The sequence below is a fragment of the Cryptomeria japonica genome, chromosome 9 (assembly GCF_030272615.1).
Source record: "Cryptomeria japonica chromosome 9, Sugi_1.0, whole genome shotgun sequence".
In the NCBI taxonomy this organism is placed as follows: domain Eukaryota; kingdom Viridiplantae; phylum Streptophyta; class Pinopsida; order Cupressales; family Cupressaceae; genus Cryptomeria; species Cryptomeria japonica.
Window position 1 is genome coordinate 118,141,712 of NC_081413.1, and position 576,716 is coordinate 118,718,427.

Genomic DNA, 576,716 nt, shown 5'->3' on the forward strand with positions numbered 1-576,716 from the left:
AAAATGTTTCTAATAAGGGCATCCGTTCAGGTGGCTATAATTAGCAGCGTGTTATGCTCTATTAAATGGAAGCCTCTCAGTCTATAGAGGTTACGCTCTATAGGGTTTATGGGGAGTCATAACGCCATTATAGCAGCATGTAACACTCATTAACTTACACTTTTATTTATAGTGGCTTGGAAGAGCTTGACTTTAACCCGTTACCACTTGGGTTGTTCCCTCTCACTTGACCTTATGGGCTACTCGAGAGGCACACCCTCTAAAAGGTAAAACAAAAAGAGACTATTGCTCAAGACACAATAGACACTTGTTAATTTTAGAGCACCAATTGAAGTGTTTTGCTAGACTAAAGAAGACAAAGCAAGCAATTTCAAAATCAAATCTTTTCTAAAGGTCCTGCACCAAACTTGTTAGTAATTGTGACATAATACCCCTCCTTCAAGCACATAAGTTAGGTAAATTTTTAGAAATCCCAAATGACTTTGTGAAATAGGGGCCTTCGACAATACGTTTTTTTGGACAAATCTAATGATCTGATTTTCCATGAGTTATTTTGCATCAAAATTAAATTCATAAATAATAGACCGCCTGTGGAATTTCAAGACATTTCCAAAAATGTAAGAAAAAAAATTGAAACTTGATCCAAAAAATATGAATTTTTTTTATAGACACTCCTGATACCATTCCCAACTTGCAAAAATTCCAAGAAGTTGGTGAGATGATCAAAACATTGCAAAACGCTAATTTTTAAAGATCTGATTTTTCATGAATTATTTTGCATCAAAATTAAATTCATAAAGAACATATCCTTTGTACAATTCTGAGAAATTTCCAGAAATGTAAGAAAATCCAAAAAATTCGCTAATTTGCTCCAAAAAATTATTTTTTATGAAAAGCATAAAAAAATCATAAAAAATACAAATATGCTCCAAAAAATCTAAATTTTGGACTTAACACTCTGGATGCTGTCTCCAACCTGAAAAAATCATTTTGTGCAAAAATTCCAATCCATTTGTGAGATATGATCAAATCTCTCCAAAATCGTAATCTTGTGTCCAAAACCCTAGCTGCACAAGGTTATTCTCCAAATTGTTTTACAAACAACAATATAGAGTTAGAAAAACCTACAAAAAAACATAGATCTAACAAAAATCCATGTCCCATCGGACGTGCCAAAATGTATATGGTGAAAAGTGATGATAAACTATTATAAAACCATAAAGATTCAACCACAAACAATCAAAGTCCTACAATGAAATATTCACCAATACCAATAGAAATACCCGAGATCATGTAAATCAACAAAATAAAACAATATTACCATTCACATGTCAAGTAGAGTTTCAATCTCCATTGTCTCCTATCTCCATTGATCTTGTTTGATATATTTGTTCTCAGAATTTATGTGTGCACAAGAGTTCAATAAAGAATGGATTGTGGTTGATAGCTTGATTGACACAGTTGCTAGGTGATTAGACAATTAGGGTTGAAAACGAAGAAGACATCATCTTATATAGAGAACACTATAAGAAATGGAGGGATAAGATTGAGAGGTGTAAAGAGAAATGGTTGGCTAGGATTAAAGGGTAGGTAGAGGAAATAATTAAATGATAAAGGGGGTAGGTAAGAGAAGAATTAAGAGATGAATGACATATGGCATGGGTAGAAAAGGCTAATGAATTAATTAATTAATAGAGGAAGGGAGATCAATTAAATAAATAAAATATTTATTTAATTTATGAAAAGGACAATTTAAATAAATCGAAGTATTTATTTAAATGAGGAAAGGCTTAGAAGAGCATTAATGAATTAATTGGATAAATAAGAATTTATTTAATTAATAGAAGACTTGGAGTAAAATAATCAAATAAATAAAAATATTTATTTAATTAGTCAGGACAATTTTAGGTGTCTAAACCGTTATGTGCAATGAAAATGTTGTCTTCAAAATATTTTAGTTATTTATTTTGAATTCATTTTAGTTATTTAATTCAATTCATTTAATTTATTTTATTTAATTTAGTTTAAGTTAAAATACTTAAGAAATTTTTTTCTTAAATAATTCTTCAATTTTAATTAGCTTATTTTTTCTCTTAATTCTATATTAAAAATAAAATTATGGTGTTCCTTTTAAAATATCAAATTATGATATCAAAAAACCTAAAGTCTTAATATTTCAACTCGAGTTTAAATGACCAATATTTTAGTTTTTAATTTAATTTCCTTTTAGTTATTTAATTTAATTCATTTAATTTAATTTAAGTTATTTACTTTAATTGAATTTAAGTTAAGTTATTTTGTTTAAATTTTTAATGTTTAAATAATTCTTAAATTTTAATTAACTTATTTTTTCTCTTAATTTTAAATTAAAAATAAAATTATGATATCCCTTATCATGCCATGAAATCAACAAACTTAGAGTCTTGGTATTTCAACTCCACTTTAAATGACCAATATTTTAGTTATTTAATTTAATTCATTTAAGATATAATTTAATTTAAGTTAAGCTAATTTATTTTATTTTTTAATTCTTAAATTTTTTTAATTTTTATTTTTTTTCGGTAAAAGGTCAAGGCCCATAATTTTATTGAAGAAAAAGAGTAAATTTTACATACTCCATTCAGTGCAGGCACCAGTAGGAAAAAATGGAGTCAAGAAAACCTTTGATCTTTCCCGGGACTGATAAGTCCAGCATGAACTGAAATCTAAGGAATCTAGAAGATAGAGAAACACCGCCCCAGACTTAGCGGGAAAATGAGTCAAGCATTTAGCTCTCCTCTTACAAATCCAGTAAGTAATCAATATACATTTATATATCTTTATAATAACACCATATAATACAATGAGAATAGCCTTTCTTGGAAAATAAGGTGAGTTATGCAATTCTGGCTTCTTGGTGAGAAATCTTTTCTTTTGCTAGTTGATGTTCTTATGAGTGGTTAATCAACCATTCTCCTTGCTAGAGAGCTTCAAAGTAAACACTCAAAGGTTTACTACAAACATAACAATGAGTGGTTAGCCAACAATATATGTTATACAAACTCAATGAGGGATGTAAATCCAAGAGCCTGGTTATAAGAACGGATTAAATTTTAATTAGCCTATTTTTTCTTTTAATTCTCTATTAAAAATAAAATTATGATATTCCATTAAATCAACAAACTTAGAGTTTTGATATTTCAACTTGAGTTCAAATGTTCAATATTTTGATTATTTAATTTAATTTAATTTAATTCATTTAAGTTATTTAATTTAATTTAAGTTATTTATTTTAATTTTTTAATTCTTAAATAATTTTTAAATTTTAATTAACTTTTTTTTTCTCTTAATTCAATATTAAAAATAAAATTATGATATTCCTTGTATCAAGCCATGAAATCAACAAACTTAGACTCTTACTATTTCAATTTGAGTTTAAATACTAGTAATTTAGGTTTTTTTAATTTAATTTTAGTTATTTAATTTAATTTAATTTAATTTTAATTATTTAATTTGCATTCATTGACACTTACAAGTGCATCAATTTAAATGTCTTTAGTTTTTATTAACACGTGTTTTAACATTGCTATGTAAGTGTAATAGCTTATTTTTTCTCTTAATTCTATATTAAAAATAGAATTATGATATTCCTTTTAATATATCAAACCATGAAATCAACAAACTTAGAGTCTTGATATTTCAACTCGAGTTTAAGTGACAATAATTTAAGTTATTTAATTTAATTTCATTGGCACTCACAAGCATGTCAAATTAAATTCCTTTAGTTTTATTAACACATCTTTTAACATTCATATGCGAGTGTAATACGCCTCTTTGAAAATATATATTTCTTAAGAATACAATGCTAGTTTAATTTTAAAATCTATATAATTATAATAATAAAATTAATATTTTTTTTAATCGATAATAAGAGTTATTTTATTATATCATAAAATTAAGAAGTACATTATCAAAACAAATTATCTTCAAACATCGAACCACCTTCAAAACCTGCCCAAACCACCCTGTTAAAACTAGATTCAAAAAATACCTAGCATACCCCCCAAACCGCCACCCCACACCCAAGTTACATTTATCCGAGCTCAAGAAAAAACACTCGTTACATTGCCATTCAAAATTGACTGACAAAAACTAAGCACAAACGACATCACTAGAACTAACAGACGAAAAAATTAAAGTTTCCAATACAATTAACAGAGCAGACTTAATCAGAGGTACCCGAGATCAAAGACAGGTCATTAACATCCCTCGTCTTCCTCTTTCTCAGCCACAAAACTCGACGTTCCACTAGTCTTACTTCCTCCTGTGCCTGTATCAGAGCCGCTTCCACCTCCATGAGTTGCACAAATACCTTCAGAGCTTCCCACCCCCTTTGTGCCTCCTCCCTGCATCATGCCTTCACTCCATCTTCTTACCATTTGATAAAAGGTACGTAATTAACCTGGATTTACCGGTGAAAGTTTGGAAATCCTTCACACACACTAAATCCCTCTCCCAGAACTGCCCACTCAAAAATTGAATCCATGCCTACCAGGTACTCCTTGGGGACAATAGCCTCCATTACCTTTTTAACTAGTTCCACTGAGCTCTCTAAATCCAAACCCTAAGACATAGTGGGGGAATACACCTCCATGTTCGTCATGTATCGGTGGCTTACCACACTGAGTTCCTCCCCTAAAATAAATTTCACACTCTTCTGCAATCTCTCATCATGAAAAAGAAACATCCCTCTCAATCGCTTTTTTGTGACCCATCCAAGAAATGGACATAATTGTTTCTTCATTTTTAGAGTAAAATTTGCTTCCATTCTCTGTATCTACAGTGCCACCACCCTACCCCAAAAACTCTGCACAAAAACTGTTCCATTTCTCTTAAGAAGACGATGAAAGAGGCAATGTGGATGACACCTCAAACATACACCGCAATCGAAGAAAAGACCACACCAACATAAATGCCCTGTACAAACATCCCTCTGTCGCCCTTCTCAGCCTATTTATTCACATGCATAAATACCAAGTTCATTAATGTATACATTAATGCACCGTATCTGTCAAAAGAAATTTTAAAATTTCACCCACTTTGTCAATCGTGGCACCACCCCACCCCCGATTTGAAGCCTGTCTTTCACAACTAACTCCAGTGATCAAAAAAGAAATCAATCTCAAGCAGTAATCCAATAATGTCATCTACCACCTAGATCGGCCAACTCACAATCTCATCAGCCCTGTCCCACCATCATGTTGTAAATGGATCCAAATCTCAGGCCACATTTGACAAAAAATCCGCCACCCCATTCCCTACCCTCCTAATATGAGACATTCGAAAGTCTTGAAAAAAGTTTTAACTTTGAGTGAATCATTGCAATAAATTTACTAATATGCCAACTGGAGGTGGAGCCTTTCGAAATTGCATCAACGATAATTTTATAATCACCTTCAAGACCTTTAGGTTGCAACCCAACTCTCACGCAAGTAACGCTGCTTGTGCCTTTGCCTCATTGTTAGTCCCCTCTTGTAGACGTTGAGCTCCTTTCATTAAAATTTTATCCTCTGCATCACAAGCCACACAACCAACTCTTGAAATGCTCGGGTTGCCTCTTAAGGCCCCATCAAAATTAACTTTAACCCAACCTTGCTCCAGTTTAATCCACACACAGTTTGAAGCCCCTTCAACAATAGAATCAACTCTAGACAACCCATGAACATGCCAATAATAAAATTAATCTTAATCCAAATTATTAATTATTAATTTACGATTATATATATTATTTTAATTATATTAATGTAATATTAATAATAATAATTGATCTTAATACAATAACTATTAATAATCATAAAATTATATATCATAAACAATAAAATAAAATAGGTATTTTTCAATGACAATCAAAAAAACTAAATTTATGATTAAATGCGATAAAATAAAAATAGGTTTTTTTGCTAGATAATGGACCACGGCCGAAATATTATTTATTAAAATCATGAATATAATTACAATCCTAGTTCAAGCAGGCATACCGACAAACCAGGAAAAAAACCTCTGGTTGTAGCTCGTGACCTACTAAGACTAGATAAATTACATCAATTTGGCTTGAAGCCAATCAATACAAAGGTTGATGCCCCTCAGATGATATAAACCCCTTTCTTATTTACAATGACAATTAAACTATTATCACTGTTGATGTAGAGAACATTTATCTGCAATCCCTTGTAATAGTAACATATCCTCTGATTCTTTAGTTGTTGTTCTCTTGAAGGTAGTAACCTGGCCTTTTCCTGACTTTCTCAACTGATTAAGGTACTTCGCCGGCTTAGGAGTTAATTTACCTGCACTTTTGTTAGCAGCTAGATAACTCAAACAATTGTTAGCTAAAAATGTATAGCAGTAATATATACATTTGAGTAGAAAGTTAACCATTATTTAGGTATACCTACCATCCATTGTTACCAGTATCTCAATAATATTTACTAATTCAGAAAATTAATCAAAACATTCACTGTTAGATCTTCTCAGATAAGTATAATATTACATTCTAGTGTCCTCAATTCCAATTTTAACCTATAAAGCCATAATTTTGTTACCTACTAACTGAGAAGGTATTGAAGACTAACAAGACCTCAACTCAGCAAATTTAATGAATCAAGTTACCACGGTGGTGAGAGTACTAGATTTCATCTAATCAATTAATGATACCTTAACCCCGTAACCATCTAAGATAATATCGATGCCACTTAAGTGTGTGATTCCATAAAATTAACTCAGAGGCGAACTTGATCTTGGTACAAAACTAGTTGTGTATATATATCTATATATACCAATATGTGTATAAACATATTGGTGTATATGTACATATATACTTATAAACCTATATCTATATACACTTTTATATATATACCCAACATGAGAAAGAAACAAGAGCACATAGTCATAACATTCACGTGAATATCATAGAATTGGCATCTCTAATTTACCATTAAACCGAAGACAAGTAACAAAGGTAACAATTAAAATAACCTATCCACTAATTAATGGAACCAACTCCCTAACTTACTGTTGTTTAACTTTTTAGCCTGAAAATCTAAGGCCAGAGGTCTCCATACAGTTGCTATCCACGACCAACCTGCAAGATAAAAAAAATTGCATACTACCTTGAAAACCCCACATATCATACACTAAAGTCTGATAAAATCCAACCACAGGAACTGTGGCCATCAAAGAGAAATTAGCCTTAATAATAAAAATTATACTTTAAGTATTTGAGTATTGTAGCTTAGTGTCAAATATTAACAAGCATCTGAACTATATGTAAACTATTGTGCTAATCACACCACTGAAACTAAACCCATCCATATCAAAAAGGAACCTTGGCTACCAAAGTTTATGTAAAGTTATCCCATCTTTCTGTTCCATTGCTATTCAAATATTATCTATACTATTACTTTGCTCCTACACTAGCTATCTATAATAGCCAAATTTCTATAAAACACCTAGATCACTAAAACAACAAAAAACCATCCATATTTATCTTCTTACGAACTTAATCCTTCAAGGTATTGCGGTTGACATAGTCACAATCCATCTCTTTTGCTCCAGTGGATGACAGTCCTACCTCCTCCATGTCCACATTATGAGCCATGTTTGAGGACTTGCACTTATGCTTTGTTTTCTCTTTAAACCAAGAAGCTTTTATAATCACCAATGGTATGACTTGAATCCTTTCCAGTGGCACTTCTAGCATAACATCTAGTATTGAAAACCCTTCTTCCTTGAGGTATTTGACCCACCAGTTGTTGTTTGGGGCTTCTCTCAAGTGGAGCCATTTAAGGAGAAAATTTTCATTTTTGACTATACTTTCCCGCATTTGATTAAAGACTGCTCTATCTCTAAATTCCAGTAGTGAACGCATGACAAACTGTCTGCCAATTCTCGACTCCCCACCTAACCCAACAATTTATTTGTAATCCTCCGGGAAAGGGATTTTCAAGTTCTCATCTATACTACCAATTGTCGATTCTAAATTCCCCAAAAATTCCTCTCTAAAAATGACTTTGCTCAAGCTGATCACCTCACCTTTTGGAATGACTATCATAATTAGGATGGCTATGAATGTAGCAGGGATATCGCAATTGACCCGTTATCTAAACTCATTGTTAAAGTAGTCTTCACCCATAATTTCTTGGATTTCCCACAGGAGAAATCATCTAGCTCATTCAGGACTCTCCCCCATCTTTCCATTTTAACCTGACCTCTAAATACCATTAGTCTATTGTTATTTACAGAGACCAATTTTAGGTTCGACTCCATTCTCACTTTGACTTCTATCTTCACCGATTTCGAAATAAAACTATGGATATTGCTACTTCTAGAGAATTCTGTTTAGCACTTATTACAACTACCGATTAGTTCGTCATCATGCTTCGCTTGAGTAAACACATGTGATAGGTCCTCATTTTTTAGCAAAAAAATATTCGATAATCCTATACTTATATTGATATCTCCAAATCTATCGATATTTTAATTAGACCCTTTATTTTCCTTTTGAGGTTAACATGGGGAGTATAATCACTATATTAATTTAGAAAGCAAGGTCCACCTTTCTTTGAAATAATGGTGAGCCTATAGAATTTGAACCCGACATACAATGTTTAGGTCACACTGCTCCTCCTTGTCTTAACAACCTAAAGCTATCCACCTATTTTTTCAAGATAGGTTCCATTCGCACCTAGGTTGGCCAATTTGTTAGCCTTAATGTTTCGTTCCCTATATATGTGATTGATTATGATTTTTTCAAAAAAATTAATAAATGTAATTCTTTGCCCAATCTAGAGTTCAATCTCCAGTTAGGAGTGCTTTTAGTCCTAATGGCATTAACGATGATATGAGAATCCCCCTCAATGGCCAATTTACTAATTTCCAAGTCTTTACACATAAGTAACCCTTCTACAAGAGCATCTATTTCTGCAATGTTATTGGTCACTTTCCCAATAGGTTTGGATACTTTTGCACACATAGAACCATCCCAAAATATGAATAATGCATCCAATACTTGATATTCTTGGGTTTCCTTTGGATGCCCCATCGAAATTAAGTTTGTACCATCCAAAATCTGGTTTTGACCACTAGCATTGATCTCTGAGCTTTCTACTCTCTAATCCCCCTACTCTGTAATGTGGTGGAATGATTAATCCATACCAAGCTTTCCTAATTTTGTTGTCCCATCTAGAGAAGGTACAATCTTTTATATTTCCATTTCTGATTCTATTATTAGTGACTTCTACAATTACTGCTTCTATCTTGTTACAAAGTAGGTTTGAATCCATTCTCTTGTCATGGAAAATCCTCTTGTTTCTTTCCTTCCAGACTTCCCAAGTCATAATGGATGGAGCTAAGGTCCACATATCCTTATACGGGTTATTTTTGTATAACCTAGGCCAACTTTTCATGTTGACCATCAGATCATTTGAGAGAGTTATTTTCCAGTTTAATTTCCTATAAAGTCATTCCCAACATTCTACTGTGTAGGAGCAACTCATTGAAGGTGGTTCATTGTTTCTTCATCTGCTTTACGGACTTGATGCATCTGGAGGGGCCAAGCTTTCCTAATTTTGTTCTCCCATCTAGAGAAGGTACAATCTTTTATATTTCCATTTCCGATTCTATTATTAGTGACTTCTACAATTACTGCTTCTATCTTGTTACAAAGTAGGTTTGAATCCATTCTCTTGTCATGGAAAATCCTCTTGTTTCTTTCCTTCTAGACTTCCCAAGTTAGAATGGATGGAGCTAAGGTTCACATATCCTTCTACAAGTTATTTTTGTATAACATAGGCCAACTTTTCATGTTGACCATCAGATCATTTGAGAGAGTTGTTTTCCAGTTTAATTTCCTACAAAGTCATTCCCAACATTCTACTATGTAGGAGCAACTCATTAGAAGGTGGTTCGTTGTTTCTTCATCCGCTTTACATACCTGATGCATCTGGAGGGCCCTTCAAACCCAATTTTCTTAAACTTGTTTGCAGTCAAGATCCTATTTTGTAATGCTGCCCACAAGAACATACCTTCCTTAGGTGAACATAGTCTATCCCAACATAGATGAATAGGTATATTTGTCTTCTCCCACTGTTGGGATTTAATCACATCCACATATCCTTCTTTGGCTTTGTAATCCATTGAATTTGACCCAAGCCAAACTATCTTATCCTCCCCATTTTTAATGGTGGTGTGTCTTTCTAATAATATGTCTCTGAGTTCTTTTTTTTCTACATCAGCTAAGGGTACATTATCCAAAGCCTTCCAATTCCAATCAAGGATCAGGTCACCGCTAGGAATGACAATTTAGTCTTTTAAGTACTCACCCCAGAGATTACTTAAGACTTCCTTAATTCTAGGATTGATGGGAACATTGTCTAATTGTTGTATACCCACTCCATGAATCACTCAAAAAACGTACTTTCTTGCCATCAACTATACCCCAAGATAATGTATCTAGAATTAACTTTCTACAATCTAAGATAAAATTCCATACCCTGGAGCCCTTCAGAGAATTGGGCATTCTAAATATATTGCCAGGGTTTGAACCAATTAAATATTTCTTATGCATGATCATGTCCCATTTCCTATCTGGTTCTTTGTACATTTTCCGTACAAGTCTTTCCCCTAGAGCCAAGCTCTGCCATCGCAGATTCTTCAAGCCGATGCTGCCTGCATCCAAAGGTTTGCAAATTTTGTCCCCGTTGATTAATGCCAATTTCCCATCCTATGATGTACCTTTCCAGTAAAATGTTCTCATTTTTTTATCCAATTTTGATTTTACACATTGTGCTAGAGGGACACAAGACATTTGATAAATGGGAATGGCGGACATGACTGATTTTAACATAGTAGCTTTGCCCGCATTAGATAGCCACTTACCTTTCCAGGAGTCAGTCTTATGCTCAATCTAGTGGGAGCCCCAGATATTTACCCTTGTTTCCTTTATCTAGTGGGAGCCCCAGATATTTACAGGGGAATTTACCTTTCTTATATCCCAGAATGTGCAAATTGCTTCCTTAGTTCTAACATTGGTATTCAGGAAGAAAATTTCTTATTTGTTTGCATTAACTACTTGTTTTGAGGATTTAGAGTAATTGTTTAATAGTGCCCTAAATTCCTTTGCCTCTAATTTATTTCCAACTCCAAAGAGCATAGTATCATCTGTAAACTGCTTATGAGTGATGCTTCCAATCCCCTCTATTACTTTGATCCCTTTAACTTTGCCTTGTGTGTGTGCATTGTTGATCGACCTCCCTAGAGCTTCTGCCATAATGATAAACAAAAAGGGAGATAGAGGATCCCCTTGTCTTAATCCTCTTGAGGTGTCAAAGAAACCTTCTGGAGTTCCATTAATTAATAAATAAAATCTAGGGCTAGATAAACAATTGAAGATTAGGCTTATATATTGTTTAACAAATCCAAAGGATTCCATAAATTTGCAGAGAAACTGCCAGTCTAAATTTATCAACATACTGGGTTTTAGGTTTTTCTGGATGGAATGGATCACTTCTTGAGCAATAATTACGTCATCTATAATAGATTTGGCAGGGACAAACCCTGTTTGTTCTTCCAAGATAATAGTGGGTAAAACTTTCTTGAGTCGGTTAGCTAGAGCTTTGGATAGAATTTTGTAAATTGTATTACAAAGAGAAATAGGCCTAAAATCATCCATTTACTCTAACATTTTCTTTTTTAGGGATGAGTGTAATAAATTTATTATTAATTTCTCTAAGAATTCTACCCGAGTTTTTCATATTTTCTACATCCTCCCATAATTCTATTCCTAGAAAGGATTAGCACTATTGGAAAATTCTTGCTGGAAAACCATCAAGACCAGGTGCTTTCTCTGGGTGAAGTTGGCGCACTGCTACTCTAATTTCCTCAAGAGTGAATTTACCAGTGAGCATCTTATTGTCTTCCTCTGAAATGACTTTGGGAATATTTGCTAACATAAGCTATTGTGAATGCAGATTTGCGATACTGCAGTTATTCAATAAGTTTTTGAAGGAGACTAATTTCACTACTATCTCTTTGGGATTTTCTATTAAATTCTCCCTCTCACCCTTAATTCTAAAAATTATGTTCACATTTCTTCGTTGCCTAGTGCCATTGTGGAAAAACTTTGTATTTTTGTCTTCGTCCCTTAACCAAGTCTCTCTGGATTTCTGTTTCCAGAAGATCTCTTCCTTAGCTAGAATATCTTCATATTTGTGAAATAATTCTTTTTCTTTAATGAAGCTTTCATTTTCCATACCATATTTGATAACTTTTTCATTCAACTTATTTATTTTTGCCTCTATCAGTTCCTTTTCTAGGAAATGCTCCTTATTCCATTGTAAATTTTTTTGTTTCAATTTTTTCAATTTGGTTATGAAGCAGAACATTTTAGAGCCTATTATTTGTTCTTCCTTCCACCAATTTTCAACCAGACCTAGGAAATTTTGATCTTGAAACCACATTTTTTTAAATTTAAAGGGACATTTTCTAGGTCTAATCTCTTCTTCAATCAATAAGGAGATAGGAAAATGGTATGGCCCTACTAAGGGTAGAATAGAAGAGCTCAAGGAGTTGCTAAACTCTATTAGATCTCCTTTAAAGAAATATCTATCTAACTTTTCTGCAATAAAGTTATTCCCTAACCTCCCATTATTCAATGTGAAAGTTCCATTAATCAATCTGACATCTAGCAAGTAATTGTTTCTGACCCATAATTTAAATTCTCTTTGCATTGCAGTTTCTACTTGGATGCCACCTTGCTTTTCTGCAGGGTCCAGAATGACATTAAAGTCACCTCCTAAAATGTAATTCCTATTTGCATTTTGGGTCACAAAATTACCTAATTTTGTCCATACTTCCCTTTTCTCTGAGGTGCTAATTGGACCATATATGTTAATAAGGAAGAAACAAATGGAATTCTTAATGCTTCTCACCCAACCTCCATGCCAATGAGACTTCTTTATCACCTCTTCGAAGCCTACCTTCCTAGGATCCCATAGAATTGCTAGTCCTCCTATAGGACCCCCCACTTTAGTAAATACTACTTTCCACAATCCTATTTTTTTGCCATATGTACTCCAGTCTTCTTCTCTCATTTTGGTTTCCTACAATAAAACTATTTCGGAATCGAAGGTAGTGAGGTAGCGATTTAACAAGTGCTGCTTGTTTGGGGCATTCAAACCCCTAACATTCCATGAAGTAATCTTCATTGCCCCTTGTGAAGGCTCTTCCCCTTCCCAGCTTGTAACAATGATGTAATTTTGGGTTGGTCCTTTATAACCCCAGCCATTTCCCTGAGCTCAGTTAGAGATTTCCTCCCTCTTCTCCTAGTAGACTTTCCACAATTAGGAGTTTCTTTATTATGGTAGTTTAAATCTAAGCCCAACTTGGCACTTCTTCTCAAATTCTCCAACTAATCCAAGGAATCAATGACATTTTTAGACTCCAACTCCGTATCCTCCTCAGTATCTAATTCCAAGATTTTTTTTATCAGTCTTTGTTTTTCCAAGGCCACTTCGATACTATCTTCATCTTCAGATTCATCCTCACCTTCTACAGTATTATTAAATCCCATCAAATTGTATACTACTTCTAACTTAGTAGGAACTTGTTCTTCCTCCATTGTTCCTAATTCTCCCTCCTCCATAACAATCTCCTGCACTACCTTATTTAGGGAGTTTTATGATCCTGCTGCCTTTTCTCTGACCAAACTTAACTGAGGGTTATCTATATCATTGGCCTCAGCCTCTACAACTTGCCACATGTGATTCCTTAACAATATCAACCCCTAACTCTATTACCTCATTTCTATTATTGACATCTATGGGACAAAGATTTTCAATTGTAAATCCCCCTACCTCCTTATTGAGGATTATATTCAATTCGGGTGTTGAATTAGGGGTTACATTGTTATCTAGCTGGCTTATAGCCCCAATTTCTACTTGGGAAACTATTTTATCCATGATCGAACCTTCATGGAACTCTGCCCAAATGAAATAAACTTCTTGTGAGATCATCAATTCTAGGGGCTCTAGGGTTTTTGAATTTATATCGATATCCACCAAGAGCTTAACCTATGTAGAAAACAAGTAGTTTTCTTCTATCCCAATAAAGGATCCTAGTACATTTCTGATTTTTGCTAAAGTGTCTAAATGAAGTAATTCCATAGGTAAATACAAAATTTTAATCCATTTCGGGTTGCTTTTAAACTTGTATGACATCAGATTGAAATTCTTATGCCAATCAATAAAGTGCAAGTTATATCTCTCAAATATAATCAGTTTACTAGATACTAATTCTAATTTTAGCGATTCATTTATGCAAGATATAAAAATGAAATCATTAGGCAAGACTGAGATACTTACCTATCTGGGGAATGCTCGATTCCACCAATCCACAATGTTCCTAATTGGTTGTCTCGAGCCCCTCCATTTTGCAAACAAGCCAAACTTTTTCCCGTGGGACCATCTATTATCCATGATTTTATTGTGGATGATAAATGCCTTGTAGTCTCCTCTCTGATTTTGAGGTTTTCCGCCACCCTTCTGTCCGTTCTGCCCATTAGGGTTTGGCCTTGGATCTCTCATATACCCTGTATATAGCTTAGGGTTTCTATGATGCTGAATTTTTTTACTTTGAGCTGGAGGAATATGATTATTAATCTTATAGTGATTCTTCCCATGTTGCCTGAGAGGGTTTAATTTGTTAGCACCGCCGCTGGGAATCTTAGGATCTTATTTTCCCTTTGGTTGACCAAAATTTGGGCCCGATAGAGGAAAGCTTATGCAATTCTTGATTCTGCGATCCGGATAGGGCTAATTTCTGAATTGCCTCTCTATCTTTTTAGTTTTCTTCGATTTAACCACCTGCCTATCAAAACTTGATGCTTGGTTATTGCCATTCTCCTTTCTCCCAGCTTGAAAGCTAGGGTTTGAATTTTGTTGGGTCGCCTGATATGACATTTTTCTACCCACATTCCTTTTTCAAAGACCCATTGAGGTCTGTACTCAAGATTTCTAGGGTTTGCCAACAAATGATTTTTCTAATTTTGGTTAATGCTATCCTCGAAATTCCCTCGAGATCTAATAGTGATCTTGTTCGGACCTGTAGCACGTCGATGGGGGGGGGGATAATAGTTTTCTCGTGGATAATTCCTTCTCATATTCCAAAGCAGAGTAGATATTTTTTTATTAAAATTAACGACCTTGACCGTTAAAATAGGTGTTTTTTAACGATTAAATGAAAAATATTTAAATTTATGAATAAATGTTATAAAACTATATTGTATATATTAAAATAATTGAAAATAAAATTATGATTTTTAAAATATTAATAAAAAATAGAATGATTTAATTTTTTTTAAATATAAAATTATAATTATAAAAGATGGTTTATGTTTTTTTAATAGAAATATTTGTTGAGTAATGCTCTTAATAACATAGTTTAATTATTTATTTTATTTTATTTAAATGGTGTAAATCAAATCTATTATATATATTTTTTAAAATAAAAAGTTATATATATATACACATATAAATTCTCCACCACTAACCCAATTCAAATTATACAAAATTTATATATATATTATTTTATTTACAAATTTATCAATAAAAATATTTTTTTTATTTAAAATAAATATTTATTTTTTAAATATAAAGAAATCTAAAAAAATCTATAAAATCTATCATTCTTTTATAAAATCTATCTATATTTATTTTTTAATATAAATTTCAATTTTTGAAAACAAAAATTAAAAGATTAATTAGACTTAAGTGAATGTCTTACCTACTAAAAGTACTAATGAATATTAAAAACTCTTAAGAATTTTTCTTTTTAAAAAACATTTAGATATACCAATATTTTTTGTTTTTAAAGTTTATTTCGATTCCCATTCCTAAAGATCCTAATGGTGGAAAACCAAAATGAAGCATGCTTAACAATAAAGCAGCTATAGATCAAGGAAAACAAATCCATAGAATTGAGGAAATCTAAAGGAGAAAAGGCACGTGTGGCACAAGGAAGCTAATGCAACAAAATTTTCACTTCAAACTCGAGTAGCACACTTCGTTTCAAACCCTGAAATTATAATACATTATAATAACTTAAATCTGAAACATCTTCTAAATTGTTCTGCTTGGCTTTCCCTTGTCCCTGAATAGGAAATAAATCCATCCATTTATCTGGAAATGCATGCCGGCAACTAACCTGCGAAAAAATGGAGGACGCTTATGCCAGATCTGTACACCAGGTGTTTATTTATTTATTTTCTTCAATCGTGAAATATCTACCATAAAACCAATGTTTGATTGATTGCTAAATGCTTTTCTCAGTAATCTTATCAAATTAATTTGAGCTCTGTTATTGTGGATATGTTAGCGCCTCGGCTTTAACTAATGCCGAATTTATGTGTAATTAGGTTTTGGAGGCGTTTGGGGTGGACGCTGCTAGAGGCCTTACGGATTTGCAGGTAAGATCTATTTTAATTTTATAATCTGATTTTTTAATGTGTAATAATAATTTTGATGGAGAAATTTTTAGCGCTTTTTAATAGTGATTTTGTGCTATGTAGCTGCTTAGAGCATTGGTAGTGTTAAATAGGACTTACATTAGAAGTACTTGGAGATTTTAGCCTTTACTACTCCATGATGTTTTCAAAAATAGTGCAAGCAACGTGTGAATAGATTTTTAGTTTCAATGTTTTGGACTATATTTCGGGATCATCAGCATGATGAGTAATGTCTTATGAATGCACATTAATATTCTTTATTTAAAGAACTCAATAGATATTCATTAGAGCTTCTCAACTGAGAAGCTGTAAAGGAAAAATCTTTTAAAGATTTATTTTCAGAATGTTCTTACTGAACGGCAGCTTACTTTCTAAAAAAATGGCTATACTTGTCTACTTTGTATTTATGGAAATGAGCCAGTGGCTTTTGATCCTATTTTATTATCCATCGTTACAATGAGTGATGTATTAGGAAGACATATTAGAACTCCTTATATACACAACTCTATTACAAGCTCATCCGAGTTTTTTAATAGCGAAGCTGTTAAGCATAGGTGAAATTTAGTAAAAAATTATGCATATTAGTTTTTACTCAAAGTTATGTCAACTTAGCTTACAAAAAATAGCTACAATTGCCAAATTTGCACTTAAGAAGCGATCCATTGGCTTTCAGATCACGCTTTATAATTAATTAGGATGAGATATTTATTATAAATGAACATTAGAGCTTCGCAAAAGATAAGTTATCAAGGGAAGATAAAATCCAATTAAGAATGCTCAAAGTTTTTACACAAATTCATAGCATCATTTTTTTAATGATCAAGTATGCACTTATGGAAAAGAGCCATGATCTAAGATCTTAAGTTAATCTGGAGAGTTACTGTATAAGAAACAAAACTAAAACACATTTGGGAGATTTTGTGTAGCAATAATTTCATCAATGAAATTATGAGTTGCTCTTGTGTCAATGAGAGCAATGACACGATGCTCTCCTATCATACCCCGAACTCTAAAGGACTCATTCTTGTGAATGCTCGAGAGTTGAGCAACCACTCCTCTGTCTTTTGACTCAGTTTCAAGCCCTTCAGGAGCCTCTTCATACTCACTGTCCTCAATTTCAGTCCGCTGTTCTGACATTTCAGAATCTGATCCATCAGCAGAGTAGCACTCCATTTGATGCAAATTGCCCTTCCCATGACACTTATGTCCTGGGGCCCAAGGTTCTTTGCAAGAATAGCAAAGATTCTTCCTCCGGAGCTCTGGACGGAGCTCATCATCCATTCGTGAAGGAAACTTCTTGGTTTGATTTGTAAATTTCTTCTTATCCTTTCAGAAAGCGAAAGGCTTGGACTGAAATTTGTTCTTTGGGGCAGCCAACTCCATGCTTCGAGCCTTCTTGATTGCATCAGCCAAGGTGAGTGGGTCAAAGACTTTTACCTAACCTTTCAATGGTTCTTCAAGTCCCTCAGTAAATGGGACCACTAACCTCTTCTTTGAGATGCTACTAACCATAACTGAAAGGCTTTGAAACTCAGTTATGAAAGTGTCCAAAGAACCTTGCTGTTTGAGTTGAGCAAGTTCTCTAAATTTCACCTCCGGGTCCTTGGTATCAAACCTTTCAATGAGTTTGTTGGTGAAATCAGCATATGTGGTGATCAAGTTATGACCAAGGGTGACCAACCCATGGTACCACCATTCGTGGGCAACACCATCCAAGTGCAAAGTGGTGAACTTGATGGCATCTTCTTCAGGCATAGGCCTCAAGGACAAATAATTGTCCAACTTCTGCACCCACGCTCTAGCTGTGCTCTTAGTGCTTCCATCAAAATCTGCTAGAGTCACCCTTCCAAGAGCTTGTTGATAATCTCTTGGGGCAGAAAATCTGTTGTCATTCCTCCTTCCTCGCTTCATTTTCTACCCTACACTCACCCAATACTCACTGTATAGTCAGGGAGGGTATATCGTACGAACATCAAGGGAGCAAACCTTACGGTTATCACCGTACGTGGAGGAGTACAAACTTCACAAGGAGCACATGTACGGTCATCACCGTATGAGGAGTAGTGTCTGAAGGCACCGTAAGGTGTAGGGAACATTACACATCGCGGCTTCCAAGACTTCCTTATCCTTTTTCTCCACCATCTCCAAGGCACTAGCGAGACGGTTCTCCAACATAGCCTTGTCCTCCCGGGCTTCCTCCAGCAGTGCCCCTAAGGCATCCTTTGCCGACCTCTCCTCGGCCAACTTTGCTTCCAAGGTAGTTCTCTCTGTGACCCACGAGGCCTTCTCTCGAGCCAACTGCTCCCTGTGCGACTCCTCCATTTGCTTGAGGCGAGCAGCCAACTCCTCCCTTGCCGACACGACCTCCTGCCGCTGGGTCTCTGTACACTGAGCAATATACTGTTTCCTCCTCAGCTCATAGTAGGTCTCCCGGAAGACTCGCTCCATCCTCCGCAACAGTGACTGTGTGCTGGTCTCGCCAATCTGCTCCCAGAGACCTCAATCTTACAACATCTACAACGTCTTCGTAGTAGGCCACCCCCTCGACTCAAAACACTCGGCAAAGTGTGCCGTGCACCTGTACCTCATAAACCCAAGCAACTGCTCCAACTGTTTGTTTGTCCGGTCATCTCCTTGGGACTGTGTCGAGGCTACAATCCTCTGGGCTTTGACAACCATGTCCGCAATAAATTGCTCCAAATCCCTGTCACCCTCCACTCTCGGAGATGCGGGGACACCGTGCTCCTGGGTATCCTGGTGAGGACTCTGCAGTGGCTCATCATGAGGGGGGCTTTGTATCAACTCTTGCTCCTGCCTAGGACTTGACACGACCTCCCAATCCTCGGCAACAGTGCCAGATGTTTGCCCTCTGGCCGAATAGTTTAATGCATGTAGACATAATACATAACAAAGAACACTAATGCCATATATTTTAGATACACACAGTCATGATATATTACGTCACACAATGTATATCAATTGCTAGCCAACAGAAAAGATACCATTCCATTCATAATCGTAATAATGACAAGTTACATCACATGGTATATAAAGGTACCAAGGGGGTGCGGGGGACAACCGTTGCCCCCGTAACTACCTACCCTCAGTTACATCACTAAACAAAGTACTTCCTAATTGCTTAATTACTTATTATTCCCGTACGTACAATATGCCGCCAACAACCAATGCCTCTCGCCCTTGTTAGAGTTAAGAGTGGAAGCCAAAATCCATAGTTCCTAGAAGTTGCACGACCTCCAACCCTTAGGAAAAAAAGAAGAAGAAAAAACTATTGAAGACTTGTTGGAGCTTCTTGCCCCATCGGGAACAATGCAAACATTTGGGCAAAAATACTTCATTTGGACTTTTAGAAGAAAACCAAGAAATTGGAGCTTGCACACCATTTGGGAACTTGTCAGACCTTTAATAAGGAATTGGAACCCATTAAGGCTTTCCATGGTTCTCAGAACTCTCCACTTTGCCGACAAAACTTAAGACATAACGCAAAATAATGCCATAGATATCAGACAAAGAGTATCAGATGTTCTATTCATAATAAGTGTATTTTACAAGTTACATTCCGGAGTATAAAAGGGTACCGAGGGGGTGCGAGCGCCAACCGTCGCACCGCAACTTCCACCCCTCGGTTGCCAACTAACCAAAACAATTTACACATAATTAACTAATGTTATTCCCGTGTCCAATAATGCCGCCAACATCATCCCCCCCAAAAAAGAAAAGTCGTCTCCAGGCGACTTACAAAAATGGAGATAATGCAACCTACACAAGATATCTGAAAGACTAGGGAGGGGGCTGAGAAAGCATCCCTGAAGTAGAAGTGTGAGATGGCGGTGTCTGGGTCGCCAAGCGGGAACGAAGCTCATACACCTGCTGAGTGCGTGCAGCCACATCCCGTTCCGCTACGAGGACCTTCTCTAGAGCTGTCTTCACCATGTGTGCCGCCTCCAGTAACTCCTTCTCTTTGGTATCCACTGCCTCCGTCGCGCAGGCCAACCGTGTCTGCTCGACTGCCAGGCGGTTCTCTACCTCGGCCTTCGCTGTCCGGATCTCAGCCGTCTCTGTGCGGGCCACCTCTAGCCGTGTCAACAACTGCGCCCTCTCGGCTGCCCATGAGGCCTGCTGACTAGCCACCTCTCTCTCCAACGCTACTCGGGAAGCCTCCCTGACTGTAGACTCCTGCTGTATGCCCGTACTGTCTCCTTAGTACCTTGCTTGGTACTATATATCTCTGTCACAATTTCGTTGTCATCACGAAGCAACCGGAACTCCTCCGTGAATTCCTTCTGTAGGGTAGCCCATGTGGCCACTTTTTGCTTATCTATATCGGAGTACCAATCTATGGCGACTCCACGTAACGTGGCTGGGAACTGTTGTACCTAGTCATCGTGGTCTGTTACTCCGTTGGCGGACCAAATGGTCTCACATGTACGGCAGTGCCGTAAGGGGTCTTCCTTGCCGTCCCCTGTGAACTTTGGTAACTTTTGTTTGCTCGCCATCCCTGGTTGTCTTCCTGGAGGCGGTTGTGTCTGTGTCTGTGGCCCTGCGCTGCTACCTCCGGTAGTGTTGGTGGTGTGTCCTGGAGGTACGGTGTTTTGCCTGTCACGTGTGGCACCTACACCCGTATTGTTGCCCTCCCCTTCGTTCTGACACGCTCCTACTCCTGCTTCCCGTTGGTGATCTTCACTCCGTGGCATGAGGGATAAGTTCCTAAACTGATCCCGAGTCTCCTCGACTAGATTTCGCCGTAACCTTGTTTCTTCTAAAAATTCTTCGTGGCTCTGCGTCCTACGATGATCTGGCGATGCGTAGAAATTTCCGTCGGCCTCTACACCTTCCGTGACACCTCCTTGGTTCCCCTCGGGCCCCCCTTCGGCAGGTTGTCCTTCGGCAAGTTGCCTCAGCCTCCGTCTACGTTCTACTTGCTGAAGCCCTCTGCGCGGCCTCCCACTCGTTCGTTTCCGGTTTTCTATTTCTATCTTTATTCAATAGGTTTGACATTAATTGTCGCACATTTCCATAACTCTCAATTCTTTAATCAAAACATGTCTTTATTAATTCATCTGCTCAAGTACAGCTCGTGTCAATGACACTTTTATTTGAAAATAAGAAGTTCACAGTTCAATTCCCTCTTGGCCTGTCGCCATCTCTTTCCATGTCCTGTCGGTTGGTCTCTTCGTAGCGTTGCAGGATTTGTTGTCGTCGCTCTTCCTGGGCAATCTCCTCCAGGCGGGCCTGATGTGCCAGCGATGCCTGTGCAAGCAACCGGGGGAGGTGGTTCATCAACCGGTTTACTGCCGGGCTAACCTCCAGCGCTGTCCACACGGCACTTGGTGGGATTTTTGCCTCCGCTGCTTCTCGTCGAACGTATGTCTGAATGGCCACCTAGAGCAAAATCGAGAATTCTCGCGTTGCCGTGTCTTCTCCTGTTTACAGTTCTGTCCGCGCGTCGTCGGCCTCCGGGTTTACCTCACCAACGGGTAGGCCCATTGTGTCTGTGCGCCATCCGTGTCTTCCGTTCCCGAGTTCGTCTAGGCAGCGGTGCCAAATGTTTGCCCTCTCGGGTGAATAACTTAAGACATAAAGGACATAACGCAGAATAATGCCATAGATATCAGACAAAGAGTATCAGATGTTCTATTCATAATAAGTGTATTTTACAAGTTACATTCTGGAGTATAAAAGGTTACCGAGGGGGTGTGAGCGCCAACCGTCGCACCGCAACTTCCACCCCTCGGTTGCCAACTAACCAAAACAATTTACACATAATTAACTAATGTTATTCCTGTGTCCAATAATGCCGCCAACAAAACTTATCAGGGGGTTACTAGGGTTTTGGGAACTCCCATAACCTCTGATTTAGTTCTCGAGGAGGTCAAAACCTCCTACATAACATAACTTTCTCAATTTTTGGCCAATTTTCACCAAATTTTATCCATAGATATCCATTAAGCCATTTAATAAGATGCCTTCTTTCTTTCTCCAACATTTTGACCTTTAAATTGCCTCCTGAAGCAAACATCAAAACCAGCAAAAACACACCAAAGCTGAACCTAAACTTAACTGAAACTGAAAGAAGTTGAAATTGTTCTGGGCAATGCATGATCACTTGTGGACCTAGATGCTCATACATCACAACCAATTACTTCACACACACACACACAGACACACACATGAATGTGAATGGTGTATATATATGTATATATTTATGTATGTATTGTAGAACATAGGTTTACTACTGAGAGGGGGGTGAATTAGTAGTAAATAAAACTTAAACTTTTTATCCAATTAATAATCTTCAAACTGAAATCAGAAAATAACAACTGAAGCAGAAAGTAATGTAGCCACACAAGGAACAAACAGAAGATTACGTGGAAACCCAAGATGGGAAAACCATGGTGAGAAATGCTGCTAGGATCTACTGTCCTAATCCAGCCTCACAGTTAAAACTTCAATTGAAATGTTTAAGGAAACCAACCCTAAGGAGTCATTAAATCCCTTTCCTAAGAGCACCACCTCTTATATTGATTCAACCACTACTTTAGAGCACCAACTCTAGTAGCAATAAAAATACAGTGTGTACAATCACCCTCACAAATTAGCAAACTTAGAGCATCAACTCTGAATTACAGTTTCAAATCAATAATAATCTGATAAAACAATGTTCTTATTCTGAATTCAAATAGACTGAAAGTTAAGTTTGAATTGAGATAGACTGCAATTTAAAAACACCAATCTGAATATCACGTGTTCTTGTATTTCTGCAACATAACACACTGAAACATATGTATTAGATCTTTTCAACACTTAGGAAGATGTACTGAATCGGATGAACCAAATGGAACAGCCAAGATGCCTTTGTAAGTTTGAAGAATGAGATAAATCTGCAATCAACTTGTCTCGGAATACTGATATTCTAGTCAATCAAGAAATTAGTCATCAAAAGAACCCTTGAAATTCCAAAGAGACTGAAGTTTGGCAATATCGCAGCAGTATTGTACAAAAGCACCAATCTCAAAAGAGATATATACCTGATGAAAACATCAACCTCAAAAGATATATATATATATATACCTGAGGATTCAAACTTCACAAGTGTGTACTTTTCTTCAAAAATGTTTCACTGTTGTTTTCAGACTTTCACCATAGATGACTTTTACACCATCACAACTTCTTCCTTTTAGAGCATATTATAAATTTTCAGACTATCCTCTTTTCGAACATGACAAAGTGTATGCTCATGTTTTTATTCTTTCTCAAGACAAAAAGCATTCTGAATAATTCCCAATTCGACTTCCTTGGATTGCTTAAATAGAGCATTTTCAGTTATAAATGCAGTTCGATAGGTTACTAGCTAAGATAACTAATAACCAACCACTTTTATTTTAGAAGCTTGCAAACTATGATTACTTTTGTATGTTAAGAATATATGACTTCTTTCAGATTGTCGAACAAGTAATTATAGTTATTCTAAAGTATAAATAAAAATAGTTTGGGTTCGACTATAACTGCCTTCAAGTATTTGCTTCCAATATTTTATTTCATGGTGTTGTGAGATATACCATGCTGTGCGGGCCTGAGGAAAATACTGTGGAAACCCGTGAATATATAACATGGAGTTGATAATAGAAATCAATTTATAAACATCATGAGATCAATAATAGAAATGCTACTCCATTTTGTATCAACAGGTCTGCATGTTCAATGCTATTTCATTCTGTATCAACAGGTCTATGTGCTCAATGTTATATATTTTATGTTTATGTTTATATTTTATAATGTACATAATATACATATCTACATTTATACATACATACATACATATATATATATATATACACACACACACGCACGCACACGCACGCACCCACACCCCCACACACACACAATTTTGTTCCTGAGGAAGCCGAAACCTACGACTTAACATAACTTGCTCAATTTTCACGAAATTTTATCCATTGACATCCATTAAGCCATTTAACAAGATGCCTTCTTTCATTCTCCAAAATTTTAACCCAAAAATTGCCTCCTGAAGCAAACATCATAACCAACAAAAACACACCAAAGCTGAACCTAAAGTTAATTGAAATTGAAAGAACTTGAAATTGTTCAGGGCAATGCATGATCGCTTGAGGACCTGGATGCTCTTACATCACAACCATTCACACACACACACACATATGTATTATTTTGTGTAAATATGGCTATATATATATGTACACACACACTATGTCACAAGGTTCAAGTTTGTGTTTATGTTCAGCCACAATAAAATTTGGAGGAAGTTAAGTAACATAAACATTTTTGAGATAAAATCGTGATTAAATTTGCCTTATATAAATTTGATTTAAAAAAATTATTAGTATATCCACAAAATTATCAAAATAGTTTAACATTTCTAAATAGATTTGAAATCTTTATAAAAAGATGACGCATTTATAAACCAGGACGATAGTTAAACCAAAACAAACATATGAAATCATGATTGCAAAGATGTTTTTTTGTCAAAAGGTGGCATCAAGAGTCAAAACCCTAAAACTTAAAAGGTTCCAATTCATCAAGGGCACTTGGCTGAGATGATGTATCATCATCATCACTAGATGCACTACTCAAATTTATCACAAAAAAGTCAAACTTATCTACAACCGACATTGTTATGCTCTTCGTAATTGTTGTTGTTGTTGTGAAGATGTGGATTCTTTTGCTATTTACAAACAATAAAAAAATGGTGCGAATGTAGATGATCTCCTGACTTTTCAGACAGCTTTTTCTTTTTAGAATGAATGTGGTCCACTTAGCTCCAATCCCTCTCACAAGTTGATGAACTTGTTCTTTGACTCAATATTCAAATAGCTAAGCATTATAGTTCAAAAGTTTGTGTTCCATAGGACATCCATCATCTATACCCAAGTATGTCAACTCGTGCCATGCCATAGTTGGCTGTTGACATTCCAAACATCCTTTTTGTTGCCCTGTATTTTCAACATTAGTCTTTGATTAGAGTTACCATTGTTGGATCTAGTTTAAACCTCTCAATGGCTTCTAAAAGCTCTACCATAACTTCACAATTATTTTCTTTATCAACTTGAAATGACTTAGCTCCAAATAAAAGCTGCTGCATGTAAAGGTGTTTGCTTCATTTTCCATATGGAATCAAGTATATCTCTTATCTCCATGTAGTTTACTTCTACATTACTTAAGTGTTTTTTTGAATGGCTTTCTTACAATGGTGCATGCTTTCATACGCATGTTAAGACAAGGGGTGTAATCATCAATCATATGAAGCATATGAACAGTTGGTCCACATACATTTAAAACATTTGCTGCACTTTCCCAAAAAAAGTTGTTTAAAATTTTTTGCTCTATGATCTCCCCCTTAGGACCTTTAGAAAGAGCTGAATTTTCTCACATTGGAACAAATAACAAGCCTTAGAGCCCACTTTCTCTTCAACAACTATTTTCAATGTGATATAAAATGTAACATATCTTGTGTCACTAGATCTCAACGACTCCCTAGATGCTTGTTTCCTATAAAGATTCAATACGAGATGATCATTTCTTATAAAATTTGCAATTTCTCTCTTTGCAAATCATTTCATGTGCCGATGGGAATATCGTGAAGTCATGAAACAATGAATTTAGACAATGATCTGCAAATGGGTTCTGTTGATATGTTTTTTAGGCACATGCAAACACAAAATAAAATACCCAAAAGTATCTTATCCTCTCTTGAACAAAATCTATCAAATTCTGAAGATTAGCTTAAGGATCACTTGAGAAGACTCCAAGGTTCATGAATGTAGGGTCACTATGTGTGGATAAGCTCATTGGTTTGATGTGATTATGCTGGAATCACAAGGGGACTTACATTCGAATGCCTGAATGCTTGATTTGCTGGAACTCGATCATCTAATGTTGCTATATGGTGATGCTCTTTGTCCTAAACTAGCTTGATTTTGAAAAAATGGCAAAAGGTAAAGGGTTGAGAAAGCCTATTCTAAGACCTAGAATGTAAGAACATAGATGAATGACTATATGGAACCCTACCGAGCGAGGTCTCACCATCAACTTGAACAATTTGATACAAGCTCAGTGCAATCTTCTAAGGACATTTCAAAGATGTTCGAATCGATACCATCAAACATTGATCACCATTCAAGTTAATGCATAAGCAATGGATGGATAACGATTTGAAGTTAAGCTCATATCATTCCAGTTGACCACACAAGGCACATTTACAATCAATAAGAGGCTAGTGGTATGGATTGGGCGGATTCCACACAAATGCATTCAACAAATTCTTCCATTCAATCTAATTATTTATCATCTAACATGAAGATCCAACAAGAAACCATGCACGTTATAAAGAAACAACACACTTCACCATAACTTCAATGAAAATGGAGTTCATTTACAACTTAGGCAACCATTTCTGCCTTCTCCTACTCTACTCTAATTACTATTCTATTCTCTTAAGACTATCTATTGACTATTATCTATTCTACTATCTATTAGCTATTAACCTTTACAAATAAAGAGCTTGAGCTTTATATAGAGAGCTCATTTACAATGAATGGCCAGGATTGATTCTCCATCAATGGCCAAGATTTTACAATGGAAACCCTAATTAGGGTTTGTTACAACAAACTCTCCTTAGCCAATGAGAAAATTACATTCAGTAAGTGTGGACCAATAGATATCAGGGGTAGGTGCCTCGGAGTTTGTGCCATTACTGGTGAGTCAGTTACATTGAATCAAGACATGTTGAGGTGGACCTTTTTGATTGGAGGAATAGTGACTGGGACGATGACTAGGATTCCACATTTATCTTGCACTTTGTAGACTTGATCTGATTCATCATCATAAAGGGATGTTGAAAGACATCTCTTGATACTCAACATTATCCAATTGCTCAATGATGACGATGATCTTTTAACTTTGATTAACTCTTCTGAAACTATTTTCTCGAATGCCTTGATCATGGAAGTGCAAGGTATTAGTTTTGAAGTATTGATGATGCCTTGGAACGACCTCTTGATGTCACTACTGCCTTTCTCCTTTGGAGTTTCAAACTCCTTCTCTTGTGACTCCCTTCGTGTTGTTGATGTTGTAGATCATGTCTTTGTGTAAGTGAATGCCTCTTGTGTGATCTCCTTATTTCTTTCTTCATTTCTTGCAAAACAAACAGGCGAGTATCAAATATACTTGATATATAGATTTAATTAAAACATATAAAGAGAATTCGCCCTCATAAAGGGACACTTGAAGTTGCTTTTTTGTTCGCGAAGAGGAGCTCTTGAAGTGTATCCCATCCTTGATGTTCATTAAGTTTCCCTCGCCTTAATCTTCTTCATTTTCTTGAACTTCGCTCATATCTTTCAAATTGTGAAGTTTGCTCATGTAGGTCAAATCATGAAGTTTACTCTTGCATGTTGAGCTTGTGAAGTTCATGAAGTTGAGATTTGCTTATTTGGGCTTGAAGATGAAGATTGCTCTAGATGCCGTGCACTTGAAGCTTGTTTCAATCACCTTCCTTGCTTGTCTTTCTCAATTCATGAAGTTCACTTGTATGAAATTCGTTTCATTTCCTTGTGCATGAAGCTGGTCCAAGTCTCATTTTTCATTATCACTTTGATTCCCAAATCACTTTTCTTAAGCATTGAATCAGCTCGATGAAAAAATCACTCTTGATCTCTTGCACATGAAATTCGCTCTTATATGCTTGAAGGTGAAGTTTAAAGCTCGCTGTTATATCATGAATCTTGAAGTCCGCTGTCCTAGGTGAATTAATGAAATTCGCTCACCTATATGGATTCATGAAATTCGCTCTTTTACCTCACTTCATGAAGGTGTTTTTCACTCTTGTAGGCTTGATCATGAAGTTCATTTTGATCACCTTGCATCTTCATGTAATCATGGAATTCGCTTCAAATATTTCACACATGAAATTCGCCTTAAATCTTAAGGTCATGAAGTTCACCTCAAAAGGTGAAATCATGAAGTTCGCTCCAAAGGGTGAACTCATGAAGTTATAAAATCGCTCCAAACAGCAACTCATGAAGCTGCTTCAAATGTGAAATTCGCTTTAAACCCTTCAAACCTGAAGTTCGCTTGTGATTATCAACTCATGAAGTTCAGTCTTGCATGAAATTCTCTTATCCTTGTTGATTCATGAAGTTCACTCCCACCCTTGAGGTCATGAAGTAGCTTCATGTGTGAATTTCGCTCCAACTCTCTTGAACCTGAAGTTTGCTCCTAATCACTCAAGCCTGAAGTTCACTCCAAAACAACAACTCATGAAGTTGTGAACTTCGCTCCTAACCATCAACTCATGAAGTTCAAGCTCGCTCCAAGGTAGCAATTCATGAAGTTTGCTTCACTTTGCCAAGTCATGAAGTATACTTGCAATTTGCAACTCATGAAGTTCATGTTGTCTATTTTGCTTCATCCCTTTATCCCTAACTTTACTCATGAAGACTTGAAGATGTAAATCGGCCCAATCATGAATTTCGCTCCTAAAGTCCAACTTATGAAGTTCCACTTCGCTCCAATACGTGAAATCATGAAGTTCAAGTTCGCTCCTCTACATGAAGTCATGTAGTTCGCTCCTAAAGGCAAAGTCATGAAGTTGTGAACTTCACTCCTAACCATCAACTCCCGAAGTAGGAATTTCGCTCCAATATGTCTTAGCATGAAGTAGGAATTTCGTTTGAAGCTTGCAACTCATGAAGTAGGGAATTTCGCTCCTAAAGGCGAACTCATGAAGTCCACTCCAAGACTCCAACTCATGAAGTTTGCTTCAAAAGCCTCAAACCTGAAGTTCACATTCCACTCCAAAAGCTCGAGTCATGAAGTATACATTTCGCTCCAAAACACTAACTCATGAAGTTCGCTTCAAAAGCCTCAAACCTGAAGTTCACATTTCGCTCCAAAAGCTCAAGTCATGAAGTATACATTTCGCTCCAAAATACTAACTCATGAAGTTCAAGTTCGCTCCAAGGGGTGAAATCATGAAGTTCGTTTCAAATGAGGAATTCCTGAAGTTCGCTTGGAATCTTAAAGTCATGAAATTTGTGATGTCCCCGATATAATTAAATAATAAATCTAATTACTTTATTGTAAGGCCCCAAATTTAATAACAAATCTGTCGGGCCCTTTCTATTTAGTTTTGGCAAGTTTAGGTTGGTCGTGTCGCCCCGCTTGTAACCCTTCGGGAAGTTTCCCCGGAGCCCATATATATGGCCGAGTTAGTCATTGTTGTAGGTATGCGAATTTTGATATATATTTTCTCTTGTGCGAATTCCTGTTGGAGTTCTGGTTACTGCCATTTCGGAGGTGAAAGACCCTCCCTATTTGGTACTTGTAGTTTCGGTGGGATTCACCTCTCACACTATCCCGCCTTTGTATTCGTTCCGGATCTGGTAAATCTTGAAATATATCATTGCTTACTTTCTCCAGTTGCGTATCTGTTAATTTGGATTTACATGCATAAGGGGAACTCATAATATTCCGAACCCATTACTTCGGAAACCCGCCACACAACCGCTGCAGTTCACCAAACCTCGGCATCTTTATCCAATCCTCACCATCGTACGACCTTCACCATACACCTTCAGCACCACCTCACGGCCTGCTCTGCACCACAGTACGGCCAGCCCTACACCACCGTGTGTCGGCTCTGCACCACCGTACAACTAGCCCTACACCACCGTACGACCTGTCCTGCACCATCGTACGGCCAACCTACACCACCGTAAGACCTTCTTGGTGCTACCGTACAGCCTGCCCCTGCACTACTGTGCGGCCTGTTGCGCCACCGTACAACCTCCTTGACCCTATCGTACGACCACTCCACCGTACCCCACAGTACGTTTGCCTCCCTCGCTGGTGCGGTAAGGGAACATTACAGTGGTATCAGAGCTTGTGATCTTGCCAGCCTGTCGGGTAGTGGATGCAAGTGTACACCAGAAGGAGGTAATGTTCAGTCGATTGAATGGGGGAACCACAGGACCCTACAAGAGAAGTCATGGCACTATTAAGGGAGCTAACCAAAAGCCAAGCTCAGCTCAACGACACCCTAACTAGAGGAGAGCAACAACAACAAATCATGGAGGAAACCTTACGACAATTGGCCTTGGGAAAAACGAATGGAGAACAGAATGGATAGGGCGATGATTCAGTCATGGGAAGGTTAAACGTCCAATGCTCACGTTCACGGCTGCTGATGCTGACTTTTCCTCAAAAATCAGAAGCACCGAGGGGGGAGCAAGAGCCCACCTTTCAGGAGATGCAAGCACGGTTGAGCCAAGATTGGAGGGATGCCAATCTCGAGGGGGACATCTCCTTCAAGGATTATGTGGACCTCTGGATGAAATACTTGGGCGGTAGAAGTCGGGGCCATTATGGACACTATAACAATGACATCAAGCGGAAGGTTGGCAAGATCAACCTGTCATCCTTTGATGGGGCCGGCACGACCTTGACACGAGCTTGGGTTCAAAAAGCAGACACTTACTTCCAACTCAACCCGATGCCTGAAGATGAAGTTATCAAGTTTGCAACACTCCACCTGGAAGGGGTCGCGCATGAATGGTGGCATCATGGAATGGTCACTCTTGGCCATGACCAGATGACTTCCTACGTTGAATTCACAGAGAAGCTCATAGATCGATTTGACGGGAAGGATCCGAAACTCAATTTTAAGGAGTTGGCGCAACTAAAGCAGTCGGGATCTGTGGACAGCTACATCACATAATTCCAGAGAGTATCCGTGTTGGTAACTGACATCTTAGAGCAGAGATTGGTGGTCTTGTTCATGGACGGATTGATGGAACCACTGAAAGGCTTGGTGAAAGGGTTCAACCCCAGCACGCTCACAAAAGCAATAAAAAAGGCCTGTAACATGGCAACATCTTCCTTTGCCAGAAGTTTTGCACATACCAAACCACCTTTTGTTCCAAGGGAAAGGGATAATAAACCCTATCTGAAGGGGTCATCACTCGATGAAGCCACAAGACAGGAACTCAGAAGGAAGAACCTTTGTTTCACCTGCAAGGAACCATGGGAACCAAGACACCGATGTTTGGGCAAAGGAAAGATTCACTATATTGAAGTGATGTCCGATGGAGAAGAGGAGCATGAAGAAAGTGAACCCTCAAGGGAAGAATCTGCCGAGGAAACCGGCCTGGAGGAGAGAATCTCCACATTGGTACAAAGGGGGGGCATCATTGCCACACTGGCGGGTACCCCAAGGTGCAGTGTATTTAGAGTACGTGGTACACTCCAAGGGCAACGAGTTCTGGTTATGCTCGACAGTGGGGCCTTGCTCAACTTCATAAACTCGTCACTCGTCAACCGGAAGGGTTTGTGCACAAAGGAGCATGAAGGGTTCAATGTCAAGGTGGCAGGAGGCAATCTCCTATCATGCACCCACCTAGTTCTGCAGCTGACCATCACCATGGGAAATTACACGGTGACCGATGATTTCTTTGTTGTGGATGTGGATGACATGGATGTCATATTGGGCATTCAATGGATGGAGACCCTGGACCAGTACACACAGAGCTTCAAAAGGATGGAGTTCTCATTCGAGGTGGACGACAAGAAGGTGGTTCTCAGGGGAATGTCGAATGGCGGCCTGAGGGAGATGTCTACCAAAAGAATGGAAGCCATCTTCAGACATGATGAAGTAGTCTCGGCAACACATTGCTTGATCTCAACAAAACATGTGAAAGGGCAACCGACTTACTACCAGGATAAGGAACTTCAGTCAGTTCTGGATGGGCATAGTTTGGTCTTCTTTGACATTCCACTTGGTATAATCCCAAACCGAGGGTTCGAGCACACCATCGAATTAGAGGAAGAGGCAAAACCTGTTATCACCACACCCTATCGCCACCCAAAGAAGTTCAAAGATGAGATAGAGAAAACGATCCAGGAGCTCCTAGATAAAGGATGGATCCGGCCCAGTTCTAGCCCCTTTGCGTCCTGGGTGGTTCTAGTGAAGAAGGAGGACGGAACTCTCAGAATGTGTGTCGACTATCGTGCTCTAAACAAGAAGACTATCAAGAATAGGTACCCCATTCCCAGGATCGATGAGCTTTTGGACGAACTACATGGCAATCTATTTCTCCAAGATTGATCTCCGCTTCGGCCACCATCAGATCCGTATGAGGGATCAAGATGTGGAAAAGATGGCCTTTCATTGCCATTATGGACACTATGAGTTCTTGGTCATGCCGTTTGGATTAACCAATACTCCGACCACTTTTCAGTCCTGCATGAACCACATCTTCAACAAGCAACTGCGTAAGTACCTATTGGTATTTTTCGATGAAATACTCATCTACAACAAGACCTGGGAGGAACATGTGGGGCATTTGGATGAAGTATTGGGGATTATGGAATCACAATCATTGTATGCCAAGAGGTCCAAATGTGAATTTGGAATGACCGACGTCCTGTACTTGGGGGGTACAAGTTCACCAGGAGAAGATTCAGGCCATTTTGGATTGGCCTCCACCCAAGACTCTCTCAGAGCTGTGTGGATTTTTTGGTTTGTGCAGTTATTACATAAGGTTTGTGAAAGGATTTTCACAACTTGGGGCACCACTGACCGATCTGACAAAGAACGGATCCTTCCATTGGCACGCACAAGCGCAATAGACCTTCGACAAATTAAAAGAAGTTATGAGTATGTGTCCCATTTTGGCACTACCAAACTTCACTCGCCCCTTCATCCTGGAGTGCGATGCATCGAGGGAAGGAATTGGAGTAGTGTTGATGCAAGACCGTCACCCCATTGCATTTGAGAGTCGGAAGCTCTCGAGAGTTGAGCGGTTATATTCCATCTACGACAAGGAGATGCTAGCAATCATACACGTACTGACGAAGTTCCGGCAATACCTCGTCGGAGCAAAGTTTGTTGTGAAACCAAACCACAACAACTTGCGATACTTCTTGGAGCAGAGGGATCTAAATGAACGATAACAGAAATGGGTGAGCAAAGTCCAGGCATTTGATTTCGACATTGAATATGTAAAGGGAAAGAATAACGTGGTCGCTGATGCCTTGTCAAGAAGGCCTGCCATATGCTCTTTATCTCAGATTTCGGTAGACTGGAAGGAATATCTCTTGGTTGAATACTCCAAGAACACTTTTGCTTGCGAACTAATGGATGGTCAAGTACAGGATGACCGATACAAGATGGTTGACGACATCATTTATTACAAGGACATAATTTATCTGGTACCCGAATCCAAGATAAAGGAAAAAATTCTGAAGGAATTGCACGACTCTCCCTTGGCGGGACACTCGGGATACCTAAAAACCTACAGATAGATTCGTGAAAAGTTTTCCTGGAAGGGGCTTAAGAATGATGTCCTGCAGTATGTGCGGGAATGCTCCACCTGTCAACAGAACAAATTTGAGCATAATCTATTGGTCGGACTGTTGCAACCTCTGCCAATTCCCGACCAGAAATGGGATAGCACCTCGATGGATTTCATTACTAGACTCCCCAGAGTACAAGAAAAGGATTGCATTTTTGTCATAGTTGACCGATTGACCAAATATGCACATTTCTTTGCCATCCCCACAGGATATCAAGCAGTTCAAGCGGCCGAGTTGTTCTTCCGTGAAGTGTTTCGCCTACATGGTTTACCACGAAACATAGTCAAGGACAGGGATAGCCGTTTTCTGAGTACCTTCTGGATGGAGTTATTTCGGTTGGCAGGAACCGAGTTGTCGCCCAGCACGAGCTACCATCCTCAGACAGATGGACAGACCGAGATTGTGAACAAATGGCTGGAGGGTTATCTTAGGAACTACGTCTCAGCTCAATAGAAGGCCGGGGTTCGCTGGTTACATTTGAGTGAACACTGTTACAACACCACGTATCACATGTCGATAGGCATGCCACCCTTCAAAGCATTGTATGGTTATGAACCGTCTTCATTTGTTAATCTAGCATTGGGAGACAGTCGTGCGCCGATGGCCAAAGATTGGCTTTAGGAGAATTTAGACATCCTGACATCTCTCAAAGGCAACTTGCAGAGGGCCCAGAACCAGCAAAAGTTGTATGCTGATCGACACCGAATTGAGCGAAATTTTGAGGTTGGTGATCTAGTTTACCTCCGACTTTAACCGCACAGACAATCCTCCTTAAAGACAAGTGGTAAGGAGAAGCTGAAGCCGCATTTCTATGGGCCCTACAAGGTGGTTCGGAGAGTGGGTGAAGTTGCCTACGAGTTGGAACTTCCTGAGGGGATTCGAATTCACAATGTTTTCCATGTGTCATGTCTGAAAAGGGCCGTCGGGCAACGCGTCACAGTGTCCAAGGATCTAGCCTCCATCGACGAAGAAGGGAAACTAATTCTGGAGCCAGTGGAGATCATCGATGTCAGAGAAAAGAGGCTGAGAACACGCACAGTCAAAGAGTTCCTTGTTCGCTGGAAGAATCTACCCATCGAGGATGCTACCTGGGAAGGCGAGCAAATTCTGGAGCATCCCAACCTGCAATTGCTTGAGGGCAAGCAATTTTTGGCCCGGGAGGACTGTGATGTCCCTGATATAATTAAATAATAAATCTAATTACTTTATTGTAAGGCCCCAAATTTAATAACAAATCTGTCGGGCCCTTTCTATTTAGTTTTGGCAAGTTTAGGTTGGTCGTGTCAGCCCGCTTGTAACCCTTTAGGAAGTTTCCCCGGAGCCCATATATATGGCCGAGTTAGTCATTGTTGTAGGTATGCGAATTTTGATATTTATTTTCTCTTGTGCAAATTCCTGTTGGAGTTCTGGTTACTGCCATTTCGGAGGTGAAAGACCCTCCCTATTTGGTACTTGCAGTTTCGGTGGGATTTACCTCTCACACTATCCCGCCTTTGTATTCGTTCCGGATCTGGTAAATCTTGAAATATATCATTGCTTACTTTCTCCAGTTGCGTATCTATTAATTTGGATTTACATGCATAAGGGGAACTCATAATATTCCGAACCCATTACTTCGGAAATCCACCACACAACCGCTGCAGTTCACCAAACCTTGGCATCTTTATCCAATCCTCACCATCGTACGACCTTCACCATACACCTTCAGCACCACCTCACGGCCTGCTCTGCACCACCGTACGGCCAACCCTACACCACCGTGTGTCGGCTTTGCACCACCGTACAACTAGCCCTACACCACCGTATGACCTGTCCTGCACCATCGTACGACCAGCCTACACCACCGTAAGACCTTCTTGGTGCTACCGTACAGCCTGCCCCTGCACTACTGTGCGGCCTGTTGCGCCACCGTACAACCTCCTTGACCCTACCGTATGACCACTCCACCGTACGACCCTGCTCCAACCTGTTGTGACCTTTTTCCACACATCGCCCCATTGCTATTGGGGACCCTCTGATTTTCCTGCTTTCTAGGGTTTTGTTAGCGCCCTGTGACCTTTTGCTACAGTTTCACTAAGCCTTGTCCAGTTCAGAGCATTTCAGGCCCTGACAATTGAAAGTTAGTTTTTGCAAGTTATGTGATTCCGAAGTGTGAACACCACCAGAGTGCTTAGAAAGGCCGAAGGACGAAGATCGCAATTGATTTGGACGAATTTGGACAACTTTCTATTTTTACAAAGTTTGCTTTTTTTTGCTTTTTCCTATTTTTTAGGAAGTTTCGTTTTTGGCATTTTCAACCCGATCCCTGGTATGGCTATTTTTAGAAAGTTTTTCCTATTTTTTAGGGATGTCTGCTTTTTGCTTTTTCGAGATGCAAACCTAGGGTTTACACTTGTACCACTGACCAACTTCGACCGGAACTCGAAAATTCCAAGTTTTGACCTAAAAAAGCTAAATCCCTAGATTTTAGGCTTTTTGCTTTTTCGGGATGCAAACCTAGGGTTTACACTTGTACCACTGACCAGCTTCGATCGGAACTCGAAAATTCCAAGTTTTGACCTAAAAAAGCTAAATCCCTAGATTTTAGGCTTTTTGCTTTTTCGGGATGCAAACCTAGGGTTTACACTTGTACCACTGACCAGCTTCGATCGGAACTCGAAAATTCCAAGTTTTGACCTAAAAAAGCTAAATCCCTAGATTTTAGGCTTTTTGCTTTTTCGGGATGCAAACCTAGGGTTTACACTTGTACAACTGACCAGCTTCGACCGGAACTTGAAAATTCCAAGTTTCGATCTAAAAAGCTAAATCCCTAGATTTTAGGCTTTTGCTGCTTCAGATGATCCACCTAAGCATGGATTTCAAATTTCAAGTTAATCCGATTAAATTAGATTAAACTGTGAAATTTTTGAAGTTTCTCTGAAAATTATGCTATGTCTGGCTAACAAAGGTTTTTGAAGTATTTTTGCAGGTTCAAACCCCACCACGATGCAAGAGAGGTCATGTGGGAGCTAAGGCCAAAGTGCGCCATGCCTTAGGAGAGTCATGAAGAGGGACCTTCAAAGTCCGCCCCAAGGCCTTAGCCAAATTTTCACCTTGATGGAGGCCATGAAGGAGCACACCTCAAAGTTCGCCCAAGGGCTAAGGGGGTCATGTGGGTGCCAAGTCTCAAGTCCACCAAGGCTAAAGGGGTCATGTGGGTGCCAATTCTAAAGTCCGCCAAGGCTAAAGGGGTCATGTGGGTGCCAAGTCTAAAGTTCGCCCAAGGGCTACAGAGGTCATGTGGGTGCCAAGTCTAAAGTCCGCCAAGGTTAAAGGGGACATGTGGGAGCTAACTTCAAAGTCTGCCCCAATGCCTTAGCCAAATAACATCAACAATGGAGGTCATGATGGAGCCCTCTCCCAAGTCCGCCAAAGTAAGAGAGCAAGGTAGGAGGTGCCAAGTTTAAAGTCCGCCAAGGTTGGAGGCTAAGGAGGAGGAATGATCAAAGTCCGCCCAAGCTTGCCAAGTGTTGGGAGCAACCTCCAAAGTCCGCCATAGGCTAGGAGAGATGCCTAAAGTCCGCCATAGGCTAGGAGGGTCCGGAGGAGAGGTCACCAAAGTCTGCCCAAGGTGGGAGAGAGGACACCAAAGTCCGCCATACCTTGGAGAGGTATCCAAAGTCCGCCAAAATTTGAAGAAGATGGAGATAAAATTTGAAAAAATCAAACTACACATAGAAGGTCAAACAAAGTCAACATGATGTCACAAAATCCAATGGAGGAGAAGTTCCATTTCAAAAGGGTGAATGATACCTTCCTAATGCACATTACTCGGACCCTTCAAGGTGGCCTGCACCAGAGGCTCTCTCAAGAGTCTATGGACTTCATCGGTCGGTTCGGGTGTTGGTACATCCAATATCCAAAGTTCACTTACCTCTGAATTCAAGGATTCTCTGGGCCTCCATACAAGCTTCCAGCTTACCCTACCAACCGAGTGGTGTTGCTTGAGGTTGTGAGACAATTGGAGGAGTATATAGTGATTCAAAGGGATAAGCAGAAGAAGGCAGGGATGTCCTCACTTACAATTGGTAATGGGCTGGAAACATGTCCATCATCACAGGCTGCAGCCACCGCTGAGAAAGAATTGGCCTGGTATCCCTTCTATCAATACAAGGCAAGAAAGGATTTCGATCCATTCCATAGGATAAAGAAGATCGAAGGGACGGCGTTTGAGCACAGACTGGATCTAGAAGACTATTGGGCTAATGCAGCCGATAGTTTCGAGATCCGGAAGAGGTTTTGGTCAAGAATTCCTCTGAGTATGGTGAGAGCAACGAAAGTATTCAAAGTTGCCAATCAGGTAGAAGAAGGCCTAGAACTTCAGCAGCCAGGTTTTGAGAAGATGAAGGATGAACCCTTAGTCTTGATAGATGAGACAGAGGCAAGTGTTAGAGAGATCCTGGGCAAGGTATTCCGTGTGGCGTCAGAGATCTGGAAAAAGGAAAGCCTAAGGGAGAAGCATTTACAAGCAGAGAACCTGAGAGCCAGGATTCAAGCAAGCTTCTTCCGAAATTCAGGGATGATTAACAAAGGCGATCTTTCGAAGATTGCAAACTTCCTCTCCATCGATGACAACTTCCTCACCCAAGCAGTGGAGTGGGAAGGCATCCTTGCCACATGCGTCGACGATGTGGACCTCATCGACTTCTAGATTGGTGGTTTGCCAAGTGTCACCATGGAGGAGGTCAAGCTCGTTGTGTCCAGATACGTTGAATCTCTGAAAGAGGAAAGTGACCACTCACCTCAGTAAAATTAGCAGCTGCGCCACTTGTCACTTTTTCATTTGCTTGAACTGATAGTATTTCGGGAAACCCTAATTAGGGTTTAGGACTTTCAATCTTGGCCCTTGATCACTGTTTGATCTCGGCCATTCATTTATTTTTGAGAAACTATATAAGGTTGCCTCCTCTCATTTGAAAAGGGTGAGGTTTTTGATGTATTGTTGCTTAAGGTCATTTCCAGATAATATATTGCATGTGCACTGCTTTGTAATCTCTATTATTTGAATGATTTGTATGGTTTCAATTGCCTCAACACTTAGTTAGAAATAATTTAGATTTGCTTTCATTGTTGTTAATTTGAATGAAGGATTTGATAAGTGCCAATTGATGGTGTATTTCCGCTCATACTTTTGGTAAATGGATGATTTCCATTCTACCGTGCAAAGTTAGTCTGAGCCCATCCCCTGTGCATCCCAACATCTCGATCATAAACACAACCCATTGAAGATTGCACCGGCCTTGTGTAGTTGTCCCTAGTGTGGCGAAGCAAGGTTTGGTTTCTCGAAAGCACCCAGTTGATACCGTCTCCGAAATTTGTAGGATTAGATTAGCCTTCCTGAACCCTATCTCTTTTTCCCTTTCTTTTGAAAGTCTAAATCATGGAAAATCCCCCCCCCAAAAAAAGAAGAAGAGCTTAAAATTGCTAAATCCATCTAAGTCCAGCAGTTCAAGATACTTGTCAAACGTAAGTCCGCCTTGAAATTTCAGCATACACTACCCAAGAAACTATTCCACTAAAGTCGCTTGTTCGCACATATAGATCTTGGAATCAGTAGTGATTTTTCAGGAGAGGATAGAATACCTTCGGGTATCCTATCCTAATGTTTGGTAGATGATAAAACAGACACCAACACAACCCCACCGTACGTTTGCCTCCCTCGCTGGTGTGGTCAGGGAACATTACAAAATTGATATTCACCTATGTAGTCTCAAGCATGAAGTTTGTTTCAATCACCTTGCAACTCCATGGAGTCATGAAATTCGCTTTAAATTTGTCAAACCTGAAGTTCGATCCAAAATAGCAACTCATGAAGTAGGAGATTCGCTCCAAAACACAAAGTCATGAAGTTCGCTCTGATTTGTTAGTTCATGAAGCTCGCTTCAAAACATGAAGTTGACTTGCTTCATTGAGCTTGTGAAGTCCACTTCGGATTGTTCCCTTGAAGGTAAATGTTATCACTTCACCTCTTCAAATCCACTTATGAAGGCTTGAGTAGGAAGTTCGCCCCAAATCTCTCCAACATGAAGCTCGCTCCAAAGTTCCAACTGCTGAAGTTTGACATGAATTTTAGTTACTTACATAAGGAGTGTTCGTGAAGTGAAACTTGCTCCCCAAGAGTAGCATTTGAAGAGACCCTTAAATAACAAATCTTCCTCACTCATTATTGAACTCATCATATCTAGACTTTGCAAACCTACTTACTTCACACTTATGCAAAACTATCCACCTGACTCCTAGCCATTTAAGCGTTTATACCTCTCTAATGCAAAGGCTAATAGCTAAGACTTGACACTACCTAGAAAGCAGGAGAAAAAAGTGGGGTCCCCATTGAAAAAAGTGGGGTCCCCATTGAAAAAAGTGGGGTCCCCATTTGCAATGGGGTGATGTGTGAATACCTCACAATAGGCTCCAATAAATTTGTGGGTACTTCTCTACTATTAGCTTCCCAATTCCCACACAATTTTCTGCACTATTAATTACCACTTGAACCACATTCTCCACCCCTACTTTAAGAATGACTCTAATATTGGAAAAACATACATTGAAGTTTTTTTATGGCTCATGACGTCAATCACTTGCAAGGACACAATGCTTTGAGGACAGGCCACCAAAACATTAATCAATATTGGGGTTTTGACATATATTTGACTATCCATCACTAATATAGTGCAACTTGTTGAGGCTTTAACTTTAGCTAGTCATTCTATATTTGGACCTCTGCAAAAAGAGTTGTTCTGTAAGCCTTTGAAGAGGAAGGTGTGTACCCTTTGCCAAACCTTGCAAATTTTTGAATTGCATTTTGAAAATGTGGTTTCTTAGCTACATTGAATGGAATGGTACTTGAATAAACGAATTCAACTAAAATATCATCCACATTCTTTTTGTTGGTTTCCACAAGCTATTCAATGGTTCACGCTCTTTTGATATATAGTTGACCTCGGACATTGTGGAAGAGGAAGACATAATAGATGTTGTGAATCTATAGTGTTTTTCTTTTTTCCTACAATTGAAGAGGATTGATCTTTCTCTAGAGCAGCTTTAATCTATGGAGTCACACCCAAACTGTAATAACGCTTAAGTGGTTCATTACCCTTTTAAAACTTTTGGTAAAAGGTTTTTGACACAGGCTACATTTGAGATAGACACCCTTGCGGGTCACATGTTTACAGCCCTCAGTAGTTGATTTTTTGTGAGCCATTAAATAACAATTAGCGTGTTTCAAAAGATGAATACTATTTAATGTTTAAAACATTAACCATATTTCATTTCAAAAATTATTTAAACAAAATATTTTAAGTTTTTTATTTTAAACTTAAAAGAAATTATTGTAAAAACCATGAAAATAAAAATATATTAATTTTGTTTTTTCAACTGTAAAAAACATAAAAGTAAAAGGATATTGTTTTTTTTTAACTTAAAAAAATTATGGATCTTATTTAAAAACGTAAAAACAAATATATATTAATTTTTATTTTAGATTAATATATATACAAATATTAAAATAAGTTTAAAATTTAAATTCAAATATTTAAATTTGTTAAATTTTATATATCAATAATCTGAATTCTAAATTAAATATTTACAAATAGCAAGTTTTTTGATCAAGATCTATAGTAGGACTGATATTGAAAAGAGATTTAACATGTCTTAGGGCTGCAGCTCTTGGTCCCTTAGACAGCTGGGTCTTGTGGACGTCATTAAAATCTTTCATTTCATTTCATGAGGTTAAACTTTATTTTTAGAGAGTCTCTAAATTTGCATTCAAATCTACTAAATAGTTGTGTTCAATGAGGATAATTTTGGGCATATTAAGCTTGAGTTTTATCCAATATTAAAGTGACTTACAGCCTAAGTTTAGAAATCACCTTAATTTAATTAAATTTAATTTTTGGAACAATTTTGCAGGGGAACATTTTAAAAGTAGATAATATGATTTTCTTGAATTGATTTTATTGTTAAGATTTTTGAGCCTCGACTAATACGAAGAGGCCATTTATCTGCTATAAAAGTCTGCACATGGGAGTACTCTCAAATTTTAAAGCACATTAAGAGGCACTTCAATGATGTGCCAGTAGCATCATTTGACTTGATAAAGTTCCTTTTGCAAAATAAGATTATTGTTCCTTGGATTTATTCTAATTTCTGTTTCATGTCAACTAGCCTTAAGTTGCATAAATAATCTTGTCATTTTAAATGAGTAGTTAAGGGTCAAGTCATGTATTTTTTCATAATTATTCTGATTTGCCCTTTTAGAACTGAGATTAAAGTAATGAAGCTACACATAAATAGTCAAAATGTGCAGAGCTTCAATTTATATGTATACTTGTAGAAACTAGTTCATAATGGATAAATATTAATGACAATTTAGCTAATGTATACTGGTTGCTCTGGACAGGTTGCTGAGCATGCAAGGATTTATGGCAGAAATGGTATGCATTTTGTACATATATACATTTTTTTGTTACTAAAGTTGCCCAAGATTAAGAGACCCTAGACCTTGAACATTTGTTGAGATGATACCAATTCTTGGTTGGTGTTCACTAATCAAACAGGGAAAATATGAACATGACATGAATTTCAAAAATCAAATTAAAGCATTTGTTTTTCCATTTGTAAACTCAACTCCCTGGTTCAGCTCCAAGCATGTTCTAAATTTTAGAGTGTAGCAAAATTGAAAGCTAGTGACTTTCATCATTCATCATTTATGCACCACACTCTTTATTCTTATAGAAAATGGTGAACAAACTAATTTCTATAAAATTTAAACCATGACTGCAACAACTCCTCATTGACATGGGATTTCATATTTTCAACTTAACTTTGACATTGCATTACAATGGTTTATAAAGCCTTTATTTTCTCATAAATTCCCCAAACTACTTTAGGAAAGTAACTTGCAAAACAACTAACTATTAACTAACGTTTTTTTATTATTATTTACTATACTCTAAACTATATAAAAAACGTAATAGTCCAACATTCCCCCATTATTACATCAATCCGAACAATGGATGAAACATTGCAAGGATTGAGCACAACAGCCCTTTTGGAAATTTTGATGCAAAACCTCCACCATTCTCCTCACTCACCCAAGAATCACCAAACTGAAGCCATCAGTGGATCTCCTGACTGTCAAACCTGCAAATCCTCTTTACCATATGAGAGAAGTAATCCAATCCTCCATGCCCAATGAGAGAACAACTCTCCTCTCAGTCCACAACTTTTATGAGCTTGTCAAAATCCCTCTTCTAGTGGTGCATATGAGAGAACAACTCTTCTCTGAAAGTCCACTTTCATCTGAAAGTGTTAATATCCCTCCTCCAATGTACAAAAGAAAATACTCCAAGGTGAATGCACTAACGGCACCCACAAGTTCTCCCAAGAAATGCCAAGCTCCCCTGGTCCATGAAGGGACAGAGAATGAAACTGTTGCTTTTCATTAAAAGTATCATCACTGAGCGTGAAGCTATTTGAGATGATAAAAATCCTGCAACCTTTGATACCTCCAAACTGCAATATGATCTTGCTGTACACCCTATCCATTTGATGTTGCATTAGACCCTCCAATAGCACAAGCATGTGAATTTCTGAAATCTTTGTTAGGCATGGTATGAATGACTTCAAGAATACAAATATTTGCTGACATAATGAAATAAGCATTATCACAAGGGTATCAGATTTTAATAATATACCTCGAAAAATATGCTAACCTTATCTCTTCAATTAAGTCAAATTCATAACCAAAAAATGATGCGAACATTGCTGTGAGTTTTGAATCAACAATCTCCAACGTTCAAATTATTAACAATGAGTCTTATCACCAACACCTGTATACTTCATCAGTGACAAATATTCAATAGCTTTTTATTTTGAAATATATCTCTTAAAATCAAATAATTTATAAAAATAATTGAAATACTTAAATCCTTCAAAAACAAACAAACTTTACTTATAGATGAAATGATAATTCGTTATTTGGTATTTTAGAAACGAGACGAAGCCTCCTTAAATAGAGATTACAAGAGGATCTTTCCATAATGGAAACGACCAAGAATATGAACACGAAAGAAAACATTTAAACCACGATTTTGTGAAAAAATTGTCAAACCCTTGATGTGATGCTGAAATCACACATGATTTTGTGAAAAAGTTGGCAAAAACCTTCATTTTGTGAAAAAATGGAAAAACCTCATCATCATGATTTTTAGGAAAAAAAATGCAAAACCCTCCCTGATTTTTTGTGGAAAAAATTAGAAAATCCATGAAAAACTTTGCACAGCAAAACACCAAACATTATGTGGCAATAGGAACAACCACGATTTTTGTATGAAAAAATAGTGCAAAAAACGACCATGATTTAAAAAAAATAAAACAAGAAAACCCCCCCAAAAAATAGCAACACCCTTCATGATTTTTGTGGAAAAAATCATGCAAAACCCTCCAAAAGCATGAAGTCTTTGTATGCTGAAACCTGTTGATGTGTTTTTTACGCACATGCGAACACAAAATAAAATGCCATAAGTATCTTATCCTCTCTTGAACAAAATCTCTCGGATGCTGAAGATTAGCTTAAGGTTCATTCGAGACAACTCCAAGGTTCATGAATGTAGGGTCACTACGTGTGGATAAGCTCTGTTGGTTTGATGTGATTATGTTGGAATCACAAGGGGACTTACCTTTGAATGCCTGAATGCTTGATTTACTGGAACTCGATCATCTGATATTGCTATATGGTGATGCTCTTTGTCCCAACCTAGCTTGATTTTGAAAAAATTGCAAAAAGGAAAGGGTTGAGAAAATCTATTCTAATCTTAAGAATGTAGGAATATGAGTGAATGATTAGATGGAATCCTACTGAGCGAGGTCTCACCATCAAAATGAACAATTTGACACAAGCTCAGTGCAATCTTCTAAGGATGATTCAAAGATGTTCGAACCATTATCATCAAACATTGATCACCATTCAAGTTAATGCATAAGCAATGAGTGTAGCACGATTCAAAGTTAAGCTCATAGCATTCTAGTTGACCACACAAGGCACTCTTACAAGCAGCAAGAGGCTAGTGGTATGGATTAGGCGGATTCCACATAAATACATTCAACAACTTCTTCCATTCAATCTAATCAACATGAAAATAAATTGAGAAGTAGAACCATGAGGCTTGTTGAAATAACAAATTTCACCATAACTTCAATGAAAAGAGTATCTCATTTACAAGTCATACCAACAATTCTTCCCTCTCCTAATCTACTTCTATTCTATCCTCTATTCTATTCTTATTCACTAATTATTTGCCACCCACTATTCTAGCACTATTAACTATTAACCTTTACAAATGAAGAGCTTGAGCGTTTTATAGTGCTCTCAATACAATTCAACGACTTAGATCAAATCTCTATTAACGACTAAGATTTTACAATGAAAACCCTAATTAGGGTTTGTTACAACAAACTCTCCTTAGCCAATGAGAAAATTACATTTCATGAGTGTGGAGCAATAGATATCAGGGGTAGTGCCTCGAAGTTTGTGCCATCACTGGTGAGTCAGGTACATTGCATCTAGACATGCTGATGTGGAACCCTCGGATCGGTGAAGTAGTGACTAGGTTGATGATTAGGACGCTGCTTCAACTTGCACTTGTAGAATTGACTTGTCACCATGAAGGGATGTTGAGAGATATCTCTTGATACTCATCATTATTTAGCTTGCTCAAAGTAGTGGTGATGGGAAGTATTGATGTAGCTAAGTCTTTCTTCCATCCTCACCTGCTTGCCTTCGGGTGATTCTATGACTTCTCCACCACGTTCCTTTGATCTCTTCATGTTTCCATGGTGCGGTGAGAATCTTGACTATCTTGAGATCTTTTCCCTTTGATGTTCTTGTATTCGCATGATGAGGCTTTTTGAAGGCAACTTCCTTGTATCTTGTCCTTGGTGTTGAAACTTTCTCCTCGAGGTCTTGACTCCAATCTTCCTCCAATGTTTTTGTTATCACAAAAGCTTGCACCCTTGTTGAGCTATCAACTCAGCAACCTTGTGAAACATGGAAACAACCCTGAAGTGTGGAACCTTTGGCAAGGGGGTTGAATCTAAGGAGAAGGCCGACTTCCTTCTCAATCCAGGTGTAGGTGTTGAACCAACTCAACACTTCAAAACTAACTCCTAGGCCTATCCTAACAAATTGCAGAGGTAAAGGGAAGAGAGAAATGCTTGAAATAAAAGGAGGTGATGCATGAAGAAGAGATTGTTCCTCTCCCTACCCGAAATGACACAAAAAATCAACTAAAACACCCAGGAGATGCACAAACTTCAGTTGTATGAGTGACCCCAATGCATGTATGAAGGTTAGAGTTCACTGAATGCCAAGAGAGGAGAAGGTTTCCCACAAGTCAGACTCAGAAATAAATTTAACATAGCATATATGAGAGAAGAACCACAAAACATACACCTATGATGAAGGTAAGGAAACATACACAGGATACATAAGTTGAAAGTAGGCAAGAATGGTGATTTTAATTAATTATAAGGCTAATGGCCAAACTTACAGTTGCACAAATGCAAGATAAATACAAGAGAAGTGGGAGAGCATGGAATAGCTCAAGCCACTAGGGAGAGAACCCTTTACAATGGGGCTTAACAACCTTTATATAGAAAAATGGTTACAAGAGTGATCATGACCCTTGTATGTCAGTCTGGGAGTGCAGGGAAGTGCATGCACTTGACTTGTACATGCAAGCAACCTAGCCATACCCACAAAAGGCAACCCTGAGAAGGGTGGATTGGCTGACCTTCCAAAGTCAGAGTATGCAAACATGACATAAGTCACTGCAACAAACATGGCCCTGTACCTCCCTTGATGGAAATCTTGCCAAAAACATTAAATGCACTACTGTGGCTCCACAAAAGGAGGTGCACAAGTCACAAAAGTCGTCACAGCATTTAAAGCTTTGAGAGTCGTTCACGCCATTTGGAAGTGTTGCAAGCCGGAAGTAGTTTGGAAGACTTCGGAGACCTGGGTCACCGAAGTTGGGAAGACTTAGCAACTTGGGAACTTAGGGGTTCCGGAGTTTTGGGGTAGAAGAACTAGGAACTTGGGAACCTGGGGGTTCCGGAGTTCCGGGGTTGAAGACTAGGAACTTGGGAACCTGGAGGTTCTGGGGTTGAATACTAGGAACTTGGGAACCTGGGGGTTTTGGAGTTCCGGGGTAGAAGAAATAGGAACTTGGGAACTTGGGGGTTCAGGGGTTCTAGAGTTCCGGGGTAGAAGAACTAGGAACTTGGGAACCTAGGGGTTCTGGAGTTTCGGGGTAGAAGACTAGGAACTTGGGAACTTAGGGGTTCCGGAGTTCCAGGGTAGAAGAACTAGGAACTTGGGAACTTGAGGGTTTTGGAGTTCCGGAGTAGAAGAACTAGGAACTTCCTTCTGACAAGACAACACTTAACACTTCATAATTCCATTGCTTTTCTCCTTGGTCAACTGGGGCAGCGTTGGTCCATGGAATATATCTCTGATCGGTTCTTACTGATAGACCAAGGGTCTCATAAAATGACAACAGTTTCTTCATTTCCTGCAAAACTTATAAGCAAACATCAAATACATATGATACCTCCTAGTCTGATGTAATTATGTAATTTCATGTGATTTGCAGGTTTAACAAGAGCATCTATAGAAGGGGTCACTCCTTGGTTGAAGCAAATTTGTTGTGTTCTTGATGAATCTGCTTCTTCTTTTCTGACTTTGCTGTCACCAATGATAAATTTTGCCTTCCAATCAATTCTAGACTTCGACTTTGTTGCTGTCCCTTTATTCAATTCGCCTTGCTAATGACTGAATTTTCCTTTGAATATACTTCGCTGTCTTTAAAACTGAATCTTGCTGACTGTTGGATAAATTCGCTTAACCTGCTTACAAAATTCGCTGATGATAGAAGACAATGTTTTGTTTTGATTCTAAAATGATCTTGTGAATGCCTTTATATATGCGATATGCCTTATGAAACAATTAGGCCGACTTAGTGAAAAATGAATATCAATTAACCAATTATGATGGTCGACTCTTCATTTTAAGTTTCCTTCATTGAAAATCGAAATTTTGAGTATAATTTAGTGCCTATCCTTTTGTATCATGCGACTGTGCTTAGGAACTTGATCCAGGTTCGTACATTTTGATTAAGCATTGATTTCGCTCAATGTCCTCTTCAAGGACACGCCCTATATGGTGTTTCGCTCTTGGTCCTCTCAAAGGACAGGACCTATAATTAGTTCGCTGTCTATCCTTGATGAAGGCGGAACTCTTGATGTATATTTCGGTCTATGACCGCCTTAGGGACAGGCCTATAATCAAAATTCCCTCACTGTCCTTTTGAAGGACAAGACCAATATTCAAAATTCGCTCCATGTCTGTCCTAAGGACAGGACCTATAAACTTGCTTTGGTCAGCCCCTTAAAAATGTATGCTTTATCAAATCACTTCATGTGTTTGATGATCAAACTCAAGGCTAGGACTTCGCCCAATGTCTTCTTCAAGGATAGGTTCTATAATAAGTGAATTAGCTCCATGACCACCTCAAAGATAAAACATATCAATCACTTCGCCCCGTGTCCTCTTGAAGGACAGGCCCTATAAACAAATTTGCCCTTCGTCCTTGCTAAGGACAAGACCTATATGGGAAAGCTCGCTCACTGTCCTTGGTAAGGACAAGGTTAAGATATAAACTTCGCTCTCTGTCTTGGCTAGGGACAAGCCCTAAAGTGCAAATTTCGCTTTGTGACCTTCTCAAGGACATGACCTATACCAATTCGCTGGCTGACCTTACTCTCATCAATTTTCTTCATGTCATTTGGGCGGTCAAGACCAAGACAAGCAGTTCGCTCCTCCTCCTTTCCAAGGACGGGACCTATATGATAAAATTCGCTCAAGGACGGGCCTAAGAATAGGACTCATGTCAAACTTTCGCTCATCGTCCTTTCTAAGGACAAGACCTAAATGGAAATTTCGCTGTGTGTCCAGCCCAAGGACAAGACTCACAAGAGAGTTCGCTCTGTGTCCTTCCTAAGGACAGGCTCTAAAATGGAATTTTCGCTCTGTGACCAGCCTATGGACAGGCTTAAAAAGAAAATTCGCTCTATGTCCTTCCTAAGGACAGGCCCTAAAACAGATCGCTCCATGACCATCCTAAGGACAAGATTGATAAGGCAGTTCGCTCTGGAAGGCCATCAAGGTACATGGTTTGATGGAGAAGTTCGCTTCAAGTGGTGAGTGAGGTACATATTCTCAAGAAAATTCGCTCTAAGCTTTCTCTAAGATACATAGAAAGAATTCGCTCTAAGACCCTTGCAAGGACAAGGCAAAGACATGTTCAAATTCACTCAATGACCATCAGCAGATCGCTTTGGACCCTCACCAAGGACAAGGTTAAGGTAGGTAAATTCGCCCAATGTCCTTTCCAAGGACAGGACCTATATGATAAAATTCGCTTGTAACCGGCCTAAGGACAAGATTTGAGGTGAATTCGCTCTATGACCATGGTGAGGACATGCCTTATAATTAAAAACTCGCTCCAAGCCTAAAGGAGGACAAGCCCTATCAAATCTCGCTTCATGGTCTCTCAAGGTCTAAGCTGATGGAAGATATATGATCAAGTGAAGAAACTTGCTTCATGACCTAGATAGGGATTTCGCTCTATGTCCTTAATAAGGACAAGGCTCAAAGACAAAGCTCGCTCTAGGACCTTGATGAGGACAGGACCTAAAGTGCAGCTCTCGGACCTTTGGGAGGACATTCGCCCTTGGCTATACTTTATTGATCGAAACCTCCAATTCTTGAGTCACTTCAATGTCCATATCAAATTAATCTTCAAAAATGACCCTAGGGAAGACTCCTCATTCAATTCCTTTCCACTTGAGTTGATGAATTCTTCGACCACTCAAGAAATTCTATCCCTTTAATGCAAAGATTAATAGCTAAGACCCTAAGACAACCTAGGACTGAGCAAAAAGGACTAACCCTGGAAAGCGAAAAGTGGGGGTCCCCATTTGCAATGGGGCGATGTGTGAATACCTCACAACATCTAGCGCCACCTCAAATAAATGTTCTTGAACATTTCAAAGATAAAGACTCAATCCATATCCAAAACCTCCAGGAAATTCAACCCAACTTATCAAGAAATTAGGAAAGATACTCAACAAGGAAGGAGAATCTCAAACCGGATCAAGGCACCTCGTCTTTGATTACCTATGTGTGTGCAAATGTATTCATTCCCCTCAACAAGAACATTATGACTTCCAAGTTCCATCATGATTAGCTACGTAGTTTGTCTAAATTTCATAAGCATCCTGGATAGAGCCTCACTGCCAGTCGGACGTCTATAGACTCGGCGAGGTTATCACTGTAATCTCACAAATATTGCTCCATTGCTAGCCGGGCATCCATAGCTCCGATGGAGTTACTCATATGTTCCCATAGCCAATTTTGATATTTCATTTTCATTCATTTTTCTTTTCTCTTGAGTTTTTTTTCTCTTTCATTTTCTCATTTTCTCTCTTTTGATATTGCTTTCTTTTCTTTTCATCTGCCAATTCCTTTGGCTTGTAAGCAATGAAGCTCACTTGGGTTTGACGATTACAGTGGCGTTGAAGCTAGACTTTGGATTTTTCACTAATCACGGCTTTGCCGAAAAACCATAATGACTTGGAGTTTATTAGTGTGTAAAGATATAGCAATCAAAAGATGTCGGTATCAAGACATAGAAAGTGATTCTCTTCCAAGTTAAGTACAAGTCCTAACCAAATGATAAAGTCGGAGAGGAATAACCTCGGATTCAAAGCACTTCATGAAAAGATACCTAAGAAATGGACCAAACATAAGATCCAAAATGTTGCAAGTGTGTGAGAAAACAACACAATCGCCTTTCTCACAAATGAAGGTTTCCACTTAGGACACCTAAACTAAGAAAACCGACCGACTCGGAAGCAAACAAACCCAAAGCAAACTAAGCTAAAGCACACAAAAGCAAACCAAACAAAGGCAAACCAAAAGCAAACGATCTAAAGAAAGCAAACAACTAAACTACCTGAGCCACCTAAGAATCATGAGTCAAAAAACTAAGGCAAATTAACAACAAGGCTCAATAAGACCTCTAAGCTAAAACACACGAAAGGAAAACCTACTCTAAAACTATATACAAGACTCCTAGACTTGACATGACTCAAAGAAGCGAAAAATGTACACGACTTTACATGATTTCTCAGGGTATGCAACATAAGCATGGTAAAGGTGATGGTTCGCAGTCGAGCAAATTCATCCTTAAATATAGAAAAGCAAGCTCTCACCATGCATCTCTCATATTCGGGCAAGGTTTCACGTAAGATAATCAATTGAGGCAATTCGTCAGGACTATGATCAATCCAAATGCAAGTTGTTTTCCCAAAACCTGCATAATCAAAATCCTAATAACTTTCAAAACTAAGACTAAGGAAAGAGGCAACCTAGCATATTCTGGGCTCGGATGGAAGTGCTTGTTCGAATGGAAGTGTTTGTTCACCATTCAGTGCATTGTCGAAAGCGAGATCATCAACTGCTTCAGGAGGTCGCCATTGGTGATGTACTATTCCATGGGCATTGACAACATGTTGATCCTCACTTGCAATCTCCTCTTGAAATAAACTTAGCGTTCCTTCAAATAACTCAACTTTCTTTACTTTCATCATAAACCACACATCTTCATGAAATTTTGTGAGCATATCTTTGAAAATAAGAATCTCCTTGAGTGATTGATCTTCAAAGATTTCCTCTAGTTCATCAAATACAATGTTTGGTGGTATCTCATCCTCAATCATTGTCTCGGGAGGCCAAAGTTGATGATGGATTAAATCTCCCACAATAACTTGTTTGTCTTGAAATTTTTTTGGCGGTGATTCTATTTGTACCTCTTCCATGAGATCTTTCAGCGCCCCCTCAAATAGTATGATGGTGATGACGTCTCTAAACGCTCCCTTGAATTGTTCTTCATACTTGGGCTCACTTATGATGATTTGCAGTTCTTCTTTCAATATGTCAACTTGATTGTCCTCTTCAAGAGTGCTATTTGAAACTTCCTGTAATTCATTCTCAAGGATCTCCTTTTGTAGCATAAATGAAAATTCTTCAAGGAATGAGTCGTCTTCTTCCTTGATTGCTTGTTCGACACTTTGATCTTCGTTTGTCACTACTTGAGCATTTTCAATTGTTTCTTCAACTTTCGTTTCATGGCATTCTTCTTCAGGTGCAAGGCATGGTGAGCTATTCACTGCACCACATTGATCATTAGGTGAACTTATATCAACAGCTTGCAATTGGCTTTCTTCATTGTCTGGTGATGTAGCAATGCTTTGTTCATATGTTCTTCTGAATTCAGCTGCAAGGTCCGCACTCCAAGATCTGTTTGCGATAAATTCTTCTTCGGATAAGGCACAAAAAACAGAAAACACACGATTTTAATCAAAAAATCACTCAAAAACTTTGCTGGTAAAATACCCTCAATCTCCAGCAGAAAAAACCACAAATTTTATTCTATAAAAAATCTGCCAAAAAATGCGATTTTTCGTTTTAAAAAAACCAATCAAAAAACTTCCAGAGGTTTCCTTGAAATTTCTACATAAAAAACGCAATTTTTTTTACTCAAAAATTTGCCAAAAAAGGACCTATGCTTCGATACCATGGAATGATAATTCGTTATTCGGTATTTTACAAAGGAGACGGAGGTTCCTTAAATAGAGATTACAAGAGGATCTTTCCATAATGGAAACGATCAAGAATAGAAACATGAAAGAAAACATTCTTGAACTAACTATGAAAATGAAAGAGCCTAAACTAACTAATTGAATGACCATTATAGAAACAATACAAAATTACTTTAATAGTAGATTGTATTGGAAATTTCTGTCACCACCAAGCATTCTTTATATGGTCCAATCTTTGCATTGCCAATAGAATTATTTTCCATGTGTAATATGCACATAGTAAGTTTATTTTTGTTTGCTTCCATGGCTTACTTCAGACGACTTTCAAACAAATAAAATCTTCAAATTTGAATGTCCAGTAACATATAATCACGACTAAAAATGAAATTGGTGTTTTATTTACATTTTGAAGGCAAACAGTAACTCCCAGCAATATTTTACTTCTAGCAATAATTTTTCATGTCTAGCAATGATTTTTAAATATTTAGCAATAATAAAATTACCAACAATGAATTTTAATGGCCGATGAAATTTCAACACCTAGCAATAAGTATCATGCCACTATTTTGTTGCTCTCTTTTCTGCATCAAACTGCTCATTATATACTAAAAAATTAATAATATCTTCAAAACATTTCTCTGTTTTATTCTCCTCTTCATCTTCTTTCGGTATAGGAAAGATAAATGCTCTGATACCATACATAAAATTGTGAACAAACAATTATTTATAAAATTTAAATTGTGATTGCAACAATAAATAATTGATACATGATTTCATATATTCAATTTAATATAACAATGGCTTGCAAGTCTTTATTTTCCCATAACTTCCCCAAACTTCTTACAGGAAAGTAACTCCTAAAACAAGTAACTATTATCTAATTTATTTTATTTACTAACTATTAAGTAACACTATTTTATTATTTATTTATTTATTATTATATACTATACTCTAAACTATGTAAAAGAAATATTATTGATTCTTTGATTATTCTCCTTTGTTTGATTCAATCATGAAAAGGTAATTTTGAGTGCATATAAAGACAATTTTTTATCTACAAAAGCTTATCAAAGTAGGCTAGAGAATATTTGCAGTATCCAAGTATTATGGAGGTTATAAACTGACAATGTTATTGTTATCACAAAAACTTGCACCCTTGCTAAGCTATCAACTCAACAACCTTGGGAAACATGGAAACAACCCCGAAGTGTGGGACCTTGCGCAAGGGGTTGAATCTCCGGAGAAGGCCGACTTCCTTCTTCAAATAGGTGCAGGTGTTGAACCAATTGAACACTTTAAAACCAACTCCTAAGCCTACCTAAACAACTTGCAGAGTTTAAGGGAAGAGAGAATGCTGGAAATAGAAGGAGGTGATGCACCAAGAAGAGATTGTTCCTCTCCCCACCAAGATGACACAAAGAATTAACTGAAACACCTAGGAGATGCACAAAATTTAGTTGCATGAGTAACTCCAATGCATGTATGGAGGTTAGAATTCACCAAGTGTCAAGAGGGGAGAAGGATTCCCACAAGTCACACTCAGAAAACAAGTTAACACAACATATATGGAGAGAAAAGCCACAAGACATACACCTATAATGAAGGTAAGAAAACATACACAACATACATAGGTTGAAAGAAGGCAAGAATGGTGAGTTTCAATTAATTATAAGACCAATGGCCAAACTTACAGTTGCATAAATGGAAGATAAATACAAGAGAAGTGGGAGAGCATGGATTAGCTAAATCCAACAGGAAGAGAACCCTTTACAATGAGGCTTAACAACCTTTATATAGAAAAAATGGTTACAAGGGTGATCATGACCCCTTGTCAGTCTGGAAGTGCATGCACTTGACTTGTACATGCAAGCAACCTAGCCATACCCACAAAGGGCAATTTTGAGAAGGTGGATTAACTAACCTTCCAAAGTTAGACATGACACAAGTCACCAAGCATGGCCCTGTACCCTTGATGGAAATCCTGCCAAAACATTTAATGCACCCTTGTGGCTCCACAAAAGAAAGTGCACAAGTCACCAAAATTGTTGGAGCATTTAAAGCCTTGAGTGTCGATCACGCCATCCGGAAGTGTCGCCATTCGGAAGGAAGTTCAGAGACTTCGGAAGCTTGGACTCTTGAAGTGAGGAAGACAAGGGAAGGAAGAAGGAACTTTGGAACCTCGGGGTTCCGGAGAACTTCAAAAGGCTAAGGAAAGAACTTCTGAACCTCGGGGTTTCGAAGTTCCGGGATAGAGAGAGGAAGAGAAGAAAAGGAACCTTGAAACCTCGGGGTTCCGGAGGAACTAGAGGGAAAAGGCAAAGGGGGAAGGAACTTCGGAATCTCGAGGTTCCGAAGTTCCGGAGAGGTGAAGGGGAAGCGAGGAAGAGAACTTCGGAACCTCGGGGTTCTGGAGTTCCTGGGAACACAAGGGAAGGGAACTTTGGAACCTCAAGGTTCCGCAGTTCCGGGGAACTGCGCAAAGGAACCTCGGAACCTCGGGGTTCCGGAGTTCCAGGAAAGGGGTTCCGGAGTTCTGGGGAACTGTGCAAAGGAACCTCGGGGTTCCAGGAAAGGGGAGAAGAACTTTAGAACCTCGGGGTTCCGGAGCTCCAGAGTGAAGAGAAAAAGGAAAGAAAGAGAGGAACTTCGGAACCTCGGGGTTCCGGAGAGAGGAATAGAGGGCCTAGGAACTTCCGACAAGGCAACACTTCAAACCATGATTCTACTGCTTTTAACCTTTATCAACTGGGGTAGCGCTGGTCCATGGAACATATCTCTAATCAGTTCTTACTGATGGACCAAGGGTGTCATAAAATGACAACAATTATCATGCCAAAACATAATGAGTTGGGACCTGTTGTCAAAGCGTTTTGAGAGTACAAGGCCAAGATTGTTACCCAAACGCCTCAATCTCCATTAAAGAACAAAGATAGAGCTGATACTGATGCTGTGCCATCTCAATAGAATGTTTACTCTATTTTATTTGTCATTCAAATACTTTGATTTTTGATGAAGCATTAAAGTTTCCTGAATTTTTAGGGATTCTTTAACATTTTTGAGTGGTTATTTTTTAAAAGATTTAGTTACATTTATTATGCTTTAAATATGTAAAGGATGGACAAAGAAAGGATCTTTTTGAACATAGTTAGTTATAGAGGGCAGAAAGTAGTTTAGGAGGGATTAATTTTGGTGATAATCTTCTGATATGGCAATGATTGTAAGTCTGGTTATAATATTCTGATATGGCAATGATTGTAAGTCTGTGAATTCTACAATTTTTGAACATTCAGATAAAAGATTCTTGGAGTCTGTGTGTTGTTTATGATTCTGTATCATCATTTCCTATGTGAATGATAGCTTTTTGGATGTTTGATATTCTCGTATTGGTTAGCATCTTTTTTTTTTTGGTTGGTAAATCGTGGGATTGTGGCCCACTCCCAATATAATAACAAACAAAAGAATAAAGACCGCTTCAAACCCATGAATGGGGAGCACAAAGAGTAATGATCTAGCTGAAGAAACCTAAAGAGAGCTAAAAATTCTAAAAGAGCGCTCAAAGCAGAGAAGACAATATAGAAACAATGCTATTGCAACACAAAAACTGTAGAATCAACTACCATTCAGGATCTCCTCAACTAGCCTTTTTGCCCATCCCCTTCCTTATGCTCCTAGTGAGGAGGGCATCCATGGACCAATGGGTACCATCATCAACCGCAAAATGACCTTCAGTGTGAAGTTTCTCAGGTTCAGATTTGTGTCCCTTCCTTTTTTTGATTGAGATGTTTGGTTTAGAGATGGCACTAGTTGTTTGAGAGATGGTGCAATTTTTTATAGAACCACCACATCATCTAGGCCACAATAATCAGCAATTTTATCATCCAAATCATCCATAAAGGGATAAGAGGCCTTAGAGTCAAAGTCATTACCAACAACCTCATCCAGTTGATTAGGACCAAGAGGGTCTTCAATAGGAATGGAGGGGGGACACAATGGGGGCATGAATTGGCTGAGAGGAGTAGGCTCCACAGGAGAGGTAGGCATATCAAAAACCATAGTTGCAGTGTTGAAAACCACATTAGCGGCCAAAAATTTCTCATGATTCTGCTAGATAAAGTCAGGATTGGGGGTTCCTATCTTTTTGACCCACTTATTGAGACTGAGACTCTGTTGGATATTGTTGAGAAGTTTGCTAGAACAATGTTTTGTCATTGATGTCAACATATTCCTTTGTGTGTTCCAGTGTTGCAGTCAGATTAAATGAGTTGGTTTGGTTTGTGTGTTGCAGCTGAGCTGTTGCGGTTTAATGGATTTTGAGGTAAGTATCTCTAGTTGATTCAAAAGAAGTTTTAGTGGTCCGCATGATGATTTGATTGAGTTATGAGGTTGGTTCTCAGCTATTTGTGGTGTTCTGTTTTCTGGATTTTGTTCCACATTGCTCCAGAATTGCAATATCTTGATTTGCGGTTTTGGCAAAGTGTTTGGGATGTTCTAATGTGTCCTCAATTCAGATGGTTTGTGATTTGGAGATCCGTAAGTGAATCTTTCAGTTTGACAATTAGTTCAGTGTGTGCTCTTTAGGTTCGGTATAATGATGATGGAGATTCTAGGAAGTGGTGATGTTGTGGTTGCTTTGTGATAATTCACGTTGCTTGTGGATGTTTCTAGATCGTGTTCTATCTGTGTTGATGGTCCACATTGATCGTTGTGCGTGTTATTGATCATTTTCTTGATCCGGTGGTGTTCTTCATGTTATGTGACATTCATGGTGATTGTAGTGTGTTGTGGATTTTCGAGGCATAATTCTTGGAGGTGTTTCGTGTTTGAGGAGTTGATTTGGGTCCAGACTATGTCTTAGCCGACATTGTTTCGGTCTGCATGTATTGATGTAGCGCGTGGATATATTTTTGTAATTTGTGTTGAGGGTTGAGCCGATCTTGCAATATAGGTTGATTATTATATAAATATATGTAATATTCATTTGCGAGATGTATCTACATGGTATGTGCGAGGGTGTAATCGAATAAGTGTGTGAGCATATGTTTTGATCTTTCGGAAGTGTGGCAGAGCAAATCAGACTGTGCTTAAGCGGAACTGTAACCAGGCATGAGTAGATGCTATTTCATCAGTTCATAATTCTTCGGATGTAATCCGAATCTTTTTGTGAGACAGTGAGTCTTCCTCAGGGTTGTAGCCCTTCTTGTTTTGTGATTTGAGCAGTGAGCTCTAGGCAGTGTGCTTGAATGCATGTGCATTTCCCATTGTAATATTTCATTTACTCCTAACAGGTTATTATCTCATTGTGGGTAGGTTCCCACCGTGGTTTTTCCCTTAACCGGTTTTTCCATGTCAAAAATCTTGGTGTTATGTGTGTTATTGATGTGGTGTTGATTTGTGCTTTAACTGTTAATTATCAAATCTTAATTTAAGTTTAAGTTGTATAAAGTTTTTTTGCAAATTGATTCAACCCCACCCTCTCTTAGTTTGCTGCATTGTTGCCAACAGACTCCTTGGAGCATCAAATTTGGAGGAAGGGAACCCTACCACCTAATGACCAAGCTTGTTGTAGCGAAAGCATCTGAAAGGAAGGCCTTCATAGTTTCGAAATTGGGTTCAAGTATCGTGAGAAGAGTGAATTAGGATAGAATGGTGCACTGGCTTAGAGTTGTCAATGATGGCACAAACCCTAGTATATCTGCAAAGTGGAGCCACCGATTTTGAATCTAGCTTCACAAAGGAGCCAATCTACCCAATCATGTCCTCACGAGTCCCATATTTGGTATGATCAAGGGAAGATTATATAATCTAATCCATATGGGAACAAAAGTGATAATAGCAACAATGAGATCAAAAAAAGTATGCCAAGAGCCATTCTGCATTCACAAAAATGCAATCTTCCATAGAGGCAAAACGAAGCAAAAAAAGCCAAAATCTATGATGTTGATGTCAGGAGTAGTCAAGTTGTACCACGTAACCTTCATCCACTCGACAAATTGGTCGATTGGAGGCCACCTACTCATGCATCAAATGAGAAGGGAATGACATCTGATTTCGGCATAAATTGAATTGATTTGAATCCGAAATGTGTAAAGTCGCAGGTTCGTTAGCCATCCACACCTCATAATCTCCCATTGTGCAAGTTTGCAATTCCACCAGGGTCGTAGTAGAACTAGGGTCACCAAGCCCATAAAAAGAGGATCGAGCAGTATTTTAGGGTTCTCCTTGAACACCTACGAATGACAAAAATCACTGCAAGCATGGAATGAATTGCTTCAATTCCTGCAACCATCAACAAAATATGAGCTGTTGCATGTGTGTCAATAGGAGCAGACGAAGAAAGTGTCAGAATGGTGCGCATAGTAGAAACCCTAAGGGTATTTGCATACTGATCACGTTTTCTGTGCTTGCCTGAGTGGTGGACAGCACCCTTCTTATCCACGGACTTCAGTTTCCCTTGGTTGACGACATGAGAATCTACTTCATTTGATTAGTCTTGCAACAAACCCTTACTTTGTGAGCCTTCGCACAATCTTTTGTGCCTTGTAATATCCCCAACATTAACCTTACATCAATTTTGTGAAGTCTCATCGATAGCGGTGGAATAGAAGCTTTGGAAGGGGCCAACGATTTATCAACCAACGAAGATGGAAGATCGGTCAACCGTGTTAATAGCGTAAATGGAGAAAATAGAATAATCAATGTTAAGGCAGCGATCATGATAATTGTTATCATTGGTGTGCAGTACCAACAAAGTGTACTATGGAAGGCACGAGTTGAGTGAATAATAACAACGGTTATAATATCAAGTGATGTGATTCATACTACTGAGTCACCATATGGTGATATGCATAAGGGAACGATAACATGAAAGGAGGAAGAGGCTTAAACCAAGGTCGATAAATAGATTGGAATGGTGATTAATAACGGTTGGTATATGTTATTGACCATAATAAGAATTAGCAAATAACAAGTCAAAAGAGTCATTAAGACAACTAGCTAGGAATGTCGGGTAAGACAAGGATACCAAGCTACCGATTATACATTAATTGATATCTGTCTACTAGTGAATAAGACTAAACACTACGGTGTGATTAGCATAAAAAAGAATTGAATTACCTTAAGTGCAACTAATCATAAGGAGATGTGATTAAGGAAAGACACGTCCTTTTGGAGGCAACCATTCCCATGTATAAGAAGAAGTTCAAATACATTCGAGCAGCATCGAAGGAGTTTATCGCTTATTTCCTACGTAGTTTGGGATCCCTCAGATTGAGCATTGTTTTCGGCACACAAAGGGTTGCACAAGGAACAAGATTCAAAATCAGGGAGTGAAGATTTTCTTCTAATATTAAGGCCAAAATTTGATGCAAACAGCATCACAAGAACATCACATAAGCAAGAATAATACAGATCAGATCGGATACTTCTTATAAGTCAAACAATAAGTTTCGACGCTTGAAAGACCCATATATTCAAGATCAACATACATTCTCATATTCAGATTGCTTTAATATTAAACGATCCCCCCTACAATTGCAAAATGATATCTATCTGTAATTATCTTGCACATATTGTCTTAAGCCTTGTGGATATAAGGTTTATATAGTCAATATTTCTTTGATCAAATATAATCCCCACCATATAGAAATTATACCATCATCAAACTTGAGAATCATATCTGAATATAATCCTTATAGATTAACCTTCATCAATATCAAGATCACAAATCTCTCCATTGTATGTCATTAAACTAAGAATATTGATAGTATACATATTTGCAGATCATATTCCTTACATACATTCGTGAATAGTGAACATGTTATAGATAGAAAGAAGTCTCTTACAACTTGGATCATAAAAAATTAGACAAAAACCTAAGAAATCTTGTGAGGGGGCATTATAGTGGTATCAAAGCATCTTTCTTGCCATTTGGTGAAATATAGTAAAGGTGAGGCCCGTCGTATTGGGGTATTTGTCTTCTATTTCTTATTCATAACCATTAATTAATGGTTATGAATCCAGGACATATGTGTGAAAGAAAAGGGGAGGCCCGTCGTATTGAAGTTATACCCCATAAAGGAACAAGTAGGGAGGAAGGGGAAAACCACTGCAAGAAAACAAGATACACTGAAGGAAATCTTAAATTCCTTCAACCAAAAGAGGATGAGACAACAAACAAATGGAGTTTTGTGGAAGAACAGATTTAGTGATCATAAATACATACACCTAACTAACTCCAACATCAATGAGTAAGAAAGGAAGAGAGAAAATTTGTCTTGAAATTACACAACTATGAAATGTATAAGTAATCCATGATGAATTTATTGAGCAAATTGCCTTGATGGTAATATAAGGAAGTACAAGGAGGGAGAATAGTGATGAGGTCCTCCTCTAGGTAGACCACCTCATGGTAGTTGATCGATGGTGCCATGAGGCCAAGGGGGTGTAAGACGGAGTCCACTGCTCTTGGACTTAGAGGGGAAGGGAATTCAGGACACCCTATTGTATCTTTCCAAACTCTATCATAATTGATTATTAACAAGGGGATAAGGATGGAAGTGATGAAGGAGAATGGTGATAGGATACCTCACTAGGCAGATAGGGTAGAGGGTCTCTTGGACACCTCATCATTCCTCTTACTCCCACTTTCTTATGATTGAGCTCCTATAGGGAGTTGGACCCAACCTTGGTTAAGTTAATTTATGCTTAATTATCTTTCTTTAGAGATTTATATTATTAGTTCCAATGGTTTCCTAACCTAATGCAGGATTTCAAACAAGGTTTGACAACATGTGTATGTGTTTTGTATACTCCGTGCTTGCATATATTCATACATATATTTTAAGTAATTATGTATACTCTGTGTCTGCATATATTCATGTGTATGCTCCGCGTTTGATCCATACTCATTATATGAATAACTAGAAAGATATAAATTGCATCTGAGATCATTGATGTGTGTCATGTTTCTAATCCTCATCTTAAAATATGTTAAGATCACCCTCGCTTTGATTTAGAGAGATACCCAAGATATTGAGCAAACATTGAGGACAACCAAATTAAATAACGAATACAAGCCTCCAAGGATTGGTTCGGGGGCAATCTAAGAATGCTTGTGGGCAAGCATTTTCCAAGAGGGGGAGACTGTAATATCCCCAACATTAACCTATAGCAGTGGAATAGAAGCTTCGGAAGGGGCCAACAATTTATCATCCAACGAAGATGGAAGATCAGTCAACCGTGTTAATAGCGTAAATGGAGAAAATAGAATGAATCAATGTTAAGGCAGCGATCATGATAATCGTTATCATTGGTGTGCAGTACCGACATAGTGTACCATGCGTTATCTTTGTTTTCGTTTCAGGTGAAAACAAGATAACCCCCCTACGAATTTCAAAAATTCGTTCTCATTTTTTGAGTCTTGTAAGATATATATATATTGGATATCAGATCCATTATGAATATAGGGATTTGGTATTTGTCTTCTATTTCTTATTCATAACCATTAATTGATTGGCTTGATTGAGCATTGGCCTTTTGGCATCGAAAAGTAATTAAAAGAAAGGGACTGTGGGTTATTCTGGTCCGATCACTATAACTGTTACGTTTGCTGCCACAGTACTGATAATTCTTTATCATTATATATATATATATATATATATATATATATATATATATATATGCAATCTGATTTAAATTACAGAATAATAATCAATAATATAAATCAAACATGTTTTAAACTAGTATGTAATCTGGGAAATACCAAATAGCAATATAATCAATAATATAATTCAGAATAACAAACTACTTATATTGTCCATAATACAAAGTGATATGGCTATAACTTTGTCCTAAGTCCTAAAACAGTAAGTCTTAAATAATTCCAATTCTTCTATTCCCCAAGGGAGATGGGTGCTGTTAGAGAGAGGCATAGGGTAAATCCACTCCAAGATGAAAGAACCCCAAGGATGAAAGGACTGATGTTCCTGACATCTGGGCTGAATTAGGGAGGTGGTGTCATAGCGCCCTAGAGAAGCCAATACCCTCTTCTGGGATTAAGAATGAGAAGGGATTAGGAATTAAGATTGGAGTAATGACAATATTAAGTTGAATTATGGACAACTTTAATTATCTACTTTGAGTTAATGTAATATACTAGGTAGTAATATATGTTGCTCTTTGGGAATTGACAACCTCCTAATAGGGGACATTACAAATGGTATTAGAGCTTTGATCCTACCATCCTGTAGGTTAAAGTTGAATCAATGAATCATTCTAGTCAATAAAAAAGAATCTAATAATGCATATCTTCATGCCTATGCTTCATGTATGCTCTATGTTTTCATACATTCATGTGTATACTCTGTGTTTTCAAGTGTATGCTTTGTGCTTGGCTCTATATTTTAGTTAATCTAGAATATGTGAATAACAAGAACCAATCAAGAGGATATGAGTTTATCTAGAGAATGTTGCATTTGGGGTCATAGATGTGTGTCTTACTTCTAATCTTCATCTAGATATATAAGTTCCTTTTCCTTAATGCAAGAGATATCTATGATATTGTACAAGTGTTTACATTTTCAAATGTTGAGAAAAGAAAGACTAGAGAAAACCTGTCTTAAGCCTACGTTGTTTCAAGGGTCATGCATTAAGGGTGACATAATGGAGATTGAATCTAGGAATCATCATAACAATATAAGAATGCTTGTGGGCAAGCATCTTTCCAAGAGGGGGAGACTGTAATGTCCCCAACTTTGACCTTACACCACTATTATTTCCTCAATTTTGTAAAGTCTCTAGGAGAGACAAAATAGTAGAAGAATAGACACATTGATTATGGTATTTAATATTGGCCATCATGATAATGAAGATCATTCACTTACGGATATGGACTAATGACATGTGCAATAGAAGGAAGTAACATCAATTGGGAGATATCGAGTTAAGGCGGACTTATTTATTATTATTTGAAGGAGCAAGAGGACGGTTAAATCTATTGTTGAATATATAATCATTGTGTCCGCTTAGTACACAATAAGAAGATTCGTCAAATATCGATGAATGTCATGGAGCGATTGTGAATAGGATGCGATTATGGTTCAATAAGGAGGATTAAGAGTCACATTGAGAATGGTATGGTAACTGTTGTCATTTTTATGACATCCTTGGTCCATCAGTGAGAACCGATCAGAGATATGTTCCATGGACCAGCACTACCCCAATTGATCAAGGAAAAAATAATGGAACCATGAAATGTGAAGTGTTGTGGGAAACCCAGAAACCCAAGTTTCCCAAGTCTTCCAAACCTCGGAAACTGAAATTTCCCAAGTCTTCCAAACTTCGGAAACCTAAGTTTACCAAGTCTTCTAACTCGGCAAACCCAAGTTTCCCAAGTCTTCCAAACTTCAGAAACCCAAGTTTCCCAAGTCTTCCAAACCTCGAAATCCCAAGTTTCCGACTTGTGACACTTCCAAATGGCGTGATCAACACTCAAAGCTCTCAATGCTGCACCAACTCTTGCGACTTGTGACACTTTCATTCATGGAGCTACATGGGCACATTCAATGTTTTTGCAGGATTGCCATCAAGTGGAGTTCAAGGTCATGCTTCTTTATGGTTACTTGATGGCCTTCATGTCAGACCTACATGCTCTGACTTTGGAATGTTAGGCAATCCACCTTCTAGAAGTAATTTTCTTCTTGGGATTGCCTTGTCAAGGTATGGCCGGGTTGCTTGCATGTACACCATGTCAGGTCCATGCACTACCCTGCATTCCTTGACTGACATTCCTCTGCACACACAAGGGTCAAGGCTTATCTTCCTTGACCGATGGTCTCTCCTCTGCGACTTTTTTTCTATATAAAGGCTGTTAAGCCTCATTGTAAAGGGTCCTCTCCCTGCTGGATTGAGTTATTCTTTGCTCTTTCACTTCTCTTGAAGAGTTGTATATTTTCTTGTATTTTTGCAACTATAAGTTTGGCCACTGGCCTTTGAATCAATTGAAATTATCATTCTTGCCTTCCTTAAACTTATGCATGCTGTGTATGTTTCCTTATCTTCATCATAGGTGTATGTTTTGTGGCTCTTCTCTCACATATATGCTGTGTTAACTTGTTTCCGATTGTGACTTGTGGGAAACCTTCTCCCCTTTGACATTCAGCAAATTTTAACCTCCATACATGCGTTTTGGTTCATTCATGCAACTGAAGATTGTGCATCTCCTGGGTGTTTCGATTGATTTTTTGTGTCATTACTAGGTGGGGAGAGAAACACCTCGTACCTTGGTGCATCACCTCCTTTCGTTTTAGCTTTTCCTTCTTCTCTTTTCCTTTGCAAGCTGTTAGGATAGGTTTAGAAGTAGAATTTGGAGTGTTGAGCTGGTTCAACACCTGCACTTGGATTGAGAAGGAAGTCGGCCTTCTTCGAAGATTCAACCCCCTTGCGCAAGGTCCCACACTTCGGGGATGTTTCCATGTTTCACAAGGTTGCTAAGTTGATAGCTCAGCAAGGGTGCAAACTTTTGTGACAACAGTTACAAACAAGTATTTAGAATGGCATCGATTAAGATTAGTAATAAACATTAATACCAACACACAATTCTGCTTAAATTTATGACTAGTTAACTTCTAGATGACAGCGAATTAAGACCAATAATCAAACATCACTATTACTAACCAAAACATATTGATATCATGAGGTAAAGCAATAAATCAATTTGTTTAAGAGGTGCAATTGGCATATATCTTAACTTTAAGAGATACGATTTACTCATTAAATCGAACTGCCTATGCTAGGGAGTTACATGTCTCGTGGACATTCAAGGGATGCAACCTTTGAGTCTTGTAATATATATTAAAAAAATGAATAAATAATTATTAAATGAATAAAAAGTATTTAATAAACTAGAGGAGACTTGAACATAAGATGTGTTAAATGGGACACGTTGAATGTGATATGAATAATAGAGAGGATATTATCAATATGTTTGACTTGAATATAAGCACGTAATTAAGACTTGTAACAACTATAGAAAAAATGAACATAATATCCATGTAATCTGATTTAATAAATCAAACATGTTTTAAACTAGTATGTAATCTAGGAAATGCTAAATAGCAAGGTAATCAATACAATAATTCAGAATAACAAACTACTTATAATGTCCAGAATACAAAGTGATATGGGCATAACTTTGTCCCAAGTCTTAAACAATTCCAATTCTTCTACTCCCCAAGGGAGATGGGCTGAATTAGGGAGGTGGTGTCATAGCGCCCTAGACAAGCCAATGCCCTATTTTAGCCAAGTCAAAGATGTCTAATTGTAGCTAAAATATAAAATAATTATAAGCAATTGAACATTGTGATATGGCTTATAGAACTGTAATCGATGAAATTCATCTTGTTATTATCTTTTTGTAATTGTACAAATATTTTTTGTAGAATGCTCTTGTTTGCAAAGTATTTTTTATGAAAGTTTGTATTGACAATTTTGAACTGACTTTATTGATGATCGGTGCTTTGATTGTTTACATGATGGCGTCATATTCAACAGTGCTGCCTCAAGAAGAAAGTATGTACTTTATTCCCTTTATGTGTTTGTTTTTGTATACCGTAAGCCCCCAAATTGCGTGTGTTTGTTTTGGTATACCGTAAGCCCCCAAATTGCTCATTTGTTTCAATTGTATTCAATTCTGTGATGGTTTACAAAATGATAGAAAATGTGCTGGATTTCAAGAGTTGATGCAGCTGCATGCTAGCTGGTTTAAGAAAAAATCTATTTATTCTGTTAATGAATTTGATTATTCACAATAGGTTGTTTGTAATTACAGGCTTTTCTTTTGGAAGTGTGTTAATTATTGAGAAAATTTAATGATTACTTATTTAGGAATCGGGATAATGTTACAAGATAGTGTTGAGATTCATGTGTTTCTTTGAAATGAATTCATTTCAAAGCTTTTTATAAAGTAATTACTATTTGTTGTGAAACTCTTTTTATTGTTTGTAGGCACACCTTTCTGGAAATTAGTCTTGAAGCAGTTTGATGATTTGCTAGTGAAGATTCTGATTGCAGCTGCTGTAATATCATTTGTCTTAGCCGTAATTGATGGAGAGACAGGATTTAGTGCCTTCTTGGAACCTTCTGTAAGCTATTTATCTCTGCTAAAGTCATCCTGCTATTCTCTCTGAAATAAATCATTGGACAAGGAAATTTTGTCTATTATACCATAGTTTATCCCTTTACTTAAGTATTCAATGTAATTTATTCTCTCTATGGGATGTTTGGGAACTTTGGACATCTGTTTGTTACTTGCACAAGTAAAGTACAATCTGCTCTTTTTCAATTGCGTTGAATACATGCTACATGTATGGTTGGTATTTGGTAAGATTCTTTTATGCTCATAACCTCTTTAGTGTCAGATGAATGAGCTGGTTAAGGTTTTTGCTACATGTTTCAACATGTTAATACCTGTGTTAATTTTGTTTGACTTAAATCCAAAGCTAGATGTTGCTTCTGCTAACTCTTTAAAAAGATGCAAAACCCCTCCAATTGCATGCAGAATAGAAATCTGAATGAGTTTATAATCTGATACAGGCTTTAGATTATCTATACAAACTAATAATAGTAATTGGAGCTCATGGCATGTTAGTTATGTTCCCAGCTCGTCTGTGAACAAAGTTCTGCAGATAACCCAATATGAACGATCCCCTATATAACATGGTTGATGGAGGTAATGTATGAAGGTGGTCTAGGTTTTGATCAACAAAGGTTATAAAGGTATTGGTGGTTGGGTATCAGATAGGAATTTTTTGAGGAACAACGAATGCAGGGGACCATTAGGCCTCATTTAACATTGGGAATCTGAAGTTTCCTATACCTTTCATTGGCTTAATTCTGAAGAGGGTGAGAAGAAATATTTGGTTTGCATAGCTTGGGCCATAGACCAAAAGGAGGAAGCACGGAATATATAATTTAGTATACTATTACATCATTGTAATACATATATGTAATTATTATTTTAATAATAATCAATTATTATTATTAGTAACATAAATTGGTTGGACAGGTAGTCTATCAGTTTACTCTTGAATTATTTATTCTCATATTGTTGGTTCCTTTCAATAATATACAGTTGATTGCCTTGCTCCAAATTCAATTTGGTAGCAGAGGAATTGAAATCAATGTGCCTGTGCGTGTGAAGTTGGAGGTCAAAATTTGTGTAAACTTGAGCAGATAGGAGTTGCTGAGAAGAATATGGAGGTCATCTAAAGTGTTATGCCATTCTTATGCAAGGAGCTGCTTGCATAGATCATAGACGGCTACTCACCCTATCAAAAACTCTTTACTAGTGTGAAGAAATTGTGGAAGAATCTCCGCCATACTATCTCTGTCCAACGCAAGACAGTGAATCACTTACTGTAGTGAACTACTCACTTGCGTAGTGTCAGGTATGAAATGTTTGGCATGCAAGAAGTTATTCAGAAAAAAGGGGGGCATAGACAAGTTGCAAACAATTGCAGAGGATGTAGCAGAGATGTCCTCAACCAAATCCTAGTCATTCCTTGCCATCCCTTCCTCCATTGAAATAGAAATGCCTGAAATAAATAGCATTGCCATTGCCTGAGGCATATCTTTCTGAAAATAATTAGACTGGCATACCCATCGCCAAGCTCTCAACACCTCACGCCATGATGCAAGGGCTTGTATGGCCTGAGGAAATAGTACAGGCTCCTTGGAAAATAAACACGTCAAGATATCACTTGGAAAAATGCAAAATGAGTCACCTACTGCTTAAGAGCCCTTGGGTTTAATACCCAAAATCAGATAAAGACCAACATCTAATATAGCAGCTCATAGAAGGGGTACGGCCTGTGATTAAAGAGGTATGGCCAGCTATAAATTCTTGCCAAAGTCTCTGTCCATGGATTTCAAACCCTACACAATTACCAAGGAATGAATTCTGGAAAGAACAACGATCAATATACAACAAAAACTTTCATTTCTCGGAAACCCCAAATCCCCAAACTCCATGCAAGTCATTGCATTTCCTGTGTGAAAACACCAAACCAGCTAGGATAGGTCTTTCACCATTGAAACTAGTGAATATTGATGAGGGTTTTCATCCTCAATCAATTCCGAGAAGAACTCAATGATCACCCCAACAACATCTTGGTATGTTTGCAACTCTGAATTAATGAAAATGAAAAACCAAAACCTTTTCATACAGAGTTGGAGGGAAAAAGGGCAATTTAAAAAATTCAAATTAATCTAGTTCCCTTGGAAATGCCCCTTAAACAATTTAAAAACAATTTGTAAAGAGTAGGTTTGTAAAACCATTATACAGAAATAGAGAAAAAAAAGGAGTGCAAACTTTATATATTTGAAAATGTGAAACTGTACATAACCCAACCAATATTTTTAATTGGTCCCAAAATTTGAAGTTAACCGCCCACCAACCCCCATGCTGCAGAAGGCAGCATGATGTACAGTACGAAAGAGCAATATAAAGCTGTTATTACAATGGTATAGCTTGTATGACAATATTTTTTGCTATACAGAATTAATAAAGTAGACTAGTTTAGATTGTATAAAACCCAACCAATTGAATGTGTTGGTCCCAGAAAATCAAAATTATCCACCCTCCAACCCCCATGCTGGTATCACCAACATGTTATACAGCCATTTAAGGTATCTATTTGTGAAGTACATAATTGAAGTTATCTAATATGTTGGTCGCAAAGCTGAATGAAAGCATTGAGGAGTTGCTGATGTTGTATTGTACTGTATTGAGGCTGTGTCGATCATGCATTTTGCTGTTTGAAGGTGTTGTAGACTGCATTGAAGTCATCATTGCGTACCTGTGAGCATTAAAATTGTATTAGAACATTGTAGGTTCATTAAATAATTGAAAGTAGAAAAAGTTGGTGATGGAAAAGAATAGGAAAGGAAGGCACTCAGAATTGTTGAAAGCGAGGTGGACGATATGTTTGATTAAACTTTATTGTGGTTGTTAAATCTGCAAAGAAGATGAGAAGTACAAACAAAAGTTAGCATCACTAAAGTGGAATGCGAAAGAGATTGAGATACCCTTGTATCATGTGTGGTTTAAAACGATCTCTTTTTGATGGCCTGTAAGGACGAGAACAAGAGAGAAGTATTAGGAAGACACGAGACACTGTAATTGTAGGGAGTAAACATTAGAAAGAGGGTAACAACAAGCAGTGAGAACAGTGTGAAGTGTGAGTGGAGGTGCTGTGCGAACTTGTATTTTTTGAATGTGAATGGCAATGAGAAAGGCAAGGTAAAACTGTAGAACCAAATGGAGAGCAAAAGATACGTGTAGCTGGAAAAGTTTCTTGCTGCGATGGAACCTTTTACATTTGTTGATGACCCTGCAAGATGCAAGCGTTATGATGTGCGGAAATGCATGAAAGAAGATATACGCTATGCTAAAGGGTATAGATGTAGTGGTTGCAGTACCAGTGTTGGACGTTTTTGCAAGTGTTTTGCCTTTGTGATCTCAGAAAGTATAAGCAAACGAGCTTCTTTGTTTTTTCTGGAAATGGTTGATGGACCACCTTGCAATTTGGAGTACCTCTCATAAGTGAAAGGTGGGTGAATTCGGAGATGTTCAATTGATTTCACTCGAGATAGTGCTGTGAACGTGAGACCCTGTTTTTCTGTTTTTCCAATGTCAATTGCTGCAAAGTCTAGTGTGAGTCCCTGCGATTTGTGGATAGTAATACCCCAAGCCATTGCTAGTGGGATTTGTGTGTGGTTTCCTCTAGTAATTGGTGGAATGGGAACATATTTTGGATTGGCAGCATCCCATGGTGGTCCAGTGTAGTGTTGGAAGAGGACAACAACATATTTTGGTAAATCCGGTTGTTTAGAACCTGCATCGTAGACAATCATTTTGATTTTTCCCAAAGAACCATTGACAAGACCAACTTCAATCCATAAATTTGCAATGAGCATGACTTGCTGCTCTATAGAAAGAAGAATTTCAAATGGGAGCTTCTCATCTTGGTGAGTTTGTTTTTCTCGGTGTGTTGCTATGATTGCTATTGCACGTGCAATTGCTTTAACATTTTAATATTGTGTGAGTTTGAAGCTGCATTGGTTGCAAACAAATGTTTTTTTTGGTTGAAATGCCTGTTTTGGTCAAGACTCAAGCCATGTGTTGAGCGCATCTGTAAAGTTTCCCATTCTGATTGCAGTGGTGTTGTGTTGCATACATTTAGCAAAATGTTGCAGAATTGCATCTATGATGGGGAGACCCCTTGTTGGCGGAAAGAAACATCTAAGGTGACGACATCAGTGAAGGAGTGCCATAAAGCGAGCGTTGTTGAGTGGGATGCATACAATGGTTTGTCCATAACTAGGGGCAACTGGCTGAGGTCGCCGACTAGGACAATTGAGAGGCCTGCGAATGGTTCATGCTGCCTGGTGGGAAACGTCTGTCGCAATCTGTTATCAAATTTGATGAGTAATTGTGGGCCAAGGAAACTCATTTCATCAATCAAAATGTACCGTAAATGCTTGCATTGCTCTTGAAATATTAATAAGGAATGCCTTGTTAAAGGACGGTATTCTTGAATAGGTATGCGGAGGGCAGCATGTATTGTGGTTGCTTGAATATTATATGCGGATACACCTATTGGTGCAAGCACGAGCAATGGGTATAGTTTTGGATTTAAGCTAATATTTAGGTTATTTCGTATGTGGTCAATAAGAAACGATTTCCCAGTACTTGTTGTGCCTTGGATGATCAACCGTAATAGTGAGGCATTCAAATTTTGTGCAGCGTGAGAGGTTATAATATCAAGTGCAAGTTATTGATTTGCTGCAAGTTCAAAAGTATTGGGGTGAGTTGAGTGAATGTTGGCAAGGGTGGCGATTGGTTGACTTTTTTCGGTTGAAATGAATTGAGGAGCTATGCTATGAAGGAATTCATGAGGCAAGGATGCACTCCCATTAAAGTGGAGGTCATAATCACGCCTGCCAAGCATTTGAAGGGTAGCCACATCAAAACTATTTGAAGCTCCCATTTGTGAGAGGAACTCCCACTCGTAAAGTTCTTGATCAGTACATTGTGGAATATCTTGTAAGTGTGGGTCTTCATCATTTTCAGGAGTGAAATGTTCTTGGATACCATTAACATTCCATCGGACGTAATGAGTGCTATGAAGTTGTTTCCAATTCAGTATAACTTCGTCACCAAATGTTCCTATGTGCAGAGGAATGTTGCGGAAAGGCTTGTACAAAAGCAATTCTGTAATGTCCCCATTTTAGCAGACATGGTTTTTTGGTGATTAGCCTATCATTCTGACCCTCTTAGGCTAATGAGTATGGATAGAGGGTCTCCCGAGGCTTGTATCAGCTCCAGAGTTCAGTGTGTTTCGATCTGGCTTTCATTTGGTATCATTTGGACTTCATTTGCTATACTTACTATTTATAGTAAGTTTGAGATGTTAGAGATGGACCCCTTCTATATTTAGTAAAGGGGTATGGTCATATGCAGCTTCATCATGTCAGCTCCCAGCTCAGACGGCGTTTAAAAATGTTGAGTATTAATGGACATATTAATGTTTATTTAGTTTAAATAAACATTAATGTTTTGAGCTTATATTATTAAGTTATAATATAATTTTATATTATAACTTAAGTAAGGGTCCAAGTATCATTAAGGGGGACCATTTAATTAATTAATTGTGGCTCTTTTACCAAGGTGAAATATTAAATGACAAAGTGAAAATATTATATCATTAAATGTCATTTAATATCATTAATTGATTTAATGCCTTATTGGAGAAAATCGAACCTTCATGGGAAATATATATAAGGCTTTTGAAAAGAAGAGAAGAGGGATTGATTATGTGATTGGAGTTTTTGATTGAAGTTTTTCTGGAGCATTGAAGTGTAGAATACCAAGGGTTTCTGCAGGATTCAAGGCTTGTCGGCATTGGAGAGCGTGGCTTCTTCATTGTAACAGCATATAGAGGGTGTGCAATATCATCTGATTATGCTTGTGAGAATTGGCTTCATTCAGAAGTCAATATTGAGCTGATTGGAGGGTTTATTTCAGAGTTTGTTTGCAGATTGAAAGAGACTACAGTGCGCTACAGTGCCATGAACAGTGTGCATGAACAGTGTGCTACAGTGCTGTGAACAGTGCGCATGAACAGTGTCGTGAACAGTGCGCTACAGTGCCATGAACAGTGCGCATGAACAGTGCCATGAACAGTGCGCTACAGTAGTTTGAGTTCTATAGAAGGGGATTTAGAAAGGTTGAACAGCTATATATATTTGACAAGGGATTTGCATATGAGGAGAATCAAACCAATATATCAAGGCAGCCATTGAAATACCAGGTTTTCTATCTATGGTCATTGTATTAGAAAATCATTACTTCATTGCATCATTTTCTATTATGATTATATCATGAAATACTTGGAGGTTGCATATGTTTAATGGAGATATAATTTGCATATTCCACATTCATGGTAACATTCAACATTGATCAGCCACTTAGCTTTCATGCCAATTGTTTGCTTAAATGCCTAATGGCTGTAGGTATACATTGGGATGCATGACAAGTGTTTGTCTTAATGTCAACTAGCTGTACTAGCTAATTTCAGTCATTACATATGTGTGGAAAGGTCTAAAACAGCTAGTATATCATTTCTATAACAACTTTGCATTGTTAGAAGCTTTCCATAACTTCATTTGCAGCCTACAAACCTAAAGAAGACAAATAAAGAATTCACTACAGTGGCTTCAAACATTGTATGCCAAGTGTTTGACAATATTCCTTGGGGTTCAAACAAGTGAAACAGGGTCAGATTAGCCAAGGGATATTACAAATTCACTCCAACAAAAAGATTCAAATGTACTGTCATCTTTTGCAGGCAAGGATTTTAACTGGGGGAAGGCATTTACAATGACTTTTAGTTCTCTTTTCTACCATTTACTTGTTTTGCGATGTTGGTTGTATGCATGTTGCTGGGCTGAATGAAGCAAAGTAACGTTTGATAACTCAGACAGTCTTTTCATGTAGCTGGAAATGAACGAAATGCAAGGCTGAGAAGGTTCATCATAGTTTGTTATACGTTGGAAGATTTTTTTGCCAACATTGAGGGTGACAAATTGACGTGTGCAGGAGATCAAGGGGAGTTTGAGCAGCATATGGCAAGTTTCCTGAGCGCTAATGTCCCTATCAGCAATAATGCCCATCATAAATCTCTGATATGCTAAGAGAATTGTATCTTCTGTATTTGTTGATGCAACAATTCATTTGAGCATGTCAGTATAGCTCTCTGATTTGTGTTCAGTTTTTGATGCGTATTTAGAAATATATTGGAGCACTGCCTTTTTTGAGCAGACAGGCTGGCAATCAACATTTGCCCTCCATATGGCTAGCATGGCTGGGTTGTGAACATTGAGACGACTATCATTCCTTGCTGGTTTGTAGCATGGGCTATTATTATGGTCTATTGTCAATGTTGAATTTAGTTGTTGAGTCCAAGGTGCTTTGTAATGACATTCGAGAGTTGTGTTCTTCTTTTTCAAGCAAGTAAACTCCGAACACTTTGTATGACGTTGAACAACATTCACCAATTCAGTGTAGTCTGTGGAAGGATTAGATCTTAAAATGACATTTGTGTTTGACAGGCATGGATCTAAAACAGCAGGAGTATATTGCCTATTTGATCGGTCGGCTTCACTGCGTGGATTCCATGCTGTGATGTATTGGTCAAAGAAGGTTTTAGTTGATTGAACGCTTTCATGATCTGTCCAATCAAGGTTGTGGATATTAGGTGCATTTGGCAACTATAGAAAGCCATGTATGTGTGTGGACCCTCGGTGTTGCCATTCATACTTGTACCAATGGTCGGTTGCATGCAAGAGATTGACAATTACTTCATCATGAAATATCTGAAATCGTAGATGCAAGTATAAAGCGGTTATATGCGGGTTATTGACAAGATTTTCAATACATTGTTTTCTAGTGGGTTGTAAAATATTTGGAGTGTTTGGGAACATTTTGTGTAGGTTAGGCCATTTTTGTATCAACTGAGCTTAACGTGAAGAAAAATGTTGGTGGTCCCAACTGTTCTATCATTGTGATGAGGTCCCTACGAGGTTTGCTCCAAAATGCGCGTGTGCCGCGTAAGGAGGCAACATAGCGCATGATGTGATTAGGCAATTCATTTGAAGGTGTGTTCTGCAAGTGCTCCCTTAGTGCCTGAACATTGGCTGGAAGAGAATCTTCCAAATTAGTCTTTATGATAACAACAGCTGATTGTTGGGAGCGGTGCATCATCATAAGATTGTAGATATAATATCTGAATCGTACATGTTGACCAAATTTTTGATCATGATATTTAATCAAGTGCAAAGCATATTCATGCAAATGTACATGTTTTGCTCTATCTTGAAGTGGCAAAGCCAATCCATTAGGAAATAATGTTGGAAATGCCATTGGAAGTAAACCTTCCGTATTGTATTCATTAATAGGTGATGAACTGATTTGTGGCCAAGGGATGACATTGTTCTCTGTAGTATCCAGATGTAGAATTGTCCTAATTGCATCTAGTTCTGGCATTGAGGATGGAAGCCGTGGAATAAATGAGGAAGTGTTTTCCATTGCATTTTCGACATGGTTGGTGGAGGCTGCATTGTCATTTCTCTGTATAGGTTGTTCTTGAGGTGTGTGAACTCTATGTAACAAGTCTGAAACATCAGTACTTGTTTCAGGCAATAGCTGTAGTGCAACAATATCAATGAGTACATCTTTGTAATATTGGTCATGCTGAATTTTGTAATTCAATGCATCCATGACGTGATACTTATTGACGTAATAGTCATAACTTAGCCCTCCCAAATTAGATCTACAGACAATAAGGATTTTTAAATCCTGTGTTTTTTTTGGCAAGGAAATAGCAATTTCTAAAATGTCTTGTGGGAAGTTAATTATGTGGCTTGTATATTTATATTGGCCTCCCCTTGCATGAGTAACTTGCAAAACAGGAGCAACCCTTGCTATGAGCATTTCTTCTACTTGGGAAAGACGCTTTAAAATAAAAGGTTGCTCACCTGGGTCTATATTGTTTGATGAAGAGAAATGGTGAATGCCTCTCTCAGTAGAACACTTCATGCAAACAACAACATGCTCTGCACGTTTAATAATCATGCCCACATAGCATTCTTTACAAACAGAACACGTTTCTGGGAGTCCCAACTTGTCAATCTTTTTTCGGATGTTAGACAATGTGTGTTGGAACGCAGGAGTGTGGAGGATGAGCTTAGGAGCAGTGCAAGGTGTTTGGGGAACATTGTTCGGCTGAGGGTGATCGGTTTGCATTCCCAACAATGTTTGGAAGCCAGTATTGGGCGGTTGCTGCACGCGTCGTTTCATTTGCCATTTATTGGAGATATTCACCCTATTCTTTGCATAGTAAATTCTATTTGTTTGCTTCCTCTTGGCTTTGATCACATCACCTTGTTGTGTCAAAGGCTGAAAGGGTATCTACTAGTTGTAAGAGAACAAAAGTGTATTAGAATTATAACAATTGAAGAGGGCAGGGATTGAAGTATGTATGACAACAAGGATACAGTTACAGTATTTTATATTAATGGAATTGCAAGAAAATCAAGGCACATAGATATATAATATATATATCTATACTTACATATTTCTATATAGATAAATGCGTTTGTATATATACGCACATGTAAATACATATGCATACATACATATACGTATGCATATAAATACATATATAATTTTATTGAGACATATGCATATATATAAATACGTGTGTATCTATATAAAAGTATATAAGCACAAATATATGTATTTCTGTGGACATATTTAGGTGTATACAAACGTATTTGGTTGCACCAAATTTAATTTGAGTAAGTTGATTTAGTGGGGGCTTTTGCTTGCCGAAGTGTAAGACAATCCGCCGAGTGTTGCTTTCCGATGACCGGTTACTTTTCTCGACGAGCGGCAGGTATTCGCGGCGAGTGGCAGGTGGGTTCTTCGTTGTTTGGCTTAGATTGTGACGTGTGTCCCTTGCACGAATCTTGGAGAAGTGGCGAACAGTAAGTGATGGGAAATGAAAACTGGTTAACCCTAATTTGTAATTTTCTTTTGTTTTGTTTTCCGTTCCTCATTTTCTTGTGAATTTTTTTTGCTCTGCAAGTTTTTGGTTGATTAGGGTTTAGTTTGCTAGGTGCACACTTTGGCTACGAGAGCATTTGCTGGAGTCATTATGGATATATAGATATGCATAGATATATATTTATATATACATACATATGTTTGTATATATATGCACATCTATATATATATATGAATGAAAATATGTTTTTAACTGTATAGATAGATATGCACATATATAAATACATGTATATGTATATATAACTATATAACTATGTATATATATTTATTTGCACATAAATGTATATAGATACATATCTATATATGTTAATTTCTATATAAAACTGTACATGTCTATGTTTATATACAAATCTATATATACATATATACATACGTATATAAATAAATAAATATTTATGTGTATATTAGTTTTCATGCATAGATTATTTTTTGATGTTTTTTATGTGTATGAATAGTCAATACTTATATATGGAGGAAATATCAAGGAAATCAAATTTATTTTGCAAGGCAACTAACCAGCATAGATGAGTATGTATTCAAAAACAGTGTGCAATGCAGCGAGGAGTGCTGCATTAGATGTTAAGGACCTTGTATATTTGCAAGTACATTTACATATGTATTTATCTATATGCAGGGATGCACATTCTTAGTGTTCAATATGTGAGCGCAAACATATATATGTACATGGGTGCATCTATATAAAAACATGTAACCATAGACGCACATTTTTCTAATTCTTGTTGGAGACATTGAAAGAAAGAAGTTACTTATATAATAAAGAAGTGGAAGCCTTTTTATGTTAGAATATGTAACTCTACATAAATGAATTAATTTAAATTGTAATATGAAGTGCAAAACTAATAAGAATCAAAGAAGGAAAGCATTTCTAAAGAAATAAGATTCAATTATTTAATGCACGTACAAGAGGCTGGCAATATCAGCATGGGGGTTTCACATTTGTTACATAGAGTAAAAATACGGACATAGGAGGAAGTATTTATAAATGTAAGAAATATATATATATATATATATATATATAGGTACATCATCATTTAGAGAAAGAAACCAGACATATATGTACATACAGAAATGGAGACATATAAACAAAGGTGCAGGCAACGTAGGATTGAAAGGAATAGCGACAAGCTTATACGAACATACAAAGGTACAACTAACTATAGAATTCTGTGTAGATATAAGCTTGTTTGGTTAAACACCTATTTTGTCTACAGTACTATACTTGCATATGTGTACGTGCACATATGAAACCCTTCTTGTGCAAAGGGAAGTCTTTAGGAAGGCATCAGAACCATAAATATATGCACATATACACATGGAGGCATATAATGAAACTTGTAGATATTTTAAGAATGAAAGGAATACCAACAAGCGTATAGAAACACAGAACTTTATAGGTAAGTATACATGTGTGTGTACATATAAGCTTGTGCGCTTGAAGACCTATTTTGTCTACACCCCTATGCCTACATATGTGTATGTGCACATATGAGACATTTGTTGCAGTAAGGCAAGCCTATAGCAAGATATGGAATTTATAAAAGCACACAAACAGTTATAAAGAAGAGTCAAATATATATAAAATTGTCTATAATATAGCAGGATTGTACGCATATAAAACATGTAAAAATGCAAAAGAGGAAATGTAATAAGTCTTATATGAAAGCAAAGTATTCTAGATAGTCAAGAGGTGCAGTATAGAACTAAGGTTGTGCGTAGAGGCGAGCAATCTTTGCAAGTAAAGTAGTGCACCCGGCTTTATAATCTACCTCGCAGACCTTGTTAATTGTAACCTTCATCTTAGACTCATAATTATATGTGGCGGTAGAAACCAACAGAGTGAATGTGTAGCGATGCAAAACAACTATATTAATGACAGCACAAGGTGTTTGTGTTGTGGTGACATCATTTTGGAGCATGTAAAACTCTTTTGTAGTTTTTTTATCAAATATGTTCCTTCCTCATCAAAAGCAGTTGCCCAAACAATTCTTGTTGCATCTTGCAGTTTCATTGGTAAAAGGTAACTGTAATTGCATTATGCCATGCTCATTTGAAATCTAAGATAGAACCATGAATCATCAACTTGCTGAGTGCATTTTTTTTTGCAAGGTTTACCATTAACTTTCAATGGACAAGCTGCGTAATAGAAGTCATTATCTATTACGTTCACAAATCTAAGAACAATTAGAATATTTAATTATATTTTAGTCACCTATATTTAGTTCTTTGTTTAATGGTCATTTAGCTTTTTAGTTAATTAGCTTTTAAGCTTTATTTAGCATTTAGCTTTTTCTTTTTAGTTAATTAGCTTTTAAGCTTTATTTGGCGTTTAGCTTTTTAGTAGTTGACTTTAAACAATTTGTTCTTAATTTAGAATGTCGTCCTTGTAATCTTTTTATATACGTTTGTATATTGTTGAATAGATTATCCGATTATTGAATCATTCATTCAATTTAGTTTCCATGGTATCAGAGTGGGTCGATGGGATTCTTTAAAGTTTGGCGAATTTTTTAATAAAAATTTATGGCCTTCTTTCTGGAATATTTTCCAGATTTTTTTTAATTGTTTTTTTTATAAAAAAATGATTTTGCTTTTTTGAATGCTTTTTGAGGGTTTCGAGGGTTTCTGGTTCGTGGGTTAATTTCTTTGTGTTGGGCACTAGTTCATGTTTTTTTTAGGGTTCTGGAGATTTTTGGCCCTGCAACCTGGAGGTTTTTTTTTGCAGATTGAAAATTTTCCTAGGGTTTCTGCAATTTTAGACTAGGGTTTTGACCCTTCAGTTCAAGTCGAAATTTTATTCTGGTTGCAGATTCTTGGTGGGTTTTTCGAGACCTCAATTGGGTCGTCGTCAGATTTTTCTGGGTGCATCGTTTTTCGTGCCTCGATTTTTGAGTAGTCAGATCTACATTTTGATTTCAAATTCTTGGTGGGTTTTTTGAGATCTTTTCTAGGTTGGTCTCAGATTTTTTGGGTGCCCCGTTTTCCATGCCTCGAATTTTGTGCTAGCGAATTTGCCTTGGAATTTAAAAACAGTCAGCGATTTTTGCTAATTCTGTGGATGTCGGGAATTTTGGTGTCTTTTGGGCGCCATTTATGTTGTACATCCGACCTAGGGTTTCTACGCATATTTTTTTGCGTTTTTTTTTTGAAAAAAAATCGTCAATATTTTTCAAATTTTTTTACAAAAGAATTAGAGGTATTTTTTTATTTTTTGCAAATTATTATTTAGGAAAAATTTCAGGTTTTAAGTTTGCAAAAAATTTTAATTTATGGGTTTCTTCCAAACCTCGAAATTTGCACCTCAGAATTTGTGCCAGAATTCTCCTCCAAAGGTTTCAGTTTTTTCAGCAGCTGCTTCTATTCTGTTTCCGTGATGGCATCTTTGACCAGCATCATGTTGGAACACAGACAAAAGATCAACAATTGCCACAACACCTGGAAACAGTGCATGTTCACGATATCTGAATATCGTTGCCTTGATCAGATTGATTTAGGCTAGACCTCGTCCTATAGGTCCTAGGGTTTTCACATTTTTTTCCTCAAAAATTGTTCGCAGGGTTTAGAATTTTTTCCTTCAAAATTATTATCTGTCATTTGCAAAGCTTGCGTGGGTTTTCTGATTTTTCGCCAAAATAAAAATTCATGGCCTTCTTTTTGGAATATTTTCCAGATTTTTTTTAATTGACGATTTTGCTTTTTTGAAGTTCACTTTAAACGACTTGTTCTTAATTTAGAACGTCATCCTTGTAATCTCTTTATATACGTTTGTAGATTGTTGAATAGATTATCCGATTATTGAATCATTCATTCAATTTATTTTTCAAAAAACAACTATAGTGGTTTGAATTGTTTCTGGTTTAGCACTCATGCGTTCGCGGATTGATGCAATAGTCATCCTACTGTATCTTCCATCAATATGAGTAAAGCCCGAAGAGAAATCATGAGGATGCAATGGAAGAGGTCCTCTTAGCATGAGGGTTTTGCCTCTGGGAAAGGAGGATTAATATGTAGTGTTGTCGCAGATGCCATATTGACAACCTTCCCATTAAAGTACCCTACACGAGCATTGCGTAAAGCAAGGATAAGAATTTGAAATCAAAATGCAGATCTGACTGCTAAAAAATCGAGGCACGAAAAACGATGCACCCAGAAAAATCTGACGACGACCCAATTGAGGTCTCGAAAAACCCACCAAGAATCTGCAACCAGAATAAAATTTCGACTTGAACTGAAGGGTCAAAACCCTAGTCGAAAATTGCAGAAACCCTAGGAAAATTTTCAGTCTGCAAAAAAAAACCTCCAGGTTGTAGGCCCAAAAATCTCCAGAACCCTAAAAAAACCATGTTTTGTGCATTAGTAGCCTATGGAGTGTAAAATAGGGAGCTATAGCTAGGCATTGTAGTTGTAGTAGCATTTTAATAATTGTAGCAACAACATCCATTTTTTCTTTGGTTGTGAGTGTGACTGCAATGTTTGAATGGTGATTCCTAGTAAGTGGTTTCTTATCAAATATTAAATGATGGCATTTGATGCCACCATTTTCAAATGTTGGGGGAGTATACCCATTTTTCCAAATTTTCATTGTATGTAGATGACACCAATGCTTCATGATGTAGGAAACAATTTAAAAAGAATCTTTTTAAAATCCTAAAGTTTTATGCTAAGTTACCAGGTTCTTCCTTAGGAACCCTTGGGTGCTGGCCTGGTTCCCCTTGGGTCCTGGTTTAGGTACGGTTTTCCTTGGGTTCGGATAGGGTCCTTCCCAAACACTGTGGGTTCGTCCCTTCCAAACCCAAAAGAACCTGAGAGGAATTTTGGAGTATTTTGCAGAACCCACAAGAATTTGGTGGAAAAGTTGATTTTGTTGACTTTTTTTAATTGTTTTTTAATGCCAAGAAGGCAAATCTGACCCCCCCCCAACCTTAATTTGACCTCTTAAAACACTAAAAAGGAAATACCTACTTTATTTTTGTACAATACAATGAAAAATATATCTTCTTTGCTCCATTGCTGAACGTTGTTTTTTGTCTGCCATTGCTCAAGGAGAGTTGAAGATTGATTGTTGTTTATGGAGGAGGATGATGATATTTTTGATGACCCATATGATATTTGATCAATGATGGCTGATTGTTGTAGCTTGACATTATTATTTTTGAACTAAAACATTAATATGGTGGTGTATTTACTATTTTGGTATGTTATTTGAACTAAAACTTTAATATATGATGGTGTATTTTTCTATGCTATTTGACTATTAGCATATTGGAGTATTTTGAACTTAACTACTGCTGCATATATGTATAAATCTTTGTACTAACAAACCCAAAACCCCAAATTTTTTTTTGGCCAAACTCGAACCTTGAACCCGAACCTGAACCTGAGCCCGAATTGGGACCGGCAACTTAGGTTTTATGTCCTAAAAAATTCAGTTCTAGGTATTTTATAAAATTGAATGCCTATACACACACATGTACATACATGCATATATATACACACACACATATGTACATACATATATGTATACACACACACACATTTGTACATACATATATGTATACGTATTTATATTTATGTATATATACATATACATATGTATACATACAGACACATATATGTATGTATGTATACATATATATACATACACAAACACATGTATATATATGTGTATACATAATACACACACATATGTAACTATGTTTTCTACCTTTTCTCTCACACCAAGCCTCAATATTTCTAACCCAATTTTCAATCTTCAAAGAACTAATGGTGAAGTTAGAGAATTTGACTGGTCTGAATGGTGAGGGATATGTAGTTGAATACAAGAATATTGTCATTCTTGAATCTTTACAAATACTCGAATAACTTCCTAAAGTTAAGATAAGAGAGTATACATCCTAGTAAACAAAGACAATAACAACTATTTCAATAGTCTATTTTGCATCCAATACCATGTAAGTATTCCTTCTCTCTTCCATTATCAACCATTTTTTACATGCCATCATGTTTAATATCTGTTCTTAGCTTTGCATGACATCCAACGTCCTCATTCAGGAGGATGTCCTGAAAACATTCTTTCTTTGACGGGTAAATCTTGTGGAGATCACCCCCTCGTTGGTAGCATTGGAGGGTGGTGGAGGGATCTCTACCTGATGCCCTCATATGCTAGAGATGTCCCTGTCCCGAAAGCAAATGATTTTAGCGAAGTGCTTCCCTGTGGAATACTGAATTTTATTTAGTTTAAACTTAAAGTAAGACTTTATACTTTTTTAATATTTATAACTAATCGAGTGGATAAAGTTTAATTGTATCTACTTTATTTGGATGATAGATTAAAATCATCTTTATCATTATCACTTGTGTTTTTAATTCTATATATATATATATATATGACCATGCCTGGCCATACCAAACTGAAGGGATAAAATTGCCATATATATATATATATGACCATGCCTGGCCATACCAAACTGAAGGGATAAAATTGCCATCTTGGCAAACTCCGAACCCATACTTGACTGTACCTGAACCAGTATCTTAGCTTAGTTTTCTTGTAGGTGTCATATAACTTTGCGAGGTGCACTTTGTCTCTATGCTAAAGTTATCATTGTTGGGTGTACTTTTAAGTTCTGTTTACCTATATCTATCATGCACAGATTTTCTTAAATATTATTTGTTTCTGTGGAAGAGTTTAATATTTTTGGTGCTTTGCAACGTAATAGTTCTTAGAAGATATTAATTTAAGTGTATCCATTGTAACATCTTTCTTTTCTAGTTGCCATCTATTTTTCTACAGAATCTGTTTATATAGCTGTCTATACCATCACAAAATGTCATCTAATTGATCTATCTATTGCATGTTCAGGTTATACTATTGATTCTAGCAGCTAATGCAGCGGTTGGAGTCATAACGGAAACAAATGCTGAAAAAGCTTTGGAAGTAGGCTTTACCACAAATATCTTTTTTTTTTCTTATAATGTTACTTCAAGTATTGGATATTTTTGTTTCTAGTTTTACTTTCAAGTGTAAGTAATGTCTTAATTTTAGATGCTGGCTTTTATAAATGATAAGAAATTGTTACAAGGAACTAAATATTTTATATGTAATTTGATGAAATTACATATCATGTTTGAATTGGGAAAACGAGTGCTATACATAGTTCATACTCCTTTGAGAAATGAATGAAGAATTCAAACTACTTAGTTTTATGTTCATTAGAGTACAGTGGTTAATTAAAGAATGCTTACACCAGACTAGGCTATGATCCTAGAGTGGATCACACCTGCATTCAAAAGGCAACAAGGATTAATTGGTAACATAACTTGTCTAGTATTAATAGAAATATCAAATAGATATTATGTTGTTATAGGATTCAAAGGTAAGAGCCGGATAAATAAAGTCTAGGTATCAATGTACCTTTTATTTGATAATGATCTTCCTTCAATCATGATTGAGAGATTTCACACTAGGATAATTTGGGACATAGATGCCCTCCTAAATACATATTTTTATTAGCAATCCTTGACCACTACTTAGAAAGCGACCAAGGGAAAACTGACCTAATATTCATTTCCTGAAGACGCCTCATTTCAATTGCTTTATGGCAACAGGTTGGTGTGCTCACATGGTAATAATGTTTACTGTAAATAGCCAAATATTTGAACAATGCAAGACTACTTAAACTTGGAAATAATTATTTGCCAATAAACAAACTCAATGTACTCAAAATTTCTGAATTTTTTTGAATAATTTACATTGTGTTTTTGTAATATGCCGAGTTTATGTTGATTTAGCTGAGTTTTATGGATCCTTCATGTGTTTTACCATGTTAAGCCTAGGGATGTGGTCGACGATTTTTAGATTATTGCAACTATCTGCTTGAATGCAAAATGATTATTTTAGAATTCTTCACTGCAAACTTCCTGTTCAATCCAAATTCCAATAATATTACAATTATTTTGCATTACTTTAGTTAAGATTAAACCTTTTCTTTGGTCATATTTTTGTTTATATTGAGAATTTTATGTTTAGTCTTAATTACAACTAATATAATGATTATGATTATAGGAACTAAAGGCTTATCAAGCTGATGTTGCAACTGTCTTGAGAAATGGTAAGCCTCAATCATGTTAACAAAATAAAATTCCATTTTGGTTGCTAATGATTGTCAGTCATTTTTGAAGACGCATTTTTCCATTCGATACCAAATTATTGTCTTTTCTTTGGTATAAAAAGGTTAGCATCTGAAGTATTTTATATCCAATTGGAAAGTTAAACTTAAACATAAGAATTATAGTGTGGAGTTTAATGTTTACTTAATTGCATCATTCATTAATTGCATCACTACTGTATTTGTTAACCCCAATGGGCACATCCAAAATAAATGTTCTTGATATCTCAAGAATTCTTCTTAGTTGTTTGCCTTTTTCTTTGCCTATTCATTGTAATTTTTTATTTTTGTAATCATTTTTTCTTGTTGACAAGTCTTCGAAGATAACATCTCCCATTATAAAATAACCATGTTTCCTCATTTTTTCATCATTTTAATGTTTTGTAAGTGCATATTTCTGCAAATGTTGAATATTCATTAATAGGTAGGAAACACTCAGTTATGTTAATATATTTTGAATTTTAGCTCCTAGAGTATTTTTTATATCAAATGTCTTATATGATATAGGATTGTGTGGTACTGTTGATGTGTTTTTTAGGCACATACAAACATAGAATAAAATAGCAAGGTATCTTATCCTCTCTTGAACAAAGTCTCTCAAATGCTGAAGATTCGCACAAGGATCACTTGAGATAACTCCAAGGTTCCTCAATGTCGGGTCATGACGTGTGGATAAGCACAGTTGGTCGTTGTGATTGGTGTTCCTCCAAGCGGCCTTACGTTGATTGAATGCTTGAATTGCTGGAACTTGATCACATCTGATGTTGCAATCTTGTGATGCTTTTTATCCTAAACTAGCTTGAGTTTGAAAAAAGGGCAAAAGAGAAAGGGTTAAGGAATTCTATCCTAAGACTTAGAATGTAATAGAAGATTGAATGATTCGATGGAATCCTACTGGGCAAGGTTTCATCATCAAACTGAACAATTTGACACAAGCTCAATGCAATCTTCTAAGGTGCAATTCAAAGATGTTCAAATCATTACCATCAAACATTGATTACCATTCAAGTTAATGCATAAACAATGGATGTATAATGATTGAAGTTAAGTTCATATAATTCCAGTTGACCACGCAAGGCACTCTTACAATCAACAAGAGGCTAGTGGTATGGACTAAATGGATTTCACACAAACGTATTCAACAAATTCCTCCATTCAATGTAATCAACACGAAAGCAAATGAGAAGTAGAAACCATGTGACTTGTTGAAATAACACATTTCACCATATCTTCAATGATAAGAGTACTTTCATTTACAAGCCTTAGCAACAATTCCTTCTTCTCCTAGTCTATTCTAATTGCTATTTGCTATCAAACTACTAACTATTCTCTATTCTCTATTAACCTTTACGAATGAAGAGCTTGAGCTTTATATAGAGAGCTCATTACAATGAGTGCCCTGGATTGATTCACAATCAATGGACGAGATTACAAGATGAAAACCCTAATTAGGGTTTGTTAAAACAACTCCCTCTGGCCAATGAGCAAATTACATTTAGGTTCAATGCTGAATGTGAACCAATAGAAAACGGGTGTAGGTGCATGTTGTGACCTTTTTCACACATCGCCCCATTGCAAATGGGGACCCTCCCTTTTTTCTGTTTTCTAGGGTTTTTGTTAGTCCCTTGTGACCTCTTGCATCAAGTTTTATAGTTTTGAGCGACCTGAGTTTTGAACATTATGAATCAGTGTGTGCAAGCCATAGTTAGAACAGAGTCTAGAGACCGTCAAAGTGCCTAGAAAGGCCAAAGGACGAAGAGCACAATTGATTTGAACGAATTCAGACAACTTTTTATTTTTGGAAAGTTTTTTTTTTTTTTGCTTTTTCCTATATTTTAGGAAGTTTCGTTTTTGGCATTTTTAGCTCGATCCCTGGAATGGCTATTTTAAGAAAGTTTTCCCTATTTTTTAGGGATGTTTTCTTTTTGCTTTTTCGGAGTGGGGACCTAGGGTTTGCACTAGTACCACTGGCTTGCATCGATCACAATCGAAAACTTTCAAGTTTTGACCCAAAAAGCTAAGTTCCTACCTTTTAGGGGTCATGGCGCTTCAGATGGGTTACCTGAGTATGGATTTCAAATATCATGTTAATCTGGCTAAAATTGAAGAAGTTATCAAATTTGAAGTTTTCCAAGTATTTCTCTAAGTCTGGCTAATCATGTTTAGTGTCGAATGTTATGTCAGGAATTCCCAAAAGTCTGCCCCATGATGGAGAGGGAGATTCACAAAGTCTGCCATGTAGGAGAGATGGAAAAAGTCCGCCCAAGGTGCAAGTGCAATGGTACCTCAAGCTTCACAAAGTCTGCCCTACTTTTGATAGCATTGGAGCATGAGTGATAAAGTCCGCCCTACTCTTGATAGCATTGGAGCATGAGTGACAAAGTCCGCCCTACTTTTGATAGCATTGGAGCATGAGTGATAAAGTCTTCCCTCCAAAGTACACATGTTTGATAAAGTCCGCCCAAGGTGATGAGTAAAGGGTTCATGAAACGAGTAAAGTCTTCTCAAAAGGATATCATTTGGTGTTTTAAGTATCTCAAACTCCGCCCAAGAAGTGAGGGAAATAACAAAGGATTCTCAAGTCAAACAAAGTCCACCCTCCTTCAAATCAAGGTGCATGACATCAAGAAAGTCCACCTTACCTGCAGGAAGATGGTGCCTAACTTCAGCAAAGTCCGCCTTCCTTGGTGCAGAAGATTCATGAAGTCCGCCCTGCTGCAAATGAAAGGTTGTCAAAGATGAAGTCTGCCCTACCTTGCAACCTGCAATTCCTAAAATTAATGAAGTCCGCTCCATGATGGAGAAAGAAACTCACAAAGTCTGCCATGTGCAAGGAGAAGAGGGAGAGAAGCAATTCAAGTTTGCCTTGAAGTGTGTGGTGCACACATCCCTCACCAAGTCCGCCTAGAACACATTGAATGGTTCATGAAATCTGTCAAGTCTGCCCTAGGGAATGGTTGCAAAGTGCACAAGTCAAACAAAGTCCGCCTTAGGAAGAAAGTTGAAGTGCAAGCAAGGGTTGAAGTCCACCTTGCCTTGAATGAAGTGAAGTCCGCCTTGATGTTGGTGCCATAAAGATGAAAAAGTCCGCCCTTACCTTGGTCACATGAAGAGCAAAGTCCCCCCTAGAAAGAGAGGGTATGATATGCATAAGTTTGGTGAACCCCTCTCATGAAGAAGGTGCAAGGAAGTGATAAAGTCCGCCCAAGGTGATAAGTCAAGGGGCATGAACTCAGCAAAGTCCGCCCAAGGGTATGAAGATGGTGCCTAAGTCAATTGAAGTCCGCCCTTGATCAACATGAATGGTGCCCAAGTCAGACAAAGTCTACCCTGCTGCAAGTAAAGCTCATAATGATCAATGAAGTCTGCCTTCCTCTACTTGGGAAGAGAATCAATAAAGTCCGTGCTATCTATGATGGAGGATGAAGCAAGTCAAAGATAAAGGTTGAAGCAAATCTAACCAAGTCTGCCCTTATATGGGAAAGATTGACAAAATCCACCTTGCTGTCAAGAAAATCTGCTAAAGGAAAGAAGAAAGTTTTTAGAAAGTTTCGAATTTGGAAGGAGAAAGAAAGAGAGTTCGATTCATGAACTCAAACTGAAAGTCGAAACTTTCTCAAGGAACTAAACTACTTGATTCAAAATCAGAACTTTCCCATGTGACTGAGTTCAACTGAGAATGAAATTAGAAACCTTCTTAAGAGACTGAACTCAACAAAGAAACAAGACATGTCCAAGTTCGATGAAAGAAGAGTGAATTAGAAACAAATCCTTTGTGTTTCTAATTATGAAATTTGAACTTCATACAAATGCCTTTCATTCTCTCATTTCAAGAACAAGTTGGGAGGCATTTTGAGAGAAGTTTTGTGCAGGTTGAGAGTATTTTGAAGAATTTTCTGCAGATTGAAGTAATTTTGAAGGAGATTTTAAGTTTAAGTCTGAGATCTCCAACATTTTTCACAAGTTCACACGCAGATTGACGGAGATTCTTGACTGTTTTGAAGAGAAAATCCACATATTTTCTGAAAATTTGAAAGTGATAGGAGTAATCAAAGACAAATTTCACTTCCGAACCTTTAAATCAGATTTTGTTTTCAAGGGTTTCTAAAATTTCTAAGTGTTAGCAGCTTGTTAAAGGCTAAAAATGTTGGGAAATTGGAGTAAAAGAGACCAAAATCAGAGCACTTTGCCATCAAACCTTCAAAGTTTACGCTCAAAATGAGGATTCTAATTTATTTTCTTTTGGTTTTGCAGGTTTTGGATGATGGCTGAACGCGATGAATGTCTGAAAAGCTGAACTTTAATACTCACGAGGAGTTATCCAGAGCTTTTTACCCTCCTCCCGTGCAACATAAATTGGTAGCTGAAGGTGGGATCATCACAGAAAACACGAATGGAGTTTCAAGCCAAATTCAGAATTGAAGACAAATCCACGAGCAAGGTTCAAGCATAAAGATGGCCAAAATTTGGCTAAGTATGGGAAGAGCTATTATGATGAAGGCCTAGAGGAATTCTTCTCCGAATTCAAGGCACTTAAAAGAATCTCAAGGCATCAAGAAAGAAAAGTCCTCAGACTTGATGAGAAGGATTTCAGACTTCTTGAGGAATTTCATCCATACAACTTCTTGAAGGATTTCATCTCCTGAAGGAATTAAAAGACAAGCTCCCAATCAGAATCAAATGGTGACAAGAAGAAATCAAATTTCCATACTAAGATAATTTCTTCACACAAATTGGAGAATTCAGAAGACATCCAACATGTTGAGGTGGCGCCTCGTCATCTTCCAACCAATCAGATTGTTCCAAGTGAGCATGTCCAGGTTCAATGAACTTGACTTATCTAGAAGCTTCTAGAAGGGCACACTTCACAATGCAACAACCTTCTATTTTCATTGTTAGTTCATATTTAGCAAGAAGGACAAGTGTCCCCAAATGTAATTTTCTCATTGGTGGAGGGGTAGTTAGTTTTGGAAAACCCTAATTAGGGTTTTATCTTTCAATTTGGGCCCTTGATCACTGTTTGATCTCGACCGTTCATTGTTTTTTGGAAACTATATAAGGCTACCTCCTCTCATTTGGAGTGTGTGAGGTTTTTGATATATTGTTGCGTGAAGGTCATTTTTCAAATAATACATTGCATGTGCGCTTTCTCTTAAGGCTTTGTAATCTCTATTATTTGAGTGATTAGCATGGTTTCAATTTCCTCAACACATTAATTAGAAGTTAATTTAGATTTGCTTTCAAAGCTGTTAGAGTTGAATGAAGGATATAATAAGTATTAATTAACAGTGTATCTCAGCTCATACTTTTGGTGAATGGATGGTTTCCATTTCACTATGCAAAGTTAGTTTGAGCCTATCCCCTGTGTATGCCAAAACTTTGATCATAAGCACAACCCATTGAAGATTGCACCCACTTTGTGTAGTTGTCCTTAGTGTGGCGAAGCAAAGTGCAGTTTCCCGAGAACACCCAGTTAATACCGTCTCTAGAATTCGTAGGTTTAGATCAGCTTTCTAAACCCTATCCCCTTTTCCCCTTTTTGAATGTCTAAATCCCAGAATATCCAAAAAAAGAGAGAGCTGGAAATTGATAAATTCATCTAAGTCCAGAAGCTTGAAAGACATTCGTAAACGTAAGTCCCCCTTGAGATTTTTAGCATACACTACCCAAGTAGCTATCCCACTAAAGTCGCTTGTTCGCACATATAGACCTTGGAATCAACAATGGTTTTTTAGGAGAGGATAGAATACCTTTGGGTATCTTATTCTAATGTTTGGTAGATGATAAAACGTACACCAACAGTGCATTGGAGTTTGTGCCATCATGGATGAGTCAAGTACATTGCATCTAGACATGCTGATGTAGGACTTCTCTGATTGGTGGAGTAGTGACTGGGATGACACCTCAACTTGCACTTTGTGGAGTGGATTCATCATCATGAATGAGTATTGAATAACATTTCTTGATACTCAACATTATCTAGCTTTAGCAATGATGATGATGATCTTCTAACTTTGATTAACTCTTCTGAAACTATCTTCTTAAATGTCTCAATCATGGAGGTGCAAGGTGTAGATGTTGACTTCCGCTTAGTTTTTGGAATGAATCCTTGATGTCATAGCTACTTCTTCACTCTTTTGAAACTCTTTCTTTGTGATTCCCTTCATGCTGTTGATTCTCTCATACACATCCTTGGATGTGTGGATCATGTTCTTGTATAAGTGAATGCTTCTTGTGTAGTCATCTTCCTTGATGCCCTTGTATTTGCCGATGAAGTTTTCCTCTTGAATGGCACATTTGCCTTATGCTATGTTCCATCTTGGTGTAATCTTGAATGTGCTTCCTCACTCCTCGCATTGATTCTCCAATCGGACTTGGAAAGAAGACATTTTGAATCATATAGATGAAATAACAAAAATAACTGAATCAATACACTCTTTATCAAACTTAAAAGAAGAATTTCTGACTTTTGAGTGCAATTGGAGGAGGTTCGTTCTTGCAAAGGAGCAATGGAAGTGAAATTCACTCTTAGAAGGGAGCAATGGAAATTATTTCATACAACCAAATTTTCATCCTCTCTCTCCACTCCATCAATTCACATGCATGTGATTGTGTCAAAATGACTTCACAGAAGGCTCTAAAATCAACTTCGCTCTCATGAGAGAGAAAAGGAAGGGAAATTCGCTCCTAGAGAGGAGCAAAGGAAGTGTTTTTCGCTCCTGATCATGAGCAAAGGAAATCACATTAAATCACTTTAATTTCGCCATCTAGCATGGTTTCACCAACTCATGCCTTAGGTTTTAGTCTCTATGCACAAAAGGTCATCAAATAGCCCTCAATGAATGCCTTAGAAGTGAATTCGCTCTCATGAAGGAGCAAAATCGGGGAAATATGCTCCAATTGAGGAGCAATGGAAGTGAACTTAAATTCACCCTTCATTAACCTAAGTTTGGGTATTTTACCATCTATGCATATGAAGGTGTCAAATCAACCTTAAAGAAGTCTCTAGAATCCATTTCGCTCCTAAGTAAGAGCAAAGGAAGGGAAATTCACTCCTAAGCAGGAGCAATGGAAGTGAAAATCGCTCCGAAGAGGGAGCAAAGGAAGTCATTGCAATTTGGACACTTAACTCAATTTCATTGACTTACCTTCATTCCATTGACTCATACCTTAAGTTTTTAGCCATCCATGTGTGAAAATGTGTCAAATTGACCTCAAGGAAGGCCTTAGAAAGAATTTTGCTCCTAAACTAGGGCAATGGAAGTAAAATTCGCTCTAGAAGAGGAGCAATTGAAGCATAATTCGCTCCTAGAGAGGAGCAAAGGAAAACCTTTGATATTTAATCAAATTTTCGTTCTCCTTCATTCCAAGAATTTATTTCCTTAAGATTTTTATCCTCATGTGCAAAATCATTAAATCACCTTCATCAAATGCTTTAAGGATGATTTCGCTCTAAGATTGGGGCAATAGAAGTGAAATTCACTCCTCGAGGGGAGCAATGGAAGAACATTTCGCTCCAAGGAGAAGGCAGTGGAAATGACTTCAAATTTGCTCTTCATCGCTTCATGTTTGAGTAATTTGCCATCTATGCTCGTGAAGGAGTCAATTCAACCTTGGAGAAGGCTTCGAGATCAATTTTGCTCCCAAGCTCAAGCAAAGGAAGTACTTTTCGCTCCCAATGAGGAGCAATGGAAGTAAAAATTGCTCCAATTGAGGAGCAATGGAAATAGCCTCCAATTTGTCACTTGACTCTTTTGGCTCATTTACCTTCATTCCATCAACTTAAATGCATTGAATTTTGCTCATGTGAGGTTCTAGAAGCAACGTCGCTCTCATGGGAGAGCAAAGGAAGAGTATTTCGCTCCAGATGAGGAACAATGGAAATGTTTTTCACTTTGAACCTTGGGCAATGGAAATGACCCCAAGTTCGCTCCTTTTATGAACTCATACCTTAGGGTTTTGGTTTCATGCACAAAAAGGTTATGAAAAGCCCTCAATGAATGCTTTGGAGATGATTTCGCTCGTAACCAAGGGCAATGGAATGGAAATTCGCTTCTAAAGAGGAGCGAAGGAAGTTCTTTTCGCTCCCGGAGAGGAGCAATGGATGTCACTCTAAACTTGCTATCTCAATCCTTCCCTTTGTCCAAATTATGATGTATTAATCTCTTCCCTTGATCAAAATGATATTAAAGGAGCTTAAACTTGTTTCTTACCCTCAAATATGCAAAGGAAGGTGATTTTGCTCCAAGATGAGGGCAATGGAAGAGGATTTCACTCTTGGAGGGGAGCAAAGGAAGTAGATTTCACTCCTAAGGAGGAGCAAAGGAAGTGACCTCCACACATAGCTCGATTCAAGGTTGTTGATCAAAGATTGCATCCACTGCTCAAACTTAGACATCACATGGTGATCAAACGGGGTTTTAGATGTCATAGGAGGCTTGGAAAGGAAATTCGCTCCTGAGAAGGAGCAAAGGAAGCAAAATTTGCTCCAAGAATGGAGCAATGGAATTGAAATTCGCTCCTAGGAAGGAGGAATGGGAATTTTTGTACACTTAGCCAAATTTGCTCGTACAACTTGATAAAGTGCAATCAGCCCACTTTGATAGAAAAGGAAGAAATTTGCTTCAAAACCCAAGCAAAGGAAGTCAAATTCACTCCTAAGAAGGAGCAAAGGAAGTGGAGAGGGAGCAAAGGAAATTTTCTCATACTTAGTCAAATTTTGCATTAGACCAGGCTAAAGATCAAACTCGTTGCTCGACCAAGACTTCACATTGCAATTCATGATGATCAAGGGTATCTTGGACCTCCTAGATGGCAAGGGAAGGAAATTCGCTCGTAGGAGGGAGCAATGGAAGTGGATTTTGCTCCTAGGAGGGAGCAAAGTAAATTTTCATGTACTTAGTCAAATTTTGCCCTTTCAACCTGCCTCTCAATGAAGTATGATCATATCACTAGGATGACGAAGGAAACTTTGCATAATTGATGACACTTAATCCCAGTATGCCTCCATCAAACCTCCTTGCTTGTCATGCTCAAATCAACACTTGACTTGACATCCCATTCCATGGAAGAGCAAAGGAAATGTTCCCATACTTAGACAAATTTTGCCCTATGTGACCCTCTTGACTTGACTTTTCATCTCACCTCACTTCATTCACCCCTCACATGAAGGGCTATCCTCCTGACTATTGGCCTCTTGACCAACTATTCCTCTCCAATGCAAAGGTTAATAGCAAAAGACTCTAACCGCTATCCTAGAAAGCGAAAAAAATGGGGGTCCCCATTTGCGATGGGGCGATGTGTGAAAACGTCACAATAGGTACTACCATGGATACCATGTACTTAATCATGTTACAAAGTCCTCAATATTTTTCATGTTAATATATTTTGATTTTCTCATCCCAAACTATTTTTGATTATCAAAAGTCTTGTATGATATAGGATTGTGTGATACTATTACAAACACTGTCTACTTAACCATGTTAAGAAATCTTCCTCATATTTTGCAATTACCTTTAACATTATCTAAAATCATTTGTAGGACTAATGTAAAAAAAGAAGAAGTCAACAACCTAGTTATGATTACAATAAATATCCTTTCTTGATAAATGGTGAAATGCACGCCACCATACAAAATGAGCAATTCCTAAAAATAATTGTCACATCCAAAATATGCTTGGATTCAACTTTCACAAGCTATCAAGTAAATGTTCCTCTCATTTGAAAGTGTCTTGCCTTTATTGAAAATAGGTGTAATTGCACAAACAAGATTGGCTTTTTTTTTTTCTCGCCCTTGTCTGTGGTTCAGCATTGTTTGTCCCTACAGGCACATCAACATTCATAAGAAAAGGGCAGGGAGGGAGAGGGTGTCAAATATTCGTATTTACTAAATTAGTATGTAATAAAAAAGGATATTTGCAATACCTCAACCAATCACGCATACAATATGTTACAAAAAATACTTGATAGATCCAACAAAGAACCCTCTCCATAGGGTGCAAATATGGAAGCATAACCTATCAGCTCATATTGCTCAGGGGTTTTTGTATCTGTGCTAGTTAAACTACTCTGCATATGTTAACGTACCTCCTTTCACATTAGCTTGACATATCCAATCATTTTTATTTCTTTTCTGAAAATTAAGGTGCATGAAGTTTATACCCGCTACCCTTGAATTTGCAAGCATTCTTGTAATGATTTGGTGAACATTTTTTTTTAATTTTATGTGTCTAGACATAAATTTATAAGTGAACCTGCAATGAAACTGCTCTATTTGCTATATTAAAGAGAATGATTTTTGTGAGTTTTTATTCAGTAGTTTCATCTTTTTTTTCAGGCCTCTTGTCAATTATACCTGCATCTGATCTTGTTCCCGGGGATATAGTGGAAGTTGGAGGTATCCTCTAAAATATGCATGAAAGTTCTTAAGTAGTTTATTTACTATGCTTCTGTTTTGCATCATTTATGAATATCTAAAAGTCAGACCTTTGAATGTTTAGTATTTTGTCTCTTTTTCAATTTAGTTGGGTGCAAGGTTCCAGCTGACATGCGGGTAATTGAGATGCTGGGGAGTCAGTTGCGTGTTGATCAAGCTATACTAACTGGTATTTACATGCTTTCGTTGTGAAGTATTTCTGTTGTAGCTTCAGTAAGATAATATTTATCAAACTATTAATCTTTTTAATGTACTTGGAAACCTCAAAAATTGCGATAACTTGTAATTAGGGTTGGTGAAACTGGGCCTTTGAATTTGGGTCCGTACTTGTTCTTATATTGAAATCTTATTTAATGATCACTTTTATTCTAAATCATGAGTATTAAAATGAAGTAAAAAGTAAGCACAAAGATACCTCTATGTTTTTCTAAACAAGCCAAAGAGACAACGATTTTGGAAGAGAAGATTATTCTGAGGAATATAAGCTACTTGTGCATTAGAAAAAAATGCAACCATGGCTCCACCAACAACAGCAACAAAGAAATTGCACAAATTTAAGTATTTTACGTGAGTATCATCAATATTTCTTTGGAGAAGGCACTTGATGTTGCCCTGAAATGTTCACCCATGATTTTTTTTGTGTTTGTTGATAGAATAAGATGGTGGTGCAGAAGTTTTGTGTTTCAAGTTCCATTCACCATGTTGCATACATTGAAATAAACATTGCATTGAAAGAGAATACACATTTCTTTGCATCAAATCATGTTAAACACCATTACAAAATCAGATAGCTTCAAACATTAACTGAGATCAGACTTGCATTACAATTTTCGGACCTGAAATAATCTTCAAATCATTGAATAGAACACTCAGAAATGAACAGCACCAAACTAGGCACCAAATTGGTACTTGGGAGATTCAGTGAGCAATTTTTAAAGCCTTCTAACTCCTCCAAATCTGCTCCAGCAAAGTAAATCAACAATGATAGGCACCTCCAATAAATAATTTCTGACCTTCAAAGTGCAGGAGGATTTATTTACTCCAAAGAAAACCACACGCCAAGGACAAGTGTACAGCCCTATTGGAAGGGGCAACTAGGCTAGAAAATCAATCTTCTCCAAAATATTCAAATGACCTATCAATTTGTGGTGCCCAGCTATGAGAAAGACAATAAATCAATACCCAGAATGATATCATTCAATCCCACTGAGTTATGAGCAAAACATGATATCCAGTAATCTCTCAAAAAGCACACCAGCACACTGCAAAAACACTAAAACACTACGAAAATACAAACATGTAATGTCCCCAATCTGGGATTAACAGTAATAATTCTATTTAATATGTTTATAGTATCTATCAATTCTATTTTAAGGAGGCATTTCTGATTAAATCTGAGAATATAATTCCATATTGATCATTGACTAGCATTAATTGATTATTATGCATGATTTACAATAAAGGGAAGACTCATAACATGAGTCAGATCACACCTTAAGCCTACAACCGATAGCTTGATTATGGATAACCCTGCAATCACAAGGATGTACACACAATACTTACAAGCATTTACATATTATAGGTTGGCCTAAACTATCAGTGCTAACATGCAGATAGAGAAAAAAGTATCATAGGCAAAAAGGGATAGCAAGGGACTGTTGGTCTACCAAATCCAAGGGCTGTTTGCTTTTAACCCCCTTGCTAGATGGGTAGTCTCCCTATGCTTCCCCTCTAAACCTTAATACTTTCAAACACTCAAATATCTTCTCTGTTTTGGGAAGACCGGCAGGGAGATTGTAACTGGCTCCTTGACTTCATGGGTCTCTGACCACATGACAGCCCCTCGTTGCCACTGGTTACCTTCTCCAGTGCTCTCCACAAGATAGAGTTGAAACACTATCCTCGCATTTCTTAATGGTACTCAGAAATATACATCTAATGTATTATCCATTTATTCCATAGTTGTAAGCAAACAGCAATATATACATATATTCAATTCTGTTACAGACTAGAGTTATTATTATAATACTGTGAACATACAGTGATACTGTAAATGTGATTAAAGATATCATCATAATGCTGTAAACATACAATCATACAGTAATACTGTGAATTTAATTAAAATTATTATCTTAATACTGTGAATTTTATTACTTTATTATCTTAATGTTAATGCTGTGAATATCAGTGTCATGGCTCATACCCGTGACCCTTCCTTATGGCCTAAATGCAACTTACCACTTCTGCGGAGGTCTGGGAATTTCCACGATGGGTGTTTCTGTGATTAATTACTTCCAATAATTACAGTTATCTTTTTGCATATATGCCCAATATCTTTACGTATTTCGATGGTCCCCATATATATATATATATATATAAACGACAGTTTCTGTTCATACGTCAATTACTATCCATTTACTCGGATCCATAACGATGAATAGTAATTCCCCCCCCAACGTTAGCCTGAATGACTTATTATATGTATTTTATGAAGTGAAGAGTCATATGGTCCTAGATACGTCTCCTCCTTATCCTTAACGATTATCTTAATGACTCCATCGCATAACAATTATTCCTTGGCATTATTTAATGCACCTTCTATATATATGGTAATTGTTGATCTTTGTAAATGGATTACTATTATTTCAAGTGACATTGCAGCCTTTGATATGATTCTTAATAAACAATTTGTATTAATCATTCTCTTAATTGATTAATGATGCGTATCTATCATCTTCTTTGTTATTACTTAACCCATCGATGCTTGATAATAGTTAATCAATTCCTTTCCATTATATCGCTAATCTATAGTGATTATTCTTGTGTCATTTTCTGATCGGTAATGGAGATATCATTGAATATTATCTTTATTATTAGATGCTAAGGTCTTACTTATGATACTTTGTACCTGGCCACTATATTGTATTAAATATTAGCATTTAATAATCTTACTCGATGCTGTTTACCTTGTGTAACAAGCAAAGGTTTCAATACAATCGTTGCTTTGAGCCAAGTGAGAATTAATTTAGTATTGCTTCTTTAGTCATCGCTGGCATATAGTTTCATGTGTAATCGTTAGCATTCCTTTAAAGTAGCTAATATAAAGATATATTGTTGCAAAGGGAGACCATTCTGACATTCGTCAGATCTGGTCTGCCCAAAGTTTACCCGAAAGTTTATCATTTGATATGCTAGGAGCAGCAATCAATCTCAAGGAACCGGTGAGTTGGGAACTTTTTATTTGTGTTTTGTCAATAATATAATATTGTAAGATTTTATATTATTATTTGATAAATATGAAATTAATATTAATATTTAATAAATATAAATTATATATTAAATCTTGTTTATTATTATTAAGATTTTATTTAGTTTATTCTTTTCATTTATTTGGTTATATATTTATATTTTATATTTTAATTGTATTATTATTTATTATTAAATTCTATTTTAGAGCAGCATTATCATGTTTTGAATGTTTTAGATGGGGACATCACAAAACAGCACTCCAAGGAAGCTCACAGCATACCAAAACTAAATACCCATAATAGAAAACTGCATAAACCTTCATCATCTTCAAACCCAAATCACCAAAGCAAGCCAAAATCACTGTCAATCTCAAACCAAACACACCAACCAGATAGAGTGGATGTTTCAACGGAAACCAGCAACCAAGAAGAGGTTTTTCGTCCTCAACCAGCTAAAGAAGAACTCTCAGAGCTCATTCCAACAACATCTCCTTAAGTTGTCAAATCCAGTATATGCAAAATGAGAGCTCAAACTCATATTTATAAGAAGAGAGAAAAATTAGGGCAACTCACATTTGAATTTGAATCTATTTCCCTTTCATTTCACCTTTTGAAATAACATGAAATTATCCTTTCAAGTTTGTGTTGGAAATATTGTCATTGATGTCAGAGGAGTGAAGATGATGTTTCCATTGATGTAAAAGGTAAGAAGACAAAGTTATATACAAGATCATCATTGATAGACAAGGTGCATGGAAAAGATTATTGCAAGTTAACAAGAAGGAATTCATATTGTGTTGACATCGATGTCAAAACAAAATAAGAATAGTTCGTTATGCTTTCCCGTTGAAGAGAAATGGTGAAATTAGGAGCGACTTAGAGATATTTTATATTTATATGTTAAAATTAAAGATATAAACATAATGAGAAAGATGTACTTGGCCAACCTCCTTGAGAATAAATTCCATTGTTGAAACAATGAAAAGTAGTAAAGAGCAAACACACACATCTAATAAGAGCAGTGATGACATTCTATGAAAGAGCAGCAAATATACTTCATGGGAGATCATGATTACATCGTTAAGAGTAACGATTATGCTATATGAGGAACAACGATTCATAGTGTTAAAGACAACAAAAGAATTAAGAAGATAGTGATCAATGAAAGACAGCAAACTAATGATTTGTTATAGGGTCGAAGATACCTCATTGACAATGCAAAGGTTCCTCATCGTGATCGAGTACAATTGAAAACATAGAGATTGCAGATCCTCATACAAAGCAAGTCAGTGAATAAAACTATCTTGAATGCTAGTTGACTCCTATGTTTGGTGCCAAGACAATGATACATAAAAGAAAGTCTAAATCGCTCAAAGAAAATGATAATGATTAATCCACATATAGTGATTAATCTGCAGCACTTCATTGACAAGTCTGTAGCAGTTCATCTAATAAGAAACTATATCTATTGTCCAAGTCAAAGCAATATAAACAAACAAACTATATCCAGCGATCTAAAAGTCTGACTTTGGTCTATGTGCATTACAGACAAAGGAAGAAATGAAGAGAAAATTGATACAGAAGACGATGTGTGGAACTCTTTTCTATGTTGCTCCAGAGATGTTTTATAACGAAGGTTATGATAGTGCAAAGACAGATATATGAGCTTGTGGTATTCTTTTGTACACTATTTTGACGGGAGTTCTTCCATTTGATAATGCTAATAAACTACAGCCTTTGAGACAAATCATGGCAACTGATTTTAGCTGTCCTGGTTGGCTTAGTGAAGAAGTGCGGGTTATCTTACATAAGCTTATTGAGTCTGAACCTCGAAAGAAAATTACTATTGAGGGGCTTATGGAGTTCAAATGGTTCAAGGAAAGTTTAAATTTAAGATAAAATGTTGATAATGATAGAAGCGAGTTCAGAAGAAAATAAATAGAGACTTAATCATCCATATTCAAAGCAACGAGATCTGTGTTAAGTCCAATTCATTAAAGGATATTTTCAATTCATATTGTGCTGGTTGTTTGTATTCTTACTTGGAGCGATTTTATTATAATCACCAAATGATATGATTTTAGTGTATTTATCAAAAGCTGCAATTTAACTATAACTAGTATTGCTTCTTCTTAAGGTGCAGTTTACGTTAATTGAAGGGATGCAATAAGAAGTTATGTCTCCTCAATGTTCAAAGGGTATGACTCTTTGATGTAAAGATATATATAAATGTATAGTGAAGGTGTCGATTTGAAATAGTAAGCAAGTATTCAATGAAATATTTTTGAGTATAAGGAAGAGGAAGAGGCAGAAAAATGAAGAGTAATTCTGATTTATTCTAGAAGAAACCGTGTGTAAATGCATGAAAAAGATATGAGTAGATGTATGAAGACAAATTAATATACATAGTGAACAGATTTGTAAAAAGGAAGAGTACATTATAGTGATCGGATTTGTGAAACAAAGTGCATGATAGTGATCAGATTTGTGAAAAGAAAGAGTGCATGAAAGTGATCAGATTTATAATTGGATCAAACTTGTAATTTATGATCATAGTTGTGAGAGAAGTTTATTGTATGAACTATGATTAGATTTGAGAGGGAAGATAAGTGTGTGTGATATATTGAGTGAAGATAAAGCGATACACACCGAATTTGGAGCAGGCTCAAGATATTGTAACAGCATATTAATAGCAGTTTGTGAAGTAAATTTGGAGCAGATTCAAGATATTATAAAAGCATATTGATAGCAGTTTGTGAAGTAAATCTGGGGCAGTTCAAGGTAATTAATTACATCTTTATATCTGTTTGAGAAGAGAAGTTAAGGCCAGATTCAAAGGCAATACAAGAGCAAGTTAATTGGATATTTGGTGAAGATCAAAATCATCCATCATTCGTTGTAGAAGCAAATACTATGAAGGTGGAAACTTAGCATAAGGGGTTGGTGCCTACAAATTCAGAAGTGGGAGTTGGTGCTCATAAACTAAGTTAGGGGTTGGTTCCTCTAGTAGTTTGGTGCCTACAAACATTGTAAAATAATTATATAAAAGAATCGATTTGCCGTGGTTTTCTCCCATTAGGGTTTCCGCATAAAACACTGTGTTATTGCGTTCTAATGTGCATGATTGTTGGAATTTAGTAAATAATACTATTGTGTTTGATAAAGTTTAAATTGGTAAAGATAGTTGTTATATTGATCCAGCTCTGCCCCCCCCCCCAACCCTCCGCTCTCAATATAATTGTGTTCTCTTCAGTTTGACCCCCTTTGAGCTCACAAATATTAGCTTATAAAAACACTTTATTCATTCCAAGTCCTGGTGTCTCCTTTTTAAGGGGATAAATAAACCTTCAAACTATTAAAACCTTACCCTTGCCTAGGCATCACTTTAGGAGTCTAACTTTTTTAAAAACAATTTAAAGTGGCCCACTTCCCTAGGTGTAGGAATAAGTGGAACACTTTTTGGACACATCACCCTTCACTTAAGTTAAAAAGTGACTTTATAAAAGATTACTTAAGTGAAATAAATGAAATAAATCAAATATCATCCCATTAACCTTAGAACTCACCAAGGCACCAAACTGGAAAGCATTGCGCTTTGAATTGCTAGGAAATAGAAGTAAAGACCAATTGCTAAATAGAAATCTTATTAAAAATAGCCATATGCTAAAAATAGAAACTTTGCCAGAATACGCTAAAGCATTTGCTAGAGCTCTCCTTAGGACACTAAGTCCCCTAACCATATCCAGTTAGCCTATGGGAACCCAGGAATAGGATAATGTAAACCTCAAAATGACTAGGTGCAAGAAGGGGACCTAACATGCCCTCACTCGGCATGAACACTTGGTGGTCTATCATATTGTGACCTTCACTAACACAGTTTGCAGGTTCCAAACATACTACAAATAGCTCAATGCCATTCTTCGAGTCTGTCAACAGTGAAAGTGCTACATATAGGCAAAGAGAGAGTCATCCACATCCATCACAATCCTCAGTAATTCATGCAATTTAGAGTAGATTGCAGAATGAATGCAACCAGAAGTGATTCACCCAAATTGATCTTTAGTCACAACATTTAGTACATTCCTTTATTCATATTGGCATGGGACTTTGAATTGGCCCATAGTATTGTGACTGCCTTCGCTGACACATATCATGCATTAGTTGACTTTCATTTGTAGACAAACTTTCTGCATCTAGGATATATTTTCTTTCCATCAGATGATTGCAGAAGATGATCTAGTAGACACTTTACTATTGAGTGGGTGGACTTTTGGGGCAAAAAATGTAGCAGTATGTAAGAAGTATATCTATTGGTTGAAGCTTTGCGGTAATGTCAGTATATATATGTCTGATCATGCACCTTGTGTTCCATTGCAAAGACATTATCATGATTGTGCCCATGGTATGGGGGCTTTTTTGGTAGAACCCAGCAACATAGGTTATTGTACTTATCCCAATTAAAGAATAAGTAGTATATAAGTTTTGTGTTAACTTTGTGTAACATCTGCCTTCAATCTTCTTAAACAGCTTTGCATGTTTCATAAATATTTACTTATCTTTTATTGTGTTATGTCTGAATTGAGCTTTTGAAGATGTGATATTGATGATCTTTGCTTTTATCATCAAGTAAAGTGTTCTTGTGATTTTTTTTTTATAGTTTGATAATGCAAAAACAAGAAAATTCTTTGGTAAAATAAAAAGTTCTTCCAGTCTTGTGCTTTAATGTCTGTTTATTGTTCAATCAATAGTCTCTATGCTAATGATTGATTTACCAATCTATGAGTTCATTGCAACGCTCGAGCTTTTTCACCCTCATAGATAGCCTCAGGAAATATCTATTTGTTTCAAAAAGAAAGATGTTAGTTTTGACTTCTTAATTGTTTAGATGGTCAGAGGATTACAGGTGCAAATTAAGCAGACAAAGACAGACAATGTTCAGTGTTAGGAATATTTTTAAAAGGCTTCTGAGATGAAGCAGATAAAGATGGAAAGAGAGCTCATAAAAGCTAATAAACTAGTCTTATTCCAAAGTTGCAAGTTTCTAATTATCCTTTTTGTTAAAGTCACTTGCCACTTATTGTAATTAGAGGTTATAAAATAAGCTTCTATAAAGGAAGAGTAAATTCTAATCTAAATAAAGCTTATTTCTAAATTATTGTATCACAAAAAGGTAGTTACAAGGTATTTACCAATGTGGCTATCAAAAGGAAGCCTATAGATACAAGATTTTGCTACTGTAAAGAGACTTTTTACACGGGGGGGAAATTGTGGAGAAATTTTCAAGCGACTTTTTGATGACTTTTGTATTTACACTTTGTACAGAAGGGGTTTCTGAGATTGTATAATCTCATAAAAATAATAAAGAATGCATTTGGTTTGTGTGATTTAGATGTGTTTCTGAATTATTATTGCTAGTTTTTTGTATATCAAATTGGTAATCCCTTTTTGTTTTGGTGGAAATCATTTGTTATTTGTTGAAATACTTATTATTCATACAATTAATGGATGAAACACACTTATACCTTGGTATCTTGGTTTGAATGTGCTGAGGCATTCTGTTTCTTCATATATTGAAATTTGTTTCCTTTCTTTCATCATCATTGCATATGTTTTGTGATAAAATGTAATGTCCCGGTTCAAGACCTGAAGACAATAAGAGTCGATATATGATTGAATAAGTTTTAATTAAAGATTTAAACTTATCTACAGCTGGCCATACTCTTATATATAATAATCATACTGACAGTGACCAATACTCAAGTCTTACTCTATATGGATGATAATGAGAAGGCCACCTCGGCAAAGATACTCCACATGGAGGCTATGTATTCCCAAATACAATGGAGGAAATGGAGCATGTTTATTATGAATAATGATACATATCCAACCTGTTGAGACATGGACCAGCTAGGACTCGAACCTAGGACCTTCCATACGCTGCTGGAGTGCTCTACCACTGAGCTACTGGCCCCTCTTGGACCAGTCCATCGTCGGTCCGGGTGTGGCTTATTTCCAACACCAACACCCCCCCTTAAGCCACACCTCTCATGTGCTTGGGGCTCCTAGCCTGGACCTGGCTCTGATACCATGTTGAGACATGGACCAGCTAGGACTCGAACCTAGGACCTTCCATACGCTGCTGGAGTGCTCTACCACTGAGCTACTAGCCCCTCTTGGACCAGTCCATTGTCGGTCCGGGTGTGGCTTATTTCCAACACCAACACAACCTATGGAAACACCTTATTTATAATCGAGTCTATCGAATCATTAAGTATGGAACGATAATGAACAAGAATGAATGGTTCAATGGGGACCGTCAATAAGTCGTTATCGATGTATGAATCAACGATTGGCTTGAAGGAGCAGTGACTGTCAACAACAATGTACAAGAGCAAAGATCGACTATGCCCTCATATGAACAAGACTTCAGTCAAGTCAACTAAGTTATACATACCAATTAAGTCACAGGATAACAAGTAGTCAATATTGATATAAAACAAATATTATTACTGCAGATCAAAGCCCATATATCGTCGTGCCTAGAAGAGAAAATTATTTTATCAAACCATATAATGGCGCATTAACATCAAGCGACCCAAGGTCGTCAACAATCTTCCATAGTTGCTAGTCATGAAGGATCGAATATTGCATAGGTAGAAGCTTCCAAGATTATCGAAGTAGCAAGTAATTAATCAACATTAATCACCGCCAAAGAAGGATCCAATCACATTAACAATATTCTTTGCCACCGATTCTACTTAACAATACAATCTCTTATGTTCAAAGGAGAATCAAGCCGATAACAAGGAGATCATCTTTACAATAACCAATGGTTATTGAAGAGATACGATTAAGGTAAACAAACAAACATGTCCCAAGGTTCCAACAGACACATCCCACCGATTGTACAAGTATATACTTGCAATCATTTCTTCCACAAAGGAATCATTTGTGTTTTATATTGTTTCTTATTCCAGTTTGGAAGAGTTTGTGTGAGCAAGGCGAAGGCCCAATCTCGTGTGCATGAAGCCAAGGATTATTCACATCAGACACAGCACTATATACCTTGCATGATATCATTTCCAGATTCGAAACAACAGTAACCAAATTGTGCATACTATATATTCCAAATCAGAAACAGCCATTCATATTGCCATTGGCAATATCGATTTCTAGTCCATTGCATATTTATATTGTCTTATTTGAAACAGCGAGCAATTGTGCACTTAGTGCAAATTGGTATCAATTCAATCAAGCATAATCTTAATTGTATAAATTAGAGACAGCCAGTGGCTTGATCATTATCATTTGACATTTATTATATAATTGCATTCTTATTTCCAATTACATAAGTTTATTGTAAGAATTGGACATTAAATGTCCTATAAATCATATATTGTTCAATAAGGGACATTACAAGTGGAATCAGACCATTACATTTTGTGGTTATATTGCATTGTTCCTAAAACAGGACATTACATAAAACCCCCTTGTAATTTGTTATCAGTTGCAAAATCTCAGTTGGTATTCATATGTCTACTGTTGGGGTTTCTGTTATTCATTTTCCTTTAGTTTTCTCTTTTCTAATTTTTGTACATTCAAGTTAAAAGTACACAAAAACTACAAAAACCCCCATTGTACAAGGGAGTTGCCCCTCTCAAATATAGAGTAAAACTGTATTTTCGTAGCAATCTCTCGAACTAGTAAGGCATTTGTCACTGCCCGTTGGGCAAGTCATTTTGAAACCTGCAGTGGCAAATGTGTTTATGAACACATACATAGACATGCATATGTGTATATGTATACACACTTGTGTTACACACATGTATCGTGAGTTCATGACAATGCCGTCTTTTTCTCTCAAGGAAGGTCTCATGTGGTGAAGAGGCAACTTGGCCAGGTTGAGACCTAAAAATTTCTGTTTACCTTTTATAATATAATATGATGGTGGTGTTTAGAAAACAATGATTCTACATGGAATTATGGAGGGGAGGTTGAGCAATAGCTTGGCTAATGTCTATCATGGAGTTTTAGTCAATGCATATGATACTAAATTACTAATTGTAGGGCTTGAATCATATTGAACATTTAATTTGATCATATATCTTTTCTAAATTAGTTTTTGAATGCCAATTCACAACTTGTGGGTTTCATTGCATGTTAATGCGCTCATTAATGAGGGCTTTATTTCATTTCCAATATGGAAAAATAGTCTAGTAAAATCGAGAATGCAAATGCATGTAGAATAGTCCAAGTTCGAAACATAGAAGAATTAATATAACTTTTTTTTTGGTATATTTGTAGTCATGTAGTTTAATATGATGTGTGTGATAGTAAACACCTCTTCAAAGCTTGAATTGTATACCCTTTAAAAAATAGAAGCTGATGCTTTCTTTTGAAAGTTCTTAACATGAAAGGAAATGCTGATTTGTATTTTTACATGAAATATACAGGTGAGAGTTGCTCGGTAGCAAAGGAAGTGGGTGTAGTATGTACAACCAAAGCTGTGTATCAAGACAAAACCAACATTCTCTTTTCTGTAAGATTATGGAACTTAATTTGTGTCAAATTATTATTATATTGTTTCTGTGTGGGATGTTGCACCTTTATCATATTTGAAGCATAGCCAGAAGAGATCATATAGAAAATTGAAAGGCATGTTGGGTGCTTTGGCTTTGGAATATAGGGGTAAATCAATCAGTCTGACTTAAAAGTAGAAATGTTGTTTTCCTTTTGTCTTGTTTGAAGGGGCTTTGTATTGAATTTGATGGACTATATAACAATTTTGGTCAATTGTAGGGAACTATTGTGGCAGCTGGACGGGCAAAAGCCATTGTTGTTGGTGTTGGCTCAAATACTGCAATGGGAAGTATACGTGATGCAATGTTAAAGACAGAAGATGTGAGCTATATACTCTACATCAGTTATATTGCATATAGAAATAATAGAAGGATATTTTGTTCAAATATTGTTTGAAAAATTAGTCATATACTATGTAAGGATTATGAGGTGAATACTGTGTTGTTGGCATTTGTTGTTCATTTCTTAAATTGATATGAGATGATCATCCAAGTAATTCTGATACATCTTGCCTTTATCTTTTGATTCACTAGATAGTGATTGATTATTTTGTTCCTCTTGCAGGAAATGACACCGTTAAAGAAAAAACTTGATGAGTTTGGCACCTTTCTTGCAAAGGTTATTCTTTACTTTGTTTATTTAGAGTATCTTGCGCTTTGCTATAGAATTTTGTTTATTTCACACTATAGTTTTGTTCTACGCTTCTTGTTTTGATGCTGTACTCGTCAATTCTTATTGAAATGGTTGATGAGAATGTATTTGCCATTTTAGTTTTTTCTACTCTTACTATCTTGCGGTTTTGATTTTCATACATGCTTAGGCAGCCAAAATCACATTACATTTCTCCATTAGATTTTACACATGCATATGATGGAAACCATCAATGGGAGAGAGTTCAGCTTAAATTAAATAGATTCAAGTTACACATGCTTGTTCTATATAAATAGTGTGAACAGTGATAGTAAAGTTCAGTGTCTTACATTTGTGCTTTCCTTTCAATGATGAGTTGATGACCAATTTTTCGTTTGCAAGTTTTCTTCATATCTTTATGAGAATTTTTTTGGATACAACTGACTAAATTTTTTCAGGTTATTGCAGTGATTTGTGTTTTGGTGTGGGCCGTGAATATTGGCCATTTCCATGACCCTGCTCATGGTGGTATTTTGCGTGGAGCTATTCATTATTTCAAGGTGAGTTTTCATTGCTTTTTTCCACCATGCATATTGTTGATGTGTTTTTTATGCACATGCAAACATAGAATAAATTACCTGTTAATGCATTAGTAGCTTCTGCAAGATAAGATTTTCCTAACTCGTTAATCTCCTCCATTCTGTTTTGGTTTACTCAGCTATGCTATTAGATTATCTGATTTATGCTTTCCGAACTGAATATGTTTATCAGACTGTAACTTTGATCTTGATTATGATATTGATATTGGATAAAGATGGATTAGACCCACGACCTGCTTAACATAGTTAAGCGTCGATCTAAATGCTATTGGGCTAGTAACCCGATAGCATATTAATGTCGATTCATTTATGAATCGGCATTAATATACTATCGGGGTATTAACCCGATAGCATATATAATGGTATTAGTTATCGGGCTTGTTTGCTTTGACACTGATTCATTATCGGGTGTGTTTATATCGATCTATTATCATTTGCTTTGACACCGATTCATTATCGTGTGTGTTTATATCGATCTGTTATCATTTACAAATGGCACCGATTAAGTTATCATAAACACCGAGTGAATCGGTAGACAGTCACGACCAAGTGACATCTTGGTTGGACATGTCTAAAAGACATGTCCGATCAAGGTGCCACTTGATCGTGATTGCTTTACTATATATACATCATTCAAAAGAAAAGGAATGACATTGAAATCGATACATGTTCATCCTCCATACCTGCAGAAAAGAAAGACGATCATATTATTGTCATAATAATAATACCAAAATCTTAAATATACCATCTAGCATATAACTTGTTCATTAAATTGGAAATTGCAATAACTTTTACAGTACCAAGGTATCTTATCCTCTCTTGAACAAAGTCTCTCATATGCTATGCTTCGCGATCAAATGAGACAACTCCAAGGTTACGAAATGTCAGGTCTTGACTTGTGGATAAGCTCAATTTGGTCTGATGTGATTATGCTGGAATCACAAGGGGACTTATGTTTGATGGCCTGAGTGTTTAATCTGTTGGAACTTGAATCCTATCTACTAGCTGGAAGACAAAGAAATATCAAAAGATATAGGGTTCAGAAAGTCTACTCTAAGACCTAGAATGCGAGAAGATGGATGAACGACTAGGTGGAGTCCTACTGGGCTAGGTCTTACCATCAAACTGAACAATTTGACACCAGCTCATTGCGATCTTCTAGGGTAGTTCTGAAGATGTTCAAATCATCACTGTCAAACACTGATCACCATTCAAGTTAATGCATGAACAATAGACGCGTAACGATTCAAGATTAAGCTCATTCGATGCCAGTTGACCACGCAGGGTGCACTTACAATCAGCAAGAGGCTAGTAGTTTGGACTAGGCAGATTCCACGCGAGTACCTTCAGTAACTTCTTTCATTCAATCTAATTATTTACCATCTAAGAATGAAGATTCAACAAGAGACCATGCATATTGCAAAGAAACAACACACTTCACCATAACTTCAATGAAAAATGGAGTTCATTTACAATCAAGGCAACAATTCCTTGTCTTCTCTTCCTAATCTACTCTAATTGCTATTTTATTCACTATTCTATTTTACTGACTATTCACTATGGACTATTCTCTGACTATTCACTATTGACTATTTGTAATAACCCACCTTGATTAACCCAAAAAAATTGACCATTCTTTTTTTTTTTGTTTAATTTAATCATTGTGTTTGATTCAATCGCATACTCTGGGCATCCATCCATTTGGATTAGGCATTCATCCATCCGGGATGAGCATCTAACCATACGGGTTAGGCATCTGTCCATACGGGACATAAGATTTCATCTATCCAATATGGGATAGGCATCTACCCATACGGGGTAGGCATCTATCCAATCGGGATAGGAGGTGCTCTGGCCAGAGACTTAGACTCATTGGGACCATTCAGGTCCTAAGCCACTCACTAAGTACTACACTCTTCTAATAGGAGTGCACTGAGGTCGCCGTTCTTAGGAGTAATTAAATAACATAATACAAGCTTGAATTCCGCCTCGGAATTTTGGCTTAAAGCCTCGGGAAGTCAAGCGAATCCATACGGGATTCCTTACGAGTATGCATTGAATTACTTTTTCCTTTTTATTATAATTATCTTTCAATTTAGGATTCTACTCAATCCTTCTTCTTACCAACCTAGACCCCACCCACGAACGCTTGAGTACTAGGGACAACTCCGTCCCAAGACTGCCTACATACCCGTTTCGGCACGGGATCAAGGCATAAAGTATGTAGTTCTATTTTATACTCTATGGTTTGATGTAAACTGATTTGTGGGTACGCAACCCTTTCTAGGGTCAATGTGCCAGACAGTTCCTCTGCGGTTGCTACCCACGGTGGTAGCACTTAAGCAAAGGCTCGAGATGGCCTATTGCTTGTGGCCTAAAATAACTAGCTCCTAATACCTATCATAAGCGTCACCCTTGACCAATTGTCAATTGACAACAATTCTTTGAGATTAAATCAATTTCATAAAAGCATTTCACTCAAACAACCTTAAGGGGGTTTACTATGGTTTGACTCAGCAGATGAAAAATTGTAGTATCCCTTGGCTAATCTGACCCTGTTTTGCTTATATGAACACCAAGGAATATTGTCAAACATTTGGCATACAATGTTTGAAGCCGCTGTAGTGAATTCTTTATTTGTCTTCTTTGGGTTTGTAGGCTGCAAATGAAGTTATGGAAAGCTTCTAACAATGCAAAGTTGTTATAGAAATGATATACTAGCTGTTTTAGACCTTTCCACACATATGTAATGACTGAAATTAACTAGTACAGCTAGTTGACATTAAGACAAACACTTGTCATGCATCCGAAAGTACACCTACAGCCATTAGGCATTTAAGCAAACAATTGGCATGAAAGCTAAATGGCTGATCAATGTTGAATGTGGAATATGCAAATTATATCTCCATTAAACATATGCAACCTCCAAATATTTCATGATATAATCATAATAGAAAATGATGCAATGAAGTAATGATTTTCTAATACAATGACCATAGATAGAAAACCTGGTATTTCAATGGCTGCCTTGATATATTGGTTTGATTCTCCTCATATGCAAATCCCTTGTCACATATATATAGCTGTTCAACCTCTCTAAATCCCCTTCTATAGAACTCCAACTACTGTAGCGCACTGTTCACGGCACTGTAGCGCACTGTTCACGACACTGTTCATGCGCACTGTTCATGGCACTGTAGCGCATTGTTCACGTGCACTGTTCATGCGCACTGTAGCAGCAAGAACAAACTTGCAATCTGCTCTTAAAACCTTGAATAATTTGTTGCCAAATAAGGATGATTCACAACCAACTATAAATGTTCTTCAACAATAAACTTCAAACCCTTGTAGAAAACTTCACCAATTTGCACAAATGAAAGAACTGAAGTATTCTTTCCCACAACTGCAATAATTCAGGTTTTATTTCACTCCTTCAAAATTGCTATCAATAGGAAGTTTTCGTTTCCTATGATCAAAGAAGAAAATTGCGAAAGCCCTAGGCTCCACAATAAAAATCAATCAAAATACTATTCATCAACTGGATGCTGAGAATGAACTCTTGCCTTTCCTTTTATTCTTTCCTTAAGAGAGCTCAAACACCTTCCTGGCCAATGTGGGATAAAAGATTTATTCCCACATTAAATTATTCACTTAACGCACTTTATTATATTAAAGTGACTTTATTATTATAAAGTTACTTTAGAACTTTATAATAATATTAAAATATTAAATAAATCACTTAAGTCAATTAAACTTTAATATCTCTTGATGTACTTGTCTGATTGCTAAACCGTCTGAGCTAGGAGTCGACTCTCCCTATTCTCCATGTGATTGGATGCCTGTCTAAAAATAGAAACCCTGAATAGTGACTTACTATAAATAGTAAGTATGTGGAACTGAGTCTAGAAATAGCTGTAAAGGCCCAATCAAGGTTGACACTGCCAATAAGCTCTGCTCAGGTGTCTTTCTATTAATAGGAACCCTGACTCTCCCAAAATAGTAACTTACTATAAATAGTAAGTGTGCCAATTTGAGTCAAAAAACCTGTGCAAAGGCCAAAACCTGAATCCAGCTAAAGAGTAATGTCTCTAATCACCAAGTAACTGCCACACAAGGCCCTCTATCAGTAATTGTTAGCCTATGAGGGTCAAATGATAGGCTAATTCTTACAAACTCTGATGCTCGCAAAAATGGGGACATTACAAAAATCATTTAAGGATTATCTTATTAGATTATCGATCCAAGGGGGATTACCCGCCCCTTGGATTTTAACTTCCAAGTGTCCCTTATTACTCCCCGACGATTTATAGGGACGATGCCACAGACGTCGTTGATGCAACTTTATTAGGTGTTAAGTGTAGTAGTTCAACACGATGGCATTACCCGTAAGCGTGACCCAGAGGCAGTGTATATACCGAACGCTGCTAGGTTTTGGTTTTCCAACTTCCTTTATTTAGTTTTCTTAACTAAAAAACTTATGAAAACATCATGCTTGAAAACAATTATGACTTGAACATGCAAAATTAGACATTGCAAAGCTCAATTAATTGAAACAACTACTTGATGAACTACGTGGAATTAAAACCATAACTAAATTATTTAATATTCAAAACTTGAAATGTAACTTGCATAATAATGACAATTATGAAACTTACATATTAATAATTAAACGTATAACTTGCATAGAGATGGAAACGTCAATAAATGTAATCAATGTACAAAAATTTGCATGAAGCGAGGGTAGTGTAAGTTACATGCAAGGTTAAGCAATGTGTTGACTTCTACCATGAGAATAATCACTTATAAAGTCACTAGTCCCAAAAATAGAATTTAGCTTAGACATTTGGTTCAAATCATATTAATATGGATTAATTGCTAAGTGAATCTTAAAAAAGATCTAATTATAAATTTTGGTATAATTTAATTTACAAATTATAAATTTGCTAAATTTAATTATAAATCTACTAAGGGGGATTAAATTTTAAATTTACCTAAGTTAAATTTTATTAAACTAAAATTTGGATAAAAAAAAATTAACAAAATAACAAGTTGCCATTAGTTTGATTTTTTTTGAAATGGCTTTTAAAAAAAAGCAAGTGGGAGTGGGGCCCCACGGGTCCCATCACCACTGCGAACCTGCGGGTACAGGCCTGTAGTTGTGAGGGAACCGCCGTGGTCCCCTCCACTACCCTGCGGCCACTGCCGTAGCAGTGACCGCAGGTTAGTGGAGGGTACCACTCCGGTACCACTCCCCCTGTGGAGGTGATAACTCCGCTCCCATCTCCTGCGATGGTCCGATATTCCGTGCAACGTACGAAGTACCGTTTCGTGCATTATATCGAATATAATTCACTTGCATATATATATATATATATATATATATATATAGTTTTTCATTCCAGTTTATTAAATAGCATAAAAGAAGAATGTATAAACAGATATATGTATACGAGGAAAACTATTAATGTAAGAGTGAGAATAATAACCAGGTTAGTGGAGGGTACCACTCCGGTACCACTCCCCCTATGGAGGTGATAACTCCGCTCCCATCTCCTGCGACGGTCCGATATTCCGTGCAACGAAGTACCGTTTCGTGCACTATATCGAATATAATTCACTTGCATAGATTTTAATTTTATATATATATATAGTTTTTCATTCCAGTTTATTAAATAGCATAAAAGAAGAATGTATAAACAGATATATGTATACGAGGAAAACTGTTAATGTAAGAGTGAGAATAATAATTTAATCACAGGGATGAGAATAAAATAGAGAAATAATTTGTTCCAACGATGTATAGATAACCAATTTATCACAGAGATAGTTAGATGATTATGCTGGGAAATACAAAGCTTTCAAAGAAGATTTCCAGGAGTTAATATTCACAGAGAGGGGTTTATATTTTATTTCCACAGAGTACAGCGAAGTTTATATTTTATTTCCAGACGTTTTTCTGTTCACAGGGCTCTTAAGGAATTAAGATTTATGAACAAATCTACATTCAGAGAGAGAAATGGATTTATTTCTACATTCACAGAGAGAAGTATATAACCAAATATATGTGAAATAAAAATATTAATGTAAACAATGAGAATAAGGATTTATTCACAAGAATGAAAAACACAGAGGATATTCACAGAGAGATTTATATCTTATTATCAGGCATTTTCTGTTCATAGGGGAGTAAGATTTTAATGCAAGAAAAGAATTACATTTAAATTTCCAATCCAGTAATGGATTTGAGAGAAGAAAAGCAAAATTTAATATTTTCTAAAGGAAATTAATCAAATAATAAAGCTATCTTTCACATGCAAGTAAGATCTGATATTTCTTCTCTAAAAAAAAATTAAACAAGTAAATAAGCTATCTTTCACATGCAAGCAAGATCTGATATTTCTTCTCTAAAGAAAAATTACACAAATAATAAGCTATTTTTTTCAATATTATCCCTAAAGAAGGATTTACCACAAAAGAAAATTCTATAAAGGAAGATCTAGAAGCTATATTTTGGATGATACCATTTTCTCATATGGGAATGTGAAATAACAAGAAGAGAACCTGGCTTATCGAAGTTCGATGTTGAATCCTCTCCAACCTTCTAGCTATCCTCCTTAGATCCTTCCTTGCCACTTGAGAGAAATCTTTCAAACAATTTAAGAATCCTACAACCAAAATGTAACTACCAAAGGAAGATCCTACTACCAACAACAAGGAAATTTGAGAAATTTTCTTCAAAACACAATCAACTCCCTTCTTTGAAAACTTGCTTACAATTTATAAGAAAAATCCCTCAATTCCACTATCTAGAGAATTTAATTAAAAATGAGATTCTTTTCCAATATTGGACTCATGCAAATTGATTAAAAACCTAGTGGGGGGAGTTACATGCAAGGCATTGAAGATTCCTCTAGAACCCTCTAATTCCTCCTACAACATGTGCCATAATTGGGAGGAAAAATAAATAAAATAAAAATAATGCTTTTTGAATTATATTCTCCAAGTGTGTGTGTGTGTCTATTTTTATTCTTTTATAACATTTATTCAACCATTTTTAATAGCTTAACCAAAAATTTAATAGAATTGCATCAAATCAAAAAGTGATAAAGGAGGGTTGTGACACTATTAATAGCTAACTCTTAACTATTAACCCTTACAAATGAAAAGCCAGAGCCTTATATAGAGAGCTCTTTACATCTCAATGGCTCAGATTGATTTACAATCAATGGCTAGGATTACAAGATAGAAACCCTAATTAGGGTTTGTTACAACAAAACCTCCTTAGCCAATGAGAAAGTTACATTTAAAATTTGAGAACCAATAGGAAACAGGGGTAGGTGCCTCGAAATTGGTGCCATTACTGGTGAGTCAGGTACATTGAATTTGGACATGCTGATGTGGACCTATTTGACTGGAGGAATAGTGATTGGGATGCCACCTTGCCTGGTACTTCCTCTGTGATGACCTTTGGTCGATCCTCCTTCGTCCTTGATGTATTTGAGAAACGATGTACGTTTTCTTGGCTCTCTTGTGCTTGATGAGGCCTCTGCACGGTCAAGTCACTCCTCCTCTGGTAGCTTATATCGCTTTGAAATGTTTACAAGATCCTTCTTCTCTATCATCCTGTCATTTCTTTGAGGATAGTTCTAACACATTGCTTGCAATTGTTGATCATTCGAAGTCCTTCAATTTAGTAGCACCTTGAGTACCTTCTCATGCATCCAAGGCGTCCTTAGTGATGATGAAACTTGAATAGGTCCTCCTTGTCTGCTCTTCCTTCTAGCCCGGTCTTGTTGATTTGCAAAACAAACAAAGGATGATTAAGTATACATGATATATTCATTCTAACATGATATTTATCACCTTAAATCATCAACAAGAGGGCATGAGAATGAAATTCGCTCAAGATCCTTTCCAAGGACAGGCCCTATAGTGAAATTCGCTCTGGACCCTTTGGAAGGGTCAGGAGCGAAATTGGACAAAGTTGCTCAATTAGACCAAGATCAAATCATTTGCCTCCAAAATTGTTTAAGAACGGGTTTTGCTCAAAGACCTAGTCAAAACATTAGACCTCCTAGGAATTTCGCTCTGGACCCTTTGGAAGGGTCAGGAGCGAAATTAGCATTTTAGCTCAATTTTCATCATTTCTTCGCCTCAAATCTCTTCTTAAGGCAAGAATACATCAATCTTATGCCATAGGGACAAAATCTAGGCTTCAAACAAGGAGCAAAATAGTGTTTTAAGAAACTTCGCTTTGGGCCTTGGCCAAGGACAGGACCTATAAGGAATTTCGCTTTGGACCCTTTGGAAGGGTCAGGAGCGAAATTCATGTTTTAGCCTTAAATATCACTCAAACACTCAAACTTTACCCTTACTCACATTGTCCTGACCTCAAGACATGCTAACAAACCACCTTAAAGGAGTTCCTGGCTCAAAAGTTGGATGAAAAGTGCATTTTAACCATTTCGCCTAAGAACCCTTGGAAGGACAGGACCTATTCAGGAATTTCGCTCTGGACCCTTTGGAAGGGTCAGGAGCGAAATTTACAAAAATGCTCAAATTCTTGACCTTTCTCCAAATTTTTAAGTGTAGACTTGGTTGTTAGGCATTTTTCAAGGATAATTAGGTCAGCTTCACATCAATTAATGCCTAGAACTTCATCATTCATCAATTGGACCAATCTCAAACCCTCAAAGATGATATTCACTCATAAAGCTTCATTGACTTCCTCAAACTCAAACAAGACATAACCTATCAGCAAGAGCAAAGCTTGACTTAGGGAAGGCTTTCAAAGAGACCCTGACCTGGACCACCTACTGGTCAACCTCAACTCAAGCAAAGCCTGCTATCCCAATGAGCCCCTTGGCGTCCCTTCAATGCAAAGGCTGATAGCCAAGACCAGACAACCAAGCAAAGAAAACTAACCCTAGAAAGCAAAAAGTAGGGGTCCCCATTTGCAATGGGGCGATGTGTGAATACGTCACAACACATATGTGCAACCAAAAGATTGTGTCCTGATGGTCAAGGATTTTAATTTCTTGATGGTTCAACTGAAATGTTGGTTTTTTAATGGCTTCCCAGGACCCAGACTATACTCAATTTTTCTGTTGTTTACTGTAACTCATCTACGATACAGAGTATTTAATCCATTCTTTATGAATTTAACAGTGAATCTTGGAGCTAATATGTTATCAGAAGTTCAGTCTCTTGGAGAATCTCAGGGCTTCCTTTATTTCATTTTTTAATTTTTATGTTCTGGCTGCCATGTTAATTCATTTTTTAGTTTTTATGATGCTTTTCCCTGAAACGAGTTAGGTGATGTTGGTAGGTTGGTTAGGATACTGTTTGAACTTACTCAATTTGAGCACCTCTACATTCGTGTTCACATATTCAATTCAGTAAGGCTTCCTTGCAGTAATGCCATTTTATTCTGAAGGATGGTTTTAGGGCCCTTTAATTTTATGTGGGAGGAGTGCATATGCTTCATCATTGCTTCATTTTGTAATATTAATTTTTCCCATTCTTTTTTTTGATTTGTTATTGTGGTGGAGATAAGGTTGTAACAGTCACGAGCTGTTAATATACGCACTTGGAAAGAGCACCTCCAAACTTACAATCTCTGTTTGGAGTAGAAGCTGCTTCCATGATATCCATGTGACCAAAATTCTACTTGAAGTTGCATCTGGTATCATCTGTTTTTGACCTATATTATCATGAACAGGGAGCTCACCGAGCAGGGTTTGACACCTGGTCATCATCATGTCAATTTCTCCACCTTACCACTTGAGCATGACACTCAGGATTTCTCTATGCAGTAACAGTTATTTTTTATGATGATTTCTAAGCGCGACATTTTATTATCTTAAGCATGATATTTTAAAGTGTTCAGATGAATGTAGCTAGCAACATTACAAGTTCTCTTGCATGTAAGAGTAAGCTGGAAGAGTTGAAATGTTCTAAGATAAACATAACTCAATGATAAGCTCTGAAATTTGAATCCTTTATTTAACAGATTGCTGTGGCATTAGCAGTTGCGGCAATTCCAGAAGGTCTTCCAGCTGTTGTTACCACGTAAGTTTATATTTTTGAAGATTGAAAGGTTTATGCTCCTTATTTAAATAAAGGTTTCCATTTTCCTTGAGAACTGGAAGTGTAGTTGTCATTTGTATATTTCTATGCTGGATCTTTTCAGGCCATGATATGTTTGTTTTGCCCTGCATGAATTATGATGTTTTATGACATTTGTTTTGAAGCATATCTATGTTTTTGTCTGCCCTTTTTTCATTATAGTTAATATTATATTTTGCCTTTGATCTAGGCATTCAATGTAAAGAGGAGCTTGAAATTGAAAGAACTGGATCAAGATAAATGAAACTAGTTTTAAAAGAACTAAATCAAGAAATAAATTATTAATATTTTAATGTCCTTCGATGACCAAAAGTAGGCTAATTAGACTAGAACAATACATTCAATTACAATAGAGAAGTGATCAGAAAGCTTCTGGAAAGATTTGTAAAACCGATTTTATGAAACCATCAATGTTTTAATTCGCCTTACATTATCCATCATTACAATGAAATTTCATAGCTGATTACAGAAGTAGAGCTCGTTAAACTGCTAACTTTTTAATGTACGCAAGATACTATGCCATACCAAGTTAAAAAGTCTATCAATTAATCAAAGTATTAATTAGTTAGCTGTAGCAAGCCTTTAAAAACCAGTTGGGTATTAGCGGTTAAGTTGAAGGTCAAACCAAGAAACTATATGAAAATTAAAGTTAAGAAAGTGAAAGAAAAGAAAGAAGTTATGTTAATGCCTGTGAGTGACCAGAAAAAGCTTGAAGGGATTAGAATATACATCTATTACAATAGCAAAGTACTAGGGGAAAAAGGGTCCTAAACACAAAGCAAACATAATTAACTAAAGAAAAGCAAGAAAAATAAAGAAATAGACAAGTGAGATTAAACCTTAAATGATAACGCCAAAACAAGGACAAAAATAATTTAATGTGTGAGGGAAGGACACTGCAAAGCTGTGAGAGTAGAAAAAAACCAAAATCATCAACCTAGGCCAGAAGCAAAAGTCATCAAGTGCCTGCACTCTGGAACATGTTAAGGAAGCCAGTGATATTATAATCAATCACTATTGGACTACCGAATATAGAGTCTGGGAATGCTCATTGGAGTCTAGGGCTAGTAGGGTTGGGCTGGACAATCCTAGGAGGAAGTTGGCAACTTGACAAATGTCTATTATTATATGATTAAATGAAATACTTGAAATAGTAAATAGACTTTAACAATGCATGCCAAATAGACAAGTAAAAGTATATTGTTATCCACATATGTAGTTATTGTTGATGTGTTTTTCATGCACTTCGAACACAGAATAAAATACCAAGGTATTCTATCCCCTCTTGAACAAAGAAACCTCACATACTAAATAATATGATCAAGTGAGACAATTCCAAGGTTTACAATGCGAACAATGCGACTTAATGCTCAGGATAGACTCAATGATGTATGATGTGATATTGCTGGAATCACAAGGGGACTTACGTTTATGAACACAACTGGAACATGGGATCTATACTATCTCACTTGAAAAATAAAGATAAAAGAGATGAAGGGTTAAGAGATCTAATTTAATCTTAAGAATGTCGGAAACTATTGATGACTTGGTGCAACCAAACCATAATAACCTTTCCTCTGGTTTTTGATGAAGTTTATTGTTTTGTTTTAATGTTTCCAGAACATAAAGGTACTTCTGCATGTAATGGATAATCTTTTATTTTGAGAGAACTTAAGATATTATTCTTCAGATGAGCAAGAAATTTGACTAACTTATAATGAAAGGCTGAATATTGTATTGCTGTAAATAGTCAGAATTACATAAGTTTTCCAAGTAACATACCACGACTTGCTTGATCAGAGGTCTTCTAATTATAATGATAAATGGTGCCTTCCGAGTAGACTACGCTGGTTGGAATTACTAATGCCTTACCATGAATCACCCCCACAAATGATGCAAGCCGAGCTCCTACTATATTCGCTTTCCCTGTGACAAATTGGCCGCCTGTAGATGATGCACGGCTTTGGGGAGGCTTCTGAACCTCTGAAATTTGTGCCCACTCTGGACTGGAAAATTACCAATGGAAATTGCCTGTGAATAGGTGCACCTCTGCCGTTGGTGAATTGCTTTGTATTCTGATTTCTTGAAACCAAAATCTGTAGCATGAGATTGAAAGCCATGAATTGGTGAGTTGATTTGTTGAGCACTGGATGATTGGGGTTCTGTCCAAATCATCAACCCACTCCAGGGATTTCGTCCCAGACTAGAAGGAAGTTTTGCTGCACTGCGAGAACTTCAAACAAAGAAATAATGATCCGATTATGCCCAGCCAAAACCATCGATGCCTCTTTTATAAGCCTTTTACTTTGATTTTTCTTTTCTTCGACTTGAGCATACAAATGATAATATTTCAACTTTGCCGCCCATAAAAATAAGCTGCCCACCATTATTATTTATCTTGTCTTATAATATTTAATTCCCCCATGTGCTTAGCTGCCCCATTCAATTAATGATTTAACTTAGGCTTGGATTTATTTAATTCGCCTAAGTATAAGAGTCGACCTCAAATTAATAATAAAGGGGACCACCATATTAATTAAATATGAACAATTAATAGGATTGCAACTTATACTCCCTTCATATTTAATTAATCAAATTAATTCCCTTATTAATAATTTTTCTCTAGCCTTCGAGAATTAAAAATAAAGGCTAGAAAATTATTATTAATTGAGTACTAGGAGAGGGGACATTACACAAACCATGCTTTGCTTCACCATGCGGGAACAACTACACAAAGAAATCTCCTAAGGGCAAGAGAATGATTTTCATATCACCTATGCACACCAACATCACGAACAATGAGCATATAGCAATTGAAGTTAAGCTTTTAATCAGGTTCACTTTAACCGCATATTGCAATTTGCAATCAACAAACTCCAAGTGGTATGAACATTAGGTTTCACCACTCATCAACAACAAAATCTTCCATTCATCTAACACATCTAAACTATGAGAAGTAGAGACCATGCAACATGTTGAAATAGCACACCAAATCCACCATAATTTCAATGAAGAAAGTATGTTCATTACAACGAGCCTTGACAACAATCTCCTTTCGTCTTACTCTACCGCTACTAATTGTCTTTTATTCTCTTAATACTAATTATTGTTTACTGCTGCAACTGGTAAATTAAATCATCCTTTACAAATGAGAGATTTGAGCCTTATATAGAGGTCTCGTTACATTTTGAAGGCTCATATTGATTCTCAAATCAATGGCGAAGATTTAACAATAAAACCCTAATCAGGGTTAGTTACAACTAAGTCTTTCTTGACCAATGAAATAATTACAATATTTAGGACACATGTCCTTTCTTGATTTCTAACCAATGAGAAAATAGGCTAGGTATGCTTGAAAAATTTTCGATGCACTGCCATGTGTCACTTGCTCCTTTATGATTGAGTCAGATTTAATGTATTTGGAGATGCTGATGTGGCACAATCGGATGGGTTAGATGATGACTAGGTGCCATCTCAACTTCCACCATGTAGGTCCTCACAAAGTGTTTGTGGTTGAGCAATATTTCTTGATACTCAACATTTCCAATTGCTCGGTGTGATGAAGGTAGTGGGACATATTCCCAAATTGCATCATCTAAGCATGATCAAGCAAACTTTCTAACTTCGCTTAACTCTCTGAAACTATCTGGTTCCTTGATGACATTTCACTTTTCAACTTCCATCCCCTGACTTGGGAATCCTAACCTTAAGTTGCAGTATACTTCATCTTAAATTTCTTGTGCCGGATTACTTCCTTGTTGTAATAGCAGTGATTCTTAGATTTCTAAAGCAAATTCAAGATTGTCATAAAAATAGTAATGTCCTGAACTTGAATACCTTGAACTTGATCATCCTCTTTATTGCCCTTAAAGTGTGAATCTTACCTATGCACTTTCATTGTTAACTTAAAGTCTTCATGTTGTCTCTTCACCTCCTGAATGCGATCCTTGATTCCTTGATGTAGTATTATCTCAATGAAATCCTTGAATGTCCGTGACCTTGACCTTAGGATCTTGGATTTCCAAAGGAAATTCAAGATAACTGGGAAATTCCCTCCTTATGTTGATCTTCACACTTGCTACGTTGAGATATCCTACTTTGCATCTTTCCATTCCTTTGTATTGCTTGGGGTTTGATATCCTTTTGACGCGATGAAATCTCTCACCTTATGGAGTAAGCTGGCATCTTCATTCCTCTCCATCCTTGTGGAGTAATCCTTGCATAGCCTTCTTAGGATGTGGTGAAGTCCTTCGTCCTAGGCATCTCCCCTTGAATGGTGGAATAATCTTTGATGTTTGTCTTTGGAATGTAGACCTGGACTTTATTGTGCTGATCTTAAATTCTGCATTGATGAGTCCCTTGTTGTATGGTGTCTTCCTTTCATCCCTTTACCCTTGCAAAAAAGTAAATCATTTAACAACACTTGTCCAATGTGACTGACAGATTTTCAAACTATTGGAACATGAATCAAATAAGTAAATCATTCCATTTTTTAAAGCTCAACACTAATAGTTTGTCATTACACCACTTTCCCATCTCGACTATTTTCAAAACAGAGGTAACATTAATCAAGCACCAAATATTTTCTGTTGATGAAGGACTGAAATACAGAGAATATGGAACCTGTGATATAACTTTGGTCAATGTCCAACAGTTCTCTATCCTGAAGCAGCATCCATCTCCAGGTTTGGATAGCCATCTGTACTATTAACATGGAAATGTCTAATCCACTACTGCCGCTGCAACCAATATCTTCTATCACATAGGATGGGCGGCAGACTTCATAAGTTACGCAGCTCTGATTGGAGGAAAACACCAGCACTTCACATTCATCTTGTGATGGGTCACAAACCCGACTTCACTGTGCTACGCCATGGCTTATATCATTGCCCTTTGCTGCTACCCAAACTGGCAATATGCTGCTTGTTGCCAGCAGTACCGTCTTAAGTGCTAATGTGCCCAGTTGATGCTTCAATGGCTCTCCCAAAACCCTACCGATGTTCTTCTAAGAAGCTGGAAATAACGCTGAACGATAATGAGAAAACAGTCCTTCACCACTATTCAGGCAACCTATGATAGGAAACTCCAGCGATGGATTGGTGGAAATCACCAGTCAAGGATACCCTGCATTCTTTCCCAGCTGAACATTTGTTTGCAACCTTGAAATACATCTGCCCATCGATTCATCATTCAATGCCTATTTGTTTTAAAATTCTCCATCCCTGGTTGTTCCTTGGCGTAGAGAATGTTGCAAGTGAGGGTGATCGTCCTCAAATGCCTCAAACTATTCTAGAAAAAAATTCCAGAAGTCACAAACTCTGAGATACCCAATTCCCAAGATAACACAATCAGCATTAAAAGCTCTTATTTATAACTCCACTCGGGCACATTTCATCAATGTGGGATAAAGAATGTTATAATAAAATATTAATATCCCCTTATGTTTCTGCAATGAAAGGGAACTTTTAATTTTTCCCTTTAAACATTAGTCCCAACATTAAATAATCACTAAAGTTAAATATTTAAATTTAACTTTAGGAACTTAAAATTTAATTGTCCAATTAATTAATGGCTCACTAAATTGGCAAACTTGATGAAGAATTAAATGCACCAAAATACTGACATCCAAAAATGTTTCTAATATTTCAAGTTACTGAGCTGCAGCTAACTTACTATAAAAAGTAAGTATCTGGAAACCTTGCCAAAACACCTCCGATTGGCCTGTAATTGAAAATGCCTAGGCCAAATCTCTCACTGATCCTTGTAAAGTCCAGGTTAGCCCTCAGGACCAAGGCAAAATGGCTAACGACACATCATTTGATAACATGCTAAAATGGGGACATTACACACATCCAACACTTGCACATCAATTCAAAATCCCTCTGCTCTGCCATGCGATTTTAGCATCTGCCTTTAGGATTTTTGGAAGTCTGATCTGGTGATCAGAGTTTGTTGAGGTTTTGAATTAATGCTGATTGGACTTTGATCAGATTTTGCAATCTGTGCAAGGGTGGAGTTTAAAATGATTTTGCATTTTGGTGAAGTTGGACTTTGGACAGGCTTTGCAATTTGTGAAGTTGGTGTTTTGAAAAGTTATGCATTATTCCTTGGCTGGCCAGAGCCTCAAGAAGATTTGGATTATTCCTTGATCAGAGTTTGTATGAGTTTTGCAATGCTTGATGTCGGAGTTTTTATAAGTTTTGCATTGATCAAACACTCTATGTCAGACTTTAGATAAATTTTTTATTCTCCCTAGGGTGGACTTTACCTAGGTTTTGCAATGTTTGTATCGGGCTTTATGAGAGTTATGCAAAACATTGTGCCTGATCGGAGTTTTGATCAGTTTAACACTATACTAAGGCGGAGTTTCATCAATTTGTGCACAAACCATGAAGGCGGATTTTGAATCATTTGACATTTTTTACCAAGGGCAGACTTTGATTGCATTTTGCATTCTTCCACTTGATGTCGGGCTTTACAAAAGTTTCACAATTTCAAGTCGGAGTTCTAATCAATTTTGCATTAATCACAATCAGAGTTGCAATAAGTTTTTGCACTATCCCTTGGGTGGAGTTTGTTTCAATTTTACACCCCTTGTGCAAGATCGGCATTCTTGAAGGATTTACATTTTTCGTGTTGGGGCAGATTGTTATCAAGATTTGCAATTATCAAGGTCTGACTTTGTGAAAGATCTACAATTTACCCTCTTCCTTGGTGGGGTTTATAGAAGCTCAACAATCTTTTCACGGCGGCAGAGTTATGAGACATGTTTGCAATTTTGGTCCAAGTGATGGTGAACTTGAAGGGATGCCCTACAATTTGTTTAGTGGATCTTGATCAGGTTTTGCACTACCAAGGGCTAACTTACACCCAATGTTTGCAATAGAACGAGATCTTGTAATGTCCCCATTTTAGCAGACGTAGATTTTGTGAGATTAGCCTATTATCCTGACCCTCGTAGGCTAATGTGTTGGATAGAGGGTCTTCTGAGGGTTGCATCTTCTCCAGTGTTCAGTGCACTCCGATCTGGTTTTCGTTTGGCTTCATTTGGACTTCATTTGCCACACTTACTATTTATAGTAAGTATGAAGTCATCGAGATGGACCCCTTACTATTTATAGCCGAGCAGTTGGTCATATGGGGAATTGCAGTGATGACTCCCATTTCAGACGGCTATGCGAGATGTTGAGTATTAATGGAGATATTAATATTTTAATGACCCATATCATAATTAAATAACTAAAAGTGTTATAATAAAGTTATAACTTAACTTTATTATTGAGGGTCATGGCATCATTAAAAAGGGGGCCATTAATTAATTAATTAATTAATTATTGCACACTTACCAAGGCACACATTTAATAATTAATTAAGATGTTATATCATTTAATATCATTAAATGTAATTAAAAGCATTTATGGAGAAAATCGAACCCTTTTGTGGAGAAATATATATATTGCTTTAAAAGAATTCGAATCATTCATTATTATGAATTGAAGATTGATGAATTTGTTTGGAGAGGAAGAAGCCAAGGGTTTCAGATTTTCAGCCATTGGAGAATGTGCAAATCTCCAGTGTGCAGCTGCTTTGAAGTAGTGAAATATCTACTGAACTGTGGCATTGAAGAGAGCTTCATTCAGAAGTTCTAATTGTGTAGATTGGGAATAAAATTCAGTGAGTTCCTTATAAGATTTTGGGTCAATTAACAGCAGTATTGTGAACAGCATATTTGATGTTATTGGGAACAATTAAAGGCAGCCATACAGCCCAGAAATCAGACCTTGTTGCTAGAAGGCGCAACCCTAGTGGTGCGATTTTATGTATAAAGGCACAGGAAAATTATGAAATTCATTGCTAGTGGGCGTGAGGGTTAGAACGGATCAAACGCATCATTGAAGAGCATTTTGTCTGGAAACAAGGGCATTGGCACACACCCCCCTATGCTGGCCGTACACCCCAGCAACAACAATCTGTCAATCATCATCATAATTTATCATGGCCAACCAATATACGGGTATGATGTATTATGAACAGCTATTGAATAATTGAAGGAATACATAGTGCATTTGCAGCTGTTAGTTTATTTGTTAGTTGCAGGCCAATTATTTGATAATATGTCCATATACAAGGTGATAGTGGTTTGCATGACGTGTTGTGAAAATGACAGTTGTTTGTAGTTGCACATTTACATGTATAATTTCTTATATATGCATTTGAAATGACCCAAAGAAGTTGCATTTGCCTCTAGTTCTTTGCTTAGACATTGTAGTGTTAATTTGCAAGCATTTGAACATCATTTGAAACCATTTCAAGCAAACGAAATCAGCCTGAAACAAATGACAACAAATTAGAGGTTTCATGACAAGTGTTTGACGATATTCCTTGAGCATTTAAATCAGAAAATTTCAATCAGATTTAGCAAGGGCTATCTCAGGTCTCATGCATTCAAGTATTGCAAGGTCGGACTTTCTACTTGTGTATGCATTGACAGCCCCAAAGTCATGATTTTGTGATGTACGTTAAATAAAACCTCTAAGGGTGAAAATCCATTGCAAGGGCTAAATGTAGGACTGGGGGAAATTGCAATTCCACCCTAAAATAATTAAAACACCCCTTACTCCTTCAAGTCATATTCTCAACCATTATCATGACCTCTTGCACTTTGACAACTTTGATGACAACTTTTGACAACTTTGCAATATTGCAATACTAACATGATTCTGCAATTTCATCATCAAACAACACTATTTGACTCAAACATACCCCAAGGATGAACTTTGCACCCTTAAGACTCACTCCTTATACTGACCAAATCAAACCCTCTCATACGCAAAGGCTAAAAACTAAGAAACTGCTGCCAGGCCAAGCAAACTAAACAAAATGACTATCTAAAAAGAAAAAAGTGGGGTTCCCCATTTGCAATGGGGTGATGTGTGAAAACGTCACAACAGCTATTACATAAGTATACCTGAGATGGTCAGCCAAGGATAGAAAATGCATTCAATGGATTCGATAATTACCAAGAGTAAAACAACCATTGACTAACTCTTTCTTATAACTTCTTGAAGATGACAAACAATTAATACATAGTCATATAAACCATATTATCAAAACATAATAATAGACATTGTACACTAACTAAAATACTATGATTCCTTTGTAACACGCCATTTACTTATGGGCAAGAGGAAATTTACAAGACTTAAATAAACATCAAAATTAACTTCTAGATGGACCAGCCCAAATAGGGTGAATAGGAATTTAAATAAGACCATTAACCAACACAATTGGAATATACACATGTCTTACTTCTTTGGCGAGTACACTTATGGGTCTAAGGAATCAACTTGTATAAGGCATTGACTTGAAGGTATCTTGTGAGCCATGACATCCGCTTGCATTCTTAAATAGTATCTCCAGAGCTTGATCAGTGACCACACTAGTCAATTCAATCACAATGTCTTAGCTGGTTTCCCTCTTAAGCTATGGGGCTTATCATTTCAAGTCTAATGCTTTTACCATTTGAATGCCTTTATTGATGTATCTTGAACATATCTGTTTTGGTATTTTAAAACACGTGTGATGGCAAGTTGAAAGCTCTGATAAGAGGATTGAAAGCCTGGATACTCTGGATCGTTATAAAAAAATGATACAGATTATCCTGTGTAATATTAAAAATAATGTAGTTGATGGTAACTTTAAGACTGAAAACCATTGAAGACTGAAAATGCCTCACGATCCAAAATTAAGGTTATCTATAAAATGTGGCCATGGTGCCTCTGAATTGTGTAATCAGCCTGGACTTATTGTATTCACATTCCTGATGGCTTTAATGAGGTGTTTCGTTCACAAAATTTTGCATCTGTTGTCATTGTTGGTGCTCTATATGCTTAAATATAGCAAATCTCCACTTGTCTTGGATGCAATATTAATTTGACATTCTTTTATGAAGACTATAATCCATGGCTTGTTTCTGTGAAGTTTCCCATATACTCATAGATCGTTTTTCTGAGTATGTGCATATAGAATATAGCTACAATCTTTATTTTTGTGTGTGCAGTTGTCTTGCGCTTGGTACAAAGAGAATGGCAAGATTGAATGCTATTGTGCGGTCTTTACCTTCAGTTGAGACACTAGGGTGCACTACAGTGATTTGCAGTGATAAGACAGGCACCCTCACGACCAATATGATGTCTGTTTCAAAGGTGTTCCTTTTTGAACCTTATTTTGTTATTAAGCTGTTATTATTTGTTGTTTGCTTATTGCATTCCTTGAATGTAATTGTTTGTAGTTCTGTTTTCAAGATATGGTATATGATATATTAGAGCAAGCTTTTCCATGCATTTTGATTGTTTCAGGGAGGGTTTACATGTTTTCATTATTTTCTTATTTCCAGTTTGGAGATTATTCTTTTTACTTTGGACATGTAATTTTGGTCACGATCTATTGTTTTTCTTAAACATGTTGCTTGCTTCCTTTAGAGCTTATACCAAAGTCGCATAAGCTTTTCAGCAATTAGCTTGATATGTGAGAAACGAACCAAAATGTGAGAAACGAACCAAAATGTGAGAAACTGTATGGCTGGAGTGTACAGCCAGACTTGGATTTTCAACCAAAACTCACTAATTTCAGCACATCAAAAACCTTGAAGGCAACTCAAAAAACTTCATAAATCTTCATCTTTGCAAAACCCACATCACTGAAAACTCATTAAGTGTATTCTCTGATTGAAATAAATAACACAGATAGGATGGATCTTTCACCACCAAAACTAGACAAATTGCAAATGGTTTTCATCATCAACAATCCCAAGGAAAACTCCAAAGTTCATTCCGACAGCATCTCAATATGTGTGCAAACTTCAAATGCCAAAATGAGAGCCAAACTCTATTATATAGAGCTTGGAGGGAAAAATTAGGGCATTTCAAATATTTGAATACTTTATTCCCTTGAAAAAAGCCCCCAAATATCCTTTTTAAAAACAACTTATGTCTTCCTTAGCCTAGGCATTCCACTTGGAGACACTTATCAAAATATTAATCATTTAAGTTAAATATTAAAGCTACATTTCAAAACACTGAAGTGATAAATATAAAATATAATTTCCATCACCTTAGAGAATTTTGCCAAGGCATCAAAAAAGAGAACACTTCACACTGAGTGGAATCAGAATTGAAGCAGAAAGTTAAATATTAAAGTTACATTTAAAACACTTAAGTGAATTATGTAAAATATAATTGCCATCACCTTAGAGAACTTTGCCAAGGCATCAAAAAAGAGAACACTTCACACTAAAGTGGAATCGGATTTGAAGTAGATGCCAAGTGTCCAAAATAGCACTTACTAAAAATAGCATATATGTAATGTCCCCTTTTTGGGATGAGATGGTTTATGATTGGATTAGCCTATTATTGGCTCTTGTAGGCTAAGACAGACGGTTAGAGGGTCGTAGTTGGCAGTGCAGGAGGCTTATTCCCATTTTGGAGGTCAAAAGTGTTCAGGACTGCTCTTCGTTTGGTTCAGTTTGGCTTTCGTTTGACTCTGTTTCACACACTTACTATTTATAGTAAGTTAGTATTTGATAGAGAGGGACCCTTACTATTTTTAGTAAGGCAGTTGGATGCACAGTGGATGCAGTGGGTTACCTCCTAGAGCAGACGGAATTGAATTATATTCATTATTGTGGAAGTTGTGGCATTTTTATTATTATTAATTAATTAATTTACAAGTGCACATCATTTAAATATTTAATTGACTTAATTATGAGAGGGTTATTTAATGAATTATGAAGTCAATTATCTAAAGTGCATTTAAGTTATATTGGGGGCCCACTTTAAGAGATGATATATTAAATGCTTTTAAAGTATACTTTATTATAAGTGATAAAGTGTTATTTAAAGGGAGATATAAGCCTTTAATAAGTATACTCTATATTGTGCACCAAATGGAGGGAAAAGTAAATGAAATTAAAAAGAAATTAAATGAGATGAAGCCAAATGCAAATTAAATATTATATAAAGCTTTTGAAAAGGGATTTCATTCATTATTGAAGAGATCATTTACTTGTGCTTTTGATGTGGGAGTTTGTGTGGAGAAATTCACAAGGGTTTCAGTCATCTTCAGCCATTAAGAATGAAAACTCTCAAGGGTTGTGCAATACCAGCTGATATTATTGCTTGAGAGGGCTTCATTCAGGAGTCCATTTGGAGCTTACAGGTGAAGAATCAACATAGGGTTTGAAGCAATTTGAAGGTATATCTATTGCAGACCTAAGTTTTTATCATTGGCAGCCATTATCGATCAGATTCCAAGCTTTTTATTGCTGCTACAATACCCGTGAATAGTGACGCTACAGTACCCGTGAACAGTAGTTGCTACTGTACCTTCCTCTTTGTATGTGGGGTTTAGATCAAGTAATGGTTAAAATTTGTCAAGTGCAGATTGCATACTTGTTGGAGAATGTTTATTGAGGACTTTAATTACTGGTTTACACTTCTAGAATTTGCTGTCATAACATTTTCAGACCTGCAGTCATTGACATTGAAATCCGGGTATGAAAGTATTGCATTCCAACTATTTGTAATAATGCCCATGCATTTTCAATCATTGTAATCAGTCTAAAATGCTGCAAATAAATAGTTTGGAGCTACATGTGATTTGTTTGTTAAAATACTTCCTTGTTTTAGGTGTTTATTTGCATAGGTAGGTTGCTTGCCAAGTATTTGCATTAATGTCCCTTGGCTGTAGGTGCACATTAGCTATCTTATTGCATTATATATACCTTATTACATCCTAAATTCATTTCAGTCATTTGCATACGTTCATTTGAGTCCATTGTGATTGAATGCATATTATCATTATCTTCATTGAAAATACCAAAAAGAATCATCAATCAGCAAGTTCAGATTTTGCAAGGCAAGTGTTTGACAAAATTCCCAAGGGTAGAAATCAGTGATTTAAGGGAAAAATTAGCAAGGGACACTACAATATACTAAAAGTAGCACCACTATCAAAACCCACTGAAACTAAAACAAATGAACTAACTAGAAAAAAAGTGAATAGCAAAAAAATATATAGAAGATTACTTGGCTACATGGAATGAATTATTAAATATACAAAATATTTATAAAACTAAAATTTCCCAACTGCATGCCTTGCTGCTTCCCTTTTGTCACTGTTCTAACCTATATTAAATATGATGATTGAGAACTTAAAGAACTGGAGTGAACAATATATAAGTCCTTATGGCAAACACTAGTGCTTGAAATTGAAGGGTATTGCTAGGTTACTCCAACTCTTTTTATTGCCTCTTTCTAACCTTTCTCAAATCACTTTTATTGAGTTTGCACCTGTTTCACAACTTGAGCCAAGGATTTTGTACACAATGAAGCATCCCAGATAGATATACGGGCAAGATGAAATTTCAGGGAATTAATGCTCCTCCATGAAATTTGGTTTGGCATAATTGCAAACCACCTCCTCTTTTCTACCACCAAGAGTACATGCTTCCAACTCATGTCCTTTCTTTGTGATTCGAACATTAAAACAAGCTGCAAGTATGCTACAATTAGAAGTGAGAAAATACTATGGCTAGGAAGTATTTTAGATAAATTGGAACGAATAAAATAATCCTAAAAATAAAGAGATGAGAGGAAAAAACTGAAAGTTTATCTTTTATAGAAGTTAAAAAATGAGGAAAATGAATGAAACAAGAAGGAAAAAGAGCAAATGACGTGGAGAATCAAATCTCTATACTTTATTTTTTTTTCTCATGCTACTCTTTTTTAATAAGAGGAGAACATGGAAGAGAGAGCAAAGTAAAAGTATAAAGATGAAGAGAGAAGAAATTAGAACAGAGAGAGAGAGACAAAAAGAAAAGAAAATAAATATAAATGTAGAAGAAAATAATTATACACCTATTTAAAAAATGAATTTGGCTGCTGCAAATCACCACTCCATATCCTTTCAAAAAAGTTAAAATCCATTCAGAGCTTGATGCTTCTGCTGCAGTTTTTTTAGCTCAAAACTACAGTATGATATAAGAGTGGAAGTGTGTTGTAGAGTGAGTGAAAGTGGTTTTTTAACATTTTTTTGGTTTGTTTGGGAATGGCGAGTCCTGATTTCAGGATTCACAAGTCCCTATGGGATTGTTAATTGTTGCGGAATCAGCAATTTTCACACTCAGATTCTAGCAAAACAGTCAGAAGGCCTTATTTGGCCCTACTAAAACTCAGACTTGGAGTACTTCTAAACTGCCTTGGAGTGTACTGTAATGCTGTGATCATCTTGTCTTGAATGATATAATAATCCACTTCTGTTTATATCTTCCAATGAACGAGAATTGATATAATTTTCTTTAAGAATATCTGAATTGCATGGGGAAAAGAAGCTTTGTTCTTTTAGTAGTTTCCCATGAAAGAAATTCCCATCTTTGTACGTTTATTTACCATTTATAGTTGCTGATGGGCTTGGTTGATTTTCAAACCTAGCTATTTAAAGATTAAAGTTTGATGTACTAAAGCCTACTTTTTGCCAGATTTGTGTAATTCATTCTGTTCACCATGGTCCTGTGTCATCACAATATACAGTTACAGGAGCAACATATGCCCCAGATGGTGTAGTCCATGATTTAGCTGGCCTACAGGTAATAATACATTTCTGTGCTTTAATTTTGAAAATATTGGAAGTCAAAATGCCCGGCAAGTACTCTTACTTTTTAAAATTATAGTAATGTTTTACAGTTTTAGCATTGGAACATCTGTAACATATTTATTATTTCATATCAATTGACGTTCAAATTCATTCTCCCCATATTAAAACTCTTTATTGTGTGAAGAATGTAATGGCATTGCCTAGCTGAAAGGAAGCATAAATGGATTTTCTATTTATTTTGAAAGTATTGAAATTATTTTAAAATTTTGAATGAATTTATGTATGATCTTTTCAATTTTTGTGTTTAATAGATAGCCAAAATGGATTGGCTATCAGTTATCACTGAAACCTAGGACCTCGTAGGATTTAAAGTATTCTTCTATCTTTACCTTCTCTGTTTTAAGTAATTCAGACATTGTGCATTTTGGTGTTATATTGTTCTTTGTAGCAACTGATTCGAGCATATCAAAGATATAACAATAGAAAATCCTCCATTGGATTATCTTCATTTAATTGAAAGGTTCATGAGCAAAGTCAGTGGAGAAGTATCTTCAAGAATTGGAGTTGCGAAGTTTTGTTGCTGGGTTTGGGTCTTTGGGTCTGTGCTACCTATAGCTAATTGGGATTTGGAGTGAGGCTACTTGACTTACTCAAGGCGGGGCACATGCTTGTTTGGATCCCTATATTGGGGCTAATTATTTGTATTTGGTTTCCCTAGTCTGTTTGTGTTTGCAACTTTGGGTGTCCATTGGCTGTGTATGATGGGAGCACTAGGAATCATTCTTAGGCTAGAAAAAAAAAGGGGTCTTAGAATTAATTATTCATTGCCTTGGTACAATCTTTTTGTTATCTAACATTAGTCAATTTTTTTTTTTAATTATATATTGTAGATCTTGTTTAACAATATATATTCTTTATATTCATATGTTTTCTATGCTTACGATATAGCAAGGTTTGGTTGCAGAGAAGAAACCAATAATTTGTCTTTGACTTCTTGACATTGATTGCAAATGATGTGGGTCAGAAGCCCCTAATATGGAATCAAAGTAGATCCATGATGCCTAGAATGTGATTAAGAAGGATGGGATGCCCTATTGATGAAATGCAAATTTCTTTGTCACTTTTAACCTTACTACAGTATTAGTTAGAAGGGGCTACATCCTAGAGACATAATCTCCTAAATTGTCTCCGTATAATGGGCCACATTCTGTATTTGTGTAATAATCTCCACAAGGCGTTAGATCAAATTCACATAAAATTTTTACAATCACTCAAATTCTAACCTTTTTTTTATCACCAAGCTCTTGATGTGTGCAAGGTGAGAGTGTATGGAGATTAGAATGAGGATAATAGAATTGCATGAAAGATATTGGCGGCTAGGTGTCCAATTTACAATATAAGCAAATCATAGAATTGATTGAGCCAAATTGGCTGATAGTGAATGCAAATTCTGATTAAGCCAAATTTGCTAAATGCAAACAAAATTGTATCAATGCCAAATTGTTAGATTAATTCATCTGATTCCGATACATGCTTTGCAAGATGGAAACTGTATTGAATATAAAGAAAGGATCTAGTGGATAAACCAATGAGGATCTATTACAATGAAAAGTAGGATTTGGCAGTAAATAGTTCAGGATCTTCAAAAAAAATGAAAACTGGTTGCAAACCGTCCAATTTTTACAATATTGGAATTTCACAAACAACTGAAAATCTATGTTACCGGAATCGTCTCTTAGCCTTTGGGTGAGGGGTCGGGTTTGAGCTGGGTCTCGATCTGATCCCGATTCGGCAATAGATTTGTACCAAAACTGAATACATTGCATTATAACATTTAACTTATAGCCAAGTACTAAAATTACAACACAAGAGTGGGGAAAAGAGATAGGAAGGGTTTGCTTGGAACCATTTCTACACCAAGCCCAAGAGATGTTGTCTTCTAAAACCTTCTTGCTTCACTTGGCAGTTCTTACTTGCTTACCCTTCATATCTATTTCTCCAAAATAACCATGTCTTGTGGCTAGGTAGAGAATGTAATTGGCTTCCTTGACTCCTCCGTGTAAGGGCCCTCAAGGGTCTAGAGTCTAGACGCCACTTTGGTCATTCTAGAATGGTCTACTTATGAGCCCCTTGTCAACCCTCCATTACATTTCATACCTCGCCCTACAAGATGAATTAATACTAAACATGACTTCTATCATATCCTTAAAATATTGATAATATTACGATGCTACCAAGTATGCTGTAATGATAATGATAAAGTTCTAATGGTTATAATATTTCTAAGATGCTTTATTCTTTATGATACTAAGCAATACTCCTGAGAACTACTGTTAAACTAATTTATTTGCTGAGTTTAATGTATATGGGTTTGTCATACCTTAAATGTGATGCAGCTTAAATCAGGTACGTGATACTACTCCCAACAAAATCTCCCATAAATTGTAAATGTAAATAGTATTGAAATGATACAGCATGCCAGTGATAATAATGTCCTGTTGATTCATTTGTTTTTGTTGCAATGCCTGAGATCAGACCTGCGACTCTTGTTTGATCTTTGATTTAGAGGGGTTGAACAGTTAATCCAAGTTGTATGGCATTTACGTAGTTTATCCCGCAGGATGGCAAGATTACGGTCTGATGCCACTGTAATGTCCCCGTTTGGGACTTACCTTAATTTAGTCCTGAGTCAACAATTCTAACTTAAAGTGACAGTTGTAATATATGTATAAATATCAAAGAAACGAAACTCGGACTCGGCTCGGACTCGGCTCGGACTCGGCAAGGCCGACTCGGACTCGGCGTCAGACTCGGCTCCAGACTTGGCTGGACTTGGGAAAGTGAAAAACTCAAGAAATTTAGAGATTTTTAAAGATTTAAAACTTGTTTTAGACACCCTTTATTGAATACACCTTAAAGACACAAAAACATCATTAAACTCGGCTCATTTGATTACATACACAAGTATACATCAATCACATAAGCATAAACGCAAATTGTAGCTGAAGAAAATAAGAAACATAGATATATAAATATTGTCAAATGTATACAATATTACAAAACTCATGGAATAAAAAATCCATGTCATCATATGATCATCATCAAATGTTTCATACAAATACCAAAGGTAAATAGTAAATACTAAATACAACTACAAGTGTACAAGCCTATGGCTGAGAGGGCCGTGCACCCTCTCGCCCTGGTCCCCTGCGAAGGCATTTAAAGTAGGTCCTGGATGATTCAGCAGCCATAGTTGCTCCCCGTGACACCATGCCATGCTCACCAACATCAGGAACGGCTGTGTCATGCTCACCAACATTAGGAACAGCTGTGTCACTCTGAGTCTCAGTATTTCTTGTCTCTGCTCGTACTCTCTGCTCCTCCTCTGCCATGGCTACAGACTCAGCCTCTATATCTACCTGGTCGATCCAATCAATGTCATCATCACTAAATACAGTTGTAGGAGTCCCAAGAGCTGTCTGATTCTCATTGGCCCACTCTGCTTCAAGATCAACCTCATCTAGAATGATAGGAGACATGTCAACTGTTGCATTCTTTCTCATTCTCAGGCGGAGGTTGTAGTGAACAAAGACGAGATCATTCATCTTCTCCACAGATAATCTATTGCGCCTCTTGGAGTGTATGTGCTCAAACATACTCCAATTGCGCTCACAACCTGATGCGCTGCATGGTTGGCTCAAGATACGAATGGCCAACTTCTGAACATTTGGTGTCTCTGGGCCAAAAAAGTTCCACCAATGATCTGAGTTTGAAATGAGAAAAATAAATAAAATCAGTCTCACTCATGAACTCATTTAACAAGTTACAATATAGTATTGAATAAAACTAAAATTAAGCCTAACAATTTATTTTTACCTGGCATCATAGTTGTCCTACTGTCTTTGGCGACAGGACGAGAGAAGGTCTCCCCTTGTGCATCTGAGAACATCTGTAGCTCTCGAAAAAGGTCTATCTGAGAAGTACCAGCAGGTCCCATCTTCTCCATGATTGCATATAGCCCATTAAGGACCTCCGCATCAGCCTTGAAAGAAGGGATAAAACGGAATGCCAGATTCAGATAATAGGCTGCCGCATGGATGGGCCTATGTAGCTGATGATGCCATCTCCTATCAATGATCTCCCAAATGGGACCATACTTGCTCTCATCTGCTCCATAGACGAATCTGATGGCCTCCTTCGCCCTATCCATGCCCTCATATATATAGCCCATTGCGGGCTTATCTCCATCCGCAACTCGCAACAAAACCACCAAGGGCTTAACAAACTGCAAAATTGAAAATATTGTGTAATTTAGAAAAATGAGTAAATAAGAGAATACATATAATAAGTTATAAAACATGAAGCTAAATTGTAGAATTTATAAAAAAATTACCTTCACTATTGTTGTGACCATTTCACACATCGCCCCATTTGAAATGGGGACCCCCTCTTTTTGCTCACCTTTCGCTTTGCTTTTTAGGATTTTGGTAGTTTGTCAGTTGTCTGGATTTAGGGTCAAGCCTTAGGGTTTCCATTACTATCTTTTCAGGCCAGGATCCAGTCAGTTTTGAGAGCTTTTTGAGCTTCTTCTCATAGGATGCAATTTTGAATAAAATGAATTTGCCAGAATGGTCTATTTTCAATTGGAATTTTTAGTGCAGAGTCTTAATTTGCCTAAGTGTTGATGATGAAAATATGAATTTTATCCAATTGAGTAATTTTGACCAAATTTTGAGTTTTTTGATTTTTGATCCTGGGCATGGGGAATGATTTGTTTTTGCCTTGTGAAGTGATTAAACTTGTAAAATCATGATATTTTGGCCTGTAGGAGCAAAATCGCTCCTGTCCCTCAGTGAAGGACCGGAGCTCGTTTTCAAAAATCTTATTGTCTCTGCAGGGTCAAGATGAATTTCGAATTGGAAGTGATGAAGAAAGGCGTGATCTTTCCGTTGAATATAAATTGAAGAACTTCACGAACACGGAAATGCCTCAGGAAGCAAAATCGCTCCTGTCCCTCAGTGAAGGACCGGAGCTCAAAATCAAATATTTCTTTGTCCTTGCAGGATTTTAACAACTTGACGATTTGAAGAGGTCCAAGGAAGTACATTTTACCCGTTGAATATAATTTGAAGGCACAAACTTGAAGAAAAATGGACCTAATTGCAAAATCGCTCCTGTCCCTTAGTCAGGGACCAGGGCGAAATCCATTGTAGCTCCCGTCCCTCTCCCAGGGACCAGAGCGAAATTCTTCATGATGCATGTTTTGGGCAAAGATCAAGCAAGTCTTAGGTTTGAAGGCAAGAAAGGAAGTGAATTGAACCCGTTGAAGACAAATTGAAGATTACAAAACATCAACAAGGGATCCAAATGCCCAAGTTCGCTCCTGTCCCTCTCCAAGGGACCAGATCGATTTTTGCCTTAGATGAATTTCTTGCCAAGTTACAATGAAGTCCAAGGCGTGGATGAGTGAAACAAAGTATAACAAGACCATTGAAGATAAATTTTGAAGTTCGCAAAGTGAGATGAAGCCTACAAGAGCAAAATCGCTCCTGTCCCTCAGTCAGGGACCAGGGCGATATGGTGATTATGTTGCCTTTTCGCTAAGTTTAAACCTCTCCAAGACGAAGTGCAAGGGTGGTGAGGACGTTTTAAGGCATCGCAATGAAGAACAAAGCATCAAAGGTCGCCAACATTTAAAGATTTGCACCAAATACCCTAGTTCGCTCCTGTCCCTCAGGCAGGGACCAGAGCGAAATTCCTATAAAGGCCTAGATTTTGAAAGTTTACCAAGTATTAAGCGGTCAAGAAGGATCAAGGGACTACGTTTTACCCGATGAAGGTAATGGCAAGTTGAAGAAGGCAAGGACGAGCTCAAAACCTTGAAATTCGCTCCTGTCCCTCTCCAAGGGACCAGAGCGATATTTACTATATTTGCCAATTCATGCAAAATTCATGCCAAGTCAAGGTTTTGCGAGGTCGCACAAGGTCTAAGACGTCTTAACAAGATGATATACAAGGGTTTTAAACGTCAAATGAATACCAATTTGTACAAAGAAGCTATATCGCTCCTGTCCTTTGGACAAGGACCAAAGCAATTTTTATTAAAACCTTCATTTTTCTTCAAATACATGTCAAGGCAGGGTCGCACAAGGTCAAGGACGCCATTTGGAAGACTATGAACAGGAGGCAAAGATCAAAAGTTTGCAAATTTGAGCTAGGACACAAAGATCGCTCCTGTCCCTCACCAAGGGACCAGGGCGATAATCCTCCAAACATCAAATACGCCTTGTAGAAGTCAAATGAGACAAGCATGGAATGAAGAAATAACATTATTGTTCGCCTTATTATGGAGATTTGAGATTTAAAAGGCAAGATCAAGGAGAAACTATGAAGTTCGCTCCTGTCCCTCTCCAAGGGACCAGGGCCATAATGGTCATAAGAGGCATTCGTTCACACAAGCAAGTCAATCAAGCTCGAAGAACCCAACGAAAATGGCAAATTCAACGTGGAGATGAAGATTTTGAACGTCAAAAGTACAAGGATCGAGACTAAAATGGTAGATCGCTCCTGTCCCTCAGTCAGGGACCAGGGCGATGAGGTTTGAATCTTCCCACTTTCCCAATTTTGGCGCTAAGCAAACATTTTGAATTTATTTTAAATGCTAGAAAATTCGATAATTTGAAAATTTAATTAAAAATGGCATTTAAAAATTTGCACTTGATCATTAATTAATTATTATTTTGCCTTGTCAAAAAATCGAATTTATTAATTTATAAACGTAGGCATTTAATAATTAATTATTAATTAATTTAAAAATTAAATGGAGCGCTTGGTATTAATTGGTTTATGGAAGTCGGCCTTGTTATTTATTTAAAAAATCATTTTTAATTGCCTAATTTTACCAAGGTCGGCCTAGTGGTAATTGAGGTGTGAGCGCTTATAAAGGTTGGTGAAGATTTTCATTTTCACATTATCATTTTATCATCCACATTCAAGAGCGATTTGAGGAAGATAAAGGAAAGTGCGAATTGTGTTTAGAGAGAGTGAATTTCATTTCAAGCAAGGTGGTGTGAAGTATCATCAAAGGAGGTGCGAATCTAAAGTTTCATATTGTGCGAACTTGCCAAGGATATTGGAAGATCACGTCAAAGACTTGAAAGGTGGCGAAGTTGCTAATTTGAAGAGGAGATCACGTTGAAGCCATCTAATATCAATTTTGCCTAGGCGATTTTATTCATTTTGCATTCTAGAGTTAGTTCTCTAGTGAGGTATGGCGATATTGGTTTTATTGTTTTAATTTTAATTTTAGATCGTCATAGCTTAAATTTTGAATTTTGAATTCCAGCTAGCTCGATCGTTTTTTAGGAAATGATAACTCTAAGACTTATCATGATGTTTCCTAATATCTATTTTCTAATCTATGTTATTCATTGCAATATCCAGTTACTTATCGTGAAATGTTGTGTACGTATGGCAACCCGTAAGGTGGGAGCATCCACCAGTCGTCCAGCTCTCATGAAGGAAGATCAAAAGACCGAAGAAGTGGAGACCAAGATCGTGTCGAAGTGGAGCAACATTGGAGATACTAACTTGGGCAACTTCAGCATGAAGAAGTTTCGAGATGTCCCTTACATTGGCAAGCCATCACCTGTCGCCTGGAGGATAATTGAAAGTGGCATCATTAAGGCGGCCGGCTTCCCTCCAGCAGTACAATGTCATGAGTTGATGATCGAGTGTGCTCGTCATTATGATCCTCAATCCAGAACGATCGTGTCCAAGGAAGGAAACACTTTGGCTTATCTTTCAGAAGAAGCTATAAGTGAGGCTTTCCATCTTCCAGAGCACAAAGATATGGTCTACAAGAGCATAGAAGGAGCCAGGTCAATGTACGAAGATGATCCAGATGCGTGTCTAAGCATCATTAACAAAAACTGGTTACTCAAGAGTCGTCCTCGCCTGAGTAAGGTACCGAACACACCACACAGGATTGATTTCCAGGAGGAGTACAGAGATTTGATTACAATGCTCAACCGAGTCACAGGTGCACCTCAAGCTTTTTTTTTGAAAAATGGATGTTCTACTTCATCCAGGTGATAGTTCAAGGTAAAGGAACAATTCATTGGGCTAGAATGATTAGCCATTGCTTGGACGTACAGTTGAGGAGACTCAAGGCTACCAAGTCCTTCCACATGAGTTCATACGTCATCTATGCATTGATCAGGAGTTTTGAGTACGCAGGACTACCTCACAGAGGAGTGATTGGAAGAGGACCCGGCGAGGTCAGAGCTTGTGATTCCTATGCCTACTTGCATCATCCGCCAGGAAGCAACTACAAGTTAGTTAATGATACCTTCACGATGAACATCACAAGGACGTTGCAAGGTGGGATTCACAACAGATTATCTCAGGATGCACAAGAATTGGTGAAGAGGTACGGTGCTTGGTTTATTCAATTTCCGAAATTCACTTATATTAGAGTGCATGGATGTCCTTTACCTCCATACATGTTGCCGAGATATCCGACAGACAGAATTGTGTTACTTGAAGTAACAAGACAGTTGGCAGCATATGCGAAGGCATTCAGACACAGACATGGGAATGGAGTTCCAGTACCTATCATTTTGGGCAATTCAGTTGAGGTATGTCCTAATGCTTTAGCTATGGATGACGCAGAGAAGGAGTTAGCCTTGTATTCTTTTTCAACCTTTGCTTTGAGGGAAAGCTTTGATCCACATGGATATATAGAGGAAACAGTCGGTAGGAAGTTTAAGCATGAGTTTCAGATTGAAGATTTTATGATGAATCTCTTAGACGATCTTGAAGTGAAAAGAAGGATGCATTCTAGATTGCCTTTGGATTTCATCAGGCAATGCAAGATTTACAGAGTGGCCGACCAAGCACAGGACAGTGGCAGACATCTCCAGTCATCCTATGATCGAGAAAGCAAATCAGTAAGGTTAGATTGGAATGAGCCCGAGGTCGTGGATTTAGACGCTTTGATGGCTCCAATCTTGTCTTGTACTCGCAGATGGGTTGATGTGCAGCATCAGAAGTTGAGAGAGCAAGGCATAGCTATGACTTTCACTTTGGAAGAAAAGCCAGCCGAAGGTGGAGCTAGTGTAAGTGAAGGCAATCCTAATCCTAGAAATTCAGGTGAAGGTAACCTTCGATGTGCCAGTGAGGGCAATCTCCATCCAAGAGGTTCGAAGAGGAAAGAAAGATCAGAAAAGAAGGAATCTTCCAAGAGGAAACAAGGAGTCAATCGTGATTGTTCATCCGGTACATCTTCTAAACCAGAGAAGAGGACACTTCAAGTAGAAGAATCCATGGAGTCGATGGTACAGAATGATAGGCAGGAGGAAGGACAGGCATTGCAAGGGTCACCAGATGGATCTCTCCAGGATTATGAGTTAGATGAAGATAGAGAAGGCAATGAAATAGCATCTCCTCCCAGACAAGAAGAAGTAGTGCATAAGGAAATTGAAGTTCAAGAGACAAGATCGGCCATCCCAGATTGGTTGAAGGAAAGATTAACCAAGGTGATCGTGATAGAGGACGAAGATAATGCAATTGATTTAGAGAGCCTTGTTGGACGTTCTCACGAAGTAACAGAGAAGAGGAAGGCTACCAAGATGTCCAAGATGATTCGAGATGAGACTGGATCCAGAAAATTACAGATAGCTACACCGGCAGTAGACAAGTACGAAGGTGAGATCTTAGCAGAGGAATATGATATAGAGACATTTGAGCTAGGTCCATCCACAGCTGAGCAGACACTAGATGATGCCACCGATTCATTTGAGGCATTGAAAGACAAGCTTAGAGAAGAAATGGAGAAGAATAGAAAGCTTGAGAGAGAGGTCGGTGCATGGAGGACATATTTCAGTCATCTCAATGAACCCTTGGGACGTCAGGATCCAGCAAGATCACCTATACAGGCACTTCCCCTTCAATCAATTAATGAGGCAGAAAGATTCAGGAATATGGTCCAGCGTACGAGTACTTGGATGGATAAATCTCATACAGTTGCCGTAGAGTTTATAACAAGGATGATGAAGACTATTCATCAAGCTATCCAGGTTCTTGAGATAATCCACAATTTGATGATGACAGTAGCCGCATTCGCTTATACCAAAGATGTTATCATTCCTGTCTTGAAAGTAATTAGACACACATCAAGGAAGGTCTTAGCGCAGAAAAAGATCATGGATGGAGGACCTCACAGTTTGCTTCAGTGGTCAACCTTACTCCATATGAAGAGTGTTTTATTTGAGGACATCAGTACTAGATGTAGCCAAGTGGAGGAGGTGATCAATCCGATCCAGGACAGAGTATTTGAGGTACTACGTACCATTCTTGGCAGGAGGATCGAAGTCGAGACAGATGTGGATATGCAGGAATTAGAGGATAGAATCAAGGTCATCTTTTGTAAGGACACTAATGTCACAGACGAGCAATATGATCAGATGTTTGCCACCATGCTCCTGATTGAAAGAACAAAGGAACTTGAATCTTCATGGGACGCAACTCTTCTAGATGCATTTGATCAGGTCATCCATTTGGAGGAAAGTATGAAGAATCTTCCCGAGATTCCAATTGCAGAGATCGAAGGAATCGTATCAAGATTCATTGCATATGCTGAAAAGGAGCATTGGAAAGGGAATAAGATTCTAGATGAGAGGTTGTTATAGATGACATGGCATCTTATTTGTCATTGGTTTATGTCTCCTAGGTTTTTGTGCCAAATTTAATATTTGGCTATGCATTTAATATTGCTCAGTAAAAAGGAGGCCATTTGTAACAAACCCTAATTAGGGTTTAGGTGTCATGATCTTGACCGTTGATCTACTTTCAATCTGGACCTTTCATTGTAATTGAGGATGCTATTTATACCCTCATTTTCATTTCATTTTGGAATAGAAGAGTAATGTAATAGAGAATAGAGATAGTCAAGAGATTAGAGAGATTAGAGTTTAGAAGCAATTTGTTTTTGTAGCAAGATTGAGTTTGAGGAAAGGAATTCAAGCAATTGTTGTACATGATGACTTTGAAATCAATGAAATATTGAAATTATGGTGTTTTGTTGCAATTTTCTTGGTTATCTTCATGGTTGTTCAATTTACTTGAATCATGCTCAATCAAAGTAGTGTGTTAATTTGAAGGGCAAAGTGTGAGACTTGATCTTTGGTAGGATTCGCTTTCCATACCACTAGCTTCTTGCTGATTGTAGGAATGCCTTGTGTGGTCGACTGGAGAATACCTGAATCATTTAAACTTCAATCATTATTGTATCTTGGATATGTACCTTCGTGGTAGTGTCTTTGATCTTTGATGCGTTGAAAATCATTTTGTTACTTTAGAAGATCGCATCAATTTCAATTGAGTTGTTATTTTATGGCGAAATTGAAGTTGGTAGAATCTTGCGAAGTCTTGTCCACATGAAGTCATTCTTAGGGTTAGACTAGATTAGACTTCTTGCAAAACCCTATCCTTTTGTTATTTTTTGAAAAGCTTCTTAGTTTAGTAAAATTTCAGGCTTTCGGAGCGTAAGACCCCTTGAGGATACAGCAAATCACATCATACCACTGGTGCTTGTCCACACGTAGAGACCCTACTAACCAGAACATTGGAGTCATCCTAACTGATCCTTCATGCGAATCTTCAGCAGTTAGAGACTTTATTCAAGAGAGGATAAGATGCCTTTAGGTATTTTATTCTGTGTATGATTGTGTACAAAATACACGTCAACAACTATCTCATCACAAGGGACCCAAAAGCCTTGCTCATCAAAAATGTAGTCTGCCATCTCTATCCCTGCAGGGGTGGTAGCATAGGATGAGGAAGACCACTCCTCACCAACAATCATACGTCTCAAGGCAGGCTTAGACTTAAGCATGGACTGCAATGTGAGGAAGTTTGTGGCAAATCTTGTGATTCCTGGATGATGCAACTCCTTCTGCTCTGTGTATTGTCTCATAAGAGCCAACACCCATGAATGATTATATACAAATTTGCAGACATTTCTTGCCCTTTCTACACATCTCTTGACCCATGGGATTTTTCCAATATCCTCCAACATGAGGTCAATGCAATGAGCAGCACATGGAGTTCAAACTATAGATGGGTGCCTCTCCATCAATAGTCTACCTGCAGCAACATAATTTGTTGCATTGTAAATTGTAATTAATGGAGGTACAAACTACAAGATAGTAATTAATTTGCAAACAAAATTAGTTTGTAATCAAAAGTTTACCCGCAGCAACATAATTTGCTGCATTGTCGGTCACCACTTGTACCACGTTCTCCTCACCCACATCTTCAATCACCTCCTCTATCTGCTCACATAGGTAGGTGGCATTCTTGCAATGGGCGGAGACATCAATGGACTTGATGAAAACGGTGCCCCCTGAAATAAAAAAATAAAGCTAGGTCAATGATCATTCAATAAACCATTAGATAAAAAATAAAAAATTAAAGACTATATGAAACTAAAATTAATCAATCACCTGCGGAAGAAACAAGAAAATTAAGGAGAGTTCTATTTCTCCTATCCATCCAACCATCAGTCATGATGGTGCAACCTTTAGTGCTCCATATGTGGCGTTGTTCATCTAAATCCTTTTTCACATCATCCACCATTTGAGACAAAATGGGTCCCCTCAAATCACCCTCACTAGGGGCTTTGAACCCTGCCCCGCATATGGTAATGGCATCAACCATTTGTTGCCAATAAGGAGACCTGTCGCAAAGAAACTCAATGAGATAAGTTAAGTATAAAAATTCAATGAGATAAGTTAAGTATAAAAATTAAAACAATCAAAGTTATTAAACATAAAAGTTAGTAAAACATTCACCTGGCTACAAAGAATGGAATACAACTGTAGCTCCAAAACCTGCCAATTGCCATTTTAGCAGCATCATGGACCTCCTTGTTCCAACCCATGCCCTCAAGCGACGGTTGGGACCCAGGAATAGTGCGAGGCATAAAGAAGGAATCCAACCTAGATTTACGAATCCTAGGTCCAATGGTAACATTCCCACTACAACTACTAGTGGTAGGAGCATGAGAAGTGGCGGTGGCATTGCCACTTATAGAAGCAGAAGCAGAAACGGAAGCACCAATAGTAGCAAACTGAGTGGGACGATATGGAGGTAAATAAGAAGGGCCTCCAACACAACCTAACTGTGTCCCTCTTCCTAAAACTGTCTCTCTCCCAATGGCCGCTCGATCCTCCTGTTGTTTCTTTTTTCTTTCAATCTCCTCAACCATTACATAACAATCACGTATGGCCTCAGAGACTGCTTTTAGGCATGGTTCGACATCATGTCCACGCACACCAGCAATATGGTATTTCAGCCTATATATACCTCCATGGAATATTGTTTTGCAAAACGTACATTTTGTATGCCGCTTTCCTTGCCCTGGAAAATCCTCATGATATTTCCAAGCAGGGTCCTTTCTCAAGGGGGGTTTAGAAGCTGAAGTAGACATTTTAGGATAGTTTTGTGAAAGTTGAAGTTGAGGCAAATAATAAAGTGAAGTTTGCTGCAATAAAACATTACAAATACAAAATAAAATTAATACATACATTCAAAAAAACTAAAGTAGGGTGTGTAAATTTTTTAAAAAAAAAATTGTAGGGTTTGTCAAACCCTACAATTTAAAAAAAAAAAAATTTACAAACCCTACATACAACCCTACATAGTACAACTACATACTACATGCTACATACAAATTACAAACATACAAAAGATCTTGCATACAAGAAAATGCAAAACTTTAAAAATAAATGAATAGAAAATGGAATTTTTGCATATAAGAAACAAAATAATGTTAAAAAAACAATCTTACCTCTTACAACAAGCTTGAAATGAGCTGCAAACTCTTCCTATCCAACTCTTGATGCACCAAATCGAAACACAATGCAGCTCCAATGTGACAAATTGAAGAAAACTTGAGCTTCCTCCTTGCTGGTTTTTCTTCTATGCACCCTTGTTTTTCTTCCCAACCCACTTTACTCTTCCTTATTTTGCAAGTGAATGAAATGAAAGTCACTTTTAGGGCTAGAAGACAATTAACATTAAAAAACGGATTTAAAAAAACTTTACAAACTATTTTTTTTTTGACTTTTTATTTGCTGCCAACGCCGGCCGAGTCCAGGGCTCGGGACTCGCCAAGTTTGGCGATTTTGGGCCAAAATCGCCAACTCGGCGAGTCTGGCGAGTTTACTCTCCAGACTCGGCCGAGTCCGAGTCCGAGCCCCTGGGACTCGTTTGGCCTGACTCGGACTCGGACTCGCCGAGTTTGGGTGATTTCAGGCGAGTCTCGTTTCTCTGATAAATATAAGTTTATCAAAACTGAATACATTTTATTATAATATTTAACTTAAAATTCTAAGAATAGTTCAGAGGATAGAACTTATCTTGATGACTTTCTCTGATTTGACAATGGGAGATATACTATGTCTGATAGAATCAATGATGTCTGTAGATCTGAAAGTGTCGCTCCTGATTTGGATATGATTCCTCACACAATATGATAGACTATTGTTCCATATAGGACACTAAAATTACACTAAGTCTGGTTGCCTTCTCTGGTTTATACCTTTGTCTTCTATGCAATTGGAAATACCTTAATGGCAGTCTGCTATGCTCCTTAGAGCAATCCCCACTGCATTCTCCCCATTCAAGAAATAATACGAATTCCCCCAATAAATACCTTATAAGCATGAAGGGTTGTATTGCTAATTTGCTTGAATGCCAAAGAGATATGTCTCATAAGTAGACCGCATCCTTTTATTATGCTAATGATTATTTGTCATTTCTTAATTGCTTTCTTAGTGAATAATTTAATTCTCTTAATTGCCGCTGATTTGTTATGGTTTGTATTTACCAAGCTAACACATAGGCTAATTGTTATTAACTCGTCTCTTTACTCTAATCGAACCTCCGTATACCATGATCATGAATCTTGCGTTAATCGATATTCTTGAGTCTGCATATGTGATCGATCTTCATAGATCTTCCTCAGCGATAATATTATCTGGATCGATTCCATGAATGGCTAAGTCTTCATTCTTGCTCGTATTGTTTCCTATCCATGAGATGTGTGTGGGGTGGACGAACCAAGTCCCATAATGCAAGATTTAATTCAAATCTTGATATTAATATTTTATAGCAGCCATCGTTAATGTATCGTGGCATATATATCACCGATATTCTTGATATTTTGGCTATAAATGATACTCAGTGGTCTCAATTGAACCGTAGATGATAAGTATTACTCCGATCAGTCGCTATTATCAACTGATGTTAGCATAAACGATTGCTGGTTCTCATAACTGCAGTGGCAATCCTCAATTGTGATTCCTCCGATCATATTAGTTGTATTAAAGTTTACTTATTATCAAGTATGCGACCTTTCAAAGATTCAAAATGCCACCTTATCATACACATTGCACCATCTTTGTCTTTGTAAACAAAGTGCTATCCTTACTTTGACTTATAATTAAGTCTCTTCTTAATAGAGTTGCTTGTTGTTCATAAGGAATAAGTGACTTAGCCAAGCATCGCTGAATGACACCTTGCTCGATTATAGTGATTGACTTATATAATTTTAATTCAGGTATTGCTGCATAAGTCATATTTAGATCTTGCTGTTCTTTACAATCTGTTTTTCCTTAATATCACTCTATAACATGGATCACTGCTGATGCATAGATGAAGTTGACAGTTGTAATTGAGATTGAGGTCGCTGCCTTATGTGTTTGTCTCTGACTTATTGCCTTATGCCTTCATCTCTGCCTTTGTTTGATCGATGTCTTACTATTCCGTAATCATCCCAATCCTTTCTCCATGCACAATTGCTGAACGTAAATATCTTTATTTCCATTAAAGGCAATTTGTAACTTAATCACCACAAAAACAATGATAATAGCTGTATAATTCTTATTGATGACCATGTGACAGTCTCCATTGTATCGCTGCATTATATCCATCAATGATAATGTCTATGTTCAGTCTTCATATGTAATTGATATGCTTGTTTATTGTTGACAATATAATTAAGGAATGCCAGCATATGTGGAATGGTCTTCTAATTTTATATCGGCGGATATCTTTCATGTCTAGAATGCATCATTGTTGCCTAAATTGTAAGCTATCCTTGAGGATAATATAAGGAGCTTTCTCTATATTAACAATACTTAATGGAGTCTTGTTTGGGGACATCACAGTCTCCTCTCCTTGGAAATGTTTGCCCGCAAGCATTCTTTAAAATCACTGATTCCTGGATCCCAAACTTGGTAGTGCCCTCTATGCATAACATAGTTCTGTTGAGTAGTCTCCAAGGCTAGATCCTGCTATATACATCCTATAGAAGATTGTCCTTTGAAAACCTTACGCCTTACAAGTGCACTTTTACTACCCTCTTCATAGGCCACTTGATTCCCAGCTTCCAAATTAATCTTGTGAACAAATTGCCATGATGATGCTGTACCATTCTGATTTTAGTAATCTGATTCTCATGCCTAACTTGGAGTTGCCTCTTTGAACCTTTTTGGGAGTGTTCATTGTCTACCTTCCACCTGGGATGGATGCCATGTTTGGCCTCACTCTCAACAAATGAAAAGAGTTAGTTCAACCAAGTCAAACTTGGATTGAGATTCAATCAACAATTTGCTAAACAAAATGAATTCTTGCATGTAGATCTTGCATATAAAACATAGGAACAAGTACGAATATATATTCATCTTAATGTTAGGGATAGATAAAATACATAAAAGTTGGAGAGAGGGAGAGATGAAGGTTTTCTTAGAGCCATTTCTACACCAAGCCCAAGAAAGGTTGCCTTCTACAACCTTCTTGCTTCACATTGCGGCTCATATCGGCTCACCTATCAAATCTACTTCTCTTATCTATCATGTCTTGTGGGGGAATGGGTAGGGAATGCAACTGGGTTCCTTGACTCCATGTAAGGGCCACCCAAGCTTCAATGCCACTTTGGTCATCCAAGGATGGCTTACTTGCATGCCCCTCGTTACCCCTTCATCGCATTCATACCCTTCCTCCACAAGGGTGCACTTATGATGCAAACCTACATAATCATCATCTAGAGAAACATATTTCTTATTGTAATGAATGTGGCATAACTTGGATTAATTAATCATGACTTATTATAATATGACAAATATAATCTGTTCTAAGTACATCATAACAATTAAGCATAAATTTTATACATAGGGTTAGGAACATTAATTTAACCATAGTTTTGTCCAACTCCTTATAGGAACTCAAACATAAGAAAGTGGGAGTAAGAGGAATGATAAGGTGTCCAAGAGACCCTATATCCTAGGCCCAAGAGCGGAGTGAAAGCCAAAGCCCCCTTGGCCTCATGTGACCATTGGTCAAACTCCAATGAGGTGGTCTACCTGGTGAGGCATCCTATCACTGTTCTCCTCCATCACTTCCATCCTTATCGTTCTCTTGTAGTTGGAATTCCTTCAAAAATCAACCATGATAGAGTTTAGAAAGATACAATAGGGTGTCCTGAGCGTCCTTCCTCTCTAAGCCCAAGAGTGGTGGACTCTATCTACACCCCCTTGGCCTTAGGGGACCATCAATCAACTACTATGAGGCGGCGTACCTAGAGGAGGCCTCATCACCGTTCTCCCTCCTTGTACTTCCTTACATTACTATTATGGCCTTAAATAAATTTATATCTTTTTTGGTTTACTCTTATTGTTCTCATATTCTAGATCAAACACAAAGAATACATAAAGTTTTCACATGAATGCATGAAGACACAAAGTAGACATAGTTCACTTGGCCCACAAGAGGTAGGACCGTCCATCCAGGACCCAATCCTTCTCTTGAAGCAACTAATCCACAAGAAGTACCTTTATATAATGTAACACATGCCCATTCCACCGTAGGCTTTTTTCATTGCCTTTGTATGATGTAAAATATGCCTATTGCACTACAGGCCTTATTCAACTTATAGCCTAGTACTAAAATTACAACACAAAGTGGGGGAAAGAGATAGGAAGGGGTTGCTTGGAACCATTTCTACACCAAGCCCAAAAGAAGTTGTCTTCTACAACCTTCTTGCTTCACTTGGCAGTTCTTACTTGCTTACCCCTCATATCTATTTCTCCCAAAATAACCATGTCTTGTGGAGCTAGGTGGAGAATGTAACCAGGTTCCTTGACTCCTCCGTGTAAGGGCCCTCAAGGTTCTAGACGCCACTTAGTCATTCTAGAACAGCCTACTTACAAGCCCCTTGTCACCCCTCCATTAGATTTCATACTTCACCTGACAAGATGAATTACTACTAAACATGACTTCTATGTGATGTCCCCATCTAGATACTAGAACTCTAGAACCAAACAACTAAAGGAAAGCTCCTTGTATTATCTTTATAGATAATAGAAGGTAAAAATGAACTCTTACAAAGACATATGAAGAAGGAAACAATTATGATAGTCTCAAAATAACTCTATGATTAATAAAGATTATAGATATGAAGACACATATAATGTGGACAACAATATATGTTTATAGCTGACTCACGAGAAAGCATTTGAGTCTATGGTTAAAGTCAGCAATGGAGATATTTGTTGTCGAGAAATATGTATATCTTATGTTTTGGTAGTAATGTTGTTTGTTAGTAGTTAGTTAGCCGACGGATAGGTAGTTGGAGTCGCGATGGTTGGGTTGCACCCCTTCGGCTGTTATATATTGTACTACCTGTGGGTATTGAGAGATATATAGTTGACGACAGATAATGCTATGAACATTGTATACACTTTGAGTTATTAATGGAACGCTTATTCTTGTATTCATGCTGTTATTGCATTGTTTATTTCTGCATTACTTCTGTATTCCTTCTGTTTACCCAGTGAGGCAAACATTTGGCGCCGTTGCCTAGACATACTCGGCAACGGAAGACGCGGATGGCGCACGGACACGATGGGCCTACTGTAATCAAATCTGGCCTTTCATAATTAGATCTGCACTTATTATTTAAATCAAATCTGCACTTCTCATCACCAAATTATCCCCCCTCTCAAATGAGGTTTTCTTCTCCCTTTTATATATCATTGTTGAGGGAGTCACAACTTTTCCTTTCATGTCTTTTGACTTTTCATTAACTTAATTAATTTTTTATTAATCATATTTAATTATATCATTTTATATTTTAGTTTTATTATTATCATTTATTATTAAATTCTATTTCAAAGTGGGGATATTATTATCATTTATTATTAAATTCTATTTCAAAGTGGGGATATTACACCTACCCGTTGGTGAGATAAACCTAGAGGCCGACGACGTGCAAACAGAGCTCTACAACGGAGAAGACATTGCGACGAGGGAATTTTCAATTCTGCTCCAGGTAGCCATCGAGACCTACATCTGACGAGAGGCCATGGAGGCGGAAATCCCACCAAGTGCCGTGTGGACAGCGCTGGAGGTTAGCCCGGCAGTAAATCGGTTGATGAACCACCTTCCCTGGTTGCTTGCACAGGCATCGCTGGCACAACAAGCTCGCCTGGAGGAGATTGCTCAGGAAGAGCGACGCCAACAAATCCTTCAAGAGTACGAAGAAAGCAGCTGTCAGGAAGCGGAGCGAGATGGCATGAGGCGAGGAAGGAATTGAACCCTGAATCCCATAGGGATAAAGGGACATTCTATATTCAAATAAAGGTGTCATAATATTGACACGAGTTGTATTGACGAAATGAATTAATAAAGGTGTGTTCTGGTTTATGTGTTGTGAATTATGGAAATGTATGGGAATTAATGCCCAACCTATTAAATAAAGATAGAAATAAGAAAGCAGAAACGGACGAGTGGGAGGCCGCGCAGAGGGCCTTGATTCTGGAACAGCAAGTAGAACGTAGACGGAGGCTGAGGTAACTTGCTGAAGGACAACTTGGCGAAGGGTGGCCCGAAGGGAACCAAGGAGGTGTCACGGAGGGTGTAGAAGCCGAGGGAAATTTCTACTCGTCGCCAGAACACCGTAGGGTGAGAAGCCATGAAGAGTTTCTGGAGGAAACAAGGTTACAGAGGAATCTAGTCAAAGAGACCCGAGATCAGTTTAGAAACTTATCCCTTACGCCACGAAGTGAGGATCACCAGAGGGAGCTAGGAGTGGGTGTCGGTGAGAACGGAGGGGAGGACAACCGTACGGTTGTAGGTGCCACACATAGCAGGCAAAGCACCGCACCTCCAGTCACCCATGTAGGACACACCATCGGCGCTGGAGGGAGCAGCACACAAACGCAGCCACAACCACCTCCAAGAAGACGACCCCCATCGATGGCGAGCAAACAAAAGTTGCCTAAATTCAACGGAGATGGCAATGATGACCCCGTATGGCATTGCCGTACATGTGAGACAATATGGTTAGTGAACGGGGTAGTTGACAAAGCGGATTGGGTGGTGCAGTTCCCTGCCACCCTGAGAGGAGTAGCCATTGATTGGTACTCTGATGTGGATAAAACAAAGGTGGGAACATGGGACGACCTACATAAAGATTTCGAGACGGAGTTTCGACTCCTTCGAGATGATAATGAGATCGTGGCGGAGATATTAAGCACAAAGCAGGGAAAGAATGAGACAGTGTGAACATACAGCCGATGGTTAAAGGAGTTATTGGGGAAGATGGAGAACCAACCGGCTGATGGACTAAAGAAGAGATGGTTCGTGGAAGGGTTGCGGTCATCCCTGCAGAGAAAGATGAAAATTGTACCGCCCACTTCATACGATGACGCATACAACCGCGCGATGGACTTGGAAAGTGAAGACAAAACATCGCGGAAGAAAAAGGACAAGTCCTCTACAGAAGAGGAGTTCTCGGGAGAAAGCTGTAGTGACGAATCATCAAGTAAGAAGGTACAAGCTCTTCAGAAGGATATGCACCGTATGTTGAAGGAATTTAAGAACATGAAAGGAAGCATGAGCAAAAACGAAGATGTGTGGTGCATTGATTGTAAGGAAGGTGGTCACACAAAAGGCACCTGCCTGAAGAAGGCATTCTGCGAAATTTGCCAGATGTTGGGACACGCCGTCGAAGAATGCCCCTACAACATGAAAACAAAAGGGAACCAGGTATTCTTCGCGCAAGAGCAACCCTCACTTTCAGCGAGCTCCGCCCAGCCACAAGCCGATGTTGCTGCATCATCCGGTGGTTACAGAGGTAACCGAAGAGGAGGGAGAGGCAACAATAACAACAACAACAATCGGAGCAGAATGTAGTATGACGTTAAGGGGCAGCCAATAATTCAATGTCGGGCCTGCAACCAATGGGGGCACTTCGCTCGGGAGTGCCAGAATACTGAAACCTCCTAGAGCCTGTGTAGATGGTGCGACCTTGGTGATCACGATGACACAAAATGCCCTAAACAGGGGGCGAATCTCCTCAATATTGAGAAGACAGGCGAAGTATTGGCGATCACTCGCGCGCAGGCCAAGAAGGCAACGTATCCCGACCCTCGCACAGAGAAGGAGAGACTGCGGGAGGCGAAGGCCGACGTTTAACGGGAAATGGCGGTAGAAGGACGGAAGAACACGGAGACGATGAGTCCCTCAACCCGCTTGAAAGCGGAAAAGAATATTATTGGGCAAGTCTTGCAGATGGAGGTACCGATAAAGGTAAAAGACCTTCTAGACTCCATGCCACGTTTGAGGACTGCCATCCTCAGCAATGTGCTAGGCACCGCACACGTACCTTCGAGTGCACCACAGGTGGAGGTTTCCGTCAGCCCTTTGACTGACCTGATGTTACTAACCTTGAATAGTGGTAGACACCTAGCTGTGGTAGAAATGGGCATCCTTGGAACCGTTCTAAAGGACACCATTGTGGACAGAGGTGCTGGGGTGAATGTACTACCAGAAGAGACATGGAAGAGGCTGGGGAAACCCACCTCGTGGCCATCCACATTTAATCTGGTAGTAGTTGACCAAAACGACATCAAGCCACTCGGCATATTGATGGCCCAGCAGGTGACAATTGGTATGCACCCCTTCTTGTTAGATTTTGTAGTTATTCCCTTGAAAAAGAAAGGCTATGATGCCATCCTGGGGAGAGTGTGGTTGATCATCGCGAGGGTGAACCACAACTGGAAGAAAAATACACTTTCCATGGAGAAGGGAGGGCGGAAATATACCATTGACCTACGGACCCAAGATGTCGACGAAGAGCTCGCTTCTTACGACTCGGACTCAGAGGACTCTTATAAAGGGGAAGGGGGTCCAGACGAAAGCAAGGGCAAGAACGCGATGGAGCCGAATAGTGAAGGGGTGTTCGAATTGGAGGGATGTTCTGAAGATGAGGTGTGCTCACTCAACGGGCTCTTCCATTGGCAAATGGAGGACTATGAAGTTTTTCACTGCAACATGTTGCAGATAGAGGAGCTCGCCGATCTGGAGGTCTTCCCTCCAGAATACAGAGAATATAAGGAGGGGGAAGCCTGAGTGGACGAGGCACCCACACATCAGTTCGAGAAAGACAAGCCAATTCAATTTGAAGAGTCCAAGCTAAAGGCAACAAACCTGGGAAAGGAGGACCCACGAAATATATTAGTCGGGGATGACTGGGATCCCGTGCTGAAGACAGCGGCCTTCAAAATATTCTTGGAGTTTAAAGACGTCTTCGCATGGACGTACAAAGACTTGAAGGGGGTACCTCCTGAACTGTGCGTGCACCGCATCGCGTTGGTACCCAGAGCCCGACCTGTACGAAAGAGACCGTACCGGATGAACCGCAACTATGCAGCGCGGGTGAACGATAAGATAGAAAAAATGCTGGAGGCCGGTATCATTTTTAAAGTACAGACAAGCGAATGGGTGTCGCCCATAGTCATTTCACTAAAGGAGGCTAACCAAATAAGGATTTGTGTGGACTTCCGGTGTCTCAATGCAGTTACGATTAAAGACCCCTTCCCAATCCCGTTTACGGACAGTATACTGGAGGAGGTGGCCGGCCATGAGATGTACTCGTTTTTGGATGGATTCTCCGGATATAACCAGATCTCACTCGTCGAGGAAGATAAACTGAAGACCACCTTCGTGGTCGAAAATGGTGTCTATGCATACAACCGGATGCCATTTAGCCTATGCAATGCACCTGCAACATTCCAGCGAATTATACTACACATATTCGACAAGATGTCGGTAGAGAATTTTAAAGCCTTCCTCGACGACTGGTCCATCTATAGCGGGCAAGATACACATTTGGTAGCCCTCAGAGAGTGCGTGGAGAGATGCCGAAGGGCAAGGTTGGCCCTTAATCCAAAAAAATGTCGATTTATGGTACCTCAAGGCAAATTGCTTGGGCACATCGTATTCAAAGCAGGTCTGAAGAAGGAACCAGACAAAATACGGGTGATCGTGGAGATGGAGCCTCCTACGGATGTCACTGGGGTAAAGTCCTTCCTGGGCCATATCGGCTACTATAGAAGGTTCATAAAAAACTTTGCACAAATATCCCACCCCTTGGACAAGCTTACTTGTAAGGGTGAGCCGTACACTTGGGGGACCCCGGAGAGTGAAGCATTCGAGGAATTGAAGACGAGGCTGGTAGCTGCTCCCATCCTCGCTTACCCCAATTGGGATAGGGAGTTCCATGTCTATGTGGACGCTTCAAACTTTGCGATCGGTGCCACACTGGCCCAAGTGGGAGATCACGGGTTGGATCATCCCGTTTATTTTGCCAGTAGACTGTTATCCAAAGCGGAGAAAAATTACAGCACAATAGAATGGGAGGCATTGGGGATGATCTATGCGGTACAAAAATTCAAACACTATCTGTTGGCAACACCGTTCACATTCTACGTGGACCATCAAGCCCTCATGTACTTGGTCAACAAGCCGATAATTCAGGGAAGGATTAGTCGATGGCTACTCTTGCTGCAAGAGTTTACGTTCACAATAATTGTACGGCCAGGCAAAAGTCATGTCATTGCTGACCAATTGTCCCGGATCAGGTCTGGAGAGCCACCAGAAGGGGTAAATGACGACGTTCCAGACGCCCACCTATTCAAGATCACAGTACTACCACCATGGTATACTGCCATCGGGGAATATCTCTCCACCTCTGTGTTCCCCGAAGGCATGCCGCCGGGAGAGGGAAGAAAGCTTGTGTTGAGAAGCCGCACATTCTAGCTGATTAATGGTTTATTGTATAAAATGGGGCCCGACGAGGTGTTACGCCGTTGTGTGATGGAGGAAGAGTGTAATGTCCCCTACTAGGATTTGGTCTAACTAAACCATAATTAATCTACTTTCAAGTGCTTACAACTTAAACTAACTTGATCAAGAGTCAAGGCTATCTAAACATGAAAACAAATCTGAGACATTCTTTCTTTAGTCGATCAAGTACTAGATAATTTAATCTTATTCCGATTCATTTATAAACCATTTACATTTATTAAATTACCAGTTTATGAATTATTATATATTATTATAGAGTCGTTACTAAAAGACACTACATTAATTATATTTATTGTATTAATATTTGTTATTATATCAGTATCCATATTTATAACCCTTATATTATTCCTTATTGTGATTTGAGTATATATATATATATATATATATATAAAATAATGTTACCAATAATTTATATATTTGCTAATAACCTATTAAATTGTATTCATTTTACTAATTGTATTAACAGTCTTTTATTATATTAACAACCTCATGTTGTGTTAACAGTATTTTATTTATTAACAGAATCATGTGTGTTAATAGTATTTTATTTAACAGCATCATGTGTGTTAACATTATTTTATTATATTAATACTTGTATTAGACTGTGAACAGCCCCTATTATCATATTAATGAAATGCTATATTCTAACCAGTAAATAAATATTAAACAGTTCCCTACGTATTATCACAGATTTATACTTACCGTGGCAACTGTGATGGTTGCTGGTGAAAGTCTTACCTTTCTTTTCTCTCTTTTTCCCTATTCTCTTTTATTATCTCCCGTGTGTCTCTTATCTTATTTTCCTGTGTGTGTGTTATATGCCTGTAACTAGATAACAGTTCTGATCTGAATTGATCGATAATAATTTCATTTTTATAAGCCCCGATTATATATCCCCCTTTCTATGATTTTTAAATATCATTTATATCTTTATGCCTTCATGTTGAAAGGCATCCCTTTCGAATGGTCATAACCTTTAACAATTATTTTTACCTTTTCCTTAATCGCTCCCTTTCATATCTGCAGTTGCTGCTCATTAATATTGTTAATTAACATAATTTACTGCTTTCAAATTGCTGTTGTTAGCCTATTAATGATTACTTAATTGTTGCTTTAGATTACCAAACAGATCGCCGCCTTCTACTAATTGGTTCATAGATTCCTATTGTATTGTAATGAATCGCATTATTACAAATATATGATGAAGTCACTATCTTAGGGAAATGATGAATTGTTGTATAGTGTTTGCTGCTTGATTTAGTTGTTTATAAAAATAAACTAATGGTAATCGCTGCCATACATTGATTCCTTTATTAATATATATTCGGTAAACACCTTCCCATGGTAATTAGTTTAAATGCTGACTTGGTATTCGTGAGTCTATTCTTGACGGCCTTTTGATGGGTAATCAAATGCAATATTTAGACACCAAATTAATTTAGTGGATTAATATGTAGAAGTAGCGATTAATGATTGTTTTATTAATAATATCATTAATATATTAATATGTAATATTCTTTTATAATATTCCGAACTAATTATAATATAATATAATTTTATTTGATCTGAATATTTCACAAATATTATTATTATTTAAATAAATATTAATAATAATATTAATAAATAAATAAATAATTAGTAATTCCAAATAATTATTCATTTTTAAATATATTAATTAATAATATTAATTGTTTCATTTAGGTTACGTTTAGGTTATATATCAAGGTGGGGACATGACAAATTGTGTTTGCAATAAATTAATAGTGCTAATTCTAGCTGGTAGACCTTCCATCAAACACTTGGCATACACTTATCATTAAGTTATTTTAGATGCAATGATTTAGAACAGCTACTCGTATAATTTAAATCATGAAATTTCCTCATAAATCATCTAAACAATCATTGACAACATAAGGGCAATTTATCAAACAATTGGCAAATGCTCTAAAGAACTAGAAATAATGGGAAAGATATTGTATTTTAATATTGGTTCTATTTATGGTATCGTATTAATATGATATTATTTATAATGTATTTTGACAATTTATGTTATATTTTATATTTATTAAATAGCACGTTATATGATAAGTGTAATATATTCGATATATCCATTTTATGTTTTAATAGTATTTTATGGTAAAATTTCTTTAATAGTTAATATAATATTAATAATTGAAATATGAACGTTACATTAAAATAAAACAATAATAATAAATAATAGTCATAACAAATAATAAATATTAATAATCATATATTAGAGGAAAATCGTGAAGTCTCATAAATGAGACGATTTTTTAATATTATTAAATGTTAATTAATAAATGTTTTAATTATCGTATTTATTTAATCCAATGTCCAAAGAGGGGTTATGACAAAGAGGTGCCAAGCGTCTTGAGGGAAGCACATGAGGGGCCCGCAGGAGGCCATATGGGACCGGACACTACGGCAAGGAAAGTATTGCTAGTAGGCCTCTGGTGGCCCATATTGTATAATGATGCGAGAGAATGGGTAGTAGGTTGTGATACCTGCCAGAGAGCGGGGAGGCCGCTGAAAAGGGATTTCATGCCCCTCAACCCTTTGCATGCTCAAGAACTATTCGAGCGCTGGGGGCTGGATTTCATCGGGCCGCTTAAAGTGAGCCGCTCTAGGAGGTGTCGCTACATTGTGGTAGCCACTGAGTATTTAACCAAGTGAGTTGAAGCGCGAGCCCTACCGGACAACTCGGCCGTAAGTACAACAAGATTCATCTACGAGTAAGTTATTACGCGGTATGGGATCCCTATGCAATTGACAAGCGACAGAGGCAGACATTTTGTGAACCATGTGATTAAACTCACTACAAAATTCAAGATTTTCCATTCTCTATCTAGCCCCTATTACCCGTGAGCCAATAGGCAGGTCGAGGCTACCAACAAGATTATTGTGAGTGTGATATACAAGTCGTGCAGTGTCGAGGGAGAAGACTGGGAATAAAAGTTACCTTAGGTCTTGTGGGCGTACCGTACAACCTACAAGGTGACCACAGGCCAGGCTCCATTCCAACTCATGTACGGGCAAGAAGCTGTGGTGCCAGCAGAATTCATGGTGCCAAGCCTTCGCATTGCAATAGATAACAGACTCGGGGATATGGAGAGCCTAAGGGAGAGACTCTATGCCTTAAGCAAGTTGGACGAAAAAAGAATGATGGCACAATGGGCCACAGAGGCAGCCCAACAAAGATGGAAGGTCTGGCATGACCAGCATCTTCGACGAATGATTTTTACTCTTGGGCAGTTAGTGTTGAAATTCAATGGGAAGAATGAAATCAAACAAGGAAAATTTAAAGTGCGATGGCTAGGGCCCTTCAAGGTACGCGAGGTCAATGCCAACGGGGCGATCAAGTTGTGGACACTCGATGGGAAGGAGATACCAGACGCCGTCAATGGGTCGAAATTAAAGGTTTACCACGAACCGAGGGAACCTGGACCCTCCAACCAGGATGTTTGACAGTATTAAAAAAAAAACAAAAAAAAAAACACGTGGGCCACCGTACGGTGGCAACACCGGCGGTGGGACCATCGACGGTGGAACCACCGTGCAGTGATAACACCGACGGTGGACCCATCGTGCGGTGGAAACCACTGACGGTGGACATCACCGCCCACAGAAAAACAAAAACAATAAAACCCCCGCCCACGCAAGAAGTAAAACACGTAGCCCACGCAAGAAGTAAAACACGCAGCCCATGCAAGAAGTAAAACACGTAGCCCACGCAAGAAGTAAAACATGCAGCCTCGTCAAACGCAAAGACACACAACCAAGCACTCCGCCCAACAACGCAGCACACAAGCACAGGGAAGGCATACACAACCATACACAACCGAAGAAGGTGGTTACGAAGGTGTCCCCAACCGTACGGCTGCAACTAGAAATCAGTTATACAAGAAATTAGTGGAGTCAGAAGGGAAACGAAGTTGGAAAAAGGAGTTGCAGGCTTCCTCCAGTAATAGCGAGATGAATAGAAATCGCAGGGTTTTGTCATCGGGCGTACGTGTTGCAGGTAGCACCATGGATGCCAGCACCAGTTAGAAGCAAAAGCAGAAAGCACCACAACCTGCCATAAGTGGGAAAACTACATTAACACCTCAGAATATCACCTTTGAAGGCCTGAATGGGTCGGAATGTCGGAAATGGTGGCAGGACACTCCGGACAATGATTTGGTGAAGCAGAACCTTCGTAAGGCAGAAGTGGAGTGGGCTATTCGAATGCCCGTGTTTCCTATCCGTGAGTATGAGGGTGGCCTACGGATCATGGTGGACACCTTTGATAGACACACACGCACGAGTACTTTTGAGTACCTCAGGAGGGATGTCACCATATCCTTCAAAGCGGTGGACTTTACTAGAGTATTCGGCATCCCAGGCAGATAGGGTAGGAAAATAGAGTTGAAGGCTAAGAAGATGAAGCGGGAGGAGTATTAGATTAAATTAATATCCAAGAACTTGACGACAGCAGAGCGGGACAGCGTGGCTAATGCCACGAAAGGACGAGGAATCCGTAAGACCTTTGTTGCAGAGGGCCACTGGCGGTGCATTATGGATGTCATTAAGAGCAGGTTGACGGGATCCGGTAGAGCATCGGACATCGTCCTCTCTCAAATTATGCTCATGAACAGGTTGATGAACGACATTGTGTACGATTGGGCCGTGTTGCTAGCAGAGCGCATGTATGAGTTCTTGACGATGCAGCATCGCACGTTCTATATGCCCCACTATGCTATAGGGCTGTTCTTGGAGGCCACGCGGGAAGCAGTGCCGGAGGCAGAGTTGGAGGTACGGCCGCAGCGACCGTTGGCAGCGGGTGAGCCTCCTATCATGTATTGGAGGCACCTGGACATTGGGCACTCTTCCGCGAAGCGGAAACGGACGGTGGATACGGCCTCAGGGGAACCTGATAGTGGGAGGGAGACTTCCAGTAGTACAGAGGATTCAGAAGCGAAGGATGAGGAGGATGATCTTTCATCAAACAGAGGCACTTACCGAAGACATGGCAGAGTCGCGTACGAAGGAGTCGCCACATCGGGTAGTAGTCGATGAGGAGCAGGGGTTGAGGGAGGTGGTTGATACGGAGTCTCAGGTGCGATTGGATGTTGTTGGAACTAAGGCAGTGGTGATTGTTTCTGCCTCTTTGTTGGAGGAGCCCATGGTTATGGCGACCCATTCCCTGGTCGTAGAGATGCGTACAGACCCGTTGGTCGTGGCTATGGAGAGTTGGCTGACGCAACGATTCCATATGACATTGGTACAACCTGTGGGAGTTGCTGTATTCTCACCTTGCCGCGAGACTCGAATGGAGGTAGTAGACTTGGACGATTCCTCTGGCAAGACACATGTACCAGCAGTCGGAAACAAGGCAGGAGAGGTCGTCTCTGCGGTACAAGAACAGGGGGATGCCACACCTCTAGTGGCGGAGGAGGTACCTTCATACCAGCAGGAGGCCGCAGTATTGGTTCTACGAGAGACCTTTGCGTTACCCCTTGGTGCTCTTTCACAGATGCCACTTCCCTCACGGTCACAACCTTCAGAGCAGGAGGGGGAGGACATTGAGGCCTATTTAGTTGACATGGTGACGAGGGGTAGACGAGTGGTGGCCACGGCCCAGATGCAAGCATTACAGCAGGTTGTGGTGGAGTTAGAGCGGGTCCTCCAGTTTATGTGGGTGGGCTGCCCGACAACCTTTGCTACATGCTTTGAGTCTCAGGGATGGCTGACTACTCAAACGGATGAGATGCTACAGGCTTGGAGTGTACGGGAGTCCATTGTGGAGAGTCGGGTGATGGCTGTCGTCCGAGAGATTGAGCAGGTCTATCGAGACACCTACTATGCATTGAGGCGTACGCAACAGGAGTGTGCGGTCCGCAAGGTTGCTCGGGTCGAGTTGGAGAGGATGTGGCTAGTCAGCAGGCCTTGTGGGAAGCAGAGAGGGCCCAGTTGTTGGCGCAACTTGAGATGGCCCGAATAGAGAAGGTTGAGGTGGAGACTCGCCTTTCTACGAAGCAGAGTGTGAGGAGCCTTTTACAGCAGGAGTTGGATGCAGTCACTGCCGAGAGGAAGCTTGTTGCAGGATCGATTGGTCCGTATGACAGAGACAGCGGATACGAAAGAGGAGTTGCTGGAAGCCGTGCATATGGTAAAGACAGCTTTGGAGAAAGTGTTGGTGGCAGAGCGAGATGTGACTGCACGTACTCAACAGGTTTATGAGCTCCGAGCCCGCTTGGCGGCCCAGGCATCGACATCTCAGCCTTCTACTTCAGGGACGCTTCCCCAGCCCCCTCTTTAGTTTGTCTTGGATTTATATTTTGCATGGGTTGCATTGTCTCCATTTTTGTTGTTAGTCATCGGAGACGACTTCTTTTTGGGGGGGGATGATGTTGTCGGGAAATATGTATATCTTATGTTTTGGTAGTAATGTTGTTTGTTAGTAGTTAGTTAGCCGACGGATAGGTAGTTGGAGTCGCAACGGTTGGGTCGCACCCCTTCGGCTGTTATATATTGTACTACCTGCGGGTATTGAGAGATATATAGTTGACGACAGATAATGCTATGAACATTGTATACACTTTGAGTTATTAATGGAACACTTATTCTTGTATTCATGCTGTTATTGCATTGTTTATTTCTGCATTACTTCTGTATTCCTTCTGTTTACCCAGTGAGGCAAACAATATTGACTAGCTAGTTGGAGGAGGATTTATTTTTTATATACCTATTCACATTCGCAGCGCTTAGAAGAGCCATTAGATAGTTGTGTAAAAGGAGGGTGATTACCCGTCCAGTTACAAGGTGAAGGAATAACAAAGAAGGGTGGAAAATAAAAAGAGATTTTTTATATCCACCAGCAGACTTAGTGTGGTAGATCAGATTCATGAAGTGGTATAGTGTGGGAAGACTACCAGGAGGATATTAACTGTCTTAGTATCACACATACAGAAGATTGAACAAATTGGAGGAGGTCGATAGTCAAACATTGGGCAACGGGTGCATCTATATGGTGGGTGTACCCTTCTATAGTCAGCAATGTGATATATGTATATATTCAGCAACGTGTTATACGTAGTATTAAGAGTGTAGTACTGGAAGGGAGCAAAAAGTGATATATGTATTTGGATGAGGAAGTAAACGAAGAGACAGTAATTGGAGAATAAAATACTTTCATGCCTTCATAATAATTTCTAAAAGAGCACCATAGTCCCTTGACATTGAAATTTATAATATTATAGCACTGGTCGTAGTTGCTGTCGCTAATCAAATATAATGATATTAGCGGTAAAAATAACCAATATATTAGAGACTATCGTGGGTCACCAAATTATCATCTTACGGTTATATAGATTAAAAGCATCAATAAAGTCATAAATATGAAACCACCGATCTCATACATCACAAACATGATTGCCTTAAAGGTGACAAGTTAATGAAGTAAACAGTCCATATGCAACATCAACAAATTCCTTTATAATGTTGTTGAAAACAAGCAATGTAATGTCCCCTTTTTCGGATGATATGGTTTATGATTGGATTAGCCTATTATTGGCCCTCGTAGGCTAAGACTGACGGTTAGAGGGTTCCAGTTGGCAGTGTAGGAGGCTTATTCCCATTCCGGAGGTCAGAAGTGTTCAAGATTGCTCTTCGTTTGGTTCAAATTGGACTTCGTTTGGGCGCAGTTTCATATACTTACTATTTATAGTAAGTCAGGAGGCGATCAAGAGGGACCCTTTCTATTTTTAGTAAGTCAGTGGGTTGGACAAAGGACAAAATGGTCAACTCCCCGGTGTAGACAAAATGAAGAAATATTGGTTAATCATGGAGATATGCTTATTTGATTATTAATAAATTTTATTATGAGGCCATTTATTGTTATATTATAAGCTATTATTATTTCATAAAGAAAGGGTCATACTCATCATTAAAATGGGGCTATGTTTTAATTAATTATTGAGCACCTAGCTAAGGAGGAATTAAAAGTAAAGGAGGATTTATACCACATTGAGCACGGAGATTGATTTGGAGTTTGAGGAGTCTTTATAAACAAATCCTGTCTTCCTTCAAGAGCATGTTATGACATTATTTCATTGAAGCTATTTCTCCATTGTTGCTGGAAATTAGTGACTGGATTGTTCTAAGGACGAAAACCCTTGGCATTCTTGGTGTTGGACGGAAACCCAAGCACCATTGTGATGTTGAGACATGGACCAACTAGGACTCGAACCTAGGACCTTCCATACGCTGCTGGAGTGCTCTACCACTGAGCTACTGGCCCCTCTTGGACTAGTCCATCGTCGGTCCGGGTGTGGCTTATTTCCAACACCAACACCCCCCCTTAAGCCACACCTCTCGTGTGCTTGGGGCTTCTAGCCTAGACCTGGCTCTGATACCATGTTGAGACATGGACCAGCTAGGACTCGAACCTAGGACCTTCCATACGCTGCTGGAGTGCTCTACCACTGAGCTACTGGCCCCTCTTGGACCAGTCCATCGTCGGTCTGGGTGTGGCTTATTTCCAACACCAACAATGGTGTGGCTCCCTTGTTAATAATATAGTCATGAAATGACATCCACCATGGCTACTCCTAGAGAGTGGAACACGATTCATCACGGTACTCAACATGATGACATCCATCATGGCTACTCCCATGTATGGGAATGCATATGAACACAAGTGCCCATCACAGAGTTGCTCAACGTGATGTTTTCATCTCATCATGATGTTCACCATGACTACTCCCAAAGGGTGGAACAAGGGCCTTCACCTCAAACTTCTCCCTCATAGAGAAGAGTGTATTAACAAGGGCTTGCTCCTCAAACTTATCTCTCACAGAGAAGAATGCATTAAGCATATTTGCATGATGGTGCGGCTCCCTCTGAACCTGATATCAACCTTTTGACCTCCTTGTCTAAGGTTGCTTCTGATGAAATGTTAGACTCCCTCTGAATCTGATATCAACCATCTGACCTCCTTGTCTAAGGTTGCTTCTGATGAAATATTAGACTCCCTCTGAATCTGATATCAATCATCTGACCTCCTTGTCTAAGGTTGCTTCTAATGAAATATTAGACTCCCTCTGAATCTGATATCAACCATCTGACCTCCTTGTCTAAGGTTGCTTCTGATGAAATATTAGACTCCCTCTGAATTTGATATCAACCATCTGACCTCCTTGTCTAAGGTTGCTTCTGATGAAATGTTAGACTCCGTCTGAATCTGATATTAGCCATCTGACCTCCTCTTCGAAGAATTAGACCGCAAGGACAAACTGTATGGGTTCTTTCTTCTTCGATAAATACTTATCGCCATCAACTCAGTCCTGTGACTGCAAGCATTGCGTTCATTCTCCCTTGAATGAAATCTCTTATGCTTCTTGGTCTGTCCTTTCTTTATCTCGAAAGATCACCTGCAAAACATGACTTATAGAACTCTGGCATGTACTTAGCAAATTCATAACTAGTAGCATAAACAAGAGCCCCTATGGTCAACATTGCTTCCTCATGGACTGTTGCACTTTTGTAGGCAAATACTTGTTTATAGATGGGAATTCGAAATCTCAGAATCTCCACTAAAGTCCCCTCCATATTCTTCCATCGCATTCCTCTACCAAAAAGTCCTACAACTTTTATAACAGATACACCTTACAACATCTTGGGTTGTCAATGCATTATTTATTAATTAGACTGATCCAACTTGAGCTCCGCAATCTAATAAACACATTACTGCCAATATAACATGTCTTGCCTTCTTTTGCAACCGACTAGGAGCATGGCTACCGGCTACAATGATTAGAAGTTTGTTTAGAAGATCATAATTTCCGATCTGGTTGTTGCTCTTCCATATTGCATTGCTTTGTAGTGTCTGCTTGGAACATGGAAGATCATCTCTCCCGCATTTTGATGCTACATACTGTATCATCTTTGTAGCACAACTGTATCCGTAACTGTGTTCATGGGGTGTGTGTACTATGTCATCGCCTCTGCAAAAACAGTAGTCGTTGTTGTCTGATAATAACAAGGTACTGTGAACAGGTGTTCATCCAGAGTGCACTGGTTACTCCTGTGATCTTATGGACATTTAGAGACACATATCTGCCATCAAACTTTGACTTGCAACCTTCCTTATTGCTTTGTTTAATTCACATAGAATTGCTCCCTCGTGATCCCACAAAGATCTTGGCTCTTAATGTGCAAACTGTAGTTGATTCCCTGAGAGTAGTGTCGATCTCCTTTAATATCCAAATTGCATTAGAATGGGCAATCGGGATATCCAAATCACCACGCTCAAAGAAGTTCCGACCTAGATGAGGAGTTGTCTGATAGGATCTTCAAATCTGATGACGCTACCCATTAGAAGAATTTTGATGTTGAATATATGTTTGTTTGAATTTTCCACAAAATTGAACAGCCTCAGGTTCGATTTAACCTGGCTCTGATACCATGTTGAGACATAGACCAGCTAGGACTCGAACCTAGGACCTTCCATACGCTGCTGGAGTGCTCTACCACTGAGCTACTGGCCCCTCTTGGACCAGTCCATCGTTGGTCCGGGTGTGGCATATTTCCAACACCAACACCCCCCCTTAAGCCACACCTCTCGTGTGCTTGGGGCTCCTAGCCTGGACTTGGCTCTGATACCATGTAAAATTTGTTCAATTCTCAATTCAATATGCAAGATATATTTCTATTATCTGATATGTATTATTACGTTCTTATTGTATATGTCTAACTATCTTCTTGCTTGTGGCAAATGAGAGGAGCATTTAATATTTTCTATGTCCTATCTCAAGAATGCCACTTACTATAAGTATATGACAAAGGAGGCACGATCAAGCAATGCCTTGATCGGTCATGACCGATCAAGACATTACTTGATCTTACCCTTTTGTATATACTAACATAGGCATGTTACGTTAAATGCAAATCGGTAATCACAACCGAAGTTTATTGGTGTATTTAACTCAACGCTAATGACCGATAGTATATCGGTGGCTGTCAATGCTAACAGCTGATAGTTATCGGTGTGTTAGTCTTGACAACCGATAACTATCGGTGTAGACTAACACACCGATAACTATCGGTGATTAGTTCATTGCTACCCGATATATATTCGGTATGCTTTATATGCAAGCCGATAATATAACATGCAACCCGATAATATAACATACAACCCGATATAACATACAACCCGATATAATATATATATCCAATTTGGTATATATTAATCGGTAATCATTATTTATGTTTAGTTGTTGTTCATCTAAATACAGAATTCATTAGATAGATGAATATGTGATTATCCATAGATTGCTCATATGCAAATATAGAATCGCTATCAAGGATGAATTAATTGCTTGATGATTTTATCATAGTTAACGATATGATAAATGATTGAATGAGAGACTTCATTTATCTCTCATTCAATCATTTATCTTACTGAAGCTATTATGTATTAACATGTGAGGTGGTTCCACTCAGGAATCACTATGGAGTTTATTGCAGGTTCTTAATTCATGTTTTTAGCATAATAGCAGTTAGGGTATGCACACAAATTCATGATATCAGCTGCATATTTTTCCCAGAATTTTACAACAGGGTTTGAGAGCAAATTAAAAGGGGCAAACATTGCAGATTGAAGAACTCTTTACCAGCATGCGCACCATCAAGTATTTTCAACAGCAAACTGCCATTACGTTCCAAGTTTCTCATTATATAATAACATCATTTAGTTTGGCACATTATACTTGGCTTTGGCATTCGAAAATAAGGAGTTACAAGGTTGCACAATAACTGTTTGATGAAATGTCTTTGCTGTAGTTATTCATTTCAGCTTATATTGAATCACTAGTATGCATGTCAAGTGTTTGTAGAAATTCTCATTGGCTGTAGGAATCAGTTACAATCATTTTCAATTTTCATAAGCCATTGGAAATCCAAAAGAGAAGTCTTGCATTGCATCTCTGTTATTTGTTAAGCTTATTTACATTCTTTTTAAGCTTTTGGTCATCATTAGCAATCATCAAAACAAACACAAACAAACTGAAACAAGAACAGCAAGTACAGACTTTGCAAGACAAGTGTTTGACAATATTCCTTGGAGCTCAAATCATCACAACAGGGTCAGAATTTACAAGCAAGCGCCTTCCTTATGGTGACAACTATACAGTGACAGCGATTCCCTTCATACAGCAATCTAAAGATGCTGTGGCTTGAATGATTAAATCATTAATAAGTTTAAGTCAATTGTAAAGAAGTATTCATTAGTTAGAAAGGTGTGACCACTAGAGGGTGGGTTGATCCTTAACAAGAGCTGCGATTAAGAAAAGGATGTGTCCATTCCTAAGCATGGGGTGCAACCATTCAATTCACATCCCCTTGAAAACATATTAAGAGGCATCAACCTCATTCTAAGAGGGGGATGGAACATTGTTTTTGTTTATTATTGGTATCCTATTTAGATCTGCCCATTCGAGCATTATTGCTTTGGCACCCTCGGCTGCATGCACACAGATTTACAACAGACACAGCACCATTGATTGCAAGGAAAGATTGTATATATCAGACAACCTCATATTATTGTTGCAAGGTTATACAGCCATATTTGACACGGTAACTATATCGCCGTAAGCAATATTGCATATCAGACATTACATGATATAAAGGATCTCATTCAGAAACAGCAATTGTACATTTTATTGCATAAGACACACTGATATATCAGGAAGAGCACATTGCAGATTGGAGTACCATAAATTGGTATATTTCACTAGATCATATCAGATACAGCTCTATCTTGTCATACAATCTTTATGCCTTATCAATATAAGTGAAAGGGAAAGTTTAAATACATAATTCACTTAGCATTCATTTATGTTGATTATAATAGAAAAAGAAAGTAACATTAATGGACTCGTATTATTGATTATACCATTCATGCTATAATTTGATATTATAATCTTTGAATTTGGAGTGATTGTCTCTAAAGGACTAATAACCTAAGAAGGGACATTACATTCTAACATATCCTTAAAATATTGATAATATTAGGATGCTATCAAGTATGCTGTAATGATAATGATAAAGTTCTAATAGCTATAATATTTCTAAGATGCTTTATTCTTTATGATACTAAGCAATACTTCTGAGAATTACTGTTAAACTAATTTATTTGATGAGTTTAATGTATATGGGTTCATCATACCTTAAATGTGATGCATCTTAAATCAGGTACGTAATACTGTTCCCAACAGAATCTCCCATATACTGTAAATGTAAATAGTACATACATATATATATATATATATATAAAGAATTGTGATGTCTATTTTGTATCAACTTGAACACATATTTGTAATATTTTAAAGTTCAGATAAGTGAAGTCAATAATTATCTCATTTGTAACGTCATTAAGGTAGGTGTCTAAGGAGTAAGGACACTGGGTTGGTGCTCAGATTGAAGAGTTTATGATAGCAAGAGTTGGTGCTCTTTAGCAAGGGATTGGGTGATTCCTTAGGGTTGGTGCCCTTAAAACATTGTAAATCATTCTATTTGTGATGCTGGATTAGTACAGTTGCTCCTAGCAGTATTTCTCACCTTGGTTTTTATCATTCTGGGTCTCCACGTACTTTGTTGTGCATTGGCTTCATTGTATGGTTGCATCTCTTTCTGATTTCAGTTTTAATTCCTTTCAGCTTTCAGATTGAAGTTTGATAAGGTTCGTCAAAAGTTTAAATTGATTAAGGAACAAAAGTTTATATCTTCTACTGATTCACCCACCCCCACCCAGTCTCCCCCACCCCCCTACCTCTCAATAGAAGAATTGTGTTCTACACCCCTTGCCTAGGTGTTCCCATTTGAGGAATACTTTATAAAACAATTGACATTTAAGTTACAAATTAAAGGTCACTTTTTAAATTAATATTAATAATGATCATTTATATATTAATAATATTTAATAAATTTTTTTAAACATATTTATATTATAATATTTTAAAATTTGGCTTCAGCCCATAGCTCAAACGATTGGTAAGGTTGTGCCAAGGCTTTGGGTTCTTCCCATGCAGGTCCAAGGTTCAACTCTTGGCGGCTGGGTTGTTCGAGCTTGCTCAGACCTCCATCGAGGTATTCTCACCTTAGCTTGTCCCCTCCATACCCCAAAACTCAGAAAAAGAAGTAAGACCGAGGCAAGATGTGGTTGGGTTGTTGGACTGGGTCGTCGGGTTATCTCATGATATCAATAAAAAAAAATTAAATTTATTATAATGTTTTAAATTTAATATAATATTATTTAATTTTTAAACATATTTATATTATAATGTTTAAATTTAATATAATGTAATATTTACATGAAGACTTTCCTCATCATCCTATATTTTTAACAGTTTTCCCCTGCCGTCCCTTAAAAAAATGGCTCAAAAGTACCCCCATAATGGAAACATGTCACAGTGTCCCCTTCCATCCCCATCCCTGAAACTCCATGGAACATAGGTCTATTCAAATCAGAAATAAATTCTGAAATTTTCAGCCTTATGTATTTATGAGTTTTGTCAAATTTCTGAGTTATTAGTTTGGTGCATTTACTTCTAGTATCTGCACTTTGTTTGTCGATTCATAACTATTGCAAAAACTTTTCAAAAAATAAATAGGGCATTATACTACAACAAGGTGATGATGTTGAGCATGCAAAGGCTGTGATAGTGATGGAATTTTTATCAATGTCTACCAAATTGAATTATGTAGATTGATGCAGACAATTGTTAAGTTCACGTTGTTTTTTTTTTAATGCAGCTAGATCATCCTGCACATTTACCCTGTTTACTTCACATAGCAATGTGCTCAGCTCTGTGCAATGACTCAACACTGCAGTATAATCCAGACAAAGGGTCCTATGAAAAAATTGGAGAGTCTACAGAAGTTGCTCTTCGTGTTCTGGCAGAAAAGGTTTTCATGCTTCAACATTGATTTAAATTTTCCATACTGATTTTCATTTTCAATTTCAAACAAACATTTGCATTTTGGGAAGCGTGAGGTTCTTGAATGAAATACAGAGGAGTGTATTTTAAGATTTATGGGCTTAAATGTACAAAAGTTGAAATCATATGTTTAAGTGCCAGGTCAATCTTACAGAGAAGAAATGATATTTTGCAGGTTGGCTTGCCAGGTTTTGATTCAATGCCATCAGCATTAAATATGTTAAGCAAGCATGAGCGGGCATCTTATTGCAATCATTACTGGGAGAATCAATTTAGAAAGGTATATTTATAGAAAATTTTAATTCTTCGAGTCTCTCTTTCTTCTGTATATCAGTGGAATATATAAAACCTAGATGAGAATATGAACAACATGCACAAAACATATCTTGTTCTGCTATATTTGGATCATACCCAAAATAGCTTATTGACAACTACATAAGCTTCCAATGAGGAATCATTTAACTGTTTATTTTATGGAAAAAGGAAAATTTATGTTATTTTGTTCTCTTAAATATATCAATTTACTTATCTTCATCTTGTCTTCAAACTTCTTTAGCAGAAAGCTAGTGTTAACTTTGCAGTCATTATTTTGAGAACAAGGATTCTTAAAATTCAAAGTTAGTATTGGTTGGGTGCACCTTGTGTTCTCCTTTTCAAATTTTTAACTTCTTGTAACTTATATTTCATTGTTAAGAAGACCCATGCCATGGTTTTGGATGCTTTTGTGGCTATTATTCCTAAATATGTACTTAAGTCTTATGAACCTATTTTTTTCCATTTAGAAATATGTTACATTAATATAGATATAGCTACAATTTCAAAATTCGCATTGAAATTGATTTCTAGGCCCTATTTTAAAAAAAATTCTTGTTGAGAGCTTATGTTTGTTACCAAAAAGGTTTGGTTTATGAGTTTGATAGTTTTGAAAACTTTTTACTCTCCCAAGAATTCCTGGCGATATGTTTCAGTCATATAGAACTTCAGTACATCATAAACTTTGAAAAAGGAAAGTGATGTTGCAGCAGTACGGATCTCTTCACACACTAGAATTCCCAAAACTTTTCTTCAAAAACTATATCTATTCAAAAATTCCTTACACGTAATTTCTTCAAGTAGAACTTGAAGCTAGATAAACCGGTTTCTTATTTGCCCAGTCTTTTGGAGAGACCACAGAACTTGGTTATATGTAAGGACAAAATTGTTTCATATTTGGAAACCCAAATTTTGGCATAGGCTTTGTTACGTACCCAGGCATTTTATATTATGATGTATATGTGATTAACTTGTGGTACATGTCAGCCATGTTTAGATACTTCTTGGTGTGGGCAGTGAAAATAAAAATTTACTTCCATTGTGTTAAATCAGAACAGAGCAGCAACCAGCTAAGCTAATTATTCATGTAATATCTGCTGCAAGGAAACATTTACAGTTTTTCTGAACTTTGGTATACACTTGGCTTTTTGGTTGCAGTACCATCAATTTGTGCATACAGTAGCTTGATCCTGGCCACATACTGGGTGTTTGAAGAATTTGATAGCAATCATAGCCAGCATTGAATCGTGATAATACTGCATGATGAACGGGAAGCCATGCAATAAATATTTGTGGGATATATCAAAGCTGCATTTTCTCGAGTTTTACTGGGATTCAAGCTCTACTTTAATCTTGTGGGTGTGATAAAATAACAAGACTACGACAGAAATCATGAATATTCGTGATATGGATTTTTCAACACTTTCTGAACAAAGTGAAGACTTTCTGAATACAAAAAGATGAAGTACATAATGGCAGACATGTCATGTTGGATCCTTTTAGCATCAGTTCATTTGCAACATGATTTGACAAGGTTTCTACATCTGGATGTACATTTCAGCCATTAGCAGTGCTAAGTACCCTTTGGCTTCTGCAGTCACTGTTGCTGATGGTGATAGATCCTTGAGACATTAGATCCCTTGTGAGTGGCCAGTAGAGTACCTAAGATTCCTTATTTTCACACCTTATGTATAGTGCCAGCTTTGCTCCATATTTTTGTAGTAGAGGCATATTGTCAATTTTCTTTCTACATTTTATGGATCATATCGTCGATGTTAGGAGTTGCATCAGGAGTATCTTGTGTCTTTCAAAATTGTTGGCTTGGGCCATATCACTTTAGTCCCTTAACTTGAATACATCACCAGACATTATACTGGCTACATTTATGGTGACTGACAAATATTCTGTTTCGTCTTCTGTGTCTTACTTTGTTACAGACTAGAGCCTTTTTCTCCGATGACTTCTTTTTCTTAGTGGTTCTTTTGAACTCGGTGGAGTTACTTTCACAGGTTCATCTTGTAATCTATGGACTTCTTATACTCCTAAGTGTCTAAAATTTACAATTTTGGCTCTCTTTTTCTGGGTAGTTCATCTTCCTATATTTAATTTGAGTTAATTTATCTGTTTCAGTTGATGGAGTTCCCTTTGGCATTCCTGGTTATCTATTGCAACTTCTTATACTTTCAGTTCCATTGACAAACTTTGGTTGCTTATGGACATTAATATGTTTTCTTTAAAAAATATCTTGGTGGGAGATCAGCCCATTGCACCCAAAAAGATTTAATCCCTGTTGTGCTCTTTATGGTCAAGTTAAAAATACTCTTGCATTTTTCTTGAAAGAGCACTCTCTTTAAATTTGGATTTCAGAAACTTGAAGTCTTATTTTTTCCTTTATTCCAAATTAAATGATGTCATTTTAGGATATGCTTCAATGTCTATTTCTGGGTGTGCATCTGATCAGAAGATCATAACTTCTTAAAAAGATAGTTTAACTGTTAACATTTTCAGGTTGCTGTGTTGGAGTTTTCTCGTGATCGAAAGATGATGAGTGTTCTTTGTAGCCGTAAGCAACAAGAAATCATGTTTTCTAAAGGTGCCCCGGAGAGTATTATAGCTCGTTGCACAAATGTTCTTTGCAATGATGATGGCTCTGCTGTACCTCTGACTACTGATATTCGATCAGAGTTGGAAGAAAGGTTACACAGGTTTGTTATTTGGTCTTCTTGTTTCTAGTTTATGCAACTAGAGGGAGAGTTGTTTATGTGGTGGATTACTTTACTGTGAACATCTTAATGGTAACTTTTACTGCAAAAGAATCAATTTTGGTCATCTTCACAATATGTTGATTTAGGATTTTTGTCAGGTATTTATTTGAATTTGCCATTTAAACATGCTGAGTGCAAGTTGCAATAATTTGGGTGCTTATTATGGAAAGGCCCTTACGTTCCTAATGTAATTTTATGGAGTGTACCAGAAAGTTTTTTACAGACAGTGACAATCTCAATAATCACACTGCTTAAGTTGTTTACTTGTGCTTGGTGCTTTAACTGTAATTTGCATGGTCCTTTTGGAAAAAAATTGGACTTACATTCTCTGTTACAAATGAATGAAAACATCACCATCGAAAGTACACTCACAGTACTGAATGCCTATGTTCATTACAAACAGATTGCTGAATTAATCAAGACTACTTAAAACTGTCTTCCAAGTCTGTGAAACTATGAAAACATGAAATTTTGGTCTTTGTTTTTTACTAGAGCAATTTGGTCTCCATTTCCCTCAAGCATACCTACCTTGCCACTTTCCATTTAGCATCTTATTTGTATCCTATTGGACTATGATTTGAACATTTCTCATAAAAATGGTTTTTTTATACATTAATTCTCAAGAGTTCTGACCCAATTGTGAATCCAACTAGTTGTGTTGGCCTTTTTATAGTTTTCAATGATTTATAATTTATAACCAGAGTTGTAGGTGGATACGGGTATGGTACAGATACAGCTAGACATGATGTTTTTTAAAATATACTTAAAAATTTAGAAGGATATAGAACATAATTTGAATAATATTATTTATATATAGTTTGATTTTGATATTTTAGCTTACAATATTTATTTTGTTACATTGTGTTTGTACATATTTATGTGTGTATATGAACAATTTTTTAATGTTTTATGTTTTTGCAAATATTGAATCTTGATTCTTAAAGAGTAAATTGGATCTGTATTTACACATTGTATTTGGCTAATATATGGGCTCATATATGGATATGTCTGGATACGGTGTCCATACCGTATCTTGGAGTGTTGTATTTGTATCCAGTATCTGATATGCTGATACTTGTATCTTGACATGGACGGGAAGTATCTGACATCTCTGTTTAAACAAATAAGGGGTATTCTCCAGAGCCTTTGCATCACTAAAGATCTTGTTAGGCACTGCTTTGCAACTTGATTTGCTATACTCTGATTTGTTTTTTTGGTTTAGATCTCTCTATCTTTCTCTCGGATTGGTCTTTAATGTTAAATATTGCAGCTTGCATGTTCATGAAAGCTATCCTGGAGAGTTTTCATTTTTCTGTTGGCATCTGCATTCAGAGGTGAAGGCTTGGGACGATTGTGCTTGTTGATTTTTTCATTGTAAAATCTTGCAAGTCCTCATTAAATATTTTTTAATCTAATATAATTCATATTGCAAATGATTGGATAGCATTGTGTTTAAAAATACATATGAAATAGATCGGGAGGGAAAACTTGAATATGAATCTCAGTTTCCCTGAAATTGAAATGGCAGAGAGTATATGTCTGTGAATATGAAAGGTAAGGGGGTTATATGGAAGTGAGTTTACACAAAATGTTTGTTTGCCCTCTCAGGTGAATAACTTAAAACAGAAAGCACGTAATGCAGAATAATAACGCCATAGATATCAGACAAGTATAAGAGATATTATTCCATTCATAATCGTTCCCTCGTCCCAAGTTACATTCAGAAGTATATAAAGATACCGAGGGGGTGCAAGCGCCTACCGTCGCACCGCAACTGCCACCCCTCGGTTGCCAACTAACCAACACAATTACAACTTAGTTAACTAGTTTTATTTCTGTGTACAATATTGCCGCCAACAATGTTGGGCTTATTCAAATGTTGAAAGAAGGGAAAACCATGTCTGGAGTGTTCAGTGACAGGAAAAGACATAATCCTATGCTTGTATTGTGCGGGTTGTCTGTTGCCTGAGTGAGTGAAATGAACCAGGGTAAAGAAGTGAGAGTGATGTTACTTAATATATTTTTTTCTTGTTGTTAATATATGTCTTAGCTTAGGGACATGGGATGATGGGAAACTGTCGAAGACTGACAAAAATGGTATTCGTTCTGTGTAAAGAAGTGTCATGTTATGGTGCCAGTTTGTAATGGAAGGTGATAGCATGCTATAATTTTTGTCCTGCGTAAAGAAGTGTCATGTTATGGTGCTAGTTTGTAATGGAAGGTGATAGCATACTATAATTTTTGTCGGTCTTCGACAGTTTCCCATCATCTCATGTCCTGCGTAAACAAGTGTTCTGTTTTGAACTTTGTAATTAAATTACTTGTTTCCTATCCTTGGTCTGTGGCATGTGCTGTCAATATCTTCAAATCTTGTCTTTATCTGTGCAGTTTTGGGCAAAAGGAGACGTTACGGTGTTTGGCTCTTGCTCTGAAACGGATGCCACCGGGACAACAATCATTAAGTTTTGAAGATGAGTCAAATCTTACATTCATTGGACTGGTATTTGTGAAAATTCTTTCAATGCTCAGTCTTTCTTTTGTCAGGATGTGTTGCTTGTGATCATTCTTTCTTGTTCATTTTTCATATTGTTATTTGATGCAATTATCCACATTCATAGGAATATAAGTCTGCTGGAATATCCTATGGCCTAACTGATGAGCCTGTCAGGCTAAATAGTTTGACCAAACTGACATTTCAGATCTATGCTGTTTTTTCCTTCAGATATATGTAGTTTTCTATCTTGTCATTTACTCATTTCTATTTTAATTCATTTATGAGTTACATTTGTTTCTACAGGATACTCAGCTTTACATTGTTGCCTGTTTTACTACTGTGTATGTCTGCCTAAAATTCTGTTAATTGAGTGTTTTAGGATTCTGTTATAGAAGCACAGCATCAAGATTTATGCTTGCTCCAACTTTGTCAGAATAGTCTACTTGTTTATTGGTATCTATCCTGACTCCCAATGATATGATGGGCAAGTTCTTCGATTGGAGACCAAAGAACTGGTACTGGCAGGTTTTCATTTCCATTCAGTCCTTGCAGTATGGCCTATCCACATTAATACAGTTGTATAGAAAGGGATTGTACATGAAAAATGGTATTATTTTAGGTACCCAAAGGAAAAGTTAATAACTGTGTAACATGGGTGTTCATACCAGTCTGAAAATGGGCTCCACCTTAGATCTACCAATACTCTGTATATGGTCATAGATTCAGGATGTGTTCTAAGACCCCATTTCTTCCCGCAGACCTAATGCAGTTACTCTGAAAATTAATAATTGTTATTTTTAAAACCAAAAAGGGAAAACTTAAAAAGTCAAATGCAAATATTAAAAACTTATCCTTTATAATTGGTTTCTCATTTCCCAATGCTTAGTTACTGAAATTTCCCAAAATATTATATTTTATAGCTAAGAGATTTCCTAAATGAATTAATGCATGTATATATATTATCATTATGAATACATATGATGTAATATATTCATTTTGTAATGATTATGCAGCAGATTATTTTCTATAGTTAGGAGATTTTCTAAAGAAATAATGTATTTATGCAATGAATATCTATCATGTGATTGCTTGTTTATTTCCCAATTCATATATTGAAATTCATGTCAAAATTGTCAATGCCTTTCCACGCCCATGATTTAGCAGAGCAACCTTGCATTAGGGCCAACAACTTTTTGTTCCAATGCAGGTTCCACCATATAGATTTATATGCAATGAATACATTATTAGTCTTGGAAAAAGCATCTTTATTTTTAATCAAGCACTTAATGCTTTTGTAGGCTCTCCAAATACTGCCAAACACATTAGAGCCAAAAGGAGTAAGAATTATTTTTCGAAACAGCAAGTCATTAGGATAAAGAGCAAGCCAATCTTTTCCTTATTTATGTCTAGATCATAGTTACAAGACTCGGACTTGGCAAGCTGATTTTTGACTCGAACTCGGACTCAGGGCCTAGACTCGGCAAACTGAAAAACCCAAGAAATTCAATTTTTTTGGAGGATTCAAAGCCTATTTCATGCATCCTTTAATAAATAAACATTAAAAACACAATAATCTCATCAAATAGAAGCACATACACAAGTTTACATTAATCACACAAGTATAAAATGCAAATCAACAACATGGACTGTGGAAATCTGATGAATCTAATTCATAAAATCTTCCCGATATTTGTGGAACACCTGCAAACACTTTATAAACTCTGTATTGAATTCCTCAATGTGATTCTGATTGGACTTCATCTTTGTTTGACAATTGCAATTCTTAACCCGATAGGCTGGTGGGGTCAAATCTCTGATACCACTATGAGATACCCTTACTGATTTCACCCCAAGTCCCTGTAATATATTCCAAACAATTATAGCAAACATTTGCAAAATGTCTAATCATCAGAAAATAATATTTGCAGAGAAGATTTGGTTTGTAACCAGCTTGACATTTTATAAAACTCAGAGTATTACAACATGGTGCACCTTATCAGCCGTGTCTTCCAACATATTTGCATTCAATCTTATTCAACTAAACAAAGATATTTGCACACTGAATAGCAACTAAATCATATTAAATGAACAGCTATTACTAGACAGATTTGTAGAAATAACTTTAATAGAATTTCATAAATCTGAGTTTGATATAAATATTGACCAATCTTGTTATATGGAGCCTAATTAGACTCGAAGGTTAAATTTCCCCCCTTTTATCGGCGCGCAGTTTCCCGCCAAATTATTCAATGGGGGTTTGGGGGCAGCACTTGGGGGATGGGGTCACCCTGGCGCACTCCCTGTCGCAGTACAGGGTGGGGTCGAGGGGCAACGCCCCCGAAAGCTCAAACGACTTTTATTATTTTATAAAGGCATTGGGAGTTATTTTTTCTATTGGCTGATATATACTAACCCTATTTTTGTAATCGATGGAGACTACATTGACTTTTTAATTGTTTTTTGCCTTTTTTTACTTGCTGGGCGACAAAGTCGGGGGCTCAAAACTTGACGAGTCTGCCGAGTCTGCGCAAACCCGGCCAAACTCGCCCAAGTCTGAGTCCTGGTGCTGCCTCCCTAAATGCTTGGGGTGCCTTGGTCTTTTTGCCATTCTAGATAAAGCATTGCTATTTCTATGCTAGCACCTTATAGGTTTGTCAAAAAGTCCTTTCATCCTGTAGCATCTACTTTGCTTCTGGTGGGTTGTTTAGCAGTTATTACATGGATAAAATTCAAAAATTGGTTAAGAGGCCTCTTTTGGTTTGATGGCAGAGGGGGAAAAAAGGCATGCAATCTGTTGGTCTTGGTGCTGCCTCCCTAAATGCTTGGGGTGCCTTTGTCTTTTTGACATTCTAGATAAAGCAATGCTATTTCTATGCTACCACCTTATAGGTTTGTCAAAAAGTCCTTTCATCCTATAGCATCTACTTTGCTTCTGGTGGGTTGTTTAGCAGTTATTACATGGATAAAATTCAAAAATTGGGTAAGAGGCTTCTTTTGGTCTGATGGCAGATGGGGAAAAAAGGCATGCAATCTGTTGGTCTTGGTGTTGCCTCCCTAAATGCTTGGGGTGCCTTGGTCTTTTTGACATTCTGGATAAAGCAATGCTATTTCTAACCAACACTTTCTATGGTTCATCTCCACCAAAATATTTTAAAATGCACTCAACAACCAATGAGATGCCCTGTATTTTAAGATCTTTAAGACCAAGGCACCCCAAGCATTTAGGGAGGCAGCACCAAGACCAGATTGCATGCCTTTTTTCCCCCTCTGCCATCAGACCAAAAGAAGCCTCTTAACCAATTATTGAATTTTATCCATGTAATAACTTCAGTCTTTATAGCTTATCAAATTGCTTTTTGAAATTAATTTAGCACAATGGATTCTTAAAGATGTTACCAACTCATTTTGTTTGCAACATAATTTTTCTTGAGCAATAATAACATAAATTATCAGCGTGTTTTTACTAGTTCTTGTTTGTAGTGTTTGTCATACAAACTTTGTGTTTGTATAGTCTGTTACATTTAGGTGAGAAATAAACTATTTTAAATTATTAACTATTATCAATCTGTTGTGATGTACCGATTTTTCTGTTTTAGTTAGATGTGATCTTGATATTATGATTCTTTTTATATCTATTATAGGTTGGAATGCTTGATCCACCAAGAGAGGAGGTGAGGAATGCTATACAAACATGCAGGTCTGCTGGAATACGTGTTATTGTTGTTACTGGTGACAACAAGGTAATGGTCCTTGGTGTTCTTCTGGCTTCTGTTTTATTGTTGCTAGACTTGTAATTGTCTTTTATATCCATTGATTCTTAGTGCTTTAACTAGATATACCGTGGTGCAGTCAACAGCAGAGTCTCTTTGTCGTCGAATTGGAGCACTTGATCCATTGGATGACTTAGCTGGATGTTCATATACTGCATCAGAGTTTGAGGAGTTATCACCTATACAACGGGCAATAGCTCTCCAACACTTGGTGCTTTTTTCAAGGTATGAGAGAAATGCAATACTTTGTGGCAAAGCATGTTAACATTTGTGTAATTTCAGTACTGAATGATTACTTGGACTTTAAGGCAAAAGTTGTGGAGCATTTGAAATAATTAATTTTTAAATGTTTCAGGCTTTGCTGTTCCACAAGCTTTATCTGTTCTTTATGTATGCTTGCCAATGCTATAGTTGCTTTTAGAGCACTTCTGACTATGCTAGGAAGAAATGATTATTTGATGATTATATTTTAATTAGATAGATTAGTGAGATGGAAATCTTGAGTTTGTGTGAAACGTCTTCATGGGAAAAAATAAAGTTGTCCTATATTGGACAAGTGGAATTCATGTATTAGTTTTAGTAATCTCATTGCAATATAGTTAGATACAAATTAACAAGCTATATAAATTATTAGTCCCAAATTGTTGGCCAATAGGAAGTTGGCAATTGAATGCTAAAGGATTTCAAAGGATCTAGGGCCATAACTATTTTAAAAGATTGGATATAAACATCTCCTGTTTAGAATATTGATGCAGTAGAGCTGCTTTTAGATCATGTCAAGTGCCATAATTCCAGCATTGTCATTGGATCCAATGGTCATAAATACTCATGGAAGACCTGAGTAGACTAGTGGGCAAGGAAATAAAATAACAATAAAGTTATGAAGCATATCACATAATTGTGGAGGAATGTGTGATAAATAGGTTTACAGGTCCAGTGGAATTATAACGATTTATGACATGCACTGTACAAATGACTATTTGAATCCAGATATAGGGTTTGAACTCTGGAGAATATTCAGTTGATGTATACACGCTAAACTTGCTTCCATAAATGGGGAACTCTTCATACATTTAATTTTGATAAGAAGCCTTATAATTTGTCCATGTCATGTGGAGAGAGAGGAAGATGTATTTATAATGCCAGAATTTGAAGCATTAATTTTGGACTCATGGAAGACATTTGCACAAGATATTATTCTGTACAGAAAATAAAAAGTATCCTGTAATATAATTATTTGGCAATGAGCTGTGTGCCAATTTGAGTCTATCTTCATGACGTCTTTTATTGAGAAAAATATCCTGAAAAATTAATGCTAAAGTTGTACTAATTTGTTAGATTAGAGTTATCACCTTAGGCAATCATATTAGGAGCATACATCGGAAGCATTTGTTTTTTCTTGTGTGGAAGGATGGGGTTGAAGGGAGGTAAAGTTTCTTTTAATTTATGTATCCTAATAATAATTACTGTTCGTTCTATGTATATGTTAAGCATATTACCCACAGTCTATTTATTGACTTTAATTTTTCAATCACTTGACCTATTTTTTTATAGATTTTGTTTATTTATATATTCTAAAAATAAGGAAATATTTTTTTTCACATTCTTAGTTGTTTCTTTTTTCCTATCTATATATTGTGTTGTCCTAGTGGTAGTGTCTTATTGTTAAGGTTTCTATGAACTAAAGATAATTCCTCATGTGCACGGAGATCTGTAGCATAATTATGGAGATGTTGATTGGTCATTAATGTATTGGTCTCATGTCTCATTAGAGATCTCTTGTATATTTGTGAGGAAAATGTTACTCATGCCTAGGATAACATCAAAGAGTGCTGAGTAAAAAAGAGTAGACTGCCAAGATTATGTCTGCAGTGAGAAGATGAAATTGAATTAGAGTTCTGGTATGTAGGTATCATGCTGAAAGAATGAATCACTACATGGAGGATACAAGAGGCTAGTTATTTCTACATATGCATGGCAATTTGGAGGTACTGCTTGTTAATTTTAGTCCCCTAGATGCCGTACCTGCACCACAGATGAAACCCTCTTTTTGGGTGCTGTTAGATGAAAAAAGACAGGTGCAATTTATGGAGGGTTTCAGGGTTTTCTCCATAGCTGCCATGAGACTCATACTTGTGCTAGCATGGGAGACTGGTATTGGTACTAGCACATCATATTTTTGAAATAGGAGACAGGTACCTGGAGATGCCTTATTTTTTTAACATGCATACATGTGTGTGCATGTATGTATGTATGTATAATATAGAAACTTTGAACACACATCAAGTTTATGTTGTCACAAAAGTTTGCACCCTTGTTGAACACTTGTGCTCAACAACCTTGTGAAACATGGAATCAACCTCCAAGTGTGGGACCTTCCACAATGTGAGGTTGAATCTATAGAGAAGGCCGGCTTCCTTTCCAATTAGAGTGCAGTGTTGTACTAACTCAACACTTATAAAACCTATTCTAATGATTTAGAAGAGAAAAGGGGAGAAGGAATGTTGAAAGGAAAAAATGAGGTGATGCACCTGGATTGAAAGTTGATCCTCCCTGCCCATAACTACACAAGACATCAATGAAAACTACCCAAGGATATGCACAATTTTCTATCCTAATCAGCTTCTTAAGAATATACAAAGGCTAGAATCCTGAAAGATGAAGGGAGGAATTAGAGCAATTCACAAACAACATCTACATGGGTGTTAATACAATCATATAAGCTAAGAATAAGAAAAGAATGCATTCAAATAAGAGGTAATATGCATTGCACAAAATATTTGAACTGAAAGAGAGGTAGAACAGATAATTTAATTGATATAAAGGTAAGGCAGTTTAGAGTCGCATAAAAGTATAATTCTGTAAGAGAAAAAAGGGAGAAGACCCTTCAAAGAAGGTTACAAAATTGCCTTCATAGATTAGGCATAACTCAGATAGAACACCGGTTTAGAAACCCTAACCAACTAGGGTTGGGTTACAAAAAGAGAGGAGAATCAGATCAGATAGATGATTTGATGTTTGTGTGCCTAAAGATATCACCCAAAACAGGGAAAGGGCAACAATCCCTAAAAATAAAGAAAAATCGTACAATGGATAGCGTTTGAATGGCTTCTGTCAAACCCAAAAAGTCTTCTGTCTACAATAAATGAGCATGGCGGCCTAAAAGAAGTGTCTGCAGGAGCACGATAGAGTAATGGCATCCGTCCCTTGGGCCTCTTAAGAGTGGTTGGAGCAGAATCTGATCGGATTTGGGCAATCGACAGGTCAGAAATTGATTTTCGACCCATTAAGTCGGCAACCACCCTACATAGCTGTTTGAATTTCAACGCTCACTCCAAGTTTGAATTTGAGCTACTGGATCCTCCTTATCGTGTGCGAATGGACGATTGAGTCATGCCATGAGGTCTTTAAAATGGCCTATAAAAGAGTTTAAAACACGGTTTTTTATCTCCCCCTTAAGTGAAATCAGATGGCCAAGATTGAGAGTTAAACCAACTGGCCCCTCGAACCTTATCGTTGTTTCATAGCCAGAGATAACTCTTTGCTTCTGATCGCCATGAAACAACGAAAACCTTCTTCTAACATTCATTGCTATATTGCAGGGGTCAAGCAGCGGTTAGCCATAACCGTTGCGACCCTGCGATATCCATATTTGCTCCACATACCATTGGCATTCGCCGTTTCACAACTTGGACCCCACCAACCGCTTCCTTCGTCGCGAAATGACGAAAACATTTTTAACTTAGCAGCCACATCGCCATTTAGCAAGAGGAACTCACCATGAGCCCAGATCGTCGCGAGACTGCGAAAACATAAGCGGTTATCGCCATATCGCAGTGGGGACCAAAAGGCAAGGCCCAACTGTTGTGAAACCAGTGATGAAGAAGATAAACCCTCGCCAGACAATAGTGGGTAAAAGGGGTCGGTCTCGGGATGAAAAGGGGACCCTCCAACTGATAAAATTAAGTGGAATGACCACCCTGACGGGTCAACGACTGAAAAGAATAAGGCTGAGAATGGTTTTAAGGCAAAAACCTTAGGGTTTAGGGTTTTAGGCCTTAGGGAGAAATACAATGTTTGCCCTCTCAGGTAAACGGTCAAATGCAGAAAGTAAATGCACCGAACATAATGGAAATACATTAAATAACCAGTCTCTGTATTAATTCAACAGTCCATGTACATCAAGTGCTTATAACATTACATTTTACACGACTATCATGATGATTCTCTAAGAAGGAAAGGTAGTGCAATATATAATAGCCGAAGGGGTGCGACACAACCGTCGCGACTCCAACTACCTACCCGTCGGCTAACTAATTGACCGTCGTAACTCATTATTACCGACGACAACATAAACATAATATGACAACATAACATAATGATTATTCCCGGCAACATCATCCCCCCCAAGAAAAGAAGTCGTCTCCGGACGACTTAATACAAAATAGAAATGACATTAAACAAAACCAAGGTAGAGAACTGCAGGAACTGCGGACGCCAATCGAGCTCGGAACTCATACACTTGCTGCGTCCTCACCTGAAAATCCTTTTCTGCTACCATTCGATGCTCAAGTGTGGATTTCACCATTATTGCTTCCTTTGACATCCTAGTCCTCTTGTGCCTAAACCAAACTTGTCTGCAAAACATGTTTTTCAATCTCAGCCTCCACCAACCGCTACTCAAATGATACTGTCTCCCTAGCCAATTTGTCCTCGATAGCCACCCGCGTTGCCCTCTCGACATCCAACTCCTGGGTACGCTAAACTAAGTCTCACGCTAGTATTGCCTCCAACCTGGTGGTCAGCTCCTCTCGAGCCCTCTTTGCATCCACCAAGGCAACCTCATGTCCAGCCGAGACATACTCCAAGTTCCTCAAAGCGTACCATTCCTGCCTGGAGGTGGCCACAAACCGTTGGCACAAAGGCTAGTAGACACCTCAAATCCTCCATCACACTCCCTAAAGGCTAATAACTGAACTGAATAACTCCCTGGTGTCATACAATTGCGCAGATTCTACAATGCCTTCCCGCAACTCTGTTTGTTCGCACCCTCCAAATCCATCTCCCTCTACGGCTTATGGCTTCCCGCCAATGCTTAGCGTAAAGCTTCTTTCTCATCGTACGGAACAACCCACACTTACCATGACTTCTCAGATGCCCTTTGCCCAACTCGAAAAAGTGTATTGTAGCTCAAAAAATAAACTGGGGGTGTGGGGGCAGCGCTTCCAACGGGGTCTGGGGCAGTGCCCCCGCGGGGTCAAGGAGTAGCGCCCCTCGCGGGGTCCTGGGGCAGCGCCCCAGGTGCGCCAACACCAATTTACAACCCTCAGAACCATACGAAAGTCCATGGCGCACAACATTTCTATGATATTTTAAGATGCCAAAAACCCTTCTTCTCCACTCTGAATTTCCAGTGTCCTGGCTTCAAACTCCAGTGAATCATTTTAAATCTGGTCGTCGTCGTTTTTTTTTGGCATTGTAATGTCCCCGATGCCACCCTGGCCATACAACCTCCTTGTACGGTCAACAACAACACTGGCACCTCCGATCGTGCGGCCACCTTCCCATGTCGTCAACACACCTCCACCGTACGGCGGACCACTTACGACGGAGCGGTTGTGTGTGTTTGTGCGGCTGCGCGTCTTAGTCTTTGCGTGCGTTTTTGTGTTTTGGCCTTTCCACATGACAATGGTTACCACCGCCGGTGGTGTCCACTGTACGGTGGTCCCACCGTCGGTGTTACCACCGCACGGTGGTCACCATTAGTGTCACCACCGCACGGTGGTCACCACCGCCGGTGGCCCACCGCACGGTGGTCACCACCGCCGGTGGCCCACCGCATGGTGATCACCGTCGGTGCCGCCACCGCCGGTGGTCCCATCGTACGGTGTTTCCACCGTGGCGCTTTTGTTTTCTTGTCTTTTTCTCTTTTTTTTTTAATTTTTTAATTTTTAATTTTTTTTTTAATTTTATATAACTTTTTTCAGCCGTACGGTCAAGTGTCGTACGGATCCGTATGACCATACGGTACTCTTTTTTTTTTTTTTTCGATTTCCTAATTTAGTTGTCTAGAGAGTCTTCGGCTCGGGTCCCCTGTCTCTGGGATCGCCCTTCATCCTTCTTGGTTTGCCTCGCCCGAGAGTCTCTCGTTTTGGTCCTGTGCCTGGCGAGTTGCCTCCCCGGCCTCTCGGGTCCCCTTCCATCCTCTCGGGTCACCCTTCGGACTCTCGGTTGTCCTTCCGGCTTCTCGGGTCCCTTGCACGCTTCTCGTGGTAGGGTTTCAATTTGAACCTATTGGTGGCAAGTTTATTTTCCATGGCCATCCGAAGACCTGGAACCACAAATTCTACAGGGACCATGGTCTCCTTCCCGTACATAAGAAGAAGAAGAATAATAAAGATTTTGAAGGTTGCGGCCTTCCACACAGGGTTCCAATCGTTGTCGACACTCTTCGGATTATCTACGTCGCCAGGATTTGGGGCGTCTCCCTTCCAATATTCTTTGTATTCCGGCAGGTACACCTCTGTTGGTTGCTCTGGTTCCTCTACTTCGAGCCTGTAGCTCTGGAACATTTCGTAATCCTCCATCTGCCAGTGGAAGAGCCCGTTCGATGACCCTGTCTCATCCTCGGAGTATTCTCCTAGTTTGAGAATCCCTTCATCGTTGGGCTCCCTGTAGCCCCGTCCTTCGTCCCTCGGGTAACCTTTTCCTTCACCCTCTGATTCCGAAGATGATGCCAGTTCCTCGTCAACAAGATGGCGTCGTACCCCTTCTTCTTGAGTGGGATTACCACAAAATCTAGTATGAAAGGTTGCATGCCGATGGTGACCGGCTGGGCCATCAGGGTGTCGAGTGGCTTGATGCCATGTTGGTCTGCACCTACCAAGTTGAATGTGGGTGGCCATAGTTTTGGCTTCCCCAGCTTCTTCCACGTATCCTCTGGCAGTACATTCACCCCCGAACCTCCGTCCACGATGGTGTCTTTGAGGATAGCCCCGAGAATTCCCATCTCTACTACAACAGGATGTCGACCACTATTTAAGGCCAACAACATTGGGTCAGCTGAGGGGCTGACCAGAACTTCCGCTCGTGTGGCATGCAAAGGTGCCTGCGCAGTGGTTTGTATGGAATTAAAAATGGCGGTTCTTAACTGTGGCATTGTTTCTAGAAGGTCCTTTACCCTTATAGGTACTTCCATTTGTAGTACTTACCCAATGATGTTATTTTCCGCTTCCGTACGGGATGATGTACTCGCCACCTCGTTGTCCCGTCGTTCGGCTGTTATCTCATGTTCAATATTGGCCTTTGCCTCCCTTAATCTCTCCTTCTCCGTACGGGGGTCGGGATAAGTGGTTTTTTTCGTCTGGGCACGGGTGATCGCCAGTACTTCTTTCTCACTAGTCTTCTTAGCCTTCTCAATGTTGAGGAGATTAACCCCTGCCTGTGGGCAATTTGCGTCCTCATGGTCGCCTGGCCCACACCATCGGCAGAGGTGCTGAGGGGTGGCTTCCTTCGTGCAATCACGGGCGAAGTGCCCCCACTGATTACAGGCCCTACATTGGATAACTGGCCGGCCCTTGGCGTCATACTGGATACGGCTTCCGTTATTGTTATTGTTGCTATTCCTTCCGCTACCGCGTCTGTTGTCCCGATAACCTCCAGATGATGCCGTTGTGTTGGTTTGCGAAGTTCCGACGGCCGGTTGCTCTTGCGTGAAGAGAACTTGTTGGCTCCTGGTTTTCATATTGTAGGGACATTCCTTTGTCAAATGTCCCGCAACTTGACAAATGTCGCAAAAAGCCTTCTTGGGATAGGACCCCTTGGTGTGTCCGTCACTCCTACAGTCGGTACACCACATGTCGTTTTCTTCAGTCTTACTTGTACTCCCCTTCATGGCTTTGAATTCTTTCAACATTCATTCCATGTCCTTTTGGAGAGCGTGCACCTTTTTACTCGATTCGCCACTGCTGTTGCTTTCCCCATCAGAGTCTTCATCATCGTCAGATGAATATTTATTACTTTTCTTCTTCTTTGACGTTTTGTATTTGCTCTCTAGGTCCATCGCCCTATTATAGGCGTCATCATATGACGTCGGGGGTACAATTTTCATCTTTTTTCATAGGGAGGATTTCAATCCTTCAACGAACCATCGTTTCTTCAATCCCTCTGCTAGTTGGCTTTCCATTTTACCCAGCAATTCCTTCAGCCTCCTGCTGTATGCTCGTACCGTCTCCTTGTTACCTTGTTTGGTACTGTATATCTCCGTTACAATTTCATTGTCATCATGGAGCAACCGAAACTCCTCCGTGAATTCCTTCTGTAGATTGGCCCACGTGGCCACTTTTTGCTTGTCTACATTGGAGTACCAATCTATGGCAACTCCTTGTAACGTGGCTGGGAACTGCTGTACCCAGTCATCCTGGTCTGTCACTCCGATGGCAGACCAAATGGTTTCACATGTACGACAGTGCCGTAAGGGATCTTCCTTGCCCTCCCCTGTGAACTTTGGCAATTTCTGTTTACTCGCCATCCCACTGCTGGGTCTTGCTCCTCTAATTCCTTGTGTGCTTGTACCTGGTGATCCTCTGCCTCCTGCAACTGAACCTCCACTCGTGGGTCCTCCAAAGGAAGTTGCTGACACCGAACCGAACAAATTGCCTCCCGTATGGTACCCTTGTGCTCCCTCGGCACCTTCGGTCGTACCGTCACCTTCCTCTGTCTCCCTCCGGTTGGTTGTCTCCCTCCGGTTGTCCTCCGAAATGGACAAATTCTTTAGTAGGTCTCTGGTAGCATCGATCAGGTTTAGACTTCGCCTTGTTTGTTCCACCAACTCTTCGCGACTTCTTACCCTACGGTGGTATTCTGGCGAATTGTAGAGTTCTCCTTCGGCACCCTTCGTGACTCATTCTCGGTTCCCTTCGGGCAACCCTACGACAGTGTAATTCTCTCCGTCTATCTCTGCCTCTGCAACCTCCGTGACACCTCCTGGGTTCCCTTCGGGCAACCCCTCGGCCGGTCGTCCCTCGGTAAGCTGCCTTAGCCTACGCCTTCGTTCTATCTGCTGTCTGAGATTCAACGCGGTTTGTGCCACTTCCCATTTGTCACTTTGTATCCTTTTATTTTTGTCCTTATTTAGTCAATTGGGCATAAGTCACTTCCGTACACAGCAAACACACGCCATGTACAAAAAAAACTTTTTATTATTTTTATTTTTATTTTGCCTTTTGGCCACGATTTATATCAACAGTGTGTCGGGATTATTCCAGGGTTCAATTTCCCCTTCGCCTCTTGCCATCACGCTCTGCGTCCCATGACAATTGTTCCCTTTGCGCGTCGTCGGCCTCTAGGTTAATCTCACCGACGGGTAGGCCCATCGTGTTCGTGCGCCATCCGTGTCTTCCGTTCCCGAGTTCATCTAGGCAACGACGCCAAATGTTTGCGCTCTCGGGTAAACGGTTAAATACAGAAAGTAAATGCACAGAACATAATGGAAATACATTAAATAACCAGTCTTTGTATTAATTCAACAGTCCATGTACATCAAGTGCTTATAACATTACATTTTACACGACTATCATGATGATTCTCTAAGAAGGAAAGGTAGTGCAATATATAACAGCCGAAGGGGTGCGACACAACCGTCGCGACTCCAACTACCTACCCGTTGGCTAACTAACTGACCGTCGTAACTCATTATTACTGACGACAACATAAACATAATATGACAACATAACATAATGATTATTCCCGGCAACACCCAACTGTTGTGAAACCAACGATGAAGAAGATAAACCCTCGCCAGACAATAGTGGGTAAAAGGGGTCGGTCCTGGGATGAAAAGGGGACCCTCCAACTGATAAAATTAAGTGGAATGACCACCCTGACCGGTCAACGACTGAAAAGAATAAGGCTGAGAATGGTTTTAAGGCAAAAACCTTAGGGTTTAGGGTTTTAGGCCTTAGGGAGAAATACAGGGTTTTTAGCCAGTAAATGATTTCTCAAATTAGTTATCTGCATTGCTAAGGTTGACACAAAAATAGTCAACAGTTTAATGAGAGGAAAACTAGAAAAATTAATAGTTTGCTATGTTAATTTCTTTGACAATCAATACCTTGACATTTAGCTTTCAAGTTTAAATGCACAAAGACTTATATAATAGATGAAATATAGTGTCAAGCATTTAAGAATCTAAACTGAAGAGTTCATACTATATATCAAAATGCTGGTCCGCATACAAAAAACAAAAATCAGAAATCTAAATTATCATATGATGTCATTCAATTTTGCAAGTTCCACTCCTGCATGAACTGTGTCATCAATTTCGAAGTCATCAACTATGATTCTTTGTAGATACTCATGAATCTCAAGCTTGTGTTCCTCTATATGCAATATAATATGGGGTAAATTAGTGAGGTCATCTGCATAAACAAGTGCAATATAGGCATTTCACTTCCATGATTCAACCACTACTCTATAAGATCCTTCTTTGCATGCATGTCATATAAGGCTTCCACATAAGAAAAATCACCTTGTGCATGTGAAGAACTATTCCATATAGTCCTGATAATTGAAACATCCTCACCTTGGCCATAAATCTTTTTTAACTGCAGCCCAAAACCCTTTCATTACCCCTCTGTTCTCATACTGATGTAATAACCACCCTAGACTTTTTTACATTACTGAAAGTGAGATTACAATGCAATACTTGTTCCACTTTTTGATCACCTAGTTCCTAAGATGACAAGGTGAGAGCATATGGTGAAAGGATCTACATATCAAATTGCAGCAACTAAAATTATGTAATGTCCCCGTTTTAGCTCGTTCCTATTCTTGAGTGATTAGCCTATCATTCTGACTCTCGTAGGCTAATAATTGTGGATAGAGGGTCTTCTGAGGCAAAGGCTTAGTTAATGGAGGTTCTTGTCTTCTCCAGAATTCAGTTTGTTCCAGTTTGGTCTTCGTTTGGCTCAGATTGGACTTCGTTTGGGCTCAATTTCATATACTTACGATTTATAGTAAGTCAGTGGATGTTAGAGAGGGACCCTTACTATTTTTAGTAAGGCGGTTGGACGCACAGTAGATGCAGTGGGTTACCTCCTAGAGCAGACAAAATTGAATTATATGCATTATTGTGGAAGTTATGGCATTTTAATTATTATTGAAGTTGTACTTTAATAATAATAATTAATTAATTAATTTAAAAATGCACATCATATAAATATCTATTTGACTTTATTATGAGGGGGTTATTTAATGAATTATGAAGTCAATTATTTAAAGTGCATTTAAGTTGTATTGGGGGCCCACTTTAAGAGATGATATATTAAATGCTTTAAAAGTATACTTTATTATAAGTGATAAAGTGTTATTTAAAGGGAGATACAAGTGTTAATAAAGTATACTTTATATTGTGCACCAAATGGAGGAAAAAGTAAATGAAATTAAAGTGAAATTAAATGAGATGAAGCCAAATGCAAATTAAATATTATATAACGGCATTTGAAAAGGGATTTCATTCATTCTATGAGCATTTGATAACTTGACATTTATGATTTCTTAGCATTTGGAGAAGGCAAACCCAAGGGTTTCTGCATTTCTGCAAATCAGGGCATTGGAGAACGTAGTATATTCATTGTGACAGCTACCTGAGGTGGTGAAATATCTTCGAGGGTTGCTTTTGAGTTGGCTGTAACCAGCAGTCAAATTTTTGCGAATTAGAGAAGGAATCAATCAAGGGCATCAAATAGATTGTTGATGGTAACGAGCAGGTTACTTTGGGCAGCGATCATTAATTGTTGGGCACATTATTTGTAGGCCATACAGCTCCCTAATCTCCAGCCGTACCATTCTTCCAACCAAGCAGTTCAAACTTGTAATCAGTCCCAGCAGTGACTTATATGCAGCAGATTGAATTTGTAATCAGTTTCAGCAGTGGCTGCCTATAATCAAGTTTTGATAAAAATACTTACGCATCTCTTTGGGAATGTATTTGGTTTGTAAGCCGATGAATAAATTGAATGAGATAGAACAGCAATGAATGGAAGGAGAGGTTGCATGATAAATGTTTGATGTAATGTCTATGGTTATAATCTTCATAGATAGCATAATTGTTTGCATACCAACTGTTTGAATTAATGCCTAGTTGCTGTAGGTGCATATTGGTTTTCTTAGGATGCATGGAAAGTGTTTGACAATATGTGAACTTGCTATACAAGTTGATTTCAGTCACTTATATGTATGAGAAAGGTCAAAAACAGTTAGCATATCATTTCTATTATATTGTCAACCACTCGTGCATCATTAGAGCATTCAAAAACATCATTTGCAAGCATTTTAATCACATTTGACATCATTCCAAGCAAGCATAAACAATCTGAAAACAAAAGACAGCAAGATAGAGGTTTCATGACAACTGTTTGACAATATTCCTTGAGGTCCAAATCAGCATTTAGAGATCAGATTTAGCAAGGGATATTACAAATTAAAGCATGAGGCACCAAGGCAGCCAATATCACTTTGGGGTGCAATTATAAACATTCAAACATCCACTTATTCAGCGGGATATTGAAGAAGGCACTTCCACTTGTTTAGTGCGAAAATTCAATACAAATAACCACTTATCCAGTGGGGTGAGTAACAACCAAATCATCCACTTGTTCAATGGGAACACACTTGTTCCATGGAGAAGTGTATTAACAATAAGCAAAGATCAAACCACTGGCGGTGCTACCATCCAGTGTTTACAATATAAAATGCATAGAAATGGCAAATCTTCTGAGGTATAACCATCCGATGTATTACAAGGTTAGTTCATATATATTATAAACACCATACACGAAGAATAACTCTTGATATGGAGTGCTGATTATAATAGAACTGCTGTAACAGTTCCAATTAGAGCTAAAATCATGAAAAAATCATCTCAACCATTTATTGACAATGGTATACCTTGAGAGGATGAAGTGCAATGCTAGGGTAGATTTGAAAACACCCTTTTGCTGTTATCTTATTGTCATAATCAGAACTGAAAACACCACTGGGACAAATAGCACCGTAAAGAACTGAAGATCATGGAAATCAATGTTATAATCACACCCAATTAAGTTCTGATGTTGTAGTAGATGAAGAAAGCCAAAACTCAATACTAAACATTCCCAATGTCACTAAAAAATGCTGATGTTAAGGTGTGATATAAATTTTGCAGTAATGTAATCTGGAAATGCACGAAAAATCCCTTAAATACCAAGCTAAACCCTTCAAAAATTGAGTTGTTCAATTCAAAACATAATCAAACTGATTTCACCGATCAAGGCGCCACCAAATAGCAAATATTGCTAAGGAAAAGAGAGGCAAATTTAATGTAAACCTTAATTCATTTTCTTGAACTAGTACGGATTATACCAAAAGGTATGGCCAACTTAGTATGCAGATTTTTCCATAAACTTCACTTCAATTTGCAAATTAAACTTGTGAACCCCACTACCTTGATTTGGGAAAAAGATTTTAAACAGCAATAAAGATTTTAGAGTCTGTAAAACAATTAAAAGTTGGTACAATGTCATGTCCCCTCCTTGATCCTAAATGAAATAATTATTATTTTTAATTAATTACCAAAGAATGATTATTTGAAACCTATTTATTTATTAAATTAATATTTATTACTAATAAATATTCAAATAAAAATAAATTAATATTATATTATAAACATATTTTATATATTATAAATTATAAACATAATTTACATTTTCTTAATTGTAAACATAATATGTATGTATATATATATATATATATATATATATATATATATATGTATTCAATAATAAATAATAATAATACATTTAAAAATACAAAGGAGTAAACAATGACTAAAAGAATCATGTGATGAATAATTGTCATTGATGTCAAAGTAATTTGTGATGAACTTATTTAATGCTCAGAAGTATACTGCTTACATATATATCGTATTTTACAGTATAAGTATAATGTATAATTGTATAATGCTCAGAAGTATATATATATATATATATATATTGTATTTTACATATAAGTATATTATATACAGTATATATATACAGAAGTGAACCTACAGTTAAGTGAACCTAAAATTGATGATCTATGTGTCCTATATACAGTGTAATACTCAGAAAGTATACATCATAGTACACAAAGTATGATATACAAGAATCTTATATATAGCATGATACGCAAAGGCAGTCCAAAGCCAGTCTACGCATAGTTTTCACTTCCGCCCAGAAATGTGTATTCGAAATAAAGCATGGGTTTAAATGGCGTAAAACATTCTAATACGACCATGAATCGACATTAATAATAGAATACTTTAGTAATTAATTCCATCCTATGAATCTTAGTCATAGAAACACAATTCTTCAATAAAGCAGATACGACGTTTTGAGGAGTCGTGATTCTTCACAAAAGGATACATATACAAGTATATATGGGGGATGGAAAAGGATTAGGAGGGGGGGAAAACAAAAACACCTTTGTTCTCAGTGGTATGCACGAGGATGGCTTAATACGTATGCTTAACATATGAAGTCTAATAATCTTTTGAATGCAGAATTTAATAGTAATGCTAATATAGACTACTTAATTTCTTATATAGTGGCAGACCAGATCTGACGCATGTCAGATCTGTCTGCCCTTACACCCCACTAAATACAACATCATATATATATATATAATGTGACTAGATCTGCTTTACGTCAGATCTGTCTGCCCTTTACTACCCATTAAATATATTATTATTAACTAATATCAATAAGGTATATTACAGATCATTAAGCAAACATATCAATAATTGATTATATTATTTAAATAATTAATTTATTTTTGTGTATATAATCAAGTCAGTATATATGGCTCCTTTCTGAAACCACCAAGACTGCTAGGGGGATTCTTCGTCCCTGAAACTAGCAATTTCAAGAGGGTTTTTGTCAAGAAATTCAAAGAAGACAAGTTCTCTCCAGATGCAGAAGCAAATAACAATAGATGGCTTAAGTCTCAAATGAGCCCGAAACTCCTATAACATTTTTGGAGGAAAATAACCAATTTTAAAATATAATAATTTCATTTTCCATCACAAAGACCTTTTAGGAGAGTTAATATTATTTTTCATGTGCAAAGTCTCCCAAACCTAGGCATCCAACTTAAAACAGATCTTTTAACCCCTTGTTAACAAGCTAGTACATTAAGTTGTCCCTTTATTATTTTTCAACATTAGACCAACTTAATTGAATAATTAATTAATAACTCAATAATCAACCCAAGTTGTGAAAAGAACTGAAATGACATAGAAATCAAATTTTGATCATACCAGCATGATATTGAAGACTTAAGACGATGATTAGAAGCAATTAGGTGACTTACTAAAACAAGCTTGCTCCTCCAAGAAGTTTGGAGAGCTACCGAAAGGTCGGAAACTGATTCTAAAATCATCACTAGGCTCACCAAGGCCAATTGGACTTATTGCCAACAACTACTCTGCAAGATTGAACCTATGCTCTCCAAGAACTTTGGAGATCCCTCTTGTTCACCAAGTACCCTTTGGAAGAACTTGGACACTAAGCTAATTGTGCACATATCATTTTTGCTAAAAATCAGGACATTACAATGGATACCTCTTTTTGGTCAATTTTATATCATAGCACTTACAATTCAAGGCATAAGCAACAAAATTAAAGGGGGGTGTTAAGTTTGTTCCATCTTCCATGTATCTTTTCTTCTAACAAAGGATATAGAGAAAGTCTAAAGATTTTTGACATTTGTCATTTCTTAATTCTTTCACACATACAATCCATTTCATCATAAATTTCTCTCAAACATGGCTTGTTTGAATTTGCAAATTTGTAATGTCTCCTCCTTAGCTAGTTCTGTTTACAGAGTTAGTCTATTATTTGGTCCTCGTAGACTAACGGGTTGGATAGAGGACTCAAGCAGGTTGGTCTTCACAAAAATGTGTTAGGAGGTTTCCTTCTTGATTTGCTAGAGCATTAAGCTTAATTACTCTAGTTAATTTACATTGAATTTCATAACTTCTCTTTGGTTCACTTAAAACACATTTATAATTTAAACTTTTCACTCTTCCTAAGTACCTATTCCTAGTGAGAGTGAAAGGGGAGTGCGATATAAAAGGTTGGATTAAGTGGAAATGCATATAACATAAAGTGAGTGCCCCTAAGTGGAAGAGTTGTTATGTGGGGAAAGTAATCATTAATTAATGTATTTATAAAATCTTATTGAGGTGTTAGGGTTTCAGCCCTAATTAGGACATAGATTTGGTGTTGAATGAAAGGGCAAACTTGGAAGCTAAGGGGCATGTTATTGGATTTTATTTTCATTCTCTCCTCCCTAAAGAAGCTTGTCTAACTTTAGGGTTTTGAGGACTTTGAAGACGGAAACCTCCATTGTTTTGCACATCTGCAGCTGTGAGAGACCAGCCAAGGGTGTGAGGAGAAACTCCATTCACAGGGGTTTCCATCCAGCATCAAAGTTGAAGAGTTTTTTATAGCAAACCTGAAGTCTACTACTTGCTTGTGTGTGTGGCCGTACCATTCTTGGGTTGGAAAAGCTTGGTAAATGCGTTTTTTGGATCATCTTTGCATAAGGATTGTATTGGCACATGAGGACACGTTGTGTGAAGATCTTGCAGCAGTTTTGAAGGGTTTCTTTGGACCAGTTGAAGATTTTTTTACAGTGGTTGTAGTGAGGTGGCTGCTTGGCAGGCCGACCCCCTTTACAGCTCTTTTGGAGGTCATCTCTGTCACAAACTTCGCTCTAGGTAGCTGTCCACCGTTGTACTCTCATCTCCAACACAACAGTACAGTCTACAAGGGTTGCAGCAGTCAAAAAGGGTTCAATACTCACAAAATCAGACCCATATCAGGCTGTACCAGCTGTAGGATGTGGAGTCTCTCAGCATCCAAACGTTGAAGGTTGACTCTAGCATGTTTTCCCAATATGAGCACCTACATCAGACCCCCGTGTGACAGTAGTTTGGAGAGGAAAGAAGCAGATTTCTAACCACTGAATCATTTTCTGAGTGTGCACCTTGGTTGTTTGCTACCTTCAAAGTTCAAACTCATTAACTACTCAAGCTACTGGGTATTTTTGGTAGTGATTTAAAAGACATTGTTTGCTTTGTAATAGCACCCTTATCATAAGGTTCATGTACTTGTCTACAATATGAATCTGATAGAAATAATAAGCTTGACTGTGATTTCTAAATTAGTTTTCAGTTTACTTCATTGTTACTAGAAGAAAGCATTTGTCTTCTCTCTTTCAAAACTTCAAAACAAATCAAAAAACACATCTTCTGCAACTTCTGTCTAACTTTGAAAGACCACCAAAAATAGGAAAATATAGTTTATTAAATTAAAATTTACAAGCAGGTTACTCAGTGGCAGATTCTAGTGTTCCACTCGAGGTGGGACATTACAAAATTTGATCACCTCACTTATGGACTGAATAAAATAATAAACAAATTTAACATCAGCCCAAAAATGGTCATCAAGGACCATGCTTGTCATCGCACTTGCAACATTTGATGTAGATTGTCTCCATGATGCACATTCATCACTAACTAATGTAAAATACAAAGCTTCTTTGATTGCATAAAGATGATTGAGGAGTATAAAATAAGAAGCAAACCATGTATCAGCAAGTTTGAGGAGTTCCACCTTGGCAAGTTTTCAATAAATGGCTTGTGTGGTGATGATGAGGTATGAACAATTGCATTTTTCTACCCTTTTCAATAAGATGTGAAATCCTTTGAAACTTGCCAATATCTTTTGGGTGCATTATACGATGAATACGCAAAACATGGTGCTCAAAATATATGTTTGTACGTTAGTTTTTACATGTCTGCCACTTTACAAACAAGAGCAGCATGTATAACAACTTGGATTACATGCGATGCCTTAACCATCTCAGTGACATCACATGGCTGGTTCTGAAGTAACTTTGCATTTTTTCTTGCCCTAAACAATCTATTGCCTTTAAAAAATAAGAGACTTTGTTGCAGGCTACGACAATATTAGGATGTGGATAATTTTTAGCATCTGTACACCCATCCATCACAATGCTGCATCCCTCTATAGACCACAGTTTTTTCATTGGTGCAATCTACCGCTCTGGTTGAACTCTTTATCAAAAGAATTTCATACCCTGGTGGTTTATAACTTGTTTGTCCATTAGCTGGGACCGTCTCCTCATAGAAAGGTTAACGAGCAACATTAATGGTATTCCATTTGCATAAAGGAAGTGAGATCGCTGCATTAACCGCATCTAGACCCTGCACTTCAATCAATTTTCCAATGGGGTTTGGGCTGCCAATGTGTGTTCTCTTGTGATAAGATCCTCCATGTTCTTGTCATTTCTCTTGAAGTCACATCCACCTTTGAGTCTTTATGTTGATTTTGAGTACAATAAACACATCCTAGTCCTCAAGATGTGCATCCTAGTGCATTGATGTGTCTAATTGCATTTTTTCTTGTAAGTGCAGCTTTTAGCCTATTATTAGCAGAATTTTGGGTTTTTAAAACTTATTCAATTCAGTTATGTTTTAATTCTAAATTAGCACATATGAGAAAACAATTAGCAGCAAGAACAACAACTTTTATGTGGAAACTCTTGTGGGAGAAAACAATGGTAAAAATACTACTTGTATTAAATTTCTTGTTACAAATTTTAGTGGCACCAATTTCTCATTCACTTCATGAGACCAATTCACTAGAGGCACCAATTCACTAGAGGCACCAACTCCTCATTCAAATAGTCTTCACAAGAGCTGTAACTCACTTGTTTAAACTGTTATTAATTTCCTTCTGAAATCTGCTATAAAATGATCATAAATCTGCCACCAAATGATCACAATCTCCTCTTCAAAATCTTCTATGAACTCCTCATATTCTTCTCATCAAATCTGAGATAATCTCATATATTGCTCTCTCTCTAGATCTGGAGTATATGCTTGATCTATTTGCTTTGTTTACACATAACACCTACTTCTTCTTTTGTCATACAATATTTATTTTGTACCATTCCTTATGCTTTTTCGTGAAGGGAGGCATCCCTTAGAATAGACACAACCTTTTATAAAGACATGTCTCTTTGTTAACAAATTCCCTTTACTCATATTAATCTAAATAAACATTTAAAGAAAGACATAATGAATTTAATTGACTTATTATAAAAAATATCTGATAAACTATAATTGCAGCAATATGCAAGCATAAGAATTACCATTGATAAAACTAATTACAAAAGACACTTATTTTTACCATTTTTAGAACATTTGGATGAAAATAAATGAAATAAATTAATTGCACTTGTACTTTGACTAGACTGTTTACGTTATTTGCAAGCTTTATTATAAAACTATCCTATACACTAATTCCAACGTGCGATTGCCAGTTCAACTAACAATCAAAGTTATTACAGTAATCCCTTAACTCTCACATCTCTTGCATGATGATATAAATGTTGTAACAATGGCCAACTCCAAGATATAAATAGAGAATGTTATAAATAGCATAGGCTTTGGCTAAAAAATAGTAAACTCAGAATATGCTCTTTTCTTCAAAAATCATGATGACCTATTTTTAGCATGGACTAAATATGAAATTTTGGAAGGAGGCTCTGAATGATTCTGATGAAGCCTTCGTGGTGAACCTTCTGACATCTTGACAATCATTTGACACATTGAACTGAAAAGTTCTTTCAATTTGTATTACTATTGATGATAGAAGTACCTTTCTCATTTTGGAGTTGTTGCATGCATTACCTACCATTTGCATCATCCCAATATGTGATTAATATTAATCACTTCCCTTCCAATACACTATTAGAAGCTTTTGATGTCTTGACGATTGTGAAAAAAAAATGGTTATCTTTTTGCTTTCAATCTTGACTGAAAATCTCAATTTTGTATTCTTCGAATCATATAAATCTCTTGTCCATAGACTTTTCAATGAACAACTCCATCAATCTTTCTTTGATTTTGCATTTAGTTGATAGATATTCTCCTTGCAACCATTTTAACTTTTAAAATATTGCATTGTGAACCTTGAATGAATGATAACTTTGTTCATATATAAGCATTCAATTCTTTCTTTAATCCAATTGACCAACATAGAATAGACCTGCTTTGTATGATTCGTAATATCAAACAACAAAATTGGTGGTTCAATACTTGTATGAGTGTAATGCCCCCTTTTTATAGCCTTTCCAACATCTTTGGAAGCTCCAACTTTCTTGGAGAGTGCTAGCCTTTTCAGATTCAAAATTTAGATAGTAGCATGGTGTTTAGGAGATCAATATGAATCTGTTGATGCTTTTCAGGTCCAGTTTCCTTATTTTGGGTATTCCAAATTTCTTGGAGGAATATTCTATTTTTGGAAAGTATCAATTTTAATTGATTTGGATCTCCAATGAGCTTCAGAGTATGTTGGCATATTCAGAATTCACTTTCGAGCTATCTTTTGCATTTTTTGCAACTTTGGGTAGATGTGAAGGAAATAATTAAAATATTAACTAATTAATATTTCAGTTGCCAAAAGGTGAATTTTAAGTGACTAAAGTGTCAAAAAAGTAAATTCTAAAATAAAGTGACTGATTTGGAGTTGAAGGCTTATTATTAAAAAGTACTTTAAATTATAATTTTTGGAAAGTTCTGAAAGTGCTTATAAAAGGGAATTTGGTGAAGAATTCCATTGTGTATATTTTATCAAATATGTTTTCATTGTGAAGTTGAACATTGTTAATCTCTTCCACCTTAGATGAAACCTTAAGGTAAGGTTGGTTTCGGTGGTGAAAGATTACTATCTAGCCAACATTTTGTTTTTCATTCAGTTTCATAGTTTGTGTAGAAAAGATTCAGATGTGGATTAAGATAGAGTTCACATTTGGGCTGAATGTTTGTAGAATACAGGTATGGAGCAAATCAATTTATGTATACAGGGTTTGCCAGGTCTATAGATACAAATTTATAAAAGTTTGCAAAGAACTAATAAATTTAAAAATCAGTGGTGTTTGTGCAAAGGAAAAAGAGAAGAAAATTATTGTGTAGTGTGTGCCCTAAAAGTAGCATTTGTTAATAATCAAATATTTTATTGTCTGCTAGGACAACCCAACCATACCTTTCATGAGCCCCTCAAAAAGGTGTCATGCACTTCTTTTCAATGAGGAATTGACACATGAAGGCAACATTAAGCCTTAGTTAGTTCCAATGCAGCTACCAGGGGGGTGTTAAAGACAACACAGCTTTAAAAGGGAGTTGCAATATTAATAAAGCTGTCATCTTACTTTCTTTGTTGTCGTACTATTTTCAAGGGTAGTCATACCATTTGGGAGGTTGCTATACAGCTATGAAGGAGGAAAGTGAGTATTGGGGAATTGCTGATTGGTTTAAATTTTTGGTTTTCATAAGTCAACAAAAATAAATTTATTAATATTTAGATATTTATGTGGTTTAATTAGTCATATGAGGAGTTTCTGAATATTACAGGCTACAACAGCAATGCATATTTTTATCATGGGTTCAAGTGTTTGTACCAAAATCAGTAATTTCTGAATAGAAAATTTATCTGCAACATCTGGTGTTGAGAAATTTAATTTTATAGTGATTATTTGTGATAATATGTTGAATTGACATTGGCTACAAACTGTTTGTGAAATGTTTATGAGTTGAATGGGTGAAAACTTACAAGTTATGGAAAAAATCCTAGGAACAGATTTTACAATGGTATCAGAGTTGGTTTTCTTGCCTGTAATGTCCCTAACTTGGGTTGTTCAAGATTTGTAGAATGACTCCACAAAATTCAATGTATGAATGGAAATATTTCTGATTTTCTTCAATGAAATTGATTTGTACTAAGGGGATTCATAGTAGTTTACATAGAATGCACCAAGTGCTCTCTATTCATAGTTTGATAGAAGGAGGGTTTTAGTGTATGTACACAATGCTATTGACAATATTGTTCAATCCTAATAACCTGAAGTTGATAGCTTCAACCTCCTGTAAATTCCTTGGACTGCACTTGAGTATTAAACTTGGTATAAAGAAACTAAGAATGTCGTATTCAGCAAGATTCACCTTAATAGATAAGAATCTGTGTAGACTTCAGGTGTTTGAATGCTGTCACAATTAAAGATCCATTTCCCATACCATTCACAGACACCATCCTCGAGGAAGTAGCGGGCCATGAAATTTATTCATTTATGGATGGATTCTCCGGATATAATCAAATTTCCATTGCAGAGGACAACAAATTGAAGACCACCTTTGTCGTAGAAGATGGCGTCTATGCATACAACCGGATGCCATTCGGGTTGTGCAACGCGCCAGCTACCTTCCAACGGATAATCCTCCATATTTCCGACAAAATGTCCGTAGGAAACTTCAAAGCATTCTTGGACGACTGGTCCATTTACAGCACGAAAGAGGCACATCTCGCCGCACTTGGCGAATGCATGGAAAGATGCCGATGAGCCCGCCTCGCCCTAAATCCCAAGAAATGCAGATTTATGGTGCCTCAAGGCAAGTTACTAGGGAACATCGTCTGTAAGGCCGGACTGAAGACTGACCCTAACAAGGTACAGGTCATTGTGGAGATGGAGGCGCCCGACGATGTCACTGGCGTCAAGTCATTTCTTGGACACATTGGGTATTATAGGCGGTTTATTAAGAACTTTGCCCAAGTATCATACCCACTTGATATGCTGACACGAAGGGGGGAGCCATACATCTGGGGGACGGTCCAAGAAGAGGCTTTCCAGGAGTTAAAGTCACGGTTGGTAGGTGCGCCAATCCTGACATATCCAGACTGGGACAAAGAGTTTCATGTACATGTTGACCCATCCAACTTTGCCATAGGGGCCACACTGGCGCAGATTGGCAGCCACGGGCTGGACCACCCAGTGTATTTTGCAAGTCGACTCTTGTCAAAAGAGAGAAGAATTACAACACGACAGAGAGAGAAGCCCTTGGGATGGTATACTCCGTCCAGAAATTCCGACATTACCTATTGGCGACACCATTCACATTTTATGTGGATCACTAGGCGTTGATGTACCTGGTGAACAAGCCAATCATCCAGGGGCGGATTAGTTGATGGCTGTTGCTGTTACAAGAATTTACATTCAACATCATTGTCAGACCTGGCAAGAGCCATGTCATCGCCGACCAGCTATCACGGATCAAGTCTGAAGAGTCGGCCGAAGGTGTTAACGAGGATTTTCCGAACGCCCATCTCTTCCGCATTGCCATCCTTCCTGCCTGGTACAGGAGTGTGGGCGAATACCTGTCAACTTCAAAATTTCCTAAGGAAATGTCGTCAGGCAAAAGATGAAAACTTGTACTAAGAAGCAGAACGTTCCAACTTATAAATGGCCTTCTCTACAAGATGGGACCTGACGAGATCCTACGATGATGCGTCTTGGAAGAGGAAATCCCAGGAGTCCTGAGAGAAGCACATGAAGGGGTCGTAGGAGGACACATGGGACCGGACACGACGGCAAGGAAAGTCTTACTAGTAGGCTTATGGTGGCCGACAGTGCATAATGACGCCAGAGAATGGGTGACAAATTGTGATACATGTCAACGGGCTAGACGACCGTTAAAGAGGGATTTTATGCCACTCAACTCGTCGAATGCTCAAGAGCTGTTCGAAAGATGGGGGTTAGACTTCATTGGTCCGTTGAAACCAAGCCGAGCCTGACGATGTAGATACATTGTCGTGGCGACCGAATACTTGACCAAATGGGTCGAAGCGAGGGCCTTGGCAGACAACTCCGCCGTTAGTACGGCGAGATTCATTTATGAACAAATTATCACCCGGTACGGAATACCTATACAGTTGACAAGTGATAGAGGAGGGCACTTTGTAAACCACATTATCTGGCTGTTGACAACCGAATTCAAAATTTCCATTCTCTATCAAGTCCGTACTATCCTCGGGCAAACGGCCAGGCTGAGGTGACCAACAAAATCATGGTGTCAGTAATTTATAAGTCCTGCGGGGTTGAGAAGGAAGACTGGGAGGAGCGTCTACCGTCGGTACTTTGGGCATACCGAACAACTTACAAGGTAACCACTGGGCAGACACCATTCCAATTAATGTACGGCCAGGAGGCTGTGGTGCTAGTGGAATTCATGGTGCCAAGTCTCAGAATTGCCATTGACAACAGGTTAGGCGACATGGAAAGCCTCCAGGAGAGACTATACGCCCTGAATAAGTTGGATGAAGACAGACGATGGCATAGTGGGTGACGGAGACAGCTCGGCAACGACGGAAAGCCTGGCACGACAAACATTTAAGAAGGATGCAGTTCACCTCGGGGCAATTGGTATTGAAGTTTAATGGTCAAAACGAAATTAAGCCAAGCAAGTTCAGGGTAAAATGGCTAGGTCCCTTTAAGATTCGCGAAATTGGTGCGAACGAAGCCATCAAGCTGTGGACGATGGACGGGATGGAGGTGCCTGATGCTGTAAATGGCTCCAAGTTGAAAATCTATCTCCAACGGAGGCAAGAGACGAGGTCCGCCTAGGCGGACAGGTAAGTGCGGTTGTATGGAAATGACCGTACGGTAGGTCCGTACGACCCCGTATGGTGCCGTAGGAAAAAAACAAAACGGAAAATTAAAAAATTAAAAAATATAAAAATACTGTCGTACGAAAATAACAGTACAGTAGGTTCGTACGGCCGTATGATATGGAATTTTTTTTTTTTTTTTAAAAAAAAAAAAAAAATCTGTACGGCCATACAGAAAAGGCCGTACGGACACACGGAAAAGGTCGTTAAATTTTTTTTTAAAAAAAATCCGTACGGTCGTACGGAAAAGGCCGTACGGACGTATGGAATTGAGTGAAAAAAAGAAAAAAAGAAAAAAAGAAAAAAGGGACGTACAGTAAAAAAGTTAAAAGTTATTTTTTTTTTGTCATTAAGTGTTTTATATGGCATGAATACTCAAGAAATTGCCAAGTTAGAAAATTGTCGGGTTATAAAGACGTCCGTACGGACAAATCAGCTACTTGCTAGTTAGAAAATTGTTGGGTGATAGTTGTACAATCAAATCAGCCGTACCACATTAGCAAGGCAAATCCGTACAAAATGAAAGACAGTTGAGGCTCGAAACAGTTACAAATCGAACCCCAGACAAGGAATTTTTATTTTATTTTGATTAATGGCGACTGAACCTAGGGGATTGAAAAAGCTAGACTGGAGGAAGAAATTGCAAGAAAGAGAAGAGCAAACCAAGAAGGAAGCCAGAAAGAAACCTGCTGTAGCAATGGGCGACCAAGACAAGGGCAAAGCAATTGCACAGGATGCAGGAAAGGGAAGAGTTACGCAGGTCACCGCAGATACAATTCTATTCGAGGGTTTGGCTAGAACGGTGTGCAGGCAATGGTGGGAAAATGCCACGAGCCCGTCAGATATTGAGGTAAAAATTGAATTAGCAAGAGTTAGGGTCCATGATGCTATTTAGATGCCCATTTTTAATATTAAGGAATTCGAACCCTGCCTATGACAAATGATTAAAACATATGATCCTGACCTTCGCACATCGTCATTCAATTTCCAGCACATTGACATCATTGTTTCATTTAACTCTGATGATTTTGAGAGAGTATTTGGCATTCCTGACAAGGGTAAAAAGATTGACAAAAAGGTAACAAAGTTGTTCGAGGAAAGAAGAACCCAGCTATTAAAAGAAATGTGTAGGGACAACTTGACTACAGAAGAATGGAGTCGCATCCTGGATCCGAAGGGAAGAGGTCTGAAGAAGACATTTTTAAAATCTGGCATCTGGCAATGTTTACTTGACGTAGTACAGAGCAGGCTGATTGGCGCCAGCAGAGCATCAGACGCGGCAGTACCTATGATCGCGTTGATGGTAGGACTCAGAGAGGGCACGGTGTATGATTGGGCCAGTCTACTGTTAGACAGAGCCCACGACTGTATGATGCTGAAACATAAAGTATTTTATATGTCACATCACGCTATCGGATTATTTTTAGATTCCGTGTGGGTACAGGTGCCACCACATCGTAGAGGATGGCAGCCGCGGGATAGCATCGACTCCCTTAAGCCAGCTATATTTTATTGGTCAGAGCTGGATATTTTGACTACTGCTGAGGGATAGACTAGCAGGAAGAGGAGACCGGTCCACGTAGTGGTGTCGGCTAGTGACACGGATTCAGGACGACATAGCACTAGTGAGGAGGAAAGTGAGGGGTCGGATGATTCAGAGGAAGATAGCACCTTCAGGCTTTCACAGACCGAGCAGCCGGTACCGCCGCAGGAGACCCCCACCACTCAAACAGTATCGTTGGCAAGTGTACCGAGGGGGCATCGTGGAATGCCTGGAGGGGGAGCTGGCAGGACCGGCCAGGTGGTATTTACTCCAGCATTCCTGATCGTCGGAGGAGAGGGAGGACCATTGGCATCATCTGGAGTCACAGTGGGTACCATCTCTACCATCCCCATACCTGGGCTTGGTCAGATGCATCCTCGGCCTCCACCAGTCCAGCCATCGCCAGTCACAGCCAAGATGACGACACCAGCAAGTGCACCAGTACGCATGCCCGTCATCTTGACGGAACCTAGGACAGAGGAGGCCCAGAGGACGGTCGAGGAGAGGTCGGCGGGGGATGATGTCGATTCATGGCTAGACAGATATGCGGCTCTACCTTCATCCCCACGCAGGCAGGCACCACCCACACCTTCCTACCCTTGTATTCCTTCACCTCCAGGGGTTATCGACTTGGACAGTGGCTAGAAAGTAGGGTGATAGAAAGACACCGCTGGTGGAGGAGGGGGTGGTATCACCGCAGCAGTAGCATCAGGTTGGACGGATTGGAGAGGGGAGACCTACTGCCATGGTGCAGTTCTTAGCCAGGATGGAGGAGGAGGTTCAGTTACTGGTTGCCTCGACAATAGAGGAGTCTGTCAGACAGCTCACTTTGCGGAGACTCCTTGCGTTTGCTACATCTGGAGTAGCAGTGGCATTTCAGCAGTGTTTTGAGCAGCATGGATGGCCGACGCTTGATCTTCCAAAGATGCGAGCAGAGTGGCAGAGCCAGGAGGTGGCCGGAGGGAGTCAGACACAGTCTGTGGTCAGATGGATTGAGCAGGCTGTACGAGATAGGTATCTTGAGCTTCGATGTAATGTCCCCACTTTAGCAGTTGACCAAGTGTGTGTGCGTTAGCCTTGTTCTACATGGTCCCGAGGGCTAACGAAGGGTTTAAGGGGATCCTGGAGTGTTTTGGCCTAGTCATTTCCAGAGCGAGCAGTCTAGTTCATCCGTGCAGGTGGACATAGAATCCAGTCATACAGACATAGAGGAGATATTCTTTGATCAGGACAGCAGTATGGGTGACCGAGATGATAGGAATACCGGTCCAGATCAGGGGGAGGTAATGTTCAGATAGTTACTGGGTATGTTAGAGCAAGGGCAGCGTATGCAGCAGGAGTAGAATAGGCGAATGGACATGATGTTGCAGCTTATGGCTAGACAAATGGGCGTCAATATTAATCCAGGTGATGCCAACAATGGAAACAATAACAATGGGGGAAACGATAACAATAGGGGCAATGATAATAATGGAGGCCGAGGCAACAACAATGGCCCTGAGAATAACATTAATGGTAATAATGGACATGGCAACAATGGGAATGAGGCGGATAACTTTAGACACGTTGCACGCCCAGCTCGAACAGCGAGCTCGAGACCTCTTCTACCCACCTTCCCACCTAGGGATCCGGTTCAACCAATGAACGAACTGCAGATTACTGAGTTACAGGGTTAGTTCAGGAGGGACTGGGAGGCCAGTGGACCCGAGTTTCAGGCAGATATTTCCCTCAGAGATTATATGGACTTGAGGATGAGACATATGCCTAGAGCAGGAGGGAGGAATCAGAATTTTGAGCTGAGAAAGAAAGTTGGAAAACTTTCCTTGCCTTATTATGATGCTTCAGGGAAGATGACCGCACGAGCTTGGGTGCAGATGGTAGATACATACTTGCAGCTAAATCCTATGCCTGAGGAGGAGGCTATCAAGTATGCGGCTATGCATTTGGACGGCGTTGCGCATGAATGGTGGCATCATGGCATGGTGACTCTGGGGCATAATCAGATTACATCCTATGAGGAATTCACAGAAAGATTGATTGAGGGATTTGACACTAGGGATCCCGAGTTACATTTCAAGGAGCTAGCACAGTTAAAACAGTCAGGTTCTTTGGATGCTTACATCGCCGAGTTTCAGCGTTTGTCTGTACTTGTTACTGATATCTCTCCTAGGAGATTGGTGGTGTTATTTTGTGATGGGCTTGCTGATCCATTACGTGGTTGGGTGAAGGGACATGATCCACTCACCTTAGCAGAAGCAACTAAAAAAGCACGAGATTTAGCCCCTTCAGTATACAAAGGAAAATACCATTCAACAGATTCTTCCTACCGCAAGGACAAAGACAAAAAACCATTTTAGAAAGAGTATAACAAACCCAAAGAAGGATCAAAAGGACTAGACAGTGAAACCTTGAATGAACTTCGAAAGAAGAAACTGTGCTTCCAGTGTAGAGAGCCTTGGGACTTATCTCATAAATGCCCTCTCAAGGCTAAGGCAAATCAAATGGAGTATTTTTCAGCAGAGGAGTCAGAGTCAGAGGGGGAGGATCAGCACTCCGATTCAGATGAGGGTAACACGATAGAGGAGAGCAGCATTCCTAAGGATGATAGATCATTGGCACGCTTGACAGGGGCCCAAAAGGCAATCACATTTAAGGTCAGGGGTACTATCTAGGGGCAGAAAGTGATATCTCTCATTGACACTGGGGCTACACATAACTTTATAGATACACAGTTGGTAGCCAGGAGAGGCTTACAGACAGAGGAGCATGATGGTTTTAGAGTCATGGTGGCTAATGGCCAAAAGCTATTATGTACTCAGAAGGTTTCAAATCTTCACATTAGATTTGGAGATGGCTATGAGTTGGAGGATGATTTCTACGTTGTGGACATGGGAGATTACGACGTCATCCTCGGTATGACATGGATGGCATCGTTGGTTGAGTTCACTTTCAACCTAGCGAAGTTGGAAATGAGGTTTCAGCATGAGGGTAGGACTGTTGTTCTCAGGGGACTTTCAGATGGGAGTTGCAGGGTAGTCTCTTTGAGGAGAATGAAGAGACTTTTTTGGCATAATGACATAGAGTGGGCAACAGAGTGCTTAGTTGTGCCATCTTCACCGAAGCCTCGGGTGAAGAGTCATCCACCAGATATACAGGAGATTCTTGACAGACATGCCAAGGTATTCAGTGATATTCCTCACGGGGTTCCTCTTGACAGGGGTGCAGAGCATGTTATTGAGCTCGAGGAGGGAGCCAAACTAGTGACGATCACTCCCTATTGTCATCCTAAGAAACATAAAGATGAGATAGAGAAGGCAATTAAGGAGTTGTTGGAAATGGGGCACATCAGGCCTAGCAAAAGCCCCTTTGCTTCAGCTGTAGTTCTGGTAAAGAAGAAGGATGGGACAATGCGCATGTGCATCGATTATAGGGCATTGAATAAGAAAAAAATATAAAACAGATATCCCATTCCTTGGATTGATGAGTTGATTGATGAATTGCATGGAGCATGCTTTTTCACCAAAATAGACTTACGGTCTGGATACCATCAGATCAGGATGAGGGCAGAGGACATTGAGAAAACTGCCTTCCGATGTCACTATGGCCACTTTGAGTTTATGGTTATGCCATTTGGACTAACCAATGCACCCGCTACATTTAAGAGTTGTATGAACCAGGTATTCAGGGAGCAGTTGAGGAGATTTGTCTTGATCTTCTTTGATGACATCTTGGTCTTCAGTAAGACCTGGGAGGAACATTCACAGCATTTGGAGGAGGTATTATCTATCCTAGAGAGAGAGTCTTTGTATGCCAAGGAGTCTAAGTGTGAGTTTGGTATGACAGAATTACTATACCTTGGGCATATTATTAGTGCAGATGGAGTTCGAGTAGACCCTGAAAAGATTAGAGCTGTAGTTGATTGGCCTACTCCTACGAACCTCACACAGCTTAAGGGATTCTTTGGTCTTTGCAGATTTTACAGAAGGTTTGTTAAGGGTTTTTCACAGACGGTAGCGCATTTGACAGATCTCACCAAGAAGGGGGCCTTCGTGTGGACAGGGGCAGCACAGAGGTGTTTTGAGCATTTCAAGCAGGTAATGTCTTCATGTCCAGTTCTAGCTCTACCAAATTTCACGAAGCCTTTTGAGCTTCATTGTGATGCATCGGGTGATGGGATTGGAGCAGTATTGATGCAGGAGAAGCATCCCATTGCATTCGAGAGTAGGAAGCTCCGGGGAGTTGAGAGGAGTTATTATGTCTATGACTGGGAGATGTTGGCCATAATGCATGCATTGGCCAAATTCCGATCATATTTGGTAGGTGGGCGTTTTGTGATCAAAACTGATCACAACAGTATTAAATACTTCATGAACTAGCGTGATCTTAATGACCGGCAACAGAAATGGGTTACTAAATTGCAGGCTTATGACTTTGACATAGAGTTTGTCAAAGGTAAGAAAAACGTGGTGGCTGATGCCTTATCTCGGAGACCTCACTTATGTGCTCTGGCAGAGATTTCAGGAGATTGGAGAGATCGGATTATAGCAGAGTATGTCGGAGATGCTTGGGCTTCTGGATTGATTTCAGGTACTATACAAGATGATCGCTATGAGGTGATAGATGGATTGATCAGAGTTCAGGACAAGGTTTATATGATTCCGTCATCACATTTGAGAGAGGTGATACTGAAGGCATTTCATGATGCATCCACAGCTGGGCATCCGGGGATCTTCAAGACCTACAGGCAGATCTGAGAGCAGTTCTCATGGAGAGGGCTCAAGGATGATGTTCAGAGGTATGTCAGGGAGTGTGCGGTTTGTCAACAGAATAAGGGAGAGCACACATTTCCTGCAGGTTTATTACAGCCCTTGCCCATTCCTGATAGGAAATGGGAAAGTATTTCGATGGACTTCATCACTAGTTTACCACGAGTGCAGGGAAGGGATTGCATCTATGTGGTGGTGGACCGCTTGACGAAGTTCGCTCACTTCTTTACTATTCCGTCCATTTACACAGCAACACAGGTGGCAGATCTTTTCTTTAGAGAGATATTCAGGTTACATGGGTTGCCCAGATTCATTGTCAGTGATCGGGATAGTAAGTTTATGAGTGTTTTTTGGCAGGAGTTGTTTATGTTGTGTGGTACAGATCTTACACCTAGCACTAGTTATCATCCGTAGACAGATGGGCAAACAGAGATTGTGAATAAATGGGTGGAGGGATATTTGAGGAACTATGTAACTGCACAACAAAAGGCTTGGGTCAGATGGTTGCATATGGGAGAGTATTGTTATAACACTACTTATCATATGTCCATCAGGATGACTCCTTTCATGGCACTCTATGGTTATGACGCACCTAGCTTCATGGATTTAGTTTTGGGGGACAACAGAGTGCCCAAAGCCAAAAACTTATTGCAGGATAGTTAGGACATCCTGAAAGTGCTCAAGGAGAATATACAGCAGGCCCAGAATCATCAAAAATTGTACGCTGATCAGCACCGAATAGAGCGCAGTTTCGAGGTAGGGGATATGGTTTACTTGAGGCTACAACCATATAGACAGTCATCTCTCAAGAAGAGCGGAGCTGAAAAGTTGAAGCCTAGATTTTATGGTCCCTACAGGGTGATTCGTAGACTGGGCAAAGTCGCCTATGAGCTTGAGCTTCCAGAGGGCAGTTGGGTGCACAATGTGTTTCATGTGTCTAGGCTTAAGAAAGCCATTGGTCAGAGTGTAGTGCCTTCTGCAGATTTACCCCCTTTGGATGAGGAGGGGAAGCTTGTGTTAGTACTTGAGGCTATTCTGGACACCAGAGAGAGGAAGCTTAGAAACAGGATAGTGAAGGAGTATTTGGTCAGATGGAGAGACTTGTCGGAGGAGGATTCTACATGGGAGAGTGAGCAGGTTATTTAGCAGGCTGGACTGAGATTGCTTGAGGACAAGCAATTTCAAGGGGGGCGGACTATAATGTCCCCACTTTAGCAGTTGACCAAGTGTGTGTGTGTTAGCCTTGATCTACATGGTCCCGAGGGCTAACGAAGGGTTTAAGGGGATCCTGGAGTGTTTAGGCCTAGTCATTTCCAGTTTGGGCCAAAACAAAGTTGATTTACTCAGTTTCAGGCATACTTACTATTTTTAGTAAGTCAACAAGACATAGTGGAGGCCAGTTTTGGTGTTTGGATTTGATACTCCTCGGTGAGAGCTTTTCGACGAGCTATCACTCACATTATTCGGAGTCCGATTGCTAATACATTTTAATGCCTGAAGTTTTATTAAGTAACATTTAATTTAATTGTAAAATATTAAAGTGTTACTCTAATATTTATTTTATGGGGATCTGTACCCAAGGGAGACATAAGTGAATATTTTAATATATGTTTTATATTGCTCATCTTTTATCCCACATTGCCCATGAGAGTTGAGTGGACCCTTGGAAAAAGAATAAAAGAAAGCGTTTGTGGCTTCATTAGATATGTTGAATATGAGAAGAATTGGTATGTGTGAGTTGCAGATCCGTTCTTGGCATTAGAGGACGTCTATCCTCTCTTTTGACATTCTAGACGTCATTCCCTTGGGGTTTGGCCTTTGGAATCCATTGCTATCAGCTTCATTATTAGGCAGATTGGGTGCATTTCCAACTACAGGCAGATTTAATGTTTGTTCATATCTTCTTCCCTACTTGTCCGATGCTTATGCCATTTTGAGGAGATGATTTTATGAAGATATTGGACTTGTTGAAGACAAATTAATATTGCTGCAACACTATTCACGCAGTTACTATTCACGTGGGTACTATTCATGCGGTTACTATTCACGTGGTTACTATTCACGCGGGTACTATTCATGTCATTGTAGTAGCAAGATTGAAAATGATTGCTAGAGTATTATGTCAATAATGCTGGAATAATTAGTGAGTTGATAATCTGCCATGTATTTGATTTTATTAAAATCTGAAAATAACATCTTATCAGCAGTAGTTCAATTTTCAGTTTGCATATTATTGTAGTTTCATTCTTGTCCATATTCTGTGATTTCAATTCCATGTAAAACAAACCAACATTTCATTTCCGGAGGCATAAGGGAATTTAAAACATTTAACGGAGAAATAAGGAGTTGGATGCAAACTGTTTTATAAAATTCCTAGCAGCAATTGGTATGGTTTTTGGGCATTCCGGGGTGTCCATTACATTCGAGAGACTCAGCTCAGGGCGGATAGGGCTCAGAAGGAGTTGGCCACTCACATCTTTGCATTGGAGACAGAGTTAGAGCAACAGCGCACCCATGCTAGGAATACAGATGAGATCCTTGCCACCGTGAGAGGAGAATTGAGTGCCGTGAGGGCAAAGTTGGCAGTGCAGTCAAATGAGAGAGCCTCAGTAGAATCGAGAGTTGCTACCCTGGCAGTTGAGTTGGAGGCGAAGCATCAGGAATTGATGGAGGCAGTGTTTCGAGTGAGGAGTTCCCGGGAGCAACAGTTGTAGGTTCAGCAGGACCTTCGATATCGGACCGACTAGGTGGTACAGCTTCAGGAGCTGTAATGTCCCCTTCTTAGTGATGCTCTTTCAGTGATCCATTAGCCTATTCCTAAGACCCGCAGGCTAGGTGGAATGAATAATCAGGGTCTAGCATCGATGAAACGAGGACTTACTATTTTTAGTAAGTCAGGGAATGACCATTCTGGTGCCACTGTCCTACTGAGCCCTCATTGCTTTGCCTCCGGACGCGATGATCATATTTTTTTGAGCATTAATTCTTGACTTACGATTTTTAGTAAGTGGCTGGGTGGCACAATTCTATTTTTGGCAGTAGATAGGGTTCTGAATTCTGCAGCAGTCTATGGTCATCCAGGCTGAGTTTCATCTTGGTGGTGATAATAATCAGTGCGGGAGACATTGGCAACATAATTAAATATTATTTCCTTATCCTAAGGTTAATATTTAATTAATCTATTTATTGGCTACTGGTTTATTAAATTTGGGATTAATGCCTATTTAATCCTAAATTTGGCAAAATTCAATTGTTTTATGGAATGAGAAATATTTTAGAAGGGATATTATTTCACTTTGCATAGCTAATATGTGCCTAAGTGTTTAACGTGGGTCCTCCCTTTCCTTGGGTGTGACTTTTGACTTAGGAGAATGGGCGCTACACTTGGGTCCACATGTAAGTGGAATGAAATTCAAATGCAAGCGTGGAATTTGGAGGGATGTCATTTGAATTTGAAGAATGAAGTTATAAATATGAGGCTTGGGTTCCCATTTGGATCATCTTGAAAATCTGTAATGTTATGCTGTCGGATTGGCGACAGAACTTGAGGCTTCGGAGTGCGTCTCCCTAGTGCTACCCGGTTTCGTACTTGAAATACAGTACCTAGCTGTGCCTTGTATTCTTCTATCGTTTTCAAAGCTTTGCCATAGACATCTTGGTGTTGCAACGATTCTGGACTTGCTGGTTTTGCCTGTGGCTGAAACACATTTTTGCTCACATCTCTCTGTTGGAGCGTCTGACAGTTATGGGTATCATTCCTATCTTCCTTCCCAGCACTGGCAAATAAGTTTGTAAGTTTTTAGCACGTTTGTTTGAGTGTTGATTTAATTATGCAAAATCGAAATTCCTAGTCTAGGCGTGGGTTTTTTGGGTTGCATTGGGATGCGTGCAAAATAAAAAAAGGGTTGTTTGGGGTGTGACTGTGATTGGTTGTCATTGTATTGGATGTACGGCGGGATTGGGCTTGATTTGAATCAATTCGGGTAAAAATTGAGTGAGTTATGAGTATTTTCATGTTTTCATGGGCTGCTGAAACTGTACTTTCAGCCTGCAGAGCAGTGTAACAGAAAATTACAGTTTTGTGTAGAAACCTGCAGTTAATCTTCTCATCCCATCTCCATATTGTAAGGTTGTTTCAGTAGTACTGAGCATCCCATTCTATCTGCTTTTATTTGTAATTCCCACTGCATAAGTGGAAGAGGCTGGCTTGCCGCCTTCTCAGTTTTGTAATTCAGTTTTCTTTGATAAATAGTCCTCCCGCTGAAATATGCGGTAGAGTGATGGTTTAATGTAATGTCCTCCCGCTGAATTAGTGGTCGAGTGATAAGTTCAATGCTATGGTCCTCCCGCTGAAATATGCGATAGAGTGATTGTTTAATGTAATGTCCTCCCGCTGAAATAAGCGGTAGAGTGATTGAGCTTCATTTCCTTGTAATTTTCCCTTGGTCGGTTTACTGCCAAGTGTTGTTTTCTATCCTGTTGGATAAGCAGAAGGGGTTGGCTTGCCGCCCTTGCATTGTAATTTTCAGTTTGATTATATTTGCTGACGATCCCCGGAACACCATATGCTCTCACCCTCCCAGTTTGGGCTCTCGGTGAACAAAAGGTGGAAGGGTTCCCTTTCAGTTATTTGGTTTATTCATCTAACCTTAACGGGTTACTTGTTGTGGTTGAATTGTTATTGGCTTAAAAACAAAACAAAAATTAGTGGGATATTACAGGAGCAGTTAGCAATAGCAGCCCCAGCCCCTCCATCATCAGGGATGCCTCCCTTACCCCCTCAGTAGTCTGTGTGTAGTTGTTATTTTGTGGGGTTTGTAGTTGTTATCTGTTGTAGGTATATCATTCCCTTTTTGTTGTCTGTCGTCCGGAGACGACATTTCTTTTTGGGGGGGATGATGTTGTCGGGTAATTAAGCAATAAGACATTTAATGTAATTAGAGTTAATGACGACAGTTAACCCGTCGGTTGTCAACAGTTGACACCGGGTAACTGATCGGTCACCTTTATATATTAGCGAGTCCTTGGTCATGGGGATAGAGTTAGTATGGTCATTGTCATTGTACTGACATTATTATGAATCAATGAAGATCTGAGTTTCTTTATATTTTGTCATGATGTATTCTGTCATGTCTATTATTTCTGCAATGCATTGAATTACACTTTATTGGCAAAACACTAGTGATGCTCAATTGTGATATCCTTGTGATCACAGGCTTGGTGTACTCTTCTTATATATGCCTTCCGATATAACTCTAATATCTTAAAACCTGAAATGGATCCTTGTATTTGTCCCTACAAGGATCCATTCTGATGTTTGATCTCAAGATGTCAATTCGTATATAAACTTTAGTAATTCTCCCCGAAAGGGAATATGATGTAACTCAGTCTAATGCAACCCTTTTGATCCTAACTCAGTAAGAGGAATGTCAAATCTGTATCAAATAAATTCTAAATTTAATTCTTCTTATGATAAAGTCTAATAATGTCTTTTTAAATTTAATCTTTAAGGATAATGCAATCTGATTGTATTTCTGAGATAAGTCTGATTGTATGATGTACAAGGATTTTTTAATAATTTTAGTTGATTTTTAATATAAAATCGACTATCTATGGAAGAGTAGAAAATTAAGTCTGTAGTTGTCGAAAACTTTATTAGACCTTGGAATGGTCTTATTGCTGTTGTAGATGAATAACAATGTATTCATGCACCTATAATGGCTGGAGCAGTCCCTGTTAAAAGCGTGTATGCCTCATGTGTCCTAGTTTAGTATCTTGGTGGCTCAACTGAGCACTTTGAATCTGTATTTAATAAAATAATCTTTTCACATCCTGTTGTGACGTTTTCACACGTCGCCCCATTGCAAATGGGGACCCCCTTCTTTTTAGGCCCTCCTGGTTTTTTGGCTTGCGTTTTTGTGGTCTTTTCGCAACAGTCTCGTCAGTTTGTTTGCTTTGCAGGTGTTCGATGATCATATTGGTCAAGTTTGCCTTTCGTTTGAGCAAATTCGGCTAAGTCTAGGACTTGTTTTGTGAATTTTAGGGTTTTTTGCCTTTTGTCCTAAATTTTAGGGGTTTCTGTTAGGGTTTCGAGAAAGCTGAACATACAACTGGAATCAGGACCCTTCAAGGAACCTCCCAGTAAAATTTGAGCCAAAACGGAGCAACTTTCTATTTTTAGAAAGTTCCTATTTTTAGGGATTTTACTAAGTCTCGGATTGGTCTAATTTTCCAAAAATTAAACTTACTATTTTTAGTAAGTGCTTTCTGACCTATTTTGCCCAAACCTTGACATTTTGAAACACTTACTATTTGGAAAAATCTATTTTTGGCAGGTCCTACACAGGAAAACACTGAAAGCTGAATATCTCTGAAGACTGAACGTTCCTGAAGACCATTTCTAAATCCGGAAGAGTCAGAAGGCAGACAATTTGGGTCAAAAAATGGTTGAGTTTGGAACTCCTATTCCAGAAGAGGAAAGCATGCAAAATCATCCAAGTCTAGAAATTCACATCAATCTACCAATGTCATCCTGATTTGAAAATGGCCTGAAATTTGACTAAGTCTGGAAATTTGGAAGATCTTCCAAAATCCAAAATTTGCATTATGATTCCTATGGACCTGAAACCACTCTCAAACATCTTGACAATATATATGAAATATAACTTAAAGTATAATTCTTATACTTAAATGTAATATTTCATATCTATATCCTGACGAAGAGCCTGGAACTTGTGAAAAAAATCCATGTATCCATGGACAAAGCCAAAATGCGCCCAAGGCTGGGCTGAGGCGCCAAAACCAAGAAGGCATTCACAAGTGGGAAAATCCGCCAATCCATGTACAGAGTGAAAATGCGCCCAAGGCTAGACTGGGGCGCTAAAACCAAGAAAGCATTCATAGGTGGAAAAATCTGTCAGTCCATGGACAAAGTGAAAATGCGCCCAAGGCTGGACTGGGGCACCAAAACCAAGATGCCATTCACAAGTGGAAAAATCCGTCAGTCCATGGACAAAGCGAAAATGCGCCCAAGGCTGAGTTGGGGTGCTGAATTCAAGAAAGCATTCACAAGTGGAAAAATCCATGAATCCATGGACATGATGAAAATTCCGCCCAAGCTAAAAAATTGAAATTTTGCCTAAGGCATGGAATCCAAGGAGGAATTAAAAAAAACAAAATTCCCCTAGGGCAAATTTTTGAATTTGCTATTTTTAGACACCGAATCTCGACAGAGTGTGGAAAATTTTATAGATTCGGAATCATGGCAGAATTCTCCATCCAATGAACTGACTCCTAAATTTTAGGAGGATCCCTAAAAATGGGGATGTTGAAAAGGAGACATGGACAATTCACAAAGTAATGGAAATTCCTTCCTTCAGGACATAATTCCAGGAAAGGTGAAAAATTGACTAAGTGTTCGAAATTCCTTCCTTCATGATAGAGTTCCTGAAAAAGGTGAAAATTTGGCTAAGTGTTGGAAATTCCTTCTTTCATGACAGAATTCTTGGAAATGTGAAAATTTGGCCAAGTGTTGGAAATTCCTTCCTTCAGGACAAAATTCCAGGAAAGATGAAAATTTGGCTAAGTATTGAAAATTCCTTCCTTCGGGACAAAATTCCAAGCAAGGAAGAAATACACCCAAGGATGAATTGAACGTAAAATTTCTAAGGCAAGGAAGGAATCAGGGATGAACTGAACAAGAAATTTCCCCTTCAGGGAAAAATTTGAAAAATCCATTCTCAGGCATCAAATCACATCCAAATTTCAAAAGTTTTACAGATTTGGATTCGTAGGAGAATTTTCTCTCTCCTGGACCGTGGAACCCTAATTTGGAAATTTTCCTAAAAAATAGGAAATGTGCAGAATTGATGAAAAACCTTCCTGAAGCAAGGAAAGTTGAGGAGAGTTCAAGAAAATTCTTCTTGAATCTAATTTTCCCTCTCCAACAATTGAGTGGATATACGACGGCAGAGTCCATTTGCATGGCGAGGATCTATTAAACACGTGGCAGTAGAGTGGCGCATTCATTACCGAAATATTTGACCAAATGGCGACCTGGTCATTGCATGTTGAATTTATGGCAGATTCCTTTTGCATGCAGTCGCTGCATGTGGAAATGATGGATCATTTATGACATAATGGAGTGATTTTTGCATGGATGAATGTTCAACGCATGATTGGGCGAATTTGAAGAAGGTGGTGCATTTAATGCGCAATGGATGCTATTTTGGGTACTTTTGAATTAATTGTATATGGGCATGATGGGTTATTGATTTGAGATTCCCACCTTGTTGCATCTTGAGTGGAGAATCTTTTAGGGAAAACCCTAATTAGGGTTTGCGTGTAATCATGGCCTGAGGCCTATATGAAGGGATGACCCCCCTCATTTGTAAGGGGGAGGGAGCTTTGTATGAAATTGTTGCGATAAGTTTTTGAGAAAATAATAGTGAAACATTGTTCTGTGATGGTGTCCACTTGAGTTATTTTTTCAAAACTTGCATGGTTTCACCTTCCTCACTTAGATTAGAAGTAGTAAAGTGCTTTGATTTCAATGGAGAATGTAATGGTGTCTAATGAATTTCCATGGTTCCTACTTTTTGTATCTTGCTGATTGTAAGTTGCAGTGTAAAGTTAGCCTGAGCCACTAAACTTGTGCTAAGTTCGGTTGTGGACAGTCGTTTGGATTGCGCCGTTTTGGGTATTCAAATGCACTTTCCCGATTTGGAAATCCTTCAATATCCTCAGAAGATCACATCGGTTCTTGCAGAGTTGTAGTTGAACTTGGCGAAGCAGAGCTTGGTTTATTTGAAATTTGTCCACCAGAGCACTATTCATTGTTATCACTGCCCTTAGGAGTAGATTTAGATCCTTCTAACCCTTTCCCCTTTACTTTCAGTTCATTTTAGTCCGTTCGAAGCAGCAGCATCGCAAAATTGCTATATCTGATGATGGAGTTCCAGCCACAGCAAAGAAGTGAAAGAATGATGCAAACGTAAGGCCCCTTGGATTACCAGCAATCACATCAGCCAACTGAGTCACATCCACGCACTGAAGGAACCTTGGGAACTAGCCGTTTGAACTTTAAGTAATCCTAGCATACGGACTAATCTTGATCAAGAGAGGATAAGGTGACCGTTAGGCAACTTTATTCTGTGTTCGATGATGTCATAAAAAACACGTCAACACATCCCTCTAATGATCCCTACTTCCATCTTTTAATATCCTTTCTGGATGATTTCCTTTTAGAAGTCATGCCCTTTCATATTTTGTTTACTCTAACTAATCCTCCATCCGCTCAAGAGGAGATTTCTGCCACTAAGGAGAGGGTTGATCTCTTCAAACAAATAATAATTAATATATACCTGTCCTACGATATCCCTGACCTGAAGATAGGTGATTGTAGCAATTTTACGATCAGTGAAATTGTGAAGTATTACTCATGTAAGACAATTTCATATTGTGGTTTTCTGTCTATTTGATGTTAGATAGGGGCATGATATTCATGTCCATGGAATGCCTAACTACTTTATCTGATCTCTTTAGCAATCAAATGGGGACATTACATTGCCAGCCTGCTAGGTAGTGGATACTTATTGCATATGAATTTCGGTGGCTCATTGTGGTTTAGCAGTTGTATATCAGATTTCTATGGCTTTGAGTTTCAACATGTATTTATCATTCAAGGCATTGTCAAAGATTGTGAACCATGCCTTCATGTAATGAAAAAGATTTGGGAAAGAAACTTTATAAAGCAGGTAAGAGGCTATAACACTCATCACAATTTAAAGGATGATGATCTTCTTTGCATTTTGAAAGAAGTGGATATTTGCTTATTCGTTATAGATCAGCTAGATTCTAAGAGGTTGCAAATATCATTAGTTTGAAATTAATGACTTTGCCACTTTACAAAAAACAATTATGATAGATCTTGACATACAATTGATGAAAAGTCAATGGCATAGTTACTATGTAGTACAAGAATATTCCGATTGCTTCCAATTTGGCTATCAAAGAAAATGTCTACTCAATTCAATACATTCTACCCATGCACAGTTCTTACAAATTAGTCTGGCCTTATTTCTAATCGCTTTTCCATCTTCATTCAATTTGTTTTTGAAAACCTATTTTGTGTCAATGACATGCTTTTTTAGGTCTTGGAACAAGCTCCCAAGTCTCATTCTTCTCTATTTGATTTAGTTTTTGATAGTTAATTCAGCACCTCTATTGGATCTTAAAAATTTGATTGTTCAACCTATCTTATTCTCTACCATAGCTTTGAATATTTTGAATTTCTCAAAAGTTTCAGCTTTTACTTTAAAGAAAGTAACCCATGACATTCTAGAGAAATCATCAACAAGCATCATAAAATACCTGTCACTTTGTAGGCTCTTTGTCCTCGTAGGTCTGCATAGATATGTATGAAACAACTCCAATGTCTTTGTAGTTGAATATTCCTTTTTGGGAAATCTCTCTCTTGTCTGTTTTCCTTCCTGGCATTACTTGCAGAGAGTGCATGGAGGTTTTGTAATTTTAGACACGTCTCTTACTACTTGCTTGGTACTGATCTTCACAAGATAATCAAAATTAATGTGGCTCATTATTCTATGCGATAACCAGCTTCCATCCTTTTGGTTCACAAGACATTTCTTTCTATTGACTTCACTAAGATTGTACACATCACTTCTAGTCCTGCTTCCTTCCGCAACAAGTTCGCCAATGCTTGCTTTTCTGATTTCACATCCATGCGCATTGAATGAAAGACTATAGCCTTTGTCACACGTCTGATTTATGGTTAGAAGGTTACATTCTAGGCCTACATACAGAACATCATGTCTTTGTTTTTCCACCATCAAGACTCAAGGTATTCTTTGCAGATATCTTTGCAACTGAATTGTTGCCAAGTTTTACTGTTCCTCTATTCCACTTTTCATACTAATAAACTTGCTTTTATCTCCGGTCATGTGGCTGGAACATCCATTGTCAATGATCCACAATTTTGTAAGAACTCCTGCTAATTTTGATCTGTTTTTCTCAATTTTAGATGTTTGACATCTCATCAAACAATTGGCATACAACTCACTGTTATCTGAATTTTTTATCACTGTTTATATTTTGGGGTGTTTGCTCATTGCCAAATCAAATACAAATGTATAGAAAATGATAAACAACGATTGCATTAAACTTTGACAAGACAATCTCAAAGAAATAATATCACATTAGGCATAAATTAGAATTGACAGTCTGAACCTCATATTCAGAGAATTCTGATTTCTTATTGTAGCAGAATTCAAGAGATGAAATACAAGGTTCTGACCTTTGTTTGCAATCTGAACAATCTCTAAACTGCATTTAATTTCTAGAATACAATTATAGAAACAAAAACATAAATCTGACCTTTAATCACAGAACTCTATTTGGTCAGAAATATATGAGTAGATGGCAATCTTTACCAAAATCCTTGTGTGTAGCCAAATAGCAGCAGCAGCAATTTCCACGTTTAGCTTCACCAGCCTTAAAGTCTCTTTTCCCAAACAGTCACCATGAATCTCAGGTTCACAGTGAATGAAAGACAAACACCTTCTTGGGCAGCAGCTGGAAATTTTGACTTTAATATTTGGTTCATGCAGTGAAACACAGACCAGTTCAGTGACTCAATAAGAAGCAGATAACCATCCCATTGCACACAAGCTTCCAGCCTTGTCTTTGCTCTGCCTAGATGGCACTGGTATTCCCAAATCCATCTTAGACTCTCACAACACAACCCACATTCAAATATCAACGGCCACAAGTCCCCAAATGCAGTTTACACAATTTATGGCACTCCCAACTCTTAGTCTTTCATGGCAATTCCAACACTCACTAGCGTCGATATAAATTCCAACAAAGGTTGTAACAGATTGAGCCAATATGATTGCCAAAGCTCACGCCAAATATATGTATAAATCTCACACAGAAGCTTGTTATTCAGAATATATAAAGCAGCATGTATGTCCTTTGGGAAATAAATCAGTGAAAAATCTTATTACCCCATTAAAGCCATCAAAATATTAATCATTGATATTCATCGTGCTTCATTTAATTATTTTGCGATGACATAAATTTTCAGAAAATAATAACCTTTTCCTCAAGTAAGATATAAGCACTGAATACCTTGGTCTTGCAATATCTTTTTATGTAAATTTGTCTTTTGAAGAAGACTTCACAAATTTACTCTATAGTGACCACTGCTGTGCGATTACTCCATGAAGAAGAACTAGGGTTTCGTCCAGCCCTTCTATCAATCTGCTGAAGGTTTGCGTCCTCAGAGATTCAGCAAATGCAAAGTGTCAGACAAATTCATCAAATCAAAAATCCATAAGCATGTCCAATATAATGCCAAATCCTTCCTTATAAAGAACTCCATGAAACTTCTAGAAGATTAGGCCACATTAAAATTAGAGAGCTTTATTAAATAAAGTGACATCAATAATATTTTATTATATTATTTATGTCACTTTTTAATTAAATTACTAAAAATAAAGTCATCCTTTTAATATTTTATTTATTTGGACAACTTAAGAATAATTAATTTAATTAATCTATTTGTAAATTTTTTGGGGACATTACAAAGTTCTTTGTGCATGAAATGTGGTTTGTACAATCATTGAACTCTTTAACCTCTATTCTTTATGTTTTCTTTTCCACACCTCCTCAGATTCATTCTTCTGATTTATCGGGATGTTTTCCTTCATATTTGGCTTAGAAGGAATCACAAAACCACTTTCGCAATGCCTTGCAATGTGTCCAAAATTGTTGCACTTAAAATAAATAGCATTGAAATCAAACAAAGGTGGTTACTCTTCTAGCTCCAATTCTTGAAGCAACAGTAGCTACTCTTCTATCTCCAATTTCTATACAGCCGGAGATTAGTTCCCAAAGCTTCTAAATCTCTTATTCTTATATATCCTACTACAATGGTTCAGTCTAATGAAAAAATTACAGCGATGGAGGTAGAGATTCAAGGGCCAAATATGTGTAATATAGAATGGATCCATAGAGCTCTGAACAAGAAGAGGAAAGCGATCATAGATTAACCACATAACTTAAGCCCAACCTCCAGCTTAATCACACAAGAAAAGACAAATCAAATCAAGAGAGAAATGAGATCAAAAAATAATAGGGAACATTATTTCACAAACTGTTTTTCCTCCCACAAATAAAAATATCAATATGTAGAGATTGCTGATTTCAGTTTTTAGAGACCAACCTAAGATTGGTAAGCAGACAAGTAAATATTGACATGTGGCAAAGTGCAAGAAGAAGAAGAAGGTGAAGGTCTATTTAAAGGTGGTGAAGTTTGTAGTGATATGTGAAGAGTATGCTGTGTGTTTGGTATCTCTTGTATAATGCTACCCTACTTCAAGGGTTTGCTTTATTTCTGCATATATTGGATATCAGGGCATCTTGGTCTGTGAACATCTTTTGTGCGTGATTTCTCTTCCACGTTATTATATGTGTTGATCTTATCAAGTGGTATCAAATCAATATGCCAAGAAGTCACTCCATACTATAGTAGCTAAAATAAAGTGTTTTTTAATATATTTATTGTAGGCAGTATTCTGGTTGGCTAGTATGATTTTAGGGGAGTTTTTTTTGTGTGGTTAAAGAATCTATAAATAAGTCAACCTTTTTAAAGTAGTATAATAGTGAATTTAGTATAATAGTACATCTTAAGATTGATCGAATTATTATGTGAGAAGTATAATAGCGAATTTAGTATAATAATACATCTTAAGATTGATCAAATTAATAAGTGAGAGTTCTTTCTATTATTCTTTACAAGTGTAATGTGCTCTTTTGCCAAAACTTTCTAGAAGATAGCACATTCAATTTTTTTGAACCACTTTGGAGGTAGGTGAAAAACTATAATATAGTTTTGAAAGATATAAATGTAACTAACTAATTAGTAATTTTCATGTCTAATATAATGATGTCTGGCAAGTGGTTTCATCCAATTCAGAGATTCTTCTTATTGCTTTCTTCTCTCAAAGAGCTTCATTTGAAGTTGTACTGCATCAGAGAGTCAGTTGTTGTGGTGTGATATATTTGCTTTCTTTCTGGATTGCATTATTCAAATGTATCGAATCCTTTTGACTGTGGTTTATCAATGTGTAGAAGGATGAAGTTTGAGCCTAAGTTATTTGTGATATTGTTGGTTGGATGTTAATGTTGTATTGTGTCTTGCATTTTAGGGTTGAACCTGCTCACAAAAGGATGCTTGTTGAAGCACTACAACACCAAAATGAAGTGGTAGGTCCCATACAATCATGTTGGGATAGTGTGATATAATATTTTTTTTGTTGACTTTAAGTGCAGGCATTTTCTTTTTGAAGCTGCTTGTTGCATAACTCATTACTATGCTTTAATCATTTTGGCAAGTGCATTAATTTTCTAGTGTACCTAGTTGCCATTCCTTAGAGCATAGTTTCTTTGATTTTAGAAAAATGGAAAATACAATATACACAAAAAAGTGCAGTTAACGAAAGAAATCCATGTTACACTTTGCAAGCAGCAAACCAATATTTAAATTTGCCTATCTGGCATACTTTACTGATAATGGACATAAAAACAGAAAGAAGAAAAAATCTAGCAGGAAATGAAAACAGAAATTAAAGATATATCCAGTAGGTCCATGAGAGACTTGTTCAGAAGCTAGAAGCATTCTAAATTTCTAAGACAGAAAATTATTTAGAGGAATGAAAGAAGAAAAGAAAAACCCATAATATATTAGTATTCCATCACATGATTCTAACATTAAGTCAAAAATGCCATCTGTTCATCCGTCCTTAGGAGGTTTGTCTGCAAAACAATACACTCCCATGTAGTTCACATTTGGATGATGGTTACCCATTGAGGTGAGATAAACCCATAATATATTAGTATTCCATCACATGATTCTAACATTAAGTCAAAAATGCCATCTGTTCATCCGTCCTTAGGAGGTTTGTCTGCAAAACAATACACTCCCATGTAGTTCACATTTGGATGATGGTTACCCATTGAGGTGAGATATTGTCCATAGAACTTGTCTTGTTTAGTGCACGACATTTAGGATAGTTTGTATGGTATACATGTAAATATAATCTTATGGAACCTTTTTTAATCAGATAAATACTAAAACACATGATCGAGGTTACAAATTGTTCTCTTGTATGCAGGTTGCAATGACAGGTGATGGAGTAAATGATGCTCCTGCTCTTAAAAAGGCAGATATTGGCATAGCAATGGGATCAGGGACTGCTGTTGCAAAGGTGGGACTCTTATTCTTTAATTTATCTTTCTCATGTGGAAGACTTGACCTTTAGGTGGATATCAGATTCAGAAAATTTCATTTCTACGATGTGAGGAAATCTCCAAAGGCACATTCTTAAAATACAGTATTTAGAGATTGGTATCTGAAGAGATTAACTGAAAAATGAAATTTTAGCATTTTTGTCTTTGATTGCTCTTAATATTTCTTAATTTGCATGAGGGGCTAATAGTTATCCTATGTTACTGAATTGGCCAAAAATATAGGCAGACCTGTTAGGATTTTAATTTGTTACCTTTGTGACATCAAAAAATGGAACAATGTGTGAGTAGATCCTCTCTTCAAATTAGTTGGGGAAGTTCTTTGATTTAATTTACTCCTAAAATCTAAAACTAATAAACTAGATTGTTAGTTTTGCATGACCTATCCTTTTTAATCTCAGAGGTGGGAGCACAAGACTGTGAGTACTTATCTCACCACAAGTTTTTAAATTTATGAACCCAAATAATAATAATGTGTTGATTAAAGCAAATATGAACAAATTCATATTGACATAAGTATTGGATTTGAACTAAGGAACCAATATCAATGACAACAATAAACGAAGCATGAAATTGAAAAGGAACAATCTTGCAAAGTATACAAAGCTACTCCAAGGGATAGATGATAGATGCAACACAAAGTCAAACACAGATCTTCTTTATTGATAACTTGACAAATTCGCACACATACAACATGATAATTTAACTCTTCAACTTTAAAGACAGCCTTTGCAAAATAAGCCCAACATAAACCCATTCTAGTAAGCATACAATGCCTTACCATGTTTTGTTAATATGGCTGTATCTGACTATGTATTAACTGTTTGCTGGATTTCAAGTAGCTATAGGAGTCAGTTGATAGACTGTTGTGTTATGCTTGGCAATTTTTGGCTATTTGAATAAACTTTGTGTAGTTAGGGAGAGAAGTTTGATCCTTGGATTCATCTTGGACTACTTTTACGATAACTTCATGTGTATATATTTTACTACTCAATATATTCATTATTTTAAGTATTAAATTATTAGAAAGAAAAATAAAATAATTGATGCTGTTGCCTTAAAAGAAATTGGGTCCAACATAAGATATTCATGCTTGTAGACTCTAATAAAGGTGGGAAGAGACCATAATATGGTCAAGAACAAGAGATCAAATGATCTCAAAGGCTTGTAGGGCAAAAGGAGTGGAGAAGAAGACTATAAGAGGTCAATGAAGAGACTTCAATATTTCAAATCCAAAGCCAATGTCTGTCTCGAAGGTGGAGTTGAAGTCGATCTCTTAGTCATAGTCATGAAAACAAATGTCAAAATACAAATGCTACAAATAATTGTATTAAGAGTGGTAGGCAATAGCTATATAGCTTCCACCATCGATGAATTGTGGTTCAACCTTGTAGACCAAGTTTGGTATGAAGAATCCATAAAGCCTCCTAACAAGTGAAGTCTTTGTTGGGTGATAGACTCCTTCAGATATAGAGAGTTGTTAATAGAAGAAGAAATTGAGCCAAAAACTCTTGGGCTAAGGGTTGGAGAGCACCAAAGAAAATTTGAAGGTGGATCAAGTGTGCTAGATGTTTAAGCTAGAGGAAGAGTAGAGGATTCTCATGTGGTCGAGAGTGCTTGAGGAGTAGTTCAAAATACAACTTCTTAATGAGTAGGTTCCAGGGACTAGGTTTGCATTAAAACAAATCCATGGTGATTCTGTTATCAAGCACCATTATAGAAAGGTAAAAGTTGCTCAAATTTACATGTAATGGTTTAGAGGATCTTGTAAATCATTGTAGGAGTTGTGAAATGATCTGGACATGAAATGGCCAAGATGGTAGAGCATATTGGCTATGGTCTTTTCTAGAAACTTTGCAAAGTGGAGCCATTTATGGAGTACAAAGGTTGAACCAACCTCTAGAAATACATGGGAGAAAGGAGGCCTTTGAAGAAGAATTCAAATTGCTTTGAGATGACAACAAAATCTCTAATGTCCCCTTTTCAAGCATAATTGGTTTGTGAACAATTATTCTATTTTCCAAGTTTTCCTGTAGGCTGAGTGGTGGGTAAGGAAGAACTCCAAATTTCTTGGAGAGCACAAGATTGGTCAAGCAATGGTTTTGTTTATGGCAATGAGTTCAGATGGTTTTGGTAAGCCTCGTGATGCTTCAAGAATGCAATTTCGGCCTTTGGGGAGCTCTCTGAACTTTTTGGAGAAATATGCTTTTTTTAGACAGTTGCCAAGTTGCTTCAGTTCATTGTCCTAAATCCCCAGTGGCATATTGGTATGGTCAATATTTCATGTTTTTCTCATTTTGATGCTTTTCACAATTTCACTGATATACTTAATTATTAAATAATCATAACTTTAAGTTTTCCTAAGAAGGAATTGTTAATAAGGCAACTAGGGTATAATTATTTGTTGAAAAGTGTTTTAAGTTGTGCCTATAGGGGAATGCTTTGGCACATGGGGTTCTTTTGCTCTCATAAAATTGTTTATTTAATTTGAAAAGAAAAAAGAATATGTGGAGGAAAAAGGCAGATTGTTATTTTATTATTCTTTAACCTCCAAAATGTTAGAAAAGGAGGTTGAGAGTTCATTTTTGAGGTTAGACTTGGTTTGATATTTTCTTAAGCTTGAGAGAATCTATGTTCATCTCAGATTTTCTTGAGGACTAAACCGTCTTGAAAATATTGGTTTTCAGGATGTAAACCCCTCTAGTTGGTCTTGATAATTTCATATAGAAGTTACAGATGTGTTGCAATGAAGTCTTTCTTTCTGTTGATTGTTGGTAACAAAGATTATAATGTGTTTTGAAATTATGTTATGAAGTTTTTGGGAGCGAAGGAGCTTGAGATTATCTGATGAAGTTTGTTTTACGCTTGCTGGTTCATAATCTTCTTTCTCAGGTCTATTGATCATTTGCAACTTGTGGTTGAAGGTTTTCAGTTCATATGCTAACCAAAACAGATTGAATTTGTTCTTTTGACCTGACCACCCCTATTTCATTGAACCTCTAATGGTTCAAAGAGTTTGTGGGGATTAATATTGCCTTTTGCTGCAGATGGTATGGCCCAGGTATAAGCCATACCATTGCCTGACTGGGGCACGTGAATTGGGGTATGAACTGCCCCCTTTTGCATGCTCAAAACTTATCCTTTGGTGGCATCTAGATTAGAGAACATCGTGTGGAGCATTTAGAAGGTGGAATTTGCAGTTTATATGGTAGATCTTAATGATTATACCCTGTTGTACTTACTTGTACCAGCATCATTAAATCTTTAATCAAATCTGAAACCAATCTTCAGTTCATTCGAGTCCATTAACAAGCTATTTTGTTGTATTGGGTTTACATTTATGCTTGATATTTAGTAGCCTAATTGTCCATATTGAGTTGGGCGTGTCTCGGTTTTGCTTAATGAGAGTTTTTTGAGTGTTTAGAGTGCTGTTCAAACATGTTTTATAGTGGATTTACAGTCACAGCAGTCTCGTATCAGTCATAAGATGTGTATGCAGTGATTTGGGCAGCCATCATCAGTGTTACAAGCAGAATATCAGCCTTGTATTCAAACTACAATGTTGTGCACCATATTTCTCATGAATGGTTAATTAATTTGAACCAATTCATTGCGTTTGCAGTAGTATATATTTCTGATCAGAATTTAATATCAGTTCTATTTCAGAAGCTTGCTTATGATATGTTGATTTGTAATGCATTTGATATAACTTTTTAATACTCTAGATGATATAACTTTATAAGTGAGAAGTCACCATGTCGTGTGATTCCACTCCATTGAATAAGCGAGAAGTGACTGTGTTATGTAACTGCACACTTTACTGAATAAGCATAGAAGTGTTTTCCCTTTAGTTCTTGCATAGCACACTCTATTGAAGAAGTGAAGATTTGGCTGGCTTTGCTACCTAGTGTGTTTCTTTCAATGTTGCTGCATTTTAAATGGTGTAGTCCTATACACCATATGCTCTCACCTTGCCCATCTCGGGAACTGGATGATCAAAAAGTGATATTGACATTGCATTGTAGCTTCATTTCAATTTTATATTTCAAAAAAATAAATTTGGGTGCTTATTACAAAATCGTAGTATAAATTCACATTACAAGGTAAGTATGAAAATGGAAGAGCTTATAATGGTAGACTCAAAGAACAGAACCTATTGATGGTTGAAAGAAAAGATGATTTATCGAAGGCATTATTCCTTTATTAAGGAAAAATTGAAATAGTAACTACCTTTTTCCTACACATAAGTGTATGATATGGTAACGGATAGAGAAAACAAAGTTAAAATGTTGTATTGAGCCAAAAGAAAAATAGATGAAGATGATAGTTCAAAGGAGGTAGCAATAGTGAATCAAGAACAATACAAGCGCTAAGGAGGGATATGCTTTGAATGATGAAGGAATTGAAGGTGGAGAACGGAACCAATTAGGATACCAAAGAATTTTGGTGCACTAATTGCAAAAGTGAAAGTCACATCAAAACCAATTGTCCCAAGAAATTGTTTTGTAACATTTGTTAGGTTTTAGGTTTTTAGGTCATTCAATAAAAGAGTTCTTCTACAATCTAAAGAGTAGAAGCTTGCAAGTTCTTTTCACATGAGGAGAGCAGTTCAATCCACCAAGCTCTCTATCGAAGCCACAGGATAGCATGAATTCATCTTTAGGTAGCTATTGAGGTCATCCCATTATACAATGTCAGCAAGTTGATGAGTGGGGATATTTTGCAAGAGATTGCCATAGAAACTAGAACAAAATAGGATTACTATGCAAATTGTGTGGACTCAGACTATGAAGACATCGGATGTCCAAAGAAAAAGGCTAACATCAACATGATTGATGTAGAGACAAATAACAAAGTGTTGGTCATTACTTGAGTCCAAATAAAGAAGGTTGTGTACCTAGACCCATGTATAGAAAAATAAAGAATTAATGAAGCAAAAGTTGGGGTAGGGTATGCTATGGATAAGGAATGCCAAAAATTAAAAGCAAAGGAAAGTATAGCAACAAATCAATCGCAATTCAAAAAATATTGCAATGCAAGCACTTCAAACTATTGTAGCAATGAAAATACTAGATTTATTACAAAGTAATATCTGAACTTTATGGCCCATTTAGAATCTAAAGATAATCTCATAACCGAACCATCATTGATCGGAGAACAAGTCATTGATCTTATTTTACCAATGGTTAACATGTCAAAGAAACCAATGGCGATGCACATAAAGATTTGTGGAAGAAATCTTACAAATACAACTAGTGATGGCTGGTCTAGTGTGAATGTATTTCAAGAATACACTTGGAAAATTTTGGGGCAAGCCAAGCATTTGGTCCCCAACTTCTCAACTAGGGGGTACAGATCAAGAAGAAATCAAGTTTCTTGGAGTTTTAAGCTTTTAATGGCCCAAAAAGTACTAATGGGAACTCATATTGAATTTTGTGGTCATAACATTATAGAGGAAAGTGTACAATGCGTTGTTGGCTTGGGGTTGGTTAGTAGTAGCCAAAGTTCATTACAACTAGAGAAAGAACACTCTTTTGATTGAAAACAAGGGTTGAAAATACATAATTGATTTGAAGAACTAAGCAGTAGGTGAGGAAACAACTTTGTCAGATTTAGAGTCCAAAGAAAAGTATTGGATAGAGAAGTATGATTAGAGTGAGATGGAGTTGAATGACTAGGGATTTTTGGAATTGTAGTTGTGTTTGGAACATGAAACAAAGTCTCTTTGTGGTCTGTTTCTCTTGCAAATTAAGGACTATGAAGTATCTCCCGTAAATCACAATTTTATTAAAGCAAGGGAGATCAACAAAGAGCAACACATGTATGATTTAGAAAATTTGGATGATTCATATACACCCAACGAAGTAAAAGGTTAGTAAAAGATGAAAATTCTAAATATGGTTAATCTTGATGTTCTACTGGAGGCAACAAACTTCATTGAAGATTCCAAAATTTAAATAGGTAATGTCCCAAATTAATAATTGAAAAATTATTAGATTTGGAGCATATAGATACTTGACTTAACAAATGTTACAAAGGACCCTACACATGTTGCATATTTCTCTATGACATCGAAGTTAGATTAGAGGAATCTTCACAAGAAATTTATGGAACAGGGAAAAATTTCATTCAATAGGTCATATAGGAAAGTAATGAAATGAAAACTCTTATACATTAGGTTAGATAGAAAAACCAAAATATTGAAGTCAAAGAGGAAATGATAGGTGGGTCCCATAAGAAGAAAATGAAAATGAATAATGATGAAATGCAAGCCTTTTAAACTAGATAGAAAAGAAAAAAAAAGAGCACACAAATAAAAGCCTAATTTTTCCTATGGTATGACCCCCTCGTAAAGTGATTAAAGTAAACAATTTTCAAATTTCTTGTAGTACCATACAACAACCTAGGGACAAATTAATTGCCATGTCTCGCGTTTGAAACCCTAATTGTGATATCCCCATCCTCTTCATATCAGAGCAACCAAGTACTCCAATTTTGTGAAGTCTTTGGAGAGACAAAATTGAGATAATAATTCTAAGGATCATACATGAAGAAATTAGATGTGTTGTCAATGATTGGTAGACACTAATATATAATGTAGTATATAGAAGAGGTTATCTACCTTTACTGTAACTCTTTCTGTTCGATAGTAAGTTAATGTTACTAGCATCGATTATTGATAAAGGCAAGGATGCATGTTATGAACAGCTATGGATAATGTTACTAGCAGCAATTATCAAAGACAATATGTTTGGCAATGATTTGTATAAAACAACGCTTACGATTATTACTAATTAATTGAGACAAACTGAAGCCCATGATAGACAATTCCATACAAGGATAATTATGGCTAAGCAGTGATTATTGTCAATTGTTAATAAGCAGCGATCCATACCATGGAACGATTGTAAACAGCAACAAGCTTTGAGGGCATAGTCCCAAGATAGGGTAAGGGGTTGGATCCGTAAACTTTGAGGGAGCATATTGAGTTTGGTATCTAAGCGCTTGGCAACATAGTCATCTCCTTCTTCCTTAAAACTGGAGTAGTAACAAGGATTGAACTTTGCATTAAAAATTATTGATGATAAAATTAATTATCTATTATGATAGAATTAATTGTCTAGTATGCTGGATTGGCAATTTATTCATTAATAATTGATAGATTATTTAAAATTATGGAACATCACAGATTTGATTTATGTTAAGGAAAGAGCTAAGAATAGAGTTGTCTCCTAATCAATTTAGTTTAAGTCAGAAGTATATTGAAAATCTAGAAAGATCAGTGCCATGCAAACATTTACTGTCAAACCTAGAAAAGAAGTTAATTAATGCCAAACATTTACTGATGGCAATTTAGTTTGATTTATGTAATTAATGTTGAATTTTGAGAAGTTAATTGCTGTCTTGTCAGAAATTCAATGAAGTTCTTATGAATGGAAAGGTATCTCTAAATATCTTTATTAGGGTAATCTAATATTATCTTGTTTTTATTTTGTTGCAATCTGTGCAGAGTGCTTCTGATATGGTGTTGACTGATGATAACTTTGCCTCAATTGTTGCAGTAAGTAAAAAATATTTTCTTTTGTGGTAACTCTAAGATTATTTGAATTATTTAAAAGTCTTTTGTGAGTTCTCTTAATTTGGTATTAATTTAAAGATAAGAGCATTGTTAAGCAGTTCCCATAAATTGCTTCTTCACTATTTATTGTTGAAAGCAGGCTGTCGCAGAGGGGCGAGCCATATACAATAACACAAAACAGTTCATCCGGTATATGATCTCTTCAAACATTGGGGAAGTAGTGTGCATATTTGTGGCTGCTGTCCTTGGAATGCCGGAGACTCTTGTGCCTGTATGTTCTGCTATTACTTATTGTCTGCTCTGTTGAAACAAAGTTTTGACTGCGATTTCATGCAGGAAAAAGGACATTTTGAGTATTTGAGAAAACATTAATGTTCATAGGAACAGGGAAACGGAACTAGAATCTTACTTTTCCATGTTTTATTTCCTTTATGCTTGAGATTTAATTTGAAGTTTCAATTGTTGACCTATAAGGGAATGGAACTAAAAATTGAAATCCAGAGTATTATTTTCCTTTATGCTGGAGAAGCTATACTAGATTTCTGCCTCCTATGTATTTTCACTTCCTGTATTGCAGAAATATGGTTAAAGAAACGGCAGCTGCTGATGGGTTTTAAATCAATTACAAATCTATATGTCCTACATTTGTTTGAGGAACTGATCATTGAGTAAACTTCTTGATATCAATACAAGCATATTAGAATAATTACCATATGTATATAGTTATACTATAAACTTATAGAGTATAATGTGAGCATTTGAAAATTTTCTTTTTCACAGTAACTGCTCTCTTTTTAGTTTATGATTCTTGATGTGCACATTCTGACACAGATTTACAAATAGACACATGGGCACACGTGTGAATGCAGCATGAGCCACCCAGACACATTCAAACACAGAAATAGGCATAGATAAACACATTGAAATACTCAAACACACATTGACACACAAACATATATAGGTGCACATTTCCCACTTGGATATTCTTGTTGTAGTCAGAATTGTTAATTTTGTAACGTCGGTTGTACTATTTCATGCTTCCGATATATATATATTAATTTGATTACATATATTAATATGTTAACGTTAACTAATGATAAATAAAACCAAAGTTAACTTATCGCGTTTGACCAACGGTTACACCGTTCATGGTATCGGGTGGTAAAGCGATTCTCAAACATGTCGCACTCCTTCCGATCGGGTAAGTAAATGGTGATTAGTTTATATATTGTGGTGAGAGGTACGTAGGGAAGAGATGTGTCTTCCCACGTGGGAAGACATATCTCTTCACTACGTAACCCCTCATCCACTTATATAGCATGCTTACATTGAGGAGGATGAACACACCGAAATTGATAAGTGTGGTGCATCTTTAAAACACGCTATAGCAGATAAAATACAACTTTCAGATCATATCTCCATGTCTTCTATTTTGATCATAGAATTTTGAAAGAACTTAACATGGTATCAAAGCGAAGTTAAGGAAGATCATATTAAAATTCTGTAACGATCTCATAAACTTTCACCAGGCTCTTACTAAGATCACATTCCCACAATCCTAATGGCAACCGGAGTTAGGTTTGAAGATAGATTAGATGGAGCATCAAATTTTGTATCTTGGAAATTCAGGATCATGCTTGTTTTGAAAGAAAATAAAACTGACTAAAGTGTCAAAAGTGAAAATCCTGAACCCTCTGATGATACAGAGAAAATTCAGTGGAGCAAGGACAGTGAGAAGGCCCTTGAGATAATTGTGGATTCAATAAGAGACCACATTGTACCAGTTATTTCTAAATATGAGACGGCCTTTCAGATGTTCAAAGCACTAGCTGACATTTATGAAATCAACAACACTAGCAGGGCTCTCACCCTAAAGAATCAACTACAACATATAAGGATGAATAAAGGAGAAATAGTTACATCCTATTTCTTGAGGATCACTGAGCTTAGGGATCAACTATCCACTATCGGACATCTAGTAGACAACAAAGAACTTGCTATGATGGCCCTAAATGGACTTCCTACCTCATGGGAATCGTTCATTTAAGGAATCAGTGCTCGTTCTAAATTTCCTAAGTTTGATAGATTGAAAACTGATTGCATTCAAGAGGAATCTCGGCTTGTCACAAGAGGAATAAAAAAAAACAATGGTAATGAAGACATTCAAGTTCTAAACTCTAATTCCCACAAGAAAGGAAAGAAGAACTTTAAGAGAAAGAGGGACAACAACTCAAATGGGAAGAGGTCTTCAAAGAAGAAGAGAGACATTTCTGAAGTACAATGTTTCAGATGTGACCAATATGGGCACTATGCAATGAAGTGTCTAGACAGGATCAAACAACAAGCTTCAATGGCAGAAATTAAGAAAGGGAGTAATTCCGAGAAGCTAGTTTTCTACTCAGCCCTCTCTAGTGAAGTCACCTCCAGTTTCAACACATGGGTGATTGACAGTGGAGCATCTCGACACATCACTGGATTTCGTGAGCACCTAGATACACTTGTGGAAAGTTCAAATGAAGAAGTGACAATTGGTGATGACTCAAATTATCCAGTTATGGGAATAGGAACCTGCAATATCAACTTAAAGTCAGGCATATCCCTACAGCTGATTGGAGTTCTATTTGTACCGGGTATAAAGAGAAACCTTGTCTCAGTTTCTGTACTTGAAGATAAGGGTTACAGATTAACCTTTATGGAAGGAAAGGTACTTGCTTGGCCAAAGAACTCCACCGTCAAGAAAGCCCACACCATTGGAGTAAGACAAGGGAGCCTCTACAGACTTTGCACCACTCCACCTCTAGCCTTGATTCATGAGACTCCAGATTCGAATGAACTTTGGCACCGAAGATTAGGGCACCTTCATTTCCATGCCCTACCTAGGATAGAGAAGATGGTGATCGGCTTACCCAAGCTAAGTCAAAAATTTGAAGGAGCCTGCAAAGGGTGTGCCTTGGGAAAGAATACTAAAGGGTCTTTTAATTCTAGCAACAGTAAATCCAAAAATGTATCAGAATTAGTTCATTTTGATTTATGTGGACCCATGTCTGTACCCTCATTAGAGGGATTTTTATATTATGTAATATTTGTAGATGATTATTCTAGGAAGACCTGGATATATTTTTTGAGGTACAAAGAGTCTGAAGAAATCCTTTCTAAATTTAAGGAATTCAAAGCTCTTGTAGAAAATATGGCAGGTAAGAAAATCATAACCTTAAGAACAGACAATGGGGGGGAATACACTTCTGATATGTTTAAAGATTATTGTATAAATGCTGGGATTAAGAGGGAGTTAACTGTACCTTATAACCCACAACAAAATGGGGTAGCTGAAAGAAAGAATAGGACTATAGTAGAAGCTGCTAGGGCTATGTTGTTTGACCAAAATAGAGAAACCTCATTTTGGGCTGAAGCATCTAGGATAGTTGTGTACATTCAAAATAGATGTCCTCATTCTCTTCTTGACAATAAAACCCCTGAAGAAGCCTTTATTGGCAACAAACCTAACATAAGTCATTTCCGGATCTTTGGGTGTCCAGTCTAAATTCATGTCCCCAAAGAAAAGAGGTCAAACTTAGAACCTTCTGGAAAGAAAGGAGTGTTTGTTGGGTACAGTGAAACCTCTAAAGCCTACAAAATATACATATCTAGTCAAAGACAAATTGAACTTAGCAGAGATGTCATCATTGAGGAAGACATAGCATTAAGGAGGTTTAGAAGCTCTAATGAATTAGAACACCAAGATCCTCCTACAAGCTTGGATGAGGATTCCACCCTTGAGATTCAGAGGGAGACCCCTGAAGATGCTGAGCATGAAGTTCAAGGCTTACCTTTAGAAGAAAATTATCCCAAAACTAGGAAGAGACCACTTTGGGCTAAAAAGATGCTTCAAGAAGCTGAAAATTATGTTGCTCCAAAGGGGGCCTTCAAAGAAAGTAAGAGACCTAACCTATTTTCTAGTTATACTGCCTTGATGAGTGAGATCATTGATGCAGAACCTTCCTGTGTTGGAGATGCGCTCAAGCATCAAGTTTGGAAAGATGCTATGTCAGAAGAGTATCAGTCAATTCTGAAAAATGATGTCTGGGATATTGTGCCTAGGCCTAAAGGCAAATCTGTGGTATCTTCTAAATGGCTCTTCAAAATCAAACATGCAGCAGATGGTAGCATTGAGAAGCACAAAGCAAGGTTTGTTGCCAGAGGTTTCTTACAGAAAGAAGGTATTGACTATGAAGAGACATTTGCTCCTGTTACTAGATACACTTCTGTCCGAGCAGTTTTGGCTATTGCAACATCTAAAGGATGGGAAGTCCATCAAATGGATGTCAAGACTGCTTTTCTGAATGGTAAGATTGAAGAAGAAGTTTATTTGGAGCAACCAGAAGGTTTTGTGATTCATAAGGTTGAATCACATGTCTGCAGATTAAAGAAAGCTCTTTATGGATTGAAACAGGTCCCCAAAGCATGTTATGAAAGAATTGATCACTATTGCTTGGAATTAGGGTTTTTCAAGAATGAAGCAGATCCAAATCTCTACTACAAGGTAATCAATGGTGAATTATTAATTCTTATTCTTTATGTTGATGATCTACTAATCACAGGAGAGGATAATTGTATTTCTCGATGTAAGAAAGAATTAGCCTCTGAGTTTGATATGAAAGATTTAGGAATTCTTCACTACTTCCTTGGATTGGAAGTTTGGCAGCAAGCGGATGGTATAATCCTTAATCAAGGAAAATTCACCATTGATATACTCAAGAGATTTAGAATGTTGGATTGTAGATCCATGACCACACCTATGGAGACAAATCTGCACAAGCTAAAGGAAACAGCTGCAAAATCAGAGTTTGCAGATCCTACACTCTACAGACAGATTATTGGATCTCTGATGTATTTGGTAAACACAAGAGTTGATATATGTTATGCTGTAAATGCACTAAGTCAGTTCATGTGTGAACCCAGGGAAATACATCTTGTTCTTGCAAAGCATATTCTGAGATATCTTCGAGGAACTATTGGTTTTGGTTTGAAATATGAACATGTAGAACTTGACCTACATGGATTCACTGATTCTGATTGGGCTGGAAGCATAGTTGACAGGAAAAGCACATCAGGATGTTGGTTCAGTTTAGGATCAGGAATGATCTCATGGATATGTAGAAAATAGTCTTCAGTTGCTCAGAGTTCTACAGAAGCTGAATACATTGCAGCCTCCATGGGAGCAAGAGAAGTTGTATGGCTCCAAAAATTGCATGTAGGACTGTTTGGTCAGCCCTTAAATCCTACTATCATCTACTGTGACAATCAGAGTTGCATCAAGCTTTCAATGGATCCAATATTTCATGACAGGTCTATACACATTGAGATTCCTTATCACTATGTTCGAGATATGGTGGAAAGGAATGTGATCCGACTGAATTATATTAGTACAGGTGATCAGATTGCAGACATTCTTACCAAGCCTCTCTCCAGTATCAAGATTGAACACTTTAGAGATAAACTTGGTATGGTTGAAAATGTTATTTAATTTTTAGAGATAGTCTCATTTATTCTGATAGATTAATATATTTAAAGATGTTTAGTGTGTAAACTCTTTTATTTGTCATGTGTGTGACTCCATGACTGCATGGGCCTTCTATGAACATTATTGAAGGGTGACGACTTTTCAATAATGAACACTTGTTTCAAATTGATATTGTAAGGTGACAATTTTATAATTATCAATTTAACTATCTTGATGGATATCATGTGACTTGATATCTATGGACATGTCATGATAGTATATATATCTCTAAGACATTATGGTAGATATTTGTTGGTTGATATCATTAAATAAACCATAAATATGATAGAGATCTTCATGGTGAATATTATGAACATCATATTCGTGGACATGCCATGAAATCGTTATTAGTATGGTAGGCATCATGTGACTTGATGCCAGTGCACATACCTTACTTGATAACTATGAGTTATGGTGAGTATCATGAGACTTGATATTCATTGTTGAACCATATCTCTGAATATCACTATGGTGTGATATCTCCTCTCTTCACAATCAATGGATGAATTGTGATGTTTTCTCTAACATGAAATGTGTCCTCCCTAGTTAAGAGGGAGTGTTAATTTTGTAACGTCGGTCGTACTATTTCATGCTTCCGATATATATATATTAATTTGATTACATATACTAATATGTTAACGTTAACTAATGATAAATAAAACCAAAGTTAACTTATCGCGTTTGACCAACGGTTACACCGTTCATGGTATTGGGTGGTAAAGCGATTCTCAAACATGTCGCACTCCTTCCGATCGGGTAAGTAAACGGTGATTAGTTTATATACTGTGGTGAGAGGTACGTAGGGAAGAGATGTGTCTTCCCATGTGGGAAGACATATAGGAGGATGAACACACCGAAATTGATAAGTGTGGTGCATCTTTAAAACATGCTATAGCAGATAAAATACAACTTTCAGATCATATCTCCATGTCTTCTATTTTGATCACAGAATTTTGAAAGAACCTAAAAAGAATGTCATGTTGTCATCAGCTACAACTCAGATATAATATACATGAGAAACTGCTTAGCATTAAAACCTAGATTCATTTTACACATGTTGAATTTGAGGAAAGAGGATCGAGTAGATTATTTGATGATTTAGAAACCTAGTGTACACACTGTAATGTTCCCTCTTCCAATGTCCTAGTTTTTTGCCTGAAAAGCACAATCCCGAGTAAAGTAAGGAATGAAATAGAGATACCATTTACCAATTAGATCCCGAAGGAGACCCCTCAATCATGTTAGATATAAAATTAATCATTCCAATAGGATGAGGGACAATATCTTAATCATCATTACATGTGGGATTCTTTCGAGGCTTAACCCAACAACTCATCCACGCTATGGAGCCCATGGGAGATCATAGAAGGGGACTTGAGCCTATTCATCAAGTTCAGGGGCATGGAAGTGCATCCGTCATTTGGCCTCCTAACTTAACTTGAATGGAACACCCGGCTACTTGCTTTCCTTATATGCCCACATCTCCCCTCCATAATAGGATGACAGTTTGGATGAAGCTTTAAGGAATTGTCACTATAATCTATTATGCATTCAGATCTGAATTCTTTTATCATTCTATTCCGTATTACAGACCAGATGCTCTTTTATTTCCATTTCATTGAGCCTCCCTGGGTTCACTTCATGTCTTCTTTAATCTGCAGATTCTACCTTCAAATCTGCTTACAGTATACATTCATGTCTGTGTTAATATTATGTTTATGTTTTCTCTAGTGCTGTCTTGGTCTGATTTCTGTTATCCTTGATACCCTATCCTGTGATATATCCCATTGGTAGATTTTCTTATTTGATTGTCTTCCTATTGTCTGCTGTCCCCCCTTTCCCTTCAACGAGGATCTCCCTTTTATATCCTTTGAGGTACATGAAAGATGGTGTCCTTTAACTGGTTGCAACCCGTTTGGAAGAGACACACCTTCACTCATGCCTCTTCCTTGCGGTTTGTTAGTTTTAATGACATTATTCCTTAACATCCTTCACACATGCCTTACTAAGGCAGATCGCTGAGGTTTGGTTTATAACTTTATATAATTCATTTGTTGCTTAAACATCTTTGACTCATCCTAATTGCTGGGTTCCTCTTTGATCCTGTTCTGTTTGCACACTAATTATTTCAGTTGATGATGTATTATTGTTCTTTACCTTGATCGCCACCTCATGGTTGTCAATCGCAGTTAATCTAAATTGATATCTTCTATCGGTCTTTATAATTGCTGCTTTAGTAGATCTGCTCATTAACCCTAGTTGCAGTTAATTATTTCTTCTCTGCTCTTTCCTAGAAGTAACCGCACCTCCCACTCTTAAATACATGACCTTTTTCTATTTTTTTCAAGGGAGCTGGCCCTAGGCAAGTTTATATTTAACTCAATCACCAAATAAGTTGGCCATCAGAGATAATGAATTCAGTTTATTATGGAGCATTATGGAGGGTTAAAGTGTTGGTCCCACAGTTATACTGAGAGGGGGAGGGTGAGTCAGTATAACACACTTTTTCAGAATTCAACAAAGTTGCATGGACACAGACATGGATACAAATACGGATACAGTATCGGATATGGATTCGGCCATTTTTTAAGACCCCCAATATTGATACTGCTGGATACGACATTCATAAAAAATACACACATATATTTAACACAATTTTCTAAGTTATCAGAGGAAATTTTCATCACTTCAAAAGCAATATAGACACATAACTGCTACATAAATAATTATAAGTTAATTTAACAATTTACAATATGCAAAAATAGTAGATTTGTGTTGGAAGATAACCCCAAAAAATGGATCACTGAAATAGAAAAACATTTCATTTGTCTTTCTCATTTGGTGTAGGTTTTGTTTATAGCAATTTTTTTTTCTAAATTACATGAATGATTTTTTTTTAAATTAGGAAGATTTACCTCACTTTAAAAAAATCAAATCACATAGTATCTGGCATGGTTGGAAAATCAAGGTTTTTTGGTCACATGTGGGTATAGTATCTGACTTGTATCCAGGCCATATCGCATACGTATCTGTTTTGGATATGGGGATACGCGTGCCCAGGGAGGGACAAAGGAGTTCTCGGCTACACTGGAATTCAACTTTATTAACGATACCAGTCCAAAGAACACATGTACACAATGTAAATATAAAAACTCTAAATATATTATTATGTAAATGTATTATTTTTACAATTGATTGAGGCACCAACCCTTCATTCAATAGTGTTTACAAGAGTTATGTCTTCCTTGTCAAATTCATATATTACTTCACTCAATTCTGCAGAAATCTATGTTTAGAATGCTGCTATATTTTTTCACTCAGAAATATTACAAACAATTTTCTACAACCAGCATCAAAGTTTCCTTTATATCCGCTGTATTCTCATTACTGGTCCTTCCTTAAATCCTTTTCAACAGTCTGATATTTATATCAGATCAGGGACCTGATCGTGGTATACTCAACCCCTTTTTTTATACACCGCATCATCACAAACTATCAATCTTCATTTCAATTCTTATTTATACCCTTTTTCCACCGGTCTTTTCCTTTCATATATCTCTTTGTTTATTTTATAATAAACCTTTTCATGAATCGTATTTTAGAGTCATTAACAAATAAAAACAAATTTACTTAGGATCGTATCTTTTGACTTTAACACAAATTGATACAAACCTTTTATTAAACTTTTTCGTTTTTACCATATCCATGTTTGTTACATTGAATCGTTGGAAACACTACTTGATGCTGAGTCAATCTTCCTATGTGCTGACGTTGCTAACATGTAGTTTCCTTAATACTGCTGTATTAATGACATAATACTAATGCTGCTTATCATGTTTAGACTGCTGTATGTCCACAAGTGTTCAATATCGCTGCCTGAAGAATTGATGTGGTACACATGATCTTGGATTTTTCCCATTTCATTCATATAAGATCTGTTCATTGGCCATGTTTCAACTTTGCCTCATTCTTGAGTTTTTCAGGAATTAGTGGGCCTTTGGCCTTGATCAAGACATACATCATTTGTTCTTCAACATTGATTATGCTTAGAAGTCTTGCCCATACTTGTTAGACATAAGCAGGTCCTTTTGACATCAATGATAAAATCTCAACATAGAGGCCAGTGGACAAGAGTAGTTAAGATCGCTTTCACTTCTGGAATATGAATAAGCGAATGAAGGCATCGCAGAGAAATTTTAACCTGGAAGCCAAACAACATATAACAAGCAGCAAATCAAGAAAACCTAATTTACTGGTAAAATAATAATCAAATAAATAGCAGGGTTTTCGCTATGGAAGGATTGTTTTGCCATGTCAAACTAGGTTTTGGTTCAGCCCAGCTAAACTCGCGAGTGAGTTTTTGGTTGCTTTCTGTAAACAAATCATCATCTGGAATATGAATAAGCGAATGAAGGCATCGCAGAGAAATTTTAACCTAGAAGCTAAACAACATATAACAAGCAAAAAATCAAGAAAACATAATTTACTGGTAAAATGATAATCAAATAAATAGCAGGGTTTTTGCTATGGCAGGATCGTTTCGCCATTGTTAAAATTATAAAATCGACAGATAAAGAATCAACAATGAAATATTTCAGTTTACCACCTCACTATTAATTATCATGATCGAATAAAGAATGCTTTCGATTTGCATGAATTAATATCATATTGATTTCATTATTGATCGATTAATGAACGATCAACATTGCTTATATTGTATATACGTTGAATACCTTTCTTATCAGCATATTAAACATATGTTAGTGACTACTTAACTAATAGTAAGTGACCGTTCATAAAACGGTATTCATAATATTGTTTAAGTGCCATCGATGAGGAGGCACGTCTTGAGCGGACATGCCTCCACTTTGTGGAGACGTCCACTCAAGACATCCCCCCCCGATACAAGTATATATGCAGACCCGATAAGGCAATATTGAGCAATTAAAATTGAACATTCTCAGGCTTGTTTGGACCTGCAAAACACAGTCTTCATTAGAATCATGAATCACATATATTCAGAAATATTAATTACAATCTATCAACTATCAAATCTGAGAGGAGTACGATCTGCATTTACATGGTATCAGAGCCAGGTCCAGGCTAGGAGCCCCAAGCACACGAGAGGTGTGTCTTAAGGGGGGGTGTTGGTGTTGGAAATAAGCCACACCCGGATTGACGATGGACTGGTCCAAGAGGGGCCAGTAGCTCAGTGGTAGAGCACTCCAGCAGCATATGGAAGGTCCTAGGTTCGAGTCCTAGCTGGTCCATGTCTCAACATGGTATCAGAGCCAGGTTAAGGAGGATCCTGTGATGACCCCTACTGTATCATCTAATGTACATTTTATCAAACACACCAATAATAATAATAGCATATATTATGGGGTCTAGTAGAAATATATAATATAAAGGAGCAATTATTAAAATAATGTTAATATATTGCTAAGAAAGAAATCATTAAATATTATTAATATATTAAATAAGGTTATTATAAATAATTGATTAAACCATGTTAAATATATTTAATAATGAAGAAATGAATTGTTAAGTGAATAAAGTAAATGCAATTAATATGATTAAGGGACTGTGAATACACCCCCCCCCGCGGGAAGTGGTGGGATGGTTGTCGCAGCCTAGGCTGCAACCACCATCACACCCTTTCCCACGGAAGGGACGCAACCCTTCCCCTCCACAGGGTATAAGGATGGCGACCACGGCGGGAAGTGGTTATTATAAATAATTGATTAAACCATGTTAAATATATTTAATAATGAAGAAATGAATTGTTAAGTGAATAAAGTAAATGCAATTAATATGATTAAGGGACTGCAAATACACCCCCCCCGCGGGAAGTGGTGGGATGGTAGTCGTAGGCTGGGCTGCGACCACCATCACACCCTTTTCCGCGGAAGGGACGCAACCCTTCCCCTCCACAGGGTATAAGGATGGCGACCACGGCAAGGGGGCTGCGACTACCGTCCCACCACTTCCCACGGAAGGGACGCAACCCTTCCCCTCCACAGGGTATAAGGATGGTGACCACGACAAGGGAGTGGAGAGGAGGTGACGAAGAGGTGAGGTCTGCAAACTGCAACTGCGGATTGCGAACTGCAAACAACAATTGCGGACTGCAAACTGCTACTGTGGGCTGCGGACTGCGAACAGGTAAGCGTTATTTACTAGCCACAGGGGCATATATATGTGTGTGGACGTGTGTGCCACACACACACACATATATTACTAAATAGTCTGTCATACATAAATACATACCAATTCCTTTAACAAAACTATAGTAGGATAGTGATATTATCTCATGTGTATGTAGCAATGAATATAGGTATGTATGCAGAATATTTATATGTATGTAGGATCATGTAAATGTAGGCTTAATTTATGAATTTAAAAATGATAATGAATTGTAGGATGTTATATGAATAATGTGGCTATATGATGGAGGCTATTGGGAGGAAATTCTCTTAGCCTAATTCAGGGATTATGATAATCCCTGGTAGGCAGTATATACTGAGTATGGATATGCATATATGTTATGGATTGGGTGTCAAAAGCTCACCCAAGAAGAGACGGATCTGGCCAATCCTCTCTGGTAGACTTGGATGATAAGATGCATCATCCAAGGCAAGGAATTGATCATATATGATGGTCTTCCTTGGTAGGCTTGGATGTAAGATGTTACATCCAAGACAGGAATCGAATTATCCCTCGATTTCTTGGTATGGCTTGGAACCAAGATGGGTTCCAAGAAGGCGAGCATTCCAACCGCCTAAGGACATGTCCCAGTACTGCACTCGTATCCTTTTTTTTAAATAAGAATTGAGATTAGTTTTAATTAAGTAATTCAAATGTAATTGCAAATTAGATTAGTTATATATATTTGTTGCATTCTAACAGTTTGTTTTGCAAGACAATGATCTCTAACTAGTAGGGACATTGCAGATCCAAGCAGCGATCGAACTTGAGATATTTAGATTTAAATCTAAGTACATCACATTCCTCTACGACGAGTGTAATCAGATTCGAAGATAGGCTAGGAGGAAATAACTTCTTATCATGGAAGTTCAGGATTATGATGATATTCAAAGAGAATAATGTTGAGTCATTTGTGAAAGAAAATAAAGCAGAACCGGAGAATGATCCCGAGAAGACGACATGGATTGAAGGAAATGAAAAGGCCATGAAAATCATAGTTGATGGAGTTAGAGATCATATCGTGCCAATCTTGACAAAACATGAGACCGCATATCATATGTTTAAGTCACTGGAAAGCACATACGAAATAAATAATTCCAGCAAGACCTTGGCTCTAAAGAGAGAAATCAATCATATAAGTATGAACAAAGGAGAATCTATCAACACATACTTTATGAGAATATCTGCACTAAGGGATCAGCTATCAACACTTGGATACTAGATTGAAAGTAAGGAGCTAACACTTATTGCCTTAGATGGTCTACCAAATTCCTAGGAGACATTTGTTCAAGGCATTAGTGCAAGGTCTAAATTTCCAAAGTTCGACCGGCTAAGATCAGACTGCCTTCAAGAGGAATCGAGACAAACAAAGAAAGGATTCAATCAGAAGAACGTAGATGAAGATCTCCATGTCTTGAATGCTAATTCTCACAAGAAAGGAAAGAAGAAGCACTTCAAGAAGAGGAAAAGTCACCATGGGAAGGGTTCATCCAAGAAAGATGTTTCACAAATCCAATGTTTTAGATGCGATCAGTATGGGCACTATGCAGTCAGATGTCTTGATAGAACAAAGCAACAAGCATCACTTGCCAAAGTAGGAAAGTCTACGACAGAGCATGAATCGAGAAATATGTATTCTACTCTGCACTTTCAAACCAAGTATCAAATAAATCTAACACTTGGGTTATAGATAGTGGATCATCAAGACACATCACTGGGTTCAGGGAACTCTTAGACTCCATGGTAGAAGAAATTGATGAGGAAGTGACAATTGGAGATGATTCTACACATCCAGTCAGAGGTGTTGGAACATGTATCATCAAATTGAAGTCCAGTATCTCTATTCAACTCACCGGAGTATTGTTTGTACCAGGTATGAAGAGGAACTTGGTTTCCATATATGCACTTGAAGACAATGGATATAGGGTTACCTTCATGGATAGTAAAGTGTTGGCATGGCCAAAGAACTCTACTATTAAGAAGGCTCAAACCATAGGTTATAGACAAGGATATCTATATAAATTATGTACTGAGCCAAATCTTGCCCTAATTCATGAAATTGCAAACTCTAATGAAATATGGCATAGGAGATTAGGACACCTCCATTTTCGTGCCCTATCTTCTATGAAAAAACTAGTCACAGGTTTACCCAAACTCAAACAATATTATTCAGGGGCACACAAGGGGTGTGCCTTAGGGAAAAACACAAAAGGGTCTTTCCAAAGTGGTTCTAGTAAAACAAATGATGTATTAGAATTAGTCCACTCAAATTTATGTGGACCCATGTCTGTACCTTCTTTAGGGGGTTTCCTATATTATGTAATTTTTGTTGATGACTTCTCTAGAAAGACTTGGATCTATTTCTTCAAATGTAAAGAATCTGAGGAGATCCTTAGAAGGTTGTAATGTCCCCTTTTTAGCGCAACATGATATGGGGTGTCGTTAACCTATTCTGACACGGTCCCGAAGGCTAACAAGGACATTGGTGGGATCCTGAGGTGTTTTGGCCTAGGTGTTTTCAGTTTCAGGCCAATCGGTGCTGCTCTGACAGGGTTTCTAGACACTTACTATTTATAGTAAGTTAGTCTCCAAGCAGTGACTTGAAATTTTTAGTGTTTCCCTGGTTGGCATAATTATCAGTAAAAAAATATTTGAAGGCGACAATGATTTAAAGGGATTATCAACAATGTTTTAATATTTAACGATAAAGTGTAAAGTTAAATTAAATATTTAACTTTATCGTTATATTATAAGGTTGGGAATATAAAGTAATGTTAAAAATATTAAAAGTTCCCTTTAATGTGTACATTGTGGGAAATAATATTTTATTCTAAAATGTATTATCCCACATTTAGGAAATGAAGTGTTTGCATTCAGGAAGAAGATATAAATTGAGGTTGAGACCTCTCTTTTGGGGTATGCTTGGAGAAGATTTAATATCTTGTTGTTGGATTTCTTGAGAAGTCTGATTCGTTGGGCTTGGAGGACGAAATCCCTCTTGGTTAACATTCTTCTCGCTATTGTGAGATACAGTCAAGAGAATTTATGGTGTTTTCATTTAGGAAACACACTGGGTTCATTAGATTTTCACAGGGCAGATTTAAGAAGATTTTGGAGCAGTTTGAAGGTGATAGTGAAGATATATGAGTTGATGTGAGCAGTGCGTGAATAGTGCCGTGAACAGTGCCGCGAACAGTAACGTGAACAGTGCATGAACAGTGCCGCGAACAGTGCTGTGAATGGTAATGTGAACAGTGCCGTGAATAGTGCAGCTACAGTGTGTGAACAGTGTTTTCAGCAGGTTCTATACTTGTGGAGTTCAGGTTTGAATTTGTTTATTATCATATGGTCTGTAATATTCTTCAGATCTGATTTGTATGCTTGGGGTTGGAATTAAATAAATACCATCAGCATTAATCTTCTTGCTTTTGGTATTTGATATGTCTGGTTTTTTTTTATATTGAATAAACTTTGAAAGCTTTACAATAAATATCAATTTATCTAATTTATCCTATTGCAAATCAAGAACCCAAAAAAATCCAGTAGTCAGCTTGCAAGCCAACTGTTTGACAAAATTACACTAAGTAAAAAGGACATAAATTTAGTGTCGAACAGGGGGTGTCCATAACAATGGTTTAGGGAATTCAAATCCCTTATAGAAAACTCTTCTGGGAGGAAAGTTATAACATTAAGGATAGACAATGGGAGAGAATACACATCGAATATTTTTAAAGAATTTTGTAAAAATGCTGGGATTAAGAGAGAGTTCACTATACTGTACAACCCTCAACAAAATGGGGTTGCTGAAAAGAAAAATAGAACCATTGTGGAAGCTGCTAGGGCAATGTTACTTGATCAAAACATGGAAACATCACTTTGGGCAGAAGCCTCTAGTATTGCTGTTTACATACAGAACAGATGTCCATACTCCCATATTGATGACAAAACTCCTGAAGAAGCTTTCACTGGTGTAAAACCAGACATCAGTCACTTGAGGATATTTGGTTGTCCTGTCTACATTCATGTGCCCAAAGAGAAAAGAACTAAGCTAGAACCTTCTGGGAGAAAAGGTATTTTTGTAGGCTATAGTGAAACCTCCAAAGCTTATAGAATATATGTGCCTGGTCAGAGACAGATTGAACAAAGTAGAGATGTAAGTTTTGAGGAAGACATAGCTTTTAAAAGAGCTAGAAATTCTATTGAGTCAGAAATTCAAACTTCCCCCATAGACCTAGAAGAGGATCTTGCCCCTGAGATTCAGAGGGAGTACCCTAAGGAAGATAGAAATGAAGAACAAATCACATCATTGGAAAATCCTAAGAAGGGACCACTCTGGGCTACTAAGACAATGAAAGAAGCAAAGACTTATGCAGCTCCGTTAGGGATTTTTCGAGAGAATAAAAGACCTAAGAGATTCTCTAGTTATGTAGCTTTGATGAGTGAATTCATCAAATCAGAACCTGCTAATGTTACAGAAGCTCTCCAGCACCAAGTATGGAAGGATGCCATGACAAAGGAGTATCAATCCATCTTGAAAAATGATGTGTGGGAGATAGTACCTAGGCCAAAAGAGAAATCTGTTGTTTCTTCCAAGTGGCTATTCAAAATCAAGCATGTTGTAGATGGCAGTATAGAAAAACACAAAGCAAGATTTGTAGCCAGAGGTTTTTCACAAAAGGAGGGAATTGATTATGAAGAAACTTTTGCACCAGTTACTCGCTATACCTCAGTCAGAGTAGTTCTAGCTATTGCAATAGCCAAAGGATGGAAAGTCCATCAAATGGATGTAAAAACTGCATTCTTAAATGGGACTATTGAAGAAGAGGTCTACTTAGAGCAAACTAAAGGATTCGAGATCCACAATGCAGAGTCACATTTGTGTAAATTGAAGAAAGCCCTATATGGACTTAAGTAGGCTCCCAGAGCCTGGTATGAAAGAATTGACAGTTACCTCATGGGATTAGGTTTCTCGAAAAATGATGCAGACCCAAATCTCTACTTCAAGAAAATCAAAGGTGATATGTTAATATTAATATTATATGTTGTTGATCTATTGATTACAGGAGTGGATCACCTTATTGATCAGTGTAAGAAGGATCTAGCCTCAGAGTTTGACATGAAGGACTTAGGTCTATTGTACTACTGACTTGGATTACAAGTTTGGCAGAAATCAGATGGCATTATTCTGAATCAAGGGAAGTACACCCTTGATATATTGAAGAGATTTGGAATGATGAATTGTAGATCCATGTCATCTCCCATGGAAACAAATCTTCATAAATTGAAGGAAGCAGCAGTAGATTCTCAGTTAGCAGATCCAACTCTCTACAGGCAGATGATTGGATCTTTGATGTACTTGGTCAACACCAGACCAGATATCTGTTGTGCTGTGAATGCTTTGAGTCAGTTATGTGTGAGCCCAAGGAGATACATCTTGTTGCCGTGAAGCATATAATGAGGTACCTTCAAGGTACCCTCAATTACGGTCTCAAATATGGAAAGGTTGATTTAGATCCTCATGGATTCACAAATTCTGATTGGGCTAGAAGCATGACTGATCAGAAAAGCACCTCGGGATGTTGCTTCAGTTGAGGATCGGCTATAATATCGTGGATAAGCAGAAAACAATCTTCAGTGGCTCAGAGTTCTACAGAAGCCGAATACATTGCAGCTTCTATGGCTGCAAGAGAAGCAGTATGGCTCAGAAATCTGCTTGTGGGATTATTTGGTGAGCCTCTGAAACCTATTATTATCCATTGTGATAATCAGAGTTGTATTAAGCTTTCAGTGAATCCAGTATTTCATGATAGATCTAAGCATATCGAGATTCCTTATCACTATGTGAGAGACATGGTAGAAAGGAATGTAATCCAGTTGGAGTATATCAGTACAGGAGATCAGACAACAAACATACTTACCAAACCTCTCTCCAGAGTGAAAGTTGAACACTTTAGAAAGAGTCTTGGTATGATTGAAATGTAAGTATTATATCTATCTGTACTAATATATAAGATGTTTAATGTGTAAACTTCTTTTGTCATATGTGTGACTCAATGACTTTATGGGCCCCACCCCCTGTGTACATTTCTGAAAGGTGACGATCTTTTAGATAATGAGCACTTGTATTTGACACTATAAGGTGATGATCTTATAATGTTCAATATATTGATGTCATGTGACTTGATATCATTTTTCATAGATTCGTCATGATTTGTTATGGTAGACATTATGTGACTTAATGTTAGTGCACATACCATAACTAGGATATATGAGGAGAATGTTGTTGGCGGCAATATTGTACATAGAAATAAAACTAGTTAATTAAGTTGTAATTGTGTTGGTTAGTTGGCAACCGAGGGGTGGCAGTTGCGGTGCTACGGTTGGCGCTCGCACCCTCTCAGCATCTTTATATACTTCCGAATGTAACTGGTGTAGAACACTTATGAATGGAACATCTCTTATATTACATCTGATATCTATGGCAGTATTATTCTTTATTACGTGTTTTATCTGTGTGATTGAGAGCTCTTTCTTGATTCTATGGGTGGTGGTGCATGGCCGTTCTTAGTTGGTGGAGTGATTTGTCTGGTTAATTCCGTTAACGAACGAGACCTCAGCCTACTAACTAGCTACGTGGAGGTTCCCCTTCGCGGCCAGCTTCTTAGAGGGACTATGGCCTCCTAGGCCATGGAAGTTTGAGGCAATAACAGGTCTGTGATGCCCTTAGATGTTCTGGGCCGCACGCACGCTACACTGATGCAACCAACGAGTTTTTCTTCCTGGCCTGAAAGGTTCAGGAAATCTTGCCAAATTGCATCGTGATGGGGATAGACCATTGCAATTATTGATCTTCAACGAGGAATTCCTAGTAAGCGCGAGTCATCAGCTCGCATTGACTACGTCCCTGCCCTTTGTACACACCGCCCGTCGCTCCTTACCTGGTCGATCTTGCTTGTAGTCATATGCTTGTCTCAAAGATTAAGCCATGCATGTCTAAGTATGAACTATTTCAGACTGTGAAACTGCGGATGGCTCATGAAATTAATGGAGTCAGCGGGGAAACGAAGTTGGAAAAAATAGTTGCAGGCTTCCTCCAGTAGCAACCAGATAGATAGCAATACCAGGGTCTTATCGTCAGGCATACGTGTTGCAGGCAACACCATGGATGCCAATCCCCGACAAAAGCAAAAGCAGAAAGCACCACAAGCGGCCATAAGTGGAAAAAATACGTTAACACCATAGAATATCACCTTTGAAGGCCTGAATGGGTTGGAATGTCAGAAATGGTGGTAGGACACTCCCGACAATGATTTGGTGAAGCAGAACCTTCGTAAGGCAGAAGTGGAGTGGGCTATTCGAATGCCCGTGTTTCCTATCCGCGAGTATGAGGGTGCCCTATGGTTCATGGTGGACACCTTCGACAGACACACGCACGAGTACTTTTGAGTATCTCGGGAGGGATGTCATCGTATCCTTCAAAGCGGTGGACTTTACTAGAGTATTCGGCATTCCAGGCAGATAGGGCAGGAAAATAGAGCTGAAGGCTAAGAAGATGAAGCGGGAGGAGGAGTATTGGATTAAATTAATATCCACGAACTTGACGACACCAGAGCTGGATAGCGTGGCGAATGCCACGAAGGGACGAGGAATCCGGAAAACCTTTGTTGCAGAGGGCTATTGGCAGTGCATTATGGATGTCATTAAGAGCAGGTTGATAGGATCGGGTAGGGCGTCGGACATAGCCCTCCCTCAGATTATGCTCATGAACGGGTTGATGAATGGCATAGTGTATGATTGGGCCGCATTACTAGCAGAGCGCATGTATGAGTTCTTGACGATGTAACATCGCACGTTCTATATGCCCCACTATGCTATAGGGTTGTTCTTGGAGGCCACGCGGGAAGCAGTGCCGGAGGTAGAGTTGGAGGTACGACCACAGGGACCATTGGCAGCAGGTGAGCCTCATATCATGTATTGGAGACACTTGGACATTGGGCACTCCTCTGCGAAGCGAAAGCGGGCGGTAGATACGGTCTCAGGGGAACCTGATAGCGGGAGGGATTCCAGTAGTACAGAGGATTCAGAAGCAGAAGATGAGGAGGATGATAGCAGTAGGGCGACGGAGGAGAGGGTCCTTTTTGCCCCACCCCTGCTACCGGTGGGCACACCTGTGATGACATCTGGAGTGACTGACACCTTTATTCTAGCATTTGGGCAGAGCCACACGCCAGTTGCACTTGGCCCCATCCAGCAACAGGTAGCATCACCGAGACCGACCCCAACCACGGAGGCACTTACCGAAGACATGGCAGAGTCACGAACAAAGGAGCCGCCGCATCGGGTAGTGGTCGATGAGGAGCAGGGGCTGAGGGAGGTGGTGGAATCGACAGGTACAGTAGGGTCTATTTTACCATCACAAGTGCAGGTCCACTTTACAGCGCCTGAGACTTGTCAGTTGGCGGTGCCGCAGTCATTCGGGATAGTGAGTGTAGCCACCACGGTGCCAGTTCCTAGCTTCGGGCAGCTGCGGGTGACGATAGCGATGACACCACCGCGGGTGGAGACCTTGGCGAGTGCAGAGGCTTCCATGGTGCACGATGTGCCAAAGGCTTCCAGGGTGCACGATGTGCTGGATGTGATAGGATAGGATGTGCCAGGGTTGCTAGGCTATATGTAGGAGGCAATGACGGAAGCAGGCGCTCTTCATGATGACCTCACTGCCAAGTTGAGCCACTACCAGCTTGCACTGGTGGCACCAGGAGAGGCCGCTCTATCTCCAGGCAGGACCATGCATTCCTTGGATATCATTGATCTAGAGGAAGGGAGTTCTCCGAGCAGTAGGGCACTTTAGAGGGTTGCGTCACCTCCTGCAGTTGTAGTCACCAGTCCCTACAGAGAGGAGGAGGTGCCTGGGGGAGTACAGCAGGGTACAGGAGAGTTGGAGCAGTTCATTGGCGAGATGACTCTGAGAGCACAGCAGCTTGTGTCATTTGCCACACTACAGGCGGATGCCGCCATGGTTGAGCAGATCGAGGGGCTATTGAACTTTGCCGGCACCGGATGCAGAGAGGAGTTTGAGAGGTGTTTTGAGTGTGCCGGGTGGCCTAAGACAGAACCAGGCAATGTTGGAGGCTTGGAGCCTTACCGAAGGGGTTGGCGAGACCCGGATGCAGTCGTTGTTGCGGGAGGTGGAGCAAACCTTCTGCGAAGGTTATCTTGAGCTTCGAAGGACACAACAGACGACAACCACAGTTGAGGCCTTGCGGATAGCAGCAGTGTTAGCTCAGGAGGAGCTGACTATCAGGTTTCGGGAGTTGGAGGCTACCATGGCACAGACTCAGATAGCGATGGACACTTTAGTAGCAGAAAATTCTGTCTTGCTGATACAGTTGGAAGAGGAAAGGGCATCCAGAGAGCTATTGGAGACTCGATTGGTCAGTGCACTGGAGAGTGTGGACAAGAAGGATAAGGAGGTGTTGGAGGCAGCCTATATGGTAAAGACCGCTATGGAGCGGCAGATGGTAGCGGAATGGGATCTAAAGAGGAGGACGGAGCAAGTGTATGAGCTCCGTGGGCGCTTGGCGTCCACCGCTACACCACCACCGACGCCTTCTTCATCAGGGACACCCTCTGCACCCCCTTAGTTGTTTCTGATTTTGGGTTCTGTATTCTCCATTTTGTTGTCAGTCGCCTGGAGACGACTTTTCTTTTGGGGGGGATGATGTTGGCGGCAATATTGTACACGGAAATAAAACTAGTTAATTAAGTTGTAATTGTGTTGGTTAGTTGGCAACCGAGGGTTGGCAGTTGCGGTGCGACGGTTGGCACTCGCACCCCCTCGGCATCTTTATATACTTCCGAATGTAACTAGTGTAGAACACTTATGAATGGAGCAACATCTCTTATATTACATCTGATATCTATGGCATTATTATTCTGTATTACGTGTTTTATTTGTGTGCTTTAAGTTATTCACCCGAGAGGGTAAACAAATGTAATGTTCTTGAGTATATTATATCCTTTAGTATCACGAGACAAGTGATACTTCATATCACGAGATTAGGTGATATACCTTATCACGAGATTAGGTGATAACTCTTATCACGAGTTATGTGATAGCTATTAGTATGGTAATGTACTCTTAGAGTTCATTATAATATTCTTAGTATTTATCTTCCCTAGCTAAGAGGGAGTGTTAAAATTATAGCATCGACAGATAAAGAATCAACATTGAAATATATCAGTTTACCAGCTCACTATTAATTATCATGATCGAATAAAGAATGCTTCCGGTCTGCTTAAATTAATATCATATTGATTTCATTATCGATCGAGTAATGATCGATCAACATTGCTTACATTGTATATACGTTGAATACCTTTCTTATCGGCATAATAAACATATGTTAGTGACTACTTAACTAATAGTAAGTGACCGTTCATAAATCGGTATTAATAATATTGTTTAAGTTAAGTAAGTGACCGTTCATAAATCGGTATTAATAATATTGTTTAAGTGCCATCGATGAGGAGGCACATCTTGAGCAGACATGCCTCCACTTCGTGGAGACATGTCCACTCAAGACACTCCCCCCCGATACAAGTATATATGTGTTGACGTGTATTTTGTACACTATCAAACACAGAATAAAATACCTAAGGGTACCTGTTGACGTGTATTTTGTACACGATCATACACAGAATAAAATACCCAAAGGCATCTTATCCTCTCTTGAATAAAGTCGCTAACTGCTGAAGATTTCGCAAGAAAGATCAGTTAGGATGACTCCAATGTTCTTTTTGGTAGGGTCTCTACGTGTGGATAAGCACCAGTGGTCGTTGTGATTTGCTGTGTCCTCAAGGGGCCTTACGTTGCCGAAAATTTTACTAAACTAAAGAAGCTTTTACAAAAAAATAACAAAGGATAGGGTTTTGCAAGAGGTCTAATCTAGTCTAACCCTAAGAATGACTTCATGTGGACAAGATTTGGCAAGATTCAACCAACTTCAATTTTGCCATAAAATAACAACTCAATTGAAATTGATGCGATCTTCTAAGGTAACAAATGGTTCTTCAACACATCAAAGATTAAAGACACTACCACGAAGGTACATATCCAAGATACAATAACGATTGAAGGTTAAGTGATTCGAGTATTCTCCAGTCGACCACGCAAGGCGTTCCTACAATCAGCAAGAAGCTAGTGGTTTGGAAAGCGAATCCTACCAAAGATCAAGTCCAACACTTTGTCCTTCGAATTAACACACTACTTTGATTGAGAATGATTCGAGAAAATTGAACAACCATGAAGATAACCAAGAAAATTGCAACAAAACACCATAACTTCAATATTTCATTGATTTCAAAGTCATCATGTACAACAATTGTTTGAATTCTTTCTTCAAAGCTCAATCTTGCTACAAAAAGTAAAATGCTTCTAAACTCTAATCTCTCTCTAATAATCTAATCTTCTTCTTACATCTAATTCTCATTATGAAAATGAAATGAAATGAGGGTATAAATAGCATCCTCAATTACAATGAATGGTCCAGATCAAAAGCAGATCAACGGTCAAGATCATGACACCTAAACCCTAATTAGGGTTTGTTACAAAAGTTCCCCTTTTATTGCACAACATTAAATGCATAGCCAATTATTAAATTTGGCACGAAAATCTAGGAGACATAAACCAATGACAACTAAGGTGCCATGTCATCTATAACAACCTCTCATCTAGAATCTTATTCCCTTTCCAATTCTCTTTTTTAGCATATGCAATGAATCTTGACACGATTCCTTCGATCTCAGCAATTGGAATCTCGGGAAGATTCTTCATTCTTTCTTCCAAGTGGATGACCTGATCAAATGCATCTAGAAGAGCTGCGTCCCATGTAAGTTCAAGTTCTTTAGTCTTTTCAATCAGGAGCATGGTAGCAAACATCTGGTCCTGTTGCTCATCTGTGATATTAGCGTCCTTGCAAAAGATGACCTTGATTCTATCCTCCAATTCCTGCAAATCCACATTTGTCTCAACTTCGATCCTCCTGCCAAGAATGGTACGTAGTACCTCAAATACTCTGTCCTGGATCGGGTTGATCACCTCCTCAACATGGCTACATCTAGTACTGATGTCCTCAAAGAGAACTTCCTTCATCTGGAGTAAGGTTGACCACTGAAGTAAACTATGAGGTCCTCCATCCATGATCTTTTCCTGTGCTAAGACCTTCCTCGATGTTTGTCTGATTACCTTCAAGACAGGAATGATAATCTCTTTGGTATGAGCAAAAGCAGCTACTGTTATCATCAAATTGGGGATAATCTCAAGAACCTGGATAGCCCTATGAATAGTCTTCATCATCCTTGTTGTAAATTCTGCGGCAACTGTATGAGATTTGTCCATCCAAGTACTCATACGTTGGACCATACTCTTGAATCTCTCTGCCTCACCAATTGATTGAAGGGGAAGTTCCTGTATGGGTGATCTTGCTGGATCCTGACGTCCTAAAGGTTGATTGAGATGGCTGAAATATGTTCTCCATGCACCAACCTCTCTCTCAAGCTTCCTATTCTTCTCCATTTCTTCCCTAAGCTTGTCCTTCAATGCCTCAAAGGAATCTGTGGCATCATCTAGTGTCTGCTCGGCTGTGGATGGACCTAGCTCAAATGTTTCTATATCATATTCCTCTGCTAAGATCTCACCTTCATACTTGTCCACTGCCGGCGTAGCTATCTGCAATTTTCTGGATCCAGTTTCATCTCTAATCATCTTGGACATCTTGGTAGCCTTCCTCTTCTCTGTTACTTCTTGAGAACATCCAACAAGGCTCTCTAAATCAATTACATTGTCCTCGTCCTCAATCACGATCACCTTAGTTAATCTTTCCTTCAACCAATTTGGGATGGCAGATCTTGTCTCTTTGACCTGTATTTCTTTATGGAATATTTCTTCTTCTCTGGGAGGAGATGTTACTTTGTCATTATTCTTGTCTTCATGTAGCTCATAATCTTGGAGAGATCCACTTGGTGACTTTAGAGGTATCTGTCCCTCTTTATCATTTTGAACCATCGACTCCATAGACTCTTCCACTTCAAGTGTCCTTTTCTCTTGTCGAGAAGATGTACCGGATGAACGATCTTGGCTGGCCTCTTGTTTCTTCTTGGAAGATTCTCTCTTTCCAGGTCTCTCTTTCCTCTTCGAGCCTCTTGGATGGAGATCGCCTTCACTTGCACTTCGAAGGCTGCCTTCATTTGTATTTCTGGGATTAGGATTACCTTCGCTCACACTAGCTCCACCTTCGGCTGGTTTCTCTTCCAAAGTGAAAGTCATAGCTATGTCTTGCTCTCTCAACTTCTGATGCTGCACATCAACCCATCTGCGAGTACAAGACAAGACTGGAGCCATCAAAACATCTACATCCATGACCTCGGGCTCATTCCAATCTAACCTTACTGATTTGCTTTCTCGGTCATAGGATGACTGGAGATGTCTGCCACTGTCCTGAACTTGGTCGGCCACTCTGTAAATCTTGCATTTCCTGATGAAATCCAAAGGCAATCTAGAATGCATCTTTCTTTTCACTTCAAGATCGTCTAAGAGATTCATCATAAAATCTTCTATCTGAAATTCATGCTTAAACTTCCTACCGACTGTCTCCTCTATATATCCATGTGGATCAAAGCTTTCTCTCAAGGCAAAGGATGAAAAAGAATACAAAGCTAACTCCTTCTCTGCATCATCCATAGCTAAAGCATTAGGACATACCTCAACTGAATTGCCTAAGATGATAGGTATAGGAACTCCATTTCCATGTCTGTGTCTGAATTCCTTCGCATAAGCTGCCAACTGTCTTGTTACCTCAAGTAACACTATTCTGTCTGTCGGATATCTCGGCAACATGTATGGAGGTGAAGGACATCCATGAACTCTGATATAAGTAAACTTCGGAAATTGGATAAACCAAGCACCGTACCTCTTTACTAGTTCCTGTGCATCCTGTGATAATCTGTTGTGAATCCCACCTTGCAACATCCTCGTGATGTTCATTGTGAAGGTATCATTAACTAACTTGTAGTTGCTTCCTGGCGGATGATGCAAGTGGACATAGGAATCACAAACTCTGACCTCGCCGGGTCCTCTTCCAATCACTCCTCTGTGAGGTAGTCCTGCATACTCAAAGCTCCTGATTAAGGCATATATGACGTATGAACTCATGTGGAAGGACTTGGTAGCTTTTAGTCTCCTCAACTGTACGTCCAAGAAATGGCTAATCATTCTGGCCCAATGAATCCTTCCTTTTCCTTGAACTATCACCTGGATAAAGTAGAACATCCACTTCTCAAAGTAGAAGGCCTGAGGGGCACCTGTGACTCGGTTGAGCATTGTGATCAAATCTCTGTACTCCTCCTGGAAATCGATCCTATGTGGTGTGTTCGGTATCTTGCTCAGGCAAGGACGACTCTTGAGTAACCAGTTCTTGTTAATGATGCTTAGGCAAGCATCTGGATCATCTTCGTACATTGACCTGGCTCCTTCTATGCTCTTGTAGACCATATCTCTGTGCTCTGGAAGATGGAAAGCCTCACCTATAGCTTCCTCTGAAAGATAAGCTAAAGTGTTTCCTTCCTTGGACACGATTGTTCTGGATTGAGGATCATAATGACGAGCACACTCGATCATCAACTCATGGCATTGTACTGCTGGAGGGAAGCCGGCCGCCTTAATGATGCCACTTTCGATTATCCTCCTGGCGACAGGTGATGGCTTGCCAATGTAAGGGACCTCTCGAAACTTCTTCGTGCTGAAGTTGCCCAAGTTGGTATCTCCAATGTTGCTCCATTTAGACACGATCTTGGTCTCCACTTCTTCGGTCTTTTGATCTTCCTTCATGAGAGTTGGACGACTGGTGGATGCTCCCGCCTTCGGGGTCGCCATACCTACACAACATTTCATAATAAGTAACTAGATATTGCAATGCATAACATAGATTAGATTAAAGATTAGGAAACTTCATGATAAGTCTTTGAGTTATCATTTCCTAAAAACGATTGAGCTACTGGAATTCAAAATTTCAAAATTCAAAACTTGAAGCTATGACGATCAAAATTCAAAATTCAAAACAAGGGATCTTCACCATACCTCACTTGAGAGTTTAACTCTAATATGCAAAATAAAGAGAATCGCCTAGGCAAAAATCGAAATTAGATGGCTTCAACGTGATCTCTTTCAAATGAACGTCTTCTTTATCAATTTGCCACCCTTGGGGATGTCTTTGACGTGATCTTCAATGTCCTTGGCAAGTTCGCTCAATTTGAAACTAAGGTTCGCACCTCTTTGATGATGCTCGCGCCTTCCTTTGCTAAATTCGCACTCTCTAAACACAATTCGCACTTCTCCTTCCAAGATCGCATGTGAGATGGTAAAATGATAATGTGAAAATGAAAATTTTCACCTCCCTTTATAAGCGTTCACCTCATATTCACCTCTAGGCCGACTTTTACAAAATGAGGCAATTTAAAACGATTTTTAAATAAATGACAAAGGCCGACCTTTATAAAATAAATCCAAGCGCTTCATTTTTTATAATAATAAATTAATTAATTGCCTTTATAATTAATTTTTTCGATTTTTTAAAAGGCAAAAATCAATTAATTAATGTTTTAGCACAATTTTAAATGCTATTTAATTGAATTTTCAAACTTATCGATTTTTAGCATTTAAAATGAAATAAAAAAAAATGTTTGTTAGCGCCAAAATTTGAAGGTGGAAAAGTACAAACCTCATCGCCTTGGTCCCTGACTGAGGGACAAGAGCGATCTACCATTTTAGCCTGGAATCTCGTGCTTTTGACGTTTAAAATCTTCATCTCCATGTTGACTTTGGCATTTTTGCTAGGAATTTCAAACTTGGTTATCTTGACCTTGTAAATGAATGCCTCTTGAGGTGATATCGCCCTGGTCCCTTGGAGAGGGACAGGAGCGATCTAGGTGTTTTCTCCTTGATCTTGCTTGTTCGATCACCAATCTTTATCATAAGGCAAACAAGAACGTTGTTTCTTCATTATACCTTTACTTCACTTGGTTTTTACAAGGCGCTTTGATGCTTAAATAGATTATCGCCCTGGTCCCTTGGTGAGGGACAGGAGCGAACCTTGTATCTTAGCCTAAATTGGTAATATTTTGACGTTCACTTCTCTTGTGTCGCCTTCCAAATGATATCCTTGATCTTATGTACCTTGGCTTTGACGTGACCTTGAAGGAAATGAGTGATTTAAAGAAAAATCGCCCTGGTCCCTGACTGAGGGACAGGAGCGATATAGTTTCCTTGTCCAAATTGATCACCTTTTAACGCTTAATTTCTTTGCATATCATCTTCTTAAGATACCTTTGATATTTTGTGACCTCGCATAACCTTGTCTTGGCATGATTTTTGAATGAATTGGCAAATATAGTAAATATCGCCCTGGTCCCTGACTGAGGGACAGGAGCGAACTTCAATGTCCTGGGCTCATGCTTGCTTTCATCAACTTGCCACTGCTTTCATCGTGCAAAAATAAAGTCCTTTGATCCCTCTTGGTCACTTGATACGCGATCAACTTTCAAAATCTAAGCCTTTGTGAAGATTTCGCTCTGGTCCCTGGGAGAGGGACGGGAGCTACACTGAATTTCGCCCTAGTCCCTGATTGAGGGACAGGAGCGAATTTTGCATTTTTGGTCCGTTTTCCTTCACGAAGGCACTTCAAGTTATATTCAATTGATAAAACATATCTCCTTTGATCTCTTCAAATCGTCAAGTTGTTCAATTCCTGCAAGGACAAGGCAATGTTTGATTTTGAGCTTTGGTCCTTCACTGAGGGACAGGAGCGATTTTTACTCCTGGGACATTTCCGTGCTCATGAAATTCCTGAAATTGCATTCAACGGAAAGATCACGCCTCCCTTTACTACTTCCAATTGAAAAATCATCTTGATCCTGCAGAGACAGTAAGATTTTTGAAAACGAGCTCCGGTCGTTCACTGAGGGACAGGAGCGATTTTGCTCCTACAGGCCAAAATATCATGATTTTGGGATTTTAATCACTTCACAAAGCAAAAACAAATCATTTCCCATGCCCAGGATCAAATACCAAAAAACTCAAAATTTGGTCAGAATTACTCAATTGGACAAAATTCACAATTTCATCATTCATACTTAGACAAATTTAGACTCTTCATTCAAAATTCCAATTGAAAATAGACCAACTCACTTAGCCTCTGGCGAATTCACCTTATTCAAAATTGCATCCTGCGAGAGGAAGCTCAAAAAAACTCTCAAGACTGATTGGACTCTGGCCTGAAAACGACAAAATAGAAACCCTAAGGCTTGACCCTTAAATCCAGACAACTAACAAACTACCAAAACCCTAAAAACCAGAGAAAAAGAACAGGCAAAACGAGCAAAAAGAAGGGGCCCCCATTTGCATGGGGCGATGTGTGAAATGGTCACAATAGTACCTTATCCTCTCTTGAATAAAGCCTCTGATTGCTGAAGATATCGCGAAAAAGGATCAATCAGGATGACTCCAAGGTTCTTGTATGTAGGGTCTCTACGTGTGGATAAGCTCTCTGTGGTATGATGTGATTTGCTGGAATCACAAGGGGACTTACATTTGATGATTGAACTTCTGATTTGCTTTGAATATTGTTGGACACAGGATTTTACTAACTTTGACTTGAAAAAAGGAAAAAAGATGAGGGTGAAGAGAGGATCTAATCCTAATACTAAGAATGTAGGAGCAATGATTGATCTTTGATGAAACTCTAACTAGGTCTTGTTTTGACATCGCAGGACCATCTCCACAAGGCTAGTGCGATCTTCGAAGGGAAGCTTTATGATGTTCAAATCATCACTGCAGGCATAGACACCATCAGGTTGATGCATATCAATGAAGAAGCGACAATTGAAGTTAGGCTTAAGCTGAATGATTCCAGTTGACTACGCAAGGCAAGTCTACAATCAACAAACTGCTAGTAGTATGGATGTACGAATTCCACCATCAATCAAACACATTTCTTCCACTCATCTAATAACATGAAATCAAATACGAGAAGTATAAAGACCATGCAAATTGTCGAATCGACCCATAAATTTCACCATTTCTTTAATGAAGTTACAAGTCTTTTACAACAACATCTTGGCAACAATCTTTGCCTTCTCTCTCTACTCTACTCTAGTCACTATTCTATTTCTATCTTCTAACTATTTTCAACTCTCTAACTATTATCTAACTATTGCTAATTACCTTTACAAATAAAATGCCAGGGCTTATATAGTGCCCTCAATACAATTTGATGGCTTAGATCAATTTGAGATCAATGGCCAAGATTTTACAATGAAAACCCTAATTAGGGTTTGTTACAACCATTACATAACATTTAATGCTTGACCAATGATAAAATTGTATTGCTTGGACACATGTCCTCTCTAGAAGATTCCACCAATGGATAGCTAGGGTAGGTACATCGGAGTTTGTGCCACCTTCCATGAGTTAGGTACATTGAATCTGGATATGCTGAGGTGGACCACACTGACTGGAGAAGTGATGACTAGGATGCCACCTCGTCTGACACTTGTAACTTGGTAGATATTCAACTTGATGTTGTTGAGAAGCTAGCTTTAATTAATTCATCTGGTACTATCTGCTTCTTCAATGAACCCTTTGCTTTGACTTCTCGTGTCCTTGATGTGTAGGATGATTGATGTACCTTGCCTTGGAATACTGGATTAGAAGAGGTCGCCCTTGATGACGTTAGTCCAAAGAAGATCGTCCTTGTCGATGCTAGGCTGGATCGAAGAAGGTTGTCCTTGTCCTTGCTTGATCGTCCTTGATCTGGCTTGATTTTCCTTGAGGAGAGTCTTCCGACTCGTAGATCTTTCGAGCTTGGAGTCGCCATCTTGATACCTACACAACATTTCAAAATTAGTAATATATCTTGAAATCTAAAAATTAAACTTTAAAAGGAATATTCAAGATTTTAATTAGGAAACTTCATGATAAATCTTGAGTTATCATTTCCTAATTAACCATGTAATACTTAGATTTTTCCCAAAAATGCTTAAAAAAATCAAACCTTGAATAAGGGTGTCAAGATGATTTTGCCATACCTCTTCTTGAGAATTAACTCTAAGAAATGATGTAAGAAAAGAAGAATTTTGCTAGGCAAAGTGTAGATCAAAGCTCTCCCTTGGATAAAATTGCGCCTCCATTAGCTAGCTTCTTCAAGATTTGGAAATTCGCCTTCAAATGTAGCGAGAAATTCGCCTCTCCCATAGCCTTCAATATGAATTTCGCCCTTCTTAGTCTCCACTCCTGGTAGAAATTCGCTCCTCAAATTGCTCTTCCAAATCGCACTTGAAGTGATGAGTGAATGATTTGAATAATGAAAAACATGCCTCAAATATATAGAGCGCTCACCATTTTATTTCCATGGGCCGACTTGGAAAAATAGGCCAAAAGATAAATAAAAATTAATAAAAGAAGAGGCCAATTTGATAAAAACATTAAATAATACCCCAAGCGCTCCAATTTTATTTTATTTTTTAAAATAATAATAATTAATTTTAAATGCCTTTATAATTAAAAAATTCGATTTTTTTAGGCTCAAAATTAATTATTAAATACCATGCGCTTTTATTAAATGCCAAAAATATTTCAAGGTTTTATCGAATCTGGCATTTAATGTAATTTGAAGGATATTTGGCGCCCAATCATGAAAAATAATGGCTATTAACAAGATCGCTCTGGTCCCTTGGTGAGGGACAGGAGCGATCTCATTCTAGACCTCACACTTCTTGTTTTTTTACGTCCAAGACCTCATTTTTGACGTCCAAGATGGCATTTTTACTTAGAATTTCGAGTTCAATTTATTCGATCTTTGAAATGAGTGCACTTTAAAGCATTTTCGCCCTGGTCCCTTGGTGAGGGACAGGAGCTATTTTGCAAATCCAAGCTTATCCGTCCTTTGTTAGCCTTCCAAATTATATTCAATGGATAAATCATGTTTTCCTTGGTCTCTTCAAATCATAAAATTGTCTTGATCCTGCAAGAACAGTGCAAATTTGAAATTCAAGCTCCGGTCCTTCAGTGAGGGACGGGAGCACTTTTGCAATTACAAGCCAATTCGTCCTTTGCTAGCTTTGAAAATTATCTTCAACGGATCGATTGTGTCTTCCTCCACCCACCTCAAACGCGAAACTTGCTTTCCTTTTGCCAAAAACTTGCCTTGAGGGAAAATCGCTTTGGTCCCTTGGAGAGGGACAGGAGCGCCCTTTGAAAATAGCCCTGGTCCCTGGGTGAGGGACAGGAGCGAACTTGTCATTTAGGTTGGTTTTCTCCTTTGTGGCCCACTTAAATTATATTCAACGGACAGAGCACACTCCCCTTGGCCTCTTCCAATCGCAAAATTATTTAAGTCTTGTGAGGATAATGCAAATTTGGGATTCAAGCTCCGGTCCTTCAGTGAGGGACAGGAGCGAATTTTGCTCTCTAGGCCAAATCGTTACAATTTTCATCAAAAAATGTCTTGGCTAAGGAAGATATCATCTTACTTCATGCTATGAATAAAAGTTAATGTCCAAAAAAGGTCTAAAATTGTGCACATAAAGAAAAGCGCTCTGGTCCTTCAGCGAGGGACAGGAGCGAATTTGACCTTCTAGGTAAAAACTTCATCATTTCATTGTCTTTGATCAAGTCTGGATGCTCTATCACGTTCATTTTGTCCTCCATCATGCCTTTGATGTCTCAATTTGTCCAAATAAGGTCAGGAATGACTCCACTAAGCTTTTTCGCTCTGGACCCTTGGTGAGGGACATGAGCGCTTTTCGCTCTGGACCCTCAGTGAAGGTCAGGAGCGAAATTTGACTTTTCGAACTCTCTATCAGGACAATTTTAATGGAATATAACATTTAAGTATAAGAAAAGATAGAAGGAAATGTCACTTATACTTTAAGTTATATTCCATATATACTTTCAGGATGTTTGAGAGTGGTTTCAGACCTCCAGGAGTTATATTGCAAAATCTAGTTTTTTGAGGTTTTTCAGTTTCCAGACTCAGTCAAATTCAGGATCAGGACATTCTAGACTTAGCCAAATTTCAGGATCAGGACTTTCAGACTTAGCCAAATTTCAAGATCAGGACATCACTCAAGCCGGACTTGCTATCCTATTGATCTCCCCGACAACACTCAAAATGCAAAGGCTAACTAACAAAACCCTAAAAGACCCAAAAACAAACCCTAAAAAGCAAAAAAAAGCAAGGGTCCCCATTTGCAATGGGGCGATGTGTGAAAACGTCACAACAATATGCAGACCCGATAAGGCAATATTGAGCAAATTAAAATCAAACATTCTCAGCCTTGTTTGGACCTGCAAAACACAGTCTTCATTAGAACTATAAATCACATATATTCAGAAATATTAATTACAATCTATCAACTATCAAATTTGAGAGGAGTACGATCTGCATTTACAGCCATGTCAAACCAGGTTTTGGTTCAACCTAGCTAAACTCGCGAGGGAGTTTTTGGTTGCTCTCTAGTGTTAAAAAATAAGGTTCATCAAGCTATTCAAGGGGTTTTTCAGGTTTTGTTAGCGGACAAAAGTTTTTCCCGATTAAATCTCATAGGGGTGTTTGAGGGGCATTGGACCTGGAAAAATTTTCATTATCCCTTTGGCATTCAAAGGCCTTTCAATGTAGAGTTTGTGGGAAAAAGACAAGATTTTGGGTCCTAGGCTAGTGAGGTGGCAACGGGTGCTAATAGGATTCCGGTTAAAAAGGATGATGTTTTTGGTTAGTCAACTACTATTCCAAAGATGATAGGGTTTGTGCACAGGAAGAGAAGCGCCCATCCTTTGCTAACAAGGGAGATGGCAGCGCTTCTAAGCATAATCAATATTCAAATGGGTTGGGAGGTTTCAGAAAGGATGGATTGAGAATTTGGGAACAGGGGTGGAGGTTAGGACTTAAAAAACCCAATGCGGGTCTGAGGTGGAAGAGGTTGAATCCTGATATGGGCTCGCTAAAGACTTGGCAAAAGGGCAATGGAAGAAATGCTCATATTCCTGCCTCTAAACCACTTCTAGGTTCGAAAGCAACGAGCCATCTAAGGAATTAAAAAAAATCAAACAGGGTATGACCGTATCGAAAAAAGAAAGAAAGGTCCTGGCAGCAAACTTTTTGTTTTGTCATTTGATGCTTTAAATCCAGCCATTGGTCGACTTCAGGATAGAGCTCTCTTTGCAAAATGGTGTGGTATATGGGGATGCAAGCAAGATATTATGGACTGGTGGTCTCAATCCTTTCCGGGTATGGTCTCTGTCCAGTCTTTACAAAATGACTTCCTTTTCATAGAATGTATAGATTCTAGTTTGAGAAGCAGTATTATTCATGGAAGCCCTATCTTTTATCTTGGATCCACCTTCCATTTGATAGAATGGAAGCTTGGCTTTGACCCAAAAAATTATAGAATTAGAAAATCCCTAATTTGGTTAAGCTTAGTTGGTCTCCCTTCGGAATATTGGTGCGTGGAGGCCCTACTGAAGATTGGAGATGCCTTAGGAGCTTTGTTGGGCATAGAAGAGGATTTTCTTAACGGAAAACATGGGGATGTAGCCAACATTTATGTTGAAATAGACTTATATTTTGGATTCTATAGGGAACTGGAGATTGTTTCAGAAGTTGGTAGGTGGAAGCAAAAAGTTAAGAGGCTCACTGAGAGAATTCCTGGTAAGTGTCTCTTTAGAGAGCAGATTGTTTCTGGTAGCTCAATGAGAGGGTCTATTGGCCCATTATTTCAACCAATGGCTCCTTCCTCTCCTTTGCCTGGTGAGACTACTTTCAAGGAAGCATTTATGGATCACCAGAATCAGATTGAGAATGAACCCCTGCCTTTTTCTCACCCAGATCTCCACGCCTCCCCCCATGGAGTAGTTTTAGAAAACTCCCCGGTGATGGGTTTGAAAGGTAAGAGCCTCCCTAAACAGGGAACCTTTAAAGCTTTTCTCGCCAAAACAAAGAAGGCTTCCAGGAAAAGAAAATGCAGCAAGAGGATCAAGGTGGACTCAAACATCTGTCAACTGGCCCAATCCAAAGATAAGGAACGAGCCCTTGCCAATCTTCTTTCTGAGGCAGAAAACCTTAAAGGAGATATAGTACAAGAGTTGACAACTTCTAAAAAAGTTGCCGCTCTTTGAAAAGGTCTTGGGAATTCGGAAGCAATCAATCTCCAGGATTCTTTGTTGGAATCAACCAATCCACTTATTGATCAGGGAGACTTAGGAGAAACTGAGGAGGTCCCATGTCTGAAATCTCCCTCTCACTTGGCTTCTCCTAGTTGGAAGGACCCTTTGTAGTTAGAGCATTTTTCTCTCACTGCTGAAATCCCAAACACCTTTGTTGACTCCCCAATTTTTCAGCCTCTCTCTGGTTTGAAGTTGGATCCCAACACTCACATTCTCCTAAATGACTATATGGAAGAAGACGAGGATCTTGATCAAGTAATGGAGACTCCTCTAGCTGATCTATTTTCTCAAGTGAAAGAAAAAAGTAGATTGGGGATAAAGCAAGTAAAAACAAGCAAATCAAAGCCTGATTTTGGCATTACTTCTCCAAAGAGAGGTAGAAAATCCTTAAGTGAGCATTTAAATATAGTAGGAAAAGATGAAGGGCAAATAAAGATCACTAATATTTTGAAAGTAAGGAAAGGGGCAACCCTTCCTGAACAAAAATGAAAATCTTATCCTGGAATGTTAGGGGCCTTAACACCCCTAACAAGAAGTGCTTGATCAAGAGAAGAATTCTTTTGATCAATGCAGAGATTGTAATGCTCCAAGAAACTAAACTTGATCTTCAACAAGCATAATTCTTTGGAAGTGGGCTAGGTAGTCAATACTTTGGTAGCAAACAGGTTGTAGTTCCAGCAGTAGGTGCCTCAGGGGGATTACAGATTATTTGGAAACCTGCGCTGATTCAGTTAGAGAAGATTGAGTCAAACAAAAACTGGTTGATGGTTTCAGTCAAGCTGCTGTCCTCTAATATATCTTTCTTACTGATAAATGTTTATGGTCCAACTTTTTCAGCATCTAAACTTAATCAGAATCAGCATATTTTCATTGGCGGGGACTTTAATTCCATTAGATGCATGAAGGACAAAAGAGGAGGTATTACCAGGCTTGGCAGACCCCTCCAAGATTTCAATGATTGGATTGAAAGGAATGGTCTTCTTGAGGTGGAATCTGGAGACTCAATCTTTCCATGGAACAATAGAAGGTTGGGTTTTAGTAATATTGCAGAGAAAATAGATAGATTTTTTTGGATGGTGGATTTCTCTTTCTTTCCCTTCTCTTTAGATTGTAAAGTTCTCCCTTGCTTGGGGTTGGATCATTACCCACTCTTGCTATGCTTTAGGGTGATTCCAGCATCTCAAAACCTCCTTTTAGATTTGAGAATATGTGGATGAAGGATCTGAATTTCCTTACCCGAATACAACAGTGGTGGAATGAACGTAGTTTTGAGGGCTCCAGGCTATTCTGTTTTGTGTCCAAATTGAAATTTATTAAGAGAAAGATATTGGAATGGAACACGGCTTATTTTAATAATATCTTTGCTACAAAAAGAGAATTGGAATCCCAGCTGGAGGACCTGAATGAAAAGGTATTAAAGGAAGGTATGTCTCATGCAAATTATTTAAAAGAAAAAGAATTGCTAACAGATTATGAGGACATTCTCTCCAAAGAAGAAATTTTCTAGAAACAAAAATCTAGGGAGAATTGGCTAGAAGCAAGGGACAAGAACACAAATTTCTTTCATAATGTCACCAAGCAAAGAAAAAATTTAAGCAAAATAACCAAGTTAGAGATTCAGGGGAGCCAAATGGTAGAGGACCCTCAGGCTATTTGGAATGTTATCATGCAATTTTATACTAATCTGCTTAACAATGTTGATGGTTCCGATTTGATGGAACAAAGGAAGTTTCTTTCAGCTATCCCCAAACTGATTTCAGATGACCAAAACATGAGACTAAATGAAAGCTTTACTTTTGAGGAAGTCTCCAAAGCTCTACATGAACTCCTTTTTAATAAAGCTCCGGGGCCAGACGGTTTCTCTATAGGTTTCTTTAAGAGTTGCTGGCACATAATAGGGATAAATCTTGTGGCGGCCTTGGAATCTTCAAGAAGATCAGGAAACCTTCTTAGAGAAATTAATAATACCTTCATAGCCCTTATTCCAAAGAAAGAGAAGGCGACCAAATTGGGAGACTTCAGGCCAATTTCTCTTTGCAATACAATTTATAAAATTCTCTCCGAGGTCATGACTAACAGACTAAAGCCTCTTATGAATAGCATCATTTCAAAAGAGCAAACAAGATTTGTCCCGGGGTGCTCTATCTTAGATGGGGTAATTATTGCTCAAGAGGCCATTCATACTCTACAAAATACAAAGAGAGCAGGCATGTTACTAAAATTGGACATGTCTAAGGCTTATGACAATGTGGATTGGCGCTTTCTGTGCAAGATCATGCAAGCATTTGGCTTCAATGACCAATGGATTAATTGGGTTTTTGAATGTATCTCAACGCCTTGATTTTCAGTCCTCATCAATGGAAGACCGGAAGGTTTTTTCTCTACCTCCAAGGGGATTAGACAAGGAGATCCAATCTCCCCTTTTTTATTCATTATAATGGTAGAGGCCTTTGGTAGAGCCATTAAGAATTTGTATTCCTGGAAGGCTATTGAAGTTATTAAGATCACAACTAATTTCGTGGCAACCCATCAACAATTTGCAAATGATAATCTCCTGTTGGGGGCAGCAAAAATGAGCGAAGCAACCCAATTTAAACCTCTTTTGAAGTCCTATGGAAAAGCCTCGGGTCAAATTATCAATAAGGACAAATCTGAATTTTTTTTCTTTTCCACCCCCCAATCTACACAAAATAGGATCATGAAGATTCTAGACTATAAGAAGGGCAGTCTTCATTGCATATACTTGGGAATCCCAATAGACAGAGGTCTAATGAATTCAAAACTGTGGGTCCCGCTAAAGTTAAGAATGGAACAAAGCATAAATTCTTGGAAAGGCAAATGGCTATCATGGGCAGGTAGACTGGTCATGCTTCAAGCAGTCATTTTTTCTCTCCCAATTTATCTCATGTCTTTCCTAGCTTTAAATGCAGGGATGAATTCTTTCACAATTCAGAAAATGAGAAATTTCTTTTGGCAGAATACGGAGGAAAAGCAAAGGATAGCTTTAATTGCATGGGACAAAATTTGTAAACCTAAGTCTCAAGGAGGATTGGGTATTCGCAACCAACAATTTCAAAATTAGGCTTTGGGGGATAAAGTAGTATGGAAATTTTTAAAGGATCCCAAAGCAAGGTGGGCTAGATTAATGCAGTCCAAATATATTGGGGAGGAAGGTTCTACAAATTTCATGAGAGTTAGCAACCAGCCCAAAGGATCTAGGATATGGAATTTTATCTTGAGGTGCGGGCACCTAGTGGCAGACTATGTCTCCTGAGATGTTCATGATGGCACAAAATGTTTATTTTGGGAAGACTCCTGAGGTGGTTATCCAAGTATTGATAGCCAAGTTTCCATTCAGCCTACAAGAGAGTGGCTTAGACAAAATTGGGGTATCCATATTAAGGACTACATAGAAATATTAAAGGTGGATCCAATACTTGAATGGGGCTGGAAGAAACTAGATAATCTCCCTCTTTCCCCCAATGAACTAGATCAACTCCAACAGATATTAAAGGACAGGCAGCTGGCAATAAGAAATGGGAATGATTCACTAATATGGACCTCGTCCAAATCTGGTGAATACAATGCAAAGGAAGGTTGTATCCTTCTTGCCAGTCATATTCCTACCAATGATGATGGCATTCCTTAAAAACTTTTTTGGAGCAGCAAAGTCATCCCAAAAGCAGGTATCTTCGCATGGCTAGCATAAAAAAAAAATCTAACAGCGGAGAAGTTCTGAAAAATGGGGTTTGAAGGTCTCTCTAGATGCATTCTATGCAAAGCTCAAGAGGGATCGGTGGATTGTCTTCTTCTTAACTGCCCTTTTTCAATGAAATGTTGGAGATAGTTGTGTGCAAAACTTGGATGGATTTCGGCTCTTCCCAATGATGTTGCTTCTCTTTTTCAAAGTTGGCCAATTAGACCAAAAGATGGTCTTCTAAGCCCACTATGGGAAATCTCTCCTTGTCTCATATGGGAAATCTGGAAAGAACGAAATAGGAGACTCTTTGAAAACAAGGCAAGGAATGTAGAGTCAGTTCTCAACTCCATTGAAAGCTTGATTTTGGAAAACATTAATTGCAAATGAGCTCTGAATCTTAATTCAAGCAAAGAGTTCACAGATTGGGATGGCAAAATTAGGTTCAGATGGAATGGTCTAAAAATCCCCCCATTCATAGGGAAGAAGAATTCAGATAGAGAGAATGTTGTGTGGATCCCTCCGAAAGCAGGATGGCTAAAACTAAATTTTGATGGCGTGTCCAAAGGTTATCCAGGCGCCTTTGGAATTGGTTGCATTTTAAGAGATCATAAAGGAGTTATCAAAGGCAAATTGGCTATTCCCATCCCCTTGGATACAAACAATATAGCAAAGTTCAAAGCTCTCCTAATGGGTCTTGTGGAAAGTTTTGGAAGAGGAATCAAAACTCTATAGAAGGGGATTCTACAATTCTTATCAATGCAATTAGGTCTACAAGCACTCCTAATTGGCGATTGCAAGCATTGCTTGACAAAATCTTGACAACCTTGGCATTGTTTGATAATTATACTTTCAAACATATCTACAGGGAAGCCAACACAGATGTGGATGCTCTTTCCAAGGTAGCAGCAGAAGGATCAACTCTAAATTGGTGGGCGGATGATTTGAAGGTTTTAGGAAATTTTTGAAGGAGACAAATTGACATAGCTATTTTTGGTTTGTTGGAGGTGACGACATCCTAGTTCTTCGCTCTGAGTCTTTCCAAAGAAAGTAGGTTTAAATTTGAATTAGTTTGACAATACTCTAGCTAAATTGATATGACCACCAAAATTGATGAGGAATAATCAATCAATATGGAAGATGTTTTTAAAAAAAATTTGGCGGTGCTTTTCTATGATCAAGATAATAAATGGCTCATTGACGGATTGTACCTAGCTTGAGAGCCGAGATCAATCGCCATCTAAGAGTTTCCTCGAAAAGCTGGAAGATTGCCGGTTTTGTAGATTGTGGGTGCCCGAAAAAACTTTATGGTGCGGATTTAGGAAACTTGGCTCACAGAGGTCTGCAAGTCGTGGCCAGGTCGATGGTCATAATAGGGTTTGGAGGGGTTGTCGTGGACGTGGGTGTGGCTCAGCAAGAGGTCAGCCCATTTCCCTTCCCGTGCCCTTTTCCTATGGATGGAATTTGGGATTTTCTGTTTAAATTTTGAAAAATTTCGTAGAATTAGATTTTGGAAATGTCTAGGATAGTGGATATAGCATGGTTTTAATTTAGACAGTCAATGTTTTGTATTTTCTAAGCTTAAAACAAGACCTTTAATGGTTGGATGGACATTTGACACTTTTTTGTATTTTGATAATTTTACATATAATATAAAATCCTTAGCTATGCCTTTTATTGACCAAAAAAAAAAGGTCGTTCTCACTTCAGACTCAACTGTGATCCTAAATGGGATTGAAGGTATAGAAAGGTGACCATGAAACAATAAAATAGCTTTGTAGTTATATCCAAGACAAGTTCAACCCTGGAAGTTGTCATTGGGTTAAAGACTAGCCAATCACACATGTACCTCTTATAGAGTTGATAATAGCATCATTATAGCATTTACAAGATGATGACACAAGGACATGATTCACAAAATATTTCTTCTGCTAACGATCACAAATAGTATTTTTCCTACTTTTTGTAACTAAATCATGAATTGCAAAGATATGAGGTTTTCCTTCAAACTATTAATTAACGATTTTGTTTGTTTATAAGCATGATTGAGTCATTTGTTTCTCAGGACCAGTGCCTATTCAAATGGGTAATAAAGCCGCGATTTACGAGAGGGAAGAAACAACAAATGGAAACATAGAAACATGATCTGGACATAAATGCATTAGAGAGTAGATGTCAAATATAAAACATACATAATCATCTAGAGTAATGACATATAAATTCATATGCATGAAATAAATAATCATTACTGTTGTTTTTAATTACTGGTATTCTCCAATTCATTCAATTCACAAATGAAGGAGAATCACCTTAATATGTAGACAAAACGTGGTGTCTTTCCAAGAATAGACGACCTCAAGAGAGACGTCTTTTCAACCACGAACTGAGGTGACTTTTCCCTCAAGTCGGCGATCAATCATTTAATTAACATTTAATTACATAGAGGCGTCACACACACTTGTGGTGGCCTCATACACAATGCATATTATTTGTAAGGAAATATATGCACAGAATCTCCCGATGCTACAGTAACATCAACACTCCCTTTTAGCTAGGGAGATATCTTTCCAGATATTCATGTCATGGAGTCGCTCAACATGACTATACTCATGAATGGAAAGAAACATGTGCACAAGTGCCCATCACGGAGTCACTCAACGTGATGTCGTAGTGGAGTCACTCAACATGACGTCCACCATGGCTAATCCCATGTGTGGATAAACACAAGTACAAAGGATTCATCATGGAGTCTCTCAACATGATGTTGTCATGGAGTCTCTCAACATGACATCCACCATGGCTACTCCCGGAGGGTGGAAAGAACCACATCTCTGTTTTAGAGATGGACAAGGGCTTTCACCTCAAATTTCTTTGTCTTAGAGAAAAATGCATTAACAAGGGCTTTCACCTCAAATTTCTCTATCTAAGAGAAAAAGCGAACCTCAAATTTCTCCGTCTTAGAGAAAAAATGCATTAACAAGGGCTTTCACCTCAAATTTCTTCGTCTTAGAGAAAAAATGCATTAACAAAGGCTTTCACCTCAAATTTCTCCGTCGTGGAGAAAAATGCATTAACAAATGATAATGTGACTAACTCTGAAGCTCCAAGTTCTTGCATCAACCTCGTGACCTCCCCGACCAAGGTCGCCTCTATTGGTTTGTCAAACTCCCTTTGAATGTTAATTCCTCCTCTTTGAATGCGATCTCTCATTATCCTTTTGCTCCTCGATCTGTCATGATTCACTATTACCAATGTTATTGCATGAATTTTATGCAAAATTCATGATCATTAGTCAAAGGTACAAACAAGTAATACTATCTCTATACATTCTACAAATGCAGTCAGACGCTTGTCTTGCAGTTTCTTCTCAGCTGTTAAGTGATTTCTCCTTATATGCTACACTTAGACCATGCTCTACCTCATTTCAGACTTGTAAACACTTCAAAAATACACTGATTTTATTAATCTGATTGTTCACTTGAATCAAATTGCCTCCTTTCGAATGTGTAATGGGCACCCTAGAATGCCCAAAAACTAAACCAACTGCTGATAGGAATTTAGTCAAACAATTTGCATCCAACTCCTTATTTCTCCATTTAATGTTTAAACCCCTTATGGCTTCGGAAATGAAATGTTTGTTTGTTTTTAAGTCTTTGCATAGATTTGAAATCACATGACATGAACTAGAAGGAAATTACAATAATATGCAACATGAAGATTGAACTACTGCTGATATGATATTATTTCCAGAATTAATAAAATCAAATACATAGCAGATTTTTCAACTCACTAAATACTCCAGCATTTTTGACATAATGTCCCAACAATGACTTCCCATCTTGCTGCTACAGTAACATAAATAGTGCCGTGCTACAATAACGTGAATAGTGCCGCGCTACAGTAGCATGAATAGTGCCATGCTACAGTAATGTGAATAGTGCTGTGCTACAGTATTAATTAGTCTTCAATCAGTCCAATATCTTCATAAAATCATCCCTTCCGAATGGCATAAGCATTGGTCAAGAAGTGAAGAAGGTATGAGCAAAATACCAAATCTGCCTGTAGCTGGAGATGCACCCAATCTGCCTATTAATGAAACTGATAGCAATGGATTCCAAAGGTCAAACCCCAAGGGAATGACGTCTAGAATGTCACAAGAGAGGATAGACATCCTCTAATGCCAAGAACGGATCTGCAACTCACACATCAATTTCTTCTCATATTCAACATGCTGAATGAAGCCACAAAAGCTTCCTTTTATTCTTTCTCCAAGGGTCGACCCAACTCACTTGAGCAATGTGGGATAAAAGATGTGCAATATAAAACATATTAAAATATTCACTTATGTCTCCCTTGGGTGCCCCTTTGATTTGCACACATCCCCATAAAATAAATATTAAAGTAACACTTTAATATTTTACAATTAAATTAAATGTTACTTTAATAACACTTCAGGCATTAAAATATATTAGCAATCGGACTCCGAATAGCGCGAGTGATAGCTCGTCGGAAAGCTCTTGCCGAGGAGTATCGAATCCAATCACCAAAACGAGCCTCCGTTGTGTCCTGCTGACTTACTAAAAATACTAGGCCAAAACACTCCAGGATCCCCTTAAACCCTTTGTTAGCCCTCGGGACCATGTAGAGCTAGGCTAACACACATACACTTGGTCAACTGCTAAAGTGGGGACATTACAGAATGGATATGCTTGTCCAATCAATTGCAGGTGTTATTTGATATAAATTCGATGATCTTTTCCCAAAGTTCACTTGATTCAATACGTTGAATACCCTTGGATCAATCTTAAGCCAAAATTGCATTCCCTTTAGAGGTGAATTCATTGAAATTCTCAATTGATGATAATGACCATGTCTGATCGAAGTTAAGATTTGCTAAGCTTGTTGTAAAAGATGATTGATTTGCTATAACAATTTCGCCTCACAAAATATCCCTGCTATAATCTCAATCAAAGTCGAACTTATTCAAGGACAGGGTTTGCTGTAACTTCATAATCAGGATCGCTCTTCATTGTGTGAGAATTCGGTATGACCAGCAGTGGTAAATTTGAATCGCTGAGTCTAGGATAGACTTTGCTGTATTGGATAATCAATTCGCCTCACACCATAGGCCTAATATCTGTTGTAGAAAACTTGAGGAGGATCTAACTTCAGCTCAGCTCCATGCTGGTTCTAATGCCATCTGTGGATCTTGTTTCAATGCTCCTACTGGTTAGCACGATAACGACGCCTTGAAGTGACGAAGCACCAATTACTACCAAATCTGAGTAACCATCAACGTGATCCACAAGATACTTCTACCAACAAGGTGAAGGGCAGATGAAATATAATATACAATTTGCCTATGACAATGTTGATTCCAAGCCAAAATGAATAACAGTCGACCAGATCAGATGTGGCTGATCTGATGAAAAAAGACGACGATGCTATGAATACAAGCACAACACAAGCTGTACAACAATGTTGATCTTGTCATTGATCATATAACAAAAGGACTACATACATTCACTTTATGCATCGTGAGAGGGTTGTCGATTGTTTGCGCCATCATTGGCAACCACGTGATGTATTGCGCCTTGAGCGAGGTGGCCGTTCAAGTAATGGCCTGGATAATATAGACACATCTTCTATGCCGTGAGAGAATGGACTAGATAAGCACCAAGAAAGCATATGAAGGTCGATTCACAAGCCAAGCCACACAGAAAATGTGAGCAAATAAAAAACAGCGTCAATAGCCAATATACATATGAAGATGCACCGCCAATCTTAGATTTAGCTCATTAACACTAAATTGTAGGCATAGAATCGAGTACGCTCTGATACCATGTTTTTAATTGCTAGTATTCTCCAATTCATTCAATTCACAAATGAAGGAGAATCGCCTTAATATGTGGACAAAATGTGGTGCCTTTCCAAGAATAGACGACCTCAAGAGATACGTCTTTTCAACCACGAACTGAGGTGACTTTTCCCTCAAGTCAGCGATCAATCATTTAATTAACATTTAATTACATGGAGGCATCACACACACTTGTGGTGGCCTCATACACAATGCATATTATTTGTAAGGAGATATACGCACATAATCTCCGGACGCTAGTAACATCAACAATTACAAGGTTGACACTGTTTTAAAAATGCTATGATATTTATCAAATATTCTTTACATGTCAAAAAATGTGGTAAGAGAGAAACTATACAAACTATTATACATTCCCCTAAAGACCTAGCTCCCTTGCTTGAAAGCCCTTTTAGTTTTTTGTTGCATATCATAGGCAGTTCCCCAGTCCATCACTGATTTGTACAGTGCCTAGGCCTTCACCTATGTTAGGCCGTAATTAGGAATAAAACTTTTAAGTTATTATTATGTCATTTTTGTTATGTGTGGAGTCGGTCGTGTGGGTTTCCGTGTCAGTTACGATGGTTGGTACCTCAACCAACCACCAAATCATATGTATTGCCATGTAGGGGAACCCTGACAAGAATGTTGATGTACTGAACATTTTGGGAATGCAATAAAGGATATATTTTTCTGCCATATTGTTGTGATTGTTACTTAATCAATGCTCTGGATATAATTGTAATTGTTGGTTAGATGTTCTATATGCATTTACTGTTTATTCCGTGAACTTGAACAACTCACCGTAGGGAGTAAACATTTTGGCGTCGTTGCCGGTTCGAATTCTGGAGATCAATATGGCGGTAGGCGGTAACCACTAATGGGCTGACCATTTCAACAACAATTAATAGTCACTGAAGGTGGTACACACGAAGAGCCCACGCAAGCGAAAGCTAGAGAGGATCAACTGACGGAGGATTTGGTGGAATTGTGGGATGTTTCCTTCACTCAGTATGTGCATAGGGAAGCTCGGGAGAGAGCGGTCCCTGAGGGCACGGTACGTGAGGAACTCATACTAAATTCTCCCATGTTTGATCTTCTAGGGAGCCTTCCTAGACTGCTGGCACAAAACTTCATCGAATGGCAAGAGCAGAGGGAAGAAATCAGTCGGGAATGTCGTCGGCAGCAAATCCTGCAGCAGTATGAAGAAAGGAGTCGTAGGAAGAGGAAGAGAGGGATACGAGCAGACACCGTACCCTTGGCAATTAATGCCCCTACGTCCCAACAAAGATCGATGACATGACACTAACGGAGGAGTAGGCGAGGGGTCGACACGAAGATCCCTACTTATCAGAGAACAAAACGAGTGAAGATGTCAGCTGAGGGAGATTGTTGAAGGCTTGGAGAGTCCGGAAAGGCAGAGAAAGAGTCGGAGCCACAATCGGGAGAGGCAGAAACCGTGTACGTGGAACCAGTTTGTAGAGGTTGCGAGCAACCTACCACTGTCGGAAGTAGCGGAGGACGATCTCGTCGACTAGGCTGCTCACTCGACGTCGAGTGAAGAGTCCAGAACTCAGTCTGAGGGCAATCCGTCAAAGCACTCCGACCACGACGAAGGGGTTGTACGAGACCTATAGGGTGAGGTCGTTGAACTCTTTCAGAATAACTTGTACCGAATTGGAAATTTGTCCCTCGAGGAATACTAAAAAATAGGAGGGTCAGACCTAGAAACCTCGGGAAGGGGGTAGTATAGGAGTGAGGGTGACCAAAGCGTGGAGGACGCGTAGAAGGCTCGTGGACGGAGCAATACGGTCCGATTTGGTTGAACGCGTATGGTACCTTCCAGGCATACAATACCTTCCAGGTGGCACATAAAACCTTCCAGACGAAGACAATGGCACACATCCCAGAGAAACATAAGCTTCCAAGATTCATGGGATAGCAATTGACTGGTACACTGACCTTGATGCCCAGCATAAAACATCATGTAACAATTTGAAGAAGGCCTTCAAGAGGAATTCAAACTCCTACGTGATGACAATGAAATTGTGGCAAAGATTTGCAATACCAAACAGGGAAAAAGTGAAAGTGTCCGAGCTTATAACCGAAGGTTGAAGGAACTATTGAACAAAATGGAGAACCAGCCGATAGATGGGCTGAAGAAGAGATGGTTTGTTGAAGGGCTTCTATCGTCCCTCAGGTGGAAGATGAAGGTGGTCCCTCCATCGTCATAGGATGAAGCTTACAATTGAAAGCAAGAGTAAAACATCGAAGGGGAAACGGAGGGTAAGTGATGATGACATTACGGACAAAAGTAGTGACGACGAGTTCAAAACCGTACAAGCTCTTCGGAAGGACATGTTGCAAATGATGGAGTTGAAGGCTGATAAAGAAAGTGGTAGAGACGACAAAGAACTTTGGTGCACTGACTACAAGGTTGAAGGGCATACGAAGGGAACATGTTCAAAGAAAGCTTTTTGTGACTTCTGTTAGGTACTGGGCCATTCCACCAAGGAATGCCCGCACAATTTAAAAACATGGAGCACACAAGTGCTCTACACTCAAGGCGAGCAAGCTACTCCACCAGCCACAACACCTAAACAATCAGCAAACTCGAAGGCTTCACCCAGAGGATACCGCAATAATCAGCGTGGGAACAATCGTTCCAACAATAACATGCCAAGGAGCAAAATTCAGTACGATGCAAAAGGGCAGCCCATGATCCAATGTCAGAAATGCAATGAGTGGGGCCACTTTGCTCGGGAATGTTAGAATGAGAACAATGGTGGAGGTTTGCTGTGCAAATGGTGTGGTCCTAGAAATCATGAGGACACTGATTGCTCGAAACAGAAGGGAGTAAATATGTTGGACGTGAAGGAGCTAGACGAGGAGGTATTGGCACTCACAAGATTGCAAAGTAAGAAGGCGATGTACCTCGATCCCCATACGGAGAAGGAGAGACTCCAAGAAGCAAAGGCCGATGTGGAACGGGCGATGGCGGAAGAACGTAGGGCCTCACACAATACTGCCAGTACCCCAATCCGGTCAGAGTCCGAGAAACTATCATCAAACCGATGTTGCAAACCACTGTACCCATACGAGTGTCTGACCTTCTGCAGACAATGCCACAATTGAAGATGGTGCTTACAAATGTAGTTGGTGAAAACATTGCCAACTAGGAACATCGTCAGACGACAACAAAACCATCTGGCGCATATCCCATGGCAGCAACAAAATTACCTGGTACGTCTACTACAGACCGCATGTTGCTCACTAGAAGGATTAGTCGGAAGCCGGTCGTGGTAGAGATGGAGATAATGGGACAAAAATTGATGAACACCATTGTTGACGGCAGCTCCGGAGTGAACGTGTTATCAAAGGAGACATGGAGGGGTCTGGACAAGCCAACTCTCTGGCCACCAACATTCAACCTGGTCGGTGCCGGCCAACATGGAATCAAGCCCTTGGGGACACTCATGGCACAAAAAGTTGTTGTCGGTACCCAACACTTTTTCCTTGACTTTGTGGTCATACCGTTGGAGAAGAAGCCCTATGACGCCCTTCTAGGAAGGGGTTGGTTGATTATGGCGAAGGTGAACCACAACTGGAAGAAAAACACACTCTCCATCGAGAGTGAACGTTGGAAGTACGTGATCGACTTGAGGAATCAAGCCGTAAGCGAGGAATTGGCGTCGTCCGATTCAGACTCTGATGACTCGCACAATTGGGAATGGGGCTCACAGAACGATAGGAAAAGAATGGAACTTGATGACGAGGGGGTTTTGGAACTAGAGTGATGCTCAGAGGATGAAACAAGTTCCCTCATCGGGCTCTTCCATTGGCAGATGGAAGACTTTGAAGTATTTCACCCAGATTGCCACGTGTTGCAGATCAGGGAATCAAGTGCAAGTATGGAAGATTCAACTTTTCCTCCAGAGTATGGGGAGTATCAAGAGGGGGTAGCATGGGTGGATGATACACCCGCGTACTGGTTCGAACGGGACAAAGTCATCAAGTACAAGCAGCCCAACGTGAAGAAAGTGAATCTGGGGAATGATGCCGATCCGAAGGTAATCCTGGTCGGGGACGATTGGAACCTTGTGCTGAAAGTGGCGACATTTAAAATTTTCCAGAAGTACAAGGATGTGTTCGCGTGGACGTACAAGGACCTGAAAGGGATACCCTCGGAACTGTGCGTACATAGAATACCTCTCGTACTAGGTGCCCAACCCGTACGAAGGAGGCTGTACAAAATGAATAAGAACTATGTAGCAAAGGTAAATGAAGAAATTGAGAAGATGTTGGAGGCCGGAATCATCTTTAAGGTAGAAACCAGCGACTGGGTATCGCCAATTGTCATCTCCCTAAAGAAGGAAGCAAATCAGATCAGAATATGTGTGGACTTCCGATGCTTGAATGTCATGCCTATCAAGGACCCGTTCCCAATTCCGTTCACTGATAGCATTTTGGAGGAGTTAGCAGGCCACGAGATTTACTCGTTCCTGGACAGATTTTCTGGATACAACCAGATCACTATTGCCGAAGAAGATAAACTGAAAACAACATTTATAGTAGAGGACGAAGTATATGTATACAATCGTATGCCATTCAGACTGTGTAATGCTTCGGCCACCTTCCAACGGATTATATTGCACATCTTTGATGGGATGTCAGTTGGAAGCTTCAAGGCATTTTCGGATGATTGGTCTATTTACAGCAAGTAGGAAACTCATTTGAACGCACTCGGGGAGTGCATGGAGAGGTGTAGGCAGGTTCGGCGGGCCCTGAATCCCAAGAAGTGTCGATTCATGGTACCACAGGGTAAGCTATTGGGGCACATTGTGTGCAAGGAAGGGCTGAAGATGGACCTCGACAAGGTAGGGGTAATTGTAAACATGGGGAGTTTGACGGATGTCAGGGGGTAAAATCCTTCCTGGGACATGTCGGCTATTATAGAAGATTTATCAAAAGTTTTGTGCAGGTGTCATGCCCTCTGGATAAGTTGACAAGAAAAGGTGAACCATTCACGTGGGGAGCAGAGCAGGAGGAAGCATTCAAGGAATTAAAACCCCGATTGGTGACTGCACCAATCTTGGCATACCCTGATTGGGACAAGGAGTTCCATGTCCATGTGGATGCCTCCAACTTCGCCATCGGTGCCACTTTGGCACAAGTAGGCATACAAGGGCTGGACCACCCTATTTTCTTTGCTAGCCGTTTGCTCTCCAAGGCCGAAAGAAACTATAGTACGATAGAGAGGGAGGCACTCGGGATGGTGTACTTAGTGCAGAAGTTCTGCCACTACCTCTTGGCAACACCATTCACCTTTTATTTAGACCATCAAGCCCTGATGTACCTGGTGAACAAACCAATAATCCAAGGATGGGTAAGTCGATGGTTGCTATTGCTCCAAGAATTCACCTTTACAATCATCACATGCCTTGGGAAGAGTCATGTCATAGCTGACCAACTATCAAGAATCAAATCCGGAGAGCCTGGGGAAGGAGTAAATGAGGATTTTCCCGATGCCCACTTGTTCCAAATAGCTGTACCACCTCCTTGGTACGAGAGCATTGGCGAGTACCTATCTACCTCGACGTTTCCACGGGACATGCCACTAGGGGAACGACGTAAGCTGGTACCGAAAAGTAAAACCTTTCAACTAATCAATGGCCTACTGTACAAGATGGGACGAGACCAAATCCTGCGAAGATATGTGATGCAAGAAGAAATTCCAAGTGTACTGAAGGAAGCTCATGACGGATTGGCCTGGGGCCACATGGGGCCTGATGCTACCACATGTAAGGTTTTGTTGGCAGGATTGTGGTGGCCGACTTTGCACACTGATGTGCGCGAATTGGTGGTCGGATGTGACGCATGCCAATGTACGAGGAAGCCTCTTAAGCAGGACTTCATGCCCCTGTTCCCCTCCCAGCCGTAGGAATTGTTTGAAAGATGGGGATTGGATTTCGTAGGACCTCTCAAGGTGAGAAATATGCATAGATGCCGGTACATTGTGGTAGCCACGGAGTACTTGACAAATTGGGTCGAGGCTTGAGCTCTGTTGGACAACACTGCCATAAGTACGGCGAGGTTCCTGTACGAACAGATTGTGACCAGGTTCGAGATGCCAATTCAGATCATAAGTGATAGAGGGGTTCACTTTGTTAACCAGGTCATCCGAACAATGACGACCGAGTTTAAAATCTTTTGCAACCTTGCAAGCCCGTACTACCCCCGAGCGAATGGCCAGGCGAAAGCCACAAATGAAGTGCTGGTGTCTATCATTTATAAATCCTGTGGAGTGGAACGAGAGGATTGGGAGGAACGTCTGCCAATGGTACTATGGGCATACCGTACCACGTACAAGGTGACCACTAGCCATACACCGTTCCAACACATGTATGGCCAAGAGGTGGTGGTACCAACGGAGTACACTGTACCAAGCCTACGGATTGTTGTTGATAATTGGTTGGGAGATGAGGAGAATTTGTATGCTCGACTTATGAACCTCACCAAGCTAGATGAATGTCGGATGATGGCACAATGGGCGACGGAAGTGGCCCAACATCGGCGGAAGTACTGGCACGACAAACATCTCCGATGGACAAACTTTTGTCCTGGACAGTTGGTCCTCAAGTATAACAGCCGCAACGAACTTCATCCTAGCAAGTTCAAAGTTCGTTGGTTGGGGCCCTATAAGATTAGGAAAGTGGGGAAGAATGGAGCAGTGAAACTGCCTATCCTGGATGATAATCCAATTCGCGACCCTGTCAACGACTCGAAGTTGAAATTGTATCGAGAATGTGAGAAACCAGTCCTATCAATCAACATGTTGGGATACACCACGAAGGGAGACTGGACCATTGGAAGAAGGAAGTAGAGGAAGATCTCGTGATCACTGCAGAACCTTACAGACATGATGAAGACTGGGCTAAGCCACTTACGTTCATGGAAGATTGACTTGTACCAAAGCAAGTTGAAGGCATCGCGGTGCCCAAAATTTACAAGCACCTGACAAACGCCTATTTTGGTGATCCGGCGACATGGATAAGGATCACGGGACACTGGCGAAAAAGGGCTTCGTACGAAGGTCTCTGCGAAGGCTATATCGCATACGACATTAATAAAGAAGCGGAGGCTAAACGAAAGACAAAAATTGCCAAGAAGGAAGAGGAGCTAGTGGATTTGGAGGAGGAGGTCGACTTGGAAGAGTACGGTGCAACCTTGGGACCGTGTCTGAAAATGGTATTAAAAGCTAACGATTTGTTTGTTATAGCGCTAGAACCTGGCGAGCAAGAAGCCAACCTGAATGCACTTTACTAGGTAATCCCTAACCCCGCGGGCCCACCACAAGTGGATGGCGAGAAAGTGACATGGTACCAATAGTATGGAGGTCGGTACATAGATGGAAGTTATAAAGGGGTGGGACCGACACCATTGGTAGACAAAATATGGGACTTGGAATATGTGGGCACGTGTTGCCTTGAGGAATGTTACAGGAGACTACCGCATGTGTGTGCATGGCTTCGCGACTCCGAGATTAGAGTCCGACCTCAAGAAGATCCTACTGGGGTAAAGAGAAAAATGGAGGATTCAGAGAGTGGAAGTGATGCTAAAGGACCAAGCAAAAGATTGAAGAAGGAAGTTAGCAATAAAGCAAAGTCGGGGAGAAGAGTGAGACCGGTGGCACAAAAAGCCAAGTTGCACAAGCAAAAGAAGACAACAAAGGTGGGACCCGCCATGGTACAACCAAGCAATCAAACAAGCAGTTGGGGGAAGCAAGCGGTCCAGTACCATGGCCACTTAAAGGTATGAGGATTGAAATTTAAATATAATTGCCAAGTTAAAAAATTAAAAGGGTATTTTAAAAGGAGAATACTAAAAATAGAAAAAGCAAGGCATGAGTTAAAAATTAAAAGGAAGGGGTTAGGAGTTATTAAGAAATTAAAACAAAAGGTAAATATTATGAGATTTGCAAGGGAAAAATTGAAGGTGGTAAGAAGAAGAATATTTTATAAAAAATTATTGCAACTTACCCTAACCCTATAAGTGCGAAATATTTATAAATCCCCTCGAGTGGCCATTTCCAACCAATTATACAGCCAAAGAGACAGAGGAAATCGCAGTAGCGGCATCGACGACAGCAAAGGAAGGTCGTACAGATCTGTACGATTGGAGGAAAACGGTCTGTACCATTTCCGTACAGAATTGAGAGGAGGAGATTTGGAGGTACTGAAATCTCTGTATGGCTATTGTACGAAAATTGCAGCAAGTCATCACGCAGAAAATACGTACTATCCCCTTACAGAAATCACAGTTGCATGCATTCACACGACGGGGAAAAGTTTGTACGACATCCGTACAGAAATTACAGGAGACAAAAACCAGAAAACTAGAGGAAGTTCGTACTGTTGTCGTATGGAAATTGGAGAGAAAGGGCATCGTTCGACCAAAGGAGATCCGTACAACATCTGCACAGACAAAAATGAGGCAGGAGGTGAGGGCGTGTACAACATTCGTACATAAATTTTGGGCGGACATATAATCCGTACAACCATCCAAATCAGACGCCAGGAGGTGGGAAGACGAGTTGCACAAATCCGTACGGAATTAAGGGAAATTTGTACGGCTTTGGCTGAAAGGAAAAATCCGTATGGTGGGCACAAGGACTGTGGCGAGAATTGTATGAAAAGAAGCTGGGACACCAAAAATCCATACACACCAAATTCGTACGGCTGGCACAACTAGAGAAAATAGGAAAAAATTCCGTATGTCGGAGACAGCTGGCAGAATACAGTTAACTGCAGAAACATTTGGGGTAACGGTTTCGATAGCCACATTGTAGATTCGGTGGGAGAATTGACAAGGGAATTGCAACTTATAAAAATTGATCCAGGTATGCCGAGGATGAGTTTTAGAAACCCCAGTGACAAAGGTACAGTCATTTTTGCTAGAAACATGGCCACACCAAGAAGCAACAAGGGGAAGAAGGTGTGGGTGCGTGTGCAGAGAGATGAACTCGTGACCGTGCAATCTTTGACATGGGAGGGGTTGAGTGGCAGCAATTGCAGGGCATGGTGGGAGGAGACGGACGACACCAACATTATTAAAATGAATTTGAAGAGAGCAGGGGTCGACCACATTCTGGCCATGCCCGTCTTCAACATTTAGGAATTTGAGCTTGTACTGAAGGGAATGGTGGCAGGTTATGATCAGCATACACAAGTCCATGGTACAATATGGGGGGTGTCATCTCACAATTTCTTATTTTGCCGCCAAGTTTGCTAGAATTTTTGGGATTCGAAACCAGGGCAGCCCTGTCATCAAAAGGAAGATGACATTGGAACAAAAGCAGCAGTTGGTCCCACTAGTTTGCCGAGGGGACTTGACACAAGGCGACCAAGACAGCATATGGAAATCAGGCAGTAGCCGCGGTGTGAAGCAGACATTTCTAGCGAACGCAGAATGGTGATGTATCATGGATATCATCAAAAGCAGATTGGCAGGAGCAAGTTGGGGGTTAGACATGGCCGTGTGGATGCTGTACTTGATAAACGGGCTGCGGAATGGCATGGTCTTTAATTGGGCGTCATTCCTTTCTAAGCGCATCCGCGAATGTCTAGGGTTGTAACATAAAATTTTTTATATGTCACACCATGCCATTGCCATGTTTCTGGATTCTGTTCGTACAGGAGTGCCACCAGAGAAGAGGGGTGACTTGCAACTGTTAGCCAAACTAGAGCCATATAAACCCCCCATCTTTTATTGGACGCATCTGGACATCATGACAGCCGACAGGGAACCACAAAGAAAGAGACGACGACAAGATGTGGAGCAATCTCCCAGTGCAGGCAGCGGGGATAGTGAAGAAGATTTCGTGGAGGCATCCTCGTCAGATGAAGAGAGTGGAGAAGATGACACTTTTCGCTTGGCCCCAGCCGCAGGATGACTGCCAGCCAAGGTTGGAATGGGGGTTGGTGATAATCCAGTGGCTGAGGATGTGATAGAAGGGGTAGCAGACAGTAGCATGGCCGTGGAAGTGATGGTGGCCGAGAATCCTCTTGACAGACCATATGTGGTTGAGGCTTTGAGCAGACAAAGGATGTACCAACCCAGGTGATTGATGTGGTGGACATGGGGGCATCACTGCCATCGCCACCTAGGGTGACCTCTGGACGAGGAGGTCGTCCCACAGTTGAGTCCCACTCGTGTTGACCACCAGGAGCAGACAATCGACTCTTTGTTGTTGGAGACCCTCGGGGTACGAGTGGAGAAATTGCCAAAGTTGTCGCCGTCACCTGGCGGGGATGGAGGAATTGATACTAGCAATTTGTAGATTGGTAGTGTGGAATCTGACGGAGGGAGGGATCTCCAGACTTATGGGACAACTGTGGAGCATACATTTCATAGAGGAGTTCAGGAAGGGGGGGGGGAATCCTCCTCTCCTCACACAGAGGAATTGATACTTCAGCTAGAGAAGCTCGACCTCGCAGACCCATTTGGCACTATGCAGCAATGTGCGTCCTAGTTGGAGGGAATTGCGAAGTTCTTGAGTGACGTCGGCCACGTTGTGAAGGGTGTGGAGGTTGGACATGATCGGAGGATAGCTCAAGTGGTCGAGCGCCTTTTGTCCTTTGTCAAGGAGGACTATGAAGGGGAATTCTTTCGATGTTTCATGACCAAAGGATGGCCGAAGTTAGAGACCCCTGAGATGACTGATGCCTGGAATAGGAATATGATAGTGACAGAGGAGATTGGGATTTATGGTTCTATGCGTGGAATGGAGACGGCCTTTCGGGACCTAGTCTTGAAGTATCGGAGGACGACAGTGGTATGGAAGCGATGAAGGCCCAGCCGGATCAGGCAGTGCGGGAAGCTGAGGGTGTCAGGATAACATTGGCCCACAACATTCTGCAGAGTCAGATACAGTTGGCTCAGGAGCACTCTCAGATTACCGCGTTGGAGGAGATAGTCGCCAAGAATGTTCAGGTGTTGGAAGTGAGTGGCAAGGCGAAGGATGAGCTGGTAGCTAAGGTGGCAGGATTGGAGGCTAGACTTGCCGAGAAAGAGAAGCAGTTGTAGGAGCAAGGGCAGGAGCTTCAAAGAGCTCACAACAAGATTGTTGAGGCTGCTCATATGGTTAAGTTAGCACGAGAGCGGGAACTAGCAGCCACGCAATGTCTCTAGCGAGTGTGCACATCTCAGTCATCTGTACTTCCAAGGAAACCCTCTCATCCCACCCCGCATTAGTTTCAGTTGCTTCCATCAACTTCGATTTGTTTGTTGTTTGGGAGATGACTTCTTTTTGGGGGGGGCTGATGTTAGGCCGTAATTAGGAATAAAACTTTTAAGTTATTGTTATGTCATTTTTGTTATGTGTGGAGTCGGCCGTGTGGGTTCTTGTGTCAGTTATGACGATTGGTACCTCGGCCAACCGCCAGATAGTATATATTGCCATGTAGGGGAACCCCGACAAGAATGTTGATGTACTGAACATTTTGGGAATGCAATAAAGGATATATTTTTCTGCCATTTTGTTGTGACTATTACTTAATCAATGCTCTGGATATAATTGTAATTGCTGGTTAGATGTTCTGTATGCATTTACTGTTTATTCTGTGAACTTGAACAACACACTGTAGGGAGTAAACAACCTGCATTGACTTTCTATCATTGTGGCTCTGATAACATATTACAAAAGCCAACGGCCTTCACCCACATTGATTTCTTCTCACTGTGGCTTTGATAATATTTTACAAAATCCAATACATAGAAGAAGTACTTCTCTCATTAAAGTTTACTCTTGTGTTCTTGTTGGATTTCTTTTATCTATTGCTTTTTGTAATATACACTTGCATATGTTTGTGCTGAAATACTGTTTAGATATATTAGTTAATGCTGTTTCTAGGTTGTCCAAAGAGGTGTGGTGTAATGGTAAAGCATGTATTAAAAGACTAACCTAATTTCAAATCGCCACATTATAATAAAGAGGCCCGTAACTTGGAAGATATATGTACGTGCAATAACATTTCCCGAACTGGGTCCTGTTTCAAATCATTTGGGGCAGTGCTGTTTCCAGTTACTCTTAACCAAAAGAAAAATTGTTGATATGTTTATCTGTTTAGTCCTTGAATTACTTTATGATGATACACGTCACATGTAATCTCACTATCAACTGACTGCTAATCTGTCTCTGTGTAATGTCCCTATCCTTTTTCACATCAGGTCAACCAAGTATCCCAATTTTGTGAAGTCTCTGAAGAGACAAAATTGTAATAATGATCATACATGAAGAAGTCAGATATGTTGATCATCAATCAAACAAGCTGTGCAGTATATCAAAAGAGTTGAAGTAATAATCCAATGTGGAAAGGAATCAATAGTCTTAGGAGAACTTAGTCGATCAGGAAGTACCGTTGGTGAATGGAGAAAGACACATGTAATAATAAGGCATAAGATATGGATGACATCCACAATAACTGGTGATAAGTGATAGTAAGCATTTTAAGTCGACAAGGAATAGTTTCTTCACCGATGCCACTGCCAAAGGCCAGACATAAGCTCATTGCATCCTATGGAAAGGTTAGTATTGCTCAGACCGATTGTTGGCAAGAATCAATCCCAGGACAGCAACTTGGAGAAATTGCAGATAACTTTAATAAATATTATTGTGACTAAGTGGCAGCTAATGGAGACAGCGATTGTAATAATCATTATTGTTGTGTTCAGTACCGATTTGTATATTAAGGAATGATATGTTAATGACTAAGTCAAAGCAAAGGAGTATCGATTTAGTAAAGAAGATTAATTAGTTATTAGCGAACACTAATGAGAGGAAGGGTTTGATTAAGTAGAAAGAACCGAATTGTTATGAAGAGATGATTAAAGAGGCACGATAAGTAAACAGCGATTACTAGTTGAAGATCGTTCATATTGAAAAGGTGAGATTAAGTCTAATCGATAATCATAATAATAATGGAAAGGTGCAGTGATAATGAATGGTTATAAGACATGCCCTTTGATAACATGATTTATCATTCCTATTCCAAGATATAAGAAGGCATTCACAATCTCTCAAGCAATCAGCATTGGAAAAACTTTATCTCTTATTTATCCTTTATTGGATCTGCTCATTTGAGCAGCCTTTGACATTTTGGTTGCGAGGATATATTGCAGATCAGAGATAGCACCATGATTGCATGCATAGAAAGAATAATCAAGAACAGCATCAAGATTTGTGGTTGCAAGCGTATAAATCCAAATCTGAAATGGCAACATATCACTTGTCAGCGATATCACCATATTTTGCATAATTACATTGCCATATTAGATATAGCAAACATGTTGCCATATCGCTTATCAGCTTTGTTGAGTATATCAGACATAGCAGAAACAACAAAGTTCATTGCATTGTTTACTGTCAAACTTGGAAGAGCAATTGAAGCAAGTTACAGATTGGAAGATCATCATCAGCACATTTATCAAAGACTAAATCAGAGACAGCTATCTTTCAGTCTACACCCCTTTGGGTGAAAGGGAAAGTTTAAAGATATATTATTCACTTAGCATTCATTTATATTGATTATAATAGAAAGAGCAAGTGACATTAATTGATTCATACTATTCATTATATAATTTATGTTATAATTTGATGTTATAATCTTTAGTAAGTTTAAGAATTTGGAGTAATTGTCTATTAAGGACCAATAATCCTAAAACGGGACATTACAAGTGGTATTAGAGCATTACATTTTGTGTTCATATTGCATTGTTCCTTAGAAAGGGACATTACATTCTGAAAGCTTAAGTCCAAGACCTAATTGACTAATTAAACATTGGCTATATAGAGGAGATTACCATCTTTCAATATACTAAATTGACCTGTATGTAATGTCCCCTTTTTGGGAGGCTGTCGATTCCTCATGTTTAACTGTAAAGAACCCTGCTGGTTCTAACTGCTGATACTGGTATTTTTTTTGGTTTGGTTTTGAAGTTTTGTGATTTTCTTGTGTTTTGCGAAGGTTTATCATAAAAAGCAAATACATATAAACTAAAATAATCTCACAAACTGAATAATCTAAGATTGCTATAGGAAATGACAGCTGCAATCAAATATCTTCACTATTTATTGAATTATGAAACCTTTACATAAGCATGCATACCCGGATAAGGAGACTAACAACTACTGATTCAATTTTCTGCTAAAAAGCAACCTCTGAAGCAGATCGATCCTTCTTTATTGTGCAATTTCGAATGATAAAGCCTCCCAAAAGGGTACAGCTTTCTTCTCCAATGCTGGCCGATTCTTAACCCAAAATCAATATTTTTAAGACTCCTCAATCAAATCGAACCAAAACTCAGTGCAAAGGGTATGGCTGTATTGCTTGCTGGTGTACGGCCTGCTGTGGATGATAATATTGTGAAATTTTAATCTTCAAAATCTGCTCTTCAATCTGCTCATAAAACTCCTTTAATCCACCTCTAAATTCTTGTCCAATAAGCACTATCTTGGCCTCTGTGTGAAGCCAACTGATTAGCGATCCTCAGCTGAATATTACACAACCTCAGATAGCTGCTGCAGTGAAGGAGCTACGCTCTCCAATGCCCAATAGTTCTGAAATTTGCAGAAACCCTTGGTCTCTTCAAACCCCAATGCTCTCCAGTAAACAAGTTTAAAGAAAACAATCACATAATGAATCGATTTCCTCTTGAGGAGCCCTTATATCCTTCATAAAGTTCGATTTTGCTCAAAAAAGCCATTTAATATCAATTTATAATAATATTGCATCGAACTTAGGAAAACCTTTTAATTTTTCATTAATGTTGGACCGCATACTTAATTGCAATAATGGCCCCTTTCAATGATGACTTGACCCTCAATTATTAAGTTAAGTTATAACTTGAATATATCCTTTTTAATTAAATAATTATCACTTAGGCCAATTAAATATTAATATCTCCCAAAATACTTATTATTTTGCTAAACTGTCTGAAATAGGGGTCAACACTGCTAATCACCATATGACCAGATGCTCTGCTAAAAATAGAAAGGGTCCTTCTCGATCAACTTGATCAACCCTAGACTTACTATAAATAGTAAGTATAGCAAATAAGGTCCAAATGAAGCCAAACGAACATCAAAACGGAACATACTGAATACTGGAGAAGATGTGAACCTCTGTTGACCAAACCTCTACCTCAACAGACCCTCTATCCACACTCATTAGCTTACGAGGGTCAAAATGATAGGCTAATCTACTTGATATTGATGACTAGCTAGAAGGGAACATCACATTAACATACATCACTATATAAATCAGATTAAACAGTGAATGTTCTATAATACATTTGACAATTAACCTACTTAAGCCCTGATTCCTTACTTCTCTCCTAACATCACCCCAAAGGAGGATGGGGAATTACTTGTCATAGGGCACTTGGAAACCATCTACAAGAAGGCTACCTCAAGGCATTGGGAATGCATGTTCATACCTTTCTCGAGACTCTCCCTCAAGGCATTGGAAATACATGTCCTTACCCACCTTGGGACTTACCTACCTTGTGAGGATTTACTCCGCCTCTCCTTAACAAAACCAACCTATCCTCTTAAGGGGTAATAGCGAGTGATTAAGGAATGGGCTAGGAGTGTACTAACTTAAATGTATTATGAATGTATATGGAATTAAGTATGACTGTCATACATATTGTAGTCTATATTAATATAACTTAAATTCTGCATAAGAATATTATCAAGCTTCACATATAAAGCACATCCCCATGCATACCACCAAGAACAAGGATGTTACTGCCTATAACTTAATAACAGTTCTGATCTGATCTGATCGATGGTGATGTCACTGGATGCTCTGATTCCTTTCCTTAAATCTCTCAATGTGAGGGAGAGGTCACACCTCTTCTTCATGTATGCCCTTTGGCAAGAGACACACCCTTTCACCATTAGCACCCTTTGAAAGCGTGCAACTCTTCATTATTTCTGCCCTTTGAAAGGGACACAACCTTTCACAATCAGATCTGCACTTCTGATTCCCAAATTATCTCCCCTTCAAATGAGTTCCCTTCTCCCCAAATTATCTCCCCTTCAAATGAGTTCCCTTCTCCCTTTTATACCTCATATTTGGGGTAGTCACAACTTATCATTTCATTCCTTTTGACCATTCAAACTTTAATCAATTTTAATTATATTTAATTATATTCTTTTATATTTTAATTTAATTTTTATTTTTTATTCTTTTGTATTTTAATTTTATTATTATTATTATTTATTATTAAATTATATTTCAAAGTTGGGACATTACAGTCTGCCCCACCCAAGATTGCTTGTCCTCAAGCAATGATCATGGAGTATTCAAAATGACTTCCAATATGAAATGGCTTTGGAAACACATGGAATAAACATGCTGGAAATATATCAGGCATTAACCAAACATGGAGCATACACATGGATATATGCAAACATGGAGCATACACAGAAGTACATGTATTGTTAGATTTCTTCTTATTGACTAGACTGATTCATTGATTCGTGTTTACCCTGCAGGATGGCAGGATCAAAGCTTTGATACCATTTGTAATGTCCGCTTTTGGGAGGCTGTCAATTTCCAATGATAAACATACATCACTATTTAAATTAGATTAAACAATGAATGTTTTATAATACATTTGACAGTTAACCTACTTAAGCCCTGATTTCTTATGTCTCTCCTAACATCAACCCGAAGGAGGATGGAGAATTACTTGTCGTAGGTAGCCTGGAAACCATCTACAAGCAGGCTCCCTCAAGGCATTGGGAATGCCTGTTCATCCTCATCTCGGGACTCTCCCTCAAGGCATTGGAAATACATGTCCTTACCCATCTTGGAACTTACCTACCTGTACTACCAACAAGTATCAATAGATTAGCCGCATCTGATATCTACAATGTGATATTTTCATTTTAAACAATCATATTAATCCTTAACCTGTACATTTCAAACTTTACTTATGCTGTTGAATAATTTCATAACTTACCGTATCTTCTGATGATGCTGCTAGTTTTTTTGTCTTTAGTTTGTGGCACTTGTAAAGGTTTCAAATATATTTTAAGAATACAATTTGACTTAGGATCTTGGTTTTGTTGATCAAACCTTGACAGGGCCTAGAGAATAGACTGATAACCTTTCTGTTGTAAGTGTTATTGATCGAATATGGGCTGTTTTCTGGCTTGCTAGATATATAATATGTATGTGACAGGCAAGACAGTTTTTGTTTTTAAATTTTGCCAAAGTGGCTAGAAGCATATTTATTTCCATCCTAAAACAAGTTTGGATGTTAATTTAATAATATTATTGTCATTTAAAAGAAATTCTCCTCCTTTGATTCATCAAATCGCCTTTCCTTAGTTTGGGAAATTAAGAAAAGAGTTCTCCATGACATCTAAATGAAATTAGACACGAAGTTGCCCTTTAGCTTCTCTTAATGTGTAGATCAAAATTTTTGTTTGTTTATATATTTACAGCTTTTTTCAAAGTGTTTTTGTATGTGCACATTTGTTGGTAATCCTTGCAATTTTGTGAGTGATGCTGATAGGGTTTGGGACCATTTTTATTTAGCTCTCTCGATGAATTTAGATATAGAAATTTCTCTTTGATTAACTGGTTTTCCTTCAAGTGTAGTTGTATTACTTTTACCTTTGTTCTCAAATCCCACATTTTATTGGTATGGCATTTCATTTTTTAAGTTTTTGTTTGCATTATTGATTATATAGTCTGAATGGAATATATGACATACAAAAAGGTTCAATTTGGTCATATATTTGTCTTCAAACTATTACACTGATGGAGAAAAAGGAAAAATAAAATTATATTAATGTCATCAGATGACTAAAGGTAGGTTGATGGGACTTGGAGAGTAGATTGAGTTTGAATAGATAAGTACCAGGCTGATTGGACCTTAGATTTTGAAATCTTGTCTGAAAGTAGCCATTTTTATGTTGACTTATATTTACTTGTACTAGGTGCAACTACTTTGGGTGAACTTGGTAACTGATGGCTTGCCTGCAACAGCCATTGGATTCAATAAACAGGATCGAAAAGTAATGTTGGTGAGACCACGAAAGGTACGATCTTATCAAATCATTTAAGTATTGTATTTGTTTGCAGATGGGTCTATCTCACTTCTTTAATTTGAAAAAAGTGAAACTAATATTTTATTCTCAGTTTTACCATTTTGTTTGCTCAAGATTTTGGTGCCATATGACGTTCGACATAACCCATGAGTTGCAAATTCTAAAATGGCATTTGAAGATGCAAATAAGATATCTTGAAGATAAGTAAAAACCTAAATTCCCAATTTATAGACTTAAGAAAACTAACAAATCAGCTTGCGGTGTGCCTGTACCCTAGTCAGATCTGGATAGGCTTGTTGGGTACCTGTACCTTTCTAGAAGAATGAGTGCATGAGAGATAACTTATTTTATTTTCTATTTACTTTTGAGAAAAATGCATCTTATACTATGAAGCTGATCACGGAATTTACATCAATTCAGAAAAATGGTGTTTTAAGACTCGTGGACTCGCCACGGACTCGCGAGTCCATGGGAGCCACGAGTCAACTCGCCAAGGACTCGCGAGGCCATTTGAAAGACTCATTAGTCTTTTGCAAGGACTTGCAAGTCTTTCAGATGGACTCACGCAACCCAAAAAAAATGTCATGCAAGCTTTAAAAGTGAGTTTTTTTATTTTTTTGCCCTCATTTGGCATTTTTGCTTGGTTATGATAGGTTTGTAGGGTGTGAAGGAGGAGAAATATAAAGAGGAAGATGTAGTATTCTCTTTAGTTTGTTCATTGTTGTTTTTCACATTTGGAGTTGTACATATCATTATATGTAATTTTGTAAACATTTATAAACTTATGCTGCTATTATACATTTTAGAGTTGAAAGTTGAAACTATGAGTATGAATGATGAAATTTCAAATATTGTGTGTTTGTAGATCATATGACATGCGTAATGTTTCAATTATGGCTCTTATGTTCTCTAAATGCATTAATTTCTTTGTGTTTTTTGTAAAACTACGGTTTTTTTTTTTGCCGAGTCTTTCACTAGTCCAAGTCCGAGTTCAAATTTTTGGTTTGCTGAGTCTGTGGTGAGTCTGAGTTTTAAAACTTTGGTTGCAAGGAAAATCTCGTCATACAAAAGCAAGATAAGGGAGCATCTTGTCTTGTGCCAACGGGAAAACAGTCAACATCTTTCCTTTATCATTGCGAATTAGCTGTAACAATTGAAGCTTGTTCACTCAATATATCTTACTTTTTTGGGATATCAATACTTTTTTAAATCTAATTTGCCCATAAAGTATGGGATTTGGGCACTTTTGTATGGGGAAACAAAAACAAATTGAGTACTGATACAACTTTAAATAAATATAAAATTTTAAAAACGTACACTAATGACTATATTGACTATACATAATTTAAATTATACAATACATATTTGATACTTGATACTACAAATAAGTTAAACAATAGGATTGAAAATACATTGCATAATTTCATAGTTGCATAGAGACTTGTCTCTGACCCCCTGTGACACATTTCGCCAGACTAGAAACTTGTTGAAGACATCCTGTCAACATTTCCTTAATCTTTCATTTAGAAAAAACAAAAACAATACCCTACATTTCATCAAATTTCCTTATGAAAAGAAAAAAATAAATTGGCAATTCTGAATTTCAATATGTAATATCAAATATGTAGTATGAACTCTTTGATATTTGTGTGTTTAAACTTTAAAGTTAATGTTAAAATTTACCAGTGTTCTTGTTTTGAAAGTCCAATGTCATGATATTTTCAGTTTTAATGTAGCAAATTAATAAATTATTTTTAATGTCCCCTTTTTAGTTCGTTCCTATTCCTAAGTGATTAGCCTATCATTTTGACCCTCGTAGGCTAGTAATTGTGGATAGAGGGTCTTCTAAGGCAGGGGCTTGGTTAATGGGGGTTCTCGTCTTCTTCGGAATTCAATATGTTCCAGTTTGGTCTTCGTTTGGTTCAGATTGGACTTCGTTTGGGCTCAGTTTTATATACTTACTATTTACAGTAAGTTAGGAGACAATTGAGAGGGACCCTTTCTATTTTTATTAAGTCAGTGGGTTGGACAGAGGAATAAATGGTCAACTCCCCGGTGTAGACAAAATGAAGAAATAATGATTATTATAGGAGATATTAATGTTTAATGGTTCGAATGATAATGAAATAATTAAAAGTGATATTATAAAGTTATAACTTTATAATTTGAGGGTCAAGTCATCATTAAAGGGGGACCATTTATTGAATTAATTTATGAGGCGCCAAGACCAAGGTATTAATATTAAATATTAAAAGATGCAAATGTAATAATATTTAATTATTATTAAATGTGCTTTTGGAGGGAAATCGACTTCTTCAGGAAGTTATATATATTCAGCGTTGGGAGTTGAGCCATTCATTCTACGAGCATTTAATAACTTGACATTAATGATTTCTTGGCAATTGGAGAAGGCAAACCCAAGGGTTTCTGTATTTCTGCTAATCAGGGCATTGGAGAACATAGTATATTCATTGTGACAGCTACCTGAGGTGGTGAAATATATTCCGTGGGTTGCTTTTGAGTTGGCTGTAACCAGCAGTCAAATTTGTGAATATTGGAGGTCATTTTTGGAATAAATTGGAGATGTCTCAAGGCTGCAATTAATTAATTCTGAGGACTGATATACTACAGCAAGGGCGGCATACATAGAGGGCACAATTTCATCAAATATTGTGAAGTTTCATCAGCATCAAGGGCTGCAGCATTGTTACAAAGCATATCGATTTGTACATCAGGTTCCTTATTGTTTATTTTCATTGTCATATCGATCTGTGAATTGCTGCTGTAGATGTCCTTTAATATCAGACTTATCATTGTAGTTGATTTATGAATCTAAACCTCTAGTTTTGGCAACTACATGTTCAATTGTATTTGGCGAATGCATATAATAAATGAGGAATCAGTTGCAGGCCAATTATTTGATAATATGTCCCTATTCAAGGTGATAGTAGTTTGCATGCTAATTGTTTGTGAAAATACCAGCCTGGTGCAGGTGTTCATTTCTAGCTTTTAATTCATGTATATGCATCTGAAAACACAAAAAACTATTGCATGTTCATCCTAGAAGGTTGTCTTAATGTTTTAGAATCGTTTGCAAGCAATAATATCAAATCCGAAGTTTTATATCAGTCATATGCCCAGTTAGTTAAACTACATAACACGCAGAATTATACAGCTGTCCAAAACTGCATAAGACGCAAGTTATTCAGTCTGAAAAATAGAACAGCAGGTTGACAAACAATTGTTAGTTAATATTCCCTACACTTTCAGTCATATAACAACAGGGGATATTACATTATTAAATTATATTCAAAAAATGGCATCTCCAAGTACTCCCTTGTATTTTATAAAAATAGACGTACATGTATTGATACCAATCTCCCACAGTGCCAGTCTCCTGGCAACTATACATAATTTATTCAATGCTACATGATATATCTATATATCAAATCATTACAAAACTTGAAAATAGTAAATACTATTTTTTGTATCTTCCTCTCCATCAAAAGCACCTAGATCTAAGTCATCACCTGGTTCAACTTCATTTGAACCATAAGCAACCAAAGTCCGATCCCACTAGCTATTGAACATCATGTTGAGGAGTCTCGTAATCATCTATTTTGACTCTAGCAAACTCTAAAATAGATGCATCCAAGTTGGCACACTCAAGGGTTGTATTGCAATTCTTTGGCCCCCCTTCCTTGTAATCAACTTTTTTGTGTGATAGGAGACACAAGTTGGAATGGATATAGATCAATTTTTTTGGTTTTTTTCTGCAGCTAACTTGTTGTGTTTAAAAGAGTGGATGGAGTGTGTCCTCCAATTTATCTAAGCATAAGAACTCGCAACTTGTCGAAATTGGAGAGAAAGTGAATGCAACTTCAAAATTTTGAACAATGGTGAGAATATTAAATATTAAATATTAAAAATTAAAAATGCTTACCTATGATAATAAAATTTTGATTACAAGAGGTTAGAGGAACATATAAATTTTCCCATGAAGGTACCACCTTGTATGAACATCCATCTTGTACTTGTCTCAACACATACTATGATCTTGTCCTATGATAAACATATGAAATTCAGTCTTAACCTTATCCACCACTTTTGAATTTGAGAAGAATCCTAGAATGTTTTCTTCCATTCATCATCAACTTCATTATCTCTATATGATATTTTCTTAGGCAAAGAAAGGATTTTCATACTGTAATATTTTGGAGATGATGCATATGCAATGAGATGCAAAAGTGTGGTCATCTTGTTCTAGTGGTTGAGAATTTTTTTTCACCTTTTAGAAAAAAATGTTTCAATAGGGTCATTCTCCTTCTCTTCTATTATGGACTTCCTTTTTTCTATCATAGAGTCCATGCTGTCATAAATTTCTCCCAAAATCGTCTGATCTGTATCAACAAATCTAATCATACTCATGATGGACTTGGTGAACCTCAAGATGTAGTCCACACAAGCCCGCCCACCATCATCATTAGCCCTCTACGAATTTGATTCCGTACACACAATCCATTAGTTTTTAAAGACCATGCTGCTCAATGCCTCTTGCACTTTCACAAGTCATGTCAAAACGATTGTGTATGATACGGAACAAGTCTCACCAACCTAATGTAGTGTAAAAAATAAGTAAAATAATAAATTTAAATTTAAATAAATAAATGTCATAAATTAAATTTAAAATAAATATTGAAATTTCATAAATTTATCTTCAACAATTTTAAATTGAAAGAAAGTCTTGAGTATGCCTTGTGACATGATAGTTTATCATAAACATCTAAATCTCCTCATTTGTTGTATAACCTTTTCGTGCACTCTATATAATTACCAATGTTTTGCATCACCAAGTTGAGGGCGTAGATTGTACATGGTATCAAAAAAATGGACTTTTACCTTTCCTCATCCAGAGTGCTTATTGACCTACAATTTTTTTTGCATTGTTTGTCATGACTTGGACAACATTCTTAGCACCCACCATCACTATGAACTCAATGAGGATTTTGGAAATAAATTTTGCATCTTTCACTTGCCCTTCAAAATCATTTGCCTTCAAAAACATTGCCCCATTTAGGGAACATTACAAATGACATTTATTAAACACCATTTTATACAATTTTTCTATCCATCAGAAGTGATGGACGCTCCTGTTTAAATCCACAAATCCTTGATTGGTTTTAGTGATGTCTTTACATTCTTTTTCATTTGTCAATAAGTTGGTGTGCATAATGAATTATGCAATGTTATCATCTTCATTGTCTCTCACCTCATTCTAAAATGCCTTCTCTAATGGACCTTCTTTGTGGGAAGAAATAGAGGGATCATTTTCTTGGGTAGATGGTGTTTCCAAGAAAGGATGTGGAGCAACCACTATTGAAGGAGACCCTATAGGTGGCTTCCTTGATCCTTTCCTCGCAAAAAGATGAAATTTAAATTTTTCTCTCATTCGTAGCAACAACTTCTTGTTCTCTAATATATGCCATAATTTATTCCTTTGGCAACTCTTCTTGTTTGCCCCTTGACAAACTCTAAATGTAGCCCTTAGTACTTACGATGTATAGACATAATAAAAACAACAAAAAAATTAAAATGTTTTTTAAATTTTTTTTGGGGGAAAAATCTTGAAATAAATCTTCAAAAACTTGAAAGAATCTCATAAAATACTTAAATTTGATCAATAAATCTCCTTTGTGCAAGCTAGTTCCTCCCCTTAGCTCCTAGCAAATACTTTTGGCATCTTTTCAAGCCTTCCCCTCTTAGAATAGCAGCTAACTTCAAAAATGCAAAATGGCAAAGGAGATTGATATCAGTTGCTTTTGTGATTTATGACTCTGGCATGAATGATATTAGTCATTTTAGGGCCGTCATTCACATTTTAGGGTTTTGTAGGCTTTTAAAATGCCTTTTTTAAAGTTAACAAACTTTTTTTTTGGTTGAAAAATGTGGACTGGACTATGGGCATGCTGAGGAGTGCCTAAGCATGTCATAAAACGGCAAGGATATGCCCTTGACATACCCATACGGTACCTGGGTCAGAAGGGGTGTACTTTATCCATCCCATTGTTTTTCCCACTCTTACTCTCATTTGGTCCTAGAGTAGGTCCGATTCTTGTCATTTGTAATATCCCCTGCTGTTGTATAACTGAAAGTATAGGGAATATTAACAAACAATTGTCTGATAACCTGCTATTCTAGTTTCAGACTGAATAACTTGCATGTTATGCAGTCTGGGACAGCTGTATAATTCTGCATGTTATGCAGTTTGCTTGTAGGAATATATGGATGTAATGCAATGAATTTAAGAGATGATTTATCAACTAATAAAGCATACAAACACCGTAATCATCTAGTTGACATTTTGTCATGCAACCTCAAATATGAAACAACTTTCTGACAGCAAATGTAAAGCTCACAGCAGACTTATTTATTCACTGCAGTCCTGATTACAAAATACTTGAGAAATGGCCAAGACTCTTGGCTTACACAAATTATTATTAGAATTTTCTGAGCACTCATGGCTGCCACTAATTTCTACAAACACTTGGCATGCATACTAGTGATTCAATATAAGCTGAAATAAATAACTATAGCAAAGACATTTCATCAAACAGTTATTGTGCAACCTTGTAACTCCTTATTTTCGAATGCCAAGTACAATGTGCCAAATTAAATGATGTTAATATATAATGAGAAACCTGGAACGTAATGGTAGTTTGCTTTTGAAAATACTTGATGGTGCGTTTGCTGGTAAAGAGTTCTTCAATTTGCAATGTTTGCCCCCTATTAATTTGCTCTTAAACCATGCTGTAACAGTCTGGGAAAAATATGCAGCTGATAATATGAATTTGTGTGCAGACCCTAACTGCCATTATGCTAAAAACATGAATTAAGAACCTGCAATAAACTCCATAGTGATTCCTGAGTAGAACCACCTCACAATGGTGCTTGGGGTTCCATCCAACACCAAGAATTACAAGGGTTTTCGTCCTTAGAACAATCCAGTCACTGATTTCCAGCAACAATGGAGAAATAACTTCAATGAAATAATGTCATAACATGCTCTTGAAGGAAGACAAGGTTTGTTTATAAAGACTCCTCAAACTCCAAATCAATCTCCATGCTCAATGTGGTATAAATCCTCCTTTACTTTTAATTCCTCCTTATGAAGTCAGCCTCTAGAATCTTCTAATAAATCATTAATAATATAATTTAATATTTGCACTTTATGTCATTTAATTTCCTCCTTGGCTAGGCGCTCAATAATTTATTAAAACATGGCCCCATTTTAATGTTGAGTATGACCCTTTCTTTATGAAATAATATTAACTTATAATATCACATTAAATGGCCTCATAATAAAATTTATTAATAAAGTTATCACTTTATTAATAGTTAAATAAGCATAACTCCATGATTAATAAATATTTCTTCATTCTGTCTGCATCGGGGAGTTGACCATTTTGTCCTCTGTCCAACCCACTGACTTACTAAAAATAGAAAGGGTCCCTCTCGATCGCCTCTTGACTTACTATAAATAGTAAGTATATGAAACTGAGCCCAAACGAAGTCCAATCTAAACCAAACGAAGAGCAATCCTAAACACTTTTGACCTCTGGAATGGGAATAAGCCTCCTGCACTCTGTTGTGCTTGTTGCACACACACCCCTACTTCACAAGGGACCCCCATAGTTGCAGTTTGCCTAAGAGAGGTGAAAGGGCTTTTGTGATTCAAAACCAAAATGAAGTGTGTCCTGAGCCTTCTAAAACCTGAGAAAACCCGACGTCGCAATCATCTGAAATCGTGCGAGTATTCACAATGCCAAAGGAATGCCGAGAGAAAGCAAGAGTTCGCATTTTGACCCTAGACGCCAAAAGTATCCTGAGTCAGCCAAGGGTGAATGACAAGGAGTGTCTCTAAAATCTCACATTTTCTCTTAAATGCCTGAAGTAAATCCCGAGCATAATGTCTCTGTATTTGTCGAGCAAAGCCCTCGCATGAAGAACAAATGGGAACCATGATTTTCATGATGCCTTGCAATGCCGAAAATTATCCCGAAATTATAATGTCGGTGGTCAAAATATTTTAAGGCGCATGATAAGGTTCGCATTTCATCTAATAGAGCCGAGTTTTGCAGAAGACGAACAGATAAAAATTGTGCCTCTTCCTCATTATGCCCGAGTTTCTCACTTAGGGCATAATGTGTTTAAGCATTAAAGCAAAATTTCACACATTTTGTATTAAAAGACCCAAATTTCACATAGCGAAATGAGCAAAAAGATCAAAGTTTGGCATTTCTGGTATTTTGTTTGGGTCATAAAGTTCGTTCAAAATTGTTCAAATGCTCGAAAATCTTTAAGGCAAGAAGGGCGATATAAAATTCGGCATTTTTGTTTAAGAAAATTACCAAATCAAAGAGTACACTCATTCCAAACAAAATGCCCGATTTTCATAATAAAGCAAAAGGCATTTAAAAACAAAGTTCGGCATTTTTTCGGCTTTTGAGAGAAAATATCAATGTTCCATGGGGACGCGTCCCCCCTCCCCCCCCCCCCCCCCTTTTTGGCCGCTTCTCGGAGACGGGGGGACGGGGACGCGACGTCCCTCGCCGTCCCGCCACCGCCACCCAAGCGCCGCTGGAGACGACGAGGCGTCTCCGCATCTCCCAAGGAGACGTGGACATGCCTCCACGTTTCCTTGGGAGACATCTGGGCGTCTCCCTGTCCTTCGAGAGACGTGCTCCCATCGCCCCCACGTATATGCAATGTTTAAAAATTTAAATTTAAATTTAAAAAAAGAGTGACTTTTTTGGGGGTTAAGGGGCATGCCTCCACGTTTCCTTGGGAGACATCTGGGCGTCTCCCTGTCCTTCGAGAGACGTGCTCCCATCGCCCCCACGTATATGCAATGTTTAAAAATTTAAATTTAAATTTAAAAAAAGAGTGACTTTTTTGGGGGTTAAGGGGCAACCCTAATTGGACTTGGGCCAATAGAAAAATAACACCCGACGCTTTTAGAAAATAATAAAAGTATTTTTGGCCTCGCGGGGCGCTGCCCCAAAACCCTCGTTGAAAAATATAGGGGGAAACCGTGCCGATAGAAGTGGGGAAAATTTAACCTTCGAGTCTGATTAGGCTCCATATAACAACACAATTAGCATTGAAGAAATCTTGGTATTTAGATTTAGTATTTCAAATTTCCTATAGTCTCATTTGAAATGTAATTCTTATACTGTAATACTATCATACATCTTTTCAAAACTAGTTTTTGAAGTACTATATGTATATGTATAACTATATCAGCACCACCACCCCGCCACCCCCAAAACGCCATCCCCAAACTTAGGCCCTTGGTCCCCCCATCCCGGAAACGTGTCCCCCCGTCCCCAATGCCTGTGGAACATTGGAAAATATCCAAGTCTGTTTAAAATCGTACCACTAGGGCCCGACATTTGTCCCTCCAATTTCACCCATGGAAGTATAAATAAAAGGGGGCGATCTAAATTTAAAGTTTGGTATTCTTTCACACTTTGCAAGACCTGTGTCGAGCACAAATTCGCACAATATTTGTAAAAACCCCAAGTTTCTAAAAGGCCAAGGTGGGAGTTTTGAGTTATAAAACAAAGCTCGCTCTATTAAGGGACCAAAATCACCCAAAACAATTAAAATGGCCGAAGTTTTAAAAGTGAAGGACATTTTAACTTAAAGTGAAAATCGTACATTTTACCTTATAATGCGGAAATTTCACCTATGCAAATAATGGAGTGTTTTTAAATAATTTTCACATTTGCACCTAAGGGACGAGTTTTCCCCTTACTGTGAATCGGCCACGTAAAAAGGGAAAAGAGGGATTTAAATCACTTAAAAGTGAATATTTTTATTTTTCCTCTTATTCGCTAAATCAAAGCCTGACATTGCCCCAAAAATTTAATATTTGTTAAACTAATTTATTTAACTTTGTGAGATGATTAATTAAGGATCAAAATTGATTGTTTGCAGATCAACGATGTCAAGGAAGGCTAAGGTGACAACCTAAAGCTTAGATTGAAGACTCGATCACAATCAATGCTAGGAAGCGAATATGTAGGAGTGCAAGATCAAAACGAAGCACGGGGAAGTGTGCCACCATTTGAACCACAGAGTTGAGGTCCACCCTCAAGACCGAAGACAAAGAACACACATAATGCTACAGGAGTATGCATTTTGAAAGATACACAACTGGAATTAATTCCACAAAATCAGTTTGTAAGCTAAATAACTTCAATGTAAATAGTTACATGTGGGCCTCGTCTAATGTATTTCAAAACAAGGGGACACAAGTCGGTTGTACCTTAGCTACCTGATCGACCAAACTAATGTCAAACAGTGATCGGTCGCTGGAAAGGTGGTTAGGGGGATAACTAAAAAGTAACTAGGCATGGATTAAAGCTACCAAGTTCTAGAAGGCAGACCAGGACTGTTGGATGTAGTCAATCCTGGCCTCTGGTTCAATTTGTAAAATCTATAAAAGGCAGGATGCCTCTCATTGTATAGGGTTAGAAAAGGTTAGATTTTGAAACTCTTAGAGGTTAGAATTAGTTAGATTTTAGGAGTTACATGCAGTTTGTAGATTAAAAATAGAGTAGAGCTGCTGAAGAAATTGTTGTAATGGCAGCTGAAGCAAATATATGAACATTGAAACATGGTGTTTGTTGTCTTTGTTTTTCTTCTGTTTGCATGGTTTCTTTCCAGCTAGTTAATTAGAGTTCAATGGTTTTAATGGCGAATTGTGGGGGGTATTTGATGCATTTCAGGTTGATACCATTAGGGACCTACTAATTGTAGGTCAATGTGCATGGTTAGTCTAAACCCAAAACTGTGCTTAGTTCAATTGTAGGTATTCGTTTTAGGTTGCACCAAAATTGGGTGCCTAGATGAATCCCCATAGTTTGAAAATCCATTTATCCTTTGGAGCTTGCACCGTTCTTGTCATGTTGTGAGGGTGTCTCTAGCGAAACAAGAATTGGTTTATCGAAATCTGTCTACCTGCTGCATCAATTGTTATCATCATTGTCCTTAGGATTCCTAAACCCTTCCCTTTTGATTTTATTTTGCAGTTTGAGAATCGCAGCATCCTTAAATGCAAACCAATTTGTTGCAAACGTAAGGCCCCTCGTGTTTCCAGCAAAACACATCAATCACTGAGCTATCCCACAGTCATGACCTGACATTTGGAACCTTGAGGTTGTCCCCTTTGATCAACTAAAACAGCATTAGGGATTCCTTACGCAAGAGAGGATAGAACACTCAGCGAGAACATTCTATTCTGCGTTGACTAGATAGAGTTGTAGCAATACGATTTTAGCCACGTCAACACACTCCAACTAGAACCCTCTAACTGTCAGTCTTAGCCTACGAGGGCCAAAAATAGGCTAATCCAATCATAAACCATATCATTCGAAAAAGGGGACATTACATCATTTTTTATAACTTTTTTAAAAATTTATAAGTTTGTCATGGCCAAGTGTACATATATGTGTATTTGGATTAATGTGTTCAAATTACCTGGCCAAAATGGATAGCCTAAGACTTGAATACAAAATGTCTCAAATATTGGTGTGGATCTTCCACCAAGCTATCAATATAGATTTGGAATTTAACTTCCCATAAGATTAATATTCTTTGATTAATAAGCTTCATACACCTTCCAAATATCAGTTTGAATGCTCTACAAATAGAGCTCAGTCCTTTGTGGATTCAAGGTTTGGAACTCAACCTTTCATAAGATTAGCATATTATATTAAATAAGCTTCACGCAACCAAACTAATCTGTGTATACCTATCTTGATCATTGTGTTTAATTTACCTAGCCAAAATACATTGGAGGACTTAAATCTGTGATGTTCCAATACTTTTTTGGTGCTCTAGCAACTGAGTCATCAGTCGTTTATGGGTTCAAAATTTAGAATTTTTCCTTACTTCAAATTAGCATTTTAAATTCATAATCCTTAGACAACCAAATTAATTTATATATAATCTCTGGATTATGGTTTTTAATTTATATCAATACCTTATTGGTTTAGGTGTCTTGCTTCTCATAAATTAGAAGTTTGGTCATTAATGACAACTTTTTTTTAATAATTAATGATAACATTTGTTCCATTAAAGCAAAGTTGTCATAACCAGCTAGTTACAGTAGGGTACTATATTACAGAAAAGTTGTTCTATTTTTCTCTTGTTGAGATTCCATCCTTGCCTGGACATCCTCAAGGGAAAATAATTCTCTTTTGAAGAAAAAATATAGCCTTGATGCATTATGAATTTATATAGATGTTTTATAACCTGTATGATTGAAAATGCAAATAATATATATTATGTTGATTTGCAAGCATCAGGAACTGTTGTACAGCCAGCAATTTTCTAAAGTTTTGATTAGAAGGTTTGAATTTTCTACCATTCATGGAGGATAGGCCCCATATTCCCGAAACAGGATTATGTATGAAGTTAGTGGCAACAAAAACATCGTGCAAAACAAATGAGTATAAAATATTGACAATTCTGTTTATAAAGCTCATTCATTTTTTCAGAGGCGTGACATATGAATTAATTCAAGGAAAAGTCATGAAGGATTTGGGTCTTGAACATTTAAAAAATTGAATCTGGAAATGGATTCTAAAAAGTTGTATACTTTACAGCAACATATAATTTAGCTTGCTTTATAACATTGAACATAAAATATTTTTATGGCTAAAGCTGAGTAATGCATGCTTTTTATTTTAAGTTTACGTTGTGATGGAATATTTTTCTGAAATGGATTTCCCAATTTTCTTTGTTCACTTCATCTCAAGTTACCACTTTTTATCAGTGTAGTTACTCATCAAAATTTGTTTACAGGTTAATGAAGCTATTGTGAATGGTTGGCTTTTCTTCCGTTATTTAGTAATAGGTGGTAAGTTTACTTGAGAAAACAATGTAAAATGTCAAGTTGTCTCACTGTTTTGAAGTGAGCACAAAAATTAGATTTATTTAATAGTAAATTCAACTGCTGCATTCATTTTAGTTGAAGTTTCTTTTCTATAAATTGCCTAATCAGTTAATCCTGATGGTTTTACAGCTTATGTCGGCCTTGCTACAATTGCCGGATTTGCATGGTGGTTTCTATACTATGAAGGTGGCCCAAAATTACCCTACAAAGAACTGGTAAGAGCCTAATACTGACTTTGTGATTATTCATATATGTATGTATATATGTATGTATATCTATGTATATGTATGTATATATATGTCTATATGTATGTATATGTATGTATGTATGTATCAGTAAATATATATGTATGTAATATATATGTGTGTGTGTGTGTGTGTACATATATACCGATACATACATATACATATATATACATATGAATGATGATTAAGGGATGTTGCATCTCTAGAAAATTATTATTAATAAACTGATCAGATTTTAAAGGTTAAATATGCCATCAATTGTAAGTTGGCAAAGTGACACATTCTTCAAAAGCATGGTCTGCATTTCTGGAAATATTGATATCTATCTCAATGGTTTCAGGTGAACTTTGACACATGTTCTGAGAGAGAAACAACCTACTCTTGCAATATATTTGAAGACCGTCATCCATCAACAGTTTCAATGAGTGTGCTGGTGGTGGTTGAGATGTTCAATGCCCTGAATAACCTCAGTGAAAACCAGAGTCTAATGTAAGTAATTTAGAGGATCCAGATTTCTTTTTGCTTTAAGGTGTTAATATAAATCCTGATGAGCTGCACTCTCCTGAAATGTATTCTATATGTAGACTGCCACTCATTGTAGATATTTGGAATGGGTTCATACTTCACCATCTTTTGCATGCATTTGTTTCATACAAATTGATCCTTCTTTTTCCAATGTTTATACATATACATTTATAATGGCAATTACATTACCAATTTTCATGTCTGCCTTATTAACCAGTGTAGCTGAGGCTATGCCACATCAGCAAAAGTTTCTGCAATACTTACCTACAAAAATTATGTTTGCATGGCCTTTTATATAAACATCAAAACAGTTATCTTGTTTCATATCCAATCATGTATGGCTATTTTTATTTTCTTTTTCTGGCTTTTGTTAGATGCGGGAGTATCCTCATTATAGGCTTTTTTCCTTAACATGTTCCCAAGCACCTATGTATTACTCTAAAATGTTACGTATCTTGACTGGCAACAAAAACAAATCTACTTATATTTTGGATTATAATTTCAATCAAGTAAATTTTTCTAACCACTTGCATTTTCAATAGAGAATATGCGATGGTCAGTACCTCCAGTAGCTAAATATATCATATCAAGCCTAAGATTGTGACATTGCACTCATGACATATTGTACAAGGTGTTTCATTAATGCTATTATCAATGCCTAATAGTAGGATCTATCTTCTGTGTGCACCAAGTTTTTCGAATTTTGCTAACTTGCAGGGAAATACTTTTTATTCGTGTGATTTTTGTTCAATACAAATGCTTAAATGCTGTTGTTTCATGAATCTGTTATGGATTTCTCCCATTGGCATCCTAGAAGTGTTAGAATCCAGGCAGCATTCCCATCTTTTATAAAAACCCTTATGAAACATATCCAAGTTAGAATATAAATAATTCATAAATTATCATCCAAATTATATGTTGACATGCAAGAGATCCCATATGCAAATGCTGTCTTATCTTCTGCACGAATTTTCAGAGAAAAAGTAAATTAAAATGCCTGTATTAGCTGAAAACATTATTTGTGAACAGATTAGAGTTTAAATAATGGACGAAATATCTACCAAACTGCACTAGATTTATATTCGATACTATCTACCATATGGACAAGGTTCCGAATCGTCAAATACATATTTTTGTTTCTTGACAACAAAAGCTTGTACTCTAAAAACCAGCGCTTTGAAAGGTTGAACAATATTCTAGTAACAAAGTCTGTATCAATCGTTATATTGAAATGACTAGATAAATTATGCTAAGCATCTTACTTTATATTGTTATTTCCAGTGTTCTTCCTCCATGGAGTAATCTGTGGCTGGTCTCGTCAATTATTTTGACTATGATTCTCCATATGCTTATACTTTATGTACAACCACTGGCTGTGCTTTTTTCAGTAAGTACAATTTTATCTTTCATGGAATTTCCAGTTCTATATTTTTATCAACTTCAAGATACTAAATTATTTTATTTAAATGTTAAAAATATGTCTATTTTCACAGGTGACTCCATTGTCCTTTACAGAATGGAAAATGGTTTTCTGGCTTTCTTTCCCTGTAAGTTAAAACTTAATCCACATATCTCTCTTCTATTATTTTCACATGGCTGATTTTCCACGGTACTAAAATTTGCAGATTACAGTGATGATATAAACTTCATATGTAAATAGTTTTTGCTTTGTCCAATATAACTTCACATTCCACCATCCATAAATAGGTTTGAAACTCAGTGCACCATCTGTATGTGACCTTTTTGCAGCTATGCTCCAGTAAGGATCATAAAGTTGAATGAAATTCTATAGAAATGGCTGTTTTGCCATTCATGCTATGTTGCTGGAATTTAGCAAACAATTTCTGTTTAACTTTTCAGTGACTTTTTATACTAATTATTGTGTCCAGAATTCTCTTACACTGTGTCCTTATACATTTGACACAATGCTGTTGAATATATTTCATAAATTTGAACAATTGCATACCATTTTCTAATTATTGGTTTGACTGCTAATCCAATAGCAGATTTTACTTTCTTGAAAATTTCTTGCTGAAGGTTTTGAATATATAGACCGTATAATGTTAATTGCTAACTGTGCTTTCCTTGTATTCTTTTGGCAGGTAATTTTAGTAGATGAGGTCTTAAAATTCTTCTCTAGAAATCTAAAAGGTAATAGTGATTTGCTTATCTGGTAAAGTTCCTGCATGCCACTACCTATAAACAGTGCTAGTCTATTATTTTACTAGACTTGACTAATTCTAGGCATAAAACTTTACGAGGTACCAAACAACAATAGGTCTCTTAAAAAGGTTTAACTCATTTTACTTTATTTTTCCAGGTGAGTTTATTGATGTTGGAATGGAAAATAACCTTTCTAATTCATATTCAAATACCAGATTTGTATTTTTTTTTTGTTTTATTTTTTTCATTACAGGCCACCTATTCCTATTAATAAGTCTGAGAAATTCTTATATCTTGTTTGAAGATAGACAACTTGCTTGCCTGTTTTGATATTGGAATGGAAAATAACCTTTTCTAATTCATATTTAGATACTGGAATTGTTTTCTTTTTTTGTCTGGTTACAGGCCTCCTATTAATAAGTCAAAAATTCTTAAATCATGTTTGAAGATAGATAACATGCTTGGCTATTTTGATACTTGTCATTACTTGAAATCTTGGGTCCATCTATTTAAAACCTTTACACAACATTTGCAAAATAGGCAAGTCAATATGGGTGATATGTATCAGAGTTCACTGGAACTACCTTTGTGTGCCACATGGCAGAGAATGCCAATGGTTTCATAGACATGTTGAACCTTCAACCCTTAGCTAAGTGACTCATCTCTCAGCAACAATGCAGGTTAGGACTACAATAAAATGGAACTCAGAACTACTTTTTCTGATCCTATTTCAACTATGCAATGCCAAATTGAATAAAATAAGCATATTTGATATGAACTTCCCAGTGTTTGTAGCACATCTAGTTCCAGGAAGTCGGGCATGTAGGTTAGAGTAATAATCAAATAGAAGTAAAACATTATTTTCTATAGGGATTAAATATCAGCATAAAAAATGTAATTAAGTTTGTTTGGTTAGTCTGTTACCACACGCATCCGATGAGTTCTTATTGTAAGTGGTATGTAATTACAAACTTAGAATGGTAAGATTTGCTGCAGAGTTGTTCAGTGGTGTAAGCTTTGTCTACTAGCAACGTTGATATCTTAGCAATGAATATGCCCACTTCAGAAATTGTTTTCTCTATGACTGGGGAAAGTGTACAATGTACAAGCTTAGGATAGTAGAGTTTGCTGCAGAAGTTATTCAGTGGTGTAACTGTTGTCTACATTCAAGGACTGGTGTCTAAGCAATAAATAGGCCCACTTCTGAAATTGCAATCTTCATGACTGGTTAAAACACATATTTGATTGGAAATCGCTTTTTAATTTTATATATTTTTATTGTGATTAATGTATTCTCCTGCTTGATATTCGTGTCCTATTTCTGATTCACATTTTTAAGCGACCAGTATCTCAATTATGTCATACCCTTGTTCTATCTTAATCCTTGTAGAAGGCCAGAAGCTTACAAAAGTTTTGTGATTGGTATTAAAATAATATTGTAATATTTAGCTATAATGGTCAACTAAGTCATTAGGATAGACTTCAGGAATTTATAGTCTATCACATGTCATTATTGTGGTAAACTTTGCCACATGAAGAAATTCTGCAGGAAAAGGTTAGCTATTCAGTGAAAAGATACTTTCTAACACTAATCCAGTGGGGGGAGATTGTGCAATTTTCTTTTACAAATATTAACTATTACAGAATAAGCAACACATTCAAATGGAGATAATAAACATCCAAATAGAATACCACAATGAACACACGATATACATGGGAAAAACCCTTAGGGGAGAAAACCCCCACTCCAAAAGCACAGTACTTTGTATTTCCAATAAGCTTAGCAGTTACAATTACAATATCAGCACTAGGCTTCTTCAACAGGAGTATTGAATCAATAACCCACAATCTGGATTAATTCCAACAATGTAACACTTCACCTGCAAAACATAACATGCATAATGCTCTCCAAGCCAATCTTCTATAGAGAAATTCAACAAAGGAGGAAGCTTCTAGACCAAGCCAAAAGAGATGGGCAGCTAGTTCCATTTGGCACTTTTTCCAACCATCTGTAAGCATGCATCCTTTGACTCCTGATTCAAACCTCTAAATTTGGGCACCCAAAATTTGCTATATTTAGGGATGAAGATGCTCTTACACATGCTACAGTTGTCATAAAAACTATTGTAACTGACAACACTTACAGCTGTAAGAGAATCCATCATAACTGACTATTAATATCCGATTTTATTACAACCTGTTATTACCCAACTTGGGCTCCCACCTTCTCCATGCTAATGTGTCTCTTGACACGTGTACATTCTGTCATAGGATTTATCATAGGCTTTCATAAGTTGTCTTAAGTAGGTGTGTCATAATATTTGTGATAGAGTTTGTCATAAATTTGAAATTACATGATACATGATACCTACCTATCAATAATCCAAGATCCTCTAAGTGGGATGCTTACTTACTCATATGAGGACAAAAACTCCATGTCACCTTCCCAATTGGATGACAAGTCAACATGCCAACTCCCACAAGATGATGCAGTAGTTTGTGCAAACAAAATTGTTTAGTAGGCTAATAAAATTAAATCAAATGTTAAATAAATAAATCCAATTACCAATGTTAGGACTTGCAAAGGTTGAGACACCTTAATCCCAACAATCAACAATCCAAATAGGGAGGGTCTCCACTAGAGGCTCATGTCGTAGAACATTCGAAGCAAAAAGAGTCAGCATTTTACGCTTTTGACCAACAAAACATTTCAAGTTTTTGGGTTAATCTTAGAGTAAAAGTCGCTTCTGGAATCTTCCCAATTTTTTATATTTTAATGCACTTATCTCTACTTATAAGTAAACGCTTATACTGCTGTTTGAGATTTTTGGTTTGCTGTAATGGTGTTTGAATATTTTAACAGGGAATGTGTCATACGAGTCTAATATGAAGAGTGCAAAATAGAGATAACAGATACATCCTTCTAAACAAGACTAATTCAAATACCATATTTGCTCAGAAAATATAACATTTTAGAACAGAGGAATAGCACAAATCTGACTTCATATATTTGCAACACTAGAACAAATATTAAAATTGATATTCAAGTTGCCCATACAACGATATCATCCATGCTGAGCATTAAGGCGCTAGCATAAACATAATAGCAATTAAATACAGAAAACCTCCACACGTTTGCATCAAGAATCCACAATCAAACAAGGAGGAAGCACATCCACAAGAGACCCGCATCTGGTGCGCAGACAGTGGCAACTATCTTTTATATAGCGTCCATGATATTAAGACCACGAGAATATAATATCCTTCTACGAGACACAACTCTTCCCAAGAGATACATGCCAAGAACAAGTAGTGCCAGTCAGCAGAGAATGAATATATCCACGTCCTCAGTCAAACAGACAACATAGGATAAAAATCATGCCAAGAATGAAATAGCATATCGACTAGTAATAGACCAAATCCATGACCTTCAAAATGCTCACACTTTCTCCTCAAATGAGAGTCGACCCAATGCACGACTTTCACCAAAAATGCCACCAGCCTCCAATATGGTGGAGTGCTAATATTAAAGCTTACACAACTCCCTTGATAGACGTCTCAAAAATAGATTTATTTCAGCACTAGAGAAAGAAGACTTTTGTCACACCCTGAATGAAGTATGAACTCAAAAGCCAACGATGCCATGAATAGCCAATCACCCATATAAATAAACCCCTTTGAAAGGCATCCAAACTCATTCAATTAATATGTGCAATTTAATCAAACTGCTCAATATGCAAAATATTTAACAATCCAAGCCTTGCAAATTTGTCCCTAAAAGAGACCACACAAATTTGATAAACTTGACTAATTAATACCTGAAATGATATCTGTAGAACCCTTTGCGAGACTTTGGATGAAACCTCCAACAAACTGAATAATGTAACGCAATTGTGAATCCTGAAATGAATCCACTGAAAAGATGGAATTGGGTTTTCATCCAACCCATCCAAAACCCAAGGGTTTTGTCTTAGGGCTTGCTGAACCAAAAGCCAGAAGCTCTCAAAGCTATTCAAGCGAAAATAATGAACCAAGCATACCCAAAAGAACCCCTTCACTTTTCTTTTATAACCAACTGAGGAAGCTTATAGATTGCTTTTCAAATTTCCCTCTCCTTTTAATTTTTAACTTTAGTCTAGGAATAATAAAGTGACTAAATAATATTTCTTTTTTTTCCTATTTCCCACTAATAATGTGACCCTTTTATAATTCCCCTTGACATGAAATAAGTCACTTTATTAAACAACCATTGTTCAATACTAAATTATCTTAATATGAGTAATCCTAAAAAGCTTAGGACTTATTCAATATTTGATTAATTAATTGTTTTTATGACCTTTATAAAAAATTAAAATTAGTCGTCTTTTAATTAATTTATTTTTAGACAACTTAATTTTAATCATTTAATTATATTATAAGGTCAAATGAAAAGGACATTATGGAAATACCTGCAAAATTTGCACAAGATGTCAGATAATTATATTCTAAGGTCAAATAAAAACAAGACATTATGGAAATACCTGCAAGATTTGCACGAGATGTCAGATAAAGGTAGGGCATTCTTCCTGAGGAACATATCCTTGATCATGATAGATGAGGAGGTGTCTTTGCAAGATCATTTGATGAAAAACAAAGATATGCATGATCAGTTATCTACTATTAGTCGCACAATGGAAGAAGAAGACATGGTAGTCATAACATTGAAAAGCTTACCACAGTCGTACGAGCATTTCATAGAAACACTTAACATCCCGTCTACCAATGCTGATGTGAAGTTTGATGACATATGCAACAAACTCTTATTTGTGGACAAATGGAAACAACAGTTTGGTAGCAACAGTGATTCATCAAGTCGAGAATAGGCCTTTGCAGCCAAGGACAAAGGCAAGTGGCCTCAAAAGAAAGGTCAATGATATAATGTACAATTTCAGGAATCTATAGTCTATCACATGTCATTACTATAGGAATCTTGGTCACACGAAGAGATTCTGCAAAAAGAGGTTAGCTGATCAGCAATCCAACCCGGGAGGGTCTCCATTACAAGCTCATGTCACAAAAGATTCTGAGTAGGAGTCAGCATTCTATGGTTTTTTCACCAATAGATCATTCAATTTTTTGGGTTTGGCTTAGTGTAGTTAATAGATTGGCCATTAAGGGAGTGTATTAGAATACTAGTGTAATATTTAGTTATAATGGTCAATTAAGTTGTTAGGATAAACTTTAGGTATATTCCTTATTCTTATAGTTGCCTTTTTCTTTCCTTAGTTGTAGATCTTATCCTTATCGATAGATCTTTTGTAATCTCTTATTTAAAGAGTTTTTTACGCCTTTGTTAATAACAAAGATCTTATCAAATACTGAATATCTTAATAATCATTCTCTATCATTACTTTTTGTAATAATTATCCCCTCTACTTGTATTCTTTTGTGAAATGGTGATTTAGATCTCTCTTCATATTTCTCACTTCTTGATATTTAACATTGGCCTTCAAATGATGATCTATGCTTGGAAACTTTTTTACATCATCTTTTGCTCATCATGAAGTGTTTCTAAACCACATAAAAGTTTGTTCACCATTTTCTTTGAATCCTTTCATGCAATATAAACCTGCTTAAATTGATTCTTACTGTGGTTGTCTATCAATATCCATCCTATCTTATTTGAGTGTCTCTACCTAAATTGCTTTGTTCTAGATATGAAATAATTCCCTATTAGGAAACTCAATTCATTCATCAAAACATCATTTGGTTTCACACCAAAAGACCACTAGAAAGGGTGGCATTGATTTGATTCTTGATAATGTAATTAGACATATTGCATTCTTAGCTCTAACATAATGTTGATAAAATTTTCCATCTAGTAGGGGTTGCATTTGTATGCCTTTAACCCCATATATGAATTTATTGCTTCCAAATATTTTATCTCCAAAAACATTACAACTCCAATGTTCAAAACAATTGTTGTTCTTTCTTTTTACTTTTAGATCAAGAATTTCTTGGAATTGACATTTGTAGTTCAATCGTAGCAGCAAAAATCTTTTGGGGAAAAAAAAGCAAATCAGAAGTATAAGCTTTTTTCAAAAAAAAAAGGAAAAAAATTGAGGAAAAAACTGATTATCAAAAGGTAAAAGAACATTTTTTTAAAAAAAAGAGAGAAAACCCTACTGTTTTTTAACTTAGGCATTTAATAACATAGAGTTATAGAGAAAAAAAAATGAGAGCAAGGATCTAGGTGGCAACCCCTAGCATGGTTGAGGGGCAATGCCTCTCATAGGGATCTGGGGCTAGTGCTCCCAATAGGGTCAAGGAGTAGTGCCCATCACAGTGGTTCAGGGGCACACTACTTTTTAATAATCTTATCATGTTTGACTAAGCTCCAAGACTTCCCCAAACCTTTCAAAAAATGCTTGACTTTCACACTTTTATATACTATTGTCAATTTTTTATTCATTTTTTTAATTAATAATTATATATATTAATGTAATAAAATTATTACAACTTTCAATTAAAAAATTAAAAATAAATAAGATCCTAAAACCCTAACTCTTAATCCACAAACAAAACATTCATAGCTATTGAAACCCAAAATAAATTTAAATCCCACAATTATGCTTCACCAAAAAAAGAAAATTGAGTGGCAAAGAGCCTAAACTCCACATAGCTAACAATTAGCTTGAAAAATGAATATTGATGAATACCTAAGAAGTTTCCAAACAATGTAAAATGACTTTAAATAAACAACAAAAATAAGTTGTGAATCCTAATATAGGAATGAGTATTAGTTCAGGGCCTTAGGTATGAATACAGGTTTGTATATATTATTAAAATTTTATCATTATATTAATTATATCAAAATTAATGAATTAGAATCATTAAGGGGGAAATACAGGCATGGTTGTTAAATAAGTTTGTTCAGAAAATCAAATGTGATTTGAACTGTTTTAATGACTTTAAAGTCACCCTTGTGCGCAGAGAAGGAAACATAGAGGCGGATGTTCTATCTAAATGGGCTAGCATGTTTGAAGTTGTGCATGAATATCAATTGGAAGATATTCGCAATCTCCAAAATGATGACGTGGATGAAGATATGATGAATATGACAACCCCGAGGATAGTGGATGGACACAACATTAGTTGAAGGACATGGTAACTGGCACAAGTTAGAGGTGGAGTAAATGTCGGATCGTGCGAACAAATTGTAAAGAAAAGCGAGGACAAAGTTTTTATGGAAGTGCATTTATGATTTAGGTCTATGGCAGCGAAGTAGGACGTTGGTGTCGGGCGGATTACGTGATGTGTTGATTGTTTTATTGTTTTTTGGTAGCTATGCATGTCATTTTTTCATATTGTTCTCTTTGAAAGCAAATTGCAGAGAGTTGGAAAATGAACTCAGAGGTGATGGAACTGTAGCAAGTAGAAAATGGAAGCCTGCTTCACTCTCAAAACGACGAAGAAATTAGTGTCGTTTGTGAGGAAGGTTTCGAAGAGGCAAATATGGGGTCTCTTTTTATACAAGGATGAAAGGCTTTTGGAGGCGGTTAAGCTATTGCTGGGTGAGGACATTGTGCATATTAGTCATAGATATAGGACTAATATGGAGATTTTTTCTTTAATTGCTGCTTGGGGTTTAGAATTCGAAGATGCAGTGGATAAGGTTAGACAAGTGTTGAAGGAATTAATTGCAGAAGAATTTTTGGGTGGTATGGAATCCATACTTGAATGGGCTGTCCCGAGGGTTGGCATTGTTATTTCTGAAGGGACGGAGGAACCAATGAACCCTATCCCATTTGTTTGCTGGCCAGAGGATGATTTGAAATCGAGGTGCAGAGCATCGGCATGGCATGGTCGGGAGGCCTTTAAAACTTTTGCAAGGTTGATGTAGGTTGAAGCAGCTCTAAACATGGCACATGAAGTGGCGAGGGTGGAGACGGGCCAAGAATTGAGACCAAGGGCGCGTACAAAGGAGGCGATGAGAACCTTGGCCAGGTTCAATGCGGAGCATGCTAATGATAGTTAGTAGTTTAATTTGCTACATGTTTTGGTTAGCAGCATTTTGGATAGTGATAGAGGTACTGTTAGCAGTGTTTTTTGGTATCTGCTAGGCAGAAAATGTGCCCTTTAAACTATTACGCACTGTCTTTACATATTTCATAGTGGTTGTTGAGATGTTTGAAGATACTGTGATGTGGTAGAATCGGGGGGTGGCTCTCTGGAGAAGCTTTTTGGGATGATGATTTTTTGAACTATGTACTGTTTGATATTTCAAGTTAATACAAAAATCTATTACCGACCAAAAAAAAAATTAATGAATTAGAAAAAATATTGAAATTTACAAATAATTTTTTTATCAATTTAATTTTTTAATTACTAAAAAAGTTATATATTAATTATATATTCCAACTAAACAACTTTTATTTTTATCAACTTAAGAAAATTACTTTACATTATAAAGAAACAACAGTAATATTTTATACAATCAAAATATAAAAGAAACTTTTGTAAAAATCAAGACAACCTCTCTTGAATGGCTCATGTTGGAGGGAGAAAGTGTCACCAAATGCCCAAAAACAGCCCTAAAAATGGAAAGTGTTTCATCAGTTTTAACCATTAAAGTGACATCCTCTTGTCACATTTTTGGTAACAAAGGCATAAACAGCTCCCATTGAAATTCATCAAAAAAATGTTGGAATTGTGTGTGAACGTTACCATGCAGAAAGAGAAGTTGAAATCACGTTTAATCACCAAAAAAAATAGGGTTAAAATCAATCAAAATCATCAATCAACGATTTATTTAAAACCGTAACTTTAATAGCAAAAAAATCGTGAAGTATACCGATCCATGATTAATTGTGTATAATCATGATTTTGCTTCTATGGTTTCAATGGCAGTTTCCTGCCTTACTGAACAGACCACCTTCTGCCATAATGGTTATAGTTTTAGCTTTGTGTTCATGTTTTAAGCCTAATCTCTTGAGTCAGAAACTTTTGTTTGATGGATGTTGACACTGTTGAGGTAAGGCAGCAAAGGAAATATGAAATGTGAAAGGAAAAAAGGAGAAGAGAGATGGTCAAACATTATTTAAAGGAGAAGAGAGAATTAACTTTGCTTGTTAAAATAGAAGGTTATGCCATCTTTTGCAAGTGATTTCTTCTAAGTTAAGATAGGCAGTTCCTGCTCAAATATGCTCTTCATCTTGTATTTATGAGCTTGGATTTAGTTGTGTACAAATTGGTGAGTTATGCATATTAGACATAATATAATGTTAGACCATCTTTGTACATGTATTTATTGCTTATGTGAATGATTTAATAAGACTATATTTGTCATATATAAAGGGTAACTTACACATTATAAGTTACAACCACTAATGTAACTTCCCCACACAATAATTACAAGCATACACATTGAGTGTGTACCATACAATTCTCTCAAATTCCATGCATTTATTCTCCCAGCACATCTATTTTGGATGCTTGTTGGTTGAGATCTCTCATAAATGTATTTGTATAGGGAAAGGTCCTTCAACAACATGAGGAATGTTCTCATTTGTTCCAAGTACCACCCAACGTTCCTGATTATTTTGGAGCATTTCCTTACATTCCCTCATTCTGGGATGTTAGGATATCTGGAGCACACCTTATAATCCAAAAGACTGCCTATGGATTGGCAGATTTGTATGTGTTCATCATGAGTGCCATATTTATCACTAATATGTTTGCATTCTTCGAGAATCATTAACTTGACAGTTGACAAAGCCAAACTGGTTCAAATATGAGCAATTTATTTGATACGTGTATCCAGATTTGTTCGATCTAATGTTTTTTGAAGTAGACTAAGCCCTAGGAGCATAGGAACAAGTTTCCTATTGTAAATTAATGTTTGTCAAGTCCTATTGACTAACTTTGGCCAATAGTGGAAAGAAAAAGGATGTAAAGGTATTCCATATAATTTTTATCACCAGCTGTGCAAAATGCAAATTTGAAATTAAAATTCTCCTGCTATTGTTATTATTATTATTATTTGCATCCACTATATAAGATTCAAATAGGCTGAAACGCTTGTTATCACAAATTATTCTGATGGCATTTCAATGTACATGTTGCTGACAGTAATAAGTTTCCATTTCAAAATGTGAATCTTCACTCAGAATTTTACCAATCTGACTATTATTTTTCTTTTATATGAAATGAGGCCTAGACATGCATCCTGGATTTCTGGTGCATTTTCCATTTTTTAAACAAAACTGGGACATCCCCTTATGTTTTTTCTGACATCAGGGCATTCCCATGCTTGCACCTTATAAAAGCTCAAAAAACAAAAAAGACATGGAAGGCTTCGTGGGAGCTTCTTGTCACTGATATCAAACCTTAGTAGGCAGAGTGGAGAGGAAAGTGAGGAATCTAGGTAGCCTTTCAAATTTAGCAAATCTAAATTGATAGTGCTCGCCTGCCCCATTCCATTAACTTGGGAACTTGGAAGAGTTGTTTCTCACACAAAATACAGTTGAGCCAAACTGCATTCACAAACAAAATGATAAACATTAACTCCTTGGCACCCATTGTTTTTAAAAAAAAAACAAGAATGAAGAGGCAAAGAATAAAACAGCCAGTAATGAAAGCTGGGAGGCCTTTTAAAGGAAAGAAAATTCATGATCTCATCTTATTGGTGGTAGTCAAGATTTTATTTGAATGCATGCTAAGAGCCTTCTATATGGAATTTAAGTCGAAGCACTGAAGTATGGGAGGCTGCCCATAAGAAGAGATCCTTCTCCTATGCTTTTTAGAGGAAATGCATTGAACCATTCAAACTTAATTTATGTTTTGGTTAAACTTACATCATAATTGAATCCATTTGATTGACATTGACTTTGACATCTACAATATAAGTTTTCAACAGTTATATACTTTGTATGTGCCCATGTTTATATTTATAGTAGATATATTTGAATGTTCATGATTTTAAAACTTCAACTTCTTTTAGTTTGTTTAAGTCATTTTTAGCTATTTTTAATTTAATTTTATTTGTATTGTAAAATGTCAACCATTAATGAGGTTGATCACGCAATGTGATGGTTAAGTTGTGGCATTGTTAATGGTGCCACCAAGGTCCAATTCCCCTCTGGGCTGATTGTGAACTGTAGCAGCATTAATGCCAGTTGACAGGTGTTAAGGCCTGTACCAAAGTCCCCTGTTGGACACTCGCAGGCCTTGTGCCCCTGCTGGGCGCTTGTGGGTCTTGGCTGTTGTTGTTGCATTAATGCTGGGGATGAGGTTCCCCGTTTGTGGCCTCAATGGTTCATAGCTCCAGTGAAAAAATGTTCACTTACCAAAAAAAAAAAGGTCAGCCATTAATTTTTATATATTATTATACTAGCCATCACCCCACCATTCCGCAAAACCAGAAAATCTTTGCCATCCTCAATACCCATCCCCAAAACTTTGAGAAACACTGCTAATTTTCATAGGTAACATGATGTTAATTAGAAATAGATTGTTTTTGACATTTACTTACAATATTTTATCAAGCTGAATATTTTGAATTTTCCTAGATGCAAACTGTGTTTAAAACTCACTGCTACCTCTTAATGAGGGCATTTTTTGTGCAGGGAAAAGGTTCAACTTCAGATTTCGTAGACGTGATCTATTACCTAGGCAGGAAATTCATGAGAGATAATTTATTCTTCACAGTCAAAGAATTCAGTTTTGGATTTTAATAAAATTTGCAAGGTCATCATCAAAATCTGTACCCAAAAACATGTATTTAAGTGAAATTTTAGGTTATTTATTTTATTTACATTGTTTTCTTCAAAGTAGACTAGTTGCTTTACGTGTTTGCCATAAAATAACTGTTAGGTGCTGATAGTATGAATGGAAGATATTTTGCAAACAGGAATGATAGTAACATTGAGGAAACAGATCTTGGAAAGGAATTACTTAGATCTTTGAGGTGGAATTGAGATGTCATTCTGCTCACAGAGGCTGGAGAGACTATGCTAAAGCAGTGGAATATCTTTCAGTCTGAAAGGACATAACAATGTCAGTGACTAGTTGTAACATTCCATTATAATTTATTCCATATGCTGCCATGATGTATTCTCATTTACCAAGGAGATCCTGTTCTCCTGGTGTAAATTGAAACATTTTTGACCTGCAGTGTTAATTTAAGCTTTTTATCGCTTTAGTAAAAATACCCATTTGTGTACATGTAGTTTTTCTTTTTCAATTGAATTCTTTAAGTTGAATTACCACTGTCCTGTTTTGGTCGTCGTTATACATTGTCATCATTTCTTTCTCTTATAAAAAAGTAGTCACGCATATCTAAGCAAAATTCAGAAAATTGAAGAGCAAAGAGCTATGTTTGTTAATGTTCGACCTTATGTTTCCAATCTTCTCATGAATTGAGGTTTACCCTATGTTATCATAACCCTTTTAAACCTTATATGTACCCTAGAGATGCATCCTCATGCATTTTTAGACCCATCCCCAACATATATTTTGAAGACACAAGAATAGGTTGGAAATATTAGAAAAAAAAAAGAATATCCTTGTATTTTTTTATTTTTTTTCTGGAAATGCCCGAAAATGAAGGGATGGTTAGGCATTTCCAATAGGCATTAAAAACACAATTAAAAAAAAGGGGAGCATAAGTGGCCCACAAAGACCTTCACAGCACACCCAACAATTAAAAGACAATCTCATTTTGTCATTTTACATTATGTGATAGGAAAAAGAGCAATTATGGGTAGAGAAGAGAATAACACTATAATGCAAAAGATTATCAAAATTATATCATTCAAGATAAATTTAGTATCCACTATTCATTTGTACAAATTCTGTTGCGTTTTTTTTGTTTCAAATAATGATTTTTTTTAATTATATATTTGTATCTATATTTGTGGGGAGGGATCAGAGATCATAGAGGTGGGTGAATTTAATAGTTTCATGGGGATTCTTAGTTTTGGGTTGGGTGGGGATTCTTGTTCCTGAGGAAGTAATAGTTTCGGGGCACAACTTGCTTTCAAGTGTTATTCTTATCCAATGATATCTAATGGTATTGAAAGATAGTGTGATCTAAGTTTTGTCCAATTGGCCTAATAAACGATTCTCGTAGAATTAGGAGTATTGTGTTTTAAGGATGCTTGGATCAATTTGAATGCTCTTTTGAAATTCCATAAAAAAATGCAATAGATTCATTCAAACCTAAAAACTATTTTTACAATTTGCAAGTGTCATAGATAGAGAGAAAATAGCTTCAAGAGGGTGAAATTTGGTTGTCATTTGTGCAACAAGGATAATAAATGTAGCTTTACAAGTGTTTAGTTTAATTTTTGTGCATAAGTGCACAAAAATGTAAAACGCTGTGAAAAGAATCTTAGATGAGGTGAGGCAAGAAATAAATGAAGGGTAATTGAAGATTATTTAACTTAATATGCTATTACTACTTAAATAATGGATGTTGAGTAGGAGTGAAGAGGGTTCTAGAGAGAGGGAAGCTACTAGTGTTGCTAGGGTGTTCAATATGAAATCGTCAATTATAATTTGTTTTTAACCAATGCCATAACTATTTTATGTGATAAGATTTTATTTCATATAAATTTTCAAAGATGCAATTATTGTTGGTCCTTCATTTGCACCCTTAGAGAAGATAAACTATGCACTAGCCCTCTTATTAGAAATTATTCCAAGGTGAAAGTGATTATAGAGGACATGAGATAAACTTCGACGAAGTTATGCACTACTATGTGTAAAAGTTGTTCAATTCTCAATTCAATATGCAAGATATATTTCTATTATCTGATATGTATTATTACGTTCTTATTGTATATGTCTAACTATCTTCTTGCTTGTGGCAAATGAGAGGAGCATTTTATATTTTCTGTCTTATCTCACGAATGCCACTTACTATAAGTATATGACAAACAAGGCACGGTCAAGCAATGCCTTGATCGGTCATGACCGATCAAGACATTACTTGATCGTGTCTTATTGTTAATACTAATAAACTGCATGTTACGTAAATGTCAATCGGTGTGGAGTATAACCAATAATTATAGGTGTTAACCAATTGCTACCACTCGATAGTATATCGGTGGCTGTCAATGCTAACAGCCGATAGTTATCGGTGTGTTAGCCTTGACAACCGATAACTATTGGTGTAGACTAACACACCGATAACTATCGGTGACTAACATAACACTACCCGATATGCATTCGATATATACTATATGCACCCTGATCTAATGCAATCCAATAATATATTAATCGGAGTCATCATTATGTTAGATCGATATTCATCTAGATACAAGATTCATTAGATAGATGAACATAAGAAATATGCATAGTATGATTTAATCAATAGTTTGGTCATATACAAATATAGAATGACTATCAAGGATGATTCAATTGCTTGATGGTTTTATCATAGTTATCGATATGATAAATGATTGAATGAGAGACTTCATTTATCTCTCATTCAATCATTTATCTTACCGAAGCTATTATGCATTAACACTCCCTCTTAGCTAGGTAAGATGAATGTAGGCAATATATTCAAGCATCATAATTTAATTGATAGTAATCATTTTAGTCATTCATGAGAATCATACCATCTAATCATTTGGTATGTAGCATCACCTAAACACGTGATCCTGAAGTTCATCACATCACTCTTGCGATTGATAGGATATCACCTAAGCATGTGATATCAGTATTGCCTACACGCAATACTTAAGGATAATCATATGAGAAAGCTTAATTTCTCACCTTATCCTAGTTGTGATAAGTGCACTAACATTTTATGCAAATGTTACATCACCTAATCACATGATATGAAGTATCACCTAGACACATGATACAAATGTCCATCACGTCAATCTTGTGATGACAAGATATCACCTAAGCACGTGATATCAGTATTGCCTAAACATGCAATACTTAAGGATAATCATATGAGAAAGATTTGAATCCTCATCTTATCCAAGTTGTGGTATGTGCATTAACATTTCAAATGAATGTTTTACCACAACACAATCATGGCTTCATCCATGATCCACCAGAGATCCATCATGATAACTGATTTGGACATTATAAGATCGTCACCTTATAATGTCTCCATACAAGTGTTCATTATCTTGAGAGATCGTCACCTCTTAGATATGAACCCAAGGGATAAAATCCAAAAATGTCTTGTCATGACAAAGAAGTTTACACATTAAACATGCAAATACAAATTGCAAAGCAAATTACCTTTCTATCATACCTAAACCTTTTCCGAAGTGATCAACCTTCACTCTGAAAGAGGTTTGGTCAGGATATCTGCAGTTTGATCTCCAAGGGAAACCCTCCTACTCGAGAGAGAAACACCCAGCATAAAAATGTCTGCTTTATATATCAAATATGTCTAGCAATAATGCAAGATACGGGCCCAATATATGTTGCTTCACTCCTTGAAGCAAATTTCACAAGAGCAAATCTAATTGGCCTTCTTCAGAGGATCGATTTGCTCTAACTAATATATAAACTACTCTTCACATAAATTGAATGGATCAGAGAATGAGTTTGCATCTTCTATATATATGAGGGAGGCATCCTTTCACAAGGGGTCGGTCCTCAATGACACCATTTGTCTCTTCACAAGGGTGGCCACTACAACATCAACACTCCCTCTTAGCTATGGAGGAATCCTTTTTAATAATATAGTCATGAAATGACATCCACCATGGCTACTCCTAGAGAGCTAGAGAGTGGAACATGATTCATCACGGTACTCAACATGATGACATCCATCATGGCTACTCCCATGTATGAGAATGCATATGAACACAAGTGCCCATCACAGAGTTGCTCAACGTGATGTTTTTATCTCATCATGACGTTCACCATAACTACTCCCAAAGGGTGGAACAAGGGCCTTCACCTCAAACTTCTCCCTCACAGAGAAGAGTGTATTAACAAGGGCTTGCTCCTCAAACTTATCTCTCACAGAGAAGAATGCATTAAACATATTTTCATGATGGTGTGGCTCCCTCTAAACCTGATATCAACCTTCTGACCTCCTTGTCTACAGTTGCTTCTGATGAAATGTTAGACTCCCTCTGAATCTGATATCAACCATCTAACCTCCTTGTTTAAGGTTGCTTCTGATGAAATATTAGACTCCCTCTGAATCTGATATCAACCATCTGACCTCCTTGTCTAAAGTTGCTTTTGATAAAATGTTAGACTTCCTCTGAATCTGATATCAACCATCTGACCTCCTTGTCTAAGGTTGTTGTAAAGCGGAAAATCGCGATCGAACCCTAGTTGCTCTCCCCTCTTCCAACTCCAAGGAGAGAGAAGGGAGATTCACTAGGGTTGATGGTTTTCACTTAGGGGAGAGACTTTACATTCAAAAGAGGGGTTGAAACCCACAAGATCCAATCCCACGCAATGCAAGATTGGATGCTAAATGAGTTTCAACGGTTAAGAAAGCAAGGCTACCCTCTTTTGTAAAGAATGTGCATAGAAGAATTAAGCTAGGAATGCATAGAAAGTGAGAAAGATTCGCTTATAAATTGAGATAGAAATACAGTATGAAGCTGCGGGCCTGGAATTAGCAGTAAAATGTCGATACGGTGCTGTCCTGCAAATTTGAGCGAAAGTTGCCGGGACGATGGCGCCCGAGCGCCACGGTCCTCCGAAAAATCCGCGAAATGAAGGGGGATTTGTTCGTCTCTGCACAAGGATTCCAGATCTTCAATTTCAGCCGCGTACCTGCAACCTACACACAGAAAAGCGAAGACGATTGGGGGGTTAGGGATTAGGGGTTTGCCTTTAGGTCAAACCTCGGTTTTGGAATTAACCAAGAAATGAGCAATGCTGTAAATGTAAATGTCTGTAATGTAAAACAAGTACTAATACCTTGTTGTAAGGATGTTTGTATCCTTATGTGCGAAGGTATAGATGTTGTATGTTGTATGTTGTAGTAGTATGTAGTAAGTGATCTCCTCTTCAATGGTTGAATCCTTGTCTTGAATGCAACACTTAGCCTTGAATGGAGACTTGAAATGATCAATTGCTTGAAGGAATGCTTGAATGCTTGAATGCTTGAGTATAGTTTCCACGCCTTGTACACCTATGACCTTCTTACCCAAATGGGAGAGGAAAATGTAGTTTATATACTTGTCATTTAGGGCTAAAAGACTGATTTTCCCGACCTTAGGCCAACCAGGAAAGTTAATTTCCAAATTGCAAACAAAAAGACCCGAGACCCCAAAAGAGACTGGGCCCAAAATAGGACCCAGGGACTAGGGCGCTGGGCGCTCTGGTCCCACCTCCCGGGACAGCAGGGTGCAAAGGAGGTTCAGGCCAGGGTGCAAGAAAATGCAGTTTTTGATGTCATAATCAGGTTTCGGGGTCTCCATTCAGGTTCCGTGTTGCGTCGCCATCGTGAAGACCGAAATGCAGTCGAAATTGCAAGTGTCGCAATTTTAGGACGCTACATTTAGCCCCCACTTTAGCGGGAGTATGTATGCTCATACTTCCGGTAAAGTACAAGGAAACAATATTGAAAGACTTTCACCACGTCAAGGAGGCAAGACACACCAAGCCCCCAGTGGACTAAGGATCTTACGACTTCGATTGACAAAGTAAAAGGGAAGATCACGAGGGAGAACCATGACTGTCAGTAGTAAGGTTCCCTCACTATGAGTCATGCAAGAAAGATATCAAAAATTTTCAAGGCAAGGTTAAATTTGCCAAGAAATTTTCAAGTATCTTGAAAAGATATGAACGGGATGTATGCCCCCCTACGTTAAAGCGATCGCACACGCCTCACCGGGGGTGATTGCTTTAAGGTAGTGATACATATAAGAAATGAGAAAGGAGAACGTTATCGCAAGGATTTAGCCCCCAAGTGTGAGATAAACCCAAGGATAATAGATACAAAACACAAAGCACGAGGTGACTTCGCTTTTCTCGAGGTCAGTATGCTGTATGATAATTCATGTATATCATATGTATGTATGCATAATTGTTCTTCATTCCCTAATCAAGGAAGGTCACCTAGAAGAAGGGAACACATGTGTCTGTTGAGTCAACATGAGAGAGACCAAAAGAGATCTCAATGCTTTGCATCGTCCTCAAGTAGACAACACTAAGGACAACAAATAGAAGAATGAGAATAACATATAGAAGAAGTAACACAAGAGAGGAGGAGAGAATCTGCTATGCTAATGTAACTAGTCTAGCATGTCATCTACCCCCCGATCTTGCTGATCAATGTTTCGGGAAGGCAGGGAACACGCTAGAGGAGGAACATCCAACACAGCAGATGGAGCTATCACAAGATCCAAACAAGGGCTATGTTCATGTTCCAAGCCACGTTGTTCTTGTCTAGGAGCTAGGATAAGTGCTTTAGAAAATTCATTAGATAAATGGTTATCAATATCAACAAGTTCATATTCACTATCAGAAGCAAGAGGATTAACATTTTCATCATGAATAACATTTTCATCTATAGCATCATCAAGATTTATAAAAATAGGGTCTTTAATTCGCACAGGATCAAGACCATCATGCATCTTATGTTTTGGAGATTTTGGAGAAAATGGAATAATGCTTGTTGAAGGTGTTTTTGGAGATTGCAAAGTTTGAGAAGCAGCTGCTTGAGCTCTAAGATGACGCTTTCGTCGGCGTTCACGTGCAGAACGATTACGTCTAGTCTTAGTAGGAAGTGGAGAAGATCAAGGAGGAGGAATGTTCTCATCCTTATCACTTGGGTGTTTAGGTTGTGGTCTCTTAGGCTAGAAAATAGGAGAAGAAGAAGGTCTCTTCTCTCTATAAAAGGAAGGAGGAGGAACTGCTCCATATAAAGGAGGAATTTTTGGTTTAGGAAGGAGACCAAATCCATCATGACGAGGAGGTATAGGTCTACTTTTAGAAGGTTTATTAGGCATAGACATAGTCACATCCATAGGAATGGGTTGGGAATCTTCTTGAGGAAAGACATTAGTTTTATCTTTCAAAGGAAGAACTTCCTTCTCAAGAATGATAGGAATATCAAGTTTGGGTGTTCTAGGTTCACTTAGAGATAGGATCATATCTGTTTTCCACTTTTGATAAGATTTGAAAAGATGATCACTTCGCGGAGGAAGAGATTGGAATTGTTTAGGCCAAAAGTAATCAATAGGAACACTAGAAGTTCTTTCAGCTGGTTTAAAGAGACTATGATTGACAGTAACAACTTCACCATTATGGGGAAATTTCAAACATTTATGTATAGGGGAAGCAATAGCTTTCATGGAAGATAGCCAAGGATAGCCAAGCTTCACACGAAATTGTTCGGATGAAGGAATAATAGCAAAGTTCACATCAAGAGATTTATTATGGACCTCAATAGGCAATGTAATAGAACCAATTGCAGGAGAAGAAAATGCATCAAATAGTTTCACAATCACATCTGTTTTGTCATAGATCACTTGATTCAATTGCAAAGTAAAAAGAAATTCTTCAGTAATAAACATTAACCATGCACGAAGGATCAATAAGCACTCCACGGCAAGGTGTATTCTTGACTTTTACAACTATGTATAAAGGACCATCAGGTGCCCTAATGGTTTCACTGGAATCAAATGTGATGGAAGGTTCTTTAGGGTTTTCTTGCTGCTCTACAAAGTTAATCACATTCGGAGTCATAGACACAAGACCATCAGATGATAAAGAAGAATCATTAGTCTCAATTGCATTAGAGGTATGAGAAGGTAATGGATCAGTGAAAATCTGAAGATTTTGATTAGGAGGAGCTACAGATGTATTGCCTTTATCATTCACTCTAGAAACAGAAATAGTATTATTATCAATCAAATCTTGAATCTTCCCCTTTAAAGCAAAACATTTTTCAGTATCATGCCCAAGTTGACGATGAAATTGACAAAAAGATTTGTTATCAAAATAGGGTGAAGTAATCTTTGCAGGATCAATTTGTTTTATAGGAGGAAGAGTAAGCACATTTTGTTCCAATAACTTATTCATAATACTATGCAATGATTCATTCAAAGGAGTATACTTTCTTTCTCTCTTGAAAAACTTAGAAATAGGAGACACACCTGATGCTGCATTCACATTGTTGTTGATGATGTTTTCATTGAATTTAATGGACTCTCTGTTCGGTTTAAACTTCCCAAATGGTTGTTGACTACTATCACCCTTATCACTCGGAGCCATAGGATGTGATTGTTCCATTTGACTCACAATCAGTTGATAATTGTGAAGAGTTGCACACACCTGTTGGAAAGAAGTAAACTCAAAAAACAGAAGTTTGTCTCGAATATCTTTTTGTAAATTAGAAATAAAGATTCTTTGAATATCATTGTCAGGCACTGGAAAAGAAATTTGAGCATACAAATGCTTATATCTACCAATGAAATCAGTCACTTTTTCCTTAACACCTTGTTTACAATGCATTAAATCAATCAAAGTAACTTTAGGACTTATATTGTTTTGAAATTGTTGAATGAAAGCATTTGCAAGTTGTTCGAAAGAAGTAATAGAATAAGAAGGCAACGAGCAATACCATTGTAGGGCTTTGTCTCTTAATGTTCTAGTAAACAGTTTTGCAAGCAACCTTTGGTCATAAGCAAAATCAGTACATATTGTTTGAAAGGTCTTAACATGTGTTAGAGGATCACCCTTACCATTATAAAGCTCCAGATGCGGAATTTCAACATGTTTAAGGGGAATAGCTCGAACAATATCAAGAGAAAGTGGGCTCACGACATCAAATGTGGGCACACTAAACTTAGATTGATTCATAGAGGCAATTTGTTGCTGTAAAGAAGAGACAGTTTGTGCAAGATTGTTAATGGTCGCTTCAGTCGAAGAGTTCATATTAGACGTGTTGGATTGTGATGGAGGTGTTATGTTATTGAAAGAAGGTAAAGAGTAAGGTGGTGGAACTCTATGATAATTAGTCATAGGAGATGATTGGACAGGAGGAACACTACAAGGAGGAATGGAATGATTGAATGAATTGCCCCCTTGCATCATGTTCATTTGTGGAGATATAATAGGAACACTCATTGAAGGAATGAATGAAGCAGTCGGATTAAATGAAGGAAGAGGGTTAATTGAAGAAGAAGGATTGCCCCCATGACTGGTGATCACAGGAGGAATGTCTTGTGTAGAAGTAGCCATTATGTTTGATGTAAAGGTAGGTATGCTAGCAATAGAAGTCATCAAAGGAATAGAATGATTGACTTGAGTAGGAGGTTGTGTATAACCCAAATTTTCAGCACAACTCTTCATAGGCATCACATTTGAATCCACAATGTGTGCAATACCATGCAAAATATCAATTCCATTCTTATGACTTTGAAGCATACGTTTTAGACCCTCAATTAAAGGAAGAGCTTGACTATCAGGGTATTCTTGAGACATCCATTGTCGAAAATCGTCAAATTGGTTATCCAATTTCGAAAGTTGTTCTTCAGAAACCTCATGGAGAGCTTCTTCATCATTAGGAGGATTAGAGGAATTACCCATGTCCTCGTTAAAAAGGCTATTCAAATTAGGTTCCATCTCCTCAGTAGTTAAACCTTGGAAAGACTTAATTCTACGGCTTCGTCTAACGGGAATAGTGTAAGTAGGGCTTATTGTTGTAAAACTCATGCACTAGAGAGAGAGAAAGTTTTGAATTTTAAAGGTAGCAAATTTCAGTAAAACCAGCCAATCTTCCAGATTTAAGCTGTTAAATACAATCAGGACAATCTCCCGAAATTTCAGAAAAAATGTCAGGGACCGTGGCGCTTCGGAGTGCACACGGTCCCAGCAACTTTTTTCGAAATTCGCAGGGATGAAAGTTATGATGATTTTAGAGCTAATCTGAAAAAATTGAGTGATTTTACGATCTGTAGATAGGCCAAATTAAAGTTGCAATCTCGAAATTGAACCCTACCAAGATTGTCGAAAAATGCAAAATTTGAATTTTGAAAAAGAGAGGGAAACTGAAATTTTGAATTTTATGATTTTAGAGGGAATACCAAAAGCAATGGAAGTTTTGGATTTTAAAAATTGACTTAATTTCACGCAAAATTCAATTTTGAAAGCGGAAATCAAAGTTGTTATAATTAAGCACTTAATTTCAAAAGTCACAAATTGCAAGAATTTGAATAAAGCACTGAAATTTCGAATGAATGATAACACACTTTTCAGATTTAGGACTGTAAGAAACACAATTTTGACACAAATTTCAATTTCAACAATTTTTGAATGATTAGAAGCCTCAATCCAAGCAATCGCTAGACCAACTTTGACTGTAATTTTGAAGGTGTTAAAATTGATAAAATCAGCCAAAATTTTGGATTTTAGCAGGAAAATACAGTAAGATCTCGCTCCCGAAATTTCGGAAAAAATGTCGGGGACGATGGCGCTCGGAGTGCACACGGTCCTCGCAACTTTTTTCCAAATTTTCAGGGATGAAAGATATTGTGATTTTATTGCGGAATCCAAAGTTACAGTTGATTTGGAGATGTTTTGATCAGTGAAATTGTCGGACAAAGGTTGAATCAAGAGGGTTTCAAAAATTAGGGTTTTGACACTTAACCACTTAATTTTCAAAATTAAAGCACAAATATGAATTGATAATTTGTAATAGAAGGGCAGATCTAAAACAAGCATTAATAATTAAACATTTCACAAGTTTAATTACTTAAAAAGGAAATTTAGGGTTTTTATGCAATTAACCTCTAAAATTTTGCAAAAGATCAAACATGGAAATGTAATCAAGGAATCCAATTTTCAGATCTAATCATGAATAATCAGAAAGGATGTTCACGTCGGGTTCACCAAAATGTAAAGCGGAAAATCGCGATCGAACCCTAGTTGCTCTCCCCTCTTCCAACTCCAAGGAGAGAGAAGGGAGATTCACTAGGGTTGATGGTTTTCACTTAGGGGAGAGACTTTACATTCAAAAGAGGGGTTGAAACCCACAAGATCCAATCCCACGCAATGCAAGATTGGATGCTAAATGAGTTTCAAGGGTTAAGAAAGCAAGGCTACCCTCTTTTGTAAAGAATGTGCATAGAAGAATTAAGCTAGGAATGCATAGAAAGTGAGAAAGATTCGCTTATAAACTGAGATAGAAATACAATATGAAGCTGCGGACCTGGAATTAGCAGTAAAATGTCGATACGGCGCTGTCCTACAAATTTGAGCGAAAGTTGTCGAGACGATGGCGCCCGAGTGCCACGGTCCTCCGAAAAATCCGCGAAACGAAGGGGGATCTGTTCGTCTCTGCACAAGGATTCCAGATCTTCAATTTCAGCCGCGTACCTACAACCTACACACAGAAAAGCGAAGACGATTGGGGGGTTAGGGATTAGGGGTTTGCGTTTAGGTCAAACCCCGGTTTTGGAATTAACCAAGAAATGAGCAATGCTGTAAATGTAAATGTCTGTAATGTAAAACAAGTACTAATACCTTGTTGTAAGGATGTTTGTATCCTTATGTGCGAAGGTATAGATGTTGTATGTTGTATGTTGTAGTAGTATGTAGTAAGTGATCTCCTCTTCAATGGTTGAATCCTTGTCTTGAATGCAACACTTAGCCTTGAATGGAGACTTGAAATGATCAATTGCTTGAAGGAATGCTTGAATGCTTGAATGCTTGAGTATAGTTTCCACGCCTTGTACACCTATGACCTTCTTACCCAAATGGGAGAGGAAAATGTAGTTTATATACTTGTCATTTAGGGCTAAAAGACTGATTTTCCCGACCTTAGGCCGACCAGGAAAGTTAATTTCCAAATTGCAAACAAAAAGACCCGAGACCCCAAAAGAGACCGGGCCCAAAATAGGACCCAGGGACCAGGGCGCTGGGCGCCATGGTCCTAGGGGACCAGGGCACTGGGCACTCTGGTCCCACCTCCCGGGACAGCAGGGTGCAAAGGAGGTTCAGGCCAGGGTGCAAGAAAATGCAGTTTTTGGTGTCATAATCAGGTTTCGGGGTCTCCATTCAGGTTCCGTTTTGCGTCACCATCGTGAAGACCGAAATGCAGTCGAAATTGCAAGTGTCACAATTTTAGGACGCTACAGTTGCTTCTGATGAAATGTTAGACTCCCTTTGAATCTGATATCAACCATCTGACCTCCTCTTCGAAGAACCGGATCGCAAGGACAAACTGTATGGGTTCTTCTTCTTCGATAAATACTTACTGCCATCAACTCAGTCCTATGACTGCAAGCATCGAGTTCTTTCTCCCTTGAATGAAATCTCTTATGCTTCTTGGTCTGTCCTTTCTTTATCTCGAAAGATCACCCGTAAAACATGACTTATAGAACTCTGGGATGTACTTAGCAAATTCACCACTAGTAGCATAAACAAGAGCCCCTATGGTCAACATTGCTTCCTCATGGACTGTTGCACTTCTGCAAGCAAATATTTATTTATAGATGGAAATGTGAAATCTCAGAATCTCCACTAAAGTCCCCTCCATATTCTTCCTGAATTCTTCATCACAAATAGTACATCAAAACTCTATAGCCTAAAGAGCAACAAGCTCTTCATCACTTTTAACTGCTTTTGTTGTGATTCCAAAGAAGTCCTACATGTAAGGGGCAAGTTTCTCATAGTACGTTGAAGAAATTGAAACAAGATATTCAAATGCAACTTGTCGTGTGTGGACACCTACTGACAATGTTTGATTCACAAATAACACACATAATGTAATTGCATGAATTAATAACAACATAGGAAATTCACGACCATTAATCAAACATGGATTACTTATCTCTTTGTTTATTAGTCTTCCTCGCAATCCAACAAATGTTCATTCCTGATTCTTTGCACTTGAAGATTTAGATCTCATTCGATGGTTTCTCTTTGATACACATGCTTTTAGTTGTTGTGTTCATCTGACATAACCAGGATTTGTGAGATGTTGAGCCCATATGCCACGTATGGAACACTCAGCAGTATCAATGTGGCATCGATCTTCCTCAATAATCGTCCCAGCCATGCATTCAAATGAAGACCCTTCTCTGCAAATCTATACATGCTATGGAAAGAGAGTAGCAAATTGGTTTTTGTCTATAGTAAGACCGTCGCTTCTCATGTCGCTCTCTGATTGGCAAATATGTGAGTATTGTTTCCAATGTGGTGGTGCTAGCGCCAAACAACATTAAAGATAGACCTTAATGCCCAATCCAATAGATGGAACTATTAATCACAAAAACTTGCTAAGTGATTCGATACACAGACAATCCACTAGATCTATGTTAGATCGAGATCTTGCCGCCTCCCTTGAACTTTCGTTGTTGATCAAATTTTTTTTATTTTATTACTACAACAATTTGTTCTAGTTTCATAAAGACATTTGTGACTACATCTTGTCTACATGTAATTGCATTGTCCAGCGGTGTCTGTTTCCGGTCATCTTGAATGTTTGCTTCGGTTCCTTTCTCAAAAGCAAATGAAACGTATTTGTGTGACCCTGCCGAGAAGACAAGATGAAGAGAAGTCTCTCCACATTGCATTGCTTTGCAGTGTCTGCTTGGAACATGGAAGATCATCTCTCCCACATTTTGATGCTACATACTCTATCATCTTTGTAGTGCAACTATATCCGTAATTGTGTTCACGAGGTGTGTGTACTATGGCATCGCCTCTGCAAAAACAGTGCGATGATATCCATCAACTTATGTATCATTACTCTATGAATGCGATAGACCTCTTCATTTGGCATGTTCAAACCCATCCTCATACAAAAAGACACTTAACAAGATAATATTGTCTCATCGTAGCAATGCCCGATAATTGATCATACAGTCGTTGTTGTCTGATGATAACAAGGCACTGCGAACAAGTGTTCATCCAGATTGCACTGGTTACTCCTGTGATTTTACGGACAGTTAGAGACACATATCTGCCATCAAACTTTGACTTGCAACCTTCGTTATTGCTTTGTTTGATTTACAAAGAATCGCTCCCTGGTGATTCCACAAAGAACTTGGCTCTTAATGTGCAAAATGGAATTGATTCCCTAAGAGTAGAGTCGATCTTCTTTAATATCCAGATTGCATTAGAATAGGCAATAGGGATATCCAAATCACCATGCTCAAAGAAGTTCCGACCTAGATGAGGAGTTGTCTGATTTCTTCAACAAATCTGATAGGATCTTCAAATCTGATGGCGTTACCCATTAGAAGAATTTGATGTTGAATATATGCTTGTTTGAATTTTCCACGAAATTGAACAGCCTCAGGTTCGACTTAACTTGGCTCTGATACCATGTAAAAGTTGTTCAATTCTCAATTCAATATGCAAGATATATTTCTATTATCTGATATGTATTATTACGTTCTTATTGTATATGTCTAACTATCTTCTTGCTTGTGGCAAATGAGAGGAGCATTTTATATTTTCTATGTCCTATCTCACGAATGCCACTTACTATAAGTATATGACAAACAAGGCATAGTCAAGCAATGCCTTGATCGGTCCTTGCTTGTGGCAAATGAGAGGAGCATTTTATATTTTCTATGTCCTATCTCACGAATGCCACTTACTATAAGTATATGACAAACAAGGCAAGGTCAAGCAATGCCTTGATCGGTCATGACCGATCAAGACATTACTTGTTCGTGTCTTATTGTTAATACTAATAAATTGCATGCTACGTAAATGTCAATCGGTGTGGAGTATAACCAATAATTATCGGTGTTAACCAATTGTTACCACCCGATAGTATATCGGTGGCTGTCAATACTAACAGCCGATAGTTATTGGTGTGTTAGCCTTGACAACCAATAGCTATCGGTGTAGACTAACACACCGATAACTATCGGTGACTAACATAACACTACCCGATATGCATTCGATATATACTATATGCACCCCGATATAATATGCAACCCGATCTAATGCAATCCAATAATATATTAATCGGAGTCATCATTATGTTAGATCGATATTCATCTAGATACAAGATTCATTAGATAGATGAACATGAGAAATATGCATAGTATGATTTAATCAATAGTTTGGTCATATACAAATATAGAATGACTATCAAGGATGATTCAATTGCTTGATGGTTTTATCATAGTTATCGATATGATAAATGATTGAATGAGAGACTTCATTTATCTCTCATTCAATCATTTATCTTACCAAAGCTATTATGCATTAACACTATGAATGATAGGTGAACTAATATTCAACATCAAATATTTTCCTTACAAAAACAAAAAAGCTTCAGTAGAAAGTTCTCACCAACTTATCTACTAAAGAGAGATGAAGGATGAAAATGTGAATCATGTAACATAAGAATAAAATAATGCAAGTACCAAATTCACATTCTTTTAAGATCTATGCATAAAACTAAATAATAATGAACAATTATACCAAAGAAAATTTTAAATTAGGTTATTGTATGTTTTGATATTTGCTTGATTAATTAGAAAGATCAATTGATGAGAAAAATTGAAATAGGGTAGGAAATAAAACTAGCTCATGAATTGGATTGATGAGGGGGATTAGTTGAAAGAATTAAATAAATAAAATATCTATTTAATCCACAATCATGGTTGGAGAAATAAATACAATATTAATTTTATTTATTTTAGAGACAAAAAAAGATGAATGAATTATTTGGAATTTATGTAATTGTGGGATAGGTGTTAGTTGATTAAATAATTGTAAAAATTATTTAATTATAGTTGGATCAAAAGATGACTTAATAAAATTTTATTAATATAGATATAAGAAAAATTGAAATAATTAAATAACCAAACATTATTTAATTAGTATGGATGAGAAGAGGAAATATTAAGTTAATTAAATACTTAAATGTAGATGGAAGAATTGATACAAAAATGATGAAATGACAAGATAAAAATGCACTAGTCATTTTTAGATGTTTACATTTTGTCCTTTTTCAAGACAATGTGTTTTATGATGATTTAAAGAAATGATAGCTGTTTGAAATTTTTTTGATGGTGTGCCTCGACATGCTTGAGTGTACCAAGTGATGGAGCTAGGATACCCCCTTGAGATATTGACCAAAAAAAAAACTTTTTGGGTGAGTTTACAAGTAGATAGGCTAAGTTTGACGAGCAAAGATTGAGAAAAAAAATTGAATAGAGGAAAACAAGATAAGTAGGTGAAGGAACAAATCAAATAGACAACAAATAATGCAAATGGTTGATAGCAAGGTAAATTTGAATGCACAAGCTCTAAATTTTCACTCTTCTTTTCCTTCCCAACTCTAAGAAATCTGACTCTCTTTTGTTTTCCATAAATAAATGTTTCACATAAATCCAAATCAACTTGTTTCAAGCTTGGCAATAAATTCCTTGAATGGAATTTATTTTGCAAAAAGCTAAGACAAGGCTAAGATCACATGGTCAAAAATTATTTTGCAAAAAGCTGTGACTTTTAAGTCTAAAAGACAACGATATTAATTAGGAAGTCAAACTAAGTCAAAAAGGAGACAAGTCAGCAAGGAAAATTGCCACGTAACTTATGAAAAGAAAAGTTAGAATGAATTTTTGGCAATAATAAAGGCAGCAATTAGTATGGAAGAAAGACGTCTACTATTAATACAAGCAAATACTTTGTTTTGAAGATAAGTGATAACAATTCCCAAAAAAAAACGTTTTGGGAAGAGGTGTGTTTGAAAAGTTATTAAGAGATATGATTAATAAGTAATGATAAATTCTTCAAAAGGCATGTCTTTTAATATATGAAGATGTAATTAAGACCGATTAAGAGAAACCAATGGAACGGTGCTTTAATATTTTACAAGTCATATAAGTATCGGGTCAGCAGTTGACCAATGATAAAAAAAAAAAGGAACATTGATTTAGTTTAATTACAATGGACTCATTAAGAGTCATTGACGTGGCTAAGGAAAGCAGCGTTTAAGAACAAAGAGATTATGATTATAGGAAAGGGGATGTGTCTCATCTAAGAGGTGTCTATTGTAAAGGACACATTTCTAAGTAATGAAAGATATATTAAGGGAGTCAATTTGAAAAACATGTATAGTTAGTATGTGAAAGATAATGCTAAGAATAAATATCAGAGAAGAGAAGGAATGTTCGTTGTTTGTGGTGTATTATTTTGAAAATATAATCAAACACAAGTATTGTAGGGTGTTAAGGGTTGTTTGACGAATGAAATATCAATCAGACACTATACAGATTTATATATATGAAGATAGAAGACATATTGACGATGATGGAAGAAAAGTGTTTGCAGATATAGTGGGAGGATTGTATGGTGTTTCATGCAGAGATAAAGAAGAGTTAAGAGAAGATTTTTATGTGGAATTTGAGAATATATTTATGACAGAGTTATGAGGAGATTTGGCGGTTATGATCATATTTATGTGCAGATTGAATATATTATAGAAGATTATTGAATGCAGATTTCTGAAGATTTGTATAGACAGATTCATGAAGTATTTATGGCAGATTTATGAAGGACTGTATATGCAGATTTATGAAGGACTGCGTGCACAGATTTATGAAGGATTTTTTTAGTAAGTGTGATCAGTTTATCAGAATTATTAGGAGGTGATTGTAGCAGTTTGAAGAAGGAAATTTGGAAAGAATATAGTAACATTGTAAAGGTGGAATTTCAGATTTAAGAGAAGTGGGTTGGTGCTCACAGAATTTTGAAGTGGGAGTTGTTGCTTCCAGTAGGTTGGTGCTCACAAATTTCGGAAGTGGGAGTTGGTGCTTCTAGTGGGTTGGTGCTCACAAAATCAGATTTGGGAGTTGGTGCTTTGAGTAGGTTGGTGCTCACAAACAGTGTTAGGGGTTGGTACCTCTAGTAGGTTGGTGCCTACGAAATATTGTAAAAGAAGAAATATATAAAAACATTGATTTGTCGTGGTTTTCTCCCGTAAGGGTTTTCATGTATATATTGTGTTCAACTTTTGTTCAACTTTTGTTCATATTAGATAGATTACATATGAATGTTAGTATGCAATGAATATGGTAATAAGATAAGTTATATACTTATGATTGAATTTGAAAAAGTTTAAATTGATAAAAAGATTGTTGTTATATTGATTCACCCCCCTCCCCCCCACCCCTCTCAGTATAACTGTGTGCTCTTCATTACCACCCATGGTAAGAAAATATCCTTCTGATATAGATAATCTCCCATTTGCATCTTTCATAGCTAATAGTTTTGGTCATTGAACTTTTCAACCTTAAACTTGCCTTGTTCCACCATTTCTCCCACTCAAATCTAAGATTTTCTACCAAATGACTAAAATACGTGGTTTTAATACTGATTGTTAGAGTTTAAATTGATCGAAGGAATAAATAATATTAAATCAAATGAAAAATAAAAGAGGCATAAATAACTATTCACAATAACACACAAATTTAATGTGGTCCACCCGATGTGGGCTACATCTACAAAAAAATAGTCATCCACTTTCCTTTTATTATCTAACGAAGAGAAAATTACAATATGATGATATTCACATTCCAATCCCACTTATTTATAAGGCTTTTTTAGTGATTTAGAAAGAACAATGTACATACCAAAATAATAGCCGGCTCCTTTGTTAAATAATGGCCAATTGCTTATTCAAGGGCATTACCCTCAAGCCCCCAATTGGAAGCATTGCCCCTAGCAGCCCCTGTTGGGGGTGTTTCCCTTAGACCCATACCATGGGCTCTACCCCCAAGCCCCCATTGGGGAGATCCTATCCCCTCAAGCCCTGCAAGATGGACTCTACCCCCTTGCATTTGCCTATTAATTGATTTGGGGGAAATGTGGCTAACATAGCCACCAAAATTTAAGCTTGGTAACATGATCACTTGCCACATAGAAATAATTTTTGCATGGATTGATCAGTTATAGGCTCTCATGAAAACATGGAGACATAAGTGAGGCTAGTGCTCTCTTGTGATTAGAGACGTGTTAAGACCGTTGGTGGTTTCAGCAGGAAGTTTGAGGAGCCTACACCTTGGTTGGATGTGAGTTTAACATAGACCTATGAGGAGATTGTTCTTCGATGAATCATGGCTTCTTCCATGAGATTTAGGATTTTATGATTTGGGAGCATGGTGACATATTGTGAGTATGCAGCGATTTGGGTTGCATGTGTGGATCATTGTGGTTTTTCTTGGTACTTCATTGTTTTGATTACTTATCACACCTTGATATGAGCATTGATTGGTGGACTTGATATGTCTTGAGCTTATTTTCATATTTGACATTACCCATGCATTGTAGTTCCTAAACATGTATGTTATTAATTATAGGTTTAATGCAAGGGACTTGATTGCATTTATGGGTTGATATGTGATTAGAGTGAGTTTACTGTTGTTGTTTATATCTAAGAGGTATGGATCGTTGGATTTATTAGCATGTGTTGGGGTGCTATTTCTAATTATGTTGGTTTTTGCCTTATGACATCATCTTGGAGCCTTTGTTATCACATTGGGTTTGATACTTGTGTTCTTAGATTGGTGTATCTTCACCTTGGCTTGTTCCTTTTCTTCCATAGGTGGCATGTTGGAGGATGAGAGTTCTCACCTGAGATGGTGATCTCTTTATTGTGATATCTTCATGCAGAATGAAAGCATGTTGAAAACTCATGTGGTTTCATGTATCACTACAATGTGTACTTCATTGATTGATCCTTATGCAATGTATGCAACAAGTGGGAGAATGTTACGATTTGGTGTTATACACCTTGCATAATGTTTATAATGTTTAACTTATTATTATGTGTATTGCACCTAGGGGAACCTAGAAGTATGTGGATCATTGGAAGTTAACATTCTTGGGGCTTCTTGCCTGTAGTGCCTACAACCTAGGTTCAAACCCACGGGTTCATCTCTACCGTGTTGACAATAGAGCATGTTTGTCCATGGGGAGAACCTTGGCTAAATGGTGGGGCTTGTTGCCTATAGAGCCTACATCCTTGGTTCAAACCATACAATTTCAGGGGATGACCCTTTGGTGAAATGGTGGGACTTCTTGCTTGTAGTGCCTACAACCTAGGTTCAAACCCCGCGGGTTCGTCTCTACCATGTTGACAATGGAGCATGTTTGTCCATGAGGAGAACCTTGGAGAAATGGTGGGGCTTCTTGCCTGTAGAGCCTACATCCTTGGTTTAAACCATACAATTACTTATCTCATTATAAACAAAAAAAATTCATGATGTCGTCTGCTGCCCTAAGGACATCTATCGCCCTAAGGCCGTCTGCGACTGCTGCTGCCGCCACCGCTGCCTTAAGGACGCCCGCTGCTGCGAAGCTATCTACCCTTAGATCGGCTGGTGATGTCGTCCAGTCCCCTGTTTCCCTTGGTGCGGCTGGTGAGCCTGGTGCTATGTATGGGAGCTCTGCGGGGGTTTCAAATGGTGATATGATGCTTCCAGCGCCCTCTGCTGTTGATCGGGGTATCCATGGCTTGGGGCCTATGGCTGTTTCTGTTTGCAAACCTCTGGTTTTCAAGGTGTCTGCTGATACTGACATGGAGATCATCCACACTTCCTCTGTGTTTGAAGCTCATTGTCTGATCTACAGGTTTCAGGGTTTTTGGCCAAGCCTTCCTCAGCTGCACACTTGGATTTCCCAAAGCTGGGAACTGATCATAAAAGGTTCAGTTAACATCTTTCCCTCATCCAAGGGTTTTTTCATTGCTAAATTTGAATATGCAGAGGACAGATCAAAAATCTTAGGGATTAATCCTTTCAGTTGGGAGGACAAATATGTTTTGATGGTTAAACCCTGGTTCTCAAGCTTTAATCCATCTACTGATTCATTTAATGAGATTCCTATTTCGGTTAGGCTCCCCAACCTTCCCCTTCATCTTTGGATGGATTCTTTGCTAGAGGAAGTGGGGGAGGTCTTAGGTGAATTCCTAATGATTGATAAGGAGTCTTACCAAATTTATCGTTCTACTTATGCTCGTATTTTGGTTAACATTGATGTCTCTAAAGGGCTTCCAGCTGAGTTAGAGATTGAATCTTCCTTGGGATCTTGGGTCCAACCACTCGACTTTGAAGGTATCCCCTTTAGATGTTGAAAGTGCTTCCAAACTGGACATGTTGCTGCAGGGTGTGAAACAGATAAAAAGAAAAAAGATCTGCTTCTTGGTGGAAAGGTACATCCTCTAAACACTATTTTGTTAAAAAGAAAAGCTTCTCCCAGGTGGTGGCATAGGTTCCTCAGACTGAGGGGACGCCTCTTGTTTCTGGTGTTGCCTTGCCTCAGGAATGTGTGGATGCCTGCGGTGGCATCCTGAGTGATCATTTGAAAAATGATGGATCTTCTTCTTCGATGGATGACCCTCCCGCATCTCAAATTGTTGTTGTCTCTGCCTCTCTAGATGTTGGCTCTGTTCCTCCTGATGATGGGAGGTCCTCTATTATGGACCCATCCTCTTGGCAAAAGGCTGCTGCTAGGGTTGAGGAGAGATGGATTACTGTTAAAAGTAAAAAATCTAAATTGTCCCAGTCCTCTTTTGATATGACCCTTCGATCCCATAAGGGTAGGTCAAATTCTTGATCCTTCCTGGTTGGGTTAGGGCTGCTGGTTTTTTGCAATTTGTTGGTTTTTGGTGGGGGTTAATGTTGTTCCCCTTCTTTTGATTGGCTGGGCCAAATCTCTTTTGTGTTTTGTTTCTTTGAGTGGTCTTTCAAGTTTATCTTTTGGTTCGGGTTGCAGGTCCTTCTAAAACCTGTCTTGTATAGGGTTTCTGGTCCCTTTAAAACTTGTTTTTACTTAATAAAAAACATTCTTGGGGCCACTTTGTCTGTTGAATGTAACACAGAAAAGTATTTAATTTAATATTGGGGAAAGTCATTTAATGAAGTACCCAATGTAAATGAGGGATCAATGGTTTTGAGTCACATGGTTTTTGAAGCTCTGCAAAAAGGATGTTAGGAAGACACACAAACACAAAGAGCAATTCAAATGTTAGTGTTAGTGTCAGAAATCATAAATGAAAGACTATCCTAAGCAAGCATATCAAGAGAGATACCAAACATAAAATGGAAAGCTTAACAAAACGAAGAAATGTAATGAAACATCCCCAGATGCCCTCCAACATGCTTGTAGTTGGTCCCCCCTTGTTCCTCTCCTCTCCAAGTTCCAAATGAGTGTATCTCTCAGTAGCTTTTTGCACTATTCTGGATGTCTTATGGAGATTCAAGATTGAAAATGATTAATTATGCCAATGCAAGTGTAAAACAAGCTAAATATGAGATGTTATTTAATTAACTAATGTTAATTTTAGCCAAAAGACAATGTGGATTTATGAATTTACACTAAAATGCTCTCTCAAATTCACTATAACTTAGATGCATACAAGATTTCTAAATCTAGATTATGAAGAAATGAGCTCTATTTATAGGAAAAATGGAGCAATGGATGGTTGAGATTGAGTAATCTCAGCAAGGGTTAGGATTGATGGGTTTATGATCCGTGTGAGGGCTTTCAATCCAATCCCAGGATGACAAATGTCAACTTGAGATGGCTTGAGAGGAGATGAAAGAAGCATTAAATGCTTGAGATGACTTGAGGTTACCTTAGGAGTTAAGGTTTAAGTTGGGTTGAATGAATAAAGCCTTTATCCAATGAATAACACCTTTATCCAATGGATAAACTCTTGTGCAAGAGTTAGTGGGAATAACCATGGTCAAAGCAATGAATGCTTGAGAAGACACATGGGTTACATGGAGGTTGAGTTAGAGGTTAAGCCTCTAACCATGTGGGCAAGTGGAATGGTTATGTAAAAGCCAGTAATGGTCATGTAAGAGCCATTAGTGGTTTGGAAGACTTTAGGGGTTAGCTTGTTGAACACATAAAGCATTAAATGCTTTTCAAAGACTTTGAGGCTTTGAGAAGTGACTCCAAGTTTCTTAGGAATGTGACAATAATTAGGCGATGGGATTAGGCTAATTAGGAATGGTTTAGAAGAATCTAGAGTGGGTTTAGTGAACAAGTGGGTTTGGTGGGTGAGGGAAATAGGATTTTTATTAAAATAAATTACTTTATTTCAACAAAATAGGTGCAGCTTGCATTTTTAGGAGAATGCAAGTGGGGGAGATTTGTTTAGTGATTTAAATAAATAAATATTTATTTATTTAAAAGAAGAAAGTGATTTAAATTAAATAAATATGTTTTATTCATTTCATTGGTTTAGAGGTGTGGTTTAATGAATTAATTTAAATAAATTGGATAATTTATTTAGTTAATAGCAGAAGAGTGTAAGGATGAATTAATTAAATATTAATTTAACTAACTGTTGGCTAGTGGATTTAATAATCAAATAAATAGTAAATATTCATTTAATTAAATGGACAAATGTATGTGACTACAGTTTTACTTTACCACTTGATTGTATTTATGTAAGCTTGTGTCTATTTAAGCAAAGTCGTGTTTAATTTTTAAGGTTGGCTAAGTGAGTGGGTTGTCATAGTATAGAGTCTTTTTTAGGAGTGTATATGTGAAGCATGATGTTGATTCGTGTTTGGACACATGGAAGATGCATTGAAGGGCTTGATGTTTTAGAAGTATTCATTGTAACTGTGTAAGTGATTTGTATTGCTTTATGGTTGAATAATAAGATGGACTATGGATGATTTTGGAGGTTAGGTTTTCCCCTCTTAAGTTTTTTCCTAGGGTATATCATGTAATATCACTTTTTTTTTGCTTCCATCAATTAAAAATTAATGAGATCTCAATAAAAGTCAAGTTTTGCACTCAACCCTAGATATGGGAGTAGTCAAGTGGCTAAGACGATCCTAAATGTTGGCATTTTTTATGTTTATGTTGTGATTGTCATTCATGGACACACACTTGCATTGAGATCTCCTTTATATGTATGAGTTAGAGCACAACTGGTATTTGTTCCAACCGGTATGTTGTATAATAGTCTTTAGACTATTGGTGTTTTGCAGAATGTGTTTGCTGGTCTGAAGCGGCATGTTGACCCCAAGCGGTTCGTGGATCCCAAGCGGTACGAGGGATTAAAGTGGCATAACACATTTTTACCAATCTTCATTTTTGTCAAACCGGCAACCAACATTTTATATGAACCGGTAATACTCTGTGATGAGTTACCAATCGACATTTTGTGATGAGTTACCATCCACCGATTGTTTGATGGTGCCGACACCTAAACGGTGCTTTTTGTGTTGTGGTACCATGTATGTCCAAGTTCATTGAACCTAGGAAATTGTTATGTAATCCTATTGGACCGACATGAAATCAGATTCCTTTATAAGGACATCATGTCTAGGGTTTTAGATTGTTGATGTGGTTGTAGCAAAAGTTTATGTTGTTGCTAGGGTTTAAGGTGGTTGAGGAGTTGGAGAGAATATGAATGTGTATAAGACTGAAGTAATGTTGGAGTGCATTAGGAATGAGCTATCAAGGATCTAACCGAGCAGTCTGTGCTACTAGCTAGATCAAACACTTGTTGATTACTCACATCTTTGACAAGTTTGCAGCCCTTAACCGGGTAGGCCCATAAGCCTTTTGTAAATCCTCTAACAAGGTGGTTCACATCTGTGGATCTAAAATCCTCTAGCAAGGTAGTCTTTAATCGGACTTACCTCCTAACAAAGATTGAGATTCCTAACAGGATCTGTTCTGGTAAAGAATATTGTAAGACCTTAACCAGTCTGGTTCCTATTCTGCAGATAGTTACTTGTGAGTTCCATCTCACCGTGGCTTTTCCCATTTGGGTTTCCACGTCAAAATCTCTTGTGTTATGGTGTTTTTGCTTTTGTGGGTGAATGCATTATTAGCTATTTGGTTTGCATGTGTGTTAACCGGTTTGTCTGCTAAACTGTCTTACCGGTTTACTATTAGTCTTGCAAAGTGTTTAAGTGCAGAGATTTTTGGCATACTAATTCACCCCCCCCCCTCTTAGTATTCATAAATTGGTATCAGAGCCTACCTTTCTATAAGTTTAACCACTTGGAAAGAGATATGGGGGAATACTCTATAAGGGAACTTACACATTGGCTCACTCAGTCTGAGCAAGCCTATGATGATCTTATGGTCAAATACAAGGCATCTAAAGCAAAAAGGAGAGAACATGCTGAAAAGTTGATGGAGCTATCTGAAAATAGCTCTTCAGATGAAGCAGACATGGAAGCCCTAATTGCAGAAGTAAATAAGTTGAATGAATCAAATTCCAACCTGAGAAAGGAGTTGGAAGGACTGACTATCCGGATGTGTCAAGAGCTTGAGAACTGGAGGAAAGCTGAAGATCTGGTGAAAGAAAGAGATCATGAGTTCTCCAAGCTGAAACAAGAGATTAGTGCCCTAACTGCTCAACTCCATGCAAGCAAAGTGGAAAAGGAAGACATGCAAGGAGAACTAAACATTGCCATCTCTGAGAATGAAAACTTGTTGGAAACAAATGCTGCTATTTCCAAAGAACTCTCTAAGTCAAAGGAAATACTTTCTAAGTTCAACAAGAGTACTATCAAGCTAGAGCAAAAGCTTGAATCTGCCAAACCAGTCAAGAATACCAATGGACTTGGTTATTCTGGTCATGAGGAAGGTGAGACCTATGGTACAAATGGTGGAATGTCAAAGAAACAACTAGCATCAAAGGATAAAGGTAAGAAAAAGTTTAAACCTTTTTGCTTCAACTGTCTTAAAGAAGGACATACTGCAAATGTGTGTAGGAGTAAGGCTTACAACAATTTTCCTTATTTCCTAAATGATAAGCCTAGATCCTATAGATTCAATGGTAACTATTATGCATGCAACAAGTTTGGGCATAGAGCATCTGAATGTAGGTCAGTTATGAACAACATTGATAGATATCCTCAGAGGACCCAAGGAGCTAGTCCTGAACCTTTTGTGAACCAGAATCACAACCGGTTTAATGTCTTCAATCATTAGCAAAGAAGTGGTGGCTATCAAGCGGCAACCAGATGGAGAGAAAATTGTATGGTTTGTCATGGTTATGGTCATGGTCACACTGCTGCAACATGCAGAAGGAAGAATGGAAACATGAATAATAGATCTTGGAGAGCACCTGGATTGGTCTGCTATCACTGCAACAAACTAGGTCACATTGCCAAATTCTGTAGATCAAGAAAGAACATATCTGATGATATATCGGTCACTCCGAAAGGAAACATTGATGTTGACACTGTTCAAGCGGACATGAACAAAACCTGGAAGAAGAAACCAGCGGTGTTACAAGAGGAACTGGTTTCTGTACCTAGTGTGGAAATCATGGAACCGGCAAACTAAGCTTCAGAAAAGCTTAGGGGAAGCAAACAATGAAATGTTTTGAACCCCTAATTTACACCGGTAAAAGACCTTAACCAGTATGTGATACCTGTCATTTGGCAGAAGACCAGAAATGGTAAAAAGGCAAATTAGGGTTTATGCCCTAATGGAGAAGCATTAATGATGGTAGGTGAGGAATGTGCTTAAAAGCATTTTTCAAATCACTTCTCACTATCAGTTTTCGAGCAAAGAATTTTTTTTCAAAGAGCAGAGCGACGAAAAGGCAATTTGAGCTGAGATTTTGAGAAATTGAGAAACCGCGAAGGAGATTCAAATTCAAATTGCAAACGGTCAAGTGGAGAACACAAAGCGGTGATTTAGCAACCGATGGAGTGTGAAGTGAAGGAGAATCTACAAGCCCTAAATTCACGTGTTTCGAGAGGTATTTCTCGAGTTCTTAAAATTTCTATCATGGCTTCCGCATCTCATACCAGTTCTAGTGCATCTGTCAAGTCTGCAAGTTTTATTCAACGAAAGTCTAAGTATAATGCCCTATCACAAGTTTCGGCTGGTGTGATAGTAGAAGAGGGAATTTCTGACTACATAGATTGCAAGATTGAAGACCTAGGGTCTCTAGCTATCCACTCCCAGTTAGGTTTATTCTGTGGAAAGGATAAGAAGATCAAATCGGAGGATAATATTTTGGAGAAGAAGAAGCTACACAATGTTGTTTACTTCATGGAGGATTTCATAGAGGATCATATAAGAATCATTCTGAGCAGAGTCCATGGTGACAAGATGTACCTAGAGAGAACACATGATATCACGCCGTAGGCAATTCATGCAGTCATCGGTTTCTACAACATAGGGGAAGTGCCAGCCCTAAGGACGGTAAGCAAAACTGAAATGTCCAAGCTCACCGGTTCAGTGAGCGACTCACAAGGCATGACAGTCATTCTATCAAGGATGATTTGGTTAAGTATGCCTGCATGGTGATATGCTACCAGACATTCTCTGCCAACACAATTAACTCTGTATCTGCTGCAGTGGTAAATGTCGCTTACCGGATGATAAAGGAGGATAAATCATTTGACCTATGCACCGGTATGCAGAGACAACTCCTGTTGAATCTGAAGTCGATCAAATAGGATACTATACTAAGATTCAAGTTTGGACAACTACTGGTTGGCTTGTTCTTCTATTTCCAAGGCTACTTTCCAGGAGTAGGAGATGTCCAGTGGTCTGTTGACCAACCAGTGACCAAGCAAATCAAGGAAAGCATTCAAGCAATTGGAACCGGTTACCCTGATGTTCTGAACAAGTATTTTGATGAGTTCAGACGGAAAATGAGCCAAAGAATGAGGATATCAAGTGACATCGTCATGAAATATGAAGATGATATTTGTTTCACCATCCAAGTGGATAAATGCATAATGGAGGCTGTTGAGCCCAGACAAGAAGAAGTGGAGCCAATGGGCTATGAGGTGATGTACGATATGCTGGAAGGGTACGCCTCTACCCTTATTGCCTCACCTCTTGACCCTAAGGCAAAGAGGACCAGAACCTATCTGGAAAGGGTTACATCGGTCGAGGAACCCTCTGCAAAGAAAGGAAAAGAACTTGCAGTGAAGAAGGCAAAGGAAGTGCCTGCAGCATCAGCACCGGTTACAATAGCAAGTCCAAAAGTGACCAAACGGTCACCGGCCAAGAAGAAACCGAAAGCAACACTAGCTAAAGTCTTCGAGAGGAAAAGGAAGACAAAAAGCAATACACCAGACTCAAAGGAAAATCTGTCTGAGGAGCAGCCCAAGAAGGCGAGACAGACAAGAAAGAAGACAAAGAATGAACCGACATCATCTGCACCGGTAAATATTGATATCTCCTCCTATAAATCTTTGACACATTGTCAAAGAACAATAAAGAATATTAGGAGAAAATTGCTACATGATTTAATTGAGTATTTTGATGACTTTAATGATGATGAAAAGGAAGCGGTCGAAAAGGAAATAATTCAGTATTTATGTGTTAATGATCAATCGCCTTCAAAAATTAGATCTGAAACATCAGATTCTTTGTATAAGTCCTTAGACAATAAATGGCGCATTGCCATAGAGTAGGAATAGGAAATGAGAGAAAAAGTTTTTGTTGAATATTTTCCTGATGTATCAAATTCGAAACTGTTCGATGTAATGAACAAATACAAAGGTATTTTCTTCATGAGAAGAAGAAGACTCCTGTTACTGGAAGGGAAGGGTAAGGAAGTGCTCAAGGATACACACACTCGTGCTCTAGAAGCTCTAAAGATGCATCGAGTGGCTGAAGCCACTTGACAAGCTGAGAAAGAACCAATTATATCCAAACCGGACGAAGTACTTGATGATGAAGGAAATCCGGTTGATGAACCAGTAGACAATATTGATGTCGATGCCCTGGACGTAGAAGATGTTACTCAGGAAACACCATCTGAGGCAACAAGACAGGAGAAATAGGCTAAATAGGTTGATAAGCAAGCCGAGGATAGACAGGAAGTGGGAAAGGAACAGGCTGAGCAGAGGAAAAAGGATGAAGAAGAGAAGAAGAAAAAGGAAGAAGAAGAGAAGAAAAAGGATGAAGAAGAGAAGAAAAAGGATGAAGAAGAGGAGAAGAAAAAAGTAGAGGAGGATAAGGAAGCGGAGAAGAGGAGAGAAGTGGAGAAGAAGAAAGCGGAAGAAAACAAGGCAGGAGAAGCGGAGAAGAGCACCCAAATGGAGACTCTGAAGGCAACCGGGAGTCAAGCCAAACCAGCTGATCTCACTAGTCCTATCAATTTCCAGTCTGCAAGTGAAACGGAGCTAATGCAGAGCATCAAGGTTTCTCAAGAGCGCCTTGAAATTATTCAAAGGAAGAAGGAGCAGGATGTAATTCAAGTGGCTGTGGACACTCTTACCAATCTAATACCGGGTACAAATCTTCCCAACACCGATTCATCACTAGCTAAACTGAAGCTCCTATGCATAGTAGTGGATGATCAGGTGCATAGCCTAGAAGAGGCAACAAAGGCAAATGTCAAGAAGGAGCATCAAAAAGCTCTTAATATAGCTCTGGTGAAGAAGTTGAATGAGCTCCGGTCTGAACTGAAGAAAGAACAAAAGGATATAAGGGATGCTCTAGATGAGGGGAATCTTCTACTCAGCAAGATCTGCCAACCCCATCTATTCTATGAAGATGTGCTAGCTCAGAAGAAAAAGATTCAAACAAACTTGCAGTCCTACATGAGCACATTCAAGCCACCTTATGATTCCTTTACAACTTATGGGCAAACCGTTCATCGATTTCACATCCAATCAGCAAAAATGGAGCAAGAGATCAACACCCGGTCTAGAGATTTGGAGGAGCTACAATTGGTTCTGCTCCCAAGATTGCAAATTCTTCAGAAGTGCTATCTGAATTTGGATGCCTTAACAGTTACACAGGAGATGAGCATAATTGATGCCATGGAAGAACAGGTCTCCCAAATGCAGACAAAAAAAGAAGTAGCCACCTCCCTACTTGAGCCCTGGTCTTTATCGATGAAACAATTCTCGCAGGACTTTAAATCAGTTTTTGACAAGTGTTATTCCTTATTGTCATAAACTTTTATTATTTTAATATCAAATGAAAACAGGGTTGTTCAGCTGTACTTTGTCATTGTTGGCAAAGGGGGAGAAGAATTCTATTTGGGAGAAGTATCTGGTAATCAAAATTTTGATATATGCTCTAAATATCTCAATGTTTATGCTCTATATGCAAAAGTGTTATACATTGTATTGTTAAAGGAATACTGTATATGCTTAGGGGGAGAAATTTTGCTAATGGCATGATTTTGTTGTAAAACACTTAGATGTCAAAATTTTATTTTCCTAAGTGTTTCCATCAATGCCAAAGGGGGAGATTGTTGGCATTTTTGATGTTTATGTTGTGATTGTCATTGATGGACACACTTGCATTGAGATTTCCTTTATATGTATGAGTTAGAGCACAACCAGTATTTGTTCCAATCGGTATGTTGTATAATAGTCTTTAGACTATTGGTGTTTTGCATAATGTGTTTCTCGATCTAAAGCGGCATGTTGACCCCAAGCGGTTCATGGATCCCAAGTGGTACAAGAGATTAAAGCGGCATAACACATTCTTACCAGTCTTCATTTTTGTCAAACCAACAACGGCATTTTATATGAACCGGTAATACTCTGTGATGAGTTACCAACCGGCATTTTGTGATGAGTTACCATCCATCGATTGTTTGACAGTGTCGACACCTAAACGGTGCTTTTTGTGTCGTGGTACCAAGTATGTCCAGGTTCATTGAACCTAGGAAATTGTTATGTAATCCTATTGGACCGACATGAAATCAGATTCCTTTATAAGGACATCATGTCTAGGGTTTTAGGTTGTTGATGTGGTTGTAGCAAAAGTTTATGTTGTTGCTAGGGTTTAAGGTGGTTGAGGAGTTGGAGAGAATATGAATGTGTATAAGACTAAAGTAATGTTGGAGTGCATTAGGAACGAGCTATCAAGGATCTAACTGAGCAGTCTGTGCTACTAGCTAGATCAAACACTTGTTGATTACTCACATCTTTGACAAGTTTGTAGCCCTTAACCGGGTAGGCCCAAAAGCTTTTTGTAAATCCTCTAACAAGGTGGTTCACATCTGTGGATCTAAAATCCTCTAACAAGATAGTCTTTAGTCGGACTTATCTCCTAACAGAGATTGAGATTCCTAACAGGATCTGTTCTGGTAAAGAACATTGTAAGACCTTAACCGGTCTAGTTCCTATTCTGCAGATAGTTACTTGTGAGTTCCATCTCACCGTGATTTTTCCCATTTGGATTTCCACGTCAAAATCTCTTGTGTTATGGTGTTTTTGCTTCTGTGTGTGAATGCATTATTAGCTATTTGGTTTGCATGTGTGTTAACTAGTTTGTCTGCTAAACTGTCTTACCGGTTTACTATTAGTCTTGCAAAGTGTTTAAGTGCAGAGATTTTTGGCATACTAATTCACCCCCCCCCTTCTTAGTATTCATCACTAAATTCTACTATCTGAATTGTAGAAGAACGATTCAAGGTTGATTGTCATCACCTCGCAAAATGTAAGTTGAATAGGAAAGAATGGAGACTAATAATTTTAAATTATGTGATGGAGGCAACGAAACCCTAGGGGGAAACAAGCAAAGACAAGGTGTACTAGAAAAGGACAAGCCCTTGCCTCCAGATATTTAAATGATGGAGGGTTAGAAAAAACCTTTGCATTCATAGTTCAAACTAAGAAGTATATGGGAACATAAATCCCTAACTCAAAGATGGTGCAACTCTCTATTGATGAACAACCTAATGGGGATGAATTAGGATTCAATGAATATAAGTCATTTTGCACTTAAAAATATCAAACCTAAGTAGTATTTAGTGAAAAGATGTGAAGGAAGTTGAATAAGAAGAAAAGATAGGAGGAAGCTAAGGAACATGGGATTATAAGTATCAAAGAATATTTACTAAAATCAAAGGAAGGATCCCCCCTTAGAGAGAAATGAAGATTATAACAATGAGTGTTATGGGCTTAAATGATCCTAACAAATAGCACTTATGTAAATGTTAAATCAAGAATATGAAGGTGGATATTGTGCAACTCCAAGAAAAAAATTGAATAACAATGAGGTCTCTTAATACATTAACCATTGTCAAGGTTGGCAAGGAGTAAGTATGTTTAGTCATAGAGAAGCTATGGAGGATTGATCACCTTTGGATCCACAAACACCTAGTAGTCAAGAGAAACTACAAGGAACCTAATTGGATGAAATGTAAGGTATGTGATAACAACTCAAATGTGAGTTTTATTTTGTGTAATATCTACAACCCAAACAAAATAGAATATAAGGATAGGTTATGGGAGGTGTAAACCACCAAAATGACTTCATACATGAGGGATAACATAATCTTAGGTGAAAAATTCAACTCCATTCTAAGCTTATTGGACAAGAGTAGTGGTTCGATGCAAAAAAAATTACGAAAATCAATGGAATGATTGTTGTCCATAAGTACTATCATTGATGTTAGGATGTAGTATTGAGGAGTGTTCATCATAGGAGAAGATTGTTGTTTGCGGAGATGTTGTAAATGTTGTCAAAAAATTTCATGCAAAGTTGCAATTTTGACAATGTCTACTCTGGCCAACGCAAAATCTTTCTCATGTATCCTGCATGCAAGAAATTATATGGAGTTGTTGGGCATAGAGTTACAGATGTCATGGTGTGCTTAGATCAGCTAGCGTGGATAGTTTTGGCCTTGAAATTCATTTCCTAAACTCTTTGGCCTATTTAGGGTTTACATGTATGCCAATTTTCTTACACCCTATGTCTCTATCTTGGATGTGTGCACTTTTATTTTAACCACTTGGTGACCTGATATTTCTCGTTACTATTTGCTTAAGCTATCACTTAAGCCCTTGTAGTCATAGTGTTACTTTCTACCAATTATTGACTTAATTAGATGGACAAGAGTTTAATATTTCTTAAGCTGGAAGCTCTAGACCTAATGAGCAATCACAATTATATCTATGAAGATTGCACAGTGATTGCATGTTCACAATGTTAGAATTGGCTCCTTCTTCCTTTTTTGCAATGCTTCAAAATGTTAACATGTTACAAGATCAAATGGATCTTGTGCATCTATAAAGATTATTGTTGTCCCTAACCCATCTAGTGGTGCTCTCACTAATAAGTTGAAATATTGGTGTAGTGACAACTGGGTTGTGTTAACAAAACTGGCGACTCTGCTAGGAAGGGTTCGACTCATGTCAACATCAAAATACTTGCCTTGTGGTTGATTGTGTCCATTACGAACCTCTCAGCTCGAGGGGCTAAATTGTTGTTGTGTGGGACCGTCAACCCTCCTTGATGCCCTAACCTCTTTTAATGATGCTCCTCTCATTATTAGTTCAAACTTTTGGTGTAGTGGAAGCTGGTCTAAGTTAACAAAACTGGTGACTTTTCTTGAGAGGGTTCAACTCCCACCCACAATAGCTTACTCACCTCATGGTCAACTATGTCCACTATGTACCTCTTGCCTCAAGAGGCTAAACTATTGTCACATGGGACCCTCTACACCCTAACCTCTCTAGTGGTGCTCTCACTAACAGTTCAAACTTTTGGTGTAGTGGCAACTAGTCTATGTTAATAATTGTGTGGGACCTCTTCTTATCCGAGGAATATCAAAATGTTGATCTAGAGCAACAACAACCAACACGCTTTCAAAAGATTGTTTGAGAGACCAAGTCTCCTTGTGATACTCCATAATGATGCCATGTGCCATTGGCAAGGCTAGATGGGAAGTCTATGTGGTCTATTGAGAGCTTACATCTAAAGGGTTCATTCTACCACAAAATTAACAGATTAATATCACATTTAAATTGGGAAAATGGCTAGTTCCTTTTTTTGAATTTGAGTGTTTTGGTGTCATCTATGAATCTATGGAGCAAACATTCATTGTTAGTTTGATAAACTCCTAGATAACAAAGTCAAATTATTTGTAGCTTAGGAAGTGGATATCATGTCTTCTCTTTTGTTGATAAGGTGAATGGTTTAGTATAGAACAATGTGTGGAATTTGCAATGTTCATTTTGACATCCTCTAATTTTGTCTTAGATAGTAGTAATTTTAATATTTGTGTATTCAATTGTGAGTTTGTTTCTTCCTTATCTATATATGGTTGGTACCCACTTGATTTTGTATTGATTTGGTTAAGGGGGTTGTGGTCCTCTTGGGTTGATTCCCAAATTGATGTATTGGTGAGGGGATTGTAGTTATCTTGGGTTGATTCCTTAATTGATTTACTAGTGAGGGGATTGTAGTCTCTTGAATGTTGGTGCCTTTATAATTGATTGTAATAATTTGTTTTCATTGTGAAGTTGGATCAAGGTAGTAGTTCCAAGAATCTTTCTCACTATGGTTTTTACATCGTCAGGTTTTTATGTTATATCTAGTGTTATGTGATATTGTGTGGTTGTATTTATACTGCCAATGCTCCCCATTAGTAATAATTGGATTAGAAGTTGATACAGTTGAATTCAGATCATATACTGATTCACCCCCCTCTCAATATATTGGTGTGTTCTAACAATTGATATCAAAGATAAGGTCCTTAGTGTAGCCTAACACCTAAAGGTAGATTTTGTTTTGAAACACATGACAAGTTAGGAAGCATCCTCAGCTAACAAGGAATCACTATTCAATGAAATGCATTGTGCATTTTGGAGCATTAGGATGGAATCCTATCTATCCTCATTAGAGATTGATGCTTGGAAAACTGATGTGCATGATACATTGCTCCTTCTACACCACCAACAGATCAGGTTGTCATGAAAGAATGTGAGAACTATGCTAAAGAAAAGAATTTCATTTTGTTTTGATTGCCAAATTTTGAATTTGTGAAAGTGATGCACTAAAAATGTACTAAGGAGATTTGGGAGAATATATGAAGGATATGACAAATTAAAGAAAGAAAAGCTACAAACCTACATAGGCAAGTTTGAAAGCTTGAGGATTAAAGAAGAAGAAAATATTAATTACTACCTAATCCAAGTAGATAAAATTATCAATGCTATCAAAGGATTAGTTGAAGAAGTCGAGGATGGTGTGATTGTAAAGAAAGTTTTGAGTTCCCTTTCCTCAAGGTATGATCCTAAAGTTTATGTTATTGAAGAAGCTAGAGATCTAGATAATTTTACAATGGATGAATTATTCAACTCTCTTACTACTTATGAAATGAGAGATGTTAGTACAAGGATATCAAAGAAGAAAGCTTCTTTCAAGACTACAAAAGATGAAGAACCTAATCCTAGTTGTAAAGAAGTTAACTTTGTAAGAAGGCTAAAGAAAGGCTCTATAAATTATAAAGATAAGCTACCTTTAAAATTATTCACTATGCTTCCAAATGTTGTCTTGGTAATGAAGGTAGTAATTAGCCTAAGGATTTCAAGTATAAAAAGGGAAACTTCCAAAAAAAATGTATTCCAACGAAGATAGTAGTACTTCTATTGATCATGGTGATACTTAATGTGCCTCTGAAAATGAGAAATAAGAACTCTTATTCATGGCTATAATAAAAAACAATCATGAAGAGAAAAACAATGAAATGCCTGGTCCTGATGAAGAAGAAGGTGAAGTGGATATGGAAGGTGAACTCATCTTTTCCCTAGATGATCTAAAGTCGGTAAGAAAAAAAAGATGCACAATAAGAAGATTGAATAATTTGAAAAGATGTTCATCAATCTCAAAATTTAGATAGAATAAGTGAAGAAAATTTTAAGATGTACTAACAACAAAGTTGCAAGAAAAAGAGAAGGATTGTGAATAGCTTGAGTTAGTCGAAATAGTATGTCTGATAAATTCCTTGGAGAAAAAAAATGGTAATTTGGAAAAGATTCTAAATTTTGAGAAAAGAACCAAAGTACTAGATCAGATCTTAAGTAATAAAGGTCTCATTTCATCAAGACAGTGCTTGGTTATGAAGAAGATCATAACTCAAAAACTATTGAACCTACCAAGAAGAAGGAAGAGAAACGAAAATCAAGTGTTGATGCATCCATGAAGATTGAATATAATAAGAAGGATGATGACATCATCACTATCAACAATAGAAAGAGAATATTTAGAGGAATTGATCTTGCAAGACAGTCACACCCAACCATGTTCAATTACTCATTCTCTGGTTATTTTTTTCTTGTAATCAGTTTGGTCATAGGGATATGGATTGTAAAGCCAATATGAGAAGAAATACTTTAACAAGAAAAATTCCTTTTGCACCTTTGGTTTATTTCAATTTGGTATGTTACAAATGCAAAAATTTGGGCACATAGCAAAATTCTGTAGTAGTTTTGTGAAGTCCTCTAGACAAGAAAGAAAAGTTGCTCCTCCAAAAGAAAATAACAAAGATGAAATTGCTGCAAATCAAAAGAAAGAACCTAATAAGGAGTGGAAGATGAAGATAAGAGATAAAAAAGAGGAAAATATTTTCTTGTAAAATTTCATTTCATGCACAAAATGAGAAGAGCATATAGTGGTTGCTCAAATCACATGACAAGAGGAAAGAGAGTTTCTATCCTAGAAGGAAACTAACAAAGACATTATGAGATTTGGAACAAATGATACTACAACTATAGTTGGAAAAGTCACTATTAGTTTTGACAATGGAAAGATAGAGAAAATGTCTTTTATGTTGAAGCTATCAAACATAGCTAGGGAAAACTTTATGAAACCCCCCCCTCGGACAAGGTGTAAAAACCTAGCGAAAGGTGTATAATTGCCGAGGAAAATATTAATTTTACTGGTAAAATTTTGCGGTTTATGGAGAATAATAATAATAATCTCCATTGGCGAATCATTCGTGATTGCTCAAATTTTGTGAAAAATCCTAGCGAATTGTAATGTTTTAAAAAAAATAAAATTGCATGGGCGAATTGTAATGTTTTTAAAACCAAAAAAAATATTTGCATTGGCAATTTCAACCTATTTTCAAACCATAAAAAAAAATATTGGCGATTTCAAACTATTTTCAAACTATAAAAAAAATATATTGGCGATTTCAACCTATTTTCAAACCATAAAAAAAATATATTGGCGATTTCAACCTTTTTCCAAAATGTAAAAATAATATATTGGCACCTCAGCAGTCCCCGTCAAGTCATTAAAACACATGGCACAAAGTTGTCAACCCTCTGCCTGAAAAGATGCCCATTAGAAAATTTCGCGACCTAGCAACAAGCCCTTACAACTCTATCTCCAACTCGCAAGCTGAAAATGATAAGCCTTCATAACCTCAAGAGCTAGCGACTGAGGGCAACTAAACCGCCACTCACCAATTCTCAACTTCAAAATGTTAAGTCCTCATCACCGCAGTGACCTGGAGATAGTGGTAACTTTAACCCTTGTCGCCTACTCACCAACATAAAGATGTTTATCTCTTAACCACTAGCACTTCACTCGCAAGCTCACGACTTGATCAAGTTTTCAGACATTTAACCTCGTGAGCTGGCGATAACCATAAAACTTAACCATAAACTGTTTAGTCGCTAGCTCACAACCTAAAAATGCTAACATTAAACAAACATGAGAGCTAGCGACAACTATGGTGGAAAGCTAATATGTAAAAGGAATTTTAAAGGCTTGGATGTTGACTCATTCCCGAGGGACTAGTTTGAAGGTTTATCCTGAGTCGAGGTTGATTAGACAAGAAAGTGTTAGAGTTATCTTTTATTAGCTAATAATTATTTATTTAATCATTAGTCTATTATACTCTATGCTTAAGATAAACTTAGGAATCTTGTAACTCTTTAGGGTTTTCTCCTTTAGGGTTTTGAGTATCCTCTTATAAGGATTCTCTCTTTGTATTTTCATCAACAACTGTAATTATTGAATTGCATTCTTGTTGCACAATCAATATGACTCCTCTTTTCTGGATCTCTAAATTCTGGCCTCCATAGCTATTTTGCTTCTCTCTTTCTGTGATAGGTTTTCATGTAGGTAATCTTTGGAAGTTGTAGAGTTGATTTTTCCTCAACTCCACTATGGTATCAGAGCTCCAAATCTACATGCCCTTATTCTCTTCATGAGAGATTTTGGGCCTTGTTCTTCAGATCTGTGTATTCGGGGGAGGGGAGGGGTGGGCATTTGGGACATGATTTTTATTGGCACATTTTTTGAGGCACACAAATCCGCACAGTTGTACCTGCAAATGCATCAGAAAATTTTCGTCAAAAAAAAAACCCTCTTTATGTCCTACAAGAGGATTTTTTTTCTTTTGGCCGTAACTTGGTCATATGGAGGCGCTTTTTCAAAAACCTTATATTGTCGGAAATGTCTTTCCGAGCTCTATCCAGATCTGGAGGTTTTGAACTTTTGATTTTGTTTTTTTTATGGTATTTTTTTCTGTCAAAGCCAGAGGTTCCTTTTTGTACTCTGGGAGACAACTTGAGCATCCGAAGTCCATTTTTTGAAAAATTTATATCGTTGGAAAGCTTGTTCTGTGTTCTTTCCATTCATATGAGCTTTCTTTCCAGATTCTGTTCCAGGTATATTTTATTCAGTTTTTTTTTTCAGCACTCTGGTGAATATCTTGGATGTTTCAAGTCCTAAGATCTCTCTCTTTGAGCAGGATGTCTCGTCTTTGGTTGTTCTTTCTATTTCTAGTCTTATGTCTCTTCTGATCATTGTAGCATTTTATTAATGCAAACACACTGAGATAAAGTGCTATCATGCATTGTATACTTAGGATCTTGCACATCTTGTACCTTATTGTACATGCACTACTTATAAAGTGCCATGGAGAGGTTGGTGTTTGCCTTTTGTTTGCCATCTACCTTTTTTAAGTGAGTGTTCCTTCCATGACATTAGCCTCATGATGTGTGTCAAGTGAGTGTTCCTTCCATGACACTATGTACTTTCTTTCCACCTTCGATGTTCCTAGTTCTTCGTCGTGCAGTTCTTGTTGGCCGTTCTTTTTAGTGTACCTGTCACTCTTCCTTTTTAGCATTATGGGGATGTTTGTCATGTTGGTTCTAATGCTTCCTTGGGTTGATTGATCAACTCTTCAGGCTTTGGTTTTTCATACCATCTGTATCTTTGAGTTCAGTTGGTTGCCTTTGTTTGCCATCTGATTTGAGTAGTGTCATTTGAGGGCACTCATGCAGATTATAGTCTTCTCTACTTGGTCATGTTCTATTTCAGTGGAGGTTCTTTAGATCAATAGTTACTCTTCAACAGTGTTTGCAGCTATTTCATGCTTCAGTGGTGTTCTTCATTCTCTTCTTTTTGTTCCTATCTTCTGGAACACTCTTGTTTGGAGGCTTCTTAGTCCTTCACTCGAGCTTTCATCTCTTCTTGGAGAGGAGTTTTGTTCCCATAGGGTTTTCTCCTTTTTCTCCACTTTACAGAGATTTTATTGTACTTGGGTACCTCATCAGGCCTAGTTGTCAGGACCCATTATTGTTTTCCTGCCAATTTTACATGTTTTTTTACTCCTTAGTTGTTTTTTAGCTACTCCCTAAGTTCATATTAAGGGGGGTATTGGAGTTATCTTTTATTAGCTAATAATTATTTATTTAATTATTAGTCTATTATACTCTATGCTTAAGCTAAACTTAGGAATCTTATAATTCTTTAGGGTTTTCTCTTTTAGGGTTTCGAGTATCCTCTTATAAGGATTCTCTCTTTGTATTTTCATCAACAACTATAATTATTGAATTGCGTTCTTGTTGCACAATCAATATGACTCATCTTTTCTGAATCTCTAAATTCTAGCCTCCATAGCTATTTTGCTTCTCTCTTTCTGTGACAGGTTTGCATGCAGGTGATCTTTGGGAGCTGTAGAGTTGATTTTTCCTCAACTCCAATAGAAAGGATGATGGTTTTAGAGGCATAAAAGGATTGGATATCTTCTGAGTTAGAGATGGGAGATCATGGATTTCTCTCAGAAATCAGAGGCTGCTTGTTGTCAGGGAAACTGAAGCAGAATTTGTAGAATCAAGGAGGAATAAAATCAGAGAAAAATCATTTACATAAGATGAGCCTTAGCAAGATGCAGTGGATTTGATAGGCATTAATTCTAGAGTCCATAGCTGGTAGGGTGAGTTGAAAATCACCAAAATGATGATTTTTCACATGAATGAGCATCACTAGATGAACTATTAAAAATTTATAAATACAATGGGGTGGTGACTTAATTGGTAGAAGAGAAAAGAAACCTTTTTCATTTTCTAAGAGTGGTTTTTTCCTTAGAAAGGAAGATGATATTTGAGCAGGGTCATGCATGGACTTGTTGTGTGCTCTTTGATATCGGATGGGTGTTTTTTTGTTTTTTTTTTCTCTTGGGTGAATTTGTTTATTGTTAGAGAGGTTGTGAAAGTGAAAAGGATTGCCAGAAGGGGTGTGAAAGCCTTTTCTTATCAAGAAAGGCCATGCATGGCACATCCTTTGCTTCTACTCTGCCACTGGATGGCAGGGGGTTCAAAGAAGTAGGCCGCAGAGGAATGAAAGAAGGATTTGTTTGGGTGAGGAGTGGCAGCCAGTCATCTCTGTGATGGCATGGAAGTTGTGACCCCTCCCCAACATATTATGTTCTCCCTTAAGCTCCTCCTTCCACTTTCTTTGATCCTGGGCATGAAGGCTGGAGCTCCTCCTCTATTTTAGGGGTGACTTTACTTCTTGCCAGGACCCAGTATCCCTTCTGAGAAGGGAAACGCATCGTTGGATAGAACGTAACATCTCACACTCCATCCAAAGGCATTAGGGTGATAATGGCACGACTCAAGTAGTTTTGCTTCTACCAATTTTTAGTTGAATTTTTTTATTCATGGGCGCCAACACATGGATAAAGAATATTTTGGTAATAGAATTGCATATGGCCTTTTAGGCCTAATTGTTGAGAGTAAATCTTCTATTGACATGTGTCTCTTGGCCTGAAGCTTGTTGCTCCCTTTTCTTCTATAAAAAGGGAAATCAAGGCCATTAGAAGGGTTCCTTTTTGGGGGTCTCTTGAGGGTTTTGAAATTTTGGTGCCTTTGGGGTTCCTTTTCTGGTTCTAGTAGTGAGTCTAGGTGAAGGGAGAAATTTGTAAAGTCATTTACAGAGAAAATGAAAAGCATTTAGTGTCAAGCTCTTTGCAGGCTCTTGAAGGAGTTATATGTAAATTTATTTTGTGACAGAAGTAGTAACTTTATTCAATAGAAATAAAATTCTGATCTATTTCTCTCCCGTGTATAATTCTATCATCTTTCAAATGAACAGAATCAAGAGTTTTTTCATTTGTTTTATTGTTCTGGTGTATGTAATTTTTCATTTCATTCTTTGATCTAAGGGGTCGATTAAATGCTTGAGTGGAATTACATAGTGGTAGGGCTTATGCAAGGATTTAGATAAGTAGTTCAGGTTGGGATTGCAGATGAGATATATTGTAAGGCAATATTGTCTTAGATCTTATACTATTAGATAAAATTTTGTCACATTTTCACTTTACATCTTGTAATTTTAGGTGCCCAATGGAGTAAGGCACTGATCATAGCTTATCACTATCTTTAAATATTAGTTTTGTTTTCAATTTCACTGAAAAGTCGCTATAATTTGTTGAATATCAGAATACATTTCTTTTCATGTCTATTATTGTCTACTCTACCCATCTCATGCTCCTATTAGGTTGAGGATAACTGGAGGACTTTCCGTCCTTGAGCATTCTTCTTGTCGTTGAGCCCATATATGAGGTCATCTGCCTTGTTTTAGTGAATATTTGAGTGTGGTGTAGAGATCATAAAATTCTCTAAAGGGGTCACCCTCCCGGGTTGTGCAGAGCCCAAAGTGTGGAAGGATTTGCAAAATCCTTGTCATTTGGTCCAAGTTCTTGAGGATTTTAATAGTTGGAGTTGGCTTCTCCATGGATATTTGAAGAATCGGCTTGGTTTCTGCCTCTTGCAGTGTAAACCCATTTGAGAACCAAGACTTGGTAGGTCACTTCTTTTGTGACATCTCCATATTGATGCAAGTATCATGGTATAATAAACTATATATGTGATCTCTTATTAAGACAATGATCATATAAAAAAGAAAACATTCTCATCCACAATTAATCAACTATTATATCAATTGAAGGATCACTTCTATTGTGACATCTCCCTATTTTTATTACTTATAGAGGTTGTACTTATTCACAACTCACTGATTTGACACAAAGGAGATAAATAAGTTGCAAATCATATTTTGTTAATATTATATAATCACTTTCATCATACAATGTTCAGAGATTCAAAATTTGTAACTCAAAGACTCAAATAACACTATTCAGACTTCTATATTTCTCTATAAAATTATAAATAGTTATAGAATACTCATGTTACCATGTATCTTTCCTATCAATTACTCACATCTATGACTCAATAAACCTGGAATTTATAAAATTTCTCAGCCCCTTCCTAAGTGATCATGGTATTCCTTTTATAACCAAGGAATGCAAACAAGCTATCGATCACTTAGGAAACTATAAACTAGAGCAACAACCAAAACTTTGACTTGGCATCTTTGCCGATGGGTATTTAGGATAACGTCTTTAACACAATGAAAGTCATCTGCACTTGTCACAATGAAATCAAGATGCCTTTTCAAACACTTATCCTCCCTATTAGCATCGCTCAGGTGCCAGGTCATTCTACTCCTTAGAACAAATAAAAACAAAATAATCATTCAAATTTTAGTTTGGGCCCTTTTGCCCTTGTTCATAATTATTTCCCATCTAGCTACTTTCTTATCTATAGGCCAGGAAAACTTCTTAACCTCCTCTAACTATCCAATGACCTCATTCCACTGAGCATCAGTTATAGCTTGTGCATGAGAAACAAACTTTAAAAAATCCACCTCAGCCTTGTATAGTGCATCCAACACTTCATTAAAACCAGGACTATCTATGTCATTGCCTAGGTGGAGTAAAGTCTTTGTATTTTCTATTATCATCTCCAATTCATATTTTCAAACATCCAATTGATTCAGATTTCCCTCTTTGTCATATATGGTAGGAACAAAAACATTATAGCCATCAACAGATTTCTGCAGTTTTCCCTTTATAAGCTGGTCCTTAACCTTGAAAAATGAAAACAAAGAGTTCACAGTGCCTACAATCTCCTTGGTATCAGTTATTTTCTTCAGTAGTTCATCCATGTAAACTATAGCAACTTCCAATTTATCCATTAATCTATTCCTTTTTGACCACACATTGAATAATGGTTCCAAAAATGAAATGGTAGAAAAACACACATCGCCAGCTTCCTTCAGAGAAATGTGAAAGTTATGAACATTTTTAATTTGACCTTTTAACATATCAATTCTATGTTGGAGAACCTCCAATAGAGCAAACACCCCTTTCTCATTTTTGGTTTCTTCCAACATCTCTATCCTCCCCACATACTCCTCAAGTTGAATCTTGATCTGGTCAAGAAATGCAACCTCATTAGAAACAAGAACAAACTCCTTAGGTACATTGGTGGAAGCATCCACCATCTCTGTAGTATGGCCATGGGATGTACTTTTCATGTTGGCCAATTCTTTAGTCAGCTCCTTGATTTGTTCCTCCATCACTACACTCTTCATTATCTCTTTTTCATACTTCTTTGCAATTACAACTGGCTCCTTATATGTTTTAGCATATCTTTTTTGTGTCACAACCCTCCTTTATCATTTTTTTTTGATTTAAATACAAAACTTTATTTATACTCTTTGGATGAATTATTGAATATTGTAAGGGAATAAATTAATAAACCACACACACATGGAAAATGCATTTTAATTTAGTTATTTAATTTCCCTCACATTAAGGCACATGTTGTAGGAGGAATAAGAAGCTTCTAGAGGCTTCTCCACCTCCTTGCATGTAACTCCTCCCACTAAGCCCAATTAATTTGCATGGAGGCCAAATTGGGAGAGAATCTCATTTTTTTCAATTTAAAATTAGGTAGTGGGAATTTGAAATTTGCTTTATAAAATAGGTACAAGTTTCAAAAGAAAAGCTAGCTATTCCATAAGAAAATTCTGCAATTTCTCCTTTGTAGTCCATTTTTTCATTTGCAGCCAAGGTTTTGTTGGGAGGATTTCTCTTCAATTTGGAGGATCAAGGAAGACTCTACATCATTTTTGCAAGCATCCAGGTTCCTTCAAGCTTAGTTTGTGCATCTTGTTCTTGTTGTAGATTAGATTAGGTTATTTTATGAAAATGAAATTCATTCGTGAAATTAGTTTCAGACTTTGATAAGAATTAGATTAAAATGTTTTAAATTGTTTATTCATTGTTTGGATTCTTGATTTTGGAAAATAAATTGTTGATTCATTATTCAGATTTTGATAAAATTTAGTTCAGATTTGGAGTAGATTAAAATGTTTGATAGAAAGAAAAATAAATTTGTTGATTCATTGTTTCAAACTTTGATAAAATTTAGTTTTAAATTTTGGAGTAGAATAGAACAATTGTTGATTAATAGTTTCAGATTCTTGATAAGGAAGTAGATTAAATTTGCTTGACAAAGAATTAGATTCACTGTTTTAAAAAAAAATATATATATATAATGTAATATTAAATCTAGATCCAGATTTAAATTGTTCCTCTTATTCTTTTTGATTCTTGCTAAGAAGAACCATCTTTCATCTCTCTGGTTATTGTTATCCAAATCTCATTTAAGGAGTATTCTTATTATTATTTTCTTTTTGAAAACTCTCTGTGGATTGAATAAAGAGCTCACTGAAATTACCAGTTGAATAAATCCTCCTGGACTCTGAGAATAACCCTGGAAACAAACCAATTTCCTGAGAAGTCTGAGAACAACTCCCTTCCTGTAATGGCTGGATAAATCTTCCTCTCTCTCTTTCTGTGATTCTGATTTTAAAATATATATATATATATATATATATATACATACATTAAAGGTCTGGTTTCTGTAAGGAGACAAACCAAGAATTACTCAGTTATTTTACCTGTTCTTACCTTCTTGAATAAAAATTATCCTGTAAAGAATTTGAAACCATATATATATTTATATATATATATATATATACAAATATATATATATATAGATTATATAACCCCATTGTCAATTTGCAATTTAAATGATACATTATCAATCACTGCGTACGCACAGACCCCAAAATAACCGCACGTACGCACAGACCCCAAAAATAACCATTCGAGCGCAGAAAGGCGTTACCGTAAGCCGGCAGGGTTAGTGGTACCCCCACTACCCTGCGGTCACTGCAAGTGGCCGCAGGGGAGTGGAGGGGACCACGTGGCCCCGTCAACCCCTACGGGCCTGCACATGCAGGACCGTAGGGAGTGGCGGGACCCGTGGTCCCCACCCCCGGTTCTATATACAATAATTAAAACGAGATTGCCATGGGAAATTTCGATGGAAGTTTAACATTCGATTTAACATTTAAGTATTTTTTTTTGTGTATCGTTTTAAATTGAAATTAAATTAATTTCTTTTTTTTTTTGTACATTTGTTTAGCTAAATTTAATTTCCTTAAAATTAACAAGAGTTGAATTCAATGTATTATTTCAAATCCTTAGAGAAATGAATGGATTATTTGACCCATAACTTTTGAGATAAGTAAAGTCTCATTATTATTCAATTTGGTCACTCATGAGAAATTTGTAACCTTATAACTAATTAAGTCTTGCGATAGAGAAAAACATTTCTGCATTTTGAATATAAATGACGTTACTTTTGCATTGCATTATGATTATTTCGTATTCCTTAATTTTCATGCGATTACTCGTAAGTTCACAATTATCATTACCATGCCAATACATGTATTAATCTAATTAATTGTAGAATAATGATATTCTTTGTTCAAATAGTATTTAAGGTTTAAAATTATGTACATCCATTTCATAATTATATTCAAGTATGATGTTAGTTTAGAAAACTAAACAAATGGAGTTGGAAAACTAAAACTAGCAGCGTTCGGTATATACGGTGCCTCTGGGTCACGCTTACGGGTAATGCCGTCGTGTTGAACTACTGCACTTAACGCCTAATAAAGCTGCATTAACGATGTCTGTGGCATCGTCCCTATAAATCGTCGGGGAGTAATAAGGGACATTTGGAAGTTAAAAATCCAAGGGGCGGGTAATCCCTCTTGGATCGATAATTTAATAAGATAACTTTTAATTGAATTCCACATCCGTTGAGATAAACCATAGTAAACCCCTCTTAGGGATGGTCAAGTTAAGAACTCTCGTGAAATTTACTTATTTATTATTTAATTATTCACCTCGAAGGGATATTGGTGATTTGTAATTGGGTGACGCTCATGATAAGAATTAGGTTCTAGTTATTTTGTTAGGCCACAAGCAATGGGCCATCTTGAGCCTTCGCTTAAATGCTACCTTCGTGGGTAGCAACCGCAGAGAAACTGTCTGGGACACTGACCCTAGAAAGGGTTGCGTACCCACAAAAATCAGTTTACATCAAACCATAGATTAGAAAATAGAACTACATACTTTACGCCTTGATCCCGTGCCGAAGCGGGTATGTAGGCAGTCTTGGGATGGAGTTGTCCCTCGTACTCAGGCGTTCGTGGGTGGGGTCTAGGCTTGGTTGAGTAAGAATCCTAATTGAAAGATAAGTTAATCAAATTTAATCCAATGCATACTCGGAAGGAATCCCGTATGGATTCGCTTGACTTCCCGAGGCTTTAAGCCAAATTCCGAGGCGGAATTCAAGCTTGTATTATTTTCTTATTACTCCTAAGGACGGCGACCTCGGTGCATTCTTGTTAGAAGAATGTAGTACTTAGTGAGTGGCTCAGGACCCGAATGGTCCCGATGAGTCTAAGTCTCTGGCCAGAGCATCTCCTATCCCGTTTGGATGGATGCCTACCCCGTATGGGTAGATGCCTATCCCGTATTGGATAGATGGAATTTACGTCCCGTATGGACAATTGCCTAACCCGTATGGTTAGAAGCTCATCCCGAATGGATGAATGCCCAATCCTATTGGATGGATGCCCAGAGTATGCAATTGAATTAAACATAATAAAGAAAAAAAAAAATATACTCAATTTTTGTTGGATGAATCATGGTGGGTTACTACATGTGGTATCAGAGCAAAGGTTCAAATCTAGGCCTTGTGCTCACTTCAATTTATTCAGCTAAGGGAATGTTTTACAATAATAGGAAATTAAATTTTATTCTACAAAAAAAAAGAAACTAACTACACAATTTAACTTTCAGGTAAAACCTAGAATGGCAAGAGGAAGAGGAAGAGGAAGAGGAAGAGGAAGAGGAAGGGGTAATGGGAGACGTACCAGGAGTCAAAGGGAGGAAAACCATGAGGAAAACCATGAGGAAAACCATGTGGAAAACCATGAGGAAAACCATGAGGAGAACCATGAAGGAAACCATGAGGAAGATCATGAAGAGGATCGACACAACCTAGGGAATAACGGAGATGGGGTTCAAGCTATAATCGATCTTCTAACCGAACAAAGAGATAAAATCAACTTCCTGGAACAATCACTACAGGATCTTAGGGAAAGGCAGAATGACTATGAGAATAGAAGCGGTACCGAGAATGGAAACCCTGGTAGCAATCAAGGAAATGTGATGGGTAAAGGAAAGGAAAATAACATATTAGAACTCTCCAAGGATTTGAAGAAAATCACCCCTCCTAAGTTCGATGGGAGGCAAATTGGTGAAGGGGCTGAGAATTGGCTAAATGAAATGGAGAAATATTTTGAGCTAAGAGATTTCAGCGAAACAACTAAGGCTTTATGGGGCTCCTATCAACTCACAGGGGAGGCGGCTAGTTGGTGGACCAACACCAAGGAACAAAATGGGTATAACAGGGATACAATCACATGGGATCAATTTGTTCACCATTTTCGAGATAGGTGGCTCCCCCAATTGTTCTTTGATGAGAAAGTGACAGAATTCCATAATCTACGTCAAGGGTCCCTATCCGTTCAACAATATTGGGATAAATTCGCCAAGTTGCTTAAGTATGTGCCTATGTACCAAAGGGATGAAGAAGGCCAAGCAAGGAAATTCATTTTGGGGCTGAATACCAACATAGGGGCAGAGGTTGATATGCATGGACCCAGAAACATGAATGAAGTTCTTGAAAAGTCTCTAAGGCAAGAGAGGAAGATTCAAACACTAGCAGGACGAAACTATAATGGGAACCACTGATTTAAAAGGAAGCAAGAATTCAATGGAAACACTAATTTCAACAAGGGTCAAAGGAATAACTCTTCCGAAAGGAGACCACCGCCTAATCAATATCAGAGGAATGGAAATGATAATAACAGGGGCAATGATAACAGGGGCAATAATAACAGGGGCAATGATAACAGGGGCAACTATAACAGGAATGACCAGCAGAACAGGATAACTTATCCACCCAGGGGAAATGAAACAAGGAATGATCCCCCTAGAAATCTAGGTAGGAGAGGTCCTCCAGGCGGATGCTTTATGTGCGGGGAGAACCATTTTGCTAGAGATTGCCCCAGGATGCAAGGACAAATTAGAGCCAATCAACCCCAACAAGGGCCCCAACAGAGGATTCATGCAGCAGTTAGGAACCAAAGAAGGAGATACCAGGATGTTCCCGTGGAAACTACAGGTACACTATTTGAATGACCAATATCAATTTTAATTGACACTGGATCATCTGAATGTTTCATCTCACCTGAATTAGTGAACAAATATGCATTAAAAGTTAATCAAATGGAGTCATCATGGACGGTTCAATATGGGGATAAGGCAACTAGAGAAGTAACTAAGTGTTTACCAAGGGCAAAGGTACAATTCCCTGAGTTCGAAACAAGGGTAGATCTCTATGTGGCACCCTTAGGACTATATGATGTAATTATGGGAATGAGTTGGTTAGCAGACCACCAAGCTAATGTAGATTGTTATAGCAAAATTGTGGAATGTTTGGATGATGGGGGGAAAAGGGTCAAAATCCAAGGAAAGTTTAAACCCATTAATATAGAAACTATCTCAGCAATGCAATTAAAGAAGGAAAGGAGAAGAGGAGGACAAATCTTTATGGTTGAAATTGATGAAGGAAAGGAGGAAAATACCCCAACTTTTGAAAATACCCCTTTCTTAAAGGAGTTTAGGGATGTTTTTCCAGAAGAACTACCCGGTTTACCCCCTAAGAGAAAGTTTGACTTTTCTATCGAAGTACTCCCAGGAGCTGAACCAGTATCAAAGGCACCTTACCGAATGAACACAACCGAATTACAGGAGCTCAAAATGCAATTAGAGGAACTCTTAGCTAAGGGATTAATAAGGCCAAGTGTATCACCATGGGGAGCGCCAGTTTTATTTGTTAAGAAGAAGGATGGAACCTTAAGGCTATGCATCGACTATAGGATGTTGAACAAAGTTACCATAAAGAATAGGTATCCCTTACCTCGCATAGAGGACCTTTTTGACCAAATGAAAGGAGCGGCAGTTTTCTCGAAAATAGATCTTCGGTCAGGGTATCATCAACTCAGAATTAAGGAAGAAGACATTCCGAAGACAGCTTTCAGGACGAGATATGGACACTATGAATTCACAGTAGTTCCTTTTGGAGTAACTAATGCTCCAGCTGCATTCATGAACCTGATGAATAGCGTATTCCATGACTACTTGGATAAGTTTGTTTTGGTATTCTTGGATGACATTTTGATTTACTCTAGAAATGAAGAGGAACATTTAGCGCACCTACAAATTGTTTTGCAAAGATTGAGAGAACATAAGTTATATGGAAAATTGTCCAAATGCGCCTTCTTTGAGGAAAAGATTCACTATCTTGGGCATATAATATCAAAGGAAGGAATAGCAGTCGACCCAGATAAAATAAAGGCGATAGTAGAATGGCCAATCCCTAAGAATGTTTCAGAGGTAAGAAGCTTTATGGGGCTAGCAAGTTACTATAGGAGGTTTGTGGAAGGATTCTCTAAGATAGCAAATCCCATCACCTCGTTGCAAAGGAAGGGCAAAAGGTTTGTATGGACCGAGCAAAGTGATAAGGCATTTCAAATCTTGAAGGGAAAACTAACTTCAGCACCCATTCTAAAGGTACCAGACCCAAATGGACACTTCACAGTTGTAACAGATGCTTCTATTGAAGGGTTAGGAGGAGTACTTGTCCAAGATGAAGGGGTAGTGGCTTATGAATCTAGGAAGCTAAAAACTCATGAAGTCAATTATGCACCCCATGACTTAGAGTTGGCAGCAATTGTGCATGCCCTGCAAAAGTGGAGACACTTCTTACTAGGGAAGCCCTTTGAGCTTAAGTCGGACAACCAAGGACTAAAATACATCTTTACCCAACCTCACTTAAATGCTAGACAAAGAAGGTGGTTAGAGTTTCTAAGTGAATATGACTTTGAGATTGAATATATTAAGGGGAGAGAAAATAGGGTGGCAGATGCCTTAAGTAGGAGAAGGCACTTGATGACTATAGCAACCTTCAAAACCTCCTTCAAAGGGCAAGTAATGGATGAGCAAGGACATGACCCATGGTATGAGCAAGTCAAATTAACTATAAGACACAACCCGACCGACCCTAAGGTCGAAGGGTATACATTTGATGAAGATGGACTACTCAGATACAATAACAGAATCTATGTTCCTAATTCAGGGAATTTAAGGGAAGTAGTTTTATCGGAGGCTCACAATGCCCCTTATTCAGGCCACCCAGGAGTTAACAAACTTTATGAAGATCTAAAGAAGTTATAATTTTGGCAAGGGTTGAAGAGCGATATTGTCAAGTATGTAGCTAAATGTTTGGAATGTCAAAGAGTAAAGGCAGAACATAGGCACCCAGCTAGATTGTTACAATTGCACGATGTACCCCAGCATAAGTGGCAAGTTATTAGTATGGATTTTGTACAAGGGCTACCCATGTCACCTTCTAGGCATGATGCAATAATGGTAGTAATTGACAAGCTCACTAAGGTGGCACACTTTATACCAGGAAATCTGACAGATGATGCACCCACCTTGGCTAGACGTTTCATTAAGGAGATAGTTAGGTTGCATGGAGTACCAGAGAAAATCATATCAGACAGAGATGCAAGATTCACTTCCAGGTTTTGGACCACTCTTCAATCAGCTCTAGGGACTCAACTAAATTTTAGCACCGCATACCACCCGGAAACGGACGGTCAGATAGAAAGGACAAATCAGATTATGGAAGACCTGCTTCGTATGTACTGCATGGACCAATAGAGAAAATGGGAAGAGTACCTACCTTTGGTAGAGTTTGCCTACAATAATACATATCAAACATCTTTGGGAATGGCACCTTTTGAAGCTTTGTATGGTAGACCATGTCGAACACCCTTGAGTTGGGATAGTCTTGAGGATAGAGTGATTATTGGGCCAGATATGTTGAAAGAAATGGAAAGGAAAACTAAGGAAATTAGGCAAAGGTTGAAGGAAGCCTCGGATAGGCAGAAAAGTTATGCAGATAAAAACAGAACACCAAGGGAGTTTGAAGTAGGAGAGAAAGTCTTCCTAAGGGTTAGGCCACACAAGAGTTCTATAAGATTTGGGAAAAAGACTAAGCTTGCACCTCGTTATGTCGGACCCTTTGAAATATTGGGAAGAATTAATCCAGTTGCTTATCGGTTGGCCTTGCCTCCCCAATTGAGCGGAATCCATGATGTCTTCCATGTATCTCTTCTTAAGAAGTATGTACCTGACGAGAAACACATTTTGAATTGGGATGCCTTGCAGGTCCAAGAAATGGGGGGAATAATGATAGAGCCATTCAGAATCTTGGAGAGGCGCCAGTGCCAGTTGCACAACAGAGAGGTTGATCAGTGCAAGGTGCAATGGGACCAGTACGACGAAAAGAATGCCACGTGGGAGGATACTAAGGAGATGCAGCAGCTATTTCCCTTTTTATTTTGAACATGAACTATAAACTCTTTTGAATGCATTTAATAAGTGCATCGGGATGATGCACAGATACTAAGGAGATGCAGCAACTATTTCCCTTTTTATTTTTTTTGATTTAAATACAAAACTTTATTTATACTCTTTGGATGAATTATTGAATATTGTAAGGGAATAAATTAATAAACCACACACACATGGAAAATGCATTTTAATTTAGTTATTTAATTTCCCTCACATTAAGGCACATGTTGTAGGAGGAATAAGAAGCTTCTAGAGGCTTCTCCACCTCCTTGCATGTAACTCCTCCCACTAAGCCCAATTAATTTGCATGGAGGCCAAATTGGGAGAGAATCTCATTTTTTTCAATTTAAAATTAGGTAGTGGGAATTTGAAATTTGCTTTATAAAATAGGTACAAGTTTCAAAAGAAAAGCTAGCTATTCCATAAGAAAATTCTGCAATTTCTCCTTTGTAGTCCATTTTTTCATTTGCAGCCAAGGTTTTGTTGGGAGGATTTCTCTTCAATTTGGAGGATCAAGGAAGACTCTACATCATTTTTGCAAGCATCCAGGTTCCTTCAAGCTTAGTTTGTGCATCTTGTTCTTGTTGTAGATTAGATTAGATTATTTTATGAAAATGAAATTCATTCGTGAAATTAGTTTCAGACTTTGATAAGAATTAGATTAAAATGTTTTAAATTGTTTATTCATTGTTTGGATTCTTGATTTTGGAAAATAAATTGTTGATTCATTATTCAGATTTTGATAAAATTTAGTTCAGATTTGGAGTAGATTAAAATGTTTGATAGAAAGAAAAATAAATTTGTTGATTCATTGTTTCAAACTTTGATAAAATTTAGTTTTAAATTTTGGAGTAGAATAGAACAATTGTTGATTAATAGTTTCAGATTCTTGATAAGGAAGTAGATTAAATTTGCTTGACAAAGAATTAGATTCACTGTTTTAAAAAAAAAAAAATATATATAATGTAATATTAAATCTAGATCCAGATTTAAATTGTTCCTCTTATTCTTTTTGATTCTTGCTAAGAAGAACCATCTTTCATCTCTCTGGTTATTGTTATCCAAATCTCATTTAAGGAGTATTCTTATTATTATTTTCTTTTTGAAAACTCTCTGTGGATTGAATAAAGAGCTCACTGAAATTACCAGTTGAATAAATCCTCCTGGACTCTGAGAATAACCCTGGAAACAAACCAATTTCCTGAGAAGTCTGAGAACAACTCCCTTCCTGTAATGGCTGGATAAATCTTTCTCTCTCTCTTTCTGTGATTCTGATTCTAAAAAAAAAAAATATATATATATACATACATTAAAGGTCTGGTTTCTGTAAGGAGACAAACCAAGAATTACTCAGTTATTTTACCTGTTCTTACCTTCTTGAATAAAAATTATCCTGTAAAGAATTTGAAACCATATATATATTTATATATATATATATATATATACAAATATATATATATATATAGATTATATAACCCCATTGTCAATTTGCAATTTAAATGATACATTATCAATCACTGCGTACGCACAGACCCCAAAATAACCGCACGTACGCACAGACCCCAAAAATAACCATTCGAGCGCAGAAAGGCGTTACCGTAAGCCGGCAGGGTTAGTGGTACCCCCACTACCCTGCGGTCACTGCAAGTGGCCGCAGGGGAGTGGAGGGGACCACGTGGCCCCATCAACCCCTACGGGTCTGCACATGCAGGACCGTAGGGAGTGGCGGGACCTGTGGTCCCCACCCCTGGTTCTATATACAATAATTAAAATGAGATTGCCATGGGAAATTTCAATGGAAGTTTAACATTCGATTTAACATTTAAGTATTTTTTTTTGTGTATCGTTTTAAATTGAAATTAAATTAATTTCTTTTTTTTTTTGTACATTTGTTTAGCTAAATTTAATTTCCTTAAAATTAACAAGAGTTGAATTCAATGTATTATTTCAAATCCTTAGAGAAATGAATGGATTATTTGACCCATAACTTTTGAGATAAGTAAAGTCTCATTATTATTCAATTTGGTCACTCATGAGAAATTTGTAACCTTATAACTAATTAAGTCTTGCGATAGAGAAAAACATTTCTGCATTTTGAATATAAATGACGTTACTTTTGCATTGCATTATGATTATTTCGTATTCCTTAATTTTCATGCGATTACTCGTAAGTTCACAATTATCATTACCATGCCAATACATGTATTAATCTAATTAATTGTAGAATAATGATATTCTTTGTTCAAATAGTATTTAAGGTTTAAAATTATGTACATCCATTTCATAATTATATTCAAGTATGATGTTAGTTTAGAAAACTAAACAAATGGAGTTGGAAAACTAAAACTAGCAGCGTTCGGTATATACGGTGCCTCTGGGTCACGCTTACGGGTAATGCCGTCGTGTTGAACTACTGCACTTAACGCCTAATAAAGCTTCATTAACGACGTCTGTGGCATCGTCCCTATAAATCGTCGGGGAGTAATAAGGGACATTTGGAAGTTAAAAATCCAAGGGGCGGGTAATCCCTCTTGGATCGATAATTTAATAAGATAACTTTTAATTGAATTCCACATCCGTTGAGATAAACCATAGTAAACCCCTCTTAGGGATGGTCAAGTTAAGAACTCTCGTGAAATTTACTTATTTATTATTTAATTATTCACCTCGAAGGGATATTGGTGATTTGCAATTGGGTGACGCTCATGATAAGAATTAGGTTCTAGTTATTTTGTTAGGCCACAAGCAATGGGCCATCTTGAGCCTTCGCTTAAATGCTACCTTCGTGGGTAGCAACCGTAGAGAAACTGTCTGGGACACTGACCCTAGAAAGGGTTGTGTACCCACAAAAATCAGTTTACATCAAACCATAGATTAGAAAATAGAACTACATACTTTACGCCTTGATCCCGTGCCGAAGCGGGTATGTAGGCAGTCTTGGGATGGAGTTGTCCCTCGTACTCAGGCATTCATGGGTGGGGTCTAGGCTTGGTTGAGTAAGAATCCTAATTGAAAGATAAGTTAATCAAATTTAATCCAATGCATACTCGGAAGGAATCCCGTATGGATTCGCTTGACTTCCCGAGGCTTTAAGCCAAATTCCGAGGCGGAATTCAAGCTTGTATTATTTTCTTATTACTCCTAAGGACGGCGACCTCGGTGCATTCTTGTTAGAAGAATGTAGTACTTAGTGAGTGGCTCAGGACCCGAATGGTCCCGATGAGTCTAAGTCTCTGGCCAGAGCATCTCCTATCCCGTTTGGATGGATGCCTATCCCGTATGGGTAGATGCCTATCCCGTATTGGATAGATGGAATTTACGTCCCGTATGGACAATTGCCTAACCCGTATGGTTAGAAGCTCATCCCGAATGCATGAATGCCCAATCCTATTGGATGGATGCCCAGAGTATGCAATTGAATTAAACATAATAAAGAAAAAAAAATATATACTCAATTTTTGTTGGATGAATCATGGTGGGTTACTACATTTTGCAAGTCCATTGTTTAGCTTTATTCATTTAGGAGACATGTGTCATTAAATCTGCAATTTCATTACCCCTAGTGTCTTGCAGATTCCAAATTAATTTGTCTCCCCTTCTCTCCCCTTGAATATTCATGAGATGGGGCTTCTGTGTGGCAGGGGCAAGTGACCAAATTGCAAGTCTCTTGAATCTGGGATCAAATCCTAATCCTCTTTCAAAATCTCCTACATCAACCTCTGATCTAAAAAGAGGATCCGATTACCTTCTAATTTGATCAATAATGAAGGTGGAGTGAATGTCCCACCCAGGCAGCAACAACATTCCACTATTTTCTACAAGGAATCTTGCTTGTTCCACCATTGAATCCTCACTGTTAGGATCATACAGCTGGAGGGCTTGAACAATTTGTTCATTTTTCTCTTTACCTCCCTCTCCCAAATCCAATTCTTTTCTCAATTCATTCTTCTTAAGTTTGATTAGGAAAATGTTGAAGTCATCTATTTTTATGAAAGAATGATCTTCCATAAAAGACTTTGATAGCATAATCCTTTCATCCATGTGAGTAGCCAGAGGTAAATCCACTTCTCCCACTTCTTCTTCAGCTGGCTTCTCCCTAAGCCTCTGTCTGATAGATTGAAAGTATTTACCTTTCTCAACAACCACTGCCTTAGCGGGGTCCTTCCTTACCAATGCTCCCCATTGCTCAACCTTCTATCTTTTCATAGGTGGTTCCCTCACAGATTCCACCTCATCACCACTCTCAACAATGTCAACATCCATTACTAGCTGATCAACATGCATATTTCCTTGAGAGGACAATTCATCCTCTAGTTCTTGTGGCTCCTTTTGTACATACATTTGAGCCATTAAGTCCTCATAAGCATTGAGAATCTTCTCCATTCTTTCAAAATAACCCTCTTGATGATAAAAACCAACAAAAGGGGTCACTCTATTTGAACTCTTGTTCTAATCTCATCAAATTACCCCATTTCCTTCTTCTCTCTTGCACAACAGTCCTTTCTGTCAAATTCCTGACTACATCCTCTTCATCAAGAGGCTCATGATTTTTTTGATTAAGGTAAAAATAGGTTTTGAAGGGGCCCCAAAACCCTTTACAAGTGGAACTTAATCAAAAAAAGCGACAAGAAACAAAAAGGAACAGTCATCGAAAAGCCAGCAGAAAACCAAAGAAAACCGGCAAATGCCCCACAAAGCCAACAAAGCCAAAAAGACTCCAGAAGAGAAACTAGTTGATTTTTTCCAGGGCGTTTGCTAGGGTGTTGCTAATTGCATGCATCTCTTTAATGTTATCACTGAGATTAGGGAGATCCTTTGTAGAAGCAGCCACAACTTTCTTGACACTAGCCCTGGTCCTCTTCGCAGTGCCACCAACCGGAGTAGCTTCACCGCTACCAGTCTAGATAGTCTCATCATCCATGTCAAGTTCAACTACTGGTTTAGGAGAGCTGGTATGATCAAAAACTTTAGTGATATCCTCCAAGTTTTTAGTGACAGCTGATAGGATACTCGGGATAATGCCCAACATATTTTTTATCGCCTCTCTCCCTTCTTCTAGCGAATTAACCTTCTCCTCCATATTCTGCTTCCATTTTATCTGATCTTTGTCGTCATCCTCCCTCTTCTCATCCGTATTTTTCCCCTTTTTTTCCAAGTTCTTTAGGAGTTTGTAGGTCCATCTGTCATAATCCAGTCTCACCTCAATGATTTTTTTGAGGTTATCCAAAAATAACCCTTTACCCGAACTTTCCTTATCCTCACTTACCCTGTCCTTAGTCAAGTCCTTCTCAGAATCCTTGTTTATTTCCCTCTCAAAATTCACATCAGTTTCCTCATCATCCTTGAAATCCACATCCTTAGTTTCCTCATTATCCTTGAAATCCACATCCTCCATTGGATGGTTGTTGTCCTTACCAGAGCAATCACTGTGGATAGGGATTTCTTTACCAGACTCATTATCACCACTTTCTTCCTCATTACCGAGCTCCTCATCATTAGAGTTGTCTTCACCATTGGAGTCATCCATCTCCATTTCGCTACTTTCCTTTTCTATTTCCTTTGTTTCCATCCCAGTGGCACTTTTTCTATTTTTGCTAGAGGACGCCTTCTCCTTGCTGGAGTTGCCTCCCTCCATCTTTCTCTTTCCCAAAGAGGCGGATATCCTTTGTTTTCTAGTAGGGTGAGGGTTTTATAGTGCTCATAAATGAGCAGAAAAATCCCACAATGGAGAACTAGACTAGAAAGATTTTTACTGTGTTTATTGAGGGACCTGGAAAGGGACCTAAAAAGGTAGTAGGGCAGGGATACCTTTTTGTCGTGTCTGAAATGGTTTAAAAGAATGAAGTGGTAGGTGTGGGCCCTAGAGAAATGAACCTCAGCTGTGATGTATTCCATTATTGCATTTAGAACCCAGCTCTAGAGTTTCTTGATATTAGCAGCTTCATAGTAGCCCCCTGCAGCTTTGCCAATTCTAACCCTCTCTTTCTCTTTCCGCGGGAACAAATTAATCTCGTTGTTGGAGACTTTGAGGTCTCGAAAGAAATTAAGCCCAGTGTGGGGCAGCCATTCACTGTAGCTATGAGCCCAGCATCCAACTTGAACTTAACCCCATAGATTTTAAAGGACCCATTAGACCAATTTTTAGAAATCTTGGAAACAACGAGATTTACCCTACCTTTATCATTCCACGAGCTTCTCCATAAAGCTTGTGAGAGATCCTTTTTCTAGTTTTGCCCACACTTTCGGCATCGCTTTCCAGGTTGATGTATTGTCTGGTTCCTCCCTCCTTAAGTCTCCTCCCATCTTCGGATTCAGGTTATTAGCTCTGTTTCTCTGCAAACTAAGCCCTTCTTTCCCGTTGTTGCTCGAGATTTTGAACTGGGTGACCCACAAAGCATGTGGTGAATTATTAAAGATTGTTGGGGATCTGCCGCTTTGCCAAGTAATAATGAACTTTCCATCAAGGCATAAAATACTCATGATGTTTCACTTGTGCCCAAGGTGTCATTCTCTTTAGTGCAAATTTTATAAACTACTCAGGGTCACAAAACCTAGAATAAGCAGTTACTATTCTGTATTGTTTTAACCAATTATTAATTTCATCTAAGATTCTTTTGCCAATGGTAAAGTTAGGAACTACCCACAATCTAGGCATAAAAGTACCCTTTCTGTGAGTTAATAAATATTATTTATCAACTAAAGTGAGCTGCCAAATGAATTCAATTATGGCTAATCTCATTGGAAAAAAAATTGGTAAAGTGTGTGGGGGTTGAGGACACCCATATACCCTCATGACAGTAAAATTATCAAAGAAATAAAAATCTCCCCAGTTATGAGTAATGGGCCAATTAGCGACAAACTGTTGTGTTGGCATTGACAAAACAGGTTAATCCAGAGAACCAGTATATTTGTTGAGATTTGTCGTTGATGTCTAACACTAACTGGTGGAGTGGTACCAGTGGAGTGGTGTATCTCAGTAGCAAAGGTGATGACTTGTAAACAACATTGAAGCAACATAAGAGACATATGATAAAGGTTTAATCAGCTCAAGGGAAGACAAACTAAACTAACCGGTCTGTCACTCAAGAAGATCGGTGTTGAGGTCAGATCTTCAAGTTGGTCATTCTGATGATGATGAAGTCATAATAGGTGACTTAGGAAAGAAGGCTTGAGGTTGTATGCAAACCAGAACCTCATTGGAAAATAGGAGAAGAGGATTGATGGAAGCACTACAAACCGACATCAAAGGATGAACCAGTAATGAAGAGCGTAGTAGTACACCTGGTACACTGGTGAAGTAGAATGAAGATAGGTGGGCACCGTAAATCTTGGAGCGGTGATCGGTTACATAGTTATGATGGAAAAAAGTGGGTTGGTGAGTTTGTAGCTATGCCCAAATAAAGGTTGGTGAATTCAACTTCATTTATCATGCAGTTAAGCCATAATTATTTGTGGATTTTTTGGTTCGCATTTAAAAGACTAAACGTGACCCAGAAGTCACTATTTTTGGGGGATGCAGTGGCAGAATTGGTTGAGTAGTTGGTGAAATTGTTGCAAGGCATGCAAAGCAAGAGTGGGAATATTTGAATTCTAAATCTACCAAAATTTGTGATTGCATTGATTAAGGAAACACCTGAAGGTGACGATAGAGAATGTATAAAGTATTTTGAGTTCATTCCAACAATTTTATCGTAAAATTTGCAGTGCAAATCCTGTGAAATGTGATCCAAAGTGCAGAGTGAAGAGTGAGGAAGTAATAAATGATTTAATAGAGTAGAGTGTGTGTGAAGTAGACCGACGAAGTGCAGAGTCGAGGATATGAGCAAAGGACCGGTGTAGTGTAGAGCAGACACAATCGGTGGAGACATAGTATGATTTTCATTATGATCTGATCAAGCTATCAGTAGCTATTCCAGTAGATCAATTTCTTGTTGCTTTGTAACTATTGTAACTCAAAATCCCTTAACCAGGTGGACTTTAACAGGTCCTTTTGTAAAATCCCTTAACAGGGTGTCATCTTAATTGATGATCCTAAGACCTTTAAAAAGGCTACCTCTAACAAGGTAAAGGAACTAACAGGCCTTAAGCAAAATCCCTTAACTGGGTAGCACCTAATAGTGTCTTTGCAATCTCCTAATAGGGATGGCTCCTCACTGGGCATACTCCAGACGAGTGCAAATTTTGTGAGTTTCTACTCACACTATTTTTTTCTCCCATTTGGGTTTCCACGAGATAAATCTTGGTGTTACTGTGTGTATCTTTTCATGCATGCATGTTCTTCTACAATAACTGTTTATATTGATGTATTAAGTTAGTGCAACCTTGAGTTAAAAGGTTTTAATTTTGTAAAACTGGTAAAGTTCCAATTCACCCCTCCCCTCTCAGCACTGGTTGGGACTAACAATTGGTATCAGAGCTTTGGTCCTTAGATTTAAAAGAGCTTAACAGCTTAAGGAAAGATCCAAGATGATGCGAAAGGAGGGTCCTAACTTCTCTAAGGAGAATTACACCTTATGGTGTGGTAGAATGAAGCTCTACCTAAGAACCTTAAGAGATCAATGCTACAATCATGTAATCATAGAGTACAATGAACCTACAGGGGTTCTCACTGTAGATTAGATCAAAGAAAGGCAAGACAACACTGCTACTATGGATCTGATTGCTAGCACTCTATTCGATAATGAGTATGTTGAGGTTCAAGATCTGAAAAAGAGCCCATCAGATGTGGAATAAGCTGAAGACTATTTATGGAGGAGATCATCATATTCAAAAGGCTAAAGTGGACAGCGTGAGAGGAAAATTTGATGAGATGAGGATGCAAGAAGGAGAAAATATTGAACAATATAATAAAAGAATAAATGATGTGGTAAATTCCATCAGAAGTGATGGAGGAAAGCTTGAAGAAGATGATGTGGTTAGCAAAATCTTGAGAACCTTGGTACCACAATATTCCATAAGGATTTCTGTAATTCAGGAACTCAGATCCTTGGGAATAGTTAGTGTTTCACTTGACTCACTGATCGATAAGTTGATTGCCTTTGAACTGAGCAACTATGATAACAGTGTACCAAAAACTGATGTTGCCTTCAAAGCTTCCATGATATCTGCACCAATAAGGAGAAGAAAAGAAAGTGGAAACAGTTCTACTACAAGAACCAATCATTCTCATGAATGTGACAACCTGTTATCTGAAGAACAAGAAAAAGATGAGATTGAAGCTCTATTGGCAAGAAGAATGCCAAGAAGAAAAGAAAGGTATAAAGGTAAACTTCCCCTGAAGTGCTTCTTTTGTAATAGAATAGGTCATATTGCATCTAGATGTCCTAACAATGATAGGAAGGATAATTTTAGAAGATACAAGGACAAGAGCAAGGAGTGTTATCTTGCAAAATAAGGAGTAACTAATGAAGAATTAGAAGGATCTGATGGAGATGGAATCGCATTTGTAGTGGTAAAGAGATAACATAGAGGAAAGTGATATGGCACTAATCTCTAGTTCAAACCGGTGTGGAGAATGGATAATTGATAGTGGTTGTACTCACCACATGACTGGTGATAGAAACAAATTCCTCAGCATGGAGGACTGCAATGGAGGAACAGTGAGATTCGACAATGATGCTCCTTTTGTAGTAAAATGTAAGGGATCTATTGCCCTAAATGACAAAACAAATTGTGAAGATGTTTATTCGGTACAAGGGCTAAAATATAGTCTGTTGAGTGTTGCACAACTTAACAATAAGGGTTACTGGGTAGAATTCAATGAAGGAATATGCAAAATAAATGACAAATCAGGAAGTCTGATGGCTATCGGTAAACAATCTAGAGGTAATATGTTTCATATAGACACCACTGTAGGTAGTTGTCTAATGGAAAATGTAGAAGACAGTTGGTTGTGGCACAAAAGACTGCATCATGTTAACTTTGATAGCATAAAAAAATTCAGTAAAATGAAGTCTATCAGAGGTATGCCTGATATTATTGTGAGACATGGACCAGCTCTGATACCATGTGAGATTTTGCCAAGATCAAGAGGCAATGGAAAGCACAAATAAGAGAGACAAAATATATGATAGAAATAAACTGTATTCTATCAAGATGAAAATATTGATCAACTGGATCATCAATTGTTACATACAATGAATATGAGCCTGCTTATATAGGCAAGGCTATATGGATATGTGAGCACACAAACATGGCATGTGTCTCAATAAGAAACAAGGGTAGGTAGGAAATAGGTGTGGGTAGGTAGGAGAAACAATATAATATTCCACATGAGGTGGATCACCCACTGACTGTGGAGTGTAACAACAAGATCACACCATAAAAGATGGAAATTCTCCTACACACACTATCCCAATGTGGCACAAACACCCAAGTGTCTCATACCCAAACTACTATGGAATGCATTTCCTAAGTAAACTTAAGTAAGGTGTAATAATATCCATGATGAATAATTATTTACACCAACACCCCCCCTTAAGTGCAACTTAGGGAAATGCACTTAAGTCTACAATGCAACTAAGCAATGCAAGATGGGTCCCGACTACAAGGCCATGTTAGGTACCCATGTACAAATGCAAATGCATGAAAACCAATGCAAGGAAATCTCTCACAAAATGGGGAAAGAGAGAAAAACCCAATGGGAAAAAACCCTCCCCCAAAAGAGAGATGAAAACTAGATACAAAGAACTCTCATAGAAGTATGTAAAGGACAAAACCCCACGTGAGGAAAAAGTCCCCCCCATATGAGAGAAGAAGAAGAGAGACTAGGAAGCCCCCCCTCAATCTGGAATCTGCATCAATGATAGAAGCTCGAAGATGAATGAAGAAATTGCTCCATGAACGTCGAACAACATTCCTCCCCTTAGGAAGAAACAAAACCAAAGGTGGATCCAAAAAGTCTCCCCAACCATGAAGGGAAGATAAACAAAAAATACTCATGATGAAAGGAATATCTAAAAACTGCTCAAGTGTTTCTATGTCAATGCTGAAAGGTACCCCCTCCAAAGGTGGTAAACTATGCCACACTGTTGAAAAAGGCACTCTAAGATCTAGTGGAGATTAATGTAGAACAATATCCAAAGACTCATATGTCTCCTCAAAAGATAAAGAGACCTCCTCCAAGTGTTGTACAAAAGTATCCACAATCATGTCAACCTCTAAAGATTGATCATGTAGAGAATGCACAAGAGAGTCAGAGTTATCCCTCGCAACAATCAAAGAAGGATCATCTTCATCAAAGAGAAGATGAATGTCATGAATGGTGTCTCCCAAATCTGTAATATAGGAGTCCACAAACAAACCTGCAATGTCTGTCAAGTAGGCATCCCAATCAACTGAAGCTGGAAGACATGAAATATCCTGCTGCACTAAATCATAAGAAAGCAAAACTATCACACTAGTTGCATCATCAGGTGCAATAGGTGGTGTGATATCAATAGAAGGAGATGAAATGCAAGGCTCAAGAACGGGGTCACATGTGAGAATCCCCAAGTTCAAATGCCCAAAGTCCTCCTCAAAATTTGAATCATCAACATAGGAAGAACCAACCTTATCAATAGGACCAAAATCTGAAAAAGAGTACAACTGAGATGCATGATCAACCACCCTAGTCGCAATGATAGCTCCACTCTCCAAGTCTCTAATGATAACTGAATTAAGTGTGAACTCCACAATTTTCCTAGTTGCCCCATGTGTGATTTGATAGATGGAAAGAAGATTATTTGTCAAGTGGGGTACACACAACACATCATTGAAGGAGTTATCCCCAATGGCAATAGATCATTTCTGAATCACATCCATGTATGTATGATTGCCCATCAAAATCTGTGGCATGTGGCAAGGCTCAAATGTAGAAAACATAGACTGCGAAGATACCATATGATGAGAAGCCCTTGAATCTAGAAGCCATCTCCCTGAATCATGACTTGTAGTAGCACAAAGAGCTTGTCCCTTTCCTTTATCTATCCCAAAAGAGTGATCCTTTCCTTTATCCTTGGAAGAAGAAGCCGATGTAGACATTCTAGAAGGTAGGTTGATTCTATTCTTGTCAAGAAGATTCTTCAACTCATCAATATCCTTCTTATAACAATGATGTTCATCATGTCCTGACTTCTTGCAATATCCACAAAACAAATTGTCCTTATATGATTTCCTCTTAGGTGAGAATGGTGAATCACCTTGTTGTGGAGAGGAAGATTGTGCTCCATATTATTGTGGTTTAGACTTAGGTTGCTTTTGATTCTTGCCTTTTCCTTGATTACTTTGATTCCCTTTGTTAGCCACCAAAGGTTGTGACTTTGAAGATTTGAGGATCCCCATCGTGGTCAACTTAGATTGCTCAAGTATCAACATCTCCGTGAATGAATCAAATGAGGGAGAAGTGTATGAGGAACCTTGAGCTAACCTATGGGTGTGAAAGCTAGATACAAAGGCTGCATACTCTGAAGGAAGCTTGTCCAACAAGTTATAAACCAATTGAGCATCCTTTTTGTCAATTCCACAATCCTTTAGCTTTGCTCTTAGCTTAGTTGCTTTTGTGACATAATCTTGGATTGTATCAAAATCCTTGGGATCCAAAGTTGTGAGTTCACTATCAAGCTTGTAGCCCTTAATCTCATCAACTTGACCATATAATTTTTAAAAAATATCCCAAGCCTCTTTAATTGTAGTACACTTATCAATGTGAAAAATGAGGTCATCTGATACATACTTTCTAAGAGTTCCAAGTGCCATAGCATTCTTAGTAAGTCATTCAATTTGAGCATTAGGATTAGCCTTAGGATCGGGTGGTGTTGTAATAGTTTCATTTACATAATGAATGAGTCCTTTTTCCATTAGTTTACTCCATGCCTTAATTTTCCATGATGCATAATTATGAGGAGTTAAAAGTTTCTATGGAGTCTAGTATTTCATACAAACTTGTGTGGTCCTATGAGGACCAAGAATTTCTATGGAGTCTAGTATTTCATGTTGTTTGTAGATGACTTCTCAAGAATAATGTGGGTTGTATTATTGAAAGAAAAATCTGAAGCCTTTCACATGGTTAAAGTCTTCAAGGCTTGAGTAGAGAGAGGAATCGGTAAGAATATGAAATGTTTGAGATCAGATAGAGGAGGAGAGTTCACCTCTCATGAGTTTATGAATTACTGTGAAGAACAAGGGATTATGAGATAGATGTCTGCACCCAAAACACCTCAACAGAATGGGGTTGCTAAAAGAAGGAATATAACTCTAATTGATTGTGCGAGGACTCTAATGATACAGAAGGTTATTCCACATATCTTCTGGAGAGAGGCAGTAAGAACTGCTGTGTATACCTTGAACTGGATACAGGTGAAGAAAGGGGCAAATAAAACTCCCTATGAATTATGATGTGGATACTCACCCAATGTGAGCTATTTCAAAGTATTTGGAAGCAGGTGCTATATCAAGAGGGATTAGTAGTTTGGAAAGTTTGATCCCAAGAGTGATGAAGGAACCTTCTTAGGTTACTCCACAAATGGTAAAGCATGTCAGTGTTTGAACAAAAGAATCAGTAAGATTGTGGAGAGTGTCAATGTCAGAGTAGATGAGTTCTCTGAGAAAAATGAACAAGATAGCAAGAGTGAACAAGAGGATTATCAAGGATTTGAGTACACTGCACCGGTTGAACTTGCTGAAGGGAATCCTATTGTAGGGGCAAATGAGGAAGCATGTGAAGTAGAACCTACACAACTGGTAGAAGAAGCTCCAAGAAATGAACCGGTACTAGCAAGGTATGTCAGAAACAATCACTCCACTGAAAATATCATTGGTGACAAAGATGTAGGAGTATTGACTAGAATAAGAGCAAGAGAGACTGCTTGTCTACTCTCTAAAATTGAGCCCAAAAAAGAAAAGGAGGCTCTAAAAGATGATGACTGGATCAAATCCATGGAGGAGGAACTAGAACAAAACAGATTGAGAAAAATCAAACTCCCAGACCGAAGAACAAAAATGTGATAGGCACCAAATGGGTGTTTAGAAACAAAATGGATGAAACTGGTCAAATAGTAAGAAACAAAGAAACGTTGGTCTGCAAAGGCTATGCTTAGGAAGAAGGTTTGGATTATGGTGGAACCTTTGTACCGGTGGCTCAGCTAGAAGGGGTCAAAATTTTGCTTGTGTATGCTGCTTACAAGAAATTCAAAGTTTACCAAATGGATGTCAAATCGACATTCTTAAATGGTGTTCTAGAGGAAGAAGTGTACACAGAACAACCAGAAGGGTTTGTATCAGAAGATGGAAGAGATATGGTATGCAGGATGAAGAAGGCTCTATATGGGCTAAAACAAGCACCAAGAGCTTGGTATGAGAGGCTGTACTCATATCTGTTAAGCATAGGGTTCATGAGAACCAGTGACAACAATAACCTGTATCTGAAGACTAGAGAAGAAAGAAAACATTTGATTGCTGAAATCTTTGTAGATGATATCATCTTTGGAGGAGATGATGAGATGAGCAGAGGTTTTGTAGAACAAATGAAGTGAGAATTTGAAATGTCCATGATCAGTGAGATTAAATTCTTCATTGGCCTGCAAGTATCTCAGCTAAAGAATGGTATATTCATTAGCCAAACCAAGTACATAAGGGAAACATTGAAGACTTTTGGAATGGAAGATTGTAAACCTGTTGGAACTCCAATGTTTACATGTTGCAAGCTCTCCAAAAATGATGATTGATAAGTTGCAGTATGTAGTACACAACAGACCGGATTTAGCATAATTTATTGGCTTGGTTGCCAGATTTGTTGCAAATCTGAAAGAGACTCATATGGTGGCAGTCAAGAGAACATTAAGATACCTTAAGGGAACTGATGAGTATGGTCTCTGGTATCCACATAAGTGAGATTTCAATTTAAGTGTCTTCACCGATTTAGATTGGGCAGGGAACATTGATGACAGAAAAAGCACTAGTGGAGGTGCATTTTTTCTTGGAGACAAGATTGTGTCATGGACAAGCAAGAAATAAAATTTCATCTCTCAATCCATAGCTGAGGCTGAGTATGTGGCTATTGCAATCAACTGTACATATATAGTATGTATCAAGCAATTATGGGAAGGTATCCAAGAAAAGGTAACTAAACTAGTGGTGATTCACTGTGACAACACCAGTGCTATCGACATATCCAAGAATCCGGTGATGCATTCCAAGACAAAGCATAAAGCTATCAAATATCACTACCGCAGGGAACAGGTTCAAGACATGGAAGTGAGGTTGGAGTATATACCAACAAAAGAACAGGTGGCTAATATCTTCACCAAGCCACTACAGAAGGACACCTTTGAATACCTCAGAGGTAAGCTAGGGGTGATGCCCCTACCTACATTAAAGTAAGTAAAAAGGGCTCTATATCAATCTGGTATGTTTTCTTTATGAAAAATCTCTAACATTGGATTGATAAGTGTGGACTACTCCGGTTAGGGGGAGCAGTCTTGTAAGTGTACTGAAATACATCTTTGACATTGTTGTCAAAGGGGGAGATATGATTATAGTGTTTGAGCATTAGTAAGTAGTGATTGAGCTAAAGTTGTTGAAACAGAGTATTACCAGTTAGGGGGAGATATTTGTTACTCAGAGAAGAAGTAATGACCGGTACAAAAATAACTAAAGAAATGAAGAAATTATATGCAAGAGCAACCGATAAGACAGATTCTGAAGTGTTGCCATCAATGCCAAAGGGGGAGATTGTTGGCATTGACAAAACCGGTTAATCTAGAGAATCGATATATTTGATGAGATTCGTCATTGATGTCTAACACTGATCGGTGGAGTGGTATAGCTCAGTAGAAAAGGTGATGACTTGTAAACAACATGGAAGCAACATAAGAGATAGATGATCAAGGTTCAATCAGCTCAAGGAAAGACAGACTAAGCTAACCGGTCTATCACTCAAGAAGATCGGTGTTGAGGTCAGATCTTCAGGTTGGTCATTCTGATGATGATGAAGTCACAAAAGGTGACTTAGGCAAGAATGCTTGAGGTTGTATGAAAACTAGAACCTCATTGGATATAGGAGAAGAGGCTTGATGGAAGCAATGCAAACTGGCATCAAAGGATGAACCGGTAATGAAGAGTGCAGTGGTATATCATTACACCAGTGAAGCATAATGAAGATAGGTGGGCACCATAAATCTTAGAGTGGTGGTCGGTTACATAGGTGCGATGGAAAAAGTGATTTAGTGAGTTTGTAGCTATGCCCAACTAAAGGTTGGTGAATTCAACTTCGGTTATCATATAGTTAAGCCATGATTATTTGTGGATTTTCTAGTTTGCATTTAAAAGACTAAATGTGACCCAGAAGTCACTATTTTGGGGGATGTGGTGGCAGAATTGGTTGAGTAGTTGGCAGAATTGTTGCAGGGCGTGCAAAGCAAGAGCGGAAAGATTTGAATTCTAACTATACCAAAATCTGTGATTGCATTGATTAAGGAAACACCTGAAGGTGACGACAAAGAATGTATAAAGTATTTTGAGTCCATTCAAAACATTCTTGATTGTAAAATTTGTAAAGTGCAGATCCTGTGAGAGGCGATCTGAAGTGCAGAGTGAAGAGTGAGGAAGTTCTAAATGATTTAATAGAGTAGAGTGTGTGCAAAGTAGACCGATAGAGTGTAGAGCCGAGGATATGAGCAAAGGATCGGTGTAGTGTAGAGCAGACACAACCAGTGGAGACAGAGTATGATCTGATCAAGCTATCAGTAGCTATTCCAGCAGATCAATTTCATGTTGCTTTCTAACCATTGCAACTCAAAATCCCTTAACCGGGTGAACTTTAATAGGTCCCTTTGTAAAATCCCTTAATAGGGTGTCATCTTAATTGATGATCCTAGGACCTTTAAAAAAAGGATACCTCTAACAAGGTAAAGGCACTATCAAGCCTTAAACAAAATCCCTTAACCAGGTGGCACCTAACAGTGTCTTTGTAATCTCGTAATAGGGATGGCTCCTCACCGAGCGTACTCCAGAAGAGTGCAAATTTTATGAGTTTCTACTCACACCGTGGTTTTCTCCCATTTGGGTTTCCACGAGATAAATCTTGGTGTTACTGTGTATCTTTTCATGCATGCATGTTCTTCTGCAATAACTGTTTATATTGACTAATATTAAGTTAGTGCAGTCTTGAGTTAAAAGGTTTTAATTTTGTAAAATTGGTAAAGTGTTGATTCACCCCTCCCCTCTCAACACCAGTTCAGACTAACATGTTGTGGCCTCAAAAGCCTCCTCACACCTAGGATAAGTCTTTCTTTCTTTGTTCCTAACATATTTGTGATAGCTAAATGGTGCAGGAGCGCATAGTTTTGAGTCTAGTTTCTTCATTTTGGTGTGTTTGTTCATAGGATGGTTTGGAGTGGTGAATAATAGTCTTCTCTTATGTCTTCATATGTTTTTGTAATGCTTTGGTAGGTTGAAAGTCCTTAGGACAATGCATTTGCTCAATTTTGGCTTGTAAGCCCTTATATGCCTAAAATGGCAAAATATTGCATTTTGATGCAAAATGCCTTAAATATCCTTGTTTGGAATTGGGACATGTTAATGCAATGGTTTTTAGTCATCCTAGATGGTTTGGAGGAGAAAAAAAGCATGTAAGGCAAAAATGCACTTTTTGGCAAAAGTTGTCAAAGTTGCTTAACAACTTTTTGTAACGTTGAGCAACTTTTTGCATTTTCAAGCAAATGGTTGGTTAGGAAACTGATGGAGAGTTAGTTAGGAAAAAAATGACATATAAAATCCCTAAGAATGAATTTAATGAGGTTGTTGAATACCTGGAGTTGATTGGAATACAATTTGAGAGCGTTTTTGAAGTTTTACATTGCATTTTTCAAGAATTAGAGCAACAATCCGTACTTAATGGATTGTTTGCATTGTTGTACTTTTCTTTTTGTTTTCTAAATTTTCTTTTAGTGCTCAGGAAGCAATTTGGTTATTTTATTTGCACGTTTGAATTGAGTTTTCAATTTTGCAAGCTCTCAGCCTGAGTAAGGGTTTGAGAGGCCCAAACATGGTTCCAGCTTGAAGTCCTTTAAGTTCTTCTCAATAGCCCTTGGGACTCAAGCCATAGAACCTTTCTATAGTCTATATAACTTTTATTTTCCTTTGGAGGTCATTGAAAGGTCAATGAGCATCATTTCCTAGGTGAGCTCATTCATAGCCTGGTTAGGAAATGAATGGGATTATGCAAGTGTTTGCAAGAATGAGTAGGGTTGGAGTTGTGGAGTGTTTGGGATGAACAAGTGATGTGGGGCAGAACATATGTGTGAATTTGGAGGTGTGGTAGATCAAGGAAGGAACCTAACTCTTGGAAAAAGACCAAAATAAGCCTAAAACCACCTAAAACAAGCATTTCTCGGGTTCCGTACATGTACGGTCAGATTGAGATTCATCACTTCATAAACTAGAAATTCCTTCCAAAAGGGTATCCTAATCAACAAAGAGTTTGTGTGGGGATTTGGATAAATTGGCAGAAAATCCACAAAAACCAGTTAGGTAGGGCTAATTGGGGCTCTAGGGCTACTAGGCCTAGAAAATAGGAAAGGGAAGGAGTGATGGGGAAATGAATCAAACCTTCTCTCAAAACCAGTTGATTAACCTTGGAAAACATCACAAACACCTACTACAACCCCTTCAAGAATTTGTTAGGAGTTTAAGAGTGGAAGGTTGGATTTACCCCTTGTGAATCTCAACCATACCTAAGCAACCAGTGAGCACATCTTGATTGGGAGAACTCTTAGAGAGTTGAGGTGTCTAAATTGACTAGTAGACTAGATGAACAATGAATGAAGTCCACCAAGAAAACACCTGATTGCCCTTAAACAAGGAATTATCTCTCTTTGAGTTTACCTCCCCATTAGTAAAACAATCCAATTTTGAAAATAAAGAAAAGAGGAATCGTGTGTCCACTTTTGTACTGACATAGGCATGTTGAACTCCACTCTTTCGAGTACCAATTCTTTGTCCATCATGTCTGCATTGTAGTACAAAATCAGGTGCATCAATATGTAATAATGTTTGAAATTAATGACAAAATAATTCTTCTGGATGTCCACCAAAGGCATCATGGATGTGTTGCACCAAATATCCCACATAATCATAATCTGTATTGACTTATGGGTGTTGGATGTTTATTTTCATCATCAGAAGCTCAGTTGGCACCATACTACTCCCATTCATCCCCAACACCTTACATAATCCATAAACTGTGCACTTCATATAGAAATGGAAAGTACTCAAATCAAACGGCTCCTCCACATTGTCAGGAATTGGAATCAGAGATCAGCTGCCAGACCTAGGCATGTATCGGGGAATTGTGTGCTTCTTCAGAATATTCTTTTTATTCTCATCATACTGATTTTCTCTATCTAGTTCTATATCCATGAAAGTTGCACCAGATATCTGGAAAACTTCAACAAAATTGGCCCTATTGATAGTAACTAGGGAAAATTTATCCTTTTTTTGAATTACCCTAGTTAAAGGGGAATATGCCTTCGCCAACTCTCTAACTAGGTCCACATCCATGTATACATAAGGCACAACCAGTTTAGCCATGTTCAAGTCCCACAGATTAGACATGGGAACTCCCTTTACCCTGTTGTTCCAAAAATACTCAGGGGTCTCCAGGTTTCTACACTGGCTACATGTGTCCTTCAAGGCATACTTATTCATGGACAACCCATTAGATGTCCCTGGCAGAAATTCAATAAATTCTTCTGAATACTTCATATCTTCGGTTGATTTCTTCCCTGACGCTTGAGAACTGCTAATACTCATCTCTCTACTCATCTTCTTAAAGAGCACAACTTCAAATTCTGCACAATTATAGCTATACTAGAGAACTTGACACCTTCACAATCCTAAGGCCTACAACTTGCAGTTGTAGAGAGAAAGCTACCACTCACACCATCAACACTTAGACCAAGGCTAATAAATCATTGCGAGTGTGCAAACTCCTTAACACAATCCTCCCTTTATAATTTTTTGGCCTTCAAAGAATTGGTCATCATCTTGGGCATTAATGCTCATGCATTCAACCATAAAAAATTTAGAACTGCAAACTAGCCATAAAAACAATAATGTCATAATGATTTGTATGCAAAATTTAGAAACTATCTTTGAATGAAATTTCACTTTTGTATTTACTCAACAAAAGGCGCCAAAACAATCCACATGTCAATTCGTCATTTGTCCCGACCCTTTGTTTCCATACACCTCATATGTCCCCGTTAAGCCATTAAAACATGTGGCACACAGTCGTCAACCCTATACTTGAAAGACTGCCCATTAGAAAATCTCGTGACCTAGCAACAAGCCCTTATGACTCTATCTCCATCTCGCAAGCTGAAAATTCTAAGCCTTCATAACCTCGAGAGCTAGTGACTGAGGGCAACTAAACTGCCACTCGCCAATTCTCGACCTCAAAATGTTAATTCCTCATCATCGCAACGACCTGGAGATAGTGGTAACTTTAACCCTTGTTGCGTACTCGCCAACATAAAACTGTTTATTTCTTAACCGCTAGCACTTCACTCACAAGATCACGGCTTGATCACGTCTTCAGACATTTAACCTTGCGAGCTAGAAATAACCATAAAACTTAGCCACAAACTGTCTAGTCACTAGCTCGCGACCTAAAAATGCTAACATTAAACAAACATGAGAGCTAGTGACAACTATATGAAATGACTTACTCACTAACTCTCACGGATATAATGCATGACATTAGACCAACTCGACACCTCACGACCAAAACAATTTCATTAACAATATCTAGCTCGCTAAAATAAAATGCTAACACCTAAAAAGATAGAGACCTCGGGATTTAAACCCAAACCAACTTGTCGCCAACTCGCGGCTTGATCACGCCTTCAGACATTTAACCTTGCGAGCTGGCGATAAACATAAAACTTAAGCTCATGACCTAAAAATTCTAACATTAAACAAACATGAGAGATAGCGACAATTGCATGAAATGAGTTACTTGCTAACTCTCATGACTATAATGCATGACATCAAAACAACTCGAGACCTCGCGACCAAAGAAATTTCATTAACAATCTCCAGCTCGCTAACATAAAACACTAACGCCAAAAAAGATAGAGACCTCACAATGTAAATCCAAACCAACTTATTGCCAACTCACGGCTGGATCACCTCTTCAAACATTTAACCTCACGAGCTGGCGATAACCATAAAACTCAACCACAAACTGTCTAGTCCCTAGCTAGCAACCTAAAAATGCTAACATTAAACAAACATGAGAGCTAGCGACAACTGTATGAAATGACTTACTTTCTAACTCTCGCGACTATAATGCATGACATCATACCAACTTGAGACCTCGCGACCAAAGCAATTTCATTAACAATATCTAGCTCGCTAACATAAAATGCTAACACCCAAAAAGCTAGAGACCTTGAGATTTAAACCCAAACCAACTTGTCGCCAGTTCATGGCTTGATCACGTCTTCAGACATTTAACCTCATGAGTTGGCGATAACCACAAATTGTCTAGTTGCTATCTCGCGACCTAAAAATGCTAACATTAAACAAACATGAGAGCTAGCATCAACTATATGAAATGAGGTACTTGCTAACTCTCACGACTATAATGCATGACATCAGACCAACTCAAGACCTTGCGACCAAAGCAATTTCATTAACAATCTCCAGCTCACTAAAATTAAATGCTAACATCCAAAAAGCTAGAGACCTCACGATGTAAACCCAAACCAATTGTCGCCAACTCATGGCTTGATCACCTCTTCAGACATTTTACCTCGTGAGCTGGCGATAACCATAAAACTTAACCACAAATTGTCTAGTCGTTAGCTCACGACCTAAAAATGCTAACATTAAACAAACATGAGAGCTAGCGACAACTGTATGAAATGACTTACTCACTAACTCTCGCGGCTATAATGCATGACATCAGACCGACTCAAGACCTCATGACCAAAGCAATTTTATTAACAATATCCAACTCACCAACATAAAATGCTAACACCCAAAAAGCTAGAGACATCGCGATTCGAACCCAAACCAACACTCACTAACTCGCCACTTAAAATGCTAAACATGAAATTGATCAGCGAGTTAGAGATGAAACATAAAACATGTCTGACCGACCATTTGACCACTCTTGACGTTGACATGGACAAATAAAGAGAGGACAACTCATATTTTCAACACACGACAACTATCCAATGAACGCAAAAAACAAACACAAAAACCTAATTGCCATGAACATGACCAAAAATCAAAAAAAGACACTTCCATAAAACCAAAGGATAAACCCATGAAATGAATCGAAGCTCGACATGATAGCCAAAAAAAAATTAGTCCTAACAGGTGTGACCCTTGAAGTCAGACATACTTTGTCTAGTATTCCTGATATGAACGGTATTGGGGATTTTTGAATTTGGACAATTTGAAGAAGGGAATATATTATATTTTAAGACGAAGATTATGATCACAAAGGACATTTTGAGCCTTGGAGTTGGCATTTTGGAAAATGGAAAAAATGTTGTTCTAACATCATGTTAAGCATTTAATGTAGAAAGTTTCTAACAGTTATGCATTATAAATAATTTTATAGATCTTGTGACACAAATTGCTGCATTTCATGTTAAGCATAATGTGGAACCAATTTACCAAAGATAAAATATATTCAAGAATCAAAATTCATGCAGAACTAAAGATATTCTCTTAGCTCTAAGAGGCAAGACTCTAAATTTCACAAACTAGAACTAAAATATATAGTAACAGTCAACATGAAGTTACAAACAACTATCAAAAACTAAATTCTAATTGTTTACTAATAATTCAAATTCACAATTAAAAATATGAAATAAGTATCCTTTCAGATTGACAATTTCAAGGAATACAATATAAAAAATCATTAACAACAACTATAGTTTTGTTACATGTAAATTGTAATAACTAATATGACTCAAGAAGTGCAGTATAAATACCTAAAAACTGACTGCTAATTCACTTCACTGACTCAATCTAGACTCTGAGGCTTCGACATCCCAAATGGACTCAAGATCCTAAACCTGACTAGTTCTAACAGGTCCATCTTCATTCTGAGTTGGGTATTCAAAAATTTCTTCGTCTTCAATTTCATGCTAACTATGAGATCCATCATTTGTCTTAGCACTAGCAGTAGCACCACCATCTTTTGAAGTGTTGTACAACCCTCGTGTTTTGCGCATGGAATTCTAGATTGTCGGTTCCCTATCATAAGAAAAATATTTGACATTATGCTGAGTTACAAACAACCTCAAGCAAGTTTCCAAAATTTTGTCTAGTTTGTTTCTGATCTTTGATTTCAAAAGCCCTAATGCACTGAAAAACTCTCTCATCTTCCACTGACCCCAATATCATTGTTTGACATAAATCAACAAGTTTGAAATATTCTGGCATTGAAGTATGCAAAACTTCACTCTTATATATCCTTTTGCAAAGCCTTGTTATTGATCCAGGTTCAAATGAATTCTAGAAGTTTTCCAACTGTTGTTTCATACACAATGCAAAGCGTTAAGATTATTTTTTAAGATGATCTGAATTTAAAATTCCTTCTATTGGTTGTCCATTGCAATATGCATCTTTTGAAAATGTCAATATCAATTCCTCTAGTTTTTTATGAAATACATATGGATCATTTGGATTATCTCCAAATGAATGTCAAAATTGAGGATACACACAACCCATGGCTTCAATTATTTCTTCTCGAGGGAATCTTTCACGAATCTCAGTTGAAAATTTGTATGCAATAGACTTCAAATTATCACTAACAGTTTTAACAATCCTATCAAAATATTCCTTTTTAACTGGTAGTGCTCTGCCTCGCTTGCCCATCTTATATTGGTGCATTGGTATCTGAAATCTGTTTACAAAGACACATAGCTCATTTTTTGCATTGAAATGTAAAAAAATTTCAGCATGATTCAATTCTATAATTATTTGCCACCTAAGAAATTTGGGCTTCGTCCTGTTAGATCTAAATACAGACTATCCAGGGACAAGCATGTCATTTTACGTAGAGTGTTATACTCATTGATATACATAGTTCTATGTTGGGCTTTCTTAACAAGTTTTTTCATTGAATCCGGCATGGGGAGAAAACTAGCTAAAGTTAACAGAGTCTCTATATCACTTAACTTATGTAGGAGATCAGGAGCTTTGTCTACTATGAGGTGTTGCTCATACATTAGTTTGATCAATGATTGATATTATGTTAGAACTCGTTCCACTGGTCCATGCAAGGAGATCCATCTGGTCTCAACATCCCTGAGAAGCTCATTTCTTGTTGTTACTCCCTTAGCAAAAACCTAAAATTCTACAAAATGTTGAGGACTTTGGCAAAAGTATGAGTGGAGTTTGTGGACCAAATCTTCAACTTTTGATACTGTAGGGAAATTGCTTACAATTCCATATGCTAAATTCATTCGATGGGCCATGTAGTGAATGCCAAGCATGTATGGTGCAATACTAGTTTGTAATCTTGCACAAAGACTGGTCCTTTGACCTTGCATTACTATAGCTCCATCAACTCCAACACACACCAACTTCTTGGCAATTGTCAAGTCATCCATACTAGCAATTTTATTCAAAGCTTTCTTAACTTCCAAATATAATTTTTTTGTTGTTGAATTGCCCCTCATTTTATGAACACATAGTAGATGAGCTTGACGGACGTGTTCTTTTACGATATACACATGAATACAGGCCCAAGTAGTGTTATCTACTGCAACAACTTCATCTATGGATAATGAAATGAATTTTGACTCTTTTACACTCTCCTATAAATTTTGCTTTTCCACCTTAGTGAGAAAGTTTATCATTTCCCATCTAGCGTTTATTGACCAATGTGACATAGGATAGTGAGGAACATTCAAAAAAGATAGTAAATTACTATATTCTAGGAAAAATAATACTCATCTAAATAGTCTTTGACAAGTTTGCATCTTTCACTGCATGTTCAAGCCCAGCCTTGATTGTATTTCCACTATTACCAATTAGTGTCATTTTGTGGTTATGCTCTTCATATTTCGCGGCATACTTAACATGAAGACATTCTTCCTTTGATTTCCATCTTACTACTGGTGTTTCCTTTCCATCTATGATCTGTTTTTCATAAACCTTACCAATATGATTTTCTATGGTGTCAAGCTTTAGCTGCAACTTCTTCTCTCTTTTAGTTTTCCATCTGCAAATCTTACACCTACATTCTATTGGTTATTCATCATTGTTTGGGATTGGTTCAATGAATGGATACTTTTCTACCCAATTAAGGTTAAAGCTCCTTGTCATTTCCCACTCCCACCCCATTTTTACTTTTCTTTTTCTTTTCTTCCTACCAACATCATCTTCAGTGCTAGCATTTTCATCCAAGTGAATTATCTCATTGTGGGTATCCCTTACAACATCTTCTCCCATGTCGGTATTGTTATCCTTATTTGATGCATTTAACTTAATGACAATCCCACCTTGTGGTGGTGGTGAGCTACTGTGAATGCCTTCTGCAACTGCAAAAATTGATGGACCAGAAACTTTACCAATTCCAAAGTAAGACTTTATGGTAGTATCTCTAAATTTTGGATGTTTTGATGACCTCCCAATCCATTCACTTCCCTGAGGAGTCTTACCCTTGTTTTTCCTCCCAATCCCTTCACTGCCGTGAGGAGTCTTACCCTTGTCTAGCCTCCCAATCCATTCATCGCCCTGAGGAGTCTTACCCTTGTCTGACATCTCAATCCCTTCACCACCCTGAAGAGTCTCATCGTTGTCTGACACCCTGACCTCTCACTACAAATTAAAACTAATACTATGAAGTATGAAGAAATGATTACTCACCTTTATGCTTTCTCAATTCTCTGATTTAGGAATCAGGAATGCTTGGGCCTGTGTTGTAGGATTGCAACTCTGGTCCTCTGCCCTACAATCAACTTCAAGGTTCCAACTCAAATTGCGCAATGCAAATCGAGAGCTCCCAAATTTACTAATTAGACATGCACAAATTGTAAGGAAGACTGTTTCAAACTTTCAATTGTATTTAGATCAATCCATGATTCCATTTTTGGTGAATTCCATGGAATTTTCAAAATGCATCTTATTGGCTCTCCGATTTGTATGTAGGTGTCATACTCTATATGCATTGGAAATTTTGAACTTGGCAAAATGGGTCCTCGAATGCTTATAGTATTTTGTTGGCCCTCCGATTTGTATGTAGGTGTCATACTCTATATGCATTGGAATTTGGTGAAATGGGTCCTCAAATTCTTATAATGTTTTAATTGTTATTGGCGAATTGGGTCTCATTATGCTTAATGTAAAATTTAACAATTGGCGAAATGGATTGGCGCATACAATGAAGATTAATTAACCATTGGCGAAATAGGTTCTGGGTACAGTGTCGTGTTACTATTTCTAGCGAATAAGGGAGGTGATCTAATACCCATGTCTGAGTAATTCCAAGCGAATATAACAGGCATCCACATGAAACAGTATGTGGTCAATGGTGAATCTGAAATACATTGAATCGTTAACACCGAAATTCTAGGCGATTTGGTCACCATGTTGTCCAATACTATTCGCCAATTCTGGGAAAATGGAATTGTAGAACTCGTCAAAGGTGAAGATTCACCACTAAAAAACACTCTAAACATATCCTTCTAAGTGTTTGTCATATGTGTGAAAATAGATATAATATTGTATTCCACAGCAAAAGATGTGAGATTAGAAAGGTTGGTACACTGATTAGAGATGCTTACATGAGTGACAACAATTTATATATCGTCAATGAGATAAAAGGACACAAATGCTACATGAGTCAAAAAGATGAGAATTGGCTGACATAAAACAATGGGTCGTATCATTTTTGATTGTCTTGTGAAACTCAATTCCAAGCAATCTATAAGGAGCATGCCTAAAATTGAGATGCCTTCAAACACCTTTTGCAAGCAATGCCAACTAGGAAAGTACACAAGGATGACCTTCAAAACATGGGAGAATTCAACATCAAGACCTTAGAGTTGGTTCATACTAACCTATGTGGAACTACAAGTACAAAAGGCTAGCTAGGTGAAATGTATTTCATGTTTTTATAGCATCCTAAATTTTCACCAGCCAATTTACACCTCATGTTTGTGCCCCTACTTTAGCATGTATCCCCCTCATCTCCTATCTAGGTCCATTCAGTGCCTTAATTCGAACTTTTATGCCTCATACACCTACCAAATGATCCCTTTGGACCGTGTCCTCCTCCTTGGACCCTAATTTTTGTCCCTGATTGAGGAGGACCAGGGTGCCACTAGCACCCTAGTCCCCCTTAATGGGGCCCATTTTTCAAGGGAGAGGTGTGACCTATCTCTCCTACAGGAAATGAGTTTCGTGGCTCAATATGACCATTGGAAGTTAGCCTAATTAGTAAATTGACCTAGATAAGACATATATAAATGCATTTGATCAACCTTATTTCATACTAAGTAATCTAATATTCCAAGCATTTGACCTAAAGCATTCAAGCATTGAAGTATTCATCATCAAGCATTTTCAGAGGTCTTCAACACTATATATTCTTCATTAAATCATTGTGGAGCAAGTTATAACATTCATATGCAAGCATGTGTGTGTGATTAGGGTTTTGGCATGTCCATGCCATTTCATACAACATATGTGATTACATTTAAGAAGAAAAACATAATTATCAGTCATTGCAAATCTGAGGTATATCCTTGCATTATTTATTTCAGTATTTGCAATATTTCATTCAAGGTTAATTCCTAAACCAGAGTTTGACTTAGGCAAGCCCCTATTTCCAACCTAATTCCCCATTTTAATGTATGTAGGAAGCATGTGTGGAGCTACAGTATTCAGAATAAGCTTTATTTATAGTGACGAATAGATCCCCCATTAGAGTGCGAAAAGTCAGAGGACAATAATGATCGTCACACCGGTCCTGACAAATTAGGAGCTCCTTTTGGGATTGAGTTTGAATCCTCTTACAATCCTCAGATCCAAGTTTGTATCTCAATTCAACAACTGTAGCTCACTATTTACGCATTTTTACATCAATTCCAGTACATTTACCCTAATTTCAACATATTCAAGAATTTAGTTCAACTCAAGGGAAAGAAGAGGCTCATCTAAAACCCCTGGAATTAGATCAAAATCTAGATCTATTAGGTTTAGACCCATCTAATTCCTATCTTTTCCTAATTTAATGGTCTCTAGGTAAAAATTAGCGGTTTTCATCCTTCTTGTGGTAGAAACCCTAATATTTTTATCATTACAACTTCTTATTGATGATTTAACTAGATTGACTTGGGTTACCTTTTTTAAGGATAAATTTGAATCCTTCAATAGATTTCTATGACTTCGAATGAAACTGTCTTAAATCTTCAATGCCTGAGGTTTGATAGAGGTGGTAAGTTTATTTTAAATGAGTTTGAAGAATTTTTTAGAGAACGTGGCATAAAAAGACAAAATTATACTACAAGAACTCCTCAACAAAATGGAGTAGCTAAAAGGAAGAACAAGATAGTGTAAGAGGGGAAGAATTTGATCTATCTAATTTTTTTTGGAAAGAGGCAGTTCACACTACTATTTGCACTCTTAATAGAGCACAAATAAGAGTAAATAGTAAAAAAGTCCACATGAGATTTGGATAAGAATATTTACACATGTTAGTCACTTCAAAGTCTTTGAAAGTAAATGTTACATAAGAATAGATGAAGATAATCTTGGAAAGTTTTTTGAAATGTTAGATGAAGGTTACTTTATTAGCTATTGTTCAAGAAACAAAGCTTATAAATGTTATAAAATGAGATTACATAGGGTTTTTAAAACTATAAATTTTAATATAGATGAAGGCTCACCTCATGTACATCTTTATCAGACACTAATTTAGATGAATCAAAACTAGCAAAGAATAATTAGTTGAAGAACCTACAAGATACAAAGGTGCCTACAATTTATGCACATAGAAATCACTCTAAAGAATAAATTATTAGAGACAAGCATGTTGTATTTCAGACTAGGATAAAGGTAGGAAAAGTTTCACAATTAGAAAATGTATCCCTGTCTTCCATGATTGAACCTAAGAGTTTCTTATAAGCCAATAAAGATGAAATTTAGGTTGAAGCTATGCAGAAGGAACTAAAACAGATAGAGAAGAACAAAACATGGGAACTTGTTCCTAGACCTAAAGATAAGAATGTCAATGGGACAAAATAGGTGTTAAAAAATAAATTGAATGAAGAAGGTCAACTAATTTGAAATAAAGAAAGATTAGTTTACAAAGGATATACATAGGTAGAAGGTATTGATTTTAAAGAAACTTATGCTCATGTAGCAAGACTAGAGGCAATAAAAAAATAGCATTATGAATCTACAAGAACTTTAAAGATTCATATGGATGTCAAGTCTACATTTCTGAATAGGAATTTTGAAGAAGAAGTGTATATTGAGATACCACAATGACTTGACTCAACAAAAAATTTGGACTTTTTTTACAAATTGAAGAAGGCATTATATGGATTAAAAAAAGCCCCCAGAGCTTGGTATGCTAGATCGGATTCATACTTGTTACAACAAGGACTCAAAAGAGGCATTGCAGATAGAAATCTATATATCAAAATAGAATGTGATCATCAATTGATTGTGGTTATATATGTTGATGATATCATATTTAGTGGAAGCAACGATAATTTATTTAAGAAATTAGTAGAGGGATTGTAGAAAGAATTTGAACTGTTCATTAGGTGAGTTATTATTTTTCCTTGGTTTGTAGATTTCTTAGTTTGATAAAGGTATTCTCATTTGTCAAACCAAGTATGTAAAAGAGATGTTGAAAAAGTTCAAGATGGAAGACTATACGCCAGTCAGTACAACCCATGGTGATGGGTTGTAAATTTAGTAAGGATGATGAATATCCTCTTGTTGATAAATCTCCATATAGATATATAATTGGAATTTTATCGTATCTAACTGCATCTAGGCCTAATATCATGCAAGCAGTGTGCATGGTGGTAAGATTTCAAGTAGCTCTAAAAGAAACATATAAGAAGGTAGTAAAGAATAAATTCAAATACTTGAAAAGTATAATAAATTATGGCTTATGGTATCTTAGGAGAAATCATTTCACTCTAATTGAATACAAAAATGAATAATGGGCAAACTATGTTGATGATAGGAAAAGCAATAATGGTGGAGAATTATTTCTTGGAGACAAATTGGTTTCATGGCATAGTAAGAAGCAAGACTCAGTCTCACTTTCCACTATAGAGGTAGAATACATTGTAGCTATCTTGCATTGCACTCAAATGCTTTGAATGAAAAAATCTTGAAGGATATTAAGGTGGAGTATGATGATCCTATTCCCATTCTTTATGATAACACAAGTTCTATCTATATCTCAAATAATCTTGTGATGTATTAAAAAACCAAGCACATATCAACCAATTATCACTTTTTGGGGGATAAAGTTGTTGATCAAGAGGTTAGATATGAGTATGTGGGTACAAAGGATCAAATTGTAGATATCTTTACCAAACCTCTTCCCAAGGAGACATTTGAACTTCTTATGTACAACATCAAAGTGATAGCTCCTTCTTCTCTTTGAATGTCCAAGGTAGATCATATGTCCAAGGGGAGCATTTTAATGTCTTATTTCATATTCCTATAAATAAGAGTTTTAGACCACCCTTAAATATCATTAATGTTAAAGGGGAAGATATACAGAATAAAGGAAGATACAAATAAGAAGGAGAGTCAAAGAACAAGGAAGAAATGTAGGTCAAAGGGGGAGAACAATGTTGAGAACAACACTAAGAAAGAAATGCTAAAATATTTTTTGTTGTTGTGAAGATCGATGAAAAAGGATATTGTTGGCAACAAGTGTTGTCATTGATGTCAAGATGCAACACTAAAAGAGTGTTCATCATAGGAAGAGATTTTTGTTTGTGGAGATGTTATAAATGTTGTCAAAAGTTGTCATGCAAAGTTCCAATGTTATCATGGTCTACGTAACCATTGTAGAAGGTTTCTCATGTATCCCATATGCAAGAAAATAATATGGATTTATTGAGCATAGAGTTGTAGATGTCACAATATTCTCAGATTAGCTACTATGGAAAGTTTTTTCTCAAGATTTAATTTCTTACGCTCTCTAGCCTATTTAGGGTTTGCTTAATTGCCATTTTTCTTAAACCCTAAGTCTTTGTTTTGGCCATGTGCACTTTTATTTTAATTTCTCAATGACCCATTATTGTATGTTATTGGTTGCTTAAGTTATCACTTAAGCCCTTGTGGTTGTAGTGTTACTATCCTATCGCCTATCAATTACCGACTTAATCAAACAGACAAGAGTTCAATATATTATAAGTTGGAAGCTTTGTATTTGATGAATGAATCATGATTATATCTATGAAGATCAAACAATGATATAATGTTTACAATTTTTTTGTGGACTCTTATTCCTTTGTTGCAACGTTGAAAAATGTTAACACATCAAGAGGTCAAATAACTCCCACACGTCCATAAATATTCTATGGGATATCTTCTTATTAGATAAGGAACAACAAAACATCAATCTAGAGGATCAACATCTACTACTCTTCTTGAAGATTATTTGTGAGACCTAGTCTCCTTGTTGTGATGCTACATGATGATGCCATGTGTCATTGATAATGCCATGTGGGAAGTCTATATGTTTTATTGAGAGCATACATCTCAAGCGTTCGTTCTACCATGAAATGAATAGATCAATGACACATTCAAACTGAGCAAATGGCTAGTTCCTATTTTCAAATTTGAGTGTTTTGGTACTATCTATGAAGGGGTGGAGAAAATGTGCTATGGGCCAACATTCTTGATGATTTTGTTAGTTTAGTAAATTCTTGGCCGACATATGAATCATATCAGTTGCACAAATATATGTTGGCATTTGCATGAATATTGAATTGATGAACTTTTATGTTGTCATTGATGTCAATTATAATTGGTAATGATGTTGTAATAATGTTGTTTTTCAACCGATAAGTGAGCTTGTGAAAGAAACCGATATTACTAGAGAAGAAGTGAGATCAACCAGTAAATCCTACCTGTTGATGTGCTAAACCCTAACTGATGGAGCTTGGTGAATCGATTGTATTGGTTTATGATCAAATGATGAGTGGTAATGATTATACCATGTATGCATGTTGTATGAGATAAAGTTTCAAATGGTTGTTGGCGCATAGAGATAATGGTTTTATCTTGGGAATGAGCAAGTTCATTGCATGTAATGGAAACCACGTGATGAGTTATAGAGATCGATGAAGCAGTGATCAAGGAGCGGTCGAGGTTATCTTGAATGATGTGCAATGATTGCTATGTAATCCAATGGTCATACTTGACCCGATATATTTGTAATCTTTATGAGATCTTAGGTTTGTGATGTGTTACCAACCTATTGTTTTTCTTATAAGGTCGATGAGTTATTTTATTGTAGTGTTGGAAATTTTGGTTGAATGTAAGAGTGATTGGTTGTTGAACCAGATGATGTATCTGCAGTATGTGTAAAGGCAGATAGGAGCATGAAAAGGATCTGATTAAGCAAAGAAGTTCTATTCATCAGATCAGCAAACCCCTGTTGTTCTCTAACATTTACAACAGTCAAATCCATTAACTGGGTAAGCTCTAACAAGCTTAGTGTTATCTAAATCCTCTAACTAGGTGATCCATTAGCTTGGATTTCAAATTCTATACTGAGGTTACTCCTAATAGGGTATTGCTTCTAATAGGGCATTATAGTCAATCTCTTAACTAGTTGGTCCCTAACAGGATCTGTTCTTAACAAAACTTATTGTAAATCTTTAACAGGCTTGGCTCCTAATAGGGCAAACTTTAGAAGAGTTCAGAATACTTGTGGGTATCCATCCCCACTGTGGTTTTTCCCATTTGGGTTTCCACGTCAAAATCACTGTGTCAAGTGGTGAATTTTTTTGTGGTTATGTTTGATATGGTTAATTTGATTAACAACTAAATCCACTTAGATATGATATGATGACCGAAAACAATCTGAAATGTGCTTTTACTTTTGTCAATAAAGTGTTTGGATGTGTTGGTTAAAAGGTTTTGAGAGTTTCAGATTTGTTTTACTATTATTCTCTTATGACAGTCAACTGGTATACTTGACAGTGATATTACATTGGATAGTTCAGTTTTTGAACCAGTCAGTTCTGAGTTTGACTTGAGAAGTTGATTTGTTTGGTGAAAATTTTATGTCAATTTTCTATCTACTTATTCACTCTCCCCCTCTCAGTAGTTGATCAGATGCTTATTGATTCATCATACCATAAATTGTTATCAGAGCATTTTAGGTCCTCTAAGGTCTAAGCCTAACATCTTGAGGTAAAGATCTTGAAGAACATGATGAAGAAAGAAGGTCCAAAGTTTAATAGGGAAAAATACAAAATATGGAGTGATAGAATGAAAATCTATATCAAGAGTCTAGGAAGTCAATATTGGGAACATGTTGGTACTCAATATGTTGCACCTAGTAGTTATGATGGTAGTATTCAGAAAGCTGAGTCTACATTTAGAGCTTCAATTTCTAACCCTCCTATGAGGAAAAGTAGAGATGTTAGTCACAACTATGAATCTAGATCCAGCAGATAAGTTGATGATGAAGACAGTTTGATTGAGCTTGAAGCATTGTTGGCCAAGTGGTTACCTAGAGGTACCGGTAAGTACAGAGATAAATTACCTTTGAAATGTTTTTCATGTAACAAGATTGGACACATTGCAGCTAACTGTCCTAATGGTGACAATGAGCATAAGAATTAGAAGTACAAAGGAAAAGGCAAAAGAGATTGTCTCATTGTAGTTGATGGTGGTATCACTAATGAGGAATCTAAGGGTGATGCTAATGAAGACATTGTCTTTGTTGCCATTAAAGAGGAGACATATGATCAGAAAGCATTAGTTTTTTGCATGGATAATTTTGATGATTGGATCATTGATAGTGGTTGTTTGCACCACATGACCAGTGATCGGAGTAAATTTCTTACATTGAAGGAATTTGATGGAGGAGTTGTGAGATTTGGAAATGACTCACCCTGCGTGGTAAAAGGAAAGGGAACCATTTCTCTTAATGGAAAGAGCAGTGTAGATGATGTCTACTGGGTTGAAGGATTAAAGCACAATCTCTTAAGTGTAGCTCAACTCAATGATAGAGGTCATCCATTGGAATTTAAGAATGGAATGTGCAAAATCTATGGGAACAAAAGTGAACCGATTGTGACTAGCAAGCAAACAAAAGGTAACCTATTTCACCTAAATCCTAAAGTCAACAACTGTTTAATTGCTAAAGTAGATGATAGTTGGCTTTGGCATCGAAGATTTTGTCATATAAATTTTGATAACATTATAAAGATCACTAAGTCTAATTCGGTAAGAGGTTTGCCTCAGTTGGACAAACCTGTGAATGCTCTGTGTGAGCAATGTCAGTTAGGAAACATGACATCCTCAAATTTAAAGAGCAAATCTTTTTCAGTTGAACATTTGTTAGATTTGGTTCATACAGACCTCTGTGGACCAATAAGGACTAAAAGTATTCAAGGTGATAGATACTTTATGATCTTCACTGATGATTGCTCAAGAATGATGTGGGTCACATTCTTGAAGGACAAAACAAAAGCCTTTAATAAGTTCAAGGCATTCAGGGCCTTAGATGAAAAAGAAAATGGTAAGAAGATAAAGTGTCTGAGGAATAATCAAGGAGGTGAATTTACTTCAGAGGAATTCACTAGATATTTTGAAGACAATGGAATTAAGAGGCATCTTTCTGCACCAAGGACACCACAACATAATGGTATTGCAGAGAGGAACAATCGACCAGTTGTTGAAGATACTATAATTATGCTTATACAAGGAGGAGTAGCAAAAACTTTCTGGAGAGAAGTTGTCGGCAACATTGTCTACACTATGAATTGGATATTGGTAAAGAGAGGTAAGGATAAAACTTCGTATGAATATTGGTATGGTGGCTCACCTAATGTCTGTTATTTTAAGATTTGTGGTAGTAAATGTTTTATCAAGAGAGGTGACTATGTCAGTAAGTTTGAGGTTAAAAGTGATGAAGGTATATTTCTTGGTTACTCCACCAAGAGTAAGGCCTAAAAATGTTACAACAACCAGACACAGAGAATCATTGAAAGTGTTGATGTTCGAGTGGATGAGTATCCTAAAGTCTCAGGAGAAACCAACGAGGAGGAAAAGGATGAAGAACCTTGCATTCTAATTTTGGAACTAGAACCGGTGAAGCTAGAAGCTGATGAAGTGAATGTTATTGTACCAGTTCAACCAGAACATGTAGATTCAGAAGAAGATGATGAAAGTGAGGAAGAAGAACCTGAAGATAATGATCATGTCATTTCAAGGTATGTGAGACTCAACATAATCCTGACCAGATTATTGGGGATAAAGATTTTGAAGTGTTAACTAGAAGAAGAATTAGAGAGAATTATTGCATGATCTCCACTATTGAGCCTAGAACTGCTAAGGAAGCATTTGGAGATGATCATTGGATTAAAGTTATCGAGGAGGAGCTTGACCAGATTGAGAAGAACAATACATGGACCCTAGTACCCAGACCGATGAATAAAAATGTGATAGGTACTAAATGGGTATTTAGGAATAGACTGAATGAAGATGGAGTAGCAGTTAGAAACACAGCTAGATTGGTATGCAAAGGTTATGCATAGGAAGAAGGAGAAGACTATGGTGAGACATTTGCACCAGTTGCTAGATTGGAAGGTGTTAGGACTCTATTTGCATTTGCATCATATAAGGGATTCAAATTATATCAGATGGATGTGAAGTCAACATTTCTAAATGGAATACTGGAAAAAGAAGTATACATTGAGCAACCAAATGGTTATGCTTTGACTGATGCAAAGGATATGGTGTGTAAACTGCACAAGGCACTATATGGTTTGAAGCAAGCACTGAAAGAATGGTATGAAAGACTACATTCACACCTGATGAAAATAGGTTTTTAGAGAACCAGTGAAGACATCAATATATATCTCAAATCTAAAGGAGATAAGATACTGGTTAGTGAAGTGTTTGTGGATGATGTCATATATGGGGGCAATGATGACATGAGTGATGACTTTGCAAATGAGATGAAAAGTGAATATGAAAGGTCTCTAGTAGGAGAGATAAAATTCTTCATAGGTTTGCAAATTCAACAGATGAAGAGTGGTATCTTTATCACACGGTCTAAGTATGTGAAAGAGGTATTGAAGATATTTGGAATGAGTGACTGTAAACCAGTTGGGACACAAATGTTACAGTTCATAAACTGTCTAAGGAGGATGATGTTGCATCTGTTGATGAAAAGGAGTACAGATCAATGATAGGAAAACTGCATTGTGTTGTTCACAACAGACCAGATATTGCTCATGCAATTGGTTTAGTTGCCAGATTCCAAAAGAATCCAAAGGAGACACACTCGATAGAAACCAAGAGGATATTTAGATATTTGAAAGGTACTATTGACTATGGATTATGGCATCCATATGCAGGTAACTTTGACTTGAAGGTTTATATATATGCAAATTGGGCAGGTAATGTTGATGATAGGAAGAGCACAAACGGTGGTGTGCTATTTTTTGGAGGAAGACTTGTATCTTGGAGCAGCAAGAAGCAGAGCTGTATATCATAGTCCACTATTGAAGCTGAGTATGTTGTAGCATATATGAACTATACCCAAGTAATCTAGATAAAACACATTCTGGAAGGATTCAATTTGAAGATGATAGATCCAGTAAAGATTTTATGTGACAACACCAGTGCAATAAATATTTCAAATAACCCGGTGTTGCATGCTAGAACCAAGCATATTGAGCTAAAATATTATTTCTTGAGAGAGAAAGTGCAAAGTAAAGATGTGTTATTGGAACATGTATCTACCAAGGAGCAGATAGAAGATATCTTTACTAAACCTCTACCTAAGACTACTTTTGAGTATCTCAGAGGTTAGCTAGGGGTTTTTCCCCTACATGAGGTCGATTGAGCATGATGTGGAATACATCAGTCCCGAAGCTAATTGAAGAATCTTGAAGTAGGATTGGTGTAGAGTGGAGTTATTCCACAAGTGGAGCATCAAGTTGTAGTTTGTTGATGTAGAATGATGAAGTATTACACTGCATGTTTTACTTTCACTTTGGCATTTTTGTCAAAGGGGGAGAAGAACTATATGATTGACAGAGAGAAGATCTATAACCAGTTACTAGCTAAAGGCATGGAGACTCAGTTGAAGGAGATTACATGGTAAAATGTAAACCAGGATTCCTATTCACAATTATAACAATCAAGGGTATTGATACTTGTATTGCCATCAATGCCAAAGGGGGAGATTGTTGGCATTTGCATGAAGATTGCATTGATGAACTTTTATGTTGTCATTGATGTCAATTATAACCATAATGATGTTGTAATAATGTTGTTTTGCAACCGGTAAGTGAGATTGTGAAGGAAATCAGTATTACTAGAGAAAAAGTGAGATCAACCGGTAAACCCTACCTGTTGATGTGTTAAACCCTAATCGATGGAGCTTGGTGAATCAGTTGTATTGGTTTATGATCAAATGATGAGCAATAATGATTATGCCACGTATGCATGTTGTATGAGATGAAGTTTCAAATGGTTTTTGGCACGTAGAGATAATAATTTTATCTTGGGAATGATAAAGTTCATTGCATGCAATGGAAACTGCGTGATGAGTTACAGAGATCGATGAAGTGGTGATCAAGGAGTGGTCAAGGTTGTCTTGAATGATGTATAATGATTTCTATGTGTTGTTCACCAAAAGTGATAACCCAAGAACACCTGCAACCCTTCTATGAAATGGCCAATTTCAGTCTACAAAACACAACAGGGCTTGGACAACATAACATAGGACCCAGATTGATCCTCCTACACTCCAGGTTCTGCTAGACCTGGGGGGAACACCCTTTGATGCTTTGAATACAACAATTACAAACACATAACTGCATCAACACTAAGTTGATACATCATTCCACGAACTAATCCAATTTAGAAACACACTACAGATTGGCTAGATCTGTATAAATCATAAATGAAAAAAGATCTTGGAATGAGAAGAACACACCCCTAAACATAAAGGGAAATATATTTTCTTTTAAAATTGTTGTTCTGAACCTATCCTCAAATCTACAAGACCAGTGCCTTGTTCATTGGGCAATAGAGTCACACATAGAACTGCACATGTAAATCATAGCTACAAGTTTTGTTCTCCTTTAAAAATATATTTATGCATCAATACCTTATATTAATGCATTATTTGATTCATTCACAGAATTCATCAGATTTGGATGCATATTCCATCATTTCATGACTGATTATAGAATTTAAAAACTTCCTTGAAGGTTACCCACAAACAATCGCACAAACTCCCTTGAAGTCGACAAATCTCATTCCTCCTTAAGGATTCGATTCATAACAATGAAATATAAGCCTAGAGACAATACTGTGTGGAATTTACTCATGCCTGACATAAGTAAGACCTGCGACTAAAACACACATTTACAACACTGCACTGTGACCATTATACCTTGAAAAGATCCATAAAATTGTATACATTTGGGTCAAGCTAATCAGAACTGGAAACCATGAAAATCTGGAGCCTTTCTCCAAATTTCTGGAACCCTTACAAATGAGAAGAATTGAGAATAAAAAGAGGAGGGAAAGATCAGATTTGTAATCGAAATTGCCAAGTGTCTATTTTATCTAGCTGAAATTCTTTTCCTTCTTCTTTCCCGTGGAAACTGCTCTTGAAATATCCCATATTTGTTAAAATTACCTACCTGATCGGATTCCTCATCTTGAAAACTTTCCGGCAATATATAATACTTGCCATTTTGACCAAAAATAAGCCCCTGAGCGAATTAATCCTCAACATGTGCACATCATTTAAATTTTTCAATTTCTCTCTATAGTTTCAACTATATCATTTAATTTTAATTTTTCACTCTTTTTTGCCCTGACGCCCTACCACGTGGCGATCTCTGATTGGCTCGTAGGGTCCACTGGGTGCCATATTGGATGACACCTCATCCATCCACCATGTGTCTGCTTTGTCACTGCCACTTGTCTGTCCACCTGTACGCCACGTGTGTGCCACGCCACCGCCACCTATGCGCCACTGGGACGGGACCCGCTTGCTGGACAGCCATGTCATACTGCCACATGGATTTCGCCATTTCGTGATAGGTAACTGGCGTGCATCTTTGGGCTCCAAAATCACGCGAGCCATTATATCATCTAAAAGATGTACGATCTTTACCTCGATTTCTATGCACATGGTTTTCGCTATTTCGCGAAGGGTATTTGGCGTGCATCTTCCATTCGCGAATCCACGCGCACCGTCGATCTTTTTGGAACATGCTCACTGGTTAAGCCATCTGTTTCCTACAAAACTTGTCTGTCTGCCTCGGGATCCATGCCTGCGTGGGGTCCACTTGGTCATCGCTCAGCTCGCCAACTCGATCGCATTGGGATCCACACCCACGCGCATGGGGTCTACCTTGGGCACTCAACGGGCACCGTCTGTCAAAAGCCTTTTATGGCTTTGACGTTATATTTGTGTGGATCCTTGCCTTTAAACATTAAAATTTTCCATTCCCCAACCAATGTGGGATAATACGATTATACCTGGGAATGCATTTTGAAGCAATTTCTGCAACTTTAATGGTGTTTTCTGTATTGCTGAAGATTTTGATGGCCTTTTCAACCAAGCACGGGAGGGAGGATGCTGGCAAGGTCATGGACATTGGCTTTATACCTGCCAAATGCATTTTACTGTTTCCAATTGCCCCTTTTACCAGTCACGTTGCCATTTGCAATTGCATTAACTTGGAGTTTCAACATTCCCTCTCCTTCACTAATCACGCAAAGGCTGCCAAACTATTTGCTGGAAGCATTTTCTATTTTCCCTCATGAGTCCATCACCATGCCATGTGAAGAGGGTTTATGGCTTTACCAGCCCATTGCATTTTCTGAGAACATCAATACCTCCTCACCACGTAGGGAGGAAGTTGCTGTTGTGAGTATGTTTCTTCTTTCTTACATCTTGAATGCGGCTGGAGCTTTTTTAAAATCCATGTTCCACGCTGGGTTGCCATTTATACTTGGCAATGAAGTTGCTGCTGTTTACTTGTTTCATCACAGTAGCAAGGGGGGTTATGGTTTTATACTAGCCAATTGCATTTGCTGCAACTTTCCATGTTGCCATTGCTTGAAGACTTCAATCTACCCAATCTCCAGCCATCGTGCCATAGCATTTGCTTGGGTTTTAAACATGCTGCCCCCTTTTGCATACCACGTCCAGCATCTTCTCTGGCTTCAACTTCATTGGCATTTTATTTAGATGTTTCTATGATTGCTGGTAATACATGGGGCTTCTAGCCTTGTTTCAAATGGAAAGGTAGATACAAACCTTTTGATAACACAATCTCCAGCCAGAGAACAAAGAAGCAACTCTCTCCATGAGCTTTCTATAAAATTACAAAAAACAAGACTGTTGAATTCACAAGAACTTATACCAATCATAATCATCATCAAGTTATCATAAGTTGCACAGTTTAAGTTGGCTTTCTTTCCAAAGGATCGATGACACATAGAAACATGCATTACTAAAGCTTTCTTCCATTCAGATTTGGCCTCATCAAATCACCATATTCTCACTGTAGAACACTATTTGCTGATGTCAACATAGAAGAATACTCTTTTGAAAAACTCCGTTGGACATCAGAAGCAAGAATATTACCCCCCTTTGTTTAGGAAGTACATAATTCCATCATCATTGCCTATATTTTTCTTTAAGCATGATGTCCCACACTTTTCCTTTAAAATTAACACTGCAAAGGCATGAGCCAAGTTGGGCCCCAAAGTGGGTCCGACTAAATTTTTTTTCATTTTCATGCAATTGACCTTCGAAATGCTTCAAGAACCTTTGACACACCTCTGGAAATAGTTGGCATCATTTTCGGATCACCAAACTGAGTTTTACAACTTTCAGGCACTTACGCCACATTTTTGCATTTAATCGCAAAGACGTAATTTTCAAAGTGGTCAAAACACCTTTCTGGCCCTCGCCATCTGACAGGTGTGTACTCTGATATACAAGGATGAACTCTACCAAACGGTTTTTCAAGACGAGTCCCGAACAAAGAGATATTAATTGCCAAAAATGCCCAACTGGCTTTGTCGACATTGCGTACCTGATGAAGTCAATGTTATGGCAACATATGATGCCTTTCTCAAAAATATCAAACGACCTTTGTAGACCCTCAAATTTGAAACACAAGTACCATGAAGTACATACTAAATCTTTGAATTCTTAGTTCGACCAAAAGCCTGACTGGATGCAAATGGCGCGCTCATAAAAACAGCTACTTTAACTGACATAGCACTAAAAGTACAGATCACTAAAAATGATGACTAAATGAACCCTTTTGAAAAATGATCAAACGGATTGGCAGAGGCTTGAAAATTGAAACATATCTCATCATTTATACCAACATAATCCTGGAACAAACATTATGACATGACACTTACTGAGGCAACTTTTACACTTATGCGAAACAGGGCTCTGACTAGCTATCGAAACAGGGACTTGCCAAAACACACAAACTGCAAACGGATTTGGCTTTGAAAACTGAGCAAATGGATTCATTAGGACTTGAAATTTTGCAGGCTAACTCACATTTATGCATAAAATCCAATCCACTTTGAATTTCTTCATGAAGATCAACAAGGTAAAATATGTACTTGCTCAAATTAGGCTACTCAATAAAATCTGTGTTTGTGCCTAAAATGCACTTTCAGCTCACCCCTCAAAATGGGTACCTCATAAACTTATCCAAATTGACTTCTGAAAGTTGCACATCACTTAATAGGCCAAATGAAAGGTGTAGGACATGAATCCCGAGCCTTACCCTCTGAAAATCAATCGGCTCCATTTTACCCCCTTGCTAACTAGGCCATTCATACTAACTTATTTGGAGATGCAAAGCAAAAATTTGAAGTGGGCCTCAAAACTTGACTCAATTTTAATGAGTCCCAACAGTGGCTCTGACTGGGGATGGTTGATTGCAAGATCAACACAAGAATCTAGAATCAATGGTTAAGCAGACCACCCAACAATGGATCATTTCTCATTTCTTCTCTTCTCAAAAACTAGGCTTCGTTATTCTACCCAAACAGCAAGGCACTTTATTGAAAACCACACAATTGAAAGCAAAGCGACTGTACAAAATTTACAAATTATAAATGACCCTGGGCCATCAAAATTGAAATCAATTCTTACCTCTATCAAACACATGATTTTCATTTCCACAAACTGGAGGTAAGCTGAAAGTTTCATTATTATCTGCCTAATCAAAAACACTTCCACTTCTAATCAGTTGATCACATAAAACATAATCATCAACATGTTCATAATCAATCAATCTTTGGAAACCAAACGAATGTTGAACGTTCTGATCACCAGGTGACATAAGAGTGCCATACTCTTTACCACTCTTTCCCAGCTGAAATGAAAAGTGGCCTAACTTATTCTGAAAGTTGAAAACATCAGGCACATCTCTATTGCTAGTTTTCTCAAATGATGAACACTCTTCCACAATGATGGCTTGCAAACTAGAGAGGAAAACTTCCTCATAACATGACTGCAATTCGTCTTGCTGATCACAATTTCTATCAGCACTTTGCACACATGAAAATACATGATTGTCACTTGTCAATGGTTCATTTCCCACTTGTAAATCTGAGAAAACTACTTCAAATCTGTCATTCTTTTTAACAGCAAGATCCACACAATGCATACCAAAATATGAGTTCATATCAACATATGAATCTACATTATCACACCTATTAAGCGTATATGCATCTTCATCTTGTCCATCACTCAAATAAAAAATAGGGAAAGAATCAATAGCACATGTATCATACTTCACACCCTCAAAAACATCATCAATATCTAAACAAGTACTAGTTGGGCGTGAGAGATTGGGCACATTTTTGGATGCATACCTCTGAAAATCAGCAGCTAGGAGCTTTGAAATTTGTTCACTACTTAGTGAACCTTCTTCACTTCCATTTTTCTTGGCTTCATCCTCTGAGCTGTAAACATTGTCCCAATCTGATAAAGGTATTAAATCAGCAGTGCTCATGTCTCTATGCACATTTATTTCATCATTACAACAACTCCCATCCGCATCATAACCTTTATCATGCTGCACATAAAATGTTGCTATATGTTGCAACATTGTTTCATAACTTTGGTTGCAAATATTTTGTGGATTGAACTTAACAACAAGGTGATCCATATCATTAAAATCTGAAACCTCAACGAGCTCATGATTACTCGAACAATTACTTGTGCTCTCACAAATTTCTTCTTGCTCTGAATACACATCTAAACTGTCATGCTAAGAATAAGAATCACCTTCAGCATCATAGGAGGCATATCCACTCACGGATTCATCTCCCTCACTATCCTCAATCTTGTGTACATTTTTAGATTTAATTGCTTCAATCTCATCTATCCATTCTTTAATACATGCAACACTCTCTTCTCTCAAGGTAGTAGACCAATTAATTGAGTCAGGTTCATCAAGCTCTAAAAATAATTCAATCAAAACAAACTCATGGGGTCTAGCATCAGCTGGAAACTCATTTAATGCAGCTATGAATCTTTTATAAAAAATACATGATGACTCTTCCTCTTTTCTTTTCCCTATTTTCTTTCTTAAAAACTAGATGAATTTCTCTTGGATCTTTTGAAGACATACTGCAATCTCTTTATCAATCTCTTTCAGATTTGACAAAGGATTTGGAGATCTAGGAACTACATCTAGATCCATCGGGTTTAAAACATCTACTGAACCACTATCATAACCATGCATCTCACTGTTTTACAAATTCTTTTCAAAACACTTGCAGTCACTAATTTTCAGAATTATACACACTTCTCCCATCACTTAACTGAAATTTATTTTTTTTAAACATGAAGTATGCATACTGCAAATTTCTTTTCCTTTCTATGGTGACTTTTTCACCTTATAAGGAACATATAATTTCATAGATACTTTGAGGAATACCTGGTAAATTTGTTGTTGCTGTTCACTTCACTTCTGACTGGAAATTTGAAGAAATCCTCCAAATCTCAAGTTCGTTCTTATAGAGTCGCCACCTCCTTGAAGAGGAATAAAAAATAAACATTTATCTTCACTCTGAAACACTTTCAGATTTCTGGGTTTCACCACACACAACACAGTCATGTAGTATTTTGAAATTTCTTAGCAACAAAGATTTCTAGGGTACATACTTTCAAATCTGAAAATGACTTTCAGATTTCTAAACTTCTAAGACTCTTCCCCAAATGAATTTTGGCCAGACTCATGGGATTCGATTCAACATGAATTATTACAACACTTCCCTAGCAGAGTTGCCATTTTTGTTGTTCACCAAAAGTGATAACCCAAGAACACTTGCAACCCTTCTACGAAATGGCCAATTTCAGTCTACAAAACACAACAGGGCTTGGACAACATAACATAGGACCCTAATTGATCCTCTTGCACTTCAGGTTCTGGTAGACCTAGGGGGGGACACCCTTTGATGCTTTGAATACAACAATTACAAACACATAACTGCATCAACACTAAGCAGATAGATCATTCCACGAACTCATCCAATTTAGAAACACACTACAGATTGGCTAGATCTGTATAAATCATAAATGAAAAAAGAGCTTGGAATGAGAAGAACACACCCCTAAACATAAAGGGAAATATATTTTCTTTTAAAATTGTTGTTCTGAAGCTATCCTCAAATCTACAAGACCAATGCCTTGTTCATTGGGCAATAGAGTCACACATAGAACTGCACATGCAAATCATAGCTGCAAGTTTTGTTCTCCTTTAAAAAGATATTCATGCATCAATACCTTATATTAATGCATTATTTGATTCATTCACAAAATTCATCAGATTTGGATGCATATTCCATCATTTCATGACTGATTATAGAATTTAAAAACTTCCTTGAAGGTTACCCACAAACAATCACACAAACTCCCTTGAAGTCGACAAATCTCATTCCTCCTTAAGGATTCGATTCATAACAATGAAATATAAGCCTAGAGACAATACTGTGTGGAATTTACTCATGCCTGACATAAGTAAGACCTGCGACTAAAACACACATTTACAACACTGCACTGTGACCATTATACCCTGAAAAGATCCATAAAATAGTATACATTTGGGTCAAGCTAATCAAAACTAGAAACCATGAAAATCTAGAGCCTTTCTCCAAATTTCTGGAACCCTTACAAATGAGAAGAATTGAGAATAAAAAGAGGAGGGAAAGATCAGATCTGCAATCGAAATTGCCAAGTGTCTATTTTCTCTAACTGAAATTCTTTTCCTTCTTCTTTCCCGTGGAAACTGCTCTTGAAATATCACATATCTTTTAAAATTACCTACCTGATCGGATTCCTCATCTCGAGAGCTTTCCGACAATATATCATACTTGCCATTTTGACCAAAAATAAGCCCCTGAGCGAATTAATCCTCAACATGTGCACATCATTTAAATTTTTCAATTTTTCTCTATAGTTTCAACTATATCATTTAATTTTAATTTTTCACTCTTTTTTGGCCTGACACCCTGCCACGTGGCGATCTCTGATTGGCTCGCAGGGTCCATTAGGTGCCATATTGGATGACACCTCATCCATCTGCCATGTGTCTGCTTTGTCACTGCCACTTGTCTGTCCACCTGTACGCCACGTGTGTGCCACGTCACCGCCACCTATGAGCCATTGGGATGGGACCCGCTTGCTGGACTGCCATGTCATACTGCCACATGGATTTCGCCATTTCGCGATAGGTAACTGGCATGCATCTTTGGGCTCCGAAATCACGCGAGCCATTGGATCATCTAAAAGATGCGCGATCTTTACCTCGATTTCTATGCACATGGTTTTTGCTATTTCGCGAAGGGTATTTGGCATGCATCTTCCCTTCGCGAATCCATGCGCACCGTCGATCTTTTTGGAACATGCTCACTAGTTAAGCCATCCGTTTCCTGCAAAACTCGCTTGTCTGCCTCGAGATTCATGCCTGCGTGGGGTCCACTTGGTCGTCGCTCAGCTCGCCAACTCGATCGCCTTGGGATCCGCACCCACGCGCGTGGGGTCCACCTTGGGCACTCAACAGGCAACCGTCCATCAAAAGCCTTTTATGGCTTTGACGTTATATTTGTGTGGATCCTTGCTTTTAAACATTAAAATTTTCCATTCCCCAACCAATGTGGAATAATACGATTATACCTGGGAATGCATTTTGAAGCAATTTCTGCAACTTTAATGGTGTTTTCTGTGTTGCTGAAGATTTTGATGGCCTTTTCAACCACGCACAGGAGGGAGGATGCTGGCAAGGTCATGGACATTGGCTTTATACCTGCCAAATGCATTTTACTGTTTCCAATTGCCCCTTTTACCAGTCACGTTGCCATTTGCAATTGCATTAACTTGGAGTTTCAACATTCCCTCTCCTTCACTAATCACGCAAAGGCTGCCAAACTATTTGCTGGAAGCATTTTCTATTTTCCCTCATGAGTCCATCACCATGCCACGTGAAGAGGGTTTATGGCTTTACCAGCCCATTGCATTTTCTGAGAACATCAATACCTCCTCACCACGTAGGGAGGAAGTTGCTGTTGTGAGTATGTTTCTTCTTTCTTACATCTTGAATGCTACTGGAGCTTTTTTTAAATCCATGTTCCATGCTGGGTTGCCATTTATACTTGGCAATGAAGTTGCTGCTGTTTACTTGTTTCATCACAGTAGCAAGGGGGGTTATGGCTTTATACTAGCCAATTGCATTTGCTGCAACTTTCCATGTTGCCATTGCTTGAAGATTTCAATCTGCCCAATCTCTAGCCATCATGCCATAGCATTTGCTTGGGTTTTAAACATGCTGCCCCCTTTTGCATACCACGTCCAGCATCTTCTCTGGCTTCAACTTCATTGGCATTTTATTTAGATGTTTCTATGATTGCTGGTAATACGTGGGGCTTCTAGCCTTGTTTCAAATGGAAAGGTAGATACAAACCATTTGATAACACAGTCTCCAGCCAGAGAACAAAGAAGCAACTCTCTCCATGAGCTTTCTATAAAATTACAAAAACAAGACTGCTAAATTCACAAGAACTTATACCAATCATAATCATCATCAAGTTATCATAAGTTGCACAGTTTAAGTCGGCTTTCTTTCCAAAGGATCGATGACACATAGAAACATGCATTACTAAAGCTTGCTTCCATTCAGATTTGGCCTCATCAAATCGCCATATTCTCACTGTAGAACACTATTTGCTGATGTCAACATAGAAGAATACTCTTTTGAAAAACTCCGTTGGACATCAGAAGCAACAATATTACCCCCCTTTGTTCAGGAAGTACATAATTCCATCATCATTGCCTATATTTTGCTTTAAGCATGATGTCCCACACTTTTCCTTTAAAATTAACACTGCAAAGGCATGAGCCAAGTTGGGCCCCAAAGTGGGTCCGACTAAATTTTTTTTCGTTTTCGTGCAACTGACCTTGGAAATGCTTCAGGAACCTCTTACACACCTCTGGAAACAGTTGGCATCATTTTTGGATCACCAAGCTGAGTTTTACAACTTTCAGGCACTTACGCCACATTTTTGCATTTAATCGCGAAGACGTAATTTTCAAAGTGGTCAAAACACCTTTCTGGACCTCGCCATCTGACAGGTGTGTACTTTGATATACAAGGATGAACTCTACCAAACGGTTTTTCAAGATGAGTCCCGAACAAGGAGATATTAATTGCCGAAAATGCCCAACGAGCTTTGTTGACATTCGGACTTGATGAAGTCAATGTTCTGGCAACATATGATGCCTTTCTCAAAAATATCAAACGACCTCCGTAGACCCTCAAATTTGAAACACATGTACCTTGAAGTACATACTAAATCTTTGAATTCTCAGGTCAACCAAAAGCCTGACTGGATGCAAATGGTGTGCTCATAAAAACAGCTACTTTAACTGACATAGCACTGAAAGTACAAATCACTGAAAATGATGACTAAATGAACCCTTTTGAAAACCGATCAAACGGATTGGCAGAGGCTTGAAAATTGAAACGTATCTCATCATTTATACCAACATAATCCCAGAACAAACATTATGACATGACACTTACTGAGGTAACTTTTACACTTATGCGAAACAGGGCTCCAACTAGCTATCGAAACAGGGACTTGCCAAAACACACAAACTGCAAACGGATTTGGCTTTGAAAACTGAGCAAATGGATTCATTAGGACTTGAAATTTTGCAAGCTGACTCACATTTATGCATAAAATCCAATCCACTTTGAATTTCTTCATGAAGATCAACAAGGTAAAATATGTACTTGCTCAAATTAGGCTGCTCAATAAAATCCGTGTTTGTGCCTAAAATGCACTTTCAGCTCACCCCTCAAAATGGGTACCTCATAAACTTATCCAAATTGAATTCTAAAAGTTGCACATCACTGAATAGGCCAAATGAAAGGTGTAGGACATGAATCCCGAGCCTTACCCTCTGAAAATCAACCGGCTTCATTTTACCCCCTTGCTAACTAGGCCATTCAAACTGACTTATTTGGAGATGCAAAGCGAAAATTTGAAGTGGGCCTCAAAACTTGACTCAATTTTAATGAGTCCCAACACTATGTAATCCAATGGTCATACTTGAACCAATTTGTTTGTAATCTCTATGAGATCTTAGGTTTGTGATGTGTTATTGACCTATTGTTTTTCTTATAAGGTCGATGAGTTATTTTGTTGTAGTGTTGGAAATTTTGGCTGAATGTAAGAGTGATTGGTTGCCAAACCAGATGATGTATATGTAGTATGTGTAAAGGTAGATAGGAGCATGAAAAGGATTTGATTAAGCAGAGTAGTGTTATTCACCAGATCAACAAACCCTTGTTGTTCTCTAACAATTACAACAATCAAATACCTTAACCAAGTAATCTCTAACAAGCTTAGTATTATCTAAATACTCTAACCAGGTGATCCATTAGCTTGGATTTCAAATCCTCTACCGAGGTTACTCCTAACAGAGTATTGCTTCTAATAAGGCATTATAGTCAATCCCTTAACCGGGTGGTCCCTGACAGGATCTGTTCTTAACATGACTTATTGTAAAGCTTTAACAGGCTTGGATCCTAATAGGGAAAACTTTAGAAGAGTTTATAATACTTGTGTGTATTCATCCCCACTGTGGTTTTTCCCATTTGGGTTTCCACGTCAAAAATCATTATGTCAAGTGGCGAATGTTTTTGTGGTTATGTTTGATATGGTTAATTTGATTAACAACTAAATCCACTTAGATATGATATGATGACTGTCAACAATCTGAAATGTGCTTTTACTTTTTCCAATAAAGTATTTGGATATTTTGGTTAAAAGGTTTTGAGAGTTTCAGAGTTGTTTTAATGTTATTCTATTATAACAGACAACCGGTATACTTGACAGTGATATTGCATTTGACAGTTCAGTGTTTGAACTAGTCAGTTTTGAGTTTGACTTGAGAGGTTGATTTGTTTGGTGAAAAGTTTATGTCAGTTTTCTATCTACCGAATCTCCCCCCCTTCTCAGTAGTCGATCGGATCCTTGATTTATCATACCATCAATATATATATAGGAGATCATTCCTATGTGAGTGTATAATGTGCACATGATTGAGGTTATAGTGATAGTCAAATGCTCTATAGCTTAGGAAGTTGAGATCATATCTTATCTTTTGTTTCTAATATGAAGAGTTTGGTGAAAAATGGTGTGTGGACCAGAGGTTGATAAATGAAAAAGCAAAATTACAAGCTCCATTATGAGATTCTATAATTTTGTCTTAGACAATGGTCTGTCTAATACTTGTGTATTCAACTATGAGGTTGTTGCCTCCTAATATATATATATATATATATATAGTTGGTGCCCACTTGATTTTGTATTGATCTAGTTAAGGGAATTATGGTCCTCTTGGGTGGATTCCCAAATTGATGTATTGGTGAGGGGATTGTAGTTCTATTGAGTTGATACCTAAATTGATGTACTGGTGAGGGGATTGTAGTTCCCTTAGGTTGATGCTCTAATGTATGTACATGTTAGGTGATTGTATTTTCCTAAAGGTTGGTGCCTTCATAACAGACTACAATCATTTGTTTTCATTGTGAAGTTGGATTTTAGTAGTAGTTCCAAGCAACTTGCTCACCATGTTTTTTCCCTCCTAGGTTTTCCACGTTATATCTGGTGTTATATTTTCCTCTGTTGTTTATAATGCTAATTATCCCAACTAGTAATAATTAGATTTGAATTTGATAAAGTTTAATTAGATCATATATCGATTCACCCCCCTTCTTAGTGTGTTCGCATGTTCTAACACTAATTGATGTGGAAATAAAAAACAACAAATACACATGGAAAAATAGAAGACCCCGATTCACAAGTATTTCAAAAACTATTGAATAGATACTCATTGTTTGTGAATTGGCTAAACTCATCCTCCATATGGGAAGCATCCATTATGTCGTATTTTGAATCTAATCACTTCTTGGTGGATTTGATTATCAAATACAACTCTACTCCAATAAGAATTTATTTTAAATTTGAAGTCACATTTTTTTGTAGGAATGACTTCATTTTCCTATTAGAGGAATGGTAGAATATGCAATTGTCAAAAATAGAACAAATAGTTTTATTTCATTAGAAAAATTAAACACAATCAAATGTAAACTTAGAGAGTGGAACTTGGTATCCTCGAGAATATATTCATTAAGAATGAATGAATAGAAGAGGATTTGGAATCATTAAATCAAAAATTTATCACTTTTGGCATGACCAATGTTGAATTCTTAAACGAGAAACAATTTGTGGGTCATTTTGACATCCTCACAAGAGAAGAGATTTACTAGAAAAGTAAGTCCAAATAGGTGTGGCTTCCAAAGGGGGTCATGAACATGAATTTATTTCACAATATAGAAAATTAACAAGGATCTAAAATAAAATTGATGCAACCTTTTCCTCCAATGGCGAATGACTAGATAAATATAGCACGTTGATCCAAAAGGAAGACATAGCTTTCTTCCAATAGATTTTAGCTCCAAATGATGAGTATAACCCAATCAATACTAAGAACATTGGATACATCATTCTCCCACTGGTATCACAAAAGAGAAATAGAATATTGATGACACTATTCACAATGGAGGAAGTGAAATTAGCAGCATCCTATCTTCACCCTGAAAAATCTCAGGTCTCACTAGCTTCCCGATAGACTTTTCCCAAATGTGTTGGAACTTTTTGCTATCACACAAATCTGCACCCTTTACTAAGCTATGAACTTAGCAACCTTGTGACACATGGGAACATTCCCAGGTTGTGGGTAACCTGCAATGAGAATGAACCTCCAGGGTAAGTTGTCTCTTATGGATACTTCGCCTAAACTAACTTTTGAAGAGGAAAGAGTAAGGAGGAAACATAAAATAAAAACATACTTCCTAAGGTGATGCACCAAAATGATGTTTCAAACTTATGTTGTTGTTCTAAGCACACAAATGTTCAATTTTTTAGTCACTTTCTACACAACTCAAACATTTCCATGTATCTACTCATCATTGATTTGTAAGAAGGCGTGAATATTTTACAATTCTTGGAAGGAAAACGTAAGTTCCACAACCAACACTGATTTTATCACCTCACAACCTACAACCTTCATAGAACACACTTTTTTTGCCTAAAGATGCTAAAAGAGATAAATTCTTGAAGATTTTGTAATAAAATACAAAAAAAATTTATCAACTAATCTATTGCATACAATAAAGCAATGTTGAGAAGGTAAAAATTTGGAAATTTATATTGCTTAAAAGATGCTACTATAATTGTACATAGTCTGAAATTGCATTGAAAATGATGAAATTACATTTTTGTTTCAGTCACCATATGACTGATTTTTGAGTTACAAGTTTGCTACTCTGCATGAAAGAGCTTAAGAAAAAGCTACAATGCTTTGCAAAGTGAAAAGAAAAGAAATCCAAAAAGAAGTCCAAGCCTACTTATTTAAGTAAAAAAGCCTAATAAATTCTTGCATTATGCTTGCCTTGAAGGGTTGAAGGATTCTTCTATGTGCTAGGTCGAATATAATTGATTTTGGCTCCAAAAAAGTCTTCACACTGCCTCAAACTGCAAGATGAATGCAATAAAGACTCCTCCTTTGACTGATCCATCAGCTAGGCATTAGATCTTAGTTCCTAGATGCTTGGATGTAGCTGGAAAAGGTCTTCAACTATCCCTAGATCTTCTCTCACTACTTGGGCAGCTAAATAACCCCCTCCTAGATTCCTCCCATCTATTGTACACCTCATCAAACCACTCCAAAATCTTTTCTCAATGATGCATATACTTGATTCAGCTTCCTTGGGTTGAATTCAACTAATTAGGGGTCAAAAAGACACCTCAAAAGACTTGAAGTTGAATCATAAAGACTTCAAACTACCTCCTATATGTGAACCCAACCAATGAGCACACTCCCACATGTTCAAAATGATACCTATGAATCATAAATTTTCTCTTTCATTGCACCTAAAGTAACTGTCACTCACATCCCCATTGCACTGAATCCCTTTGAATTTTCAATCATTGATAGGCTTTTGACTGTCACAAGACTGTTGTGACTCTATACTTTGTTCCTCCATTTTTTTGAATTCTTTGTCTTGGAATGGGATGTCTTCTATTCTTTGGTCTATCTTTAGGCCTATGTTTCATCGGTCACAGGCTGTGTCATTACTATTACCGATAAAATTGGACAGAGTTGATCTGGATCCAAAATGGAAGACTAACCTTCGTGTTATATGGAAATTGTGCAATTTTTTTGGAGCCAGAACAACTACAAGCATTATAAATTTTGGCATTCTGGGAGTTGTTTATCCCTGATCTGTTGTAGACTATCGTTTGTTGCCAATATCACACAAAAATGACATATATGTGTGCAACCAAGAAATATATTAAACTCAGACTGAGAACCACAACATTGTTGTATACCTGGCAGCACAAAGTAATGTTCACGAATACCTAGCAGAAAAAGAGAGACACTGAAATGTCCATCATCGTTGGTGAAGGATATCATGCCTGAAACTTCTCTGACTTCATAAATGTATTAAAACTTCCTCTTCTTCCGGCTGGCACGGGGGAGCAAAATTCCCTATTTTTGCAAATGCGTATTTCAACTTCCTACAATGCAGATATGAGACAACTTCCTACAATGCAGATATGAGCTTGGAGTAGACATTTTCATATTCCTCATGTCCCATAAATCTCTATCTCTTTCTTGTGTGGCATTTCCTTGCTGCTACTTGCCTGAAAACACATCTACTGATTTATCCAAATTCCTCCTTAATATTGTGCAACTATCCAACTATTCCATTAAAGCTCTCAAAATAACTCAGCCACCATTATTGCTTCCTTGTTGTAGCTCCAAAATAATGAACAAAATGGAGCCCTATCAAGGAGGTCGACTAAGTCAAAAGATCCCCTTTCTTTTTTGCAAATGTTCTCCCTCATTTTCCTTCACGTGTTACAAATACAAAACTTGAAAAATAAATCTCTATTAAAACTATGGCTCACTTAATAACTTAGCAACAAAATAAAACAAAAATAGACCCATTTTAATATGAAAAATAAAAATGAATAACACTTTCTAGGGGAGAAAATCCATCATGTTGTGGAGGAATATAGAAGAAATAAAAAAATTGTATAATTTTGAACAATACCTTGATTGATATTATTCCAAAGAAAGAAGACACTACCACTTTTGTTGACTTCAGGTTGATTTCACTATCCAACACTATATCTAAGATCATTGCCAAGGCCATCTCCAACAAATTGAAATTTGTTCTTCCTAACATCATTTATATAGCACAAAGTGGTTACACACTAAGAAGAGACATTATGGAAAGTATTATCATTGAAAATGATTCCATCATCTCAATTGACACATTGAAGTAGAGATCCATGATGCTCAAACTTGATAGAAACAAATCATTTGATCTATTCAACTAGAGATTTCTAATGAAGATATTGGAATCCTTTAGTTTTGAGGATCAACGATTTAAGTGGATCTATGTAGTATATCTATGGTTAGGTGCTCGGTCCTAATCAATGGTACTCCATGTGACTTTTTTTATGCATCTAGGGTATTGTAACATAGAGACCCCTTGTCCTCCTTCCTATTTGTCGCAATGGCTAAGGCATTGAGTAGAATGATAAAACACAAGTAGGTACTCAACCTTTGGTGGGGTATTCACATTGCAAGGAACATGAATTTCTTCATACACCATCAATTTGTGGATGATATTATACTATATAGAGATATTATAATGGATGAAGCAAAGTAATTCAAAGATACAATTGACACTTTTTCAACTATATCAAGTCATATTATAACTATTGAAAAAAATACTATTTTTTTCTTCAATACTAATATAAAAACTCAAAGAAGAATAGTATGAAACTTTGATTTTAATATTGGATAAATCCCAAACACGTATCAGACATTCGACTATTTAAAGGTGTGATCATAATAGAACTATGGATAAATGTGATTAATAATTTCTAGAACAAAGCACAAAGTTGGAAGGAGTAGTGGCTTACCCTTCCTAGGTAGATCATGTATGGGGCTAATTAAAAATGCAAATAAGACCCTAGATGAAATAATAATAAAAAATCTTTTGAAAGGATCTAATCAGGTAAAGAGAATCTCAAAACCAATTGGGATAGTGTTTGGGTGGAAATTCCATTAAGTATATAGATGCACAAAATTGTGCACTAGGCACCAACCTTGTATGACGAATATGAGTGCCCCAAATAACTGTGATCTAGAGTAGTAAGGAAAAAATATTTGGATAAAGAGCCAAACAAAATATTGATGATGGTCAATCCTCACACATGTGGAAGTTTATTTGTGAAAGTTAGCAAATAATCACTAAACACCTAACTTGGCACATAAATTATGGTATGATTTCTCTATTTTGGAGGGACTCTTGGAATGGATATAGTTCATTTGTGAGATTGAGTCCTTACATAAATGCTCTGAATGCATGGAGGAATGTTAAGAGAAGAATATTTCAAACTATGTTATGAAGAGAATTCTCAATAATTTTGTGTTGAAACTAGAAATTGCTCAAGGATAGATGCTTAAGTGCATATTTGTAAGAAAAAATGAGAGAGGAGTTAAACGACGTGAAATTAATTTTAACAAGAAAGCCAAATAAAATAATCTAATGTGAGGAAAATTTGGATATATACTTGGTTTGATTGTGATATCAAATCCAAATATCTTGTCCAAATACGAGGCATTGGGTCATAGAACTCTATTGACACAAGGTTATACTTCCCAAAGTGGGAGCTTTCACTTGGATTAACTCGCATAAAAGAATTTTGATAGGTGACAAATTACATACATTGGATATCACTAGCCTAATTTGATGTATAATGTGAAAACAATGTGAGGAAACTCCATATCACTTACTACTAAATTGTGATTTTGCCAAACAAATGTTGGGATTGGATCAATTATAAGCTAAATTGGTCAGGAATTAGACAACACAGTTTATATTCATGATTCTAGAGCTGGCCTAAACTACAATAAAAATCATTTCAGGGAGACATTTGGAAATTGACCCCCCCTATTCTAATTAGGAAGATATGGAAAGAATGAAACCAAAGAATATTTTGCAATGAAGAAAGAAGTTTTGAATAGGCCTTCAACTTCATGGAAAATATCATCACTAAATTGCTAAATTATTGAGCTAGGTCATATGAAAGCTAAGTGTTCAAAATTGGGATAATTAAATGATGAAATCTTGGTTGGGTCTCATTTTCCCTCCACATCATGCCACATGCACTACCATCTCAAGGACAAAGAGAAAAAAAACTAAATGGTACCACCCGCCTAGTGGGAGGCTTAAATTGAATTTTGATGGGGCTTCCAAAGGAAACCATGGATTATCTAAAGCTAGATGTATTATTAGAAACCATGATGGGGACATTGTTTGGGCACTATTAGAGAAGTTGAACAATGGAACCAATAATGAAGTTGAAATACTTGATGTTGTGGTAGGTATCAACCTATGTTTAGAGAAAGGATTTAAAATAATAGATAGTGTGGAAGACACAATCATATGTGTCAATGCAATCAAACATAAACAAATCCAAAAATAGAGCCTAAAGGGTTATATTGAGGTTGTCTAGTCTAAATTGGGAAACTTCACACTCAACCATGTATATAAGGAACCCAACCAAGCTTCTAGTCTCCTTGATAATAATGGGGAAACGCAAATAAAAATCATATCTTCTATCACATCATCTTGGAATGGATTTGTTATGTTGTGAAGAAGGATCATGAGCTCAATTAGCACAATGGTAGCATGTACTTACTTGGATGAGACTATTGGCAACAAGGAAGAAAACTAGGATGGGGGATGAATCAGTTTTCTCAAAATATTTACTCTTGACTCAAACACAATTTTAGATCCAATAATTAACAGTGAAAGCATAAATCAGCACCACATCAATAACACACATAACACCAAGATTTTTGACGTGGAAAACTTATTCAAGGGAAAAACCACGGTGGGAACCTACCCACAATATGATGATACCATGTTAGAAGTATATGAAATATTACAATGGGGAATGCACATGCATTCAGGCACACTACCTAGAGCTCACTGCTCAAAACATATAACAAAGAGGGCTACAACCCTTGGGAAGACTCACTATCTTACAAAAATATTTGGATTACATCTGAAAGATCATGAACTAATAAAATAGCATCTCCTCATGTCTAGTTATAGTTTCAGTTAAGCACATAACACATATACTTCTCCTTCACACTTCTTCACACTATTTCACTACTTCTCAAAGATCAAAACATTATTTGCACACATACAGACACTCTCTCACATTAGTATTACATTTATTTATACATATCATCAACTTATCTTTCAAGGTCATCTCAACACACATCACAAATTACAAAGCTATAACCATACACGCTACAATATTACATGCGGACCAAAACAATGTCGGCTAAGACATAGTATGGACATAAATCACCACCTCGAACATGAAACACCTCCAAGAATTATGCCTCTAAGATGCACAACATGCTACAATCTTCATGTTGGCCAAGAACATGAAGAACACCACCGGATCAAGGAAAATCACCAATAATGTGCACAACGATCAACACGGACCACTAGAACGGATATGACACAATCTATAAATATCCACAAGCATAATTAATTACCACTGAACAACCGCACCAACACCACTTACTACAATCTTCATCATCATTATACCAAACTTCAAGAACACTCACTGAACTGACTGTCAAACTGAAAGATTCACTTGTGAACCTCCAAACCATGAATCATCTGAATTGAGGACACACCAAAACATCCCAAACACTCAACCTAATCTGTAAACCAAGATATTCCAATGTGGAGAAAAATCTAGAACATTAATCAACACCGAACAACTGAAAAACCAACTACAATACTGGATCTCATAACTAGATCAAATCTTCATGTGAACCTCTAAAACTATAGCTTAATCAACTAGAGATACTTATCTCAAAACCCTTTAATCCATAACAACTCATCTGCAACACACTAGCCAAACCAACTTACTTAATCTGACTGCAACACTGGAACACACAGAGGAATATGTTGACAGATGATGACAACACATCACTCAAACACATATTTGTACATTATCTCAATAGAGACAACAAGAAAAATGAAATGACTAGTGAATCATTCCTCACGAGACATTGAATATCCATGCATATAGTATTAAAAATTTTGAAATTAGTTTAGCACAAACCAATTTGATGGTTCATTCAAAACTAAATTTCATGGCGTGTATCTCAATAGAGCCTCTCTTTTGAGCACAGTACTTTGACTGCATCTTATGGGAAGCATATTCTGATGTGATTTACATTGACATTTTCCTATAATTCTATGACTAACACAATATGAAAGGGAAGTATAAACATAATTATTTGGAGCCCATGTTCTTCAAGATTATGAATCAATATACTTTTGGCAATCAATCTAACTATGTTGAGGAAACTAGGGATGAAGAGATATGCAACTTGTTCAAAGCCTATGAAGTCAAGATGAGGGATGATATCATCAAAATGAATGGTTTGAAAAAATTATTAAATGGGCATATCCATGAAGGCAATGTGTATGGATTCCTCTTTACAAATTAGTATAGATCGTGGGCATGTAGATCTGGGGTACCATTGTTGTGCATTACCTAGTTGTGAATGTCAATGAGGAGATCATGAAAATGGATATTCTTTTTGTAACATCATAAATTTCACCCCATGAAATTCCAAGCTATATGAGTGCTTCACTTTATGCTAATTGGAGAAACCCTTCAACTTTTATTTACTTGCTCGCTTGGCTTGCCTTGTCCACCTCATTTTTTTTTCCTTTTTCCAACCCTGTTGACTATCTAGCTTGTGGATGCCTAAACGCTATGGAGACAATTGTGTGCCATGCTATCATCCTACGAATATGCAGTTTGAAGGTGGTCATTGGAGTGTTACACCTACAATTGGTAGGGTTTGTAACACCTCCTCCAGCATGCACTAGCATCAATTTCACTTTTAGGATGTTTATCTTTCCTTCCTTGCACTGATATGGCTCTTTAATGAATCTCTCTAGTTTTTTCTCAATCTGATCACTTTCTCTAGCATTGGATTATTTTTCTCACATACTCTAGCACTCTTACCTCTCTTGCTCTCACAATAATACCGTAATTCTATCAAAGTACACACTTGATCTTGCAACAACTTGGTTTTCTCTCGAAGTATGAACATCTTATAATCCCAAGAGAGGGGTCTCAACTATGTAACACTCTTCTTCTTGCTTATCTCTTGCACTACAATACTATCTCATTGATAAAATCTCGAAGTGTATCTATTATCTAGTTGCATTTAATCTAGTTATCAGTGTTTCTCTTGTAATAGGGGTTTCCCTAAATTAAGAAGGGTTTGTTTCTGTTATATTATCTATTATATCTCTTGTAATAGGGGTTTTCCTCCATTGAGTGGAGTTTGTTTCTATTATGCTATCTATTTTATTATTTTATCTAATTTATCTATCTATTTATCCATGGAGGTGGAAATAAAGAAATGGGGGTTTGACGAAGGCAAACCCATATACAACCCCAACATTTTTGTCTTTGCTTTGTTGTGTGTAGGTTTGTTAAAGGAGTGAACTAGCTATAGGCTTCATCTATGTACCCATTGTGAGATAATCCTTTTTCCTTTCCCTTGTCTTAATTTGTTTGTACATTCACCTCACTTAAAATACACCAGAAACCTACAAATTGTTACTCTACATTATAAAACTATGTACTATATGTGTATAGGATGTTAGCACGTCATGTTGGTGTCAACAACACATGTCAAATTTATGTAACTAAACTATGAAATCTACTAGCACATGGTAGCTTCTATACTTTGTGCCTACCCTAAGTGGAGAGTAGATTGAGTGAGTTCCCGAAAGGTTTTCAAACACCTTTGATGCAATTTACTTTTTCTCCCTCTACATTTTGGTGAACCCAACATGAACACTTGTCTTGTTTTTATTTAATTAGTTTTAAAATACTTCAAGAATTTTCTTTAGTGATTATCTCAATACTTGTGTTGAGTTACTCCCTTGCACTCTTCTAGAGATATCAAAGTGTTGTGAGGCTTGTCTATGAGCTTTATGACCCAAACTACCTCTAGGGTGGTTATGAGGAGAACTTCTAGACTGAGTATCCCAGCTAATTATTATATCCCTACTCGACTTGGTCTAATGTTCTCAAGTACAGTCAATCCAAATGATCTTTTTTCCTCTTATCCCTTTAGGAGAATTATTGCTAGGGGCTCTTCTACAGGTAGTTCACAAAAAAATTCTCAAAATAATACCTCAACAAACACTCCCCCAGGGTCTCCTCCTATTTTTGATCATGAATCTACTCTTGTGATTCCATTCGACTAGATTCATTCTTTAGAGGAAAACCTAAAGGATTTCAAGGGATTTTTTGAGTGATAAAATGTCATCCCATAGGTCAGATCTATCATTCATAATCTGAGAGATATGCTTATCTCATATAAGAAATGCCTAGAGGTGTAAAGGGTGTTTCTATGATTATTAAGTATAATGCGCCACGTGTTGAGACCCACACCTAAGACAGTAAATTTGATATCACTAATGCACATATTGGTGTTGATATCCCTAGAGTGTCAATCTACATGGTGGATATTAGACCTACTATTGATCCATTTACCGAAGGTACTATACATAGCATCACCATTTTGCAAATGCCCATGGGATATATCGCCATGGATACTACTTCCACTACTTTTGGTTCCACTACACAGGGTGCTTTTGTAAGTGCTAGCATGGATATTGGTACTGGGGAAAGGTAGAAGGCCCCATACCTCTACTACTCCACCTCCACCACCTCCACCTAACAACCCTATTTTGAACACTATTTTGCAGGATATGGGACAATTGTAGCAACAACTTACCATCCTCATATATGTTGCTAATCAATCTTCGCTTCCTACTTACTATCATGATAGCCCACTTGATTTAAGCATTTTAAATAGAATTACCCTCCAAGGGGTGGAATCATTGAATTTTGACTAGTATAATGGAGAAGGAGATCCTAATGTTCACATTGATTCTTTCATGAGTGTTTGCAGTGATTATAACAATTTGGAATTTATACTGTTGAAGATATTCTCCTAGTCCTTTAACGGAACCATGTTGGAATGGTACAATTCGTTGCCCTATTATTCTATCAAATCATTTGATTGACTTATGTATACCTTTTGTACACATTTTGGGAAAACATTAAAAGCAATGTCTCTATAGCAGACCTTGTTCACTGCAAGAAAAATCCTAATGAGAGGATTACAATTTTATCTATTGATATCAATCAATTTCTACAAAGATCCCCTTTGCCCTACCAGATGGTGATTTATAGAGAATATTTATCATAAATCTACAACTGGCACTAAGGGAGAAGTTGGCTCTTAATATTTTTCTAATTTCACTAACCTATATTTAGCACTCATTAACTATCAGCACACACTGACTCGGTTTGGGGAGTCTTCTTCACACTTTTGGAGGTGTTTCTTCTACAAGAGGTTCCAAAAAGAATAATGTTGTGGCAAATGTCACAATTGTGCCTTAGGCAACTGAGAGATCTACGCAAGAACCAAAACGGAATTGGGTCTTTACTAAGTTATTCAATTCTTACCTGAGTATATTGAAAAATATCTTAAAGGATAATCTTGTGACCCTTCCTAAAACATACCACTACCCAACAATAGACCATACCCTTAGTGATATGAGAGTTCCAAATTTTGTCAATATCACCATGTGCCTGGACATGAAACTGAGTGTTGAATTTGTCTCAAACATATAGTCCAAGATCATATTGGCAACGATATAATCTAATTCAATGAATGCAACTAGGATATAACAAGTCTATTGACAAAACCAACATTGAGCTCCAAATCTACACCGATCCTTTCCTGCCTCATTCCTCAAACTTCATCTCTGCATCATTGGACCTTGCATCGAGTGGTGGAATGTATGTTAATATGGGCACTATCGCTCTAATCTCACCCCCTAGCCAGAGGACAAAAACTAATGGCATATATTTCACACATCTAGATGCTCCTTATAGTGGGGAATTCACTTTGTTATACATCCTAGCTAAGATAAATGGTCACATTTGTATAGGTATGATAGTTGATCCCACATGTTGAGTCAATGTCATTGTAGAGGAGGCTCTATTCATTAATGGTTTATATAGAAAAGAATATGACAAGTGTTGTGTAAAGGTTTATACACATGACGAACTATCTATTCATCCTCTGGGTAATACTACTTTGATAGTCCTTGTGTGACCCAAGGCACTATCAAGTACCTTCATTTTTATTCTCGAGTCAAACTTGCTCCAACTTAAGTTGGGTATCCCCTTGTAGACACTTAAAAATAATTATTTTAATTATTTTTAATTCCTCACATAATTAATTAATTAATTATGTTAATTAAAATTCTTCTCAATATTAATTAAATATAATTAATATTGTCACTATAGCATATGATTTATTTAATAAATCAATCCCTTTCTTTATTCTTCTAAAAAAATCAAATCCTCACAAATCTTCCTCCTAGCTAATTAATTTCAATTAATTAGTTAACCTACATGATTCCTACAAATCATCTTCTTATATATCATTAACCTAATAAATTCTTCTAGAAACTCCCCAAACTCACTTAACATTATTCTTCTAATTTTTTATTCCCTCCACTCATTCTCTCTCCTAGTCACATTCTCCTACAAATATAAATCCCACCTAACATTTCCTCTAATCCCCCTCCTAATGAGCCGTTAATGGCTAATCATCATGATTAGCCACAAAGTCAACTCTTTGTCCTTTCATCTAGCCACTAGCTTTAAATGTTCTTTTTCTAGATGAATGTAAGATTTTCAAAATCTCACATTCCTCTAAGCATTTCCCTCTCCCAAAGAATTTTTAATTCTTTTTTATTCTTCTAATCCCCATAATATCTGTTTTTGGAGAATTTTTAATTCTTCCAATGCATCTTGGGGAGTGTGGAGATACGAAATGCCTTTAGGGCATATTTCTTGGTCTCCACACCCTCTCTTGGAGCTTGTGTGAGCTCACAAGTAAATCGTAGCCCTTCATCTCGAATTCATCCTAGCCATCCGTTTTCCTCTCCTCTTCCTATAAAATAGGGTTCCATCCCTTCATTCAAAAACATCTTGAAATCTAGTAAGTTTATGCTACCCTTTTGAGCCCAGGAAATCATCTTGGCAACTTGATCATCTCATCCTTATCATTTTTCAAATCCATTCCATTTGTGTACGACATTGGAGAGCCATCCACATCCAGCAATCAAAGAAGCACATCAAGTGGAGCATTACCAAGGGGCGCCTTCACTTCATCAAGCTCAATCCAAAGGAGAAGGTAAAATAGCAAGGTGAAATGGTCTTTTAATGATATTTTAGCATTCTGCATGTTTATTTCGTTATGTTTTGATCATTTAACCTTCAAATCTATTTTCCCCTCTTCATTTTGGCACGCCCGGTGGGACTCACGTCCCTAAGAACTAATGTTGTTGTGTTTTTTTTGGTTTTTGTGAGTTGTGAGACGCAGGTTCCAGAATAGCGCGATTGCAAATATATATATATATATATATATATATATATATATATATATATATCTTTTTCGCAGGTTTTAGAATCGCAGCTCTGCATTTTTGCGCGACAACTCCTCCTTATTCTGTTTTGTTTCTATTTTTTTTTTATGTTTCTATTTCTGTTGCAGCACGATAGCTCTATTATCTGAATTGTTAGTTGATTTGTTGTTTGTTCTGTTTTAGTATATTCTGTGTGAAAGTAGGAGAGTATGCTCTTGTCTATATAGACAATCAGAAATCCAGACCTTTCACTTTTATATTCTGTTTAGCACAATTGTATGCTCTGACCAAAAGAAAGTGTGAAAATAGGAGAGTATGCTCTTGTCTATCTAGACAATCAAAAATCCAGACCTTTGACACTTTTCTATCTGTGTAGTGCTACTGTCTTCTCTGTTAATCTGTTTGAAAATTTTAGGCACTAATTGTAGTCTGCATTTAATTTATTTATTTCCTGTTATCTGCTCTGTTTAAATATAATCTATCCACCCGTAGGAAAGTGTGAAAGTAGGAGAGTATGCTCTTGTCTATCTAGATAATCAGAAATCCGGACCTTTGACATTTTTATTTTATTCTATTTAGTGCGACAATTTTCTCTGTTAAATCTAGGGTTTCTGTCTGCTCTATTAAATCTAGGGTTTCTGTTTTGTTAAATTGAGGGTTTCTGTTCTATTAAATTTAGGGTTTCTGTTCTGTTAAATTTAGGGTTTCTATTTTTTCGCCATATCTTCTTTATCTTGACTCCATTTCCCTTCAAACTTCACCAGATTCTCCACATTGTCATTTTCCACATTTTCTTCCTTGGAGGCCTTATCTCAAAAATCCACTTTTTGAAGCCCAAAATCCCATATTTCTCTATTTTTAGGGTTTGCCATAACTTCTTCCCTTTTCATCCAATCACCTCCAAATTTTTCTCATATTATCCATCTTCAACTTTTGCTTCTTTGTCCTTCTTGGACAAATTTTCCCATTCCTTCATCTCTCCTCCAAAATCCCCATTTTTCGCTTGCCTATCCCTTGGGAAGTGGTAAAAACCTAGTCAAACCCCATTTACCCATCAAAGCTTTCTTCAAATCCACATTTGTCATTAGTAAAAAAGTTTTTATTCATGTTTTTCTATTCATTCCCAAAAATTAAAAAAAATTAATATTTTTGTCATTTTGTTGATTTTTGCCGGATGCTTGTTGAAGACTATTTTTCCAAACTACTAATCAAGTTGTTTTGCAAGACGCTTTTTGAAGACTCCATTTTTCAAACTACTAATCAAGTGGTTTTGCAGGTTGCCTAGCTGATTCAACCAAATATTGTGCATTTATTTAAATTAGGCACCTAGATATTAATTAAAATGGAATGAACCATTGTCTTATGTGTCTTTAAGAAAAGTGTAAAGGTAGGAAAGTATGCTCTCGTCTTACTAGACGATCAGAAATTCAGACCCTCCAACCTTTTCTTGTTTGATTGTGTGTTTACCTCTAGCGGGTCTGCCCTCCCAACTTGCTCTTTGAGAAGGTAAGAGGGGAACGACCCAAGTGAGTACACCCGGACCTGGGGTTCCCAACTCACTATAATAAATAGGCCATTGACTACGAAAGGGTTAATGGTTGGGGCTATATGAGAGTTCACTCTCACATTGGGTGCTTAGTAGGATCCTAGAGATCTCAATCATGCTTGCGTGACTACTAAGTTCTTGGTGCTTCGTTGGGCTATAGGCCTCAATTGCGCTTGCGCAACTTCGAAGGGTAGCTCCTAATAGGAATACTTACTAAACACCTTGTTCATAGTGGCCAAAAACCCTCTAGTCATTGGTGCAGGAGGTCGGACCTTTGAAGCGGCCCATATTCTTACGGCCCTTAGTAGAGACACAAAGTTTGCCATGAGGATTTTTCATGGGAATTGATGCTTGGCTGCCCCGAGAAGTGAGTGTCGTGGAGGGGAGCCAGTGGGGTCAAGCATCTAAGTGTCCGCTCTAGGTAAGCGTAGATGGGAAACCAATTGGGATTCAATGACTATTGTCCTTGCCAGCCTTAAGAATGTTGTATATGAGCATGAGTGTCTTTGAGATAATATGCATTTAATCATTGTGTTTGCTTTGTTTGATACATACTTGCCAAGAGTAAACTAAAAACACATCACTATCCCCAAACACTTTGCAAAAATATTTGTCAAGACACAAACAAATTGTCCAACTCATTACCCACACCAAGTCCAAAATCGCGTCAAAACTCTGTCCGTCCCATTTTTCATAAGCCTAAGAGAGAAGCTAAGAGTTTATCCTCTACGTCAACATTCAAGTTTGTCCTTTGAAACACCTACTATCATCCAAATCAGGGTGGTCATATCGCTTCATACAACTTGCCATTTAAATAGATCCTTCATGTTCATGCCAAAGACAACCTAGTCATCAAGTTTTCTTCTAAACCATCACTACCATACCTTCTTCATCAATCATCCTCAAATTTCTTAAGTCCTTTCATCCTCAAATTTCTCAAGTCCTTTCATCACAAATTTCTTATATCCTTTCATCACAAATTTCTTAAGTCCTTTCATCCTCAAATTTCTTAAGTCCTTTTATCACAAATTTCTTAAGTCCTTTCATCCTCAAATTTCTTAAGTCCTTTCATCACAAATTTCTTAAGTCCTTTTATCCCCAAAGTTCTTAAATCCTTTCATCCTCAAATTTCTTAAGTCCTTTCATCACAAATTTCTTAAGTCCTTTCATCCTCAAATTTCTTAAGTCCTTTCATCACAAGTTTCTAAAATCCTTCCATCACAAATTTTCTAAGTCATTTCATCACATTTTTCCTAAGTCTTTTCATCACAAATATCGTGTATGGTCGTAACTCGATCCCAAAAGAAAAAGATGGTTGATCAACAATATGGCATGCTAGACATTGGTGTCCTATATGAAGATCCCACACAAGATCATACACAGTGGGCAACCAAGCGATCAAGATCAAAGCCAAAATCTTGACATGGTTAACCAAGATGAACTTTGTCCAGAAGTGCAAACTTTCCTAGCGGATTCTTATAACCAAGAGATGATGGAAAAGTTTATTAAACACAATCCTACTGTACTTCTGAAAACTCTTCTTGAACATGGAGCTCAACTTCCACCTGAATTTAATAGATCCACTCTCATCCAACAACCACAAGGAGACCTCGCTTCCACATAAAGTGTTGCACCTACTATTCAAACTCAATCAATTGCAGCCCCATCAATCATCCAAGCCCAATCAATGCCACCCGCGATACCTCCCACCACAGTCTCTATCCTGCCTTCTTCCTCCTTACCATCCATACCACTATCAAATCCAATCTCATCCATTCTACAACAAACTTCTATACCACCTCCTTCTATTCAACCACATATTTCTATTCCACAAACTTCCCTTTCTCCCAACAATGTCGCAAATTTTATCTAGACCGCATTCAATCCCATCACAACAGTTGGCGGACCGCAACCAACTATCACACGAACCCCAGCGACATCGGTCATCACATCCCATGTTTCCACCTCCTCATCGTATCAATATATTGGTGGTGGTGCACCTTCTTTAGTTCATCCAATTCTTGGGGCAGATACAATTCATCAATATCAAAGTCCACAACAAGACCTCATCAAGGAAATTCAAGACATGAAGAATATCATCAAAAAAATGAAAGAAAAGACTAATAAAAGGAAAGCTTACTCATTTGAAGAGTTTTGCCCTTGTCCTTACGACCCATCTATATCAGTTGCACCATATCCCTTGGGATTTGATATCCCTAAATTCATCAAGTATGAAGGCAAAGGAGACCCCCGTGACCATGTCCGAGAATTCCACATCTTATGCCAAGAAGTCTCCTATAGTGACCTTTATCTTCGCAGACTCTTTCCCAAGAGTCTCACGGGAGACGCCCTGGCATGGTTCTCATCTTTACCATGAGGTTCCATTGTCTCTTTTCCAGACTTGGCAGAAAAATTTGTGGCCCACTATGCATACAACATGGGTAATGATGTTTCTATGATGGACCTATGTAATACAAAACAAAGGCCTGGAGAAACCTTCGCCAATTTCCTACAAAGATGGCGACATCTTATCAAAAAATTCCAGTGGGACATGCTAGAACAACATCAAATTGAACTATTTCAAAAGAACTTGGTGCTTGAACTTTCAAAACCTTTAATATCTCAATGTATCAAATCCTTCCAAAAATTGACTGATAAGGGCCTCACCCTCGAACGTGTCTTGTTGGAGGAAGGAACCTTGAAACATTACTAGAAGTCATCACAAAGTTCTTCCTCTTATCATAACGACAAGCCAAAATTTTGGGCTAAAAATAAAAACGTGGTCAATGATGGTGTAACTGATGCAAAGTGGGTCCAAACTGTGGCCGCTCCCCCAAAATCCACCACCAATATTCATCAATTCAACAATCAAAACAATTCAAATCAATCTCAAAAACCTCACAACAATGTCTCAATCTAGGGATGACCACCCCAATCGAATAACAAGACTCCAAGAGATTTCACTCCTCTTGCTGAGCCTATTGAAGTGGTGTTTCAAAAACTTGTCCAACCAGGTATAGTTGTTTTTCCAATCACTCGCTCATTTGATCCCAATCAACCTAAACCAAGATGGTATAATGAAAATGAGTACTGTGAATACCATCGTATCAAGGGACATGATACACGAAAGTGTATGAAACTAAAGATCTACATACAAGATCTCATTGATAGAGGTGAGATTGAGGTAGCAAATGCAAAACCTGGTAATAACAATGACAAACTCAAAATGTACCAGGAACCCTTCCCAAAGCATGATAAAGGAAAACGCTCATCATCTAACGCAATGGATTATGACTACGCTAATCATGTAACCAGTTTTGATTTTTTAGTAAGTCGCATTGAACCTGCAGACAATCATGTCAATGTCATAACCATCCAAGGAGTTAATCCTCCTTCTTCCCAAAGCAGACCAAATCCGGCTAGAATAGTCATTCAAGGTGCCATGCCTTCCACCTCCCATTTCCAGAATGACTGTAATGCAGCTACACGCTGAGGAAGAGTCACCATCCAAGGAGTTCCTCCCCCACCAAACCCCCCACCCATGTCCTCCACCCACCGATATGACCTCCTTGATCAACTTGGGAAGACATTCGCGCAGATCTCCATTTTGGAACTTCTCAAGACTTCTCTAGTCCATAAAGAAATTTTGGAACAAGCCCTTCTCCAATCACGCGTTCCTCATAACATCAACGCCACCCAATTTCAAACCCTCATTGGAAACCTTGCTGCTCAATAGCACATTGTATTTAACTCCAAAGATGCTCCTACAGATGAGGACCATAACAAACCTTTGCACATCGAAGCTCTCATCCACAAGCACAAGGTCAAACGTATCCTGATAGACGGTGGATCTGGGATTAATCTATGTACATACAAATTGATAAAACAATTGGGACTTTTTGAGGATCTGATAGACACATCAGGAAGGATCACAATAAAGACATATGATGATGCAGAAAGAATTTCAAAGGGCGTGATCACCTTACCTCTTCAAGTGGGCCCCATTACAATTGAAACCCCTTGCCAAGTACTCGATCTTGATCTCCCCTACAACATTCTCCTTGGGAGGCCATGGATTCATTCCTTGCAGGCTGTACCCTCCACCTATCACCAATGCATCAAATTCCCCTATAATGGAAAAGTGATCACTGTCAAAGGTGATCCCCAACCTTTTCAATATTGCAAACTATTAGAGGGGAAGCATCCGTATCATTGCCCACTAAATATACCTTCACCAACGCCTCCATCTGACACATCAAATGTTGCCTCCACATCATCCCAACCAAATAATCAAATCAAGATCTTGGACAATGGCTGTGGAGAATACAAATTGGAGGACATCTTATTAATAGGCAACCTCCCTCTCTCTCCTAAGTCATTTGGCAAACCAAAAGAGCTAAAAAAGGACCTAAAACCAGTCATGCAATGCCAAAACACCACCTTCCAGCAATGGGGCCCACTTGATAATGAGAACCTCGAAGCAGATATCTCTTCATGGCTGTACCGAGAAGAGGATGATGATCCAACAAGAATATCCAAAGAAAAGTACCCAAAAGCATTTGCCATAGTTGAAAAAATGGGTTACAAAGGACACAGTCTGGGACCAGAGGAGAAAGGAAGAAAAGAACCCATAAATCCTATCTCTTACAGATACAACAGAGGCTTGGGGTACACCTCGGTGCCTAAGATTACTATCACCGGTGCCCCTCCTAGTCCTTCGGATATCGAAAGTGCTGACGAAGAGGAATTCCACAAAATGCCTTATGAATATGAGAAAGATACCTTCTTTGATGCTTACATCAATACCATCACCCCCGTAACCCCTCCCACTTCACATGAGCTACATCTTGTGCATCCTGAACTCATTGACTAGGGCCAACGAGACAAACCCAATTTAGATATCTGTGCCGACCATAATGCTCTCATTGCTCTCCTAACAGCGCAAAATATGGAAGACTGTAATAGAATTGAGGTATTCAACTACACAAAAAGAGATACTTTGGTAGTCAAGTCAATGCCCTTATCCACAAAAAAGATAACAAAAGAAAAAGATATGATTTCCTAGGTGAAAACCTCCCTGAGGCACCTTTGGATGAACAAGAAATAAAAACAAAGGGCGTATCTGAAAGTGAAAACCTGGCAAAGGCACTTCACAATGAGGGATTTGACCTCCCTACCATTGGTTACCTTCCACAGGACAAATCAAATTTGTTGATAGAAGAAACAGATAGCATCAACATGGGCACCGAAGTCATTCCGAAAAATGTGCTCATTGCCAAATCCCTCACCGAAATCAAGAAACAAGACTTCATCAACTTCCTTACAGAGGTTAAAATCAATTTTGCATGGTCCTATTCCGATATGCCAGGGTTGGATCCTACCTTGGTGGTTCACAATCTCGCTGTCCACCCAGATGCAAAACCTGTAAAACAAAAACTCTGCAAAATGCACCCGCATATTGCTCTCTTGGTCAAGGCAGAACTTCAAAAGTTGTTAGACGCAAAATTTATCAAACCCATAGACTACGCTGAATGGGTCTCCAACATTGTACCTATCGGCAAACCTGCTGGGGGCATCTGCATTTGCACAGATTTCTGAGATCTAAATATAGCTTGTCCTAAAGATGATTTCCCGCTCCCAAACATAGATATGATTGTGGATCTTATAGCAGGACATGAAATGCTATCGCTAATGGATGGGTTTTCTGGATACAACCAAATCAGGATAGCAGATGAGGATCAACATAAAACCGCATTCACAACACCATGGGGTACTTTCTGTTACCGGGTCATGCCTTTTGGCCTTAAAAATGCTGGAGCTACATATCAATGGGCAATGACAACAATTTTTCATGACCTCTTGCACAAAATTATGGAGGACTACGTGGATGATCTGCTAGGCAAATCCAAGACAAGACAAGAGCACATCCCTATTCTAAAACAGATCTTCGAAAGATTGGAAAAATACAAGCTACACCTAAATCCCAAAAAGTGTGTGTTTGGTGTCACATCAGGAAAATTACTAGGATTCATTGTTTCCCGCAGAGGCATCGAGGTTGATCCCGCAAAGGTAAAAGCTATTATGGAAATGCCTCCACCAAAAACTCTCAGACAACTACGCAGTCTCCAGGGAAAACTCTAGTCTGTCAAGCGTTTCATTTCACAGCTAGCCGACAAGTGCCATCCATTTGCACACTTGTTACGTAAAGACACAAAATTCAAATGGGATTGCCTCTGTCAAAAGGCCTTTGAAAAATTAAAAGAATATCTAGCATCACCTCCAGTTTTGATGCCACCTACCCCTGGAAAACCCCTCATTTTGTACATATGTGCTACTACAGTGGCATTGGGGGCATTACTGGCGCAAACAGATGATCAAGGGAAGGAACACGCCATTTACTACATCAGTCAGACGTTGGTAGGATATGAACTCAACTACACCCCCATTGAAAGAGCATGTTTGGCATTAGTATTCAGCACACAGAAACTACGACACTATATGCTAAACAACAAGACAAAATTAATTGCTAAAATTGATCCACTTAAATATCTCCTGTCAAAAGCTGCTCTCACTGGCAGAACAGCTAAATGCGTCATGCTTCTAAGTGAGTTGACATCGAATATGTGGACAGAAAGGAAATCAAGGGACAAGTTATTACAGATCAGTTGGCTGAAGCTCCACTTCCAAGCGACCATCCTCTTCTCACATAATTACCAGATGAGTTCATTATGACTGTTGCCACATCCTCCACATGGAAATTGTATTTTGATGGCTCCTACACTCAAAATGGATTGGGGGTAGGAATATTATTAGTCACACCTCAAGGAGATGGCATCCCCAAATCATACAAGATAGCCTTTGCATGTACTAATAACATAGCAAAATATGAGGCCCTCATCACAGGTTTACGCTTGGCTATCCACTGGAAAATAAAAGAATTACAAGTCTATGGCGATTCTCAGCTCGTCATAAAACAAGTCAATGATGAATACTAGACAAAAGATGATAAGCTCCTTCCCTACTGTACCATGGTTGAAGATCTTAAGAAACATTTCATAGCAATCAAGTTTGATCAAATCCCACGAACAAACAATAGGGCTGCAGATGCAATGGCTACCATTGGCTCCCTCCTTCAAATGCCAGCACATAGTCAGAAGTGCGAGTTCTTGGTCAAGAAATTGTTTATACCGACATACGACCTACCAGAGTCTGAAATGGTGTGTGTTCTCGTTGGTCCCGAGTCCCCTTGGTATCAAGAAACCTTCACTTTCCTCAAAGACAACACCATTCCCCCACATCTCACCAAAACCCAACAACAAACTTTCATCCGCTGATGTGCCCGTTACACCATCCTTGCAGACACCTTGTTCATAAGGCATTTTGATGGTTCCCTCCTAAGGTGTTTAGATAAACAAGAAGCCGAATGAGCATTACGCGAAGTACATGAGGGCATCTGTGGGGCACACTCAAGTGGACTCACATTGGCTAAAAAAATTTTGAGAACAGGATACTATTGGCCTAAAATGGAAGAAGATCCATACAACTATGTGAAGAAATGCATCCCTTGCCAGCAACATGGTGACAAGATTCATGCACCATCACAAGAATTGTAGCCATTCATTACACCATGGCCCTTCTCATAGTGGGGGCTCGATCTCATTGGGAAAATCCACCCTTCATCTTCCAACGGACATAAATTGATTATCACTACCACCGAATACTTCACCAAGTGGGTAGAGGCTATCCCTTTTACTTTCACCACTGGCAAGCAAATATCCAAATTCATCCTGAACTACCTAATCTGCCGATATGGCATCCCAAAAGTTATCATCACAGATAATGGTAAACAATTTAAAAACCAGGATGTCAAAGAACTCTGCCAAAAATTCAACATCCAACACCGCTTCTCCACTCCATATTATCCCCAAGGCAATGGCCAAGCTGAGGCTTCTAATAAAACCCTAATAAAAATCCTCAAAAAGATAGTCAATGAAGCAGGCCGTGATTGGCACCTCCAAATCCATCCTGCATTGTGGGCCTACCGCACCTCCATCCGCACCCCCACAGGTGCCACTCCTTATTCCCTAGTATTTGGTTCTGAAGCTATCCTTCCCCTTGAGATCGAGATCCCCTCTCTAAGGGTATCGCTGCAAAATATCCTACCAGAGGAAGAATACAGAATTGCCCACTTACAAGAGCTAGAATTGTTAGATGAAAGGTGCCTCAAGGCCTTGAATCATCTCCGGGTATATCAAAACCGTTTGCGCATGAGTTATCATAAAAAAGTCAAAACCCGAGAATTCCAAGTTGGTGATCTTGTCCTTATGGAGAATCAAAAAAATCTACAAGAAAGAGAAAAGAAAGGCAAGTTCGAGCCTAATTGGCTTGGACCATATGTAATCATAGCGAAATATGGATCAGGAGCTTATCAGTTGGCTACTCCTAAAGGCGATCCTTTGGATGATCCGATGAATATCATGCACCTAAAAAGGTTTTATGCTTAGTCCTCAGAAAGTCTTAAATTGTCAAAAAAATAAAAAAATGAAAAAAGAAAAAGATCCTGAAAAAATTGTCACTTTGGTGCAAACCTGGCAAACAGGCACCTTATGATACAAAAAAATTAAGAAAAAAAGAAAGAAAAAGAAAGAAAAACAATTCGTCCATTAGTGAAAACCACTTGGTGGCGCTATGGACAAGTACCTTGGTGAAAACCTGTGTGCAGGTGCCAAGGTAAATAACCGGATCCACTGTCTATCATGTCGATACTGCAAATCATCTGCCATCCAGCCCACCCATGCGCAACATTCCTTTTTTTTTGCCTCCCAATAAAACATGCATATGATGATGAAGTCTTCACCTAAGTCGTGAACAAGGAATGTCCCATTGAAACTGAGATTTTATGCCTCTGTGTGTAAGCTTCAAGAAGTCTTGAGAAACAATCCCAAGTCCATCCTAGTTCTACTCTTGGCAAGAGGTATCATGGTCGCAAGGAAGAGACTTGTTAGATTTTGTTAGATCTTTTCATATAGGCTTGCATCTTTTACCCTACGATTGCCACTATTTACGACTGCCTGGGTTCTTCCATATCCAGGTACGTTATGATAGGTGCATACTGGGGCATATTTCATAGTATGGCATATTTTGGATCCTTCTTGTATAAATCGGCGACCTGTACTAGTGTTTATCAACACTTACCTTCTTGTGTACAAGAGGTATCAGTGTGTTTGAGGGTTTCCTTGCATGAACCCACAACTCTATATTAATGTTTCTTAACACTTGCATTGTTGTGTGCGAGAAATTCCCATTTGTCTATAGAGTCAGTCCACGCCCTGCGTTTCTCATAGCATCCTGATTTCTATAATCAATGGTGCAAGTCACTCAGGGCAACATCAAACTAGGTTGGCTCTCCACATTTGTTGTGCACAAAATCTCACTATCATTCCATCAAATCCTAAACTTAATAATCCCATGGAGTTCTCAATTGCCCCCATTTTCCTCCACGGTCTCGCATCTTGTATTCTTCTTTCCAAATACCTCGCGACTGCTTCATATTTGTTCCTCATCTATCCCTTCCACCTTAATTTTTCTTCCTCTATTTTTTTTTCCTCACATAATCAATTCTGATTCTGATTCATGTCTTATACAGGATGCATCCTTCCTGAAACCAGACGCTCTGATCATGTCTTATACAGGATGAATCCTTCTTGAAACCAGATGTTGTGATCTAATCATGTCTTATACAGGATGAATCCTTCCTGAAACTAGACGTTGTGATCAGTCATGTCTTATACAAGATGTATCCTTCCTGAAACCAGACACTTCGATCATGTCTTATACAGGATGAATCCTTCTTGAAACCAAACGCTGTGATCTGATCATGTCTTATACAGGATGAATCCTTCCTGAAACCAGACGTTGTGATCGATCATGTCTTATATAGGATATATCCTTCCTGAAACTAGACGTTGTGATCGATCATGTCTTATACAGGATGAATCCTTCCTGAAACCAGACGTTGTGATTTGATCATTTCTTATATAGGATGAATCCTTCCTGAAACTAGATGCTCTGATCATGTCTTATACAGGATGAATCATTCCTGAAACCAGACGTTGTGATCAATCATGTCTTATACAGGATGAATCCTTCCTGAAACCAGACGCTTTGATCATCTTTGTCTTATATAGGATGAATTCTTTCTGAAACTAGACTGAATCTAGATCTTATCAATCGAATCAATCAAAATTTTTCAATCTTACCAACCTAAGAAGTCAAGCTAATCAAAGAACTTGCTTTTTCATCACATCAAACCTATCGGGACATCAATTTCGCAAAACTCTAAAGATCAAATACCTCAATTGATCTCTTGAGGGGGCATCACCATACAGTAATCTATCAATCAAGAGCCAGGGCATCCTATCAAACCAATATCAGCATCAAAACAAGATTATTCTTTGAATCAATGTGTCATCACACCTCGCTTCAAAGAGGGGCAAAATGTAGACACTTAAAAATAATTATTTTAATTATTTTTAATTCCTCACATAATTAATTAATTAATTATGTTAATTAAAATTCTTCTCAATATTAATTAAATATAATTAATATTGTCACTATAGCATATGATTTATTCAATAAATCAATCCCTTTCTTTATTCTTCTAAAAAATCAAATCCTCACAAATCTTCCTCCTAGCTAATTAATTTCAATTAATTAGTTAACCTACATGATTCCTACAAATCATCTTCTTAATTCATCATTAACCTAATAAATCCTTCTAGAAACTCCCTAAACTCACTTAACATTATTCTTCTAATTTTTTATTCCCTCCACTCATTCTCTCTCCTAGTCACATTCTCCTACAAATATAAATCCCACCTAACATTTCCTCTAATCCCCCTCCTAATGAGTCGTTAATGGCTAATCATCATGATTAGCGACAAAGTCAACTCTTTGTCCTTTCATCCAGCCACTAGCTTTAAATGCTCTTTTTCTAGATGAATGTAAGATTTTCGAAATCTCACATTCCTCTAGGCATTTCCCTCTCCCAAAGAATTTTTAATTCCTTTTTATTCTTCTAATCCCCATAATATCTGTTTTTGGAGAATTTTTAATTCTTCCAATGCATCTTGTAGAGTGTGGAGATACGAAATGCCTTTAGGGCATATTTCTTGGTCTCCACACCCTCTCTTGGAGCTTGTGTGAGCTCACAAGTAAATCATAGCCCTTCATCTCGAATTCATCCTAGCCATCTATTTTCCTCTCCTCTTCCTATAAAATAGGGTTCCATCCCTTCATTCAAAACATCTTGAAATCCAGTAAGTTTATGCTACCCTTTTGAGCCTAGGAAATCATCTTGGCAACTTGATCATCTCATCCTTATCATTTTTCAAATCCATTCCATTTGTGCATGACATTGAAGAGCCATCCACATCCAGCAATCAAAGGAGCACATCAAGTGGAGCATTACCAAGGGGCGCCTTCACTTCATCAAGCTCAATCCGAAGGAGAAGGTAAAATAGCAAGGTGAAATGGTCTTTCAATGATATTTTAGCATTTTGCATGTTTATTTCATTATGTTTTGATCATTTAACCTTCAAATCTGTTTTCTTCTCTTCACCCCTAGTTGATCATCATAAAGCAGTCCCCTCAATTATGTTATCCTCAATTTCAACTTGCTCAAATCATGGGATAACCCTTACGAAATTTGTATGTTTTGTAGCCCTACATACTCTAAGCACATTAATCGAGAAAATTTTCAATTTCTCTTGTGCATCATCTGATTCATCAAGAAATTACTTTAAATAAGTTTTTTATTTGTCTTTTTGAATTTGTCAAAGATCTAGTTTTAGGAATTAGTTGTTTCTTTTTAATGCAATGGGAAATTTTAGTGCAGTTTTATTTCTTTTATGGTTTGTAGTGTAGTAGAGGAAAATTTCTATGCTACTCCATCTTTTCTTTCTTGCACCATGCACTTCAAGTTTTCAAACCCAAAGTGCACTCCTGACCCTCGCACATGTGGTATTTAATGTACTCAAGTGTCATGTTTAATTCACTTTTAACTTACTTTTAGTCATGTGTTTCTTCTACAATTTCATTTCTTTGTGTCTCCAACACTATCACATTACTCTTATCTCCATTGTGGTGAGTTCATTGTGTTTCTCCTTTCTCTTGTGGCACGATTTCCAAGTATTTTTATTTTCTCTTTTCCTTTGCTTCCTTATTTTGTTTGGTTTGTTTTGTTTTCGCATTATTTTTCTTTCTTTTACCTATCTTATGGTTTTGGTTTTGGTTTTGTTGATGTTCACTTATCCCTCCAACATTGTTATATTTTCTTTATTGAGAAAGCAGGGGGTTTTCCCCACCTTACATGTTATCTCACCCTACACTTTATTGTTGTAATTATGTTGTTTGGGTTTCAAAATCCAATCAACACAAATAGTTTCCATCCATTAACCCCTATGTTATTTGGGTTTTGAAACATGAACAACTTAAAACATTGGCCATGATACCCTTGTGTTGATCAAGCTTTATTACTCGAATAACACATAACACAAATATTTGTGGTTTTTGGGTTTTAAAACCCGAACAACATAGTTCACATTTTCTCACCAAACTATTTTTTGTTTAGGATTTAAAACCTAAACAACACAATCTAACCCTTTCACGAGGTTTTGTTTAGAGAAAATTCTCCAAACTACACCCACCCTTATGTAGTTTAGAGAATTTTCTCTGAATAACATCACAAGCCTACACAAACTTGTGTCGATTAGAGAATAAAACCCGATCAACAATAGCTCACTCTTACAAAGTGTAGTTCAAAATTTATTCTTTGAGCTACATCCTCTTTCCATCTCACAAGTGTAGTTCGAAGAAAATTCCCCGAACTACACTGATATTGCAAGCATTTTCCAAAGGAATTTTTATCTAAACGACAAGTTCAAACCTACCTTTGCACATAAATGGAGAATTTATCTGACTTTATTTGGTTTACATCAAATCAATACACTAGATGCAAAAGTGTAGAATTTTTCCACAATTGCATAAAATATGGAAAAAAAAATTAACACTGGAAAATTCTTAAAATCAGTATTGCAACTTCACTCCAAATGTCAAAATATTATCCAAGAAAAAAGACCATGAAATAAAAATATCATAATGTGTTCTCGATGAAATCTGTGTCACCAAACATTGGCAATATCAGAGATACGAAAATTGGCCATGTGGACATGTTTGAGTTCTTGAAAAGGGTCAATCAACAACATGTCTCTGCAAGCATGCAAGCTGTTCTGGCTAGCAATGTTCATCTAGACTCATCATTTCCGATATTAACACATGATCCTCAATTTGTATGACCAACAACTTACCCCTTTAAAAGAGAAAGCATAAATCTGAAGGATATAGATGGAAAGGTAGTCATAATGTTAGGCGAAGACTTCTTTGATAAGATCTTCAAATGTTCAGATATAGATGATTATGTCAATCTTACTATACAATCAACGCAAGTCTATTATGGCACGTTCTCTAAAAAATGCAAAACAAATATAAACACAAATTGGCTTTTGACACCCAAGCCTACAATTACAAGCTAGCCAAAAGACCCACTACGATAGTGACTTCAAAGAAGAAGTAAATGAATAGATAACCCTTCTTAGTAGGGTTAAGGGGCTTTCAAAATCCAATCTTTTTCCAGAATGGATGTATCATTACATTCATATAATCTAAAAGGACAACCAAAAAATATTTGGGGAAAGTAGATTATTGATGCAATCTACGATCAACTCTCAAAGGTGCTAACCACCTTGAAGTTCTATATGACCTCATACCTAGTTTATGTCACTTCATCAATGAGACATTTTCTAGGTCTAACTTCATAAGGTGATAGAAGGTTGGTTTCTATGTATGAATATTAGTCGCAATTAACTCTGAAGCAAAGTATCAAACATTTTAGAAGAAACGATTCCTTCTTCTGTTCATATATGTGTATGTTTGATAAAGGGCTCAAAAAGAAAATATTTTTAGATGAAGCCTGGGAAACTGTTAATAAACTTGGGTGTATGTTCTTATAGTTTCCAACTTTCACATATATCAAAATAGGTTGATTTGATGGATGCCCTTGTATGCTCCTAGGTATCCAAGTAATAATATGAATTGTATCAACAAATCATGCTAATCCATGGCCAACAATCATAAGCACACAAATGTGGTTTCAAATTCCTTTATCCATCGGTAGATACTCAATAACCACATCTCCTAAGCCAAGGCAATGGAAATAGAGATGCAATGGGTGACTATGAAGAAATTCAAAAAAGAGAAGACTTTGACTATCAAGGTATGAAGGACAAGCTCAAATGTAGCTATACGCATGTGCACAAAATTGAGGATATATGGGTTGACTGTAGGACAAATGAAGATGTAAGGAAGTTTGATTATAGCTAGGTTACCTTAGAGAAAATTGAAAATCTTAATACCATTGACATTCTTGAAGACACGATGATGATGAAGATAACTTGGATCCTACCTATGAAGAGAAAATATTGTTGACACTCCTCTTCCTTTGATCCAATGATCTCAAAAAGAGATGATTTCTATAAGAGAAATATTTCAACCTATTCATGTAAATACCAAAACTTGGCTACAAAAAATGGGATAAAATTGAAACCTTTCAACACATGGTCAAAGAAAGATACAACAGGACTTGTTGACAAGAAGTCTGAGTTAAGAAAAAAGAATAAAGAAGATGCCCCTGCTCCCAAGAAGGTACCTAGATACAAGTTTACAATGGATAGGGATAAGATTGGACATCGGGATGGAACATCATCTCATGATGAGGAGCAAGGAGAAGAGAACCTAGAAGAATAACTACTTGAACCTCCAATTACTTTAGAACATGAATCTACTCCAGAGATTGCACCAAAGGTTTCAACTCTTGTCTCTACCTCAATACCTCTTCTTGTTACCAGAGTACAATATTTTTCCACTAATTTTGTTTCTTCAATCACACCTACAATATTAATTCAATCTATTCATTCTTCAACTACTAGTGAGTCCATCTTGGACACTCATTATAATATTTAGAATATGTTTGGCACACTTTATTCTTTTCCTAGTTTTTCTGAGGTGTCTATATCCATTCTTAATGCAACCATGATAGATTTTGATAATTTTATGTCTAAGTCTTTGACAAATGTGTCAGCTGTGGAAATCCCATATGTAGTTATGACTCATACCATACAAATTGTAACCACTAGTGTCCAATAACAAGTTACATCTACACAAATTGTGGTTACCAATGTTGAAGAAGGTGCTCCTACAATAACACCCAAAAGAAAGAAATAAACCATCTCTCCATATGACTTAAAATTTGGCCAACCATTTCTAGTAAATCCCAAAGTTGCAAAAATGGCCAACAATTTTGAGGGAGAGGGTTGATCAATCAAGAAATAAATATGCAAAATTGGTTATGCCTCCTCTAGATAAAACATGTGAAGAAATCCAGGTCTCGTATTATGTGGTGAAAAAGATTGGTCTTTCCAAGAAGACACATGGAAGTGCCAAGGAGGACTTGTAGGAAGTTATGGATACATTAGTTGAAAGATATGACAAGGACAACGTGATTAAAGATCAGTTGAAGCTCAATGTAGAATAACTTACTACAATATTGTTGAAAATTAGTCAATGTTTATAAATGATTGAACTTGTTGTAACATCCATTGATGAAGATTCCATCAAGAAGGCTAAATGGGTTGGTGCTAAAGGAAGAGTTGTAAGTGTATGGATCGATAGATTGGTTGCATAGGGTTCTCACCTTTTGAGTTCTTCCATTAATCTTTTAGATGAGATGAACGATGTCAGTCTTAGTTAGATCAGACACTTGATGTGTTATCATAGGATTTGCATTTGTTGGAAAGGGACCTTGATGCTTGGATGAGGTTGAAATATTTTAAATTAGAAGTGTTGGTTGAGCATGGGGTAATCCCCACAAGAAATAAATATATTAAATATCGTGAAGCCATGAAACACAAAAAAGGGTCTCAATGAATTGATTAAAGATTTGCAAAAAGATCAAGAACTAAACATTGACAAAGGGCTAGATATTATTTTCAAAGTTGAAGGACTTCCATGTAGGTTACTTAATGAGAACCAAAAAAAGCTTCTCATGGATACAGTTATCTAAGAAATTAAATCACTAATCCAAACAGAGATAAAATCAAAAGACTTCTCAATATCTTCTATTGATAAGTCTATAGATTTTTAAGTAATTCTTGATAACTTAAAAGATCATTTTAATTAGTAAGAATTAAAATGTCTACATCAACATAGAGGACTCCATCACAAGATTTTGAGCTATTTCTAGCGATGCACTAGGACCTGATGATTCAGAAGTAGGAACTACCTTATAAAGCTATGAAATTTTCTAGAAAATAATGTTGATGATGAAGACGTGTCTTCAAACACTTAATTTATTTTTCATGCTTTTCACTTATGCTTTTTGTAGCTTGATAATGGCATTTTACATGTATTTTGTAAAAATAAAATATAATTACATGTAAAAACAACACAAGTCCTAAATAAAATCGGACTTTGTTATTAAATAAGTCAAGTTAGTTGTAACTTCCTACTTTTTGCTCTAAGATTTTCTCTATATATAGGAGGGAGCTCTATTGTAAATATCATCTTTTAGCTTACGCAAGAAAGCTCTGCCTAATTGAAGAGCATTTTGAAACTTTGTTTTGACGTGTTTATTAGAATTCAATCAATAAAGAAGCAAGTTTGTATGCAATATTTTTCTTGGATCAAATTGTTGTGTGGTGGGATTGTTCTTACCTATTTCCTATTACATTATTTCCAAAGTGATTGAATTGTGGTGTAGTGTGGAATAATTTGACTAGGAGATACTCTAAATCTGATTTTGTAGTCATTGAGCTACATTATTATATTTGGGAACTTATGTTATGTGTATGGGCTAAAAGTAATTTGAAGACCTTGAGCTACATATTATTGGCTATGTTTAGCTATTTAGATTTTGGCATGTGTTGAAAACTTTGGGCTGCACATATACTACATCTTTGTTCTTTCAATCTACATAAGAAGTAATAGGAGATTGTGTTTTTGTGGGCTTCTTGGTTACCGAATCTTACTAGTATTTATGTAGTTATTCTTTTGTCTAACTAGAGTGGATATCAGTTATTATTGCTCGAACTATTATTTTGTGGTTGATTACATGTGATAATTATTATGGTACTGTAGTTGAAATTTATTGTAAAAGGAAAACAATTATTCTTAAAAAAAGAGAATAAGATGAACATAACATCCATGAGTAATTTAGTTTACATAAGCTTAGTTAAATAATAGTTGTTCTTAGTTAACAATAAGAGGGAGTCTCCCCTTTTTGAGAGGATAGATTAAATCTCATCATACTATGGCTGATATAACCATTTGGTAATCACTCAATTTACTACAAAATATTTACCCAATAGGTTATTCATAAATTCTGGAAGTCCCCTCATGATGGTATGGTGCATGTTGTCCAGGACACTCGATTTTAGCCATTGAGTGTCTATGGGGGCTTTTTGTTAGATCATTTTTTGCCTGCTCTAATTGGGCTCATGCTTCTTCATGGAGACTTTTTGTATAGGGCTTATTACAAGTATAAAATGGGGGAGTTGGCTCCTAAGTTGTCCTAGCATACATTTTCTTTATCTACTCCATCAATTTTTACTCCTTTCCTATCTTCTCTTGTGTTGCAGCGGGTTGTATCTTCTACTCTTTCATCGAAGGAAAGGGATAGACTTGTTCTTCAAGATATGCCTCCATGCCCACCTAGAACTATATAGCCCTTGGCAATATCTTATGTTCCTGTGTCTGCAACAAAAGAAAAACACTCACATTGTTGGCATCTGCAGCCTACCCTCCCTTCAAGATTTTGACCATTGCAAAATCACTCATCTTGCCCACTATAATAAGGATAGGTGTTCACCCTGAACTTTCTCATCACCTCTAGCTCCTACATCATAGCCTCTAAAGGTACCCACTATTATTTTGATTTCTCCTAGAGAAACACAAGAAAGGGTTTCCATGGTTGCACCTATAGAGCCTATTTTAGTAGCACCTCTTACCTCATTGGTTGGGCCTTCTCCTCTACTAGAAATGGATTAGGAGGTGTAGATATCTAAAAATGGTCAACGCTTGTGGAGTCATATTTTAACATTTGTGCATTGCCTTATTTTAGGGTTCTTGCATCGCATTAACATTTCTTCTATGTTGCGCACTTGGTCTTTATCATTTGTGAGCATCGAGTCCTTCTTTTGCATTCCTCATTTTTCTTGCTCTCGAATTAGGTCTTGTCGATAGCAATCTTTAGTCATGATTTTGGTCGATCTTATCCTGTCGCATCATGGTGCGTGCTCATTTATCATCATTTTGGACATCGTCAATCCTAATCGTTGATAGAATTAGGGTTTTGTCCTCTTGTCAATCTTGTCATTTTGCAATTGATTCGTCATCGATCCTTGTCCTTTTCAATCATGTCAATTTGGATTGATTAGTCATTGTTCCTCGTCAATTGGCGCCTATCAATTTGATCTCCTTGTCAATCTTGGTCAATTTGTCATTGATTTTTGTCAACCAATCTCAATCATTTATCGACATTGGTCCTTTGTCAATCAGAATCATGATAGAACCTACATTAATTTCTTGTTGTCTTGACCTAATTCCTTGTCCTCTTATTTCTAGGGTTTTATGATTTGTTCATTTAATCATTTTCTTCTTCTTTGTGGGTTAAATAAATCTATTTATTTAGTCCTAGGTCTCTTTTCATGAATTAATTAATGGATGAAAACCTATTAATTAATTCACCTAATTTCTATTTCATCTTTTTCCTCAATTTTCTAATTTGCTAATTTCTCCTAATTCCTAATTTCTATTTCTCCTATTTTCTTTAAATTTTTTTAATATTTCCCCTAATTTCATTCCCTCATTTTCTCCTATGTTTATGCTTCCACTTGCCATAATTTGTCATAATTTGTCATGCATTTTGCATAGCAACTTGTCATAATTTGTCATACTCCTTGCATAGCAAATTGTCATTTGTCATAATTTTGCCATTCTTGATTTGAATTTCCTTTCAAATCTCTTCATGCTAATCTTGTCCTCTCTCCAATTTGTCTATAAATTGGATGATTTTCTTCAATGAAAGGGGGAATCAATCACATTTTCAGAATCAATCACATTTTCAATCAATTAACCACGCTTCTAGTATCCTTATGCTACAATTTTCATCTTGTCATCTTGCTTGCTTTCATACTTTTCTCTTGCACTTGTAGGTGAGATCCACAAACAAGATAATTTGAAGGAGAAAGAAGGACAATGGAGGTCAATTGAAAGAGACATTGGTGAAGATTTTTCATTTATTTTGAATGTCTTATTTTCAATTCTTCTATTGATTGTAATAGTATTTTATTTCATTGCAATTTAGCTTTGTGGTTAGCTAATATTTATTGCTTTGATGCATTCCATTTTCCTAGTTACATTTTCTGGTGAACCCGACATGAACATGTAAATCTGACAATTTTGTGAGTCTGATATTTGCATGCAGGTTTTATGTATGGATTTGTTTTTGCACGTAGGTTTTTGGTGTTAATCCATTGTTGCATGCAGGTTTTTAAAACTAATTTGTTGTTGCATGCAGGTTTTTATGTGAGCATCTGTTGTTGCATGTGTATTTTTTGGACTAATCCATTGTTGCATGTAGGTTTTTTGCACTAATATGTTGTTGCATGCAGGTTTTATGACAGGATCTATTATTGCATGTGGGTTTTATGGAGTCTAAACAATGATTTATGCAAGATTTCTTAACATGCAATGAACAACAAATCTTCACATAGTTTAATTAGAGGGATTTAATGAACAACAAATCTTCACATAGCCTAATTAGGAGGTTTGAATGAATCCTACAATTCTCACATAGTTTTAATTAAGATTTGGATCAAAGAACAACAACAAATTCCATATTTCATGCATGCAAAGGGTTTAAAATAAACAACAAATTGCATTTAATCATGGCTTAAATTGATTGAATCTTTTTCAAATTAATGTGGAATTAATCTCATCTAGTCTTAATTAGGATGCAAATGAATCAATAAACTCATTTGATTTTCTAAAGGTCAATAAAAATCAATGCTTATTATGTCTTTTTTTTTAATTTTGATTGCATGTTTTAACCCTTAGAACTGGGCCTGCCTCCCGATTTGCTTGGCACTTCGCACAGGCATTGGTGAGAGGGAATGACCCAAAGTGGTGACGGGCTAAAGCCAAGCTCTTCCAAACCACTCTAAATAACTATGGATGCAATGAAAGTTGTAGACAATGGGTGCTAGAATGGTATTACGACAATTTATTCGTCGGATCAATACCCACCCGAATGGATGCCCTTACTAGAATCTCTTTTTTTTAGATGCCAAAATCCTTCTATATGTTGGCTCAGGCGTTGTGATACATGCATGCTGAAGACACCTCTCATGTACTCCTCAGTTAGAGATAGCAAGTTCTTGGGAAGTGATGCCCCTTGAACTCGAAGCTTGGTATGCCTGAGAAGTGAGTGCACTATAAGGGGGAGCCAGTGCTACCAAGCATCTAGCTATCTAGCTGAGTGTTGTATTTTATGGTTAGAGGATTCAACAGATATTGCCCTTGCCAGCCATAGGATTTGTTGTCAATGTGCTTGATTGTCTTGAGTCAAAGTCACACAAACATTTTTTCTTCCTTGATTGTCAAAGGTTAAATCAAAAACAAACTTTCAAAAGTTCTCATAATCAACTTGGGTTTTCAAAATCAACAACCTTTAATTCAAAACAAAATCCAAACAAAAGTCTAAATTTGTCCAAGTATTCATCCAATATTTGAACATGGCTTGTCAAAACATTGAATATCTTTGTTTCAAAATTCATGTCACTTTAGGCTAGGTTTTGCATAGTCCAACTTAGGTCCTAGGGCATATTGTCATCTCCCTTCATTTTAGTCCTTTTCATTGCAAGCATCCTCATTTTGCACTTAGGTTCAAAATTATTTCCCTAAGTTTGCATTTCATTGTCATATCCAAGCTAGATTTCCATTTAGGTGACATTCGTGCATTATCCTTGTCATGCTAAAATTAGGTCTTGCCTAGGTTGCATTTTGCATATTCCAAGTCATTGGTCTTCGCATATCCTTATCATTGTATTGTCATCTTGTCTTGGCTTCATCTTGTCATATCATATCCTTAGATCATTTTCATGTCATATCCTAAGTCATTGTCACAATCATTGCCTTCTTGCATTTAGTCTCAAAATTTTGGTTTGTCAAACTTGAAAAATCAAAACTTTGGATGATACCCTAAGTTGTTGTTAGGGAGTCTTGACCTTGTCTAAAATTTGTCCTTTCATTAATATCATTTTTTTCAAACCTAGCTTAGTATCCAAGCATATAGGTGAGACATTGTCAATTTGTCCTATTGTCATTTGGTCCTTTGTCCTTTAAGGTCTTGGCTTCATTCCAACTTCCCAAGGTTGAGTCTTTAGGTTTGCATTCCAAAAAGTTTGTCCAAATCTTGAAAAACAACAAAAACATAGGTTGCATTCTTGCCATAGATTGCATTTTCGTCTATTTAGGTTGCATTTAGTTGCATATCATACATCATACTTTTAAAATAAAAAAAAATCCCCAAAATATTGCATTTGCATAGTGACATGTTTGTTGAAATGAGGTCTCAACCTTCTTACGAAGCCATGTCATCACAATTGAGAAATCAATCATGTCAATCCAATCTCTACATGTCTCAGAACTTGGATCAAACTTATCATGATGATGTAAATGTCCAAATACAAAAACTAGAGGAGAAACTAGCTCAAGAAAAGGAGATTTTGTAACAAAAAGTGAAAAACATTGAGAAGAATAGATCACAAATGTCCAAAATGTTTCAAAAATTTCCATGTCGAAATCCAAATATTGAGCCAATTGATGTAAGATCTCTTATTGAACAATCAAACATACCAGATCTCCTCTCACAAATAGAGATGATGAAACAATTTCAAGAAAAGAGACAACAACATTATGTGCCTCCACAATAAGAACAAGAAGGTGTTTACTATCAATCAGATTTTCAACCATCACAACCAATTGTTCAACAGCTCCAACATTTCCAATAGACACAACCAATGGTCCAACATATACAACCAACACAACCAATGGTCCAATTTCAACAATATGTCCAACCAACTATACAATGTCCACAAATGGTTCAACCAATGGTGGAATATCAACAAGTTCAATCAACATATCAATATCAACAACTACAATCACAAATTCAAAAACAAAGGTTGCAACACACACCAAGCCAAATTTTGAACATGTCAAACCAATTTGATCAACATCTAGTTTGAAATAAAAACATGACATCACACCAGAATCAACTCCTTGCCAAACAAGTTCAAATTCTAGATACAACTATGTCAAAACCTCGAAAGAAAGGTGGCCTTATTGCAAGGATCTTAAGGAAATTACCAAGTGAGTTCTTTGAGGAAGATCAAGATAATACACTTATGTCTAGCAATGCCTCATCCCCCCACAAACAAATTGACTCCCTAGTGGCATCTATCCCTACACCTTTAGAAGTTTCACAAGAACCTTCCATATTGTCCTCATCAAATAATACACCCAAGGATGCAATTACCCAAGGGCTATCCATAATTGATTGCCAAGACAATCCAATTCATGATGCACATCCTTGTCATGTTTCAGAAATACAAGACCCAATGCCACCATGCACTTTATTGCCATTACCTGTTTTAGAGGACCCCATTCGAAGTCCCTCTTCCTCATGTTCAAGCATTGATTCCTTGCCAGAATCCATCACAAATGTTCAAAGTGCATTACCTTCATGCCAAAGCATTAATCCCTTGCCAAAATCCCCCATGCATATCCAAAGTCCAACCCCATGTCAAGAGGATAATTTAGAGCATGAAGAAACGTGTCTTGAAATAGATGAAGACCAAGATCTTGAAACCTTATCATCCCATCCAATTGTTGACCAAGATCCCATTTCCCCAGACACTCATGACGATTCCCCTCTTATTGTCCATCCTATCCAAAGTCCTATTGACACTCCATTCCCTAAGAAAGATCAAGATATCCCAATCCATCCAATCCCAAACGATCCCATTCCATTTCATGAAAAAAATGTCCTTTCAAATCCCATTGACATTCTAGATATCCCTTCCATCCTTTCTGATAATCCCATTGAAAGTCAAGAGCAAAGAACCTTTAAAGAGGAGTCCAATGATCTTCCTCCTTGTCAAGATCAAATTATTCCTTTAAATCCTCCACAAGATCCTTTTGTTCCTCCATCTCCTTGTCTTAATGCTCCATATACACTCCAAGATTGTATTTCTTTTGATGATCCCATTATTTCTCCCATTCCATCTCTTGAAGAGCCTATCATTGAACCATGTCCACTACACAATCCTAGTCCCCCTCATGATCCTAATCCCCCTCATGATTCTAATGTGTCAGTACAAGATGTTCATGAACCCTCGACATGCATAATGGGTTCTTCCACTTTGGTGCAATCCGATCCACTTCAAGATCTCATTATTTCTCTCATATCATATCCACCTCATAATGGACTCACATCTTCTTCCCAAAGAAAAGAGTATCCTACAAGTCAAGATATTCATAAAGGCAAAGGAGTAGATCTCCATAAGAAAGAATCCCTCCATATCAAAGAAAATATTAAGGGTCATGGCCTCAGTGAAATTCCTCAAGATGTGGGTACCCTTACTAAATCCAATATCCCTCCATCAAAATCAAAACATACACCTTCCCCATCATACTTTCCATCCATCTTAGGTCCTTATATTCCTTCATCCTCTATGCAAGGTCAGTAAAGGCACAAATCCTTGAGTAAATTTCATCCATCCAAAAGACCTCCACTTCATTCATATCCATCCATGCATTCATTTCCCCCTCCAAGCAATTTGGATGCCAAGTATAAAAGTCATAAGTCTAGCAATCCACATGTATTCAAGGATCAACATGTCCAATATAATCGACATGTCAAAACAAAGAACAAATTGATCTATAAAGAAAAAGAAATATCCAAAAGGCCACAAAGGCCCACTGAGCAAAATAAAGGAAAGTCAAAATATATATGGGTTCCTAAATCCCTTGTGTTGGCAATGCACTCCAAGGAACCACAAAAGCATGAAAAATCAAAAACCATGTGGATCCCTAAGCGGCTCCTTGAAGCACAAAAGCCTAAAGAAACATCCAACTTGGCATCCAAAATTGCTATTCCTCCATCCAACCCTCTCAAATTTGTTCCTCCATCACCTTCTTCATCCATTTTGGGCCCTTATGTCCACAAATCCCTAGCTATTCCTTCATCAAAATCTCCATATCCAAAACCCACTCTTCCTCCATCAGTCCATCACCCCTCAAGGTGTGTTCCAATGTTGATCTTGCCTTCATTTCCATCCAGTGAAACCCAATTCTTCCAATACCCTATCTATTATCCAATGCATATTTTTCATCCTTCGATCCCTTTGATCCCATCCTTTGCATAAATCCTTGCCTTAATTTCATCTCTTTTTCCATGTCCTTATCCTACCAACATCTTTGAGCATACTTTTAAAGGTCATGGTCCATTTTTTTTTTAAGGCTACTATCCAAAACAAAACAAAAAAAAGGACGCTTGAGTCCTTCTTCCATCCCCTATCATGTGTCCATCTTCTATTGAAAAAGTCAAAATACAAAAAAAAAAGTGAGAAAAAAGAAAAAGAAAAAAAAAGTAAAGCAAAAATAATTCATCCACTAGTGAAAACCTAGCAAATAGGTGCCTTGGGCAAGTACCGTGATGAAAACCTGGCAAAAAGGCATCATGCGTAATCTATGAACTTCTTGCATACTGTACTTGGGGACAGGTTTTATCCTATCATATCCTTTTGTCCTTCATTGTTCCATTATCCTATCATACCATGTCATTACCCTTCATATCCTATTGTCCCTCATGTCCAGTTTCCCTTTCCACCTTTGATCTTAACAAGGCTGAGGATCATCATGAGCATCATGCATCTTGTTTGTAGCTTTTAGTCCATCATAGCTTTTGGTCTTTATCCATTTGCTTATTATAACCTTTCATCCATATTCCCTACCTTATTGCAACTTTCTGCCACTATCCCTTAGCCAATCCCGACCTTCAATCCATGTCCCTTATCCATTCTTGGTCTTGCTTATCCTATCCATATCTTATCACTATCCATACACTCTTGTTCATTCCTTGATCTTGATCTGACATAAGGACGCAAAATTTAAACATGGTTTCAAAAACCTCTTGACATGTCCCTCATGCCATGTCACTGCTTTACATTGTCATATCCAGTCTCTTGTCCCATCACGCAATAGCCCTTGAAAATTGCATCCGTATTGTCTCCATGATAAAAGACCTTTGTCTTCCCTCTCTCCACCAACATTTCCAAAAGCCTATTTATTCACCTATCATATTCCTTGCCTTGCTAGACACTGGGGGCAAAATCATAAAAATTGAAAAATGTCTTGAAATAATCAAAAAAACTGAAAAAAAAAATCCTAAAAATATTCAAAAACATAAAAAAAATCATGTGTTCATTTTCAGCTAAAATGTAAAAATCCAAAAAAATCAAACAATGTCCTGAAAAAATCCCTAAAAATCAAAAAATGTCCTGAAAAAATCCCTAAAAATCAAATAATGTCCTGAAAAAATCCCTAAAAATCAGATAATGTCCTGAAAAAATCCCTAAAAAGTCTAATAAAGTCCTGAAAAATGAACAAAAAAAATTGTAAAAAACTCGAAATTCCTACAAAGTGAAAAACATCAAAATCCAAAAACAATTTCTTTGGCATTTTGCATTTTGTCAATAAATGGTCCCCTTTGTGCATAGACAGATCACTAAGCATACATCTAACAACAATCAATCAAACATTGTGCTTTAATGAAATCACGCATTAACAGATGAACTGTTCAACCAAGCAAGCATTCAACCTGATCACAGTTGTCAATCAATCAACATCAATATCATTGGTCCTTTTTAATATTATCATGGGTCTTATACAAGGTGTGGTATACTCAAAACTAGACTGTGTCCTGTCTTAGACGGGGTATCTTAGACGGGGTACCGCATTCCCTGGAACCAGACAGCATGATCATTCTTGTTTTCCACTTTTGACAATGACGATCAGACTGTTTGTTTGACTTGGTTGAATTTGTGCGTCTTATCTTTTTACTGATTTATCTTTGGCTTCGATCATGTTCCTATGTTGCTCGAGGATGTCACTGAGTGATTTAGAGTGACCGGGATGGTTCATGGTCCCTTTCCTTTTTTGTTGTGCTTGTTGTTTGTGGAATTTTTGTCACAAATTGGGGCAACTATATCATTGGGTGTCTATGATAAGTACGTTCACTTTCTGAACGCCGCACATACCTCAACCCTTGATGTATGCACCCTAGGATGCTTCACTCATTCCTTGTGTGTGATGTGTCTGTCTTTTGCAAAAGGGGTTGCGTTCCAGCTCTGGCCTTCAATGCCATGATGCTCTACATCCGCTTTGCTACAATAAATAAAGGTTCTCACCTACTTATGTGCATTTGTGAAAGCAAGTTTTCCTTCATCTCTAACTATCCTCTATCTAATTTTTGCTTACTAACATTTCTTCCATCAGTCTTGGTAGTCCGTTCGAACCTATCATCTTCTGTCATTCTTATCGATCACTTGGCCTCTTTTCTGGATTTTTCCGGCCAATTCCTCAAGGGGGCATGCATATGTCATTGTTATTGTCTGGGGCATTTTCATTATTGTTCTTTGAAACAACGCTTAAAATCGCATTGTCTCAAAGAGGGGCAAAATGTAGACATCTAAAAATGGTCAACACTTGTGGAGTCATACTTTAACATTTGCGCATTGCCTTATTTTAGGGTTGCATCGCATTAACATTTCTTCTATGTTGCGCGCTTGGTCTTTATTATTTGCGAGCATTGAGTCCTTCTTCTGCATTCCTCATTTTTCTCACTCTCGAATTAGGTCTTGTCGATAGCAATCTTCAGTCATGATTTTGGTCGATCTTATCCTGTCGCATCATGGTGTGTGCTCATTTATCATCATTTTGGACATCGTCAATCCTAATCATTGATAGAATTAGGGTTTTGTCCTCTTGTCAATCTTGTCATTTTGTGATTGATTCGTCATCAATCCTTGTCCTTTTCAATCATGTCAATTTGGATCGATTAGTCATTGTTCCTCATCGATTGGCGCCTATCAATTTGATCTCCTTGTCAATCTTGGTCAATTTGTCATTGATTTTTGTCAACCAATCTCAATCATTTATCAACATTGGTCCTTTGTCAATCAGAATCATGATCGAACCTACATTAATTTCTTGTTGTCTTGACCTAATTCATTGTCCTCTTATTTCTAAGGTTTTATGATTTGTTCATTTAATCATTTTCTTCTTCTTTGTGGGTTAAATAAATCTATTTATTTAGTCCTAGGTCTCTTTTCATGAATTAATTAATGGATGAAAACCTATTAATTAATTCACCTAATTTCTATTTCATATTTTTCCTCAATTTTCTAATTTGCTAATTTCTCCTAATTCCTAATTTCTATTTCTCCTATTTTCTTTAATTTTTCTAATATTTCCCCTAATTTCATTCCCTCATTTTCTCCTATGTTTATGCTTCCACTTGCCATAATTTGTCATAATTTGTCATGCATTTTGCATAGCAACTTGTCATAATTTGTCATACTCCTTGCATAGCAAATTGTCATTTGTCATAATTTTGCCATTCTTGATTTGAATTTCCTTTCAAATCTCTTCATGCTAATCTTGTCCTCTCTCCAATTTGTCTATAAATTGGATGATTTTCTTCAATGAAAGGGGGAATCAATCACATTTTCAATCAATCAACCATGCTTCTAGCATCCTTATGCTACAATTTTCATCTTGTCATCTTGCTTGCTTTCATACTTTGCTCTTGCACTTGTAGGTGAGATCCACAAACAAGATAATTTGAAGGAGAAAGAAGGACAATGGAGGTCAATTGAAAGAGACATTGGTGATGATTTTTCATTTATTTTGAATGTCTTATTTTCAATTCTTCTATTGATTGTAATAGGATTTTATTTCATTGCAATTTAGCTTTGTGGTTAGCTAATATTTATTGCTTTGATGCATTCCATTTTCCTAGTTACAGGAGGCTGTTGGCATTATTGGATGAATTGATTATGTGATGCATTGATTTTGTGTCATTGATGTCAACACTAGCTATTATGGTTGGTTACCGAAAAACAGGTTTTGGTTACTGGTAGAAGATCCAGTATTACCGGCAGAAGAGACTATCTGTTGGACACTTCTGGCATGTTTTGATCTATGGAATGTGATTGGTTACATGTGGTATGTGATTCTAGAGCATGTCTTGGTCAGATGGTATTAACTTGGTAATCAAATGCTATCACAACTCTGGTAAACCCTTACTGACACTAGTTTAAGGCTTTACCGACAGAGCTCTCACTGAGGAATCTTGACAAGATGCATAATTGGTGTTGGTGCAACTTCTACATGGATTTCAGGATGTTAAAGATGTTCTTTGATCATGCTTTGACTTCTTGAAGACATTGCTTTGGCATGGTGGACCCAAAATATGTTTGGTACCTATCTAGGTTATGGACCGGTATCATGCTAATATGTACTCTACACATTACAGGGATGTTTTGGGATGATTTATGGATTTATTATTGTTGTTTTGGTCTCAAGCCAAAATGGCATATCATTGTAATATTAATATATGTAATGATCTTATTGTAATATCTTTTAGGTGGCTGACCTAATTGGTTTAGGCCTTAGGGTTTGTATAAAATGATGTAAGATCTCATTGTAGATCGTGGTATGGAATGAAATAAGTGTTCATGGTCTTGAAATGCAATATCATATGCGAAGGAGACTTGGTCGATCATAGGTGATCGAATTGGGATTAAGGAAGAGGTCAAAGGCCTCCGGTATTGAGCTTAACTGGGACTGTAATTAGGCATGGTAGATGCTATTTCTGACAGTTCACTCTATTGGATTGTTGTCCATTTGTCATGAGATAGTTTTAGCCTCTTTGTAGTCAATGAGACTCTTTTGTAATGAGCAGTACGCTCTAGGTAGTGTGTCTTCTTGCATGTGCAGGCCCGTCATTGTATCACATACTTTCCGTAGAATTATCATCTGACTGTGGGTAGGCTTCCCACCGTGGTTTTTCCCTTTTCTGGTTTTCCATATACAAATCATGGTGTTATGTGGTATGGTTTCTTTGCATTGATTATCTATTTAATTGTTAAGTTGTATTGTTTACCAGTATCTCTTTCTTCTCTACCTAATTTGTTTAAGGGTTAATAAGTGGATTAAATGTTATAATTTGTTAACAACTGATTCACCCCCCTCCCCTCTCTATTATTCACTGGTTATCCTAACAATTGGTCTCAGAGATTTGGTCCTCTTTTGTAGAAGCTTAACCGCTTGAGGTAGATCCTATGGCAGATAACACTTCTAATCCACCAGAAACTATTTTCAGAAGAGAAATCCCTAAGCTTGATGGAACAAATTATGGGATATATAAAATTTGAATGGAGACTCATCTTAGATGTCTTGGGAAGGATATTTAGGAGATCACTGAGAAAGGATACATACCTTATGGTCTGGCATCTGGCAATCCTGCTCTTGTAGACTTGGACAAGAATATTGAAAATGATAGCAGAGCTAGAGAAGCCCTATTGTGTGCACTTACTAATCAGCAGATCATGGGATTGACTGATAAATCATTGGAAAAGTTTATTGGGACAAATTGAAAACTCTAAATGAAGGTTATCCTACTATAAAAATTGCCAAACTTGATGGCTATCGGGTAAGATATGAAAACTTGAAGATGGAAGATAATGAAATAATTGTTGTATTTATGGAAAGAGTAAATGAGATTGTTATGGGAATTCAATGTTGTGGAGGTTTTCTGAGTGAAGATGAAATAGTTTCCAAAGTCTTGAGAGCCCTTCCACCGGATTACAAGATGAAAACAACTGCAATTAATGAGTTGATAACAATGGTAAACTCTTCAGTTAACATAGACATTCTAATTGGGAAATTATATGCTTTTGAACTTGAAGAATTTGGATACTCTGGAGCTGTAAAGTGTGAACCTGCTTTTCATGCATCATCATCATCATCTACCGGCAAAAGTGATTAGAAAGTCTTATATGCAAAAGAATTGGAAGAAATGATGAAAGAAGATGAAGAATTTGAGCAACTTGAAGCCTTATTTTCTACAAGAGTACCTAGAGGTCCGACAGGAAGTAAGTATCAAGGAAAAGCACCTTTTAAATGTTTTTCATGTAATAAGATTGGTCATTTTGCATCTAGATGTCCTAAAAGGAATACAAGGTTTGAGGAAAGAGTTAAGAATTCATTTAAGCCTAACCAGAACAGATATAGATTCAAGAAAAGTAAACAATGCTACATAGCGGATGAGGAAGGAGTAACTGATGACTCTAGAGATGAACCGACATAAGAACATGCTAGTAGATCCGCCAATGGAAAATAATGGGTGTTCTATGCTTTAAAGGAAGATGAACTAGAACCGGCTATCATAAATGAAGAAAAGGCCCTGGCAACAAAAGTTGAATATAAGGATGAATGGGTAATTGATAGTGGATGCTTGCATCATATGACTGGAGATGAAGAGAATTTTTTGTCCCTGCAAGAATACAATGGTGATCAAGTCATATTTGGAGATGACAAAGCATGTATGATCAGAGGTAGAGGTATTATTTCTTTGGATGGTAAGCATAACACTGATAATGTCTATTATGTAGAAGGTTTAAAGCATAATATTTTGAGTGTTGGTCAATTGGTGGACAAGGGTTTAAATCATTAACAAGATTGGTTTGGACATTGCAACCGGTATTCAGACTGGAGGTAATATCTTTCACTTAAACACTGGTAATAAGACATGTTTGATTTCTCATATTGATGAGAGTTGGTTATGGAATAAGAGGTTGTGTTATGTTAATTTTGTTTTTATTGTTAAGATCAGTTCAACTAAGGCAGATAGAGATATACCTAGGATTATAAAGCCTTATAATCTGGTATGTAAGGAATGTCAATTGGGAAAGCAAGTTAGAAGTTATTTTAAGAGCATACATGATAAATATAATGATGTACTTGATTTGATTCACACTGACTTATGTGGTCCAGCAAGGACTAGAAGCTTTCAAGGTGATAGGTATTTCATGTTGATTATTGATGACTATTCTAGGATGATGTGGGTGACTTTTCTTAAGGAGAAGTCGGAAGATTTTGAGAAAGTCAAGATATTTAGAGAAAAGGTTGAAATAGAAACTGGATTAAAAATTAAATGTCTAAGATCAGATCATGGCGGGGAGTTCACTTCTCATGAATTTAACAGTTATTGTGAGACAAATGGAATCAGGAGACAGTTATCTGCACCTAGGACTCCTCAGTAGAATGGAGCAGTGGAAAGAAAGAACAAAACCATTTTGGATGCAACAAGATCTATGATGATGGAAGCTAAATTGCCTCATATCTAGTGGAAAGAAGCAATGAGTACAACAGTCTACACATTCAATAGAGTTCACATCAAAGGTGAAACTGGTAAGACCCCTTATGAATTATAGTTTGGACATACACCAACTGTTAAGTATTTCAGAATTTTTGGAAGTAAATACTATATCAAAAGAGATGATTCAATTAGAAAGTTTATTCTAGATTTGATGAAGGGATATTTCTTGGTTATTCAATTTAAAGCAAAGCATATAGATGTTATAACAAAAGATTGTAGAAAATTGTGGAGAGTGATAATGTGAAAGTGGATGAGCAATACATAAATCATTTATATCATATGATAGGGAACCGACAGTGGAAATGATCATAACTGAACAGGCAATGCCTCAACCGGTAGAGGAAACTCAGATAGTTACATCATCACAATCAAAAAAATCAACTATGACTGATGATTAGAGCAGTGAACCTGAAGTTCAGAAGACACCAAGGTATGTAAGATTAAATCATTCTGAAGATCAAATTATTGGAGATAGGAACAAGGGAGTTATGACAAGAAGAAGACTGGAAAATGAAGAGGTATGTCTTATTTCTTAAGTTGAACCGACATCTGTTATTGAAGCTTGTAAGGATGAACATTGGTTAAAGGCTATGGAAGATGAATTAGATCAGATAGAGAAGAACAAGACTTGGTCTTTAGTTCCCCGACCTAAAAATAAGAATGTTATTGGAACTAAATGGGTTTTTAGGAATAAACTGAATGAGGATCGCCAAGTTGTAAGAAACAAGGCTAGATTGGTTTGTAAAGGATATTCTCAAATGGAAGGAATTGATTATAGTGAGACATTTGCACTTGTAGCTAGAATTGAAGCTGTTAGACTATTTCTTGCTTATGCATCTTATAAGAACTATAAGGTTTATCAAACGGATGTTAAATGTGACTTTTTGAATGGAAAACTTGAAGAAGAAGTATACATTGAGAAATCTAATGGATTTTCACTGACATATGATAAAGATATGGTTTGCAGATTGAAGAAATCTTTATATGGATTGAAACAGGCTCCTAGAGCTTGGTATGCAAGATTGGATAAATATCTTTTGAAGGTTGGTTTTACTAAAGGCAGTGCTGATAGTAATTTATATTATAAGATCACTGATAATGATATTTTGATTATTCAAGTATTTGTTGATGATATCATTTTTGGATGAGAATATAAATTGTGCATGGAATTTGCTAACAATATGAAGAATAAATTTGAAATGTCCATGATTGGTGAGATGAAATTTTTCTTAGGTTTGTAGATTACTCAAACTGACAAAGGCATTTTTATCTGTCAAACTAAGTATCCGAGGGAATTGTTGAAGAAGTTTGGTTTGGATAATTCCAACCCGATAAGTACTCCTATGGTGACAAGTGAGAAATTATCTATCAAGGATACTTCTATATCGGTAAATCTAACAAGGTATAAGTCTATGATTGGTGGTATATTATATTTAACCCAGACTAGACCAAATATTATGAATGTAGTAAGTATTGTTTCAAGATATCAAATTAATCCTAAAGAAAATCATGAATATGCAGTAAAGAGGTTAGTCCGGTATTTGCAAGGAACAACAAAATATGGTTTATGGTATTCTAAAAATGATGATTTCACTTTATGTGCATATACTGACTCAGATTGGGTAGAAGATACTGATGATAGGAAGAACACTTCTAGTGGAGCTTTCTTTCTTGGAAAGAAACTGGTTTCATGGATCAGCAAAAAATAGTCATGCATTTTTTTTATCTACTGCAGAAGTTGAGTATGTTGCAATAGCAACTAATTGCACTCAAGTCTTGTAGATGAAGCAAATGTTGAAGGATATCAAGGTAAATTATAGTGAACCAGTAGTTATCTATTGTGAGAACTCTGCAGCTATTGACATGTCTAAGAATCTGGTATTTCACTCTAAGACTAAGCATATATCAATAAAGTATAACTTTTTGAAGGACAAGGTAGAAGAAAAGGAAGTCAAATTGGTTTATGTGAACACTAAAGAACAGATTGCAGATATATTCACTAAATCGATTTCTAAGGAATCATTTAAGTATTTGAGAGACAGGTTAGTGGTTTCTGCCCCTCCAGCAGAGACTTTATTGATGTAGTTTGTCATCAGTCTGACATGCATTATCAGAGATATTATTCATTTCGGCACTGATGAGTGGTGCTACTACTCAAGGGGAGTAGTTAGCTTTGAGATGCAGAGGATTATATTCTTTCTTTGATATTTTTGTTAGATTTCTAGTATTGATTTCAAAGGGGGAGAGATATTGATGTGAAAAATAAGAAAAGGATTTGTATACATTAGAGAGAGAGTTATTGATATTCAAGAGATTATTGGTTGTCTTCCACAGGGGGAGACTTGTTTGTTATTTCTTGGTACTTAGATGTTTTTCACATCTAGTGTTGCCATCAATGCCAAAGGGGGAGATTGTTAGAATTATTAGATGAATTGATTATGTGTTGCATTGATGTTTTGTCATTTATGTCAACACTAGCTATTATTTTTGGTTACCGACAGACAAGTTTTGGTTACCGGTAGAAGATCCAGTATTACCGATAGAAGAGACTATCTGTTGGACACTTCTGGCATGTTTTGATCTATGGAATGTGATTGGTTGCATGTGGTACATGCTTTTGGAGCATGTCTTGTTCAGATGATATTGACTTGGTAATCAAAAGCTATCATACACTCTGGTAAACCCTTATCGGGACTATTTTAAGTCTTTAGCGATAGATCTCTCACCAAGGAATCTTAACAAGATGCATAATTGGTGTTGGTGCAGCTTCTACATGGATTTCAGGATGCTGAAGATGTTCTTTGATCATGCTTCAACTTCTTGAAGACATTACTTTGGCATGGTGGACCCAGAATAGGTCTGGTACCTATCTAGGTTATGGATCGATATCATGCTAACATGTACTCTATACATTACCGAGATGTTTCAGGATGATTTATGGATTTATTATTGTTGTTTTGGTCTTAATCCAACATGGCATATCATTGTAATATTAATCTATGTAGTGATCTTATTTTAATATCTTTTAGGTGGCCGACCTAATTGGTTTAGGCCTTAGGGTTTGTATAAAATGATGTAAGATCTCATTGTAGATCATGGTATGGAATGAAATAAGTGTTCGTGGTATTGAAATGCAATATCATATGCTAAGGAGACTTGGTCATTCATAGGTGATCGAATTGGGATTAAGGAAGAGGTCAAAGGCCTTCAGTATTGAGCTTAACCAAGACCGTAATTAGGCATGGTAGATGCTATTTTTGGTAGTTCACTCTATTGGATTGTTGTCCATTTATCCTAAGATGGTTGTAGCCTCTCTGTAGTCAGTGAGACTCTTTTGTAATGGGCAGTACGCTCTAGGCAGTGTGCCTTCCTGCATGTGTAGGCCCCTCATTGTATCACATACTTTCTACAGAAGTATCATCTGACTGTGGGTAAGCTTCCCACCATGGTTTTTCCCTTTCTGGGTTTTCCACATACAAATCATGGTGTTATGTGGTATGGTTGCTTTTCATTGATTATCTGTTTAATTGTTAAGTTTTATTGTTTACTGGTATCTATTTCTGCTCTACCGGTACATAATATGTTTAAGGGTTATTAAGTGGATTAGGAGGCCTCTCCCATGGAGAATGATGCCAGTGAACCATCATAGACTTCTATTCCTAGTCCCCATTTAGGTCAAAACTAGCTTGTGCATGAGAATGTGTCATCGACAGGTGATGGCTCAAGAATAAGAGGTCACCTTGAGAGTTAAGGGTGAGTCATCAATGTTTTCTCCTCCTATTGTCTTTGTGGCTACTCATGCTCTTGTTTCTCCTACTACATGTGCACATGCTTTGTCTTTCATATTCCTATTTGTCACTCCCTAGACCATCAATTAGCTTCACCCTAAAAGGGTGCAGTTTTTCATTCATCCCTCCTTAGAGCCACCTCTCATCACTTCCTCTCCTGATATCCCTTCATTTTCCTCGCTCATTAACATGTTTCATACATAAGTTTTGTCCAATACAGCATTGTATTCCCCTCCTATTTTGTAGCCTCATATTTATCAAAGTTTTTTTAGAGAACCTCAACTTGCCACAGTTGATCGAAGGCCTTTGCCTCTACAAAAACCTAAGAAGAAGTTTGAGCATGACCCCATTCCCGAGTCTCATTTTTGGAGGCCAGCTCCAACGACCTTGGCTTATATTTTTTTTTTAGTGTTTGATTCTCCAACTACATTTTTTTGTGTGATTGAGAATGTCCCACCTTGTGTAGAGTTTGTCTTTATCCCTCTGCCAAAGGTCTATAGTTTCAATCCTATTTCATTGACTCGTGTTGAGTCACCTACCTCTTCTATTGAGGGGCATCTATTTGGATCTTTAGAGGATACACTAGTGTTGTCTACAATCTTCACATGGTTGTTGATCATCACCTCTTGGGAGCTTTTGGATGAGAATGTGGAAGCTACATCTTCGTTGGCTCTTGTTGTTGGTGAAGCACCTAGCACTACCCCCATATTTATATGTCTTCTAGCTCATCCTCCCTCCCCAAATGATCAAGATCGGGAGAACGATTACCTAATGCTGGGTGACTACTAGGATAATAATTCTTATCTTATAGATTAAAGCATGCATGTTTGTGTTCCCTAATGCTTGCTTTATATTTGTTGTGCCTCTCTAAAGGACCCAAGTTACTCCATAGGTACTTGTAAATAGGGGTGATGACTATCTTTATGTGTTTGTGCTCTCTTGGAGGACCCAAGTCACTATGTAGGTGCTTGGAATTAGGAGATTTTCTACCATAACCTTTCACTATTTGTTAATAATCCTTCTTCTATTTGACCTATCTTGAATTTTAATATTTGGGGATGATGCAAAGTGTTGGGGGCATTTATACTATCTTCCATGTTGACCTGAATTTTTTTTTGTTGACTTGGTTGAAGGGACCAAAATACAAAGAGGGGGGGGTGAATCAGTATTCTGACATATATTAAAATCTTTTACCAAACTTAAACTTTCTGATCAATTAAGAAAATATGCTTAACACATGAAACAACAAATGTATAACAAACATGAAAATCAGAGCCACAAAAGGAACACCAAATTTTACACGTGGAAAACCCAAATGGGAAAAACTAGGGAGAGTGTTAACTCTTAGGAGAATATAACTAGTTATATGGTGTTTTACAAAAGGGGTTGATCACTTCTGGGTAGCTCACTGCCAGATTACAAAAATGGCTCATTGTCGAACTGCTCACTACAAAGATACAAAAGATGGCTTATTGTCGGAATGCTCATTCCAATAGGTAGGATTGAACTGAAGAGGATTGCATCTCCAAATGCATGAGATCAGATCCAAGATTAAGCTTCATATCACAATTCACACACTCTACAACAAATTTGGTGAAATATCTCTATAAAACTGCCCTGCAATAGGTCTGGTGAAGGACTACTACAACACTTAAATACTAACTGCACTCTGACTCTACACCAACTACTTTCATTTTCTACAACTCACACTTCACAGTCTTCTATTATCTTCATTGTATATATACCGGAGGAACAAACATGGGATAGTGTGTCAGCCTAGCTCGACACATTATCCAATAGAACATAAACAAGACAAGCACATCGGCCTCCTCATGATCTTTACACGCTCCCTTTTTCATACTTCATTTGCCAATGCATATACTAAGATTATTGGAGTGGGATAGGGTCATATGGACTCAAAGATACTAACACATTATCACAAAACTCAGCCACAAAATCTCCAAATAGATTCCATGCATACCAAGAATACCACAATCATGAAACTTGAAGAGATACAACTTACATCACCAAAATAGTTGATACCAGAATATGTAACTGATATTGGGACCAATTTAACCACAACATAGGACTCTGGAGGAAAGGATCTTCCAAAATTCACTCTATTATATCAACTCCATCTTACTACACATCACAACACATAGCCATACCAAAAATGCACATCACCTACTCATATTGAAAACTGCAAAAATCGATCACATAAAACATTTAGACCAAATCAAGTAACACTGAACTTCATATACTATCTGGTCCAAATTGAATAAATAGTTTGACATCAATGACAATAATATTCACACAAGTCTAACAATCTCCCCCTTTGTTATTGATGGCAAAACATATCTGCATATAACTCAACTCCCCCTAACTCATACATTTCCAAAAACCTCTATTCTTTCTCCCCCTTTGATATCAAGGACAAAGGATGTCTTTGATGAAAGAAAAAGAGAAAAGAGAGAAAAATAGAATATATACATAACTGCAAAAATGTCAAAAATTGAATACCACACGAAAAAGAACCTTCAGTTGCTCTTCTTTGGAAAGCGAAGCTTGTATTTCTCCTTTAGTTTCAAAAGAACTTCCCAAGAATTTATAGCCACTTTAATGCTAACTGAAATGATTCTACATTCCACCAACAGATCAATAGCATGGGGGAAACTATTCTGAGCAGATGGGTTCTGCTCATACTCAACTACACTACCAAGCAATGTTGAAAAATACTCCAACTTTGTTTCAACAATCTCCTTTACTTTCCAAAAGATATTCACAAAGTCTTCTCTATGCTTTTGTAAGAATAAGAATTCAGCTTGAAGAGAGAATCATTTTCCTTTTCTCACCATCCTTGTCATCCTGAAAATCAAAATGTTTACCTAAAGTAATCAGTTCATCTTCAATACCATCAATTTTGGCTTTGTGCTTCACTGTTGTTGTCGACCAAGAGATACAGTACTTGTAGACTCTACTAACACTGTGGATATAGACTCTTAACTCCTCAAAATATGTTGATTAAACATCCTTCACAACATCACAATCATTCAACAGATTCTGCATATCAAAACCTTTTTCTTTCTCAGATAACTTCTCCTTAAGAACTTCATTCAAAGATTCTGGAAGAAAATTACTGATATCCTCAATGCTCATGTTATTCTAGATTAAATGATTCAACAAAATATCTTCAATTTTATTTGACTCTACTAAAGTTAGCCACATCACACCAATTTTCCTGATACCATCCATACTACCGACTTATTCCAATGAATTAGATTCATCTTTTGATTTTGCAACTGCTGAATCTCCTCCAACTATAGGAGACTCTGGATCCTCAATCACAACAATATCTTCTTCATTCAGATTCACCTTGATTTTCTTTGACTCTGAAAAACTAGTGGAAAAAGACTATCTTCTTTTCCTGTTTTCGAAGGAACAACCTCCAGAACTGGAAACAAGGGATATCAGGGCAACACTCCACATGTCCAGAAAAGATTTTAATTATGCATCACAAACTTCCTCTTTACTATCCAAACTATTCAAATACCTAAATATCTGCCTTTCAAAGAACACCATATTCCCACATAACATTGTCTTTTGGTAGAAGTGATCCCAACCAATACATAACCAAACTCGCAACCGATGAACCAAACTAGAAAGGATAATTCTTCTCTTTTGACATCTTAACATTTTCCAAAAACAATTCACACAAGTTAAATGATTTATTTTCCATTACAAGCATATGTGTCATATATATTTCAATTGTTGAAGTGGCACCTTCTCTATTCTTAAAATGGATTTTATAAGAAATTCTATAGGCAATAGACCTTACCATAGGGTTAATGATCTTGTCAATGATCAATGCTTGCTAATCACCCTTCACACCAGTTAGGGCTTCTACTTCTCTGTTTAGAATTAGCTTCTTAGCTGAAACCTCTCCATTTTCACACAAACCAGTGATCACAGAGATGGCCTCCTTCATGATTAGATAGGGTTTATCCAACACAATTTTGTCATCCCGTACGCGGCTAAGGATCATCTTGATAACCTCTGCATTACTGTAAGGAAGTTAAGTAGCGGAACAACTTCCTACACTAACCTTGAGAGGAGGGTAATACAAAAATTTTTACAGATCATTACAATAGTTACGGAAACTTAATAGAAATAGACATAATAGCACGCATATTGGACAACATAGTAACATAGTGATTTACATGGGGAAAACCCTTTCGGGGGAAAAACCCCACACCCCAAAAGCATCTCAATATATTAATCAACAATCAAAAATATATTACAATATACTTGTAGAGAAATCTCTTAATAGGAGTACCACTAATTAGAGACTCAGAGATAACTCAATCACCATAAGACTCTTACACACAACCTCTATCTCATGCACCTCATATAAAGGATACAATACAAGAAACCATCAAATGATATTACAAAACCATGGGATAAAATGACCCAATAAAGTTGAGCCAACCTTATCTCCTATCTAGATGTCCTATGACATTTCAAAACACACATCAACATGTGTCCCTCCCTTTTATAGCTCATTTATGTGTCCAATGTATTTTATATTTCCTATTTGAGTAGTACAAACTTCTGGAAGACATAACTTGAGAACCATGTGTCCTATTGATAAACCGTTTGAAGCGTCGGAAAGATCATGAAGTTCTATATCACCTCATAAAATACTTCACCATTTATGCCATATTTATGCCCACCTTTTAGGTCATTTCAGAGGTTCTAAAGTCCTCAAAATTAAATTTAATCATCTCATTACACCCCTCCAAAATAGGAACTTTAATATCTTCAAAACTTGTAGTGATCTTGTGACGTAACTTTATTAGAATTTTTATCTAGCCAACCAAAATCTTTAAGGATAATTTCACACCATTTTGTGCTCAAATGAAAACTTACTATAAATAGTAACATCATGTAAATGCAAGGTTGAGACACTATTTTTCCCAACAATTATCAAACCAAGGGAATTTTATCCATAGATTCACACCTTTGCACTCCAATTCCTTAATTATTTGAAACTCAGAATCATTTAGACCAACTTCAACATTTTTTATTTTCTCCTGGTCGAATTCATTTAGATACACCTTGTCCAAAACTTGAAACTCGTTGCTAGATTCCCCGACGATCATCTTGCCTTCCACGAATTCTCACATTTCTCTCTTGCTCTGTTGCTCCTTTATTGTTCACAACATTCTTAATTACAAATGATTGATAATTAATTATAAAAGCTGATACTTATCTCACCAAAAAAAAACTTCCTTTTAGGGTTTTTCCACCAAGTACCGTCTCATAGATGAGGTCAACAAAATATCTTCAATTACCGGATAGCCTCTAAACATAGTCATGTCGGATCAACAACATAATCCACTCAGACAGGGGAGAGTGAAATATTTTTCCTTCATAATAGAGCTCCCCATGAGCCAAAGCACTATACTCAATTACCACAAGAAGAGGTGCCTACACCAAATACCGGTACATGAGGCTCACTTCCTTTGTTCACATCCTTCTTTCTCTAGACCAAATTTTCCTTCTTCTTTGATCCATCATTCTTCATCACATCCTTCTCAGTAGATTTCTCCACATTTGCATTTCTACATTGATTAGCATAATGTCCAATCTACTTGCATTTGAAACAACCAATAACCTTCCTTGTAGAGTTTACTGAATGAGATCTATATTTGCAGATTAGCTTTATGACCATATCAATTGCACGTATAACAATGTTAGAGAGTTCAAATAACTGGAAGACAACTAAGAGGGAGGGGTGAATTAGTTGTCATAGATTACTGGAATAGATAGCAATTTAAAACTATAATACCAGAACCCAAAACATTAATACCGAAATAGGAGTTAAACCAATTATGAATAAAAAATAATCACAGAATAAATACCATCCACATGACACCAATATTTATATGTGGAAAACCCGGTAAAAGGAAAAACTATAGTGGGAAGCCTACCCACAGTCAGATAATACTTTTGCAGTAAGTATGTGAATTATAATTGAGGGTTCTACACTTGCAGGAAAGCCAATAGCCTAGAGTGCACTGCTCATCACAAAAGGAGCCTCACTGACTACATATAAATCCAGACTACAATCCGGAGGAGTGTTGAAGTGCAAAAGATAGCATCTCCTATGCCTAAGTATAGTTCTGGTTAAGCTCAATATAGGAGGACTAAATCCTCTTACATAAACCAAATTTGATCTCCAATGATCGACCAAATCCTTTGCTTGAATGATAATACATTATTCGCACATTACATTCCTTGACCAGGACCTCTAACATAACCATGATGCTCTACAATGAGATCTTACATCTATATATACAAACCCTCAACCATAAACAATCAGGTCGACCACCAGACAATAAACCAATTACATAATTACAAACCATGTCAGCCTTAGACCAAACAAATAATATCAAACACATAAGACATCTTGGAAACACATCAAGAGGTCCAATCCACACGTTACATTAAATTCAGTCCATAACCTAGATCAACCGGGACCCAATATAGATCCATGCGCTACACCAACAATCTCCATCCGCCAAGTCTCGAACATGATCACCAAAAACATCCTGAAACCATACCAGAAGCTTCACCAACATCACTTATGCAATTCATCAAATATCTTCACCAAAATCTCTACCGATGAAAACCTTGTCGGAATCAGAAACCAAGCTTTTAAGCAAACAAGATAGCATTCATGCACTAGATCAAAACCAACTGATTGAATATGAGCATGAGTATCATGAACAAGCCAATTCCATCACCAAACTATACTGGAGCCTACCAGATCATGTCAGATCCAAATCAACTAGAAACCACTCAACCTACTGGGACCAGAAGGGTGCAAGTAAAGCATCCAAACAACTAGTGTTGGCATCAATCACAAAACATCAATGCAACACATAATCAATTCCATGAAATGGCCAACAAACAATACCATAAAATTTGCAATTCATCTTATTTGATTCAACTAGATTCTGACTTACAATATGAGTTCTACAGTGATTCCTTTTATGACCAAACCTCTTACAACTATCACATTGAATGCTTCTATAGTTTGCAGCCTTATGTCCAAATTTATTGCATTGAAAATAATAACCATCTAAAATATGAGTTTTTGCTTTAGGTTTATGAACTTGTGCCTTCTTGCATTAGAGTTCTGATTCTAGGATTTTCCTCCATCTTCTAACTTCTTTTCAACTTCAACTTTGACCTCTTTGCTTTTGTCATAACCATTTTGATCCAAACATCTACCGGGCTGAAAACCAAGTCCGACCTTGTCCAAATTAACTTTTTGTATGTTGATCAAATCTTCTAAGAGCTTTTTACTGTCAAGGACCTTGTTTTTTGCCTTCAGATTCTTCACTTCTTGCTCTAGCTTTCCACATTATTCAGATTTTTGTTTGATTGTTTCTTTCAGGAACTGCTCTGTCTTGTCTTTCTCCTCAATCTATTGCATCGGATCTTTAATAGTCTCATTCACCTACTTCAACTAATTGTTAAACTCCTTATGCCTCAATTTAAATTTCCAGATTTTCTCTCTCAGCTTCTACATACATTAATTTTATACCTTCACATTCTCTTTCAATTCCCCATTCTCCAATTCAACACTTTCCAAATCTTCAAGAGTTGCCTGTAAGTCTTCATCCAACTAAAATTCTCTTGTCATGCACATAGGTGCCATATTTCAACCAACAAGGATCTCCCTCAAGCGGTTAAGCTTCCAAGCAAGCGACTAAACCTCTGATACCAATTGTTGACTTGGTTGAAGGGACCAAAATAATGAGACGGGGGGTGAATCAGTATTCCCATAAATATTAAAATCTCTTACCAAACTTGAACTTTTTGATCAATTAACAAAATATGCTTAACACACATGAAACAACAAATGTAGAACAAACATGAAAATCACAACCACAAAAGGAATGTTGGATTTTATATTGTTGGCATTATGTGAACCAACATGTGGGCATGATGACATACCGACATGTGGACATGATGACATTGTATATTGTCATTGATGTCAATATGCTGAAGAGGAGAGAACCGGTATGTTACCAAGAACTGGTATAACACTGTGAACCGACATTTGTGCCAAAGCGAAGCGGTGTGTTTGTTTAAGGTGAAACGGCAGGTGGTTATGGGAATCGGCACATGGAAGCTTTGTATGACTACCGATTGGTAGTCTCAACTTCAAGGTTTCCGGTTGAAGTGCTTCAAGCCTGTGTGGCTCAACTAGTGACTTTGTGTGATGAGTTAGCATTGTAACGAAGAACATATCATGTTGCCATGTCAGCCTTGTGTGCATGAAGGATCTTGCATGAAGGATATTGTTCCTATATACCTCGGGAATGTGTGAAGTCTGTAAACAGTGATAACACGTGATGGGTTATCAGCCGCCATGAAATTGGTGGAAAATGAATGATGGAGAACGTCTTGAGATTGGATCAAGACTGTTGCATTTAATGCAGTATGCTCAACGGTCAGGATTGAACCATTTGAATTCCTTAACCTAACAAGTTTAGGGTTTAGGGTTTATGCTACCAACCTAACTGTTTCCTATAAGGTCAATGTTGTGTTTCTTTCTGAGGTTGTTGGCAAAAGTTGTGTGTGTGTATCCAAGAGAAGAGATATGTGATTCTTGCCAGACCAGAGGAGAGAATTGATACCTGCAGAGTGTGAGTGCAGAAGGTGAAGAGGAGCTTAAGTGGATTTGCATTGGCATTGAGTGCTATTACTAGATCATTGTAATACCTGTTGATCTCTAACCACCTCAATAGTTGGAAATTCCCTTAACGGGGTAGCCTTAATTGACTTGCTATAAATCCTTTAACAGGGTGACTCAAAACCATTGAGTTCTTGAAATCCTCTAACAAGGTAACCTTTAACAGGGTTTAACCCTTAACCAGGTATTCTAGCCATCCCTTAACCGGGTGATCCCTAACAGGATTGGTTCCTAACAGAACCTATTGTATCAGTCTTTAACCGAACAAGGCTCCTAACAGAGCGGACTTCTAAAGAGTTCAAAAACAAGCTTGTGGGTATTCATCCCCACTGTGGTCTTTCCTAGTTGGGTTTCCACGTGAAAAATATGTGTGTCATGTGTGATGTCTTCTTCATGTGATGCTATGTTGTTTTTTGTCAAGTGGTGGATCATGTTGATCTAGTTGCTTATATGTATATCTTTGATGGTAGATTACCTGTTCATGCATTAGGGTGAAATGGAAATGAAGTGTTAGATTGTATGAGAAGATAAGTGACAACCAGTGTATGCTTGACTCAGTTATTCTGGGTTTTGTTGGTTGTACTATGTTTAAGGACCGATGTTACTATTTGTCTGTCAATGCACAATGTCTACTGACAAACTGATTTAAGATTGTGTTTTTGCCTGTACTGATTCACCCCCCCACCCCCCCCTCTCAGTACTAGTTTGGTACTATCCGTTCATCATTGTGTTATCATATATGTGGAAAACCCAAATAGGAAAAATGACAGAGAGTGTTAAATCTTAGGAGAATATAATTATTTATATGTTGTTTTACAAAAAGGGTGGCTTACTGCCAGATTACAAAAACCGCTCATTGTCAGACTACTCACATCAAAGATACAAAATGTGGCTTACTATTGAAATGCTCACTGCAATATGTAGGATTGAATTGAAGAGGATTGCATCTCCAAATTCATGAGATCGGTTCCAAGATTAATCTTTACATCACAATTCACACACTCCACAACAGATTCAGTGAAAGATCTTTGTATAACTACCCTACAACAGGTCTGGTGAAGGACTGCTAAAACACTAAATTACTAATCGCACTCTTGTTGGTTATTAGATTTTTTTCCCTTCAAAATATGACAATATGACTCCTATCCCTAGATTAGGGAACAAACTATTAACAACATTTAGAGAAGTTGCATTTGTTTTGCAACTTTCCTCTAAATTTTAGAGGTACGGCTCCCTCTTATGATATGAATTTAGGGTTTTTTGGGGGTATTCTTTTAACCAGAAAGCGGGAAAGGAAAACTTCACAAAATAAAGAAATGACGGGATAAAGCTAACCACTCATGATCTCCATAATAAAGTACAAAGATCAATCACCATATGTTTCAAATTCAAATCATCCACTACCATTCATGCAAAGATTTCTACTAATGGATGATAACTACATAAAGAGATCAGTAATAGTAATATGTAGGATATCTGATACAGATTTACAATAATGCAGAAAACAACTCTTCACCGCAACAGAAAGTCTAAATCAAGAATTGATTTAGCAACATTCAATGAACTTCATATATAATCATGATGATAGCATCAAACACAAATTAGAATTCTAATTGAAAAAGCACAAAGTCTCCTTCAAACAGAATTTCATTAAACTTTCATAAGCATGCAAAAATATTGTTCACTGAAAGTCAAATCATTTATAACTAAATTGGAACCCCCAACAATGGTTCCTACCATCATTAAATAGTTCAACTTAAACTAATCCAAGTAAGGACTTCTTAAAGACAACCGATTAAAGAAAGTCTTAAACGTAACAACCAAATAAATAGTACACAAAGACCAATAGTTTATGAGCCAAGATTAAAATTAAACAACTAACTAGAAAGCAAGGAATCAAACAACCATGCCCCAATTTGTTTCTTCATCTTCTAGCTCCACATCATCATCTGTTGTTTTTTGACCTTCCACTGTTGTATCTGTTACATTGCCTAGTAGTTGTTGTGTCATCTGTGGATTTAATCTCTTTCTGTATGCCCTAAAATTGGAGAGAATTTGTGATATACTTTATATTGCAGGCTCAGTCGTGGCTTCGACTCTGACTCTCCACTTGGCAATCTTCTGACTCGCCTCAACAATTTTTCTAAGAATATCTTGAACTTCTTCACTGATAGGGTTTAACACTAACATCACATCCTTCAAGCACTCAAGAAACTTCAATCCAGCATTAACTGTGGAGAGACTATCCTCCACCTTCTAGTGGAAAGCTCTCCTTACTATTTCTCCTCCTAGTAACTCCTTCCCGTCATTACTAAGTATATTGACACCAATTATATCAAAGTAGTTTTTAAGGTCTTGCCAAAGGTTCATGTTTAGAACTACAAAAGTAGTGAGATGTGATTGAAGTTCATTTGTAACATAGTGTTTCCACTCTAGCATTTCCATACAAATAATGGCATTATCTGTATCAAAATTATCAATGATATGTTCTGAAATTAAAATATTTTGGGGCAATTTGGTAACCTCTTGCATTTCTAGGAGGGCAATAGCTAATCTACCAGTTTCTTTCCTTGTCTTTTTGAACTCGACCCGATGAATTCTGATCATCTGATTAAGAGTGTCATAGTTTCTCAGATCATGATCAACGAATGATAGCCCTTTCAAAATTACCTGACTGGCCCAACTATCTACCGCCTTAGCTATGGCATGTGATTGTTTGACAATCTCTAACTTATCAAAATTGATAAGTTTGGTGATGGATACCACAGAGGATGAACTAGTGGAAAGATTCTCAACTAACCAAGTAGATTGAATGAAGGAAGTAAGAGCGTCCACATATTGTGCAAGCTCTTGATTCCTCCTCTTTGCAGCTTTAGTTCTCCTAGAAAAAATAGAAACAGAATGCTTAGCATGGTAGATATCTCCCTCTATTATCATGAACCCCATGTCAATTCTTCTTATATTAAATTCCCCTTCTATGATCTCCTATTCAGTCTTGTCTACATTGGGATTGGTAATTCCAAGACATGGTTCTTTGTTTGCAAGTCCAAAATCATCCTGGTCATTTGCCTTGTCTTTTTAGGTTTAGGTATCTCTCTTAGGAGGCATGTCACTCTATCAACTCTAATTTCAGTGGCTAGAGAGTATTGTTTCCTTTGCTTCTAAATTACCTTTCAAAGCCATGGAGTGGACAAAGTGTTTGTTGGCCTTTTTATAGATAAAGTGTTAATGGTAGTATTAGGTGTCATCATGGGAACATTAGAAGGAGGCATATGTGGATCTACATCATCAATTAAAGAAACTAGAGGGTTATATTCTCCCAACTGGTGAAGAAATTGAGTGTCTTCCTCACTGGAACTGATTTACAGAGTTGTCCTTTTCTTTTTGGGAGGTGTTATGGCACCTGCTTCACAAACAAATTTCAGCTTATGATTCTTTTTAGGTGGGTCATTATCTCACCGAATTGTGAATCTGCCAAAGATACACTAGTTTCTAATGTTGATTTTCCTGCCACCCTCTAAAAAGTTTGAGAAAGTGTATTGATCTCTTTTAGGGTTCGTTTTTGTGATCAAGAACCAGAATGAATTCTAATCGCATGCTCCAACCAGGCCTACGACCTGTCTAGAACTCTTGAATTTCTACCTTTGATATTCATTTCTTCTTCATTTTCAAGCCACTAAAAAGGCGGTAAGATGGTATGAACTGTCTACTAGGTCTGAATCATCATCTATGACATTTTCTGGAATAGCAAAAATAAATAAAATTTAGCATTTGACTCAAGGTTAGCCACATAAAGCCTCTCCTGAAAACTTCATTCTCATCAATGTAATCTTCCCAAAAGTCCTCCATCTTGTGCATGTGGACAAGGTGAGATGATCCGTAAAAATTCTTTTTAACATAATCCTTGCTGTCAAAATGGGTCCTCATTGGTAGAGAAGGGAGTCTGAGCTTGGCCAGAAGCTTATCAGAGAACTTGGTAGGAAAAAATAGGATAGGCTCAGGGGAAAATAATACCCCTTCTTCCTCATTTGAACATATTTTATATTCACAAAATTCATCTGGTGACACAATTCTAAGAAGACAAGGTAGTCAGAGACACATTTGGGTAGTCTCAACAGAGCCTTTTCATAACCTCCAACCCTAAAGTAAGAGAAACTCCTAAACGAAATATAGAAACTACCATAAATTTGGATTAGGGCCATGAATTCCTCTAATATTATTTTCTCAAGGTTCTCTTCAATATCTTTAATGACTGTCATGAGAAAAGTGTCATGGACGCGAGAGAAATTCCTCATACTCTCTTTTCTCTGTAACTAAGGGAAACAATTGTAAATATGGGCACCATCTGAAAGATTGCCAACTTGTCTCAAACTTGGCCAAGAAACTTTCTCGGTTGCTATCACATAGAAAAGCACAGAGTACAAGTGAAATTTCTTTCTATCATTAAACTTGACGAGTTGTTCATGGAGAGACTCACATGTCAATCTCGACTAGTCAATGTGATTCGTATTATCATAGACATTGAGGATGAACTAACACATCCATTCCTCAAAGAATTTTATTCCTGATTGACCAACTACTTGGCACAGGAAACATAATCATATCAATGATATCATCTCTAAAAAGATTTGTTTTTATCCAAAAGGGTAGCTTAGATTTCTCAAGTTGAGGAGCTTTTAACCAAACTTGAGCAATTGTGTCCAAGCACTAATCTATTTGGCTATGGAAATACTCCCATCCTAACTGATAAGACAAATTCATCTACCTTTCTCTTTCGGGAATGCGTAGAGAAAGAGAAATATTATTTGTATCTATTTTAGATATCAAATTTTGGTTTGCACTCTAGATTTCCTAGGAATCGAGATGGTAATGTTGCACACATGAGAGAACCAATTTTGGGCATGCAATGGTGGAGGGGTAGCCTCCTTCATGGGAAAGAGAATACTTGATGTCCTTTTGTGTAATGGGAGACTTCTCTAAACTATGTAGCCTCTTCTATATATCATGCATGGTAAATGGAATGACTTATGTGCCTTCGATATGGTCTAATTTGTTTTCGCTGGGTTGAGAGGGTTTTGGCACCATGAAAATTGAATGAAAAAGTGCTAAGGTTTCTAAAGGAGGGTGAAAGCTCAAATTGGAATAGAACAAGAAAGAGCGGTGAGGAAAGAAAGTGTTCATGAATGCTAAGTTAACGAGCTTCACCTACTTTATCAACAAGAAAATTGGCAATTTCAACAATTTTAAGCAAAAAGAGATTCTATCTTCAAACATGGTCTTATGCTTCCACCTAAAAACCCCTTCAAACATTTCAAAAATCTCAAATTCAAAAGGCATGAGCAAGGCTGATAGATATATGAAAACCTAGAGCAATTAATTCTTTTGTTTTGATGGTTGTTATATTGCTTTGGGATTTGAAATAAAACTTTCATTAATTGTCCCATTTATTGCTCATTACAAAAAAACATGCTAGCTAACATCACAATGCGGGTCACCGACCTTGGAGCTGCTACTATCAAAGCATCAAGTAGTCATGTCCTTTAAGAACTATGAAACAAGGAAATGTGTGTGCTAAAAATTCCTAACGTACAATCATCTAATACGTGACTCGTGAGGGACCCACTACCACAGTAACATCAGGGATTGGAGTATCGGGCAAAACAAGACTTGATAAAAATGAGGGCTGATGAGTTAACTTCCATTAAATAGTGATAAACCAATAAGGCAAGGTGGGGCCCATTTTGGATGCAACCAAAACTTGACATTTAAAAGGAAAAGGCTTATCGGTCGATTGGGGGTTTTTAGAACCACAAAAGATAAAGGAATTATATGATGAAGAAAATTTTGAGACATAAAAGACCGACTATGGATTAATGTGTAGGGTGGGTAACAATTCTGACTCTGCACCAACTACTTTTGTTGTCCACAACTCACACTTCACACTCTTCTGCTATCTTCATTGCTATGTCTCTTTCACATACACACACACACACACCTTCATACCACATTCACACATTCACCATGCTCAATGTGTCATCCAATAGAACATAAATAAGATAACAATGTCGACCTCCATAAGATCTTTGCATGCTTCCTTTTTCATACTTCATTTGCCAATGTATATATCGAGATTATCAAAGTGGGATAGGGTCATCTAGACCCAAAGCTGCAGACCCATTATCACAAAACTCAACCACAACATCTCCAAATAGATTCCATGCATACCAAGAATATCACAATCACAAAACTTGAAGAGATACAAATGACATGACCAAAATAGCAGATATCAGAATACGTAACTAATTCCAGGACCAGTTTAACCACCACATAAGACTCCAAAGGAAAGGATCTTTCAGAAATCACTCCATTATATCAAATCCATCTTACTACACAATACAACACATAGTCATACCAAAAATGTACATCACCTACTCATATTGAAAACTGCACATACCGACTGCATACAACATCCAGACCAAACCAGGTAACACTGAACTGCATATACTATCTGGTCCAAATTGGATAACTAGTTTGACATCAATGACAACAATATTCACACGTCCAATAATTTTATCTTTGTTTCCATGTGCCTTTCTTAGATCTAAAAACTTTGGGACCCAGATGAGTATCTCTTACGCAAATACATGCATGATTTACTTTTACTATTGTTATTTCTTTTGATGTTGAATTATCAAATCCCCCTATCTCTTTGTGTTTTTATTGGTGTTGTGGGTTTCATGTGTCATCTGTTGCATGGTGGCATTTCATAGAAACATCTCGCTATGTTTATGGGACACAGTATCTCTTCTCGGTAGAATGAAATGCATCAAAAACATACCGTTCTAAGGGGGGCCATCATTTCTCTAAATTTTTTGCATATTTATATTAGCATCTTGTTATCTCAGTATCTATTTATTTATCTTGATATTGTATTTTTTATATTATCACCTTTGTGGGGGACAAACCACCATCATATGGCTATCTAGAATAACACAACTTGCTATCCATATTGATGAAATATTTTTATCTCTTTGATCAATATCTCACTATCTATATGTATGTTCCTATCATTTTTGTTTCAAAATTTTGTAGACTTTTCCATCTAACAAGTTTGTCTGTAGTGAACATATCTATGATGAAATAGCCTAGCAATATCTCACAAAGGTTTAGGACTCTTCCATAGGGTAAACTCCGGATATTTAGAGTATTTTCTTCCCCTTTGTGTCTTAGTAAAACTTTTTAACTCTCTCTACTTTAACTCACATCTTGTGATAATGATATGCTCGCTAAAGTGGGGGCAAAATGAAATGTTGTATATTGTACCCCATCCAATTCCACACTACATAAGGGCCTTCACTTTAATATTTGCAGTTGTTTTACTTTTTGTTGTGCATTCACCTCACTTAAACACACCAAAAACCTAAAAAACTATTACTCTGAATTTTTTGGTATGAAACTTTGTACTCAGTCCATACAGGATGCCAACACGTCACATTATTGTCCATGTCCCACACGTGCATCCTTGGACAAAGAGTTGGTGGAGGTTTCTAGAAGATCTTTGTGACATCCCCTTTCAAATTTTATAATTGAACAGTGAAATCTACTAGCAATTGATAGCTTCTCTTATTTGTGCTTATCCTGAGTAGAGAAGTAGATTGAGTGAGTCCCCAAAATGTTGTCAAAGCCCTTCGATACAGTCTAATTTTTTCCCCCTCTAAACTTTCCATTAAAAGATACCAAGGTTTAGATCAACTGTAGTTATCTTTGATGCAAGAACAATCAGTAAAAAGTAGATTGTAGAGAAATGATTGATTCTATATAGAGAAGATCTAGAGAGAAATTTATTGGGCACTTCTGGTAGCTACATAAGCTAGTATATGGACCTGTTTTTTCCCCCCAATGGATAGAGAGGATCTATGAGTATATTAATGGCATGATGCCTGTAATGAATAACCTTTTTTAATTTCTTTTTTATAATTAATAAAAGGGAGCTACACCCTATGGAAGCTAAAATGATGGAAAATGGGATCCTAGTCTAGAGACATAAACTAAGATCGCAAATCAATATCATTCATTGGAGAAAATAGTTGTTGCAAATATGTGTTTTAGCTTGTCATTGATGTTAAGTCTTTGGTCCAGAAATAGTCTTGTTGTATACATTAAGGTCAAGTTGTGTAGAGATTGTGTATATATGTTATATATCTTGTGTGAATGATTAGATAGTATTTCAGGTGGCAAATGATGTTTGTATGATGAATTTTCAGAGTTTATATGATTATGTTTAGTTTGGTTGGCATTAGAAGATGTATATAGATGGAATTCATATATTCAAGTTGATACAAGGGAATGTGTTGCATTCCTTATCTTGTCAATTAGTAAAGTGTGTTTTAGATCATTAGATTGTACTCCTAGATAATCTTAATTTCTATTTTGATGGTCCACTCATATTTTTTTCCTGGAATAAGAATTTGTGTAAAACAAATTGGTTTGTACCGTTTTGTCTATGCAGTTATGTATGGTGTGTATAGATTTCTTTTTAGAAGGTGAACTGACATGGTGTAGGTTCTTACACAATTTTGTGTTTTTGCATTTGTTGTATCGATCATTTTGGGCAGATGGTAATATACACCTTACATCTACTTGTGGCCGACCTTATGAAGAATATTTCTAATTTAGATGGTATATAATGAGCAGTTTAGTTGGGTTATGGGTATAATATGGTGTGCAAAGTAGTGCATGTGACAAGGAGTTGATTTGTGGTGTGAGTTTGTGCAAAACTGAGGTCTATAAGTATTACTTTGACAAATGAGCTTTAATCTATGACTTATTATCAACATATTTATAGATGTCAATTTTCTATATAGTGCAAACTTCTACTTCTACTGTATCTAGATATTTGTTGTGTATCTTTCCTTGAAGAAGTGATCTTCATTTGTATAAGTCCTTCATTTGTATCTTTCTCTAAGGAAATGTGCCTTGGTCTACAAGTCTAGAGAAATGAGCTACCTAGCCTATAGCCTAAATCATGGTAAATTATTAATATATATATTGTGAGTTAGAATCTCACCATGGTTTTTCGTAGTTGGGGTTTTCCACATAAAAAATTGGTTTTCTTGTGTGGATGTTCTTGCTACTTGTTTTATTTACTTGCATGATCATATGATTAGATGTATGTTATAGATTAAGAGTTATATTTGTTCAAGTTTTAGTATATGCTTAATCACCCATCGCCTCTCAACATCTGGTAGTTTTCAACAATTGGTATCAGAGCATTAGTTCCTGAAGAGACAACTTAACTACTGAGGTAGGTATAGGATTTTGAACACTATGTTTGGTGAAGATTTGAATGACATAGATTTTATGAGACAAAACGATTGGGAAGTTGAAGGTGTTGTTGATATGAAAGGAAAATTAAAATCTGCTTTGGTAGAGCTGGATGAAAGTAGATTTAAATGTAAGAAAGTTGAAGACAATCTCTTATCTAGGGAAGTTGCTTGATGAATGTAGGAAGGTTATAGATGATCTTGACACAAAGTTGAATAGAAAAATTGAGGAATGTACCAGACTTGAAAAGGGAGTGCATAAACTAAGGAAGGAACTGAAAGAGGCAAAGGAACAAATTGACAAGGGTTTGAAAATAAAATGTGGAAATGAATTACTTGATGCCATGATAAGTGCTCAGAAGCAAAATAATGATAAAGATAGACTTGGTTTTCAAAAAAGTGAAAATTCTAAAGATAAATGAAAAGAAAAGGTCAAGGATACTGATCAAAATTAGTAGAATTTCATTCAGGTTTAGAACAACAACAAGAATGACAGAAGGTTTTCTCAGGCCACATCTAGGTATCCTTTCAATGGCAAATATTTTTCATGCAATAAATTTGGAAATAGATCTAGTGAATGCAAAATTCAAATCGGGCATCAATCTATTAGCATAAAATGTTACTCTTGCAATAAGGTTGGGCATAAGGTTTTTGAATGCAGAAGTAGGATGATGTGGAATAGATATAGAAATATGAACTTTTCTTAGTCTTTCAATAGAATTTTTTATGCATTAATTTATATGGGCACAAAGTTGTTAAATCCGGGACAAGCAGGATATTCAGGTTGTGGTAGAATGAATGGTAATAAACCTCAAAAAGGTCTAGTATGGTATAATTGTAACAAGATGGGACACATTGTGAAACATTGTAGAAGTAGGACAGAGAAATCTAATGGTCTAACAAAGAAAACTGACATCAATCAAGAAAGAGAGAAAACGAAGATAACTTGAGTAAATAAATCAAAAGATAAGTGTATATGATGAAAATGGATAACAACAATAACTATATTGAAAGGCTAAATTAATTCAACCACAAAACCCTAGCCTAACAACAACAAAGATCCACCATAACATATGAAGATTACCTAAGACAATGCAAATCAAATGAAATCACAAAGATTATACCATCACATGTCCAATAGGGTTTGGATCTCCATTCTTCCTATCTCCATTGATCTTGCTTGATATATTTGCTCTCAGATTTTATGTGCACAAGAGCTCAACAAAGAACGGAATGTGGTTACAAGTAGGATCGTAGTGTAGTCAAGTCATTAAGATCATTCATTAAAATGCATAGAACGATTAGGGTTTGATAATGAAGGAAGCATCTCCTTATATAGAAGACACAATAAGAAATGGAGGGATAAGATTGAGAGGTGTAAAAGGAGGTCGGCTATGATTAGAGGGTAGGTAAAAGAAATAATAAAATAATGAAAGGGGTAGGTAGTGTAGGAATTAAGAGATGAATGACATGTGTCATGGGTAGAAAAGGCTAATGAATTAATTAAATAAATAAAGATTTATTTAATTAATAAAAGAAGTGGGATTAATTAAATAAATAAAATATTTATTTAATTTAGGAAAAGGATAATTTAAATAAATAAATGTATTTATTTAAATGAGAAATAAGGCTAGAAGAGGATAAATGAATTAATTAAATAAATAAAGATTTATTTACTTAATAGAAGAATTAGGCTAAAATAATTAAATAAATAAAATATTTATTTAATTAGACTGGACAATTTTGGGTGTCTACATTTTGCTCCTCTTCGAGACAATGTGGCTTGTCGCGTTGTTTCAAAGAAGATAAGATGAACTGATACAGAGTTACCCCAAGATGGGAATGATATGCCCCCTCGAGAGATTGGATGAAAAAAAATGTCTGAAAAGATCGCAGACAATCTCTCGATAAGAAAGAAAGGCTAGAATGGACTGACTAGATAAAGTGACAGAGTCATGGGATAATGAAGACTGACTCAGGAAATGAGGGCGAGGGCTAGGGTAGTCTATAAGATAGACCACGGGGAAAATACATCCTCATTGTCATCTACACATCCACGAGAGCAGAGTGCAGAGCGAAAATAGAGCAGCAGCAGTCAACAGCGATGGCCTTCGTTCACAGATTCGACCGCGTTCGCTGATTTTAGAAGCCAGCAGAGGTAGGAGAGCCGGTAAGTACCGCCAAACCTCCTCATACTTCGACGCATTTATTATTGTCATTAATGCATGGTAGATAGGGCAATAAATGTGCTTAGACTAGGGTCCAAAAAATGTCCAAAAACGTCCAGGTGCATCTGCGTTGGTGCCAAGCGTGTTTATGCTCGCAAGGTGCATTTGTGTTTGTGCCAAGCGCGTCTGTGATGGAAACCGCGTCTGTGTCAAATGCAGTCGTGTCTATGATGTGTAGGCGTGTTTATGCCAAGAAGGCACATTTGTGTTGCCCAGGTGTGTCTGTGCAGAGCATAGGCACGTCTGTGTTGGTCAGGCGCGTTTGTGTTTTTCAGGTGCATCTGTGCAGTCTTTAAGCGTGTTTATGTCAGGTAAGTGCGTTTGTGTTTAAAAAAATGTGAATTTTTGTCTTCTAGGTCAAATTGGCAGTTCTGTGATGAACATACGCTGTCGATTGGATAAGCTGTTGAGAGGATACACTCAAGCAAGTCCTCTAGGGAAAACTAGGATAGATCAAGGCACTTTGTGATGAACAGTGAGTACCAAGAGAGAGAGTACTTTGTGATGATTAGGGAGTACTAAAATATGAGCAGCACTTTGTGATGAACAGTGAGTGCAAATGTGAGCAGCACTTTGTGATGAACAGTGAGTGCCACACACATAGTACTTTGTGATGAACAAGAGTACCACTAGGATAGAAGCAACACTTTGTGATGAACAGTGAGTGTCACTAGGATAGATAGTCATATGCATTTAGATAAAAAGTAGCATTTTGTGATAAATAGGGAATGCCACTATGACTGACATGAGTGATTTGCTTGACTGCAGGAGTATTTGCCAATGCTGGAGTCACGGGAGAGATTCCCGTCGACTCAGAGATTGCGACCTGAGCTGACAGCTGAGGAACGAGCTGCTATTGAGGCTATGGGATTGAGACATGTTCTATATGTGCCTGAGTTTCAGGCGAACATGGGACTATTGACTGCGCTACCAGAGAGATGGCACTCCAAGACATGTACTTTTCATTTGCCGATGGGTGAGATGATAGTCACCCTTGAGGATGTATACAGGATCCTGCGGATACCGATCGATGGGGAGCTGATCCCATACGATCAAGATGGAGACAAGGAGGCCCTAAGATGAGTGTTCCAGGACCTAGGACTAGAGATGAGGGTTGGACATGTGGCATGGGATACTATGACAGCTATAGGGCTAGCGCTGCCAGCAGTGGTAGGAGGAGCGATCAGTGGGTTCCTGTGTTCGGATAGGGCAACACGGGGGTTGGCTGTGGGTTGGGGAGGAGCACTGGAGACACTGGTGACACAACACACCAGATATGCTTGGGGACCGTGTGTGCTGGCACACCTGTACTATGAGCTGCATCAGTTTGTATATCACGGATCAGTGGGTTTGGGCTACGGGGTGACATTGCTGTAGGTGTGGGCTTATGAGCATCTGCCAGTGATGAGGCCGATACACTTCAGAGGTAGAGGTCATGGACGTAGTTTTGTGCATTTATATCACATGATCACGTCACAACCACGGATTGGCAGGTTAGAGCATTGGCGGAGAGTGATAGATGATATTGACATGGTCATATGGAGACCATACCTGGGATGCGAGCAGTGGGAGGATGATGCGGTTGAGCTTCCCTACACCTTCTAGAGCAGGTACCTGATTGGGCGGATGCCCTATGTGCTGGAGAGGCAGCTAGTAGACAAGGTTGGCAGGTATTTTGGCAGGATCCAGAGGATGCCATGGGGCTCAGGCATGTATGCACGGACTGTGAGAGATTAGGCACAGTTTGGACCCCTGCTATCATATGATCTGGCAGTTACACAATTGGTAGAGATGATACCCCTACCCTGGGACATGTGGCTAGAGATTGAGGATGCCGGCATGGATGCCGAGTATACAGCATACTGGGCGGAGCATCCCTTCCCACGCCTCATGGATCTGGGAGAGCCATTAGATGGAGATGGTGGTGGGGATGATGATGATGGTGGAGATGATGGGGGCAGAGGCTGACGAAGGAGGAGGGGGGCAGTTGGAGAGAGGAGGGTTGCACCACGGAGGGAGGGTGGAGAGGAGAGGCAGGCTCAAGTGGTGAGGGGTCACGGTGGATTGCCACTACAGGTACCAGCAACACAGGGTCCCAGATAGGTACAGGTACAGGGACGGGGATAGGTACAGGGATAGGTACCAGTACAGGCACCCGTACAGGTATAGGCATAGGCACAGGGGCAGGCACCCGTACAGGGGGAGCCACAGGTAGAGCCAGAGGGGGCTGATGCAGAGGAGGATGAGCTGATAGAGCTGAGGGAGATTTGCCAGGGACAGGCAGATGAGATCCAGGAGTTGGAGAGGGAGAGAGATCAGCTCAGGAGGAGGCTTAGAGATACTGAGCAGGAGCGGGATCAGGCTATTCAGCGTTATACAGAGGCTGAGACAGCACTGAGGGCTAGGAGATAGGCAGCAGAGGACACAGGGGCCGGATATGCTTATGTCCTGTGGACAGGGGAGGAGATTGCCTACTGGCGGGATCTCTATTATGGTGCAGTGTCAGCGGATCAATGGGTGAGGAGCTTCCATAGACCGTCGCGTACAGCGATAGCTATGGGAGGGAGCTGGAGGAGACAGGCATCGAGTGGTGGGGTTATGGGTCCTCCACCACCACTAGATAGAGGAGACGGGAGGGATGATCCTGGGGTGGGTCCTTCAGGGGCTTAGATTCCATCGAGGCCAGGCGGCTCCGAGGGAGGGAGTTAATCATAGCCGTAGAGGGCTCCCTATGTACCAGTATTGTACCATTTTTGTATGATGATGTAGACACCTGCGGGTGCTTTTGTAGCCATATGATTTTGACATCATTGTATCATGACACTTTATGATATATATATGAGATGATTCATCTTTTCGGCAGCTATATGCATGCGTACCTATGTGATGAGATGTTCTTATGTGATACGTATGATATGGATGTAAATATGTATATGATGCAATGCAATATTTTTGTTCTTTTATGTTTTATATATGTATGCATGATGCAAATGTGAATGTATGAAATGCAGATGAATATGATAATGCAAATGTAAAATGTTCTAACATGTGTTGTGTGCAGGATGTGATGTCTATATGTATTTATGAAATGCTTATATGTGGTAATGCAAGTGAAACTACATGAAATGCAAATGTTTTTGGTGTGTCATTATACTTAGTCATGTGATAGCAGGCTACACGGACTCGAGAAGGACAATGGAAGTCAATCAAGAAAGGGGGATGAAAGACAGAAGATATGAAAGTAAAAGAGCTTCTTGTGCGTTATCATCATTGAGCTTTATTATGGCAAGTAGGTTATGACAATCAAGGCATATGTTCGACCCAGAAAGTCATTGTACCTGTTTGCATGGAGATAAGATAGTTTCAAACAAGGAATGCCCCAGTTCACACTAGACTCATAGTGTCCTCATATCCTTAGACAAGTCATAGCATTACTAAGAGACAATCCACAGACAAAAAATACAAATAGGTGACGATACCCCATCCTCGCCTTTCTAGTCAAAGACATCCTGGAGATAGAATCTCTAGTCAAAGACATCCCAGAAAAGCTAAAAGACATGTCACCAAAAAAAAGATGAAATCAAAAGAAAACCAAGACTCGACACCAACATCCACTGTAGTCCTCAAGTTTAGTGTCTCATGTCACTTGTATAAGTCTTATTTGATTGTGGTCACAATGTTTACTTTCACAAAATGGATAGATAGCACTGAACCATAATGTTGTCTAAGTCTATTGAAAGATTTGATTTGTTGAAGCCTATTGTTGTTCTTGTGTTTCATCTGAAACTGACTGAATCCATGAAACTGATACTTTATTGCAGATTGTGTGCGGATAGACTGAAGGAAGCTGGAAGAAACTGAACTCCTCGAAACATGTGATGTTCTCAGTTCCACACCCATCACTAGACGTAGGATTTGCCTTAGCCACAGATAGGATCTGATTTATTATGGATGGAAAGGGAGGTTTATTATGAATGGCTAACCAATCTTGGGTAGATCAATAACAAGCCATGATGGGAATGGGTAAGTTTATTATGGATGAATTGGTCATGAGTGTGTGCAAAGTGAAGTGATGAAAGAGAATCCTGAAGGAGGAAGGAGCAATGTCTCTACACATGGCGCTGGTGACCCATTTTTCACCATGGTACTTGCCCAGGGCGCCACCGAAGTGGTTTTCACCGTTGGATGAAATTATCTCTCTTTACTTTTTTTTGTTTTTTCAATGTTTTTTGTGTCACAAGGCGCTGTTTGCCAGGTTTTCACCAAGTAACGATTTTTTTTGTTCTATGATTTTTTTTTGTATTTTTTTATTTTTTTATTTTTTTATTTTTTGTATTTTTGAATTAGGATACTCTGAAGAGTTATGTGTAAAACCTACGAAGGTGCATGCTGTTGATAGGATCCTCCAAAGGTTCACCCTCTATAGTTGAAAGCTGATATGCCCCAGATCCATATGCTGTTGTAATGATGTAAGGACCAAGCCAATTTTGTTCAAACTTGCCCTTCTTCTCTCTGTCTTACTGATTTTTGGGATTTACTCTGAGGACCAAATCACCTACCTCAAATGTGCGAGGCTTGACCTTGTGATTGTAGCTGCGACTCATTCATTGTTAGTAAGCTTTGAGATGATTAAAAGCAGTTTGTCTTCGTTCATCTAGTAGTTCCAGTTCTTGTAAGCGAGAGACCCTATAGTCTTCATCACTGATAATTTTTTTCAAAGAGACCCGTAAAGAGGGTAGCTCGACCTCAATAGGCAAGATGGCTTCAGCGCCATAGACAAGTGAATAGGGTGTAGCTCTTGTAGGTGTGCGGACACTTGTGCGGTAAGCCCAAAGTGCAGGATTAAGTTGGATATGCCAATTACGACCAGCGTCGTTGACTGTCTTCTTTAAGATTTTAAGGATTGTTTTATTAGACGCCTCAGCTTGACCATTACCTTGGGGATAATATGGCATGGAGAAACGATGAGAAATATGGAAGCAGTCACAAAGTTCACGAACATCCTGATTTTTGAAGGGACGCCCGTTATCAGTGATAATGGAAATAGGAATACCGTATCGACAAATGATATAATTGAGGATGAACGTAGCAATCTATTTTCCAGTGACTTGTGTGAGAGGCACAACTTCAATCCATTTTGTGAAAAATTTTGTGGCAGTGATAATGAATTTATGACCATTGGAAGAAGGAGGGTGAATCTTGCCTATGAGATCGAGTCCCCACTGACAAAAGGGCCAAGGAGACGCAATTGGTTGAAGTTCTCGCGCTGGCGCATGTATGAGGTCTCCATGAATTTTACATTGCTTACATTTCTTGACAAACTGATATGAGTCTTTTTCCATATTGGGCCAATAATATCCAGTCCTGATGAGTTTCTTGGCTAAGGTAGGACCACTAGCATGTGGACCACATATCCCTTCATGCACTTCCTGTAACGCAATCTGAGCTTCGTCACTTTCTAAACATCTAAGAAGAGTGCCATCTAGACCTCGTAGGTATAGGATATCAGCTAAAATGACATATCGAGAGGATTGGCGAATGAAAGTGTGACATTGGTTATTTGATAGATCAGGAGGTAGGGTATTGTCACGAAGGTATGTGAAAATGGAACCGTATAACTGGGACTTGGGACCGACAACACACTAGTCCACACACACACATAGGACTTCTTGGTGCAAGTTATGGAGTAACGTAGTATTACTCAGCTTCCCAAGGTGGGTCCCATGGTTCTCTATCTCACAATGTCCCTCAAACCAATGTTTTTGCTCTCAGATCACTGAGCAAAATGGTTTAGGGATGGCAAATGCAAGAACGAGGGATGTTTTGATAGATTTTAGAATGAAAGGTGTGTTAAGCTATGTATGATTCTAGAATTGCAATAAACTAGATGATAAGATGACAAGGTTAGTATGAATACTATCCTAACATGATATATTTAGTCTATGATTGAGCTAAATGATAAAGAAAGTATTCTAAACATGCATATTTAGACTAATTTCTATTCTAAAGAGAGGCTAAATGATGAGCATAAAATGATATAAGAAAGCTTGAATGTATTTGAGCATAAGTGTGATACTACAAATTTGAAGGATGATTGAAAATGGAGGAATGAGAGCTCTATTTATAGCAAAAATAGGGCAATGGATGGTCAGGATTGAATGGTTTAATCAAGGGTTGAGTTTGAAAGTTGGGGATCCATGTTTGTAATTGGCACCAATGAAATGGTGACAAGTGTCAACATAGGGTTGGGTTGAGAGAAGGGGTTGGAGACATTAAATGCCTGAGAAGACCTCATAGTTATCTAGAGGGTAAGGGTCAAGTCTAAATTAGGATTACCCATTGGATTAAGAGTTAATCCAAGGATAAACCTTTGTGCAAATGATTAAGAGATAATCATGGTCAAAGCATTAAAGGCCTGATGAGACCCTTGGGTTGGATGAAGGTTGAGTCAAAACAAATGTTTTAACCATGTAGGAGGGTTTGAGTTAACCATTAATGGTTATTGGAGACTTTGGAGGATTAAGTGGTTGAAAGTTGGAAACCTTCAATGGTTATCAAAGACTTTGAGGAATTAAGTGGTTGAAGGTTGAAAGCCTTTAATGGTTATCAAAGACTTTGAGGTTTTGAGAAGTGACTTCCATTTGTTTAGGGATGTGACAAAGTTTAGAGGAGGGGTTAGGTTAATTAGAAGTGATTAGAAGATTCTAGAAGGGATTAGAAAGGGGTTTGGGATTTTGCAAGTGGATGGAGGGATAATAGGATTTAATTGAAATAAAGTAATTTAATTCAATTTGGTTGCAATTTGGAGAAATTAAATAAATTGTATTTATTCAATTTAGGATAACTATTTAATTAAATTTGAATTTAATTAAAAGTGGATAGGGGGGATTTAATTGAATAAAATGATTTATTCATTAAATGGGTATAGTGAATTTTATTTAAATAAATTGAGTAATTTACTTAATAAAATAGAAGAATGTGGATATTTTAATTAAATTGGATTTAATCAAATAGAGAAATGAACATAAAATATTCATTTAGGAATATGGTCATTTTTATACGTCTACATTTTACCCCTCTTTGAAGTGACGTGTGTGCACATGTTATTTCAAAGAAAATGATGTGTTTTTGTGATTTATGATCAAATGCAATTTTTGTGTCGCTCTTTTGATTTGCCAGTCGTGCCCCAGATTTGATTTGATGGTGATGCCCCCTCGGGAGATGAATCAATATTTTGAAATTTTTTGATTTAATTTGATGAGTTGCGTATGATGTGTATGATTTCGTGCATGTGTAATGTGTGCAAATTGATTCATCTCCCGATAAGTTACAAATGTTATGGTATAGGGGAGACCGCGACCATATTACAGGTCCATTTGGCTAACCCTAATTTCATTTTCCTCCTATAAAAATGGAAAAGGGCTTGAATTAGATTCATTTGTGCTTTGTTGACTTTGGAGAAAGAGAATTTGGTCTGCAGAGAAAATGCCTATTCCTTATCATAGACACCGTTTCGAGCGCGTTCGGAGGTACCAGAGACCTACAGCGCGTGGACCACCAGTAAGTCAACATTTTTTACCCTCTTTGACTTTTCATTTTGTCATTTTTAATCATTTTTTTATTTTCAAAGTTCAGGTTTAATGGTTTAGCGCGTCTAGGGCATAGATTAGTGCATACGAAGTTTAGAGTAGCGCATCGAGTCAAATTTTAGGGGTCGCGTCTGAAATAGATAGGATAGCGCATAGAAATAATAGGTTAGCGCATATAGGTAGAATAGCGCATGGCAACCGTCGGGTAGCGCGTGAGGTCAACAGGTTAGCGCGTAGGGTAGACCTAGTGCATAGGGGTCGCAGGGGTTCACATAGGTAAGGGGGTTTAGTGCGTAAGGTTAACCTAGTGCATAGGGTAAAAAGAATAGCGCATAGGAAAGATAGCCTAGTGCATGCGGGTTTTTTAGCACATTGGGTATCTGTTTTAGCGCATCTGGAAAATTTTTGTGAGATGAGCCGATTTGAAAATTTGTTTTGGTCTGTCTGTCATGATTTTATGCTTTTGTCCAATATGAGTGTTGATATAACTTGTTTTGATTTGTGATTTTCCAAGTTATGTATAGATATCAATGTGTTGTGTTTGATCAAAATATGATTTGTTTGCGTGTTCTGTTTCAAGTTCAATGTGTGAAGCCTGAGTTGTGTTACAAGCTGATATGGGTTGGAAACTTGATTTGTGTTACAAGCTGATATGGGTGGGAAACTTGAGTTGTTTTACAAGTTTATGTGATTGTGGAGACTTGAGTTGTGTTACAAGTTTTGATATGGTTTTTGAGAACTTGAGTTGTTTTACAAGTTGATATGAAATGATAGAATTTTGAACTTTAATATAGATGAACAAATTGTTTCATGTTGTTGATGTAAGTTTGATTTTGATATCTTTGTTTTGATGTGGAAACTAATATTGGATTTGTTTTGCTTGTTTGACAGGAGCGATTGGGTGTAATCCAGTCATGGGAGAGATTTCCCAGACCGTGGACATTGATACCGCAGTTGTCACAGGCCGACCTTGATATTATTGAGAGATGTGGATTGACTTCTCTCTTGGATATGCCTCGGTTCACTGTGAATCGGGGGCTACTAACAGCACTTGCAGAGAGGTGGCACAGTGATACGAACACCTTCCATTTTGCCATTGGAGAGATGACAGTCACACCAGAGGACTGTTACCGAATTTTGTGCATCCCTATAGTAGGGGCACTACTACCCTACGAGCAGTTAGAGGAGGGTGGTATAGAGGCACTGCGCTGTATTTTTCAGGATGATATCGTCTGCGGCTATGAGATCCCATGGCAGGAGTTTTTGGACCTAGATTATGCACCTCTACCATCCGTACTAGCAGGGTTCATTGGTGGATTCCTTTGTCCTAATCGCAGGTCAAAGGGATTCTCGGTGGGATGGGGGCTGGTTTTGGAGGAGATGGTCACTCAGGGCCGGAGGTTTGCATGGGGGTTAGCTATGCTGGCCCATCTATACAGGGGTCTACATGAGGTAGTATACCTCGGTTACGACAGTTTGTCAGCTGGCATGACATTATTACAGGTATGGTGCTGGGAGCACATTCCAGCAGCGAGGCCACTAGCAGACAGAGACAGGCCCGTAGGATGTGCATATGCCTATGGATACAGGGGTCTAGTTGTCCAGCCTAAGCTGGGAAAACTAGAGCATTGGAGGAGAGTGTTGGATGACATAGATACGGTCACCTGGCGACCATATATAGGATGTGAGGTGTGGGCCAAGGATGGGCTGGAGATGCCCTTTGTATTTATGACCAGGTACCTATTCGAGAGGACCCCATTTGTTATAGAGAGGTTTATGGTTACCCGAGTTTTGAGGCAGTTTGGGCGCCAGCAGGGTATTCCTCAAGGAGCGTGCCTATATGCATGGCGGTAGCAGGATGTAGCGAATTGGGGGCTAACCATTGATAGTGCAGTGGTGGTAGAGGAGTTTGTGGGGTTGGTTGGGCAGATATGGGATTATGCCCCTGAGATTCAGGATGCGGGCATGGCGGATGAGTTTGCTCGATTGTTTGCTGCGCGGGCGGTGGCCAGGATATCTGATCCTGATGAGATGAGGCCAGCCTTTGATTCGGATGAGGAGGAGGGAGATGGGGGAGACGACAGAGATGATGGGGATGATGGAGGAGGAGGATGAGGGAGAGGAGCCAGAGGTAGGCGGGGAGATAGAGGGAGGAGAGGGGATAGAGGTGTGGATAGAGCAGTGAGACATGGGAGGATAGATAGGGGAGAGGCGGATTGGCGATCAGAGCCGGTGGAGAGGGGAGAGTGGGGGAGGTGCTAGCTGCGGTGGGGGGTGATGATGAGCCTAGGCGACCAGTGTAGAGGAGAAGGATGGATGTACTCCCACCTCCAGCACCAAGGACAAGCCGAGTGGGAGGGGTTCCTCCAGCACAGGTACCACTACGGGTTCGGATCTTGGGTCATATGGAGGATGCTCAGATCTGGACCCTACAGGTGACTGTTCAGCAGCTGTAGGCACAGATTTTGACCTATCAGCTGCAGATTTCTCAGTTGACCACTGAGCGAGATATCGAGATAGAGCGAAGGGGATGAGTGGAGGAGGTGGTGTCGAGCATGCAGAGAGAAGCGATGGGTGGTTCGATGAGAGACACCCTGAGAGAGCTGGCATTGAGAGTCCAGGAGGCAGAGTATTATCAGCGGCACTACGAGGCTGCAGTACCTAGGGACCGGCGAGTACAGAGCTTTGTACAGTTGAGATCTAGTCGATCTCAAACTACTGGGTCATGGTCTGAGAGCCGAGGTGTTATGGGGCCACCGAGATAGGACCCTCCTGGGGATCGAGGGGCGGGTGCATCTGGAGCTAGACCATCTCCATCAGGGGATAGTCATACTTGAGAGACATGGTCTCTGTTGTCTTTTTGAGCATTGTATTTTTTGTATTGTGGCGCAGTTTTGACACATTTTGTACATTTGGATCATTTTTGAGATATATATATATGGCACCATTTTTTATCATGGGATGTGTTTATATGGATGCATGTTATGTGGGCTATTTCGTTTCTTTATGATGATGCAATGTTTAAATGTATAAGGTATGATGCACGATGTATGTTTTTATATGCTGTGAGATGTATCTTGAAAATGAGATGTATGTTTTAAAAAGAAACTAAATGTAAAATGATATGTAAATGATGTTAAAATGATATGCAAACATGTAAAATGATATGCAATGATATTAAAGTGATATGAAAACATGCTTAAATGATATGCAACTAATTGTAAAATGATATGCAACTAATGTTTTTGGAGCATCCCTCATTCTGTATTTGCCATCCGATATAGCCATTCGTTTGCTTTCTTTGTAGATATCATCATTGAGCATTGATTTGTTTAGGATATGTTGAAAATTTATACAAGCATAATGGTATAATTGAACCAGAATGACCTGAGAAAAATTTACATGATTTTTGATTTTGCAAGATAGCACAAGCATCAAGGTATAATTGAACCAGGACGACCTGAGTGCGTATTGCGTAAACAGACAAGATTTGATCATTTGTATGCGTGAAGTGGAATCAGGCCTTTAGTGATATTCGATGTATCACGTCTCGAGGCAAGGATTCACACAGTACAAGTGATAGTCTCCCAGACAGAAGACTAAGAAAATATTGGAAGTTCCCCTTGACCTCTAGCTGTGAAGCATTTAGTGAGACAAGGAAGAGAATCCAATAATTCAAAAAGTTCAAAATGCAAAACTAGGCAAGACTTTATGCAAGAATGCAACATTTAGTACTTCAGAAAATCATCCATCCTTGGCATTTTTGGTGAATTGTTTTGCTTTAGTTTCTGTGATGAAGCGTAGTTTTAGTTTGTTGGATGTCATGCTTCTGAGTTTTGCAAATAGCCCTGATGTCTTGAGTGGTTGCAAGTTTTTGCACAAGTTAATGCCCCTAGCTGAGTGTGCCTCTTGATATGATCATGTACAGTGATTTCCAAGCCATGGTGGATTAGTGGTAAGAGGATATGTATAGACAAATCAGCATAGTGACTATGCTAAGTATGTCCTGAATGGATATGTGCTAAGTGTCGGGTGATGGCCGATAGTGTTTGTATGGATAAAATGGTATGGAGATAGATAGAGGAGCTATTCTTTCACAAGAGCGTCTGTTTGACCAGGTTTTCACCATTTGTTTTTATTTGTACTTTATGTTTTTGCTTTTTTCTGGATTTTTATTTTTATTTTTTTTGCTTATTTTAGCTTTTTCCGTGCACTAGGCCACTTAAGTGTAGTACCTCTTTAGATGGATGTTGTTAGTTGGTTCATCGAGCACATCTCCTTTAGAATTTGTTAGCTGATAGGCACCTGATCCATAGACTGATATGATAACATAGGGACCCAACTAGTTAGGTTCAAATTTCCCTTTCTTTTCTCGATCTTGCTGATTTCTTGGATTTTCTTTGAGGACTAGGTCACCAACCTTAAAGTTGCGGGGAATGACCTTGTGATTGTAGCTCCTGCACATGCGTTGTTGATATGCTTTGAGATGAGTATAAGCATGTTGTTATCTTTCATCTAATAGTTCAAGTTCTTGCAGTCGGTTAACTCGATACTCTTCATCTGGGATTAAGCCTTTCAAAGAGACTCTGAGAGATGGGATTTCTACCTCCAGGGGTAAAATGGCTTCTGTTCCATATACCAATGAATATGGTGTTGCTCCTGTAGGTGTGCGGATGCTGGTTCTGTATGCCCAAAGTGCTGGATTGAGTTGTACGTGCCAATCTTTTCCTGCATCATTTACTATTTTCTTTAGGATTTTCAGTATTGTTTTGTTAGATGCTTCCGCTTGACCATTTCCCTGCGGGTAGTATGGTGTAGAGAACCTATGTTGGATTTTGAATTTTTCACATAGTTCTTGGACATCTTGATTCTTAAAGGGCCTTCCATTATCTCTGATGATTGAACTTGGAATAACATATCTGCAGATCAGATAATTTAGGATAAAAGAGGCAATTTGTTTCCTGGTCACTGTGGTCATGGGAACTGCTTCAATCCATTTGGTAAAGTACTCTGTTGCTGTTATAATGAACTTGTGTCCATTTGAAGATGACAGATAAATTTTGCCAACCAGGTCTAGTCCCCACTGACAAAAGGGCCAGGATGTTGTAAATGGCTGCAGTTCCTGTGCTGGTGCATGTATGAGATTACCATGGATCTGGCATTTAGGACATTTCTTGGCGAAGTGATAGGAGTCTTTCTCCATAGTAGGCCTGTAGTATCCCATTCGTAGAAGCTTTTTAGCAAGAGAAGTGCCACTAGAATGTGTGCCACAAATACCTTCATGAAGTTCGTGTAAAGCCGAATCGGAATCATTACGATCAAGGCAATGAAGAAGAGTACCATCTAGACCTCGATGATACAAAGTATCGGCGGTAAGGGTATACCAGGCAGCTTGTCAAATAAAGTTACGTTTTTGGTTATGGGATTGGTCAATGGGTAAGATATTGTGCTTAGGGTAGTCGTATATTGGTCCATATAACGGAGAATCTAAACCAGTCAAGGCATAAATAACCTTGGATTCAGAGTGGTCATAGGCAGGGGAGAACAGTTGCTCTACCAGGAACTCGTAATGACTTTGTTGCTCTGGAATTTGTAGTAGTGAAGCGATTTTAGCCATTGCATTGGCTGCTTTGTTGTTCAACCTTGGTATTTGCTCGAAGGTGATGTGCACAAAATACTGTTTGAAGTCATCCACCATTCATTTGTAGGGTAGTAGCTTGTCATCCTTTGTCTGATAGTTGTTGTTGATTTGATGGATGACCAGTTGCAAGTCTCCATAGACTTTTAACTCTGTGATTTTCCATTCTACGGCCATTTTGATGCCTATGACCAGTGCCTCATATTCAGCCACATTATTTGTGCATGGAAACATAAGCCTATATGATTTTGGTATAGTGTGTCCTTCAGGAGTGATGAACAAAATGCCAGCACCTAAACCGTGTTGTGTATAGGATCCGTCAAAGTATAGGGTCCATTGTTTAGTAGAAAGAGTAAGAATGTCCCTGTCTAAAAATTCAATCTCCATGGTGTGTTTTCCTGGTAGCGGTGCTTCAGCCAACTGATCTGCAATTGCTTGTCCCTTGATGGCTCATCTTTCTGTGTATTGGATGTCAAACTCACTGAGAATCATGACCCATTTAGCCAATCGGCCTGTAAGAGCTGTCTTGCTAAGTAGATATTTGAGAGGATCAATTTTTGCTACTAGCTTGATGGTGTGTGCTAGCATATAATGTTGGAACTTCTATGATGCGAAGACCAATATTCGGCTTTTCAATGAATGTATAGTTGAGTTCATAACCATTTAATGTCCAACTGATGTAATATATGGCTCGTTCCTTTCCTTGTTGATCTTCTTGTGCCAATAGCGCCCCCAGTGATATATCTGTTGTTGAGATATATAAGATAAGAGGCTTTCCTGCGACTGGTGGGACCAGAACTGGTGGATTCATCAGGTACTCTTTGATTTGGTAAAAAGATTCTACACACTTGGCCTCCCATTTGAATGGTACATTTTTGTGTAGTAAATGGTTAAATGGGAGACTTTTATCTGCTAGCTAGGCGATGAATCGCCTAATTGATTGAAGTCATCCTTGTAGAGATCTGAGTTGATTGATATTCTTTGGTGGTGGCATGTCCATAATGGCTTGTACCTTTGCTGGATCTACTTCAATACCTTTAGCTGAGACAATGTAGCCTAGTAACTTCCCTGATGTTACCTCGAAGACACACTTCTTAGGGTTGAACCTGACCTGGAATTTCTCTAATCGATCAAAAATCTTTGTTAGGATGCCAAGATGTTCAGCTCTAGTGAAGGATTTAGCTAATAAATCATCCACATAGTCTTCCATAAATGTATGCATCATGTCATGGAATATTGTGGTCATTTCTCTTTGATAAGTGGCCCCTGCATTCTTTAAGGCAAAAGGCATAACATTCCAACAGTACGTTCCCCAAGGACAGGTGAATGTTGTTTTATCTTGATCTTCTGGGGCTATTTTGATTTGATTATAGCCTAAGAAAGTGTCCATTAGTGAGAGCATTGTGTGGCCTGCTGTGAGATCAACAATTATGTCGATACTGGGTAGAGGAAAGTCATCCTTTGGACAAGCTTTGTTGACGTCTCTGAAGTCAGTACATATTCTGATACTACCATCTGGTTTTGATACTGGAACGATGTTGGAAATCCACTCTGCATAGTCAATGGGTCGAATGAATCCGATGTCTAATAATTTCTTCAGTTCAGTTTTGACCATGAGTGCCACCTATGGATTCATCTTTCGTAGCTTTTGCTTAACTGGCTTAACTCTTGTAGAAATGGACAAGTGATGCATGATTACATGTGGATCTACTTCGAGCATATCATCATATGACCAAGCAAAGTTAATTTGTTGTTCTTTAAAGAAGATGATGAATGCCGATCTTTCTTCCTCTGTCAGGGATTCTGCAAGGTGTATGTTTCTGGCTGCTTTTGTGGTACCAATGTTGATTGATTGAGTGGGCTCAATCAAAATGGGTGATCGCTCATGAAAGTGTTCAAGAAGAGTGTCAAGTCTCCCATCGTTAGGTGCCTTAAAAAAGTTTTCACCCTCAGATGCGTCCTTTATTTTTACTTTTTTGTGATCTAGAGCTGCCATTGACTGGTTTTCAGCATCAAATCCTTTAGTTAGTTCATTTTTGTGACTGATCCCTGGTTGACAGACATCGTTATTTTGTTCACTGGTAGAGCCTGTTTCTGGATTTACGGTACATAGGTAATGGATAATAGATTCATCATCAGGGAAAATTGGTATATCATGTGTTTCAGGTTCATTCCAGTCGATGAGGTCAGGAAAGACAAGCGGTAAGGAATCATTGGGTGGATCAAGTTCGACTACTATGAGTGTTAGGACAGAGTTTGCATCATGATTGTTCTTGGTTTTAAAGAAGTCCAGGATTTCATCGAGGTCCTCGATGGTATTATCTTCCACATAGACTTGTTCATAATGTTTCTGTTCGCTTTCCTCGGTGTCATAGATATTTTGTGGTCCAAATTCAAGAGGTCTATCTTCTGCATTATGTTCTTCTTGAGAAAGGGATATAGAATCAGTATCATCAGGGATATCTGTAGTAGCATTGGAGTAGGTACCCCATTCATATTCATTGGAATCTGTCTCATAGGCATCGTCCCAGATTCTATCTGTGCTGTAAACAGGTATGTTGTATGGTGAAAACAAATCTTTGATGATGGATACCATTTTGATGGTTTTTGTTGATTCTGTATCAGATCCGTCTTCTACTTGCTGGATTTGTTCATAGACTGTGCTTCCTTGAGGAAGAATAATGGTATCTGGAGATGACATGATTTGTTTTTGAGACATTGGTGTTTGAATATGAGCTACTGCTGCAGATAGGGCCTTCGTATGACTTAGAAGTTTTCCCGGATGCAACTTTTGATCTTGACGTTCCTGTGCCTTGCGGATTGTTTTTGTTGATTCAAAGAGTGCTTCCTGGTAGGATTCTTCTTTGTACTTCTTCTTCACATTCCATTGAGGTTTTATAGTTGTGTGTGGTAGCTATTTCAATAGGAACATGATTTTAGAACCCAATCCTTCTTTGTTTCTACTTGGTTGTGAAGGAAGATCTATAGGTTCAGTGACTCCTTCTTTGCGTTTCCCAATAGGTCCTTTACCACCATATCCCATTTGCTTCATGATTAAGTAGCCTTTTCCATATAGGTGTGTTGGTAGAACAATGTCCAGAGCGGCTGCTCTATGATCTTCTTCCTAATCTTTGTATAACTAGCTAAGAATGTCCTTGTCCTCTGATTCATGTGCTAGAGTACCCAATTGGATGAAGGTACCATCAAATTTAGTGATGGGCTGAGTAGCCAGATGTGTTGATGTAGTAGGCAAACCATGCGATCTAGGTGATGTTGGCAATTTGGCCAAACATAACGGTTCCAAAGAGTATTCTCCCATGCCTTGGGTTTTGATTTGCATCTTCTGCTTGAAGTCTCCCCATAAGGAGTTGGATTTTGCTATTTGTGGATCTGATGTTGAAGATCGCTGCTTTTCTCTATTATGAGGAACCAAACTGTCTTGGGCTGCCCCCATTGCGTTGCAATGTTGAAATGGATTATGATCAGCTGATATGGAGATTTCTTGTCCATCATAAGGAAACTTTACACACTGGTGATATGTAGAAGGTAATGCTTGCATTTCATGTATCCAAGGGCATCCTAACAAGATATTGTAGGTTAGATCTATGTCTAAGACTTGACATATAGTATCCCTTTGTATTGGTCCTACTTGAATAGGCAATATCACTGTGCCTTTAGAGGACCTTTCCTCATCATCATATGCCTTTATGGTGATCTTTTTGCAAGGATCAATAGATTCTTCTAAGAAGCCTAATGCACAGATAAGCTTTAAAGTACATATATTAAGTCCGGCTCCTCCATCTATTAAGACTCTTTTTACTTGGTGTTTGCAAACAATGACTTCAATATGGAGAGGAGTATTATGCGGATGACTCAAGGAAGTATTGTCATGCTCTGAGAAGGTGAGGTTATGAGGTCCTGTCATATGGGCGACCATGGCTTGAAATCTATCTATATCCAGATTTTGAGGTACATTTGTTTCCAATAGCGCTTGCTCCAATATGTCTTTGTGCTTTGGTGATAGTTTCAATAATTCAAGGATAGATATCTGAGCTGGAGTCTTGCGTAGTTGGTTAACCAAGTCATATTGAATTTTTGGTGTGGTAGTTGTAGGTGTAGTATGTCCCTTCAAGACATATTTCTGAGTTCGGGTTGTTACATTGAAAGATTCATGATCATGCCGATCTCAAATGGTGATGACATTGACTTGATGATCTTCAGCTAATATGTGGTTGATTGTGTTGTTGTAGATATGATTAATACGAGCTTCGCGTGTATCATCTGAAGTTGATGCTCCATCTTTGTTGTAATTTGGGAGAGCATTTTTGAAGGCTCCATGATCACCATTTGTTTTGAGACCGTCCACCGTTAGGTCACCTCGATCAATCATGTCCTATACTATGTGTTTCAATCTCATGCACTCATTTGTTCTATGACCCTTGTTGCGATGGAAATCACAATAGTGTGAATCATTCCACCAAGGTGGTTTGATTGGGGGTTCATAGTTGCTAATTGGAGGCAAAGAAAGAATCTTGTTTGCCAAAAGTTCTCTGAATGCGGATTCTAATGATTGTCCCAGTAGTGTGAAGATACGCTTTTGGAAATTATTCATGTTGTTGCGTGAATTGTTTCTAGGTCCTGGATTTATGTTTTTGCTTTGAGTATCGTTGGTGTTGTTTGTGTTGAGTTGTCCTTGATCAGTGTTTGGTGCATATGTGTTAGCACTGGGAGTAGTATTTTTAGGATTTTTCATATTTTGAGGATTTTCAGATAATGCAAGCACTGGTTGCTTAGATTTGGGATCATATGATTCATTGTTGCCTTCATTTTTGTTTCAAGTCCAAAATCGAGATTTGTCAAGGTTGGTGTTGTTCTGATTATTGTAGTTTGATGAGTTTGTTCCTCCCTTGTAGAATTTGAGTGTTCCCTTTTTGACACATGCTTCTTCTACTTGAATGCCATTTTCAATCAATTTAGCGAAAGATGGTATGCATTGAAGTTTTAGTCTGTAACTCATTTCGCCATTCAAGTTATCGATGAAGATTTCCATTTTCTCCTTTTCGGGAATATCTCAAGAATATCGAGATACCATGCGTCGCCAGCGTTGAAGAAATACCATGAATGTTTCATTATTCTTTTGTTTGGTGTTGCAAACATCTAACATGGTTATGGCATGTTGGATGTTGTAGGAATAGTGGGTTATGAATTTGTTAACCAATTCATCAAATGATCTAACAGGTGGCAAAATTTTGGATAACCATTCCATGGTTTGCCCTCCCAAGCTTCTAGGGAATAACCTCATCAAATAGGTGTCATCATGAGAAAATTCAAGGCTCAGTGTGCAAAACTCTCGAACATGATCCCGGGGATCACTTTTCCCATCATCTTTATCAAATTTGGGAACGTTTGAGTTTGGAGGAAAAGGCACCATGTTCAATCTTCTGTCAAATGGGTAAGGACAGATTTTGTTTAAAGAGTACCGCACTATTGTCCCTTGTTGCATATCCTATATTTGCCTTTGCAACATTTGCATTTTTTGAGTAAGGGCTCCCAAAGGTATATTGTCTTGTCGAGGGAAAAGTTCTTGCCTTGTATTGGTTCTCAGCTGAAAAGGTGTAGTAAATGGTATATTTTCTTCTGGTGTTTCTAGCTCAGGTATATGCATCTCTGGTATGCGTTGTTCTGGAATGTGTTGCTCTGGAATATGTTGCTCAGGTATGTGAGTTTCTTCTTCTCTTTGTTGTTCTTGATATGCATATTGTCGAGATCCAGTTTGAAAAATGTTTCGGTCTAAATCTTCGAGAAGTTTAACGCCTTTACTTGTAAGCATCAACAGATATTTTTCTTTGTCATTTTCCATGAGATTTTCTACAAGTTTTTGGAATGAAGGGTTTTCTTGACATTCCCGAAGAAGTGCTTTAGTAATTTCAGGTTCTTCTAAGGGCAGAACTTCAAAAGGATTTGATCATCTTCGATTCATACTAGACTCAGCATGTGCCTCGCTTTGTTTGTCTCTTTGAGAGCGAGTAACAGGCATTTTAGTAGAAACTTTCAGTGATGAAGGGAACAAAAGCCTCATTGATATGTTGCTCGGGTGTTGGTGATTCTGGTTGAGATGTGTTATATGTGATGCACTCGTTGGTCAAGAATGCTGGATTGATCTTTCCTCCGCGGTTTATGGTTTGATTAAAAGCAGACTTTTGACAGTATGCTCTTGTTTTCAAAGGTTCTTTGTCAAATTCACTAGATTTGTTTTGGATATAACGTTTGACGTGATGAAGGAATACCCGATGAGATTTGAAGAGTTGACGATTGATGTATAAAAACTTATTTCTCTTGATGAATTTGGAAAAACTAGGTTGTTGTTTCTTCAACGTGATGTTACGATAGAGGTTCTTTCTTCTCAGAATAAGGGGATTAGTCATGCATGAGTGATCAATGGTTTCCTTTGATTTGTTTGGATTCAGTTGATTCTTGTTTTTGAAAAGTTCAAATCTTACTCTATCAAAATGAAGGTTTTTAGATGCCCCTTCACGACAAAGCGTGTCAATGATATGGATAAAAGTCTCCCGATCTAGAAACTTGATTTGACAATTTGAAGATTTTAAACAAGTGTTTTGAGATAAAAATCCGTAGGATGGTAAAGGATTCTGTTGATACTGATGATGAGATTTCTGGATTATGATAGGAGAGACATCTTCTATTGCGCAATTCATTTTAGGATTCTGACAACGTTCATTTTGTCACAAATTTTGCTTGAGAAATAGTTTTAATGGTTTGTTTGCCACTCTGGTTTGATGAAAAATGATGTTGATGAAAAATGCTTCAAAAAATGTTTTTGAAACTTTCAAAAAATTTCTTGGTTTTGCTCTCTGTTTTTTTGTTTTTGGATCACTCGCTAGAACAGAGTCTATATGCGCTACTGAAATTCCTTGATGCACTAAAATAATAACCACACGTGCTAGGCTGCCCCCAGACACGTGCTAAAATTTTTGGACTGTTAAAATTGTTTTTCTAGCTGTTGAAAAAAGCTATGCGCTATCCTGGGTCTTCGACACGCTAACTGTTGGATTTTATGCGCTAATGTTTGGTTCCCATGCGCTAAGCTACTGCTTCCACGCACTAGACTATTTTTCTAATGCGCTAAAGGATTTTGCACTAATTTGTCTTGGGATCAAATGCTACTGTTTGGAACCGACGCGCTAACTTGAGGTTTGGATGCGCTAACAAAAGTACTGTATGCGCTAAGAAGTTGCTCTTATGCGCTAAACTGCCCTGATTGAGTTTTTCTTGTGAATTTTGAAATTTTGTTGCGAATTTTTCAAGCTTGATGGATGATTTTATGAGGTAATAAATGCAAGCACGGCACAAAAAGTACAACTATTTTGCCTAATCTAACAAAAAGTGTATGTTCTACGAGGATGTGTTCAAATCCCCAATGTTTTAACAGGTTTTGATACAAGTAATACACTTCAGAAAGACTCTTTAGTCAAGGGTCATAAATAACATCATAGCCCACTAGTCTCGATACTCCGTTAGCTCAAACAGCCATGTCACCCCCTAGAGGGCGCCTGTTTTTTTGCCTTTTGTCAGAAATTAACTCAAAGTGAATTGCTTCACAGTTGAGTAGTTATCTTGGGAGATATATGGTGAGTAATCTTGGGGGCAGATTCTTCCCCACCCTTGCACTATGATGTTCTAAATGTCTGGTTACTGAATCGGTTCAAAGCTTCTATTTTTATGGTTCGTAATCAGGCTTCCCATTCGGTCGTCAGTGATAAACTCCCTCAAGAGGCTTCCCAACCTTTAGAACAAAGGCTTTACGTATCTCAAGGATACTGGGGGAAGGCTAATCGCTGCGCGCAACCGTTGAAAAGGACTTTCGTCACTTTCCACATTTGATTATAGTGGGTTGGAATTCTTGGCATCAAAGTCATTCCCCACTTAGATCGTTCCCTTCACACCAGCCATAAACGGCTTTAAGAGTTGATTCCAACTCCTCGAGAAGGCAGGCCTGCTAAAGGTTTTATTGCTTGAAGTAAAGAAAGCTGTAATAGTGGTCTGGATTTTTGATCACCCAGTTAAGGGGAGAGCATATTCCTTCCACTTTCAAGACAAAGCAATCAATTTGGTTTATTTTATCCTTTCAATTCAGTGATTTGCTAAAATCTATGTGGAGATGTTGCTCTACAAAAACATGATGTTTATTTTATCCTTTCAAAGCAATGATTTTCTGATCTATGAAAAGAAATTTTGGTCAACAAAGTAAATTCGATGTTTTGGTCAGCAAAAGAAATCGATTAAAAGGGGAAGATCTTCCCTCTTTAGTTGTAACTGACTCTGGACATGTGTGATTCTTTTACTTTACAAAAATTTGAAGTGAATCCTTTTATGCACCAAAGGATGGTGAAGTTCGTTTTAAATCCCTTTGTTGCAAAAATAAAGATTGTTTTGTTGTGGTTTGTTTTACAGCCCAAAGTAAGGTGAGTTCAATTTTATTTAAGTAGAATTAAAAAGACTTTAAATTTTGACTAACTTGAACAAGCTAGTAAAATTTAAACAATTTATAGTTCTAAAAAAAAAGACACTAAGCTCCTCCCTGCAATAAAATGTCAGAAATCCTGCAAAATACCACCACATTAGTTAGAAAAACAGAGGATTTTGTGGACTTCAACAAGTCTAAAATTTCATTTTCAGTTACAATTTTTGCTTCTGTCTTCGATGCGCTACATAACAGACTGCATGCGCTATAATATACCCTCGATGCACTAAAATGAAGTATCAACGCGCTACACTATTTTTTGGATTGCTAAACAGTGAACTGAACACGCTGCTCTGGTTTTCTTTTGTGTTGAGACCCACAGGAAAGCTGGTGATTTGATGCGCTAATGTATAGACCTCACGCACTGGATTATGGACTGTAAGCGCTGAACAGTGGACCGGATGCGCTACAATGTTTACTGGATGCGCTAAACAGTGAATTGAACGCGCTGCTCTGGTTTTCTTCCGCGCTGAAACCTATAGGAAAATATTAGAGGGGTTATGCGCTAAAGAAAGGTCTTCACACGCTAGAGTATAGACCCTACATGCTAAACAGTAAGCGGGATGCGCTAGACTATTAACCAGGTGCATTAGGGAATGTTTCCCACGCGCTGATTCCTATTTCCCGCGGACCTACAAAAGTAATTAGTTTCAAAAAACGATTTGATATTTGGGGTCGGGCCCCACGGTGGGTGCCAAAAATGTATGCGGGAAAAGTGGGCTGATAAAACTTAATATGTGAAAATATTTCAAAATACTAGTCCACAAACACACACAGGACTTCTTGGTGCAAGTTATGGAGTAACGTAGTATTACTCAGCTTCCCAAGGTGGGTCCCATGGTTCTCTATCTCACAATGTCCCTCAAACCAATGTTTTTGCTCTCAGATCATTGAGCAAAATGGTTTAGGGATGTTTAATGCAAGAACGAGGGATGTTTTGATAGATTTTAGAATGAAAAGTGTATTAAGCTATGTATGATTCTAGAAATGCAATAAACTAGATGATAAGATGACAAGGTTAGTATGAATACTATCCTAACATGATATATTTAGTCTATGATTGAGCTAAATGATAAAAAAAGTATTCTAAACATGCATATTTAGACTAATTTCTATTCTAAAGAGAGGCTAAATGATGAGCATAAAATGATATAAGAAAGCTTGAATGTATTTGAGCATAATTGTGATGCTACAAATTTGAAGGATGATTGAAAATGGAGGAATGAGAGCTCTATTTATAGCAAAAACAGGGCAATGGATGGTCAAGATTGAATGGTTTAATCAAGGGTTGAGTTTGAAAGTTGGGGATCCATGTTTGTAATTGGCACCAATGAAATGGTGACAAGTGTCAACATAGGGTTGGGTTGAGAGAAGGGGTTGGAGACATTAAATGCCTGAGAAGACCTCATGGTTATCTAGAGGGTAAGGGTCAAGTCTAAATTAGGATTACCCACTGGATTAAGAGTTAATCCAAGGATAAACCTTTGTGCAAATTATTAAGAGATAATCATGGTCAAAGCATTAAAGGCCTGATGAGACCCTTGGGTTGGATGAAGGTTGAGTCAAAACAAATGTTTTAACCATGTAGGAGGGTTTGAGTTAACCATTAATGGTTATTGGAGACTTTGGAGGATTAAGTGGTTGAAAGTTGGAAACCTTCAATGGTTATCAAAGACTTTGAGGAATTAAGTGGTTGAAGGTTGAAAGCCTTTAATGGTTATCAAAGACTTTGAGGTTTTGAGAAGTGACTTCCCTTTGTTTAGGGACGTGACAAAGTTTAGAGGAGGGGTTAGGTTAATTAGAAGTGATTAGAAGATTCTAGAAGGGATTAGAAAGGGGTTTGGGATTTTGCAAGTGGATGGAGGGATAATAGGATTTAATTGAAATAAAGTAATTTAATTCAATTTGGTTGCAATTTGGAGAAATTAAATAAATTGTATTTATTCAATTTAGGATAACTATTTAATTAAATTTGAATTTAATTAAAAGTGGATAGGGGGGATTTAATTGAATAAAATGATTTATTCATTAAATGGGTATAGTGAATTTTATTTAAATAAATTGAGTAATTTACTTAATAAAATAGAAGAATGTGGATAATTTAATTAAATTGGATTTAATCAAATAAAGAAATGAACATAAAATATTCATTTAGGAATATGGTCATTTTTATACGTCTACAGTCGTAATTTCTGCGAAGCAAAGACCACGGCGAGACATGCACGCTCAATTGGTGTGTAGTTTAGCTCATATCCTACCAATGTGCGACTGATATAGTATACTATTTTTTCTTTGCCCTCAGCAATTTGTTGTGCTAAGAGTGCCCCCAGTGCTGTTGAAGTAGCTGATATGTATAGTAACAGAGGTTGATCTGGAACTGGTGGCATCAGAACTGGCAGATTTAGAAGATAACCTTTGAGCGTCTAGAAAGCCTATTGACAGTTATCATCCCATTTGAATTTGATGTTTTTATGTAGCAAGTGCTGAAAAGGATTACACTTATCTGCAAGTTGTGCTATGAATCTTTGTATGGACTGTAGTCTGCCTTGTAAGGACCGAAGTTGACTGATATTTCTTGGTGGTTTCATCTCCAAGATGGCCTTGACTTTTGCTGGATCAGCTTCGATTCCTCTTTTGGATACAATGAATCCTAGGAGCTTCCCAGAGGTTACTCCAAAGACACATTTCTTGGGGTTTAATCTTACTTTGTATTTTTCCAACAGATCAAAGATGACTGAAAGTATGTCCAAATGTGTATTTCTATCTATTGATTTTCCCAAGAGGTCATCGACATAATCTTCCATGGTTATGTGCATGAGGTCATGAAAGATAGTAGTCATGGCTCTTTGATATGTAGCACCTGCATTCTTTAGCCCGAAGGGCATGACATTCCAGCAGAAAGTTCCCTAAGGACAAGTGAATGATGTTTTGTGTTGATCCTCGGGCGCAATATTTATTTGATTATAACCAGAGAATCCATCCATTAATGATAACATTTCATGACTTGCTGTGAGATCAACAATTAAGTCAATATTTGGCAATGGGAAGTCATCCTTTGGACAAGCTTTGTTGATGTCTCTGAAATCTGTACATATTCTGATGCTGCGATCTGGTTTACTGACAGGCACTAAGTTGGAGATCCATTTGGGATAATCAATTGGACGTATGAATCCGACGTCCAATAATTTCTCAAGTTCTGCTTTGACCAGTAATGCCACTTGTGGATGCATTTTTCTTAATTTTTGTTTCACTAGTTTTGCCCCCAGTTTAACTGTCAAATGATGCATTACCAAATCCGGATCTAATCCAGGCATATCAGCGTATGACCAAGCAAAGTTGATTTGTCGTTCTTTGAAGAAACTTATGAATTTTGACCTTTCTGACTCTGTCAACGATTGAGCCAGGAATATGTTGTGTGGAACCTCTTCTGTACCAATGTTTGTTTTGATAGTCTCCTCTACCAACATGGATGACTTTTCCTCATATGATGCTGGGAGAATGTCGAGCCTTCCATCTTTCGATGCCTCAGAGAGGTTTTTGCCTTCAGATACGTCCTTTCTTTTTACTTTTTTGGGGTCAGACAGTGCCACAGTGTGGTTTTCGCCATAAGACCCTTGATTTGTTCTTATTTTCACATTTTTGCGACTGGAAGGTCCGACACCCTCACCAAAATATGCTACGCTGTTGATAGCTATATAGTGTATCCTGCCTTATGGTCCCCAGGAGGAAGATCATCTCGTAGAGGGGACAGCTTGCATACTGTGAATCCAAGGTCTCCCTAATAACAAGTTGTATGTTAGATTTCCCAACATAACATGGATAGGAGTAGGCAAAGTAACAGGTCCCACTGTGATGGGTAAGGTGATAATACCTAGTGAAGACTTAGCCACATTATCAAAGCCTCGAATGGGACGAGAGTCAGGCTCAATAAGGGATGTATCCACATTCATCTTATGCAATAGATTAATGCTACACACATTAAGTCCAGAACCATTATCTACCAGTGTTCGTCTTATAGCAGTGTCATTTATGATAACCACAATCATCAAGGGATCATATTGATGTTGAATTTCACTAGTAGGCAACTCATCTTGAGTAAACATAATTTGAGCTTTAGGATTCATCACAGAGTTAACCAAAGATACTATATTACTAGATGTATTAGGTGGAGGAACATTCAAATCTTTCAAGGCATCTTGTAACATTCCATGATGAGCGGAAGAAGTTTGGATCAAATCCCAAAGGGATATCTTAGCAGGGGTAGCTTTAAGTTGTTCTATGAGATCATATTCCTTACCAAGAACTTGTGAAATACGTGGAGCTTGCGGAAGAATAGGCTGGGAAGGAGGAAGTGAAGTTGGGATAACTGGAGGAGGATTAGGTTGCCTATTGTTTCTTGTGTTATAGGTATGAGCAACTGCATTATAACTCTCTCTAGTCAGTTGCTTAGCATACTCATAAGGGCTCTTAGTAGAATAACCTCCTTGCACAGTAATAATAGGTTTGTTAGGAGTGCAAAAAGAATCATTAGCATAACCATCTTGAACCACTAAGATAGGCTTATTTAAAGGTTGAGAATTTTGAGAAGGACAAGCACCTTGGACAGTGAAGAGAGGTTTGTTAGGTGTTTCATTCACATGTATCAAATTGATTGAGGATGGTTTAGAAGAATGAACAAAAGTTTTGGAAGAATTGTTGATAGTCTTCTCTTGCACTAAAATCTTATCACGGATTAAATCAATTTTAGGAGAGAGACAAGGGGTAGGCATTGATGTTCTAGTAGGAAAAGTAATACTAGGAAAGGTCATATCATCCTCTATCATCAAAGGATCTACATGGGGAATAAACTCTCTAGGAGAAGGATCAACATTACTCTCTAAAGTCTCACTTTTGAGAGGGAGATCTTTGAAAGAGATGTTAACCATCTTGCTTTGAACCAGGGTTTCCTTATGAGTAGAACCAAGCTGAGGAGAGGGAGATGCTTTATTTTTAGAGGGAGAATAATTGAGATTTAAGGAAGGTGAGAAACTATCAAGGGAATTTTCAATCTTGATTTCATCCCCTTTGGCTAGGGTTTTCTCATGGGGAAGAGAATAATCTACACCTTCTTCTAATGGTTCATCCCAAATAGTGGGGTTGTTGAAAGGAGTGTTTGAAGTATTGTCAATTTCGGGAGAGGAGATAACATTGTTTATTAATTCCTCATCCTTAGGAGGGAGAGCATCAATAGATGTGTTAAACTCATCCTCTTTCCTCAAAATATGTTCAATATGATCTTTAGGGGAGAGAGAATTAAGGAAATTGCTTTTTATTTCATCTTCTTTCTCTAAGGGATGCTTATGGGTAAGACAAACTTTAGGAGAAGGGTAAGCATTTATCATTAATTCATCATCTCTAGTGGGAATTTTGTTGGAAAAGGAAATGCCATCACTAGGAAATGTAGGGATAATGTCATCTTCTTGCACAAAAGGATCCTCATGAAGGGAGCATTTTTTAGGAGCCACAAGGTCATCAAGGGCATCATCCAACAAAGCATGATCATATCTATTAAAAGGTTTATCTTTTGATTCAAAAGGAGATATCTCTTCATAGAGGGGATCATTGAAAACAACCATGTTACTAGATTTAGTGGAAGAGTTGATAGGAATGTACCCTTGAGAGGAACCATTCAACTTATCTTTCTCATCACAACGAAATGGCATAGTAACAAGGTTTATGAGTTTTTGGTAAAATGAAGGTTTGGTATCTTTAGGGTTCAAAAACTCATCTAAAGATTCATCTAACTCATAATCAACATAATTGCATACATCATCACAAATATGAACATCTTGCAAATAAAAATCCGACATTTTAAAATAAAAAATTGCATCAGACTTAAACACACAATGCAAAGAAACAAAACACACTCTTTCTTTTCCTTCTTTTTATTTTTTTTATTTTTATGAAACTTAAATGAAACACGCTAAATATAGATTTAGATCTAACAAATGTAATGCAAGAGAAAGCAATAATAAGATTCACGTCGGGTTCACCAAAATGTGTAGGGGAAAAAGCGAGACTAGGCTAACATGCCCTAATCTCACTTTCAATCACACACTTGTGGAATACGAAAGAGCCTAGAGGTATCACACAATTGGCTACTTCTTTTTGTGGAAGAGAGAGCCACGGGCTACCTATTAGGATTTCTACTCCTTTTTTGTAAATGATAGATAGAATGGTGCAAGTTCAATTCCTAACCTAAAGTGCAAGTATGAACTAATAACAAGATTGCAAAATTGAGATTAAGCAATGGAAAGTTGTAAACACAAGGACAAGACAAGAATGAAAATGCGTACCCGGAGTTAAAATCTGAGTGAGAATGTTCGGGACGGGGGTGCGGGTGCCACTGTCCTGATTCTGCCCCTGAAATTGCTCCTGAAACTTGCTGTCTGACAAAAGGACCAGGGCACCCAGTGCCCCTGTCCCAGGGACCAGGGCGCCTAGCGCCCCTGGCCTGGCAGGACCAGGGTGCCCCACGCCCCTATCCTGGTCTTTTTCTCTGAAATTTGGTGTGTTGTTCTGTCTCGGTCCACTTCCGTCGGATCTGCAACTTGCGGCGTCGTCCGAATCCTGAAACCTGCACTTATATCTGAAAAGGTATGGTGGGCAGCTATATAGGGTTTTACCTTAGTCAAACCCCCGCTTTGGTGATTTCCACCTCCACAAATAGCCAAGTTGTATTGTTAAAGTAGTGTGTGCAGACCTTGTGTGTGTGCAAGATCCTAAAATGCAAGTAAGCAAACTAGAGCAACCTAGAAAGTAAACCCTAATTGCTTGCAAATGATAATGTAAATGCTCCAAATCAAGATGTAAAGAGATCTAAAGCATGAATACAAGTGATATAATGAGGCTTATGCAAAGACATGAAAACAACATGAAATCATACCCAACCCCCAAGGGAGGGGTACAAGCCAATCTTCAGTCGGTGATCCCCTATTGCTTTTCAATGTCTTCAAAGCCCTAAATGGATGAATGAAATTGATGAATTCTTGATGGATGGATGTTGAATGTTGTTGAAGTCTTCAAAGATCTTCTCTTTCGTTGCATAGAAGGTCCTTGAAACCAAAATTCTCCTCCTTTCAAATGAAGAAAGAGAGCTCTTATATATGAAACCCTAGGTCTTAATTTCAACTTTTGGCCGACCTAGAGATTGAATCTCCCGCCAATTTCTTGGGGTTAAGCTTTATTTTATGATTGGATCGTGCTCCTAAAATTTGGGGAAAAATGTCCGGGACCATGTGCACTCCGGGCACCATGGTCCTGACAACTTTTCACCAAATTTTCAGGGCCGTCAGATATGATGATTTTAGAGAGAATCCTGAAGTTACAGGTGATTTCAAGATGTTTTGACCCCCGAAATCAAGCCACCAAGTTCAAAATAGGACCTAATTAGGGTTTTTGATTAAATGATGTATTGGAAGAATAAAATGAAAGGGGCACACTTTAATGAAAAGGGCCCAACTTTATGATATGGAAGATGATGAAATAGGACCTTAGACCTAATTAATTTTATTAATTGAGTGCTAAAGGAGAAATGCAATGCAAAATGCAAACTGCGCCAAGGCGGGTGCTAAACTAGGTGTGAAATTGTACCACCTTAGCAAGTGCGTACAATTTACGATGCTACAGTTGTAAAGGTTCAGTGATGCCTTCCTTTCGTAACCCAAGAGGGCTTTTTCCATCATACCCAAATTTTTGTAGAATTTTGAAGCCTTTGCCATATTTCTCACATGGTAGACTAATGTGATCTTGTGTGTCATCTTCATTGTCTTTGTAAAGCATTTTGTATAAATCTTCCTCTTCCAGTTCACCCCATCTCTGAAAGGTAGTAGGGTCCCATTTGAGTATCATGATGGATACTTGCTTGTTAGGATGTGGTCTTCCATATTCTTTTGGGGAACTCATGACTTGTCATAAGTACATGGTCTGATTTAAAGTGTATTCCCCCATGCCTTTGTCTTGAAACTTGCCCTTAAGTTCACCTTGTTTTGATGTCGAAGGTTTTAATGACTCAGGATCAATGTATGCCGAGGAAGGAACAGCTTCACGATTACTGGGAATGATGGTCTCAGTCTTTGATCTCAGGTTATTGCAGTATATGAATGGATTAGGATCATCGTTAACTATTACCTCCACTCCATTATGAGGAAACTTAATGCATTGGTGATATGTGGATGGGACTGCCCTCATTTCATGAATCCAAGGACATCCTAGTAAGATATTATATGTGAGATCTATATCCAAGACTTGAAAAACCACATCCTTTGTAACTAGCCCAACTCTGAGAGGTAAGGTGACTGTGCCCTTGGATGAATACTCTTCGTCATCATATGCCTTAATGGTGATTTGATTTGTAGAGTTCATAGCCTTATCAGAATATCCCAATTGTTTAATTGTGCTCAATGTACAAATGTTTAGACCTGCTCCTCCATCTATCAGGACTCTTTTTATTCGATGTTTGTGTATGAAGGCTTCAACATGTAGCGGTGCATTATGTGGCTGACTTACGGAGGCGTCATCGGCTTCTGTGAATGTGAGGGAATGTGGAACGGAAAGGTATCCCACCATGGCTTGAAACTAGTCCACATTCAGATCAGTAGGAACGACAGTCTCTCTCAAGGCTTTGTCAAGAATAGCTTTATGTGCGGGGGATATGCGTAATAGCTCCAGGATGGAGATGAGCGCGGGTGTCTTCCCTAACTATTCTACAAGGTCATACTCAGGTTTGGTTGATGAAGAAGTGATGTTTTTAGTCGGAGCACCTTGCAAAGTGATTTTACCTCAATGAGTTGTAACATGACATTTAGAGGTAGGTTCGAAAGAAGATCCAACACCTTTTAGGACAATCTTGGGTCTCTGGGTAGAATTCTCAGGGTTTTTGTCCTTGATGATAATGGTAGAGACGTAATTGTCCATTGAAATGTGATTGATAGTTGAATCATAGTTGTAGGATGCTTTGGTATAGTTGGTTTGGTCATCTGTGGCTTTAGCTTTTCCTTTGTCATGTTTTGGGAATGGTTCCTTAAACATCTCATGTTCTTGATTAGATGAGTGTCCTTCAATTTCAATATCACCCCTATCAATGAGATCTTGTATGATGTTCTTCAGTCGATGACAATTTCCTATCTTATGACCCTTGCTCTTATGAAATTCACAATACTAATCATCATTCCACCAATTTGGCTTAACCTTTGGTTCATATGGAGGAAAATTTGGAACTGTGATTACCTTGTTTGCCACTAGCTTCTTGAAGACTAACTCAAGTGGTTCTCCCAATGGGGTGTACTTCCTTCGTGATCTGGAAGTTGTTTGAGTATTCACTTGATTGTTTGTAGAACTTGAACCCAAAAAGATGAATTTGGGTCGCACTATGTTGGCATCAACAACACCATCATTGACTGTGTTCTTGTTTTTATTCCAAAATCTTGGCTTGTCTTTTCCTTTAAAGTCATCTTTGTTTTCCTTGAATATTTTAATGACTCCTTGTTTAATCAGGACCTTCTCTGTTGCTAAGCCTTTTTCAATGACGTCCTTGAAGGTGGACAAACAAGCTTTCCTTAGATCATAGCCAATGTCTTTGTTAACATTCTGGGTGAACATTTCTACCATTTGTTTTTGTGGAATTTCACAAGAGCATCTGCTGGCTATATTTCTCCATCTTTGTAAAAATGATGCAAAAGACTCTCCCTCTTTTTTCTTAGTATTGCACAAAGTAGTGACTGATATGTCTATCTCTATGTTGTAGGAGAAATGTTGAATAAATGCCTCTGCTAGATCACCCCATGACTTAATACCAGGTGGAAGTTGGGAGAACCATTCCATAGCTTGATCACCTAGGCTTTGTGGGAATAATCTCATCAAATATGTCTCTTCTGCTGCTATCTCAATGCAAGCTATGAAAAACTGTCTTATGTGTGCCTTAGGATCCCCTTTTCCTCTATACTTATCAAATTTAGGTGTCACAAAGTGTGTAGGAAAAGGAGGCATTGGAATGCTTTTGTCAAATGGATAGGGACATATGTCTCTCATTGTGTATGTTGGCTTTGGTGTATTTATGTCCTCCATTTTCTTTTGTAAGTCCCTGATTTGTTGTTCAAAATTGCTCTTAGGTGGAGATCGACTTCTTGGACCATATCCCATGCTTGAGGCACCAATTGGAGGAGAAGCATGTTGCATATATGGATGATATTGATCATACACATGTTTATATGGAGGAGGTCTATAGTGATGCTGCGTATATGGACCACTTGGTATAGATTCATGTTGAGGAATGAAATATCTATTTTGTCCATGTATACCATACTCTACAGGCATGTCATGTTCTAATGTGTTGCCCCCAAATTTGACACGGGGTTTCCTTGTGTCCAAATTTTGAGCATGCCTTTGAATATCCAATTGCTTTGGTGGTTGATCCTTAGCATTGGTATGTGATTGAGCATATCTTTCTGCATAAGACTTCCATAATGGTCTGCAAAGGTGAGTATCATATGCTTGACCATGTGTATGTGGGACCTCTGGTTTTTGAAACAAAGATGATGGTGATTCAGGCACCATATGTGGTCCTCTATTGCCTCCACTATTAGGTCTCCTTTGATCCATGTTGGAGTGAGTTTGTTGCAAAGGTTCATTTTCCATTATTTGAGACATGTCAAAATCATGAGGTATCTTGGCTCCACTTTGTGCCATCATTTGTAAGAAGTATTGTCTATCCCTCTTCATTATTTTCTCAATCAATCGATTGAAATAGGGATCCATAATGGATTCTTCCACATCTGCCGAATGTATGGAAAATTTGTCCACATCATCATTGTGTGTATCATTGTTGTTTGTAGTGTCCATGTTCTCATCATTTGGAATGTTTCTATAGGCATCCATGTCAGGTAATGTAGTATGATCAGAATTGAAAAAGATATCATTGTCATACTCATAAGAACTCTTGTTTGCGGACTCTTGAGCCTCTTTAGTTTCTCTCCTAGATTTTTGAAGACGGGTTTCAACCATGAACTAGGTATTGACCAAGATGTGTGAGACAAGATGAAAATGGAAAAAGTATGGAAGACCAAGAGTTGGATGGAATGTAAATGAATCTGAGGTGTACTTGCAATGTCCAAAGTGTAAGACCAAGTATGTATGTAGTAGAGTAGGTGTGGCTTCCAAAGAGAGGATAGTTTCTCTTGATGAGGTAAGTTGACCTTGACTCTAAGTAAGACCAAATGAGACCCAAAGGTAAGAAACCTTGATGAGGGACCACTTAGCAAAGTGTTGTTGTATGTAGTGTGTTGACAAAGTATGATGAGGACAAGCAAGTGACCTTTTGACTCAAGTTTAGACAATTGTGAATGAAATGTGAGATGTAAAGCAATGATGGACTTTGTGAGACCCAAGGACAGGTTGACTGCTAAATGAAACCTTGGAGAAATGACCTAGGAAGCTCAAGAATTCTGAAACCGACTATGTTTATTTGCTGGACTATAACAATTTTTTTCAATTCTGAACACAGATGCGCCTGTATACTTCACAGACGCGATTTCCTAACACAGACATGGCTCTGTTCAACACAGACGCATTTTTTTTTTGCCAAGTGTAATGTTGATTCTGGGAACACAAACGTGTTTCTTCCCTTCACAGACGTGGTTATACAACACAGACGCTATTATGTTCGACACAGACACGTTTCTGCAAAATTTGTGCAATTTTTTCCAATCTGTGAAGTTGTTTTGTTGTGACCAAATCTGACTGTTTGACTATTTTTCGTGACAAGAGGACACAGTGTTGATGAAGACCCAATGTTTGCAAGTGTCTAGACTCAAATGACTCCAATAAAAGTGTGTTGTTTGATGTAAAAATGTTTTGCATACACTTGAAGACACAAAAGACACAATGTTATGCTATTTGGTCTTGAATGTTTTGAATGTTTAAAATAAGTCAAGCACAATTCTTATGGCTGGCCAAGACAATAGTTGTTGATCCCACATGGGGTTTTACCCCCGAGGCTATGCTATTCAGAGCGGATACTTAGATGCTTGACCTCACTGGCTCCACCCTCGGCACTCACTTCTCAGGTCAACCAAGCATCAGTCCCCACGAAAACTCCCTGTGGCGAACTTTGTATCTCTACTAAGAACTATATGTGTGTGGGCCGCTACCAGAGGTCTGACCTCCTGCCTCAACAACTAGAAGGATTTGGGCTTCTAAAACAAAAAGGTGCTTGTAAGGGCATCTGCTCGTGTGGCCATACATGCGGCACTTTCAGCTCTGTAAATATAGAAGGCTCCCAGCCGGTAGGGGTTACGCCCTACAACTGATCAAATAAATTTGATCAAACGGGTTTATGGGGAGACATAGTGTCGGTATGAACTATTCAGCACACGTTATCCATAGTTTTCACCATGAATACAGTTGTTTATAGTGGTTCAGAAGAGGTGGGTTTTCCTTGCTACCACTTGGGTCATTCTCTTCTCACTAGTAGTCCTAATGACCACACGGGAAGATAGGCCCTCTAAAGATTAAACAAAAAGAGCCTATTGCTCAAGACACAAAAGACAATGATTCAATTTTAGTGCACCAATTGAAGTGTTTGCTAGTCTATGAAAACAAGGCACACAATAAAAATCCAAAAACCCTTGCCAAGGACTTACAATAGAGAGTTGTTAGTAGTTTGGATTGTTTCAAATGATCACCCCTTCCTGCAAGCACACAAGTTAGGTAAATTTTAAATCCAAAAAAAAACTTTTTGAAAATAGGGGTCTTCAACCAAACGATTTTGCTTTCAAGACAAGCTGCACCAATTTCGTTAGCTAGATCTGAAAATGTTAGCTCAAAATAAACCAGATCTGAAACCCTAAATGCAAAAATCCAAAACTAAATCAATAAAACCCAAAATTTGAAACTGTTGAACACAGACGTGATTACCCTCAACACAGACGCGACTTTGTGACATAGACACGGTTCTGTGGGGCACAGACGCGACTATATAACTCAGACGCGATTTCTGGACACAGACACGGTTAAAAACACCACAGATGCGACTTAATAACACAAACGCGCTTTCCTGAATCCTACAAAATAAAATACTGCCAGTAACACAGACGCGATTCCAGATGTTGTAGACACACCAGAAAAACAAAAACACGATCTGAAAGTGCACGAACGCGGGAATATCAAAATGCTGCCAAAAACGTCAGATTTGCAACTTCAAAATACAAAGTCTGCAACAAGGATGTTAAATGCAAAAGGGACAAGAGTCCCACTAGGTGTGCCAAAATGTATATGGTGAAAATGGATAACAACAATAACTATATTGAAAGGCTAAATGAATTCAACCACAAAACCCTAGCCTAACAACAACAAAGATCCACCATAACATATGAAGATTACCTAAGACAATGCAAATCAAATGAAATCACAAAGATTATACCATCACATGTCCAATAGGGTTTGGATCTCCATTCTTCCTATCTCCATTGATCTTGCTTGATATATTTGCTCTCAGATTTTATGTGCACAAGAGCTCAACAAAGAACGGAATGTGGTTGCAAGTAGGATCATAGTGTAGTCAAGTCATTAAGATCATTCATTAAAATGCATAGAACGATTAGGGTTTGATAATGAAGGAAGCATCTCCTTATATAGAAGACACAATAAGAAATGGAGGGATAAGATTGAGAGGTGTAAAAGGAGGTCGGCTATGATTAGAGGGTAGGTAAAAGAAATAATAAAATAATGAAAGGGGTAGGTAGTGTAGGAATTAAGAGATGAATGACATGTGTCATGGGTAGAAAAGGCTAATGAATTAATTAAATAAATAAAGATTTATTTAATTAAGAGAAGTGGGATTAATTAAATAAATAAAATATTTATTTAATTTAGGAAAAGGATAATTTAAATAAATAAATGTATTTATTTAAATGAGAAATAAGGCTAGAAGAGGATAAATGAATTAATTAAATAAATAAAGATTTATTTAATTAATAGAAGAATTAGACTAAAATAATTAAATAAATAAAATATTTATTTAATTAGACTGGACAATTTTGGGTGTCTACAATAAGATTCAAGAAAAGACTAAAGATGTATTAGCACCTATTGCGGGTGGTGATCCCTCTTCTAAAAACTAAACAAACCGCTTGGTCTGAGGGGGCGAATTGATAGAAGATCTTAAGAAACCCTGTGCAGTTCAGAGTTAAAGTGCTTTTAGCATAGCAAGTGTTTAGGATGTTATTTTTTTATTGGTCCATAGAGAAAGAGAAGAAAAATATTATTTATCAGGTTTTTGGTCATAGTGCATTGGTGACTGACAGTACTTGGTTGATTTGAATATATTGGTATTTTAGACCTTTTTTCTCACTTAGGAATTGATATTTTGAAAGCTCCCATGCAAGATGTGTGTGAAGTGTTAGAGTAAGAAAACCCTAGTTACTACTATGATGTCATTTCTAGTTGTTCTTGACCCTAAGCTCAATCCATGATCTAATTTGAAGTCATATATGCTCATAACAACTACTAAAGATAAATAAGGTGTGGTCTCGAATGTTCTAACTTACTATTTATACACCGAGGACATTAGGGCATACATTCAAGCAAAAATGGGGGAGGTAATCCATGTAATATTTATTTACCTCTACAAGGATATGTCTAAAAATGATGAAATTACCCTTAAGAGTTAGTACAAGAACATTGTTGAGTTAGGGTTGAATATTTGGAGGGTTTTCCCTTATTTTTCATATGATACCAAATGGATAAAGATTATTTTGAGCTGAATTTATAGAGACACAATGTACTTGGATAAACCCTATAAAATTACAAAAAATGATATTAGGGATTTGATTGACTTATGTGAGAAGGGTACCATTCTAGTGAAGAAGTTTGTGAAGAATGCTACTATTTTAGAACTTATTGGTTCTAGGTGGGATGGAAGAGCTATGACTATCGAAGATATCAAGGAACCGAAAGTTAAATATAAGAATAAAAGGCATGCAAACAAAATCTACTTTTAGAACTGAGAGGGTTTTGCAACTACAATTGCAATTCACAGTACTTTTTGGATGGTAGTTTGTGCGGAGAGTTTTGATCTATATGAACTCTTGTTGGCAAGGCTGATGAAAAATCTAGAGAAGACAAGAAAAACTATGTACTCATTAAAATTTAGTTCTCTAATCATTTGTCTCACTTTTATGTACATGAATGAGCTTCCCGGAAGGAATAATTATGTATAAGAGAAACCTTCACTTATTACAACATAAATAGGATTATATGTTAAGGGTTACAATTAAGATGATCAGTCTTTCAGAAGAAACTTTGGTGGTTGGTTTATATATTATTAAGTGAGAATGAAAGAGGAATAGGTTCCCTCTCAATCTAGTCCAAAATTATAAAGAGACGTTTACTTTCCTAGTTAGTACAGATAATTGCTATATCATGGCAGTTGAACCAAGAGTTGTTTGGATTCCTGAATTACCATATGAGGTTTCAAAAGAGCTAGTTGAATCCAATATTTTTGAGATTATTGGATTGGACAGAGACCCCAATGAACACCACTTTGGGACAACAAAGGAGATAGAAGAAAACTTGAGGAGTGAGAGGTCCACCAAGGGACTCAACAAAAGAATGAAGAAAATATTCAATGATATAGGGGTGCCTAGAGTTGTAGATGTCTATGTCTAGAGGATGACTAGATTATCTTCTACATAACCTCTAATAATGTTGAGTTCCTCCAGAACTCCTTCTCTGAGGAGGAAATCTCAAAGGAAACTTAATATTCAAGAAGTAAAAATTGAAGAAGTTGAGAGCAGTAGTGGTGAGTAAGCAGAGCAAGAGAAATTTATCATTAGCTTGAGGACAAAGAGAAATAAGATGGAGGATGTTGAAGAAGAAGAAGGCATTGCTCCTCCTACTAAGAATAAAATAGGTCAGGCATCTGTTGGACAGAAGAAGAGTGAACCAAAGAAGAGAAACCAAAAGAAAGGTGATAAGAAAGAAGAACAAGAGGTAGATCCACCTTTTTTATCTCTTAACTTAGATAGTATTGTTAACGTAATGTATGAAAACAAATCTTTGGATTATGTTATGGATATCTATGATGAATCATATCTAGTTGATAAAGAAGTAACTAAGAAATTTGTAATCATATATATGATTATTTGCCATCAAAATCTATGTGATATTTAATAGTCTAATCCTAAAAGTTTGTATGAAGCATTGATGGAGAAAAGAAACAAGGCCATAACAAAAGAAAATGATATTCGGACAAGTGCTCTAGACAAATTTTGTAGCCCTCTATCAAAGGAGGCCAGGGCCCAAATTTAGCAAATCCTTAATACAAGATTATGTAAGAAGGAAAGGGTGAATCTAATAATAGGTGGAGATCTTGATGATATCAAGCAAATTGTTAGACATTCTGATGATATTATGGTAGAAGTTGCTTTGGAAGTTGTGAGGTCTTTATCTTCTCATTTGGGAAAGATAAATAAGGAATTGAGCATTAGTGAATCCAGTGGGAGTGCTCTTGCTCTGAAGAAGAGAGAAAAAGATCAAAATATGGATGAAGTTAGTTTGGAAATAGTTATGAATAATCAAGTACATATTGAACAAGTTTCTATTATTGTATAAGAGTAGATGAAGTTGGACAACAAAATGTTGATGATAATTTTCCAAAAAATATGCCTGAAGATCAATATGACTAGTTTATAAATGAAGTGTTGGAAACACCTATGGACACCAATAAGGAAGCGAATGCAAAAGAAAATGTTGAGATAATTAAGTCATAGGATGAACTGGATAGGTTAGTTGTAAATGGAGGAAGGAAGCAGGCGAGACAAGTTTGGAAAATGTTTAGATTAGTCAAGAGAAAGGGAGTGACATGTGGATTTCTTTGTGCAGTCTTGACTTAACTGATACCTAAAAGACGGTATCTCAAAATATAAGACCACCGACCACTTGAAGCAAGGTTGTTAGATACTTCATGAAAACTCTTCAAGGTAAGTAATTTGGGCATTTTTTATATTAATGCCTCTCTATCAAAACCTAAAAAATGTACACTTGCAATAAAAAATGTACACTTTCTCTACAACTTATGGAAACTCATAGGGTACCTTCACCTACTAAGGATGGACACAGAAACTCTAGATCATAGCCAAAAAGAAAAAAGGAAAAAATAGGAATACCTCATTTAAAGACTCTAAAGAGTGGACTAGAGAGATGTCCACTAATCTTCTGAGGGCTATGGCTTTTTTATTTAGAGTCTCAAAGACCTTATCTAGGTCAATAATTTCTCTAAAGGACAAATTATTTAAGCTTTACATTGTAGCTCACATTTGATATTCAAGTTGGGTGAGCGACTATAGAATTCCCTCCTCCTCAAACACATTTGGTGTTTTGCTCAAGCTTTGGAAGGTTGACTAATATTTCTTCTTATTATGCAATAGTTGTTTGATTTGGTCCTCTAAAAGGACTAAATTATCTTTGAGGAACAGAGAGAGAAGTCCCAACTAGACTAATTGTTCAAGGCACCCTCTCATAGCTCTAACCACCTAATCTAAGGATTTTTCAAACATGCCTTTCACTTCAAAGTAGCCTTATTAAAAGTTAAACATTCATTAACCTTCACCACTACCTATGTTTTGTTATTGATTCCTACTACTTGGAGGGTATCCTCAATTACACTATATAGATTTTATACCAATAGCTTGGAATCCACAACCTTGGGAGATAACAAGAGAGAACCTACTCTATAGTAGTGCCCACTTTTGCACTCAAAATTTGTGAATCTTCTATAAATCTAAGTGTAGTTTTTAGGTGTGAAGATAAATCTTTGATCCTTTGTCAACCAAAAATATATAGCTCTTGGATCATGGGCATAATGTTTATTTCTTGTGAGTTATGAGAAGGCTCATCTTTGAGTAGTTGTATTTGTTGGTCCTTTGTTTGAATTGCCTACTATAGTTGTTGTTTCTAATAATAAAAGTCAAAGAGACCCATGTGCACTTGAGAAAACTTTGCTACTCCTTATAGCTTTCTCTTAGTAGTTGTCTTCTTTTTCTTCAAAATATTATTCAAGGACCATGCCCCAAGCCCCATCCAACTCTATAAATAGTTTTTCTTTTTCATGCTACTCAAGTAAATTCTGCATCTTTGGCCTTGTTCTCCATAGTTAGCCTATCTACAATGGTCTTCACATGGGTAAACCTATCTAGTATGGTCTTCACATGGGTAAGCTAGAATTAAGTCGATGACATGGATTGAATAATCCTCAAGCCATTTTTGTTCCTAAGGATTTTTTAAAGTGGACCTCATGTGTGCAATCATCAATGACTAGTGTGCCTGATCATGCATAGAATAGATGTGAGGGGTGACTGCCTTTTTTAATTCTTTCTCTCTTTTCTTCTTGAGTCATTATTTTTCATCCTTCTTTGCTAACCCTATTTGTCAATGGAACACTACAAGTTATTTAATAAATTTCCATGAAAGAGGGAGACCTATTGGAAGAGCCTAGGGAATTTGAATTTGTTCAAATATAATTGCATTGTGTTCCCTGAGGAGTGATGGATTGAATGATCAAGGTTTTAGACAGATCTAATATTGGGAGTAAACTAAGAGGGGGGGTTGAATTAGTTTACCATCAAAAATCAGAACTAATTCATATCAAAATCATTAAACCGAAGAATAAAGGAACCAACACAATGAAGAATAGAATATGAAAGAACAGTACACACAATATCAATATTTTGATGGGGAAAACCCCGTAAAGGGAAAAACCAGGATGGGAAACCCTATCCACAATCAGATAATACTTCTGCAGCAGTATGTGAAATTACAATGTAGATTGCACTGGCAATCAGGAAAATTGCCTAGAGCTCATTGCTCATCACAAAAATAAGTCTCACTAACTTACAAAAACTTCGGACTAAAATCTGGAAAGAATGAACTATGAGGCATCTCCTAATGCTTAATATAGTTTCAGTTAAGCATGAATGTTTGCCCTACAATACAAAAACCTTCATTGAATGATATATCACTTGTTTGCACATAAAATTTTATTTGATAATGCAGACATAACCATCCATGTGCAAATTACATGAATAAGTCACCTATAAATACAGATCATCAACCTTATTGACAAGGTCGGCTAAACCCTAAAATGATAAACCCGTAATAACAAAAATTATATTACACGGTATTATCAGACCAATATTATGATTTACATTACATAGAATGGACCTAAATCAAGTAACCAAACAATTCCATCCACCGAAAATTCTGCTAAGACCAAAATCCAACATGCTTCACCAACCGGTAGAAACCCTTAGTAAAGTTGATAACTCAATGATGAGAAAATAGTACCAAACCGGTACTAAGAGGGGGGGGTGAATCAATATAGACAAAATACAATCTTAAACCAGTTCAACGGCAATTACTCCAAATAACTAGCAAACAGTGACACCGGTTTGAAATAGAGTGCAACCGGTAAAACCCAGAACTACTAAAACAATCATAAACCGATTACTCACTTAGCTTTCCACTCAACTAAGAACTACACTACCATTTCACCCTTATGTATGAATAGGTAATCTATCATCATATCTTCACAACAGCTAGTTCAACGTGTTTTATTGACAGGCATAAAACACAGAACCATCATATGCTTAACAAGTAATAAAAAAGCATCACACATGACACATGTATTTTTCATGTGGAAACCCAACTGGGAAAAACCACAGTGAGGATGAATACCCACAAGCTTGTTGTTGAACTCTTTGGAAGTCCGCTCTGTTAGGAGCCTTGTCCTGTTAAAGACAGATACAATAGGTTATGTTAGGAACCGATCCTGTTAGGGATCACCCGGTTAAGGTTTAAACCTTGTTACAGGTTACCTTGTTAGAGGATTTCAAGGACTCAATAGCTAAAGGATTTCCAGAGCTCTTTAGCTTTCTAGATCTCAATAACTTTGAGTTACCTTGTTAAGGGATTTACAGCAAGTCGGTTAAGGCTACCGTATTAGGGGATTTTCCAACTGTTGAGGTGGTTAGAAATCAATAGGTATTTCAATGATCTGGTAACAACACTCAATGCCAATGCAGATCCACTTAAGCTCCTCTTCACCTTCTGCACTTACACTCTGTAGGTATCACTTCTCTCCTCTGGTCTGGCAAGAATCACATATCCCTTCTCTTGGATACTCACACACAACTTTTGCCGATAACCTCTAAAAGAGTCACAACATCAACCTTATAAGACAATAGATAGGTCGGTAGCATAAACCCTAAACCCTAGACCTGTTAGGTTAAGGAATTCAAACGGTTCAATCCTGATCATTGATCATACTGTATTGAATGCAACAGTCTTGATCCAATCTCAAGACATTTTCCATCATTTGTTTTCCATCAATTTCATGGCGGCTGATAACCCATCACACGTTATCACCATTTATAGACTTTGCACATTCCCGAGGTAGATAGGAACAATCTCCTTTATGCAAGATCCTTCACGCACACAAGGTTGACATGGTAACATGATTTGTTCTTCATTACAATGCTAACTCATCACACAATGTCACTGGTTGAGCCATACAGGCTTGAAGCACTTCAACCAGAAACCCTGAAGTTGAGACTACCAACCGGTAGTCATACAACGCTTCCATGTGCCAGTTCCCATAACCATATGCTGGTTCACCTTGATCAAGCACACCGCTTCACTTTGGCACAAATGTCAGTTCACAGTGTTATACCGGTTCTCACATATGCCGGTTCATACCTCTTCAACATATTGACATCAATGACAATCATACAATGTCATTATGTTCACATATCGGTTCACATAATGCCAACAAAAGTAACACACAAAGTCTAACCGGATCCAAATGCAACCACCATAACGAAACGCCATCCAATGAAAACTTACCAAATACTCGAAATATGATCAAGACACACCTTCAACATGATAGAAACCGATTCCATAAGTTGGACCAATATCGTCTAACCAAAACACCAAATATCTCTTACCAATAAAGCTAACCGGTACTGAGAAATACCAACTAGGAACATAAGCGATAGTTACCAGATCACCAAAACATGAACCAATAGACTATGGAAAACAAATAACCATTTAGAGTAAGCATTCAAAACTGATTCCAGAGATCTGATCATACTGGATCAGAATCATAGCCAAAACCAAGATGATCACCAAGACTAATCGAGATAGGTCCAACCGGGATACAGTGTTGACATCAATGACAACACTTAACCAAATCCAGCATATTTCCAACACAAGGTGGATGAAAAAAGGGAGGAATTCTTTGAGGCATTTGGGTGGATGGAGTAGGATACATAGTGATAAATGGAGTAAGTGATAGGGAAGGAAGAGATGAAGTTGGTGTAGATTTGGGGGAAGAGAAAAAATACTAAGAAGGAAAGAGTTAAACTTACATACAACACTAAGTTCATATGTTGATGTGTTGTATCTTCTTCTCCTTCTTCCACTTCCTAGATGTTCTCTTACTCCTCAATCTACTCCCCCTCTTACAGATCTTCTCTATTTAATCTCAATGTCCTCTTTGACCTTGGTCTGATAAGAGAGGTTCTTGAAATTTTTTAAAAACCAAGTGCACCTAATTCTAATTCAACATATTGGAGGATGGGTTACTCCCTTTGTTGGATCACTAAGTGCAGAGGGGCCAACTAGAGGGTACGAGTTTAAGATATTTGATATATCTTTTTAATTTTCTATTGTGGGGGATTCGATGGACTTTCTTCTATTTTATGTTATTTTTTCTTTTCTTCGTTATGGATGTGGAAAGTGTCAATTAGAGAACCAAGTGGATCATCTGCATAATCTTGGATATTCTCCCACTACTCTTTGATGAGAACACATCACCAAAATCCTTCTTCAATTCAATATTCTCTTGCCTATCCATCCAATAGGCTGCAATTTTTTCTACACTCCAATCTTCTCTTTCAAGCTACAAATAAATGCCCTTTGTCATCTCACAAAAAGAATCATATTCCTTGGTAAATAAAATGACTCCCATGGGGGAAGATGCTCTTTTGGGACTCTTGACAAGTCAATATGCATTTCTAGGTCACCCTCAATTGGAAATCATTCTTGTTCCCAAGATGGTTGTTGATCATGCATAAATTGCAATGTCAAATTTAAACCAATTATGAACCCATTGTGATCATAATCCCACTTGTCACATAATAAGTATCAACTTATGCTTTCTGACTTTAGGGCATGAGCAACTTCTTAGTTACCCAATTTTTCACCATGATTCCTCCTTTTGAAAAATGGAGGTCATAGAGGGTCCCTTTCTTCTTTCTCACTCCAAATTTTGAATCAATTGTGTCAAGCTAGTAGCCCAAATCTAAGGCAAAAATCATGTTCTTCAAGTTTATAGGGATCCTAAAAGGCTCTCCTCTAAATCCATGTGCTCAAATTAAAGATAAATTTATCCCAAAAGAACTAGTCATAGGGTACCTCGTTAGTTGATAACCAACCACTCTATCTGTCACCTATCATGAAATTGAATATTCAAATCAATAAAAGGATTGAGGAATGACTCTAAGAACTCATATTAATCATGTGTAACCAAAAGAAAAATGATTCCATGCAAACACAAGGACCATTTGTCAGATGGGGAAAGTATCCATGATAGATAACTACATGTATGGCATAAAGAATTTGTATTTTTGAAAGAGAATGAGGTGCACCAAGAATGATTGATACCTAAACCTTTGTTCATGCACAAAATTGGTCAATTATTGATGGATTCCCTCAACAATGACTCGTGAGATCCATTTTGTAGTCCAATTAATTTTTTAGGAAGAAAGATGCTCCTAATCGAAAATCACAAACGTCCATGCCATGATCTAAGCCCAAAATGAAAACCAACATCAAGAAAAAAATTTGCATTTCTTATGAGAAGTTGCAAAGGGCATAGCATGAAGTTCAAAACCAATAAATTTTCAAAATGGCTCAAAGTATGCTTTTCTCTTAATTGATGCCTTTATTATACATTGAGGTTCTATCTACCTCAATATTTTTAAGCTATAAAGAGACAACTAATTTGGCAAAAATACCAAGAAGGTGTACACAAATAATGACACAAAATATGGTAATCAATATTTCAAAAAAAATATCAAGTAGTATGGCCTCATAAGGTAATTGAAAACTATTCATACTCCAAAAAAATGATGAAGTTGAGAGAAGATATTATACTCTGATAGAAAGGGCTAGATGCATGTTACAAGATCAAAACTTGCATAAGGTTTATTATATTGAAGTAATGAATAATGCTTGATATATTAGTAATAAAAAACCAATGATTGTGAAGAAGGTAAACCTTGAGCAAAAATGGAGTAGTTGGAAACCTTTCTTGTCTCACTTCAAATTATTTGGGTGTATTGGTTGTGCACATTCTAATGAGAAAAAGAAGAAGTTTCTTGTGACAACTCAAATGTGCATCTTGATGGACATGTAAAGCACTGAGAGGGGGGGTGAATCAGTGACACCAAAAATAGAACTACTTTAAACACTGACGAGTAGATAAACTCAACAAGTTTTTTAAACAATATGCATGCAATAAAAAATGATATAACAACATCCACAATAAGTAAAACATCCACCATAACACAAGTGTTTATACGTGGAAAACCCAAATAGGTAAAAACCATGGTGAGATGGGACTCACAAGATAACTATCTGGAGTAATAGATAACTGACCAGTGAGGGTCTACCAAGTGCTCTACTAGGAGCAAATCATGTTAAACATCCCAAAGCTTAATTAAAAGTTATACCCTGTAAAAGGTAGTACCCTATAAGGAGTAACCTCGGTGGAGAATTTTTGAATCCAAACTAATGGATCACCCAGTTAGAGGATTTGAACAATGAAGCTTGTTAGAGCTTACCCAGTTAGGGGATTTGACTATTGTAGTGATTAGAAAACAACAGGTGATGCGATATAGTAGTAGCACAAATTGTGTGTATAGATCCTCTTTTGTGCACTTAACACTTCTTTACCAACATACTCTGCGGCTTAACACTTTTGCCTTCACACATAGCATATCACTCTCACTCATACAAAATAATTCATTGTGATGTCAATATATAGACATTTAGATTTCATGTCGGCCTTTAGAAATCATAACACAATTACCTAGGTGCAATGTATCTGGTCAAGTGATCATAACTCATCACAAAAATACCGCCAAATCTTGTCGGTAAGGATAACTCATCATGACTTGTGATAACTCATAACACAATCAATGAATACCAGTTGGAGTTAAACATATAAACCATTTATCCTTGATGCTCATGTGATAATCTCTGCTGGATCCTCATGTTGATGTTGAGTTATGCAAATCCATTGGCTGTCTCCATGTATATGATGGTTGTCACCATGTATCGGTTGGATATAAACCTCTAGTATACTGGTTGTAGTATAAACAACTTTGAAGTCACACTGGTAGACAATATGAAATATGTGTGTGTATGTGTTTCATCAATGACAACATATGATGAAGTTTAATCATTACAATCATCATCAAGCCAACAATCTCCCCCTTTGGCATTGATGGCAACACTTAGAAAATTTTCAGTAATACCACTAAGTGTGATTACAAAAAAAAATATACACATATATATATACTCCCCTTTACACCATACATCATACAAAAAATTTCAAAGCACACATACATATTTCAATTCCCCCTTTGACAACAATGCCAAATTGAAAAGTTATATATATATATATATATATATATATATATATATATATATATATATATATATACATATATATATATATATATGTATATATGTATATATAGAAAAGTTTGTATCAAAATGTTTTACGTGTACAAAAACTTGAAAAATTGAATCAAGATTCATGCATTCCCAAGTCTCATGAAAATAACATTAAAGTTCATCTTCAACTATGATAAGGCATGTTTCCATGTCTCCAGCACGTTCTTAGTGTACTCAAGTGTAGACGTAATCTATGTATGGAACTCTTCCATGGATTCAAGTGTACAAGTTTCTGGAGTAGCTAAAATAGCTTTTGCATTCTTGTAGGCTCTTTGTGGTATGTCCACTTAGGATTTGAGTAGACTCTTCAATTCCTTTAGTGACCAGAGTCTTTTTGCTTTCTCAAGATCATAGTTATCCAACCTAGTGTGCAAATCATCCACAGATTTGCTATAAGCAAAAATAAAATCTTGAAGTGGTACATGCATTACATATCTTTTCTAGCTCTTGCTCTATTTCAGTTCGCCTATTATTGATATCACAATAAAACAATGAAACATTAGAAGTAGGTGCAAGATATTTTCCTCCTATTTCAATAGCTTTGCTTAACAATTTTTTATTAAAAGATAAAGCAAGTTTCCCTATATCAATCTTTCATAAGTTTCTCTCCATGCCTCTTCCTATAACTCTTCTCAGCATAAGTTTGTGTGACTTCTTCAAGTGACTTAATTTGATCAGATGCATCAACAACCTCTTGACCACATTTGCTAATAGGGGTTGTTAGATGTCCTGTAGCAGTTTCTGGTAGTAGACTTGATAGAATATCTACAACATTCTGAATGGTGTTAGCTTCCATTCTTTTCTCTTTAAGTCTCTTCTTATGTGCTCTAGATCCCATGACAATTGCAATCTTCATCATTTCATATGCACTCATATTATCAACAATTATAGTCCTTGAGATGCCTAATGAGTCATCATCATCTTCATCAACTTGTTGTATGACTAATGTTTTTACTGGTTCAGAAGACGTTAACTTAACAATTGCTTTCTCTTGTCCTTTCTTTGTTTCCTGTTCATAGATCTGAGTATCAATGTTTTTATTAGATTCCTTTTGAATGTCATGTGAAATTGGTGGGGATTGGGGCTTCTTAGGTTGTTCCTTTGCTGGTGAAATATCCACTCTTGGTTGAGTTGTCAGTTTCTCAGCTGAAGTAACCTATAATTCAGTGATTTTAGGTTGTTGCATATCTAGTGCAGTAATGTCTCCAGATAGATCTATAACATCTTCAATATCATCAACAAGTATGACTCGTTGGACAATAGTGTCATCCTTGTCTTTGACAGGATAAATAACATCAGCTTGTACAATTTCTTCCTCATACATTTTAGGTCAATCAATAGTATCTTGCTCATCCTTAGAGGAATGTATAAGATCTTCCATGTGTTTTATATTACAAGCTTCAATCTTCTTGTTTTGTGAGAAAAATGAACTTTGTACTTATCAACCAATTGATTCAGCTCATCCTTTGACAAATTAAGAAAATATTGCACAAATATATCATCTATAATTTATTTTTCTTTCTTTATTACTTCCTCCCATTTATTCAAAAGAATAGTATACAAGGAATTAGAGATATCCTTTTCAAGATCATGAGGTAATCTATTATAATGGCACAAATAATTGATTACCTGTTGAATAATTTGTTCCTTTTCATCTTCACTAAATGAATCAAAATGTTCTTTGACATTATCAAATCTATTTCTTCCTAATGTCTTCATTGTCCTCTCAAAGGTAGTCTCAGGCTTGTAAGTTGAAATATCAAAAGGCACAGTTTCCTTTGGCACTTCCTTCACTTGCTTAGCTACTCTATTGGTTGCTTTCATTTTCTTGGGTTCTTCCTTAGTGTCAGTGCCTTCAGATTCTTCTTGGAGAATTAGTTTTTGACCTCTTTTCTTTGATGCACTCTCCTTCTTTGTATAAACTTTAGGTTCCAGTTCCTTTTTGGTTTGGACACTTCGTGTCACTCTTGTACTTTTCATCATCGAAGGTGCTTGCTCAACCTTCTTCTTCATACCTTTACCACTTGTGGTAGGAATAATATTGGTTTCAGCTTGTGCAGTCTGAACTTCAACTGTATCCAATTTTGCCTTCTTTTTATCCTACCAATAGGTTATTGGCATAACCAATTAGTAAGTCATAGTTGACCTCATAACGCATATCTTCCATTTCTTCTTCTCTAATCTCAATTGCCTCCATCAAACAAAAATCGGTGGTAACTGTGAAAACAATTTCCTTAGCAAAGTGTTTTACCACGTCCTCAAGCAATCTTACTCTCATGCTCATTTTCTTCTGAAATTCATTGAAGTATTTGTTCATTGTAGCAGAAAAGGTATTCTTCACAGCCTTGATATTGTTCTTAATCTGGGTAGATACCAGCAGATCCTTAGACCATTGAAGATCACCTATTCCCAATAGGAAATTCTGGAAATAAAAGAATAGCCCGATCAACAACTATCCAAATTTAAACTTTAGACTGTTGTCCTTCTTGACAGACTAAAGATTTAACAATAATTGGCTCCTTATGGCCTCACATAGGTCATAATTAGCATTTTCAGCTATCATCTTGTAAGCAATATGTATCGCTGTTGATGGAACACTATTTAATCTACTAGAATAGAATACCCATTAGCCTATAACCATAGCTTCCAACTTTACCATTGGGTCCCTGATGTTATTGACAGAAAAAGCATGCCCATCAGATGTTGATTCAGTTAGAGTGTTTACTGTCTCTTTTGAAATACACCTCAGTTTGGGTACTTCACCGATTGAGTAAAAACTAGTTATAGCTTGAATAGCTTCCTTGGTTATAGTATGAGTCCTTTCCAAATACATTTCTATTAGGTTTGTCTCTACAAACATTTGTAGTGTGACCAGGTTTATGGCAAACAAAACAAATAGGTTTAAAGACCTTCTTGCCGGTAGGCTTTTTGACCTTAGGAGCAAATTTTTTCTTAAGAGTGTTTCTCTTGGTACCAGATGGTTCACCTTTTTCAGATTTGTGAAAACCAAGTCCAAAAGTATCACCATTCATCCTTTGAGATTGAATTTTCTCTTCTAGCAAGGTAGAACTTCTGTTGAACTTTTCCAATTTCCCATTCACTTCAGTGAGTTGTCTGGTGAGATCTTCATTATGTTTTGATAGGTTCTCTCTCAGAGATGATGCTAATTCAAGATCTAGTTGTAGGTTCTCTTTTTCTTCTCTTTCTGCATTCAAATTCTCATGCAAGGTAGTATTCTCTTTCTTAATCTTGGCAATATCATGATCTCTTTCTTTGGTGAGATCTTCAGTAGTTCTCCTGGCTTCTAGTTCCTGACTCATGCGAATAGTAAGAACTTCTAACTCTCTCCTTAGATTTAGCTTTTCATTGTTTATTTTTTCAACTTCCTCAACTAAAGCATCAATATTGGCCTCATCTAAAGAACTATTATTAGATATTTCTAACAGTTGTTCAGTTAGCTCTCTCCTTTTCACTTGAGAAGCTTTTAGTTTGACCCTTAGGATTTCAAGCTCATTACTACTAGCCTCAAGCTCTCTAGCCATCTCAAAGTAGCTCATATCCCCCATGCTAGCTTTAGGGTTCCCTTCCAAGCAAATAGGCTTTAAATAAGTTAGGCTCTGATTCCAATTGATGGACTTTTAAAGCACTGAGAGGGGGGGTGAATCAGTGACACCAAAAATAGAACTACTTTAAACACTGACCAGTAGATAAACTTAACAAGTTTGTTAAACAATATGCATGCTATCAAAAATGATATAACAACATCCACCATAACACAAGTGTTTATACGTGGAAAACCCAAATAGGTAAAAACCACGGTGAGATAGGACTCACAAGTTAACTATCTGCAGTAATAGATAACTGATAGGTTAGGGTCTACAAAGTGCTCTGCTAGGAGCGAATCTTGTTAAAGATCCTAAAGATTAATTAAAAACTATACCCTGTAAAAAGTAGTACCCTGTAAGGAGTAACCTCAGTGGAGGATTTATGAATCCAAACTAATGGATCACCTGGTTAGAGGATTTGAACAATGAAGCTTGTTAGAGATTACCTAGTTAAGGGATTTGACTGTTACAGTGATTAGAAAATAACAGGTGATGTGATCTAGTAGTAGCACAAATTGCTTGTATAGATCCTCTTCTATGCACTTAACACTTCTTTACCAACATACTCTGCGGCTTAACACTTCTGCCTTCACACATAGCATATCACTCTCACTCATACAAAATAATTCATTGTGATGTCAATATATAGACATTTAGATTTCATGTCGGCCTTTAGAAATCATAACACAATTACCTAGGTGCAATGTATCTGGTCAAGTGATCATAACTCATCACAAAAATACCGCCAAATCTTGTCGGTAAGGATAACTCATCATGACTTGTGATAACTCATCACACAATCAATGAATACCAGTTGGAACAATCAATACCGGTTGGATTTAAACATATAAATCATTTATCCTTGATGCTCCTGTGATAATCTCCGTTGGATCCTCATGTTGATGCCGAGTTATGCAAATCCATTGGTTGTCTCCATGTATATAATGGTTGTCACCATGTATCGGTTGGATATAAACTTCTAGTATACCGTTTCTAGTATAAACAACTTTGAAGTCACACCGGTAGACAATATGAACATATGTGTGTGTGTGTGTGTTTCATCAATGACCGGTAGATTAATAAGTTTCTCATTTGACTAGATGAATATGATAGAGGAAAAGTGGATTAGATGGTGCATGTATTATGATTCTCAATCTAAAAATTCTCTATGGTTATTTTCCCACCTTGTATACCTTGGTGTTGAATTTATAAACTACAAAAGAAGGTGAGAATGGAAGTTAAATGCTTAAATGATCCAAATCAACCCTTTATGATTCTCTATGGAGGTAAATGTGCAATATTGATTTCTAAGGTATAAGATTTATAGGATTTGAAGACATATAGAGAAGCCAAGAGTAATTACAATCGAAAAAAATAATGCATGTTGATATGACCCTCACATGAAGAATTAAACTTAATTATCACACAACTTATCAAAACATAAGGTTCATGATTGTAACTTGATCTTCAACATCAAATTCATTTCAAAAGGGGAAGCTCAGAACCATGAAGCTTGACTTGAAGCCAAGGGGCATTTAACTAAATAAATTGACTATAATGAGATATTTTCTCTAGTTACAAGGCTCTCTCACTTCATTCAATTACAACCAATTATAAGTGGAAAGTGCATTAAGTGGATGTCAATAGTAAATTTCTTCAAGGTGATTTGAAGGAAGAAATTTTCATGCAACAAGCTCCCTTATTTATGGAGAGAAAAATTAGTTTAAAAATTGAAGAAGTCATTATATAGCTTGAATTAGGTGTTATTTTTTGTGTGAAAAGATTAGTCAATATCTTTTAAATCTAGGCTTCTAAAGTTGTGCAAATGAACCTAATATGTATTTTAAGTAGACTAATCGAGATGCTACCATTATTTTTCTTTGTGGATGATCTAAGTCTAATAAAAAATAATGTTTATTTGATTACTAAAAAGAAGTGATAGCTTTGCAATTTGAAATGAAAAAGTTAGGGTTGCTTCCCTACTTTCTAGCTTTGCAAGTTTGGTGAGGAAAAGGAAATATGATTTTGTCCTCACACAATAGAAATATGTCAAACAATTCTTGAGAAGAAGTGTAATGGAAGATGTAAAATTCTCTAGAGCTCCATTTTAATAACCTCATGTCCTAACCCAATACTATTTTGAGCAATGCAATAGCCATGGCATAATTATTTAGCTATTATTACAATGTGTGGATTCATCTCACATTAGTTATAGTTCATTAATTTACTATTTCTGAAGATATTATATTGATGTTATAATAAAAAAAAATCATTTTGGAATCATTTTTGTGATAGAGCTTTACATGCAAGGAGGTACCCCCATAAAGAGACATGCAATACTTATTGTCATTTTTAACATGTTTGCCTCTACTTTTTTAGCATTGTGTTATTCTAGCATGTTATTGATATGCACAATAATATCCTATGAGATCCTAATGCATGATCATTGTATAAAGTTCACAAAGGATATAAGGAAAAAAGAGAAGATCAGATAGCACATTGGAACCTAATAAGAGATTTTCTATATGTTACCCAAACTCACCTTGATATTTCATTTATTGATGATGAGGTTCATGCAAGCACTGTAGAGTAGTCAAATGAAAGTTGTGAAGTTATCTTGAGCTTTGTGAAGAGGTTACTAAATTTTTTACTTGATTTCAAGAGAGGAGATGAATTTATTCTATAAATATACACATGTTCATATTAGGAAAGCAATCCTAATGATAAGAGATCTACTTTAGGTTATGTACTTTTTTGGGATATTCACCAATCTTGAGTTCCAAAAATCAAAGCAGCCTTTCATAATCAACAAAAGTTAGAATATGTTGGGGCAACATATTAACTATGTGAAGAGAAAAATTTACATTTTCCGCACTAGGGAAGGGCAACATATTATCACAAGCATGGCCCTCATAGGTACCGATGTGGGCCTCTCTTGAACTATCAAGGAGGTGGTCCCTTCTTTCTTGAACTCCATTTTGGAAAGAAAGACTACAAAGGAAGCTTGCGGGTTGGAATAGTAAGCTTCTTAGTGGTACTGGAAAACTAGGACTCCTAGTGACCTCCCTTCAAGGTGTATTGGTTTACTATCTCTCCTTCTTTAAGATCCCTACCTCTTTTGCTAAAAAACTGAAGAAAAATCAAAGAAAATTTTTATGTACGGGAAGGAGGAAAAGAAAAGAATGGCTCGACCATAGTTAATTGGGACATGGTATGCCACCCCAAGAAATTTAGTGGCTTGGGAATAAGGAAAATAAACCTTCTCAATAAGGCACTTCTAACAAAACTAGGATGGGCTCTCTCCTTAGACAAGAATGATTGATGTAGAATTATGAGTTCCAAGTATCTAAATTTGAGAAAAAAAATTTAGAACCCTTTGCTCTACTACTCTCTTGAGTCGCACTGGAGTTTAGAACAATATTATCAAATGCAGAGGTCTTCTCTCTATGGGATTAAGGTGGAAAATTGGAAATGGTTGAATTAATTAATTATGGGAGAATAATTTGTTGGAAGTTGGACCTTTGTCATCTCACCCTAATCTTAAGGCTATTAAAGATAGTACTTTGGCTTTCTTTGGTTCCGGTGTGATATACTATGTTTCTTTGCACAAGGCCTGGTCAAACATTTCATAATATTGTCAATCCTAACCTCACCTTCTCCATTTGGCTACCCAGTTACAACAGTTCTTGCAATGCAGCAAAATCCCAATTCTTAGTGAGGAAGATAGGTTTGTCTAGTCCAAAATTCTAAATGCAATTTTGCTATCAAATTGGCCTACTTTCTCTTGTTGAAATAAGGTACTCTTAGGGATCCTTGGAGGAAATTATGGATCCCCCATCTCATCCCAAAAGTCAAATTTTCTAGTGGATGGTGATGCATAACAAGATCCTCTAATAGGATAATCTGATTAAAAGGGGCTTTCAACTCCCAGATAGATGTGCCTTATGTAAGCCTTAGGAAGAATCCTTTCCCCACATTTTCTTTCACTTTAAATTTACCTTTGAATTGTGTGGTAAAGTTCTAAAAAATCTAGAGATAGATTTGACCCTCAATCTCATGCCCTTGAATGGATATTCCCTTCCTCTCACCCCCTAATTGTTTAACTCTGGAGACAATCCTACCACATCTAGCGTGGCCCATCTGGAAGGAGAGGAATAATAGAATATTTTGGGCTGAAGAAAGAAATGTTGATGAGATGTTCATGAGTTTTTCCAAGCTACTCCTAAAGAATATCTCAATTTTCAATTGGGCTCGTCCCTCTTCTCCCCCTACAGATTTTGATGATAGAATGGCTAATAATTGGATTCTTTCTCCTTCGTATGCTAGATTTGATAATTCTAAGAGACTAAAGAGGAAAAATACAAGATGGACTCCTCCAATAGAGGGGAGACACAAGATCAACTTTGACGGAGCCTCTTGACAGGGGTTGATTGTTGCTAGAGGAGTCATAAGGTCAAATGCAAGTGCTTTGGTTGTTGCTTACTCAGGTAGTATCATGGTCAGTACTAGCAATTAACTTGTGGCTATGGCTTTACTATGGGGATTGAAGTTTCCCCTCTCTATCAATATTTGAAACTTGGATATTGAGGGTGACGCTAAACTCATCATTGCTACAGTTAATGGTTGAAATACAATCGGTTAGTCTACCAATGGAATAGGGGATATTTGAAAGTTGTCGTTAGGTCTTGATACCTATGTTTTAAAACACGCCTACAAAGAAGGTAATAAAGTGGTTGATATTATGGCAGCTTTAGGTCTAGGGTTGGATTATCTCAAATATTGGAGGAAGTGTAGTTTCTTGTTGGATAATATACAAAAAATTCTTTTGGAGGAGAGAAGGCTTACTCATCATATTAAATGACTTACCACAGGTCGACTTGGTCGTGTGTTGCCTTTCTTGGCCTAGTTATTCTGGGGCCAAGACAGGGGTTTCTAAATTTTAATTTTAATATTTTTTGGTGGGATGGGGATTTGTATTATCGCATATTTTAAATCAGTGGAGCATCTATTTTTGGGGTGGGGTTCATCACTAGGTATATGGCTAAGCCTCGATGGTGAAGTGGGTGGGGCCCTATTTATGCTTGGCTTTTGGCTTGGTGGTTGTGAATGTTTTTGTTGATGGAGATGTATATGTGGAAGAGTGTGGGGGACCTCTAGATTACTTTTGAGATGCAGATGGAGTGGACCTAGGGTTCAAGGGCCACGACAATGAGGGGGTGAAGTATGTCGAGCCTTGGTTATACGTGGCCATTGGCTTGGTGGTCGAGGATGTTCTTTCTGATAGGGATGCATATGTGGAGGATCATGTGGTACCCTTTTGTTACCTTTTTGATATAGATGATGTAGACTCGGGATTCGAGGGATAGTGGGAATGGTTCCAAGATTTGGTCAGAGCCCCACATTAAGGTTAGGGTCACAAAGATGAGTTGGCTCCCTCATGCATGGAAAGCTTGTGTGGATTTTTCCAAAGATGTCTTCATTACAACAAGTAGTTATCATTTTCATGTGAGATTATTATTTATATGACTAAAGACTTTAAAACTAACCATATTTTATTTCTTATTTCTTGTGGTGATGGTGAGCAGTCCAAAAAATCTTGCCAAAATATGTCATTTGGTACTGCCAAAAATGACTGGCACATTTTGAATTTATGGGGATGAAGGTTTAATTATTATAGCTTATATGCCTCTCTAGTTTTAAAGGTTCTTATTTGAAAGGTCCTAAATACCTTGTAATCATCCCTCTATTAAAACACTTTTGTAATCATCTATGTCTTTCGCTTCCTTTTTCCTACTTACCTCTCAAGAGAGCTTTGTGCTTGAGGCCTTGGAGGTGGCCAAAATGTTGGCATTTGCTTGAAGATTACATTAATGATATGTTATGTTGTCATTGATGTCAATTATCCGGTAAGGATATTGTTGATATTGTTTTGTAACCGGTAGGAAGAATTTATGGAGTGAACCATTATTGCTATTTATTGGAGAGTTGAACTGGTAATTGGTAAACCCTACTTGTTGTTTTTTATAAACCCTAACCAATTAAGTTTGGTGAATTGGTTATATTGGTTTATGATCTGATGATGAGTGACAATAATTATGATATGTATGATTATTGTATGAGGACAATTTCAAGTGATTTTGGCGAGTTGATGTAATGGTTTTTGTCTAGGGAATGAGTAAGTATATTGCATGTAATGCAAAGCGTGTGATGAGTTACTAAGTTTGATGAAACGGTGATCAAGGAGCGATCAAGGTTTTCTTGATTGATGTGCATAGATTGCTATGTAATTTAATAGTCATACTTGAACCGACTTGTTTGCAATCTCTATGAGAATTAGGTTTTTGTTTTGTTACCGACCTAATTGATTTATTTATAAGGTCGATGAAGTTGTTTAGTTTAAGAGTTGGCAAAGAGTAAGAAAAGATCAGTTGAGTGTGTGGTTGTTGAACTAGATGATGTATTTGTAGTTTGAGTACAGGCAGATAGGAGCATGAAAAGGATCTGATCAAGCAAGTGTAGTGCTATTCAAATGGATCAGCAAACTCCTATTGTTTTCTAAAAATTAAACAGAATTGAAATCCCCTAACCGGGTAAGCTCTAACAAGCTTGGTACTATTCAAATCCTCTAACAAGGTGATCCATTATCTTGGATTTTCAAATCCTCTACCGAGGTTACTCCTTATAGGGTATTGCTTCTAACAAGGCATTGTAGTCAATCCCTTAACTAGGTGGTTCTTATCAGGATCAGTTCTTAACAGGACTTTTGTAAAGCTTTAACAGGATAGGCTTCTAATAGGGTGAACTTCAAAAGAGTTCAAATAGTTATCTTGTGAGTCTCATCTCAACGTGGTTTTTCCCATTTGGGTTTCCACGTCAAAAATATTTGTGTCAAGTGGTGAATGTTTTTGTGGTTACATTCTTATGGTTTATTTACTTAACTACTTAACTACTTTGATAAGTTAGGATAACTAGAAGCATTGAGAAATGAAGGCTGTTGACATATGAAAAAGCATTTGGATATTTATGAGTTTGAAGTTGTTTACTATTAATTTGTTGTAACAATCAACTGGTTTATCTTATGAGTTGTTATCTTGATAGTGGTATTCAATTGATAGTTCTAAGTTTACTTTGAGAGATTGATTTTTGAGATTGGTGAAGTTTGTATAAGTTTTTCTATCTACTGATTCACCCCCCCCCCCCTCTCAATAGTTGACTAGATACTTATTCTTTCACCATACCATCAATTGGTATCAGAGTTTATCAGGTCCTCTAAGGTCTAAGCCTAACAACTTGAGGTAAAGATCTTGCAGATCATGATGAAGAAGCTAGGTTTGAAGTTTAATAGAGTGAACTATAGGATATGGAGTGACATAATGAAAATTTATATCAAGTCTAGGAAGCTAGTATTGGGAACATGTTGATACTAAATATGTTGCACCTACTGGGATGTTGACTGGTGATCAGAATAAAGAGCAACAAGAAAACCATCAAGCATTAGAGCCCATTATCAGTTCTTTGTCTGATGCAGAGTATTTAGATGTTCATGGTCTAGAGACTACATATGAGGTATGGAAAAAACTTGAATAGATTTATAGTGGTGATGAACATGTCAAGATTGTTAAAGAAGAGAGTCAAAGAGGAAAGTTTGATGACATGTGGATGGTTGAAGGTGAGAATATATAGCAGTATGGTCAAAGGATAAAGGAGATAGTCGGTGAAATTAAGAGTGCAGGAGGTAAAGTGGAAGATGCCATAGTGATCAGTAAGGTACTGGGAACCCTGCTACCGGTTTACGCTATCCGAGTTGCAGCCATTTAGGAGCTAAATTCCATTGACAAAACTAAGGTAACTCTTGACTCCATCATTAGCAAGCTTACTACTTTTGAATTAAAGGTTATGATGGTAGTGTACAGAAATCGGAGTCTGCATTTAGAGCTTATGTTTATAATCCATTTGTGAGGAAAAGTAGAGATGACAATCAGAGATATGAATCCAGATCCAGCAGAGAAGTTGATGATGAAGACAGTTTAGTTGAGCTTGAAGCATTGTTGGCCAAGCGGTTGCCTAGAGGTACAGGTAAATATAGAGGTAAATTACCTTTGAAATGTTTTGCATGCAACAAGATTGGACACATAGCTACTAACTATCCTAATGGTGATAATGAGCATAAATGAGAGAAATTCAAGAAATATAAGGGTAAAGGCAAAAGAGATTTTCTTATTGTTGTTGATGGTGGTATCACTAATGAGGAATTCGATGGTGATGTTAATGAAGACATTGTGTTTGTAGCCATTAAAGAAGAGATATCAAACCAGAAGGCATTAGTATCCAGGATGGATAACTCTGATGATTGGATCATTGATAATGGTTGTTCACATCACATGACCGGTGATCGAAGCAAATTTCTTTCTTTGAAGGAATTTGATGGCGGAGTTTTAAGATTTGGTAATGACTCACCCTGCATTGTTAAAGTTAAGGGAACTATTTCTCTTAATGGAAATAGCAGTGCAGATGATGTCTACTGGGTTGAAGGTTTAAAGCACAATCTTTTGAGTGTAGCACAACTCAATGACGGAGGATACCCAATGGATTTTAAGAATGGTATGTGCAAAATTTATGGCAGCAAAGGTGAACTGATTGCAACCGGGAAGCAAACTAAAGGTAACTTGTTTCACCTTAATCCTAAAGTCAACAATTATTTAATTTCAAAGATAGATGATAGTTGGCTTTGGCATAGGGGATTTTGTCATATAAACTTTGATAACATTGTTAAAGTGAGTAAGTCCAAGATAGTGAGAGGTTTGCCTCAGTTGGACAAACCAGTTAATGCTATATGTAAAGAATGTCAATTGGGAAAGATGGAATCCTCAACTTTCAAGAGCAAATCTTTTCCAGCAGAACTCTTGTTAGATTTGGTTCATACAGATCTTTGTGGACCAATAAGGACAAAAAGTATTCAAGGTGATAGATATTTTATGATCTTCATTGATGATTGCTCAAGGATGATATGGGTCACATTCTTGAAGGATAAGACTAAAGCTTTTGGTAAGTTCAAGGCATTTAGGGCCTTAGCTCAGAAGGAGAGTGGTAAGAAGATAAAGTGTCTGAGGACAAATCAAGGCTGTGAATTTACTTCTGAGGAATTCACTAGATATTGTGAAGAAAATGGTATCAAACGACATCTTTCTGCACCGAGGATACCACAGCAGAATGGTATGGAAAAGAGAAACAATTGGTCAATCATTGAAGCTGCTAAGATGATGTTGATACAAGGAGGTGTAGTAAAAACTTTCTGGAGAGAAGGTGTCAGCATAGCTATCTACACTATGAACCAAATTATGGTAAAAAGAGGTAAGGACAAGACTCCTTATGAGTATTGGTATGGAAGATCACCTGATGTTAGTTATTTCAAGATATTTGGAAGCAAATGTTTTATTAAGAGAGCTAATTATATTAGCAAATTTGAAGCTAAAAGTGATGAAGTTATATTTCTTGACTATTCCACCAAGAGTAAGGCCTACAAGTGTTTTAACAACCAAACACAGAAAATTATTGAGAGTGTTGATGTTCGAGTGGATGAATATCCTGAAGTCTCAGAGGAAACCAGTATGGAGAAAAAGGATTAAGATCCTTACATTTTGTTTTTGGAACTAGAAACTATGAAATCTGAAACCGACAAAGCAAATACTGATGTACTAGTTCAACCAGAATAGATAAATTCAAAAGAAGATGATGATAATGAAGAAGTTGAACCTAAAGATAATTATCATGTTATTCCAAGATATGTGAGACTGAATCACAATCCTGAATAGATTATTGGGGTAAGGATGTTGGAGTACTAACCAGAAGAAGAATCAGAGAGAATTCTTGCATGATCTCCACTATTAAACCAAGAACTGCTAAGGAAGCATTTGGTGATGATCATTGGGTTAAAACTATGGAGGAGGAACTAGATCAAATTGAGAAGAACAACACATGGACCCTAGTACCCCGACTAGTAAATAAAAATGTAATAGGTACTAAGTGGGTATTTAGGAATAATTTGAATGAAGTTGGTGTTGTAGTTCGCAACAAAGCGAGGTTGGTTTGCAAAGATTATGCACAAAAGGAAGGAGAAGATTATGGTGAGACTTTTGCACCAGTGGAAAGACTGGAAGGTGTCAAAACTTTACTTGCATTTGCAGCACATAAGAAATTCAAGGTATACTAGATGGATGTTAAGTTAACATTTTTGAATGGGATACTGGAAGAAGAAGTATACATTGAGCAGCTAAATGGTTATGCTTTGACTGATGAGAAAGACATGGTATGAAGATTGCATAAGGATTTATATGGATTAAAGAAAGCACTGAAAGCATGGTATGAAAGGCTTCATACACATCTGATGAAGATAGGCTTTCTGAGAACCTATGATGATAGTAACATATATCTCAAATCCCAAGGAGATAAAATACTGGTCAGTGAAGTATTTGTAGATGATATCATATTTGGAGGTAATGATGACATGATCAATAGTTTTGCAGATGAAATGAAAAATGAGTTTGAAATTTCTTTAGTGGGAGAAATAAAAAAATTCATAGGCTTGCAAATACAGGAAATGAAGAATGGTATTTTCATCACATAGTCTAAGTATGTGAAAGAGGTATTGAAGACATTTGGAATGAGTGACTATAAACCAGTTGGGACACCAATGGTTACAGGTTGTAAGTTTTCTAAGGAAGATGAATCCATAGTTGTTGATGAGAAGGAATATAGGTCAATGATTGGAAAATTGTACTATGTTTTTCACAACAGACCGGATATAGCTCATGCAATTGGCATAGTTACTAGATTCCAAAAGAATCCTAAGGAAACACGTCTGATAGAAACCAAGAGGATTTTTAGATATTTGAAAGGTATTGTTGACTATGGATTATGGTATCTGTAGACGTATAAAAATGACCATATTCTTAAATGAATATTTTATGTTCATTTCTCTATTTAATTAAATCCAATTTAATTAAATTACCCACATTCCTCTATTTAATTAAGTAAATTACTCAATTAAATTCACTATACCATTTAATAGGATAAATTCATTTTATTCAATTAAAGCCCCTGTCCACTTTTTAATTAAATTCAAATTTAATTAAAATGGTTATCTTAAATTAAATAAATCTAATTTATTTAATTGCAACCAAATTGAATTAAATTCAATTAATTCTATTTTCCCTCACCCACTTGCAAAATCCTACACCTCCCACTTGCATCCTAACCCTCTTTCTAACCTCTTCTAAGATTCTTCTAATCTTGATTAATTATCCCAAACCCATCCATTATCCCTTTTCCCTAAATTTGAGGAGGTCACTTCTCAAATTTGGAGTAAAGTCTTCAAAAGGCATTAAAGCCTTTATCCATTCAACAAGCTAACTTGTTGAATACCCCCAAATTTGGAAGGACTCTTACAAATTTGTCCCCAAAGTCTTCATAACCATTAATGGTTAACTCAACCCTCTTACATGGTTAAAGAATTTCCATAAACTCAACCTCCATGTAACCCAAGGGTCTCAGCAAGCATTTATTGCTTTGACCATGGTTATCCTTAAACCTTTGCACAAGAGTTTATCCTTTGGGTAAAAGCTTTATCCAATGGGTAATCTTAACTTAACCTTAACCCTTAACCCCTAGGGTAACCATGAGGTATTCTCAAGCATTTAATGCTTCTTACATCTCCTCTCAACCAACCTTATGTTGACAATTGTCACCATTTCATTGGTGTCAATTGCAAACATGGATTCCCAACTTTCAACTCAACCCTTGATTAAATCTTTCAATCCTGGCCATCCATTGCCCTATTTTTGCTATAAATAGAGCTCTCATTCCTCCATTTTTCATATATCCAAGTCTTTAGCATCACACTTATACTAAAATCCATTCAAGATTTCATATCTCATATATGCTCATCATTTAGCCTCTCTTTTAAATAGGAATTAATTTAAATATGCAAATTTAGAGTATGTTCCTTATCATTTAGCTTAAATCATAGACTAATATAGCATGCTAGGATAGTCTTGTTTGCTAATCTTGTCATCTTATAACTAGTTTATTGCACTTACAGAATCATGCATAGCTTAGGATGCATTTCATCTTAAAATTAACAAAATCATCCCTCGTTCTTACATTTGTCATCCCTAAACCATTTTGCTCAGTGATCTGAGAGCAAAAACATTGGTTTGAGGGATCGTGCAAGATAGAGAACCATGGAATCAACCTTGGGAAGCTGAGCCATACTTCATGACTCCATATCTTGCACCAAGAAGTCTCATGGGTGTGTGAGCAAGGCTCCCTAGAGCTCCATTTTTCACATTTTGAGTTCTATCAACCCACTTTTCCCGCATACATTTTTGGCGCCCATCATGGGGCATCACCCCATATATCAAATCAGTTTTTGAATTTAACCACTTTTGCAGGTCCGCGGGAAACAAGAATCAGCATGTGGGAAACATTCCCTAGCGCATCTGGTCAATAGCCTAGCGCATCCGGTTTACTGTTTAGTGCGTTGGGTTCATCATCTAGCGCGTGAAGTCTTTTTATTAGTGCATCATAATACTAATAATTTCCTGTAGGTCTCGGAGCGGGAGAAAAACAGAGCGGTGCCTCTAGAACACAGAGTAGTGCATCCCGAAAATAGTATAGTGCATCTCTGATTTCTTTTAGTGCATCACTGTTACTTTGTAGTGCGTACAGTTTGTTCAGTAGCGCATCATAGATAGACAGAAATCAGAATATTAAAATCTATAACCGAGGGTAAAAATTAGACTTGTTGAAGTCCACCAGTTATCTAACGTCTTTCACTTGTTATTTTGTAGGGTTCTAATAGTTTTGTTGCAGATAGGAGCTTAGTCTTAAGGTTATAAAGATAGTTAGAGTTTTTACTAACTTAGTTAAGTTAGTTTAATACTTTAAACTTCTTTTTCTTAAAATTGAACTCACTTTGTTTTTGGGCTATAAAAAGAACCACAATCAGAAAATTTCTTGCTTTCATAGGAGGAAAACTTTATTTTGGGTTCTAAAAGGAACAATACAAACTTTCTTTTTTGCAAAAGTAGCTTTAAAAAGAACCTCACCATCCTTTGGTGTATAAAAGGATTCATTTCAATTTTTTGCAAAGGAAAGAACCTCACCTAAAAGTTTTTGTTGCAATCAAAGAGGGAAGTTATTCCCCTTTTTACCGATTTTCTTTTGTTGACCAAATTGAAGTTTTGCTTTGTTGACTCAATTCTTTTCCTAGATTAAATAATCACTGATTTGGGGAAATAAAAGGAACACCATGCTTTTTGGAGCAACATCTCCAAATAGAAGTTAGCAAATCATTGTCTTGAAGACTAAAAAGAAGATTGTTTGCCTTGTCTCGAAAGTGGAAGGTATATGCTCTCCCCTTAACTGGGTGATCAAAAAGTCAAACCACTCTTAAGCTTTTTGTACTTCAAGCATTATACAACCTTTAGTAGGCCTGCCTTCCCGAGGAGTTGGAATCAACTCTTAAAGCCATTTATGGCCGGTGTGAAGGGAATGACCTAAGTGGGAAATGGCTTTGATGCCAAGTATTCCAACCCACTATAATCAAAAGTGGAAAGTGATGAATGTCCTTTTCAATGGTTGCGCGCAGTGATTAGCCTTCCCCCAGTATCCTTGAGATATGTAAAGCCTTTGTTCTAAAGGTTGGGAAGCCTCCTGAGGGAGTTTATCACTGACGGCCGAACAGGAAGCCTGATTATGAACCATAGAAATAAAAACCTTGAGCCAAGTCAGTAACCAGACATTTATAACATCATAGTGCAAGGGTGGGGAAGAATCCGCCCCCAAGATCACTCACCATATATCTCCCAAGATAACTACTCAATTATGAAGCAATTCACTTTGAGTTAATTTCTAGCAAAAGGCAAAAAAATGGGTGCCCTCTAGGGGGTGACACGGCTGTTTGAGATGACAGAGTATCGAGACTAGTGGGCTATGATGTTATTTATGACCTTTGAATAAAGAGTCTTCTTGATGTGTATTATTTGTATCCAAACCTGTTAAAACATTGGGGATTTGAACACATCCTCGCAAAACATACACTTTTTGTTAGATTAAGCAAAATGGTTGTCTTTTTTGTACTGTGCTTGCATTTACTACTTCAGAAAATCATCCATCAAAACTGAAAAACTCACAACAAAAATCCAAAAATTGCAAAAACCAGCCAAAGAAAAATATCAGGGTAGTTTAGCGCGTGAGAGCAACTTCTTAGTGCATGTGGTACATTTGTTAGCACATCAGAACATCAAATTAGCGCATCCAGTTAAAATAGTAGCATTCTTCCAAAATTTCAAAACAGTGTTAAACAGTTAGCGCATCTGGAAAACAGCCTAGCGCATTGAAGCATTAGCTTAGCGTATAGGAGTCAAACTTTAGCGCATAGGGTTTAACAGTTAGTGCGTAGTAGACCCATATTAGCGTATAACTTTTCAAGCCAGACAGAAAACAAATTTTAACAAACAAAAACTTTAGCGCGTGGCAAGGGGCAGCTTAGCGCGTGTAGTCCTTTATTTAGCGCGTGAAGTAATTTTGGTAGCGCATCTTGTCTCTATTTTAGCATGTGACCAAAACCAAAAAAATAGGGGGCAAAACAGTGAGGAATTTTGAAAATTTTGAAAACATTATTGGAAACCTCTTTCGATCAACATCATTTTTTGTCAAAACAGAGTAGCAAAAACACAGCTTTAAAAACTATTTCTTGAGAAAAATTTGTGTCAAACAAACGTTGTAAAAATCCAAAACTAGTCACACGATAAAACATATCTATCCTATCAAAATCAGGAAACATTGTCACAAGTAGCAAAAGGGTCCTTTATCATCTCATGGATTTCATCTCAAAATCACTTGCTTAAAACCTCAGGTTGTCAAATCAAGTTTCCATATCAGGAGACTTTATCCATATCATTTGACATGCTTTGTCGTGAAGGAGCATCTAAACCTTCACTTTGATAAAGTAAAAACTTGAATTTTCAAAGCAAGATCAACTGAATCCAAAACAATTTAAAGGAAACCATGGATCACTTATGCATGACTAATCCCCATATTCTGAGAAGAAAGAATATTTATCATAACACCATGTTGAAGAAACAACAACCTAGTTTTTCCAAATTTATCAAAAGAAATAAATTTTTATACATCAATCATCAACTCTTCAAATCTCATCGAATATTCCTTCATCACGTTAAACTTTACATCCAAAACAAATCCAACGAATTTGACAAAGAGCCTTTAAAAACTAGGGCATATTGTCAAAAATCCACATTTAATCAAATTATAAACCATGGAGGAAAGATCTATCCGACATTCTTGACCGACGAGTGTATCACTTACAACACACCTCGACCTAAACCACCAACCCCCGAGCAACATATCGAAGAGGGTTTTGTCCCCTTTGTCACAGAAAGTTTCTACTAAAATGTCTGTTACTCGCTCTCAACAAAACAAACAAAGCGAGGCACAAGCAGAATCCAGTATGAATCGAAGGTTATCAAATCCTTTTGAAGGTCCACACCTAGAGGATACTAAAATTTCTGAAAAACTTCTTCAGGAATGCCAAGAAAGTGCTTCATTCCAAAAACTTGTAGAAAGGCTCATGGAAAATGACAAAGAAAAATACCTTCTCATGCTCACAAGCAAAGGAGTCAAACTCCCTAAAGACTTTGACGCAGATGTGTTTAGAATGAGACCTCAACATTATGAATATCAAGAACGACAATGAGAAGCTAAAGCACGCGACCCTGAGCAAGATATCCCTGATCAAAACATACTGGAGCAACATACACCAAGGCAAAACATCCCCGAACAAAACATACCATTCCATACACCGTTTCAACCCAAGATTAATACAAGGGAAGAACTCTTCCCTCAGAAAAACAATGCACCTTTGGTTGCCCTTACTCAACAAATGCAAATGTTACAAAGACAAATGCAAGACATGCAACAAGGGACAATAGTGTGGTACTCTTTAAACGAAATTTGTCCCTATCCCTTTGACAGAAGATTGCACATGATCCCTTTTCCTCCAAACTCAAACGTGCCTAAATTTGACAAGTACGATGGGAAAAGCGATCCCCGTGAACATGTCAGAGAATTTTGTACCATGAGTCTTGAATTTTCTCATGATGACACCTATCTAATGAGGTTATTCCCAAGAAGCTTGGGAGGACAAACAATGGAATGGTTATCCAAAATTACACCACCTGTCAGATCATTTGATGAATTGGTTAACAAATTCATAACACAATATTCCCATAACATTCAACATTCTATAACCATTCTAGACGTCTGCAACACCAAACAGAAAAACAATGAAACATTTATGATATTCCTTCAACGTTGGCGACGTATGGTGTCATGATATCCTCCAGACATTTCTAAAAAGGAGAAAATGGAGATTTTTATCGACAACTTGAATGGTGAGATGAGTTACAGGCTCAAACTCCAATGCATACCGTCTTTCGCTAAATTGATTGAAAACGACATTCAAGCAGAAGAGGCATGTGTCAAAAACGGAACGCTCAAATTCTTCAAAGAAGGAACAAATTCATCAAACTACAATAACCAAAACAACAACAACTTAGACAAGTCTCGATTCTGGACTCGAAACAAAAACGAAGGCAGCAATGAATCACATGATCCAAAATCTAAGCAACTAGTGCTCACATTATCCGAAAATCCTCAAGCTACGAAAATTCCTAAAGGTGCTAATCCAAATGCTAACACATACACACCAAATACCAATCAAGTTCAACCTAACGCAAACAACACCAACGATACTCAAAACAAGACCACGAATCAAGGACCTAATAACAATTCGCACGACAGCACCAACAATTTCCAAAAATGTGTCTTCACACCACTGGGACAATCACTAGAGTCAGCATTTAGAGAGCTCCTGGCAAACAAGATTCTCTCTTTGCCTGCAATCAACAACTATGAACCCCAAATCAAACCACCTTGGTGGAATGACTCACATTATTGTGATTTTCATCGTAACAAAGGTCATTGAATGAATGATTGCATGAGATTGAAAAACATTGTTCAAGACATGATTGATCGAGGTGATTTAATGGTAGATGGTCTCAAAATAAATGGTGACCACGGAGCCTTTAAAAATCCTCTTCCAAACTACAACAAAGATGGAGCTTCAACCTCAAATGATACACGTGGATCTCGTATCAACCACATCTACAATAACACCATCAATCACATATCAGCTGAAGACCATCATGTGAATGTCATCACAATCCGAGACCAACATGATCATGAGTCTATCAATGTAGCGACCCGAGCTCAAAAATATGTCTTGAAGGGACATACATCACCTATAGACACTACACCAAAAATCCAATATGATTTAGTCAGCCAACTATGCAAAAAACCTACTCAAATATCTATACTAGAATTGCTGAAACTATCGCCAAAACATAGACATATTGGAGCAAGCGCTATTAGAAACCAATGTACCTCAAGATCTAGATGTACATAGATTCCAAGCCATGGTCGCTCATATGACAGGGCCTCATAATCTCACCTTCTAAGAGCATGACAATACTTCCTTAAGTCATCCACATAACACTCCCCTCCGTATTGAAGTCATCATTTATAAACACCGAGTAAAAAGAGTATTGATAGATGGAGGAGCTGGACTTAATATATGTACCTTAAAACTTATCTGTGCATTAGGCTTCTCAGAGGAGTCTATTGATCCATGTAAAAAGATTACCATAAAGGCATATGATGATGAGGAAAGGTCATCTAAAGGAACCGTGATGCTACCCATACAAGTTGGACCAGTACAAAGAGATACTATGTGTCAGGTCTTAGACATAGACCTCACCTACAATATTTTATTAGGTTGACCCTGGATACATGAAATGCAAGCAGTGTCTTCTACGTATCACTAGTGTGTCAAATTTCCCTATAACAGACAAGAGGTCTCTATATCTACTGATCACAACCCATTTCAACATTGTAATGCAATGGGAGCAGCCCAAGATAGTTTGGTTCCCCATAATAGGGAAAAATAGAGATCCTCAACATCAGATCTACAGAAGGCAAAGTTTGAATCATTACCTAGAGATTTCAAGCAGAAAATGCAAATCAGAGAGCAAGGTATTGGAGAATACTCTTTGGAACCTATGTGTTTGGCCAAATTACCAACATCACCCAGATCTCATGGATTACCCACTACATCAACACATCAGGTAACTCAGCCCATCACTAAATTTGATGGTACCTTCATCCAACTAGGCACTCTAGCACATGAATCAGAAGAGAAGGACATCCTTAACTAGTTATACAAAGATGAGGAAGAAGATAACAGAGCAGTTGCTCTAGACATAGTTCTACCTACACACCTATACGGAAAGAGCTACTTGATCATGCAACAAATGGGATATGATGGTAAAGGACCTATTGGAAAATGCAAAGAAGGAGTCACTGAACCCATAGATCTTCCTTCACAGCCCAGTAGAGACAAAATAGGATTGGGTTGTAAACTCACTTTCCTATTAAGAAAGACACCACACATAACTCCAAAACCTCAATGGAAAGCAAAGAAGAAGTACAAAGAATAATCCTGGCAGGAAGCACTATTTGAGTCAGCAGAAACAATCCGCAAGGCACGTGAACGTCAAGAACAGAAACAACATCAAGAAAAGCTTCTCAGTCACAAGAAGGCCATATCTGCAGTAGTAGCTCATATTCAAACACCAATATCTCAAGAACCAATAGAATCATCTCCTGATACCATTATTCCTCCCCAAGGAGGCACAGTCTATGAACAAATACAAAAAGTAGAAGCAGGATCCAACACCGAATCAACAAAAACTATCAAACTAGTATCCATCATCAAAGATCTATTTTCACCCTACAACATACCTATTTACAGCACTGATAGAATATGGGATGATGCCTTAGAGACTGATTCCAATGAATATGAATGGGGTAGCTTCTCAAACGCTACTGGAGATATCACTGACAATACTGGTTCCATATCCCTTTCTCAGGAAAAGCATAATGTAGAAGATAGACCTCTTGAATTTGGACCCTAGAATATCTATGACGCCAAGGAAAGCAAATAGAAACATTATGAACAAGTCTATATAGAAGATGATACAATTGAAGACCTTGACGAAATCCTTGACTTCTTTAAAACCAAGACCAATCACGAGGAAACCTCTGTCTTGACACTTACAGTAGCAGAACTTGATCCACCAAACGATAGTAGCAGAACTTGATCCACCAAACGATTCCTTACCACTTGTCTTTCCTGACCTCATTGACTGGGATGAACCCGAAATACATGATATACCAATTTTCCCAGATGATGAATCTATTATCCACTACCTATGTATCGTTAACCCAGAAACATGCTCTACTAGTGAACAAAGTAGCGACATCTGCAAACTAGGGAGTGCCAAGTATCTCAGTCACAAAAATGAACCACATAAAAGATTTGATGCTGAAAACTAGTCCATGGCAGCTCTAGATCACAAAAAAGTAAAAATAAAGGACGCATCTGAGGGTGAAAACCTTTTTAAGGCACCTAACGATGGGAGACTTGACACTCTTCCTGAACACTTACATGAGCGATCACCCATATTGATTGAGCCCACTCAATCAATCAACATTGGTACTACAGAAGCAGTCAAAAACATACACCTAGTAGAATCTCTAACAGAGGACGAAAGATCGGCATTTCTCATCTTTTTTATAGAAAAGAAAATTAACTTTGCTTGGTCATATGCAGATATGCCTGGGATTGATCCACACCTGATCATGCATCACTTGTCCATCTCTCGAGGAGTTAAGCCAATCAAGCAAAAACTATGAAAGATGAATCCACAAGTGGCACTCATGGTCAAGGCTAAACTGAAGAAACTATTAGATGTTGGATTCATCTAACCCATCGACTATGCAGAATGGATCTCCAACATAGTGCCAGTATCAAAAACAAATGACAATATCAGAATCTGCACTGATTTCAGAGATGTCAACAAAGCCTGTCCAAAGGATGACTTTCCTCTGCCCACTATCGACATAATTGTAGACCTCACAGCGGGCCATGCAATGCTCTCACTAATGGATGGTTTTTCAGGCTATAATCAAATAAAAATAGCCATAGAGGATCAAGATAAAATAGCATTTACCTTTCCTTGGGGAACGTACTGTTGGAATGTTATGCCTTTTGGCTTAAAGAATATAGGGGCTACTTATCAAAGAGAAATGACAACAATCTTTCATGACATGATGCATACCTTCATGGAAGACTATGTGGACGATCTACTAGCTAAATCCTTCACCAGAGCAGAACATCTCGACATCCTAACAAAGATCTTTGACCGATTGGAGAAATTCCAAGTCAGGCTCAACCCTAAGAAGTGTGTCTTCGGGGTTACATCAAGAAAGTTACTAGGCTACATCGTCTCAAATAAAGGTATTGAAGTGGATCCAGCAAAGGTACAAGCCATTATGGAGATGCCACCACCAAATAATATCAGTCAGCTCAGATCTCTACAAGGACGTCTCCAATCAATCAAGCGATTCATTGCTCAACTAGCTGATAAAAGTCTACCATTCAATCATTTACTCCATAAAAATGTACCTTTTAGATGGGAGGCCAAGTGTGTAGAATCTTTTTATCAAATCAAACAATATATAATGAACCCACCAGTTCTAGTACCATCGGTTGCAGGAAAGCCCCTTATTCTATACATCTCAACAATAGATATATCACTGGGGGCACTGCTGGCACAAGAAGATCAACAAGGAAAGGAACGAGTCATATACTACATCAGCAGGACATTGAATGGCTATGAACTCAACTATACATTCATTGAGAAGGCTTGTCTAACAGTAGTCTTCGTATCTCAAAAGTTCTGACATTATATGCTAGCACACACAATTAAGCTCGTGGCAAAAATTGATCCTCTCGAATATCTACTCAGCAAGGCAGCTCTTATCATCTGGTTGGCTAAATAAGTCATGATTCTCAGTGAATTTGACATCCACTACACAGAACAAAGAGCTATCAAAGGACAAGCAATTGCAGATCAACTAGCTAAAGCACCGCTACTAGGAAAACAAACTATGGAGATTGAATTTTTGGACAGAGACGTTCTTGCTATTTCTACCACACAATGGACCCTATACTTTGATGGATCCTACACACAACATGGTTCAGGTGCTGGCATTCTATTCATCACTCCTGAAGGGCATACTATACCAAGATCATATCGGCTTATGTTCCCATGCACGAATAATGTGGCTAAATATGAGGCATTGGTTATAGGCATCAAAATGGCCATAGAATGGAAAATCACATAGTTAATGGTCTATGGAGATTCGCAACTAGTCATCAATCAAATCAACAATGACTATCAGATAAAGGATGACAAGCTACTACCCTACAAATGAATGGTGGATGACTTCAAACAATATTTTGTACACATCGCCTTCGAGTAAATACCAAGGTTGAACAACAAAGCAGCCGATGCCATGGCTACTATCGCTTCATTACTACAAATTCTAGAGCAAGAGAGTCGTTATGAGTTTCTGGTAGAGCAACTGTTCTCCTCGGCCTATGACCACTCTGAATCCCATGTTGTCTATGCCATAACCGGTTCGGATTCTCCTTTATATGGACCGATATATGATTATCTAAAGAACAACATCCTACCCATTGACCAATCTTGTAACCAAAAACATAATTTTATCTGACAAGCCGCCCATTATACCTGTTGATACTTTATACCGTCGAGGTCTAGATGGTACTCTTCTTCGTTTCCTTGATCGGAATGAATCTGATTCCGCTTTACATGAGCTTCACGAAGGTATTTGTGGCACACATTCAAGTGGGACTACTCTTGCTAAAAAGCTTCTAAGGATGGGATACTACTGACCTACAATGGAAAAAGATTCTTACCACTTCGCCAAAAAGTGTCCTAAGTGCCAGATCCATGGCAATCTAATACATGCACTAGCATAGGAACTGCAGCCATTTACAACATCCTAGCCCTTTTGTCAATGGGGACTAGACTTGGTCGGAAAAATTCATCCTTCATCTTCAAATGGGCACAAGTTCATTATAACTGCAACAGAATACTTTACCAAGTGGATAGAAGCAGTCCCCATGACCACAGTAACTGGAAAACAAATTGCGTCTTTTATCCTAAACTATTTGATCTGCAGATATGGTATTCCGAGTTCCATCATCACCGATAATGGATGACCGTTCAAAAACCAAGATGTCTGAGAACTATGTGAACAATTCAAAATACAACATCGGTTCTCTACGCCATACTACCCCCAAGGGAATGGTCAAGCAAAAGCATCCAACAAAACAATACTGAAAATCCTCAAGAAAACAGTAAATGATGTAGGCAAAAATTGGCATGTACAAAACTAGCATCCGTACACCTACAGGAGCAACACCTTTCTCATTGGTCTATGGATCAGAAGCTATTTTACCGCTGTAGGTAGAAATTCTATCTCTCAAAGTCTCTCTAAAAGGCTTAATCCCAGATGAAGAGTATCGAGTCAATCGACTGCAAGAACTAGAACTATTAAATGAGAGATGTCAGCATGCTTACACTCATCTCAAAGCATATCAACAATGCATGTGCAGAAGCTACAATCACAAGGTCATCCCTCGCAACTTCAAAGTTGGTGACCTAGTCCTCAAAGAAAATCCAAGAAATCAGCAAGATCAAGAAAAGAAAGGAAAATTTGAACCTAACTGGTTAGGTCCCTATGTCATCATATCAGTCTATGGATCAGGTGCTTATCAGCTTACAACTTCAGAAGGAGATGTGCTCGATGAACCAACTAACAACATTCATCTAAAGAAATACTACACTTGAGTAGCCTAATGCACGGAAAAAAGTCCAAAAAAAAAACCAAAAAAAAAAAATCAAAAAAAAATCAAGAAAAAGAAAATAAAAAGGTACAATAAAAGCAACTAGTGAAAACCTGGTAACAGGCGCTATTGTGAAAGGATAGCTCCTTTATCTATATCCATATACTTATCTCTGCAGTACAACACTATCGGCCATCACTCGACACTTAGCAAATATCCAATCAGGACTTACTTAGCGTAGTCACTATCCTGGTTTATCCATATATCCTCTCACCACATTTTACCATGGCTTGGTAATCACTGTGCATATTCACATCAAGAGGCACACTCAGCTAGGGGCAATAAATCATCAAAACTTGCAACGCATTCAAGACATCAAGACTATTTGCAAAACTTAGAAACATCACATCCAGCAACCAAAAACTTCACTCCATCGCAGAGCAAAACATTGGATCACTAAAACAAGAATCACAAAAATACTAAGATGGATGATTTTCTGAAGTACTAAATGTTGCATTATCGCATAAAGTCTTGACTATTTTTGCATTTGAACTTTTTAAATTATTGGATTCTCTACATTTTCTCACTAACGCTTCAAAGCTAGAGATCATGGGAAAAATCCAAATATTTTCTTAGTCTTCTGTCTATGAGGCAATCACTTGTACTATGTAAATACTTTTCTCGAGACATAATACATCGAATATCATTGAAGACATGATTCCACTTTACGCATACAAAGGGTTTAATCTTGTCTGTTTATACGCAATCCACACTCTGGTCATCCTGGTTCAATTATACCTTGATGCTTGTGCTATCTTGCAAAATCAAACATCATGTAAATTTTTCTCAGGTCATTATGGTTCAATTATACCATTATGCTTGTATAAATTTTCAACATATCCCAAACAAATCAATGCTCAATGATGATACCTGTAGTCACATAAATCTGTCCACTTAATTAAATGAATACTTAGTATTTATTTGATTATTTAACCATCAATTAATAATTAATTAAATTAATATTTAATTAATTCATCTTAACCCTATTCTCCTATTAATTAAATAAATTATTCAATTTATTTGATTTAATTCACTTAACCAAATTTAGACCATTAATTAAATAAATAAATCATATTTATTTAATTAAATCTTCTCTCACATTTAAATAAATTAATATTTATTTAAAACCCCCAAAATCCCACCTCTCACATTTAAATAAATAAATCATTTATTTAAAATCACCTTTATCCTCCACCCACTTGCATTTTCCTACAAATACAAGTTGCACAATTATTTTAAATAAATAATTTATTTAAATCACCTTTATCCTCCACCCACTTGTATTTTCCTACAAAAGCAAGTTGCACAACTATTTTAAATAAATTATTTATTTAAAATCCTATTTATCCTCACCCACTTGAAACCTTTAATGGTTTCCCTTAAAGTATTCAAACTTGATGGCTTTAAAGTCTTCAAACTTGATGGCTTCCTTCTATAATCTTCTTAAAGACTTTAATGGTTTTCCTTAAAGTCTTCAAGCCTTTAATGGTTTCCCTCAAAGTCTTCAAGCATTTTAAATGCTTTATCTTCTTTTTCTCATTTAAATAAATTAATATTTATTTAAATATTTATCCAAATTCAACTTACACCATTTAATTGAAATAAATGATTTTATTTTAATTGAAAATACCAAAATTTCTCCCACTTGCATTTTCCTACAAAATCCACTTGTATGCCTAAACCCCTTCTAGATTCTTCTAAACCCTTCCTAATTAGCCTAATCCATCCCCTAAATGTTGTCACATTCCTAAGCAAATTGGAGTCACTTCTCAAAGACTCCAAAGTCTTTGAAAAGCAATTAATGCTTTGTGTGTTCAACAAATTAACCCTCAAAGTCTTTGATAACCATTGAAGGCTTTCAACCTTCAACCACTTAATCCCCAAAGTCTCCAATAACCATTAATGGTTACCTCAAACCCTCCCACATGGTTAAAACATTTGTTTTGACTCAACCTCTACCCAACCCAAAGGTCTCATCAGGCCTTTAATGCTTTGACCATGATTATCTCTTAATCATTTGCACAAAGGTTTATCCTTGGATTAACTCTTAATCCAATGGGTAATCTTAATTTAGACTTGACCCTTACCTTCTAGATAACCATGAGGTCTTCTCAGGCCTTTAATGCCTCCAACCTCTTCTCTCAACCCAATCCTATGTTGACACTTGTCACCATTTTATTGGTGCCAATTGTGCACATGGATCCCCAACTTTCAAACTTGGCCCTTGATTAAACCATTCAATCTTAACCCTTCATTTCCCCATTTCTTCTATAAATAGAACCCTTCTCCTCAAGCAAAAGGAAGCATTTTAGAGTATTGTTGTTATACTGGCATTAGCATAGAGCTTTTTCATAGCATCACTATCTACTCTTGCATAGTATTTGCTTATCATATTCAACCATCTTGAATCTCCATATGGCATCCATGGCTAGTGCTAAAAGCTGAGAGCTACACTCATTTGGGACTTGGAGAGGAGAGGAACAAGGGAGGAGCAACTATGAGCATCTTGATTAGCTATTTCATTCTATGTTTACATGCTTTCTATTTCATGTTTAATATCTCTCTTGATATGCCTGTTTAGGATAATCTTTTGTTGCTAACACTAATGTTTGTTTCTTGTGCTCTTGTGTGTGTTGCCATCAAACAGATTTTTTAATCCTTTTTGCAGAGCATCAATACCTATATCAAAAGCAAATAACATATGGTTATATCAAGATGACAAATATAGAATGAGGATGCTCCAAAAACAAATAGTTGCATATCATTTTACAAATAGTTGCATATCATTTTAAAATCTTTCGTTTAGTTGCACATCATTATCATAATCATACATCTCATTTTCAAGATACATCTCACATCATTATTATAATCATACATCTCATTTTCAAGATACATCTCACATTATTATCATACTCATACATCTCATTTTTAAGATACATCTCACAGCATATCGAATCATACATCATACATTTACATCATGCATCATATCATCTATCTAAGCATTGCATCATCATAAAGTAAAGAAAGCACATATAGACCATGCATCCATAACACATCACATGATCAAAGAAAATGGTGTCATCTATATATATATATTTATATATATATATATACAAAATGATCAAAATGTACAAAATTTGTCATGTCTGTGCCCAGTACAAACAAAACAATGATCCAAAATACAATAGAGACATCGTCTCTCAAGTATGACTATCTCCTGAGGGGGATGGTCTCGCAGCTGATGTCTCAGCTCTTGGATCTCCAAGAGGATCCTGTCTCGAGGGCTCTGACTGTGACCTAGTCTCTCAAGATCAACTTGATCTCGCCTGCGTAAAGCTCTGTAGTCTGTGCTCCCTGCGCACGACATCCTCATAATGGCGTCGATAATACTCCACCTCCCTCACTCTCAAAGATAGCTCTCTCATGATGTCCATCATCGGACCACCTGCTGCCGCTCTCTAAATGCTCCCTACCAGCTCCTTCGCTCGACTGCTCCCATGACTGAACCACTCCCAATCGCTCCTGTCAAAAAGCAAAACAAGTCCAATATCAGTTTCCACATCAAAACAAAGATATCAAAATTAAAATCACATCAAAAACATGAAACAATTTGCAAATCTAATCAAGTTCCACATCATATCATTCCATATCAACTTGTAACACAACTCAAGTTTTCAAAAACCATATCAAAACTTGTAAAACAACTCAAGTCTCCACATCACATAAACTTGTAAAACAAATAAAGTTTCCTACCCATATCAGCTTGTAAAACAACTCAAGTTTCCAACCCATATCAGCTTTTAAAACAACTCAAGTTTCCAACCCATATCAGCTTGTAACACAAAGCAGGCTCCACACATATGAACTTGAAATGAGGCAAATCAAATCATGGTTCGATCAAAATAACACATTAATATCTACATCAATAACTTGAACAATCGCAAATTAAACCAAGTTATATCAATACTCATATTGGACAAATTATCAAAAAATGCAGCAAATGACAAAAATCCACCTCCCCAGACAAAACTAACCTTTTGTAATTTTCTACATTCAAAAATCATCCAATCTTGCAAAACTCCATCCATGCGCTAATTAACTTTGGCTATGCAATAAACTATATCCATGCGCTACCCTATTTTCTCCATGCGCTATCCTATCTACCCTATGCGCTAGACTAACTCTACGCACTATCTTTTTTTCTCCATGTGCCAACTAATCTACCCTAAGCACTAAAACTGACCCATGCGCTAACCTATCTCATGCTTGTGCTACCTATTTAACCCTATGCGCTAGGTCTAACCTATGCACTACATCCCCCTACCCATGCAACCCCCTATGGACCCTATGCGCTAGGTTTAACCTATGCGCTACCTTTTTGACCCGAAGCGCTACCCTATGTCCATCATGCGCTAACCTACGGCCATCCGCTAACCTAAAAAGTTCATGCGCTAACCTATACATTTTCGGACGCTACCCTAAAATGCTACCCTATGCGCTAAACTAAGACTTTTATGCGCTAAAACGTTAAAACCAACTTTCAAAAATCAAAAACTGACCAAAAATGATCAAATTAAAAATCCAAAAAGGGTCAAAAGGGTTGACTTACCAGTGGTCCATACATGGCAGGCCTCCAATGCCTCCGAACGTGCTCAAATCGATGCGTAGAATAGGGAATGGGCATTTTGTCTTC

At 37.5% G+C, this 576,716-nt stretch overlaps 3 protein-coding genes across 4 annotated transcripts; 1 reads left to right on the top strand and 2 right to left on the bottom strand.

The window, feature by feature from the left end:
* Window positions 1–15,944: 15,944 nt before the first annotated feature.
* On the top strand, window positions 15,945–326,536 carry LOC131062775 (calcium-transporting ATPase 3, endoplasmic reticulum-type). Of its 2 annotated transcripts, XM_057996504.2 has the most exons (36): window positions 15,945–16,085; window positions 16,191–16,279; window positions 16,448–16,498; window positions 42,381–42,414; window positions 66,254–66,271; window positions 66,707–66,843; window positions 83,770–83,844; window positions 84,973–85,018; window positions 95,412–95,471; window positions 95,599–95,679; window positions 107,212–107,297; window positions 107,558–107,659; window positions 107,903–107,956; window positions 108,427–108,528; window positions 118,580–118,638; window positions 128,756–128,900; window positions 133,232–133,339; window positions 172,375–172,527; window positions 172,735–172,839; window positions 175,380–175,576; window positions 178,025–178,136; window positions 181,772–181,870; window positions 181,980–182,125; window positions 227,049–227,106; window positions 228,015–228,107; window positions 235,658–235,708; window positions 235,866–235,997; window positions 298,339–298,440; window positions 311,323–311,377; window positions 311,543–311,628; window positions 311,999–312,147; window positions 313,465–313,570; window positions 313,677–313,730; window positions 314,286–314,334; window positions 325,953–326,073; window positions 326,237–326,536. In XM_057996504.2, exons 2-35 carry the CDS (start codon window positions 16,247–16,249, stop codon window positions 326,018–326,020), a joined length of 3,006 nt encoding a protein of 1,001 aa, XP_057852487.1. In that variant the 5' UTR covers window positions 15,945–16,085; window positions 16,191–16,246; the 3' UTR covers window positions 326,021–326,073; window positions 326,237–326,536. The 2 variants fall into 2 exon arrangements, with proteins under 2 accessions (XP_057852487.1, XP_057852488.1); XM_057996505.2 differs by lacking the exon at window positions 15,945–16,085 and having other exon boundaries at window positions 16,092–16,279; window positions 326,222–326,536.
* LOC131858237 (uncharacterized) lies at window positions 136,326–137,662 on the bottom strand. Its single transcript, XM_059211419.1, has 2 exons — window positions 137,224–137,662; window positions 136,326–137,110 (listed from the first exon to the last, which is right to left on the bottom strand). The coding sequence occupies exons 1-2, from the start codon at window positions 137,576–137,578 to the stop codon at window positions 136,515–136,517; spliced, it is 951 nt and encodes a 316-aa protein (XP_059067402.1). The 5' UTR covers window positions 137,579–137,662; the 3' UTR covers window positions 136,326–136,514.
* LOC131858238 (uncharacterized) lies at window positions 145,495–146,087 on the bottom strand. The gene is made up of 2 exons (XM_059211420.1): window positions 145,854–146,087; window positions 145,495–145,753 (listed from the first exon to the last, which is right to left on the bottom strand). Exons 1-2 carry the CDS (start codon window positions 146,065–146,067, stop codon window positions 145,578–145,580), a joined length of 390 nt encoding a protein of 129 aa, XP_059067403.1. The 5' UTR covers window positions 146,068–146,087; the 3' UTR covers window positions 145,495–145,577.
* Window positions 326,537–576,716: the final 250,180 nt, after the last annotated feature.

Bases quoted from the DNA above. Each gene is read 5' to 3' on its own strand.
- LOC131062775 (XM_057996504.2), top strand. From the start codon at position 16,247: ATGGAGGACGCTTATGCCAGATCTGTACACCAG. The intron at 181,871-181,979 runs GTAATGGTCCTT...ACCGTGGTGCAG, and splicing joins TTGTTACTGGTGACAACAAG to TCAACAGCAGAGTCTCTTTG. The intron at 227,107-228,014 runs GTAGGTCCCATA...TCTTGTATGCAG, and splicing joins TACAACACCAAAATGAAGTG to GTTGCAATGACAGGTGATGG.
- LOC131858237 (XM_059211419.1), bottom strand. From the start codon at position 137,578: ATGGGCTATATATATGAGGGCATGGATAGGGCGAAGGAGGCCATCAGA. The intron at 137,111-137,223 runs GTAAAAATAAAT...TTTCAAACTCAG, and splicing joins TAGGACAACTATGATGCCAG to ATCATTGGTGGAACTTTTTT.
- LOC131858238 (XM_059211420.1), bottom strand. From the start codon at position 146,067: ATGGTTGATGCCATTACCATATGCGGGGCAGGGTTCAAAGCCCCTAGT. The intron at 145,754-145,853 runs GTGATTGATTAA...TTTTTATTTCAG, and splicing joins TTTTCTTGTTTCTTCCGCAG to GGGGCACCGTTTTCATCAAG.